Source organism: Arvicanthis niloticus, chromosome 4 (assembly GCF_011762505.2).
Source record: "Arvicanthis niloticus isolate mArvNil1 chromosome 4, mArvNil1.pat.X, whole genome shotgun sequence".
NCBI lineage: Eukaryota > Metazoa > Chordata > Mammalia > Rodentia > Muridae > Arvicanthis > Arvicanthis niloticus.
The window spans coordinates 103,687,467-104,253,768 of NC_047661.1; the positions used below are offsets into that span (position 1 = coordinate 103,687,467).

The 566,302-nt window shown below is 39.1% G+C and overlaps 2 protein-coding genes, 2 long non-coding RNA genes and 1 pseudogene across 15 annotated transcripts; 2 read left to right on the plus strand and 3 right to left on the minus strand.

Annotated features, from left to right (window-relative positions):
• The first annotated feature begins 7,623 nt into the window (after positions 1 to 7,623).
• On the plus strand, positions 7,624 to 86,563 carry Arsj (arylsulfatase family member J). The gene is made up of 2 exons (XM_034499465.2): positions 7,624 to 8,866; positions 84,756 to 86,563. The coding sequence occupies exons 1-2, from the start codon at positions 8,475 to 8,477 to the stop codon at positions 86,155 to 86,157; spliced, it is 1,794 nt and encodes a 597-aa protein (XP_034355356.1). The 5' UTR covers positions 7,624 to 8,474; the 3' UTR covers positions 86,158 to 86,563.
• An 86,092-nt stretch (positions 86,564 to 172,655) lies between these two features.
• Positions 172,656 to 181,273, minus strand: LOC143441913 (uncharacterized). Its single transcript, XR_013109665.1, has 2 exons — positions 181,005 to 181,273; positions 172,656 to 173,889 (listed from the first exon to the last, which is right to left on the minus strand). It is a non-coding gene; the product is annotated as an uncharacterized LOC143441913 (long non-coding RNA).
• A 57,485-nt stretch (positions 181,274 to 238,758) lies between these two features.
• Camk2d (calcium/calmodulin dependent protein kinase II delta) lies at positions 238,759 to 485,437 on the plus strand. 12 transcript variants are annotated; one of them, XM_034501223.2, is made up of 21 exons: positions 238,759 to 239,889; positions 241,438 to 241,532; positions 323,336 to 323,395; positions 366,075 to 366,129; positions 408,734 to 408,799; positions 412,186 to 412,258; positions 422,005 to 422,107; positions 425,356 to 425,439; positions 435,998 to 436,092; positions 437,501 to 437,623; positions 438,411 to 438,494; positions 439,005 to 439,047; positions 442,653 to 442,690; positions 446,559 to 446,618; positions 448,841 to 448,882; positions 451,261 to 451,309; positions 475,154 to 475,229; positions 478,733 to 478,827; positions 480,624 to 480,852; positions 481,975 to 482,063; positions 483,311 to 485,437. In XM_034501223.2, exons 1-20 carry the CDS (start codon positions 239,825 to 239,827, stop codon positions 482,039 to 482,041), a joined length of 1,602 nt encoding a protein of 533 aa, XP_034357114.1. In that variant the 5' UTR covers positions 238,759 to 239,824; the 3' UTR covers positions 482,042 to 482,063; positions 483,311 to 485,437. The 12 variants fall into 12 exon arrangements, with proteins under 12 accessions (XP_034357114.1, XP_034357115.1, XP_034357118.1 ...); XM_034501224.2 differs by lacking the exon at positions 412,186 to 412,258 and adding an exon at positions 413,173 to 413,245 and having other exon boundaries at positions 239,680 to 239,889; positions 483,311 to 483,455; XM_034501227.2 differs by lacking the exon at positions 481,975 to 482,063 and having other exon boundaries at positions 239,680 to 239,889.
• LOC143441914 (uncharacterized) lies at positions 325,130 to 334,287 on the minus strand. The gene is made up of 3 exons (XR_013109666.1): positions 333,925 to 334,287; positions 327,186 to 327,370; positions 325,130 to 325,729 (listed from the first exon to the last, which is right to left on the minus strand). It is a non-coding gene; the product is annotated as an uncharacterized LOC143441914 (long non-coding RNA).
• Positions 397,602 to 398,036, minus strand: LOC117707720 (large ribosomal subunit protein uL24 pseudogene; annotated as a pseudogene).
• Positions 485,438 to 566,302: the final 80,865 nt, after the last annotated feature.

Here is a 566,302-nt window from a genome sequence, read left to right on the forward strand (position 1 = left end):
TGTTTCATGATCAGCCATAAGTCACAGAAGATCCCGTATCATTGAAAAGCTGAAAATAATGCCTACACATGTCTAGCCTTTCAAACTTCTATCAGCATTTCTAAAGTACTCTTTTAAGAAGTGTTTTTCTTTCTAAATGAGATAGATTTTTTGGCATATGCTGTGGTATATGGGTTATTTTTAGCATAGTTACGTAACTGCATAAATATTATGCTCATCACTTGGAATATTTACCCTTTCATTTTGAAAAGTTTATTTTACATATTGTTTTTCTACAGAACCAGATCCATTTTTTGCCTTTCCTGTGTTTTATGAACACACATCATGATTATGTAATATTGTACACTATATAACAAGAATGAGAATTTGAAGTTGTTGGATACTGCATTCTGTATTGTCAGCATTAAAGTGATATGTTTTATTACAATAATGCTAACCTATAAATTGTTTTTTAAAAGGTTATAACTAGGATAAAAATTAAAATGAATATTTATAGTATTTGTCTTAGTTAAGGTTGCTATTGCTGTGAAGAGACACCATGACAATGGGAACTCTTATACAGGAAAACATTTAATTAGGGCTAGTTTTCAGAGGTTTATTCTATTTTGTCATGACAGGAAGCATGTCAGCAGGCAGACAGACATGATGCTGAGAGCTCTATAATCAGGATCAGTAGACATCAGGAAGAGAACTGGTTTGAGCTCTTGAGACCTCAATGCCCACCTCCTCTAATAAAGGCACACCTACTCCAACAAAACCACACCTCCTAACAGTGCCACTCCCCATGGTCCTATGGGATCCAATTTTATTCAAACCACCACAGTATTTAATATACATCCGGTAATTTCTGAAATACTTCTCAGATATTAAATCATATCATTCTCAAGTCAACCAAAGTAGATTTAATTATCAACCCCAATTCATCAACTCTGGTAGATCCACAGGTTTTATTTTTAAATAGATTCATCCTGGGAAGAATGTATTTCTTACTTCTTGACATTAACATTCATCTTGTAATTTTGTTATTGACCAATAAGATGTAAGGAGGTAGGCCAAGTGTATGCTTTCTTCCTTGGTCTTATGCTCCTCAGGTATTAATATGACAGGAGCATGTACCTATGTCACTGATCACAAAAGAGAGAAAATACTAGGAAGAAAGCTGGCCCACTGCTGAGTTTTGTAAAACTGAATTATTGTTGCTTGAAACTGTTGAATTTTGGGGAGATTTTCTAGCTCCCCCCATGGTTGTGGAATTTTGTTTGTTTGTTTGCCAATAGCTAACTAACATAGCATATTCTAGAGTAAATACTATCTTTGCTCCTACTTTACAGGTAAGAAAAACTGAGGCAAAGATGGGTCAAGTAACTCATAATTTAGCAAGTAGGCAGATTTTTTCATCTTTTATAATTAGTCTTGATGTTTTAACAAAAATATTTTTATTTATTTTATTGGTTATTTTAATTATTTACATTTCAAATGTTGTCCCCCTTTCCCAGTTTCCCCTCTGCAAGCTCCTATCCCATCCCCCTTTCTCTACCTCTATAAGGGTGCTCCCCCACCCACCCACCCACTCCTGTCTCACCGCCCTAGCATTTTCCTGTGCTGGGGCACTGAGCCTTCACAGGACCAAGGGACTCCCTCCCATTAATGACAGATAACACAATCCTCTGTTACATCTGTGGCTGGATCCATGGGTTTCTCCATGTGTACTCTATGGTTGGTGGTTTAGTCCCTGGGAGCTCTGGGTGGTCTGGTTAATTGATATTGTTGTTCTTCCTATGGGGTTGCAATCCCCTTCAGCGCTTCAGTCCTTCTCCTAACTCTTCCCTTCCCTTAGAGTCCCCATGTTTAGTCCAATGTTTGGTTGCCTGCATCTGCATCTGCATCTGCATCTGTATTGTTTAGGCTCTGCCAGAGCCTCTTTGGGTACAGCTATACCAAGATCCTGTCAGGAGAGACTTCTTGGCATCAGCAATAGTATCTGGATTTGATGTCTGCAGACAGGATAGATCCCTAGGTGGGGCAGTCTCTGGATGGCCTTTGAATACATTTGTTTTTTCAACTTCTTTTGCAACTGTCCTGTTTATTGTCAAGATTCCATATGTCTCATCTATCAGGCTATTAGTTGTATTATTTCACATTTGTCAATTCTTTTTTACTGATTGAGATGAAGCCTTTTTCCTCCTTAAGCCTATCTCTTGAATGTCAGTGTGTTCAGATGTTGAAATTCTTTCTTGTCAATGTTTGTGAGTGCATAGGGAAAAAAAAGCATTCATAAGCTGTTTGAGAGACAGTATCCTGAAAAATTGATACCTGACACCCAGGATATATATTCTCTGGTCCTCATTGTCATGCCTGACAGCTCTGTCAGCCTCTCCCTTTCCTGGTGCTGTGGTTTTGTTGGTTTGTTTGTTTTCTTGCCTTCTTGGTCTTTAGATATTTGATTTCCTGTTGTCTTAGTGTTCCTTTCTTTCCACCCACCCCTTTGTACAAACAGTGTTCGTTTCTCACATGGGCCTACCTGTATGGAGTGGTTCTGCCAACACTGCCATACTTCATGGGAAGATACTTAGCAGAGTGTTTTATTAGGTAACCTTTGATTAGTTTTATCATTGCAATTGTGTTTCTCTCATAACTTCTCATCTTCTCCACCCTTAATAATCTCTGAGACCCTTTTATCACACCCCTCTCTATTCCTGTTCTGGAACACACTACTCATTTTATCAAGATGTAGTGATATTTCCATTGTGACCTTCCTTTGATAAAGATTCTGCTAGGCTCTGGTCCCAGCCCACTCAGCAGGCAGAACGAACTGTAGGTTGAAGGTTTTGTGGTTTGACTGGTGTCTCATCCCTCAACTTAAGGCCTTCTGGTTACAAAAGATGGCCAGTTCAGGCCCCGTGTCCCCTTTTACTAGGAGTCTATGCTAGGGTTATTCTCATAGATTCTATGGAGTATCCATTGCACCTTTCCTTCTCACCCTTGAAATGTTCCCCAATTCCAGTCATTTCTTCCAGGATTTTCTCCCTCCCTCCCCCTCATTCTAATTCTGAAATCACCAACTTCTACTAATTTCATTACTGAGTAATTTTTCACTATTTCCTGAACATCACTGACTATTTTAGAGCCTGGATTCTACCTCTGTCAAAACCCATTCCTACACTACTTACTTTAACCTCGAGAAGTGACGGTCTCCTACCACTGGTCTCCTACCACTGGGATCCTGCTTGTAGACATCATCTAGAGAAGCTATATTTAAAGGTGATCTTTCCTCTCAATGCTTTCTCTGACTCCATCTGCATCCATCAGCCCCTGCACAAGCTGCTGCCCCTGGTATCTCCTACCTACACCTTCCTTCTTCTCTTACCACATTAACTGACCATTTTTAATAATCAGAAAGTAAGGAACTCAAGTGTGAATTTCCTTCTGAACCATGAGTTTATGGTGCTGTGTTGTGAGGGTTTGGATGAGTATCTCTTGAGGATTCGCGAGTTCAAGGATCACTCTACAACCAAACCCACTGTTAGGAAGGGGTAAAAACGTCAAGAGATGGTAGTTTATGGGAGGTTTAAGATCACTTGGGCCATGTGTTGATGGTGAATTGTGGAGTTCTAACATTTTTAACTCTCTCTTTGATGCCCCAGACATTCCCACCATGATAAGTTGTTCTGCCACTAGCACAAAACCAACAGGGCCATGGATCATTGACTCAGTGCCTCCAAACTGTGCCAAAGTAAGCTGCTTCCCTGAGGTATTTTGTAACAGTAACGCAAACCTGACTGACACAGAGAGAGACCCATGTCAACATGACCACATTAGGACAAACATCTGTTTTATATTATTTGTGCTTTAATTTAAAGTTTATGATATTTCTTCATTTTTTAAGTACTTAACTTACACATAAGCTCGGTGAGTTTCTTAAGGCATCTGTAAGTCATTAATGGACTCTTTTTCCAATTTCTAAACCTGCCTTTAAAATGTGTTACATCTTTTAAGCATCTGAGTACATGCTTACTTAAAAACAAACATCTATGGGTAAGAAGAAGAATAAAATGGTAGGAGTATTGTCTAATCGCCTTTTAAATACTAAGCATATGCAGTTTGCAAGCTAGAGCAATTCTATCCTTGCATTAACTGGATTTGAGCAATGTTATCCTATGGAGAGATTGAACATGTGTGCCCCAGAGTAATACTGGCCCAGTTACTGATTTTGCTGCTTGTTGATGGTGTTCTTCACTTTCCTATTTATTGATGGTCACAGATACTCACCGCTGTACTCTCTACTGTCAACTTCAGTGATCTTACACCCTAAGTCTGTCCCCCAGGGTAGAGCTGCTGCTACTATGTTTGTCTTATTGGGATTCCCATTCCAAGGAGCTACCATGCCCCTAATTTACCCTACCTTTTAGTTGATTTTTCTATTATCAAAGAAAATTCTACCTGGGGTCCCCAAACTTGTATCCATTTCCCTCCTAGTCAATTAATTACTTTTTGTTGTTGAGCTTTCAATGAACAGCAGTTCTCATAACCAAAGCCTAGTATTTTAACAAACGGATGCATTACCATGAAAATTTCAAACTTTCTGGCAAATGTGGAAGTCCACCCTGTACTCCTCCAAACATCCCCAGAAAAAAAGAAATTCCTAAACTTCCTTTCTATATTCTTCATCACTACTTGTTCCAATCAAAAGGCTTCACAAGTGTCAGACATCTTGAAAGGACATTACAATTAGTCGAACTCATGGGATGATGTGTTCTTTGTTGATTCCATTCCTATAAATTCAGCCCAGAAGAAACCATACTAGAGTGGCATGTCCTGTTCATAAAACTATCGACTTTTAATGTCCAAAAAGTCATGGGCCATCTCTTCAGATCCCCTTAGTATACAGCTCTGTCTTCATCTCTACCTCTGCCTACGTCTTATGGATCAGATGTTAGCTCTCAGCTACTCTCCAGTGCCATGACTGCCTGCCTGCTGCCATGATGACAATTGCCTAACACTCCGAAGCTGTAATCAAGCTTCTAATGAAATACTTTCTTCTTTTAGTTTCCTTACTCTTGCTGTCTCTTCACACCAATATAACAGTAACTAAGACATATGGCCATTCTGTCACTAAATGGGGTTTTATTTATAATTAAGTATGCCCAAACCAAAATAAACCTAAGACAAGATTCCATAGAAACAATGGATGGCTGAAATCGAGAATGATGGTTCTAAAATCAGGAGAAAACTGCTCAGCTGTACAGATACTTCAACTTGACGTTTCATGAGGGAGGTGAGACTATTGTCTAAAACAAGAGAGCATGAATTCCAACTCTGTGGTAGGAAATGTTGCCTGTGTGCTTATAATCCAAGTAGACAGACAATAGACGCTTGGCTGCCAATTGTGACCAGTCTGTGCTTGTTGGCTGAGAATGATTTTTAAACCTCATTTGTAAGCGAATCTTTTGAAGAGAAGGAGCTTTGAAGTCATATTTACACATCCAAAATTTCTGCAGAAAAAAGAAAGATAACAAATAAAATAATATCCTTTTCTATTTAAAGCTCACTCCTCTGAATTACCTCACCTCCTAACCACACACATCTTACAGGAGGTGTGTTTGTTTTATTTCTTTGCTTTTGTCTTCTCCAGAATGCCTTCTCACAGTAACACTTGGGGCCTGAAGGTTTTAGTTGAGCAGGACCTTTCTTCTCCACCATAGTATAGGATCTATCAGAGCCCAGACATTCTAATTTAGTTCACTCCTTGCTTCCCACTGCTATTACTGGCCCAACTGGTCCACTATTGTCAAGTGGAAGAATGTTCCCCAGGCCTAGTCTAGAATAACAGAGTATAAGAGGCTCTACATCAAGACTTAGAAGTATCAGTGTATCTGTGTCCAGAGTATTATGGTTAGCTCACAGGAGATATTGCATAAATGTTGGCTTAAAGAAAATTCTTGCCAGAAATCTAAATTGGAAATGCTTGTTATTGTCACACAGAAACACAGACAAGCCTCCTTCCATGTTACTCATTAACTCTCCAACTGTAGCTGGGTAGTGAACTTTTTCACTCCAGCCCCTGCCCCATTAGACCAGGGAAGCCTGGAGCCCTACTTGTAATCTCCCAGTCCTTTCAATCTCCCAGTAGGACTGAGTCTTATAAGTTCGGAAATTTAAACTTAAAGAGTTGCTACTCCCAATTCTAAGCATGTCTTCTAAATCTCCTGGAAGCAGCCAGGATAAGCAACTGCCTGTGCATGTTGGCAAAATTAGCTGCATAAAATAGCATTCTGTCTTCCAGTTTAAGTTTCCATCTCACCAAGTTTGCCTGCAAAGCTGACAGGAACTGTAGTAACAAGAGGGAATTAAAAATAACAGCTAAATGAAACTTGGAATTATGACTTAGCCATTAATTGACTCTTGCATGTTATATGCCAGTCTATACTAGGTGTTCAGTGAGAAAGTGTTGAAAAAAATGGGAATATATATATATATATATATATATATATATATATATATATATATGTAGTATATGATGCATATTTATATATAACTTTTGGCATTGATGCCTCTTCTATTGAGAGCCTGCCTCTGGGCAGTGTTTTAAAAGGTTATAACTGTAGTAAAAATAAAGTATGTTTTCTCAGTGAAAACAATCTTCTTTCATAGGGAGAGGCCAGAGACAAAAGAAAAAGGAGAGACAAGTGGAAAGAGAGAAAGGGAGAGGGAGGGGGAGAAGTGAGAGGGGAATACCCAGTGATACTAGACAGGAAGCAATGTTCACTGCAAAAAAATGCAAAGGCTGGAAACAGAGCTCAGCTGGCAGATGGCAGGGGGTTGACTCAACATTATATGACACTGTGCCGAGGGTGTGTGTGTGTGGAGGGGTGTTAATCCAACACTATATAAACCTGACTTGAAAAAAATCTTACAATCTGGGGAAGTGGAGGCAGGAGCATCAGAAGCTCAGAGTCACCTTCAGGTATATAGTAAGTTCCAGGTTAGCACATGAATCCCTGACTCAACACTATACACACAGATGAGCTTCCTCCTTCTGGGTATAACCCTCATCTCTCTCTAAAGTCTTGGCGGGGAAAACCCTGAAACTTTGGAGAGAGGCAAGAAGCCTGCATTCTTAACATCTTCACTAAGAAAAGAGTAGTGAATAAATCGGGCTGGGAAAGTCAACTCTTGATAGAAAAGGTACTTGTTAGTTTAAAAGTTGCACTTTGTGGCTGCTGTCAGTAAAACTAAGGAGAAAAGAAAAGGCAAAGCTAGGGAGGGACAGTAATGGGCGGTGGATGGATGGCGGCGTGGGGGGAGGGCGGGGGGGGGGTGGTGCAGTCAGTCCAGCAATGAAGGAAAACCATAGAGTGTTCTGTGCCATCTGTTGATTCTCCTGCTCTCTTCTCACTCGCTCCAGTAGCTTCCAAAGTTTCAGGATGAACAAGTGGGCCGTCCAAGGGCAGACCCACAGAATGATCGTCTTTCACCTGCACTGGGGAGTCTCACTGGGGACCCCAGGGAGCAGCCCTGCAGCGAAGCCGCCCTTCCCGGGTCCATCCTTTTCCTCGCAGAAAGGCGGGCGTAGAGCCAACGCCTCCCTGGGCTGGGCCCGCCCTCAACCAGCAAGCATGTATCTCCGGCTGCGACTGCCTGGCGAGTAGAGGAAGAAGGCACAGATGGCTAGAACTAAGTCAGCCACCCAAGGGCTCGCTGGAGCAGCTGGAGCACCCACAGAGGACACGTGCGATCTGCGATCGCCGGCCAGGACTCCGTGAAAGTCCCCAAGCGCTGCGGGGTGGAGAAGGAATTGCCGGGAGAGAAGGCCGGCTGGGTCAGGATCCTTTCTCACTTCGGGGCCCGGAAAGGGGTCAAGAGGATTGACAAACGCACAGCGGAAAATGAGGAACTATCCCTGAAAAGGTAGGGGAAGCGGCCAACACGAAGAAGGTCCCCTCGGCTCAGCCTGTCATTCATCCATAAGCAAGGAGTTGCTCGGGGCCACTTGGCAAGGCTTCCCGGGTGCCTGGAAGGCTGGACCGATGTCAGTCCCACCACCCTTGGTGCTTGCCTGTGGATGGGCGCAGTCCTGCTCCCCAAAGATGTGGAGGACGGTGTGACTACCAAAAGTCCCTCCCATTCTTGTCTTGTCTTGTCTTGAGAACTTTTGGGTGAAGATACTAACTTTTTATGTTTTTCTGTACGCTGCTGAGTGATGTTAGGAGGTAAAAAAAAAAATTTTTTTAAGTAAAAACATGCAAGCCGGTCGGGTCGAGAGGACCTCTGCTCCCTTCTAGTTTTTCCAGCGTTCAGAGGTTAAATCATCATCTCCAGAGGATTGAAGTTGTGAGAAGTGGTGGCATCGGGGACGGGAACAAGATTCCCTCACAGCCTTCTTTCGGCTGGATCTACCCCTTCGCATGTATGAGTGTGCCAGCAGCAAAGGGGGCAGGGTTCTGCTTGTGGAGTCTCTGCTGGGACCAAAGTGAATGGCCCCCAGGGACAGTGCGGAGCCTCTGCCTCCGCTATCTCTACAGGCCAGGATCTGGCCTGGAAAGATGGTAGCGATGGGTGCCCTGGCAGGCTTCTGGGTCCTCAGCCTGCTCACCTATGGCTACCTGTGCTGGGGCCAGGACTTAGAAGAGGAGGGATCCCTAAGCGCTCAAGTTGAAGAGAGACCTGAAGCAGGCGCAGCGGGCACCTCCCAGCCCCATCTCATTTTTATATTAGCTGATGATCAGGGATTTAGAGACGTAGGTTACCACGGATCTGAGATAAAGACGCCCACTCTTGACCAACTCGCTGCAGAAGGAGTTAAACTGGAGAACTACTATGTCCAACCTATTTGCACACCGTCCAGGAGCCAGTTTATTACCGGAAAGTAAGTGTTACTGCTTCTGTGTGTTACTTGGAAAAAATTGTAAGCCTTTATTTAAAACTGGTTTCTAATTTAAGAGAGGATCCAAAAGTAAGGGGAAACAACCCAATGAATGAACAAGTGAATGAATGAATGAATGAATGAATGAACAGCCCCTCATCATTAGTGTCAACACCCCGGCCCTAATCTCCTCCCTTTCCTCCCTGCTCCCCTGGCAGCCAGCTGTGAGCTTTTGAATGGTGTCAGTAGTTTTACACTCGTCCACCAACCAGAGAGCTCCATGGTTGCTGCTTCCCAATCTGTTTAGATTGTCAAGCGCATTCACATTTCATCTCAGGTATTAGAGCAGAATTCACAGAGGAAAATGTCATTTACAAGTCTTAGATTGTTACAAAATTTAGAATTGCATCTTTGAAACCCCAGATCATCACAGAGAGAACGGAGGCCACAGAAACAGTAAAGGTGACATGGAATATGACCGGTGTGGAATATGACTCTGCTTGCATCTTTGTTGGGTGCTTTGCTCTTGTGCTGTCATATCTGTCTGCCAAGGCAGTTCACAAAATGCAATGGGTTCAGTGGGATTCTCTGCTGTTCTTTCTCCTCCAGTGTGGGGAAGGGTTCTGAGTCACGAGCACAGCCCAGGGGACTAAGAAATGCTACCAACACTTTGCTAAATAGCTCATCTTAAGGTGTTCACACACTTTTCTATTTTTTACTTTGTCAGAAGATACGTGGTCATAACTTGTTTTCATGGTGCAGATTCGGTTTGGAAGATAAAGCAAATGGGTCAAGGGGTCAAGCTACTTCTGAACAGTTGATGGCTTTAATCTACGTGCCTTGTGATTTTGGCTTCAGGACAGAGAACCCTTGCTTCAAGTTCAGTTGTTCTTGGAATTGGCCCTTGTAAGAGTCGCCAGTAACCAGTCTGGAAAAATTATGACTCCAGTGTTTTGTAGAAGCTTCTGTCTTGCAAAGACTTTTGCTTACAGCATAATCTCCATTGCTTAGCAAACTGTCAAAATTTACCATCACTCCCAGAAAATAATTTCTTTCAGCATTAGAAAGAAGAGGTAGAGAACAGGGCATAGGGCACACACCTCTCATCCCAGCACTCAGGAAGCAGAGACAGGCAGGTCTCTGTGAGTTAGATGTCAGTCTAGTCTACATAGTGAGTTCCTGGTCAGCCAGAGCAAGCAAGTAAGGGCCTATCTCGAAAGTTCATAAAACAAACATTGAAAATGTAAAGAAGGAAAGGAGAAAAAGAAGAGGAGGAGAAAGAGGAGGCAAAGGAGGGACAGGTCTTAGTGTCCAGAGTCTTCTTCAAGGTTAGTCATTGCACCACAAAGTCAAGAGTGTTTGATGATCATACAGCAACGGTTAAATTGTCGGACAGTAAGCCCATCTTGTGGCCTAGGGTTAAGTTCTCCATCTCTGTCCAACCACCCTCATCCTTAACTCAGGAAATGAGCATGTCTTAAAGACACTTCAGTTGATTTAGAGAATTTAGGTTTTCACAGAGAGCCAACAGTAGTTGAAAAATGAATGAAACTGAGTTCCTGCACTTCCTTTCCATAATAAAGTATGTAAAATAGTTCCTTTACTGAAGAAGGACATTTGGAAACACCTTAAACAGAATATCTATTCTACCTTTATCTCTAAGTTTACTTAATTAGATGGGACAAAATGGGAGACAGAAGTAACTCCTATTTTGGGTGTGTGTGTGTGTGTGTTTACTTTTTTTTTTAACCAGACGCTGGGTCAGCCTTGTTCCTAAAATTTTGGTTCAGTGCAATAAGTCACATAATTGTTTCATAGACCAAAATAATCAAGTAGCTACTGTGATTTCTAACAGATTTCTACTCGAGTTAAGCAGTGGAAGATGTCTTACTTGACGTTTTCCCTGGGACTTTCCAGTAAATGAATACAGATGTAAGAATGAAAGTGGTCATGACTGCCTAGTTCTGGGCTTAATGTGAATACTTCAGACCCAGAGAATATGGTACTTATCCTGTCTGTGAGAACAATTCTGTGCCTACTGCATTGTCAAAAGGGGGTCGGAGAAAGGAAGCAATAAAAGTCCCAGTGAAATGGATTATTTTGTAAGGAAACAGGAGAGGAGTCAAATACCTGACTTGTGAAGTGTCTAATGGCTGGAGCTGAATTCACTTTTGATACCACTAACACAACAGCAACTCTTTTCATATTTTTCTGCAATCAAAACATGGAACTTTTTTGTATGCTGCGTAGATCTGTAACAAATTCCTTTTATAATTTGTAACATACCACTCTGGTAACACTGAATAGCAGTCATCCTGTCAGGAAGCATTCACTGCATGCTGACTGCTCCATGCAAACTTTGAAGAACAAATGAGAAAAGCTGGTCGGTAGGTGGTAGTCCTCAGACTTGAGTGTGCAGAATGAATCACTTCAAATGCCAGTCAAAATATAAAATTCCTGGCCTATCCACCACTCAGCTTCAACAGCTCTGGGTGGTGTGTCCTGAAATCAGTAGTAATTTTTATGAGCGTGTCAGGGTTTTCTGATGATAACCCTGTTTATGGTGAATTAAAAAACATCTGTATTAAACACAAGCACCTACAGAGCTATCACAGTCACACACATTATCTCGTTTAATTCTCACAACAGTTCTGTAATATAGCAGCTACTGTTGTTACTGTTTTGTATAGATTTGGTAAGAGTTCAAGAAAGGTAATGATGCAGTGTGGTCAATGGATCTTCATGGTTCGTCTGATGACATAAGCATTAATTCAGAAAGTAGCTGCCTGTGCTCAATCAATGTCAAGGTAACTTTACTGTTCTTAAGGAAGTGTTCCAAGTAGTGGCACGGAAAAATAACAGCACTCATTCTTTAAGAAGAACATATTCATGGCTTCTGAAAGAATTCGAGGCTTTGCAAGCATTAGGCATGCGGTTTTGAAGACTTAAGGAAAGATTGGCAATCTGAATTTCATTTATCTTACAATAAGTGTTGCTTTTATTATTATAGATTTTCCCCCATATTGTTGCCTATTGATGCAATTTGTTGAATCTCATTGTGGGATAGCCTTTCTTTGTGTTAAATATGCTGCAGTTTGTTTATCCATTCTACCGTCAAAGATATTGGTGGTTTCCAAGTTTGACACCATCCTGGAAATGTTGCCATAAACACACTTGATCATGTTTTGATGAGCGTCTCTTTGCATTCTCTTGTGTGTTCATGAAAGAGAGTCGCTGAGGTGTAGACGTGTTCAAGGTGTGATTAGCTCTTGTAGATATTGTCCAACAGTTCCCAAAGCAATTCTTCTGGGAATGAGCAACTGCAACTGTGTGGGAAAACGCCACCTATGCCAACATTTGCTATTGTTTCTTTTCATAGACATCAAAGTCCCTGTACACTGCTATGGCTGACCTGATTAAATTCTGCATTTTCCTAGTAACTGACAACATCAAATGCCTTTTACTTAGTGTTAATGTAAATCATCCTCCTACTCTCTGTTTAGGTGACTATTTGTTCCTTGACGGAGTGTGATAATTATGTATATAATCTCTTCCTTCATCAGCTATTTGTATTGCACAAATTTTTCACTTTGTAGCTTTCTTTTCCACTCTTGTGCTAATGTGGTTTTTTAATGACTGGGTTTTAACTTTATTGCAACTCAATTTATGTTCCTTCCCTCTCTGTGTTTATTTAAGATCATTTGACCTATAGCATATCATGGTAATGGGCTTTTCCTCATAAGTGTTTATTGCTGTTTTTATATTAGATCAACTAGAATTAATTTTTTGATGTAGCCGGGTGGTGGTGGCGCACGCCTTTAATCCCAGCACTTGGGAGGCAGAGGCAGGCGGATTTCTGAGTTCAAGGCCAGCCTGGTCTACAGAGTGAGTTCCAGGACAGCCAGGACTACACAGAGAAACCCTGTCTCGAAAAACCAAAAAAAAAAAAAAAAAAAAAAAAAAAAAAAAAAAAAAAAATTTTGATGTAACATTAAATCAGAGTTCCAAAGTATTCATTTTCCCGTACCTGTCCATTTGGCCTGACAATGTGAACTCAATCCCCAGAACCCACAAGGTGGCAGGAGAAAAGTGAGTCCCAAAGGACTCCCAAGAATGGTTCTCTTATCTCCACCAGCATTTCATGACATGGGCATGCATTCTGTGTCACACAAGTGCCTGAAGACACACACACACACACACACACACACACACACACATATGCAAAGAGAGAGAGAGAGAAAGAGAGAGAGAGAGAGAGAGAGAGAGAGAGAGAGAGAGTTCCTTAAGACCACACTTTCTCCATAGAGTCATCTTCATCAACGCTGTTCCATGTGGGCCATTTTTTAACTCTTCTCTTCTAATGACTCTCCTCTTTTCCAATGATGCCACCTCATAAATGTAGTTGATAAAAATGTCTAGAATGTAAAGCCTCCTCATTGTTTCTCAAAATCACCTTGGCTGTTCTTTACCACTTCATTCACTACAATAGTAATGAAGACAATTATGAAGCACAAATAGATTGGAAGATTTGATTTGGGGAATATGAAGTTCACTTTGGAATCTTTTTGCTTTCCAAATAACATAAAAAGTGAGGTCAACCACTGAGAATTAAGCTCTAGGTGTTTGAGAGAGTTGGATGTAAAATGCTTTCCAGGAGACTCGAGAAGTGATCTGAGCAGGGCAGTGCAGACAGGAAGCTGGCACTCCTGAAACCCACCTGAGCTTTGCAAGCTCAGAGATGACAGAATCAGCATGATAGTTTCTATCTGGCTATACTGCAGGGAGAAGCACCTCAGTGGCAGAGCTGGAGTTAAGCAGATTTGGGGATTTCTGAAATGAGCACAGTGAATGATCTTGGACTTGAATGTGGAAGGTAAAAGAGATGTAGTGAGTTTACGTTCAGACCAAGCATGGACTGAGTGTCCGGATGAGCACAGATGAGAAGACTAAGAGGAAGGGTGGGAATTAGTGGGAAACACCACCTACGCCAACAGTTGCGATTGTTTCTCATTTTAGACGGTATGGTCACTGAAAAGCTCATACTGGGACAAAGTTCCAAGTACTGCAGTGTTTACAGATGAGAGAGAAGTGAGGGTGGAGGTGAAACAGGGTGAGATCTTTGGAAGTGAAGCAGTTAAGACAGAATGCTGAACGCTTTGTTCCTGTGGACGCTTAAATCATTGAGAATTATGAGAGCGTGCATGGTGAAGAGGATGGTAATCTAGAGCAGGGAAAGGGAGTGTCTCTGTCCTAGGGATAAGGAGTGGGGCCTGGAATTAGCTAAAAGACTGTGAGTCTGCTCTGTCCTGCTGCTTTTTAAAGGGACTGAGGTCTGACGGTTGGTTGGAAGTGTAATGAGGAACTAAGAAGATGCTTACCTCTCCAGCCTCAGATTCTGAGGGAAGTGGAGGGAAGTAAAGGACCAGCCCAGAGTGGAGAATAAAGTAAGGACAGAAGATAATGAAGTAGAGTGAAAACTGGGAATGTCGAAGGGCTTTGCTAATGTCAAGAGGGATTTTTACAGAGCAAACTGTCCATTTTAAAAGGCCTTTTTGAAAGGACTGGAGAGTAAGAATAGAAGTTGAATAAAAATGGAAAACATAGAGAAACATGGAGGTTAGAATCAAAGCCAAAACAGATATGTTGGGAAGACTTGAATTATGATAAAGATTTACACAGAGCATGAAGAATATGATGAGGTTTTTTTTTTTTCCCCTCAGAAGCTTTCTTAGGAAACTCTAAAAGTTTGGCTTTAATGACAGTCTCCCTGTACAGATGGATAATGTTGAGCCTTCCAAGTGTCTGTCATGTATCACTGCAGTCACACTGCACAGCTATGTGCATAGCCAAGAGCTTTGGGGCTTTCAATTTGTCCCAGTGGATAAAGATCCAAAGAGCTTCTCTGTGGGTTTGCCAAGAACTCAAAAGCTAGGACATGTCTTCAGGAGATTCATCAACTGCACTAGCATTGGAAACCCTGAAATGGCAACTGAATTTTGTAGTCATTCTTGTCATAAAATGACAGGAGGAAGCTTAGGAAAACAGATTTAATTAGTTCATTGAATGGCCTCATGTACACACACACACACATACACTCACACTTACACAGAGTTATTGCCATCTGAAACCTTATGATTTTCCACCCATCCACTTTGTTCCCAGAAATAACAACCCTGAGACTTCTTGTATATAAATAACTGCTTAGGTCAATAGCTTTGGCTCTGCTCCTGACTATCAGATCTCAATAACCCAGCTTATTCTCTCCTAAGCATGCAACATGGCTGGTTACCTTCTTTTCAGTTTCATGTGTCTGTCTCTTCCTCAGAGTATGAGGTGAATCCCTGCCTGACCCTATCCCAGAAATCTCTCTCCCTGTTGGTTGTCCCACCTTCTAATCCTGCCTCAGCTCATTGGCCAGTCAGCATTTTATTGACAGGTTGAATGGTTTTTACACAATCATCACAAAAGTGCTCTCTCTCTTGCTCTCTTGCTCTCTCTCTCTCTCTCTCTCTCTCTCTCTCTCTCTCTCTCATACACACACACAAACACACACACATATAAACACACACACCACACACACATACAAACACACACACAAACACATACACACAAACACACACATTTTCTATCAACTTATATAGCCAACATCAAGGTCACGTTTGATTCCTACTCTTACTAAAATGCTTATTAATCCTACTTGATTAAAACCGTAAGTTGTAAGTAGTGTACTGCATGCAGAGAATGCTCTATGTATTCACTTGTCAGTTTCACAGATATTTTGCTAATGCTTAGGCACTTGTGAAAATATAAATGTGTATGATTATCTGTCCATAAGTAATAGTCTTTCTCAAGCCTTATTTCATCATTGGAAAGTGATTCTAACAAGTGGAGAGTGGCTTTTGAACCTCATAGACACTCCATAAAAGAAAACCCAAAGCCAAAACCATCCACCAGATAGCAGCCTATTCTTACTTGACTTTCGCATTATCTGATAGTAGAACTGCTGGCTAGTTAGGCTAGTGGCACACCTTGATGATCAAAGTGCCTGATTGTAAATGAATCTCAAAACACTCATTTAAAATTAGGTACATCCATAATTTAGATAAATATCTGTCCAGGTAATACTGTTGAGTTTCATAAAACGCTATTCCAGAAGGTCAAAAGGTATCTAGCTGGAGAGGGCTAACAACTAAATAAACTAGCAAAATTCTACAGATAATTCTGATTTCATCTCACCCTGTGGGTATTTTACTGTGATATAATTAGTTTGATGAAATGTTCTTTTAATAGTCTAGATATTAAGCATTCCCAGCAGTGGTGTTTCTTTGAGGCATCTAGTTCTTCATGTGCTCTATTGTAATTAAAAGAAGGAAACCTTCCTGCCTCTCATCTTCTAGCCTTTACCCTCTTTCTCTTCCAACTCACCCAATACATTTGCTTTACTAAAACATAAGATTCATTACAAGAGCCCCTTTGGCAAACCCTTGGCTCCGCAATGTACCAAAAATGAGAAAAGAAATTAATTTTCTCTGAGGGCTTTCATGTGCTTTTTGATTTTCAAGCATTCTGCCTTTTAATCTTCACACCCAATATTTGAAAATATTAATAAAATATTTAACACATGTTCTCATTTTATGGATAGACTATTAAAATTTTAGGGGAGTTATATAAACTGGCTATGATCATAGAGCTTCTAAAGTGGAGAGCATGTGTCTAAGCTTGAACTACAAGGCTCCCTCATAGCTCTCTTCAGTACAAGGCTCCCTCATAGCTCTCTTCAGTACTTTCTGCCTCCAGAATAAGCTACAAGGTCACTCCAGTCTCCAAGCCGCTTCTTCGGCCTCTGTACTTGCAAACCTGCCACACCAGAGGCAGGGATGGATGGCTCAGGGTTTCTAGGACCCTTCAGTCTAGGTTTCCATCTGCTTCACTTCTGGGGTTTACACCTTTTCACTGTTTGCCCAAATGCCAACCACTCGTTAAGATTCAGCAAAAACACCACAGTCCTCACACAGCTTCCCATGATTCCTTAGCCAGAAATAATTTATCTTAACAGTGACCTTTCACAACTTGTTCTATAACTGTCGTATTAGGCATGATTTTCCACTCCTTCACAGCTCTTAGAAAGCCTTTTACCTCTCTAGCTGGCCCCCTGAGAAACAAGGCTCTGATTTACAACTCCATAAATTTCACAGCATCCAGCCCAGAGCTCTGTACTCATAGGCGCTAGGAAAACATGTGACGAATAAAAGAAGGAATAATTGTATAAACAACTATTTATTTCCCTCTGGTAGGCAATGCGATCAGATAAAAATGACCCAGAGTGTTTTTTAATTAAAAACAGATTTTTAATAAAATATATTCGGATTACTGTTTCCCCTCCCCCAACTCCTCTCAGATCCTCAACTTCCTGCCCACCCAAATACATACCCTTCTTTTCATTTTGATACTAATGAGAAACAAATAATAATATACAAAATAAAAACAAACAGAAGAAGAGAGCCAAAGGAAAAGTTCATATAATACATATAGATGCAGAAGTACACACATTCACACATTCACAGAGACCCACAGAAATGCAAAACTGGAAACCATTTTATATACACATACACACAGACACACACACACACACACACACACACACACAAAGGACCTGAAGAAAAAAAAAAGAAAGAAAGAAAAATACCTGACAAATAAACTCCAAAAATGCTAGTGAGTTTGTGTTGGCCACATACAGCTAAGCATGGGGCCTGCCCTTAAGAGTGGTTGATGTATAGAGTAAAACTCCACTGGAGAAAACTACTTTTTTAGTTGAGAATGGTTATCAACTGAAGATAGCTTTTGTATTAGGAATGGGAGTTTGTGTCCACTTTTCCTCAGTGAATGGCACCCCCTCAGGCCCAGACCAGTGCAGGACCTGTTCATGCTGCCACACTCACTGGGAGTTCATATGTGTGCCAGTCCTGTGGTATTTAGAAGGCCTTGGTTGCTTGTGTCCTCCATTTTGAGGCTTAGAACCTTTTTACCTCCTCTATCCCAGGACTCCCTGAACCCTGAGGGAGGGAAGTGATGGAGACATGCCGTTCAGGACTGAGTGTTCCAAAGTCTCTCACTCTCTTTACATTGTCTAACTCTGGGTCTCCATATTAGTTGATATCTACTGCAAGAGGAAACTTCACAGACAATGGCTAAAAAGACACTGATATGTGGGTATAGAAGAATATTGTTAAGGGGTCATTTTATCACTATCTTTCTCTAGCAGAACAGTAGAATTTGGTTTTTCCTAGATCCCTGAGCTCTCTGTGCTTAGGTTCTTGCCACTTGTACAGCACAGGGGATGGGTTCCGCCTCATTCAGTAGGCCTCAAATCCAATCAGAAATTGGTTGGTTAGTTTCACAAGCTTTGTGCCACTGTCACACTAATGCGTATTGCAAGTGGTTCACTGTTGTAGACAGAAGGGTTTGTACCTGAGTTGGTGTTTATGTTTCTCCTTTGATAGCATGCAGATCACTTTACAGTATCATGAACACTAATCCACAGGTGTGAAGGCTCGAGGTAGGAACAACCTTGGCTTCTCTGTTTTCAGTGGACTGTATAGTTGTCATCTTTAGCAACAAGGCCTTACCGGCAGTTTGTGGAAAGAAAAGGAAGAAGAAGGAGAAGAAGAAGAGGAAGAAGAAGAAGAAGGGGAAGGGGAAGGGGAAGGGGAAGGGGAAGGGGAAGGGGAAGGGGAAGGGGAAGGGGAAGGGGAAGGGGAAGGGGAAGGGGAAGGGGAAGGGGAAGAAGAAGAAGAAGAAGAAGAAGAAGAAGAAGAAGAAGAAGAAGAAGAAGAAGAAGAAGAAGAAGAAGAAGAAGAAGAAGAAGAAGAAGAAGAAGAAAATATTAGTCTCAGCAATTACCTCAGTAATTTTAGTGTTCTCATGGGGCTCTTTTGGCCAGCAGCTCAATTAGATGTAACCCATTCCCAGAAGTGGAGGCTTCATTTGGCGATGAGAAAAGTCCAGAGTTCTGTCTCACTATTATTTAGTAATTCCATTTAGAACTCCTTCAAATGTGTATATATTTTGAGAGGCTGCTAGTCTTAGGTTGCCATAAGACACCTCAAACGGCCCTTAGTTTTAGCTGTTCCTCTCTGTATTCCTTCCTTTACCCCCCCTCTTACCCACTTCTCTTCACTTGGTCCTCCCATTCCACCCCTCACCCCCACCCATCCATGACTATTGTTCTGGTCTCCTTCCAATCCCTTACAACTCCTAACTTCTGTGATTATATGGATTGTGGCTTGCTTATCTTAGACTTAACAGCTAACATCCACATATAAGCAAATACATACCACATTTGTCTTTTTTGGACTTGAGCTAACTTACTTAGAATAGTTGTTTTTTTTTTTTTTCTTAATTCCATTCAATTTACCAGCAAATTTCAATTTGATGAGAGCTGAGTAAATTTAGCACATTTTCTTTGTCAATTCATCCATTGTATGTCATCTAGTCTGTTTCCAATTTCTGGCTGTTGTGAATAGAGCAACCATGAACACGGTTAAGCAAGTGTTTGTTGTAGGATATAGAGTCCTTTGGGTATATACCCAAGAATGATGTAGCTCAATCTTGAGGTAGATCTATTCCCCATTTCCTAAGGAACTGCTGCACTGATTTCCATAGTGGCTTACAAGTTTGCACTGTCACCAGCAATAGATTAATGGTCTCCTCACCCCATAACCTCTCCAGCATGAAGAGTCTTGTTTTCTTGACCTTGGCTATTCTAAATGATATAAGATGACATCTCAAAGTAGTTTGATTTGCATATCCCTGTTGACTAAGAACGTTGAACATTTCTTTAAGTGTTTCTCAACCATTTGTCTTTTCTCTTTTAAGAATGCTCTGTTTCAATCTGTACCCCCAATTTAATTGGGTTTTGTTTTCTTGGGTTTTGTTTTCTTTTTTAGCTTTTTATATAGTTTGGATATTCTCACTCTGTAGGATGTATATTTGATAAAAATCTTTTCCCATTCTGCAGCCTTACTGCATTTTTCTGAATGGCAGTGTTCTTTGCCCTACAGAAGCTTTTCATTTATCAACCATTGTTCTTAAGGCCTGTGTTAATGTTGTTCTGTCTAGAAAAACTTTGCCTGTGCCATTAAGTTCAAGACTATGTTCCACTTTCTCTTCTCCCATATTCAGTGTATCTGGCCCTATGCTGAGGTCTTTGATCCATTTACAGCTGAGTTTTATGAAGAGTGATAAGTATTGATCTATTTGGATTCTTCTATAGACAGCCATCTAGTTTGACCAGAACCATTTGTTGAAGATTTTGTCATTCTTTATTGCAATATGTATTTCTAGAATTTTCAGTGCGCATTTTTTTTTTACAAAAATCAGGAATTCATAAGTATGTGGATTTATGTCTGGGACATAAATCATTTCAATTCCATTGATCAATGTGCCTGTTTTGTGCCACTACAATCCTGGTTTTATTACTATAGCTTTGTAGTACAATTTGAGATCAGGGGTAGTACCATCAGCAGTTCTCTTATTGTTCAGGATTGGTTTAGCTATTCTGGCGCTCTCTCTCTTTCTCTCTCTCCCTCCTCCACTCCCTCCCTCTCCCATCTTCCTCCCTCCCCCTCTCCCTCTGTTCCCCCTTTCCCTCCCTCACCCCTCTTCCTCCCTCTCCCTCTCCCGTCCTCCCCCTCTCCCTCCTTCCCCTTTTCCCTCCCTCCCCTTCTTCCCCCTTTCTTCCCTCTCCCACTCCCTTTCTCCTCCCCCCTCTTTTTGTGTGTGTGTGTGTGTGTCCATATGAAACTGAAAATTGTTTCAAAATCTGTGAAGCATTGTGTTGAAATTTTATGGGAATGACATTGAATCTGTGGATTTCTTTTGCTAGTCATATGGCCCAGAATTTATAGTAACTGTCTGATTGTAGTCTAATTCAATGAAATGAAAATTGTAATTATAAATATGCCATTTAATCTTCCTGAAACACAGTTTCCTTTGTAGAATAGGAATTTGTTCATTACCTTTCCAGCCTTATCCAGTCTCAAAGGTAGTTCTACTGTTCAGCTGATCTAAGTTATGAAATACTTTGAGAACTTTGATATGACTAAGCGAAGTTTCTTTTACACTGAATTTCAATCACTTTAATCATGCACTAATTTTAGCTAGCTACTTTTACTTTTTAAAAGCTTTCCATGGTAACCTACCATACACATATAAACTACAAAAACAGGCTCAGCAGATAGTATTTACATAATGATGAATACATAGTCATACATGTATATGTATGTGTATAACAATAATAATCATAGAAAAGAGATGCTATTAATCTGAGAGTGAAGGCATGGAATGGGCTTAAGAGAAGGAATCTAGAAGCAGCTTGTGGGAAGAAGAGGAAGGGAGAAAGTGCTGTACTTCTATTTTAAGTAAAAATGTGTTTTGTAAAAGCTTTCCATTAATGTAATTATCTTGCTTTTCCAATTTCAGTCTCAATAAGCAATGTTAAAGTTAAATCCTATATGTTTTATTTTTGTGTATTTTATGTTCCCAGAGTTTCCATGTAAGATTGGGTCTGAGGTGTCCACAAAGGTGATAGGAGTAAGATTTTGAAGCTTCTGCATTTGAGGATTGTATCCATTGCTGGTTGTTAAGATGGACAGAGCCGGCCAGTAGCCTGCTAAGTCTGGGATAAGGGAAATGTTTGAACAATAATATTACAAATATGAAGCTAAGTGAGTAGTACTGAAAATGGGTAATACAAAAGACAATGATATCTTTAACTTTATTCAATCATTTATTTTAGAACACTTTCTTAATTAAATATATAAATATACATCCTATATCATATATAGATCTATAGAGAGACATTACCAGATATATGGATATATATATATATGTAGATATGTAGATGGTATACAGATATGTAGAAATACTATTCAGCTTTGAACAACATCTTGCTGCATGAGTTGACACATTCAAGAGGTGCACCAAAACCAGTTTTGAATTAACCCATAAATCTAGGATTCATAACCATCATTTCAGTAACTTCTAAAGGATTGTGCTTACAGCATCAAAATTTATCTCTTCAAAGTACCTGAGTGAATTCTTACGACATAGCCCAAGTCCTGCCAGCCAACACTTTCAGCCCCTGCTCTCTGAAGGCTAAAATCCAGTTCCTAACTCCAACTGAGAACCTACAAAATCTGACTTAGCACACACACCCATTTATCCCCTTGTGATCATCACTGCCAAGGTCTTAGCCGCTTCTCACAGGGCTATTTACCCTTCCCTGGTTTTCTTCCTTGTAGGACTATTCTACATTCTCCTCTGAGAAAACCTCGTCCAATGGCTGCAAATTTTCTACCACTTTCATCTCCTTTCCCATGGGTTTCTGACTACGTTTTAACCCTGCATTTAAGAATGGAGCTGAGTACACCATTTTTGTTCCTACAGTGACTACTGCATTTCACTTATTATAATATGTTACAAACACCTACTTCTTTCCTCATAATCCCCAAATATGCAAAAATTCACTAGATTATAACAGCTGTACAGCCTCACCTAGAAAGTTTATAGGATAGGGTGTGCATATAAACCCAGTTATCTAGTTACTGAGTCAGGAGAATCATGATTTCAAGGCTAGCCTGGCCTCTATGGTGAAACCCTATCTCCAAATAAACACAACATGTGCATATGGAGAGGAAATGTAAAGAGAGGAGAAAAAAGTTGGTAAGATGTAGGGTGTTGAGGGAAGTATTAAAAACTGATCAACAGTTCCTGCACTTCATGGCACCAGAGCTCCAAAATCTGTCCACGTAGCTTGCTAAGTTCCCACTGGCGGGTCACTACCACACCATCCACATGCTTGAAAACCCCCATGGCCTTTGTGGGGCACGTCAGGCAAACCCACGCTTAGCTGCGGTACCTTTCTCTCTTGAACTCAGTCGAGTCTCCGAGAGAAGAAAAATACCACACACAAACTTAGCTCAGAATCAATGGTAACTCAATCTCTGGGCACAACAACTAGAATGCTAATCTTGTAAGCCATATTAAATCTAAATCCTCCTGGGGAGAATCTGACAAGATTTGCATTATGCCAGGAAACAGAGGAGCTACATTTTGCCTTTAAGCTATCCCCTGACCCCATCCAAAAAGGTCCTAACTCTCTCCTGCTTAACTGACTTAACATCTCAGGAGCAAGCTGGAAAATTTGTATCTCTCCCTTCATACTCTGATTCGAAAGCTGTTTTCACATCTCATATATCCAGCTTTTAGGGAAGACACAGTCTCTGTCTCCCATAAAATAAATGAGAAAAAGAGCCCCTCTTTAGGCAAAGCAATTTGTTTAAAAGGAAAAGGCAATAGACTTTCTGAGAACTTAGTCATAAAACTAAAGGTATTTGGACTGGTAAAAAGTTGGAATATTGCCACTTTTTGAACTTTTATATCACAATGCCAATTCGAATAAAATGAATATTTATTTCTGAACTTGAATCCGTTACTTCATAACATTGAGCTGACTTTCAAGAGTTTCATGTTGTCTACACATGTCATCATTTCCTGAAGTATCACAACCACCCAAACTTGCTAGACAGTTCAGTGCCATCATTTATTGACTTTTCAAAGAAAACTGGGTCAGTTGGAGCAGTGGACTGTGGTTTGCTAAAGTAATTAAGGGAGTTGTTTTGAAGAAGAGAACTTTAAGTATCCTCACTCCCTCAGATGTGAATAAATACAAGTAATTAGAAATAAGATGGGATTTTTTTTTGAGACCAAAGTAGGATGACACTGTTTTTGACTTACCACAAGTCCAATAAACTGACAAGAGTTCTGATATCTCAGCTGCATAGAGGAAGCTTCTGAGGTTGGTGCACAGTCTTAATTTTTTAAAGGAGAAGATTGTATTAACTAAACTACAAGCCTTTCCAGAACTTTCTACTGCTAGTTAGTTCAAAACTTCCTGAACTGATGTTCGTTACTTTAATTGATCTTGTATTTACTTCCCTGATATTCATCTACCATTCATTTGCTCACTGATCATTCAATCATTCACTGTTGAGGACTAGTATAGACCAAACAGGTCCATAAAACCTGCAGATGCCCTGTTTTGATGATATTGCTATTCAGGTGCAAGGATAGTCAAGGAAGAGGACACAGTATGCCAGAGGTAACATCCTTCTTTACAAAAGATGAGAAGGCAAGAAGGAGGCTTGAAGGAAGAAAACTGGGACCAGACATATTACAGAGATCAGGCATTAAGGGGTGGCCTTGTGTTCAATTGTTCCAAAAAGGAAGGGCATAAAATCTATAGGCCTTGGGAGGGTAGCACCTCTGGTGTGCTCAGGTACCATCCAGAGGTGATTCCAGTGCAACTGGACCAGAGACAGGGGAACAGAAGAAAAGACATGGGATGGAAGCAGTAACAGAAGCCATCTTCTGAAGGCATGGGCTTTCCCCTGAGCAAGTAGAGCAGATGGAATGTTGGTGGTCTTATGGGTACCATGTTTTTAGGTATGTTTACAGGAGTCGTTCAGCAGCTGTGCCAACAATACATTGAGAGGTAAGGTTTACCTCGGAAGACCTGCCTAGGAACCCTTTACTCTGTTCTGTGGGAGAGATAAGTGGTGATAGACATGAGGAAATGGATGAGTTCTGATTGACTGTGGAGCAGATCCAGCGGGCATGGCCATCAAACCAGAAGTTAGGCAAAGGACAAAGATAGCTTCAAAGCCAGATGTTATGAGGAAAACAAAAAAGTGTTTTACTGAGTAGGTGTTGTTCAAGAAGCACTTAGAACTGGTGCTTGATTAGTCTTAAAAGTCCACCAATACTAACCTTTTTTTTTCCCTTGCCTTTTCCTGACTCCTTTAGGTTTTATAGTTGGAGTGGTAACAGACACACACACACACACACACACACACACACACACACACATTTTTATTTTTAATTAAGCATAAGTGGTTGGACAGAAAGTCTGCATCAAGTGCTGACATGTACTCTCAGTAATATTTTAAAAGAAGGCACAACCACACTAGTGGTCATCACCAAGAGGTGTAGCCAAGGTAAAGGTGTTTGTCCAGGGTAGCATTAACTGCATAAATTTGCCAGTCCCCATCTCTTTTCCAAATACTGCTCAGAGGCACAGATCCAACACATCAGTGTAACCAGTTACTCACGTGCTTGGTGAGGAAAGAGAATCAACAAGAAGAATCCATGTATGTTGGTTTGAATGTGAGATGTCCCTCTAGTTGGAGAGAATGCTCTCTGTCCAACTGGTAGGGCTGTATGGAAGATTGTGGGATTATATGGAATCCTGTGAGACTGTATGGAAGGCTATGGGACCATATGGGATGCTGTGGGGGTGGAGGAAATTGTGAGACTGTATAGGAGACTGTGAGACCATATGAGAGGCTGTGGAGCCATTTGGGAGGTTGTAGGGCCATATGGGAGACTGTGGAACTGTACAGAAAGCTGTAGGGATCTCTAGTGGAGGTGAGTTAACAACAGAGATCCATAATGAGGCACACTAGCTTCTCCCTGCTTTCTGGTCCACTAAGATGTGAAGATGCCACACTACTAAGCTGCCACAACCATGGACCAAGCTGCCTAACTGCCACCTTACCAAAAAGGCCAAAAGTAAACTTCCCTCAAGTTCTCCTGCCAGGCATTTGGTTACAGCACTGAGAAAAGCAAAATATCATGAAGAAGAAAGCACTAGGATTTTAGATTCTTAATTGCATTAATGTTAAATGACCCCCAACAACACAGACATACAGACATACACATGTGCACAGGCACACGTGTGTCTTTTCTCTTAGAATAGGAAGAGTGTGAGTCAGGCTGGGTCTATATATGAACTTTTAGAATTAATTTTTTTAGGGATTTATTTCTGAGAGCATAAGGGGATTTGTTTGCTTTCTGAAGAATTGAGGCACGCCCTTTGTTTCTTATTTTGAAATACCTAAAAATGTGCCATTTTGCTTTTATTTTTAGAAAATGGTCTTAACAAAAAAGAAAAATCTTTTCCACATGGTGATCTCTTCTTTGTTCTCCAGGACAGGGCACTTGCTGAACAGCCTATGAGCCATCCTGGGAGTAATACTGCTGTCTTCTGCAGTTGCTTTCTGGGCCAAAGAATAAACAGTTGTGCCAACAGTAAGACTATAGTAAGTCTTAGTAAGACTTAGTCAGACTTACGGTTGTAAATCTATAGAGATAAATGTTTTATACAATACATTCCTCTTAGTTACCACACCTACATTCCTCTTAGTTACCACACCCAATTTTGAAATTAAAATATACGGTCTATTTAATCTAACACGTAAGCCCAAATATCCATTTCCCTGGATCTTAAATCAATAGATATAAATAGTCTCTTTCTGATACAAAGTAAACTTCAGTCTCTTTCTTCAGAAGTGAAATATAAGGAATACTTTACAATTTCAAATCCTCTCTCTCTCTCTCTCTCTCTCTCTCTCTCTCTCTCTCTCTCTCTCTCTCAAACTTTTTATTAGTTCCAGAGCAATGCTCTCCCTGACATTTGTAAAAATCTGTCACATATACTTTGACTGTCTCCACTTTCTGTTCTCCTCACCCGCTATTTTAAATCATAACCTGAAGCTTAGGGTAAGCTGGGTTGCCTCATCTGTGTAATTTTTCTACTCAAGGTTTGAAAACCTTCTCAGACCCCTACCCCATCTTTGGCTTCTTCTGTTGGCCTCCGGCTGTCTACATGGGGCAACACAGTACATGTGGCACTCTTCTGCCATTACTTCCATTACAGGAGTCAGCAGATTTGCACATGTCTGCCATAGGTATATTGACCTATATTCTCTTGTCGGACTTGAGATGTGTTCTGTGATTTACAGATTCCTTCCCACTGAGGAACTTCTCACTCAAATGCTATCTTTGAAAGAAAAGCCCAGACATGAAAGTAGGGTGCCTGGCAGGTTCCCAGCCCCAAGCACTGCCTTCCAAGGCAGAGTCACAGACCTTCCACCCAGGCTTCAGGACTCCTGGATCATTGTTTGAAATGTTCTGCCTTGTTTAAAAAACATATTTAGGCAGAGAAGTTACCAAGTTAAGGCAATAGATGAATAAAACATTGAGCCTGTAATCATGCTCCAGATAATGCATCAGAGTTAGAAAATGTAAAAATGATAACCCATCAATGGCAGAAACAGAGAATACCATCTCTTAAACATGTATTTTATTAAGAAATGTCTTTGTTTTTTGTACAAAGTGTCATTTCCATTCTTACAGATATGCCAGAATTACATATAGCTATTAAAAATGAGGTAGTTCAATAACAATCTTTTTTCATATTTATACTATATATAGCATTATGTAATTAAACAATTTTGAATTTATTTCATTCGTGAAAAGATACACTTAGAAACAGTTTCAAATTTGTCACATCCACAAGCACATGAATCATTCACGTTGCTTCTGTAACAGCAACACAAAGCCTTTGCAACTACATGAACTCCTGGAGGGGAGCCTTGGAACCACAGGCTGGGAAAGGAGCTGGAGAAGGCTAAGAAAGGGCCAATTCTCCCTTCTAAGTAGAGGTGGCAAAAGCTTCCTTGGTGATTAACGGGTAAACTCTTCCAAGGGAAAATGCTTGTTGATTATCTGTGACTATCCAGTACTCATGCACACTCCTCACTCCTGTCTGGCAAGAATTAGGTGCCACGCACAGGTATGAAAATAGCCTTGTCTGCCATTTTTATTTCACCATTGCTTCCTCACGGTTTCTTAGTTTTTTATCAGTCCTGTAAATGCACTGCTGGCCAGAAAAAGGGAGCCATTGAATGAAAATTCAAATACTGGAAAAAAATAGCAGCAATGTTACAAACTGAGAGCAAATCAACAACCACTCTAATAGGATAGAAAAAAGGAATTCTCCTTAATGGCGGGTCAGCAGAACCTTGGAATACAAACAAGAGAAATTAAAACTTTCACAGAGTAAGTTCTGTTTGGGGGTTGGATGTCGTGACTTTAGCCCAATCCACATGAACCGTACAATGTGAGGTAGAGAACAGCTCTAAACTATGCCATTTAGCTTCATGTGTTTATCTCATCTTTCAGGGAAAAAAGAAAATTCCTGTGATAATACACTGCCAAATAAACACATTCTGATGGAATAGTTAATCCTGTGCTGGCTGTAGTTGCCAAATGGCCTAAAAATCCACAGGGAATTAGCATAAAGTAAGATACAGCAGCTGCTTGAAAACCTTTGTTTAAATGCCACACATGGCCACTGTGATCTTTTTAAGGGACGTAATAATGGGACTGAGATTGTCCTAATAGATGTTTAAGTTCAGAAAGGATGAAACAGGAAAACCACCTCATACTGGTTTTTTCTTGCTCTGGCATCTCATAACAACTAAAAATTCTGTCTGCTTTGAGACCAGGAAGTTATTCACAAGTTTGCACGCTCCCCTCAGTTCAGATAGCTGAACATCTGCGAGGGCGCCATTGCTCTGACTCGTATTTGGCTAAATGATTCAATCCTGAGGGTCTGAGTCACCACATCTGAGTCTGTGCACTTGAGACATTAAACAGAAGGTTTTTTGAAAATAAATGGCAAGCCTCTTTAAAGGCTGGACTGCTAATGAGTTAGAATGCTGAACTCACCGTGAACAGAAATTATTTCCCCAGTCTACAGTTGGATGATGTGGTTATGTTCCGTTGAGCCACTCGGCACAATCCCCATAGCAACCGGTGGCGTAACACTTAATTTGACAATGTTTGCCTGAAAAAGAAATGTTCTACTCAGAGTTCCAATCACAATTAAATTTTTATTATGTTTTAAATTGCCAAAACAGAAGATCATTTAACCATCCAGTCCCCCTCTTACCACCACCACCACACGTAGACTCCTTAAGCAAGTGCTTTGATTCTAGAAGGTTGTTAAAAATGCTAGTGGAGTAGAAAAGGAGAGAGCGTTGTAATCAAGTGAGGGTTTTAGCCTTAAGCAAAGAGAATACTAGGGAACTTAGAGATGTCAAGGGCTCAAAAGAAAGGTGTTTCAAGATGGACCCCCAAACTAGTGAAAGGTAAGCTGTTAAAAAGGAGAAATGAATTTGAACCACAGAAATGACACCTGTTTGAAATATTATTTAACTTTAAACTGTAAGCCATTGTCTGTCTTCTTTTCCAGTCCTCTGTATTAGTTTATATCCACAGAGAAAAGCAATCAATCTACTATGTAGGGACTAGTTTGCATTAAGGCACTTGGAGTCTGAAATATATATATATATATATATATATATATATATATATATATATATATATATATATATATATATACCTTCGTACATGTAGATAAACATGAAGTCATATAAGATTATTAGTCATAACACTGATGACACTTTGTATTGCTAGAATGCACGTAAGTTTTTGTCTTAGGGTTTCATTGCTGTGAAGAGACACCATGACCAAGACAACTCTTATAAAGGATGACGTTTAATTGGGCTGGCTTATAGTTTCAGAGGTTCAGTCCATTATCATCACAGGCAGGAAGCTTGGCAGCCTGCAGGCAGACATGGTGCAGGAGAAGGAGATGAGAGTTCCACATCTTGATCCAAAGGTATCCAGAAGAAGGCTGTCAGAACTTCAGAAGAACACTGGACAGAGCTTGAGCACTAGGAGACTTCAAAGCCTACACAATGAATGCTTCCTCCAACAAGGCCACGCCTATTCCAACAAGGCTACACTCCTAATAGTGCCACTTCCCATGGGCCAAGCATATTGAAGCTACCACAGTTCTTAAACACTGTTGCCTTTATATATCTCTTGCCCATTAGACTCTATTTTTTATGAAGTAATGTCTTACACATAGAAGCACCCTGATACAAAATGAGAGTGTAGTCGGAGTGGATCGAAGCCAGGAGAGTGCCTGAGAGGCTTCAATGATGGGTCCAGTGTGTATTCTCACTTTATATTCTAAAATTACAATGTGGGGAGCAAGCAAGCAAGATCTTACAGAAGCCTATCTGGAAGTCAGCAGGTTCTTAAGTGCAATGACCTATTGATTCAGCTATGTCTCTATATCATTTTTTTTTTTGAGGTAGAAAAGTAAAGTCGTGCTTGTTAAATAGGCAGCTTTAAGTAAATTCACTAAATGAATTAGTACATCAATATCTAATAATTGGTCGTTTCCAATTTATCCTACTTCAGTCTCTTTCTCTCACTCCTCCTCTCTCTCTGTCTCCCTCTGTCCTCTCCTCTTGCCCCTCCTCCCTACAGTATTTGAAGGAGGGAGTCTGATGAGGAGGCTCCAGGTAGTAGCAACAGCTGGAGTGTATCTCTAATTAGACCCCAGACAACCTCTGGCTGCTTTTATAATTTTTCATATGCTGGCTTAGAGTTTCTTTTTAAATGGTTTCCAAAACAGCAAGAAGGTTTACAAAGATTTGCTGCACTTGTATATGTTGTACAGGATGAAGTTGTTTTGCTTGGGTACCTAAGCATGGACTATAAAATGGTAATTGCTAAGTCTCAACATGGAAGATGTTATCCAGACAGGATGTCAGGTCTGTGTTGGGATTCTGTGTGCTACTTATTCATAAAAGTTTTAAATTGCCATTTCATCATAAAACTGATGGAGGTGCTTAACCCTTTCAGAGAAAAAAACAAAAAAAAAAAAAAAAAAAAAAAAAAAAACCCTCTAGCTTGCTTTTAAGGGTTTTTGTGTTTTTCTCAAGTTAGCAGTTTATAATCTTTTTCACAATTTAATGTTTCTTGTTTTAAAAGTCATAAAAAGTATTTTAAAAAACCCAAATTATTGTGTTCTGTGTGTAAAAGGGAATCAGTCCTGTAATATGAAAGCATGTCTATGCACTGGATTACATGTCTATGCTAAAAAGTAGGGAGGCTGTGGAGTCCTCTCTGGTCTCAGATGGTCCACCATGCAGAGAGTGACTTAAGAGGCATCAATGGAACAGAACAGTTGAATGAATAGTTTTTCTTCTCAAATATGTGTTCATGCTGGGTACTTTTTTCTATTTAAAATCTGCTAAACTTTACAGTGATTTTTTTTTTTGCATACATAAAGGACATTTCTGTTTATTTATGCATCTCAGAAAAAGTCTTTTCAACTTGATTTTAAAAAAAAAGAAGAAAAAAACCTAGTGTTTAAGAAGTCCAATCAAGATTTTAAAATTAAATTGTGCAATAGTTTTTCAAAAGCAAATTATAAAAGAACTGTTGCTGTCACAAGGCCACAGACACCATGTTGAAGACAGATGCTATTAACTTTTCATATAAGGAATTGTCCCAAGGACTCCCTACCCAACCCTAGAATTAACGCAAGAATTCCATGCTGTGAGTGCCCAAATCACTAAATATATATTTTAATTCATCAAAGTATGTTTCCTTTATCACTTCTTTTAAATTAACATGAAATGTAAAGTGTTTCAACATGGAATCTTCATACATATGTGTTAGGTAACATTTTTCTTATTCATTCCCCTTCAAAAACCCTTCTCACCTATTGCCTCTACCTTTTTTTGGGATTAGTCCTAACATCTGCTCTCATACAGCATTATATCCCTTAACTTCATGAATTTCCAACCTCCTTAAGATTGCTTACTTCTCTCTCATGATCTTTCTAGACTTATAGACTACATACACATAAAATAATTACACACACACACACACTTTTAAACTTGGGTTCATGTGAGAGAAAAACAAGCGAGATTTATGAGTCTTGTTTATTTTGCTTAACATGCTGATTTTTAGTTGCATTCATTTCTTTCCAGATGTCATCATTTTCCTTTTCTTTGTGGCTTCATAAAATCCTGTTGTGTATACCAATCACATTTGCTTAGCCACTGTTGAAGGACAACTAAGCCAGTTCCACAACTGGCAGTTGTGACTTGTGCTGGCATAGACACAGATGTGTAAGTACCTCTGTGGTGTCTTGACTTAGAGTCCTTCAGGTATACTCACAAAAGCAGTATGATGGATTGTATTTCAGGTTTTTGAGGGAACTCCACAGCGATTTCCATAGTGACTGTATGAGTTTATAGCTATATCCATAGTAAATATATGGCTCCCTTTCCCCCACATTTTTTCCAGCACTTGTATTGATGTGTTTCTCCATGACAATCATCAGAACTGAGTTAGATGAAATTTCAAAGTTTTCATTTGCGTTCACATGATTTATTAGTCAGGGTTCTCTAGAGTCACAAAACTTATGGAGTGTCTCTCTATATTGAGGGAATTTATTGTGATGACTTACAGTCTGTAGTCCAACTAACCCAACAATGGTCAGCCATAAATGGAAGTCCAAAAATCTAGTAGTTGCTCAGTCCCACAAGGCTAGTTGTTTCAGCTGGTCTTCTGAAAATAGAAATAGGTTCCAACAGATGTGTGGCTAGTAAGTGCAAGTAGGCAAAGAAGAGTGGATCTTTCTTCTCCCCATGTCATCCAGCAAAACATGTGGCCCAGATGAAAGGTGTGTACCAACATGCTTGGATCTGAAACTTGCTTTGTTCCAGGCTGTCCTTGAACTCAGAGATCTCCTTGCCCCAGTCTCCTGGAATTAAAGTGTGTACTACCTTCCTTGGACCTAAGGTTTTCTTGGCATCTATCCCTCATGATCTCCATGCCAAGATCCAAGTCAGAAACTTGTATCTTCCAGCCTCAAGATCTGGATTACAAGCGAGCCTTCCAATTCTGGATTGTAGTTCATTCCAGATATATTCACGTTGACAACCAGGAATAGCTGTTACACCTAATGATGTGGATATTGAATATTTTTCAACTTACTTGCCTTCGTATTTCTCATTTCAATCTCATCAGCCCATCTATTGATGGGATGACTGGGATTGCTAAGTATTTTGAGCTCTTTATATATCCTAGATACCAATCCCTCTGTGATACACAGTTGGAAGAGATCTCCTCCCATACTGCAGGCCACCTCTTCCCACTGGTGATGGTTCTCTTTGCTGTGTAGGTGTTCTTCAATTCCTTGTCACTCCAGAGGGCAATTCTTGAGATTCTTTCCTGTGCTACAACATAACTGTTCAGAAAATCCTTAACTATGTCTATATCCTGAAGAGTTTTCCCTATGGTTTCCTAAAGCAGTGTCTCACATTTCCTAAAGCAGTTCTCCCATTCAGGTCTTTGACAGACCAGTATTAACCACCTTAGTCCTCAAGCCCAGGGAATAGGGGCGCTGACTCTTCTTTAACTTCTTCAAGCTGATTAAGGGCATTGAGATATTAGAAGAGAGGTAGGGAGAAGAGTAAATTGGAGTTACTCCAGTTGTGGGGTGACAGCCACTAGGCAAGAATTGCCTCTTTCCATCTACAGACAAATTACTGTCCAGAAAAGGACACACTTGCAGAATAGTCGACTGATTATATCTGCCTAGACAGAGTAATCAGCCTTTAATAATTCTGCATCACTAAGGTCTGTCAGATGATTCTAGGCCAGAAGGCTGAAGATTTGATGCTCCAATGTTCAGTAGTATAGGGGCTTTCCAGGTGTTCAGCAGTCTCTATAAATTGGCTGAGTTTTAGAAGGTATGCTTAGTGCTTCCCATAATTACAGTTAACTCAGTCATTCTGGATTTCTGACGGGGTTGAAGACCTATAGTCTCATAGCCAATCCCTGGCTATTTACTTTGAGAGAAAAGATCCGAGTGGATGCTTTTCAGCTGACATTCATTCTAAAGCCAAGAGAAAAAGCCAGGTTCAAAACTAAGTGCTTTAGTTAGGACAGATGACAGAGGTTCTGGTTAGTCAACAAAATGATGGACTGGGTATTAGGACTATCTTGTACCTCACTGGCACAATTAGGAATAACTATGCTCTAATTGTATTTTGAGAGAAAAATTTTATTTTAACAGGAAGGGTGAAGCTAGGTGATGAGAGAGAGAAAGAGAAAGAGAGAGTGGGGCATGGAGTCAGATGTTCACGTGTCTCCACCAGTCAAAGATAGTTTATCTAGGTTGGGTATTGGGTTGCACTTCTGATTGAGCATTACCAAACTTATAAAGCCTTTGATTAACATTTTTTAAAAAATGTATAAAAGGAAAAAGGAAAAGGGGGCATGGGATAAGGGTTTTCTAGGGAGGGGAAATGGGGAAAGGGGATGGCATCTGAAATGTAAATAAAATATAAAAAATAAATAAAAATGGAAGAAAAAAGAAAGTAATTTATGTAATTTCTATGATGTTTATACAGATTGTTTTAAATAAAATTGCTTTGCCAATTTAACAATAAAGTGAAGTCAGAATAAGACTACATATATGGGAGAGGGAAACACAGACAAGCAAAATAAAAAGAATCTAAAGAAGAATAATATTGCCCCACAAAGGAGGAAAATGCATAAGCAAAAGTTAGATGAATACGTTAAAGGCAGTAAATAAAAACATTTAAAAATTTTTAAATATAACACCACCAAACGGTGTTGATTACAAGCATGCTTTCTATACAAGTACAGTATTGTCAAGTTGTCTTTTTTATTTAAAATAAAGTGAGAGTCTTGCTAATTGTGTAGCTTAAGAAACAAAACAAACCAGAACAAGAATCCGTGGATTTGGTGAAGCGTCCCAGCACCTTCTCTCTGATTTCTCAAGTTAGATGCTGCTACGTCTATACATGGGGTGGGATGTGGGGGACGAGCTGAACACTGAGCTCGTGTTTTTCCTATGGCTTGTACTGTTGTTGAGTCTGTGTTGAAAAGTTCCTGATGTCTGCCAGAGCTGTTTCCACAGTAACAGGTTTTTTTTTTTCTTTTTGTATGTGTGTGTGTGCCAGGGACTTTGTGTGCCACACTTAGTTCTCCCCTCCCTCCTGAAGAGTCCCTGAAGGGTACCCTATACCTGGTTGAAAAGTTCATTTAAAGGTAGTCTCCTGAATGCATTGAGAGTATGGGAGCAACCACTGGACAGACACAGTTAAAATCAAGGACATCCTACCTTCAAGATGTCATCAATCACACCTCTGGAGGGATGCCACTGTGAAGTCATATATAGTACTGGAACGTTAGCGTTCTTGGGTGTCTAGCAGTGAAGCACACCTAGGTAGCTCCAGAATGGAAATGGTCCATTGGCCTCAAGTTCAGAGCTGTTGAATTCAGTGAGTAAATTCTGCTGATAAGAGCTGGGTTTAGCTGCCAAAGACAAAACTCTCTCTGTTAAAGCACTTCCCAGCTTGAGCCCAGCTCCTGCCTTCTGCATCCTTTCATTTAGCAGTGTCTGACTCTCTTGTTCTCAACAATTGTGTCTCTGAGTCTTTCACCAGGAGACTGTGGCAGACCAAACTGATGCTCTTTGACCTGTGGGTGCTATCTGATGTCAGGCTTTTGGCTAGCTCAGGTATTAACAATGGTGGTTAGCTCAACAATAAAGATGGCACCTGGGCCATTGTCTTCCTGGGAAAAAAAATGAAAGAATTTTTTAAAAAAGAAAAAACAAAACAAAACAAAAAAAAAACAAATAACAACAAAAAAAATTTCTCTTGGCATCTGACTCACACTGGAGGAATCACTATTTCTTCAAAAGCAGTGACTGGATGTGAGGCCGCTGAGGCCTGAGGGTAGGCCTGCTACGGTTTTCTCCAGCATCTACTTCCTCCCTCTGAGTGAACTCTGTGGCTGAGGCTGTGTGCCTCTTCACTTTACCTTGTAAATGTGTGGTTTGTTCCTTATGTCCTGTACCCCTGATTTTTACGTTTTGAAGTTGTTTCATGAATTATAAGTGTTCAAAAGCTCAGTGTGAAAGGTGGTGAATCACTCACTACAGTTACACACAAAAAAACACGACAGCGTCTAATCTCTTGTAAGATGGATGTAATGGAGCAGAATCGACAAGAGTACAACAATCCAGGCCATGTCACCTTCGTAAGACATGTGGGTCTGAGATGGAATGCAGGTAAATCTTCAGTTATTATCGGTTAGATTCTGATATGTGAGCTTCTCTGTACTGTAAAATGTCATGTTTATATCACAGATGGCTATACTGATAAAATGAGACACAATGTTAATAGTGGTAAATAAAGCAACTTGAAGAAAAAGAGGAATTACTCTTCTTCCAAAGGGCACATATGAAGAGGGAACCTTTGAGATAAAGCAAAGCAAAGAAACTCAGCTGCAATTGGTTCTGGGTTCCAGGAACAGTGGGAAAATCTTAGAATTGCATCCTTTGTTTCTATGAAAACTTGACATTTTGTGGTGCTAAATAAAATACAGCACTTAATGTACTCGGAACATCTCAAACTATTTTCTATCTCAGCTAAACTTGGTCACGGTTTATCCTGATGAACACAGTGTTTTTAAACCTTGAAAGACGTGTGTTCGACATCTCTTGCTATTTCCATGACCAGAAGGCTTACCAGCAAGCCTTCAGAGCAGAGGGAGTTCAAGCATGCTTGGCGTAAAAACGTATCCCCTAACATGAGGAAAACACTGTCTAAAGGTGTGAAGATCTGAGTTCCCTTGACTCAGTGCATCTTTAGCCTAAATCCTTCCAGCACTGAAACATCCAGGCCAAGGTGCCTCGCCTATGGGGGGTGTGCTTTAAACATTGCTCCTCACAGAGCATTTCAGACTAGTGTTCTTCACTGCATTTCTCCATGGTTCATTTCAGCTCATTTGTGCTGAACAGGAGTTCATAACCATCAAGATCCCCATGTGTTTAAGAAAGGCGGGGGTCAGGGAGATGACATCTATGTTCGCTCTGTGGCTTTAGTCTCCCAAACGTCAAACCTCGGCACGTGGGGAGGGCATAATTTTTATACAACACAGGTATTTCCATAGGTCTTCATGGAAAACCTCAGTGTTCGCTAACATCAGTGTCTCTAAAGTACTATCTCCAGGAACTGTTAGGACTTAGCTCCCAATGATAGAAGAAGAAACTATACAGTAATGTTTCCTGGAAATGCGTTAAAATCTGAACCATGATGGGACTGTCCTGCAGTGTAGACTGTGGCTAAACATTTGTGGAGAGCCAGCATATTGTATGGCAAATAATAGCAAATTTAGAATTCAAAAATCTCATTGAGAGTTGACAAGTTCTGGGTTTTTTTTTTTTTTTTTTTTTTTTAATGAGATATAGGCCACTAAATTTCTGTATTATTTTAAGGCTTGGTTACCTCAGCTATAAATGGGGGTTGTAGTAGTTACAGAAGGTATGCAAAGCAACAGTAGACTGGAAAACACTGAACAGGTCAGCTGCTATAATTTGCATGGTATTTATTGAGCTCCACCCATGGGGAAGATGGAGCTTCTTTTATAAGAAGAGCTACAACCTCCTAGCTCTTGCAAGATCAACTGGACTTCTGAGTGTTTCCACTGGTTTTTTCCCAATCCTTTTTCTTATTTAATTACACAGTCACTGAGATACAGCTAGCTAAGACTGTATAGATGTTGATGCATTGTGTTAAGTGACTATCTCCATAACAACCTGGCCACTTGTTGATTTTGATAGAGTTTGCTTACAAAAATGGTGGCGGAATGGCAAGTAGAGTTTATCTCTTGCACTGCTAAAGACCAGTCTCATCCTGGGTTTATACAGTACCCCTCATCTGGTGGAACCCTAGGTGACTTTAGTATACTCCTGACCAGTGTCTACTTTTCCAGCCCCACCCTTTTTTGTCCCCTGCCTATGTAAAAAGAACCTTGATCTCCTCTTTTCCTCAGATTTTCCCAATAATGAATTGTATCCATCTGGCACGGGCTCGCAAACAGATGCTCACACATGCTAAAGAAAACAGGCAAGAAGTTGAGACAAGAGAGAAAAGAGCAGGGCTCCATTTATAGGAGGGAATGGGAGATGAAAATAACAGGAGACAAATAAGTACACAGAGAACAGCAAAAGGAAGAAGGTTGTCTCACTAGAACAAACCCCAGATGGTTTCTAAGACGCTCCATAGCTCCTAGAACATCGGTGTGGGATGTCTGTGGACATTTTAGAAACAGCCCACTTTTGAAAGTTGCACATTGCTTCATTGCAGCCAGCTATGAGTTGGGACCAGCTGTCCTGCTGCTGTGAGATAAACCTCCACCTATTGTGCTGGTATATAAAAACAAAATGCCCATCAGTACTGTAGGAATCTTTATCCTTGGGATAATGTGTATAGTGAAAAATAAGAGATGCTGTTGAAAGTTCCTAAAAAGGAGCCTTAAATAACATAAAGGGAAAAGCTTTTTGACAGCTTGAGGCCAACTTTGAAATACATCATATTGTTTATTTGCTTGGTATTTATGAAGAATCTTAAACAAAATTTTACATAATTGAAAATATAAGCAAGTAATGTGATTGTGGGCCCGTAGTCCACAAATCTGAAACATTTTCTACTTCATACTTCTTAAAAAATGAGGTGTTTTTTTTCTTTATGAGAAAATGCTATGATGGAATTTGTATCTATTAATTTTAAGGGGAACTTGAATTAGTTAAAAGGAATATTGTATTTATATGTGACAGAAATGGGGTAGCTAGAGCCATGGAAACTTGTTATTAATAGTTTTTATGTATCTAGATATGTAACAAATTCATTGAAATATTTAAAATGTTAGCCACTCTGGGAAACCAGAAGTCCCTTTAGAAAATTCCAAATAGTTAATTACTCCTTTGCTGAGAAAGATCCTAGAAGCCCAGAACAGTAAAACTATAGAAAACTATACTTTCAAAAAAGAATTGTGCTTATTACAATTACTTACAGCTCATTCTAGAGTATTCTAGAAATACATAGAATACTAGAAATACCTTCTGGAAATACTTCCTTTTGAGCTTCAGGCCTTCTCAAACAATTTTATTTAATCTCATACCATGTGTCTATGACACGAGTGACCTTATCATTTCATGAGTTAACCTTTGAAGTCACCTTTATTTTTCAGAGTACTTGGTCTTTGTCATTTTAGTCAGTTCTTTAAAGGTTTAGTTATTAAGCTTTTACCGATCATTTTAACTTAAACTGTATTCTACCTAGATTTACAGATGGACAAATTCAATGTGTTTCTAGCCCTCAAAGTGTACCCACCTGTTCCGCGCACCTCCCGTGTCCCCTTTCGCCCATGGAAGAGAGACACGAGAGGCAGAATTCGGGTGGTTACCACAGCAAGGCTTTAATCTTGTATCAGCAGAAGTGAAGACCGCGAAAGGGCCGAAACACAGGAAGAGGCACAGCTTAAATACACCCTAGAGTGACGTATTCACTTCTGATTGGCTGTTCACTCATTACCCATAATACGCCCCGGGATGGGCAGTGACTTTGCTGTGCTTTTGCCTCTTTGCACCTGCGCAGTTAGTTGTTTACTAGTGGGAGCACAGGATGCCCGCACCATCTTGTAATGGCGAATGTTGACACGCTCACTGCGGCTCCCAACACCCATCCTTAACTGCTTAATGTATTTTCACTAAGTTAGTCTAGAATGGCCCTTATCTGGTATACTACTTGGGGAAAATGGTGTGTATCTTACTTGATGTTAGAATCGCTACTGTACTTTGAATTGATTTTTTTAAAATGCATACAAGTAAACTAAGTTATCTATTATACTTATAGGGCATATGTTCTCTTTAAGACTTTAAAGAAAAAGAAATGTGTCAATAATTTTGTTTGCGCTGTTGACCACTACACAATGAACTTCACACAGTGAGGGAATAGTGAGAAGTCAGATCCCCTCTCTACAGAGACTAACAGGGAAGGTCAACTCTTTTGAAGCAGGTTGCCATCAGAGTCTCCCTCACAGGACCCCAGGCACGTTTCCTTCCAGGCATTCCCATGATTAGAGCAGCATGCCTGCAGTCTTTTAGCATAGCCTGTGAAATACAGTTCTGCTGTCTTGTGCTCATATCAAACATAGCTATGCTGTCTAAATTTTTAACACCATGTTCCCAGTTTTCTTCTAGTGAAATAGGCATAACACCCTATTATTATTTACAAAGTTGTTCCAGCCATGGGAGATATTTTTGTTTCTCTCATACACATGTGGTAGGTAGTCAATACATTGAGTCTATGAATGCTGACCCTACACCATTTTGATCTTAGTTTTGAATACAGACTTACACTTCAACCATCATGCCAAGGCTTTCATTGTCAAGGCTATTGTCTGACACCTGCCCTAGATTTGATAGAAATGTTTTGACATTGCTTTGTGAGTGGTAGAGTGCTTACTAGCTGACTTGGACAGGATAGTATCCATGTCCTCATGTAAGTCTCTTCTAAACTGGAATTTTGGGCTAAACCTGATGGTGATTAACTTCTCCTACAGTGAGCTGGGAACTGGTTTTCACTACCCATCCTAAAAGGTCCAGTTGGTCTGTTTGTCCTTTTGACCAGGCCGCAACTTGGTACCTATTTCTTAACCTTCTATTGCCCTCTAGTGACTGCTTTCAGTACTGCCTCACCCAGGGTTTATCCTCCCACTATTAGTTAAGGGACTATGAGAGCCGATAGCTGACTCATGACGCAGAGTAGATTCAATTACATGCTGCATTTTAAACATCGATCCATGTATGAAATGATTAGGAATAGATATTGAAGACTCATGACAGTGAAGGAAATCACAAAACTAAAGGTATAAAATGTGCCATGTCAAAAAGAGAAACAGTTTGAACATAGGAATGATATTGATTACTACAGGTGCCATGATTAAACATTCTTCTTTGTTAGCCAGTTGGTTGTCTGGTGGAAGTCACTAAAAGCATTAGCAATCACTGAAAGGAATCTTGTATTATTTACAAAGACTGCATGCAAAAAGAACATCTTTTAATTTGTTCTAGCATAATGATATCAGGAAAAGTTAAACATATGTTATGTCTTAGTTTCAATAAAGAAAGTTTATAGAAAAGGAAATTGATTTAAATTCTAAAAAAATGGAGTGAGTAATCGATAAAATGTTGATTTTGCCATCCAGAGTTATTTTAGTATTCATCATTAACCCAAGTACTGTTACCTCAAACTCAAACATAATTCACAGGAAGGCACACATGTACTAAAATTAACAGGAGGGTGAGGTAATACACTGCATGAGAAAGCAAGCGTTTTCAAGACTTATAAATAGCAGGAAGATTGAGAAAATGCCTCAAAAAATAGAAAATTCCTGATAAAGATCAACAAAATGAACCACTCTTCTACAGGATGTGGAGAACCTGGCTTAAGAACAACTAAAATAGAAAAAAAAAAAATCTCTTGGGGTTTTCTCTGCCTGGAAGTTCACAGTAGGATACACAGACAACAGACATTGAACTTCCCACTGAGGAAGGCAATAGTCCTGTGGAATGCTGCACCACTGAGAACACATCCAGAGTACTAAACTCAACTCAAAGTGCCAGATTTTTTTGTGCCAGATTTTTTTCATTTTTTATTAGATATTTTATTTATTTACATTTCAGATGTTATCTCCTTTTCCCATCCCCCCATTAACTCCCTATCTCATCCCTCCTCCTCCTCCTTTTTTGCCTTTATACTGTTTAAATTACATGCAAATATTAAGGTCAGTTCTAGGTTGAGAAACTAGCAATACTACAGATGCAAATAGTCAAAGAACAAGCAAGACAATAAACCCAGATAGTCAAAGAACACACAGGACAATAAACAGAGTCCAGTGATCACTCCTGTGATCACTATTTCTAAGGGCTTATCAAGATGACCAAAATATCTGAGCCTACTTCCCTGTCCTAGCCCAAAGTCATTTTCATGCCTGAAGCCTACTTTTTTGTTCTAACCAAGAGCAGACTGGCAAAAGGAAGCATGAGCTTAGGAGATCTAGCAAGCACAGACCATGATGCCTGGCAAAGTAATAGACAATTCAAGAGGATGGGATCAATCCTTACATGTGAGAAGAACTGTAATGGAAGGAGGTGTGGTTCTGTACTTATTGATCTAAGCAAGAAGAGCCTGGGTGAGCACAAAATTGAACCTGTTATTAGTAACTACCTCAGATAGCCTGGAGTGAGGGGCTAGTACTCAGTAGTTAGTGCCTGTTGTGCAACTTTGCATGCCTACTGGAGCCTGGTCTCCTGAAGTCACCTAAGAAGCCAGAGCAAGCCCATGCATGTCTGTAATCCCTGCCCTGGCAACAAAGGACACATGAGACTCTGTATGTAGCCAAGGATAGCTTTGAGTTTGTCATCCTCCTGCCTCAGCCTGTTGAGCTCTGGAGTTACAGGCTTGAAGCACCATGCCCAATTCTGAAATAATTGTTGTTGCAATATTGTTATGACTTGGCTCTTGTAATTTACAAAGTAAAGAGACAGAGGAAGTAAGAAGCTAGAAACTTCTGTACAGGGAAGACAAGAGGTACATCCATGTAACATCAACAACATAGTTACTGCTTCTTGATATGAAACCTACTGCTCAACTATAATGCTATGTATAGGGAGAAGTTATATAATTTAGGCAAATATACATTATTATAAATGTATTGTTATTGTTGAGGCAAACAGAAATGAACGTTATGTAAATTAGAATGAAACTTGGGAGAGTTTTACATATTAAAGACATAAATCATTTTTCCATATATGAAGTAGTATAAAAAGAACCTTCTATTTCATTATTACTTTTACTCTCTAATGTTCACTGTTGATCATGTGCAAAATTTGAGGTGTGTAACTGGGGTCTTTTCTAAACCATGTCTCAGTTCCCAAATAATTACTCAGAAGCTTATTATTTATTAAAAAGAACACCTAGCCCAAAGCTAAGCCTGATCTCTTTAGCTTATAACTTAAATTAACCTGTTTATACTATTCTGCCTGCCACATGGCTAATTACCTGTCTAATGTTTTATATGTCTGACTTTCTCCCAGTCTGACCAGAGAATCTTCCCACACCGGAGACTCTTTCCTACACTTCCTCTCTGCCAAATGTCTCACTTTTTTTACCCTGCTCCCCCCCATTTATATGCTCCGCCTTTTAATCCTGCCTCAATTTATTGACCATCAGATTTTTATTGACAGGTGATGCTTCCACAGAATACAAAAGAAATCTGATCACTACAGAAGTGATAATTCACTTCGGGAAACATGATATTTTAAAATCATCATCAGTATCTTTGTCTTTTGATGCATTTATTTTTTGGTGTTAAAATGTCATTTGGCATATAAGTCTTCTTGGTACAAAACCCTTTTTGTGTCTACATCATTGTGTTTATGCATGCTGATTATAGGTAAATCAAGGGTGGTAGCCACATTAGAAGAGCTGTTTGCTTTAATTAAGTAGAACAAGTACAGTCCCTGCTTTATGTAGTTCAAGGAAAACAAAGGAGACAGACAGATAACAGAATGGAAAACAAACCGTGGAAAGGGTGAGAGGGAAACTGGATTCCATCTCTCTGTCTTTCATCCAACCAGGGAATAGGGTTAAACGTGATTTACACTCTTTTATTTTAACTTAATCATTCCAATAACTACAAAGCAAATTACTTTTATGCCAAGAGGGAAAAGTGATTCTTGGGGGAAATTTTTTTAAAGAATAGAAAGAAACGTATTTTATGAGAAATTGCTTTCCTAAATCACTCTGCCAGCAACCCTGAACCAATTGAAATTTTTCAAGCCCCTAAGGGTCCCATCAACATCCAAAATGGTTGGTTAAAATTATAGAAAAAGCTGTGTGAAAATTACTTAAGAGAAGTGTTTCACCTTCCTTCAAAAAGAAGGAAGAAGACAAAAGACAAACCAAGTGAAAGTATCCAGGCCATTTCTAACTAATAATGATTATACCTGTTTATATAAACAGATCTATACAAGCTGAAAGTAGCCTATATTGAGCATGTTAATATTTCTAGGGTTTATGTGGGCAATTATGCCAGTTTTTCATGGTTTTTTTTTTATGATGTCTCTTTATCCCTCAAAAACCTTCTCCCTAAGTTACTTGCCTTGGAGTCAGTTTCATAGAATTCAGTGACAGGAACAGTATCATCAATCTCAATAGAAAAGGTCTTAGAACCTCTATCCTATCTGGTCTCATTGTCAGAAATAAATATTGAGGAGGGACTGAAAAAGAACTAATGACATTATTTGTCTATTTGAACCCAGAAATGTTTGTTAATTTTTCTGTGTACAACTGGTCTCCATGATAACACATAATTTCAAAAGCTAAAAATATTTATGCTCAAATACTTAATTAAAATATATCAAAGATCTTATTAAAGTCATAACTTTAGGAAGGAGTAATTAAAATGCCACTGATTCAAATGAGAATTTGGAAGGGTGTTATGTAAATACTTATAAATGTTAAAGTGAATTTGATGAACATAATATTGGTTAACATGCTTTAAAATATAACATTTGGGGTAATTTTTTTCTATAGGAAAAAATGTATCTTTTATGAACAAATTTAGTTACTTTGGTTTGGTTAAAATAATTTGTAGTGTTCTAAATTTGCTACCACTTACATTTATAAAATACCCTTAGCAGTCATAAGGCTTACAACCTTATAGAAATGATGCTCGCCAGAAGGTCCTCTACCCATGCACCCCAGCGTGCCCCTAAAAGGACAGCATGTAATTATTTTAGCCTGTTTCCAGGCCATAGACAACCTCAACCTCTTTAATACAGAACATAATTTTGCTGTATATGTTGATTTCAACTGTTTTTTTGTTTTTTTGTTTTTTTTTTTTTTAGTGAACAGATCTCTTCTGGTGACTAATTGATTCTAAAACAATGAAACCTTAGACACCTTGTTACTTGACAAGAAACTAAGAACTTAATACAGGAGTTTTTCTTTTTCTTGCCACACCAAATCAATTCAACACCAGTCTACCATAGATTTTTTTTAACTAACCAGATCTTATCTCTCTTCTGCTCAAAACTTCCCAGCATCCTTTACTGAATTTAGCATACAAGCGAACACCAGGAACAAACAGATGTGCAGAACATCTTTCTACTGTGGTCATAGACACTCACTCATGAGAGTAGCTCTTGAATATTTGGTGATTTCCAGTTGTTATATAAATATTTCCTCCTCTGAATGGAAATAGTCTATCCTGAAGGGAGGAGGGAGACTCAAAAGACTCAAGGATTCATGGAAACTCCCAAGGCTCAGAAAGCTCAGGAAGCCACAAGATTGTCAAGAATCTTTCCCAAGCTTTTAATAGCAGTAATAACTGCTAGGGCAGGAAGACCCTCCACAGTGTTCAAGCTGACTGCACATTGTGCAGAGGACTTCTGTCTTCGCATTTAAAAGTTGTCATCCACGTTGGTGTGTCTCCCACCCTCACCCCATAGTGGTGCAGATGTCATTGAGAATCCAATGCTTATGAGATTAGCTCCAATAAGTTCTCTGATTCACCAAGCTAGAGTTGGGTAAAATTGGTCCGTTGGTCTTTTGTTAGTGCCGTCTGGAGTTTGTTCACAGCTACCTAAAAATAGGCACACACACAAACATATCTTAGAACAAAACTCCACGAGGTTTATACTGGGGATCACTAAGTTCCTTGTAATTAAAGTCCATTACCTTGGGGCTCAAAGCTGCTCTGATGTCTTAAAAGCATTGACAGAGTCAGTATCTGTCACCTTCTCCTCTCTTAGTTGTGAGAGTATAATGAAAGTCTGGTGAGGGGACAGCTTCCCAGCCCACAGCTGAATGCTGAGATATAACAGCCTGAGTGCCACCAGAGGAGAAAAACATCCTGGCTGAGGCTACAGTGCATGCAAGGGTTCTGAAATCAGAATAAGTAATTTTATAAACTGTATTAAAGAGTTACAGTGTTAGGGCAGTTAAAAATCACTTAGAATCCAAGCTATGTAGGAACACACATGGATATTATTTAGTAATTTCAAAATAACTGTGCTGGTTTTATATGTTTTATGGCTTCCAATTTTAAGGAAAATCTCTGAAATACTATCAGTACTACTTGATGCTAAAATAAAATGAAAACTAAACAGATCCCTCGTTTTCTCTGTTTGATGTAATTGAAAAACATCCCCTAGTTTGCGATTGTACTCTATATTGAATTCAAGAGGTGGGGGAAGCCCATATACCAAGAAGTAATATTTGAAATGGGCCATTATATCTGGGCATGGCTCAAGAACAAATTCAGTTAAAGTCACAGGAATCATCTTGTTTTGAGTTTTCTTGAGCTAGTTGCCTGTTGGGACACTTAAGGCTTGGGTTTGTAAAAGGTTGAGGTCATAATTTCAAAGGTCTTGCATTCTGAAATGGTAATATTTTGTGTACAATGTAGGTAATTATGTTTTTAATAGCAAGATTATACAATTGGCTTCACTCAAAAGCTATTGTTCTGGGTAAGGGAAGAACAATGACATATAAAAACCTAAGATAGACAATGTTCAAAACCCAAGAGGATAAAACACATAAAATGGAACTTTGTCCAAAAAATGCTCAGAAATCAAGTGAGAAGAAAAACAAAATTGATGGACTGACTAACATGGAGGCCACTGATGGTTTGTAGAATTAGTGAGAACTACAGAAACTATTAGAAAAGCATGAATAATATGCTATAATAATATGGTGGTGGGGTTTCTCCCGGTCTGAGCCAGTGCCCTGAGCAAATGTTGAGCACTGTCTCAGACCCCAGTCCTACAACACCCAAAGGAAGCTCGACTCCCAGGTGCTGTAACATGCCCAGGATCACAGGATCTCAGAAGCTTGGTCACACCAGGATTTCAGAATCCCAAGGGCAGCTTGACTCCCAGGAGCTCTGACATACCCATGGTCTCAGGATTACAAGATCTTGTGATGGCTACTTACTCCAGCTTGTTTCTTGGGACCATTTGCTTGAAATTTTTTTTTCCAGAATCACAAGATCACAGAGACAGCTGGACTCTGAGGAGTTCTGACACAATCAGGATCACAGGAGAGACAGGCTCCAGTAAGAGACAGCAAGGGCAAGTCACTCGAAATTACCAGATGGTGAGAGACAAGAACAAGAACATAAGCAACAGAAACCAAAGTTACTTAACATCATCAGAACCCTGTTCTCCCACCACTAGAAAAGCAAGATTCTGATTTAAAATCACTTCTCGTGATAATGATACAGGACTTTAAGAAGGGCATAAATAACTCCCTCAAAGAAATACAGGAGAACACAGGTAAAAAGGTAGAAGCCCTTAAAGAGGAAACACAAAAATCCCTTAAAGAATTACAAAAAATACAACCAAACAGGTGAAGGAATTGAACAAAACCATCCAGGACATAAAAATGGAAGTAGAAACAATAAAGAAATCACAAAGGGAGACAACTCTAGAGATAGAAAACATAGGAAAGATATCAGGATTCATAGATGCAAGCATCACCAACAGAATACAAGATACAGAAATGAGAATCTCAGGTGCAGAAGATACGATGGAAAATATTGACACAACTGAAAAAGAAAATGCAAAATGCTAAAAGCTCCTAAGCCAAAACTTTCAGGAAATCCAGGACACAATGAGAAGACCAAACCTAAGAATAATAGGTATAGAAGAGAGTGAAGATTCCCAGCCTAAAGGGCCAGTAAATATTTTCAACAAAATTATAGAAGAAAACTTTCTTAACCTAAATAAAGAGATGCCCATGAACATACAAGAAGCCTACAGAGCTCCAAATAGACTGGACCAGAAAAGAAATTCCTTCTGTCACATAATTGTTAAAACATCAAATGCACAAAACAAAGAAAGAATATTAAAAGCAGTAAGGGGAAAATGTCAAGTAGCCTATGAAGCCAAAACTATCAAAACTACACCAGACTTCTCACCAGAGACTATAAAAGCCAGAATATTCTGGGCAAATGTCATACAGACCCTGAGAGAACACAAATGCCAGCCCAGCTACTGTACCCAGCAAAACTCTAGATAGATGGAGAAACCAAGATATTCCTTGACAAAACCAAGGTTACACAATATATTTTTAACAAATCCAGCCCTAAAAGAATAATAGATGGAAAATTCCAACACAAGGAGGGAAACTACACCCCAGAAAAAGTAAGAAAGTAATTTTCTTTCAACAACCCCCCCACAAAAAAATAGCCACACAAACATAATTCTACCTCTAACAATAAAAGTAACAGGAAGCAACAATCAATTTTTTTAATATCTCTTAACATCAATGGACTGAATTCCCCAATAAAAAGACATAGATTAATAGATTGGATACAGAAAACAGTCACTTTGCCGCATACAGGAAATGCACCTCAGTGACAAAGCAAGACACTCCCTCAGAGTAAAAGGCTGGAAAAAAAATTTCAAGCAAATGGTCCCAAGAAACAAGCTAGAGTAAGTAGCCATTTATCAAATAAAATTGATTTTCAACCAAAAGTTATCAAAAAAGATAAAGGACACGTCATATTCCTCAAAGGAAATATCAACCAAGATGAACTTTCAATTCTGAACAACTATGCTCCAAATGCCAGGGCACCCACATTCATAAAAGAAACTTTACTAAAGCTTAAAGCACACATTGCACCTCACACAATAATGGTGAGAGACTTCAACACACCACTCTCAGCAATGAACAGATCATGGAAACAGAAACTAAACAGAGACACAATGAAACTAACAGAAGTTATGAACCAAACCAAATGAATGTAACTAATATTTATAGAATATTTCATCCTAAAACAAAATAATATAACTTCTTCTCAGAACCTCATGGTACCTTCTCCAAAATTAATTATATAATTAGGCCTCAACAAATACAAGAACATTGAAATATCCTATACATCCTATCAGATCACCATGGACTAAGACTAGTCTTCAATAAATGACAAAAACAACAGAAAGCCCACATACACATGGAAGCTGAACAACAGTCTACTCAATGATAACTTGGTCAAGAAAAAAATAAAGAAAGAAATTGATGACTTTTTAGAATTTAATGACAATGAAGACACATCATACTAAAAGTTGTAGGATACAATGAGAGCAGAGCTAAGAGGAAAACTCATAGCTCTAAGTGCCTCAAAAAAAAAAAAAAAAAAAAAAAAAAAAAAAAAAAAAAAAAAAAAAAAAACCTGGAGAAAACATACACTAGCAGCTTGACAGCTCACCTGAAAGCTCTAGAACAGAAAGAAAATACACCCCAAAGAAGTAGACAGCAGGAAATAATCAAATTCAGGGCTGAAATCAACCAAGTAGAAACAGAAAGAACTATACAAAGAATCAACAAAACCAGGAGCTGGTTCTTTGAGAAAATTAACAAGATAGATAAACCCTTAGCCAGACTAAGCAGAGGACACAGAGACCATATCCAAATTAACAAAATCAGAAATGAAAGGGAAACATAACAAGGAAAGCCAAGGAAATTCAAAAAACATCATCAGATCCTACTACAAGAGCCTATACTCAACAAAAACTAGAAAATCTGGATGAAATGGACAATTTTCTAGACAGATATCAGATGCCAAAGTTAAATCAGGATCAGCTAAACCACCTAAATAATCCCATAACCCCTGAAGAAATAGCAGCAGTCATTAAAAGTCTTCTAACCAAAACCAGCCCAGGACCAAATGGTTTTAGTGCAGAATTCTATCAGACCTTAAAAGAAGACCTAATACTAACATACTCTTCAAACTATTCTAAAAAATAGAAACAGAAGAAATACTACCCAGTCTGCTCTAAGTAGTCATAATTATGCTTATACCTAACTGCACAAAGGCCCAACAAAGAAAGAGAACTTCAGACCAATTTCCCTTATGAATATCAATGCAAAAATACTCAATAAAATTCTCACTAACCAAAACCAAAAACTCGTCAAAACAATCATCCATCATGATCAAGTAGGCTTCATCCCAGGGATGCAGGGATGGTTCAATATTTGGAAATCCAACAATGTAATCCACTATATAAACAAACTCAAAGAAAAAAAAAACACATGACCATTTCGTTAGTTGTTGAGAAACCATTTGACAAAATTCAGTACCCCTTCATGGTAAAAGTCCTGGAAAGAACAGAATGCAAATCAATCCATCCTGATCTCTGTGTACAAAGCTCAAGTCCAAGTGGATCAAGGACCTCCACATAAACCAGATACACTGAAACTAATAGAAGAGAAGGTGGGGAAGAGTCTTAAACACATGGGCACAGGGGAAATTTTCCTGAGCAGAACACTAGTGGCTTATACTCTAAGATCAAAAATATACAAATGGGACCTCATGAAATTGCAAAGCTTCTGTAAAGCAAAGAACACTGTCAATAGGACAAAATGGCAACCAATAGATTAGGAAAAGATTTTACCAACCCTACATTCAATAGAGGGCTAATATCCAATATATACAAGCAATACAAGAAGTTAGACTCCAGAGGATCAAATAACCCTATTAAACATGGGGTACAGAGCTAAACAAAGAATTCTCAACTGAAGAATATCGAATGGCCAAGAAGCACCTAAAGATGTTCAACATCCTTAGTCATCAGGGAAATGCAAATCAAAACAACCCCGAGATTCCACCTCACACCAGTCAGAAATCGCTAAGATCAAAAACTCAGGTGACAGCAGATGCTGGTGAGGATGTGGAGAAAAAGGAACACTCCTCCATTGTTGGTGGGATTGCAAGATTGTGCAACCACTCTGAAAATCAGTCCTGCAGTTTCTCAGAAAATTGGACATAGTATTACCTGAGGACCCAGCTATACCACCTTTGGGCATATACCAAAAAGATATAACAAGGACACATGCTCCACTGTGTTCATAGCAGCCTTATTTATAATAGCCAGAAGCTGGAAAGAAGCCAGATGTCTTTCAAAAGAAGAATGGATAAAGAAAATGTGGTACATTTACACAATAGAGCACTACTCGGCTATTAAAAACAATGAATTCATGAGATTCTTAGGCAAATGGATGGAACCAGAAAATATCATCCTGAGTGAGGTAACCCAATCACAAAAGAACACACATAGTATGCAGTCACTGATAAATGGATATTAGCCCAAAATCTTGGAATACCCAAGATACAATTCACAGACCACTAGAAGCTCAAAAAGAAGGAAGACCAAAGTGTGGGTGCTTCAGTTCTTCTTAGAAGAGGGAACAAAATACTCATGGGAGTAAATATGGAGATAAAGTGTGGAGCGGAGACTGAATGAATCTAGAGACTCCGAGAGACTAATAAATAAATACAGAGAAGGATGCTCCCAGCCAACCATTGGACTGATCATGGAGTCCCCAATGAAAAAGTTAGAGAAAGAACTGAAGGATCTGAAGGGGTTTTCCACCCCACAGGAAGAAAAATAATATTAACCAACCAGACCCCCAGAGCTTTCAGATACTAAATCACCAACCAAGGAATACATATGGAGGGACCCATGGCTCTAGCCACATATGTAGCAGAGGATGGCCTGGTTAGGCATCAATGGGAGAAGAAGCCCTTGGTCCTGTTAAGGATCTATGCCCCAGTGTAGGGGAATGTGAGAGAGGGGAGGTGGCAGTGAGTGCATGAATGGGGGAGCACCCTCATGGAAGCAGGGGGGGAAAGAAATAGGGGTTTTCCAGTGGGGGATAACATTTGAAATGTAATAAAAGAAAATATCCAATAAAAACATTAAAAATAGTAATAACATGGTGGCAGGAGAGGATAGATGAGGAGAGTTAACACGTGTTTCAAAGGTTTGCTATAGATGGAGAGAGAATTGGAAGCACTGTATGAAAACATAAGTTGCAAAAAAAAAAAAAAAAAAAAAAAAAAAAAGAGGTGCTTTGCAAGATGGGATAACAGCAGAACATGGGTAAGACATTGATTGGGTCCAATGGAGAGGAAAGTTCTACTAATCCTGGAGAGTAGCAAAATTACTGGGAAGATGCTCGTTTTTAACTTTGGTACTTGTGTATGTGCGTGTAGTATATGTGAATACTCACAAGTCAGGGTTCTGTTTTGAAAGTGTGTGTGCGTGTGCGTGTGCGTGTGCGTGTGTGTGTGTGTGTGTGTGTGTTTTGCATGCATGTTCACATGGGTAGAGGGAGAATTAGAGGCTGTAGAGAATTGTTGGAGAAGATGGGAATTTGTGTGTGAAAGAGTAAGGTTGACCAGGTTGACCATGGCCATGAACATGGAAGGAAGAGAATTAATGGTCACAGAGCAATGAAGTATTAAATTGGGATAATGCAGAAGTCAGAACACAAGTTGAGCTGCTGTTTAATTTTCAAGATAGGAGACAAGTTAAGCAGTCTGGAGAGCATAAGAGGCAGGAGCTGAGGGGAATGTAATATGAAATATTTATCTAGGAAAGTACAACAGTGAAAAAGAGAATCCCAAGAGGCTAGCACTAAGGGGCTGCCAGGTGTGCGTGACCATAACTTGAAAGTGTGATCAGTCTATCAGTCTACTTAGACTGATATACAATGAATCTTTGATTTGTAAATCATAGAAATATGTTTCTTATAGTTCTGGAGACTGGTTATGCAAGATAAAGGCTCCATCAGAGCTAGGATCAGGTAAGCATCACTCTCTGCAGCAAAAAAAAAAAAAAAAAAAAAAACAAAAAAAAAAAACAAAAAAAAAAAAAAAAAAAAAAACTGCCTTTTCATTTGTCCTCTTATGGCAGAAAAGAAGAAAGGGTCTAGAAAGTTCTCTGCAACATCTTTTATTGGAGAATATTAATTCCATTCATGATAGTTCCTCTCTCATGAGTTAATCATTTCCTGAAGACCCTGCTACTTAATGCTATCATATTGGTAATTAAATTGCATGAAAATTTCCAGGCTACATTCAGACCAAAGCAATTTTAGATTTTCCTCTGGAAATGGCTTTGCCACTCCCTGGACAAAGACAGATTTGGAGTTTACTGAAAGAGTGTGAAATAGTGATAATGATTTAAAAAAAAAAATCCTGTTCATATGCTCATACATGGAGAGTCATCAAGGAGACAAACAGATAGGAACAGAAAATAGATAGGTTATAGACAGATTAGTGGTCTCAGTAGGTTTGGATTTTTGCAGGAAAAAAAAATGTACCAGTGATTAGAAATAAAATGTTATAAATTATAATTTATGCCTTTAAAAACTGGTGATTTTTAAGTTCTCCAGATCATGATCTTAGAAGACCATAGCTCAAAAGAAAAGACTCCCGGAAAAGGAGAAGTCAAGTAACCAGGGCATTGGAAGAATACTCATTGTGGATAAAGTAGTGGGCTGAGTAACATTTGACAGTAAGCCAAGAGCCAAGCAAAAGTGGTAGATTCTACAGTCTGATCACATGATGCTCAAAGTTATGTGTCATTATTTTCAAGCAGTAGTAAGATGCAGGGGTAGTAGCTAACTGTCGCGCCCGCCTCGACCAGCAAGGAAAGACACGAGCAACTGGATCCTTCCCAACACCTTTATTGAAGCGCTTCATTCATCATTTACCCGGGGACCTTGAACACCCGGAGCGAGCTGCTTATATGCTCAACCCCGGTGGGAGGGTGCACGTGGAGGAGCACAATTGGTCAGAATCGCAGTGTTTCATAAACATATCCCACTCGGGAGGGGTTGGTGCCAAACTGAGTTGGCCCAAGGGTGTTCAAATGCGCAGTGCACTTGTTTACCAGTAGATCATACCGGAAGCCAGCGCCATCTTGACCAGCTGAGTTGGGGCAGCGGACTACAGCTAACCTGTTTCCAGATGCAGTGCATGAAAAGTGTGGAACAGTACAATGGCTTATACTCCTCAGAATGGAGCAGCTTTCATCGCCCAGGCAAAACACAGGACTTTTAAATTACTATTATATTTTTAGTAATTCAAGACAAGACAAACTTTGCTCCTAGCTAAGTGAAAGCTCCAGAGAGTGCAATATACCAGCACAGTAGAGACGAAAACAGAAAGAGGAATGTCAGAAGCCATCAGGAACCATAGATTACACAGGAGCTCAGTTTATCTACTGTGTGTGATTTGTACATGCTAAAGTACAGGGTGGTTTTGGAGGTGAGCTGAGGAGAGATGCAGACATCAGGATGTTGGACCTTAGTGTACCAAGAACAGCATCTACAAAGAGGCTGGGTGGTAAACATGTTTTTAAGAGATGAGGTTTATTTGGAGGTTCCTGAGAGGATGGACAGAATAGGAACATGATGTATGGGCTAGAGGTATGCCTCAATGATTAAAAGAGCGTATACAAACATAGTGATATGACATGAGCATGTATTCCAGAACCTACATAAAAATCTACACTTCGCCAGGTGCACCTGTAACCCCAGCACTATGGGAGGCAAAGACAGAGGTTTGCAGAGGCTTAGCAGCTGCCATCTTAGCTTCAGGATCATCAAGAGACCCATTCTTGATGAAATGAGGTGGAGCATGGCAGATCAGGACACCCAGTATCCCTTCTAGCCTCCACAGCACTCATGGTCACTTGCATCAGCATATACATGAATGTGTACACGACATACACATAAACAAAATTTAGCAAGTAAAATTAGAATAAAAGCTTTAAAAAATAAGAAATACAAAAATAATACAAAATACAAAAAGAAAAAAGAAAGCTTCTTAATGTTCACCATTTCTGGCCCGAGTACAAGTACTGATTCATTAATTAGTTAAAAATAGGTCTATTGTCAAAATCTTCTTAGCAACCACATTGACAATGAAAATTAGGTAACCAACAGTAGTTTATATAATATCTTTTGATATTCTCTGGATAACTTTAAGCCACTTACCAATTAAGAGACTGGGAGTTCGGCCGAAGCTGACTCCCTTTCTGCTTAGGGCATGGTTTGTGTGAGTTGTATTCCATCTACGTTGTCATCATGGTTCCGTACATGTTGATATTGTGTTCTTGGGCAGATCCGTGGTTTCACACACTGTAACTTATATATAATTTTCTGCCTCCTATATTCCCCTTCAACTTCCTCCGAGTCTAAGCTTCACTGATAACATTTAACTTTAGTGTGGTTATGATAGATGTAGTCCTCTGGGTGAACCAATTTTCTGAACCAAGCATGAGTACTAATTAGTTAAAAATCTGCCTATTCTCAAATTCTGTGTAGCAACAACAATGAAAACAAAAAGTAGGTAGTTTCCAGTTATCCTAAGTAATATCATATTGTTCTCCTCTCTGAGCTTTTTCCCAGCTACTTTCCTGCCTCTTTTCTCTTCTGATGGATTCTGTTTGTGGTCATTGGTCCTGAACAACTCTGTCAAAAGGCAGAATGACTTGAGATTATTCACAACACAGTTTGTTGGAGATTTGCAATGGAAGCCTGGTCCTTGGTGACAGCAAGACCAGTTGTATCCTCAGAGTTTGGATCAAAGATGATTTCATTCAACCCATTATATCTTGGTTTTTAAATTATTGTAACATCAGGGTTCCACACATTCCTGACATCAGGGCCATTGTGAAGGTCCACAAACCGTGAATACAATTTCTCTGTTTTAAGCATGCTTGAGGGCTGGAGAGATGGCTCAGCAGTTAAGAGACTGACTGCTCTTCCAAAGGTCCTGAGTTCAATTCCCAGCAACCACATGGTGGCTCACAACCATCTGTAATAGGATCTGATGCCCTCTTCTGACATGTCTGAAACTTGTCATATATATAAAATAAATAAAATCTTTTTTAAAAAGCATGCTTGAAATATATGCAATAAAACCAGAATAGAATAGAATTATTCTAAAGCACTCAAGGGGCCACAATTCAGTATGGTTGCAACCATGCAAGCTGAAGGCACTGGCCACACTTTAGAAAGTTTATTAGCATATATTAATTTTAAGTGTAGCATATTTCGTTGTGGCATTTCTACATAAGCATATAACGTACCTGCTTGGCATTCACTCCTCTTACTGTACTTACCTTAACTCACCCTGTCCTGCCGTATCTCTAGCAGCCCCTGATTTCCTTTCCTATTTTGAAAAGTATTTTAAAAAGAAATGGACCAATAGGCTTCATGTGCTACTGTCGCCAGCTCTCTGCCCCTACATGGTCCCATCTGTTTCCACGCTATTGCCAGCACTGACGGGGTGTTCTCATCTCAGCAGACCCATTGGCCTGGGGTCCCTGAAACATTGTCATGGTCGCTGCCTCCACAGCTCTAGGCAATACCCAGTAACCCAGTAAAATCGAAACAAAGCTTAGAGTTAACCAGTCAGATTTATATATCAATAAATTCTCAATACAGAAGACAAGATGCTCACACAATTTAGACAAGTTATTTCAATTATTCTATCCTTTATGATATCATATTTACCTATGTGTCTATTTAAAGCCACACCGGTTCAGGATCTTCCCCCTGTCTGTCTTCCATCTTGATTCTCTCTTCTCTCTTCTCTCTTCTCTCTTCTCTCTTCACTCTCTCTCTCTCTCTCTCTCTCTCTCTCTCTCTCTCTCTCTCCCTCTCCATCTCTTAGCTCTGTCTTTCTTTTCCCTGTCCAATCACAGGCCTCCTGTGGCACTAATATTGAAATAGATTGGACAGGTTAATTCCTGCCACATATCACCCTTTCTGTTAAAAAAATACACACACACACACACACACACAAACGTGTGTGTGTGTGTGTGTGTGTTAAAATAAAAAATAAAGATAATTTTTAAAATAAATTGAGCACAACTATTACCATTTTGTAATTTATAAGGTATAAGATAGATCTAACACCCAGTCCAATATTTTTGTCACTAAAATAGAACACAGTCTTCTATCCTAACTTAAAAGACTATGTCCTGCCTTTAGATTATATGCCATCTGAAAATATCCTCTCAAATCTGTTCTCTCAAAGTAAATAGCCTGGGTCGACTATGAGGCAACAAGTAGTTTTTCAACCTCATCAGAAATCTGAAAATGACCAACATATCTGAAGATATAGGAAGCCTAATATAGCTTCTTGAATTGAGATAAATAGTAGAGACAGCTGCCTACATATACAACCCCAGTAAGTCAGGAAGTTGGAGCATCAGTCCTCTGCCTTCTGGCCCAGGATTACCTGACAGACCTCTGAAAAACAGGAGTTTTTAAGGACTAGCCTATTCTGTCTCCGCAGAACTAAGCTGTCCTAACCTGTAATGTGTGTCCTTTTTCTGGACAGTATTTTGTCTGTAGATGAAATGAAGCTATTCTTGCCTGGTGGCTGTCTCACCACAACTGGAACAACTCCACTGATGCTCAATTTCTTCTTTGAATCCAAGAAAGGGAATGCTATCAGGATCAGACTTGTCTTAGCAACAAGTGAATAAATAACATTAATTGTCACATTCTGTGGATTTCTGGCGTTTTTGAAAACCAACTATCTATGTAAAGTAATCTGGACTCTTCTCCGTTAACTAGTCTCAGCTATTTCCAATTAAAATACCTGAAAACACCCTAACAATAAACTCAGAGCCATAAATTTGCTATTTGGCCCTTAACTCACAGGCTTAGTTATCTCAGATCTGTTTATAATAACAGTCATAGAACAACTGGGTCTAAGCCCTGTACTTTTAAAATTTTTTTATCAATAGAAGAAATTTATACCAATGAAACCCTTAATTTGCTTTAAAATAAATTCTGCACCACTTAAGAAAATATGACCTCAACTTAGTAACAATTATAAAGATTTTTACCAATTGAGATTATGGCTATACCATCAATTCTAGCTATTTCCTCCCTGTTCCAATTATGACCATTTCTACATTTTTTAGAAAGACAACCTATAATAACCCCCTCCAGCCTCAAACCCCAGGGAACTGGAGCAGTGACTCTTCATAACATCTTCAAGCTGAATATGGGCATTGAGATATTTTGAAGAGGGTTGTGGGGGGGAGTAGGGAAGATAGGGGAGCTGGTTGGCCTTAAGAAGGCCACACCAACATTTGATTTAGTCTCTGATGTCTGTGTCTTGACTGGATCCGATGAAAGTTCAAGACATCAGGAGTTCAAGCAGGTCAGTCCCGCATGTCTGATGAGGAGATTCACCAAGGCTGTATATTCTGTAATATACAAATCTCAAAGCAAAATTTTAGAATTATCAAGATAACTTTTTGTTTATTTCTTTGTGTTTGTTTGTTTGTTTGTTTGATTCATTGGAATCTAGTTCTCTGGGGGTCTACCTCTATCAAATCTGATCCATATTATTCTGGAAGGTGTACAGTCACTAAACACCTTTTCTAAAAATGCAAAGACAAAACCTTTTCCCCAAATCAGTATATCCATAGCCAGTAATCAGAAAACCCTTTATTTAGATCTCTCTCCTAGAGGAATAATATAACCACAAAACTCAAAATCATACCTATTTTGAAAATTAAAACAATCTAAAACAAATGAAGTAAATTAAAATACTGTATGTGCTTATTAGTAGGCATTATCTAATTTGCCAAGCAGGAATATAACCCAAGATTCCCGTGAGCCCACGTCAGACAGTATTTGAGTATCCCGTGAGGTCTATAAAGCAATCTTCATACAACCTTACTGTTGTGCTCTCTGCCTAGAGCAGCCATCTTGTTATATCATATATCTGTTAGGCTCTCTGCCTGGAGCCACAGACATTTATTTTATAAATCCGTGTATAATATCTATCTGTTGATCTTTCTACCTGGAGCCACAGACATTAATAATTAATACCTGATCAAAACAGGCAATGATTATCATTGCACTCTCTACTCTGGAGTCAGTGACTAGTTTTCCCTATCCTAGTTCTGAACGGTGGGCAAAATTTCACAGAATTTTTTATTCGGACAGAATCTATATAAAAATCTGTCCTAAAAACAAATAATCCAAATTTTAATTTCACAGTTCAATCCTTCTGTCCAAAAAGTAGGCAACTTCATTCTTTTTCTCTCTCCTGGCTAGAGCAGCCTGCAACTCCCCACAGCAGTGGACCTCAGAGCAGCTTTCTTTGTTCCAACTCCTGCTACTCTCTCAGTGCTCACTTAACAAAATTAAAATAAAATAAAACTCTAACTCTCAGGCTAATAATCTTACATTTCTAGTGGATTCTTTCCCAACATGTTGGTTCACCACCTTTTGCAGGAAGTATTAAATAATGGATTGGCAGATTTCATATGTTACTGCCACCAGCTCTCTGCCCCCCCCCCCCATGGTCCTTTTTTTTCCTTTTTTTATAATTAACCAGAGCCTCTTGCTGCACTAATATTTAAATGGATAGGACAGGGAAATTCCTGCCACACATTCCTGCCCTTATTTCTCTTTCTTTTTTCCATAGGTTCTACATATCAGCAAAAATATGCAATACCTACCTTTCTGAGTCTGTGTTATTTCCCTTAACTCAATAACCTCTAATTCTACCCAGTTTCTTACAGATGACTTAACCTTATTCTTCTTAACGATCCAATGATGTGTTGTCCACATGAGCACATAGGCTACTACCATTAATTATTTAGCTATTTTTAACAATGTCATGATATACTTGAATATGCATCTGTCTCTAGTAAACTGACTGATTCTTTGAGGTATGTAGCCAGACATAAGATGAAGAAAAGAAAAAAAAAACACCTAGTTTTATTTTTTGTTGTTTTGTTTTTTAAAGAGCCTACATGCTAATGTCTCTATATGACAGATTAATTTACACCCTCGCACATAGTAAATGTGTCTCTTTTACACATAGGGAAAATGTCCCTTTTCCCTTCATCCTCAGAAGAATTTAATATTTGTTTTCTTGATGACAGCCTTTCTGACTAGAATGAATTAGAACGAGTAGCCTTTGACTGGCAACTCCTGGTGGATACCCAGCTCCATTCTCAGTTGTTGGTTTATTCCTGATTAAGACCAATTATTTTAATTCCCCTTCTTTTACATCTCAGTTTGTTTTGAATAAGAAAGTAAAATTGTATTTTAATATCTTTCAGGTGAAGATACTCCTCACATTTCAGCTCTATTTTAATTTGTATTTATTTGTCAGTTAATGCCTTTTCTTACAAGCATCCTCATCCTCGTGGCCTGCAGCTTTGCTTACATGGGGAAAGATTCCTCAGAGGAGAAATATTTTGCTTCTCATTTCAAAATAACTCCAAAAGTTGTTTTTAATTACAGTTAGGTAATAAATAGTTTCTCTGGGACATTTATTGAAAGAAACACTGGTAATATTGTATATGAAACTTGGCACATGAAGAACATTTCTGTCTTTCCTTGAGTGGCTTAACTGTCTTCTGGGCTGACTCTTAGCGCCCCTTTGTCAGTTGGCCTTGCTCTCCTCTGCTTTTCATTTCCCTTTTCTCATTATTAATTCCTCTTCACTTTTACTTGTTTTTTGGTCAAAACAGAGAGCAAACTTGTTTTAAAGCAGGAGGAAAAATCCAGTTCTATGACTGTTAATCTTGTTTAAAATTGTAAGCGCTGGACTGTCCACTTACATGTACTTACTTTACTGGCTTCTTTGCTAGCTATTTCCCCACAGTTGGTAGAATCAGAAACATATGTGAACTGTGCTAAAAATAATAATAATAAAAAGAAGTACTTCATTGCTGATACTATTATGTGACCTTTCACTTTTCAATGTCCATAGTTCGTGGGCTAGTATTTGGGTTTTAGGCACTGAAATGGAAGTGGAGATGTTTCACAGATGCCTTGGCAGCCAGTATTTGTAAGGCAAAGACATTCATATGTGATTAATTATTAATCCAATACACAAGTTTTTACATGGTGCAGAATGCTATTTTTAGTAAAACCGTTGCATTCCTTCCCTAAATTAATGGTAATAAGTTATATAGCAAAAAAAGTATTTAGGAAGTTTAGAATTAGTGAGGATGTTTGAGTCAAATGTTTTGCAGCTTCCAATGTTTCATAGAAACAAATAGCTCTGAATAAAAGAATTTCTAATATATATCTTGAATACACACGTAAATGCTTACATAAGCATACATTACTGATGAAAATACACTTAAATATGTAATATATAAAATAGTAATCTTAAAGGAGAAATTTTAAAAGAATAGTACATTGTTTTTAATCTTTATGTTTTCTGCTTTGTATCCACATTGATGTTAGTATATCCAGCTAGTTTACTAACTAAATACCTGTCACAGCGACTAGACAGAATGATGATCTCAAAGCCAACTGAACTACAGTGTTCTCTGGAGACACAAAATTTAACAGTGTCTCACAGGCTCCTTTCCTAGGTTAGTTGTAAGTTCCTTGCAATAGGTACTTACAATTTGCAGTAGGTACATTCTCCCGACATTGTCATTCGTTCAGATGCTTCCCTTACTTGATTGCTTTTTGAGGTTTAATTCCTGCAGGGAACAGCTTTTGCTTCTTCTGGAGTTTATGATGCTGCTATTCCCATACATCTCAGATATCAGCCCAGGCTGTTGTGCTGTCTATAGGGAAGCTGTCTTCATTTTATAAGTTCTTCTTAGTGACCAGACATTATCAAAAGGGAAGGATGGGAGTCTGGCTTCTGGAGTTCTGACTTTTGGCTTCAGCTTGTTTGTTCTTTATCACTGGGCCCTGCTGTGGCACTGAAAATTAGACTTAAATGTCTAATCACAAACATTTAAGAAACCTAAGGCTAAGGGCGCCATCTTACTCACATCCTGTCTTTTCATATATTTTGGTTCTTCAGTTTCTTAGTTCCTGTATACCCACCTTCCTATAAATTAAAATTCAAAATATTTTCATAGCTACAGAGTTCATTTGGCAAGACAATGTCAGCAAATATTCAATAGGCTAGTTTCACTCAGGCTTTGACATGACTTGTCTTCTGCCTGGAGCCAACCCCCTCGCCCCCCCCACCCTCCTCGCCCCCCCTCGCCTCCCCTCGCCCCCTCACCCCCCCTACCCCCCTTACCCCCCACACCCACACCCCCACACCACACACACACACACCCCACCACCACCACCACCCCCCCACCCCACCCCCACCCCCGCTTGGGGGTGAGAGAAGGGGAGAGAGAGATGTAGCTGCTTCTTCTTTCTTCTCCTCCTCCCACTATCCGGTTCTTCTGGAGGCAGCCCCTATGCTACTGTAGCTGACCTACAGTCAGCATCCTGGCCCTAAGACCAGCAAGGAGTTAAGTAAATAGCCTTGTACTATCTTAAAAACTTCTTCTGAGGGTAAGAGACTGCAGGCTAGGGTGATTAACACCTGTAGCCTAACAGCAGAGGATTAGGCAATGTGGCCTTTGTTCTATCTCAGCAGGAACTGCTGGGCTCTAACTTGCTGCTGGGTGGTAAGAAGAAAAGACACTTTAGAAAAGTTACTATAGAGTGTATTAAGTGTAAAAAGTATCCTATGAAAGCTATCTGAGGGGAAACATGGAAAGGTCCTGAGTGGGGAAGAAGAAAAGATTCTAACAAAGTAAAAAACCTAAGGGAGAAAAATTCTAGGCAGGGGGAAAGGAAAGGGCGATGGGGTCCTAACTAACTAACTGATTCCTAACTCGCTCCTCTCCAACTCTTTGTCTTCAGTATTTATATGCCATTCAGAGTACATGATCACATGTTACAAGATTCATCACAAGTTCACACCAAATTTCAAGTCATAAATTAAAATAGAAGTTTACAACACAGAATGTTTACATGAATATCCATTAGGAGTAATTATCTAGCTAGACATTCATCACCTGTCTAGCTCCACAGGTTCGCCGAAAGTTTGAAACTATAACTTAAGAAATCAGTGAAGTTTTGTATAGATAAACCCAGGCAATATTTTCTCTTCTGTCCTGGTACCTATAATAAATTGTGGATTCCCTCTAGTAACCTAGGCTAATTGTTTTATGACCTCTTGGAATGTGCTCTAAGCAGGAGAAGGTCCAGTTACAATCTCTCTCGGGGCAATTAACTGATAACACTCAGGAGACTGGCAGAGTTCTCTTTGCAGTTTCGAGTATGCCTGAGGGACTTAATAGCAGTCACGTTATAAAAGAGCTTAATAATCACTGATATAATTTTAGGAATTCTTATAGGATCATCATTAACACTTAAGAAGTCATCTATTTGTCTATATAGCATCACTACAAAACAGTACATCTTCGTGGATCTGCAGAGATCTGCTACAAAGGGGAGTGCTATTGCTTAGTGATAGTTGCATATGTTTAATAACAATAATAATGGGAAAAGCATATTAATAGCAGGAGTCTTTCCTAAAACCACAGCCTTGCTAATGGGGCACACTCGTCGCAGATTATATGATAATCCGAGGCAAGCATTTCAGGATGATCATCTGCTCATTATTAGCTTGTCCCATTATGGCTCCCGACAGTCTTCTATGTCTCCAATTCTGCCTTTATATTTTCTCTTCAGTGGCTGTCTGTGGCCCACAGCCTCCCCTACAAGGTTCTTACTAACCATTCTTCACTTCCTAGCTCACGTAGGTCTCTCAGCTTAAATATTTCCTCAGATAACATTATTTTGAACTTTATTGACCTACAAACATTTAAGTTCCCATACAACTCTGTCATCAACATTGTTTAAGTACCTAACACACTAAACTAACTCTATATTTATCTCATCCTTTATTGCTTGATTGTAGCTTCCTTGAGAGATAGAACTGTCTCTTGTTCATCTATGTTTTAGGGGCACTTTTTTGGGGAGAGAGAGAGAAAGAAGAGAGGGAGAGTTGGAGAGAGGAAGGTTGAAAGAAAAAATGCAGGGGTGGGAAGGGTTCATTATAAAACGAAAGGTGGCTGAAATATGATAAATTCTTGCTTCATCCTTTAAAGAGAAAAAATTATTATATGTTGTGATATGCCATCATAGTATAAAGGACATGGACATACATTTGAACTTTCATCCTTTTTAAATTTAATTTATTTTTTTTTTTACTTATTCATTTTACATCCCATTCACTGTCCCCTTCTGGATCACTGCTCTCACAGTCCTTCCCCCATACCCTTTTCTCTTCTTTTCTGAGCATTTGAGGGACCCCTTGGTATTTCCCTAAACCTGGCACTTCAAGTGCAAGCTTAGGCACTTCCTCATCCACTGAAGCCAGACAAGGCAGCCCAGCTAAAAGACCACATCCCATGGATAGGCAACAGCTTTTAGGATAGCCCCCAGTTCCAGTCGTTTGGGACCCAAGTGAAAACCAAACTACAGTCTGCTACATATGTGTAGGGAGGCCTAGGTCCATCCTGGGTATGTCCTTATGTTGGTTCAGGCTTTAAGAGCTCCAAGGCTCCAGGCTACTTGACTCTGTTGGTCTTCCTGTGGAGTTCCTATCCATTTCAGAGCACGAAATCTTTCCTCCTATTCTTCCGTAAGAGTCCCCAAGCTTCATCCACTATTTGGCTGTGGTTTCTGTATCTGTCTGATTCAGCTGCTGGGTAGAGCCTCTCAGAGGACATCTTGCTCCTGTCTGCAAGCATAACAGAGTATTATTAACAGTGTTAAGGATTGGTGCTTGCCCATAGTCTCAAGTTGGGCCAGTTATTGGTTGGTCATTCCCTCAGTCTCTGCTCCATCCCTTGTGCCTGCACTTCTTGTAGTCGGGATAAATTTTGGGTTGAACATTTCATGGATGAGTTGGTGTCCCTATTGCTCCACTGGGGTTCCTGTCTGGCTACATGAGGTGGACTCTTCAGGTTTCATATCTTCAATGTAGTGAGTCACAGCTAAGGTCACCTTTATTGATTCTTGGGTGCCTCTTTATCCAAGGTCAGAACTTTCATCTTAATGAAAGAAAATAAAAGCAAGTTTTCTTTGTTGCAAACTATTCCATGCTCATGTTCTGGACTGACTTCCTTGTTATAAAAATTGCATAGCACATTGCTATCTAAATTTGAGATTCATTCATTGCTCTGAGAATACGGTATTTCATAATTTACTGATTACAAATGCCATTAGTAGTACAGTAGCCAATATGTAGAATAAAATCACATTAAATACATAAAACAATTGTTTTACAACTTTAATGAACTTATCAAAAAATGCTTACAAAACATCAACTGTTTCATATTGGTTTTCACTATCTAAACAACCCAAGCTAATAAAATCCACAATTACAGCACTATATACAAAGAAACTAAAATACTCAACAGTCAAGTTGATGAACTCTGTTAATAAACACCAAAACTAAAATTCATAACTATACAATCTTGCAATAGAAAATATTCTATAGATTTTTACTTGGTGACCCAAGTGTTCTATAACTTATTCCATAGCCATTACCCACAGGCAGCAATGAACACAGAAAATGTAGTCAATATAACTATGAAAGTGGGTTTTAATTAACATTAGAATAAATGGCTGCTTGTAATTAGGGGCTATTTTGGCCTTTCAGCTCTGCTTGATTTAATAGCTCTGTATTCTACCACTCCCACTATTTACCAAATGAGATGTTGAAAAAGGTACCATCATGATTGATTGTCAACTTGTCAATCCAGAGTTACCTTAGAGACTGGGATATTGCCATTCTTGTGAGGAATTATCTTGATTGTGTTGAAATAGAAAGACTTATCTCTGTGGGTAGTTCCATTCTCTGGCTGAGATCCTGGGCTGTATAAGTGGAGGTAAGGAAGTTGAGCAGCATCCTGTGTTCATCACTCCCTGATCTCTAGCTGTGAATGCCTTTCGACCAGATGCTTCAAGTTCCTGATAACTTGCTCCTCCACCATGACGGTCAATACACCTGAACTGCAATACAGGATAAAAGCTCAGCCCATTAAATTAGTTTTGGTTTTTGGGGTTTTTTGTTGTTGTTGGTGGTGGTGGTGGTGGTTTTTTTTTTTTTTTTTTTTTTTTTTTTTTTTTTTGGTTTTTTTGGTTTTGTCATGGCAGCAAGAAATCTATACATACTCCTGTAGGCTCCTCAGCTAGCTAAATCTATATATCTCCCCCTTTTAAATTAAAAGTTTTAAGTAAAGCCACAGGAAAGAAGGGTTTATACGGCAGTATAAGTCAAATGATATTCTGCTAGCTAAACTCTATTTTCAAGAAAGATGTACTTTTTCTATCAAAAGTCTGGACTAATTCCATGAGACCAATCCACATTCTCATGGGTAATCTGATTGTCCATAATTAACTTAATTAAGTCTTAATCTCACCTGAAATTTCTCTCAGCAACTATATAGAATACTGTTGAATGAACTAGCTGGGTATCTTGCCTTAGCCAAGTCAACCAAGTTGATTTGGTTCATTTCACAGTTTTCTATGTAGAGCAAATTGCATTCTTCCATGGAGCACAATAATTATTATAATTTAATTTTATATTATAAAGTTTCATGCTATTCTAAAACTTTTTGATTCTATAATGTCTTGTTTTCTAAAAGGTATGAGCATACATCTAAAGATTATTAAGTTTGTCTTTAATCTAGTGAGACTATAACAGGGATTGATGAGAGCTAAATGTATATTACTTGCATCAAATACCTATAAAACATGACTAAATATTTGGTGAAGTGGGAGAGAAGAACAGGAACAGACTAAAGGGGACAATATTGCGCTATATAGGCCATAATTAAACCCAGAACAATAGCTAATCAACGAAAGAATACCTAAAATATTTGATAGTAACTTTCCTATTTACATTTTAAATATGAAAATTAAGTGTTAAATTACATTTCTTCCTTGATTACAAACTCACCAATTAACACTCTTTCAAGTTGATTTGGGCTAGTTTACAATTTCACACCCAGAACACGGCAACTTGATGCTTCTCCGATGTCTAAAGGGATGAGGTTTAATTAATCAGATTGTTGCTTTGGGAAAAGAGTTACAGGCAACTATTTCATGGGTTTCTTACATGGTCTCTAATGTCATCAATACAGTACTTTCTTCAGTGATGTTGACAGATTCAAAGAGGAGACTGCGGTGTGCTGTAGGTTGTGTGATGCCCAGGCATGCTGCCTGTTGTTTGAATTGGTTTTTTACCACGCATTACCACTGATATTCCTTGGTGTAGGCCCACTTGTGTAAACTAAGGCTCCACTCATTGCTTGTCACTCTCCAGGTTGTCTGCATGTGGATGCTCCGAAACAGAAAATGTTTCAGAGGAACATGCCGGCTGCAGCCTTTGCTCCAGTAATCTGTGAAAGAGAAAGCTAAACTCTAGTGCATCTAGTTTCTAAGAAGCAAAGCTACTACATGTTGGGAGATAGTTCATAGCTTCTCGCTTTTCCTTGAGCTATGGGAGCAAGGCTTCAGCTTGTGTAATTAGCTTGTTCATGTCTGGAGCTCTGAGCCTCTTGGTTAAAATTTATATCTCTGACCATTTAAACGGATTCTGTAGTTTCAGGTGAGTAAGTCTGAAGTCCCCTCATTCCTTCTTCATGGGCATTTAACTGAGATTTTTTTTTAAAAGAGAATGCGGATTAAAAGAATCTTAGCAGTATTCTCTGCCTGAAATGGCCTGCCGTCTTAAGCCCTCTTCTTTCCACTCCTCAAATAGTGCTGAAATGAGCCATGTTCAGCACAGTGGCTACAAAGCTCTGTGCCAACATTTTTCCCTTGTGGCTTCCTGCAAATATTGTTATGTTCTAAGATTACCCAAAGTTTGAAGTTTCTATTATTTTTCCTTTCGTTTTTTCCCCCCACTGGGAGAGTGCAAGTGGAGTCTTGTGTAGTCTAGGCTAGCCTTAAACTCATTATACAATAGAAGCTGATATTGAAGTCCTGACCTTCCTGACACCATCATCCAGGTGCTGAGACTACAGGTGTATGTCACCATGCCTGGCTGGGGTATCTCATTTTTATTTCTACATTTTGGTTACCTAATCATGAACACTGAAAATTCTCAAATCTGCCCCCATGTGAGAGAGAGAGAGAGAGAGAGAGAGAGAGAGAGAGAGAGAGAGAGAGAGAGTTTCAGAAAACTTTAAATAGTATCTCTTTTTGTTTGAACATAAATTAGCCCCACACAATACTGACATAGTCCAGGCCTCCCATATAGTTAACCAAGCCTTAGTGTCCCAGTGTATTGTTATTACTGGACATTTCCCCACTTGGTGCTTTCTAGAGCTTGGCCTTCTTTGACATCAAATATGAATGTGACATTTGATGATTCGCTGCATCGCTATTTAAAGTTTTAAAGATCTACTTCTACTAAACGATATGATAATATATGTAAAATTCTTGCCAGACTGACTTCCTCGTAATAGCCAATCACAGCAGACAGCACTCACCAGCCACATTCCATGGACTTTAACCCCTACTTTACTACTAAGTGTGTTTCACAATTTTCAGTCAACCTTTAGAGTGACACACAGGTTTCTGCATTCTTTATGACCATTCTTTTCTCTTTTTAATCTCATGATGGTGGGACACATGTGAAGGGAAGAAGACAGCCCTAGTCCTTGGCTTCCACCTTGCTTGAAACAAAGGTCTCTTTTTTCTTTGCCATTGTACACATCAAGATAGGAGGCCCATAACTCATGGGAAGTCTCCAGTTTCGGCCTCCTACATCACAGCTGCATGCCAGCACATCCAATGTTACATTGGTTCTGGAGATCCAAGCTCATGTCCTCACATATGACAGTAAGAAGTGGGTTCATTTATCCATTGAACCATTTCATCTCCCCAGCCCATGATTTCTCTTTGTATGAAAAGTTCTTATTTTAGAAAAATTCAGTTCGGCTTTCAGCTTTCAATTGCTGGTGAAAGCTTCTTATATTAGCACATTGGAACCAAAAGTCCCCCAGGACCCCCTTATCCCAGGCTCCTTACACATGTTAATTTTAATTTTTTTCTGATAGTGATAGTCCTTTAGCTTTTCAGCAATAGTCACTCAGATGTTTTTCTGCAAACGAGATATGGGTTGACACTATGTGGGATAAAACAAAGCAATTCTGGATGGTGTTTCACTTACTCAGTACGTTATATTGATTAAGCATTCTAATCTGTACCTAATAGCAACCAAATGTTTTCTAGAGAACATTTTGTGATATTTAAGACCATGCAAACATGACTTTTCTATGAAAAGCTTCATATTCATGAAAACTACTTTGTTATTAGACCCAGGTAATCACTGTGATCATTGAACAGTAGTTTTAATATTTCTATCTCTCTATAAAGGTTTATCCCAGGATGAGTAGTACCCATGAGGGGCTTCCCCTTCTCTGAGGAGAAGAGAAGGGAGTAATTGTAGGAGTGATTTGTAAGGGTGGGACTGAGAGGAAATGAGGGAGAGAGTTGTGATCAGGATGTTTATAAAGGGAAAGCCAAGGAGCTAGGTATTAAGGCCTAACCCACAGCAGTGTACTCTGCCTGCAAACCAGGACTCCTCTGTTTAATTGAACAGTGTGAATAATCATCACTGGATTAGTACATTACAGTTAACACAGACACTTCATTTAAATTAGGTCATGGAATGTCTAATTAATTGTTAGGGACTCATATTCTCCTTTATAAGCACTGAGAAGCTTACCCAAGGTTCTGCCTGAAACTTCATTCTGTTTGATCTATTTAAAGTTGGTTTCAACGCCTGTCAGTCCAGCAGTCTCAGGAGATTTCTGCTTATTGCTAAAGGCTCTCAGTCCCATCCACTCTGTTTGCAGTTGGGTCCTTGATCTCAGCTGAACCCCATGTTCTGCTCTAAAACTAGACATCTCTCAGCTTCAGTGCAGCTCATATAGGGAAAAAAAGGTTCTCCTCTTATTTATTTTTAAACTATTCAAAAAATAGGGCCAACTATTCAAGAATTTGAAGGGAGAAATATAGTTTTTTTTTCAATGTAGACAAGTCATGAAAAAAAGTCCACACACTGTTTTCACTTTTTGAAACATTTGTTTTCATCCTGCCACAGAGACCAGGATGGATTCTGTATTGGAATGGTCACTCCAAAGCCCATGTCCTAATGACTGAAAGAATTCTGTAGCCTAATATTATCATTTAGATTTTGGATGGAGATTTTTACAATTTAAGTAGAGAATTATGGCCCATTGTCATTGATTGACACATCTGTTTGAAATCACTTTTTCATCATAGAATAATTCAGAGATATTCAAGAACCAGTTCTAGACTAGGGACGCACATCACCACTGGTGATCCCAAATAGCATGTGTTTGCAGACTTCTACCTACTAACTTTCACCAGAATAGGAATGAAAATAGGAAATAAGACCTTTTATGGAATATAACCACAGTCTACAAAGTAAAGATTAGGAGTGAGAAGAGTGGTGTCATTTGTTGTATAGAAACTATTAATTGGCTACACATTGGCTGATAATAACTAGGTTTCTCTTTACTATCTATTGTTTCTGTTTAAACTTACGCAGAAAATTCAGCTTTATTGAGGTATGTAGTCAGAAAAGGAAGATGAATGTGTGTTGTGTTCACATGTCCAAAGTTGAGAAGACTACCAAAATTCTAATAGCCTTGCTAAATCTGTAATTGCCTGATATTGTATTTCCAATGTTCTTCTAATATATTAACTCTTTTAATACTCATTGTAACTCAGTGAGAAATATTAGTTATCCCGTTTCCTGAAAATAAAAAAAATAGAAAAAACAGAAACAAAATGTCCATTTGTACATAATTTTATAGGCTGATCATTTCAAAGTAAAATAAACCTACCCCTCACCCACCCCCAAAAGATGCTTACCAGAATTTTAGAATTACTGGTACACATACATTAGTCACATTGAATACTGCAATGATATATTGGCAAATAATAACAGGAAATGCATAATTTATGGTTAGTAGCTCAGATCATTTGACACCCTAGTAGCCTTCAGTGCCGCAAATAAAATATAAGAACTACATGAATGCAACGTTTGAAAACAATTTTAGTTCTCATTCTTTTGTGAACACTTTTAATTGTGTCACTATCAATTATAATTAAGCTACTCTTGGGAAATCTCTCTCTTTTAGAACCTAACTGCAAGACACGTCTGACAGGAATGGATTCTGTAGGATTGCCAAAGTTCGTGGGAATGGACATGGTTGGAATTATACCACAAATGTTAGAAGGAGGTGTGTGAATGAATGATTGCTTTCAGTGGTGCAGGAAAGGGACAGCAGGCAAGACAGCCAGACAAAAGGACATGCACTGCAGCGATGACCACAGGTGCCTCTCAGACTGACACCTCTGCCCAGTAATGGCTGGTTTCTTGGAACTATGCATGTTGCAGAATAGTTTGGGAACCTATTTATGGTGACTAAATAACAAAAACAGTGTCCCAGCAGAAATTATCTACCATTTTATTTTTGCCTCTGATACATACACTAAATATCATATTAAACATTCCAAAGAAAAATTTCAAGAACAAATCTACCTCAATTTGGGGATGTATCAAAATGTACATGTAAAATTGACACTAGAAAGTCTAACAACCGATAGGCTTCTGTTTATTAGTAACTATAATAACAGACCATAAATATTCCTATAGATTCAGCAACTTTCCTCTGTTTTTTTTTTTTTTTGTTTTTGTGTTTGTTTTTTTTTGTTTGTTTGTTTGTTTGCGTATTTGTTTGGTTGTTTTTTCAAACTGTCTCCTTTTGGAATGTTTATTGTTTGAGAAAATAAATCTGAGTCATTAGCAAGAAACGTGGATTTCCATATTCACAGTGGGTATTATCTCTTTGCATCTCTTCACAGACATCTAAAGGGACTACCATATTAGTCCAGTAAAAGGGAGGATAAGAGGCAACTGCATGGATGCTTGCACATTCCAAACCCTCAGGGAAAGGAAAGGCAATGGACCGCTTGCCATCCTACCAGCCTTAAAGCAGCCGTAGGCACCAGCTGCAGGCTTTGCTTCACTCCGGTTTGAGTTTCTGTATTTGCATTTGACAAATAGGGAAGAAAGGAGATCGAAGGGATGATGGATGGGGTAAGATGTAGGAACAGACAGTCTTTTATTAACTCCTATTGTCTAAATGTATACAATATACACTATACCTTCTATTTAATTTAAACTTATACCTCACTTAAAAAAAAGAGCAATAAAGCCTTGTGGAGTTTGGATGTTGCTTTTGTCTACTTTACAAAGAGGTTGCTGAGGTTCAGGGTAGCTTGATTAACTGAAGTTTCAGCTTACCTGAGAACCAGATTTGAGTGTGTATGTTTTGACTCTTCTGAACTATTTTTAGCTCCCTATCTCCTCCTCTCCCCCTCCATCTCCCTCTCCTTCCTTTTTTTTCCCCCAACATTTGAGGCTCACCCACACTGGCTTTACCTGCACCACCAACCTATCTCAGGCTTCTCATAATATCACCATGTTGGCTGATTGTTCCATAATGCCTGTTGGGATATGCCTATAATGCCAAGTCATTAGAATATTCAAAAGTGAAGCACAGTTTGGGTAGCTATCAATTGCCCTGAAATCCTGATTTCTAACAGATAGATACACTCACTTTCCCACACATCATCCATGAAATGGGTGGTTATCCTCTGAGATCCAGCTATGAATATGAGAGAGAGAGACATTTCCCAGAAACAAGTCTCTGGAGAGGGTGTGTGATAAAACGTGGAGCCCTCCACTTGGCATCCACTCTACTGCACAGGTGCTGGACTCTCACCTGACTGCAGTAGTTCCTCTGTGCAGTGATTCCTGATCACTCCACTAGGAACTGAGGATATATATCATTCCTGAGGAAAATATAGGATCTCTATAGGCTCACAGAGAAAATGTTTTTGTATTTTGTGATAAAGAAGAAGAAGAAGAAGAAGAAGAAGAAGAAGAAGAAGAAGAAGAAGAAGAAGAAGAAGAAGAAGAAGAAGAAGAAGAGGAGGAGGAGGAGGAGGAGGAGGAGGAGGAGGAGGAGGAGGAGGAGGAGGAGGAGGAGAGGAGGAGGAGGAAGAGGAGGAGGAGGAGGAGGACGAGGAGGAGGAGGAGGAGGAGGAGGAGGAGGAGGAGGAGGAGGAGGAGGAGGAGGAGGAGGAAGAAAGACTGTTTTCTCTGCTGCAAGAGGAATAAGTGGTGGTTGTTAGAATAAAAGCCAGGTGGGGAGTTTCTCAGTCCCAGGGTGCTTAACACAGTAGACTCATCTATCAGAGATCATCTGGATATATTCATTTTTCTTTTGGACTTTAAAAGTGGTTATCACCAGTAGAAAATATCTCATATACTGAAAACCTTAAGAATTGAATACAGCAAATATTTTGAGTAATTTTCTACATAAAGAATAAAGCTAAATGAAAAGAAAATCGCTATACAAAATTAAGGCAGTAACAGCTATGCTTTTGTAGTGGATAAGGTAGGGAAAATAACTGATGATAAATATTAGGGTAACTAATACATTTTACCATGCTAATTTCCTAGTGGCATTTAAAGCTACTTCTAAAAATACTTCATTATGTATTAATTTCATATTTTTATTTGTTTGTATGAATTGCTTCATAATATTGTCATGTTAATAACAAATCCCAAACTATAGAAAAATGATCCAGTGCTGGAGATACAGTTGTCCACAGGGCTGAAAGCCCTATTTGGTAATCCAATATCAGTTGATGAGCCCTGAAATTCTATACAAATAAGTAAGAGTAAACAGAGTGAGTAGTTGTGTGTGCGTGTGTTTGTGTGTGTGTAAAACAATAATGAATTTTTTAAAAGTTCCCATAATTTGACAGGAATCAAGTAGCATGTAGTGAGAAAGGTTTGAGGGAGGAAATGAAAGAGTGAAATGACCTAATTAGAATTTAATATAAAAATAAAAAACAAAAAATGGCTCAGTGTTTGCATCTAACAGAGTCAACTATTGTCATTGTTAGAATTTAGAAAACACACTAATAAAAGGGCAAAAATCACAGGTACATTGAAGCCTATAGCTTCAGATTTTAAAGAAACCTAATATTTGTTAATTAATGGACATATTTATTTTAGTATATCTATGCTAACCATCCCAGCCATAAGCTCTAGTTATAGCAATTAATGTGAATTTTACTCAATGATGCTTTTCATTATGAGCTGAAACTGCTTCATCGAAGAATCATAAACATCCTTTGAAAGTGATAAGCTGGAAGTAAAGAAAAGCAGCTGATACAGCCAATAAACAATTGTTTGCCCAGCTCTCTGTAAGTCACAAAAATGTCCCCTACTTTAGATACATAGTATATTACAATATTTCCTGTCTTCATGATGCATACCCAGAATGTTTAGGGTCTTGAGAAGTGCAGTTTCTATTAAATTAAATTTGTATTTTCTTTTCTTTTTTTTTTTTTTTTTCTGGAAACTGCCATCTTGAATTTCAATTTGCTTTATATGCCTTAGGGCTGAGACACAAATGTGTTCCATATGAGTTTGAAATGAGATACTTTCACATTGCCAGTCTAATCCAGAAGCAAAGACACTCCGTTGCTTGACAGGTACTTCCTAACCACAGCTGAAAGAAAATATTCTGTTCATGAATAGAACTTTTTGTTGGACTAATAGCTATAGAATCACTAAATAAACATAAATTTGAAACTGTTCATAACTTTAATTTTTTTTTTCAAAATTATATGACTTCTGGGTTCGGGGAGAAGGTTTATTTGGAAAAGTACTTGCTGCTCAACCAAGAAAACCTGAATTCGAATTGTCAGGACCCACATTAAACCCTTAATAGCCAGGCATGGTAGCTCATGTCTAACTAAACTATAGGGCGGGATCAGCTGGATTAGGCAAACAGAAGGATCTCTGAAGTCCATTGGACAACCAGTCTAAGGAAGGAATGAGCCCCACATTCAGTGACAGACTTGGTCTCAAAACGTAAGGTAGAGAGCAGTGGAGGAAGACACCCAGATTCAATCTCAGCCCCCCACATACACATGAACGCACATGTGTACACATAAACATATGTGAACAAGAACACACACTACGCAAAAAAAAAAAAAAAGGCATAACAACAAAGAAATGTTACATTTCTTAAATATGGCAATTGTATCTATAGAAGAAAAAAAAAACAATCTCTTTTAGATTGATTCGTATAAAAGAGAGAGGTAATCCTTTTGAATGAATTGAAAGTATTTTAAATTTTCCCAGGGACTATATTTTACTGTGATACCCTAATTATTGTTACAACAACACTTGTTAAGGATATTTTCTGTAACATAGCCTGTTTCTAGGGCATAGTTACTAATGTCATGCATGGTTTAACATTTAATATTAGGTATATTTTCTACTTGGAATCGAGAGACTGAACATGAAAAATTTTACACTGATTTAACAGTAATCTGTGCTCATATTGGGAACATAAGAAAACTATAAGTACTTTGAAGTACGGGCACAGTATCTCATGTGATATTTGTGTCTTTGAAACATGTCTGCAAATTAGAGAATATTAAATGTGCCCATAAAGCCGTATCTCAAAATTTCTCCTAAAAATAAGTTGTCAAACAAAGAATCCATTAATCACATGAAGGGGTATTCTTTTTGATTGGCATGTGGTAGTTTGTAAATTCCACATGAAACCTTATCATTACACAGTAGGTCTACAGAGCTTCATACTGTGAAACACCCTGTAATTCTAGCACTTGGGAGAAAGTACTGGAGGTCAGCCCAGGTTCCATGACTCTGAAAAGATAAAGTATCATATTAATTAATTATATAATTAATTTCCCCCAAAAGAATAAAAGAATGTGAGAAAGAAGTCTGTACTAGTGACAGATCTTCTGCTTGATGGAAACTATTTGCAAAGAGGAGAAACCTAATGTGTGATTAGTGGGCCTTTTCCACAAGGAAAACTGCATTTAGTTAAATAGAATAATAAATGTCATGTGTGTTAGTCAGTTAGGGATCAGCTGGGCAATCGCAAGGACAAAAAGGAGAATTTGATGAGCAAGAAAGATTAGACACACTCAGGAATTTGAACATTACTTGCCAGATTATCTGAATTCAGTTGTTTAGTGAAAGAACGATTTTTCTCTGAGTTTGAGAGAACATTTCAGTCTATTGAGCTCACTGTATCCTTCTTTGTTCTAAAGGTCTTCAGAGTCAATGCTCCTACTAGGAAAGACATCAATGATATGGATGAATTTTAATTCTTTTTACATATATACATATACACACATATATACATATATATGATGCATATATGTGATAAATAGATCACACAAACACAACATATATATTTATGTATAAATTACATATATAAATGTATATATGTATAATTTGTAGACTCAACAAGAGTTACTATGTTCTCTGAGTAGAAAAGACTAATTTTAATGCAATCATCTAAATTTCACTTATATATAATTATCAGTTTATAAAACACAAAATAAAAGTATCTGCTCCTGAAATTATTATCAGCAAAAAAAAATCATCTTTAATAGTTTCACATACAGTCTCACTTATTTTTCTCTCATTATGAATATGCTACATTATTCATTCATCTAACAATGTTCTAAAAATCATGTATTATGTATGGACCCCATACAGTTTTAGGTGATACAGATATAGTAGTGGACAAAGATCCTATCCTCATGGAACATAAACTTTTTTGTCATAAACATTTTATAATACAAGAGCCAGTCTGCTTCAACCACTGCTGTTTCACTTGGTGATATAGGTGATATATTGTCAATACTTTTTCCCATCATCACTTAGAGCCCCACCTCTGAAAATGGTGTCCATGTTCACAGTCTGCACATTTCCATTATTCCCCATATGTGTCTCTACTCACAAAACACTGTCTCTTCCCTCTTGTGTGTTTCTTCCGACTTCTGTTAAAATATATTTGTATTGTATCTTGTTGATGCTTTCCACGTCTCATCTTTCCTGCTTCTTTGTGGCAGGTGTTGCCTTCAACTCTTAAAAACTCTCCAGTGCTCTAGTTCTCAATGGCTGCTTCATCTCAGCCTTTTGCTAGTACTTCTTACTTTCCTCCCAAATAGGGTATTTTCTGGGCTTTCACTTCGGCTTCAGCTCTTAGCTCATATGTATGTATGTATGTATGTATGTGAACATATATGAATATATATATATGAATATATATATAAACATGTCTAATGAATTTGACTTCTGCCTGCAAGCTAATGAGTCTTGAATCTCTCCTACTTCATTGTACATTTTAGCAACATAAATCAGGACTCACCACCCTATCTTTCACTCCAATGTCTCTTCCTGGGATGCATAACTCAGTGCAAGAAACCTCTTCACACCCAGCCAAGGTGAGCCCACTTTGAACATTCTGTCTTCCTTGCTCCCCATCCACGGAGTGTAGCCCTATCAAGTGTCTATTATAAACACAAATGTTCCCGTAGCTCAACTTCACTGTGCTAATCTTAGTACTTGCTGACACCGTTTACCTCTTGGACTAGAGTAAATATCCACAAGTGTGTCTTGTTTCGCTAATCTGTCCTCACTGCTATCTGAATGAGTTTTCTAATGCAAGAGTTTTATTATGCATTATTTTGAACAGCACTCCTGTGATGACCTATGACCTTTATGAAATGCTTAGTTTGCTCGGTACTGTGACATAGCTTGTGTCATTTAGCAGCTTTCTGCCTCTATAAAGTTATGTTCCATAAAGACATGTATAGATCTTTCACATTTGTCTTAGTCAGAGTTTGTATTCCTGCACAAAACATTATGGCCAAGAAACAAGTTGGAGAGGAAAGGGTTTATTTCAGCTTACATTCCCACATTGCTTTTCATCGTCAAACGAAATCAGGACAGAAACTCACACAGGGCAGAAACTTGAAGGCAGGAGCTGATGCAGTGGTCATGGAGGGATGCTGCTTACTGGATTGCTTCCCCTGGCTTGCTCAGCTTGCCTTCTTATAGAACCCAGGCCTACCAGCCAGGGGATGACCACCCACAATGGGCTGGGCCCTCCCTCCTTGATCACTAATTGAGAAAATGCCTTACAGATGGATCTCACGGAGGCATTTTTTCAAAGGAGGCTCCTTTCTCTGTGATAACTTCAGCTTGTGTCAAGTTGACACACAAAACCAGCCAGTACAACATTCTAAGTTATTCATCAGTGAAGAGACACGCTTTCACAGTTTCAAGTTTGAACATTCTGCTCCAGTCCCAGGACCATTCTTCATCTCCCCTTCAGCCCCTACCTGGATGGTGCCTCCTCTTGAATGAACTCTCTTAGAGTTTGGCTCCCTTGACAATGTGCTTTATTCTTTGTTCTCTCAACTTCTGTGATCAGCATCTCCAAGACACTCCAATGAGTGTACTGAATTTCTAAATATGGCCCCAGATGAGCAGTCTTTTGATCCTGCCCATAGGCACTTAATAGATGTATGCTACAGTGCTTGCTGCTAATCAGAGAGTTCTCTAATTGTTTTTTGGCCTTATCCACTGGACTGAGTATTTTGAGAACAGAGACCATTTCAATTATTTTTATGGACCCCCCGCCCCCAAGTAAGCATTGTGTTTGGACGACAGTAAAAAAAAAAAAAAATGAGTGTTAAGTGAAAAATGAATCCTTCTCTTGTGACACCATACCCAGCTGCACCAATCTCCAGGGTATAATTAACTGAAAGATGAAATTAAGGCCTATAAATAGAATTATTCTGCAAGACAGCAGAGTCTTCTTAAAGCAAGTGATAAATATCTTTAGCAATTTGTAATATTATCTTTATGCATTACAAATATCTGTTATTTGGTTTATAAACTATAATCTCCTATGCCTGTTTCCTTCCTATTGAAGGCAATGTGCACTAAACTAGTGGCTTCTTTTATGCGTCTGGACTTTAGAATCTTTACAAAACTAAACTAGTGGCTTCTTTTATGCGTCTGGACTTTAGAATCTTTACAGAACTATTAGTATTCATTTTATATTCTATTTATAAAGGTTTAAACTAATTAAAGGTGTAATTAGTTTAAACCATAATTCAATCCCATATTCTTGGATAAATTTAATTATTTTTTGAATTATAATATCTAATACCTAGTGATACAAATTAATATCTTTTTTTAAAGATTATAAACATCCTCCTATGTTCTTCTGCCAAGCTTAAAGGGCCACTTAGCATGTTTTTTTTTTTCAATTGGCAGGAAAATGAGAATGATGGTTATTGCTGTTACCAGAGTTGGCATCAGTGCCAGGTTCATGCTTGTCTTATAAAATTTTCTTCACATAGTAGCCAGACCAAAATGTCAACTATATTTCAGGAGTATTACTTTACTTTTAATAAGGATAATGCAGTCTTTCAAAATATGCTCTATGAAGAAGACACATACATTAATCACAATTAAGTATGGGCCCCATGTCCAGCTGTAGATGACTAACACAAAGCCAATTTTTATTTACATCCTTCATATACAAACACCATCTACTGAACAAAGAAGCTTCCCTGATGAAGGCAGAACAAGGCACGGATTTATGGGTATAGCAATATCATTAGGAGTCATTTTTATTGCTATGCTTTTAGTTTCAGGTTCTGGACCACTTTAGCAGTCAGGCATGCATTCTATCGCACAGAATGGAACTTAAATACAGTCAAAAAGTGCTTGGCTACTCTCATGACATTCGTGGCACTATTGTACCAGTATATCTTTCAGGTAGGTCACTGTTGTAGGTCACGGGGCTTGTAGCTTAGTGACAGTGATGATTACCTCTCTCTTCCCATAGCATAAAATTCCTTCAGCACTATGAACACTTGCCAGTAGGGGTAAAGCTTCTATTAGTGACTTCTCTATGATTGAAAACATAAGCTGGGCGTGGTGGCGCACGCCTTTAATCCCAGCACTTGGGAGGCAGAGGCAGACGGATTTCTGAGTTCGAGGCCAGCCTGGTCTACAGAGTGAGCTCCAGGACAGCCAGGGCTACATAGAGAAACCCTGTCTTGAAAAACCAAAAAAAAAAAAAAAAAAAGAAAAAAAGAAAGAAAACATAAATAAGTGTCGTGTTCAACAACAGGGCCTTAGCATCAGGTTGTAGAGGGCAACCAATAGCCTTGACAGTAGCCTGTGATGTTTGGGCAGTCCACAGGACCCTTTGACCAGTGATTCAATAAGATGTAAAACCTAATGGAGCTTTTACTTGGTGTAATAAGATGTCTAATTGGGGCATCATCTTCCTCATTATTCAATAACTTCATTTGAATTGTTCTACTATATGTATATAAATTAGGAAGCTTTTACCATAGTAGGTTTCCATGTGGTTTTCCAAAAGCCTTTAGCATTATCTCTCCTCACCAGTATTTGCTCCGTTACAGTGTTCTCCCATCCTTTTCCTCTTCTCTGTAAAACTAAATTCTATTTCCTCTTCCTTGGGAGATCCTCCACTGCCCCATCCCGGTATCTAACCTTTGTGATTATTCGGATTGCAGCATCCTAGGTTGAAGAGCTAACATCCATATGTGAGAGTAAATATATAACATTATTTATTAATTCTTGCTCTTGGTGCCTAATGATAGTCTATACAGAAAGCCTTTTGCTGTTCCAATGAGCTCAAGACTATTCCCTACTGTCACTTCTATCAGATTTGGTGTATCTGGCCGTATGCTAAGGTCTTTGATCCATTTGGAGTTGAGTTTCGCACAGGGTGATAAGTATAGATCTACTTAGATTATTCCGCATGCATCCTCCAGTTTGCCAAGCACCATTTGTTAAAGATGCTTTCTGGCTTCTTTTTTAAAAAAAAAATCAGGTGTTTATTGGTGTGCATATTTATCTCTGGAACTCTAATTTGATTCTATCGGGTCAATATATATGTCAATACCATAATGATTTTATTATAACTCTGCAGTACAATGTGAAATCTAGGATGGTGATAACTCCAGCAGTTATTTTATTATTCAGGATGTTTTAACTAACCAGGGTTTTGTGTTTCATATGAACTTGAAATTGTTTCAATTTTTAACTTCAGTGAAGAAATGTGTTGAAATTTTGATGAAGACTGTTGCTTTTGGTGAGACTGTCATGTCACAGTATTAATCCTACTGATTCTTGAGCATAAGCATCAAGTGGCAGCCACTATTAGTGGTATCATGATTATGACTAGGAAATAATAAAGCATAAAATGGAGGTCTTTTCATCTTATTGTATCTTCTTTAATTTCTTAGTTTTATCTCATCTTAATTTTTTTACTTTTGTCTTATAATAGTACATAAATGTGCATTTATATGAACTGAGGCATATGCTTTAATAGTAAACAGTTTTCTCTTTATGTTCTGATTCACATAAAATGGAATTATTTCTCAGAATTTGCCTGCTGTCTTATATCTTCTTATTAGCACTTTAGTTCTTCTTTTTCATTATTATGTTTTCTCTTTTTGCTGAATTTACAGCCAACTGGATTTAATTCCTGAAATCCATTTATGGCCATTAAACTACTTGAAATATCAATGGAAATATTTTTCGCTTATGATTATTTTTTATGTATTTTTGCTAAACTTGAACCCATCTCATATTTATAGAAAAATTGCAGGGATGCCCAGAAACATTTTTCTTGAAGTATTTTAAGAGTTAATTTCTAGCTTGAGGATTCACCACCCCTCATACTGTTATCCTACAACCTACCATCCCCCTTATTGACTTTTTTCTTCTTTATTAGACTCAAGCATCCATCAAATTAGGAAATCAACACAGTTCTTCTCAATTGCTCTTGAGAGTTACTTTGGCTGTTCAGCTCTCTGGTTGTACTCACTGTAACTCAGGATCACACATTTGATCATCGTCTCCCCTTAACTCCTTTCAAACTGGAAATATCCTTCCTTTGAGACCCTTCTTTGCACAACAGGATCATCTATTAAATTCAGGCTCCATCTTTGGTTGGAATGCTGTAGAGATTGTTTTTCCCCTTCCTAGAGTTTCCTCTTTTGTTTAGTAGCATTCCACACAGTTACAGTTTGTCTCATTACTAACCACATTAACTTTGATCTCTTGATTAATAGGAGTCCTTTAGACGTCAATGAGTTAAGATCAAAGAAAAAAGAGGTGGTATATTTTAAAGTTCCCTGCCTTGTCTTCTGGACAGTTGCTGCTGTCAAGTGAAAGTCATGCTCACCCCAAATATTCAGGCAAACTCATCTCAGACTTCATCCTTCTCTTGCCTGAATTAAAACAATCTACCAACATTCTTGGTGGGAGAAGGAACAAAGAGAAGCAGCAGCTTGCTTTCCATATGATTGGCAGGCACTGCCTCCATCTCCACTTGATCTTAAGGCAAGAGAATCTGTACCTTTAAGTTGACTCGACTGTTAGTGGTATCATAATTATGACTAGGAAATAACAAAGCTTTAGAAAGGCAAGGAGTCATGTGCAAGGGTGAAGGTGGGGGTGTGGGGTGCTAACATGGGAAGACTTTCTTTTTGCCTTTGCCCAATGGGTTCTGTTCAAATGTCAGATATTTCTGTGATCAATATAAGCCATACTATCTGGTTTGCTAATCTTTCACTTTTGACTGACCCTGGATGTTGTCAGAAAGTAGTCATAGCAACTAATAGTATAAAAACTGAATGAGTAGCAGGCTTAGCCATGCTATTCCAAAGTCAGTGTCACAGCCTGCTAGGCAGTTGAGGCAGTTCATAAAAATACTACAACTCTCTGCCTTTCTGCCATGAAATGAAGACACGGAGTGTGACTTCTGTGTACAGTACTGAGGGTTAAGTGCAATTATACATATGAAAGAAAATCTACAAACTATAAAAATTTCTACAAATATGTCATTACATACCAGTCTACATTTTAGGTGGTCATAGTGACAGCTACCATTTTCTAACTCTTCTCCCCATCCTAGACTCTGTGCTCCTTTTTGGGGCCCACAACATCCCAACACTCTATCACCCTAATTTCTCTGATGAGGAAACTGAAGATCAGAGTTAAACAATGCCTACAATCTCAGAGGTAACTATGGAAATCCAAAATCGGGTATGTCAGATTCCAACACCTTCCTACTTCATTAAGAACCCGCACTCTGCTCCACACTCTTTGCTGCAGTCCGAGCCTCAGAACTACTAATGGAGAAAATGACCCCAAAACTTTCATTCCTTATGAGCTATTGGCAAGCCTTCCTGTTATTGGCTCGAAATTTCCCACTGTGGAAACCTTTCTATTTTCAGAGAAGCAGAAACCTCTTAATTCAGTAGTGACTCTGGACTCTGATTTATCTGCCAACTCATCCCCATCTTCTGAATGAAGCAGATATCTCTTAGTTCACTGCTGACTCTGGACTGTCATTTACCAACTAACATCCTCCTTATCTTCAGTTTTGTCTCTTCTCTCTTCTCTTCTCCTCTTCCGTCCTTTCTTTTTCCCTCTCTCCCCTCCACAAACATTTATTATATTTTCATAAGCATCATTTCTTTTGTCTCTACCACTAGGTGAGAAATAACCAATTTAATTACAAAGGCTTAAAATCTTTAGCCTTTTGAGAAGTTAAGTACACATTCAGGTAAATGTATGGTCTATGCATGATAATTATTTAAGTAATAACATAGACCTGTGAATTATTGATAAGATTTTACAAATACAGACTTTCCTCCCTTCAAGTCTTTCCAAGTTTACCTTGGTAGACCTTTCATAATTTTTCATGTTCAAAACTAGTGATCTGACAAGTGATTGCTGTGGATCCTCAGCTAGACCAAAATTATCAAGATCAGTGATGACACCCTCTGAGTTTGGTGCTTTTGAGGAATGTCTTTAGGAGTTTCTCTATGTTAAGTTCCCACAACTGTGATTGCTGTGAAATGCTAACTGCTAAAGATGAATGGAATGAAGGGCAGATGCAAATGGAGCTTGGCAGAGTGGGATGTGGTCAGCACAGGCCTTACTACCTCATCAGTCAGCAGGCATGCACAATTAACACTCAGGATCTCACACTTGCATCATACTGCCTGCTAAGCATTTAAACACAAATTGGACTATTCACCTAAAGTACATATGACATCACTGTGGACAAGTGTTGGTTTGGGGGGTGGGTGCATTCTGGTGTGTGTGTGTGTGTGTGTGTGTGTGTGTGTGTGTGTGTGTTCTGTGAGATCTATTTGTGTACATATTTGTGGAGCTCTGTGATTCAGCTAAACTTTTCACCAGCTAGCTCCAAGGATCTGCCTGTCCCCACCTAGGTTACATATATTATATAGGCCACCGTAATCAGCTTTCCTATGTGAGTACTGAGTCTCTAAACTCAAGTCTTCATTTTATTTACTGAGTTAGAAAATAAATCACTCTAAATATACATAAATAGTTTGTATTGAAAACAAATAAAGTCAATTCAACTCTGTATAACAACAAATTTATAAAAATTTAAAAATATAATCATTTTCTTACATTCAAATAATTGTAGAAAAATGATGGCCATAATTTTTCTGAATGAGTTTTCTACTATGTTTTATAAACAAACATGAAGTTACAGTAACTTATGATATTACACTGCTTAGTAACCTTAAAAACCTGAAATAAAATTCTTACAAAGAAACTAGCCCAAGTTTGGGTTTTCTCTCTTAATTTTCTTCTTTGCAATTTATTTGAGTCCAAGAATACCTTCATTTTTGACCTAAATTTTTTTTATAGCCTTTGTGTTTGTGTTCTATTTTAAGAGTTATTTTGGTTATACCCAATAACTGCAGTCAATTCTGTTTTCAAGTATCATGAATTAACAGGTGCAAGTAGACTCACAGTAACCTCATACGTTTAATGATAGTAACTGGTTCTGGGAGGTAATCCCTTGGGAAAGCTGGAAATTAGCTTCCTTGTCATTTTAATATAGTATAGAAAGGTCACTCTGCTTTCATAGACTTCATTCTAAGCAATTTACTGAAGGGTCTGGAATGGAGGAAGGGTATGGGGGGAGGGAGACACTGGCAAACATAAGTGCACTTGCTTTCTGTGGAACTGGAAGAACAATCTTCCCACTTTAGCTATAGACATTGAGTTTGGTTTCTGCAGCCAGAAGCCATTTCCTTTTTCAGAGATCAAATGGGTTGGGGATGAAGCATGAAATATTTTTTGACAAGCTACCAGGGGATTTTTGCATAATTCTGCCTATGTTCTAGAACACTAGTGTTCGTTTGAGAAATATGATCTCAGGCTATGATTCAGAAGCTAGTGTGAAATCCATAATGCTCTAATTCTGTGAGTTCTTCTCTACCTTACTAGCACTCTGTTGTGTAATTAAAACGCTATATTTTATTTTAATTAAGTTTTATAAGGATTTTAGTTTCCAGAGTACTGAAAATGCTTTTCAACTGTTAAATGTGAAGCCACTTAAAATGTGAAGTAGAATAGAGCTACTCAGTTGATCATATTTAATTTGGAGCTGAGTTGATATTGACAGAAAATTTATTTAACTTAAAAATCATCTGTATGAAGAATGTCCGTTTTATCCTGCCTTGACAAAATGTTTACTCTTTCCTCAAAGGTATCAGATACACACAGGACTTCAACATTCTATCATTAGACCTACCCAACCCAACTGTCTACCTCTGGACAATGCAACTCTACCTCAGAAGCTGAAGGAGGTCGGCTATTCAACACATATGGTCGGGAAGTGGCACTTGGGATTTTACAGAAAAGACTGCATGCCCACCAAGAGAGGATTTGATACGTTTTTTGGCTCCCTTTTGGGAAGTGGTGATTATTATACACACTACAAATGTGACAGTCCTGGGGTGTGTGGCTATGACTTGTATGAAAACGACAGTGCGGCTTGGGACTATGACAATGGCATCTATTCAACACAGATGTACACGCAGAGAGTGCAGCAAATCTTAGCCTCCCAGGACCCCACAAAACCTCTATTTTTATACGTTGCTTACCAAGCCGTCCACTCACCACTGCAAGCCCCTGGCAGGTACTTTGAACACTACCGATCCATTATCAATATAAACAGGAGGAGGTATGCAGCCATGCTCTCCTGCTTGGATGAAGCAATCCACAATGTGACCCTGGCTCTAAAGAGGTATGGTTTCTATAACAATAGCATTATCATTTACTCCTCCGATAATGGCGGGCAGCCCACAGCAGGAGGAAGTAACTGGCCTCTCAGAGGCAGCAAAGGAACATATTGGGAAGGAGGCATCCGGGCAGTTGGCTTTGTGCACAGCCCACTTCTAAAAAACAAGGGAACTGTGTGTAAGGAGCTTGTGCACATCACCGATTGGTACCCAACCTTGATTTCACTGGCTGAAGGACAGATTGATGAAGACATTCAGCTAGACGGATACGATATCTGGGAGACCATAAGCGAAGGTCTTCGTTCACCCCGAGTGGATATTTTGCACAACATTGACCCCATCTACACCAAGGCGAAAAATGGCTCCTGGGCAGCAGGCTATGGAATCTGGAACACGGCAATCCAGTCGGCCATCCGGGTGCAACACTGGAAACTGCTCACAGGAAATCCTGGCTACAGTGACTGGGTCCCCCCTCAGGCTTTCAGCAATCTGGGCCCCAACCGGTGGCACAATGAGAGGATTACCTTATCAACTGGCAAGAGTATCTGGCTTTTCAACATCACCGCTGATCCGTATGAGAGGGTGGACCTATCCAGCAGATATCCAGGCATCGTGAAGAAGCTGCTGCGGAGACTGTCACAGTTCAACAAGACTGCGGTGCCTGTCAGGTACCCCCCGAAGGATCCCAGAAGCAACCCTAGGCTTAATGGAGGAGTCTGGGGTCCGTGGTATAAAGAGGAAAACAAGAAAAAGAAGACAAACAAAACTAAGGCTAAGAAAATGCAAAAGAAAAGTAAGGCAAAGACGAGGAAGCAGCTGGCAGCTCTCTCCTCGACAAAATGCCACCCAAGTGTTACCAATGGCTAAACACAAAACTTTCTGCCTTGGTTAAACTTATATTGCCTGGTTTCTAGGTAATTCAGAGAATTTGGCTCAGAAATACCTCGGCCAAACGCCTCGGGCTTGTTTTCACATTGCTCTGTGCCAGAGACTTCTGGCACCTGGCTGCCACGTGGACAAAACTACCCTCCTGGGTGCCAGAGGCTATGCTTCTGCAGGCCACACAAGGAGGAGAATGCAGTTATTTATTTATCCCTGGTCTGTGTAAACCGTGATGAATCATGAGTCAGTTGACCAAACAGAATACTTTGAATCCCTTGAATCACAGAAGGAACTGTGACCCTCGGTGGACTTGAGTGCCGGGTAATTACAGGGTAACATGATTAAAAAATGACTTTTGGTGCCGTCAGAGGTTGTGTCCCCTCAAAGCTCTTCTAAATGAAAAAAAAAAATGTATGTATCACGTGAAACGTGGGCTTTTAAGCTAATTCTATTTCGTATTGCTATCGCCTGTTCTCTGAGAAAAACCTGCTTCTCTCCCGTGGTGGACAGCTTGCGTCTCATCTCATCCTGCTTAAAGGAATGGCAGATAATGTCTGAGCATTGCCGGAAATGAATGTAACTACGTCCCAAACACTTTGATAGAACAAGAATTTCAATATAAAGTGCCTAATTTATTTTTCCAAAAAGTTTCACAAGTGATTTTAATTATTTTATTTTTAGTTTCTACGTAAGAATTTTATTTCAATTCTCTAAGGTTACTAAACACTGTAATACCATAAGTTGCTGTAATTTTATGTTTGTTCATAAAATATAAGAGGAAACTCATCCAGAAAAATTACAGCTATCATATTTTACCGTTATTTGGATGCAAGAAGATGAATATATTTTAAAATTTTTACAAACTTGTTGCTATACAGAGTTGATTTGACTTTATTGTTTCCAATATAAACTATTTATGTATATTAATTATTAAAGTGATTTATTTTATGGCATTGGTGTGGCTTTCCTGATTTAATTTTTAGATTTCCAGAAACAATCGTATTACTTATTTTGACAAATAAAAATCTTTTTAGTTTTTTTTTATCTGCCCAGGCTGAACTTGAACTTGTGATTACAGATATATACCATCTTGCCTGACAACAGACAAAAAAATCTTTGCAAATAGGAATTAGAAGAGATAGTGTACTAACCCAGTAATAAATACAGATTTTGCAAATGAGGAGTTTCCCCTTCCCCAGATGTGGTCACTGCATTGAGAACAGTGTTCTGTTATTGATAAATAAATTTATAATGACCCTGCTCTAACATATAGTACAGAGTAAGGAAAAATAGAAATGGAAAATACAGATTATATGAGACCTTGTTTAAAATCTACTATGGAATATGAGAGGATAGAAGAACAATTATCGGCAATGGAGCTAATCACAGGGCACGGAGCAGCAGCTGTCCTGGCATGAAGCTTTCTTTGACATGCTCTCTCTTAATGCAGAAGGCATGAAGCCACACTTACAGAGCCACAGACAGCAGGAACCGTGGCTAAGAAACATGATCAGACAGGAAGTGACGGAGGAGTTGGGTGGGGCCTGCACCATTTACCCGCAAATAGGAGAAAACAGAGGCCGCCCTCCATGATTCGGAAAACCTGTAGAGGCATCTGCGAGCTAGCTCTGAAACCATACTGAGATGGGCAAAATGAGTAAAAAATGTTTATTTTTACTATTTTGTTTCTGAAGAGTAATGCTCCATTTTGCTATATAGCATTTCCTGAAGTTTTGTCTTATGGGAACATTGTTAATACAGGCTTTTCTTGGTAGAATGTAAAATGGTACTGTGACTTACATAATATAAGGTTTTGTTATATTACAGCTAAGGTAAGACAGAATTTAGAAGACAAATAGATTTTTAAAAGTCCTTGGTTGATCCAGGCATGTGGGTGCACACCTTTAATCCCAGAACTTGGGAAGCAGAGGCCGGTGGATCTCCCTGAGTTCAAAACCTGCCTAATCTGTATAGCAATTTTCAGGCCAGACAGGATTATATAGACCTTGGGGAAAAAAAACAAAAACATGGTATCATTTTAATGCATACTTTTGCAAAGCCTACTTGGCATTAAAATTACAAAAGACAAAAATTTCTACATAGCCTTTTGTCATTTATCATAAAAATTCTTCTTTATAATTCATCATATTGAACTAGGATTCTGGCAGACTGTAAAATTATTATTTATTATAAGCATAGACTCTTACCATGCAGTCTTCCATATGTTCCTAGTATGGCAGGGGGGCCAAAAAGGGATCAAATAAGTAAATTACGACTGTGAATTTTAACAGTAAGTGTTACTTACTGTTGTGGTGGGATTATTGAATCTCTATAAATAGCTGTAAATTCTTAATACTGAATACAAGCCAAAAGCTTCCTGATAGGAAATGGCTCTAGAATTATTGTCTGTTGCTATTTTGAAAATATATTTATGTATTATTTGTTTGTACATGTAGACAATGTATTCTAATCACCCTGCCCACTTCCACAGAATTTTTCTTTTTCCAATAAGTCTCCTGCCTGTCCTTTGCTCATGGTCCTGAGTGGGCTAATGAAGAAACATCTCAGTGTCTCACTCTTTGGAAACTAAAAAGAATGAACAAAATTGTTTCCCAAGTGCTCTCAACAAATCACTGTGCATCCCCAGATGGCTCAGAAGGGAAAAGCTGGGCAGAGCTCCTTCTAACTTACGCCAGTTCTGTGCCCCATTGGTGGTTCCCTTCTGGCTAAGGCAGGTCCTCGGGATGCATTTCTCTGCTGCCTGTGGCTTTCTCAAGTATAAACTGTGTCATTTAAGACTTCTGATCCTTTGCTGAGGATGACCAGAGAAATCCCCACTGGCTTTGCCAGGAAAGAATTTGTGGAGGTGGCTATTTGGACAGAATGGGAATGAAGATTAAGATTGCTTTCTTCAAACAAGCAAACGAACAACCAATAACAAAACAGCTTTGTACCTTACAGTCTGTGGAATCACAGAGAATTATGTGTCTACTTTACTGCAAAGACTCATTTCATCTGTATTTATATGCCCTTTCCTCACTTTTCTAAAAACTGATGAATATTATAATTTTCCTGATCGAGGTTCCATTAAAAATCTTAGCCAGGAAGCTGTGCCACCAGAAGCTGAATAATTATAGTTAATATATTTTACATTTTGATTCCCCAAGGAATTTGCCTTCAGGATTGGTTCAAATTCTTTGTAACACTCATAAACATGTAAATTGTGACTGTGCAGTAGTTGACAGAAAGAAATTGCCTAACCCAGCAAACAAATCCACATATGATAACCAGTAGCTATTTTGTTTCTTAAGGGGAAAACACACCACAATACCCATGTATTTAACAGCTCTTTACATTGGCTTACCCTACTGCAGGTTACTTTCTAGCCAAGAAATACCAGTGCTCAATAAAAAAAACAAAAGAACAAGTTAGTTAGGTGCTGAACAGAAAATTCATATAAAAGACATAAAGATTACAGAAAGAATACATTTAAAGCTTGTTTAACCACCTATGGGCTCAGCATCTGTTAAGTGCTATAGGAGTGGCATACACAAGGGTATGTTGACAACATCGGACAGGATCCAAGGTCCCTGCTGCATCCATCCTCCCACAAGACAAAAGCACAACAGCCATATAAGACTGCCATCCCCTCCCAGCCACATGACCCACATTTCCTCTTGATCTTTCTCAATGGCATTTCACACTATCTCACACATGCTGATGTGTTTGTTCATCTATGGCACTATTAGCCATGGAAAAAAAAAAAAAAAAAAAAAAAAAAAACCCACACCCCAAACATACTGCTTTCCATATAAATTTGAATGAATAAGTAAAATCGTATACTCTACTACCCAGCTACATTTGCTTATTTCTTTTTTCATTTCTTGTATGAGGGTTTCATAGTTTAAAAGCAGAACTAATCATCTTTTTTTTTTTTTTTCATGAGACAGTGTCTCTCTATGGAGTCCTGACTGTCACAGAACTTGGTTAGTAGACCAGGTTGTCCATGAACTCACTGTGATCTTCCTGCCTCTGCATCCTAGGTGTTGGATTACAAGAGTACACCAGCACCATGGCCAGGTTTCCTATTTAATGTTTAGCAAAGTCTCATGTAGCCCAGGATGGTTCCAAATGCACTTACCTAAACTAAATGAGGATGACTGCTGTGAAGAGATACCATGATGAAGGCAACTCATAAAAGAAAGGTTCAACTTATATTGTATCTACAAGTTGGAGGCAGAAAGAAACTGAACCAGGGTGAGCTTTTAAACCTCAAAGCCCCTCCCAGTGACATTCCTCTTCCAAAAGACCACACCTCCTAATTCTTCCTTAATAATTTATCACCTAGACACCAAGCATTCAAATGTATGAGTTTATAGGGGCCTTTCTTATCCATACCACCACAATAATCTTGAACATCTGATCATCCTACCTTGACTTCTAAAAGCTCTGGGATTGCAGATGTGTGCCACCATGTCTGGTTTAGAATTAATTATGTTCAATACCATTCTTCACAATAACGAAAGTGACATAAAGTGCAAAAGTCTCTAGCGCTGTAAAAACTTGTTACTGATACAGAGTGTCTCAGTCAAAAGCTCAGCAAAAATCAAATAAAATAGAGAGCAAATTTTATCTATATCATTTTTATTTCCTCATAACACAGAACATTGCCTTTCTAACACAGCTTTGAGTATTACAAGATTCACTAGCTTTAAGCAATCTCCAGGAAAGAAGCATAAGAGCTGAAATTGTGAATGATTTGTTTGTACCATTTTGGGAAAGGAAAAAAAAATGTAATTATCACATAAAGTCCCTTACTCAAGTCTTGGGATGTCATGGCCACCCAATAATTCACAAGACACCGATCTAGATGCAATCAGCAAGAGGTATATTTCGGGATCAGTCAACTGAGGCCAAGATTCTAAGGGGCAGAGGAGTGTCGACCCTGAGGCAGGGGAGTACAGGGTATATAAAGGAAAAAAGCACAAACCAGGGGGGCTGAGGGGAAAACCAAGGAAATATAACATAAAAACAGTGAAAAGTCCCCAAAAGTCCCAACCCATAATTTAGTCAGGGTCATGCGGAAACATCTTGTACACTCATCTTTCGAAAGAATGTAACTTTGCCCAACCATCCCTGTTTTGGGTCTTCCCCACCCGCAGGTGGGTTCTTTTCCCTGAGGTCTGAGGAATGTTAATCAGCCTCTCCCTTCCTCTCCTAAATGTTAATCTAGCAAGTGTCCTCTGACTCAAGAATAATGTGCTCCTCCCAGAATATAGAATGTATCGTGGGGCAGTGAAGACCTAAAATCTCACATTTAGTTCTGCTTTCTTGATGGAACTAGTAAACCAGTTAGCCTGCAATTTTTTTTTTTTTTTTTTTTTTGCTCAGGTCTAGGGGGTTATAAAAATTTTCTATACTTTTCATAAGTTTTCTCTTTTTTTCATTTTTTATTGGATATTTTATTTACACTTCAGATGCCATCCCTTTTCCCCATTCCTCCCCCTTAGAAAACTCCTATCCCATGCCCCCTTTTCATTTTTGCATTTATACACTTTTTTTAAAATGTTAATCAAAGACTTTTTAAGTTTGATAATCCTCAATCAGAGATGTAACCCACTACCCAACCTAGATATATCAACTATCTTTGACTGGTGTAAATACGTGAACATCTGCCTCCCTGTCTCCCCCTCTCCCCCTTTCTCTCTCTCATCACCTAGCTTCTCCTCTCCTTCTTCTCCTCCTCTCCTTATTCCTTCTCTTCCTCTCAGTACTCCTCCCACCTTAGCTCCTCCTACATATCACCCTTCCTGTTAGAATAAAACTTTTCTCTCAAAATACAATTAGAGCATAATTATGCCAATTTGTACCAGTGAGGTACAAAATAGTCCTAATACTCAGTCCATCATTTTGTTGACTAACCAGAACCTCTGTCATCTATCCTAATTAAAACACTTAGTTCTGAACCTGGCTTTTTCCTTGGCTTTAGAATGAATGTCAACTGAAAACCATCCACTCAAATCTTTTCTCTCAAGGTAAATAGCCAGGATTGACTTTTCATAAGTTTTCTATACCTTTCAGTGAATGATTAGTTTGTACCATTTTGGGAAAGGAAAAAAAATGTAATTATCAGATAAATTTTTGTGTCTCCATAGGGATATGGAAGCTAAATGATTTATGGTTCACATTTTGGTTTTTTTTGTTTGTTTGTTTGTTCGTTGTTTGTTTGTTTTCAAAAACTCTCCAGATTGACAGATTAAGAACTCTGTTTTTAGAAAAAATCTGCCTTTCTTATTCATCTTACTGGCTGGACATCTGAATGACATTGATTTATTTACTGGTATCAAGATGTTCTCTTAGGAAGTTAAGCAGTTTAAACTATACTTACCCAAGTATTAACTACACCTCTCTGATTTAAAATTTCCTTTCTCTCAAATTTGTCACAGTCCTGTCACAGTCTCTGTCAACTGGCAAATACAACTGCAGGGAACAATAAATCCACATGTTGAAATGTAATAACACAAAGACTTGTTAAAAATGTCCTGCCTATTCTCTGCATGCCAAGTTTTTTTGCTGATAATTAAGTGGGAAACATGCTATTTCATAAATCAAAAGTAAACTTTGTCTTCTAGATAAAAATCCAAACCCAGTCATCAATGTGATTATGTCATATGAATTCTCCCAGGATCAATGCCTTCAGAATTAATGTTCCTTCTGCCCTGAGAACTGACTGAAAAGTGGCATCAACTGACATTTAAATTCTAAACAACCATGAAATTCTAATAAACAAGCATGGGGGCAAAAGGAGAAGTTTGTGCCTTCTGAAGGTGTCTTGGAGTGAACTGCTGGCCCATTTAATAGGAGAAATACACAAATTACTTATGTATACGTAAGTATTCACAAAGTGGCAGTAGATGCACTAGGGCAATATGATGCAGATTCCCCTACACCTTACAGGGGAGGGAAAAGGTGAAATGCAGTTTGGAGAGAAAGGTAAATGATATATAGAAGAATCATTGGGCTTGGAGACACTTTAAAGGGCACAGTCTATTGTGCTCACAGAACAAAGGGTTGCAAACAATCCTTTGAAAGACCAGAATAAACAGGATCAAAATAGTAGAAGAAAGTATTGGGTGACAATGGTTTGTCAAGATGTGTATGCAAGATCTTATTCTAAGATTCAGCAAGTTGTATTTACATATTTATTCATATGTATATATAACTAAGAATGTGATATCTATCTATAGATAGATAGATAGATAGATAGATAGATAGATAGATAGATAGATGTAGGTATATGTATCTAGATAGATAGATAGATAGATAGATAGATAGATTTTTTTTTTAAAGAAAAAGAGATCATGACTTTGGGAGGGAATTTGGGAAGACAGATATTAGAGGAAAAAATGATAAATTTTGAAGAAACTTTTAAAGGATAGGAGGAGTTTAACTAATGAAAACACAGGATAGGGACCACAGATAAGTGTATTCCTCCTTGGCAGACCAATGCTTTAGCAAACAAGTAGTTATCTCAGTAAAGCTTCCAACAACTTCTGAGGTATTATGATAAACTTTCTTATATCCTCAGTTCTAAACTCCTTTCACCTAAAATTTTCACCTCGTGAGGTCACTGTATCTGAATGTGACAGCCAATGGAATTCTTTGCATGGTTAGGAAAAAACTCCTTTTTTACTTGAAACTACTTTTTTTTTTTTTCATTTCTCTGCTACCAAACATCCAGAGGATCCCTTTAAGGAGAAATAGGATAACATATCTGTCAAGAGGACTGACCATCTCTTATGCAGCAACCCATTCTCTATTTTCAGCACTTCCTGATAGGAACAACCCTGTCTCACATCCATACAGAGAGAAAGGTAAGCACGCTCCCTTATTTTTGCTAGGCATTTAGATTTAATATCAGCTGGATAATGCTATCAATTATTTTTCTTTCCTTCAAGCTTTACTGAAAGCTACAGTTGACACAGAATTCCAGACATGAAATTCCCAGCTGGTGGCAGGGGAGTGGAGTCTAAGCAATGTGTAGGATGAAGAAGATCCATTGTTGCCTGCACTTTGGCTCGTGCTGTGCAGTTCCTGGCATCCACACTGGCCTCAAGCTGCACCATTTTACATCTCCCAAGCAACTGTTATTCCAAACTCAACAGCTATGGTTGTCTACCCATCCCAGTACTCCTGTTAAGAAGATAGATAATGGGGGAAAGCAGAGAAAGGAGACTGAATGAGTGTGGCACATTGGAAAGAGGAGCAGAAACTGGGATGGAGTGACACCAAGTTCATCTTTGGGGTGCTGTCATAAACTTTATATTTAAGTCAAGGATGAACTGGAGCAGGATGCAAAAGATATTCATGATTAAGCTGATTAAAGGTCCTGTTTCTGAATAGAGTCTCCTTAGTGATTATCTCAATTATGATTCTACAAGATGGTTCAAAGTCTCTTGGCTTGAGGTAACAAGCCAGTTTGCATGAGATGATTACAACCACTTCAGGGTACAGCTTCACACTCGTTTATAACTGCATTGCACATTGATATTCTACTTGGCTAGGTCTCATTTTTCCTGTAATCCTAGGTGACTGTAGGTTTAGGACAAAGAATACAGGTCTTTAAATGTATTTTAGGGGTCTGGAATAGGATGCTGTAACACATTGCTGGTAAGACCACTCAGTTACTCTTATCATTATGCCTGCAGCTTTGAAAGAAAATAAGAAAGATTAGGTATTGTAATAAGTCTGCACACAGCTTAGGACTGACCACACCAGACCAAATGGTTCCAAGTTTATTCAGGAGATAGGGCAAAGATGGGGGGAGGAAGAGAAGTAGAGAAAGAAAATGGAAGAAGAGAAAGAAGAGAGCAAGGTCAGGAGGTTCTGCTTGTTTTATATGGATGGTGACATAGCCTCTCCCAGGTAAAGGTGAGGTAGCCAGGTGGATTCTGCGAATGTATGGCAGTTGCATTGGCAAGGATGTGGGGATATCCTAGATGTGATATCACTGGATTCAGAGCCTGATAACAATAGGTATTACTGACTTTTGGATAGATACTCTTTGAATGATTGTCATGGCTACTTGCAGATGAAGCACTGATACAAAAGCAGGTAGTGATGCTAAGACTGGTCCTTTTGGTTACCCTGTCAGCCATTACTTCTTAGCAAAATCAATTTCTAAGTACTTAGTGTATAAGTATGGTCCATGTTTGACTTTCATGGAACCTATATAACCTCTAGGTGCCACATCCTTTCCTCCCATAAAATTGGGTGCATGGAACCAGTGTGAACAGTTTATTAGTGATTGATTTCTCCTCCCTGAGGCTATGGAGCATAAAGAGTTGAATTCTAGTCTTAACAGAACACCCAGTAGCCAGACCTGTGTCTCATCTGTAAATCACAAAAGACAGGAATGAGGACAAAAGAGAGATGGGAGAACAAACTGTCTACTCAGAAGTAGGATCCAGCTCCCATTAGATGCAGAAATTGTAGCAGTTGGAACCATGAAAGTCTTTCTTAGCTTTGGGGACTAATTCATTTTCTCCTTCTCCCCCGAAAAGACAGCAGTGAATACAAAAATTTCTACTACTTGAGGCAAATATCACTTTTGGAAATCCTTACTCTTGTAAGATTATTTTTCTTTAGAAAGCTTGTGTTTGGAAATTCCCATATCATCTTTTCCTTTCCTGGAACTGAAGACAAAAGCAACGTTTGACCTGCCTGACCCACTGACCTACTGCCCTCAGCACAAGCCAGCACTTTCTCAACCCTCTTGAAAATGTCTGTTGCTGTTCTTGTTGGCTTCTGCCACATCCTGCCAATCAGAAGCGGCGCTCTCTCCTGTTTCTTCTACACAATCGTGTTTCAAAATCCAGTCCTTATAGCGCAGGCCTAGGCTCCTAGCACTCAGGAGGCTGAGGCAGGATGATTGCCAGGGGTTTAAGAACTATATATAGCAAGACTGTCTCAATTAAAAAAAAAAAAAAAAGAGGAAGAAGGAAGCGGGGAAGAAAGAAGAGGGAGAAAGAAGGAAGATGAGGAGAAGGAAGGGGGAGGAGGAAGAGGGGGAGGAGGAAGAAGGGGAAGAGGGGAAGAGGGGGAAAGAGCAGGAGGAGGCAGCAAGACAAGAATAAGGGGACAGAAAAAGAAACCATTTTAAACAAGGTACCATCATTGTCAGCAAAATAGATGAGGTTTTAATGTAGAAGGAACTGAAATAATACTGTTGATGTCATAAAAAAAACTTTACTAATAAACTTGCTTAGAAGACATTAGGTCACACAAAGTAGAGTTTAGCTAAGAAGTCTCTTCCTCTGAAATATCCAAAGGTAAGCAGTGCACTAACCAGGCTTGTTTGGAATAAGGCCAGGCTGCTGGCATGTAAAAGGTATCAGAATTGATCAGCTATTTGGCTTCATTCCCATAACAAAGGAGACATCTCTGACTTACAGGGTATCTTTAGGCTCTTTTGCCTATCAGAGACCTCTTTCAGGCATCTAGGGGACAGCACAGGGAGACAAACATCTTAAGCCCTGGCCTACCTTATAGCCTGTTTATTTTCTTAAGAAAAGCATAATTCAGCCATGTTTGGAAAGATTACCCTGGTTAACAGCTATTGGAAAACAATAGCGCCACAGGTTTATAATATAATCCTGGCAACATCTTTGCTGGGAGGTCTCCTATCTGCCTAAACTGCCAGATTAACAGTCTCCTGTCTCTGTTTAAATTGTTCTAAGTGTAACCTGTGGCCAGGACCTGGAAAAGGTTTAAGTATAACCACGTAGGTGGAATGTAGAAGCATACAGTCTAAATAGGTTAGCAGTTTTCTGTTTGAGGCTAGCTACTTTTGGGGCATTAGCTGGATGCATAGGACAACTAAAGAGCTTTCTGCTTATTTTTCCTGTGTGTGTGGAGTGAATTCTTGCTGGGAGCTAGGGTATATTTTTCTGCTTTTGTTTCACTTCTACCTGTTATCTCAAAGAAGGAAGTCTTCTGGAACACAAGTCAGAGTTCACACAGCACAGCAATGATGACAAAGCACATGTTCAAAGCTCATGCAAGGGTCAAATGTCAATATTGGATACGAACTCTGCCTTTGTGAACCATGAGTTTAATAAAAGAAAGCACAGCACATTTACTGTGTCCCTGCCTCTCCTTCCTGAGAAAAAGAAACCTCCTTCCCCTTCAACCTTTTAAATTTGAGTACTAATGATCTAAACTCTGGTCTTCAAGCATCTAAAGGCAGGAGATGTACTGACTGAATCACCTTGGGTTCTCATTTGCAAGCCTTTGAAATACAAATGAACTCTCTCAGAAAGGTAAGAGTTAGAAAAACAAACAAACAAACAAAAAAAAAAAACTAAGACTGACAAACACTTGGCTCTGAGGAAAGCACAAGGTTTAGAATCCTTTCCAAAACTTTTTTCTTTACCCAGATGATGGTAACATTTGCCCAGAAGGCTCTAACTATTCTGAAACATGAAAATATCTGCTTCCTAACATTGATCAGTGGCTGTCTGTGGGTGCAGGTTGGGGTAGGGATTAGCCACAAATAGGGGTGAGGTAAACTTTAGGGATAAAGTATTTTATAATTGAACCAAAAGGATGAATGTACAACTACATAAGTAATATCCTAAAAACTCCCAGCCTGTACACTTACAAAGAGCAAATTATTCAGTATAAGGGACCAAATAAAAGCTGCCACTCCAAGAATTGCCACTTTCCTTCTACAGACAAATTACTGTCCAGAAAAGGACACACTTGCAGAATAGTCGACTGATTATATCTGCCTAGACAGAGTAATCAGCCCTTAATAACTCTGCAGCACTAAGGTCTGTCAGAAGATCCTGGGCCAGAAGCCAGAAGAACAGATGCTCCAACGTTTTGAAGTAGAGCGAGTGTCCAGGTGGTCAGAGGTCTCTATAAATTGGCTAAGTTTTAGAAACTACGATTTGTGCTTCCCACAATTATAGTTAACTCAGTCATTCTGGATTTCTGATGGGGTTGAAAACATATAGCTATTGACCTTAAGAGAAAAGATTTGAGTGGATGGTCGTCAGCTGACATTCATCCTAAAGCCAGGTTCAGAACTAAATGTTCTAGTTAGAATAGATGACAGAGGAGCTGGTTAGTCAACAAAAGGACGGACTGGGTATTAGGACTATCCTGTACCTCACTGGTACAAATTGGCATAATTATGCTCTAATTGTATTTTGAGAGAAAAGTTTCATTTTAACAGGAAGGGTGATGTGTAGGAGGAGATAAGGTAGGAGGAGTACTGAGAGGAAGAAAAGGAGTAAGAAGAGGAGGAGAAGAAGGATAGGAGAAGCTAGGTGATGAAAGAGAGAAAGAGGGGGAAGACAGGGAGGCAGATATTCATGTATCTCCACCAGTCAAAGATAGTTGTTATATCTAAGTCGGTCAGTGGGTTACACCTCTGATTGAACAATTCCAAACTTATAAAGCCTATGATTAACATTCTTTAAAAAAAAAAATAATGTATAAATGCAAAAAGGAAAAGGGGGCATGGGATATGGGTTTCCTAAGGGGGTGGGGGGGAATGGGGATAAAGGATGCCATCTGAAGTGTAAATAAAATATCTAATAATAAAAAAAAAGAAATAGAATATACATTATTAAGCATATTTCCTTGGATAAAATATTAAAAATAATTTTAAATAAAAAAAAAAGTCCAAAGGAAAAAAAAAAGCTGCCACTCAAAAAAATTGTTTACAATGAAGACCCCCAAACTCAGGAGACCCTCACTCAAGTCTCGGGAAGTCACAGCCACCCAAAAACTTGCAAGACACTATACCTGGATGCAATCAGCAGAGGCTTTATTAGGGAGAGCTGGCCGGCCAACGGTCAATTCGTTTGCTCACACAGGAGCTGAATTGACAAAGACCTGAGGCTGAGGACCTTTTTAAAGGGGAAAACCACAAACCAGGGGAGTGAGGAGGGGGTGAGGGGTTGCTAAGGAAATATAACATAAAAATAGCAGAGAATTCCAGAGGAACCCAACCTAAGTGAGTCAGGGTCATGTGGAAAACACTCTGTATACTCATTCTTCTCAAAAATGTGGTTTTGCCATATCACTTGTTCAACTATTTCTCAGTTGCTGCCCTGTCACTTGCTCAACTATTTCTCAGTTGTTGCCCTGTCATCGTGGTTACTAGTTTCTCAGCCCCACCTAGATGACTTGCATTCCTCTCTTCCTGAAACTGGCCAGTCTACATTTTTAGCTTGCTTCAGAGAAAATTTTTTATGTCCTTTAAAGAAAAGCCTATATATATTTTATAAAATGATTTTTATAATTTTTCACTCTCCAACAGTTGATAAATTTCACAAAAGATTAGTTTCTGAAATACATAACAAATTCATATACATCAATAAGAGAAGAGGTACAAAATCCTTTATGAAAGATAATACAAATTCATGACAATGAGCTAAGAGTCATTAAGCAGTGAAAGAATGCACATGAAAGCCGCAGCACTCTAGCTATGTACTTCTATGGGAAGGCTACAGTGAAAAGACACTATAAAATATTAGTGATTATGTTAAACACTTGAAAGAACTGAAAAAAGTTTAATTCAGTTGTAAAAAGCAGGTCCCCTAACAGGACTGATTCCATATTGTAATAGGAAAGAAACCAAGTTTGGATAATTCCAGAAAACAAGTCTGGACAAGTCTTGAAGTTGTGATAACCAGATGTTACTTTGAAACCTTCTGAATCAAAATTTGAGCACACAGAAATAAGTTAAAATAATTAAGATTACCACCATCAATGAAGCCATAGCCCAAAGATAACCAGACACGACTGGTTATCTGCTATGCACGTCAGAAGTAACCCTAATTCAAACATAGAAGAAGAGCACTTCATCACACTGGTAGCCACGGACTGCCTCATGTGATTCTCTGCCTCCCCTGCTGCACCCTATCATCAAAGCAGCAGCCAAGAAACAGAGCACTCTCCTGCACCCGATCATCAAAACAACAGCTGAGAGACCAACGCCTCCAACTTCTTGGTCAAGCACTCTCTGGACCTGAGCTGCTGGAAACTGCAGTCATAAGGACTCAGGTTGTATAACTCATGAATAATGATGTACTTATTGCTATGCCTATTTCTTTGGTAATTAGCAATTTATTATTTGTGTTTATTGTACTGATATTGATAGAGGCAATGCATAGGGAATGTGGCAATTCCTCATTGTTACAATAGCTTTGGCGTTGGTGATAATATATTGTTTGCTATGCATTATTAAAGAGCAATTGAATGTCAAACCCTCTTTCTCTGGTATACTCTCTCCTCTGTCTTGTGGAGCTGGTAAATCTCACAGTCAATCCAGTATATGATTCCTGAGTGGAGAAGGACGTGTAGCTCCTCTCCTGGCAGGGATACTAAAGCCTTATCACAACCTGCTCACAACAGATAAGATACTGGGCTCTCGACATCAGTACAGCCATATCATCTGATATCTTTTGGCCATGCTAGTGAAGATGAGTACATATAGAATATTTTTTGGTTGCATCATTATTTTTTTTGTGCCATTATGACCAAGAACGGGTACTCTTAGGTATATACCATCAAAAATTAGTTTCATATATTCACTAAAATTTGTATAAAAGTGGAGAAATTCATAACAACAGTATCTTTAGTAGCTCAGTGCTGAAAAGTTCACCAAACACCCAGCAGTTGGAGAGCAAATGTGATATACTCATATACTGGAATGCTATTGTTGAGGAAAAAGTGTTAGCTGGTTATTAAAAGGGTACAGTTGGGATTTCAGGGGTAGAGTAGTTTGAATAGTAATGGTCTCCATAAGCTCACATATTTAAATGCTTGCGCTGATCCCCAGGGGATGGTACTATCTGGGAAGGGTTAGGTTGTGTGGCCTTGTTGGAGGAGGTGTGTCACTGGGGTAGGCTTTGATGGTTCAAAAGCCCATACCATTTTCAGTTCTCTCTCTCTCTCTCTCTCTCTCTCTCTCTCTCTCTCTCTCTCTCTCTCTCTTTCTCTCTCTCTCTCTCTCATCATTCTACTTGAATATAGAGTGTAAGCTCCCTGCCATTACTCAATTACCATGTCTGCATGCCTGCTGCCGTGCTTTCTGCTGTGATGGTTATGGACTCACTCTCTGAAATGTAACCCTCAATAAACTCTTTGCTATGTAAGTTGCCTGGGTCATGGTGTCACTTCAGAGCAATTAAAAAAGTAACTAAGACATGAAATTTTGTCAGTGTTTTCATCTGAGAGTCATTTATTGAAATACTGTCATGTTTTGAAGTTTTATTTATCCATATAACTATGATTATGTGACTTCCTGTACTTGTGTTACACTTCTCTCTCACCCCACCTCTATAGAGTGTGGAGAGCTTTTTGGGGCCACTTCTAGAAACTTGGTGGGAATTTGACATTGGGCCAGGACAAAAGAAATAACCTCAAGGCAGAATCTGATTTTGGGTCAGGACACAGGAAATAGGCTCAGATTAAGAACATTTACCTTTGAGTTAAGGCAAGGCTCAGAGCTTGCTCAGCTGAGGCATGTGTGACATTCCTTTGGTCTTGGGCATCCTGACTAGCCCCTAGAAAGGTGTTTACAGGATTTTGTTTATAGCCTTGTGTTGCGTGCACCTCTTTTGTGTCCCCTTCGCCCGCGAAAAAGGACACGGAGGCAGTAATCGGGTATCACTACAGACGAGGCTTTACTTCTTGTAACAGCAGAAGCGGAAAAGGCCCCAAGCCCGGGAAAGGCACTGCTATATATACCCTAAAGTGGCGTGTTCACTTCTGATTGGCTGTTCACTCATCACCCCATATTACGCCTCGGGATGGGCAGTGACTTTGGTGCGCTTTCTGCCTTTTGCAACTGCGCAGTCAATTGTTTACTAGTGGGAGGACAGGATGCCCGCGCCATCTTGAAATGGCGAATCACTGCGGCTCCCAACAGCCTTGCTTGTTCCTTAACTCAGAACTGATCTTACTATTTTGCATGTACTTAAAGTGGTATAAAAGCAGACTGGAAAAAAAAAATAAACCCACTTCAGCCTCAGAACTGGCTGGGGTCATGCTACAGTGTTGTCTAATTGTCATTGTTCTTTTTAATCTTTGTTCCTGCCCTGGAGAACCTGTGTCCTGACTGAGCTGGCTTGGTCAATACAACATATTAACTATTAACGTGGCTATTCTGCACTTATCTCATTAAATAGAATTTCCACTTCAATATATCTACATAATCCCAATAGGAAAAAACAAGATACAGCTAACAGAATTTTGAAAAGCTGGTTCTTCATTGAACCACCTCCCCTGTTCCTAATATTGTTTGAATAGTTCAAAAGAGTTCATTTCCAATTATATCACAAAAGCAAGGCAATATAATTCAGATCACATGGCTAATATGAATACAATTAATCATATCCATAAGTGTAATAAAATCTGCATGTGTACTTAATTCACTGTTGAGTCATGTCCAACAGTCACAGTCCAAACTCAATTCCCATAAAATTTTTAAATAAAAAATTATTTATGACTGTGCCTTACTCTGTCCCCCACCCGCTAATATTCAAATATTAGTATCTTTACCTTTAGCTAAAGATATTAAGGATTTCTAATAATAGCAAAAGGCTTAATTAACTACTACAGATTCATACTCATCTTTGCATGTTTAATTATGGTTATGCTTGTGTTGAAGAATGAAAAATTATAAAAATCATTTTTATAGAATATATACATATATAGATGCCTTTTAAGTTCTTTTAGGGACATGGAAAATTTTCTCTGAAGCAAGCCAGGCCAGTTTCAGGAACTGGCTGAAAGTCATTCAGGTGGCGAAACACGATGACAGGGCTGTGGCTCTATGGTTGAAACAAGTGAGAAATAGCCAATAAATAGTTGGTAAATGACAGGGTAGGGCAGTGACATGGTAAAACCACATTTTTTAGAAGAAAGAGTGTGCAGAGTGATTTTCACATGACTCTGGATCATTTGGGCTAGATTCCTCTGAAATGTTCCACTGTTCTTGGTTACCCCTCCTTCCCTTGGTCTTCCCAGTGCTATGTTCAAAATTTGTAAAACAACCAATCATGTGTAACCACGAGAAAATGCCTTCTTTCCCCACCCCATGCTATAAAAGACCCCTTAGCCCGCCACTCGAGGTCAAAACTCTGCTCTTGAGAGAGCTTGTGGCTTGACCTTGGCCAGCCAACTTCCCTAATAAAGCCTCTGCTGATTGCATCCAGGTATGGTTTCTTGTGATCTTTGGGTGGTCGTGATTTTCTGAGACTTGAGGAAGGGTCTCCTGAGTTTGGGGGTCTTCAGTGTGAGTTATGATATCCCAACCTCATGTCTTGCTGCATTTTCTACTGTAAAAGGACATACTGCTGAGCTATACATTTTTAAGTGAATGCATATTTACCCTGAAGTGAGACAAGACAACTAAAGCTATGCTTTTTGGATTCATATGTATGAATATTACTTTCTGTTTCCCTAAGCCATCCCTATTTTATCATTCATAACTTTTTTGTTTGCTTCTATTTATTTGTTTAATTTGGGTTATCAAGGCAAGGTTTCATTGTGTAGCCTTTGCTCTCCTAGAAATAGCTCTATAGACCAGGATGGCCTCATACTCACAGAGTTCCACTTGCCTCTAACTCCTGAGTGTTGGTATTAAAGGCATGTGCCACCACTATCTGGCCTATTTTTGTTCAATGATCTTAATTACAAAAAAAAAAAAAAAATTCTTGCAAAAAAAAATACAAATATCTCATGTCAAAATTAGGTAGACCCAAAGTCTACATAACTTAAGGAGTTTATATACATATAAAACTGGCATTCAAAACAGAAGCTATGAAGCCTCACATTAAATTTGTGCTTTCAGTATCAAATAAATTTAATGCACTTATCCACCATAACCACCCCCAAATTCATGACAGAAATGAGATTTGAATAAGAATTAGTTATCAATTGGTAATCATAATACTTTTTGTAAATAAAATTGACAAAAAATTTACTTTAAGGTGTGTTGAGTAAGAAAAGCAAGAGGGATCAGTTGGTAGCCCACTTGCTATGCAGCCTGATGGCCAAACCAGGTACCCAGATCCACATAAAGGTAGAAAGAGAGAACCCTACATAGAGGTGAAAGATGAACACTAGCTTCTCAATTATCCTCTGAACTCCAACCATGCATCATGGCACAAGACATACACTCTTGGCACACATACTTATACTCCTGACACATACACATATACTTCTGACACATACACATATACTCCTGACACATACACATATACTCTTGACACATACACTTATACTCCTGACACATATACTCCTGACACATACACTTATACTCCTGACACATACACATATACTCCTGACACATACATATATACTCCTGACACATACACATATACCTCCGGCAAATACACCTTAGGCATGCCCACAAACCCATAATACCAATTAACAAATTAATAATTTAAAGACTTCTGAACACAAAGATAGATGACTATCCCCAATATCACTGTATTAACCATTTAAAACAAGAAACATTTAAACTATAGTCTGTTCATTTTCAGGCATTGATGCATTTGCCTAATTTGCCTTATGTTATGAAAAACTTTTTGTACCATGTAGTTTGAATTATCTTTGACTTATGTAAATGAATTAATCTGAAGAAACAGTAGCTATTTTGTGAGCTAGCTCATTTCTTTTCCAAATTTAGTCTAAAAAGTAAACTTAATTAAAATATTATGAACCTCCTCTTCCCTCAAAGCACATTCTGACCACTTCTCCACCATAAGCTATTCTATTCACTTTACAATTCACAAGTAAATCTTGCTTTTTATTAATGTGAAAAAACTCTGAGTTCCTTGTAGCGTGTTATTAAATTAATCGGCTCCATAATTGATTTGCCCTTTCCAGCGCGCTTCTCTTTGACATTTATCTCACTGTGAGCAGTAGTTGCCAGTCTGTAGATCTCATTTGCTGGTTTGGACGTTGTACATATTCATTAAACACTGCCACATTCATACTGGAAAGTTTCCCTGTACTTTCTTATCTTTAATCTTACACTAAAACATGTGGAATACACTTGTCTGCTTGCAGATTTTAGATTTCTGAAACCTGAGTTTCACTATCTATATCTAAATAGAGTGAGACAATTCGGCATATGGAATTTTGACTATTGCTCAACATTCTTTAGTTTTGAATGTGCTCCGACAATTTGGCTGCTATTTTTCTTTAATGTTTCTTTGGAGAACCTTGATTCATCCTTCAAGATTTGAATCCTCTGAAGATTTTCTCAATGCATGCAACCCAATCAAATCGCCACGATATGACTACTCACCCAGCCTTCCCCTCATTTCAGAACAGATGTTGTCTATGAATTCCTAAAGTATGCAAAATTAAACCAGAATCTTTGGATGTTCTTTGTGACTGTGTAGAAATAATGAATGTCAGTGACAATTCATTAATTAATTGATCAATAAGAGATCAATAATTTCGTTTGATTTATTTTGTTCCTTTTGTCTAAGTCAAACATACATTATTGAAATTGAAAGGAAGAATGTACCTAAAGGCATTCTGTGCTCACATACGTCTTCTGTAGAGAACCCAAAAGCACAGGTATTTCATTGGTTAGGCCCAGTATTGTTGTGGTTTTTAATATGAGAAAAACAAATACTTTATGAGACAGTCATGTGCTTTTACATTAGACACAGGGCTTTTTCTGTGAGAAGGAAAAAGTTGGACTAAATTGAAGCAATTCAATAAAAGACAAAATTGATTCTTTGCAAGTCATGGTGTCTTAAAAATAGATGCCACCAACCTTTCATCCTGACAGAGCCTCTGTCTTACCTGGCTATTGCCTCATCCTTTGGCTATAACAGATTAACAGACCTTACCTCTCTCAACACCTCATACTTAGTCTGCAATGTGAAAAGAGTTACAGCCAAGGAATAGTTTTATGCCTACTTACTCGTAAAAAAATATATATAAAGTAATATGTGTTGGGTCTTGTAGCTGAAGGTCACAGTCCACCACATTCTCGACCTGCAGAACGCCACATGGCCTTGTGGAGATTACAGGTCCAGTTTCCTTTCCCCTATAAGAACTTGTCCAGCAAGCACCTGGAGGAATGCCTCTCCATGCAAATGAGACATTCCTTATATTCTAAACTCCAGGCAATGACACATACCCTCCCTGAAAATCCCTACCCCGTTTCCAAAAACTATATAACCCTTGAATAACCACAGATAAAATTGAGCTGCCTCTCTGAAACTGATCCTGGAAGTCTATCATTTCTGTTGTACTCAAAGGCCATCCTGTCCTTCAACTTTTCTCTCTTCATCCTCCTGGGCCAACAACTCCGATGGAGAAGGGATCACCACAGCCACCACCACCACCACGCATTTCCAAAATTAAAAAAATATATATTATTGTGAGTAGCATAAGTCCAATGATTTGTCACTTAATGACAGGAACTTTGTGTGGCTATGACTGAGATGCCTAACAAGCAGCAAGTTAAGGGAGGAAGGGCTCCTTTTGTCCTGTCTTTTGAGATGATACAGTCCACTAAGGAGGGTAAGGCCTGGTGGCAGGAGCAAGAGGCTGCATTGTGCTGATAGGAAACAGAGAGCCAATGTGAAGTAAAACTGAACAATCAAACAGACCCTAAAGTCTATTCCTGTGATTCTCTTCCTTCAGCAAGGCTTTCCGTCCTAAGAGTTCCAAGTCTGTTCTTCTACAACAGTGCCAGCAGCCAGGGATCATATAAACCTTTGGGAGACTGTTCACATTCAAACCACAGTGAATATATTCAGGGGAAAGTGAATCATGAAAACATCACAAACACAAGTGATTACATCACCAGGTATATGACTGGATGTAACTACCATCATATGTGAGATCTACTGTTAACCAACAAGGACTTCCTTACATGGAACATTATTGACATTGAGTAATGATTTAAAAATGCAACTAGTGAGAGGTATATTTGTATGTGTCATTATTAAACACGTTATATTACGCATTAGCTCAAAGCCATTAAAGCTCATGAATAGATTAAAATGTTTTTTAAAACTGCCGTGGGTGACTCACTAAAGTAAACTAATCAGGTGAGATTACTGGAAGATACATTTCAGCTCAGTATAAACAACATCTTCCCAGCACTTAGTGCTGCTTTCAGTGGAACGCGGCGGCAGCCTCTCAAGACATCACATTTCCTGTTGTTGAAAGGAAGCTGGTAGAAGTGAAATCTGAATGTGCAGAGTGCATTTGAGCTCCGTGTGTTAAGGAACATGGAGCCCACTTAGCATGGGCTGCTGTAGTAGTTTGCAATTGCAGTCAATACAGTCAATGAGCCAAGACCTCACTGCCCCTTGCCAAGCCTCCAGCTAGCAGTGATTCTAACAATACTACAATGGGAATCTACAGGTAACTCAGGAGCAGCTCCTTTCCCCCAAGTCACCTGACATGGGTAGGAAAACAAAACAAAGCAACACAAAACAAAACAGCAGAGCTCGGTTGCATCCTACTTAGGAGCTGGTGAGAATAAGGTCCCTAAAATTTTTCCCTCATTATTTCATTTTTGCGGACGTCATACACCTCTCCAAAACTCTTTTCCCACCTATCATCAAGATAGATAAGAGCGTGTCTAACCACTATTTATTTGATTCTGTCTCAGTTTTTAAAACTAATGATAACACAGTAGCATGAGAAGATATGCTGTTGCCAGGGAAACCTAAGTGCACAGTTCCTTCCCAGAAACTCTTGTTACACCTGGTTATATTCCCCCTCTATTCTCATCTGACCTCTCTTTTGTGTTACTAAAATGTGAATATACTGAACTTTTAAAATGAAATCTCATTAGATTACCTTTCTACTGTTAGACTGAATGATGGTTTATAACTCATTCAAATGCATATCTCTACCTTGAAAGCAAGTATCTTTTATTCTTTTTATACATGTCTACTTTAAATTTTTATTTACATATTAAAAATAAGAAACAAATCCCTCAATTAAAAAAATAACTATAATTGACTAAAACTTTTGTTTTGTGTTGTGTTGTTGAGATCATTTTAGGGATTTGATGCTGTAAATTTTGATTATTTTTATGTTTGTTTAGTTTTTTTTTAAATAAGAAAGCACAATGTGGATGGGTTGGGAGGTAGGGAAGATCTAGAAGGAATTAAAGGAAAAAATATGATAAAAATGTATTGCATGAAAAAATTTAAAAGCTCTTAAGTACAAAAATACCCTTTAGTGTACATCTAAAGTAAATTAGGTTGCTCAGTGCATTGCATTTTTATATCAATATCAAAAACCTACTTGGGCTTTCTGATCATTTTTTAACTTGAAAGGTTTCAAAATGGAATTATATTTGTTTCAGTATACTTCTTCAAAATGAATGTAATCGTCTGTATTTTTCTTTGTGGTGTTAAAAGTTCATGCACCAGACCTCTGCAAGCCTTTCACTACCTAGTGTTTTCCATTCATCTCAAGTAATTCTGAAATCATCTTTTGTTTTTGTTACTATGAAGATGTTTCAAATCCATTCTTATTTTTCTGATATTAGGACATGGAATCATCCAGGCTGGAAGGTTCATGTCTACAATCCCAACCCTTAGGAGGCTGAGGCAAGAGATTTAGAGTGAGTTTGCAGTGAATACCAGGCTAGCCTGAGTGAGACTTTGTTTCAATAAGAGAAGGACATGGCAACATGCATTCAGTATAATTCCCACATAAATTTGGAACTAAAGGTTATCAGAACCCATGGTGTTCATGTTCGATCTTATGTAAACTGTCCCCGTGTGTCATTGAAGTCAAAAGAGTGACAGCAGAGGACTTAAGTGTCCATTGGAGTTACTAAAGCATAAAATCATAAAGAAAATACAGCAATGTATAGCACCTTAGCTCTTCAAAATGGTGGACATGTTATAAGGGTAACAGTAACTCACATATTTTTCTTAAAATTCAGACTAAATATCAGTACCTATCAGAGTTTAGAGGAAGTAGAAAATTAGTTAATAACAGTGTTTGCCAGGAAAGAATTCTGTTTTCTATTTTTATATATTCACCAAAAAGAATGCAACATGAGATAAATAAATGAGCTTTTCTTTTCTAGAAATGATGGGATTTTTAAATGAGAGAGTGGATGAAAAGAACTTAGCAGTTCTGTCCTTTCTCCCTTGTGTATTTTAATCTTTTAATTAACTGAGAAACAAAAATAGAAAAATCAGACGGCCAAACTCACAGTTGACAATCTAACATTTCATAGCTATGTGTTACATCTCGCAACAAAGATCAAAGAGCTTTGTGGGGTTTTCTTTGGACTTTTAATCATTGTCTAGTAATTAAAAATCTAAGTATTACCACACCATCTCTGACATCAACAACAAAGATAGTAGAAAGAAACTTCAAAGAAATCTGAGAATATTTATACATATGTTTACTCTGGAATAAAACAAAAGGTAATAGTTATTTCAGAATGACATCCTTTAATGTATCTTGAACTTATATTTCTTTCACAAAATGGAATCACTTTCTCTTTCAGGATGTGACTTTGTGGGTTTATGAAAAAAAATGTTCCTTTTTAACTTCATGTGGAAACTTTAGAGACAGACGAATTCTCAACAGTGCAGCTCCCAGCCATTCATAGGATCCTGGTTTGTGACACTTCACCCTAGAGAGCTTATTAAACTGTTACATCAGCCTAAACTCATTCATAAACCTTAGTGTCTTCCAGAGCTCGAGCTGCCCCCAAGAGCATTATCTGCAAACTCCCTACATCCATCCACAGACACACCAAATGCCTAAATGTAACAAAATGAGTCTGTACTTTCCTTCAGCTACTTTTTATTTTTCTAATTATTGAGAAGTTTGCCAATGTAAAAGACTCCCTCTCATAATTTTAAGTTAGGACGACTGACAAATTTTGTTTTCTTGAAGAAATAGAGTGTTTCAAAGTATGCTGTACCTGGGTTGGGAACGTGATTTAGTTAATTAACTTCCTGTTGTACAACCATGAGGTGCTGAGATTGGAGGCTAACATCCACATAAAAGCATCAATCCGCTGAGATTGAGGTTTTATCCACATAAAAACCTGACATGGTGCTGTTACAAGGGTATAGCTGGGAAACAGGTGAGTCCTCATAGCTCACTGGGTAGCCAGGGTAGCCAACTAGTGAGCTCCAGATGTGATGAGAGACCTTGTCTCAAAAATTAAGGTAGGGAACAATCACAGAAATATCCTATGTTAACCTCAGAAAATATTCTATGTTGATCTCTGAACCTCACTGACACACACACATGTGTATACACATGCAAACATGCACACACATACACCACACTAAATCCAGTACACACACACACACACACACACACACACACACACACACACGCACGCACACAAAGTTAAAACAAAGATGCTGCATTAGGACTTACATTTTGGATGACAAAAGCTTCCTGGACACTGTCAATATGGAGTCCACAAGAACTTGTAAACAAGCTTACTGTTGGATGAGGAGGTACAAACACCAATCAAATGCTCACCTGTTTTTACTCTATTATCAATAGTATGTATGGGAAGGACCTACAGTTTCTTATACAGAGATGGAAAATAACAGTTTGTATAGTATCCAAAATGTTATTATTGCACAAATCCTTTTAAGGATAAAACAGAAATTAAAATAGAAAAAAAAAAAAAAACCAAACCGAAGTTTCCTTCAGAGTTCAGTACAGTTTGGGTAAGTCTCATAATCATAAAATTAAATTTATGAAAGAAATAAACACCCAGAAGTTCCCAGTCCCAGTGGCTCTGTTGGCTACTCATTCAGAATAGCTCTGCAAAACGGAATGCTCATTTATTTACGATGTGATGTCGGCTTGGTAAATCACTCCCTTGATTAGAATGAAGTGTTCCTCTTTATTTCTTTTGATTAGTTTTAGCATGAAATCATTTTTTCCCCAGACACAAGGGCAGTTCTGCCTGAATGCTTCCTGGTCCCATTTACTTGGAGTATCTTCTTTTCCATCCTTTCACTTCAAGCCAATCTTTAAAGCTAAGATGAGTTTCTTGTACTCAACCAAAAAAAAAAGAAAAGAAAAAGAAAAAGAAAAAAAAAAAAACAACTTTTGTTTCTCAATCCATTCAGCCATACTGTCTTTTAATCAGAGAGCTGGTACTGTTACTATTTAAAGTTATTATTGAGACGTGTGTGTTCATCGCAGCCACTTTATTATTTATCATTTGGGAATTTGTTGTTTGTTTGTTTTCTCACTTGTACTGGATATTTGAGTAACTACTGTTTCATTTGTTTTCTTTCTGGGGTCTCTCAGAGCGTCTTCCCTTCTACAGTCTGAAGAATTTCTTCCAGTGTTCTTTTTAAGATTGGCTTGGGGGATATGAATTCCTTACACTTGTTTGTAACACAGAGAGTTTCTTTCTCCTTCATTGGTAGATAGTTTTGCTGGGTTCAGTGATCTAGATGGGCAGACGGGGTTATTTAGAATTTAGAGTCCATTGCTCCAGGCTCTTCTGGCTTTCAAAGTTTCCATTAAGAAATCAATGTTATTCTCATGGGTTGTTCATTGCATGGGACTTGTGTTTTTTACTCTTGCCAGTTTCAAAACTCTTTCTTTGTTCTATATTTTCAGTTTTTAAACCATGACATGCTGTGGGAATTTTCTTTTCAGGTCCTGTCTTCTCTGTGCATCTTGTCTCTGTATGGGTCTTTTTTGTCTTAGTTTTTAAGGAACTTTTCTTTTTCAAAAGTCTGTTGAAGATCTGGTCTGTGTCCTCTATTCAGGATTCTTCTCCATTTATGCCCATAATTTGAATACATATTTGTTTTCATGGTGTCTCACATGTACTGTAAGTTTCTTCCCTCCTCTCTTTTTCTTTCTCTCTCCTCCCTCCTCTCTCTCTGTGTGTATTTAATCTTTCATATTCTTTGCTTGTGTGGTCTAATTCCTCTACTGTATCCATGAGTCATAATATTTGATCTTCTTCTTGATTCATTCTACTTTCAAGAATTTCCCCAGAGTTTCCCAGTTTTATTATTTAGTTCTTCAATTTCATCTTCATTTCAGCTTGAGTTTTCTTCAGTATTTTTACCTTTGTTACAACCTGGTTCCCAAATTCTGGATTATCTTTCTCATTTCCTTCAACCATGTTTGCATTTCCTTGGGCATCGCTCAGGCTTGTGCTCTTTTCGAATTCATTCTCTTTACATACATAGACCTGTGTCTTCTTTAAACTCTTCGGATTCTTGGAAAAAGTTTATAATTGTTCTTTTAAGTTCTCTATCCTAAATTTTACCTAGATGGTTCTCATTGGAGAACATTTATTGGACTGGTGGATTTGAAAGAGAAGGGACAGAGACGAGTGGGAAAGTGGGATGGTTTGACATGGACCAACAACAGACATACTGCCTTGACCTTTCAATTGTTTTTGCAATGAGATCTGGGCATGTGGATCTCTTGTGTTGATTGTGCATGTGGAGTGGATACAGTATACTATGCCGAAGAACAGAATATGTCATCCAGAACAAACCTGTGCTTAGTAGAGGCATTAGTAAGGCTTATCAGGTTGTGTCCAAAAGATGTGGGATGCAGGATAGGTAGGCCTGGGAATCTAGGAGGATATGGAAGGTGTAGGGTCAAGCAAATTCACAAAGATGGGACAAAGAACAGGATTTGGGGACTGTTTTGGCTTGAAGGATAGAGCTGGCCTAAGCAGGTACAGAGTGCTGGAGACTGGGGGAAGCGGTGTGCCAGGGAGTACAGGTTACCTGTACTTCCTCAGCATATGGCCAAGCTGAGGAGTTCCTAAAATTCAAGGCTCCACTGCTTAAGGGTCTGGCAAGTCCCCAAAGTAAGAAAAGGACCTGAGAGAAGCTCATGATTCTTAGCAAGGAGTCATAGGACAACTGGAGTTGAGCTCAATAAAGTCTTAGTTCCTTCTATACTGCAACATAAAGGATGCCAGAGCTGTATTCCATTGTGTTATAACTGATCTATACAATGCCCACTGTACAGGTGAGGCAATAAAACATTCCCCATAATCACTAAGGATGCTGACTAGATATGATCTTCCCAATATCTTTGATGAGGGCTTCTGAGACAGAAAATGTCCATTTCAATCACAATAAGGAATGAATCCATCTTCCATTGCAAAAATGAGGGATAGTGACTGGTTAAACCAAGCTACAGAACCATAAAGGAAAACAATCTCCCAAGACTCTTTCCAGAGCCAACAAGCATCTGACATTTAGAAAACAAGAAACTTCCAGTCACAGGAGGGAATAGTTTCCACCTCAGGGTTCATGTAAGCAATAAAGAGCCTTTCCTACTAACAACATGAACAATCACAAAAGAACTATGCCCAGCTTGCCTTATATGAAAATACAGTTTTAGATTTTCATCCTTTCTACCCCAAGTCCAAACTGAAATGCTTGTAAAGAAAAACAGGCTGTGAAAGAGTTTTCTGTCACCGTTAACTTAAATCCCAACCCACTGAACACTGAAGAAAAAGGTCTGAATGCAGCCCCAGGACTTAGGTACCAGAGGAGACTGGACTTTACTAGCAACCATAGCTTGTATTGTTAATCTTTGTGAAACGCTCCCTCACATCGTTTCTTAAAGCTCCTCCTTCCATGTATCTCCATGGTAACTGAGCTTCTCTCTCCAGTGTTGAAATATACTACGCTAGAGTTATCTGGCTTTCATGGCTGCTACTGAGAAATCAGCTGTTCTTTCTTTGTGATTGATCTGTTTTTATTCTGGGATGCTTGTCTAGCTCTTTCTTAATGTCGTAATTCTCCTATGTTCAGTTGCTTATTTGTTTTTATTTTCCTCCTTGGAACTTGCTGAATATCCTGAATTCTACGTTTCTGCCTTCACGGGCTCTGGAAGCACGACCAAGTGTTTCCTTTGCACAGTATCTTCTTGTTTCAAAGACATCATCACGGGTATCTGAAAACTTTTCCCTTTGTGCCCACTTGAATACTTTCATTTCCCTTGCTCTCTTTGCTTCCTCTTAGATCATTTCTTTAAATAGACCTCATAGCTAGAAACTCTGTCTTCATCCATTTAATATTATTTCATTAATCAGATTTTAGCTTACTTTTGTATTTTAAATTTAGAACTCCTATTTGTAGTTTTAATTATTAATACCACCTTAATCTTTGTATACATTTATGATTCTCTTTTCTTTCTTAGCTTTTAGAATTGTTACAAAATCGATAGTCTTTTGCAGGGAGGTTAGCTCACGTGTGTAGGAGGGCAGGGATCCTGTTGGGCTGTTGTGGTTTCGGTGGATCTGCCGCCCCAGTCGGCTAGAACTGGGGCTCTGGGCAGCAGAAGCCCAGGATTTTGACTGAATTCATTCCACGTGGCGCTGGGCTCTGCTGGGGTGCAGGGAGATCTCAGAAATCTCAGTTGGAAGTCCCGCGGAGGCAGGGCTTTTGAGTGGACCTGAAGGCCGGTGGTCTCTGTTCTTGGTCTCCCAGACACTGCTGGGGGATGCAGAAGAACAGAGACATGAGAGGAATGAGGGGAGAGAAAGAAGCCTCGACAGCACCTCGCAGGAAAGAGACTTTGTTATCGCACTCACTTGGCTGGTTTAAGGCTGGCTTGCTTGAGTTGGCAGGGCTCCGTGGCAGACCACAGAGAGGTCTTCTGGTGGGAGAAAGTCTATGATTTTAACGGGTTTATTGTCATGGCGGGAAGTAGATGAATCTGGCTATACCCCCACATTTGTCTGGGTGGGCCTGACTTAAACAGGGAGGGAGGATGGTGTGGGAAGGAATACTTAATTGTCTTCCTCTGACCTTCAGGTATCTCATTAATATGGAAATCTCTCTAGGGCCTGAGACCTGTAGTCATGCCCTCTACCTGTGGAGGAGCTGGTAGGGGCATTGCCCTATGTGACTGAAAGGCAATGATCAGTGGAGATCTTTGGCCGAGTGTCAGGAACCTGTGGTCTGGGGGCACGGCCAAACACCTACCGTCAGTCCCATTAGGGTCCAGGGTTTGAGGCCTGTGCTTGGCCAGGAACCAAGCTATTCTTTCATGGTCCCACAGTCTTTGCAGGTACAGGGCATGTTTTGTGTCTGCTAACCACATTGGTTGCCTACTTGTGTTTTTAATATTTTATTGTAAGATGATATTCATTGGAACTCAGAAAAATTGCAAGGAAATTGGTTTCTTAAGTTATTTCCTCCTCTAGAGACTTGAGCTTCATCCTTCTAGGTTCTTAGGGCCAATCCTAAGCCCTTTCAATTTGAGCATTTGACTTCATAATGCAAAATAATTCTTGCCTCTTCATAACCACGCATATAATATCCTATAACTAGAAACTCTTAAAGGATTTTTATTATTAATTGTAAATTCTACTCCACCCAGAGCCAACATATTTTAATATCTACCTAAGATTTGTTCTAATGTATGACAGGAAGAGAGAACTGATTTGAAGAATTGACTACTCACAGTCAGAAGAAGAGGTACATTCATTACATTTCTTGTTTCAGTATAAAATACCACTACAAAGGCAACTTAACAAACAAAGAACTTATTTGGCCAGCTTATGGTTGAGAGAACAGTCCATCAGTGAGGGGAAGGCATGATGCTATGAGTCACCTAAAATTCCAAAATTGCCCCTTTTCCCTTTATTTTTTTCTCTCCAATCTAGGTGTTGTAAGGATGTAAAACAAATTGAGAAGGCTGGAAGAAAGACAATCCCACAAAGTAGCTACAACAAAGGCTACAACACAGTCAACTGTTCCTACTTGTACAGTAGAGCAGACTGAGCTTTATTTCTTTCATTTTCATGTAATTAAACTAACGGTACATTAGGAAAATCATCTTAGCAAATTTTACATTTTCAAATAAAACAAATTTTGTCTCTAATTGATCATTATTCTTATTCTGCAAAAATGTTACATTTTTAATTATTGTTAATGTTAGTTAATAATGTTAATCTGTGTGGTTTGTGTTTATTAATGTATGTTAACTCTGGGAATCAGATCAGTCTTCAGAAGGCATTATCAAGCAGGGACCTTAGGCAGGGCATGCTGAGCCAAGAGAATCTGAAAACATATGTTTTGTAGGCAATGACTGTACCAAGGTCATTTGCCAGTTGACTTGTATAATTAGAAAAGTAAAACATTCAGGATTGGCCTATGTTAAAATTAGTAGAGAGAAAAAAGAGAAAAAGGAAGAGTTTTGAATAAATTTCCCTTGAATGAAAATTGGCTGAATAAAAATTTTTCTTCAAAAAACAATTTAATACAAGGTCTCTTTTGACTATCAGTGTCAAAGGATATATAGTATGCAGTCTCATTTGATAGATAGCCTTTGTTCATACCTATCTATATCTAGGTTAGACCAGATGGAAGAAAACTAGATGTTTTCATGGCTACCAGCCACAGGAAGCAAATTGGCATTACACATTATCAAATACCTGAAAATATTATATATGCTTTAGCCAACTTAATGTTCAGAATGTTTTTCTGAAGACTATGTGAAAAATATATAACTGCATAAATGTTTATCACACCTTGAAGCCACTTTTCTCCCAAGCCTTCCTTCAGAGTGATGCCTTCCTTCAGAGTGACTCCCTCTGCCTAAGTGACCAGAGTGAGACCAGGCTATCTTGCTTGCTCCCAAAGCTATTCCTATGATGGATCACTTCAACATGGACCTAAACTTATTACTAATTTATAGAATGCTTATTCTTAGTTATTACTCTCATTTCAATGTTTTATTTTTAAGGTTTTAAATAAATACCTGACATAGTTTTTCTTTTTCTTCTTTTTCTTCTTTTTCTTCTTTTTCTTCTTCTTCTTCTTCTTCTTCTTCTTCTTCTTCTTCTTCTTCTTCTTCTTCTTCTTCTTCTTTCTTCTTTCTTCTTTCTTCTTTCTTCTTTTTTTTTTTTTTTTTTGGTTTTTTGAGACAAGGTTTCTCTGTGTAGTCCTGGCTGTCCTGGAACTCACTCTGTAGACCAGGCTAGCCTCGAACTCAGAAATCCACCTGCCACTGCCTCTAAAGTGCTGGGACTAAAGGCGTGCACCACCACTGCCCAGCGACATAGTTATTCTTAACTCAAATACTATCCTTATATTTTAATAAAAATAATTTAACATTGTTTGAACATTTAAAAAATGCTGCAGGTGTTTATAATCTTATTTGTAACTTTTTTTTCCTTTCAACTATAGCTTCTTATCATGCACATGTTTATTTCTACTTTGTTGAATTTTCCACACTTTTAAATTAATACTTTCTCTTTAAAGTAAGTTTTACTTTATTAAAAAGATATTTCTGCTTATTTTTAGTGTTGTGTTCAGACTCACCTAAATTTCCCTTTCTGTGTATTATTTTGGTTTTCTAGGGAGAATTCTTGTCCTGTCCATAGCTGGGCTCTTGGTCTATCTAAATGAAGACACATGGTAGTTCCTGCTTCCCAGGATGATTCTGAAAGTCAGCTCCTACATAAGTATTCCAATCCTCCTTGGCAGCTCTGTTGACCCTGACTGAAAAGTGACTGGTAACATGTGATTGGGATACAATTCTCAAAACAATTTCACTGAACATTTTGTAATTGGGTGGAGATTCCCTGAGAGGATTACAGTCCTTCCAAGTCTCTCTAGGAACTTTAGAGTCCTTGGCTTCATCCAGAGCATCAGCAAACTCCTGCTTGAATGTACTGTGGGTCTGCTCATACACACAATGTCATTCAAGACTCTCCTTCATAATGATAAGAAAGTGCCTCTGTAAAGCATTAATGTATTTGCTATGGAGGAGATACTCGTGATGCAGCCCCTTTGAGTTAATACTTCATATTGGTTTTGTGCCTATTGATAAGGTCATGTTTAGGTTAGTGATCCCCTAATTGCATGATCTATTTTCTTTAACACTTGCTTGTTAATAGAGAACAGAGAATCAAAATTGTGACCCAATTCCAACAAGCACATAGAAGCTCTTGGCAAGCAAGCTATGGCTCTCGTGTTTATTTTATTTTCCTCATTTCAACAGATCAACTTTGCTTGATTTTCTTAGTTATATATGTTGTCTGGTCAAAACATCCACATTATGTACGATACTCCATCTGAATGATTTCTGAAAGAAGAACTATGCTGAAAGAAACACAACGAGTAGGTTAACAATAAAGGTAATTTTATATACAGGAAGAAGACTGGATCCTGATAGACAGCTAGTCAGTAACTGGACTGGACCTTAATTAACAGCCACCAGTGGTGAGTGAAAAGGCTTCACTTCTAGGATCCTGAAGCCATCAGTCTGTGTTGCTATGTTATCATTGCCAGATTTCCATCAACACCAGGATCAACTAGTAGTCAAAAATAGTCACATTCCCTGTGCTGTTTCTGCACTTTATTTTGAGTAATATTAAGGTTCCATGAATACATCAATCTGAGACCAGCGAGGATAAATGTCAGCTCCCACTTCTCTGCCATATGCTCAGTAGAATCCTCAAGTTCAACTGGATGTTTGCTCAATGGCCAGATGAAAAACACTGCTGCCCTCACAAGCAGGCATAGGACCAGCTTAAGATACCCAAGAATGACCAGTCAAGGGTATGTGGACAACCATGAAATAAGATCCATTTTATTATGAAAGTCCATTTTTTTGCTGAATATTTGCTAAGGTTTCACAAGATACTGATGGAATGTTTTAGAAAGTGGGCTGAATTATCCTGACAGACACCATTTCTAAGCCACAAAGTAGTTTAAAAATCAGACTGTTCTGTGGTATTTTAAACTTATTTTAGACTTCTGTTCTCTGTTTATGTTATCCAAGAGTTTTCTACAAAATTATTCTGCCGTGTTTTGTTTACTGGATATAAAAGTAACTTGGTGTTCTAAGAAATAGAAGGAATATAAAGTACAGAGAAGAAAAATGAGAATCAAAATTTAATATCCAGAGAAGTAATTATAGTTAACATTTATTAAGATCTTTCTTGGTGTGAACACTTGTGCCCTAGTGTCTATTCTATTGCTATGAGGAGACACCGTGACCAAGACAACTTATAAAATAAAGCATTGAATATGGGGCTTCTTTACAGTTTCAGAGGGTGAGTCCATGAACATCATGGTGCGGATTATGGTAGCAGGCATCCATAAATGGTGCTGGAGCAGTAGCAGAGAGCTCACATCTGATCCTTAAGTTGCAGAAAGAGTTGGAGGGAGAGAGGAAGGGAGGAAAGGATGGAAGGTGAGAAGGAGGAAGAGATAAGAAAAGAGGGAGGACGATGGGGTTTGGAGAGAAACTGTGTTTTTGAAACCTAAAAGCCCATCCCCATTGACACACTTCCTCCAATAAGACCTCATCTTCAAATCCTTCTGAAACAGTTCCAGTAACTAGTGACCAAGTATTCAAACATATGTGCCTAGAATGGCTATTCTCATTCAAACCACCATCACTTGCTTCATACTCCCAGCAAGAAGACAAGGCAGATTCACTGGTTAACCCTTTTTACAGCTGAAGAGAATGTGGCTCAGTGAGGCTCAGTAAATGACTCCCTAAATAGGACCAATAAAGACAAAATTAGGACACTTGATGTAGCATGTTAATTTTATTTATTTGTTCATTTGTGATATGTATAAAAGCATGGACTATCTATCAAAATAGGAATGGATGGTCTCTTCATTATTAGTAACCTTACAATTGAAACCTGATTCTGCTACATGCAATTATGTTTTTGGTTTTTTACCTCTTCTGAAAATTTGACAAGCATTTAAAATTCTGCTGCCTTGCCCTGAATTGTTTTTAGCTGGGAGATAAAACATCCTTCACAGGCAATTTTTTCATGGAAAACAAACAAAGAATAAGTTTCTTTAGAAGACCTGCAGGGGTAGGGAGAAGAAAGCATAGATTATTTTGTAAGATATGAACAGGGACCCAGTCATCATTCTTCTTTGTCATCCTTAACATTTAGGTCTTCCTCCTCTTGTTAAGTTCGTCCTCATTATATTTTAGAAATGAGTAAAAGAAGGGAAAATGATAAACATGTCTATAGCCTCTCACACTCAGAAGACCCTACCACACTATGAGCCACATGTGGTTCCCATGGTGTTTCTGCTGCCTGCTACTGCATGGTAAAGCACTCCAGTTCTCAACAAGAAAATGACACATGTCTGCCATCCAGATAGATGTCAACAGGGAAAGGCTAGTCTCTGGTCTGTCCAGGCAATATCATCTGAAACAGCAAATTGGGCACTGGAGGATGCAAACAGGGCTGCCCCCACAAATTCATCACCCACAAAAAAGTTTTGACTGGTCTTCTCTTGTTCTCCTTATAAACTCTCATTGTCTGAATTTTTTTCATGGACGTTATTTCTAGACAAGTGATTGACACTCTTCATATGATTAGAGGCTCTCTGAGAGATGATGGATAAAAACTACGAAGTATCTGAATATGTTTTCTCAATTAGTTTTTAAAAGTTAGCATGCAGAGTAGCAGGCATCATTACAGCATTTACATATCTTGAGATCATTAAACTTTGTTGTGGTTCATCTTCCCGACTTCAGTGCCTTCTCCTATGCCTCTGTTCCCTTCATCTGGCTGGGTCTTTTCTTCCCCACAGCCTTCCCCTCTGTTTTCATGACATAAGAATTCCACTGATCTCTCCATTCTTCTCTCTCTCTCTCTCTCTCTCTCTCTCTCTCTCTCTCTCTCTCTCTCTCTCTCTGATTCCTGTCTGTCTGGTTTCTACACATATGCACACATACACACACACACATACATACCCATAAACATTTGTGTTATTTTCCATATAGGATCAACATATAAGGGAAAGCACAGTGTTTATCTTTCTCAGACAGCCTTAGTTTGATTAGCAAAGATTTTCAACATCATCCATTTTCCTCTTCCATGTAATTTTTTAATAGTTAAATAAAATTCTAATGTATGTATTCCCTATCCATTTTTCTAGGCTATCTCCATTTCCTGGCAATTGTGAATACCGAAGCAATGAACATGATGTGCAATTATCTGTAAATGTTGACTTGAGTCTTGGTATGTAACTAGGTCACATGATGGTTCTATTTTCAGTTCTTTAAGGAACTTCCACCCTGAACTGTATACTGATAACAGAGAAATCTACTCTTTGCTTGAGAGACCTGGCAAACTGTGAAAGGCCAGCAGCAGTAACTACTATATATAGAATTGATGTCATAGTTTTCAGTTTCAGCCATAATTACTAAGAAAACTTCAATCTTAAAGATAAGGCAGCCTGTCTCACTACATTTCTGTAATGTGGCTGTTCCACATTTTAATAATTGTTTGTGACCTATGAAGCCCCACCCTGGCCCAGTTGTCTGTTTAGACAAGTGAAGCAAAAATGTTTCATTTACATACTTGAATTCCACAACTTCAACAGAGACTACTTTCCTGGAAAATCAAAGGATTTAAGGACAAAAGAAAGAGATTTTACCTTTAAATCAAGAAAAGACTTACATGTCCAGGGATGAAATCCCACAATGGCCATCTTTACTAAGATAAAATCAAGTAAAAAAAAATATATATAGAACAATTTGTTTTTAACTTTAAGAATAGAAGAGGAAATCACATGTTTAAAAAAGGTTTCTCTGTGTAGATGACTTATAATGATAACAGAAAATACATGAGAGTCTCCACTTCAGAGTCTTAGTCTCACTAATAAAGGAACTTAGGAGCAGAACAAAATGCATGCTCAAGGACAATTTTATTAGACTCTAAAACAAAACCCTGAGGCAGGCAAGCAGTAAACATCAGTAGCTGCCAAGAAGAGGAGAATGGAGAAGAGAAGGAATAACATCATTCTATTGAGTAAAGCAGGCAGATGAGGACCACTTGGCAGGGAGAAGAGCCTTGGGGATTCAGTAACTAGGCCCAGTGTGTTAAAGAAAGCATACTGAGACATTAGAGAGAAGAAATGGAAAGGTATGCTTGCTTACTCAGAAAAGTGGGCAACAATGCCTTATAATGACTTATAATGATAACAGAAAATACATGAGAGTCTCCACTTCAGAGTCCACTTCACAAAGACACAGCTTAAAAATAAAAAGCTCAATGCCAGGAGTGGGTTACCTCTCTTGGAGTTATTGGCTAGCTTCTACAGACCCCCAATTAATGCTATTGTTTTCCCTCCAGAACTTGACAGCAAAACTCTACTGCTGAAGATTTCATATGCTTGCATCGTAGAACACAGAGATATCAAGCTGGCACTAACCTCAACTCTTCATCTCCATTGGCTAGCTTTCATAGTGCTAAAAGGTGATATGCAGGATACCTGAGGAGAAAGTAATCAATATTCTTACCCCATTATGAACTCTGAAATTTATAATACATACTCCCTGGTGCTATTCTAGCTTGAATGCCATGAGTAACTAACCTCTATCTTGGGAACTCTTAATGTATATCATGTTGCTTAACAAATGAACATTTTTATCTAATTTGCTCCAAAAAAAAGTTATTATATTTTTAATTTAACATCTTATATGTTGACCTGAATCCCAGAATACTGTCCCATGATTTGGTTCATTCACACCGTGGCTCATTTTCATCTTCTAGTCAGTGTTAGGTCAGGTATTTTTCAATTTTAAAACTTTAAAATGAATTGACAAACTTATTCCATTTTTATAATGTTTCTCAGACTTTTTATATGTAGAAATTACTTCCTGTCTGCCCTTTGTCCCCCCCGCCCCCTTATCTGCTGTGTGTTGGTGGCACAATTTTTGTCTTCCTGATTCTAACAGCAACAGACTTCAAACCATGGCCACTCACTAGCTGTTTCAGGAGTGGCTGAATGACTAAACGTAGTTTTCAATCAGATAACTGTCTCCATAGAGTAAAGGGATGTCTTTGCTCAGTAAATGTGTCTAGCAGGTCTGTTGTCATATCTGTTTATTGCTCAAGGCCACATTTAAAGTTAAGGAGATTCATCTCCTCTGAGTGAGAACTCTTGACTTGCTTGTTACCACAACTTACTTGATTCAAACCATAACCTGGAGAGAGTTGGCCTCTTTACTCATGTAGACTTTATAAAGAAAGGTTGACAAGTCAGAGCAGGAAGAAAACATTCTTCTCTCAAATCAGTGGTGTTCCCTAAAAAATTGTAGGATCTAGCTACCTAAAGAGCATAGATCATATATTTTGGTTGTGAACCTAGCCTTTAAGGGCTGAGCCATCTCTCTAGCCCAAAGAATACATATCTAATAGAATCTTTGTTCTTTCTTTTTTTCCTAATCTGATCCATTTCAATTTTTAAAAACAAAAACATTAAGTAGAAAAGACCAGGTCATTCTTCCTTGGCAAGTACTAGGAGATAAATATTGCATGATTGCTAGAGTACTTCTGGGCATGCCCCCAAAGAATGAGTTGATAATGCCAAATTCTTTCGTTTTGTTGTTTAAAATAGAAGACAAATGTGCTAAGTATTTATAAAGAAAAGCAGATGGTTAATTCCCACTCTAAGCTTGTATGGAGAAATGGCAAAATACTAGAAAAAGTACCCAAGTGTGTGTCTGTGATGCCTTCCCTAGACACCTACATGAGGGCTCTAGCCCAAGCCCAATAGGCTCTAGTGATGAGTCAACATCTGAACCAGACAGGTCAAGGAGGAGTGAAATAGTAGATTCTGCACAGAGCCGTAACAACCTAAGACAGAAGTACATTGCTTTTGATAATGTATATTCCATGACAGGTAAGGAAGGCATTCTTGTCAGAATGATCTAAGACAGGTTCAGTCTTGTTTATGAAATCAAAAAGGAGAGGATGAGGGGAGCTTTGGGGGCTGCTTGGCAGGAATCTGACATTAGTCAAGGACAAGTGAAATGGGCTTCAGGCAGGAATTTGACATTAGGCTAGAACAAAGAAGTAATTTCTGGCAGGAATTTAAATCTTAGGCTAGAACAAAGAAGTAATTTCAGTAAGGAATAAAAATCTTAAACTAGAACAAGTAAGTAGGCTTCAGATATGAAAATGATTTTGGCCTAGGACAGGGAAGTAGGCTCAGATATTTTGGTCATCCTGTTAAGCCCTGATCATGGGAATGTTCACAGAACTTTGTTTATTTCCTTGCTTGTTCTTTAATTATTTGTGTTTATTGTCTTGCTTGTTCCTTGACTATTTGCATTTATTATCTTGCTAGTTCCTCAACCTAGAACTGACCTTAGTACTTGCATGTAATTAAAATGTTATAAAAGCAAAAAGGAGGAGGGGAATGGGATTGGGGATTTCTAGGGAGGGGAAAGGGGGAAAGGGGGAAAGGGGGAAAGGGGGAAAGGGGGAAAAAGGGGGAAAGGGGGAAAAAGGGGGAAAGGGGGAAAAAGGGGGAAAAGGGGGGAAAAGGGGGGAAAAGGGGGGAAAAGGGGGGAAAAGGGGGGAAAAAGGGGGAAAGGGGGAAAGGGGGAAAGGGGATGTCATGGGGGAAAGGGGGAAAGGGGGAAAGGGGGAAAGGGGGAAAGGGGGAAAGGGGGAAAAGGGGGGAAAGGGGGAAAAGGGGGAAAAGGGGGGAAAAAGGGGGAAAAGGGGGGAAAAAGGGGGAAAAGGGGGGAAAAAGGGGGAAAGGGGGAAAGGGGGAAGGGGATGTCATCTGAAATGTAAATAAATAAAATATCCAATAAAAAATGTTGTGCTGAGTGAAGGAAGTGGGTTACTGAAGGCTCATCCTTGGCCTTGGTTTACTAGGGCTAGCTTTTCCTACTGTGAAATCATAGCCACCATGTGAGCTTTTTCGCATGGCACAGCTTCTCAAAGGTGCTAAACTAAGACTTCCAAACCTCAACAAAAAAAAAAACAATACCTTCTTTCCTCCATTTGGCTGTATCAGCTGTTTTTTCCATAGCAATGGGAATAATTCAAGACTGTCTGTGACATGTGAATGGTTTCCGAGACAAAGGAGTCTCCTTGTTTTCATTGTATATAAATCATTAACATATAGATAGTGCTTTGTGTGGTTTCAAAAATTATGATAGGAGAAATTATAGACTAATACAGTGCTAGATAATAAACAGAAGATTAAAGAATAATTCGTTCAGATATGAGATTTTAAGTTAGTTAGACATGTGTATATAAGACTTAGGGAAGAAAAGAGTATGTAAATTGAGACCTTTTAAATTCCATATTACCTCTCAGAGGGAGCCTAGACAGTCAAGAATGATATAAATTATAACAAAAGTTGACCAGGAAATTAAAATTAAGTGGCTGAGTTTGCTTCTAAATATATATATATATATATATATATATATATATATATATATATATATATATAATTCTAAATGACACCAGTACTCTTTCATAGAAATAAAATGTCATAAGAAATCAGATATCATTTGTGAACAATGTTTCTGTAGCTATATTTATATTTTGAATCAGGCCTTTCATCATAACAAATTATAAATAAAATATGAAACTCTGCCTCACACATTCATAACAAATGCATGTACAGTGAATGCCTAAATTAGTTCTCACTCTGCACAATGATTCCAGCCCTAATGTGGAATAACTACTTGCTATTTTAAAAGTCTATAGCCTAGTTTAATTGAAACTAACACACACTGGAGAGAAATGATTGTTAAAAGACGGCAAGCTCACAGAGACCATTGAAATCTGAAGGATCTCCTGGAGAACTAAGCCTGGCATAGCATCAGCTGACACTGCCTCCCGAGGTTATCTGCAATTCAGTCTTTTCAGTGACCCTGGGACTGACTTTCAGAAACTCTAGAACTATGAGAAGAATGAGAAGAGATGAAAGCCATTGGATGCTTTTCAAGGCCCAAACTGAAAGTATTGCAGAACAATTTTAAGTATTAAGCTTTCTTTAATCAACGTTTGTGCATGTATGTGTATTTTATCTATATGTGTTTATATGGGTGTGTGACCACCTACACATGCATTCTTATTATCCCTGAATACATCATCAAGCTTTTCATTTAACTCCACTTCTTCGTGTCAAAGGAGATCATGTGAATTGTTGACGGCTATAGTAATGCTTTGAAACTTGACTGTGGGCTTTGGGACACTAAACCACGAAAACAATGGTTTCAATTATGTCGCAATAGCATGACTAAAACAGTATTAAATATGATTGTTAAAGAATTATGTTTATACAGAGTGAATATATGTATACATAGGGTATTAATTCCTATATGCATACTTGTTTACTTCATAGTTTTAAATATGTAAATTTATATATAATCATTTAAGTAGGTTACACATATAAAATATTGTATACTTACCCATTTCATGCCCTTTATACATGTTAGCTAATTCTGCTATAATACATGCAGCAATTGTATATAGTATTAATAAATATTATTGTTACTCCCACTTTTTTAATACATAAATTTGAAGGACAGAGAAGATCAATAACATGTCCGAAGTTGTACACATAGTGATGGACCAGACGGACTGAAACATAGGCAGTCCTGTATCAACATCCTTCCTCCTAACTACTTAAAAAGTGTGTTTCAGGGTATAATCTTTTCCTGGAAATATGTATGTTTCCTGAAATGTGTGTGTGTGTGTGTGTGTGTGTGTCTGTGTGTGTGTCTGTGTGTGTGCATGTGTGTATATGTATACATTATGTGTGTGTATACATGATACACATACATGCAGAGTTATTACTACCATTTTATAGTAGTTGGTTTGGGGGTTTTGTCTTAGTTTTCTTGTTGTTTTGTCTTTTTCTTTTTTGACACTGTCTTGCTATGTAAACATAGCTAGCCTGAAACTCACTATGTAGTATAGGTTGATCTCTAAATTAAGGCAATCCTCCTGCCTCATCCTTCCAGTTGCTGAGATTACAGGATTACAAGCATTCACCACTTCTCCTGGCTAGAAACAATTTTCAAAAAGAGGATAAAGTTATGTGACTAATTAACAATCTGTTTAAGCATTTATATACATACGTGTGTGTGTGTGTGTGTGTGTGTGTGTAGACCTATTGCATCATTAGCCCCTAAGAGTCTAAACAGATTACATGTGTCTGCATGTGTGCTTGCTTGTACCTTTTTGTTCGTTTCATGTGTGAAGTATTTAAAGGTAAGTTTAAAAGAGCATATGAGAGAGAAAGTTGCTGTTTAAGGAACATCCACTGTCTATCCACTAGACTACAAAGTTCATCGGGGTTTTTTATTCTACTTTTTAGCAGGAAAGTTGGACCCTAAAGTGGATTTGAGCATTCACTTGGACATTCTTCATCTATTCACAGGACCATCTTTCCAGATTCAGTCTCCATCCTTCTCTGTTCAATCTTTTTTCCTAAATCACTTCCTATGAAACATCAATGTGTAAAACTCATCAATAATTAAGATCTCTTGTCCTATGAAATCAACTTCTGCTTTGTTTCCAAATGCCAAATAATATTTTGAATTCTCACTTCTTTTCTTGGAATGTATACCCCTTGGAGGATTTTTACTTCTCTCTATAACCCACAGAATCAGCTAAAATGCTTTGCTTAAAACATAAATATTAATTAAAGTCATTAAGTCTTTTTCATTTGACCACATGTCTCCATGTCAAAGGAAGTCACTTGAGTTGTTGAGAGTTAGGGTAAAGCTTCAATGTGTGGGCTTCAGGGCATTTAAAACTTGAAAATGTTCTGAAACATTATATATATATATATATGTATATGTTATATATATGTATATGTATACATATATATATATATAAATACATAAAATAATGGTTTCATTTATGTCCCAAGAACATTTAAATATGAATATTTTATTTCACATTAAGTGATATTATTACTTCTCATTCTTATTTTATGCTTGAGTTTCAGCTCAACATAGCCCCTGGGCAAGAACACAGTATGGCAAAATAATTTGTAAAGTAAAACTAATTGTTCATTAATTCTCTAAGGAATTCAGTTTTTAATATTAACTTTTTCATTACCTAACCCCTTTCATAACCTAACATGTTATAAAAAATAAATCTAACTAAATTACATAGCTTCTATAAAGTAATTTCCCCTTAAACTTATAATATCATTTATCTCCAGAGAAAACTATATTTTTAAAAATTAATATTAGAGATATTATTATTTCAAACGTTATGCAATGCAAATATATAAGTTGCATTTAACACTGCTGCTTTTTCATTTATTCATAATATGCAGAGTTCCATTTAACCAAAACTGCCTAATAACATGCTCTGGTTCCAGTGCATAAACAGGATGTGAATAGTCTCAAGAAAGAAGTAGCATAAGAAATCTTAAAACTTATGCCCCCTCTCTCTCTCTTTTTAAAATTCATTTATCTTCCTTCTGGGGGCTAATATCTTTTGGTAAAAGAAATTAGATAAACAAGACAAGTCAAGAAAAGAAATAGCAGCAATAAAGCAAAAATGGTGAACAGAATAAATTCTATGTCAGTCATGGTAACAGCATGTTTATTTGTGTTACGCATTTAATGTGGAGATCATTATGGTCTGAATACCCAACAGGATAATATGTTGAATGTTTGGTCCTCATTAGTGGAAGGATTTGGGGAAGTGGTTGATGCTTCAGGAGTAAAGACTAGTTAGAGGAAGTAAGTTCCTGAGAGGTATACCTTTGAGCCTTTGAATAGGAATGACTCCCATAGCCTCAGAGATGCTTGGTCATCAGGAAATGGCACTACTAGTATGGTATGGCTTTGTTGGGGGAAAGTATTACTGGGGGTGGGATTTGAGGTTTCTAATGCTAAAGCCAGACCAGTCTCTCTCTCTCTCTCTCTCTCTCTCTCTCTCTCTCTCTCTCTCTCTCTCTCTCTCTCTCTCTCTCTCCTGCCTGCCAATAGACTCCTTGTCTAACACCATGTCTACTGCATTCCATCATGCTTTTTGCCCCATGGAAATAATGGACTAAACCTCTGAAACGTAAAACAATACCAATTAAATGCTAAATGCTTTTCTCTATAAGAGTTGCTCTGGTCATAGTGTCTCTTCACAGCAGTAGGATATTAGTTTAGACACATAATCCCTAGTTTTCTCTTCTCTTCTCTCCTCCTCCTCCTTTCTTCTCTCTCTTTCTTTCTCTCTCTCTCTTTCTGTTTCTAGCTGTCTCTCTGTCTCTTTCCATCCCTCTTTCCCTACCCCTCTCCCCCTCCTATATCTCTTGACTTTAAAAACCTCTTTGACCACACATTCCTATAACCATATAATGTTCTGCCCAAGGGCATAGGAACAAAAAACCATGCACTAAGCCTTCTGAAGTTATATTTCAAAATAAATCCCTTTTCCCTCAAGGGGTTTGTGTGTTCTATTTTCTAGCAGGAATGCAAAAGTGGGATAGAACAGAAATTGATACCAGAAAAATGTCATTGTTATGACTATCTGACCATTTGGTACAGAAGCCTCTGAAACAGCTTTGGAAATGTGAGTTATATAAGCTTTGGTTAGCTATAACACAGCATAATGGGTGATTCTGGTGAGAGCACAAAAGATCAGAATGTTCATAAAAATGCAAACAGTGAAGTCCATGAGATTTCAAATGGGAACAAAGACTCTATATGGACCTGGACTACAGGTTCTTTGTTTTATACTCTGGCAAAGAGCATTATGGCAAGGTAGATCCTGAGACACTGAGGAAGGCTGAATTTGAAGGTGGCTAATCAATTCAGCAGAAGAAAATTCAAAACTTTTAAGATATGGTAAGTTTGGCTAACTTATAATGAAAGTAGAAAGCTTTTTAAACAGAGGAATAAAACGTGTAGTTTGGTCAGAGAAGTCAGTGTAAGGTTGGAGTTGTGGAAGGCGTAGTTTCTGAAAAGATCTATACCAACACAAAGAATCCAAGTTCTTTGTATTACCGCAACAGGGGAGATGTTTTGAGGGCATCTCAGGAATTAGCTTGACCCTATCCAAACGACTACACCCATCCCGAATTTATTTCACCAATACAGCAATGGTCCAAAGTAGCAAAGTTCCCATGGGAGATATCCACAGAATGACATCTATCATTGATGTCAGCTTCGCAGCCATATGAAAATCAGTCATGAGGTCATGAAGACTTGCTCCCAAATTTACAGGAAAACATGAGATGTAGTATAATGTGTAGCAACTTAAGGCTCCTGCAGGAGATCCCTGAGAAGATAATGTACAAACCTCTGAGGGTTAACTCCTAGCCACAGTGGGGCATCTAAGAGATGGGAAGTGACAGAAAACTAGAACATACACTAGAAAGGCTGTAGACAATCATTAGACCCAAGCCAGTAGAGTACTATATGGGATTCAGCTGGCAAGGGTAGGAGACCAAGGCTCTAATCCTTGGGAACTCACATCATGTGTCGTGTGTCCCATGTGGACAGACGTGGAGCTATAGCACTTAGTATTTGTCCTTCTAGACCCAATTTATCTTCATTCCTTATTCTTATTATGTTATTCTTTCTTTGAATAGGAATACTTACTCAGTGTCATTGCATGGTAGAATTATGTAACTTATTTTTATGTTTAAAGGAGCTCACAATTAAGGGTTTGACTTGTTTTAGAGAAGTTTTTGAACTTACACTTCCAGGCAATGGTGGAATTTTTATGTTTTTGAATTCTTGGGAATGGACTAAATATATTTTTATTATAAGAGGAACATGAGCTTTTGCATAACATATTATAATTTAAATATAAAGTATTAGGTCCATGCAAAACACCTATGGAATGGAGGCTTGGTTCCCAGCCATAGGCATTATTTTAAAAATGTACTAAAAACCTCAGAAATGTGATTTAGCTGGAGGAAGTATGTCAACATGTGTTTCAGTGGTGTCTTTGTATCATGGAGCAAGTCCCTTTCTGTTTATCTTTTGGCTTCTAGTCTGTTGTGATTATAAATTATTGTGCTGCACCGTGTTATCATTGTCATGATGGATGTCATGAGCTAAAATTAATAATTCCTCACATTCTCTTGTTCTTTGTGTATTAAAAATCTATTTAATTCAGTAACCATGGAAAGATAAGTAGCTGCTAGGAACTAGAGCAAAAAGAGGAATGGTGGACACAGCACACCAAACTTCGAGGACAATAAAACTATAGTATTTGGTGCTGTAGTATTAAAACACGTCTCCTATATTTTTAAGCCTATACACCACTGGGAGCATAAGTAAACTCAAGTGTACAGTAGACTTTAGTTATGTCATCGATTGTAACAAACATACCACTCTGGTAGAGACATTAATGGTTGGACTATTATTTAAAGTTTAGCAGTGGGGCTGGCTGAGCAATGATGCCATATGCCTTTAGTCTCAGCACATTGGAAGCATAAGCAGGCAGATCTCTCAAGACCAGCCTGGTCTGCAGAGAGAGTTCTAGGACAGCTAGGGCTACACACACACACACACACACACACACACACACACACAAATCCCGTCTCAAACAAAACAAAACAGAAAAGAAAACAAAAAAAAAAAGATTGGCGGGGGGTATATGAGGAACTCAGTACTTCTACATTTTATTATAAATCCTTAAAACTACTCTTAAGCCATTTTTAAAATTAAAAATAAAGTGAAGACTCCTAAAAGCTGTTGTTAGCAATCACTTTTCCTATCCCTTTGCTAAAATGTAAAGACTACTTGAGAGGCGAAAATATCCAAATCCCATCTTCCAGTCTCATTCCCAGCTATGTAGCAGGAAACATGTCATGGTCTCACTTTCATTTCTTACCTTATTCCTGACGGATCACAAAGACCTGCTCTCCCAACCTTCCTTCTCCCAACTTATCCCAGCAAAGTAACCCAGCCTCCAACACCAGTAGGCATTCCCTGTGAACACACCAGCTGAGCAGGTCAAGAAAACAGGCAACACACAATTGTCACACTATCTGAAAATCCTGACAGGAAATAGAAACCAAGAAATAAAATACTCATCCAACAAAGATAAATCCAGAAATCAGAATCTAGGCTATAATCATCCCAAACCCAGATGCCTACATGCCAGGGTAATATGGCATCACTAGAGCCCAGCAATGCTACTTCATCAGGCTCTGTATATTCCAAATTAGCTGAAGCACAAGAAAAAAGGCTTAAAATAGCCTTTCTGAAGTAGATACAGGTCCTCAAAAAGGAAATTGATAAACCCCTTTAAAAATCCAGGAAAACATGAACAAGCAGTGGAAAAAGAGGAAAAAGAGTAAAACTATTTCAGACCTGAAATTAGAAATAGAATCAATAAAGAAAATACAAACTGACAAAATTCTGAAAATGGACTATTTGAGAATTCAGGTAGGAACTATAGAGGCAAGCTTTGCCGATAAAATACAAGAGATGGAAGAGAGACTCTTGGTCATTGAAAATACAATAAAATAAAAGAAAATAATACATCTTTTGAGAAAGATGTTATAAAATACTCCTGACCCAAACATCCAGAAAATCTGAGACATTATAAAAGAGATTATCCCTAAGAATAATAGAAATAGAATCCAGACAAGAATACAGCTCAAAGGCACAGAAAATAGTTTCAATAAAATCAAGGAAGAAAAATTTCCCAACCTAAAAGAAATGCCTATAAAGTTACAAGAAGCATACAGAGCACCAAATAGATTAGATCAGAAAAGAAAGTACCCTTGCCAAATAATCAAAACAATAAATATACATAACAAAGAAAAATATTAAAAATCTGCAAGGGAATAAAACCAAGTAACATATAAAGGCAGCTCTATTAAAAGTGCCTGTGACTTCTCAATGGAGACTCCAAAAGCCAGAAAGGCCTGGACAGTTGTGCTGCAGATTCTAAGAGACCACAGATGCCAGTCAGACTACTATACCTAGCAAAACTTGCATTCATTTTTGACAAAGAAAATAATATATTCTGTAACAAAGTCAAATTTAAGCAATTTCTAGCTACAAATTTAGGCCCACAAAAGGTGCTAGAAGAAAAGCTCCAACCTAAGGAGGTAAACTACATCCATGAAAACATAGGAAATAACTTATCTCACACCAGCAAAATTAAAAGAAAGGAAACATACACAAACAAACACGTACACACACACAAACACACTACCACCACTACCTCTGCCGAACAAAATGATAGGAATCAAAAATCATTGGTCCTTGATATCTCTCGATATCAAAGGTCTCAATTCACAGACTAACAGAATGGATTCAAAAACAGCATATATCCCTCTGCTGTATCCAAAAACATATACATCAAAGACAGGCCTCAGGGTAAAGGATTGGAAATAGATATTCCAAGAAAATAGACTTAAGAATACCAGTAGAACAGTCACTGAGATTGACAACTAATCAATGGTACCTCACAAAACTGAACAGCTTCCATATGCCAAAGGACACCATCAGTAAGACAAAGCAGCAGCCTACAGAATGGGAAAAGATTTTAACCAACTCTACATCCAATAGAGCATTAATATACAAAATATAAAAAGAACTCAAGAAACTAGATATCAAAACACCCAAACAATCTAATTTTAAAATGGAGTAGAAATCTAAACAGAATTCTCAGCAGAGGAGTCTCAAATGATTGAGAAACACTTAAAGAAATGTTCCCCTTTTTGCCAAGATGGCGCTGAAAGCGAAGAAAGAAGCTCCTGCCCCTCCCAAAGTCAAAGCCAAAGCAAAGGCCTTGAAAGCTAAGAAGGCAGTGCTGAGCCAGGCGGTGGTGGCACACGCCTTTAATCCCAGCACTTGGGAGGCAGAGGCAGGTGGATTTCTGAGTTCGAAGCCAGCCTGGTCTACAGGGTGAGTTCCAGGACACCCAGGGCTACACAGAGAAACCCTGTCTCGAAAAGCCAAAAAAAAAAAAAAAAAAAAAAAAAAAAAAAAAAAGGCAGTGCTAAAAGCCATCCACAGCCACAAAAAGAAGATCCGAACGTCACCTCCTTCCTGCAGCCCAAGACACTGCGGCTCCAGAGGCAGCCAAAATATCCTTGGAAAAGTGCACCCAGGAAAAACAAGCTTGACCACTATGCTATCATCAAATTTTCACTGTCCACTGAGTCAGCCATGAAACAAATAGAGGACAACAACATGCTTGTGTTCATTGCGGATGTCAAGGCCAACAAGCACCACATCAAACAGGTAGTGAAGAAACTCTATGACATTGATGTGGCCAAAGTCAATACCCTGATAAGGCCAGGAGGAGGAGGAGGAGGAGGAGGAGGAGGAGGAGGAGGAGGAGGAGGAGGAGAAGATGATGATGAAGAAGGCGTATGTTCGCTTGGGTCCTGATTATGATGCTCTGGATGATGCCAGCAAGATGATCATCTAAACTGAGTCCAGATGACTAATTCTAAATATACACTTTTTTTCACCATAAAAAAGAAATGTTCAACATTTATGTATATATATATATATATATCAGTATATATCAGCATATATATATATATATATATATATATATATATATATATATATATATCAGTACTAAGAGACAGCAGGAGGGCTAGTAGTTAACACTAGCTTGAGCTGCATAGCAAGTTCAAACCAGGCTTGAATACATGAAACCCTATCTCAAAAACTAAATGAACAAAGTGGTCCTGGAGAGGTGGTTCCATGGTTAAGAGGCCTTGCTCGTTTAGCAGATGACCCAGGTTCATTTTCAAGAACCCATATGGCAGTTCACAGTTGCCTGTAATTTTAATTCCTGGAGACCCAACACCTTAAGCTGGCCTCTTTCAGCTCCTATATATACGGTGGGCATGTGTTCTCACTACTCAAGCTTACATGCATGTGTATATGTAGTTAAAAACTAAGTAAGTCTTTTGAAAATTAAATAAATAAGCAAATAGCATAGATAAGTGGATATTAGTCTCATGCCAATAATGCCAGTGATTATATCTTGTTTGATATATTCTTAAATTTATTATTTTATTTTATGTGCATTGGTATTTTCCTTGCATACAAGTCTGTGCACCACATATGTCCTTGAGAATCAAAACTACATCTTCTGGGAATGCAGACAGTGTTTATAACCTTTGAGCTATGTCTCTGGCCCTTTGCTCAGTACTTGTAATCTCCTAAGCTCCTTAGGAAAATGTCTATCCTGTGGACAGTGCTTAAAATGATAATGGCTATAGAAAGATAGCTTGAGTTAAAAGATTGAAAAAAGTTATCATCTAAATGTTCATACTACCAAAAGTTAACTACAGCTCCTGCAGGTATCTAGTAATATTCCAATGGTATATTTTTTACTATTGGTTTTTGTGTGTATTGATCTTTTAGATGTATACCTCTGCACCATGTATATATGACATATTTGTGCACCATGAGTCTATAGTACCTTCAGTAGCCAGAAAAGGCTGTCAGACTCTTTGGGATTGAAGTGTACTCTTAACTACTGGAGCCATCCCTCCAAACTCTACAGTACCATTTCTCATAGAAATAGAAACACAAACCCTACAACTCATACGGAACTGAAAAGGATTTGAAATAGCCAAAGCAAACTCAAAGAAAAAGAAGAGAACCAAAGTGTCACACTAATTTCAAAATCTACACAAAGGTATCATAATCACATTACCAGGGTAAGGACATTAAATAAGACACATTGACCAAGGAAACAGAATAGTGATTCAGAAATAAATTCACCCAGTTAAAATTATCTGGTTTAAGACCAAGTTGTCAAGAGTATACAGTGGGAAAGGAAAAAAAAAATCTCTCTAATAAATATTATTTGGAAAACTATGCATAGAGGAGTGAAATTAGACTCCTCATTTTATAACATTTAAAACAAATAGCAACCACAACGGGTTAAAGACAAAAATGGAGGATCTAGAAATTTAATTCCATTAGAAGTTATAGGGACAAAGGACATTCTGGTGACATTGTCATAGATATAAACAAGAATCACAGGCTAAAATCCAAAAATAAGCAAACAGAATAATATTAAACCAAAGTGTTTCTACAAAACCAAGGCAGATTAAAGAAGCAACCTACAGAACAGAAGAGTACTTGAAAACATGTTGAGTATATAAAAACATGACACATCTGATAAGGAATCTAAGACAACAACCTCAACCTAATAGTTACAACAACAACAACAAAAAGACAAATTGCCTGATTTAAAAATGGGCCAAGGGCCTGCATGTTCACCACGACTAACTATCATTAAACACAAATTGAACCACAATGAGATCTCAACCCACATTTATAAAATAATTATTTTTGAAAGGACAAAATAAAAGTGTTGAAAGGGTAGGGAGAAAAGGTACCCTTGAACACTATTGGAAAGGGGTCTTTTTATTTGTATCCAAACTTCATGTACCAAAAGACTTGAGATAGTAAAACTTTTATTTTTTTTTTTATTTTTCAACAGTTTCATCTATATGTATATATGATATACATAATATATACACATGTATATGTGCTATATATGATATGTGTATATTATATATATGATATATATGTTTGTGTATATCCTATATAAGCATATACATCAGACATGTATCATATATATGTACATCTATCTGATATGTGTATATAATATATACATATATATCATATGTATATAATATATATCATGAATTTGAATCATTTTTCACTCATTACCATTTTAGCAGAGCATCATTAGGACACTTGCATATGTATGCGACTCTGATTATTTCTAATACTGACTCTTGCACATCCTTACTTACTTTTTGATTGTGTGTGGGAAGCCATGGCAAGGCCTTACTCTTGCCGAACACTCACCTTTGGCTTTCCTATCTACTATTCTTCTTTCTGCTTACCTTCCATGATTCACTTGTCAGTTCTCAGAACTTCAAACAAGGCCTCATAGCAACCCACCTTAGTAACCCTTCCTCCTGATCTCTAGATTTAGACAACATCCTGCTAGATACAAGTTTTTAGAACCCCTGGTAACTGAAAGGCTTTGTAAGAATAACTTAGTTAGACTCCACAAGCTGCCGCTAGCTTCCTCCACCTGCAAAGCCCTCTTTCCTTTCCTACCCCTCCCAATATCCTGTTTTTAGAGTATATAATCGGTGTGAACAATAAAAATTTTGCCAGCTTGATCAGATTTCTTGACATGCTGTGCCTTTTATTTTCTTATGCATCTCAGTCCTCTCCACAGGGTCTAGAGGTCCCACTTGATTATCTAGCTGGCCTGGACAATTGTGCTTTTTGCTTAAATGATAGTAGCAATTTTAAAATAAGTTTATGAATTAAGATACAACCAACACAAAAACAGCCACATGTCCAGCTTAATCATGCTCTGTGCCTGAGACTAACATGTTCCCATGTGTACCTGGGGCGTTGAGTACAGAATGGTCCCCAGACCCTCACTCTTCTCCTCTACTTTGGCTCCATTACTTTGCAGCCAGACATTATTTGGATGCCATCCCAGTTCAGGACTTTAGCCTTCCTTGCAGGACTTGGAACTCTAGCTCTTTTCCTAACGTCATCTGAAAGAACTGACAATGGATTCTTTTGTATAAAGGGCCCCAGTCCTTCATCAACATGTGTTATTTTCCTCGTGAGTGATATTTCATCAAGCTTGGTTCATGAGATACTGTTGATCTGGCATAGCTAGAGCTGGTTAAGCTTCTCCACCAGTGGTCTCCATATTGCAAAAACTGGCTGACCATCTCCACTTCCCAGGCACTACGCATTACAGAGATCCTGTTTCTAGAAATGCCCATATCAATCTGCTCTCAGATTCCAGGTTATTTATTCTCTATCCACTGACTGACCTGGAGAGAAAGAACAATCACACATTCAAACAGACACATACCTCTTTCAGGATTGTGAACTTGGTCACCCCAGAAAATACTTAAAGACAAAAGAACAGGATTTGGAAACTTGGCACTATCCAACTCTAAACATTTGCCAATCTTTGATATACTCAAATACACAAACAATCCAGAGCATTGACTCCAGCAGTAATTGATAGAGGCTCATAGCAAAATCCTTAGGCCTTCATTTTTCAATTTAAAAACCTGACAAGACCTACATGGAAGGAAAAATACAAGAAAAAAAAAAAAAGACTCTGAAATCAATACCTTTCATCTGCAGAAGACAGAGAGAGAATGAGGAACCTGGCCCTGGGCTGGGGTTAATCTCCCCATTCCCTAGGTTCGGGAGACCATGTGGAATAGCAGGGAACAAATAGAACCTGAAAGTATTGCACCACTTCTCTCAGTGTGTTCTGGGAACAGCAGGGTCTCTACCCTCCCACAGCTTATAACATCATGGAGAAGACAGACAAAAGTCGAATAACTAAGTTTAGAACACAGGACAAGTAGTGTAAAGTGGAGAGGAAAATAAATAAAGGAGATTACAATGGAATGTCACACACATGTGCTAGTGTGTTATATACATTGTATGTGGGGATTCTGTCATTCTTTCTTTTTACCTCTTTCTGGCTTTTGTTTGTTTGTTCCTTTTTTGAGACAGGGTCTTATGTATATCAGCTGACCTCAAACTCCCTAAGCCAAAGAAACCTTGAATTCCTGACCACCCTACCTCTATCTCATGGAGTTACAAGGACACAACACTTCATGTGGTGTAATGAGGTGTTAGAGATACAACCCAGGGCTCCGCATGACAGGCAAGCACTCCAACATCTGAGCTGCATCCACAGCCTGGGAGCATCTCTCTTAGAAGATAACATTGGGTGTGGCCAGAGTGAGACAATTCCCTACAGACACATGAGAAGATATTCAGACAGATGGGAGGAGAAACGCAAAACATTCACCAAGAATGTGTAACATACAAAGAGCAAGACTGAAAATTGAAAGCTGGTAGGAAATTACTTGAAAATTCTCTCTTTGTAAGTTGTGAGCTCATTTTCCCCTTCAGTGTCAGAGGAAGACATTTTATAGAGACTTAATAACAGGACAAAATATTTCACTTGCATGTAGTACAATTATACATTTAAACTCTTGGCTACATATTTTCTTTACAGTGTCCTTCCATAAGCTTACAATAAATGTCTTCCCATCTTCAGTAAATGTGATTTACTTTGGTGAACTGAATGTTAGCAAAGGTGACATACAGACCTTAAACATGCTTGCATTAGCTGTCTAGGCCTCTGGAGACATTAGTCTGATGACCACTCAAAATTAAACTTCAGATACTCACTGCTCCTTTGCCCAGGGCCCGGAGTCAGACCCATGGAGCACAGCAGATTCGTGGGAAAACCCAAAGGAGAACCTCCCCAGCTGTCAATTCTCCCTATGTACCAGAAGCCTCTGAAGGTAGTGATGATGTGTTAGGCAAGCAAAAGCTGACTGGTACACCACAGGGGAATTTCAATCAAAGGAATAAGGTAACCTGAGTTCTATCTTTCAATGACCACTATGAACAGATATTATAGAACTCTCTGTAACAGAAGAAAGACAAACGGTAGAGTAAATGGTGTGGAGGTTGCCAAAAGGTTAAAGTGAGACTTGGTAGTGGTATCAGCCATGAGGACAGTGATGGAGTTGATGGGCTTTGCTAATGATGGAGACAGGGAGGGGAGGAGTGAGTTAAAGCAGTGTCATAATGCTATATTCCAGTAATTTAATCATCCGGCTTGTTATTTCACCCATCCGATCAGCCCAGCCTCCGTTTTTAAACATAAAATTCAGCACATAAAGAGTGTTTTTGTCAACTACCATATATCCAGGGACACCGTTGCTATAGCAGCCAAGCAATTCTCTTTAGGCAGCCAGGTGGAAACCAAATAGCTCTGAAGAATCCTAAGCTGACTGAATAGGTTGTTTTTGTCAACATCACACAACAAACTTCATAGCTGCCTTTAGAAGCTAAGAATATCTAATTCAAACACTCTGGTTTGACATATAATTATCTTCTGGGTAAATCTGTTTTTTTTTTTTTTTCTTTTGCGTTTTGTACAGATGGTTTTATGCATTTGTTGGTCTACCCTCAGGCCCTCTAATAAGAGGACAGCATGTCTCTCTACTCAGCTGAGTGAGGTCCTGCAATCCCTCCCTCTTAGCCAAGGCTTTGCCTCAAACCTCCATCCTCTCTCTTAAGCCACGTGAGACAGTACTAGAGGCTCGAAGACCACCTGGCCTCTCTGCTACTCTTCCTCTGGCTCCCAGCCAAGGCAGTCTCTGGGGTCTCAAGCTCCTTTCTTTTCCAGAGAGCTTACTTCCACTCAGTTCTCCAGGACCACTGTCTTCCACCTGCATAACGTGCACCCAGCTCAAATCCTTCATGACGAGATGGCAAGTGAATAGAGATGGTCTATGACCCAGAATCCCTCATTCAGCCACTAACAACTCAGCTGCTCCTTCTATTATCTGGAGGATGCCTTACACTTACCATCTGCATATACATGTGACCCTTGAGGGTGCTCCCATGACTCTGATTCACAGTGGCCTTCATAGACATCTGTGGCCCACCTATTTTGAAGAGATCAGATTTTAAAAAAATGATAGGTTAAATTATTTCTCAAATCTGACAACAGGATTGCATCACAGTATGTGAAGCATTACTTTACTGCTTGTGGTGGTTTGAATGAAAATGGCCCCCATAGGCACATAGGTCATGGCCCTATTGGGAGTTGTGGACTTGGAATATGTGTGGGCTTTTTGGGTGGGCTTTCATTCAGGGTGGGCTTTGAGGTTTCAGAAGCCCAAGCTAAGCCCAATGTCTCTACCTTCAGGCTTCCAGCCAAGATATAGAACTCTAGGTTCCTTCACAGCATTATGTCTGCCTATGTGTCATCATGACTTCACCGGGATTACAATGGGCTAAATTGAAGTGTAAGCTAACAGTAATTAAATGCTTTCCTGTATAAGAGTTACCATGTTTGCGGTGGATCTTCTTAGCAATAGGACCCCTAACTAAGATGTTGCTGTACTTTATAACATTCAGAATAGAAGTTTTAAAATACATAATGTGCAACTTCTAGTCAGAGAAAGAGCTGCTCTACTAGACTGGAAAAAAGAACTAGCCCCCAGAGCTCACGGCTATTCAAAATAGACAGCACTGGTGTGGGAAAAGACAGCCAAACACTCCATTAAACTCATTAAAGTCCTGAGAAACTTGAGAGCACTCAAAATAAATTACATTCTGGCACAGAAATTAAGGAGAAATCTCCGAGGAAAGAGTTTAGAACTGTTTGTTATCTGTGGGGCCATGTTTCTTGTGTTTTAAGAAGCTTTGCAAATGTTCAAGAAAGATTTGTTGTCTAGTTTGTATGGAGCCAGCGAGCGTTAGGTAAATAAGATGCCTTACTGGTAAGAAAGACGCTGCTTGTTCTTGCATCCCTGGTAACTGTGAATGTGTTATCATACAACAGTTAAACGCATATTTGGAACACTAAGTAGGCATAGAACTTGCATGATGCAGTCATATTCTTCAAGGACATGAATTTCTCCTACCATATACCTCATAATCTTCTCCATGCCTGGGAAAACACACATTTTGCTCTTCTAATTCATTCAAATTTGCAAAAGACATGAGTCTAAAGATCTCAGCTAGAATCGTCAGCATCTGGTTAAACTAAAGAGTTGATGCCATAATATTCTCTGGAAACAAATCTTCTTACAGCTAGATGAGAGTACAGAGGTAGATTCTTCAACAACTTTGGAGAACCACCAACTATATATAGAAAATGTAAGAAATCAGAAAATATACTTCAGTCCTACTGTGAATTCCCATAGTACCTTGAACAGAATTCCATTCTTTGCTTCTATGTACCTATTGTTCCTGTCCTTGAGGGCAGTGAGTATTCTTCTTCAATGATGAGAGTTGAGCAAAAGAGGGACAAAATTGCATATTAACTTAAATTTCTCATTCCTAGTACTGACCACACGGCACTGACTACACTGTGGTTAAATAGTGGTGATAACTTTCAAGTCTTTTATTCCCCAAATGTTCACATATGTTGATATTGTCTTCAGTGAAATAATGAGAGATACTATGGAACTTTTGAAAATACGGCATCCCAGGGGTTTCCACATTAGGTCACTGAAGTGTGATTCCCTTAGAAGGTAGTAGAGTATTTTGGGGACCTTTCACTTTTTATAAAAATGTAAGCCTGACTCCTCCCCTCATTCAGTCTATTGTTTCCTGGTTGGTAACAGATCTTTTCAACACTACCACTCTTGGTGATATGACATGGCTGAGAAGGTTCTCACTAGAAGCCATCAAGCCAGAATCCTTGAACCTCCAAAAACTATGAGTTCAATCAATCACATGCCTTTATGAGATGTCTTCTTCATAAAGTTTACTATCAGACAAAAAGCTAGCTAATAAGAAATGTTTCATAAATGTAAGACTTCTTACAGTAATATAAATATTGATGCCTTAAAATGTATACATGATGTCTGTAGTCTTGTTAAACTTTTAACTTGTTTTTTAACTTGTTTTGATGTCTTTTAACTTGTTAAAAATCTCTAACATTATGTGTTACTGGTAATATTTAACACCAGTGGCACCTGATCTGGCTTTTAATTACAGAGCCTCCATGTTCCCAACTAGGCTAGGCCTGAGGCCACGAGCAGTGGCCTGATCTCACCACTGTTAGGCTCAGGCCAGCAGCTCAGGAGGCCAGAGACACCAGCCCTGCCACCAACCCACGAGATGCCAGCATGGGAGATGGCTCTGCCTATCTAGCACGCTGTCTCCACAAGGCTGGGCTGAGCCCAGACCATACCCCATCCACACGGCACCCAGTAGAAATTACTCTAATGCTTAAAGATTATCTAAGAACTTTATATGCTTGGTTGTGTTCAAATTAATAAGATGCCCACACAATTGGAAGTTAACCAATTAACTAACCTAGATATAAGTTGTTACCCAGGACTGCTCTCCATACATGCATGGTCATTCCAAGGCTTCTACATTTCTCCTTGCCTTTTCTAGCTCCTCCTCTTTCTTCTCCTCTTCCTCTCCTCATCCCTCTCATACAGCCCAATCACTGAGCTTTATACAAATGTAGTGGGATGGTATCCTGCTGCAATTATTTCCATCAGACCCTCCATCTCAACACATCCAAACCAAAGCTAGTATTTTCCCCCATGAACTCATTTCTAAGATTGCTATCCCAACCTTTATATCACCTTGTCAGGCAATCCAAAACTTGCTGCATTTTCTACTTTCCAATATCCATTATCCATTTGCTCAACAAATTCTGGAAATTCTGTCTCTAAGAACCTCTCAAGGAAGCAAAGATGTGCCTACTATGGTGATACTTGATGCACCAGGAGAGGGAGATCCCCTGGGTGGTCCCACCATTAAGGGAAGGGGACAGGAGGGAAGTCTCCCTTTGGGAGGGAACCAGGAGGGGGCAATGTTTTGAAATGTAAATAAATAAATTTAAATTTAAAAAGAGAACCTCTCAAATGTATTGTCTTCAAATCCCCATAGTCAGTCCTAGACTCTAGGCTGTTATTTAAATCCAGGCATGTATATACCATCCCCAAACACAGCCAAGTGTTTTCATGTCTTCCTGACTTTGTACTTGCCTAAAATAACCTTACTACACTCACCCAGTCTGGTGCAATCGCATTCTTCCTTAGAAACACAATTTGTGTTTAACAAGTTAAGTGATTTCTTTAATGAAGCCTCCTCTCTCAGCATTGTCTTTTTTCCAAATAACACCACTATCTCCTTCCTCCCGGTTCCCTTTAGCATTGTTCTCATCCTATAGTCACCTACGTGTTAAAAAGACACACAAAGAGATCCTTACTATAGCCTTGAATAGGAACACTACATTTCACAGAATAAGGGACATTTAAACACAAGAGTCACCATAAATTATACAAATTAATCCAATCTCCAATCTTCTGACACAAATTCCTGTCAGAGTTTCCTGTGGCTAGAATCAGGAATATTTTGGGAAAAACAAGTCATGGAGACTGTAAGTGTTAGAGCCAGCCTGACCTTACTGACTGAAAAGGGCTGCAAGGAAGTAACATGAAAGAAAAAAAAAGATGCATGCAGCTCAAGGAGGAAAAAACAGGTCCAAGAAGGAAAGATTGACAGCCAGCTCAAATAGAGATATTGGATCTGCAACCAGAAAAGAGAGAGCACAGCCAACAATGCAGGTGGTCTTGAAAGCTATCTTCCCAGGGTCTTCAAACAAGAAATTCAGTCCAGTCAAACCTGAGACTCCAAGCAAAGGACCCAACAATTTGGTTTATTTTATCAAAGATATCAGTTTTATGCTACCCATGAGACATTTATCCTTACCATTGTGAATAGCACAGAGAACAAGTGCAGTCTTGAGTAAACTGAGTGGATCAGACAATCTTTAGGTTGCTCACCTCTATCACACAAGGGACATCTATGTTGTAAATTTTTTTGTTGCTGTTGTTGTTCTGAGTTGCAAATGGCCTTTCCTCTACTTGAAGATCATCTTAGCACCAGGGTCAAAGAGAATATGGGCTTTCCTTACTTCAAGATTCCCAGAAAGCACCACTTAAATCCGTTCCACTGAATGAATTACATCGTTTACAGCGACTTCCCTAATCTTGACCCAAACACGTTTTCTACACATGCCCATTCTACTTCCTACCTAATAGTTGTCTGCCTTGCTGTCTCTAAAGCATTAGGTATGTTAGGAAACATGGGGTCTGTTACTTTGGTCAGGGCTTGGAAATATTCTTGTGCTCCTTGACCAAGTATTTGGGTTCTGTAGCTCAATCAATGTGACCTAAAATTAGTAGTCACTGTACTAAATAACTAAAGCCGTTGTAATATATATACACATATATATACATATGTGTATATATGTATATATGTGTATGTATGTATATGTGTGTGTGTATATATTACAACATTGATATATATGTATATATTATTTAATTAATTATATATAAATTATATATTATTTAATTAAATAATATAAATTATATATATTATTTAATTAAATATATAAATTAAAATTTATATATACATATATATATAAATTGTTTAAATGCATCATCCATTTCTTAACTGTGTATGCCTTTTAGAATGTTCCCTTTATTCTCTGTTTTTTGTTATTTTGAAAGTTTATTTTCCTCACTCCATGCATATTTAACTAGTCGTTGCTGAACTCAAAGTACAGCTTTCTGGAGAGAATTCAAAAGCATCTTCTTAAAACACATCAACATAGTCAATTTTCTTCCCCCTGGAAGTAATTCATAATGAACCCACAGGAGGATACAAACAAATGGAAATGCATTCAGATGAGATTTCAACACTTCACAAGTCTTGCATGGAATATTACTCTCTGCCTCTTAGTGCAGAGGCAGAGTGGTTCCTCATACAGATGATGGCATCTCCACTGTTCTTTGTTTTGAGTTCTCTTACTTTCTACAGGGGCTCTTAGGTGATAGCCACTGTTATTCATTAGAGGCAGCTACACTTCTGGAAATTCTGGAAAAAGGAAATTCCATTTTGTTCACTCTTCATATTGCAACATCATTGTTCTTGCTGGGATCTCTGGAGTGTCTCTCAGTCTAAGACGATATTCTAGTTTTTGAGAATAGCTTTGGGTATTTGTCCTGCAAAGGCAAATTATTTTCTTATCCAAGGTTAATGCTAAAGCATATGGTAATTTGTGCTTGAAGTTCAAAAGAATAGCTTTTTTTTTTTCTTGCTACCTGGGGGAAAGTTCTTTTTTCTGGGGTGTTGATGTTAAGTTAATTTTAAATATCATTTTTCTTTTCAAAATATTTTAAACCCTGAAATTTATGTGTTCACTGCTGCTAGTGACACAAAGGAAATTCATTAAGAGAAAGCTAATAATTTCTCATGCTGTCTTGAGGAGTCTAATATCAACAACTTGATGTACATTGTTTAACCTTTCCCTAAGGTAATAGCAATACCGAAGGTATTGTACAGCTGCTTAATTTTATGAATCATTTAACACAAACTAACCCAAACTTGGTTTTCCTCATTTAACAATTCCCCCCCATCTATCTATCTATCTATATATATATATATATATATATATATATGCCTTATAAAATCCTTATAGGTTAATACACAGAAACATGTGTGTGTGTTTCTATGTATTAATATAGATATAGACTAGATATAGATGTGGATATGGATATGGATATGGTTATAGATAGTGTTTATCCTGGATTCTTATGAAGATCCTGAGCCACAGGGCTTTTACAAGCAGTTTATTTTGGAAAGTAAACTCAAGGCCAAGAGGTAGAGGGTAGAGACAAGTGAGGCACAAGGGACAGAAAGTCACCTTGGCAGGTGATTGCCAAGATGATCATAACTCTAAGTAGTGGGAGTTTTGAGGAACAGACTAGAATACAATCCCAAATTGCTCACCCAAGAGACAAAGGACATCATTTTCTTATATTATCTATACTCCCTGGTGGTCAAGACTTTGTTGTGCCTTTTGCAATTTGAGGTTCCCATGTATATTGGAATAGCTGAAGTTCCTCCTACACATGTCTAAGTTGACTGAGTGGTTCTCTACACAACGAAGATATGATGCAGCTGAAGAAAAGTATTGTCAGTTATACCTATGTGCAGCTGGTTGCTAGAGCAATAGCTAGAGTACAATTTGGATGGAGAGGTTGTGAGATGATGCCCAAAAGATGTTTAAAACAATCATGTTCATAACATTCTGTTTCATGGCTGTCTAACCATACACAGTTGAGCAGCTGTTTATATTCCTAATTTTATATTTTCGCCATCACAATACTATACTGAATATCCTTAAATGCAGATTCTTATTTGCTAGTACATTTATACATATGTAATGTATTCCCCAGACTGAACTTGCTATTTCAAAGCATTCTTATGTATTAATACATACACACCTCCCATAGCAGTCATTATATTCCTGTCTACTATGTTCAGGTGAGGAACACTAGAGTCCAATGTGTAAAGACAGAGCTGTGCCATACTAACAATTACATCCCATATATAACTTGGGATTTTGAAAGATAAAATACTTGAATAGCATTCATTTTTAATCATTCACTCATTTTATGATATTGGAGAGCAAGCCCCAGGCATGGTAGATGCCAAACACTCTACTATTGAGCTACATCTTTAGCCCTATGTTCATCTTCTTAATCTTAGATCATGCTTCCTTTCAGCCACTTCACTATCATAATTCTGGAGATTATGGGAGATTATGGGAGGCTGGTTACCATTCCCAGAAGAGGCTATTGTGATCTAGCAGAACTTCATACAACAGGATGAAGAGAAAAACCAACCTCTGTAAGAATGTTTCCCTGGAAGCCCACCTTCAGGGCAGGGTGGGGTTAATAATCTTTAGCTGAGAACTACAAGGTCGATAGCTGAGCACAGCACCTCAGTGGATGTTGTATTACAATGTCTTCTCCATACCTCAACTACTGGTTTAAAAAGTTAATCAACAGGGTACATTTTGTGGTTAAAAACAAAAAAAAAAATCTCTAGCAAGTTCCTTCCTCTAATCTTCCACCATACACCAAAAGCAAGCATGTATTCTACCTATGAGAAGTAGCAATTTTTATCCTTATAAAAATTATCTTTAAAGAGATCAAAGATTTACACATGCAATAATAGCCCAGTTATACGAAATAGGAAATGCATCTTAATATTCTAGTTATGAGACTTTTAATAAACACTATCAATAAAAGCCTCTTAGGTCTTAGTCTACTTATCATGCTAAAGATTCAGTAATAACACTTTACAGACAAACAGAACTCAAGATAATTTATTTTTCAAGAGCATAAAAAATGTTATGCTCCAGGGAAATTTTTATCAGCCATTGCCAAAAGGAAATAATTTCCAGACTTTCTGAAAGCATGGATATTGTTAATCTGACTTAAAAGAATAAACAAAACAAAACAAAAAAACCCGATGGTAATATTTGTCTCTCTGAAAAAATACAGTGGATAAACTTCTAGAAAGTAAAATACTTTTCATAACAACAAAAAAATTTATAAGTTCTCGAAAACAGTTGCAATGGCCAGATAAAGGTGCACTTGAAAACCAGTTTTTTTTTTCCACAATATATTTTTTGTGTTCTTGTTTATGTGTTTGTGTCTGTGCTTGCACACATATATGTGTGTGCACTCACAGGGGACCAAAAGGAGATATCTGACCGACCTCTTAGAGCTGGAGATACAGACATTTGTGAGGAGGCTGGAGTCCGAACTGGGGTCCTCTCACAGAATAGTAAGTACTCTTAACTGTGGAAACAGCTTTCCTACCCCGAGGAGTTTTTCCATTAGTGAAGGTAATTTATTGAAACTCATAAAAGTTTTCCCATCTTCACTGTCACCTCTTCGCTCATGTTATCTAGAAAGTGAGCAATTAAAGTGCACCAACCAAGGGACGTACCTAAAGGGATCTTTGGTTCTACATACATATGTAGCAGAGAATGGCCTTGCCAGATTGCAGTCCTGGGGAGGTTTGATGCCCCAGAGTAGGGGAGATACTGGAGCGGTGGGGCAGAAGAGTATGGGTGGGTGGGGGAACACTATCATACAAGCAAAAACAAAGGGCAGATGTGGGATTGGAGGTTGGTGGAGGGATAACCAGGAAGTGGGATGTCATGGGTTGGGGGGGTTGGTGGAGGGGACAAGTGGGAAGTGGGATATCATTTGAGATGTAGACAAATGGAATGATTAATAAAAACTTTTTTTAAAAAACTGTGCAACTGGCATTCAAAGCCTGAATTCTGCTCCTTGTAAAGCTGTCAAAGTCTTGTCTTGCTCATTTGTGGTTGGAGGGATATGAGCACCTGCCTCTAAGGTTTCCTGTGGAGATGAAATGGGATAGTGCAGGACGGTACAACGGGAATAAGTTCCCACAGTTGACAAGCAGGACAAGTCGGCTGTTATTGTCACATCGTTCATCGCAAGAGAAAGAAGCAGAGTTCTCGCAAAGAAGCAATTATAATTATTGGGGAATATGATATTGCCAAGGCCAAGAGCACCGAGCATTCACCTGACACAAAACTCAGAACAACAGTAAGATTTAACTTCAGCATAGTGAGTGAGAGGCATCCTATATGAATCAAAGTGTAAGTTACCATACAACTTTCTTTATAGGTAATTCTAGCCCTACTAGAAAATGGTAAGAAAGAACACATTGAGAAATAGTGCTCTCTGGAGCTTTGCTTCATTATATGTTTCTGTATTTAATGCAATAGTGTTATAAACTAAAATCTCCACTGAATAGAAACATTATTCGCAATAGCCCACAATGTAGATTAGCACCATTGGAACCAACCCAAAGGTTTTAGTTACTTAAAGTTCCATAAGGTTTTATTTAAATGTGGCTATAACTGTCATAGTCTTTAGCTCTAAAGGTGTCGTTCTAGAGAAAGCCAAATTCATCACAGAATCATGTCATATATGAATTAAACATTACTATACAGCTAGTCATTCAATCCTTCTGTTATATACCTAAGAAAACAGAGACATCGAGAAGCCTACTGTCCAGTAATGTTCGTAATGTAAATACAAAACAATGAAATTATGGATATGGTCCCAGTGAGGAGTGATATTCTTTTATGAAATGTCATCAACCTTGTAGCAGAACAAAGCAAGGCAGGATAATGTGCTGACTGAGAAAGACATAACAAAATTCTTAGCAGACACATATCTGGTTTTTGTCTTTAATCATATTATGTTGATTGCATTGTATGCTTGTGTTTTCTCAGTTTCCTCAGTTTGCTCAGCCTTAGATCACAGGCCTCTCTCATTTGGCAATGGCTCTGACAGCTCAGTGCTGACTCATGCTTGGTAATGGCCTCATGTTACCATTCCAGACTCACCAACATATTAATGAAGCCTATACCAGCCTTGCTTCCTGAGCATCACAGCTCCTCATCATCATGTTTAGCCTGTCTAGGCAACTATGCTAATTAACAAAAATCATCACAGAAAAGAAAAGCAGTCTCCTAAGTGAGTGTGGGTTGCTGACATGGACAAACCCACATCAAGAACCCTAGTGACTCAGTTCCATGGAGTGGAGAGTCATCTTCCCTGGATGAGACTTAGAGGGATGCAAAACCTTCCTCAGGTCCAAGTGTGAATACTGGTAGTGTGCAGAGAATGTCTCCCATTGGTTTTTCCATCTAGATGTTTATGATCTGAAGACTTCTCTCCTCCAGAGATAGCTCCAACCAAAATTAATCAAACTTGTCTCATAGGTTCAACTGTCTATAACAACCCCCCTCTGTGTTCATTTGTATGCAACAAACCAACCTCTCTGTTCAACTGTACAAAATAAACAAGATGAATTTTTAAGTTGCTGCTGTTTTTCCACCCAAGAGCCCAGTCCATCCAACCCAGGCTTTTTTTCTGTACATGTATCTGTCTTTTCTTCATTCCCTCATAACCCCTGGTCAAAGGTTTGGGGACTCAAACAAGAATACAGCAAATAATAGCAAAATAAAAATCTCTCACATGTTTATATACTATTACAGATGATAATTGCATTTCTTGGCTTCTGTTACGTATGTTGCGTGCTTGCGGCAAAGAGTGAGTCAATGACATGATGCAAAGTGTCAGCATAAATGACATGCTGCCAAGAGTGAGCAAGGCTCCTGGCCTTGGGATGATTTGCTTGTTTGTTTGTTTGTTTTTAATGAACGTCAATATAGTCTATACATATCCATAATGTAAGACTTTAAGGAGAAAGAAATTGTGCCTAGGAGCTTCCAACGTATAAATAACTTTGATATGAACAGAATAATCACTTAGGCTGATGCCAGTTCTAAAAGAGCTAACTGTTGAAACTAGCTCTCTGACTAGACAGCATTAGAATCTACAGTTCTTGGGAACCTGAGGGAGCCTGAGTCATACATCTTTATGGTTATAACTATGAAGGGGGAGCAATAGTTACCTATCCCCCCCTTGCAGACACACTCTGGCATAGTTATGCAATCATTCACCAACACTGTCACCTCAGAACTAGAATGTCCTCTCAGAGATAGATTGTACCACCTAACATGCTTCACTGCCAGTAGTCAACCTGAGAATCATTTTCAGTCATACATTTAACGAAAGGCTTTTAATGTAATCAGACAGGAATACTCAAAGGATTCTGATATTTGATTAGAATACAGATACTAGTTACATACTTTTCACATTAAAACGAAAACAAAAAGATATTTTCTTTTGCAATGTCTTATCTAAATCTCACCATTTACGGTATAAATGAGGAAAAGTAACACCATGTGTTCTAGTTTACTTTCTGTTGCTATGGGAGAAAAAAACCAACTTAGAGGAGAAAAGGGTTTATTTAACTTACATTTCTAGGTCACAATGAGAGAAGTCAAGGCAGGAATTTGTAGCACAAAACATGGAGGAGCACTATTTTCTGGCCTTCTCACTGGCTTATGCTCAGCTAGCTTGTTTATCCACTTCAGGACCACCAGCTTAGAGATAATGTTGTCCACAGTGGTTTGGACACTCCCACATCGAGTAGCAATGGAGACAATATCCCACAACCGTGGCCAAAGGCCAGTCTAAGATGTTCTTCAATTGAGGTTCCCTCTCTGTGTCCACTTAACAATAGAAATCAACAAATACTTACATTAGAATTAAATATCACAGGGCTTCAATGTCCAGAGAGAAACAAATCATAATCACTGTCTGCCTTAGTAGCTATTGTGAGTGACTGTACTGTTTAACAGTTTCCTCTGTGGTTAAAACCTTCCATCTGAAGAGGAAGCTGATTAAAATATAGGATGTTTATGGGGAGATAAAACAAGGATGTCTTAAGAGAAAGTGAAGTATCATTCTCTCCTCCAGGCAAAAGTATTAAACTCTGAAGTAAACAACTCAAAACTATTTCAGGAAGTCCCTGAAACTGACCAGATTCACAAAAAGCCTCTCTTCTTAACATATATAAGCAGTGAGGACCTTCTGAGGGACACTTTCAGACAAACTGAACTGCCTGAAAAAGAGATCAGCTAAACTGCTGGAAAAACGCCCAGACCAACTGAGATGCCTTCAAAGGACATTCTCCAAACTTTCTAGCTTCCTAAAGGTTTTACATTATGCTTCAGGTTTCCAGTTTTTGTGAGCTGTCTTTGAGTCATTTCTGCTCCTCTAAGTAACTCTTCGTCCATATTCCTTTAAGTGATCCCAATAAAACACATTAATTCAACAAGTTTATACTTTGGTGGTATCTGTACTTCGGTTTGCTGTTGGTTCCTATCTGGAGTGAGTAGACATTTGCTCACATCTCTCCGGGAACAGTATCACACTGTTATGCTCAGATCTTCGGGATTCCCAGAAGAGCTCAAAGAATTGCCAATCTGACGTCGCGAGACAGAAGAGTCTTTTAATAATGTGAACCTGATTCAGATTGCAATCTGTTCCCCCTGCACAGGGCAGGATTGCGACCCCATGTCTAGGGGCCCGGGATATTTACACGCAGGCAGATTCTGGAGTTTCAGGGTTACATGACAAGGAAACTGATAAGGGAAGTCATCTTTCAAACACAATAATACCATTTGTTTCAGTGGTGGGCAGGATCGCACAACTGGGGAGGAAGCTCTTTCGGTCTTTATGGTGCTATCAGGGACTAGTATTTTCACAGACTGCCCCAGCTGTCTGGAAACACTTGATTACCCCAAAGTACTGTGCTTATATCCCCAAGGATGTTTGGTCTTGTGCTTTTCCTAAGTACAGGGGCCACCTGCACCGGGGAGGGCTTAGCCATCCATCAGAGAGGATGCCAGCCTCAGTGATATGGGGGCTGGGAGTTGGTGCTGTTTATCTGTTCTCAAGCCACCATTTGCCATTTGTACCGGGAGGGGGTTTTCATTAGGGAGTGTCATTATGGAACAGGGATTGCCTATTTTGGCCAGGCTGTGCCTCCTCTGAAAGGTCAGGAGGTGGGGTGCGGGGGTGGGGGGTGGGGGGTGTGAGGAGGGGGGAGCGCGGGGCGTGGGGAAGCAAAGGGGGTAAGGGAAGACTTTCGGAGAGGAAGTGCTGAGCTCTTCATCGCATATATCGATACCTTTTCAACTTGAACAAACTCAAGTATAAGGCATAAGGTATTTCAAAGCCTTCTGCAACAGTAAATCTGGGTCTTTATAGCCAGATAATCCTACACCTGAGTATTGGTTCTTCTTAGTTCCTCTATGGGTATCATTGGTCAAGTTTCTTGTGCCCTCTCAGTCTCTATCTTATCAAAAGTACACAGCAAACATGCCAACCATTTCATGAGACCTAATTCTTCTGTTACTTACTTCTCCCCTGGTTTTTGCCTGTGACAGTACCAAAATCTTAACTGTTAAATGTGTGTCATTTCATGTAAAAACTCTTTATCTAACTGGATCTCTGTATTAGTGTCTTATTGCTGTGAAGAAACACTGTTACCATGGCAAAATTATTTAGGAAAATGTAGTGGAGAATTTTGCTACGCTGCTTTGGCTCTCAGCAGATTGCATGTGTGCACCCGCCCAGGAGCTATCTTTGGATCTTCGAATGAAAGACAGAGAGAGAGAGAGAGAGAGAGAGAGAGAGAGAGAGAGAGAGAGAGAGAGAGACTCATTTTTAAAATGCCTTGGCTACTTCAAAGGCCAGACACTTCTAAATCTTTCCCTGTTACCCCAGGCCCCAATCAGGGAAGTAGCCAGTGGCCACCTACCCAAATTCTTGCAAGGCTTATTGGCTTTATCTCCTGCCTCTCCTCTGTCCCATCCTTCTTCCTCTAGTCATGGTGATTCTGCGTCTCTCTCTGCATACTACCCTGTCTCCCGTTGCCCAGTCATTGGCTGTTGGCATCTTTATTGATCTATCAAAAATCAATTGGGGACAAGGACCTTTAGCATTTGGATATGCATATTCCTGATTGAATTAAAGCATTAGCAGTCTCCAACAGGAAAACATTTAATTTGGGCTGACTTACAGTTTCAGAGGTTTAGTCCATTACCATCATGGCAAGAAGCATGGCAGCATCCAGGCAGGCATGGTGCTGGAGAAGGAGAGTTCTTCATCTTGATCTACAGGCATCAGGAGAGCAAGTGAGCCACTGGCCCTGGCATGAGTTTCTGAAACCTCAAAGCCCACCTGCACTGATGCTTTATCCAACAAGGCCACACCTCCTAATGGGACGACTCCTTATGAGACTATGGAGGCCATTTTCATTCAAACCTCCACAATCTCTAAGGGTCATCTCACTAGGACTTTTATGAAAATGTTTAAAAAGTTATTTAAATTAGCTGTGGCCACATACTGGAAACTACTCCAAGCTTTTTGTATAACCTTACATAAACTATACATAAAGGATATATAGTACATTCCCTGAGTTATTTGGTGATATTTTCTCTAAGAGCTTATATTTCTATACTTTCATTGTCATTCACTAACCAACTAGATTTAGACCTAGTGTATTGAGTTCTTTCTTCCAGTCTTCTAATAGAGTTGTTACACTTTTGGTCCTGAATGAATTATAATTTGGGGGGGGGAGGGCAAACTTAGGAAACAGTTGAGTCAGTCATGTGCTTGCCATGTAAGCATGAAGACTTGAATTTATATTCTTGTCACCATTATAAAAAAAAATTGTGCAGTGATCTGTGCATACCAGCACTGGGAGGCAGAGGCAGAAGGATCCCTGGGAACTGCTGGCCAGTTAGTCTAAGTGATCCTCAGTCTGTGAGAGTTCCATCTCAAAACTAAGGTGAAGAAGGATCAAGAAAGATATCTAATATTGATTCCTGGTTTATATGCATGTGCATATACACCTACACAGATATATATATAATTATATATATATATAATTATACAAATATATATATATATATATATAAACAGAGACACACACAAGTAATATTAGTCTTTCTTTAACAGATATTTTATATTGTTCTCCCATGTATCGAATATTATATGCACCGATTTCTTCAGAGTCAGCTGAGTTCAACAGGTTTATTGCTTTCTTTATAAGCTTTAACCTGCAAGCCATATGCTGTGAGGTCTTATTTGTACCTCTCTGCGGAGCCATTATTCTTTCCCATGCTGTGGAACTTCCCAAAATTTAAATGCCTCTAGGCAAGAAAGTGATTTCCTGTTCAGCGCATAAAATGAAATCAGATCCATATGCTGGATGCCATTAGACTTTTAATGTACTGTATTACACTACTGGCAACAATAGTTCAGAGACATTTCTGTTTAATCACTTCATGCTCACTCTCTCCTTGTGGTCAGGAAATGTTATACAGCATAATACTGGTGAGATAATATTTTAATGTCAAGTGCAAAGCTTTTAATCCCTGCTGCTGTAACCAGAGGGCATGGAATGATGAGTGGCAGGAAACAAATAAGTGACAAACTTTGAGAAATTTGAGGGACGAACAAATAGAAGCAGCAGAGTAAGAAGAATTACTTTAGAGGAAAGAATTAAAGTTGAACCAAAAAGAACCAGACTACAAGGGTTCTTTTTATTTTTTAAATTTATTTCAGAGTTACATTCTCAAAAGTGTCGTATAAAGTCAATTAGGAGTTCTATATTTATCCCTTTAATAATTCTTTCTTCCTTCAAAAAAGGTTTTGAAATGTCAAGATCTCCAATATTATTATTAATTTTAATACACTTACTTATCTTGTGGAAGTGTGTAACTAATGAAGACCCGACCAGAGCAAGAATTTGTGAGCAGCACTAAGAGTGAAGCCATTAACTGGGATGATTTTGATGAAATGGATAAGACTCTGGGAAGACTGGTAGAGATGGGTACATGACAAGGATGAAAAACAGGTTCTACGTGAAAAATTATTTTACATGTTCTGCTATAGAGCTTTCAAAATAACAACCTCATAGGTAGGCTTAGGATGAGTTGACTGAATGAAGGCACAGCATCATCTCTCTATTGTCCATCATCTGTGTATCTTTGTCCAGCATCCTTTATCATCCCAACCATTGTCTATTGCTATTGATCTTTCTCAATTTCTCTACCTTGCCCATTACCACTCTGCAGCCTCTACTAGTCTTATATATACCCACAGTTTTTTGTTTTTCCTACACAAAAGAGGTTTGGGTTTCTTATCCACCAAACTGAACATTTATTTCTTTAAAGTTGTTTAAATTCTGCTTGTTGCCCATCTGAACTAAGCATCCTTTGCTCCACACATCTTTGTCACTACGTTATGTTTGTCTGACTTTTTTCCTGCTTGTGTGTGTGCCTTTACCAATACATTAGAGAGATATTTAAGTTGACCTTGGTCTTGTATACCACTGGCATTTGGACATCTGGTATTATTTATTTAATCCGTAAAAACACATAGGTAGTAAACTGAAGTATTAAAAAATAAATCTAGGGCAGTCTGCTTTCCCCAGTGGATCTCCATGCCCCTGCCACCTCTCCACCTACCTTCATCAATCCTCTGGATCCCGAACCACATAGGTTAGATTTCCTGGCCCCATACACCTCCCTGCTTACTGTTCACATATGTATCTAGTGGTATAGTGTTCCACTAAATCAGCCTTCTCAGCATCTTTCTTCTTGCTTTAAATTCTTAGGATAGCACTGACTGTTTTGTGCTACATTCTGGAATTGTTAGGAGGAATCACATATGCATATGTGATATGCACTGCATCTGAATGCAATGCAGTATTCACTTGATGTCCCTGGAAGCCTGCTCTTTTCTACAGAAAAACTGGGTGGGAGGTAGACCAGGAGGAGGAAAGATCAGGGAGGAACTGGGAGGAATGGAGGGAAGGAAAGCTGTAGCCCAGATACATTGTATGAAAACAGAATAAATGATTAGATACATAGACAGACAGACAGACAGACAAGACAGATAAATAAAGGGATGTAAAGATAAATGATGAGAGTTCCAGAATACTCAACAAAAGTCTTGTTATAGAATAAATTGTATCTTGACCATAGCGCACCATAGTTTGTTTCACAAGCATGCAAAGTTTACCATACTTTAAGGATGATTTTGAATGAAATAGGTGCAAGATTTTGACATGGCTTAATTCAACTCATTCATGGACTTCATTTAAATCATCTTGTATAGAAATGAAGACAGATTCTGACCCTACCATCCTCTACCTGTCGCCAGCACCAGAATTGACCTCCTGACATTCCCACATCTTATACCATAGATAACCCATCTATGGAGTTTCTGGTGGATGTTTTAGAATAGTTTCTGCCAGGATGCTACCTCTGGAATTTTGGTTAACATGCTCTGAAAAGCCAAACCACAGAGAGAACATATGGAGCTCCTCAGGGGGACAGCTGTGACTGAGCCTGCTTTTCAGGTATTCTAGAACAAGAGTGAGGTGTGTCCCTTTGCAACTAAAATGGCTCTGACTGATACCAGTTGGGAGTTGCCTCCTCTGCGAAACAGAACAGCTACTTTCCATTTTGTACTTCAGAACTTCTGGCCCAAAGAAGACACAGGCACAATAAAAGTAATCATTTCTGCCACTAAGAATTCATTTTATAGGTAACTGGGAATGACTTTACAGGCATCATGACAGTTTTATCTTTATCATTTATTAGATGTGTTACTCAGAAAGGGGTGGGTAGCTGAGGAGAAACCAACAACCAGCAGTCTCAATGGTTTAATAAGACTACCTCATTTGTTTAAATAACAAAAGATTATATCTCAGTTTGCTTAAATATGACTTATACTGCATACACATGGCAGGTCAATGGGAAGGCTCACTTCAATTTGGTTGATTAGGGCCTCAGCTACTGAGTACTGCCATTGAGGTATCAGGTAACGGAATTCTATGGAAGTCTTACATCAGTAGTTACATGCTAGACTTGGAAATGATACACATCATTTCTGCTCACAATTCATCAATCAAAAACTAAGCACATAACTCTCCCCGCCCCCCCAATTGGGAAAATAAAGCATCAGAATCACTAGTCTTGTCATGTACTTAAAATGAAGGGACCCAGAAAGACTTGATGAGTTTCTCTTGGAGTTTGTGTTTTAATTTTTGCAGTTCTGAAGACCAAACCCAGGCCTTCATGTGTACTAGGCAAGCATTGTATTATAGTCCCTAGAAGTGATTGGCAAACAGAAGTAAGATTATCCCACAAAGATAATGCAAGACTAAACTTTTAAGCCTAAACCTTTGCCTTAACCTCTGGGTCCAAGGTATTTATTACACATTTCTCCTTTCCAAGACCAGTGGCTTTTTATTGCTACCATTTTGCCATACTGAACAACATCTGTGTCTAATCTTACCTATCCTGCTGCACATTATCTGCATGTAAAGCAGTAGTTTAATGGTCTCCATGGAAACCAAGACTATCTGGTGGCTCTGTTAAACCTCGAATCACAGTTTGAGATTCTCTCTCTCTCTCTCTCTCTCTCTCTCTCTCTCTCCTCTCCTCTCCTCCTACTCCTCCCTCTCTCCCCCTCCATCTTTCTCTCCCTCTCTTTCTTCCTCTCTCCCTCCCTCCTCTTCCCTCCCTCTCTCCCTCCCTCTTTCCTTTCCTCCTACCCTCTCTTTATGTCCCTCCTTCTGTCTTCTCTTTATCAGATTTACATAGAGTTGACTGTCCTTTTAACTGAAACTAAATAATAGAGCTTGGACTTACATCTCTGGGTTAAAATTAACGAAGAAGCACAAACAAAAAAAAAAAGATTTTCTGAAAATAAGATTTAAAAAATAGGAACGATGATGAGCAAGATTTGTATGACACAATGTGGGTCTGAATTGTAGCTGAAGTGCTCACTTATTCACACTTTAATATTGTAAAAGTTTTACTTTCTCCTATACCACTGAAAGTTACAACGCTTCTCACTAATAAGATAGTTATAAGGATAAAATAGATCATTTAAATAACTAAGCAAGATTGCATTAAAATAAAAAGTGCCATTCGATTTCAAAGCATCAGTATTACAACAGAATAATGGCTGCTGTAAAGGGGTCTTTGATAGAGCTTAAAGATTTGTAAAATGTCTTAGAAAATTCCAACCTCTAATATGTCTTATCTCAAAAAGTTAACATTTCTAGGTGTGAGGTGAGGGATGTGAAGCATAAGTGTTAGTGTGGGTTGTGATGTCTCCAATTAAGTACGTTCAGGAAAGTCTTGCCAAAGACTACATTCGAGGAAGGCTGCCCTGACAGAAATGCCTGCCAACACTATCAGTGACCTAAAAATCTTCTATTGCCATCTCTTCCTCCTGATTTTAGCAAACTGTGGCTGACCCTGTTTCCTCGTTCTTTTTGAAATGTTGTATGTAATGTTTCCCAATTTGATTTTTTTCTAAAAATTTTAGTAACAGATATAGAGTAAACATTACCAAGTTTGCAAGGTAATTTTTTTACCAAATAATCTAGTTGGCTAGATTAGCTGTAATTTGACAGGTATAGCCATCTAAGAGGAAGGAATCTTGACTGAGAAAATACCTCTGTATGATCTGGCTGTAGGCAAGGCCGTAGAACATTTTCTTAATTTGTGGTTGATGTTGGAGGGCCCAGCCCACTGTGGCTGATGCTACTCCTAGGCTGGTGGTCTTGGGTTCTGTAAGAAGGCACGAGGAGCAACCAATAAGAAGAAGCACTCTTCCATGGCCTCCGAATCAGCTGCTGCCTCCAAGTCCCTGAGCTGTTTGAGTTCCTGTCCTTACTTCCCTCAGTGATGAACTGTGGAAGCATGAGCCAGACAAATAACCTCTTTCCTCCTCCATTTGCTTTTAATCATGTATCATCACACTAATAATAGTCCTAATTAGGACAATTCCTATGACGTTACTTTGTTGTGTTACGAGAAACAACATGGTGCATTGTAGAATGCAATGGGCAGAGACTAGATCACGCTAAACACCTTCTCTCCGACTGTTTAGCATATTTCCAGCTGAGAACTTTATCAATTCACTCTGTTAGCAGCAATAAAATGCATGGTGTTAAGTCATTAGCCTTAACAGCTTTCTTTCCTTGGTTCTTGCTCCTCATTCTCCAACACCTTTAAAGAATCCTCTTTGTTCTAAATGGGAAAAGGTCCACAAGTTTCAACTCATGGAAATGACTTGAACCTGCCTTGTTTCAAGAACACTAGGCAAAAGCAGACTCGTACCTTTATTTGCAAGTTCTAAACTTAGATTTCTCTCTGCTCACTAGTGATACTATTACTAAAAACAAAAATAGCTACCTGCCAATGAGCCACAGCACAGCACTCTGAGGGACCTGATTTCATTTAATCCCCACACGTAATTATATTTAGACGCCATAGCTATCTCCATTCTACAGATAAGGGACGTAAGGAAATGTCCTCCAAACGTGTGGTAGCAAGCAGCCAAGCCTCCGTCTTCTTGTGCCTCTAGGTAACATTTCTTTTCATATTTATTTTTCCTGACTCACTGGAAGCTCCTCAGAATCAAGACATTCAAAACATCAAAACAAAAGTATGACTTATTTCTGTTAATCATTTTTATTAGTCACCTAAACTTTATTTATTTTTGTTACCATATATTCAGTGTACATAGGGATAAATTTCATAAAGATGTGTACACTGTCCTCTTAATTCACATAACTTGATCACCTTCAACACCCACCCACTTTCTTTTCTCCTCCTCTTGTTCATCTCTTCTCCTATATATTCCCTTCTCTCTTCTGCTTTCCTGTCCTAGAGAGAAAGAGAGAGAGAGAGAGATCCCAAATGTATAATTAATACATGACAGAAAAGGCTCATCCCATTTAATGTGTGTGGTTTCACATAAGCACTTTTATTGGCTACCAAGTTTTGCTTCCTCCTTCTGGGTGTTCAGGTGCCTCTGTTCACTGATTTGGAAGCATGAATCCAAGCCAGAAATGAGTGGGGTCTACAGCACCCTGGTTCAGATGGGAGTGGCAAGGATAGGGGTAAAATACCTTCTCTAATAATCTTCAGTGAGACAGCTTGTACATATATATTTTATTCAGGGTGAACAAAGGTTATATATGAACCTTGGAGAATGAGAAGGAGTTTTCAGGGTGAACTAAATCATTAGCTGGAGATTAAAATACTGAGAATGCCTCATTTACATGGAGAGGCATTCCTGGAATCCCAGGTACTTGATGGGCAGGTTCTTATCCAAGAAAGAGGAAGTTGAACTTGTAGGTTTCTCAAGGACTATGTGACATTCCTCAGGGGATCAGGCTCCCCAGATCAGGCAGAAAAGAGGAAACCCTGCTAAGAAATAGGAGTACTCTATTTTGCCTTGAGCTGTCCTGATATACGACCTTAGTTGTGAGGTCCAACAGTGGTGTTCACCAGTTGCATCCATTTTCATGGAAATTGCATAATTTCATTCTTCCTTATAGTTGACTAAACTACATGAATATATATATATATATATATATATATATATATATATATATATATATATATATATATCACATATATCACACTTTATCCACTACAGATGTCTAAGCTGGTTCTAAAACTTGCTGTTGTAAATATATTGTAATAAACATATTCTACTTGCCTTGGAGCCCTGAGGCTCTAATGTCTAGGATAATTATAGGGTCATTCCACAACACTGAGCCCCAAGCCAAAGGTTTGGAAAGACCCTGTTGGACCCAGGAGAAGAGGAAGACTCAAAGACACCAATCTCTGATGGGTTTCTAACATCTGGGTTGTACAAGAAAGATATAAATAAATTTTTCCTGGTTAGACTGGTAGACTTCTGAAGCAGAGGACTCAAATTGTTAACTATCGTTTTGTTTCTGTTTTCTGTTGTCATTTTGGCTCCATGTCTTGTCTTGTGTCTACACAACAAAGCTAACAGTAGCTATGCCAGCTTGGCAGAAGCGGGCAACCAACTCCTTCCCTCAAGGCTGTAGCCATCTTGTTAGTTCATTTAGAGCTACAATGTCTCTTATTTTAAAAAGGCAGACAGGTTTGTCTTGCTAACAGGCTTCATATTAAAGGATAAAGATTCACTAAAGGAACATGCCTCGTAATGACTGTTCTCAATAATAACTACTCATGTCTATGATTAAATGATTAAATGAAAAGAAAAAGGGTTAAAATCTATGAAAGTTATAAAGGTATAAAATAACCTAAGGGATATGAATAATGGGAAATATTTTATATCACCCACCATTTCTATTGTTATACTAAGATTTCAAAGGTTCAGCGTTTTAACATTAATGCACGGAATTCTGATAAGCTGGGAGAGCACTGACTGCTCACTCTTTGGTCACAAGCTCAAACTTTTAAATTTCCTTTGGTTGTCATCTAGATATAGACTTACAGATATGTCTCATTGGGCTAAAAACATATGTCCAGCTCTCTGGACAGGGAAAAATGTTCATGCTTTTTAACCAAAAGCTGTAGTTTTTGTTATGACTCAATGTCATAAATCTCCTCCGATTATGTTACAATGTGAATTTCAGTACAGATTGATACTAATATAGCTAGAAGTTTTTTATCCCTTTTTGTAAAAGGAAAAATTATGTAATCTTTAGGGAGTCAAAGAGAGCATATGACTTGACTTGGATACACCTGTCACAACAGGTCAAACAGATGCCAGATAACTATAGCCTAAATTTACCCTTCTGTCTATCCCTAGGATAGGATTTCTCCCCTACTCATGAGACTCCTCCCCTTTCCTCAATCACTAGGACTGTGGGTCTGAAAGTTCCAAATTTAAGATTTACCTTTACGTTCCTAAATTTCTGCCCCTAGTCTATATTTGTTTCAGCAGATTTACACTTGGCTGACAGACACCATTCAGGAATCACCCACAGCCTGCAAACTGCCAAGCTTTAGACTTTGCTAGAAGCTGAAGTAAACTAGTCGAGCCTATATGAGTGCTCCCTCTGTCTTCGTCTAGGTCAGCTAGCCAGATGTTACTGATGAATGCCCCATTGCTCAGCCTTTGACCAGCCTTTTGGCCTTCCTGGGACCTAACAACAATGCCTTAGTTTCAATTGTAAGTCGTTCCAGAAAAAAAAAACAACACCATTCCTTGTCTCCCAACAGGCTGAAATACTAAGTCAAAAGGAAACTCTTTAGCATAGGGGCAAAATGAATACCTGCAGTGACAAATGTCATACCAGAAAAATGGGTCCAGATTTATCAACTGGTAGATTTATTAACTGAAATAGTTCTATAATATGGAATATGGTAGAGTGCTTGTACTGCTTTATACAGAACAAAGAGATATTACGTGCTTTAAGAGAAAATTACTATTTTTGTGCAAAACATTCAGGATTATAATCTGGTTTTACTCAAAAAATTACAAAGAGGGGATCTGAGATGAAATGAATGATGGGTGCCCTATGTCCAGGCACCTCCTAGATAGTAACTCTAATATCTCTAATATCAGCCATTATGGGGTCTTTGGCCTTCCTGATCCTGTTAGTTACTGTTGGCTCTTGTGTCATTGATGCCTTAACTAAATGATTATTCCTATCTTGGTACCATAAAGCTGACGGGTATTAGATCCTATGATAGAGTCAAGAATTTGACCCAGGATACAACTCAAGCGGAGGGGAGGGGAGGTAAAAGCCAAAGTCAACCTGTAAACCCCACCTGCACAGGAACAAGGTAGCTTTCCAGAATGCTGGGAGTTGTAGTTCTTGGGGTTGGGGGGGAACATACCCTCATGGAAAATACAATGGTCATATGGTTTTGCCCTTAAAAAGCCTCTATAACATGTGATTCATCACCATCTCTGAAATTCCAGAGAGTAAACCTGACTAGAAACCATCCTGGTCAGTATTTAATTAAGGCTTGTTTGAAATTTGGCAAAAAAAACAACAACAAAACCTAGTTCAAAAGCCAATACAAACAACAACAGCCATTCTGACTGGGGTGTTATAGATCCCCAATGTCATCTTACCTTTATGACACATTTTATTGTCATTTGTACTTCATCCTTTAAAAACTGCTCAAGTTATTAATGCAGTTATTGATTGGACTAATCAGGAGTTTTGTACTGAGTTATTAAGGTTCTTTATGCATTCTAGTTATTAATTCTCTGTCAGGCAAACCAAAAAAAAATTCTTCATTTGCAAGGTCGCTTCTTCCTTGAAAGAATTGCTCCCTTTTCTCATCAGAGAAGTCTTTGTCATATATTATGCATTTGTCGATACTTAGCATTATTTTCTGAGCTTTTGGATCCCTTTTTAGAAAGTTTTGGCCTATGTCTTCATCTTGAAATAGTTTCTTTTTCTTTTCCTCTGAGGGTTTCAGCATTTGAGGTCTTACAGTAAGGCCTTTAATCCTCTTTGAATTGGCTTTTGTATAGGCTGAAAAATAAAGGTCTCATTTCATTTTTCTGTATGTAGATAACTCAGTTTCCCCAGCACTGTTTTTAAGAGAGGTTGCCTTTTCTCTAATGTCTGTTTTCAGCATCTTTGTCAAAGCTTAGGTGGCTGTGGCTCTATTCTATCTTGTTGACCCAGTGCCATGCTGTTTTTGTCATTGTGGTTCTATACTATAGTCCAAGATTAGATATTATGATAACTCAGCCATCGTTCTTTTTGCTTAAGAATGCTTTAGCTATTAGAGGTCTTTTTTTTTCTACTGTGTGAATTTTAGAATTTTTCTGTTTTTTAATAATGTTAGAATTTTAACGAAGATTGTATTGAATCTGTAGATCACCTTTAATTAATAACAGATCCATTTTCATATTAATTTGGCTAATGCAAAGCCTGGAAAGAATTTTCAACCTTTAATGTCAATCTTTAAGGCCTGGGGAGATGGCTCAGCAGGGAAACTGCCTGACAACTTGTATTTGGTCTCTAGAAGCCAGTAAAAAACTGTTTGTGGTATGAGGTTGTAGTCAGATATGGGTTCTTTTTGTACCACCCTTCTCTATCCCTATTTCACCCTTCCAACTTAGTACCAAGTAGGAGAGAATAATGGCTAGAGAGGTGGAGGGAAGCATGGTATCATTAGACAGCTTCCTGCTGTTTAGAGACATTGAGTTCCTTGGAGCAAGTTTGATCTTTACTAACAGGATATCTAATTTCTTCTGTTCTTTTTATACATGATCATTTGACAAAAACTATCTTCAGCTGGAAAAATTGCCCATACTAGAGCATGAGGCAAATCATAGTCAGGTGCTGTGGACAATCTAAAGCAGTCCCATGTTTTATACCTGGTATTAAAATAAAAACCTATTCCTAAATATTTTAGTGCTTTTTTTTAAAGAAACCAAAATACCCTCTACATGAGGAGTCCAGCATTACTACAGGAAGGTAGGTGGCAGAGACAAGAGACTTACTCAGAAGCTTGCTGTCCAGCTATCATGGAGTACAAAGTACAGTACCAGAAACAAGAGACCCTGCCTCAAAATCTGCCCTCTCTCTGTCTCTCGTGTCTGTTTCTCTCTGTTTCTGTCTCTCTGTGTTATCTTTCTCTGTATCTCTCCCTCATTCTCTAACTCTCTGCCTCACTTTTTATCTCATTGAATTCATGTGGACACAGATGCACACATACAGACAGAATAAAATAAACAAAAAAATTATACAAGTTCATTGATGTCCTTTACTTCCACAGTCAGCTTTATTCATCAGTGTTCATTTTGTTTTTCAAGTTATTGTGAGTGGAATTGTTTTCCAGTTTCTTCTTCAGCATGTTCACTATTAGCACATATGAAAGCTACTGACTTAATTTGTTAATGTTGTATCTTGGTGCTTTGTTAATATGGTCCTCATCTTCTCCCTGTTCACTCTACCCCCAATACTACATCCTATGATTAAATTTCTCTAATATCCTTCAAACCATTCTATGCTTGGGATGCTGATCCCCATTTTTCCAGCATCAGTATTCTCCTAATAGTTCCCCATGCGTTTTAGTTAGGGTTTCCATTGCTATGGAGAAACACCATGACCAAGGCAAGGACAACATTTAACTGGGGCTGGCTTATACTTTCAGAGTTTCAGTCCACTATCATCATGGAGGAAAGCAGGGCAGTCTGCAGACAGACATGGTGCCAGAGAAGGAGCTGTGAGGTTTATGTCTTGTTCTGAAGGCAAAAAGGAGAAAACTCTCTTCTGCACTGAGTGGAGTTTCAAAGCCCATCCCGATAGTGACACACTTCCTCCAACAAGGCCATACCTCCTAATGGTGCCACTCCCTGGGCCAAGCATATTCAAACCACCACACCATGCTTCTCACCTCTTCATCTGGACACAATTTTCAGACTGTTTCCATTGTCCTTTTCTATATGTTCAAGTCCAGGCCCCTGACATTACTGTCACTAGCATGTGCTTGACCTGCCACAGAGTTGATTCACATGATCCATGTGTAAAAAGCTCATCTGAACATAACCAATCAGAATGGAGTGTTCCCTACTTGCTTCTGCCTTTTTTCACTCCATAAAAATCTAACAACATACCATGTTGAGGAACTCAAACATGCAATTAAAAGGAAACTGCCACACCCCGCTCTATAGTGAGGTCCTTCCCATTAGCTACAACTCTAGTTAAATGCTATTTCCTCCAAGAAGCTCAGCATGCTCTTCTCAATAAAGTCCACCTCTCTGACTTCATGAATGTTTTATTTATTCTCCTGTTAATGTTCTTATCAGATATGCCTTTGAGTTCTGTCCTTGTCTGGTATCTCATTTGCTATTCTAGTACAGTCAGTATCTAGGAAAATGGCTAATTCTTGACACTGTTGCATTTTTCAGAGTCCCAGTGATGCTCTGCACACACACAGTGATATTTGAGCAAATAAAAAAAAAAAAAAAGGAACTCAGACCTGAAACACGTCTTCAGAAAGATGCCTAATAAAGCACACAAACAAGCAATTTATAAAAATGAAGTTGATGGTTCCATGAGCCTAGTGTGTTCTATGCTATGCATCACAGTACATATTAGTCATAGGTAGCTACATCCAACTATGTTCCTTTCAGAAGCTACATCTCAGGCAGAAAAGAACTTTGTTTCAGGGAGCTTGTCTTAATTAAAGGCTGACTCTCTCACAGTCAACATTGGAGACAAAGCAAAGTGACTATTTCCAAATTTTTCTGTCTCCTAATACAACTATGCTACATGCCAAAAGAAAAGAAAAAATTTCAAAAATTATGATGTCTATTTTATGCAAAATGACATACTGAATTATCTGGCTTATAATGCAGTTGAGAACTAAACTGCTGTGAATTCTATACACAAAAATAACATTTGGAAATGCTAAAATGGTAAAAATAAATGAGTGACTACTTTTTAAATTTGGTTTTCCAACACAGTTTCTGAGACATACCAACATATTTGATGTAATATTTTATTATATTTGTTTGTTCGTTTTTGTTTGTTTATGTGAGGGTCCATGTGTGCCACAGCACCCATGTGAAAGATAGAATAAAATTTGTGGAATCTAATTGTCTTCTTTCACCATATTGGTTCCAGAGCTGAAGCTGCAGGCTTGGAGGCAATCCCTTTCACCTGTTGAGCCATCTTGCTGGCCCCAAACATGTTCAACATAAAACCCAAGAAATCTTTCACAACTGAAACTTTGAATGAGTACTACTTTCTGTTATTTCTTTAATTTTTTGTTGTTGCATTTATTAGAACTGTTATCAGACATGAAAAATAGGCAGATATTTTCCTGAGATTTTGGTTGGTAGTGTTCAGGAATTATTTGAGTAATGAAGCAGGAGGCAAGTTAAGAGGCCATCTCAAGCTTGTAACTGATACTGTAGAGTGAGAAATTATAAGACTATTTTATGAAATATATGTAGACTTTTTCTTTGTCCTTAGACCTGAGCAGAAAAAGTGCAAGTTCCAGAACGCGGAACTGAAAATAAGATTTCAGGCCTTCACTGCCTCGGGACACATTCCAGGTAGAGGACATTATCCCTGAATCAGAGGACACTTGCTGGATTACATTCCTCGAGCCTCAGAGAGTAGACCCACCTGTGGGTGGGAAAAGCCCAAAAGCAGGAAGACACATTCCTGACCACAAAATGATACAAATCATCAAGGTGGGGCTGTGACTGGAGAAAGTAAGAAATATTTGACCTGAAATAGTTGGTAATGACAGGGTAGGGCACAGTGACATGGTAAAACTACATTTTTGAGAAGAATGAGTGTGCAGAGTGATTTTCACATGACTCTAAATCATTTAGGGTAAGTTCCTCTGAAATGTTCCACTATTTTTATGTTATGTATCTTTGACAACCCCTCACCCCCCTTCCCACTCCCCTGGTTTGTGGTTTACTCCTTTAAAAACCCTCCTCAGACTGGCTGGCTTGGTCAAACTCTACTCCTGCGTGAGTGTGAAGTTTGGCTGCTGGCTGTTAGCTTTCTTCCCTAATAAACCTCTGCTGATTGCATCCAGGTATGGTGTCTTGGAGTTTGTGGGTGGTCGCTTGAGTGAGGGTCTCCCAAATTTGGGGGTCTTCAATACATGAATTTCTATTCATGAATAACAGAAGGCCAAAAAGTCTCCAGGCCTTTCTTCAGAAGGTAATCATTTCTATTTTCAGACAGAAGCCACTGCCAGAAAATTATTTGACAAAATTCTATTTGGAGCTTTAAAGACTTAAGGCTGCTTAATAGAATGACCCTTTAATGACTTAAAGGCAACTATATCTACCCCCATCAGGCCAAAGTGTGTAAGAAGACATGTCTTACTTTCTGTACAAAGAATGTAATTATGTTCTGTACCTGTTGTTGTATGAGTGTGATATGTCTTCTTTAGAAGTTTGGCTTCTAGGTATGTAGGGAGATCTAGAGATATGTTCAGAGGACAATACTAACCCAGTGGATTAAACTACAGACAATTACAGTAGCTGATTGTGGTCTTCTAACATTGTCATGCACTCACCCTACCTCTTGTGAGATGAGATAGCACAGTGCTGCACCCCCACCTCCACAGGAATAGAAAAGGCTGGTGAGGGGAAGTTAATATGCTGTATTGTGGTTCTTGCACACAAAACCACTCACCAAGCTTGATTAATGTTGTAGTAGATCCCAGCTTGCTACTGCCATCATTTTTCATGCCTAAAACCTGAGTCATCTCAGATTGGCCACTTTAAATATCATGCTATTCATGAGCTAGCCAGTGAGCAACATTAGCCCATAGTTGTTTTTTGGTTCCTCCCTTGAGTTTATACCCCAGCTTTGCTGAACGATGGACTATTAAAGTATAAGATGACATAAACCCTTTTCTCCCCAAGTTTCATTTGTTCATGGTGTTTATCACAACAACAGAAACCAAACTAGAACAACAGACAACTCAGAGTAGGGAGAAAGAGGTGGAGAAATAACAAAGACTTTTGAATATAGATTTTAAAAAAAACAAAACAAAAACAATACTGTACTACCTGGAGGCTGTTTTGGATAGCACTGGGGTCACTTGTGTTTTGATGCTAATTCTGCTGTCCAGGAAGGGGATGAAAAGGTGGGATGAATCAGGTGACTTCTTATGAACCTGCTCCCTACCTTAATTTGTAAAATAAACAAACGCTAAAGCCCATAATTGGGCAGGAGAAGGGAAGGTGGAGCTGAAAAATTTGGGAGAGAAGGAGGAGAGGGGAAGAAGAGAGGATGGTGGAAGTCAAGGAGGTGAAAGGAAAGTGGAGCAGAAGCACGTGACCTGGAGAAACCTCAAGTTATAAGGGATCTTATAGATGGGGAAGAGGGCAGTGTAGTGGTAGATCTGTCCAAGCTAGGCATGCAGATTGTATTCATGTTAATTGAGTTGTGTTTTCTTTGCCTGGGGTTATTTGGGTTGGAGATTTACTGCAACAAGAGACCATCAACATAGGATTCAATAGACAAGCAGACCACTGGATCCTGGCAAGAATAACTGCACAAACATCTAAATGTGGACAATTCCAGCTTTGAACAAGACAAGTGTTGCATAATAAGAATAGTCACCCAATGTGGGTGCCCCAAAGCACCCCTAGGTTCTGCCCAAGGAGGGGGAAAATATCTCAATGATTTCTCTTTTCTCTTTTCTGTGGCAAATTTGAATATTCACAGGAAGAGAACACTCAAAATGTAAAAGTTGATTTCACTTGATTTTTTTTTAATCGAAGCTCTTAAGTAGCTGATTATATACAGTTTCTTAGAATGAGCTAATTTGAAAAGGATTGAGTACATGAGCTCAATGTGTGGCAGCTGAGGGTACACTTTTGGCCTTGAAGCCTCATGGAAAAGAGCACTGGATTGCTCTCCTTGACAAGGATTCGGGACTGGCATAGATCTCGTGGAATTTCAATGCAGGTAAATTGCTAGTGCTGATGTAAATATCCCCTAATCTGTGGTCCTGTAAACACCCCTAATTATGCCCATTTACAGACACACACACACACACACACACACACACACACACACAAATAGCTTTACTCATGAGCTTCAGAAGCAAGAAACCACTCACAGACCCTTCACTCTGTGAATAAGTCAACTATAGAAAATAGATCTTCTAAAATGGAATAAGTACCTTTAAGAACAAAATATTCATAAAGACACATTTAAAGAACCAGTGACTGGCTGTGTGTCCTTAGGAGGAGGCAGCTTCTGGGTGAAGACAGAGTTCTCAATCTGTCTTTAAGGTGTTCTTTGACACTGGCCTATCCTTTGTGAGCTATACTTTGTTCATCAGAACATTAATATCCCTCCATGATATTTTTCTCAGCAGTCAACTGAAATAGTCTGTCCAAAAGCTGCTGTGTTATAAATATGAACAGTGCTACAATTACCAGAGAGGATAGATAATGTTCTATATCCTTGAAAACAATTTTATTTAGAAATTCATCCTCAAAGTCTCACTAGAGCACACCTAACAATGGTAAACGTCACTTGTCCCCTGCACACAATTTACTGGCCCACGTCTCTGTCTCTGCATTTCCTGAGGCCTGCTGTCACCAGGGACAACCAAATAAGACCTTCCCCCAGTCCCTTGCCTGCTGGGTACTCCTGGGGCACACTCAACAGAAACGAGCTGTGCCCTATTCATTTTCCAGCCCGCGGTTATGACTACATTCTCCAAGGCCTGCTGGTACCAGCGACAAACATATAGCTAAAGGCCAGCTTAAGAACACAGGGGAGGTAGGGGGCACCTCCAGAAAGAAAAGGAGACCTGGGATAGGGGAGGCACCCAAGAATCAATGAGGATCTTCTTAGCTGTGACTCACTGCACTGGGGATATAGAGCCTGGGACAGCTGCTTCCTGTGGCCAGGCAGGAACCCCCATGGAGTTATAAGGACACCAACCCATCCACAAAACTTTTGAGCCAAAACTTATCCTGTCTACAAAAAAAAGCAGGGATTAGTGATGCAACAGAGACTGAGGGAACAGCCAACCAATAACTGGTCTAACTTGAGATCCATCCCATGGGCAAGCATCAATCCCTGACACTATTAATGATACTTTGTTGTGTATGCAGACAGAAGTTAGCATGGCTGTCCTCTGAGAAGCTCCACCTACTAGCTGACTCAGACATTTACAGACACTCACAACCAGTGGATGGAGCTTGGGGACTCCTATGGAAGAATAGGAGGAAGGATTGCAGTCCCTAAGGAGACAGGAACACTGCAGAAAGATCAGCAGAATCAACTAATCTAGACCTTTGGGGCCTCCAGAGACCAAAGTACCAACCAAAGAACATACATAGGCTAGACCTAGGCCTCCCAGCTTGTAGGTAGCAGTTGTGCAGCTTGGCTTTCATGTGGGTCCTGAACTAACAACTGGAATGGGGGCTATTTCAAAAGCTGTTGCCTGTTTGCGTGATATTCTTCTAGCTGGACTGCCTTGTCTGGCCTCAGTGGGAGAGGATGTGCCTAGTGTCACCAAGACTTGATGTGCTAGGGTGGGGGGATACGCAGGGTGGACCCCCACCTGCTCAGAGGAGAAGGGAAAGAGAGATGGGGGAGAGACTGTGGGAGGGAGTGACAGGGAGGGTGGCAGTGAACTGGATGTAAAGTGAATATGCAAAATAATAATAGCAATAATAATAATAATAATGACTTAAAAAACACAACCAACAAGAGCAATATGACACCACCAGAGCCCATCTATTCTGTTAGAACAAGGCCTGGATATGCTAATACAACTGAAGAAAAAAAAAAAAAACCTTAATTCCAACCTTATGAAGATAATAGAGGCCTTTAAAAGGAAATTAATACATTACTTAAAGTAATACAGAAAAATACAATCAAATATGTAAAGAAATTAATAATACTGTTCAAGACCTGAAGATAGAAACAGAAGCAATAAAGAAAACACAAACTGAGGGAACCCTGGAAACAGTAAACCTAGGTAAGAAAACAGGAACAATAGATGCAAGCATCTCCAACACAATACAAGAGATGAAAAAAAGAATCTCAGATGTAGGAAATACAATAGAAGAAATTGAAACATTTGTCAAAGAAATGTTAAATCTATAGAGTTTCTGACACTAACATCCAGGAAATTTGGGACACTATAAAAAGACCAAACTTAAGAATAGAGGAATAGAAGGAGAAGATTCTCACTTTAAAGTCCCAGAAAATATTTTCTACAAAATCATGACCCAAAGTATCATTACAAACATGCATTCCACAAAGTTGTAAAATCTAAATGAAATGGATGATTTTCTTGATAGATGCCACTTATCAAAGCTAAATCAAGATTATATAAATAGTCTAATAGACCTATAACCCCTAAGGAAATAAAAGCAGTTCTTAAAAGTCTCCCAACCAAAAAAGCCCAGGGCCAGATGGTTTTAGTGCAGAATTCTACCAGACTTTCAAAGAAAATATAATACCAACACTCCTCAAGTTATTGCACAAAATAGAAACAGAAGGAACACTGCCAAATTCATTTAATGAGCCCACAGTCACCCTGATACCTAAATCACACAAAGAGGAAGCCAAGAAAGAATTTTAAATCAATCTCCTCTATGAACATTGATGCAAAACTATTCAGCAAAATTCTTACAAGCTGAAGCAAAGAACACATCAAAAACATCATCCACTCTGATCAAGTAGATTTCATCCAGGGATGAAAGGTTGGTTCAACATATGAAAAATCCATAAATGCAATTCACCAGAAAAACAAACTGAATAAAACCACATGACTATCTCATTAGATGCTGAAAATGTCTTTGAGAAAATCTAATACCTCTTCATGATAAAAGTCTTGGAAAGACCAAGGATACAAGGCATACACTTAAGCACAATAAAGGCAGAATACAGCACACCTATAACCAATATCAAATTAAATAGAAAGAAAATTAAAGCAATTCCACTAAAATCGGGGACAAGATAAGGCTGTCCACTTTCTCCATATCTATTTATTCAATATAGTACTTTATGTTAGTTGTTTTAAGAAGTCTGACCACAGCTCAGAACAGACCACTCCAGACCACGCTGTTCCAAGGGGGAGGAGGTTTATTCAGGGGATAGGGCAAAGGTGGGGAGAGGAAGGTGGAAGAGATAAGAGAGAAGAGAAGTAGAGGCCGGCCATGACCACGTGGAGAGAGAGGAAGGTGGGGGAGGGGACAGAGAGGCAAGAGGGTAAGAGAAAGAGAGAGAGAGAGAGAGAGAGAGAGAGAGAGAGAGAGAGAGAGGAGAGAAAGGAAGAGAGGAAGAGAGAAAGAGGAGGGGGCAAGCAGCCCCTTTTATATTGGATCAGGTCTACCTGGCGGTTGCCAGGTAACTGCAGGGAGGAGCATACCTGGCTGTTGCCAGGTAACTGGGGAGGTGGAGTTCAGACAGAATACTAACATTCCTCCCTTTTTGGTTTAATTAAAAAAGAAAAATTAGAAAGAGGTGACGGTGAAGCAGGAATAGGGACGTTGTGATATCTGGCTACTTCCTGCTAGCATTGGGGGCGACGTGTTTCTAGAGGGAACATAGAAGAATGGGTATGGGGGTGTTTGTCCGGTCGTAGGAGAGTTGGCTGTTTCCTGCTGTCCAGGGTCTATGGGGCCATCTGAGGACAGGTCAGAAGGGGTAGGTCCAGTAGAAGCAGCTGTGTATGTGCCAGGAGATGGAGCATCTAGAGGTTGCTTCTCTGGAGTTGTTCTGGATGTGCCTGGACTTGACAAGATGTAGGGAATAAGATTAAGTACATTTGGGAGGAAAGAACATTTTTCTAAGATGTATATTTGAAACCCAGAGGGATCCCACCCTTTGGAATAGGTAAGTGGGAACTTTAGGCAGATATACTTATCCAGATGGCATCTGTAGATCTGAGTGGGTTTCCTGTAGCTTTTAAGTTTACAAAAGAGATAACAGCATGAGTTAATAACATAAGCAGTCTTTAAGATGAACCTTTGTTGGATCGTATAGTGGCATGTTTTATTAGAGGTAGGCGAGTTTATAGGAACTCAGATATTAGGACAGTGGCATAGCAAGAAGAGGAAATAAGAAGCATTTAATTGATGGCAACTGAGTTTAGTTAATGAGGTAACAGATAATATCTGTGAAAGCTTAGCTGTCAATGTAGTCAGAAGTCTGAAAGAGCAAACAATAATCTACCAGGTATATATTATTTTTAAAAATGACAGAGTCCACTAGCCAGCAGTTCCCATGATCTCCATAGTCTCTTGTGCGAAGTCAGTTTGACTTCCAAGCGCAGAAGACACAGGGCTTTTTCTCTGTGGAATGGATACGCGTGACATGAGAAATGACTTACCTTGGTTTAGCCAAGTCATTTGACTCACAGCATCCAGTTTAGCCCACTGCATTTGTTAGTGACCATATCATCGCATGCAATCCAGGTTGTATCTTCTAGGTGTCCAAGTCTTCTGAAACCATCTTGGGTCAACTGTGACAGGCTTTGGGAGTTCTGTCGGCCATAAACTTAAATATAGTATTAACAGACTTTTGACAAGATTGAGAGCCATAAGGTTTGGTTGTAACTGAATAGAATTTAATAGCAGTAGTAAAAATCTATTAAGACAGGATAGGAAAGAGTTTTAAGTAGCTTTGGCGGGTTCTGTAGGTAGAGAAAAGCACATTTTAGTATTAGCAGAAAACATTTGGCTAGGAACAGGATAAGAAAGCTGGCAATAGTGGCATACGATCAAATGGCTGGCAGGTTGGAGCTATGGGCCCGCATCTGAGGGCATAGTTGTTGCAGGTCGGGTCACTGTGGCAGTAGGGCGGGACTTCCTATTAGCAGCTGGAAGTCACTGCCCAGTGCCTTTGGCGGCTAGGGTCTGCACTCACTTTACAGGTCCTGGGCAGAGAGGGAGAGAGAGAGCCTCCCTCGAGTGTACAAGCAGCCAAGCCCTTTGCTCGGGTGGCTGTACACGGGGGAAACAAGTCCCAGAGAGGGTCCCTGGCAGAATGTAAGGAGTAGACCCAGAGCAGAGCTAAGGAACAGAGGGGAAGGGAGCAAGCAGGTCCCGGACCAGCTGCTTTTCAGGCAAACCGGCTGAGCCAAATGGTCACAGCCAGCAGCAAATGAAGAAGGCAAAATGGGGAAGAGGCCTGCATCAGCAGGTGGAGGACTGACCCTTGGGGGAGACACGCTAGGGACTAGAGCTTAGAGCCAGTGCTCCTGAGAGAGAGAACAGTCTGTCCAGGCCTGGCCTGGGGTACTCAGTTTCAAGAAAGAAACTATCTCAAGGGGAGAGGGGAAGTGTCCCATCCAAGAGTTCTAGAAGGAGGGTCAGGGGAAAAAAAGGGTTAGCTCTGAGCTCAAGAAATCTTTCCTGGGACCATGTGGATGGTTACTCTGATCAGTGGCAGATGGCTAAAAAAAAAAAACTGAGGTGGGGAACAGGCAGAACACATGGAGGGATTAGAGCGAAAGTAGATGAATGCTTGAATATAGGAAACCTCTTTCCATTTACCAGACTGCTGTATGTATGTATGAAGACCCTTTAAAATGACTGGGTCTAACGTGCCATTAGGTGGCCATTAGGTGGCCATTTTAAACCATTATCTAGAGGATACCAAATCCAAACCAATGTCCTAAGTAGTAGTTCAGCTAGGAGGCTAGTCATAGGACTGGGGCAGACAAATGCCAACACCTCTCAGCCCAGGGAAGGCTAGCCAGGCCTTATCTGGGCGTCTAGGGTCCCTCCCGCCAATTGGAATCTTCTTACCAATCAATATGCCGGTGTGTGTTTGCAGGCTTATATAGTCTGGTATCAGGAAAGTGGAACTGCAAAGTCTGTGTTGGCCTGTCTGGCTGCCTAACCCACGTGGCAGAGTACCACGTGGTGGGCCACAGGCGTAGTTAGTCCGCAGCAACGGTGAAAATTCACGCAGTTGGTGATGGCAGGTAGCAGCAATGGAGTCCATGTGGCGTAGAAGTGATGGTGGCGGTGGTAGAGGCAGGCCACGCGGCATCGGTCCCACCTGGCCACCGCATCTAGCGGCTGCGGTAGCCCGCAGCACAGCAATTCCCTAAGTTTTCGTATCCGAGTCACTGCACCAATATCTTAGTTGTTTTAAGAAGTCCAGCTCAGAACAGACCACTCCAGACCACGCTGTTCCAAGGGGGAGGAGGTTTATTCAGGGGATAGGGCAAAGATGGGGAGAGGAAGGTGGAAGAGATAAGAGAGAAGTAGAGACCGGCCATGACCACGTGGAGAGAGAGGAAGGTGGGGGAGGGGACAGAGAGGCAAGAGGGTAAGAGAAAGAGAGAGAGAGAGAGAGAGAGAGAGAGAGAGAGAGAGAGAGAGAGGAGAGAAAGGAAGAGAGGAAGAGAGAAAGAGGAGGGGGCAAGCAGCCCCTTTTATATTGGATCAGGCCTACCTGGCGGTTGCTAGGTAACTGTGGGGAGGAGCATACCTGGCTGTTGCCAGGTAACTGGGGAGGTGGAGTTCAGACAGAATACTAACACTTTAAGTTTTAGCTATATCAATTAGACAACTAAAGAATATAAAGGACATGCAAATTGGAAAAGAAGATGTCAAAGTATTGCTATTTGCAGATATAGTACACACAACTAACCCCAAATATTCTACCAGCAAACTACTACAACTGATAAACATCTTCAGCAAAGCGGCTGGATATAAAGTTAACTTTAAAGAAAGCAAAATCAGTAGCTCTCCTATACACAAATGGTTAATGGGTGAGAAAGAAATTAGGAAAACAATACCTGTCCAATAGCCACAAATATAATAATAATAATAATAATAATAATAATAATAATAATAATAATAATAATATAAAATATCTTGGTATAACTCTAACCAAACAAATGAAAGACTGTGGGCTTAGATTAAAACTACTTTATTTAAGGTTCTTAAATGCTTTAACCTCTCTTCTAACCCACTAACCAGAGATAGGGAAAAAAGATTAGTAGAAAAAGGGTATTGTGGACCTGTTTAGTAGTGGTCCCTTGGGGCAATTCTATTCTTCATTGTCAAGATAGCGGCAGTCCAGTAGAATAGCAAACATAAAACATGAATCAGTAGCAGTGTCAGAAACAGCAAGGCTGTTTCTAAGCAGCCAAAATCAGCTGCAATACCACAAGAAGTTCTTTGCCATGTTCCTCTCTACAAAGTGAAAACCAATGAAGACCAATGAGGACTAACAAAGTGTTGCATGGCATAGCAATGCAATAGTGTCTTCTCATTGTTTATTGGGTGTCGGGGAGCCAAACCCATGAAATTACCTGCTGTTGTGGAAAAACCTAGTCAGTTAAAGTACAAGGTTAAGAAAAGTCTCAGGCCCCAGGAACTTAAAAGAATGTCTGGTATTCCCTTGCCCGCCCTCCGCCCCCCAAACCCCCCCACCCCCCCCACCCCCGCTTACAATAGTGGGATGTTCTTAGGCATTGAGAATACAATAGTGGATAGCCTTAAGCAATGATCCTTGCCTAAACTTCCCATTTTGCTATGCCTTTATAACCTTCTGTCTGAAATTAAAATTTGAGAGCTTGATCAAAATCCTTGACTTGCTCTCCTTCTTCGTGTCTCTTGTCCACTCATTCATCTGCTCCTCCCCTCACCCCACCCCCAGGTCCTTGTTGAATTCCCCTTGGATTGGGGCAATGGGGTTCCATTTAAATTCTCTCCAAACATTGTGCACCCTCTCAAGTGTCTGTTTTCAGCAAAACATTACATGCCCTCTCACAAGTCAGCTTGCAGAAAAACATCATGTGATACAACTGAGTTGTTAAAGAAATCAGAAATGTCCAGTTCAAAAGACATGTATGATAAAGATTTCAAGTCTTTAAAAGAAATTGAAGAAGATATCAGAAGATGGGAAGTTCTCCTATACTCTTGGATTGGAAGAATTAACTTTCTAAAAATGACCTTCTTGCCAAAAGCAATCTACAGATTTAGGGCAATTCCCATCAAAATCCCAACACAATTCTTTAAAAACCTTGAAAAACCGATACTCAACTTAATATGGAAAAACAGAAAACCCAGGATAGCTAAAACAAATCTATACAATAGAAGAACTTCTGGAGGCATCACCATCCCTGATTTCAAGCTGTACTACAGATCAATAATAATAACAATCACTTGGTAGTAGCATAAAAACAGACAGATTGATCAATTGACTCAAATCAAAGAATCAGCATCAAATCAAATAATAAATTCACACACCTTTAGAGATTTGATTTTTGGCAAAGAAGTCTATACAGTCAACTATAAAATTGAAAAAAAAAAAAAAGAAAGCATCTCCAACAAACAGTGATGGCCTAACTGAATGTCTGCATGTAAAAAATGCAAATAGATCCAAATTTATTGCCCTGCACAAAACACAAGTCCATGTAAAATTATAGACCTTAATATAAAATGAATACACTAAATCTGATAGAAGAGGAAAGTGGGGAAAGGACTCTAATTCATTGACACAGGACACAACTTCCTAAACAGAACACTCAAAGCTCAAGTACTAAGATCATTAATTAGTAAATGGGACCTCATGGAAAATGAAAAGCTTCTGTAAGACAAAGAATACCATCAATAGGATAAAATGACAACCTATAGTATGGGAGAAGATTTTCACCAACTTTACATCCGACAGAAGGCTGATATCCAAAATATATAAATAATTGTTCAAATGTTCAGTGTCCTTAATCATCAGGGAAATGCAAATCAAAATAACCCTGAGATTTCATCTTATACCTATCAGAATGGCTGACATCAAAAACTCAAACAACAGCTCATGACGGTGAGGATGTGGAGCAAGGAGAACACTTATCTATTGCTGGTTAGAGTGCAAACTTGTACAGCCACTTTGTCAATAAATTTGCAAGTTTCTCAGAAAATTGAGAGTTGATCTATCTCAATACCTTAAGGAGCTATACCTCTCCTGGGCATATACCTAAAAGAAGTTCCACCATACCACAAGAACACATATTATGCATAACAGCTTTATTCATTGTAGCCAGAAACTAGAAAAAAACCATATATCTTTCAACTGAAGAATGGATTAAAAAAATGTGGTATGGGCCTAGAGAGATGGCTTAGCTGTTGAGATCACTGGGTGCACTTCCAGAGGTTCTGAGTTCAATTTATTGCAACTACAAGTTGGGACACAACCATCTGTAATGAGACCTGATGCCCTCTTCTGGCATGAAGGTGTGCATGCAGACAGGGCACTCACATACATAAAATAAATACACAAATCTTAAAAAGAAATAAAGAAAGAGAAGGGAGAGAGAGAGAGAGAGAGAGAGAGAGAGAGAGAGAGAGAGAGAGAGAAAGAAAGAAAATGCTATACATTTACACAATGGAGTATTATTCAACCATTAAAAAATCATGACATTATGGAACTTAAAGGCAAATAGCTAGAACTAAAAAAAAATCTTGAGTGAGGTAACCCATACCCAGAAAGACAAATATAGTATGTACTCACTTAAAGTGGATATTAGGCATAAAGTAAAAATAGCCATGCTACAATCTATAGACTCAAAGAAGCTAAGTAACAAGGAGGCCTCAAGGGGGTTGAGGGGGGAGAGACACTAAATTTCACTGAGAAAAGGAAATAGATTGGACATCAGAGATGGAGGGAGGGAGAAGACTAGCAGGGGGGAGGGGATAGGAACAGGAAGGATGAGATGCAGAGAAAACAGAGGGAGAGAGTACTGAGAGAGAGAACAGGGTTGGTCGGAGAAGCTCTAGGATGGGGTAGAAAGTTAGGACAATGGATCCTCCAAGAATCTCTGAGGGTGAACCAGCTAAGATTTGCAGCAATGGGGGATATGAAGCCTGAACTGGCTATCTCCTATAACCAGGCAAGAAGTACAATGTAGGTATTAGGACACCAACCCAGCCACATAACCTTAGAACCACAATTTGTCCTCCCTACATCATGTGCACTGGTAAAAGATGGAGCAGAATTTGAAGGAAGGGCCAACCAATGACTGGCTCAGCTTGAGACCCATGCCATGAAAGATAGCCTTCCTTTGACATTATTAATGATATTGTGCTATACTTTCAGACAGGAGCCTAGCATAACTGTCACCAGAGACACTTCACCCAGTAACTGATGGAAACTGATGCAGAGACACACAGCCAAACATTAAGTAAAGCCTGTGGAGTCCTGTGGAAGAGGTGCAGGAAGGATTGAAGGAGCCAGAGGGGCCATGGACACCACAAGAAAACCTACATAATCAATTAACCTGTCCTCACAGAAAGCAGACAACCGTAGAGCACACATGGAATAGACCCAGGCCCTGTGCACATACCTAACAGTTGTGTACCTGAATCTTCGTGTGGGACTCCTAACAACAGGAGCAGGGGTTGTCTGACTACATTGCCTGCATTGTATCCCTTTCCCTTAACTGGGCTGCCTAAATAGAAAAAGATGCACTTAGTCTTATTGCCACTTGATATGCCAAGGCTGGTTGGTATCCATGGAAGGCCTCTCCCTTTTCTGAGGAGAAGGGGAGGGGAGCAAGGGTAGATGGGGAGGGTGAGGTGAGAGGAAGGGTATGGGAGGAGAGGAGGGAGGAATGTAAAGTAAATAAATAACTTAATGGAAAAAAAGAAATTTGTGTTGTGCATGGTAGAAATGCATTCTAATGCCTTTCATCTCTCTTCCTACTTGGGCATTTTACAGTATTACCACCCATCAACACTGGGAGGATTGTTACCTTCCACGGAGATGACAGCACTAGAAAAAAAAAATACCTCCTGCCTAGATGAATAGACAATTCAGCAGTTAATTCAGGGAATTGTTGAGAACTTTTTTTTTTTAACCTATTACGGTTTAACTTCCGGCTGGTGCCTTACCATTCTAATTGCTTTGAGCAGTTCCCCTGTACAGACACAAACGCTTGACCTCCAACTTCTATCCTCTCTCTCCAGCGTGTGTCTAAGCACCTTTCAGCAATGTGTCAGCAGCCAGTGCCTCATTTCTCTCTCTTCCTTCGGGATGGCAACTTTAATTAGGTAGCTTCACCTCCCCACTTCCTCTACTCTGTGCTCAGTAATATTTTACTTGCAATTATCCCAAGCCACCTACTGATTGCCTCACAGAGTGAGCAGACCTTCTCTGACTGGAGTTTTTGGTTCCCCCCACCTTTGTTTTTCCTGGCAGATACAGTTTTGCCTTATAACACGTAACACCTACAGTAATTGCTGCTGCTTCAAAAACTCTGTGAGCTCTTCTCTGAGTGCTACTAAGCCATGCAAAAAGAGAGTTCGCAAAATAGAGATATTACTTTGTTTGTATCCCAGCATTCTCAGAGGGAGAAAAGTGCAAAGCCTTTCACCCTGGTGTCTCATTAATTCTGACAATACCCCCAGAGGCAGGGAAATGACGAGAACTATTATTCTTGTTACCGTGGAGAAAACACTGAAGAACCCAGAGAGGTTAGCTATCTTGTTGAAGGTGACACACAGTTATTTAGAGCCCAGAGGGGATTTTTTTTTTTTAATGCACACAAACTTCAGGTTTCTGACTCTTAAATAGTTCCTCCTTCTTCAGCTCTGCTTCTGTGTCTGTTTGCTAAGCCTGCTTCACGTTTACGTATTACATACACTTGACTCTGTCGTTTAACGTAGGGCAAACCCCAGAAAAAAAAAATCTCAGGTAGCTCTAAACAACATGTACATGTTCATATTCACCAGTAAGAAGAATCAAATGTCTAAGCAAGTATTCAGGCATCCAAATACAAAAGGCAAATGAAATTCCATGAGAGAAACAGCTTCATGTGTTTTGCAATTTATTGCACAGTGTACATAGCTGAGTTTCAGTACATTCTTGTTCCATGAAAACTGTGCAAGAAGGTTTATGTGCAAAGAGGGCTGTTGGGAGTACACCCTTGTGAGTTGAGTTTGGGATTCAGTTAAGAATGTCCTGGTGAGGTTGGCTGGATACATACTTCAAAACTGGTCTGCTGGATCCTTTCTAATTTCCAATCACGACATTACATCCTGTCCCCCAATAACAACAGCTTCTTTCACTACACAAGCCTTTCTAGTTTCATTCCTGTCCAGAATTCATAGTTGCCTTTCTCACAGCGACACTGTCTTATCTTAACTGTAAAGACAAATAACTACAGGAGGCTCATGGCCTTGCATCTTGTTATGTCCTTCAGAGATAATACTGTAATCTACAAACATCCTCTATTAATTTGCTTTTCCTTGTTATTGTCTCTCTTTCTGTCTTGGTTCCTGCCCCAGCCCTAGTAACTAGTATAGCATGTAAAAATTATAGGTTTCCATACACATTCAGTCAATGTGGCAAGATACCAGACTCCTCCCGTGACTGCTTTGCCTGGACTAAGTTCAGAACAAGGAGACTAAAGTCTGAATTCCTGAATTTACAACAGAAATCTTCTACTTATCTCAATCAGTTAAATCAATAGCTTTCTACTTCCTCATTATGAATGAAAAAAAATTAATAAAAACCCAGCCTTTGTGGTACCTTTTCCATAGGCTTATGTAAGTATGAAATGATATGCCACACAAGATCTTTAGCAGTTGGAAGGCAAAATGCTAACGTTATTTATAGCACAGCCCTTAATAGTAGAACTGACATTTATGGTAAAGACAGTGTCGTCTGTTTACCTGAAGTCAGTGCTGAAACTGTCCTGAGCTGACAGTACTGGAACTTGTGCAATTTCCATAGAAAAACATATCAGCTCTCCAGGTATTTTTGGAAGACACGTGGTCTATAAAAACCAAGGGATTTTCCTTACTTTCCTAGCAAAGCTTCTTTCCACAGGCTGTCACTGGTGCAGGGGACTGCGTGCACTTCCCATGGCTGTTACCATTTCCCACGGGGCTCTTCTTTTCACAATGTTCATTTCTACCTCCTTCAGATCACAGTTTCTTCCTGTAAACATTTTTCTTCCTTGGCACTTTACTGGTCTTCCCATGGGCCTTAGCAGGATGTATGTGGAGGGAGTCTGAGGGATGAGCAAGGGAAGGTGAGCAGGCTTGTGAATTGGGAGTTTGGGGGAAAAACAATGGGACAGCAGGAAAATATAGTTTTTTTTGTTGTTGTTGTTATTGCTGCTGAGTTGTTTTTCCCCAAGGAAGAAAGAGAGAGGATAGGTCAGTGGCAAACAGGAAGACAGGAAACTGATATCAATTAGAAAAATATATGAGCCACAGGAACTCCACTCCATTCCTTCTCATTTTTTTCTTAACAAACCTATGCTGACTCTTTTGTTTTGTTTTAATGGCATAACAATGAAGAGTAAAGTGAGCACTATTCATTCCAGAACTTTGAAAGAAGAGTATCTATTATGGTTTCTGACAAATAGTGAAGAAGCACTTAATTCCAAATAACAGAATGTTAATGATCCATCCAGCCGTATGCCAAGTGTTTTACAAATACCATGACCTCATTTAATTCTGTAACAACTCTATCCATATGGCTGTTGTGCCATTTTATAGATTAGAACACTGATGTCCAGAGATCCTAAGTAACTTGCATAAGCTATTCACAGCTAATATGTAAGAGGCTGACTTCTAACACCATGATCTTAATCACTATGCTTATTCCTCTGCTCACTGAGATGAGCATAAGAGGCATAATTTTTGCATATGATCCAAGAATTTACTAAATAAATAGTCCCTTTTTTAGCCATATTATGCACACACATAAAGAGAAAAGGGAGAGGCTGTAGAGATGATGGGATGGTTAAGAACACTTGCTGGTCTTGTAGAGGCCTTACCCTCAGTTCCTAACACTCACATGGCAGACTACAATTATCTGTAACTCCTATTCCAGGGCATCTGACAGCTTCTTCGGTTTTCTGCCTGTATAAGACATGCATGCAGTGCACACGTGCACACACACACACACACACACACAAAGCACCCACACACACACAAAGCACCTACCCACACACACACAAAGCACCCACACATACACACACACACAAAGCACCCACACACACAAAGCACCCCCCCACACACACAAAGCACCCATCCACACACACACACATATACACACACATACACACACACACACACACACACACACACACACACACACACACCCATAAATGCTGTTGTCTACTCTAGTGTTCCTAGTCCATCAGAACCGCCCAGCCGTTTAAAATCGTGATATGATGTCATTTTGTCTTTCTACAAAATCCTTGCTCTAGAACCATATGACAAGGAAAAGAATTCTTAGAATGCTTTACATAAGCTGCGTTAGCAGGTTCCCTGGGCTGGATGTAGCTCTGTCTGAGGGTTAGTCAAACCTGGTAGTGATTATTCTCAGCATCGGAGACACTAATGAATAAACCCCTCTGGCTGCATGTGCATACTTTCCCATCACCTCCCAGCCATCCCGCTCTTGTAGCTAGATTTACAAACACGGAGACTAATCTGAAGTGCATTTACAGTTAGAAGGATCTCAGCCAAGTGAGTAACCTAACTCCCTGTTCATTACTCTCCTTGTGTGTAACTAGAAATAATATCATTGAAATCCTATGGAAATTAAATTCCTGTTTCCTTAAACTTTTCTGTTTTGCTCACAGAAAACACCTAATAGAGAGCATCTTTGCAGTTATGATTTACTAGTGTTGTCAATAAAGTCTTAATACACAGATATCCATAACTGAGAATTAAGGCTAGGACCATTCTGGAATGTTCTTTCTGAGCTAACAAATTTTTTGGACTTAGGTTTTAGGAAACGAAAAACAGAAGAACATAAAAAAACCAGGCATTGACTTCAGTGATAATTAGGTTTGAAATAAAAAGAGTATTCTTTATGGTCCACTGTGAGAGTTACTAGTAGGCACATCAGCTCCAACATAAAATGACACTTTTTAAATCATTTATTTTTATTGCTACTGTAAGACCTACACTGTAGGTAGGTCAGACTTTTTACATTTCTGCACTTTGCATACCTAGAAGTTACTGAAATATTTAGAATATTGACTCTTGCATTATTTAAATTTAATCAGCTTTGTGGATAGATTGAAATCATGGAAATAATAAACACCTCCTGACCAGAGCTTGCATCTGACTGTGCACCAACTCTCAGCTAAACACCTGCAGCTTCTCGTCATGCTCCCTCACAAAGGAGCCATATCTGAGTTCTGGTTTGGGATTTTATTTTCAAACAAATAGGTTAAAAATTCTTTGCACATACTCACACATAGAAGGTATGGTACACAAGATGTTTCCAATAAAAGTTGATGTAAAATTCGTGCAAAATCTGTAAGGAAGTATGGCTGGGATAATAGCACAATAAAAATAGACAAGGCTGTGGGTGGGCGACAAAGGAAGCCCTCCAAGAAAGGTAGTCAGTTCACACAATCGCATATTCGAGTATAATTTTAGCATCCATTAAGACTGCATTTCCAGCAATTTTGAGCTTTATTGTTCATCCTCTTCTCTTGGTAAGTAGCGGCCATCTCTCTGTGAGCACGAAGGTGCAGAGAGGAAGACCAAGCTATCTGGTGTCTTTCTTTATAGAAGCACTGATCCCACCAGGAAGCTCCACCCTCAAGACATTATGTGTCAGTGATCATCCCAAAGCCATCAATCACTTTGGGATTAGGATCCTGACCTATGATTTCTAAGGAGTGCAAACTTTCAACCTCTAAAGCACATGATCTGCATAACTTTAGAAATGTATTATCTCATTTAACCCTTATGGTGACCCAATGAGCCAGAGTCAATTCAATTGTTTTTTGTTTTTCATAAATAAAGAATCTGTGGTCCTAGGGATGAAACTTATTATATAATATTCACACAGCTAATAAATAAGCATTTTAAAGCTCTTCACAAAGAGCCTTTCTTCCTGTGCTTTTGCCTATTCATCTAGTTCCTGTTGACTGATTGGTCCATTGGCTGGGTGAGTGGGTGAGTGAAGAGATGGGTTTTAGTACTTTTCTTTTCAGCAAGTGTTCTGAGTCTTAGGACATGGATATTCTGTAACTCCCCTTGACAAGAATGACTGTCTAGAGATAACTCTTTTTTTTCCATGGGTAAAATGAAAGAAGTGGTAGGTCATATTCAAGTTTTGCTTCGTTTTTCAAATACTTTTATTTTTACATGTAAATACTATTTACTAAATTACAGCAGCATACTTAACAACACCAAAAAACCCCACCAGCCCCCCTCCCCCCAATTAAAACCTATAGATCAAAACATTTATTTTTCTCTGAATTGTTTTTATATTCCCAAAGGCCATCAGAATCTTCTGTAACACGCCAATGATCCCAGTTAAGGCAATACTGCTGCCTTAGTCTCAACCTTTACTTAGAAATTTGCCGCACAAAGGAAACGTGTTTGATAGTACTCTCATGACCTAGAGTAAGTACTGAACTAAGAAACAGTGCAGGCTAAGCAGATTTTGGAGTTGTGTGCTTGTCCGGGGTAGTTCTTTGTGTTTATTCAAGTTTATTCTGGAGACAACAGAAAGAATGCAAGAGAGACCTAGGATAATGGAGAAAGACTAGATGCAGCATGTCTCCCTGACAACCACTCAACATGGAGCATTTCTCTGACTGTTCCTCAATCCTTCAGAACACTGACCTGCTGTGTTGACTTCACTGAATCCACCATGCCAGGTTGAATACTTGAGCACATGTTTATCCTTAATTGACAATAACTGCATAATGCAAATAAGACTTGGAGTGAAACCTGCTCGCCCCTTGCAGAAACTGAGTGGGGTTTGTGAGAACAGATGTTTTAATGCAGCACCCCAGGGTCTCAACGAGAGGCAGAAAATCAATGATCGAATGTCCAAACTTTCCACTTCAGAGGGTGAAACTTGTGTTTTTATTACTGATGGCTGAGATGTCTTAATGATTAAATGCTGACAAAACCTCCTTCTCATCAAAAGGACTGTGGTTCAACATGATTTAAAAGTGGGCCTAAGTGTTCTCCAGATGCTTTCCAAGCAGTTTGTGAAATATCAATGCAGAGAGGAACATTTGTCCTTACGGAGTCTTCTCTGCTTCAATCCCTCCCTTTCATTCCTATTCCTTTCTTGTCCAAACAAAACACGTAAACAGCTTGGCGTAGCACTCCTGAAATGCTACCAGAACGGGTTTGGGTTCGTATTTCCCTCACTTTTGGGATAAAGGAAAACAGCTCATGACATGCTGTTGACAAACAACAGGGAGGAGGTCTTCTTCCAGAAGGGAGTGTTGGTCCATTTCTAAAAAATCTAACACAGTCTTCATGTAGCTTTAGTATGTTGAACTTTATTCTTGCCAGATTTTCGCCTCAGAAATGTCACCAAAAGTGACAAGCAGAAAATGTGAGAGGGAAACTCAGAAAGAATTCTGCCGTCACACATAAAGACTACTGTGCCATAAGGTCATTGCCCAGCTGCTCTGACTTCTAGAACAAGCAAAACACTACCCTTATCTTCAGTGAAGTCATGTCAAAGGCTCATTCTGAGCCATTTGCTGCCAGGCATTTGGGAGAATTCTGATAGTCTTGTCATCTCAGATGCAAAGGAAGGACAAGGAGAAATATAATGAATTGTTTCTACAAAAAGGCAATTTTAGATCTTATAGGATATACTTGGTTGAATAAAAATACATTTAAGAAGACCTGATTATAATGCTAAATGCCTTGGCCGACTCTCAATCTCTCTCTCTCTCTCTCTCTCTCTCTCTCTCTCTCTCTCTCTCTCTCTCTTTCTCTCTCTCTCTCTCTCCTCTCTCTCCCTGAAGCATTTCCCTGACATTTTTTTGTTCCAAAAACACTTTCTACACAATAAGCACTCTTTTCGGCTAATGCTGGGACCGCTCTGTAGTATAGGTATGAAGTCATCATACCAGGCTTCCTTCCAAAGCATCAATTTGACTCACCCCTTATTCAAGCAGCTTTCAAAGAATAAGGATTTGATTCGTGACTTTTATTTCTAGCAAACAGCATGTTTAAAACGCATCAGAAAAGTGGCAATTCAAGACCTAAAGCTCCGGGGGTGCTTTCTTCTTGTAAATTGCTTGCTAAATTCTTTCTACAAATAATAGAATAATAAAGATGCTGGGCAAGGAAAGGGGGCCATGTTTTCTGAGCAGAAGGTAGAGAATCAAACAATACTTTGTTCCTAGTGCTACTTCACCTTCGCCTTTGCTTTTGGTTATTTGGGAATTGTACCTGGGACCTGTCACACACTGGCCCAGCACTCTACCGTGGAGCCTTATTCTACTGCAGTATCTTTAAATTCCTTTTTTTTTTTTAAAGTACTGAGTTAAATTGTATGTTATACTTCGGGGGGGGGAATGAATGTTTGACAAATGGGGAAATAAGTTTAGAACAGGAAATGTTGGTTCTTCTCCAACTTATTTTTAACAAGGCGATAATCAAAAGAAGTTTGGATTACTGAAGTGTGGATTCTTTTATTTCTTATATTTGTTGATATTATAATTGATATTTAGTTGATATATAATTGATATTTATATTTTATATTTATATATATTATATTTATGTATTTTATATTTATATATAATTGATATTTAGTTGATAGATAATTGATATTTATATTTTTATATTTTATATTTATATATATTATATTTATGTATTTTATATTTATATATAATTGATATTTAGTTGATATATAATTGATATTATAGTTGATATTTCCCTTTCTCTCTCCTTTTTTCAAACACCCCCATATACCTCTCCTTGCTCTCTCATATTTATGACCACCTTTTCCCCATTAATTATCATTACATGTATACCTGTATATACATGCATGTACATTCCTAAATATTCAGACACAGATTGCTCAGTCTGTATAATGTCACTTGTATGTATGTTTTCAGGGCTGGCCATTTGGCATTGAATAACAAATTGGTGAGGTCTCCCCTGGGAAAAACTGTTTCTCCTATTCTCCGAATTCCTCGGTTGCCTGTAGTTCTTTGTATAAGATGAAGAGCTCTGTTTGTCTTCCCACATGCATTGTTGTTGGCCTTGTTCAGCTCATGCTCACACAGTCGTGTTGATGAGACTTTGTGGCTATTGCTCCTAACAGTCCTACGAAACACATTCTCACAATAAACCCACAGCTCCTCTGGATCTTGCTCTTTTGCTCTGTCTTCTGCATCTCCTGGTCGACCCATAGATGTTGGAGTTGCATTGGAGATGTACCCATAGGGAGTAAACTCCACAACTCTGCATTTTGTTCGGTGCTGTTTTCTGTAATGATCTCTGTCTGCTGCAGAGAGAGGATTCCTTGATAAGAGGTGAGACTAAATAAAGGGACAGTTTTTTGAAAAACAAAACAGTTCTTACTTCCCAGCCTTTTAACTACAATAATGTTTAACAACAGTAAAAACTGAGAGGAAAAATATTGAAACTTTTAATATTTTATCAATTAAAAATTCAGATGTGAGAAGACTTTTTAAATTTTATTTTATGTTTTATTTATTTACTTTACATCCTACTCATTGCTCCTCCCAGTCAACCCTTCCTACAATCTTTCCCTTATTCTCCCATCCCTTCTCCTCTGAGTAGGTAGGGGACTCCCTGGGGATCCCTCCACCCTGGCACTCCAAGTCTCTGCAAGGTTAGGTGCTTCCTCTTCCACTGAGGCCAAACAAGGTAGCTGTCTTAGTCAGGGTTTCTATTCCTGCACAAACATCATGACTAAGAAGCAAGTTAGGGAGGAAAGGATTTTTTTCAGCTTACACTTCCACACTGCTGTTCATCACCAAGGGAAATCAGGACTGGAACTCAAGCAAGTCTGGAAGCAGGTGCTGATGTAGAGGCCATGAAGGGATGTTACTTACTGGCTTGCTTCCCCTGCCTTGCTCAGCTTACTTTCTTATAGACTAGAACCCAGGACCACCAGCCCAGGGATGGCACCACCTATAATGGGCCCTCCTATCCTTGATCACTAATTGAGAAACTGCCTTACAGCTGGATCTTATGAAAGAATTTCCTCAAGGGAGGCTCCTTTTTCTGTGATAACTTCAGCTTGTGTCAAGTTGACACACAAAACCAGCCAGTATGGTAGCCCAGTTAGGAGAACCTATCCCACATACAGGCAACAGCTTTTGGGATAGCCCCCATTCCTGCTATTCAGGCCCCACATGAAGATCAAGCTGCACATATGTGCTGGGAGGCCTAGCTCTAGCCCATGCATGTTCTTTGATTGGTGGTTCAGACTCTGAGAGCCCCAAGAGTCCAGGTTAGTTGACTCTGTTGGTCTTCCTGTGTTCCTATCCCTTTGGGGCCTGCAGCTGTTCCTCCTATTCTTCCATGAGAGTCTCCAAGCTCTATCACTGTTTGGCTGTGGGTGGCTGTATCTGTTTGAGTCAGCTGCTATGTGTAGCCTCTCAGAGGACAACATGCTCCCTTTTGCAAGCATAACAGAGTATAATTAATAGTGTCAGAGATCGATGCTTGCCCATGAAGTAGGTCTCAAGTTGAGCCTGTTATTAGTTGGCCATTCCCTCAGGCTCTGCTCCATCCTATGTGCCTGTATTTCTTATAGACAGGATATATTTTGGATTGGAAATTTTGTGGGTGAGCTGGTGTCTCTATTGCACCACTGGAGTTCCTTCCTGGCTACAGGAGGTGGCCTCTTCAGGTTCGATATCCCCAATGTTGTGAGTCGCAGATAAGGTTGCACCCACTGAGTCTCCCTTATCCCAGGTCTCCTCCTGGAGATGCCCACCGCACCTCCTCACTCCAGTCAGTTGTAGATTTCCATTCATCTTCATGGCCATCTAGTCATCTCTCCTGTTTTTCGTCACATCTAATCCTGATCCCCTAATTCCCCTTCCCATGCCCCCTGCCTCTCAGTTACTTCTTTATCTGCCTCTTATGACTATTTTATTCCCCCTCATAAGTGATATTCAAGCGTTCTCACTTGGATCTTCCTTCTTGTTTATCTTCTCAGGGTCTGTGGAGTGTAACATGGTACTTATATTTTATTGTTAATATCCACTTATAAGTGAGTACATATCATGCATGTCCTTTTGGGACTGGGTTACATCCCTCAGGATGATACTCTTAAGTTTCATCCATTTGCCTGCAAAATTCATGATGTCTTTGTTTTTAATAGCTGACTAGTATTCCATTGTGTAGATATAACACTATTTCTTTATTCATTCTTCAGTTGAGGGAGATCTAGGATGTCCAGTTTCTGGCTATCATGAATAAAGCTGCTATGAACATAGCTGAGCAAATATCTTTGTGGGATGTTGGAGCATCTCTTCGGTATATACCCAGGAATGATGTAGCTGGGTCTTGAGGTAGAACTATTCCCAGTTTTCTAGAAACTGCCAAATTGATTTCCAAAGTGGTTGTACAAGTTTGCTCTCCCACCAGCAATGAAGTGTTTCCCTTGCTCCACATCCAGCATGTACTATCTCTTGAGGTTTGTTGGTTTTGTTTAATCTTAGCCGTTCTGAAGGGTGCAAGATAGAACCTCAGAGCTGTTTTCATTTGAATTTCCTTGATGACTAAGGACTTTGGACATTTGCTTTAAGTGTTTCTTGGTCATTCAAGATTCCTTTGTTGATAATTCTTTGTTTAGCTCTGTACCTCACTTTTTAAATTGGGTTGTTTGAGTCGTTGGTGTCTAGCTTCCTGGTTTGTTTTTTTTTTTTTTTTTTTATAAATTTTGGATATTAGCCCTCTGTCAGATGTCAGGCTGGCGAAGATCCTTCCCCAATCTGTGGACTGCCAATTTGTTCTATTGACAGTATCCTTTGCTTTACACAAGCTTTGCAGTTTCATGAGGTCCCGTTTATAAACTGTTGCTCTTAGACCCTGAGCCATTGGTATTCTGTTAAGGAAATTGTCTTCTGTACCAATGTATTCAAAGGTATTTCCTACTTTTTCTTCTATGATACTTGGTGTATCCAGTTTTACGTTGATGTCCTTGATCCACTTGGACTAGAGTTTTGTGCAGGGTGATAAATATGGATCTATGTTCATTCTTCTATATGCAGACATCCAGTTAGAGCAGCAGCATTTGTTGAAGATGCTTTCTTTTTTTCCATTGTATGGTTTTTGCAGCTTTATCAAAACTCAAGTCTCCATGAGACTTGGGTTTATTTCTGGGTGAGAAGACTCTTTCTTAACATTATTACAGTTATCTTTGGCCATGCAGATTCTCTCAGCACCAAAACCAGGAATTTTTCTAAGGTTAGTATTCATCTCCAGGATGCAGTCAGCTTCACTGTACAATAACACAGCATAGAAAATAAATGAAAAACAGCATATATACATGCATACACAGGCACACAGACACACAGGCACATACAACACAACACACACACACAATTTGCAGAAGAAATGGCTGATTCTATAAAGAAAGGTGCAGTGAATCCTTATAAATAACAGTTTTGGCAATAAATAGATTACCTATTTTCATCACTCAGTATGTCATAAATCTCCTTCCTTCAACTTGCTCCTTCAACACTAAAATGAAGGTTTTTTTAATGTATTCTTCCCTGAGGCAGCATGATGCTACAAATCACCCTGAACACTTGCAAAAGGAACCCGTAGGTCAGGAACTTCTATTAATACCCAGATAATCACTACTAATGAGGTGATTCTTTAGTGCCATTATAATGAGACCTGCAGTAATTTGGATTTTATGCTTTCCACTATTCAAAATCATGAGGCTTTTTTGTTATACATCACTTTACCAAAAAGGTCCTTTTTTTTCTTTTTAAAAACACAATAAGACATAAAGACTATCAAAAATTAAAGCGAGATTAGAATTTATTTTAAATTCTGGTTTCTATAACAACAATATGCAATAGTACCTCAGACACTGTATTCAAGTTTGGATTACAAGTTATCCTAAAGAACTTCCGTACTCATCACCCACCTCAAGTATTTTTTTTTTCTGTTGAACAACAGCAGCATTTAATGATGGGAGGAACAGTGAGCCAGAGTCAATTCATCACAATCTTGTCTTTGCCCTTGAAAGATATCTTGAGAAAGTAACTTAGACTAAGAACCCTTCACTTTGGGTGACGGAGTTGGCTGGACAGTTGTCTTTGGTCTTTATGGATTTAAATTTCCATGATCCTATAATTATTGACACTGGCTCATTTGTGAGTAGTGAAGTGAAGTCTCTAGCAAGACAAACTTGGCAGCGGGGTTAAGGCTGAGGCTATACATACAACTCTGGTCAGTTCTTCCCCTCTCTGCCCTATGCCTAATCAATCCACAACAATCAAGTGTAAAAAAAAAAATATATTTCTTGACAAGTCTTGCTTGTTGGAGATTGCAGAACAACTTGCCCTCATAAAGGGCCACCCTGAGGATTGTGAGTGGCCAGAACTGCAACCCCACACTTAGGTTAGCAGATGAGATACACACCGTGAAATGTTCAGGGATATGTGGTTTGGGAACTGGGCATGTTTTGCAGTATGTGAGACTGGAAGAGAACTGTAAAGGGACAGGAACTCTGGCAAGAAGATGCACTATTGTAAGCATGCCATAAAGTACAATCTAGGATGGGATGAGTCAGGAATGACCAAGGTCACAGCCTATAGTGTGTTGGGGACCGCACTAGCCCCAAGTTGGGGCGGCCAAAATAAATGTTGCAGCCCAGGCAAAATGTTGAGGCCCAGGCCGACCCACGTTTGGGCGGCCACTGTATCCTGGCCCAAGCTGCTGCTCTGGTCTGCCGGTCCGGTTTCAGCAAGAGCGAGGGTGAGGGCAGATTCTACCTAATGTCTGATGTGTATGAATCTCTCTCTCTAGTCTGATGTCTGGTTCTGTCTTCTATAGTCTGATTCTAAGCCACGCCTCTAAGTTACACCTTTAATCATGCCCTTAGGTCTTGTCTCTAACTCTGATCTCTATACTTCTAAATCATACTCTTAAGTCACACACCTTTAATCTCATGCACCTTTAATCTCATGCACCTTTAATCTCATGCACCTTTAATCTCAAGGTATCTAAACCAAGATTATCGGAGTGTTCTCAGCTGTTGTAGGCTATTGTAATTCAAATCTCATGTCAGGGTATATGGCTCAAGATGGCTGCAAAGCTGATAGCCGCTTTCTGCTAAAAGTCGGCCCCCAACAATAGTGAGACCTTTTTTCTTTCTGCTAAGGCTTTTTAAAGGTTCCACTTTGAAAGAATCACACGAAGGGAGAAAAATGATGCCATAGTTAGAAGCTGGTAGCTTTGAAAAAAAGAGCTGTTTTTAGCTTCTTGGGTGAAGTTATTTAGGTTTCCTTTTGGTGTTCTCAGCCTTCCTACTGCTGTGAACTTTTAATATATGTTGTGGTAATCACAATGATAAAACCATTCGCTGCTACTTCATAACTGTAACTTTGCCACTGTTAAAAATTATAATATAAATATGTGATAAACAGGATATCTGATAGATAACTCCTAAAGGGGTTGTGACTCACAGGTTGAGAACCACTTCTCAAAATCACTGCCATCTTGGTGATACTATGAGTAGGTATTTATTTGTTTGCTTTTGGTTTGGGTTTCTGTTTGAAAATACAGCTATCCTATAATAGGTAAAGATGTAAGGAGACAAGCTTTATCTCTGCTTTCTTTGTGTTTTTGTCTGGGAATGATCATAAAAATGACATAAGACCTTGGAAAAGAACAAGACACAGAACTATGTTCAATAGATTTGGGGTGATGGAAGCCTTCATAAGGAAATAACAGAGCTGGAGAAATGGCTCAGATGTTAAGAGCACTGGATGCTCTTCCAGGGGATCCTGGTTTGATTCCCAGCATGCTCATTTATAGTAATTGGTAATTTCAGTCCTGGGGATCTGAAATACTCTTCTGCTCTCCACAGACACTGCATGCATGTGGTGCACAGATACATATAAGCACATAATACACATATACATAAATTTTTTAAAGATTAAGAAAGTAAAGAAGTCAATGACATGGAAATGGTAAAACTGGATGCTTACATACTCAGTTATACAGAGTAGCAAATTATGAAACTATGATAAGAGAAAGAGGCTCGAGCTAAGTGAGTTACTGGGATAAAAACAACTAGAAAGATTAAATTAAGATTTAAAAAAAAACATTTAATTTTTTGCATATGAGTGTTTTCCTGGAATATATAGATGTGCATTTTATGCAAGTCTAGTGTTGAAGCCAGAAGAAGGCATCTAATTACCAGGAGCAGAATTACAGATGATTTCCAGTTGCTGTGTGATGCTCGGAATTGAACCCAGGTTCTCTGGAAGAACAGCCTGTACTTTTATCCTCTGAGCCACTACTCCATCTACAGGTGTGTGCATGTGTGCATGTGCCCTGTCTGTGAACTTGTGTGCATGCCTGCGTTCATGTGTGTTTTTTCTCAGTCTTAGCTCCCATTCCCTGGTGATAATGATGCAACTTTCCTCCCAGTAAAGAAACAATATCTTCCATAAGGCATTTTACCTTCTGCTTTCAGAAAGCCCTGAGGGTCAGATGCCTTTGTCACACCCGCTGTTCTTTCCTGTGTGCTGTTAACTCAATGTTTTCTTCATGCCAAAGGGCCTTGTTCTGGGATGGCATTTTCTGTCACCTTTAAACATTGTTCTAGGCTTTATTTATCTAGATTTGAAAAGGAAATGAATGCCTGAAGCATATGTATTCATCATATCTGATAAGATTATGAAAAGAACTAATGTATTCCACTTAAGCCATCACTTCAAATTGCCCTTCAGTATAAGAAATCATTAAAATGCATCCAATTAAAAAATATGTCCTTTAAGTTCTAGTTATTTTATGTTTCTTCACCATTAACAAATTCCATTGAAAAAAGACTGGGCCTGTGAGATGGCTTACCACCAAAACCTGAATTCCATCCCTGGGATCCACATGGTAGCAAGAGAGAACCAACTCCTACAAGCTGTCCTCTGACCTCTGCATCCATACTCTGCCATGTACATTAACACACACACACACACATACAAACACACAAAAATCAGAACTTTTTTTTTTTAAAGAAGAACGTTGTTTTGAAGATAGAGTCTTAGAAATTGGTGCACATATTTTCCCTTTCTTAGACAATGAGCTGAATCGAATGTGGAAAATATGATCAAAATGGTACAATGGTGGAATAGCATAGAATGATTAGAATAAGAAAGAATTCCATCTAAGTCAGACTGTGCAGCCAGGCCATCACAACTGTTGTGCACTTTTGGAATCTTCCTTTTTAGGTTTTTAATAGATGATGAGCACTTTCTTCTTTAAGTCCCATTGCATGCTCGTAGACACATTCAGACATGCTGCTGTGCTGACCCCCCTTCCTCAGCAAATACAATTGCCATCCTCGTAGAGGGTACAACTCCATCCACTGTTCCTACACATCCCATATGACAATACATAGCCTTGCCCTTCATCTCTGCTCCCCAGAACACAGGTTAATTTTCTTGTTTTACCCTCAATGTGAATCCCAGTTGCTGGAGATGATTCAGTTTATTGGTTGGAGGACATCAGTGTGTGTGTGTGTGTGTGTGTGTGTGTGTGTGTGTGTGTGTGTGTGTGTATAATAATGAAAAAGGAGATTATAATTTGAGACAGCAAGGAGGCATATATATATTCTGCTCAGTCTATATAATATTATCTGTATATATGTTTTCAGGGCTGATAATTTACTATTGGTTAACCAACCTTTGTGCTCTTCCTTGGAGAAGACTATCTCTCCCACTGTTAGAATTCCTCAGTTGGCTATAGTTTCCCACATAGGGCCCATGGGTCCCTGACCACATCCCCAGTTCACTCCAGCAGAGCCACTGTTGTTCTAGTTCAGCTCATTTCTAGGCATTCATTCATGTTGGTGAGACTCCATGAGTGCAGCCCCCAACATTACTAGGAGACATAATCTCACAACAAACTCCCTGATTGTCTGGCTCTTAAAATTTTCTATTCCCTAGTATATTCTTTTTCTCATTGAAACATTATATGATTTGTCCATTCTGCTATTGGTAGGCATGGATTGTTTCTAGTTTCTGCTACTAAAATCATGCTATGAATAACTTTCAGTATTTCATGATGTGCCATGTAATAGAATTTCTGAATCACTAAAAAAATGTTCATGGTTAGTAAATAATGTCTAATCATTTAAAAAAGTAATTGCACTAAAGTATGATCTTACTAATTCATCCTTGCCAGTGCTTCAGATTACTAGTTTAACTTTGTTTAATTGTAAGTATTCTATCAGTGTGTGCATGTGTGATGTTGTAACTCTATTTTGCCTTTAAAAAAAAAAAACTACTAATACGGCTAATCTTTTTATCTCTATCCACTATGAAGGTATTAGCTTGTTTGGTTATGTCCAATTCTCCTGACTGGTTTTTTAACTGATAATTTTTGCTCCCATATTTGTTCTTAAGAAGTTCATTGTAAATTCTGTACACAAGGCTTCTGTCAGTTGCAAAAATAATAAATACCTTCTTCATTTCTCATTTCTTCATGGTGCCCTAGTCAAAAGATGTTTTTATTTTATCACTACCTAACATGGTAGTATTTTTTATGGTGCTTTTGGTGCCCCATTAACTAAGTTGTTGCCTCATGCAAATTCATAAACATGCTTACCTATGCTTTTCTCTACCTGCTTGTTGCTTTACTCATCATAGGTAGATACAAAAATTAATGTTTGTGTATGGTGTGATTTTGCTCTACACATGTACAAAATTAATCATTTCTGAAAGAAATTAATCATTTCTTAGCTAGCTTTGCTGTAAAGAGACACTATGACCACAGAAACTCTTATAAAGGGAAACATTTAATTGGGGCTGGCTTACAGTTTAAGAGGTTTAGTCCATTATCATCATGGTGGGAAGCATGGCAGCATCCAAGCAGACATAGTGCCAGAGAAGGAGCTCAGGGTTCTATATCTTGATCATTGGCAGCAGAAGACTGTCACTGGATGTAGCTTGAGCATAGGAAACCCCAAAGTCCACTCCCACAGTGACTTACATATCTACTCCAACAAGGCCACACCTCCTAATAGTGCCACTCCCTATGGACCAATCACTCAAACACCTGAGTCTATAGGGGCCATACTACTTCACACCACTATAATAATCCTTTACCTATTGCTCTGAAATGTTAACAATATTAAAAAAATCAGGTGACAATGTGCTGCTTTTTGGACTTACTCTTCTAATTTACTTAACTTTTCTCCAGTGCCCTCATCATAGCTTCAGAAGCTGATATTAGATATAATCCCCGCAACATTTCCTCCTTCTAGGTTATCTTAGACATTTTTAACTTTTTAAAGTTTTATTGCGGTTGATAAATTTGCATATGTACAAACTCGCAATTCATGATTTGGAAAACATGTAATCCTCAAAACAATTGGGAAATAATTAGCTTCTTTACAAGTTTTCCAATTCATCGGTCTAGTACATAGATAACAGATAACCAATGCAAACTATACCCATAACAGGAGATATTATCTTCCATTAGGAATCTATATTTCTAGATTTTAATCAAGAAACAATTCTTATTTATGTAGATCACATAACAAGTGCTCCACATACTTGAGTGGTACCTCAAACATGCAGGGATGTTGAGGTTCCTATGTCTACTATTCAAATAGTAGAAGAGACTGAAATAGTGAGTGCTCTTGATAATCTTTTGTCAGCTTGTCATAAGATAGAGTCTTCTGGAAATAGGGAAATTTGTGTGAGAAAATATCTCCATGAAATTGGCCTGTAAGTAAGCCTATGGGTTGTTTTCTTGCTTGATGAGTGATGTCGATGGGCCCCCTTCCTTGTGCATGATATCACTCTGGGAAGGTGGTCTTGGAGCATAAGAAAAAAAAACAGTGAGCTGAACAAGACATGGCAAGTAAGCAGCACTCTTCTATGGTCTCTGCTTCAGTTCCTGCCTGTTGGAGATTGGTGCTAATGCTTTGAATCTGCGTGTCCAGACACTGAAGGTTCTTGTCCTCAACTGGTTTTTGATTTATCAATAAACATACCAGCGGCCAATGGCTGGGCATGGGGCAGGACACTTAGATTTGAGAGGGTAGAACTCAGAGAGGACTGGGAGAATTGCCTGGACTGGGGGAAGAAGAATGTGACTCAGTATAGGCAGGAGATAAAGCCAACCAGCCACTTACTTCCCCTATTGGGCCTGTGGAAGCAGGGGAACGTTTAGGAATGCCCAGCCTTTGAGGTAGTCAAGGCACTTTAAAAATAAGCTAATGTCTGTGTGTGTGTTTCATCTGTGGATCCCTGCGTGGGTGGCTGGAATAGCATGACCGGCCCAGGAGCATAAGGCAGTGTAGCAAAAACTGCCCTCTACAGGTTTCTGTTTGTGTTCCTGCTCAGACTTCCCTAAATGATGGACTGTGATGTGAAAGTCTACAACAAAAGAAACCTTTCCCCATCAAATTGATTCTGTTCATGGTGTTTATCACAGCAATAGAAATTAAACCAGAAAACTAAGATAAAGAAAATTTTATTAATTGTAAGGTAGCAGGCTACTAGGTCAGCTTTAGATGACAGCCCTAATAATCTCAGATGAAATCCATTTGGTTATTGTATTTTAACAGAAGAATTCCCCCCTAGGCAAAGAATAACTCCTCTTAAGAGTAAGCTGCAAAGGTATTGATCTTTGAATTCCACTGTACAAGTCAATTGCAGAAACCAGATGCACCATGACTCCAATATAAAGCTTGATTGATAGTCATTATAAAAATAGAAACTCATTGATCCTTCAGGCTATACATCTAAATGCTATATTTATTTTTCCAACAAGCCATTGACTATCATAAGTTACATTTAACATCATGATTTAAATTTAACTTCATTTATTTCATGCAAATTGGAGTTTCTTTAGATTATGTCTTCCCCAAAGCATTTTGGTCTTTTAACATATATGTGCAATATTCCTTCCCTAAGCAATATTCTTAAGAGAACAGCATAAATTATTATTATGCATAAGTACACATTTTCTTGGATTATTGAATTATTTTTAATTACAATTCTAGAATAACACTGGTAAATGATAGTATTTAAGCTACATAGGATACATAAGATTCCTTTGAATATTAATAACTGCACATAATTCCTACTAATATCAGGGTGATGAATGAAATTGGGAATGAAAAATAAATTCAACTCAATGTTCTTACTAATATTTATCTTAATGGTTAAGATTCTTATCAGACCAGGAACTCAGTCTGCTCCCCCAACCCCCTGGTTCTCAGGCCCTTGTTCTCTGTCAAGTGAGTTTAGAACAGACTCAGAATGTAGTGCAGGAGACAGTGCTGTGCAAACTTTTTGTGAGGAAACAGTAGCAAACATCTCACCACAGACAGGTGGAATGAATGTTATATTGATAAATTGACTTATGCTGTTTGATCTCACAAAGAAACTATCTCTAGAAGGGGGGGTTGCCTCTCCCATTTCAGACCCAAGCATCATCTTGCTCTAAGTGTACTCTAGGCTCCTTATCTGTAGATGACCTAGCTTCACTGACCCTATGACCCAGAGGGAAAAAAAATGGTAAAACAACCCAAGAATAAAGTACCCCATCCTTGAGAATAGCTAGAAGGTGATCATTTCCAACAAAGGTTACAGTTGTTCGTTTTACAGTATAAAACTGCCTGTAGTTGAAAAAGAAGCCAAAATTTGAATCGTGGGACGCTCAGCCATTGATAGAAAGCTCAACCAGGAATTCTACCTGACTGCCTCAACTTCCCCAATTGGTTTCTGTTGAGCTGTGAGCACTCAATTTGAGGATGACATCTCTCTGTGTATTCTTTTACTTGGAAGCCTCACAAAACAGGATTTTCTGCTTTTCCTGGGACTCCAGCTGACTGCCTTAGACAGACTTCTCTAGTTGGTTTCTGCTGGATGCTTTGAGTGCCCAATTGATGACATTGATTGTCCGTCTATCTATTCATTCATCCATCCTTCTTTTCACTACTTGCTATTTATTATTTTTTGGCTTACTATATACTTAATAAACTATATACTTAATAAACTTATTCAAAGCTAAAAGAAAGTATAACCATCTAGACTGTCTAAAACAACAAGGTACCAGTGACAGAAACAAAGAAATCATTCCATCGAGTTGTAGCTCAGTGAGTCAGTGTTAATTGTGGTTATTTACAAGAGCACTGATAAGTTACTTAGAGGAGCATGAGAAACAAATGGGTAACTAAACTATAGAAGGAAAAAAAAAGCTCTTAGTGTGATGCCTGTTAGTATTGCCAATTTGACAGAATCTGGAACCACCTAGGACCCACATCTCCAGACACTCCAGTGCATTATTATTTAGCCTCTGGGCATGCTTTTGAGAAATTATGTTAATTGGGTTAATTGAAGTCAGAAGATTCATTGTAAGAATAAGTGGTACCATTTACTAGATTTGGGTTCTGGAGTGTGTAAAAAATGTGAAAGCTAGCTGAGCCCCAACACTCATTTTACATTTCTTCTTCCTGATTCCAAACCCAGTGACAAGCTGCTTCAAGCTCCTGCTGTCTTGTCAACAATACATGGTGAACTGTACCTCAAACTGCAAGCCTGTCCTCCTTAAGTTGTTTTGATCTGGTACTTCATTACAGCAATAGTAAGAGACGCTCATCAATTCTTTGCTGCCTGTCCAGCCTCAGGAGCCCCTCCCTTGTTCACCATGGATGGTAAATGGGCCCAGTCTTACGTGGGTCATCTGTGAGTTAGCACAGCTCCTGTGATTTCAAAAGGGCAACAGGCATATAAGCTAGAGGACAGTGTTCCACAGGAGACAGAAGTTATTACAGATAATGTAAACCACTCCCAATTGTGAGAATGGGAAAGGGTAAAAGGGCCCACTGCAGAGAAAACTTTCATGAGTGGACGGTAACAAGGGAACAGATATAAGAAACACTCTTCCAGAGGAAGAGTGAAAAGGGGAACATGGTGCCAGCCTACTTGATAATGGAGACTTTATAATATTCTTAAAGTTTCTCGGGGCAGATTGCTCTCTTAAAAGACAATTTTCTTATCTACACGATTGACAACTCAATTCAGGTTAACTCTTAAGCAAAGGGCAGTCTTGAGGTAAAGTATAAAATGGAAAACAGAGAAGATGTAAGAAGAGAAAGAAACTCTTCATACCAGCATCTGCCTGTAGACTCTCACCACCTGAGCATTAAGCTAGCATAGTTAACAAAATTCCAGTGGAAGTGGCCTTCATAGAGACAATATTCCCTTTGTATGAAGATGTTTTCAAATGAGAATATTGAAACAGCAAAGAGCCATTCTTAAGACCTAAGCAAACATGATCTTACTCTTTTCCCAGATACAAAACTTCAGTTTTCTGAGAATGTCACAAGACTATAAACTTTTGTCTTACCTCCTGCAAACTTCATATGACCCACGACTTAACCTAACCAACTCCACACAAGCTAAACTGGGACTCTTGGCTTTGTTCTGGCAGCTACTTTGAACAGTAGGGTAGAGCTGTATTTCTGCCATGTACCACGTAACTACTTATAATATGTCTTTAGTGTTGTTTGTTTGCTTGTTTGTCAGAAAGCCTCCACTAAATGAATGGCAATCCACAATCTTTTAGACAGTTAAAACTGTCATGTATTCTATCCATGGCCAGATGTATGACAGCTCTTGATCTTTTGACTGAAACTCATGTAAGAGAGTAGATTTAAAAGAATTTTAAAAACTGGGGTTAGTGATATACATCTTTAACTATAGTATTTGAGAGTAAGAGGCAGGCAGGGCTCTATGAGGTCAAGACCAGCCTGATCTACCTAGTGAGTTTCAAGCCAGTAAAGTCTACCCAGTGAGGCCCTATATCAAACAAACAAACAACAAAGAATTTTAGAAAAGGAAACACAATCTAAACTCTAAAAGACGGTCATGCAATGGGTCAAGGAGACAGCTCAGTTACAAAAATACTTACTGTGCAAGAACAAGATCCTGAATTCCATCCCTAGATCCCATGGTGGGGGTGCGGGAGGGGGAATAAAACTCAGCTGTGGTGCACGCTTTTAATCCTACTACCTACTGGGGATACAAAGACAGGTGCAACCCTGGGGCTCACTGGAAGTTCTGGTCAATGAGGGATCTTGTCTTAAAAATATGGTTGAAGGTTCCTGAGTAAAAGATACCTGACATTGTGCTCTAGCCAAGCCTGAACATACATAGTTACCCACATCTACACAAACATCCAAACACACACAAACAACAACAAAAAGATTGCTATGACAGGCATAGTGGTACATTACAATAATGGTAGCACTCAAGAGGCAGAGGCAGGAGAAATCATCACAGATTTGGAACCGTCTCAAACTGCATACCAAGTTTGAGGATACCACACCAAGTCAGGACTACCACAGGGCTACCACAGCCAGGCTCTGTCCACAAAATAAAATCAACCAGCCAAACAACAACAACCAAACAAAGCTATGATTTACCAGGAAGAGACAGCTTTCCTTTGGGTGCCAACAAAGCCCTGCTACAAATCTTAAGGACTGTAATGCTTCCTCTGCCTCACACTTAATGTTGACGTGTTACAAAAGATTTGGGAAGCAGTGTGCAAAGCTAATTATGAGTGAGGTGTCCAACCTTGACTTTATAGCTTGGTAGCTACCCAACACACATATTCCAAGTAATAACATTAGAAAAAAAATATTATGTGGAATGAAAATTACTCAAATGTTTATAAATTCTTATGAGGGTTTCTTTTCTTTGTCAGGATTTTAGCTAATGAGTTTTTGCTCTGAGCAAGAAAAGCACAGATATTCAACAAATGGTATGTCCATGGCAACAAATATAAAATACATATTTTATTTTGAAGCCTTCTCAAAAAAAAAAAAAAAAGAAAGAAAGAAAACATTCTTTAATTTGATGGCTCCAATGCTGGCGTAAATTTAAAAGTACATCCAATATGACTACCAAACTTTCTGAATCAAGACCCTTGAGCCAGTTATCAGTATTTTCCTTTCCTAGAACAAGAAGACTCCATGGAACCAGGGTGCCAGTCTGCTAGCCAGTCAATCTATCAGTGTGTGCCAAAAGCAGGCAGATTGTTGGGAAGTTTGGCTTGCCATTATGGTCACTATCAAATAGGAAGCATCATCAAAACAGTGAAAAACATGTGTTGGCTACTAGATTTATTACCCAGCTGCTCCAGAAATTGTCTGGATCCATCATGTTTGACTAGGCTAGCAATAGCCAGTTTTAAAGGCAAAGTAAAATATAACTTGCTATTTCTAGCAATGACTTCTAGCTATATGATGCTTTCCAAAAAAATTTAGTTACATAGGATCACTTAAGAAAATAACTGTCAATAATTAAATGAATCTTTCCATTGTCTATGAACCTTTATACCAGCAAGGGACTCCTTCAGTACCCTAAGTCAATGTTTGGCCTTTGAAAATCTCTAGATATGATTAATGCATTTCTAGCTACTGTTGTTGTATTTGTTTCTGGGGTCTAGATTGAGAGAGGCAGGAAGCACAGCTCTGCTCTGTCTCCTACAGCACCCTGAGGAGTTACCCTAATCTTTTAGAAAATGCTTCAATTCAGTACAAACTAGGACCCATGGTTTTGATACAGAATGAATTTGAGGGCATCCTAATATGAAAAAAAGAGTTGGGGCTTATTGAAATACATTTTTAATATAGATTTTAAGCATGAGAGCTAAATACAAGGGCTGAGGGTAAGTATGAGTATCTCCAAGAGTTCAACATTCCATTGTCTTTAGAGAAGTCATATATAAGATATTGATGGATTTGATGCCATTGTCTTTGAAGGGTTCTTTGCAAACTTGGATAAGATACAGGATCATTCTTGAGGGGCACCAGCCAGAACTATAATTTGTAAGGTCAAAGTCTGGATCACAGGGATGCTAGAAGGTAGGAGGCCTTACTGTAAAAGTTAACATTCTTGTTTCCCAGAGAGTCCCAGAGTTTGTCTGGGAAAAGAAGTGAGGTCATACTCAATGCCATTTATAGCCAAACCTGGGTCACTGCTATTAGAAATAGAATAACCGCCTAAGAAGAAATGGTGTCAGAAACCTTTATAGCAAATGTGAACTAAGTTACAATTCTGGCTTCTCAGATTGCTACCAAAAAGGGTTTCAGGGTGTTCCCTGATGAGATTCTTTGTGTCTTGAAGAACTAAGCAAGACCAATTACCCAGGAATTGGAGTTATCTTTCATGGGTTTTTGTTTTTTTAGTTTAGTTTTGTGTTTGTGTGTGTGTTTTGTTTGTTTCTTTCTTTGTTTTTGGTTTTTTCCTCCTTGATAGAGGAATTTGAAAACAAACTCAAAGCTTAATGGCCAATTTTTATTAAAGTTTTAGAGAAAAATCACAGAGCAAGCAAGAAATGAGGAATATGGATAGGAAGAGAGAAATTCATGCCTTTTGAGTTAGGGTCAGCAATAGAGGTCTGCAGGCAAGCAGATTCATAAGAAAAAGACTATAGTTTCAAGGCCAGTATGTTTAAGATTTGGGTTAGTATTCAAAGAAGAAATATAAATTGAAAAGATAAGTTTTCAAATTTGAATTCTGAAAAGTAGGCAGAATTAGCAGTGAAGATCTGCAAACAACTGCCTCTAGGGGGTTTCTGAGGTAAATATGCATATTATCTGTTTACAGACAATTATTCCTTCCATCTTCTTATTATATCTTCAGGAGAATTTTCTTTCCGGGGGAGTAGCCTCCTAGTCACATGATCATCCTGGCCTAGATGCATTAACTCTTAAGGGAGGAGACAATAGTATGCAATGTTCTAATCTTTGGGTCAGATCAGAATGTCATTTGGGGGGCTGGAGAGATGTCTCAGCAGTTATGAACACTGACAGGTTTTCCAGAGGTCCTGAGTTCAATTCCTAGCAACCACATGGTGGCTCACAACCATCTGTAATACAATCTGATGCCCTCTTCTGGTGTGTCTGAAGATAGCTACAGTGTACTCATATAAAATGAATAAATCTTTTTTTTTTTTTTAATGTCATTTTTCTACCTAAGTAGGGCCAGAGTAGAATTTATACTTTATTCTTTGAACAAAAAGGAAGCAGTTCCCCCAGGCTCAGTAAAGCCCTAAAACCTCCACCTTTTTATGGTGAGTGGAAGTTTGGTTCCGAAGCAGATCATGAAGGGACTTGTCCATCCCCAATGACCTCTTAACTTGCTAACACCCATCTTATTTACTAACACATGGTGAAAGGCTCTGGTCCTCCCACTCATAAGAAATGAATCTAAGATGTATTGTCTTTTCTAACAAAGAGTTGTATCAGCCAAGGGAATCTCCAGTGTTTTAAAAAGACACCATTTGGTCAAAGGTCCTCTCGAGTGAAGAGTTTCTGAATTCAAAATATGTGCTGAGGTTTTATCTCTTCATAGAAACTATACCATTCTATATTAATATTATTGGCTCATGGTGCAAAAACGTAAGTCTGAGCTCTGGCCCTTGCATTAGCTGTAAAATCCCAGCAGATTTCCTGTTAGGTCTGCTTGCTTGCCTGGATTTTCACAGCTTCACCTTTTCTACGCAAGTAAAACATATTGCCTTGAAAACATTACTTCTGAGTGTATGTATGATTATTTTCCTGAGACCTCAGACCCATTTCTCTCTGCCCCTCATTGTAAGTAAGGGCAAAGTGAAACCATTTAACTAGATTTGACTATTTAACATTTAACTATTCTGTGCCTAGAAAAACCAGCACATTTGGGAAACAAATTGCCTAGCTGTCACAGAGAGTAGAGAACTGCAGGCTTGCTGGTTTTATTGGAATGATAGTGGTAGCAGGAAGGGACACATAGACCAGGACAAGTGGTTAGAATGGAGATTTTCATCTGTTGTGGGCTATTTGGGTTATTCGGAAACTAGATGCTTTTGCCTGAGGTAGTTGACCATGTGTGAGTTCCTGGTAAACAGAAACCCATCTTACAAGATTCCTGAGAAATGCTGAGGTTAATTTCCTGTTTACCTATAACAATTTACCCAGTCAGAGTCTTGCCGGGGTTAGGCCCAGGCCATAATCTTAGGACATTGGTCAAAACACTGGAATTTGGGGGTCTGCTTTGGACCTAACACACATAATCTTCCCTGTCTTTCCATCCTACCTCAATATCACCATACTTAATTACATCTTATTTTCCTATTTCCTTAATCTATTTTGTGTTGATAAAACAATGCTTCAGACTGGGTAGTCCCAGTGGGGAGAAATTTCTTGAGTGGGTCATACTTTTTGAGTCTAGTGTCTAATGGGGACTTTCTGACTATTTGAGAGCTATGGAGCCTTTTGCTACTCTTGGTGAACTTAACTTGGAGAGTTAGAATGTTGATGGTCATGGTCACCAAAGGCACCCAGAGACAGTGATTTTTACTGATTGTCACAGACTCAACACGAATAAAGAACAAGAAGTTGTCAGAAGGATCATAGCTTTATCCAGGGAACATGCAGAAGAATCCTGCCCAGTGTTGTTCTTTGAGACTTACTGTGGGAACAAAACACAGACTGAGATCTGCTGTAAAATTGTCTGTTTGTTTTAGTAGTATTTGGTATTGAACCCAGGGCCTTGTGCAAGTTCATCAATGATTCTTCCACTGAGCTGTCTTTGAGTTGGGATTGGTTGTTTTTGAGTGCATCATGGCTGATGCAGTAAACAGTCCACAACACTGTATGCATGCTCCCTCAGTCTAACCTTTAACCAGAGTTATTCATCCATTTAGGAGAGTGGGCACATAAGCTATGTGACTAGCATATAATCCACTGTGGGCCCTGCCCTTGTCGCCAAACAAATGCTAACTAGTCTTCAGCACATAATGGAAGGTGAAAGGTGAAAGTCAAAACAGGTTACAAGAAAGGTCTGACTGGCCCTTTTATAATGCTGTTCATCTCCCCAGTGAGGCAGAATCCTTATAACAGGATAACTTCTTAAAGACCTCACTTCCTAATATGATTCCAATGGTAGAAAACATTTTAGAGAGTGGAAAAGAACAAACATTCAAACCTTAATGCTTAACAAGATAATTTATTTGTTACATTTACTACTTGATTTAAATGTTCAGGTTGAGAAATTCTAAGGAGACCAAGTTTCCATTTTCTTTTAAGCTGCAAAAACCCAGCCTGTATATATGGCCATCTTTACTCCCTGGACAGAGCTTTATAAGTCTTGCTTGAATGAAAATAAGTGCTTTCCAAAGGTGATGACTTTTTAGCAGACCTTAAAGAACATGTACCATCTGCCAAGAAAGGAATTGCTAGATAGAAAAATAACAAGAGTCAGAGGCCTGGAGGAGCAAAGGCTTGGTTGAGTGCTGAGCATCTATTTTATAGCTAAAGATATGTTGACTGGAACAAATCTTAAAAGGAATAGCTTCCATGCTGTTGGACTTGATTCTTTAGGGTCTGGAAAGCAGTAGATGTTTTTCAAGAAGTCAGTAGCATGTTTCAAAAAAAAAAAATTGCTACTTTTAAACAGGAAGAAAAGAGAAAAACAAAGACAACAGAAAATATCATTGTCCTGGTTTGAATGGCCCCCAGAGGCTCATCCATTTGAATATGTGATCACCAGGGAGTGGTACTATTTGAAAGGATTAGAAGGTGTGACATTTTTGAAGGAAATGTATCATTAGGAGTGGGCTTTGAGGTTTCAAAAAGCCTTTCCAAACCCAGAGTCTCTTTCTTTCTGTTGCTTGTGGATCCAGACATAGAACTCTCAGCTACTTCTTCAGCACCAGTATCTGCCTATATGCTACCATGCTCCCCGCCATCATGAGAATGGACTAAATCTCTGAAACTGTAAGCAAGCCCCAGTTAAATATTTTCCTTTATGACAGATGCCAATGTCATCATGTCTCTTCATAGCAATAAAACACTAAGATAGCCCATTAAGCAGATATTCAAATAACAACAGTAATAATTTTTTTTGATAAAAATACATCTGAATTTTTTTTCATGTTATTACTGAAAACCTCTCTTCCTAACCAGCAGCCTATACCTTTTCTTACACATGCATTATTTTGAGTTCCCATTGGCACCTTTGTTTAAACTTAAAGTAATTACAAACATCGATATATTCTCCTCTCCATCAACATTTTTATACATCTGTCTGTACTATGTGTAAATTTCTATTATCTGGGGATACCAGTAGACATCACCACGTGTTAACCTAGTGTCTATTGAAATTGAAATTGATATAATTCTCTTCTTGGCATCAGCCTTCTCTTTGCAAACTTCTGGCATAATAGACTCTCAATCACATTTACAAGAGATATAATTATATTATTTGAATTTTGCCAAAGTAAAAAATTTATTTACCGAGCACAGTATAATCCATTTGATTTGCCAAATAAATTCTAGGTGCATAGACTCTGTCCAGGGCCTGTTATGAAGTGAAACCTAGTCAGCCAGGACATCTGCTCCTGTCTGTCCTACAACTTTAGCAGACTTCTTGTTTCATCATCGGCATCAGACAGGACAGCAACAGCCAGAACAACCTGAGGAAAGAGGCCAGAGAACTGATCTGTGCATGTACGGGACAGTTCCAGACAGTTAATTGGGATATAAGTCAAGTTGGATCAAATCGATGGCTGGCAAATAGCCACAGATGTTGTCTGGAGTCAAGAAAGACACTGAAGGCCACATAGGCACTGAACCAGCTTCTGAGGCCTGGGAACTAAGCCAGAAGTCACCACAGTCCAGTACCTTAGAGAGTTTCTCAGATCTACAGATCTAGGAAGGACACAGATGCTTCTTAATAAAGTGACATTTAAATAGAAACAAGGAGGAAACGGAGATGGACATCATGGCCTGGCCATCTCTATTCTCAAGAGAGGAAATGATAGGTGTAATTAGGTAACCATTTGGTGAGAAGCAGATGGTAAAAGCCAGCAATATGGAAGTACACTGAGAGAAATGCAGAGTGGAGCTGGTGAGATCAGAGTTCCATAGCAGGGAAGACTTGCAGGATCAGAGGCCCAGCTTTTGACTTTGCGGGGCACAGAGAAGAAAAGTCATAATCTGAATGTTTTGAAAGAGACACGCTGATTGCCATAGCAAGTAGGGTCCATGAGTTTCAGATAGATGTAGGTAAACTGGGGAAAGCCTTATAGAAATCCAGGAGTTGGTGAGGTCTTAATGGGAACTGAAAGCAATGGAGGCTCCTAACATGAGACATGGTTGATAAAATTTGCTGAGAGAAATTGGGTATGAGGAAGAAAGGCAGAAAGAATGACTCTGGAATTTTGCTAAGAATGACTAATAAGTTGAGGCACTTTACTTAATGTAATGTGAAGAGGACTAGAAAGAGATCCGGGTGTAATGGTAAGGATGGGGAGTGGTGCTGTGGGAGTGTGGTGCTCTGAGAGGGGAGTGGAGCTGTGAGAGAGGCGTGGTGGTGTGGGTGGGCATGATGCCATGAGAACGGCAGTGGTGCTGTGAAATGGGCATGATGCTGTGAGAGGGGCGTGGAGCTGTGAGAGGGCTGTGATGCTGTAAGAGAGGCATAATGCTTTAGTAAGTGGAGGTGGGTATGTTCTGGAGTAGTCTACAACCTTGGTGTGGGCCAAGCCCTGTCAACATTACTAATTACTCTGGAATGCTTCCTCCTGAATCCTCCCTCATCTTTATCAGCAGTATGTAACTCCTAAGTATCAAACTCAAATTTCTAAGTACCCACTGCTTTCTCCTTTCTGTGGATAGTTGTTGTCTTTGTGACTGTTGTTAGAGGATTAGTAAATTTTAACTCGCACCGAGGATCATAAAGCCTTCCCTCCCCCTGCAAATATCACCACCACCACCATGGTAGAACATGAAGAAATGGGAGTATACATTCTGAGCACCTTGAGCAACAGGATATTTAAATTCAATTCTTTTGGTTTTATTGTCAGTTGGATTTGATCTTTTAAAGGTGATGATGGCTGACAGAATCTCTATAAAGGTGAATAAAAAACAAAAAGATGCCTGAAGAATGTCCAGAATTATGCTGCAAGCTGAGGACACTCTGCACCCTGCCCCTGATGTTAGGCCATACCTCAGGGCCACTGCCAATTGAAGCTATGTCACTTATTCATGTCCCTACTGTCCCAGAGGGATTTCTCAACTAGCCAGAAGCTGGGGTTATCATGTCTTTTTAGCAAAGCTGTGTCAGCAGTAAAGATCAGAAAAGCAAGTAGCTGATATTTCAACTGTCAGTTCTGGGTATTAGAGCTGGCCTAGTTTCTGATTCCTACCCTACAAAGTTCCATCAGTTTTTTTCTCAGTAACGTTGGCATTTACTCTAGGAAACAAAGCACACAGTAGATAGATAGATAGATAGATAGATAGATAGATAGATAGATAGATAGATAGATAGATAGATGATAGATAGATAGATGATAGATAGATAGAGATACATCTGTCTATCTGTTTGTGTGTGTGTGTGTGTGTGTGTGTGTGTTATTAGTGTTTACTTCTTGGTAAAATTTTGAATGTCTCAAGTTCTAAGTTTGCCCTGTATGTTCCCAGTATCCTTTAGGAGAATAAGTTCCACACATGCATGTTCATGGAACACCTACTGGCTGTGATACAAAGCCCACAGACTTTAAACAGTAAAGGAGCTTTGTGTCCTTTGAGAAATGTAAAAATGCATTTAAAATACTGCAAAGTGAGGTGTACGGAACCGGCTGCTGAAGAAGAACAGTGTTTAATTCTTCCAAGAGACTGCTGTGTATCTGAGATAGAGTACAACACATTTCATTTTTATCACAGAGACTCTATGTAATAAATACTATAAGGATGGCTAAATGAACTTAATTTAATCACTCCCATAGTATATGATGGAGATAAAATGAAAACCTTAGAAATCTATATTTTTTTCTTTTGGAACAGGGTCTCGTGTAACCTAGGCTCTTCTCCAATTCTCACTATGAAGCTGAAGAAGTTGATCTTGAACTCTATTTTCCTAATTCCACCTCTGAAGTTCTGGGACTATTGATATGTACCACAATACCTGGATCAAAAATTCCTTTAGGAATCCTATGGGTAGGACAACTGTTTGACCCTCTTTGGTGATTGAATGAGAATGTCCTGCATAGGCTCATATATTTGAATGTTTGTTTCTCAGTTGGTGGAACTTCTTAGGAAGGATTAGGAAGGTGTGGTCTTTTTGAAGGAAATATGTTTCTTGGGATGGATGTTGAAATATCAAAAGTCCATGCCAGGCCTTGTCTCCTCTCCTCTCCTCTCCTCTCCTCTCCTCTCCTCTCCTCTCCTCTCCTCTCCTCTCCTCTCCTCTCCTCTCCTCTTCTCTCCTCCTATCCCCTCCCTTCATCTCCTCTCTTCCCATTCCCTCCATTCCTCTCCTCTCCTCTCCTCTCCCCTCCACTCCCCTCTTTTCTCTTTCTGCCTGAAAATCAAGACATTATCTCTTATCTACTGCTCCAGTGCCATGTCTGCCTGCCTGCTGAAATGCTTCCCACCATGATGGTCATGAATTAACCCTCAGAAACTATAAGCAAGACCCTAATTAAATGTGTGTGTGTGTGTGTGTGTGTGTGTGTGTGTGTTCCCTTGGTCATGATGTCTCTTCATAGCAATAGAACAGTAACTTAGACACTCTCCACCCAACATCTTACTAGTCCAGACAAGTCCCACCTGCCTGTCACTGTGTATTTACTCAACCCCATGTTGATATTATCAGTGGCATGTGTAAGGTCTTTGGAGAAAACTCTAGTTTATAAACATTAATTAAAAAGTAATAAAACAGCCACAAATAACTACCACCAGTGATAATGACCTATAACTCTTTAGGCTACATTTTAGGCTCTGGCTCCTACTACATGTGAATCGAAGTACTTGACTCTTCTACAGTCCCATCCCTCCTAGACCTCACCATTTTGCCCTTAACACCTTAGCATGATGTGTTAGTCATACAGCCTGACAGTTCTAAACACTTAACATTTTGTACTGTCACTCTGATTCAAAGTTGATCTCATAAACACAACAGCTGCATTTCTGTTTATGTACTATCCAGTTTCATTCGTATCTAGTCAACCCAAATCCTGTTCTATTCTAACACCCTGTACATTCAGGAACCGTCTCAGTGGAATAGTTGGTTTTAGGAAGTGATTTCAAGCTCTCTTGAATAGATTCCACCACTAAAATTTAAGGTAGACAAAGAATTTGTGAGATTATTATTGATAGGCTTAATAATAACCCATGGATAGCCGGAAACTTCTTCCTGCTGTCTGTGAAAACTCAATGCTCAACAAAATGATTTCTACTGAGATGTGTCTAACTGTTCTGTTGCATGTTTGCCTCATCTGATTTCTCTACATTGCAATTATGGACTATTCAAACAGTTAAGCTAAGTACAGCTGAAGGCTAAGAGTCCAGCAGTTTGGGCAGATTAGGAAATGAGCAGTCAGTACAGTTCTTTCAGACATTCTTACCCACATAGTTAAGTACTAATTTGATCAGCCTGGCCTCTCTGAAAAACCACTTAATTTATAATCAACCTACAACTGCCCTGTTTTTTTTGCAAACCCCAAGATGCTTATGCAGCAGCAAATGGAGTGAAGATTTACCAGTTTTCTGACTATCCAAATGCCGACAATCAAACTAATTCAAGACATTGTATTTTATGGGCTGTAGTCATATCTGTGAATCATTTTGCTTGGCTGGATATCTCAATCAAGTTCATTAAATAAGACCATATATTTATTTATTCAATATAAAGCCTAAAAGCATTTTTAATTTCCCAACATGCTACTGCTGCTGTTATTTCTATCTGTAGCTCAGGGACAATCATCATACTGTCACACAACTGATACCAGTCACTGAGTATTTTCATCACTACTTAGGATGCCTTTCTTTATCAAGACTGAATATGATACTCCTGTCAATGTTTTGGGAGAGGAACAAGTATAATTCTTTGTTGTTTCTAAGATTTGAAGATTTGCACAATATTTTTCTTCCTCCAGAAGGCCGAAGAGCTCTCGACTCAGACCCTGTATAGGGAAAGAACTTGGTATGATTCCCTCTGCAAATGATAAAGGATGGGTGAGATCAGTGATCCTTCAGGCTTTTGCTTCAGGTGAATTCGGCATGGACCATGGCCATTTCACAGCATCTCTCTCTAGGTAAGGAGAGTGTTGCAAAGTTAAAAGCACAGGAAGTTAGTTTGCCTCATTGAAAAAAATGTGTTAAAAATTTAAGGACGTGTAAGTGTAGAGTAGAGCTTCCAACTTTACAGCTTATTTCAACTTTTCTGTAAACATCATGACACTTAAAGGCATTTACATATTTCTTTTTGATTGTGTAGAATTAGCATTTGATGGTCCTTTGTCTATTCACAAATAAGTTTATAATTAAACAGTATACTTTCTATATTTGGTCTATAAACTAAAATACAATTTGACCATGTCCAAGCCTCTTTTCTCTTTAATTAAGGAAACACATCTTTGTTTTAATAGTTACTTTAATAAATAAAATGGGGGAGATTGCTCAGTGGTTAAATTAATTTGTTGCTCTTCCTGAGGACCAGGGTTCAGTTCCTAGCACTGACATGATGATTCACAATCAACTATAACCCGAATTCCTGGGGATCTGATGTCCTGTTTTGCCCTCTGCAGGCACTGTGTGCACGTGCTACACAGAAATATAAGCAGCAAAAATACACATATACATAAAATAAAAACAAATAAATAAAATATCAGATAAATAATGAATACAATAGAATTAGTAGCTTACATTTTTTCTGTGTACGCTACAATTTCAATGACACTCGTGTCTTTTAGAGTGAAAACAGGAGCAGAATTTAACATAGCAACTATGCAGCCAGCTTTACATACATATCACAATGCTTACTCAACAGAAGTTCTCAAAAACTAGCAATAATGCTCCTACGGCAGATGAGGTCTTTGTTCAGTTACTCTTCAAAGATGAGTAACTGCCTGGCAGGTCCTGAGTTCATGGCGCAGTTCATAGACGCAATGCACTCTATGCCACAGATAAAGCTAAACCACATTCTTGGGTTGAATCGTAGTGGGATGGAAACATCAGATAAACGTAATTGCACATAAATGCCAAGCTGAGAGTTGTACAGAACTTCAAATTGTTGAGGTACTAATTATGGGAGTATACAGATTTGCAAAGGAGTCATAGAGCAAGGGACTTTGGGGTTTAGAGGTTCTGTGGGAGGTTTTCCAGTTACAAGAGACACTGAAAAGGCCCTTGATAGAAAGGAAAGGTCATGGGTAACAGTCATTCTCTACCATTAACACCAAGACTTAGATTCCACACATCCCTTCTACTGACATCTCAAGGTTGAGACCACCTCCTCCCCACTACTCTGGTTCCAGCAGTGGGAGAGATCAATGACACTACACCACTGCATGAGTGTTCCGTGAATTCCAAAGCAAAACCCATTGTGCTTCAATTCCAGCTCACTGGAACCCAGTTTCATGGACGTTTATCCCCGTCCTTCTCTCCACTTCTGTCTTCGTGCTGTGGAGAGACACCATACCCAGGGTAACTCTTATAAAGGAAAACATTTAATTGAGGCTGGCTTACAGTTTCAGAAGTTTAGTCCCTTATGGTCATGGTAGGGAGCATGAGAGCATGCAAGCAGACATGGTGCTGGAGAAGGAGCTGAGAGTTAGTCCGTTGTCATCCTGGTGGGAAGCATTACAGTGTCCAGGCAGACACAATGCTGGAGAAAGAGCTGAGAGATCTATATCCTCAGACAGCAAGGAGACTGTTCCACACTGGATAGAGCTTGAGCACAGGAGACCTCAAAGCCCACACCACAATGACACTTCTTCCAACAAAGCCACACCTACTCCAACAAGGCCACCCTCTTAATAATGCCACTCCCCATGGGCCACGTATTCAAATACAGGAGTCTATGGGAACCAGACCTGTTCCAACCACCACATCATATGACCTGACCTCTCACATCTGTGATCACCAGCACTGCTTTCTTGCTACTGGAAAATGCCTCTATTTCCTAACTTCTTCACTGAGATATTTGTTTTTAAAAGGTTCATAAAAGCATTTTCTTGCTCTAGGGTCATTCCAAAGGAAGATTAGAACATTTTTTTCCTCCTGTACTCTAAAGTTCATGAACGTGTAGAGATGAAGGCAAATCTGATTCTAGTTGCGATTTCCAAACTGTCAATACTCTTTCCTCTCAAAATGTCCACATCTTTTGAAACTCCTTATCACATTTTTCCATCTGTGTGCTTTGTTGGACCACATGCAGACCTTCAGACCAATGCCCCTTACTCTCTTGGATCACATGCAGACCTTATGGTCAATGTCCTTCACTCAATTGGACCACATGCAGGTCTTCAGGTCAGTGCCGCTCACTCTTGTGCCTTGTGTGTCATCAGTCTATCAACTTTCAGATATAACCATGTGACCTGAGATGCCTCTTTTCAAATCCCTTTGTCTCCACAGTATCTGTGGTTTTATGAACATTCCTCTCCATGATTCACTCATGTCACATGTCTTCATGTGTCACCTTACCCTGGTTATTCTATAATCCTACTATATGTCTGTTTTTAGTACTTTTGATTTCTTCTTTGAATATTCATACATATACAATGTATGTTTGAACATACCCACCCCAACTTTCCCCAGATGTTCTAATTCCCTTTCACCTTTCTCAATTATTATTCCATGACAAAAATGTAAGTTCTGGTAAAATCCAAACCACTTTAAACTGGTCCGAGCATTTGAATGGTTAAACACTGCCAGAGACTGTGGGGCGGTGGGCTGTGAGAAGCAGCTGGGTGCTTGGTCGAGCAAGAGCTTGGAACCCTGGAACCTTTATCAGAGGGCAGGAGTTCAGCTCTGCTCCCAGGTCCTGGTTCTTTTCATTTAGCTTCAGCCCTCCAACCCCTCCCACGGAGATGTTTATGAACATCAGTCACATCAATCACTAGGAACAGGCCTCAGGCCCTAGAGATATTTACATATTAATGAGGTACCTGAAGGCCAGAGGGCGGAGTCAATTAAGCGTTCTTCCCCAGCCCCTCCCCCCTCTCTCCTTCCCTATTTAACTCAGGTCTGTCCTGGGTTTTGGGGGTGGGGGTGGGGTGTATCCAGATCCATCCACCATCTGCCATGACATTAAAGCCAGTAAAAACCCATGGACTTTCTCATGTCATTGGGGTCATTCAGTGAGGAACTTTGGAGCCACAGCAGCCATGCCTAACTTCCAGCCTGGAGGAACCCAGAGTGTTCCCAGCCAGGGTATGAGGAACCCTGGTTCTCCAGCCATAATACCTACAAGAGACTATTTATACTTTGGGGATCATTTACATAATTATGCTTAATGGAGTTACCCATGAATAATATCTTGTCAAAAACAATGGTTAAGTTTATACTTTCATCCATCATTTCTTCCCTTTGGAATTTTTCCCTCTAAGTTTATTACCTCTAATTGCATGTTGTGGCTGTGAGTGTGTGCACAAGTACATGATGGGCATTTGTACAAACACACTTGTATTATGGTATGCATGTAAAGGTAAGAGTGTCGGTTCTCACCTATCACCATATTAGAATCAGGGACTCTTAGTTCTTTTTTGCTGCAAGTGCCAGATCCAGAGATTTTCCTGTCTCTGCCTCCCATCTCTCCATGAAAGCACCAGGAATAGGTATTCATACTCACCCACCTGGCTTATATACACAGGTTCTGAAAATTCAAAATCAGGTCCTTAAACTTACATGATGTGCTGAGTAGCCTTTATTGTCAACATGACACAACCTACAGTCTCCTGGGAAGAGTGAACCTCAACTGAGAAATTTTCTAGATCATGTTAGCCTGTTAGCATGTTTATGGGACATAATTGTCTTAATTGCTAATCAGTTTATGAGAGCCCAGCCCATCATAGGTGGCGCCATTCCTAGGTGGGTAGTCTTGGGCTCTGGGCTATATAAGAAAGCCAGATGAGCATCATCCAAATGAGTGAGGCAGCATGCAGAGTTCCTCTGTGGTTTCTTCTTCAGGTTCTTTTCTTGAGTGTCTGTCGTGACTTCCCTTAATAATGGATTATGAACTCAGAGTGTCAAATGAAATAAACCCTTTCCTCTCTAAGTTATTTTGGTTATGATATTTGCCATAGCAACAGAATAAAACCAGAACACATGGCAAGCACCTTTACCCACTGAGCCATCTCTCCATTCCTATGTATGCAGTGAATCACCGAAAGTATATGTTTTCATATAACTACCCCCATATAACATTCCACATGACAATTTGACTTTTTCACCTTTCCAGAGAATACTAAAAATATGCAAAATGTCCTCACTACTAACCAAAATTTAACCACCACAAATTGTTACAGAACATATATTTAATACATCATAGATCTTCCCTGTTGTGTTCTACCTATTGCTTCTTTACTACCTTTAACCTTTAATAACACATTGCCTGGGTCAGCCTTTAAATATTTGATCATCTAACATGGCAATCCACTAACTATTTTATCGTTCCCTGGCCCCCCATTCAAAATTCGAGACCTGACACTTCCTATTATTTTTATGGTTAGAATTAAACACTCTCTCAAGACTTTAGACCATGTACGAAGTTCTGATGACCAACAATTAGATGCTATCAAGTGACATATAATTCCCATCTTGGTAGTGCAACCTCTTCTGGGACTTTTACTGTTTCCAAATTTGTAATGCCAGTAGTTCCCAAATTTCGATTCTTTGAAGAATTTTCAAAAACTTTCTATTACATTACAAGTTGCATAGCTGTCCTGGTAAAGCCCCAGAATGTATTAAGCATCCTCCAAAGGTCACATCTGTAATAATTATTATTATTTAGCATACTCTCAGCTCCTGGCTTCACATTACCAAGTACTTGCCCATCCATCTAAGGTAAGGCTGCTGAGTGTGTTGTTACCAACTCCTTTTCTTTTGCCACAGTTTCTTTTCTGAACAAATGCTTCCAGTCTCCTACTGGCTTCTTGTATGCACAAGTACTCCAAAGTTCTCCATTTTTTATTCCCAAGTGTCACTTCAATTGCATTATCTTCCACTGTGACTGTCTGAGAAACTCATCAAATGGTAATTGGGACCGACCTACCCTGATCTCTCTTTTCAAAATTCACCAGAGGCTTTGCCATGAGTGCTGTGAGGACTCCAGGAATATTAAAAGGAATCAGACATTTCACCAAGCCTCCAGTGGTGCAGTCTGCTGAGCATTCTTCAAGGCTAAGTTCTCCTCAAAGACAGTGAAACATTCCTATTATTTACAAAACGTATTTCTACCCATAGGCAAGTGGATATTTTCCATACTCTTGTATACATTGTCTCACAGTTGATGAAGTCTTCATTGCATAAAATGCTGAGTAGCAATTTCAGCTAATTCTTAAAATTGATCATTTCTTTAATGAGGCAGAGAACCACAAACCCCAGATGAGTATTAGTCCTTCCTGTCTTGAAACTGTTTCAAAAAGTTTAGAAAAAGATACATTTATATTTTATTGTTGTGTATCATATAGGCATGAGAAACAGCTGTTAGCACCTTATGTATGTTATTCAAGGAAGTAAATAAAAACTCTCAAACTCCCATGCTTTTCTTATTAATTAATTTGCTTGTTTACTTTACATCGGTTTTGATTTAGATCACAGTGAAGTTAATCTTAGTTATCAGTTTGACTGGGTTTGGAATTTACCAAGAGTCTCTGGGCAGACTGGTACAGAACTTTCTGGATTAGGTTAATTGAAGTGGGAAAATCCACCCTTAATTTGGGCAGTACCATTCAGTGACATATATATTTTAAAAGTCCTAAGGAAAAACTTTTGCTCTTTTGCTCTTTGTTGCTTGCTGTCAGGTCTCACTGGTGAATATATCTGTTGTTGGTGCTGCCCCAGTTGCTGCCATTCTGCAATGATGTCAGGACTCACCTTCTTTAGCCTTGCAACATGGGCTGAGCCTCAATGGCTCTCTAGGTCCTCCAGGCCCTTGGGGAAATAGTGACTGCTGAGGCAATTATAGCTTGGCCCCTGCTGTGTAAAAACAGCCACTGTTTAGTTATCTAGTAAACTAAGCTAATAAATCTCCTTTTAATGCATCCTAATTCTATCTTCTCAGTTCTGTTTCTCTAGGGAACCCTGATTAACACAATCATAATATGACCTGCCAGGAGTTATAAAAACAACTAAATTTTGTTGTTGTTATTGCTGTTTTATTTTTTTTTCAAAACAGAGCTTCTCTGTGAAGCCTTCCTTATTCTGAAACTTGCTCTGCAGACCAGGCTGGCGTCAAAGTCTCACGGATCTGCCTGCCCCTGACTCCTGAGTTCTGAGATCAAAGGCATGTGACACCACTGCCCAGCTAAAAAGAATTAAATTTAAATTATACATTCTGCCTAATATACTCCATGAAACAATAAAGTATTTATATATTGTACAAAAATAATCGTGGTGGATTTGTTTTGAGTAATAAAGGAAAATAAGATTTATCTAATATATTACAAAGATTATACTCTTACTGGTAGTACATGATTAATTCCGAGTCCACACATTTTTTGTATTTTTAAATAACAATTTTTAAGTTGCACATCACTTTACAAGACATACATATCCTTCAGAAACACCACTAGCAATTTTTAAAAATAGAGGCCACTCTTCCTCTTTAGTTTTGATAACAGCAAAACCAGATTATTTTAAATGACTATATAAAAATAATTTACAATAATTCTATGTAATTGATTTAACAGCATTACAGTATTTGCAATAAAAGTAGTACTAAAATAATAATAATAATGAGTGGCTATATCCTGTGTCTTCTTTCCACTCTGAAAAGGAAGATAGCTTGTTTAAAAACAAGTTATGTTTAAAACAAAACACTTCCTTCACTGTTATTGAAAACACATATAGTACTATTGAAAGAAAAGTAACCTGTCATTAGCCATTCATGTTTTTTAAGGAAACCCCATAAACCATTTTTATTCATCTAGAATAACTCTATATCTTATTTTAAGGTAAATCATCAATTAATGACTTTTATGTGTCTGTTTTTATTTTCTTGACTAAAACTTCCAGGTTAAGTTGCATCTAGAAATGTGGGGAAGAGAGCTAGAGTGTTTTCTTTAATGGTACCCACAGACCCTTGTACCTAAGAACAGAGTAACAAGAGAAAAAAAATTAAAGAAAGACCTTAACATGTCTACTTCATATGTGCAGGGCAGACATCCAGAGAATGAGTATCTCAGAAACAGGGTTTTAGTTTCCAGTTTATATCTTAACAAAAGAACAATTATAGTGGTGTTCTTTAAACATTTTGTTTTTATTTTTATATTTCATGCATATATGTGTGCAACATACGTGGGTGCCCTCAGAGGCCAGTAGAGGGCACTAGGTACTCAGAACTGGACCTATAGGTGGTTGTAAACTGCCCAATATGGTGCTGGGAAGCCAGCTCCTGCCCTCTGACAGAGCATAAGTACTCTTAATCACTGATCCAGCCAACTTTTCAGCCCCCAGAACAGCACATTTTTACAGATATAAGAAGGCAGAGGAAAACAACTTAGAGACTATGGACAGCAACCTCGGTATAAGCCAGGGAATGACAGTGAAGTCACTTAGTGTAGGTCCCTTTGATACCATCTCCAGAATCCAACGCTTTTAGCTTTACAAATTAAGTCCTTTGGGGCAAATAAATGAAGAACAGAGAGCACCCCCACATCTATTCTTCTAAGCAAAATTCTTACTTTAGGGTTACATATTTTGCTCACCTACAGTAATAATATAGGGTTCAACTTGTAAAAAGGGGGGAGTTATCAGATAAAATACATGATCTCCAGTAAGATGCTAATTTCAGACAATGTGTGTGTGTGTACATATATGTATATATACGTATATGTATGTGAGTGTTATATATGTGTGCATATACATATACCTATGTGTATGTATATATGTGTGTGTGTTCCATGCGATGTATCACAGATACATTCTCACATTAAATAATATGTATTATTAATATGAAACTCTGAGGTAGAAGCTCTGAATATTTATTTGATTAATTTGAACTTTTTTCCCCAAACACACCACTATTAATTGAAAAAGAGATAGATCTCAAAGTCCCTTGAAAATGTTTGTCTCACCTATAAAGAATTTTCTACATGTAGAGAAAAAACAAACCTAGCACTTCCTCCGGAGCGAGATCAGTTCCACAGCATTTGGCATAGTTCCCATTCTGGTATAAACAGCACAAGCAATTTACTGTTAGAAATCTTTCATGTTTGAGAACAGTCTGAAATATAAAAATGACATAGAGCTATTCTGAATAATACCCCTTCCTTCAAAATCTATACAATTTGCAACAAAACCCAAACAAACTCATATACCCATACCTTCTGAACCAGAGCTAAGACAGGTGGAACAGCCCATCTAAGCAAACTTGAATTTGATAAAGTTTCAGCCTATTTCACTTAATCAAGGTGAGGGCATGATTTAGACTCAAAACATGTAAACCCACGACAAGTTTGATGGGGATTCTGTTTGGCCATCTGCTTTCTTTCAGAGACCTGGAGAGGTGTTCCTTCTAAGTCAGCTCAGCCTTGAGGGTTCAGAGCTCCAGTAGCAGAAGCGGTGTCCCTCGGCTGGACACCCTTGTGTAGTGACTAAGCCACCCATATAATCTTAAGGGGCAGCCTTACCATTTGATGCCATGCAAAATAGAAAGTCAAGCGTGGGAAGAAGTGCAAGTGTGAGACAAGCTGACAAATTCTTAGACCTTTGATGATCTAGTTCTAAATTACAAGCCTCTTTGGGACAAAAGTTATTACTTTTAATGTTTGCTTCTGTCAGGCAATCTTGAATCCTTACTGAGGATTCTTTGGTTTTGCTGAAGGTAGTTTCAGGACATTCCTGTCACTTGAAAGAAGAAAAAAAAGATCAGAATTATGTAAACACTAGCTTTAAAGTAATGTCTTAGGAATCACAGGCAAAGCCTGATAAGACTCCTGTTATGACATATATATTGAACTGACATTTGCATACACCAAAGTGCCTTTCTTCTGCCTCTCCATTACTCTCTTTGGAATTTGTTTCAGGTTCTAAGTCTCTTAAGGTTTCGGCGACTGACAAATCTTTCCTGAATCCACCGAACTGAACACAGGGGGTTACCTTCTACTGCATACAGAGTAAATCTAACTTTCATTCACTTCTTGTGTATAATGGCTTTCTCAAGATGGACAATAAGCCAAGTTGTTTAGTAGAAAATGTCCTCTCCTTTGGAACACATTACAAACATGGAATTGGAGAGGTGGTATAAAAAATGGATGATAAGCTTCCAAAACCACCCAGCCTAATTAAAAAAAAAAAAAAAGAAAAGAAAAGAAAAGAAAAGGCAAAGCTGCAGCCTGAGGGATAGATTGGCAGAGAAACAGACTGACTTAATGTTAAAAAGGCCCTGCATGGGCAATGGTGTGGGAGGCTATGTTTTTACATTCTTAAGTTTGTTTTATTTTAATTATTTTACTCCTATGATTGTGGGGAAAGCTGTAATTTTTGTTTTCTGTGGCATCTAGGGTATTTGAAGAGCCATCTTCGTGTCTATATTTTTCATGAGACAGACCGTGATTGGTCATTGGTCATTGGCATTCGACTGTGACTGCTTACGTGTGCATATCCCTTACCGTACATTTATGGTGACTGGAAGTGGGGATGGGTGTGGTGGGAGCAGCGGTGTGTGGAGATTGACTGGATCTCATCTCCCTTCTCAGTGTAGCCACAGTGTACAAATCTCCCTTTCCTGCCGGTCCTTATTAATTTGATTATTTTAATAGCTTCTTTAGAACAGGTGGTCTGACTAAAATTTGCTTCTTATAATATAGACTGGAGCTGCAAGGTCCTCGTGTGAATTCCATGAAAGAGTAAGTACCTTGGGACCCTTCTCAACCTCTCCATTTGTCTCTTCACTACTATGGTGAAGTGTTGCCCCAAGTCCTGGAAACCAGCTGAACAAAGTATCAAGCTGTAGAAGGAGTTTTGAGAAACCTTCTTGGCCATAAGGTGTCAGCTGAAGATTTGTGGCTGGTTTCTGAAAGGCTGGCGGTCATATGGGAATCATATGGAGATGACTCTTTATCTGGGGAGTCTGTGTTAACTCTGGCTAGTATCAAAACTGAACTGAGATGTATAGAGATAGTTTATCAGTGGTAACTAGTTATATAGACCTCCATAATGCAAAAGGATGAGGCTTATGTCAGTGGTCTGGATCTGGTTATTGGGCATGCCTGGTCATTAGAATGATCCTCACAGTGGTAGGAAACTGAAAGTTGAATTATTCAGACTTAAATAGAATAATAGTCAATACTGATGAAACCCACATAGATGTGAGTCTCTTTTTTCCCTTGACCAGAGGAGCACCTTGATTCTAGCTTTGCTAACTAAATAGAAGAACCTCCATTAAGCCTCAGGACAAGGGACCAAGGAATAAAGTGGGCAGAAAAGACAAAAATGGATTGGCCTATGTCACCGGAACATCTAGCCAAGGATTTAAGACTCTCTGACCTTTTTTCTTTTAGTACTTAATCTAAATTTGAAGACTCTAACCTAAATCAGCCTGAGATAAAACCAAAAATGAATCTGAGGAATGGAGATAGTAGAGCCATCTCCAAAGTAAAAAACAAAATATGAAGTCTGGACAGCAGAAAAGAAAGATACACTCTGCAGATCTACAGAGCAAGTGGTGATTGCTACCGATGTATTCTGTTCAGAAAATACATCACTAGTCTCTCTGGAAAAGCATTGTTGACTAGATATTGTTTGACACTGAGGGAGTAAGGTAGCTCATTAGTGAGGAAGGAAATGTAGTTGGATTTTCCCCTGGAGACAAATTATTCTACTTCAGGAGTATATGCGCTCACTTCAAATTATTCCCCCCTCAAAACACAGCTCACCCTTAATAACTAAGTATTGTCAGCATTACCCATATGAAAAGTGGAGTCTGCTTGTGAGTATCAAGCTTTGCCATGTGTTATGAGTTAGTTTTTGGCAACTTGAAGCAAGCTAGGTCATCTGGGAAGAGGGGACCTTATTTGAGAAAATGCTTCTATCAGATTGGCATGTCTTGTCTAAGATTGGCAGACTTGTCAAAATCTGCAGGACATTTCTATGATTAATGATAACGCCAGAGGAACCAGCCCTTTGTGGGTGGTGTCACCTCTGCAGACAGTCCTAGGCTGTATAAAACAGCATCTCGGTGAGAAAATACTGAGAACAAGCAGCGTTCTTCCATAATCTCTACTTCCACTCAGGCCTCCAAGTTCCTGCCCTGAATTCCTTATCTTCCCCCCTGTTTATGGACTATAATCTGCAAGCATATAAATCCTTTTTTCCTCAAGATGTGTTTGGCCATGGTCTTTTGTCACAGCAAGAGAAAGCAAACTACAACAGCAAAGATATATGAATGGACTATAGAAGATAGTTAAGTGATTGAATATATAGGATCTAGGAGCTGGAAAGATGCTTCAGTTTGTAATGTGTTTGTCCTACAAGTGGAAGGACCTGTATTCCATCTCCAGTTTCCTGTAGAAAAGCTAGGCATGGGGGCATGAACTTGTAACCCCACCACTGGGAAAGCAGAGGTAGATAGATCTCTAGTGCTTGTTCCAGCCAACCTGCCTCGTTAGCAAGTTCCAGGCCGATGAACACCATCTCAAAACCAAGGATGTGGTTCCTGAGAACATCAGAGGTTGTTCTCTGGTTTAAACACACACACCAATACATACACATACACACCAATACAAATATATATACACATACACACCAATACACACACTCTAATATATATATATATATATATATATATATATATACACAGAAATATACATACACATGAAAATGAACATATACAAACACACTAATATACATACACACAAAGACAAACACACAAATACACTAATACACACCAATATACATATACACATACCAATACTCATATTCAGACAAACATACATACACACATATATATTTATACACACACACACACACACACACACATACATATACACACACACACATGCTTTGGACTCAATATTCCAAAGTATGATCCTTTATGTCACTTACTTTTTTTGGGCATATGTGTCTTTTTGTTCCCCTATCTAGAAAATGAAGTATATCGAGAATGAACTCACCATATTGTAAGCCTACAGTGACCAGTTAAAGGTCATGTGGCATTAAGGATAAAAGAAGACCCTTCAGAGCTTACAAATGTTAAACTTCTGCTGGGATTCCTATACATTCAGAAGTTGGGCCCTCTTTACCTATTAATTGATTTTATTCTATAAGTAAAATGTATTTATTAAGTAGAGACCAGAAAATACTGGGGAAGCTTTATAATAATAATAATAAAAATTTAAAATCTTTACTTAGAATTTAATATCTCTGTATTTATACTTCCCTCCAACCAGCCAACTAGAAACAAAGGCATTAAAGCTATGTAAATCATTCAGTAATGTTAAGTTTTAGTGAATATATTGCACCATTTCTTTATGTGAATATTGTCATGCAGACTAATTAATATGAATATCTCATTTCAGTTGCTAAACATCTGAGAAAATCAACTTGAGGAAGGAAAGATTTATTTTGGCTCATGTTTTCGGAGAATTCAGTCCATCATGGTGAGCAGGGAGGGATAGGGAAGGGCGCTCATGCAGTAGGGGGCTTTCTTTTCATTCTTTTTTTTATTCCATCTGGGGTTTTAGCCAGCAGGTTGATTCCACCCACATTCAGGGAAGATCTGTCCCCTCAGCTATTCCTCACTGGAAGTGCCACCATAGACATCCCAATGGTGTGCTTTATTAGTGTCCTAGGCAGATCCCAATCAAGTTGAGAGCACAGATTAGTCATCACATAATTTAATGCAATAACACTCAAAGACTTCTATTACTTCATTGTATAGTTATGTCAGTGTTTGTGAAAATAGAACCAGGCATTTCCAGTACTGAACTATTCAGGATGTCTCTGGTTAACCTACTCATACTGCACAAAAAGTTTATCCCAACAGTGAAACCCTCATCTGGACAATCTTAGTGTTTCAGAAGGGGTTGAGGTTAGACTTGAGCTCTGGCCTCAACCAGCTTAACAAAGTCTTTCAAGCAATGGACTGAACAAAACTAAGAAAAAAATTATGATGTAATGGCTTAAAAGCAAGAGACACAGTGAAATAAATTGTGATAACTAAACTGATAAGCTATTTTTTCAGGTGGAAATTTTTTGAGCAAAATGATATTTATTGATTTATAGTCTTGTGTTTCCTAGAAAAATGTAGAAAACAAAAATCTGTAGGTTGTGCTTACGCATGTGGTCTATATAGTTTATCTAATCTCTCTTCATATAATCTCAATTGTCAAGTCATTTTAATTTGTTCCTTTCAATATATATATATATATATATATATATATATATATATATATATTGAAGGAAGTATGTTTATCTTTATTATTTTTTATATATTTAATCTTTGGTTTTGCCAGTATTACCTGAATTCAAGCTATAATTTTTTCTCCCTTATTTTCAAGGCAACCACCATAGAGTAGTAAAATTCACTTTTTTCAGAACAGCCAGAATGAATACAGTTCAGAGCCATCACATCCAGCCATTCTCAAAGTGTCTCACTGACTCATTCTGCTCTCTCTGTATGTTAGCCACTCCGGGCATCCTTCCATTCCTTGAATTTGTGAATTGACTTGTTGCATCTCCTAGAATGATATCTTTTACACCTCACCTAGTTAGTGCCTACTCACAGTCTAGATCTAATTTTGTCCATTCTTTCTCAGAGCAAGGTCCTGTGCCCATTTCACCAGAAAATTCTATGTAATCTTTAAAAATTATGTGTGGTTGTTACGTGTGTGAGTGTGCATGTGTGTGTGTATGTGCATGTGTGTGTATGTGTGTGTGTGCATATGACTGCGTGTACATGTGTGTCACATGAGTGCAGGTTGCCATACAGGTTAGAAGAGGAAGACACCAGAGCTCCCGGAGATAGAATTACAGGCAATGCTAAGCCACACAGCATGGGCACTGGGAACTGAATTCTTTGGAAAAGCTACTAGTGTCCTCTATATTGCATCATCTCCCCAGCTCATGTATTCTTATAGTTATTAGGTTCTTCCCTATATTACTTAAATTTATTATTTTTAAAATGCTTTAATGCCTCTTTGCCCAACTTGAAGATAAATCTTGTAAAATCAAGTTATCTACTTTTCTAGATATTATATTCCTAACAGCGCTCAGCCTAATAACCCATGTCCACACCCACGCACATTAGGAAACTATTGCAAAATTAATGACGCTCTTTTCACGTTTACACTTCAGGGTACTTTGATTGGTTTTCCACTGGTGTGTTCCTTAGCAACCCACCCACCTACCCAGATTATATGCATTCATATTCAAAAGCACGTTCTCACACTTAAGTTGAGAGCACACGTTTCTCGTTCAGTCAGACAGTTGTGAAAAGGTGTTATTAATTAATAGTTATTAATTGAGCACCCCCACTTTCTGGTAGATATAATGAAAGAAAGAGAAAAAAGAACGTGACAATTGAACCTGATTTGACGCTAACATACTTGGCTCCTTCCAGGGTTGTGGTCATCCTTCCTAACCCTGGAAGCACCGGTTACTGCTCCTGCATGAAAATCATTACATGGGCAGTGGGAGGGGGGCATGGGCACTGAGAAATGTAAGCTGATTCTTCCTTTAACTTGAGCTGCACTCAGGTTTGTTCTGACTGGAGTAACAGCTCTCAGGTAGCACGCCAAAGGAAAAAGGCACAGTATGAAGGAAATGTAACGTGGATGTTCTCCAAACACATATCCGTTCAGGCATTAGAAGTAATTTTATCTTTAATTTTTGAGTTAAGATGATAACACACTTGTCCAAACTTTGGACTATAAATCCTCCCTCCCTGCTATTTTAGATTTGGTAACCTCAAATCGCCTAGGGCGCTCAAGTTTCAATTCCTCCAAGAACAACTTTATGACTTTGGCACAGAACAGGCTTCTGCATTAGCTGCTATGCACTGTGAAGTCTTTGCCCAGACTGGCAGCCACTTTTCCATCCTCAATGGGCTTCTTATAAGACTATCCTTGGGTTTACCACCCCAGTGATTGAGAATCTGTTGGGAACAGCAAAACCATGAATGGGAATTTCCATGGGCCAGGTCTGAAAGTACAGGATTACTTCTGTTCTCACACCTTTGCCAAAAATACATCCTCAAGTCAGGGATGCCTGCTATAAATATTCAAGTTATGTATGAAACTCCATACCTATTTCTGTAGTGGGATGGAGCACATCTTGGTGAATAGGTTTAGCAACATGTGTTGTGTGATGAGGCAAACAGATTTTGAAATCTCGTTCTGGTTTTTTGAAAGAATAAAAGTGTTATTATATAACCAATGTTGGGAAACCCCCAAACCCAAGAATAAGAAACTTCAGTATCTTGATGATCTTGGAAAGTAATAAGTAGAGCCTGAACTATAATAAATCATTTGGACTTCTCAATATGCAAATAAGATAGACTTGCCATAATTATATAGGTTTGGTGAGAACAGATTAATAAATAGATCTTGTTTCAGTTTCATTATGTTGCTGTAACAAATTCCATGACCTAACCAGGTTAGAGGAGTGAAGATTTTATTCGACATACTTTTCTATGCATTAGTCCACCACTAGGTGTAGGGCAGAAACTCAAGCAGGAACTTGAAGGCGGGCCTGCCCTCTACTCCAGGCAAAATTGCTTCTGACCACATAATTCACAGCCAAGGAAGAACAGCAGAAACTATAGAAGGATGCCCCTAGATGAGTAGCCTCATAGCTAGTTCTAACAGCCCAGTACCACCTGCCCAGGTATGGAGCTGCCCATAATAAGATGGGCCCTTCTACATAAATTAACAATCAAGACAACCCCTCCCCAGTCATGCCCACAGGCCAATCTATTCCAAGCAACCCCTTGCTTGAGAGTTCCTTCTCAGATAGCTTGAGGTTGTTTCAAGTTAGTTAAAGCTAACTAGCCCAGAGGATCAGGCCCATTCTGCACCTTAGAATAACATGAAACCAATTCTCAACTTTTGATTATTTTTAAAAATTTACTTATTTTTATTTTATACATGTAAATGTTTTGTTTGCCCGTGTGTCTGTGTTCCCCGTGTGTGCCTGGTGTCCATGGTGACAAGAAGAAGGAGTTAGCTTCTCTGAAAATGGAGTTATAGTTGGTTGGGAGCCACCATGTGGGTAGAGAATCCTACCCTCTAGAAGAGCCACTTAACTTAATTGCTCTTAACCATTGAGCCATCTGTCCTGCTTCCAAATTTTCACCTTTTCATAAAAGTAAGCATTTTAAGTTATTTCAAAATTAATTTTTAAACATAAAGACGTTGTAAGAAACGGTCGCAGAACTGAACATAATTGAATGACGAAACAGTTTGGGGTATAAATGAATACATGATTTCTTGGAAGGGCTTTTCCGGTAAGTCATAGCGATGGTCTACTTACTGAACACATTGGCATATTGTGAAGCTGATTGCTGTAATTTGGAGGTAATGTGGATGACAACAAACCCCAAGTGTTAGGCTTGATTCCCTGGCCTGTGGTACTAGGAGAGGGTAAGACCTGAACTAGGCATGGTGTGATGCACCTGTAATCCTAACATTCACAAGCAGATCTCTGAGTCTGAAGCCAGCCTGGTCTTTGCAGCAAGGTCTAGCCCAACCTGGACTAACTGTATAGACAATGTGACCCTCCTCCCCCCCCCCCCCAAAAAAAAAACTACTTCTTTAGGTCTTAGCATAGGGTTGCTGTGCACAGACCCAAAGCTAGAAGGCAACCAAACCTGTGTACAGCCTTACTCATTATGAAAAAAGAAAGTAGTCCCTTACTTCACATCATGAACGCACAAAAAACTCAGTCAGGTTTAAATACTAACCACACTCAGTCCAATGTTAAAGGAAAACATTTTTATGGCTCCAGGGATTTAGAAGGACTTTTTAAACAGCATAAGATACAGATCTAGAACATGTAAGGCTTCCTGAAACATGAAAGGTTTTAGTTTCCATGTTAAGATCATCAAGGAAGTGAATAAAATACTTCAGTATTTCAAAAGATATAACTCTTAGCTGTGCACAGGAAATGGAAAAATGCACAAGTATGAATGCAACGCAGAGACTATTTCAACAAACTGGGTAGACAGAGACACGGAGAGGAGCAGTTACATAATCCAGAAGCCTTCAGGAATTGGGATGTGGTGGAAACACGAGACGAGTATAAAAGTGAGCAGGGCCCAGACCTCTCAATGCCTGGATGAATGTACTTAAAAAAAAAATAGATTATGTTCCTATAGGAACCAACAATGGTACCTACACTGAGATGGGGCACATCAGGTTTCCTTAGTGAAAATTCCTGGGAGAAGGTTGAATGCATGCCTGAATTTAAGTGAGAATGTGTGAAATACAAGACTTGTGATGAACTGTGGGGATGTAGGTATGACCCTCAAATTTCTCTGTAATCACTCCAGTGAGGGTGAAGTTCCAGAAAACAAATTTCAAGGAAAGCTTTGCATTTGCTCAAAGAAATCAAAATAAATAAATAAATAAATAAATAAATAAATAAATTCCTGAATGAATCCCAAGACAACTGAATGAAATAAAGGAGTTGGTACAAGGTAGGGAAGAAAAATTTAATAAAGACTAAAACTGGGAGTTGGAGGGACGGCTCAGCAGGAAAGGACACTGGCTGTTCTTCCAGAAGAGCCTTGTTTGGTTCCTGGCATCTCACAACCATCTATGACTCCAGTTCTAGGAGATATGACCTCTTCTGACCTTGATGGTGATACATAGATAGCACACATTCAGGGGAAACATACATGCACATTTCGGGGTGGCTTGAGGGAAGGGGAGGAATAATCAAACCAAAAGGCTAGAAATGAACATGTTAAGTCAAACAAACAAACAAACAAAACTCTGTGGAAGGACTCATCAGCAGAATGGGTCAGGGTGAGGACAGAGCATCCAAGCTTCAAGGCTGGGTGGAAGAGTTGGAACATTTTGACAAGGAACAGGTGAACAAGTGAGAAAGAAAGAACAGTATTTTCAAAGTGTTCTGGCTCTGTTAGAAGTATTGGGAGCCCAGCATCTAGCTCCCTGAGTCCACAGATCTCCAGAGAAACTAGGAATAGTAAGAATAATGGATTGTCTTTCCAATGAGTTGTTCCGCGCGCCTCCCGTGTCCCCTTTTCACCCGTGGAAGAGAAACACGAGAGGCAGAATTCGGGTATCACCACAGCGAGGCTTTAATCTGTACCAGCAGACGTGAAAGACCGCAGAAGGGCCAAAGACAGGAAGAGGCACAGATTAAATACACCCTAGAGTGACGTGTTCACTTCTGATTGGCTGTTCACTCATCACCCAATATTACGCCTCAGGATTGGCCAGTGACTTTGGCGGGCTTTCTGCCTTTGCACCTGTGCAGTTAATTGTTTACTAGTGGGAGGACACGATGTCCATGCCATCTTGGAATGGCGGATACTGACATGCTCACTGTGGCTCCCAACATCGAGTAATATGTAAAACAAACAAACAAACAAACAAACATAAAACAAACAAACTGTTCTTCCACCCAGTAATCTGGAAATTGAAAGTGAGTATAACCTGGTGACCTGGTTATCTATTGAGCCAGGCCACATTAAGCTCCTACAACTAAGACCAGAGGTGGCTGGTAATCTAAATGACCCTTACAGCCAGGGGTTCCCCACATTCCCACAACTAGTACCAGAGATAGCTAGTAGCCCAAATGACCTCTACACTATCCCTATGACCTAGACCAGGCCAGAGTGTTCCCTAGGCCTGTATGCTAGTATAGGTAGCCTATCTCATATTCTTAGAAGAAATGCCACGTATCCCTTGTTGAGTTTCAATATGACTACATTCCAATATGTACTGGGGATTGTATTATACCAGGAATTTTTTTTCTCCTGATTATATTGTGTTTAAACTGCCTGAGATCAGACTTTCCAAAGTCTTGAACCAGGCTGAGAAAGTCAATCTGAACAGAGTTTGCAATCTCACCTCTTTGAGGTTTGCTTCCCTGCTGTAACCACCTGCAGGGTCCCTCTCAAAAAAAAAAAAAAAAAAAAATCCAAATCTAAGCATAAAAATAAGGGAAAGAATTGTGTTCTAAAAGCATAGAGAAGATTTTCAGTGAAATTGTTGGACCTAAAGATCCAAAACCAGGGGACGCGCTCCCATAGAAACACCCACAGATGGGATTCGCTGCAATAACATGAGGTTTATTGATAATAATAATGATAACCAGTGCACTGACATTCTCTTGAATGTAGGCAAGAAGAACCCTGAACTAAGGCTAAGGGCAGCTTATATACCATTTTCACATAATTTATGAGGGCAGTTATACAATTACCTCTTAAACAATAACCACAAAGGCTAAACTCCAACAGCCGTTCCCAGGCCCTGTTTCCGCTCCCAGGCCTGGATTCTAAGTGACTCAAATTTGCACCTTAGTTTTTACAACAAAGAGGGTCAGCTTAAGTGGCTTCTGTTTACCCAGGTGTACTGTTAAGGGGCTCAGCTTTCTGATTACTTCTTGTCTTGGGCCCTCTCCTGGAATGTGTGTTTAAGTCTTTGGAATGTGCTCTTACCGGGATGTATCCCTGGGGGAAGTTAATGTTTGAGTTTAAAACTAAAATCGGAGCTTCTGTTAAATTTCTACAAAATTCTTAAATTTCTACAAAATCATAGTAGAAAATGTCTCTAAGTTACAGGAAGAAATATCCATCAAAATACACCAGGGGAAAGAAGGACTTCTCTCATATTATAATTAAACTGCTAAATGTACAGAATGAAGAAAGCAAAGAAAGGGGTAAGGCAGGGCACCATTATGTATAAAGGCAGGTCCATCAGAATAGAAGCAGATTTCTCAAAGGAAAGTAAAAGCCAAGAGATCTCGGGATGGTGATTTCCAAGTTTGCGAGATAACAAACTGCCAACAGAGACTTTTGTTTCCACTAAAGGTATCTGCCATAACTGAAGGAAAGAAGAAAGGCTTCCATGGTAATGATTGGATTACAGCATTCACGGCCACTCAGCCTGCTATACAGAGGATACCTGAGAGAACAGACTTATACATGCATATCACGGTCCATCACTGAAGGGAGTTCGGGCAGGAACTCAGACAGGAACCTGAAGGTAGGGACTGAAACAGAGACCATAGAAGAACACTGCTTACATGGATTACTCAGCTTGCGTTCTTATACAACCCAAGGACAGGTACCCAGGAGTGGTACCACCCACAGTATTCTTAGCATCAATCATTAATCATGAAGATGGTCCACAGAGATACCCATAAGCCAATCTGTTGGACTTAATTTCTCGCTTGAGGGTCCCACTTCCCAGATGATTCTATTTTGTGTCAAGTTGACAAAAACCAACCAGTAGAGCATTTAACCTCTGCTTGATTGGATTTGTAGCCCTCTTCACAGTATGGAACCCATACCTGGCACGATTATTGAGGCCAAGAACCTAAGACTAGACAGTCAGATGCCCTGGTGAAGAATCAACTGCTGTTTCCTCCGAAAAAGAGACACAGTATTACACTGAACCCTAATGACTTATTGTGATATAGTGTATCTCTCAAACCCCGTTAGACAAATTTCTTTTTTTTAGAGCAGATGTTGATTAACACTGAAACTCAAAACTGTTCAAGGTACAGAAAATAAGTGATCATGGAGTGCTCAGTCATAAATACGTGAGTCTATATCATCTATATCACCCCTGCCCCTCCCACGGGCCAAGTGTCATTGAAGGAGAGACGGCAGAAAGACTAAGAGTGAGACTCAGTGGATGACTTTAAGGATGGTGGGTTTTTTTTTTTTTTAATTTTTGGATACAACAGGACATTTGCACATATGAATTCACAGCAATTGTGACAGTCTGCAGTAGACCTGTACAAGCTTGAGCCACACAAAATCCTAGCACGGAGGGGAGAGGTGGTCATGAAGTCCCACCCTAACTGGGGAAATGTTGTTAGTTGATAGCATCTGTGTGTGTGTGAGAGAGAGTTTATTTTACATAAGGGTATGGTCCATGCCCCAGTGGATGGTGACAAACCCAAGAGTAAACAGGCAACACTAACTGAACTTGATAGGTCTTTTTTAAAAATTAAGGACACACAGTTACAGGGTATGGAATGGAAGCTGGGTCTGGGAGGAATTGGTAAGAGTCAATAGGATCAAAATACAATGTGGAAAATTCTTAAAGAATAAGAATATTTAAAAAGAAGAAAGTAAATAAAGAAAATACCCATTTAAAAAAAAAAAGAAGGAAAAAGGAAAATCTCAGGAAAATGGATGGAACTCTAAATTAGTACAATTTATTGAGGTGCCCCAGGCTCAGAAAGCGTGAGCATGTTGTCACACCCTTGCTTGCCTGGCAAGGATCTGATTAGAGCTCTAGTGATTGCAGAGACATTGGAATGGTGAAGATCAGGGACCTAATTACAAATTATCTGGCTCTATCTTGGCCCCTCCACAGCCACTTATTACCCTCCTCTGTATGTGACCTCATATCTTTGTGACGATTAGGTCACTCTTTGGGAGTGTGCAAGCAGACCCTTAGTTTCTGTCAATCAAAAGGCTAAGACTGATATTGGATCACATCTGAGGCCGAGAGTTGAGGTTCTCTGGCTCCTTTTTTTTTTTTTATCTTTCCACCTGATGTTCCCACCAAAGTTTTTGGAAAGCTCTTTGATTTATGATTTACTTTGTTCAGTTAACATACAATTTCACTAAACGGTTAGCTACAACTGTAACATGGGAATTAAGATAACCAGTGTTTCCTGGCAATGGTCACTCATATTTGGCTTCAGAATAAACTCTTTTACCCTTTAAGGGAAGTGCTGTGTTTCCTGGATGGTTTGTCTGAAGAAAAAAAAAATCAGTGAATGCTAAGTCTTAGTATATACTATGTACGTTAGACTCTTGTCCATTCTGAGTGAGAATACTAAAATTTTGAAACTTTAAATTCCATGTAACAAAATGAGGGAAGAGAAAGAAAAGGCTCAGTGCTTACACCCACTGGCCTCCCCTATGCTCGGTGGTTGTGAAGCTTTGCTTGTCCTCTTTTGAATCAGAGCTGAGAAGATTAAGTTACAACTGTCCTGTCACCACTGTCCAGTTTGAAGAGAATCTGTCACACTGTTTTAACCAAGTTTCATGAGTAATTCTTAAGAGCTTTCTTTATTACTCCTTCATTCCTCTTGGTTCACTGGAATATCTAGGTAAGGACACTTGCTTGACTCAAGATAAACACATTTGACACTAAATTCGAGTCACTCTGTTTATAAGTATGCCTTTTATTTTATGCATATGAGTACACTATTGCTGTCTTCAGACATACCAGAAGAGGGCACTGGATCCCATTACAGATGGTTGTGAGCCACCATGTGGGTGCTGAGAATTGAACCCAGGTTCTTTGGAAGAGCAGTCAGAATTCTTAACCACTGAGCCATCTCTTTAGCCCCAAGTACGAATTTTAAAATTTTAACTATTTTGCAGGTATTCCTAAAGTGATGAAACAGAATTAAAAGAAAATATAATCAGAGCTGGAGAGATGGCTCAGTTGTTAAAGGCTAGGCTTGCAACGGAAAACAAAACAAAACAAACAAACAAACAAACAAACACAATAAAAAAACTCAATCTATTATCTTAAGGAGGTCCTAACTTTAGAAATAATTGTAAATTTTTTTAAATAAAAGAAATAATTTTAATGAGAATACAAAACAGATCAAACAGAGCAGGTGTAGATTAAACACTATTTGTATAAAAGTATAAAAATATACAAGTTTCTTCTCTACAAATACTAACTTGATAATGATACATCAAATGCAGTTACTTTTTATTAGACTCAAAATTACTCTAGCCATTTACAATTACTGTTATTTTTAACAGCTGAGTTAAATACTGTAATTATGTAGACTTCACTGCATTGGTATTTAAGGAACAAATTTCTTCCTAGCTGTAAAAAATTTATTATGCTCATTTTTAAAATTTTATATTTGTTTTCACTTTTGGATTTAGGAAGAATTAAATTATTCCATTATAACCGAGAGTCATATATTTAAGCTATATAACAAAAAATGTTTAGTCAAGACCAAATTATCTTCCTTTCAATTTCTAGCTTGCTTATTAATACTTAAACACTACTTTTTCTCCTTTTAACTTTTTAGTATTATCTCTTTTTTTTCCTTTGTCACTACATTTATACCAGGTAAACCTTGTCTTTTATGGACAAGACTTAAGACCCGAATGCATTTCAATATTTTTATTAAAAATGTTAAAATTTAGCCAGGCATGGTGCTTTATGCCTTTAGTCAGAGTCTGGGGATGCAGAGGCAGGTAAATCTCTGAGTTGGAGGCCCAGCCTGGTTTACATAGTGAATTCCATGCCATTTAAGGAGACACACTGAGACCCTGTCCCAAACGAATAAAACTGTTTACATTTAAGGATATAAAAGACAAGATTTGCTTTAAAAACAAAAAGGAATCAAAGCTACATAAAAACCACAGAGGAGCTTCCAATAAGCTTCTAAGGATGCGTCCACAATGACAACAGAGCAGCAGAGGTCTAGAAAAAGTAGGGCACGTGCAGGTACCATGTGCTTGGCAACATCAAAAACCCGCACTAGGAAGCTAGTGCGTGGGAAGAACATCAAATGATGTAAGTAAAATTGAAGGGAAAATTATAGTAAACCAGGCCAGTAAATGACATTTTCATGGGCAAAACAATGCAGACATTGAATGATGACTAAATGCAAAAAGTATGTTCTTGTGTTGAGTGGGAGAGGGCTATTAGAAGTGTGAGCAATGTTTGCAAAATCTGTAACAAAAAAAGCATTTAACATTTTTATGACCATCTTGAGTACTTCAGTTCAAAGGCCACTCATAGCATTCTTTAGAACAGAAAATAAAAGAACCGGGAACACTCCTGACAGTGGGCAAGGTAATGAGTTAATAGCCTGTCCAGAAAAGGCAACAAAAAAAGCCTGTAAGGGCTTCCTAACTAAAAGTTAGCTATCATCTTCCCGCTGTGAAATTTTAAGTCCATGATGTGATTCTAAGCACGAGCAAATAACCAAAAGAAATGCAGGAATGATATGGTTTCCTGCTGTAGAACAAAAAGCAACAATCTAAAGAAAAATTTTTAAAAGATCATGATGTTTCTCTATTTTCCGTAGGCCTCTAAATTCGCAATTGCCGAGTTTGTTAAAGACTCAGAACTGGAAAGAAGGCTCAAAAAATATCTTAGCAACCAGTTACAACTTACCTATCTTACATGCTAATTTTTTTTCTCCAGGCTACTTTTTAAGCAACAGTGACAGATATGCTTAATTGTAGGCACGTTCTTGAACTCTTAAATGGCTTTCCAGATAGGGAACATTCCTGTGCCCCTACCTGGCCTGCTCTCTGAGAATGCAAGAACTTGCGACCTCCCTCTCCCTCTCCCTTCTCCCTCCGCAAAGCGAAACAGGCTCGACACGCTCACGTGATGACAATGACGTCAGCCCCCCTCTGGGTCGCGTGACCCACAGCCAACCTTCCTACCGCCCCACCCCCTCGCCACCAGCGTGGGACATCTCGCGAGAACCCTTCTTACTATCAGAACTTGCTGAGGTTACAGGGGAGTTACTCTGGAGAGGAAGGAAGGTGTGGCAGAGTGGTGCACTTTTGGCTTTCTTTATGTTAGGATTTATGGCCAAGCAAATGCTTATGGGGATCGCCCTAGTCGGGAAAACAACGGGAGAAGAGGTGACAGTAAAAACTGAAGCGAAATGTGGTCCCCTGACCATCCTTGCCCCTAGCTAAGGGACAGCCCCGGAGCAACAGAGGTGGCTGGGGCTGGCAGCCCCCAGCAGTCGCTGCGAGCCGGGAGGATGTAGGACCCGGGTCTGTGAGCAGTAAAAGCAAACCGCGCCCAGATTCAAGGGTTGCACCCTTCTCTCGGCTTCCCCGGCACCGCGGCCAACCCGCCGGGGTAGAGACATCCCGGGTGTGGGTGCTGCGAGTCGTCCCTCATCTTTCCGTCCCTTCGTGGGTCACTGCGACATCTCAGTCCCGTCCCCTTAAGCGTGCTCCCGGCTGCTCCGCACATCTCCCTCCGGTCTCCCTAGACGGCTGCGGGAGAGCAGCCCGGAGGGACGCGGCTGGAGTCGCTAGAGGGAGGTGTGGGGCGGGCGAGGAGGGGGCTTCGCTGGGCGGGGAGAGGCAGGAGGAGGCGCCGGGGAGGAGCCGCGGCTGTCAGCTTCGCCCGAGCCGAGCGAGCGCACTCGGTCGCCCCGCGGGTTTCCAGCTTAGCGGCCCCGTGGGAAGGGAGCGCGGGCCACCAGAGCCGCCTCTGCCCGCAGGAGCGACCGGCTGGGTGTTCACTCTCGGCCCTCACCCGCCACCCCGGGCGCTGAGCAGAGCTTTCCGCGCGGCCTCGGTGACCGCGGCAGCCCCTCCTGTCACCTCCCCCCTGCCCCTTCGGGAGCTCTCAGCCCGGCGGCCGTGGCCAAAGGAGGAGGAGGAGGGATCGCGGCGCGGGCTGGTCTGGCCACCTAGCCCCGCGCGCCCCGCCCCTGCGCGCACTCCCTCGCCGGCGAGCTACTTTCGGACAAGGAAAGTGAGGGCGGCCCCGGGTGACAGCGCGGCGGCGCCAGTCCCGGGAAGCCGCGTCTGTTCGCGTGTCGCCCGTCGCACGGTCCAGACCCCGCCATGGCTTCGACCACCACCTGCACCCGGTTCACCGACGAGTATCAGCTCTTCGAGGAGCTCGGAAAGTAAGCGTCCCTGCCTGGCATCTCCTCCCCGCGACCCTTCGTCTCCCTCGTGGGGACAGAGAGCCCGCGGGCCAAGGCGGGGTGACAGACCCAGGCTTGGTGCGGGTGGGGCACAGAGAGGAGGAAACCTTTGCCCTACTGTGGCGGGTGCCCCGAATCCCCAGCCCATCTCCTCGGGTCCTCCACCTCTCCACGGGAGACTTAGTGAATTTACGATCTCTGCAGTTGTAGCTGTCATCCTGAGAAGTGTGCGCGCACGCGAGGGTGAATGTGTGTGTGTGTGTTCAGAGAGGAAAGGAGATGCATGTAAAGTGCAACATTTATCACATTTTGGGTAAATAGATATCTCTTGCTCAGCCCGCGTTGTATCCGCGATCTGACCCAGGTTCGGATGAGCTAATGAGCACTCGCTCTAAGAGATGGTGCCATATTTAACGATGCCGAAAGTTCAACTTGGCTTGGTGGAGAGTCTGGTTCGGCATCCAAGTAGTTGTTCCGTTCAGGAAAAGGGCCACCCAACAGAACCCAACGTCCCTGCTCTGTATCCACTATCCTTCTTTGCACTAAGATGACTCGCTCACCATCATTCTAGGATTTACGTGTACATCGTTTCTAAGAGGATTTATTTATCCAGGCAGAGGAAAGCCCTGGAGCCCGTGAGAGCGCTTCCCCAGGGTAGCCTAGCTAGTGTAAAACGACCTCCTCCACTGAAGTGCCAGAACTTCCTTGAGATGTTAAGGAGGGAGAGGGTACCTACTGAAGATCTGCACAGGGGCAACCAGAGACCCAGCCCAGGAGTGTTGGTTTACCAAGCATCAAGCCCCAAACCTATCGCTAATTTCCACTGTCAGGGAAAGGATGCATTTGTGTGTGTGTGCTGTAGGTTTTTGTACAGTTGCATAAAAGGAAGTGTGAGCATTTTTAAATCAAATGAAAATGATATCTTTATAGATGATCTGCTGTTGAAACATGGAGACATGTCAGAAGAGCAGCTTAATTCAAATCTCTCCCCTCCCCCAGTCCAAACCAGGCAGAGAGAAATCACCTTACCCCAGGACCTGTTAAAGCACACCAGTGAGCTTGAGATTTGTGCTTTAATGAAAACAATTACCATATTTACTTACTTGGAACCATGTTAATTATCTTTCTTACCGAAATAAACATGCAGCAGTTTTTCTTCTTCTTCTTCTTCTGTTCCCCGGCTCTGCTCTTTGCAGGGTTTGCTGTGAGCATTTGGTGTTTTGTGAGTGTGAATTATAAATTGTTTTCAAATTTCATGTGCAAACAAGAGTGGTCGTAATTGGCATTTCCTTCTATTTTGTTGATTAATAATCTGTGTGTTTCTAGTCAATTAAAAATTACTTTTATTCCACAACCTTAAAAAGGATTTGGGTTGGCAGGAAAGACTTGCTCATTTTCTAGATGATGCTTTTATTATATTGATATGTGACAGACCATTAAAGACTTATAAAGCCGCTCAGATTTGTGAGTTTGTAAGTAGATACTAGATCTGATTATACTGATGACTTGCTAATTATTGGTTTCCAGGGGGGCATTCTCAGTGGTGAGAAGATGTATGAAAATCCCTACTGGACAAGAGTATGCTGCCAAAATTATCAACACCAAAAAGCTTTCTGCTAGGGGTGGGTATTTTTAAACCACATTTATTTATATATGTTAATTTTGTGTTTGTTGTGTGAATTGTTGGTGTCTTCTAAGTAATTATAGCATGTAGTTATAATTGAATTTTAGAGTTAGGTATCATATTACATACTCCTAATTTTCCTTGCCAAAGGCCTCTTGGTCTTAATTTGAAAGTAACTGAAAAATATAATTGTTATCAACGAGTTATTAAAATGCTGTCTTCTAAGTAGTAATATGAATACATATGTTGCAAAGCAAATAAATGTCATGAGGGGCCTTGCTGAAATCCTTTCAGAAGGACCTTAGAATGGAAAAAATGCAAGTCTCATAGCTGTCATAATTCCCTTTCACTTCTGAGACAAAAAAAAATGGGTCATGGTTCAGTTGAATGTATATTACAGTTGTAGTTACAGCTGAACTTAATACAGCGAGGTATATTTAACTTCAGTGGCTTTGGGAAGTAGGAAGAGATCGTTGCTGTAATCTAGGAAGTTAGCTTGGTTTTGATATGTGTAGGCTAGGCCTTTTCTTGGTCTTCTGAATTAAACTTTTCACCAGATCATTCAAAATATTTTACACCTTCAGCTTATAGCCACAGAGATACTTCATCCTGAAAGCTGTTGACATAAGTTTAAAAAAAAAAAAAAACTCGGAGCAGTATGCCCACATTATGATGGTTATGATTATGATTATTGTGTTTAAAATCAAACAAAAGTACATATACTGAAACACTGGAGTTATACTGACTACGATGCCTACGATACTTCTGAGGGAATTTATGGTTTGATGAAATTAAACTGAAATCAAAAGGAACAGAATACCATAATGCAGTCCCATCTCAGTGACCTGGTTTATTTTAAGTAATGAGAGGAAATTCCATTAGACTTAGTTTTCCTCGTTGAATATATCTTTTAAGACATGCCACTTAAAGATGCTGGGCATCATTCATTGCCTTTGTCCTCTGCTCTGGTAAATGGATTTTCAAATTCTACTTTGAAGTTGTACTCTAGGTTTCAGCTTATTTATTCACTTGGATAGAATTCCATTGTAATATTCTTCATCTGATTTGCTATCATTCTGAGAAAGAGGTATATGTAAGCTGACCGGGAGCACCGTGGTGTCCTAGCATGAAAGCTAATGAGAACGTGCTATGCTAATTACATCTCCCTTTCGAGCTGAGCCTCCACTCCAGCGGAAGTTGTTCTTTTTATTTATTTATTTATTTTTAAGAATCTCAAGGGGATGCAGAAGTAGAAATGCCAATTTAAGGGAACGAAGAAGAAGAAGACTGAAAACATTGAGTTGGGTTTTTATTCCCAATGATTATGTTATGTCTTCCAGTGTGATAGGTACTTTGGCCATGGTGGGCTATGAGTTGGGGGGATGGGTACTACCATGCGTCTTCCAAGTTCTTTAATGGCTTTAAGTTTCTTCTCAGAACAAATGAATTGGGTACTTCACTTTTCCTTAATGAGTCATCACTTTTTATCTATTTTGTCTCATACTCCCCACATCAGACTGGTGTAGCTGTCTGGGCTCTTTCTCCTCCATGGTAGATGAGTACCCAGCCTGACTGGCTTCCAGCACTTTCTCCGTATACCATAGACCTCGACTACTCATGCTGAGCCTCTGAAAATCACGTTCCTGTGTCAGAAGACACTCTTGTTACCTTCCTTTGCTATTTTTGGTTAATTATTTTTTAAAATTATTTTTAGTAGTAGTAGTAGTAGTGTGTGTGTGTGTGTGTGTGTGTGTGTGTGTGTGTGTGTGTGTGTGTACATGTAGGTTCAGGTGCTCTTGGAGGTCAGAGACATCTGATCCACATCGTGTGGGTGGTGTGAACTGAACTTCTCTAGCCTGCAAGAGCAAGGATCTCTCTGGCATTTGTTGAGCTATCTCTTCAGCTTTCTCTGCTCTATATTCCTCCCCCTCCCCTCAGCAACGTCATCTGTCCTGGAGTGATATGCTCTGGCTTTCAGTCTTGATTCCTGTACCTGCTAGCTAGGTAATCTTGAGCAATTTACTCATTTTAATCTGAGCCTCAGTCTTTTCATCTGTAAAATGGGGTGAGGTAGAATCCTTCCTTATAGGGTTTTGATGGATCTGTTTGGCTTAGTGTATAGTGTAGAGAACTGCCTACCACAAAGCGTGCTTGTGGTGAATATCAGCTTCCATATTATATGGTGGGAATGTGGTAATGATCAAATTCCATTACTTTATATCAAAGGTCTTACTTAACATAAGAGCATGTGCAAATTGTGGATCTAGTGATAGTTCTGATGTGGCCCGATTCAAATAGTGGTTCAGACACTAAATGAATACATTTGATCCAATCATGAACTTTTCTAAGATCTCAGATTCTTTATCAATAAAATGGTAAAGCTTATGCAATGAGTCTCACGGGATCTTACCAGTTTTCCTTATTACAAATTTACTTATTACAGTTGTATGTGAAGAATATAATAATTCCTCCAAAACGCTCAGCAGCGTTCTTTCGTATTGACACACAATTGGAGATGGTTATAGAATAGTTTTATTTTGTAGTGTATACATTTGATGCAGTTGTACCCATATTGAATTACAAATTATCTGAAGGAAGAATTTGTGCTTTCTTCTTTGACAGAACATTCAAGTAGACAGCACTGAGAACTCTGAAGGCCTTTGAGACAGAGTGACTAGGATGAAATGTGATTATTACAGCATTTGTTAAGTACTTATGTGCTTTGTTTCTTGCTGAGAACAAGTGCATACTGACATTTATGAAGTATATTTAGAGACTGTATTTTAAAATACAAGTTGTGGAAGCTGGAGAGATGGTGTGGCAGTTAGGCGCACCTGCTGCTCTTGCAGAGGACCCAGGGTTTGGTTTCCAGTGCCCACATGGCTAAGAACTGTCTGTAACTTCAGTTCCTGAAGATCTGAGTCCCTCTTCTGGCCTCCATGAGTACCGCATGCATGTGGTAAAATTTACACGAAGAAAAGTCATATACACACATGAAATAAAAATGAATACTAAAATATATATAATTTAAAATTTTTTTTTTTGGTTTTTTGAGACAGGGTTTCTCTGTGTAGCCCTGGCTGTCCTGGAACTGACTCTGTAGACCAGGCTGGCCTCGAACTCAGAAATCTGCCTGCCTCTGCCTCCCAAGTGCTGGGATTAAAGGCGTGCGCCACCACTGCCCGGCTAAATTTTCTTTTAATAACACTTCCTTTACAATAATCTAGTTTAAAGGTTTTTGCAAGAACATTTTATTTTTTGTAACTCTTACAAGTTTAATTTTTTTAACTATTCACTTTACATCCCACTCACTGACCCCCTCCCAGTCACCGCTCCCACAATCCTTCTCCCCTTCCCCTTCCCCTTCTCCTCTAATCAGATGGGGGAACCCTTGGGTATCCTTCTATCCTGGCACTTCAAGTCTCTGGGAGGGTAGGTGCTTCCTTTCTTACTGAGGCCAGACAGGGCAGCCCAGCTAGAAGAACATATCCTATGTACAGGCAACAGCTTGTGAGATAGCCTCATATAGGAATATTTTATAGTGAGAAACATTCAAAGACAAATATAGAGTTCAGTGCAATATACTGTGTTTAATTTTCCCCCAGCTCCCGCCAATAGTTTTTCGGAGCTCCAACAGACACTTTTGTGGAATGGACAATTTTTGTGCAATTTTTTGTTTATATTATTTGACATAACATGCCTTTGTAAATCTATTCATTAAGGCTATGCATTTTATTTCTTTTTTTTTCTTTTTTTGGTTTTTCAAGATAGGGTTTCTCTGTATAGCCTTGGCCGTCCTGGAACTCACTCTGTAGACCAGGCTGGCCTTGAACTCAGAAATCTGCCTGCTTCTGCCTCCCAAGTGCTGGGATTAAAGGCAAGGCTATGCATTTTAAAGACAAGGAAATTTTTACCGCTCATTTTTTTTTTAAATCCTCTTTGTGCTGGGAATTTAACCTAGGGCCTCACACATGCTAGGCAAACACACTACTATTCTACTATTTAACTGTCTTATTTGCCCTCAACTAACGTTTTCTAGCTGTAACAGACAAAAAAAAAAAAAAAAAAAGAACGTGCCATTTGTCAATAAATCATAGGCCATAATGGGAAGTGCCAAACATTTGGTCGGATTCCTGCACGGATCTGCGCATCCCTCTCTGCTGTCACTCAAGCTGTTGACTGTGCCTAGACTGTAATGGGCTCTCTGCAGACAGCGCTGGCTGCATTGGCTGTCACTGTTAGTCACACACATAACATTTGGGAGACTCAGAGTCTGTTGAAGAATTTCACTGCTGTGTCTTCCTCCGCATATGCACACAGAACATTCTGTATTAGTGTTGTTAAGCATATTCGTTAGTTTGTAGGCTCAGTATATATCATTTGGCCTCTTATTAATTTTTTTTTTGAAAACACCCTAAGGGTGGCCAACATTTGATATCATGTACGTAATTACGAGTACTGAGAAGCTGTTTTAATTAGGCGTGCTTAGTAAGGAGTGAGGAGGGCCGGTGGAACGAGTCTCGTATGTGCATCATAGTTATTAGATATTCTTTTGTTTTGATCCAAACAGTTAGGTTAGTTAGTACCTATCCAGTGCTCACTTGCTCCAGCGTGGGTCTATATTTTGTCTGTCCTCTAGGCCTGGTTAGAGCTGTTAGCTGTTACTAGGTGATGTGAAGACAGCAGTAAGCCGATGCCTTTAGAAACGGTTCATGTGGTAGATGGTGCATTTTAAAGCTTCTCAGTAGGAGTGATGACTTCTTGATACCCGTTTTATACTGTGTGTTTTCATTCTTAAAAAGCCTTTACTACTATACTACCAGGCACGCCATAGCCACTGTTTTCACAAAAGGAAAATTAATTATAAGCATGAAGTAAACATGCAACATGAATATTTTTTCTACATTTACTTCATTGCTAAATTTATCAAGTTATATTTCTGTAATGTGGTAAATCATATAAATTTTATTATGCTAATATCTTGTTTCTGTGTTCAGTCATACTTAATTTCCTCTTTTAAAAGTTTTTCTATATCCCCCCCCCGGGATAAAAAGTATCTGATAATTATCTGACGCAAGAGGCCCCCACATGTGCTTGGAGTTGGAGATGGTTGTGAGCCACCATGTAAGTGCTGGGGATGGAATCTGGTCCTCTGCTAGAGCAACCAGTGTTCTTCACAGCTGAGCTCTCTCCATCCCCATATTCTTTTCTTTTCTATTGAAAAAAATTTTCATATGGTATGTTCTGATCACACTTTTCATTCGTAACTCCTACCAGATCCTTCATATCTCCTCACTCACAAAATTCCCACCTTTCCCTTTCTTAAGAAAACAGTCAATCAAGAACCATAAACAAACCAGAATACAATAAAAAAGTTAAGAAACACACACACACATACACACACACAGCTCAAACAAAAACTTGTAAAAACAACGTATCAGAAGCAATAATAATACAAGCAAAAACTAGAAAGACCAAAAAAAAAAAAAAAATGCCTAAACAAAGTAATATGAGAAAAAAAAAAGTCTATACAAACGCCATTGGGTTTGCTCTGTGTTGGCCATTATCACTGGGCATGGGGCCTACGTTTAACAGTGGTTGATATACCCAGTGAAACTCTACTGGAGAAAACTAATCTTTTTTCTTTCAAGCAGATGTCAATTGCACATAGCTTCTTAGATAGCGGTTGGGAGCACATGTCCCCATTCCCTCTCTGTGCTGGGCCCCCATCTGGCTTGAACTAGTGCAGGCGCTATGCATGCTACCAGTCTCTGTGAGAGTTTACATGTGTGTTATTCCTGTCGTGTCTGGAGACCGCTTTCCTTACAGTCATCCATGTTTTCTTATGTAGGCCTTAACAGCGGACATTTATTTTCTTCAGCAAATGAATTAGATTATTGCTGATAGTCAAGCTACTTTAAGAGCTGAAAATATATTAATCGGCATCCAGGGGATAATCAGAATGTTTTCTGCTTTCCAACAATACGACAGACTTAAACAGTGTAATGTCAGGTATCCCTCTGTGATATTAAAAATACTCTCTGTCTCTGACTGTGAGAGACTGCCCATCCACAAAAAGATCTTTGTCTATACATTTAGGTGAACACTTTCATTTTCATTGATATTAAATGAAATAAATATGAAAATTCAATAATAAATCATTTTTAAAGTTATCTTTTTAAAATATATTTTATTTTTTGTGTGTATGTGTGTGTGTGAGAGAGAGAGAGAGAGAAAGAAAAAGAGAGAGAGAGTATGTGTGAGTGTGTGTCCATCCGGGAACAGGCAGGTGCATGTGTAGATCAGAAGAAAACATTCAAGAATAGCTTCTCTCTTTGCAATCTGTGGTTCCTGAGTGTTGAACTCAGGTCATCAGGAAGCTTGGTGGCATGCACCTTTACCTGCCAAATCATTTATTCATCTTGTAAATAATCTTTTATGAATCCTTTTTATGTTGGTTATGATGTATTAGTAACCATATACTGGGGTTTTCTTGACATCTTATCTTTAAAATATTTTTGTCTGGAGCCATTTCAGATGGCCATTGATGCTGGGATACATTTTTTCCAGCAGTTTCCTTCCCTCCATTTTATTAGGGAATAGTGTATTTTACAACGTTTTTATACATCACTGACAACTAGTTCATGGTTGTTTACATAGGGATCTGTGTCAACAGCACAGCTAGTGAAATGCCCAGAGACACACTAAGTGGAGTATTAGCAGGCTTTTAATTCTTTCCACCTATCTATCTATTGACAACTTATAGTTCACTTCCTTTCATAGGTTATTAAACATGTGCACATATGGTTTAAGTCAAGTCAGAATTCAATGAGTTTTGAATGTGATTACAGCCGTCAGAGTACAAGGAAACTAAAGATGACACAAATGGACATCATCAACAATACAGTGTGCCCCAGTCCAACATGAATGACATAATACAGTGTTTAAAAGACAAAAAGATGACTTCCGCCTGGGGAGGCCAAGGAAAGTTGTTTCTCTTAGTGTAGGTTTGAAGAGGTTTAAAGTCACAAGTCTCCACCCCTAAACCCGACTCTGCAATTTGAGGAACTGGATGAAGTATCTGATTGGAAAGAAAATGACATTGTATCACTGCAGTAGAGTTATTGCAATTATCTGTACATATGCACTGTTTTTTTTTTGTTTTGTTTTGTTTTTTAGTAGAGTCTGTTTAATACAAAAGTTTTACTTTTTATTATTTATTATTTTATTTGTTACATTTTAGGGGATTTTGAGGCAGGATTTCACTCTATAGCCCTGCTGACTTGGAAGCTCAGTGCAACTTCAGGCTTTGGGCTGTGCTTTTAATCTCCTCAGTGGGTGGAAGATACATATGGGCTGCCACACCCATGTATTTTATTTTATTATGTTTCTGGGCATTGAACCAGGGCCCTGAACACACTAGCCTAGAAGAACTCTACCCCAGAACTCTATGCGGTTCAGCCCTTTGGGATGAAATTATTTTGAGTAAAGCAGGGCTGTTTTTAGCTGACAGACATGCTCAGATTCCAGTTAGGATGTATTCTGTGATGGTACACAAATGCAGGGAACCTACCTCATCAGTGGTTGCATTCAGTTGCAGACCTCACTTTTCCGATACTTTGTTACTCTCCCAATAAAGAATGCCATCTTCAATAATCATTTAGAAACATGAAATGCTCTTAGCATTATTTAAATACAAGGCCTTGTAGGTGAGACCGGTGCAAGTCCATCCCCTGCTAGGTTTTATTTATGACATACTGCGGCTTCCTCATAAATTGCAGAAGGTCTAGTCTAGTAAGGTGGGGATGGGGTGGGGTGGGGGACTGTAGTTCATGCAGAAAGCCCTAGGATAAGATAGACATGATAGAACAAGCCTGTAATCCCAGAATTTGAGGGGTGGGGCAGAAGAACCTGAAGTTCAAGGCCATCCTTGTCTGTAAGAGTTAAGAGGCCAACTTGAATGAGACCTTGAATGAGACCTTGTCCAAAGGAAAAGAAAAGAAGAGAAAAGAAAAGCAAGTGGTAGAGCAAGTATTTTAAGCCAGTTTCTCTTACTCTGAAGGTTAACTCTCATTTTTCTACCCCTCGGGCCGCTGGTGCCCAGAATGGAACTCTTCTGTATTTGCTTGTATGTATGTGGCTCCATACAGAGGCCAGTGTCTTACAGTTTTTTTTTTTTTTACATTTCTACGGGTGTGAGGGCCTTGAGCGGTACATTTCGGAAAATACATTTAGAATTCCAACTTGTGAGAAAAGAGAGCATTTTAATCGCCATGGTAACGTAAGATCAAGTCGAAGTTTCAGACGACTCTGTTACTTTCTAGAAGGAAAAATAATACAGTGGGAAATGTTATCCAAGTGCTAGGAAAGTGACCGTGGAAGAGTTGGTGTGAGACTCGGCGGTGAGTTCTTAGGATTCCTGCACGATGCACTTCTTACTGCAGAGAGAAACAGCCATTGAAACAAAAAGAAGAGTGAGAGACTCGTATGCAGGAGGCCGGTCTAGTTTTCTGGTTCATTCAGTTTGACCAGTGAGGAAAGGAAGATGTTTTGTTCGTAGTTTCTTCTTAAACATTAGTATTGAGTGTGTCAGACTCATCCAAAAGAATGGAGCAATTAAAAGGAAATAAAAAGTTTCATTCAATGTACGTTGTAAAAATAGGTGTAGCAAGAACTGGACAGGTATCCAGATGACACATGATGATAATATTGGTTAATAGTTAATCCTTCTACGGAGGCCTCTTAACTGTTTTTAGAGATTACTTAGGGATTTGTAATTTTTATTTTGTGAGTTTTGGTATACACAGTTATGTATATTTATTTTTGAAACAGTAATCAAGGGCTCAGAAACCTCTGTGGAACTGAGCTGTTTCTCGTACTTTTGAAGCTGTCTGTCTATGGATCAAGTTTATCCTTTCTCAGGGCAAGAGTCAGTTACTGTCACTGAGGATTTTCTGAGTGAAACCCCTTACCAGCCTTCCAGCTTATTTCTAATTTAACTGGAAGATCTTCAGCTATGGAAAAACATACACATTCATTATATAGGTTAATTGCAATTTGTTTTGTGTTGTACAATAGAGATTCATGGACTAAACGGCATTATGTTTTATGTATTAATGTATTATTTTGGCCTGGCAAGATGTCTGGGTAGGAAAGGCTGCTCATCCCACAAACATGGTAAATTAAATTTGATTTGACCCCTAGACTCCATATAAAGGTGAATGAAGAGAAACAACTGCATGAAGTTGTCTTCTGACATTCTCACACACTTTCATAACATATAATAATAATAATAATAATAATAATAATAATAATAACAAAAATATCAACGACAACCATAAAAATACAATTTTTACTTTTTCTATAAAGGCCTTCAAAAGAGACAGAGTATTTGGAATTTTTATAGTAATGTGGTTTTTTTCCTTTAGTTTTGAAGAAATTTTATAAATATGATGTATACACACTTAAAAATTAAGAGAAATTTCGATGAAACGGGCCTGTTAAAAACTAGGACTGGAGGGATGTCTCAGCAGGTAAGAGCACTTGCTGCCCTTGCAGAGGACTGCGGTTCAGGGTCCAGTGCTCACCCTGGGTGGCTTACCTACCTGTTTCAGTTTGTAACAATTCATTCCAATTGGAGTTCAGTTTCCGTCTTGCTACAGCCCTTTTCAATAACTTCCCAAGCAGGCTTTCTGGCTGACAGTTGTTACATTGTTAACACATACACACTTATTCAATCGCTCCTTAGGACCTTTCAGCAGTGACTTTGTTCTGAGCAACTTGATAACTTCTTGCCTACAGAGTAGAGTTTCTATCCAGTGGTCCTCAACCTTCCTAAGGCTAGGACCCTCTAATCCAGTTCCTCAAGTTGTGGTGACCCTCCCCAACCATAAAGCTATTTTCATTGCTACTTCTTAATTGCCATTTTGCCAATATTATGAAGCGCAATGTTGATATCTGTCTTTTCCAATGGTCTTGGGTGACCTTGTGAAAAGGGGCAGGACCCACAGGTTAACAAACTCTGATCTAGTATTTCCAGCTCTACTGGGGTGGAAGCCAACCTAGAGAATGCAGAATTGTGAGAGAGGGCTGTTAGGAGATAAGACCACTGAGGAAGTGCTTTAAGACCAGGATGAGATAGAGCCTACAGTGCAGAGAGGAAGGAGAGAGGCTGGTACCACCCTAAGGATGGAATGTGAAGTGTGAGCTTTCCAAATAGTGTTGAAATCTTTCTCCTTTAAGGCCCAGCTCAGGTGCTACCTCCCCTATGACATCACCTCTCTCTACCCAGGAGGGCCTTCCGCCCTTCAGTCCAGTCTTTTGTCATTTGAATTGCTTAGGGCACATTTACCATATAGGTTGCAGTTTTGAGGTTCCCTGTGGAGATTCTTAATTTATCTTAAAATCTGCCAACTGCGGGTGAGTATAATATAATGTCACAAGTACTTGTCACTCTTGGATGAGTGGAGAAATGAGTGAGGGACTGAATGGATGATAGGCTGCCCCTTAGAGAGGCCACCAGGCAAGTGACAGTGGGGCTGGTGCTTTATGCCAGACTGCCCACAGTCACTTTACAAATTAACTGCGATTCACGCACTATTTCTTCAGTTCTCACAGTACACATCCCGCCTTGTTAGACAGAGATTTTTCTAATCCTGTACTTTTTCTGAGCAAACTCATTGAAATTTCTTATTGGTATTTCGCTCTTGTTCTATTATACAATGGCTGTTAATCGGGGTGTGGTAGCATTTTCATGCCTATTAACCCCGGTTCAATATCGCCAAACTGACATCATCATTACGCTTACTTTAAAGTGTATCTATAAACTTTAAATTTATGAACTATAAATTATAACATGTAATTATCAACTTTGGCCATACTCCTGGAAGAGATTATTATTAATTTTTATAAATACATGTAAAATGAATTACAACATAAAATACTTATACTAATGTAGAATTTAGAAAAGTATAGAAAAATATAAAAGGGGACATATTTATGTCTTTCAAAACAAACACTGATGACATTTTTATTATTTCTTTATTTCTTTTCAAAGTTTATAATTTTTTTATTATAAAATTTTATTTACATTTGTTTATTTTGTGTTACTCGTGGGCGAATGACTTTGCCAGGAGGTGAGAGGATAGCTTGCAGCAGTTCTGGATAAGGGTCAGGTCATCAGAATTGTGTGAAAGTTCATTAATCTGCTGAACCATCTCAGCTGGCCACTACTTTCCCCTAACCTACCTACTTCCTTCCCTGCCCCCTCCTCCATTCTCTCTTTCAAACTCAACATTTTGGCCTGCATTTTAACTTAAAGTTACAACATGTCCCTGTGTTGTGGCAATTCCTTTGAATTCTGACTAACTGCACCCAGCTTCACTGAGGAAGTGAACGCCAGCTGATTATTGTATAGCCTTACATTCTTCTTTCCGTTAACTTGTGTCCTTGATTGTGGTACATTATAGATACAACTGAAAGCACACCTTTGTAAAATGTTTCAAACTTCTTCTTAGGTAGGATGCGCTGAGGGGGAGCAGTCCTGAGACGCAGAGTTAAGTGTTTTCAGAATTGTCACATTGCTTCCTGGAGGCTTTGTCCATTCCCACTGAGGACATTTAATTACAGTGGGATATGTAAATTGAATTTTGAAGAACTACCAATTTCACCTTAATGAAAAAATAGTTCTTGCCAAGTCCCACTCCCTCTGACAGATAACTAAAGCAGGAAAGAGAGTCTTTCCTCTCAAGGTGAACGGTCCCAGAGTAAGCTGAATTACCCCTGGGGCTGGTACAGTGTTTTTTGGGGTTCTGAGCTCTATGGAGAGGTCAGGGAGACTTCTTTGAGGAACTGATATCTGCACTTGGTTTTGAAAATCATCAATTTTTAGTAGACAGGAACACAAACAGATAGGACATCATGAGGAGATATTCATGAGGAACAGTCAAATCAGGAAGTCCCAGTGAAGGGTTTATTGTTCTTGAGAGCATGCAGAAACCAGTGCAGGAAGGCAGAATTCTTTTCACCCTCAGAGGGTGAATCACGAAGTGGCAGGCTCCGTGGGAAGGAAGGAAGGTGGATGGGGAGATTTTATAGCCCTGAGTCATTAGGGATAAACAGCTGATAAGAGAGCCACAAGCAACTGCTTATCAACCCCTCATTCTGTTTTATTTAGCCTTGGGGCAAAATACAAAAACCGTAAGAGCCACTAAGTAGAGAACAGAGGACTTGAAAATAATTAGTGTAGTTTTTTTTTTTTTTTAAATCATGTGTTATAATGTTACCCTAGAGATTGCAAGTGTATTCTGTGACTGTTGTGAAAATTATTGGAGGAGTCTACTTAATGCCAAAGGCAGCTAAGACATCTAACCTATGGATGCTATTCAACATCAAAATCCTTGTGTCTAGAAGACTAGCGCTGGTCTGTGCAATCTCACAGAGGAGGAAATGCCTCCCCAAGTCTGTTCCGTTGTGGTCTTGCTAATCCATGTTTAGGGACCCAGAGCCTTGAACCTCACATCTGTATACACTATACCCAACTGCTGTCTTCTCTCTCTCGTTTTAAGAAACTAGGGTTCCACAGTGAGAACAGTTTATTCCACAATCTATCGAACTGGTTGGAAAACAGGAACTTCTTTATTTCCAACACTTAAATAATGAAAAAAAAATCATTCATTCCTTTAGGTGACTTTAGTTTAAAATTTTATCTCCCTAAGTTGGCTTAGCCATGTAAATTTTCCTCTGTTTTTAAAAATCATAGAAAATTTTAATATGTAAGACTCTGACTTTTATTCATATTAAGGTTTTTATGGTTGTTCTTAAAGGAGAAAGATCACTGTTTCATTCAATGCAAATAAGTAATTCATAATCAACTTTTTTTCTTACTTTTTTTTTTTTTTGGTTTTTAATACGCTGTCCTAAATTTTTCTCCCCCCACCCCCGCTTCTTCCAGCTTCCTCCTCTTTCTCTTCCTTTTCTTCCTCCTTTTCTCTCCCAGATCCACTTCTCCTCTCTTTCCCTTCAAAAAATAGCAGGCCTCCCTTGTTAGCCAAACAAGGTGTAACAAGATACAGTCAGAGTAGGCATAAACTCTTAGTATGGAGTCAGGGTGAGGTAATCCAGTAGGAGGAGACAGCTTTGGCTATAGAGCAGAAGGCCATCTGTCAACTTAAAGGACGGTGACTCAAAATTGACACAGTCACTGGAAAGATTAGAGCAATTCTATTTCCACAAGTAGCATTTGACTGTCAATGCCCAACCCTGTCCTCCGAACTTAAGCAGGATCAAGGCCCACTTGTGTCTAATTTTGGAAACAAGTTTTGAAAATACTTTTTTTCTTAGCATTAACTTTGCCCATTGCTCTCTATGGATATCTTATGTGGTCAGGGAAAAGCAGAGGGAAATTTAACTTAACCTTACTTAATTCTGTTTGAAAGAAAAACATTTGTAATGCTTTACACTGGCAGACAACTCCTGTATGTGTAGTCATCCCTCCTCCACCCCCACTATGATAATCCTAAATGCCTGTAATTTTTCAATGGCAAATAAAGATGACATCATAGCAGGAGCAAGCAAGGGTGACTATGGGGATGCTGAGACCATTGTGTTTTAAATGATAATGACTTTAAAAAATGGAAACTAACATTTGTTGACTTTTGTAATCTTTAAAAACTGTATTATACACAGAATGATTTAAAGTATGTTTTGAAATAACTGAAATCAAATTGAAATTTAGAAACAGTGGTATTAGACATTCACAGTGACCACAGTGACATGGGGTCAGCTTTAAAAATAACACATAGCTTTGAAAGTACAATTTCTTTTCTCCCAGCATGTAAATGATTTATTCACACTGCCTATAATAAGCTTAGTGGGGAAGGAAAGAGGAAGTGAGGAAGGAGTCTTTGAGAAATCCTTAAAGCTCATACTAATGTTTATGTAGCGTCTTCCATTCAAGGACCTGAAGATCCGCAGAGCTTCTGGAACAGAGGCAAGGGACACTTACAGGACCCCTGTGTCCAGTGCTGTTTCCCTGCCTCCCTTCAGTGGCTCGTCATAGCCATATCCTCACATGCTTCACATTCCTTCCAGAGTCTAAGGACAGATGGCACAATTACCTGCTGCAACAGCAGAGATTATGGGAGCAAAAGTGATTACCTGGATTAAAATCTCTGTGGTTCTTCCGATCAGTAACCCTGCCAAAATGTTCTGTCCTGGAGATATTTGATATCCTACCTGATCCTGTCCACCTCAACTGTTTTCACTGTTTGGATGGCACTCGAAAGGCTAAATCTAAGACATTGCTTAGCAGGAGTCAGGCAGTAGGGTCGAATGACACAGAGAATAAGGGACTCCAAGATTCAGGATACTAAGCTGATCGAGGAGAGACAGTGAGCCCAGAATGTTGAGGGAGATTTCAAGGCTAAGACTTCTGGGGAGGGTGACTTTTTCATACAACACTCTGAGAGGTGCCAGTTGATCTTGGTGAGGGAAGATGAATTGTGTTGGAGATATAAAAGCTAGATTCCGGAGGAAATACCTACAAGAGCATTGGACACTGGGTGTGGTCCTTCAGAAAAGACCTTTGGAGGCAGTGCAGTGTGCTGCATAGGTTAACACTGCTTCATCCTCCTTGTGGGTCTGGGAAAATTTTATAACCTCCCCAAACCTTGGTCTTCTACTTTGTGGAACTTGAGCCACTGTCGTTTATGATCTGTGCATGCCTGGATGCTGCAATGCTGTGTTTAGTGGATGAAATGAAGACGCCAGCCTGGTTTAGAGGAGAGAAAATGATGTATCAGGGAGGTAGAAAAAAATGGGAAGGATGCATTTCAAATTCTGAAAGAGGAAGTTTTTGTAAAGGTTAGTTAAGTGTGCTGGTTAGGTTCTGCCAACTCTATACAAACTAGAGACATCTTGGAAGAGGAAGTCTCAATCAAAGACTTGCCTCCATTAAATTGGTAAGTCTGTAAGGTGTTTTCTTGACCACTAACTGGTAGAAAAGGGGCTAGCCCACACAGAACAAAGACTACAAAAAGGCTTTGCATTCCCATGTAGCAGAATCAAAAGTAGTTCTTAGGACAATTTTATGTCATTAGCTTAATGCCATTTTTTGCATCCTCAGAACCTAGTATGTTGCATGAAAAATAATAAACCCTTGCCAGTTAGATAAGGAAATACATATTTTTCTGAGATTAAGGAACGAAGTGATTAACATGAAGAAAAGCTTACATATTAAAGAAAATGGTGGCCAAGGGTGGGAAGCACGAAGAGCAGTGATTGCCCAAGCCGATGGAAGTAACTTCAGGGATGAATAAAGGTAAAGCTTGTTTGTAGGAAAGGGAAAAAGAACGAGAATGAGAACCGTTATACAAGGAAGAGGAGAAAATTGATGGTGCAGAGCCCCCGGGAGGCCGTGGTAAGAATTTGAAATTAGCCAAAATGAGAATTTGAGGAAGGGGGTTTGTCTTGGGTTGGCTTCCTGGGACTGTAGAAAGAAGTCCATCAAAAAGGTGCAGTAGTGACAGCAGCCTGAAGGGTAGCAGTGACACTAGGAGGATGGCATTTACATCACTTTTCCAAGAGACTCTTGATACTTAGGACTTGGCAAGGCAGCCACAGTTTTTTTTTTTTTCTTTTTACTTTGAAAAAAGAACCTTTTTTTTTTCAGTCTTAAATTACTTTCCTTAATTTGGGAGAGCTAGTGAGAATAAAACAGCTGGAAATTAAATGAAAGCCGATAATAGAAAAGCCCTGCCACCCACATACAGGTTCTTTTTTTATGTTATTTCCAGGAAGGAGGTGATCAAAAGCAGAACACTGGCTAAAAAATAAATAAATAAGTAAATAAATAAAATTTATTTACTTATTTATTTATCCAGGAGTAACTGGTAGAATGGTTCCATTTGGACTCAAAACTGGAACAGGAACAAACACAGTAGTTGCTTCAACCTGAAAATGAAGCCTGGGGAATCAGGGATTCAAGATCTAAGTTAGCTAGTCTCCGTGGTACACTCAGTTTCCTCTCCATAAGCAAAGACCCGCAGGCAGCTTCTGATAGGTCAGGATTATGCACAGTTTTATAAGTAGGAAAGCACTGTTTATGGAGGAAAATTACTATATATCAGGAATAATATTTAACTGCTGGAAAGACAAAAGCTGGTTCGTCCTGGTTCTGTTACTGTAGTTACATAAGGCTTATTACTCATACGTGGTGTTCATTCACATTGGTTGTTTTCTGGACATCCCCCTCCCTTCTTCCTAAATTAACTCCCTGGTTTCATAGTTATGATGATACCAGCTTTTGATCCAGACAGTCTCACCAACCATCTAGTACCTTCAGTGACTTCTTAAAGACTATTCATTTTCACTTTGCTTTTCCAAGTTCACTTTTACCAAAGGCCTATGTTATACTGCACAGATAAAAGAGTCTTATTGACATAGGTATGATTGGAATATGTTTGTTTTTTTCCTTCTTACATAAAATCTTTTAAAATATTTTTGTTCTAACCCCCATTCTTTACCCATCACTGTTTATTCTGATGGTTAACATCTAATCATGCCTATATTCATTCTATGTAACAATTCATTTCTCATTCACCAAACAGTGTCATGACGTTAGAAAGTTAGAAATGAGGACTTCATCTTTATCCTTTCTCCTCAGCTCATCTACCTAGAATTTGATTATTTCTTATGGTGGAACTTTTGAGGACCTGGATTTGTTTTCTCATCTTCCAAGGGATATTGAGCTTTATCTTAGTGTCACTCATTATAATTTAGTAGCTTTCGATTGAGCACATACCAGATGCCGGTCTGGATTATAGGCACACAGTCATGAAGAACTTGTGTGGGAGATGTCCAATGAGTCGTGCGGGCAGACATGTGCTATTGGATGCTATCAAGAAAAGAAAATCAGGTATATTAAGTTACACAGTAACTCATATGAAGATAATTTAGGTTGGTCTCTCAGAGGACGTAGCCTTTAAGCTGAAGTATTAACAATGAGAGGAAATAAACTGTCTTAGTGTTTTTTTTACTGTGAAGGGACAGTATGACCAAGACAACTTTTATAAACAACAACATTTAATTAGGGCTGGTTTATAGTTTCAGAGGTTCAGTCCATTATCATCATGCAGGGAAACATGGCAGCATCCAGGCATGTATGGTGCTGGAGAAGGAACAGAGAGTCCTAAATCTGGATCTGAAGGCAGCAGAAGGATACTCTTTTCTGCAAGTACCCAGGAGGAGGCTCTCTTTTGCACTGGGAAGATCTTGAGCACTAGAGACCTTCAAAGCCTACCTACACAGTGACATACTTTCTCCAACAAGGCCACACCTCCTAATAGTGCCACTTCTCATGGGCCAAGTATATTCAAACTACCACATAAACTGTAGGAAAATAGGAGGAAATATCATTCTGGGACAAAGGATGAAGGTGACACAAACCTTATGTAGGTTTAGAAAGAAAGTTGAACATATCTGGAGTGTAATGAGCAAATAGGAAAAACATGATTATGTTGGGTAGTAGGAAGAGGACAGACTGGACAGAGCCTTTATTCTATGGTCTATGAGAGATGTGAGCATACAAGTGGAAACAAAGAGTGAGTTTTGGAGGAAAAAAGTAGAACCTGCTGATAGAAAGGAAACACGAGGCTTAATTAGGAGGCTGAGGAATCCTGGCTGAAATAACCATCACAATCTGTAACTGACATGGAGAGAATAGAACTGGGTTGAGATGGACCACAGGGAGTTTAGGTTTTCGCATGTTAAATGGGAACTTCATCATTCTCTAAGGCTGTTTCACATTCCTACCTCTCCACTCTCAAATCTGGAAACCGCTCATCTGCCTTCTGACTTCATAGAGTAGAATTAGGCATCGCTTAGTGTTTTCTGGTTGGCTTTCTTTTTTCCCTTAGCATAATTTCTTCAAGGCTCACCAGGGTAGCATGCTTTGTTGTTAAACCATGTTTTAATCTTTGCCATGTGTTTATTCAAACATATATTTATCCATTAGTTTATTAGTAGTCAAATTGATCCCCCACCCCATTTGTATAATGCCGACATGAGCATTTTGTGTGTACATGTAGACATAGGTTTTTATTTTTCTTGTATATACAACTAAATGGGGGTGGGGAGACATACTTTATATACTCATGTTCAAAGCCAGGCTTGATGACACACTCCTGTAATCCCAGTTTTTAGGAGTCAGCACCAGGAGGGTCTCTGCAAATTAGAGGCCAGTCTAATCAATATAGTGAGTTTCAGGCCACCTAGGGCTATGCTCTTAACTCAGCTATCCAAGAAGCAACACAAATCAGTCAAGTTTATCCCTTACATACCTTCTAACCAGACACTGTAGGAATTAGTGACCACACCTCTGAGTCAGTATGCACATTCAGTTAAAGTCTTGCAGTTTAGATTTGCTGCCAAATGGGTTTCCAAGTAAGAAGATGACCTGTGGTTATGTCCCTGTGAGGAGGAGGGAGCACAACCTTTAGGGATGGCTTTATTTAACCATTATTTTAAATTAACTCTGCCCAGTGGTGAAAGAACAACCATTCCATGTCAAGGATGTACCAATCTAAACTGTCAATATAGCAACTTTTCTTTTCCTGACAGCTCTCATTAGAAAGAATTTGGCACAGCACCTCTGTGCCCTGGATTTTTGTTGTACTGTTGATACTGGATGCCTAGTTGTCTTTAAACACAATGGGAAGTTTCATAGAGTCTCATTCCAGATTCAGTCTGCTCCTTTTCCTATTGAGTTGTGCCTGCTGGCTGTAACAAGAGGCTCACACTATGTTGACAGTGGCATAAAATTTGCTAGGCTTTTGCCTTTGCCTCAAGAAGCTGTTTGGGGGGTGTGATGTGACAGCAACTGACAAATCTGTTGAAGTTTCATTTTCTAAAACATTGGGTTTGTGTGAAAATTGGCTGTAAAAAGTTTCCATTTTAATCTTTTAAATTGAGGGGTGAATCTGGGGTTTCTTGAAGACCTAATCACGCAGCTTGCTGCTCTTTTATTGTTGATGAATTTCTGCTACTTTCCAGCATTGATTTTTCATAGCCAGCCTGACAGAGTGAGATTAATGCATCTGAAAAACATTTCTCTGTAATGTGGTTATGATGGCCGCCAGCAGTTTAAAGACAGAAAAGCACAAAGTTTGTTAGGAAGAGATATTTTAATTCACAGTTAATGTTTGTTACAAGATTAAAAACTTGGTACTATTGGCAGGATATTTTTGTAATGGATTGTATACATTTACAATTATATGCATGCTTCCAAAGAAAATAAGTATCATTCCCCTCATTATATTTTTCAGGAGATCTTAGCGAGTAGAAAGGCTTACTAGACCTTTCAGAGTTGATTCTTTTCAATAATGTATTAGTGACATGGAGACAGTCACATGGAAAAGTTTACCGTTATGAAATAGTCAGGACTCTGGCACAGCATTTGCCTAGCATGTGTGAGGAGCCCTGTCAGAAAACACACACACACACACACACAGACACACACACACATTTTTGTGTGTATGTGTTGTCCAAGTTCTTTTCTATTGTTGTGATAAAACACAATGACCAAGACAATTTGCAGAACAAAGAGTTTATTTGGGCTTATGGTTCCAGAGGGATAAGAGTCCATCATGGCAGAGACTCATGGAAGTAGGCTATAGACATGCTGTCAGCAACAACTAAAAGGCCAACTGAAATCAACAGCAGGAAGCAGAGACAATAAACAGGGAATGGCCTGAGTCTCTGAAACTGTAAAGCCTGAACCAGTGACATAGTTTCTCCAGGAAGGGCACACCTCCTGGACCTTCCCAAATACCACCATCAACCGGTGAACAAGCATTTAAACATCTGAACCTATGGGAGACATTCTCATTCACAATGCCACATTATACGTGCGTATTAAAAAATGAAATAAGAGATTTTCTTTACATTTTTGCTACTTTGTGTGTCTGTTTTCACTCACGTGCATGCGTGCACACATATGCAATGTTTAGTATAATGAGAAACATACTCATTTTCTTGGTCAGGGTTCCTGTAACTTTGACAAAATACCTTGACCAAAAGTGACTTGGAGAGAAAAGGGTTTATTTCAACTTAAGGCTTGTCCATTATTCATGGAGGTCACAGGAGGAACCCTGGGATCAGGAACTAATACAGAGGCCATGGAGGAGTGTTGTTTACTGGCTTGTTCTCCACAGCTTGCTCAACCTGCTTTCTTATACCACTCAAGACCACCAGCCCAAGGGTGGTAGCACTCAAAATAGGCTAGGCCACCTTACCTCAATCACTTAACAAGAAATTGTACCACAGGCCAATCTGGTGTGCTCATTTTTCCAATTGAGGATCTTTCTTCTAAAATGATTTGTTTATGACATAAAACTAGCCAGCACAATTGACCCTCAGTGAACTTAACACACAAATACATTATTCCTCAACTGTAACCTTTCCTTTCCTATTCATCCTCAAGATCTCATATTAATATAAGAGAATAAAACTTTAAAAGCCCTATGCTTCTTAAAAATTCAAACATTCAAAAAGTTCATTCTCTTTTAAAATATCTAAAAGGCTCTCCAAATTGCAATGTTTCTCTAAAACCCAAAAGTATCTTTAAAAAGGTCTCATAACTCTAGCACCTGTTTAAAAAAAAAAAAAAAAGTTGAAAAAATGTTCTTACCCCAAAATGGGAAAAAAAAAAAAACAAAACAAAACAAAACCAAACAAACGAAAAACAAAAGCACAGGTACAATCAAATCAAAGCAAAACCAAGTTTAAGTGTGTAAAATTCAGGGTCAGACTCCTGGAACTCAACATCTTCTTAGCTACAAAGCGCTTGCCCTGGCGCACACAGCCTGGCTGGACACAGTTGACTCCTCTCCACAGCAGCAGTTGTCTTTGTTTGTAATCCAGTGTCCAGTGGTACCGACATCTCCAAAATGTTGAGGTCTCACCTTCATCGGTCGTCTTTCCTGACCACTCTTAAAGGCTCTGACCCTGCCACAAGGCACCATGCCTCAACTTCTCTCCATGACCCTGTAGTTCTGAAATGTCTACTGCAATTTGAGGTTGCACATTTACCAATGATCTTTTCCAGCCCCTCACAGTGCCAAGTCTTAGGTGTTCTCTATGATACCTTAATGTCTTAACAACCAATACCAACTGTGAAGTGATTACTCGTTACCAAGGTTGGCCGCCAGTGTACGGTAAAGCCTTGGAGCCCCCTGGGCCACAGTTTCTGTGTGCTGACCCATAGGAAACACTTAGCAGAAAATTTCACCTCAGTGATGCTAGTCTCCTTTTAATCACAGCTGATTCTTTAGCCCCCAAGGACCAATATTAATTGTCCGAGCAAAGCAAACACTTTTTAGTGTTCTTCATTAAAATATCACATAAATAGCCATGATAGATCTTTGAGAGATTTTCCAAACTTCCCTCGGAAACTTTACAAGCAAGGTCTTCATTGTCTGCATTGCTTCCAGCATTATCTTCTAAGTTCCTCAGAACAGGCCCATAAGCTCTGAGCTCTCAATAGCTTTACCAGCCAAAATTTCAAATGCTTCCACAGTCCTCCCCAAAGCATACTATTAGCTCTGTCACAGCAGTATCTCACGGCCCGGAACCAACTTCTGTCTAAGAGTTTCTATTGTGATAAAACACTATGACCAAAAGTTACTTGGAGAAGAAAGAATGTATTTCATCTTACATCCTGTAGTCCATCATGAAGGGAAATTTGGCACAAACTGGAAACAAACTGATTAAGAGGCCATGTCTGCTTACTGGCTTGCTCTCCATGGCTTGCTCAGTTTGCTTTTTTTATACCACCAGGACCACTAGCCCAGGGCTGGCACTGCCCATCGTGAGCTGGGATATCCCCCATCAATCATCAGTTACCACAGCTTGCCTACAGTCCTATGAGGACACTTTTAAAATTGAGGTTCCTTTTTCCATAGTGACCTTAGCATTTGTCAGATTGACGTAAAGCTAGTCATCCATCTGCACACTTCCAAGACTCCTAAGAAGGGAACAGTTCATAACTTGAACCAACTACTTTTTTGCCAGAATCGACTAAAAAACATGACAATAGTTAAAAATATTTTGTGTGTGCTCGCTCATTGTGTGATGCCCCACTTTCGTTTTTAAAAAAATCAAGTTGTTGGATCAACTAGAAATCTGAGGCTGACTTACTTCTGTGGGTTTTTCTGTGGATATCTTTAGAGAGCCACACAAAACTATCATTTGCAGAGATGGACTGGAAGGGAACATTCCTAGGACATCTTGAATAATTGTCTGGTCTTCTTTAGGGAAAACAATAGACAACGAGCTAAAGTGATTTTATGAATAGTCCCTCAACTTACTGCTTTATGTAGCTGGATTTTCCTCCTCACAGGAGTGATTTTCAGAGGAAATGCTTTGATACCTCGCTCATTCTTGTGATGTATTAAATGCTGGGATTTGTTATTTCTTTCCTAGAAAATGAGAAACTTTGATTTCTAACATCAGCAAAATTATCTTAGGTAATATGCTTAATTTACTGCAACTTGAAGGAGGGTAGTTTAATGGCATACACTTGAGATGAAAACAGAAATTAGTACTACCTGGGAAGAAGGAAAGCAACCAGTTGGAGCTGGAGAATGTCATAGAGGAGGGCAGTGTGTGTGTGTGTGTGTGTGTGTGTGTGTGTGTGTGTGTTGGGGGCATCACTGCATAATGGGGTAGGGTGTGTGTGAACACAGAATAGCACACGTGTGTGGAAGTTTTGTAATGAGATCTGTTGCTTTGTATGGTATGCTAATGTAAAAAATAATAAAAGGACCTAATATAGTTGTGAAAATAATTTGTAGACTGGAACGCATATTGTCTTCAGCGTATATACTTTGTGACTGGATTCCCAGATGGAGAGTGTTTACTGGAAATGCATTGTTAGGGTCCATGGATGGCTGAAGAATGATACCCCAGACTTAAATAGTATGCAAAAGCAAAGAGTGCTTATTGAACATATTCCTGCATGCAGGGACCCAATTCCTTCAAGATGGAAGGGCCCTAACGAAATTCACAGATTCAGTTTTAAAGCCAAAAAGAGCAACATTAGGGAGGGTAGGTAATCTATATCTTGATTGGTGGGTTCTATCTCTGGGAGTTTGGGTGATGTTATAATTCCAACTAACTATTCTTGCTTCATGCCAAGGAGGGGTAGCTCTTGACCTCTTGGCCATAGCTTGGCTAACTGTCCTTTGACAAGCTGGGGAGAGGTACCTCTTGACTCCTTAGCTACAAGTTTGATGAACTGTCCTTTTACAAGCTGGGGAAGTGTTCCTTTTACATAAGCCTGCAGTTGTTCCATTAACAGACTTGCCCAGTTATGGGAAGTAGAAACTCAGGCCTTAGTCTCCTGAACTGCTAGTTTGTAGCCTGTCATGGAGTCAGCCTGTCTCAAGCCAGTACACTCATTTCAGTATATTAGACTTTACCCAGATTCACAGTCCTGTATGGAACTGTCCCTCTAATATTTCTTGATGCATATTCTTATTTATTAGAGGGCTTGGTGTTTTTATTTTCCATTTCTTTCCAAGTTTGTTATAATAAATATTACCCTTTAAAAACACAATTCTGTGTTGTGAAATATTTACTAATACATGGGGAAAGTGGCCGTATGCTGTAAGGAAAATGTAAAGGAGAATGAAGGATAGATATTATTGATAAAGTTGTGTGCGTGCATGCATGCGTGATTGAGTGTGTGTTTGTGTGTGTGTGTGTGTGTGTGTGTGTGTGTGTGTGTGTACACATAAATACCTTATTATAAAACCTACCACTTGGCCATTTGTAAATGTGAGGTTCAGTTGAATTAAGTACACTCACCTTCTCGGACAATCGTCATTACTGTCCATGTATAGAGGGCATTCATTTTCTCCCCTATGATTCCCCCCGTAACACCCCATGGTTAAATTCTCTTCTTTCATTCAGTCCTTAGTAGCCATTGTTTTATTTTTTTTATGTCTCTATTAAATTGAAAAATCTTGATACCTTGTCTAGCTGGACCATCCATCATTTTCCTGTTGGTGACTAGTTAGTAAAATGTTATCAAGATTCCTCCATGTGGTATCGCTTGTCCAGGCTTTTTTAACCTTCCAGGACTGAACAGTGGTATACCTGTCTCTGTAACAACACTGTTTATCTACTAATGTTTTGCTAGTGATTATTAGTGGCAGGGGTTGGTTCCTTCCATAATTATTAAACTTTAATGGAATGAAATCAGAGGGGAAACAGAAGGGGCATAAATTATATGTGGTATATATGGATTCCTTGTACACAGGAAAGTATTAGGTCACTTTACCTGCAGATTCTCATTATATACTGCTTACCTCAAGTATTCCATCCCATAGAAGGAGGGATAGAGTTGTCAGCATGATGTGTCCTCGGTTCTCTACCAGGGAGGATGGGATTGTCCCTAATCTGCATATTTGATGATCTGATGATCTGATGGGGTTTGCCAGCTCTAAAATCTCATTTTCATTTTGACTTTTTAGTATGTGGTGATGTGGTTTAGTCTGGAGGAGCTGGAGGGATCCTTTGCATTTTTATTTTTTTTTAAATAAAACCCTTTGCTGTACTTTACTATTCTTATTTTTTCTTCCGCCTTTATGGTTTTCATAATTGCCTTTTACTTTACCTGATTTTATACTTTCTGTTTTATGATGCATGAGAAACAGTGGTGTTTGGTATGTTTTCAAATCTAAAATGAGTTTGTACTGCTGTGGAAGTAGTGTCAGCCTATGGTAGGAAATGCAATCAGCACTCAGTCTGTTAGAAGCAAAACTGGGGAAAGCCATTCTTTAGAGACATTGGGAGATATTAGCTGCACTGGTTCTATTAGCTCTTCCCCTTTCCTGACCTCTTTCTTTTCCTTTTTACTAAATGAACCCATATATTTAAAGAAATGTTACCCTAGTAGAGTGTGTTCTCTTACGGCTTTCTGGGTTTGTTTTCTGGTGTTGTTCATGAAGGTGTTGGTTTTAATGTCCAACCTTCTGAGCTGCAAATGGTTCTGCACAGGAAGCTGCTTTGGGGTTATTTGGGGTTCTCACTCTCCTGCCATCAACACAAAATCCTGAACAATTGTCATGCTCATGAACTGTCTGTGTATGCTGTGTATTTGGAAAAGTTCCTGGGGAATGATACAAATCTGTGAAATTTCTGCTCCCAAGTAGAAAGGCAGCCTAGCATATTCTGCTCCGTTAGAGAATAATGCAGTGTTCTATAAATTTTAAAGACATTCTGTGCAAAACACTTCTGTAACTTTTCCCCTAGGATGCACTCTGAAGTAAGAATCAGCAGAGGGTTTTCCATGCCCATTTAAAGTTTTACTTACAAAAAGCTAAGAGAAAAACAGTTAGAAACAAGTGAATTAAATTAATAATCACTTGTCATCAATATCCAAGTAAGATGTTTAAGTTATATTTAGTTGTGTGTGTGTATGTATATATGTATATGTGTATGTATGTATGTATATATGTATGTATGTATATGTGTGTGTATGTATGTATGTATATGTGTGTATGTATGTATGTATATGTGTGTGTATGTATGTATGTATATGTGTGTATGTATGTATGTATATGTGTGTGTATGTATGTATATGTGTGTGTATGTATGTATATGTGTGTGTGTATGTATGTATATGTGTGTGTATGTATGTGTGTGTATGTATGTATATGTGTGTGCATGTATGTATGTATATGTGTGTGTATGTATGTATATATATGTGTGTATGTATGTATGAATATGTGTGTGTATGTATGTATATATGTGTATATGTATGTATATGTGTGTGTGTATGTGTGTATATATGTGTGTGTATGTATGTATGTGTGTGTGTATGTATGTATATGTGTGTGCATGTATGTATGTATATGTGTGTGCATGTATGTATGTATATGTGTGTGTATGTATGTATGTATATGTGTGTGTGTATATATGTATATGTGTGTATGTATGTATATGTGTGTATGTATGTATGTATATGTGTGTGTATGTATGTATATGTGTGTGTATATGTATGTATGTATGAGTTTGTGCATACAGACTTTATTTTATATCCTAGCCTAAAGATGAAATAAATATTTAATGTCTATTTAAAAAGTAAACAGAAAGTTTTAAGAAATCTTATGCTTTCTGTGTATTGCAGAACTTAGGTGAGATTCCTTATATTTAAAACTGTAGGTTATTGTTTCCTTAAAAATAACATCCTTTCATGTAAAGGCAGGATGAACACGTGCTCTCCTTTGCACGTGTTTGGCCTGGCCCTTGGCTTCCCAGTGTTGAGTCATGAACAAAGTGAGTCAGTCTGTCAAATAATCACTTTACGAAGAGGCCCGTTTTAATCAGAGCATGCATTGCCGTTCTCTCCTGGAAGAAATGCCACTGACAGAATCCCATACTAGAGAAGCCACGGGTTTGAGCAGGGTTTTTATAGTTCTATGTTCAGAAAGAGATGACTTGGCCTTTTCTGTTCCTGTGAGAACATACCAAGCAGTATTTCCCATCCCCATAGTTCTGCTTTTAGACTTGTATCTAAGCTTTCAATAGGAGAAGTAGCAATTTCCAATAGTGTAAGCATTGGTGTTTTTTTATTTCATGCATGTGTCTAGCATGTTGACTTTTATTTTCATTTGAAAAATTTTAGTATATAGAAAACAAACTCAGCTGAAGAAGGCAGGAAAGGGGCTCAGTTTAGCCATTGAAAGGGATTTGTATGGCCTTTAGGTTGAACCAGCGACTAGTTCCTCTTTGATGCTTCCTTTGCGGTATGTGTGACCAGACATTTAATGTGTAAAAGGCATCAGGGGCTCAGAATTCCTTCCCTAAACACCACGCGGCTGCCACAGGTCAGGGAGAACTGCTGAGACTCATTTGAAATCACTCAGAAGCCCTGCTCAATGGCACTGGTCCTGGCTGTGGGATGCCCAGCCACACCATCTGCCATTAGGGCCCAGCTTCGTGATTTCTTTCTGCCCATGCTGGGTTCCCCCTCTGCCTTCAGAACTTCTCATGGTGACTTGTCACTACCTACATGGCCTCTTTTGCTTTGTTTATGCTGTGTGTTTGTGTTAATGTTTACGATTGACTTGAACTCACTTGTAAACTGTAACCAATCCTGTCTTTTATTAATATCCATATATGTATATTATGTAGATGTGAATATTTTACATGATGCATGACAAAGAAGAGGTACTGATAGTTCCAAATACATGACATGGACTTCTTAAAGAAGCACCAAGAGCAGAAAAAATTCAAATTCAGCTTAGTGTGTTTGAATGTGTGATTAAGTTACACTTCAAATGATTTAAGAAAGAGTAGAGGATGCAAAAAATTTAAATTCCTAAAATGACTTCATTCAATGGAAAGTCTAATGGAACAAGCATTAGACTTGAACTGTTAACCTACTCGCTGGACGGTACCGAAATCTCTGCTGTGAGGACGGCTATCATATCTCTTACCTGATTCCCATTCTGTGAGTTCACATCATGTGATAGCTAAGCAGGGACAGTCTAGGAGCATCAAAAGCTACTCAGATCAGCAAGCTCTCAAATTGTGCAAGGCCTTTGCAATTTAATTACTCCTGGCAGCCCCAGTTCATACTAATAAACCCTGTGAACTCCTCTGTAACAGACACCGCTGTGAATTAATACACTTGCGATTTAAGGCAGATTCATTAAAAAGTTTTATTGAATCCAAAATAATTTAACTTGTAACACTGGAAACACCAATGTAATCCCCTGGCAATGGAGTATTTTGACAGGAAGGAGGAAGATGCTGTTATCCCTAGGTGCCTAGACTCCAGACCAGAGAGCAGAATGACCCACCTCTTGTCTCTCAGAGGGATCAGAGGGAAGGAGTGGGACACAATCTCATGTCAGGCATTTCATCATTTCCCCAGGAATCTATGAGGTTAAAACAAGGGGTAGAATTTGTATGATGAAGCAGAAATCGGATTACTTTCATGATTGAAAGCACTATTTTTAAAAAAATCTTTCAGAAATAGCAAACTAGGGATAAATTGATTAATGAGCATAATATTACATAGCACTTATGAAAATAACGTTATATATTAGTGTTATTTTTTTACTCTCCACAAACATTAATAATAGCAGCAGCAATGACATTTAGATTACACTCCAAAGCCTTTTGCAACTAGAAACAATTTTAATTTTATATCTTATGATGACTGATAAATAATTAGAGAAGATTTATTGAATCCCCATTTAGACCCAGGAATGCTGACACACAGAGAAATTTAACAAGTAGCCTGTGGTCCCAGACCTTCCTAAGGCTCTGTTGCCCCTCAGGTCTACCTTATGTCACATTTTCATGTTCTAGCTCTGTGACATGTCTGTGTTCTTTTAGTGAGAGAGCAGATTCAAAGACATGGGGCCTGCTGGTCATTTATTTGGCTTTCTGACTGTACCTCTTGAAAAGAATCAAGTCAGTTGGTAAAAGTTTTAAAATTGATGACCTAAAAAAATTCTGAGGGACATAAGTATATGGTACCACGGTGATTGTTAATAAATGATTTTCTATTGTGGTTATAAGTCTTTATCAATCAAGTGTTAACAAGAATCATGAAAAATAGAGAAAGGAAGTATAAATACGGTAAGGTAGACAGGGCTGAAGCAGTTATGCAAAAATCAAGAAGCTGAAAATTTAAGTCATGTGTTCTCTGTGTAGAGAAGTAGGTAAGTTGGACCAAGGAGAGAGATTTACTGTGTGGAACATGATTTAAGTGATATCAACTCTCACTGTGTCTCAGTGATGATATCATAATAAAGCCTCCAAATTTTGTGACTATTAGAAAGTATTGGGAAGGTCCTGACTCACAAATCTATGAATAATACAGTAAGGGGGTATTGATGAGCCTATGGAAGGTACATTTTTCCCTTGGATTCTTGGTTTCATCTACAGCATCCAACATTCCTTGGATGTTGGATCCAACATCCATATAGATGAGTAAGAGATGTGATCCATGAAGCCATAATTTACTGGTGAAAGAAAGCAAACATATATTATGTATGTAGAGACATTAAACACACGTACCTTTGTGATTGGTGTTTGTATTTTGGTAGAAGAAGTTATTTTCCCTAGAAAAGTTGACATATGCGATAGATAGCTAATACTACTTGTGAGTTTCTTAGCAAAATGTCTTCAAAATGTAGAAAAGACTTGCTGCTATTTATGTGAGATCATTTCATCTTAGAAGACTACTTACAGTTTTTAGAAGCAGCCCCTCCATACCAACTCAAATAGTCAGGAGCAGAAGTAAACAGAGCAGTTATGCAAGTATTCTAGGGAAAGAGTTGACAAATCACATTTTAAAAACTTAAGAGTTTCTTCCTTCCTTCCTTTCTTTTACAGTATATGTATTTATTACACAACATTTATATGAATGTTTCCTGTCCTCAAGGAATGTTGGATGCTGTAGATGAGTAAGAGATGTGATCCATGAAACCATAATTTACCAGTGAAAGAAAGCAAACATATATTATGTATGTAGAGACATTAAACACACGTACCTTTGGGCCACCATAACAGAATACCGCACACGAGATGTCTAATAAACAATACACTCTCTCTCATAGCCTTGAAGATTAGGAAATTCATGGTCAAGATGTCAATAGATTTGGTGTTTGATAATCGGAGTCAACTTAGATAGCTTTGTGTTCTTAATTGGTAGTAAGTGCATGGGAGCTTGCTGTGGTTCCTTTTCTAAAAGCAATGATCTCATTCTTGAAGGCCACATGCTTATGATGTAATCAACCGTCAAATGCTCTCTCCAAACATCATCTCTCTGGGCACTAGGATCTAAACTTTGAACTTTGAGGAAATGTAAACATTCAGTCTAGAAAAATCACCAAAACCATTCATTATCAGGTAATGTCAAAGGAAGGTTACTGTTAGATAGCATGGTCAGGAAAGATCCTCTGAGGATGACATTTGAGTTTTTTTTGTGAGAAAGAGGAGGAAGAAGCAAAATCACATGAAACATGCGAAGTGTGTAGTTCAAGGAAAACAGGACAGAATTTTCAGTGTGAAACAGAAAACAGGGCCAGTGTAGCTCAGGCATGACCATTCTGGTTGGACTTAGCTGAGAGTTTGGCTTTTTAAAAATAATCTAAAGTTATTGTGTCTTCAAAATTAAATGCTTTATTGTTCCATTGTCCATTGAAAAGCAATTTTACAATAATTACTGTTTTAACGATCACAACTATGGTGTCATAAAAGAGGCTTTTTGTTGTAACTTACTGTGGCAGGAAATTAGTTTTAGATGAAGAATCCTATGTGTTCTTAGCTATGATTGTCCTAGGCAAGTTATTTGGAAAGCTTTGATTAGTAACGAATTAATAATAATAGTGAAAATATCTTAGCAGACTATTCAGCGCACAGCAGAGTTTTCTGTCCTTTGTCACCACAATGCTGTCGCTTAAGTACTGTAGCAGAGAAGTTGAGGAACTTTCCAAGGTCACAAAAAGAAATTATGTAATCAGAAGTTGTACTTAGTTCTTTCTGCTATCACAGAATGCTAAAAAAGAACCCCAGAGCATATCTTTATTGAGAGATAATTTAAATATAAAAATGCACAGATGTTAAATCTATAATCTGATGAATTCTGGCATTTGTATATCCTTGTTAGCTACCTCCCCAAACTAAATATAGACTGTCTCTGCCATAAGAGACTGTTCCTGGGAGTCATTTCCTATGATTTCTCCCCCAAATCCTTCTACTCCATAGACAACAGCTTGTAATTTTTTATCTTCATTTGCTGGTTTGTCTCTCATGGATTTCATGTGATTGAGATAAAAACAAAAGAACATTGGAAACTAGTGTGTTATTTTATTTTATTTTATTTTTTTGTTGCTCACACATAGTATTCTATTTTGTTAGTAATGATCAGTTCATATGGTGGGACCTTTAGCTGTGTTCCAACCCTAGATATTTTATGGAGTTGTTAGCATTTCAGTTCAAGGATATGCTCCACTTCTATTCGGGTAATACTTGGGAGCAGAATTGCCAGGGCACGTGGCCAGCTGTGTGTTTTCCCTTTTCTGGAAGCTGTCCAGCAACGTTCTGGAGCGCTGCACCATCTAACTTTCCTATCAGCAGCGTGTGTGTTCCACAGCTGCTCACACCTACACCCACACTGGGTATTGACACTTTATATTTGCCTTTCTTGTTGATGGTTTTAATACTGCTTTCCCATAAGGCAGATGATGTTGGATACCCTTTGATGGTGTTTATTGGTCATGAGTGTATGTGTGTGTGTGTGTGTGTGTGTGTGTGTGTGTGTGTGTGTGTGTGTGTGTGAAGTGTTTAAAATTGCCTATGGAGTTTACAGGCTTTTCCCTTTGATTTTTGTTAGCTATTTCCAAGACTTCCCCATGCGACATCAGTGCTGTTTTCTGTTAGATGCACTGTGTCCTCATCCTGCTTTGCCTTTTCTTTGCCCTAGCCATGTGGCTTTGATGAACAGAAGTGTTTCAGATGAATATAAGTCTAGCTTGTCAGCTCTGCCTTCACAGCTACGACTGGGAGAGGTTTCAGGGGCCCTGGGTCTGCCTCAGAGTCACAGAGATTTTCATTTGGGTTTTCCTTGAAGACTCGCGTGAGCTCTGTATCTCCACCTTTGATTCATTTAGAATTCACTTCTGCCTGTGAGTGGAGGTAAAGGGCAAGGCTCGTCTTCTTCCGTCTTTGTCCAGTTGTTCTGTCGTCTGTGCCGAATGCTTTCTTTGCACTTGTTCATGCATATGTCACCCCCTCCCTGTCCTGTCTACTATGCCTTAATCAATCAGGCAATGATCTGTCTAATTTTACATTTCCACATCCTTTCCTAGAGCTACTATAATCTGTCCTGGATTCTTTCATTTTCATTGAAATTTCAACAACAGTTTATACATTTCTTTAGAATGCAACCTGTTATTATTTTTTTGTTGTTGTTGTTACAATAAGAAAGTTTAGTTTTTTGAGGTCTTTGCTGAGCCTTCCTATCTATAGATGTAGTTTTATCTGCACTGTCCAGTAGCCTGGATTGTATTATCAGTTACCTCCCTCAGATGTGGGAATTGGTCTCTTTTCAAATCTGTCTATCGAAACAGTGATTCTCAGCAAACATAACTTGAAGCTGGAGAGGATGTAGCCAGTGAGAAGTGGATGAGCTCTGCCTCCAGACATCAGTAGGACCAGTTAGATCTTCAACATTGCCTTTGGGTCTAAGGAAATACTGTTTTCAAAAAATTTACAGTTCTTTCATATATATATATATATATATATATATATATATATATATATATATATATTAGTACGTGACTTCTCATAGTATAATTTTGCTACCTGGTAAATCATGCTGTGATGATTCCTATTATAAATCATCACCTATACCATGAACTGACGTCGGTGAAAGCACTCAGAGAGGCTCTGGGCTTAAACAGTGAGCAAGGCTGCATTCTTTGAATATAGGAGAAGTGCCCAGCAGAGCTAATGAAAATGACAGCTTTCAGGGGGTGAGCTTTTCAGTGGTGATAATGATCCAGAACACTTGTCTTTGAATAGTGTGACACTTGTCTTTTTGGAGGTGTGACAGGTGTGCCTTGCAGGATGCCATCAGGAGCTGTGTCAGGTGATGAGCACTGGGTTTGGCATGAGGTGCATGCTCAGTAAGCCGTCTCTGTCTGTCCAGAGCCAGGGTGAGTTCGGCTGCAGCCGCTCCTCCCAGGCCATCTGTGCTCTCCCTTCCACTGCCCATCGCTGTGTTCAGTGACTCTCCAAAGGTGCCCCGTTTCTCAAATACTAGTCTCACTTTGATTACTACTTTCTTCCCAAGTAAAAAGCACTCTATACGTGTGTGTGGACTCCTCTGCATGTCTCATGGAATCAATGTCCGTATCACATAAATCGTTCACTTTTCCTTTTGCTAGAATTGAAACTACCTTTAACGTAGCAGAATGGAGTGCCACAATTCTTTAAAAAATAACAATCTGTAGTAGAAATGAATGTTTTTGGACCTGTGGCATTTGATATTACTTTAATATTAAAGTATGTATTGTTTTGATTTCTAATTCCTACACGAGAGCTAGCATCTCCACCCTATGAAAAGTAATTTGTCACGTCAGTTCTGTGCATTGTTTGCAACGTGTGGCTAATTGATAAGAATTATTCCTCATGTGTAATGTAAGTGACTTTCAATCCAGGTATCATGTATTGGTGTAAGTCAGAAATGAGAATAGAACTGTAGCAAAGAAGGGAGGAATGTCTGGGCTTCGGGGCTTTTGTTTAAGCAATAAGTGCTTGCTGGAGTGACAGGTTTCTTGAAATATTAATTTCAAATGCTTTGATGAAATTATGCATTATTAATGGAATTAAACTTTTTCCCTATGCCTAGCATATGAATGTATGTGAATTTAGCTATATGTTTTAAAAATGTTTGTGCAAATTTTGATAATATTGAGATTAAGCTTAGATTTTTTTTTTAAAAATAAATATGCCACAGGACACAGAAAATACATGTTTATCTAAAAATTCTGATGATATTCATGCCACAAGTTCTAAATTGAACCTGTTTGGTTCAGAATTTTATTTTCATGATTAGAGAGTCTCTAGCCAGCATTGCAGAGTCAGAGACCACACCGTCCTTTCCAAGGAGCTTTCGGTGTGCCAGATGGCATGGTGTATCCAATCTAGGTCAGGGAGCCAGTAACAGAGGAAGTGTTGATCATTTCCAAAGCTTTCCTAGGTAAGGGGTGGGGAATGGAAGACAGAATTCCAGAAGCTAGACTCGCCTTTTAAACAAAGATTTTCCTCAGATCTCCATAATGGCACATTGAGGTATTCGAGACATCGCTCCAGCCTTAAGGAGCTCAATCTTAGCCTGTTTAGTTTAGCCACTTAGTTGTGTCTTTGTCTCTGATTCTATTTATAGTTTAGTTAAACTTTTTATATTATTTTAAGTATAAAGAGTTTTTAGGAAAAAATCAGTCTAAGCATATTGATCACACCATCCGAAATGAGACTCATGGGGAAGTGGGGGTTGCACATGAAGGGCAGGCGTATCTGTTACAGGTATTCAAAAGGACCGGCTGCTCATGGCCCTCTGTGAAAAGCCAGCCTCAGACGTGCTCCCTTGCAACAATGAGTGGTGATAACTTTTCATTTTACCACACTTACATTATAAAGTAAAGAGTCCTTGTGAGACTGGTGGTTCTTAGCTCACCTAATGCTGTGACCCTTTAACACAGTTCCTCATGTTGTGCTGGCCGCAACCATAAAATTATTTCATTGCTACTTCAAAACTGTGATTTTTGTTACAGTTATAAAGAGTAATGGAAATATCAGATATGCAAGATATCTGATATGTGACTCCACGAATCGGTTTTCAACCCTCAAGGGGGTCGCTACTCAGAAGTTGATTATCAATATTTTATCAAATAAAATTGAGTGTTAAGGTTACTGGTCAACTAAAATTATATTGGGAAGTAAAGAGAAAAAAGGATGCTTCATTTGCACGAGGGGGAGGAGCAGCATGCCTGTATATATATACATTGTGTACACACTGTATACCTGTGAATTCTCTGTTAACACTCCTTTGGAAAGAAGTAAGTTTTATGAGTTTCTTTGTTTCTTTAGTGCTTAAGGAACATTGAGTTTTTACTGTTCTGTCCATTTCTTATTTGACTTTTATTTGGTAAATGTAATAGCAGACAGCAGAGAGATCTAAGGGTGTGCTGTTCCTATCAACAGTGTCCATGCAAACAGCTCAGAGTACTGAATTTTTCACTTTAATATTTTTTTTCAGAGTGATAGATTCACTCTGTTTATATAAACAAGAAAATTCAGTGACTCCTGAGAGCACATTAATACTGTGATAAGGGTGGACTAAGGGAGGGACTAAAATAATCCAGACAAGAGACAATAATGATGTGTTATGAGGTAGGAGAGAGAAATGTTAGATTCTGATAGATTTTGAAAACAGAGCCCATGAGATTCTTTCCTGAAGAAAGGCAAGAATTGATGTTAGAACAATTCAAACTCTTATTTTATTAAAACATTATTTTTAAAGTTTCTTCTCTAATAGAAGACATTGATATCTATAAATGCCTTATACAAATTAAATTATCAGCAATGCAAGTACCAAAAGGTGTACCCAGCACTCCATAGGCGTTCTAGAAGCCTGTGGTTATGCTACATTTAACAGTGATTTGTCCTAAGCAGATTAACACCATTAATCGCTATTAGAAGCTACTTGTGAACTATTTAAGGAAGATCTTTGTTTCATCTTGTTGATTTACAGAGGAGAGAGAGAGAGAGAGAGAGAGAGAGAGAGAGAGAGAGAGAGAGAGAGAGAGAACATTGTTCTTTTTAAACAAAATAAATTAGATCTAGAGGAGAACTCTTATCCACATTTTAAAATTACATTTTTATTGTCATGACTGATTTACCTTCGATGAATAAAACTCCACAGTGTTAAAGTTATTTGTTTTTAGACCTTGGCTTTATTAAAACCTACATGACACATAATAGGTGCACATATCTGATGTATGTATTCAATGCTCACGCACTCATGTGAAGACCTACAGTTTAAAGTACTCTTTGGCAAACTGCTTCACTCTGTAAAGACAGCCACCGTTTATGTTAACTTTGACTTGCATATCCTTCCAGAATTGAGGTGGGTGTTTATTTCTTCGCTATTAATTTTTAAGATTTATATATATAGTTCGATGCCTGTGAGGTTTTGCTTTTCAGTCTGAAACCTTTCTAGCTTCAGAATCCTTGCACTGTTCTTTCTTGTGTGGCGTAGTTTATTCCTGTATCTGCTTAGTTTGTTGAGCCAGGGTTTCATCTCACGCAGGCTGACTGTGACCACAGCCCTATAGCAGAGTATGGCTCCGCAGCCCTGAGCCTCGCGCTTCCACCTCCAAGGGCTGCTTTTGCTGCACCCAGCCCCAACCAGAATCCTAAACTTAAGGAATTAAGAGTGTTTCAAATGCATCTCTTTTTCAGTTATGTCAGAAAGGAATCATGAATGGCAAGTATAAACTAGGCAGAGAAAGCATCTCTCTTGTCATAAGTGCAAAAAAGAATAAAACAAATAATAGAAAGTGGATTTAGCGTGTCAGAAAAGAAGACGACATGTTAGGCAGTGTAATGGTTACATAAAAATAAATTCAAGACAAAAAAAAATCAATTACCAAAAAAGAACAATTGCCTGTTGTACATTCAGGTCACAAACACAAAAAGATGTCGTAAAAAGAAAAGCTCTCATAATGTTGAAAATGTCTGTGCTGAATAACTTGAAAGGACACTGTGGTGCTGCCCAACTGTACAGAAAGGCTCTAGAGCAACAGAAAACAAGCCAGGAGAGCTAGAGGAAAAACTTGCACAAAGGCAGGTCAGAGAAGAAATTCCAGGGTAGTCACAGAGCCACAGGGCGGCCCCAAAGCCGGTTAATTTAGAGGGAGTTAGGAAGAGCAGAGACATCAGCGAACTGGGATATTCATTTCTACTTTATTTGTGCTTTATGCACTGAGCCAGACAGTGCCTAGAGATTAATAAGTGCCTTTAACTCTTTGTTGATGTGTGGTTATTTCTTCTGTTACTGTTTGGTTACATTTTGCTTTATTCTAATTTTTTTTTTTTTTTTTTTTTTTTTTTTTTTTTTTTTTTTTTTTTGGAGACAGAGGCTCATGTCCAGCTTGGTTTAGAACTTTGCCTCTACCACTCAAGCAGTAGAATTTTGGGTGTGCACCACCATGCCTGGCTAATTATTTCTCATATCCTCATCACTAATAAAATGCCGGATTTAGAAATGAAACTGAAACGAGAATATGAGAGAAGTGGCAGAAAATAAATATTATATAATTATATGTAAATATCTTAATTACGCAGATAATTTCCAGGATAAGAACGACGCAATAGCTAGTGGAGCTGAATATACTAGTAGTCCATGAAATAAAGTCATAGTTGGAAGATTTAATAATAAACTAGTGTGTTTGAATTTTAGAGTTCAAGTCCACAGATCTTTATATGTAATTTGATGCTTGAAAATGAAAGAAGTTTTAAATTTCATTTTACAAAAGAAGTCTCCTGAAATATGAATTCTTCGCATGAAAAATATACACCACTGTAAATAAATGGGCACTTGAATCGGGTTAATTGAAGGCCTGCAAACCTGACTCAATAGTGGGAATGTAATACAGATCCCCTTCATTCTGCTAAAGACAACTGTAGAAAAGACAATTTAGTTCCCTGCTCATAAAGAAAAAGCCACCAGACAGAAGTAGGACTTTTCGAGTGCTTTAACCTTGTTCCTCGTGGTATTTTTACAAGAAAAGTTAGAACCCTAAACCTGATGTTCTTATGAGCAGTGCCATTTTCTGGTCTTTGAACATTGGGGTTTGTGGACATCTTGGCTTGGTAGGTAGGATTTTTATTAGTAAGTCCCATTGCTAGTGTCCAATTAGTACTTAAATTTAAAAGCTACCGAAATTACTATTAGAACACGCACTAGATAATTATCTCCAATAAGCTTCTTAGTTGCATAGCTTAGATTTATTCTTTCTTGCTTGCTCAGTAATGATATTTATAGAAGACTCACTTTTCTTTCTTTCTTTCTTTCTTTCTTTCTTTCTTTCTTTCTTTTCTTTTTTTTTTTTTTTAATACAGGGTTTTATGTAGCCTGAGCTGGACTAGAAGTTATGTAGCCAAGGATAGCTTTGAATTTCTGATCCTCTTGCTTCTGATTGCTAGGATTATAAACCTGTCACAGCATAGCAGGTTCTAGGCTTCATGAGGATCTGATGACTGAACACATGGCCTTGTGGGTGCTAGACAAGGTCTCTACCAGCTGAGTTACTTCTGCAGCTCCTTAAGTGTGTCTTTGTCAGTGGGTATTTGTCTTCATCCAAATAGCCCACATACATCTTAAACGTTTGCTTTGTACCAGCTTGCCAGAGACTGAAAATATTCATTCATATTTAATATGCTGCAATAAATTTTATTCAGTAGGATAGAGACCTGTAATAAAATCAGGCACTATATCTCATTGGAAGAAATAGAGCCAGGTAAATATGATCATTTCTCTCTTATGGAATTATATATTGAAAATATGACTCATTTTGAGGTCAGCATAATTGATGAAATTACTTGTATGTGCTTGAAAAGAGAGTGGAATGTTGATGATGAAATTATAATTTTTTTTATTGCCAAGTTGTTATTCTTTGCTTTTATATGCAACTGTTATTCCATGGGAAGCTAAATGAATCTTTTCAGACAATGCTTAAACTGATAGTATTATCTATTACCTGATGTCTAGAATTCTTTCTCCCATATTACCCCAAGGGGCTCTTAAATGTTCAATTAGTGTGTTAAACTCTGTGAGCCATGAATTTAACTAGTCAGGCAACAGTTAAGTTGCCTCCTGTCTTACTTCAAAGCACTGCCTTAAGGAATGTCAAAAGACAGTACTTAAAGATCTAAACTTTTATTAGCCATCAGTACAACTGTTCAACTCGCATGTAAAAATATAACTATTCTGAAGTTAGTGGGATAACTGTCCTTTTCATTTTTGTTTGTTGGTATATATTAGGTATATAAAGTAACAAGTTTCATTTTAGGAGTTCTATACGTGCATATAATATGCTTTGATGATATTCACTTTTCTATTTCCTTTTCATATACCTTACTCTTTTCCCCTTCCATACCCACCTTCTACTTGTTTAGTTCAAGTGAGAGAAAACACACAAAACACACCTTTGAGACTCGCTTACTGTCCTTAGCATGATGCTCTTCAATTCTGTTTTCCTATAGACAACATAATTTAGTCTTTATAACTGAATACAACTCCACTGTGTGCTTGCCCCTTCTTCTCCTCCCCCTTTTGCCGTTTCCTTCTCTCTCCATTCCTCTCCCCCTCTTCAAAACACACACACACACACACACACATACACGCACACATGCATACACACGCCTACCTTATTTCTTTTATTCATTGAGCCAACTAAAATCAATTTTTAGAGGCTAGACTGAACAGGACAAAGGAAGCAGCTTAATACAAAAAGTAGATTGATTGACACCAGGTGGCTTTCCCGTGAAGGGGAAACACAGAGTTGTCTTCCTTCTTGTGCTGGGGACATGGACTTGTTGGAAAGTTTGGTTGTTGTTCATCTCCTGAATCTTGGAAGCTCGGATAGTTTTGGCTCCATGGCATAGAGTTTTAGCATAAAGATTCCATTTTGATGCTTTTGGTTCTGTTGAGAGATAGTGTACAGACCCCAGTCCAAAGTAATGGCCTCCCACAAATGTCACTTTATAAGATTAATAGGCATAATTTGCAATAAAATTTCAAGATGACAGATGTGTAAGTCTGTGTAATAATTTTAATTGTTCAGAAGCAGTTTGAGTTTGAATACTCTGTATTTTTCTGTCAGTCCATTTCTTGTTTCAGGATAAATGTCAACATATCATTTTCTCAAATTGATACCTGTTCCTTTTATATTTTGAATCTAGACGTCCTTGGGCTTTTCTTAATATTTGTTGCCACTGTTAACTCTCTACAAAAAAAGTAATTTTATTTTACCCTACACTTTTGTTTAACATTGTATTTTTATTCAACTTTTGATTCTATTTTGCTTAAAAAGTAATTCTGCTAGATTTGCTTTAATATGCAAATCATCTCCTTATTAAATCTCTTGAACTTCATTTTGAGATGCTAGTGTGCTTTTGGGAGCTTGCTGTAATATGGCAGATGTAGGTAAGAATGATGCAGCTCACTGTACTCCTGCCTGATCATCCAGTACCACTTCCACTTAGCTGTATAATATAGTTACACACAAAGTGAAGGTTCAATTAAACAGGGCCATTTGCTTAAGAAGGAAATCCAACATAGTTAAGCATATGAGCAGTTTTTTAGCCAGTAATAAAAGTTTGGTAAAGACAGGATCCATCCATCCTCCTTCCCTTCTAACTGATTTAAAACTAGAAAGAAGAGAGTGAGCTCAGTCATTTAAAGTGTTAATGAAAAGGCTGTGACTTTACCTCTGTGCTTGCTTAGAAGATGATCTATTTTTTGTTTGCGTGTCACAAGACACAGGGTCAGTTGAATTATAGTTTGTAGCTCCAGTATCAGGCAGTATCAGATCTTTTTTTTTTTTTTTTTTTTTTTTTTTTTTTTTTTTTTTTTTTTTTTTTTTTTTGAGAATTTAATCAGAACCATGCTATAAAAATTTATAAACAAGGTTCCCCAAAGTTGTCTATAAATTTTGTGTATGTGGTAAAGGACTGAAAAGATGGCTCAAAGAACATGCACTGCTCTTACAGAGGAGCTGAGTTCAGTTCCTAGCACCCATACCAGGTTGCATACCACCTTTTCTAATCCCAGTTCCAAGGGATCTGATGCCCTCTTCTGGTTCTATGGGTAACTGCGCTCACAGGTTCACATGCTCACACACAGATGACACATAATTAAATAAATTTTATGTGTGGGTACGCACATGAATGCACATGTGTGGGTGGGTGGTGAGTGGGTGTACCTGTATGTATTCATGCCTCCTAGGCTTTGGAAATGACCTACATATACTATAAAATGTTAGACAGTAGCATGTAAATGTCTGAGGATCTGTGGTTCACTTCCTCTCCAAATGAGGAGGCTTAGAACTTAAAGATTTTCAAGAGCTTGAGCTAAATAACAAACTAATTACTAAACTAAAACAACAAGCTTCTGAAATCAAAAGTTAAGGCTTCCTCTAGTTATGACAAGAACCTTATGACCTTGCTAATCTGATACCTCAAGTCAAATGAACACTACTTACCTCAGAGAGTAAGTGAGGAAGAAAGTTAACTTGGTGCAAATGATAGTTACTTTTTAAAAATATAAATTGGAGATGAAATAGAAATCACAAGTTTCCATCACGTTGAAAATGTTTAGTGTTAGTACCTTGTGCCCAGGATGAACCATTGCAAGAGGTAAGGGTACTATGATCATTTACTGGGGACCCTGTGATAAACTCTGCTTTGGTGCAATGATCTGATCATTGTAAGAAAGTTCCTAGAGCAATTATTCTCATGGGAAAACATGAAGGCTCTTATATGCTACTTTGCATCTCTGGTGAATGACCGTTTCATTATAAGTCAATACTTTCATATATTTCAGTTTCCTTTTGTTTTTGCTTTGAGGTTAGAATTTCATCTACATTTTTCTTTTAGATCAGACAGGTACAAACTCTTTGGTAAACATTTGCTCATACTTATGTAAAGCAGATAAATTTTGAATTTATTTTTGTGTTAAATACTTTTTCTACCAAGCTTACTCTAGTTCCCTTTGGGACAGTTTGTGTAAAAATCAAAATAGTTTCCACAGCTTTAAGGTCTTTTAAAAGAGTTCTGATAAGGACATATTGAGGTGTTCTAAAGTTTGTTCTCATCATACATCTAAATACAGATAGGTACTTAACTTCAAATATCTGTGCTAAAATGGTAGTCATTGAACCTTTATAGATTATAAATGTGATTTCTATACTTAAAGCCTTTTCTGTAAATCTATTGACATGTAAAATTTCAAGGAGGTTCTAGACCTTTAAACTACTATAACAAACCTATATAATTCCGTAGGATTGGAATTTTAAAGGGTAAGCTACAAGCACTTATTATATACCACACATTCTAGAATCTGTACAAAAATGGTGTGTTCTAGACAGATGATCTGTCTCTTACTGCAGGAGTGGAGCACTTGATCAGTTGGGGCATTTTACAGTTTTTCAGTATCAGCCTGGTATTGTCTGAAGTTAGCAGCCTGATGTAATATTTTCTCCGAACATTCCACCCTCTTACCTTCTTCTTCTGATTGCTTTTGCTTCACTGCTGAAATTGTAGTGGCCCTAACACCGAGACAGCAGCAGCCTGTCAGTAGACACAGTTCCAAGAATGGAACTGTTCAAGGTTTAATATAGACAAGCGGCTGAGTCCCCTGGGCTGTGCTGATGTGCTTCCTTATTGCTTAGTCCTTTACCCTTTCATGAAGAAGTGTGGGTAAGGAATAATTCTCACTGCCACTGACTCACTCTCTCTCTCTCTCTCTCTCTCTCTCTCTCTCTCTCTCTCTCTCTCTCTCTGTCTCTCTCTCTCTCTCTCTCTCTCTCTCTCTGTGTGTGTGTGTGTGTGTGTGTGTGTGTGTGTGTGTGTGTGTGTGTGTGTAACTTCATTTGAGTGGCTAAAAGGCAAAGCTTGTTGTCTGCAAGGGACACTAATACAGGGCATTAAGTAATCTGAAGATCATAGAATGCCTTTGCATTTATAACTTCAGTTCCCTGCTTTTTGTTCCTTTAGCCTTAAAGAACACTTCCATTCCTCAGCTTCTGCCAGATGTGACGTGTGTGGCTTCACCTGCACACCTGTCCTAGTCAATGAAGACTTAGTAGCTTTCGTGTTGCTTTCCAGTAAATAAATGTAACCTACTTTAGTCATTCCATGGCCATCTTTTTTGCTTGTTTTTAATGACAGAAATTTAATAAAGAAATATATGAATAAGTCTTTCCAAAGAATTCTAATTTATAAATACATTGAAATACAGGTGTCATAAACCCTTCAATCTAAGACTTCATGGGTTACAAAGAAACCCTTGAAATAGTTTCCTCCCAGATATGCCAATTCCTTCCCAAAGCTTAGTTCTCCATTAGAATCAATCCATAGAAAAGGATAAATTAAGAATAAACATTCGTCTTACCCCTTCCCCATGTGCTAGAATAGTAGCTCTCTGATATGCTTAGGGGGCAGAGGAAAGCTCAGTAACTAGGCAACACATAGACTAAAAGTCTGGAACTGTACCAAAGGTTACCAGCTCTTTCATCTTTCCTTTGAGTAGAGATATTCCAGAAATGCAGTCCATGGCTGGGGAGCTATTTATAATATTAGATGAATCTGGAGGAATCTATTCCCAAAGTTTGCTTGCTGACTGCTAGCGTACTTTGGAAGCCTTCAGATTATTCTAGCATTATGTGGACCACCTAAAATGTGAACTATGATCCCCAGGAAAGGAAAATGAAGAGGCCCCTGGCCTCTACCTACACTGTAGTACACTCTGCCTAGTTCAGTAACCTGTGATAATCAAAGTGAGGCTGTTGTCTGTGAGAACCAGGCAAGGAACTAGGAGAGGAAAGGAGAGAGGGATCGAATGGATGTGAAATCAAATTGGTACACGTTGGTATTTTTCAGTTGTGTGAATATGGTTAGCAAAGACACAGAGAAGGTGTTTGGTGCAAACCTATTGCTTAGGGAACATTCCAGTCCTTCTGCATTAGATCCATCAAGAAGGGAATGCAAGAGAACTTTTGTTCTGTTTTGTTTTAAAGAGAGCTCTGATGTTGAAGCACTCTCACAGTGTGAGCGTCTCACACGTTTTCTCTAAAGCATGTTTCTTCTCAATTCTGTTAAGTAATCTAATGCCTCTTGGTGCATTTCAGTGCTCATCTTGATGAAGAATATCCAGATATCAGAATTTATAAGAACCCTGTAATTGTTGTCACTCTTATACCTTAACCAATATGGGTGTATTAAATGTCTCCCCAATTTTAAATGATTTTTTAAATAGATTCTCCCATTTTCCCTTAAGACCTAAATTTGACATTACTTTGACTGGAACCATTTCCTTCTGTTTTGTACTCAGTAGGCATGAGGATAGCTGTTAGCATTCCCAGTACAATACTGCATAGAATTCTGGAACATGAAAGGCTTCTTCTCAGCTCTCCTCTCATAGCACAAATTCACCTAGCCCTTTGACCTATCTTTTCTTTTCCAACCCTGCCATCCTCTGTGTGTGTGCTTCTTCCATTTCCAGTTCTCTGCAGTCCCCTTAGATGTCAAGATTATAACCAGGCCTGGCTATCTAGCCCACGTCAAACACATCAAGGAGTGAAGAGTAACGCAGGCAGCTTAGTTCAGAGTTGCTAAGTGAATTTTCTATTTGTGATCCCAGTAATGCGCCCTCCTCTGCCTCCCCTGCCCATCCCCTGCTTCCCTGCTGGTGCTCACAAGCAACATCCTTATTTTGACTACCACAAGCCCACTGTATTACAAGCTGAGTGTGTTAGCACAGGAGACTGCACTTTCTATTCCAAGAACAGTGGCCTGCTATCATATTTCACCCAAATGTGTTTTGGTTCAAGATAGTTTTCCTACTGTGTTACATTCATTGGCCATAGCCAGCTCTTACCTGTGCTTGCTCTGTTAGATTGTAAAAACAATTGTGAGTGAACACCAAACACCCGAATAAGTATGGTGAACATTTTGATGAATAAAAACCATTGTAATATTTTAATCCGCTAAAGTAGTCATGTTACAAATGCTTTATTGCCTGAATACACTGGGACTTCAAAGACTTTCATTTATGTCTAAACGCTTGGGTAGTACAGCGGTCTGGTCTTCCATTGTATTGTTAATTATACATAGACTTACTAATAGGCTAACCTCAGGTTGGAAATTATTGTAATCCAGAAAGTCGTCTCTTTCATTTCTCTTATATGCTAATGAGAACGCCAGCAGCTTTGCATGTATTGCATCATGTATCTTCCTGAGGAAATGTCAAACAGTACTATGCATGAGGACAAGGTTCAACCACACACCCACACGCTAAAATTCACATCTTCCTGGGGTGGCCTCCTCTTCCCACTTCAAAACCTTTGTAGTTTGAAAATCATATTGAGACTTTGGGCCTTCTTCCATTTTGCTTTCTCTGTTTCTTGCCAACAGTTTACCTTTTTGGATATTCAGTCATAGTTGGCTAGTATTACTTAAATCTTTTAAATGTTTTTTAAAAATAAATTAACTAGCTTATTCGCTCTCTGTCTCTCTCTCTCTCTCTCTCTCTCTCTCTCTCTCTCTCTGTGTGTGTGTGTGTGTGTGTGCGTGTGTGTGTGTGGTGTGTGTATGTGTGTGTGTGTGTGTGTCTATGTGTCTGTGTGTCTGTGTACATGTGGAAGTCAGAGGACAGAGAACAACTTATAGGAGCTGATTCTCTCCTTCTACCATGATGGTTCTGGAAATTGAACTCCTGTTCTAAGACTTGGCAGCAAGTACCCTTAGCCATGGAGCGATTCCATTGGCTCCTACCTCAGTCTTTATGACAAGTAAATTGTTTACTGGGTATGTCACTGAAGTCAGTCATTTGTATAAAAAACTGGAAACTCAGCACCTTTAGAAAAGAACTCCAAAACACTCTTAATCAGCCCTTACCTGCACTGAAGTTTCAGCAGGCTTGGTGACTGTATTGCTTACTTTTTCCTTCAGTGTGGTAAAGTGCCTGATAAGACACCTCTTGAGGGAGGAGATGTTTATTTTGGCTATGGGTTTGAGGAAATACAGTCCACTGTGGCAGGAAAGACTTGGTGGAGGTAAGAGCAGAAGGCAGTTGCATGATCACATCTGGGTGGATCAGGAAGCAGAATGTGGGCAATGCTGGGATATCTAGTTCTCCTTCCTCTTTCATTTAGTCTCTACTCCAGCTAATGGTGCGGCCCCACCCACACAGGCACACTCACAAGACTGATTAAACTGGCCCTGTCGATGAGCAATCCCAGTGGCCCATTAAGACCTCTTACCCCTTTAAGATTGTGTAACCCTTTCTCTGAGTCACTAATAACTCGTGTTATTGCATACCTACCTGTACCCACTACTAAAAATGGTTGGCTACAGAAAGAAGATTGGATCCTATGAATCTATCTATACACTCTTATTTGGCTTAGATCAGTTTGATTCCTTGGAAGCTAGTATAGGTGGAAAATACCATCCCTGTATTATTCTTGTCCAGTGTGGATACCACTGGCCATGTAGCCAAGTATCCTTTAAAAATGTATCTATTGTGAACTGAGATTTGATCTAAATATAAAATACATGCACCGATTTTGAAGATTGAGGATATAATATAGTGCATTTATATTTTTATATGGAGTGCATGTTGAAATGAGAGTTTAAAATATATTTATTAAATATATCATTCAATTGATTTCCTATATTTCTTCTTGTTTTTTTTTTTTTTTAACATATGGCCGGCAAACAATTTAAAATTTAATCTGTGGTTTGCATCTGTGGTTTGTACTAAATTTCCTTTGGGCAGTGCTGTCCTTAACAAAAATTGACAAATGATGAAGTATAGGTTGTATCTGGCCAGTTTCTAAAGGTTATTTTTTAAAAGTATGAGTAACAGTGACCTCATGAACCATGCAGGGTTTCCATGGTTACTATCTGGTCCTTAGTATGTGACCATTGCTTTCTCAGGTTCTGACGAAGTTCTGAGGGTAGAGCTCATGGTTCTTCCCTTCCAGTGGCATGTAACATCTTCGAGTAATGTAACTAAGCGATCTATCTTTTGAGTCTGTTCAGACATGGTATCAGTAGAAGCTGGCTACATGGGGAAGAGACATGTCCGGTTTACGCAAGAAAATGATCCCTTTCTGATACTTGCTGTTGCATTTGCTTTGTCAAGAGTGGCTTTTCACATCCAGTCTGCTGCCTGGGGACTGCAACCTGCAGTTAGTGAATAGTATCTCACTCCTTGAGAGTTAAGCAAAAAAAGGGACAGGCAGGCAGGAATAAATAACAGCTCTGTTGGGGATTAGTGAGATTAATTACCTGGACAGGACACAGTGTTTTCATTTGAACCCATAGGTGATAAGACTGCCAAAAAGCTCTCTCCTGGGAAGAGAGGAGAGGCTCTTGGACAGAACACTGTAGTATGGGTTTAGAAAACAAGTTGTTAAGGAATGTGCCTGTTTCTCTGCCATTTTCTTAAACCTGTATCATCATTAAATCTGCACCATCACCTGGCAATGGTTGACTACAGTGCTTAGCTAGAAGCTATGAGCTGGGATTTAAGAGTTTGGGAGTATTCTGAGAATCTGAGAATGGAGTTGGGAATCTTCCCTCAAGGCTGGCTTAGAGGGGACATGATTATATTTTGGAACATAGTCTCTGCCTCTGTCTGCCTCTGAGCTACTGGTACCTTTTTCAGCTACTTGCTGAAACATACCTGTACCTGGGAGCTGTAAGCCTTCCTCCTTAATGAATTCTCTGAAGGTATTTCTGCTAGTAGATAAATCCAAAGTTCATAACATATGTATCTTTAATTAGTGAAATTCGTACATCTGTGTGTTTTTTTTAATTTTCTGATTTAGAAAAACATTTTTAAGACTTTAAAAATATACCATCAAGGTGTGTCACTTCTTGTAGGAAATTCCACAGTGTTGTTCTAACTTAAATATAAATGTAGCCGTGGATCAAGTAGGTATATCTGTAGACTTTATTATCAAGATGCAATTCAAAAGTATGTGTGTTAATATAATAGTTGTTTCATTGTTAGTTAGTAGTAGTAATCACTGATGGCTATCAAAGACTACACCTGCAAAGGAAAGTATTTATTCAAAGCATGTTAGACGGGAAAAGGACAGTAGAGCTAGTTTATATAGCATGACTCAATGTACATAGAAACCATTTGGATATGGAACTATATTTCATGACACAAAAAATATACCTGAATATGCATGGGAATGCCTTTGGAGATCAAGATTTGGGATGAAATGAGCTTGTTTATTTAACTTTTATCTTATGCATGGTTTGAATTCTTTCAACATAAATGTGTTTGTAAAACATTTTAAGTTAATGCAAACCGCTCTGAAAAATATGAAAGCAAACGATAATGTCCAGTTTTCATTCAGTGCTTGTAGTTATAGTGGACAGGGCATTATCCATGTGTCATGTGCTCACTGAATTACTATAGGAACACTATAAGCTGTATGTATCTACTGAGAACTCTTCGTGCATGACAAGCCTGAAGCATAAGGGGATTTTTGGTTATATGTGTATGCCAATGTTTCAGAAAAGAATTCAAATAAAAATGCTGACTCTAGGCATTATTAGGGAAGATTTGTAATTACAGATGATATCTTTGGCATGGCCAGGAAGACTACAGAGATTGTGGCTGGCTAGTTGTATAAACCAGGGGGAAAGTGAAGATGTGTCCTTTATCATCTGGTGTCTCCAGTGGTTCTTTAGATTTTAATCCAAAGAAAATATGGATATTTTATGTGCTTCAAGAACTGTTTAATAAATGAAATTTTAGATGATAAAGTATCTTCACTTTGAGGGTTTTTGTGTTTGCTTGTTTTGTTTTTGTTTTATTGTATTTGTCTCCAAACAAAAATGTCTGAGCAATTTCTCATAAGAACTGGCTTAGGATAGCAAGAAAGAATTTTCATATTTTCCAGGATTATCGTTTAATTGCAAGAAGATAACAAATGGTTTTGTCTGTTGAAATGGTTACCTAACTGTAGAAAAAAGAATAGATTCTATGCCAGGACTTTGAATGCATTTTAGATTATTTTTCATTCTGACAATACGTGTCATATGTACCTTAGTTAATATGTCCTTTTAAATCTCTAGCACTTAAAGTCCTGCATACTCTCTTCCCTTTTATGTGCTGACCTCTTTGCATGCTGTTTCTCAACAAACTCGCTGTGTATTTGGTGATCTACATGCTCTGAAATCTTAATCTTTGCCATGCACTGACCGGTGTCAGCACAACTCCTTAACTCCAGGGCAGTTTCTTATGTTAGTCCACAGTACTTACAGTTGTATCAGTGGATTATCCCTAGATGGATTGCTGAGGAGTTGTGTGAATGAACACATTTCCAGATGTAGATTTCACCCTCCAATTCCTTATCTTTTTCAACATTTAAAGAGAAATCGCCAGTCAGGATCACCAGCCTCCTATATATTGAGACATTGCTGCTTCCTGTACCTGATCCACCCTGCTTTGACATCAAAGGGACATTATGACTATAATATCTAAGTGTTTTTTTTAAGTGTGGTATTGCTTCCGATATTCCTCCAAACACAAACACATCATCTTCAAATTGCAATTTGTGAACCCTTCTTAAAGTCCGTGCCTCCATGTTCTCTTCACAAGAATGAATTAGGAACTCATGTTGCAGAATTATGGTGAGGACTGAATAGTCAGTTATAGCACTTAGAACAGTTTCTGGTATTTTGTAAGCATGCCATGTACTAGGTTGCTCTTGCATGTGTTGTGTCTCCTTTGGGGAAGAGTAAGGGTGCTTTCTACCTCCACAACTGCAGTCACTTAATAGCTATTTTAAACAGACTGTAAAGTGAATCCTAGCTTCCACAAAGATGGGGGGAGACTGAAGACTCATCATGAGTGCTTATGAAGGCTTTATTTTTTATTTATGAATAATATGAGTGGTGTGTTTTATTTATGAATTCACTTATTTGGCCCTGGGCCTCAAGCTCTTGGACCTTGCACATCCATTTAAGCCCTCTATCAGTGAGTAATACAACCTGTACACTTCAAATCCCTCCTGCTTCTTAGTGGGTCCACCAATTGATTAAATTGATAATTATTGTTTGATATGTGTTACATGCCATTTCTAGGACATAATGATAGTTCAGAGGTTGAAAAGGATGATAGCTTTCTTCATTGTGTTTAGATTTGTCATAGGAAACTGTAGTGGTGAGTTTGTGTAGCGGTTAAGTTTAGTTACACTGCTTTGTTGCACACTTGCACTCACCCAGGAGCTATCTGGATTTGCCAATGGAAGACAGACAGACAGACAGACAGACAGACACACACACACACACACACACACACACACACACCAGTTAACTTTAAAATGCCGTGGCTACCTCAAAGGCCTGGTACTCCTAAACCTTCCCCTACTATCCCAGGCCCAATCAGGAAAGTGGCTGGTGGCCACACACCCCCCCCCCCCCCCAATTCTCACATAGCTGGATGACTTTCCCTCTTGCAGCTTCTACATCCCATCCTTCTTGCCTGAGTCATGATGATTCTCTGTCTTTTTCCCAGTTCCTAGCCCGCACAAATCTAAAGGTCCTGCCTCATCTCCCTTTGCCCAGCCATTGACTGCTGGCATCTTTATTGATCAATCAAAAACCAATTGGGGACAAGGACCTTCAGTACTTGGACATGCAGATTTCTGAATTAAATCAAACCATTAGAACCAATTTCCAACAGGAAACATGTTATCATGTGAGATAGTTATCTAAAGAATGAAGCAAGGAAATGGGACTCTCTCTCTCTCTCTCTCTCTCTCTCTCTCTCTCTCTCTCTCTTTCTCTCTCTCTGTGTGTGTGTGTGTGTGTGTGTGTGTGTGTGTCTAATGGATTGTTGATTGCAGTCAGTCTTAAACACAGAGCTGGCTAGGAAGCACCTCATTTAATGTGGTTTACCTGAAAAGTTCTGCAAGAGGTAAAGGAGAAGCCCCAGGTTTGTCAGGATGAAGAGCTTCCAATACCAGAGCTCAGAAAGTGCAAGGATCTCAAGTTGAGAGCATCCTGGAATGCAGGAGTTAGTGAAGGCTGGAGGTAAAATTTATGTTTGCAAACTTTTTATATATAGCACCCCAAATTCCAAGATTAGAAAGAGTGGTTTGGAAGCTCTCAGCTTTCTGACAATAGTCCCCTCTTGGTTCCTGTATTTTCTCTTTTTATTTCTTATCCACCCTCACATTCCCATGGTTCCTAACGTCAAGTTGCAGTGCCATTATTCTCTAGCTTGAGGATGTAGAAGAACATTCCACATTCCTCACCTTGAGATGGAATTAGTTGTTTTCTTACTTTAAGATGCTTCTTTTAATGAAGAATCTTCTTAATTGGTGGAGGGTTGTGATCAGATCAGATCACATGTTCTGAATTGGAAGTTACAAACTTACTTCTCCGTTCCTGCTGTGGGCATTGTTTCCTTTTTGCATTAGTTACACTATTGCATCAATTTGTCTATAAACCTGTACAGAAAGAACAGTGCTGTACAGCCCTGGATTAATTCAGAACCTTGCCATGTACATCTAAACCAACCAGAGCACGATGTTAGATGCTGCAGAAGTGTACATTGGGTCTCCTAATATGTAGGGAAAACCTTATGGTGTTCTTGAGAAGATTGTGATGAATTTTCAGTGTATCCAAAAGAGGTAGAGCACATATCGGAGGAGACCTGCCCTTCCTGTTTGTCCCTACCCACAGGTCTGTGTGACACCACAGGGAAGCATTGAAGTCAAACTTGCTTCCTCTATCTCTCTAAAGTTAATGAACTAGTGACCCACATTCTTGGAGTTCAAGCTTCTGGGAACCTTGATGATGATGGCTGTTTCATTCATAAAAATGTCCAGCTTTTCTTGAAGTGAAGTAGATTTGAGTGATCTGAGGCACTCTTTTCTTAACTATTGACTGACAAAATAATCATGCCAGTGGCACTTGGAGGACACTGTCATTGTGAGGGCTGAAGGCATTAATGGAACTCAGTATTAATGCTTCATGAATAACTCAACGTGGGCTAGAAATTAGATCTTCCTTTGTGAAGCCGTTTACTGCGTCTCCACTCTCATTGGTCGAGAAGTCAGGAAACTCCCAGTTTGAGGTCAGATGGAATCACATAGCACTTTCATTCTCTGGATGCTGGGCTGGGGCTGATTTTTGTACTCTTGATGTATCCACTGGCTCCCACAGACACTAGTCAGCAGTTATGGATCAGGAATGTCCATTTTATTTTCATACAAGGTGTTTAAAGGCCAACAAATAGGAGAGATGAACCCATAGAAGAGAAATTTTTGGCTCTTACTTGATAATGCTCCTCCAGCACCAGTAAGTGAGGGACCAAGGAAAGCAAGGGAGAGTACTCTCAAACTCATTTGTGTGTGTGTGTGTGTGTGTGTGTGTTGCACTTTTGCTGTGTCATAGTATAGACCTCAAAGGATAGCCTTAGGGTCTGTCCTCACAGGGCTTCTTAGTAGTTCAAAGCTGCATGAGCCAGGCTCAGTAGACCTGAGAGCTTCGAGCATTTGTGCTGTCCCCTGTCACTCGTGGGAGCACTGGGATTATGGACACATGCTACTGCTTCGGATTTGAACTCAGGTCACCGTGGTTGCACAACAAGCACATAGGCCCACGTAGTCATCTCCTCAGGCTCCTCATTTGTTTGTACAAAGGTCCTGCAACTATTCTAGGCAGCAATACTGCTCCTGATGCTTGGTTTTGTATGACTGGTTTATTTAGCCCAAGCCCTCAGAACTTTCTCCCCATGGTTCTGTTTCATGGATGCTGCCCCTCTGCAATGTTAGCATAGTGCCAATGTCTAGAGAGATGCTGCAGCAGGCTTTAGCAAGTGCAAGAATCCAGCTTAAGGAAGGAAGTAAAGCTGCTGAGAACCATGCAGCTCTATGAAAACCCTTGCAAGAAGTTCTGCAAATGATAGGAAAGGAACTTGAAAAGATTCAATTTTGACGTTTGGAAAAAAAAAATCAAATACTAACATTCACTGCTGAGGCAGGAAGAGCCCAAGTTCAAAAGAAACCTGAACATAAGATCCTATTTCATAAAGTAGAAAATATTAAAATATCAATGTAAACCTCATATATTTGTATTCAGTATGTTTATATACAGTTCTGAATTTGTGTGTCTATGTTTCTTATGAATATCTAGTATTCATAATATTCTTATGAATAACAGAAATCAATGCTTGTAAATGTAAGTCATTAGAATGCGGTATTTTTCAAATGTTCACAAACATTGAAGTTCATAGACATTGTGTACTATGTTGTGATGTAATCACATTGATGTTACATATTAGATGTGCGTTTTTAAAGATATTTGTTTTCCTCCCTCGTGGATAAGGTTGAATTGGCATTTTAATGTCTGAATAGAATAAGTATAATCACCAGAAGATGCTAAACTGAGACATGAGGATGAAAGGCTCCCAAGTGTTAGACAATCATCTCTTAGAGAACAAGAGACTGAAGATTGAAACCGTGTGAAATAAACCTTTACTCAGGGTCTCCTTAGGGACCTTTTAATTCTTGCCTATGAGGGTGTTTCACGGTTGATTTTATTTGTCTCATTCACTGCTGCTTTTCTTTGTCTTTCCTCAAGAATATGAAGAAAATTTTATTAAGACAAAGCACAGAGCTATATTATTGGCCACACATCATGGAAGATGGATCGCATAATTTGGCATCTGCCTTGTCACCCATTTAAACAGTGTGACAAATATAACTGGGAATTCCCCAGCCACTCTGGAACATTTATTCCACATTTGCAGTTTAGACACAGCTTGTGAATCTCTGCTTAGTCTGAAGGCATTGTCTACCTCTTTCATTATGCTGTGCATGGCTTTCTACAGTTTTCCAGTTTTAACTTCTTGTGTTGTTTTTTTTTTTTATTTTTGTATTTATTTATTTATTTATTTATTTATTTATTTATTTATTTATTTTGAGACAAGATTTCTCTGCATAGCCTTGGTTATCTTGGAATTTGTTCTGTAGAACAGACTGGCCTGGAACTCAGAGATACCTTTGCCTCCCAAGTACTGGGATTAAAGGCATAGGCTACCACTGCAACTGCATGACCTACCCCCTCCCTCCCTCTTCTTTTTTAACACCTCTCTCTCTCTCTCTCTCTCTCTCTCTCTCTCTCTCTCTGTGTGTGTGTGTGTGTGTGTGTGTGTCTGTGTGTGTGTGTGTGTGTTCTCTGAATGGAGGTCAGAAGACAATGTTCAGAACCGAGTTCTCATTTTCCATCATGTTGATTCTAGGAACTGAATACAGGTCTTCAGTCTTAAAGACAAGTGTCCATATCCACTAAGCCATCATGCTAGCCCTAAAAGTATTGTATTTTTTTAAGTGTATTTATGTGTGTGTGTGTGTGTGTGTGTGTGTGTGTGTGTGTGTGTGTGTGTAAATTAGATGCAGGCATGAAGATAATAGTATAACTTTAGAATCAGTTCTTTCCTTCCACCATGGGGTTTTGATATTGAATTTAAGTTGTAGTGCTTGCTGGGCATTTTTTTCCCAGTGAGCAATCTCACTAGCAGTTTTAATATTAGATATAGTTAAGTGTGTCCCTTTACTTCTAACTATTGGTAGAACATGTGTAACACTTAAATTTAAGAATCTAAAATTGCTGAATATTGGATTGCTGAAATTCAATCCCAGTGTTCGGGGAGAGTGCTGCATTTTTAAGTATTATATGTGTGAAAGTGTGGTGCGGGATGTATGTGTGTGAGTGATGGTGAATTTCCTTAAAACATCAGGGTTATTATGAATATAGACTACTCTGGCTGGTAATCTTTCTGATTGAAAATATCAAGCTGTTGCTATTCTTACTGTGATATAATGATTTCTTTGGTGCACTAAATTAATCTAATCTTGGATTTGGGTCTCTTGGCATTTGCAAACATTCCTTTCATATTTCCTGTGCTACCTATTACTATTACCTGTAGAGAGGTGTTCAGAAAATGGAGACAACCACTCTAAGACTATGAGGGAATTAATATCCATTATATAGAATGGCAATACTTAAATTTTAGTTTCCAAGCAACTTGTATGTCACTGTGGAATAAGTGAAGTCACACTGGGTAAATCATGTAAATCAAAGGCTGTCTAGGACTGGATAGCAATTCTTCATTGTTAGTAAGGAAATATTTACTATTTTAAATTGAGGGAGAAATTACATGATCATACATGGAAAAATAAGTTGTCTGATGGGAAATCCCTAAAAATATAAAGGTGATGGGATGGATACCTGGAGCAATACAACTTTGGTTAAAAAATAATAGCATTTTCAGTTCAATGCAGTGTCTCTGAGGTGACAGTTAGTCAGGATGACAATGCAGCAGAGCTGTCCAGGAGGTCCTCTGCTGCTATAGTCAAGGACACCTTTTCTTTACTTCACAGGTTGTTCACAGGTTGCATTCAGTACATTTCTCCCACAGACTCCTTACCATGAGCCGCAGTACAACAAGTGAGATGCATCACTGGCCAGATAGCAGAGTTATAGACCTTCAATCTTTGTTCTCCTGCCATAGTTGTCTTAACACTGTCACCAGTGTGAACTCAGGAGTTGGGAGAAGGCTGCATAGGAGATGTGTCACACATCATTCGAGTTGCACAATAATCTGGTGCTTCCTTGGTCATCATAATTTGAAGCTTGCAAAGTCCAGCTTTTCGCTTGTTTTTAAAGTCCCTCTGCTTCAGGTTGTTATTCTTGGTTTGACCTCACTTTGTCATATGTCAGTGTTTCTCCATGTGACCTCTTCCTCCAGTGTGATATCGATGTCAGTTAGATTTAAAGTTAATGCCTATGTAATGTTTTTCATTCTCAGTTTTTACTGGGCACCCATTATGTGCCTGGCACTGTTTTAGCCTGGAAGAAAGACCGGCAAACACGATACCACATTCCCTGCCACAGAGTAGTTGATACTCTAGTGGGAGGGTAAAAATTCTGGAAGTGGCAGCAGGTTCCCTTTATCCAGCTAGCCAAATTAGGGTGACGGTTTCAGACCATGAGATGTGTTCTGAAGGAGATCTCTGAGTTGATGCCATCCGGATGAAGAGGATGAGAGAGGGACTGCTTGAGAAGAAGCAGTGATGGACAGTTGCTAGCACTTCAGTCCCTCATGCTTAGCCGGCATTCGAGAAAAGCCAAGGAGACACATGTAAGACAGAGAGAAAGAAAGATATGTGGGGACCAGAGATGAGAATAAGGAGGGTAGGATGGGGTGAAAGAAACAGTATTGCCCCATCTAGCTGAAATGGTCATGAAAGAAAGAGAAGACTATGACTGTAGTGAGGTCACAGAGATTCAAAAGGGCCCACCTATGTAGGAATCCATCTTAGGTAGGGTTCCCCATGCAACAGGGCCAGACTAGAAATGTAAGAAGAAATGTTACTGGGGGGATTTTCTCTAGATTGACATCAGCTGAGGCAGATCTTTCTGGCCCAGAGCCTTCCCAGGGAAAGGCTCAGCTGAGTGTCAGCTGCTCCTATACCTGCAGCAGCTGGGGGTTGAGTTCCGTGGCCCTGAAGGTGGATGCAGTCAGTTTCCATCAGACCATGGGAAGGAAGTCAACAATGAATGTTATCTTTAAATACTTGGTAAATAATTGAAATGACAATACATCATATTATATACAAACACAATATTACATGTGTGTATAAAGTTTCCACATGTTATACTTGTGTGTTTTTAAAGGAAGAATGTTGGACTTGCAGTGTTAACCGTCGATAGGACAGTTGCTTCACTTCATTGGGAAAGACTGAAGGCTTAGGACAGAAGTTGGAATGTGAAGAGTCAGGAGGATGGTAATTCAGTGATGTGAATGAAGGAAACAGAGGGTTAAAGGGGGTGGGGTGGGGGCTTACTGTTCTCACAAACCAGAAGAGGATGAATCTTGTCCATTGAAGAATATTCCTGAGGCCTGCTGTGCAAAGCAAAGGTGGGGCCATGGGAAGTGGAGTTTACTCAAATTATAGCAGAAGTCGGGGTATAGACAGAATTTAGAGATATGTAACAATAATTGTGTAAATACTTGAAATCTACTCTGTTGCATATGATGTGAAGTTCATACAACAGAAGTCAGTTTAATTGGAAAGCAGTAAAGAGCTCGGCTACTCAGGCATGAGCACAGTTAGAAGGAAGAAGGCTTCCTCCTAACCCCATAGCCCTAACTTTTTAAAAGAGCTTGTTTCCCAGTTGGAATTCTGCAAACTTTCAGGCCTGCTGGTGAGGGACCGACAGATTGTCATGGGGAGAGTCATTCATTTTCCCTCATACTACTTTCCCGACACAAGACTTTTTTTGAGAGCTTTGTAACATGAGCAGTTTTGGTCACCTTAAAATGTAAAATCTTGACTGAGTGAGGGGACCCCAATGGAGAAGTTAGGGAAAGGCTCGAAGTAGTTGAAGGGATTTGCAACCCTATAGGAAGAACAACCAACCAGATCCCCCAGAGCTCCCAGGGACTAAACCACCAACCAAAGAGTACACATGTGGGGACCCATGAATCCAGCTGCCTATGTAGAAGAGGATGGCCTTTCTGGCATCACTGGGAGGGGAGCCCCTTGGTCCTGTGGAGGCTCGATGACCCAGGGTAGGGGAATGCTAGGGCGCTGAGGCAAAAGTGGGTGGGCAGGTGGGGGAGCACCCTCATAGAGGTAGGGGGAAGGGGGAAGGGGATAGGGTGTTTGTGGAGAGGAAGCTGGGAAGGGGAATAAAGTTTAAAATTTAAATAAATAAAATAACCAACAGTAATGAAAAAAATCTAGAAGACTTTTGAGATTAAACAGTTAAGTCATTATTTCATCATTAAAAGATACATTTTTGTTTCTTTCTTTAATCTGATGCACTCTGTGGTTGTTTTATTCGATTAGATGTGCATGTCTTATTTTGTTGCAAGAAACCTCTCCTCCCACCAGTATGGGTTTTCATTTTATAAAGGTCAGCATTATTTGGTCATATCTGTCAGACATTATCCTGTAACAGAAGCCTCTGATAATGGCTTGTCAGTCTCCATGATGAGTGACACAAGAACAGATAAAGGAAACGGAGCCTGGTGATCTACCATTCCATCTTGGGGTGGAGAAGGGTTGGATGCTTCCTGTTTGCTTTTGGCTATTCTGATGGGAGCAGGCAGAGGCTTCCGTGCTCTCTGCCAGCAGGGCAGCCAAAGAATTCTTGAGCTTTCGATTCTCACAAAGCAGATGCCAGTTAAGAGGTTTCTGAGGCTGAAAGGTTTCCTTGTTCAGCTAGAATAGAAACTCAGCACTTACAGAAGCCTGCTGTTCGTCACTGCCTCCATTTGGACTTTGTGTTAATTTCAAATGTGTGGACACACCCCTTCGGCCCACTCCAGTCATTATTGCTCTATAAAGGGGGTCTTGAGCTACTTCTCTTTTCATCCCAGTAGGTTAGACCTTGAATTAGATTTGATTGATGATGACCTGACTTGCTTCTAAGATGTTTTGTGACTATAGGACACACACAATACTGTGTCCAGCTAGTCAGTATTTGTCAGGTAGAAAACTTCCAGCCAACCATGCTATACAGACATTGTACTACTTAGATAACTGCTACTGATTGTAATTTAGGAGTGATTTGTAACAGAATACCATGGAGCCTAAAACATGGTGATCAAATGTTCCTAAGTACATCTTCTTCCACTTCAGTGATACCCGGCTGAAAAACCCAACATGAGGGCTGGTGAAATGATTTCCCTGGCATTGGGTCAGGGGGGAAGAGAAGCATCTTTAATAGTTCCATGAGCTTGAATTTGGAAAGAACAAAACTGGCACAAATGAAGAAAATGTGTGTGCTCTTAGCTAACTTTCTGATGAACATTTTTTGTGTGTACACACACACACACACACACACACACACACACACATAGTATTTTGTTTCTGGGAAATTTATATTCATTCTTGAAGTTATGTATTTTGAGACTATTCTGTTTTTCTGTTTTGCAACATCCTCAAAATCTCGAAAAACCAAAAAAAAAAAAAAAAAAAAGAGAAGAAAAAAGAAAACCAACCAACCAAGCAAACAAACAAACAAACAACTCCGAAATCCTTTCTAAGTAAGAAAAGACATCATTATTTGAGCAATTTGGTGTATTTCGTTATCTATATTGAAAACAAGAAAAGATCTTACGAGTTCACAATACATGCGGGAGCTTGACCACTATCTTAGTGACAACAAATTAAGACCATCTCTTCTTAAGAATGTAGTGATTTATGTTGCAGCCCGTACTGCCCGTTCCGGTCCGAGGGTCAGGGTCTAGCGAGAGAGAGAGTGGGGATAAAGGGGAAGAGACGCGAAGAATGGAGACAAGACAGAGATTCTGATCAAGTCTCTCTCAAGTCTCTCTTATGAAGGGAATTCTGAGGTATTTATACACACAAGCAGGAGAACACAGGTGAAAACACTTTACCACGTGCACCATACAGCTGAGGTCACTAAACAGCAAAACAAGCTATGTGGGATAAACAATATATTTATCAGAGTGTGCTTCAGCTGTTATAGGCTTTTGACAACCAAGTCTTTCATCAGGGTATATGGTTCCAGATGGCTGCAAAGTTGATCTAGCCGCTTTCTACTAAAGTTGGCTCCCAACAGATTTATGCCTCTAGGTCCAGATACTTGGGAAGCTTGAGGTACAAGTGTTAGTTAAACTTAGGGTTTCTGGGTAAGCTTGGGCCATAAAACAAGGTCCCATCTCAAAAAAAAAAAAAAAAAAAAAAAAAAAAAAAAAAAAAAAAAAAAAAAAAAAAAAGAAAAGAAAAAGAAAGAAAGAAAAGAGAAGAAAAAGAGTAGCTGTCTCCATAGCCATTGCTGAGAAATAATGGCTGAAAGTTTTTGTTCTTTTTTCCTCCCCAATGGAAAAAATATATATTTAAAATATATCCAGGACATAACATGACTTTAGATACACAGTGTATGGCTCAAAAATCTTTCTCTTTTTTGTTTGATTTAATTTCAAGTATTCGTAATTACTCAGAGATTAGAGTAAACTCTGTGTTTCTGTCTTAAAGGAAATCATGAATAGGTTGTAGTTAAAATAAGGACGGCTGCTTGTTTTAAGGTAGCGCCATGCTGTGTAGCCCAAGCTGGCCTTGAACTTGGAGTCCTCCTCTCTCAGTCTCCACAGCGCTGTGACGGCATCTGCAGCCCCCATTCCTGGTTGCCAAGTGACCTCCTAAGAAGATTAGCTTTCAGTGACCTCTGCACACGTGAGAAAGAGGGCTGAGTTAGAATTTTGGAATTCTTTACTGCTTGCAACAGACAGTTAAAAAGTTCTGTTTCATGAAATTGATTATATATTTGTACAAGAATTTCCAAGCGACACCTTTCTGTTATATTGATTGTCATCAATTGAGCTTTATTATTTGATTTGGGAATATTTTAATAGCAAAACTGTTGCTTAAAATTAAGCACATTTTAGTGACTCGCTGTTTACTGTCTTCATTAGATTTATTAGAAAATAAACTGTCAATTCCCATGGAAAGGACAGTCATTTTCAAAGCTATCCATTACATAGTCTGGTACATAGACAATTTTTATGACTATTTGCACAGAAAGTTAAAAACATCTGTTTTTGTCCCCTGCAGTATCTTGATTTTGATTGCTTTGTCTGAGTTTTTGTAGCTCTAGAAATTAATTTATTAGCCTTCATTGACTTTCGATTTTCTGACTTAAAAATCTGGGTGGATCTTTCCAGTGTTACTATAAGGTGGAATTCTTGCATGTGGTGGTGCTTTCAGATTTATGCAGATGGTAGGTATTAGGAGAGAAGTTGAGCTGATTAAAAACAAAACAAAACAAACAAACAAACAAACTACTGGGTTTGGGAGAGTGCTCTCCCTGAAGACACCCTGGCAGAGTACTGGAGAATTTTAGTCTCTATCCAGAGGCCTGTGTGGAGAACAACAGCTGGCCCTTGGCAGATGGTGTCTGAGGTGAGGGAGAGCAGATTTGTCCTAGGGAGTCCTCTGCCCACTGTGGGACAGAGTGGGGCCACCGCTCCTGTGGCTGCCATGGCACGTTACTCAAAACTGACCTCAAGAATGACTTGTTCAGGTTATTTTTAGACTTAATGACCGTGTAGCACTTTGGGCCTTGGGTGTTATTTCTAGACTGGAGACTAATGTTATTTTATTTTTTGAGAAGTAGAATTTCAGGATTTTAAATGGGCTTTTTGGTAAAGATTTCTGAAGTGTTTCCAGTAATTGAGACTTTCTGAGCAGAAAGGAGAGCTAGGAAAAGAGAAGCTTCGCCTGTTTCTGCTGGCCACTGCTTCAGGCACTGTGACTCACAGTGTCCCTTCGTGGGCTCGTTGTCATCATCCTGTCACTTATTCTGAGAGTTTCCTGATAGGCAAAGAAGAAAAAAAGATCATTATTTTGAGCCATTTCCATATAACTTATTACATTTCGAATTTTACACACACATGTGACACTTCCTAGGTTACGTCTAGGAAATACCTTTCGTTTGATTTGTAAGCTGACCTGTCAGCTCGCACATTGGACTTCACAAATGCTCAAAGCTGGAATGCAACAGTCGTAACATATATGCGTCTTTTAGATTCTGTGTTACTTGTGTGACACACACTATGATGTGTGCTCATTGTATGATATGGATATCTATACAGAGAAGTGTCCTCAAAGCCACTTAATTTTCTCATGTATAATTTTCAGTAGCATCCTAATCGGAGTCTTTCCTTGGAGTCTTTTTTTCTCCACTGGTACCCCACAGTCAACTCCTTTACTAAAATAAAATAAGAGCAGGACTTTTCCTTTAATTTTTTTTACCCATCTCTTTAAGTACTAGTGCGTGCATACGTGTGTGTATGTGTGTGTGTGTTAGGGTGTATGTGCAGACACAATGGCTCAGTCCAACCTCAGTTAGGTTCTCTCCACCTGCGTGGGTTCAGCTCGAGTCTGTGGGCTTGTGTGGCAGGCCTCTAATGCAGACCTTTGCTGCCTTGGATCTTCCAGGCTTTTAATATGGAAATCTTTTGCCAATCCTGTAAATAGATGCTGTTTATACTCTCACCAAGCCCAGTGAAGTTGGAGCCTTCTCCTAGCCACCTATCTCCTAAGTGCTAGAGATGACCCGAGCACAGACAGCTCACTGCTGCCGTCAGAGCATTGAGCTACTGAGTTAGTTCCACTGTTTTGTATGTATGCCTCACCCCTCCAGTTCCATGTGTCCCTTTCTGCAATAGAATGTCCTGGCTGTTTATCACCTCAACTCTTTTTGGCTCACATTTGAGGTTGTGGTCCACAGACAAACGTTTCATACACCTTGCTGTTCTTCAAGCCCTCTGAGTCGGTTTCTTTATGTGATTATGTGTCATGCTGTGGTGCTCTTAGTCAGAATTTCACTTTGTCACTTTCAAAGTGGAAAACCTCTACACACAAGGCCATGTCTTCCCTCATCTATTCCTTGCTTTTATTTTTTTTCTCTCTTGTCCCCACAGTGGTAAATGTGTCCCCGTGTCCGGTGTTCCTTACGTCATGTCCTGTTGCTCACTCTGGGTGACTTGCACTTTTTGCCTACTGGGCTTTTATGGGATGGGAGTCTACTTGGTATCATGGTAGCCTAAGCATGGCCCATCTAGTGCATCCAACACAGTCAGAAGTGAATTAGGCTGGGTCTCAGATGGCAAGGGTCCTGCCAACAATGTCCTGTGCCCTCCAGGACAAGCCTGTCCCACTTGTTGATTTCATTCTGCTGTCTGATAACTAGATATGACCCTGGCCTCACCCTCCACATCCTTGCTGCTCCACTGGAACCTGTCTGGTTTTCAGTCAGAGTTTCCTGTGCAGGTGGCGGAGGATTTTGAAATGCTTGAAATGAAGCCATTACACCCACTTGAAATAGTTTCTCTCATCTGTGTGATAAGAGGTAGGTGGGAAAAATAACTTCACAGAGCGTTCTTACTTGGAGCTGAGATCACCAATTAAATGTCATGAATGAGGCAAAAAGAAAAAAAAATACGTACTGGTTGCACTTAGAGTATTTTCTTTGACTTCTGTTGCCTTGAATTCAGAAAGGTCGTTCTCAGATGTTGGAGGAACGCTGACTAATTCTTGTGTATCTTCCTTCACTGTCTTTGGATTTGTCCATTATCTGACTCATGTGCATTTAGGGGAACTAGCTGATGACTGGACTCATGCAGCTAAGAGGAAAACCGGGAATCCAGGCCTGTCTGTTACCCTGTGCTCTTAGTACCTCTTTGATCTGGCAGTTCTGGTGACTCACTTGAGCGTGGTTTGCAGACACTTGGATGAAAACTTCATTCATGGTGATAGTTTAAGAACACTGTGTGGATGGAACCAGTGCACGATCGTCGAATTCCGAATTTCAAGTGAAATAAAGAAGGCCAAAGTAAAAGTCTCTGCATGGTTTCTGCAAATCAGAGCCTGAGATAAAGAGGCTGTCTGAGAAAGCTGGACACTGGGTTGGAGTAGAGAAACAGGAAGGTGGACGGACTAGCTCGGCCTGTTCTTCACAGCACTGACGTTTTCCTGACTAGCAGGGTATGTCTTCAGGGCACTGAAAGACAGCAGGGAACCGAACTGAGAGACTGACAGATTGGGAATATATGCAGGAATGGTAAATGTTAACATTTGGCAGGTTAGAAAAAACAGTCAATGTAACTTTTTACATCAATTCAGAAAGTTTTGAATACCTGTTTTGCTTGTATACCTTTGCTCGTATTTCATATTTGAAAATTCTTTTAAAAAGTCAATACACTGAAATAAAATATTGTTTATCCTTATAACCCCAAACAGCTGAAACTTTTGGCTTGTTTCCATGTGGTACAAAGCTCTCTCTCTCTCTCTCTCTCTCTCTCTCTCTCTCTCTCTCTCTCTTTCTCTCTCCCTCTCTCTTTTTTTCTCTCCCTCCCCCTCCCCTTCTGTCCCTCCCCTCTTTGTGTTTGTCTGTGCAAAATATATAACTTAATTCTTGTTCCTACCCCGTGTATTCTGTTTTCTGTTGTCAATTTTTCATTAGTGAAACTCCAGAGCCTTGTACCCTGTAAAGACAAGAGGTCTACTTAGCTCCTGTTCCTTATCTGCTTAGCATCAATGGATAGAGTCGTTTACACAGGAGAAAGCAAAAAGGCCAATAGAGATAGTCCAACATGCTTTTGGTCTTGTAACCCGTTTATCCCTTTGAGGTTTCACTCACTCTCATGAGAGAGGTGGTGTCTCCGGTGAATGAACACCTCCTGCTGGGCCTCATCTCTTAAGAGGTTCTACTACCGCTCAGTGTTGCTGCTGTAGTCCAGGCATAGGAACCTTTGGAATATATGAACTATGTTCAAACCATAGGATCCAGTAAAGCATTTTCTTTGGTCATGTAAACAAGGAGAAAAAAGGGGCTGACCTAATTCATGTGATTCTGTACCCCATGCTTTGTCTTGCTTTGCTTTATCTTTTGAGAGACAGGGCCTGAGATTCACTACATAAATATATAGGTCAGGCTCATCTTAACCTCACAAAGATCCTCCTGCCTCTGCCTCAGAGTGCTGGGGTTAAATGTGTGTGTCACAATACTCAGAGCTGAAGTTTTATGTGCAGCTATTTCTTAAATAAAGGAAACATATATACTGAAATTATAAAACCAACCAACTATGAAGTGGAACTCAAGAAGGCTGTTTTTTTTTTTAATTTTTAAAATAAAGTAAAATATTAATTCACGTGTCAGTTATTTAAATTTCAACAGACCACTTAATTAAATAGTACTTTCACCAAGATTTTAGCCATGGTATGTGTGATTTTTTTTCTTTTTTCTTTTTGCCACTCAATTTATTATCATTTAGTAAATGGAATGAACTTTAGATACAATTTGAGATGAGATGCATACCTTCTTATGATCTTGAATTTTCCTATGGTTACTGGGCTTGTGGATGACCACGCCATTTATTGCCTTTGGACTGAAAATGAAGAATGTACAGGTTTTCAGTTTTTTGTCTTGTATACTGCAGTATCATATATGTTAGGAAAAAGGTGAGAGGAAGAGAAATAACTTAAGCTCATGTGTCACTATCAGTAAAATGAGCATTTACTACAGTTGTCAACAGGGACCTGAAATGTCCTGAGTTTTTCAGTATTGTTTAATCGATGAATGGCTATGGTAGGGTAATATTCTTTGGTGACTTACCTCTCTCATGAAGAAAAAAATGAAGATTAATTAGCTGGTTTCAGCCCAGTGCTCAGCCCTGAGAAAGGTGTTCTGCCGGTCAGACCACTCATTAAGACGGGGGGGGGGGGGTGTCTTCAGCTCAGTGTTCTAAAGGGAGACACCCACATTCAGGCTAAAGGAAGAATTTCCTGGGACACCAGGGACATTTGTTCTAGTTCCATTCGACAAGGCTCATTTCCCCACTCTGTTCCTTAGTGTCCTCATCTGTCAAATCAACATTCCATGACTAGGTAGTCACTTAGAGGAACTTACTCCAGATGTGCCATAATCAACGTTCTTCTGATTCTCCTTTCCTATCCATTAAACTCCTGCTGAGATATTCTTCACATGCCCCATTAAACTGCTGTGGCTGATCTTAGGATCCCTTTCTGATGAAGAACCCATCATAGCCAGTACAGACTCTAGATCAGGGTCAGGTTCAGGTACAGACAGCTTGTCCTCAAGCGATCATATCCCTCCTGTGGCATCTCACATCTCATGACTGTAATGGAAACCGAGGTCCCAACTGTGGACCTCACTGATGGAACAGATTTACTCTGAAGCTCTGGCCCGACAGAAACCTTGACCGGTTTGCTTTCAGTTTGCTTCCTATACAGCTTGTCTTATACTCTCTCTTTCTAGAGGTCTAGAGGTGTAATCTTAGAGGTTATCCCCTGAAAATAACTTGCACCATACATGGCATTTCAGTGTCTGTTTCTGAAGAATCTGACCTGGTGAAAAGATCTCAAGCAGAATGTAAAAAAGAAGGAGCTGAAGGGAGATCTGAAGTATCAAGGATTGTTTCTTAGTCTATGCCTTATTCATTTAAAAACTGAATTTTGAACCGAAAGCAAGAGAGGCTTAACCAGGAAGAGTTTGGTTACCTTGGGGTGTGTGATAGGCAGGACTGGGCACCTCTGGCAGTCCAGGTTGTTAGTCCTGTTAGTGTTGGTTATAACTAAGCCTTTACTCACCGGCTTAATATCTAAATCCATCTTTAACCCTTTTGTTTCAGAGAATCTTGAGGAGAAACATCATACTGTCGCCAGCTATCTTTGGTTTAATTAGAGATGCAGTGTCTTTTTTGGATCAACAGTATAGACAATGCTTTCTGTCTCCTTCTCCTCTGTCTATTTTTTTTTATTTAAATGACTTGGACTTGCTTTTCCTCTAAAAGGAAGTTGCTGTTTGACAGACACTGTAAAGTCGAACTTATAATGAAAATTGTACGAGTGTAAGGCATTCAGTTTTATATTGGAATGGAAGGTTGGTGTTTTCTTACTGGTATGTCTTCCCATTTTAATGATTTTGCATTTTTTTTGTTTTGAAATGAGATTTTCTGCACTTTATTGCATAAAGTTATGTAACTTGAAGATGTTTGATTTCCCCCGTTCATTGATTCAGTGATATGACTTAACTGTTTTTCTGTTTCCTTTTACGTGATTTGATTTGTTCATTTATTTATTCTTGATGAGCCCTATTAGAAGAGACTAAATTCTGACTGATGTGTGTAGTAAACTCAAGCTTCTTTTGACCTCACCCTCCATTCACCTACTCTGTGATCAGAGAGTAAATCATGTTTCTGATACCATGTTTTGGAAAGTTTAATCATCTCTTTGGCATTAGTGTCCACTCATTCTGTGTCCATCCATCAGTGGAGTCTGTAGGTCTTTCTGCTAGTGCTATGACAGACCTCCAAAGGAGTGTGTCATGTCGAATGTATTCTGGATATAAAGAGAAAATGCACATTTCTAAGGCTCAATGCGGAGTGTCTTGGTATTTTTGCATCAAGTCTAACAAAAAGCTGAATCCCTGATATTAGTAGTCAAAATACTAGGCACTGTGGGGTAGAAGACAGGGCTGGGAGCTTGGGGGCTCATAGTGTTTCTTGATCTAGGTACTGGTTAAATGAATGTATGTTTGTTTTATAAAAGATCATTGTGCACTACACTTAGGGCGCATTTTCTATTTCTTCTCTCCTCCGCACCCCTACACACACACACACACACACACACACACACACACACACACACATACACACACACACACACCACACAACTTTTCTCTCTCATGGGATAACATGATTTTCAGTTGACCAGAGCTAGGAAACTGTGAAATGGTCATTCTTCAGGTTATGACTATAGTCTTTAAAACCATTCCTGTCATGACAGTTATTCTTGAGAGTAGCTATTATGGTGGAGCTAAAATTAAAAGAAAAAAAATGGCTTTTGCTGGTGTTTGAGATAAGGTCTTACTATGTAACTCAGGCTGGCCTCAAACTCACTGTCTACCTGCCTCCACCACCCAAGTGCCAGGTGACACTGCTGTGATGTGCCCCTGGGTCACATGTGCTCTGCTGCTATAGAAAGCTATTTTTTCATGTATATGGGGCTATTTTTATCTTCACTGATTTATCTTTTTAATTTAAGGGATATAATTGAGATTTTTGTATTTTTAAATTGTTTTTTTTTTGAGAATTTCATATTAGTACTCTGCAACAAATAAAGCATATGTACATAATTATGTTTATTAGATATTTAAACTTGAAATTAAGCATGGAGAAGGATTTAGGGAAGGGGACAGTGGAGGAGTAGACTTCTTAAGGAAGCCATTTTATCAGGGTGTCCAACCTTTTACTTTGCAACCCATTGTTGCCATCTACAAAGCTCATACTCCAGGACCCTGAGATTGCACATGCACACTCTCGAGTACACGTGCACACACACACACACACACACACACACACACACACAAACAAAAAACAACCACAATGTTCTGAGTAACTGGTTTAGTGGTTTATGGTTTAATGTTGAGCTGAATTTACAAATTTGCACCTACCCCTGGGGCAGATGGGGTCTGCCAGCAAGTCAGAAAGTGAGCAGTTGGTGGTCAGATCCTGGGGATTTTAACTTCCTGGTTCTGCAGGGGGAGCACAAGTGATGACTGAGATACAGCAGGAGTGCAGATCACTGGAGACAGGGAGGTCAGGGAACTGAGAGGTTGAGTGAGCATTGGGCCAGTTCTGTGTGTTTGTGGAAGTAGCACAGGGTATTGGAAGGCTCTTGGGGAAGTGCAGTGCTGGTAGCATGCCAGGCCTGTAACAAATAAAGTAGACTGCGTGGTGAGCAGTGGGGGATGGAGAACCACTCAGAGTGCCACTCAGTGTGCCAAATAAGCTGCCCACAAGCCTCAGATGGCCCATGCAGCACAACCCCTGGATTCTCGGTGGCATTGTTCCTCCACTTCTCAGCATCCTTCGGCTATTATCTTGATCGATCAAATTCTGAAAGGCAGATACTCCAAGACGACAAGAATTGTATCTTCTTCACTAGAATATGTTTTGCTGCCTACCCAAGAAGTAGACACTGATGGCTACAGTGAAATGATAAATTATGAAGGAACTAGGTAGTGTGGTTATTTTTAAGAGAATATGACGCTGCTTTTATTTTTGCTCTCGTCAACAAAATTTTGTAAGCTTTACTGGAATTTTATTTCTGCCACTACAGGACTGTGCTTTATTAACAGGGATTTCTTGGGATTTCTTTCTAAAACCACCCCTTCAGTCAGAATAATTAATTCTGATTCCTCTCCATTTTCTCCCTAGTTTTGTAGATAGACATTTCACAGAGCCAGTTAGGTTCTATAGATGGAGTTGCCCTGGGGAAGCAGTGATTTGGTATGTTATGTTGTGTCTGGAAAGGCTCTCTCTTGCCTCCTCCAACCCCAATTTAGGTTCACCTGCCTTTTAATTGCTCACTGCCAGCCTGCAGTCTCTCAGTACCAAGAAACTGTCAAGAGGGATTGAGACAGTTTATAAACACTGAATGCTCATGCAGTGTGCCACGTGTGTGCATAGAAAAACTCTGGCAAGGCCTGCATTGAAGCAGTCTGCGGTGGTCTATTTAGATAGTAAAGTTTTAGGACAATTTTTTTTTATTTAGTTGAAAAACAGTGATATTTTCTATGAAAATGTATCATGTAGGAGGAAACATCTCAAAGTAATCACAGGGGAAGCTTAAACCAGGATGGGGACAAAAGTCAGAAGTTGAGCTTTGAAGAGAGGAAAAAGGGCTTGCCTTCTGGGAGGCCGGGAGGCTGCAGGACATGGGATGTCCAGGTTAGGGCTGTTCCTCAGGAGGCTTATGCAGGATGTACCACAGGCCCCACCTAAGAAACATGCCGTTTGTTCTTGCAATTGCTGGAAGCATAGTTTCATCATAACAGAGGCTCCTGGCCTGAAAGTCTGAAGACAGAAAGCCTACCTTAGTTCCATGCCTGTAAATCGGGTAAAGAGTCACCCAGGTTTTCTCAAATATCAGGAATTACACTGATGCATCTTTTCAGCTTCTCTTTTTTTAGTACCTGCCCTCCAGTCTTGTACTTTAAATATACCCCTGCCCTGCCAGGAGAAGGGGAGGGGTTCTAGGACCCTTCTGTCTGAGTGGTGCCTTCTGATGAGTTCATTCCTCGTGCTTATATAACTGGAAGTGAGCAGTGGGTTCTTGATTGCAAAATGATGCGAAAACCCGTTGGATGGTTCCGAATGCATGATTTTGGTGCCCTGTACCAGATAAGCACTTAATTTTTACCCGCCAGGGTTTCCGCTAAAACGGAGGTGGCTGCACTTTAATATCTTGTCTCAGTAGGAATTTTTTCGTTTAAGTGGCTGCATTAGCCTTCCTTTTTTTCTGCAAGTAGGAAATAAAAGCACTCATAGAGTGCGGCAGACTAAGAATATATCATAAAAATAGACACAGTTTTTGGAAGTATGGTCTTAGGTAGGCATAGGAAGTAATGGGTTACTACGCCATTTTCATAAGAGTCTGTCATTCTACTCTGATTTATTCCCGTTCCTCATCTCCTTCCCCGTTCTCTGTTCCTCTCCATCTATTACTTAAGCCTGTATCTTTCCTTAAAATTTGTTTTTTTTTCCTGCATGAAAACAGATTTTACTTTACAATTTTCAAGCAACTCATAGGGAGTGATCTAGAGAATGCCAAACATGTTCTGCTGTGGTTTTCTTTTATTTTCTGAGATTCTAACCAAGCCGGGACCTTACAGTGTTTCGCCCAGGTTTTCTTCTATCAGCATCACAGTTTCAGGGATTTATTCACAACTTTGATCCATTTATGAGTTCATTAGATATGTATCTAATGAAATAGTTGAGACTTCAATTTCCTTGCACTAACATGGGAAATACGTGCAGTCTGAGAAAATGGTGATTTCACTTTCCTTTGAAGGACGTTCTGTCTCTCTCTCCGTGTGTGTGTGTGTGTGTGTGTGTGTGTGTGTGTGAGAGAGAGAGAGAGAGAGAGACAGAGAGAGAGAGACAGACAGACAGAGAGAGAGAGAGAGAGAGAGACAGACAGACAGACAGACAGAGACAGGGAGACAGGGAGACAGAGAGACAGAGACAGAGACAGAGACAGAGACAGAGACAGAGACAGAGACAGGGGACGGGAGGGGGTCGATGGGGTGGCAAAGACAAGCATAGCCTAAGCCATCATACCACTTGGCAATCTTCCTCGTTCAGTTCAGCTTCCCTGTTGTGATTACACGATTTATAAGTCCTCCTTATTTAAACCATTAGTTTCTGGTTTTATTACTGAGTGGTAAGTATGCAGACTCTTCCCAAAACAACTATCAGACTCAGTTACTTGTCTCATTGTTGTGACAAAATACTCACATTTGGGGACCATGTCTTTCTGCCCTGATCATCCTAATCTAAATAGTCACTCATAAACAGGTCCAAATCTTTGTGTCCATGGCGATTTCAAATTCATTATGTTGTCAATCAAGATTAACCACTGAAGTATCCTTGGTCTGTTTGGCAGTTGGTTACTAAAAATGCCACTTGTGAACATCTTTAAGTGCCATGTATGACATAGGAATTATTTTCTCAGTGCTGATGCAGTTATGCTTCCTCAAATTTCTAGTGCCTTAATGACATGGAGAGGAATAAAAAGAAGGTTTTTGTCTCATAAACTTTTTTGGTTTTTGCCATCATTGCTGTGAGAGCCTTGTGAAGATTAATTTTTACTTTAAGTTTTCAGTTGACATCTTTTCTGTGTGGTTCACTCGTGGCTGCTTTACTGTAGGAATGGGCTTTGGGTGAGTTGTTGAAGCAATATAAATAACTATTCACTTAAAATGAAACGAAAGCATGTGTTATAATTCTTGAGCACTCTCTTACTATGCAAATATCATTTTTTTACATTTAGTATTTGAACAATAAGTCATTTCTACTTTCCTTCAGAAACATAGCAAATCCTGGTCACACAGGTTTGGGTGGACCTGAAGCCAGGGTGATTTCTGAAATTTTTAAAAATGTAGACACACTTTAGCTTTTATAAGTAAATTCAAAATATATATATATATTATACTGAAAAAGGCAATGCTATTTTATTATTTTATTTTGTTATTTTTTACATCTTTGTTGTTTGAGACAAGGCCTCTGTAGCCTAAGCAGGCTTCACACTCACTATGTATCCAAGGATGACCTGGAACTCCCAATCCTTCTGCACCACTGTGCCTCCAAATGAGTTTTTAATGAGGCAAAAAATATTAAGGAATATATAAAATATAGAGAAATAGTGAAATCAAGTGTCTCTAGCTCTCTCTCTCCATACATGTGTGGAACAACCTCTAATGCGGGTCCAACCATGATCATGGTGCCACTGATGGGCATCGCACCCTCCTGCTGAAATCTAGGTGCTGGATGTTGCTGGAAACATTTCTACACTGGGATGACTAGTAATAGCACAGCTCTGCACAGACATTACTGCGAGGCAGGCACATTTATTTTGAAATTTACCTACGACATAGATCTTCAGCTCAGGTTTTCCTTCACTGGCTCTCAGAGACCTTTATAGCCACCCCAGTGCCACGAGACACAAATGTGTTGGGAACGGAAGAGGAGTAAGGGGAAAGATTGATTGCTCTTAGAATAGCTTGTGCTGACGCTTTTATGAAAACATTCCAGTCTACGAACTCAGTGCACAGGCTTGTAGGGAGCCCCTGCACAGGAGAGACCCTGAAACTGCAGCCGCCTCCACTCCTGTTTGTTCTGAGAGAAATTGGCTGCTGGAATGATTAATTCCAGGCACTTCAAGCATCATAAAAATTCACATTACTTGTAGTTTTTTTTCCTTTATTCTTCTTTACTGTTATTCAGAGTCGTTCTCTCCTCTCTATTCTAAGGTGTTAATAGTAAACTGCATTAAAATTGCCCCTCAGAAAGCTGTAAAAGACTTTCACCTTTTGAATGGGTTGTATTATTTAATTGTTAATAAAAGCAAGATACCTTTATTTTAAAACAATAAAAGTCCCAGAAGCAAATACACTCTTGTGTTATTTGTCGGCTGCTTATAAAAATTGCCAGGGCTGCTGTAAGGAATGGAAAGATGTGGATTATGTCTATATTTAGTAGGCATTGTGTCCATTCTGGGCCTCTTTAATCTCTAGGCAGCCAAAGTTTAAAGGATTTTCAGGCAAAGTGTGGCAAATGACTCAGCTCCATTGTTCCTAACGTGGAAATGGAATTGGATCTTCAAATCCCTCCAGCCTTCCCAGTAACACTACACTGGGGGAATCTGGGAAATGTGGCAACAAGGTAGAATATTACACAGAATTTATCTCCTGACTATGTACAGAATTACATTGTTGAGATAGTTAAAATACATGCACAAATATAAACCACTTTTAACTTAATATGCATCCCACTCATTTGTTCCTGTCCTTGTTCACACTTGCTTGTTTTTAAATGATATTGACAATCACTTGACATGATAGTTTATTCTATATCCAGGCTTTGGGGTAAATGCTCTGAGAAACACCTTGTCCTATGAATGCAGTCCTTGATTTGTCCTTCCTCCACTGTTTTCTTTACCCTGTAGTGCCATGCTCTGTTCTGGGTCTGTCTAGGACACTTTGCTCTTCCTGTGGGAATCTGTGGCAACCCACATATGTCAAGTGCCCTGTGGTGGAGCTGCCAGAGGTTCAGCCATGTTAGCAGAGGGCAGAGATCACTGAAGGATAGTAGCAAAACTGTTCAAGGGACCAGGATAAGAGCAGGCTAACCTCAGGCAGGACTGACCACCCATACACTCTTTTGATTTTATAGAGTAATACAGTCCAGTACCAGTGTCCTTTGGATCCATGTATTTGCATTTAACTGTTGATCAGTGTTTCCCCTTTGCTCCTAGTGGCTCAAAGCTCCTTTAGACCCAGAGGTCATTACTTAGAAGTAGTGACAGGCTTCCTTGGATGTGCTCCTGGATCTTATTAGGTCCTGGCAGGAATTTCCATCTTCATATACAAATATGTTATCTTCTGTATAGTCAGACATTAAATAAATGGTCATAGAAAAAATGTTATATAAATTGATGTATACTGTATTTAGAGCATTCAAAGGCCTAAGATATACTGTATCACTTGGGTTTCAATAAATAAGACCATTACAAGATACTGATTTTGTTTTCTATTTGTATAATTTTGTGTAGAGCGTTATTTCCAGAACAGTGTTCAATTGGATTCTGTGAAGTAGATGACCAGAATAATACCGAGCCAGGCACAGTGGCATGCATACTGAGGAGGCTGAGGCGGGGTGATTATGATGAGTTCAAAGCCAGCCTAGGCTACATAGTAAGATTCTGTGTACCTCCTGTCCTCCCAGCTAAGTAAAACTACAAAAAAAATTACATAAAGGGCTCATATATAGTATTGGTCAATTTAATTTGTTTAAAAACCATTACATGTAAACTAAATATTCCCTGGTTTTAGGTTTGTTTAGGAGGCAAAATATATTGTAAACATGAATACTTTTTTTTAAAATGTTTTGATTTTTCTCTCTCATGTTTTAATAGTGAAAATGGGAAAATTTAGTGTAACCACATTGGAAAGAGGGACAAAGAAATCCAAGAGTACCCAAGTCTATCCTCCTGGCCATGACATGAGGTTGTATGTATCTAAGCTGCCAAAGCCGAGGTGGTTGTCCTGCCCAGCACTGACCCAGCATTGCTTTGCCTCCACTCTACTAAACAATGGTCTGAGATTTGTTCTTTGACGGATAACAGTAGTCCTCCCACTATCTCCAGAAGCTGTGCTCTAGGTAGCGTATTCATTAGGTAGCATGAGCTAGCTAGCATAAATTATAAATTATTTCTAACTTATGTGAAATTTTGGTTTCATAATGTTAGGATTATCTGTAAAATGAATGATCTTCCTTATCTCTGGTGGAATGAATATAATTTTAGTGCAAGTTTTAATAGTCTATCTTAAGATCAATCATACCCATTTTTACTCATGTTGACGGTGACTCTGTGGTTCATAGAGAACCTACTTCAACCTGTGTGCAGTACCTGGCATTCCATATGTCATGTAGGTTTTATAGATGACTAGTTTTTAAATATACTTTTATTCTTATTTAATATATATTTCTATGTTTCAGTGTGGCAGTTTGATAATATATTCAATGTATAATCATCAGATCAAATTTGTGTGTCACCTCAGAGATTTCTAATTTCTCTTTATTGAAAACATTAAAAGCTTGCTTTACTCAAGATATTGAATATTCTCTAAACTGTAGTCCACTACAGTTGTGCTGTAGGATATCTCATTTACATAGGAGGATTAACTTTCAATGCTCTATGGTACAGCATAAGTCACACTGTGCGTCAGGTGACTGAGGCCTATGGTACCTGGTACAAAAGTGGAATTATCTGCGGACCCTTCCAATCTCATAAGTAAAGCTGCACATAGAAGAAAGTATAATATAAGTCAAGTTCTGGACACTTAGGGCAAGTAATTTGGATATCCAGTTGTCACTCAGTGCTAGAACCCGGGCAGCAACACTTGTCTACCCTGCCAGGGATCTTCCCATTTCTCTGGGTTGCTTTTCACAACATATTCAAGGTTCTTCTACAACATCAGGGACTTTATAGGCCTTCATTTATTTAGAGTTAGGCCACTTTCCTTCAGAGGTGAACATGCAGAAGTAAGGTAAAATCAAGCAGAACGCCAGTTTGTTACACTGCCCTCCTTTAAAAAAAAAAAAAAATGAGCTGGGTGGTGGTGGCGCATGCCTTTAATCCCAGCACTTGGGAGGCAGAGGCAGGCAGATTTCTGAGTTCGAGGCCAGCCTGGTCTACCGAGTGTGTTTCAGGACAGCCAAGGCTATACAGAGAAACCCTGTCTCAAAAAAAAAAAAAAAAAAAAAAAAAAAAAAAAAGTAAGTAAATAAATAAATAATGAAAGTAATCTTATGAAGCAATTATGGGGGAGGGGAGACATCTCTACAAGGGATCTGTGGCTTCTATTTAGTCTATATGGAATTGACATTGGATAGACCTCTATTTAACTTTAGTATGGCCTTCCTGCACAGAGAAAACATTAAGATTTCACTTCTAAATCGTGAGAAATGAATGTTCAGTACAAGAAGAATACCATTTGTATCCACTGTAAGGTGTAACTGACATGGTCAGTGGTTAGTACCTAATAGCAGAAAGAATCTAGATCAGGTGGTTAAAAGTTCAAATTTGTGTAGTAACACACTCACAATAGAAGGATAAAATGAAAAACATTAATGGATTTTTAAGACCTTCACTTGAGTGAATATAATGACTTTAAATCCATATTCAATGATGTGTTTTTTTTTTAATGTGACCTATTTAAACTGACAAAATTTATATTCTTTCCAGAGGACTGCCTTAATTACTGACATATATTTTTTCATAAGGAAATTATGTTCAGAATGTAATTCTGGAACTTCCAGGAGTAAGGCCATGTACAATGATACTGTTTCTAAGATAGCATCTCTCCAGATTTTCCTACTAACAGGTTCATATTTTTATAACTGGGTTGCCTTGGATTTCAGTAAAACATCCGTCTTTTTTTCTTTTTATTTGAAATTCACCAAATATTTAATGTCTAGTTTGTATATCTGAAACTACTGTATGTGCTTAAGACAGTTGCAGCAATTCAAGTGGACAACAAAACCTTTAATTTTTTTTGAGATTATAATTATATCATTTCTCCTCTTTTCTTTCCTCTCTCTAAACTGTCTAATATATCCTACCTTTCTCTTTTTCAATTTATGCTCTTTTCTTAAATTAATTGTACTTTCACATCTATGCATACACATATACATGCATATAGCCATATATCCCCAAATGCAACCTGATAAGTCTCTATAGTGTTACTTGTGTGTATGTTTTCAGAGATGACCATTTGTTGAGGTCTCATGGGCTCTCCCTTTCCATGTTAGCATGTCTGCTACTGTCCTTGCTCACTCACAGTGTTATGTTGGTGAGACTTACGGTGCAGCTTTTGACAGTATTAGGAGACAGTTTCTTAGCAAACTTCTTGATCCTCTAGTTCTTACTTTCTTTCTGACTTCTCTTCCCAAATGGTCTTCCAGCCTTAAGTACAGGAGTGTATAGTAGATGTATCTATTGAGAGTGGACTGTATGACTCTATTTTTGATTCTTTCTGGTTGTCTGTGATGGTCAGCAAAACTTTAAAAGTAGGAAGACGTGCAGTGATCACTGGCAACAGTACAGCATTTAAAGTAGTTTAAGGCCTCTTTCTCTTCTGGGAATGGCTCACTTGCCACATTTAGTTCCTAGGAGTCAGGGGTGTCTTCTCCCACCCTTGTGATTGCTTTGCAACTGAACAAATGTGGCAGAACTGGAATTGGAGTTGGGCTAATTGAAATATAGAAGCCAGAGGAGCAGTGATAACTTGATCTCAAACAGACCAAGAGATGGATTCCGGTCTAGAGTATAGGATCTCAGAAGGTGAGGACCTGGTCAGCAAGCGAAAGGAATGCAGGTGCTAATGCTACCCAGTCTAAAGCTGGTGGACAGAAAGCAGTGATGAAGGTAGATATTCAGACCCTTGTTTTCATAAACTGGTTGGGTGAGACATCCAGTTTTATTGATTTGGCATAAAATTATTTAAGAGTGAGCTTCTCTTTGTGTGGAGGCAAAGCTGGGACAATGAAACCCTTCTGGCAGTAGCAAACTCTCGCCTTTTTCAGGCTGTACATTCACTTAAGAATATAGTCTATGTTGTGTATGTAAGTGTGTGCATGTGTTGGTAAGACAGACAGTAACTGATCGTGACAGAAGGCCAAGCTCTTCCTCTTCCCAGTTGTCCCGCAACACTATGCTAAGATGTTCTGTTTCACGGGCTGTGGATCGTCCTACCCAAGACTCTCAGGGGCTGCACTGGATGATAACCAATTGTTAGTGTTAGTAGCAATGACATCACAAAGCAAAGTAAAGAATCAATAACAACTCCTTTTCATAAAATTCAATACTTTGGTACTTGTTCAAAGGGAATGAAATACTTATGCTCAAAATCCTGCTATTAGTGAAAGTTAAGTTCCTGACAGAGCCAGATTGTCAAGCTGTTGCATTGTATAGTTTTCGTGGTGGTGCCCTTGTTGTGGTGGGAAAGTGGTTGAGGGCTAGCACTCAACATGTGTGGTCAGATATTTTGCATAATGTTGAAATTTTATTCTTGAGCATGTGAAGGAGCCACTTCTTCAATGGCTCTGAATGTCAAGTTTTCATTTTTGTTTATAGTATTTTACAGTTGAAAAGGGTGAATATATTTTATATATTCAGATTCTCAGGAGTTGTTTTACAATTTAGAGGCTCATGTTCTCCCCATCCCAACCCCCAAGACAAGGTTTCTCTGTGTAGCCTTTGCTGTCTTGTAACGCATTCTGTAGATCAGGTTGTCCTTGAACTCACAAAGATCTTTCTGCCCCTGCCTTTCAAGTGCTAGGATTAAAGTGTGTGCCACCATCCAGCCCAGGCCTGTGTTCTTAGTGACACTTATGTCACAATTGGATGAAAATAGGGTTTTGTTTTTTAAAGCACCGTTCATGACAGTTCTTCAACCATGCATTGCTAATACCCTGCATTTCATCAAATCTGAAAATATTATAGCCTGAAATCCTGCATTTTTATTCATAAAAACATGAGTTTTAACTTCACAGGAAGAATGAAGCTCACATATTGTAGCTAGAATGTTTTAATAAATATTAAATTACAAGAAAGGATACTTTTATGTTAATTTCAAGGCTTGTGACTAACAACATCTTCAGGTCAGGGCATATAGTTCAGTTGATACAGTACTTGCCTGTTAATTGCACAACCTTGAGTTCCATCTCTACAGCTACATGAACTGTATACAGTGATACATGCTTGAAATTCCAGCAATTGGGAAATGGTATGAAGATCAGAAGTTCAAGATCAACTTCAGCTCAATAGTGAATTTAAGGTCAGCGTGGCTACATGGGACAGCGTCTCAATAAACAAAACTCTTCAAAGAGTATCATGAGTCTCTTCCCTTTTTAAAGCACCCTTGTCTTTTGTTGCAATTGTGAGTGCTGGGAATAGTGAGGCAGAACGTAGGAGTTTTGTTGCTGACCACGTAAAAAGTAAAGGAAACCAAATGGATAATGAATTTATCTCTCCAGCAGGATAAATACAGACATGTGCTTCTGAAAGAATCCCTCCTCCTCATTTACCTACTCTGTCTAAAAGTAAAATTATGAACTTGATGCTGAACTTGAATCACACCAGGAAGTGTGCATATCTATTATAAAATTCTCATTTTAGTGAAAGCTAGAATTTAGTTATATCATCATTTTTTTTTTTTGAAATGTCAAAACATGCACCCGGGAGAGTTCAGAATGCCTGATGATTCACGGGAGATACAGAGCTTAATGACTGGGTGTGAGCAAACATGTCAGCGAAGGTGCAAAACTGCACTGCTGGAAAGTGAGCTATGGTGGACAGACCACGGGAGACTCTACACTTGCCTCTTGCTTTCTCTGACCTTCTGTACCAGAATAGAGCCAGTCCCGTTTCTTACTTCTCTCCAATAGAAGTGACAGACATCAACCTTATCTTCCGTGTGTAGGCTAAATAAGAGAGAATGGCTTTCACCTTTACTTTCCTGACTCTCTCCTGTGGTGCCTTTATGCTAATGTTACATGACGGGAATGAGGGTTGGCACCAGCCAAGCTAAGATCTGAGACCCACAGCTTAGCCTTTTGAACAACTGAATGGTGCCAATCAATATGGAAACTTGGAAGAATATGAGTTCCTAGCCATGACTGATACCTTGATCACAAGGTGTTATTAATTCCAGGGTCAAAAACAAGTGTATATGGTGTTCTGCTTCTACTCTTGTGATGGTTGACACATAGCAGTAGAATGCTAGTACATGAGTATAGTATTTTGCTTAAGCCACTAATAACAAAATACACAGACTAAATTTACTGCTTCATTCAGTTCTGTAAGTTTGATGTCTACAACCACTGTATCAGAGGCATGTTGCGTGTAATAACAAACAAACAAACTATGCTTCCACCTTTCCCAGGACTGTAGCCCCGAGCTCCTGGCTTAGCTCCAAGCTGCCTGCTGGCTCCCTCTGTCAACTTGCTTGGTCCTCCCACTTAGCTCAGGATTGATCAGAACCAACATCCAATCTGGGAGATCTAAGAGTTGCTGTCCATACTCCACCAGACCCTCCTGGCTTCTCTCTTTCTCTGCCCACTTCAGCTCTGAGGAAGAAACACACTAGGCAACTTTATTAATTTAGAACTTGTCAGGTAGCACAGTTGCTGCGTGCAGAATCTCCTGCCCTAACCTTATCAGCTGACCTATATCAGCTAGTCTATATCAGCCAGCCTCTGCAGACCTCTTTGGTTAATCACCAGTGGTGGAGGCTGCAGGTTCTAATTTCCCCAAGATCTTACATGACTGCTACTTTCTCCTTGTTCCAAAGCCTGGCTGGAAAAACAAACAAACAAGCAAACAAACTAACAAAAAACCAATAATAATAATAAAAAAAACCTTTCTACTTCCTCACATCTCTCCTTTGTCCTGGGACCTGGAAGTACCACCTTTACCCTTCGCCCAACAATTGGCTTCCGCCTTCTTTATTGACTAAATCCAGAACCAATTAGGGAAACAGCACCTTTCCCTACAGAGGCATGTTTATCCTGTGACTTCTTTCCTTGGCATGTAGATATCAAACGTGTCTTTCTCTCTCCACACTTTTTCTTGCATGTGTGTCAATGACTTGATTTTTTTCTTTTTGCATAGACACAAGCCATATTGGATTAGAGCACCCTGCTGACCTTGTTTTAATTACCTTTAAATAAAATTCTGTCTACAACTATAGTCACTTCTGAAGGTCTGGGAATGAGGACTTCAGGATATAACATTTGAAAGGCAAATTTCATTTACAAGCTCTGTCAATAATCGTTGGCATTACAAAAATTAGCAAGATAAGTGTAGTGGCACTTGCCTCTCATCCTAGTGTTGAAGAGGCCAGGGCAGAAGGATTGCTGGAAGTTCATGATCAGCCAGAAATTCATGGTCATCCTGTTCTACGTAGCAACTTCAGTCTAGCCATAGAAACAAAAATTAAAAAATAAGTAAAGGTAAATCTGTAATTATTTTTATCTCTATGGCTAAAACCATATAAAAGTTATTGTCTGTAAACATCTTGTCCTTACTCATTTTCCTTCCTTTATAAGCATATAATTACACATATTTTATATTTCTGGATGTCACGTGGTTAGCACCTATTTGCATATCCTTACCTCGACAATGAAATTATAAACCTTGTAAGCCTATGTCTTCCATATGCTTCACATGAAACACTTTTCTTGTTTAAGATAATGGTAATAAGTGCATTGCCAAAATTTGGCATAATCTTTTGTATTTACTTGTATGTTGTTAAATAGCTAAGAATCAGGACTTGCTCAAGGCTTGAAGAATTTCTAGATATACTGTTTTAGACTGTGTAGACTGCTATTTGGCAATCCAAAGGGACTGATGGCCTCTCCGTGCAATGCATCCACTTCGTGAACACACTTCTTTTCTCCCAATGTGCATGTGCATGCACACACAAAGACACACACATGTGTGCACACATTGTTTTTTCAATTACTCCAGGAGAGTGCAACAGAGCTTGACAGTTATGAGCTCACAGTTCTCAAAACATGGATCTGGGGATGTCCTAGACTTCTCTCAGCAGACGTGTAAGGTCAAATGTATTTTTCAACAAAACTAAGACTATTTGCCTTTGGGAAACCAGCTGGTAAAAGTTGTGTGTATGTGTTGACATGTGTTGTGTCATGAATGCAAAAGAAATAGTCCAGCAGCGTGACTGAAGTTTGAATATCTCAAGGCAGTGGTGCTCAACCGTAGAACCTGTTTTTGTATTTTTATTCCTCATTTGATAGGGGTCATAAATTTGATGTGTAAGGTTTCAAATTTCCTGTTGCACCTAAGCTTAAAACAATAACAACAAAACACTGCCATATGTGAAATTTGGGTGTGATATTAAAGCCCGTATTAATAGTTATTTGAAGAGATAATCAAGTTATGTCCTTTATATACTTGTAAGGTCAGATGTAAAATGGATTCCTAGTTTCATCATAATTTTATTTTCCTGAGAAAATGTAGCATATTTACATATTTTATTTGAAAAATATGGTAAGCAGGCAGAGGAAGGCAGAGCTGAGCAGGAGATGAAGATTTCTGTAAGTTCCTACTGTTGGAGGAACAACAGTCACGTAGGAATATGGAGAAGAGTTGACCACATAGGAATCACTTTGTCCCTAGGGGTAAACTATAGTGACCTCATGAGCACTGGTAACATTTGGATTCCTGTCTCCAGATGTTCATCCTGTACAGATTTACTCATATTGAGTGAGTCCAGGTGTAATGAATATTCCAAATCCCAGCACGACAGAGGCTGAGTGAGGCAGAAGGATCATGAGCTTTAAGTCAGCCTGGAGTACAGAGTGAGAATCTGCCTCACAAAATCAACCGACTCAAAACCCCCAAATAAAATCAAATACTAAATGAAATGCAATGCTTTTTACTTGAGGTTGAGACATGGAGTTTTGCTGTTCTGTGCCAACCCTACCATGCTCAACATGCCACTTGTGAATTCTGCTACTCTCTGTAGCTCAGTCAAACACCAAGCCCATGCAAACTACAGAAGGCACTTGAGGTGGTTTTCCCCTAAATGCAACTTCATATGATCACGGTTTTTAAAAGGAATCAACACATAAGTAAAAACAAAAGCTTGATGTCATATTATGCTGCCAAATACGACTTACTGATTACTTTACTTTTGGCTTTCTTGTAATTTATTTTTATTATTATTATTTTTCAACAGATCACCAGAAACTGGAAAGGGAAGCTAGAATCTGCCGTCTCTTGAAGCACCCCAATATTGGTGAGGAAATGTTTTCAGATATCTTAATATGGTATATGTGATATGAAATATGATATATATTATGTGTTCTGTATGGAACTACAGTAAAACAGCTCATTTCAGTAACTAGTATATTTACAACTGGTAACAAATGGATTCTAGTCTCTTGATCATGGTTACATTTTATCTAGAAGTTTTCATATACATATACTTATTAAGTCATCCTTTTTTGATACAATTTGTGAAGCAAGAGTGAAAATTTTTTAAAATTTCAATTAATTAGCTTAATCTTTTCTGTGTGTGTGGAAAGGAGTATAGTAATAAAATAAATGTTGCACGTTTTCTGTGGTGTTAAAGATGGACTGCACGTGAGACAATGAGCTTGCTGCGTGTAATTTAGAAATTAAAATTAGGTAATTTCTGATTATCTGTTATTCACTTTATTGTAACTACATGATTTGGAGTCTGATATATTAGCTATCAGTTTTCCTCTGGAGGCCTCTGAAATAAAAAGGACAATCTTTTGCCTAGTTAGAAAAGGAGTTGGAAAAGTTAAAAAACAAACAAACAAAACAAGCACATGGTTTTAAAATTTGTACCAATAGTTTTTCAAGGAGTAGCATTTCTGTATAGACAGTATAAAAATATATTTAAAGTCATGTGAAACGTGATTGAAATCTGGAAAAGAAAAAGAAAAAAAAAGCTCAATGTTTGGTAATGTTGGGAACCACAGTCTGTATGTGCATATGTAATTCGAGTTGTCAGCTGCTGCTGGCCCAGGATGGAGAAAAGAACTATGCTTGTGCAAACTCAGTTGCTCTCACTTCTTACCCTGTCCCTTTGAGGAACTGCAATGCGCACAGATGGGCAGGACCACATCCTTCTGAATGGAAATGAGAAGAAGCTGGTCATGTGGCTTGCTGGAGCTAGCAGTTATAATAAACGGGGTGGGGTGGGGAGGAGGGATGAGGGAGGGGAGACAGACAGGGGGACAGGGAGACACAGGGAGAGAACAGCTAAGGGGAGGACTCCAAGGCTGAACCTTGTCCACTAAATTCCAAGAAACTCGTTTTCTAAGTGGAAGAAATCAGAGTGATTGAGTTTTTGCTTTGCTCAGTTTAAGGTCCCTAAATTACCTTACCTGACTCTATTGTATTTACCTCCATGAGGATCAGTGATTTACAGAGGGCACTGGCAGCTAGCACAGGCTGCCTCAAAGAAGAAAGGGGCATCATGGCGACAGAGGCCTTTAATCCCAGCACTCTGGAGTCAGAGGCAAATTTCTCTGCATTCCAGGCCAGCAAGGCTACATAGTAGGACCTTGTCTCAAAACAACAGCAAATGAATGAGTGAATGAATGATTGATATGAAGGAACTACCTGGAGAGAGTAGCCAGGCAGCGGTGTGCTGGTGGGAGCAAAGCTTCCTGCTGCTAAATTCCCTGTGCCCTAGATGGCACGGGAAGTCTAGAAGACCCTGGAGTGCCCTGCAGCTCCTAATGTCTTACAGATTCTTAACCTTATTTTACAACTTGCTCTTCATTCCTGCCTTATTTATTTTATCATTTAAAACCTGTTATATTTTAGAACTTAAAGAACACAGACACTGTTTTTAACAGTTGTTCCCCTTGTGAAGATTTTTCTTTTTTCGTATCCTTTTCACATTTTTGTTTTTTTTTTTTGTTTGTTTGTTTGGTTGGTTGGTTGGTTGGTTTTTGTTTGTTTTTCTTTTAGACAAGATACCAGTATGTAGGCAGACTGGCCTGGAACTCATCTCCCATTGCTTCTCAGTTTTGGGATTAAAGACACTACCATCAAAGAGTCAAGTCTTGAGAAGTTACACCAATTAAAAGTGTCTTGTTTTAATTTTTTCCCTATAGAGAAACATTTTAAATGGATCCACACTGATACTTTATGAAACAACATATTTTCAGTGTTTTTTTTAAAACTTTTTTAATTGTAAAAATAATATGTATACTTGAGAATGATTTTGGAAAAAAATTACGGTTAATTAGGCAACCAGAGGAAGCAGTCTGTAATTTTTGTTTTATACATTTCAGACTTTTCATAATGAATCTTATGCATGGCTACCTTTGACCATTCTCCTGTGTGCATTTTTTTTATTACTTTGCCCATTTTGTGAGAATTGTCCCACTTAACATAGTGACTGGAGACTAGTAAGCTCTGGGCTAGCAGTGACCTAGGCTGTCACAAAGGTGAAAAAGCAGTAGTCAGGATAGTTGATGTCTTTGCTTATTAACTTTGCGTTTGACTGTGTAAACAATAATGTCGTAATGATTCCTTCTCTGCTTGTAATTGATGTAGGGTAGTTGGGTATGTGGTGATCGATCAAGTCCTGTTAAAACAAACAAAACAAAAGAGGAGTTAGATGCTAGCTAGAGAGGAAGACAGATTTTACTCAGAACTATTGCATTTTGGGAAAGTGAGCTGCCTTGCCAATCACATTCTACCACGTAGCATGACTGACAGGATTCTGTAGCCACAGACTGTCCTAGGAAGGTCATGAGCAGGGTCCAAGGCAGGGCCTTTTATAAAAGAAGTTTCTAAGGTTGGATCAAGGGAGTGTGTTTGTCACTGTGTTAAAATGGCCTGACTTGTAAAATATGACCGTGGAGGTCATGTTTAAATTATCATGAAAACAAATGTGAATGTCCCATGAGCATGCCCAGGAAGAGAGCAGCTCAGGCTGAAGGGAACGTCCCTTTTCAGGAAGGGAAAGGGAGCTTCCAGAGAGGAAAGGAAAGAAAGACTGAGCAGGCCAGGTAGGAGGGTCTGTGGTCCCATAGAGCTGCATACACTGGGTTAAGAAGCTTGGCTGTCCTGAGTGCAATGAGAGGCCGGGGGAAGATTTTAGTCTGACTGTCTCCGCCCTCTGTGTGCAAAGCCGATTATAGCCTAGTGCAGTGCACAGAGTCAGAGATAATAGTTTTCAGGGTGGCACAATTCTTGCACTAGAACAACAGGTCGTTTGGATTATGTAGTAGAAACTCATTTTTTTTTTAAATTTTAATAATTGAAGAAGTATTGTTTGAATCGCTGACATGTCCAGGGTCATAATTCTTTAACAACTCTGCATTCTTAATGGTCTTAAATTTCTAATTGCCTTTAAAAAGAGGCATTAATGTTTAGAGCTGCTAATTTGGTGATTAGAAAGAGGTAGATGGCTTTGTTCTTTTCTGAAGCTACAACAAAATCAATGTTCTCTGGTTCATAGCAGTTCCTTTGATCATATAGACTAGGCATTGAATGGTAAAGCTGGACAGGCTTAGCAAAGCACACCTGTAGCCCCCCCCCCCCCCCCGGGCTTGGGAGACTAAGGCGGGAGGGTCAGGAGTTCAAGTTCATCTTTAGCTACATAGTGAGATAGTGAGTTTGGCGCCCTCATGACACACTGTCTCAATATAATAAAGTAAAATAGGTAAAGTACTGAAAAAATTAATATAGAGCTGTTTTGGAAGGATATTATGCCTGCGCCAGTTTGACGTTTGTAACAACAGTACATGAATTTCTACCTGCTGACAAGTATTGACTTCATATGGAGACATTCTATGTTCTACAAAGAGGTTTTCCCAGGGCTATGCTAAATGCATTTAGGATCTACCTAATTTTATTTTGTTGAACTATATAAGCCTTGATGTGTCTTTAAGAATCAGCTAAGTCCAACTTAGATCCTGCCAGTAGAAACCAAAGGTTTCAGTAGTGAAGCAGTGATGGAAGGGCACACAGATCAATCTTCCAAGCAATGCCGCTGTCTCCTCTCTCCCCTGCCTCTGCGGGTGTGAGGGTCTTACAGCAAACTGATCCTGTGTCCTCCATCTTCCCGGTCTTTGCAGCATACAGCTCCTCAAATTTCCACAAGACAATTTACCATTTTTTTCTTCATCTTTTTCCTGTTGGAGCAGATTGCTTCGTCCTACTTGTAAATTCCATTTTCCATTTTTCTCTGCTGGCACTTGTCTTACAGCACCCTCAGATCCTGCAGGAGAGCAGTGCATTGAGACACTGTGACTGTCACACCAAAAACGCTACTGTCATAGCTCAACAAATGAGTAACTAACCGTCACTGTGGCATTTCTAGCCTTGAACTCTGACTGAAAGTGACACAGAGAAGGCAAGCAGAGTTGAGTAAATCCTGACTTACTCATGCTACAAGAAAACAAATGAAAATGATAAAACCCCAGGAGTCTTTTTTTTGGGGGGGGATGATGATGAATATTTAACATCCTAAAATGTAGTACTTCACAGTTTATGACTTCTTCCTTTATCTAATTATCCTAGTAGTCACAACTTTATTTACACAGAGGGAATAATTGTTACTATCTAGTTACTTTCTCTAGCACCTTCAGACAGGGAGAACGGTCCCATATTATTTAGTATAAAAAGCAAAGTGTTCTTGTTTTATGCTTAACTTTGATTAAATCTCACAGTTTCATCTTGATTATTTGGTGTGAAGGCTAAATGGTTTCCTATATTATTCTCTGAATAATTATCTTTTTCCAACAAATATGAAAAACAGATTTTCTCCTCTTCACAGAGAAATGTTTTCCAAGCTTCTTATCTGCTCACTTGCTCTGCCAGCCTTCCCATCTCCTTTCCTCTCTCCTTCTCCTCCTCCTCTCTTCTTGCTCCTCCCTTCATTCCTCCCTCTGTTAGTGTCTTCCATCCTCCCTTCTTCTCTGTTCCTTCCCTACCTTCCTCCCTTTCTCTCTTCCTCCTTCCCTCCCTTCCTCCCTCCCTCCAGACCTGCCTTCTTCCAGACCTCTCTTCCTCTCTTCCTTGTCTACACAACGTTACACCAGCATAACATAAGTAAGGATGGAGTTGCTGTGGGTTGTTGAATAGTAAGTCACAACTATTGGCACAGTGTATCATGCAAGCACATAAGCGTCTTTAAACTATCCAAAGCACTCAGAAGAATATTGATTTATTAATTTAAAGATATTTTTTAATTTTAAAATAGTTTTTACGAAGTCCTACTGTGTGCCCAGGCTGCCTAGAACTCTTTGCAAAGCTCATATTGACTTGGACCATCCATCTTCTGCGTGCTAGGATTACAGATGTGTGTCACCGTGGCCAGCCGATCTTACAAGTGTTGAGTTAATTTCTGAAAATGTACTTTAGCATATGACTGTAGCATTTGTTTTTGGATATTTTGCTAGTTGTCACTTATTATGGTAGACAAGTTGCTGTATTGGGAAAAGTAGCTTTGTATATTTATTATTAATAAGTTTAAGTATGTGGTTGTATTTTCTTAGAAATGCTCTAGAGGTAGATGTTTTTGCCTTTGAATTTGGGTCATAGTGCATTTGTAACAATATCAGATGCAGGTTGAGTTAACTTACCATGAACTTATGAGTCTCAATATTTTATATACAGTTACATTTAGTGCTTAGCTTAAAGACCAAAGGCCTGCACGAAAGGAAATAGAACTATTCAGAGGAATGACTTCAGTTTCTCTCTTAAAGTATTCTTTCATGTGTTTCACTTAAGTGGTAATTTAAATTTGTCTCCCATGAGTACACAAAAATTATTTGGTCTCATACTAATGACATATAAGAGCTCTTATAATTCATTTTCAAACTTTAAATTTTTAGTAATGTATTTATCCACTAAATGATTTAAAAATAATGAGAAATATATATAGCTGGAAGATGGAAGGTTTGTGAACATGTTATTTTGAAGTGTTTGTTTTTTCAGCTATGATTCTGAGACAATCAATGGGCCTTGTTTTTTTCAAAGATATCTAAGAAGAATCTTGAATTCTATAAATATTGCTCTGTAAGCACATCCATATTAATTATCTTTGCAGCACCAGTGTTTTGCTTATTTACATTTATTTGTGTTGAATATTTATATAGAAAAACAACAGCACAACTTTTATCTTATCTATTTTTATATGCCTTGAACTTTGTAAAACAACATTGTATTTTGATTAGGTCTGAACATGTTTTTTAAATGCTCCTAAAAAAATACAATTTACCCCACTCATTATTTTGTTTGTAATTTATTAGATACCATTAGATGTGTTTTATATAAACATTTGATTTTGGAATCTGAGAAAATGATGTTTGTGTGAGTAATGGTACAAATGCAGCAAAAGGTGAATGAATGAAACTGTATAAACAGTTTTAGAGGTTGTTAACTGTTTCATAGTGCATTTGTAACAACATCAGATTCAGGTTGAGTTAACTTACCTTGAATAGGGTAGGTTTGGCTGAGTCCAGTAGTTAGCCAAACCACTAACTTACAGCTAAAGTACTGAAAGACCATGGAAATGACCAAGGCATGTTCCTTAATCCCAAGCAGAGAGCCAATAGTTACTTATGCAACCACAAAGTAGTATAATTATGTTGTATAATGAAGCTGTTAACTAGGTGCCACTGAAGCACAAAATACAAGCTAAGAGTATTAAAGTTAGGAGTTGTGAAAGTCTTTATCCTTCCCAAAGACAGACAACTGGAATGATTGTTTTCTAGGCCATGAAAATTGACTGGAAGTAATAGTGAAGAATTTCAACCTCCTAAGGGAAGGGATTTGATCTTTAATCTGTAGAAACTAGGGGATTTACTAAAGATTTAGAAAATATCAATTTCTCAGACAAATTCATTGGTAGTAAAAGACAAAGGTGTTCGGTATTCTAGGCAACTGGTGTAGAGAGAGCATTTGAAAACTCTTTGGAGTTTATTCTAGATGCGGAGGCATGTAGGGTCCTGAATCACAGCTTGGCAGTTAAGATGATATTGGTAAAAGTACCAGAGATGTTGCTGCATCTTTACAGGGGTAACTTCAGGAGGGCCTGGGTAATGGTTACTCTGTGACAAATGGGAGGGGAGATTTCTCTGTGGTTTTTAATTGGGGAAGTTTAGTTCATCTCTCTAATAGAGAACAAAGGAGAGAAGTAAAGTTGTGAGACAGTAAAAATTTAGATGAGTGAAGAATATGATTGGATTTTTATTACTACGGACTAGAAAAATACCCTTCTTAGTGGACCATAGAAACACACACACACACACACACTTGTTCAAACTTCTGATCTGTGACCTCTTGGCAGAATCTGAGCTTTCACCTTTTGTACTTTCCTCTTCAGAATGGAAGTAGGTGGAGACAGGTATGATTGTCCCTCTTGGGCCAAGACTGAAAGCTAGATTCTCAGTGGAGATAATAAGTGCAGAAACAGAACCTTCCAGTTGTGGCTTAGTATAGTCTTTCTCTATTCCATGCCTTTGCTAATTGTCCATCTCAAATCTGCTCAGTTGTTTAAATTTGTGTGCGTATTTGTGTTTTACTTCTATAATGCAAAAGTGCATGGAAATATAGAGTATGAATCTGTATGTTCTGAGCCCATTACATAGAGCAGATAATGAATGTGGGTGAGCCCACCACTATTATAGTATAATTAGGTTATGGTAAGGACTATAGACAGATGGGAGAACTAATTAACAAAAAGTTTCATAAAGATCAGTAACCATACGTTTCTTAGATTATTTTCATTCTGGATAGACTTAAAGTAAACTTTATATATAAAACAGCTAGTTTAATTTTTTAGATAAATATATTAGTTTGTCAGCCTTCCGGGACTTTGGCCCCTTCGTTTTCTCCCTTTTCTGGAACATTTGACAAATCGTGGAAGTAATTTTTTAGTAACAACTGGGAATACCCTGCTGGCATCTTTGAAGCATGCTGTGGGGCATCATTCACTGCACAGGGCAGCGTATCACGATCATTAATTACTAGGTTCAAGGCTGTGAAACCTGGACTTCAAAAGGCCTGCCACCATAAGAGCAGAGCAACACATAGCCAGTCTTATTCACCCAGACTCATGCATCTGAATTAGTGGCATGTTACTGTGATATAGGCAAGCCCTTTCTCCTTGTCATTCAGGTTCTCCCATCTTCTGGTTTTCCTCTGGAGTTCATCTCCAGTTACTCTGGAGAAGTTGTGTTTCTCTAGCTATAACTGAGTACCACAGCAAGGCTGTGCCCACTACTCTTCCTGAGCGTGATGCTCTCTGCCCACCCCTCATATCACTTCCTTGCCCTGAAGGCCTGTGCTTAAACCCATCCTGATGGGGAAGAATGAAGGCTGTACCTACTAGCTCAACATGAAGTGGCAGCTTGCCTCATAGCCTAGCCGAGCATCCCTAACTAAATTACTTGCTTCCTTTCTTTTTCTGTGTTATACGCACCATGATATTATATAGTTATTTCTTGATTGTTTTCCTCCCGGTAGCATATAAACCCCAGGAGGAAAGAATTTGCCTTTGCCCTGACATCAGAAACAGCCCCTGGTGTAGAGTCACTGCACAGGCCTGTTTATTTTTATTAAGCTCAAACATAGATACTCAGAAAGGTAACAAAAAGTCCTATTAATACAAATTAGAAAGCCACATAAACTTTGATTTATGACATGCCTCTTTTATGCAATCACAAGAAAGCCTTCTGCTTCTCTTCTGGCTAAACTGAATGCCAGGGAGGGGCATAAAGCGGAGCCACACCTAATGGAAGATTGAAGCCTGTGAGCAAAGGTTTGGACTCTAACTGATTTGGCCCCTGAAGAGGAGTGGGGGGGGGGGCGGGGTCAACATACTTCCTTATATCCATCCTTCATAAGCAGCCCCTCAACATTTACTCGTATATTCCCAGGTGCTAGCTTTCTAGGCTAGGTCCATTTTGTATTTCTTGCTGTTTCCCACACTCTATAGAGGGCTTGAATTCTCTTGTCAGGAGAGTGAAAGGTCTCTTTTATCTGATGAACAGCTAAAGCTGCTAGCTGCTTCCTCATCCTCCAGGGGAGTGATTAAATGATATCTCAGAAAGAATAACCATAAATTAGAGTTATGGTTTGTTTTTCTTTCTCTCCCCAGCCTGCCCTTGAACTTAGGCCTCCAGATCGCTAGGATTAGAGACCATGCCACCATGCTTGGTTGAACACTTAGCGCTTAATAAACTTTCATGCTTTTTAAAGCAAAAACCTGCTCTCCAGATGAAATCACAAAACCAGTCGCTAATGAAAAAGAGCTGGCTGCCCCTCCCACTGCTGTTTTCACTGGCTCGCCCTGCTTCGTGTGATTCCTTTAAAGGACTTTGGGAGTCTGCTGGGAAGTGAGGATCGTCCAGTTTTCCCAGGAAGCACACTTATAATTAACAGTTAAAGCTTTGGTGGCTGGGCTTTCTTTCCAGTTTCACTTTGTTGATGGTCATTGCTCAAAAGCAGTCATGCCATTTCCTGGAGGAAGGCGAGAGTGGTGGCCATCTAGCAGGATTATTGATAGACACTAAAAGCCGAATTTAATTTTTTTATGCCATAAAACATTATTCTTTAGAAAATGAAGAGATGGCTCCTCAGTGAAGAACCGTTAATGTTCTTGCAGAGAACCAGAGAACTGGAGTTGAGTTCACAAGAAGCAGGGGACACAGAACGACCTGTAAATCCAGTTCCAGGAGATCTAATACCCTCTTCTGACTCCTTGGACACGTACATGCATTTGGAACATACTTTTGAAGCCGTATACATGTATTTATAAAAAGAAGTACATCTTTAGAAATATTATTTTTTGATTAATTTCATGCAATTAAAAAAATGTGAGACTATTGCCAGGCTGTGGGTTCTACAAACAGAGATGGTGGAGTGAGTTTGGAGAATCTTCTAGACTTGAAAGACTTTCAAGTAATGTGGGTTATTGGGATCTGGACTATGAATTGAATTCTTGAGTCTCTCTTGACTTGGGCAAACAGCTTTGTATCTCCTGGCCACCTCACATACTCTGGGAGGCTAAACTGATGACTCCCTGGATAACCTGTCTGGCTTTATAATTTGAAGTTCTTTCTATTCTCAAAGACAGGTCCAGTCTGTACATTAGTTCTGATCCAGACTCTAGGTGTATTGTGGTCTGAAAGGCTTTTTTTTCCCCAAAATTGCTCAGTTTTGTCTAATGGAACTGATTTCGAATGGCCATCATTGAGAGATTGCCTTTTTATATAACAGCAGTTATTCTAACAGCAGTGGATATGAACCAGAAATACCCTGGCATAAAAAAAGCTTTTTCTAGTAGAGAAGAAAATATACCTATCTTCATTTGCAAATTTCTTGTGAGGCAATTCTATTACCCTTTGAACCTTTTTTTAAAAATGTATTTATGTAACTGGCTTTAATCAGTTTAAAAACTCATTGCAGTTTAACCAGGATGTGTGGTAGTATAGTTGCAGAGAGAGGGAGTGGGAAGAAAGAGGGGGGAGGCACAGAGAGGCAGACAGCTTTGAACATGTCCACCTTTACCAGGTATACAAATTACCCTAATAAAAAAAGTAAGCAAATCATATCAAGGCCCAGATCCAGACCTACCAGGCTATCAAGGTCAGTGGAAGGAAAGGCTGCTGGGGTCACTGCAAAGCATGAGAGTCTCTGCCTCACATGCCTTCTCTGGCAGGCCTTATCTGACAGATAGGAACAGAAAAGGAACAGTTCTTGCTCTGTGCTGCATAGTTCGTTCCCTGGCTTCATATGCTGTCACAGCTCCAGTCCCCTTCTTACCGCTAGTGATTGATACTGCTGTCTCAGCTCAGGCTGGAAGTGGACTTCTGGGGCTCTGGGCAATTTATTCTATGCTGGCAGGCTGGGCTCCTGGGCATCCATGCACGACTTCACAAACAGCTCTGTGGATGACCTGGATCCGTGACAGCTCCTCTGACCCTGTTCTTTTGTTCTCTGCCCTTATTGGACTTTTCTGCCTTGTTTGTCTCGTATCCTCCAGGACAGATTCATCCTTTCCTGTTGAAATGTCACATATTTTGCTACTAATTGGGATGGATGTTAACTGAAGAAACACAGTATAACTAATCTTCCAGTCATGTTGTCTATTTTTTGTAATAAGTGGCAACAACTTTATAGATTTTATTTTACAGCACTGTTTTAATTATTAGATATTTTGATAGTATTTTATTTTTATAGATAACCTTTTCATCATTACACAGAATACCAAATTTCTAGTTCTTTATTCTGTTTGGAAGAAGAAAGCTTTAAGAAAGATAGGTAGATTTTTTAGATAGTAATAACCTGAAACTTACTGATTCTGAACATTTGATATAATTATCTTACTAATTTCCAGACTACTCTTTATGTCTCAGGAGACCGAATCTCAATCTCTCTCTCTCTCTCTCTCTCTCTCTCTCTCTCTCTCTCTCTCTCTCTCTCTCTCTCTCAACTCAATTCACTATTGGTAATTGATTGTGTGCCTATATAAATCGGGATTCCGTGAGTCTCAGAGATGTTAATTAAATTTGCTTGAGCTTGCTTAGTTTACAGAGGGTGGAACCAAGATTCAAATACATTTGTTTGATTCCGAAGTTCACATTTTGACCTGACACAGCTTCCATGGTTTACTTCCTCATCTGCACAAAGAGCCCACAGCTCTGTGTAATAGCATTACTTTTCATTTGCATAAAATACTAAAATATGGTGCCAGCCGTATCAGGAACTTCAGTCCTGTGAGGGAAGCGAGGACTGTTCACAAGAGCCTGTGAAAGGAAGCGCCCACACTAGGTATATGGAGAAGAGAGGGTTGTGTCAGCTGTGAAATATTTTCTGGAGACTTGACTGTCTCTAAGGACAAGAAGAAGCAACAGTATTGCCCCTAAATCAAAATGATGTCTGCGGCCACTACCAGCTGATGACCATGTCTACATTAGACAGATTACTGACTAGTTTTTAGACAAAACTTTCAGGTTCCACACTGTATCAAGGCCTTCCTGTCTAGAATGTCTGTTTTCAGCTCAGGCCCCCACTCTTGTTGAGTGAAAGGGCTCTGGGTGACTCCATCCCCTCCTGGGTACCAAGTCCACTGGGGCCTTCTTGGTTCTAGTCTTTCAAATCTCAGTTTCCCTAGATTTGAAAAGTGAGTTCCCTCCTCGGGCTTTGGTACAATACTTGGGTTTGCAAGCTTGCACCTTTGTCTCTAGCTTCTTGTTCCTTCATGAATTCTCCTTCCTCAGTGACTGAGGGCATCTCATGAATATCCTGGTTTTCCTTACACCACTCTTCATTTTGACATTTTCCTCTAGACATGTTTCTTGTTTCATACTAGAATATTCATATGGAATTGTATCAATACCTTTTTAATTATACTATACTGAAAATGGTAGGGGTTTGCACCTACCTGCACTTACCCAAACTTGCTCCTTAGCTTGTGTTAGCCTGTGAAGCTCCTGCCTCTCCTTAGAGATGTGCCTAGACTGCAGACTCCTCAGTGTCCTGTTCACCTCTTTTTCCTTGAGGATTTAGGTAACCAAATTCTTCTCCCTCTAACTTCTTCAATGGCTTATAAATGGTCTCTTTTCCTTGGTGCACACTCCATAGTGTCCTGGTCTGCTAAGCCTGTTTTAGAACTTCCCTTAGCTACTGAGGAATCTTCTACTGCAAACTCAGCATCTTCATAATACCTTTTTTTAGAGAGGACCTTAGCTCCTCAAGCTAAATTCTAAAATCCCAACACTGGAAATTCTAACATTCTGAGTTTCTAAAGATGTTCTCTGTATGTTCTCAAAACACATACACTCATCTTCAGACCATAAAATTTCATATTTCTCAGAGTCTTTCCCACTTGTACTTTTAGGGTAGTTAATACCCTTTTTTCCCCTCCTTCTGTCTAATTGGCTATATTCATTCATTCTTTCGCCTTTCCTCTCTCAAGCTAAGTATTTGACACAGGTTTTAGAGCCTTTGAACCACTTTATAGCCCTGGGATACACCACATTCCACAGCCTTTGGCCTCCTTTCTCTTTCAGCCTCTGGATGTCATCCGGAGCCTTTCTTTGCATTCCTAATTTGGTGAATGGTTCACAGCTTTGAGGGAGCTTCCTTTTTCTTTTTTGTCCAGAGGTCTTTTGTAGGTGGGGGATGGCTTAGGTACCATATTATCTTCTGTTCACATGTGGGGTTGCCCTAGAATTTATCTCCTTGATCTGAGGGACTTTATTCAAACTTCATTTTTAGAAATAGCCTATCACACAAGTTGTTCTTAACACTATGGTACAAGCTATGTTATACCAATCATTTGAATCCCTATGTATAGCGTCAACATTTACTAAGCATTTTATGTTTGCTTTTTCTTTTTTCTCATCATCATTAGAAAGTTTGGGGACAGGGAAGAGAGTAAAGTGTTTCCTTTTAAGTCACTCCGGAAGCTCTGCCCTCCCTGCCATTTCGCCTATAACACAACTTTGCATCCTTGGAATGACTCTGCATTTATCTAAGGTTTTTGTTTGTTTGTTTGTTTTTCTTTTTCTTTTTTCCCTAGTGAATGAAGTTAATAAGAGATGAATTTGGAAAATATCTGGGTAGTACTTTCTTTAGAGTTTCTGGTACAAATCAGAGTCGGGACAAAGCCTTACGGGGTGCTTAGCAATCACCGCGGCTTCTTGCCATGCTGGAAGAATTTTCCTTTCTCCTAAAGCTCACTTTGCAAATCTTCACTTTGTCATAAACTAGCCATTGCCTCTTACCTCTAATTCAAAGCTGTTTTCTTTTTAAAGTTCAGCTGGCAGAAAGAAGAGCACATTCTGTATCTTATAAGTACCCAGCCTTCTTTCCTCTTGGACATTACCCTCTGTGGGAGTCACACCTCAGAAAAGACAACACAGAGCCTCCTGCCAGGTTTTCATTATTCACTTGTTCCCATTGTCTGAACACCTAACTCACCCCCCACCCCCCCCACACACACACTGTGATTCTCTCATGACCTCCCTACCCCTACACCCACTTCCCACCCTTCCACCCCTGGCCACATGTGACTTTTGTTGCTCAAGGCAGAACTTTTTCTGTTTTCCTTCAAGATCCATCGTTTTCAACAGGGCATGCTAAGCAGGCATCCCTTTTTCTCATCTGAACTTGTTTTTGTCATATTGGGCTTAGATAAATGTACATAATCACTGCACATAGATTATGATCCGAGGACTGGGAACGTTGGCGTTATCTAGCAAGGCAGACACTGGAGATTCACATTAGAGGTTTGGCAGAAGTGAATGCACAGAACAGTTCTTTTTCTGCTGACTTAAACAGAGAAGAGAGGGGAGGGGACAAGAGGAGAGGGGAGGCAAGGATCAGTGATAGATAGGGGTAGCAGGGAAGGGAGAGCAGAAAGCACTCTGTTGGAGATAGAGTGGACTAGGACGGGCTATTAATCTTTTTGTTTCTGTTACATTAACCAGTGGAGACCTAGGAAACCAGTTCTGAGGGCTTGAGTCCTTGTGTCAAGATTTGCATATTTATTACTGCTTCAAAATCATCTGATTCTGGTTTGCCTAGGCAGCCTGTCACAGCCAATTCAGTAAAGGCCTAGGAACCAACCAAGAGACTAGAACCCAGCTCTCCTTTTTATGATTTTATAATTTTTTTGTGAGGAGAGATTCAGATGGTTTCTTCCTTGGTGAATATTTTGCTGGCATCCCAGTTCATGCCACAGTAAATCTCCAGATGATGGATTTCAGTCTCCTGAAGAGTTGGATTGCTGTGTGCTGCCTGCTGAAGTTCTTGATCCTGTGCCCAAATTGAAACAAAAGAATGCATTTAGCTTCTCTCAGTGAGGACTTGTGGAACCAAACACAAATGAAACCAAGGGAAGAGAGATAAGGGCCTGCAAGTTTATCAAACTAGCTAATGGTACTTTAAATAACTCCCCTGTGCTCAGTCCTCTCCTCTCCTCTCCTCTCCTCTCCTCTCCTCTCCTCTCCTCTCCTCTCCTCTCCTCTCCTCTCCTCTCCTCTCCTCTCCTCTCCTCTCCTCCCCTCCCCTCCCCTCCCCTCCCCTCCCCTCTCCCCTCCCCTCCCCTCCCCCCCTCCTCCCCTCCCTTCCCCCTCCTCCTCCTCCTCCTCCTCCTCCTCCTCCTCCTTTCTCTCTCTCTCTCTCTCTCTCTCTCTCTCTCTCTCTCTCTCTCTCTCTCTCTCTCTCAGCTGGCCTTGATATCATATCTTATTTTTTTTAAAGACATGGTCTCTCTATGTAGACCAGGCCAACTTCTTAATCACAGAGATTCATCTGCCTCTGCCTCCCAAGTGCTGAGATTAAAGGTGCACAACCTGTCACTTGATATATTATCTTCTTGATTTTGGTACTTTGTAAAAGAAAATATTGGGGCATGCTCTATTTTGGATATAGCGCTATTTGCAGAAATGTAGACAAGGCATTGTGGATTTAAAGCTATAGTCCAAAGTAACCTGATTCTTTAATTCACTTATCGATCAGTTTTTAAGTCTCTGTTTTCCAGACACCTTCCCTACAATAGTGAACACACTGACAAATTAACACATGACAAAGCCAGTCCTTGATTCCATTGCTATAATGAGCCATACTCTGAAGGGGTGGGAGAGGCTTTGCAGGCACTGAAAGACAAGTGACACAGAGCCTGATGGAGCTGGATGAGGGTAGACTCACCCTGGCCAGACACCACTGTGTGGAGTAAGACCATCAGAAGTCTTAGGAATGTTACCCGAAAGAGGGCAGGAGCTCTGAACTGTGTGAGTGGATCTTACTTTTTTTAGGAGATAGTATACAGAGGAAATATTTGTTTGACCCTGCTCATATGTTGAAGCCCTGTCTCCTGATATGAAACTATTCAGAGCTGAGACCTATGGGTCTTTGGAAGGTGATTGTTGGCAGGGCGGGCTATTCTGATTAAAGAACTTAGTAAGAAGAGACCAGGGTGCCTTTTCTTTCATCCTAGGATACAAGAACCACCAGCAGCCTTCTAGGAAGGATGCCTTTCCTTTGAGACTTGGACTTCCGAGCTTCAGGCACTGTGAGGACTAATGTGTGCTGTTTAAGCCGCCCAGGCTCTTCTCCAGCAGCCCCAAACGGATTTGTACAGCTGGGAAGGCTTTGGATAGAGTGAGGAGAGAAGGGAGCTGCTCTGGTTTCTTGGTTGAGCTTCCTCTAACTGAGAAGGGCCAAAGCAGAGGCTGGAAAACTCCTGGCAAGGCAGCTGCTGTAATTAGTGACTCGGACTGAAGTGGCCGCAGTGGAGATGGCTCTGTCCTCAGATGCAGGGTGTGCTTTGAAGGTAAAGCTGAATAAACAGGTATATTTAGTGAACAGGACGTGTCACAGGGATGTCATACTGGATAGTACATGTGAACTGAACAGGACGCGTCACAGGGGTGTCAGGGAGAAGGTCTGGGAAACTAGAAGAATGGACTTTCCCCAGAGTCGGTTGTGAAGGGCAGAGTTGAGGATTAGTTACTTGTCCATTAATCTCTAAACATTGTCAGATCTCCAGGTTGAGATGCCAATGATACTGGATATGCAGCTGAGATTCAGTGGAGGGCAGAGCTGGAAATGTGAAAGCAGAAGTTGACAATGTGCAAATAGAAATGTTATTTAAAATACTGAACAAACGGTGTGCTCTGTGTGTGAATCAATCAGGGCAAATGCCAGAGTTAGGCAGGCCGGCTCTCTGTAGGCACATGGACGGCTCTCTGTAGGCATGTGCTGGCCCAGCAGGCATTGGTGTTGGCTGAGGATTCTCTTCTTACCTTGGTTGCTCTCAGTGCTACAGACAGAACACAGACTTAGAGTCTAAACCAAAATTTCAAGTTCCTCACTAAATCCAAAGGCACCGACGTTTCTGCACTTTCTGATTATACACGTTCCGTCTTTAGGAAAAGCTCAAATGTAGATGTATTATCATAACTTTGAAGCCAAACCCTGTTTTGAAATTGTTGGCTTTCATGTACATTGTAACTTTGAGTTCAGGATCTTCCATTTTCTACTTGGTTTTATGGAAGTGAGGTTTTTGGTTTTTTTTTTTTTTCCTTCCCTACCTCTGGGAAAAAAAAAAAAAAAAAAAAAAAAAAAAAAAAAAAAAAAAAAAAAAAAAAAAAAAACCACATCTGTGCAGACAGTAGCAACTCTCCCTCACTTTATGAGGAGGATTCTAAGTTCCATATTAAGAGGATTTACCAAGGCACTTACTAACTGTGCATAACATCCTACCTAAAGAACCATGTGCTTTAAGAGTCTCAATTGTTATTCAACTTGCATTTTAATACTAACTATTTGGGTTATCCTAACAGTGCCCATGCTTGATGCCAGCGCTGAGCGTATGTTTTAGTGGCTCTGTGGTAAAGCACTTGCCTAGTGTACATGAGGACCTGGGTTCATCCTAGCAGTACAGATACTAAAACAACGACAAAACCAAACAAAAAAGCAAAGTTTGTCTTGCACCAACCAACATCATCTATGTAGGATTCATATTCCAGTCAATGTGTGTTCAGACAGAAATGCATAAGCTTAAACTTACATACATGGTGGACACTTTAATTGCTGAGAGGAAGTCATTATAAAGGAAAAGAATGATTTTGGTTACTCTTTCTTAAAAGTCATATTGAAAAATCCAGCACTTGTACTATGTGACATATTGGTTATATGTTTTTATCATTTGTTCATAACACTTTCTCCAAGTGACTCCCACCACTCCCTTCTTTTCACATGCTTCTACAAAACAGAGATTCCATCTCTTCCTTCTGATTTTCTAGAACACATCCTATGTGCTATTATGTGAGGATCATTACATGCAAAGAGTGTAAGTAATTACTAAGTAAAACTTATAAGCCAGTGTGTATACTGGGGCAAGGAGAGCCTTGGCCTCCCAGGCTTCCGAAGATCTGAGTAATTGATGCTTCTTGTTCTGGATAGGGTGGCCTCAGGTGCTTGCTTCTTAGAGAAGTGCGACTATAAATTCTAGGAGGTTTTATTCGAGGCTGTTCTTTTTCCTATTTATTTTCCTCGTAACTAGAAAGTTTCCCAGCCCACAATAAATAGTCAGGACATTCATTGAACTGATACATGGAAACAAAGCACTGTGGTTCTAATAATACAACAGTGCCTATAGATTTTTTACAGGAAACAGATACCACAGGAGCATCTTATTTCTCGTGAATGCACTCTTAATTGATTTACAAATGACATCCCTTGAAGCTGTGACAGACACTATTGGGTTTGGGGTCCTGTTACATCCAACATAACTCTTCTTGTTTTCCCCTTGTTAAAATTATAGATTTTACTTACTAACCTTGCACCATCTCAAAGGGATATGGAAGAAACTGTGCTCTCCAGTGTTCAGTGAGTCAATACTAATTGTCCGTCTCTCACATTTCTTTGAAAGAGTTCTTCCCTAGGAGACGTCCCCTCCAGTTTTTATGAACACTAACCTTAATCTGCCAGACAAGCTTGAATGAAATTGTCAGGAGGGAGAAGGGAGTGGAGTCCTGAGTCAAATGTTGTTCTGAAAGGCATACAATAAAATGCGGGCAACCACAAGGATCAGAGACAGGAAGAAAATTCTGAAAATCAAAACCTTTTCTCTCTCTCTCTCTCTTTCTCTCTCTCTCTCTCTCTTAATGAAACCATAGAGAGCTAAAGAATGGCTGTCAATGTTCTTTCAAACTTTATTAATAGCGTTGGGACTATTCCTTCCATTGTGCGTTCCTCTTATTTTAAAAATGAATGAAAGGGGGCTGGCGAGATGGCTCTTCCAGAAGAGATGGGTTCCATTCACTGCACCCCTATGATGGTTCACGACCTTTTGTAACTCTAGGTCCAAGAGATCCGATGCCCTCTTGCTTCTGAGGGAACTAGATAAGCTTGCTGTACACAGACATACATGCAGGCAAAACACCCATACACATATAATAAAAATTTTTAAAGTGAATAAAGATTTTTTCTTCTTAAATATGTAATTTTTTTTAATTCTAAAAATTACATTTGTATCTGTGTGCATGTGTCCACACACATGTGCATGCACACATGCATGCATGCACTATGTATGCATGTATCTGAGCATAAGGGTCAGAAAACAGGTTAAGGAATTCCTTCTCTCCTATCATTTGGGTCATGGAATCAAGTTCAGGTGGTCAGGCTTAGAGATAAGCACCTTTACACACTGTCCTGGCTAGGTATTTGTTTGTTTGTTTGTTTGTTTGTTTGTTTTAGCTTGACAGAAGCTAGAGCCATTTGGGAAAAAAGATCCCCATTTGACAAAAATGTTTCCTTCAAATGTCCTATAGGTGAGTCTGTAGGACAATTTCTTGGTTAATGACTGAGGTGGGTGGGCTAAACCTACTGTGAGTGGTGCCACCACCTCCTCCAGGCAGGTGGCCCTGGGCTATATACAAGGTAGGTGAGCAAGCCATTGGGGCTGTCAGCAAGCAGTGTCCAGCTGTGGTTCCTGCCTTAGTGCCTACCTTTAGTTTCTTCTGTGACCTCCTGCATGGAAAGCGTAATCTGAAATCATTTTCCTCCCAAGTTTGTTTTAGCTAATGTTTTGCTACAGTGATAGAAAACAAACTAAAATACTCCCTGAGTCAGTCATCTCCCCAGCCCCTCAAATATTCTTAATGTAATAGTCCCAGTCATTCTTTCAAACTTTTGTTATATTAAATTTTGAACCTAATAACAAGAGATATCTACACACACACACACACACACACAGACACACACCATGGCCAATGTTGAGTGTTTTAGTGTATTCATGGGTTTTTTTTCCCCTCAAAAACTGCCTAAGCAGGGACTTTCTATTAAGGCCAGGCATTCTGCTGTCAGAGCCACACCCACTTCTGCATTCTAGCTTTCAGTGACTGGGATTGTTTTGTTTGTCTTATTAGAATGACAATTACTGTAATGGCCAAATACACTGTGACATTAATTCTCCTTGGAAGTGTAATTAGGTTATGTCTGGCTAACTAAATGAATGTGTGGTATCTCTGGATGCTGATTTACACATGACATCTCTTGGAGCCATGACTGCTTTATTGGACTTGGTGCTCAGTGCTGTACTCTGTGTGGCTGATTTTGTCCTCTGAACATCAGCAATTTTTTTCTTTCTTTGTTTGCTTGTTTGTTTTTTGCTTTTTCTATTACACTGTTTGGATCATATGCTTTTAAAAGTGGCCCTCTGAAGAGAGCCAAGTAATTGAAGTATCCATGCTGAAGATGCCTTTGAGTGTAACTAGCCAAAAACATTATCTAAACTCCGATTGGAGGGGGAAAAAAAGATGATCACTATTATTCTGTAAATGTACTTCTTCTGTGACACAAAGCTCTAGACCAGAAATAGTGCTGATTATACTCTTACCTCTAAATAATACTGTCTCAGTTATCTAAGCAGACATGTATTTGCAAGCCCATCATGGAAGTCCATTTCTTTTATATTTTTCTTTAAAATACCCCGATAAAATTGAACTCTAAAGAACCTTTGTTGTCAGCACTGTTGTAGAGAAGCTGCTGTCATCCAGGATGCATGTTTCCTCACTCAGTGTTGACTAAGCTGCCTTGCCATTTACTTTTAGGATTCCCTTGATAACTGCCAACAAGTCCATGGTCCACACTTTCACACAACCCTTTTGCTCATCTCGTCTCTAGGATGCTGTAGCTCCAAGGAAAAGCAAAGCAGCATGTACTCAGCAGATTTTTAATTTTAGTCTGGGCATACTTCTAGGACATTAAGCTTATGCGTGTGTATTTGGGTTGATAGAGATGAGTAGACATATTCCAGAAGGTTGTTATGTTATAGACGGTCTACCAAATGGGTTGAAGTCCTGTCTAATCTGACTTACAGTTGCCTTACAGAGTCTGAGGCTTAGTTCCAGCTGGAAAAAGGTTTTACATAGATTGTCTTTCCAGTCTCTGAGTGTGATGGTGCAGAGCTGGTATAAAACATCAGAGTTCTAAGCTCTCCCTCTAGATTTACTGATGGCTTTTGTTCTGGTGAAGCTGATAGTGAGGTCAGCACTAATGTTAATGATGGTTACCCTTTGATAGCTCTCCTCTCATAGGTTTTCCTGGACCTGTACTGCTGAGCTGCTCCTATGATGCAGAAAGATATTTTATATTAATTTAGGAAATGTATTAGACTAGTTAGCGTTGTATCCAAAATTTACCTTCAATGTAGTCACATGGAGACCCAGTTAAACTAATGTCTAAGTTATTTTCTCTAAAACTATATATTGTTAATTCTAAATAGAATGAATTAATGACAAATTAGAAATTCAGAATGAATAATGAATATGTGGAGCTTCTTATTGATAGAATTGTAAAATGTTTGTTTCTCAATACTGTTTAAAAAACTTCTATTTACACTCTGTCTTCAGTCCTCTCTCAGACAAAGAATAGGTAGAACTTTCCTTGGAAAATAACTAAGCAGTCATCTATTGCTGACTACAAAATGAGTACTTCGTGCAGAGATTAAATTATGTGATAAGGAAAGAAGATGATGAACCTAGGTAGTGTTGATGATATATCTTCATTGCCTGGCTTTCAGATAATTTAGAATTGATTCATCATTGTGATACTAAATTAAGTCTCCCTCATTCGTCAACATTGTAATGTTCACTGAGGCGCTTTGGGGGTGTTGTGAGGTATTCATCATCTCCTGCACGAAGCTCTTCCAGAGCAAAGTTGAAATTGAGCGCTAGCAAAATAAAACATCAGCATAGAAAATTTGTTTTTTTTCTGTGTCTTGAATCTGTTTTGTTTTTCCTAAGTTCATAACCCATTGGCCAACAGAGAATATGTTTGACGTGATTATCATCTAATGAACTTAAGAGATGTCATAATTTTTTCATATTGAGTCAGTTCAATAATTCTAGTACTGAAGCCTGTAACTTTGAGTGATTATGTGTAGTACAGGCTGTGATGAAGTAATTTTTTAAGTGTGTGTGTGTGTGTGTGTGTGTGTGTGTGTGTGTGTGTGTATTTAATGAATGATACCACTAGGAAATAATATACTCCAAATTTAAAAAACCTTAGTCTCTTACTGTTATAAATATTCTTCCATTGTTTATATGTTTTATCCAGTTGTAGAAATTAAGACATTTAGGCTAATGGAAAGCCATTTCAACTGGTTATGCTGTCACCAAGGGTAACTGAGACTCAGTCTGCCACATATTAGTTCAGAAGTTTTGCTACTTAGGAGACATTTTTAATGGAATATTTTTTCAAAATGACGCTGGACTAACATTTCATTTTCTAAGATTGTATTATGCTTTAAAAAGAAAAAGAAAAGAGAAAAAGAGAGATTCACCTTTGCCAGAAAGAGCATGGCCTTCATTCTTGTTCTGTGATTTATCTTTTTTTTTCCAGCCCAGTCTACATGCATCTTCTTTGGAGAGGTGCTTTTTCCAGGGAGCCCCAAATCTGTCACAACTTGATGAATGATTCAAACATGTAGAGTCTTTGTAGCAGGGAAGATAAGTCCTCTGAGAGGATCAGAGCAGGTGATAGGTACCAAACTCATGTCGGACCCCACTGACGTGAGGCAGCGATGCAAAAGGAAGGTCGTCTGGACCTTAGATCTTTTTCTGCTCATTTTAAATCATAATTTTCATATTAATGTTAAAGTTAGTTCAAATTTATATTCCATATGACCTTCTAATAGCATCAAGGATATATCTTATTCTATTTTTATATGCCCTTCCCTGAGTAAAAACTAATCTTACAGTAGGTTTTAACCTGTAGCTTAATTTGCTAATAAATTAGAATCTTTTCATAGTGTTTATAATTAAGCATGAAATATTAACTATTTAGAAATGAAAATGAAAGTTTACAAAGCACATAGGTTATGCAGTAATTGGTTTATAAAAAATTTAAATTATGAGTAGTTAATCAGCCTTGTTTAATTTCCTCATTCACAACTAAGTGTGTTTCTTAAATAATAGTATGTTGATGATTGTGCTCAAAAGCAGATAAATATAAGGAGTTAAAAACAATGATTTTTTTTTGGTTGAACAGAAAATATAGTTACTCCTTGATATTAGTGGATTCACCATCCGCAGGTTCTCCTGCCTTGGCGGTACTGACAGCTATTGTAGTACATGAGAGGATTTTGTAGGCTCTCATGGACAGTGACAGGCAGGAGCCATGAAGTGCTTAAGTTTCCATGTTTGTGTTAACTTTTAAACACATATTCTCTTCACGAGCTGTGGGATGCAATGTTTTTATTGATATCTTTCTGTTTGAAGGGGTCTCCATGCATGATGTTTCAAAGATCAAGAAGGCATATGCCTTATGGAGAATATAGATATGCCAGCTAATCTTCATTCATGGATGATTTATGGTGCTCTTGGCTCATGGCTCAATGTCCGTATGTCAATAATTTGTATTAAATGAGCTGTCTTTATACAGAAACACAAATAAAGCAAGTCTATATATTGATTAGTTTAAAAACTATGATTCTAGGCATGTAGGATATGTTTTTATTTTAAAGGAAACAGCAGTTTAGCAATGCTAATTCACTGTCCACACTGTGTTGTTGAAGTTAGATACTAGGGGATTATTTCTGCTTAGAGCTGAGCCCAGTCTGACTTTGACCTTCTAATTCTTATGTGAAGAATGGAGAGATCCATCTATATTGTCTCGAGGTTAGAGACCAAGTCAAAACCTAAATGAATGCTTTCTGACTCTGTGTCTACGGCTTCACCTCTTTCCATGTAACACAGGTAAAACTCCTGAAGCCCTGCTACTTCATACCCTACCTCTAGTCTGTCAGAAAGTCCCATCAGCTAAGCAACCCTGCACCCTTAGTTGTAGGAAGAGGACTTCTGCTTCTACAAAGTGTAGCTAAAACTGCCTTCCTGAGCCAGCTCTGTGCCCCAAGACATGCTTCCTTATTTATCTGCCGCCTGTCTAGCTGTGTATAATAACTCATCTGTCTGTTCAACTCTATATAGTAAATATACTAAGCTGCAGGGGTGCTGGGTTTTCTCCAGCTGCGAGCCCAGACTACCTGATCCCAGCAGTTTCTGTCTCTGGTTGTCTTTCTTCATTCCCTCACCTGACACTCTTTGTCAGGTCCAAGGTGCATGAACACCACACTTAGTGTTTCTACCCTTCTTGAAACTTACTGTCATCCAAAATTTACAGGTATCTCTGCTTCTTCACAGTGTATCTTAATATCATGTTTGTGTTTTTTAAAGAAGTAAAATACATCACCTTCTCTCCATAACCCTATAGTGAATTCCCATTTACTCCAGGAAAAAGCCAAAGCCCCTAACAGTGGCCCTCACAAAAGCCCCTGAACATCATTTCACAAAAGCATGCCTCTGAGCTCCTCTGCGGTGGCCTCTGCTACGGTGCTTGCTTTCGCCTTAGGCTGGTTGGTCACACATAGTTTTGGCTTGCACCTTAATGTGTATCTTCCATCTAATTCATGTCTTATCTTCTCAGAGACACCCCAAAGCTTCTTCTCTACATTTCCTCCTTGTCTCCCTCTTTTAATTCACCTTATCAATGAGTGTTTTCTAAATACTCCTCTCTGCCTCCTCCCAATAATTTCTTTTCTGTTTTTATATTGATGACCAGAGCAATTACCACTCTTATCTCTAAATTTACTTTCATTAGTCTTCCCCCGTTTGAACATCAACTTGAATCATTACTTTGCTTCCCACAATGTATAGTATTTTGCAAGATGTGTGGACTCAGCCAATATTTTTGCAAGAATTAATGAGTTCATCGCTGTTGGGAACATGAGAAAGAAACTTGTTCTAAGTACTACCATTTCATTTTCAAACTCCATTTAATCACAAGGAGAAACTAAATTCAAGGTCCCAGGCCCTAGTGGAGCTGGAAACTTCCCCATAGCTGAACAGCTTCTATTGTAACAAAACAGTTTTTTGAGTCCAGACACATAAGAGACAACTTATATTGGAACAGTTGTGTGAGTCCAGACATCTCAAGGACACCTGCTCCATCTTGCTCGCAAGGTCAAACTAAGTAAGTTCATGTTCCCAGGCACAAGAACCTACTCCTAAACTTCTTGGTGAAAACTCCCTTGCTCAACCCCTTATGTCAAAAGATGATTGGAAATTGCTATACCTCGCTCCCCATCGCTTTGTGGTTTCATCCTTTAAATAGGCTCTCCAGCATTTTTTCAGGGTTGTAGTTCAGCTCCCAAGTCTGTTCTGCAGCCCTGACTGAGCAAGTAGAGGCTTGATTGCAATGATCGTTTGCCATCTGCGTTGACCTGTTATGTTAGGTTTATGATGAATTTAAGCAGACCCCAAAACAATCGCCAACAGCTTTTTACTAAGTTTCTGCCCATTCTCTTCATTATTCTAGTCTACTTATTTCATATTAAAGAAGATATGTTCAAAAGAATTGGAAGATAAGGCTGACTTTGCTGCAGTCTCCTGTGTCTGCTCCACTGATCACCAGACATCTGGCAGTCCAGGCAGCTGGCTCCTTTCTTGTTATTCCACCTGCTTGGCCAGCAGAGAGGACTTTGCTTCTGTCAAGGACACACATAGAATTCCTAGATAGGGCAAGGTTTAGTGCAGTGTTTTTGTAGCTAGTAGGATGCTAATAATGCTTATAAGAACTTAGAAATTTTCTTGAGGATTCTTAGTTTGCCAATGTGATAATTTTAGATCAGCCCAGGGTTGAATTTTTATTTATTTTTAATTTGTTTTACAGCTATAGAAGTTTGAACTTATTGCATACCAATTAAAAATTTGGAAATGGATACTAAGAGCAAACCCACCAATGGGCCAATAACAGTATCTATATCTTCTTTTATAGTACATTTACCTAAAAGGTTATATATACCAAAATATGCTCATCACAAAGAATATTGACACCAGAAGTACAGTACCAGGTTTTAGGGGCTTGACGACTTTGAGTGCCATCTTAACCGTTGAGTAAGTTCTCCTGTGTGTACCAGGCCAAAGAAATAGAAAGATGCTTAATATGTATATTAATATGTAAACACAAAACAGTAAAGAAAGGTGTTCAGTGTTTCTACCAAGTGAACATAAATGTTTATTTTAGTTGATTAAGACGCCATAAGAATAAGAATAAAATCCTTATTTTCTTTTCTCTCTCATTTTGGAGTTTTGGTAATTTACAAAAAATATTTTCTTATTAACTCTATTGTAAAATTTAGGTTTATATTTGTATATGTTTTATATTTAACTCATTGTTTAATGACACTTTTAAACTGGGATTTGATGTAATTTCTAATTTTCTTTCTTCTTTCCTTCCCACTGTCTTTCTTTCTAAGATAGGCTTTCTAAGATAGGCTTTCATTATACAGCCTTGACTGACCTAGAACTCTCTGTAAACCAGGCTGTTCTCAAACTCACAGAGATTTACCAGCTTCTGCCTCCTGAGTTCTGGGATTAGAGGCTTGTACTACCACAAGTAACTATATTCCGAGTTTAAAAACCTGGTTATGTATTAGACCAGCAGGATTTGTTCCCTACAAAATAGTTTACTTGCTCAGGATAAATGATTTTTACTTCATTTAATGTTTGTCTATACTCCTTCCTTCATTTTGTCTGAATTGAGGCCAAATGGGCAGTAGGCCGAGGAACAAGGGAATAAGACTTCCTCCCTGTGGATTTTTGAATGGCTAGCTATTGAGTTTAAAGAAGGTAGCTGACTGGTTTGTTTTGTCAGTATGTGCAGTTAACATGTGCCATTTATATGAGCAAGGTCCTATGTTCAATCCTTAGCACTAAACAATTCTGATCTCCTTCCATGAGTGACTGGCTAAATGGACCATAGTACATCCCCATAATGTAATACAGTTCCCCAATTAGAGCAATTGAACCTGTATGTATGCAGGTCTAGTTAGAGATATCTGAGAGGTACAGTTATACTACTTATATATAACATACGACTCACTTAACTAGTATTTTAGGAAAGCAGCAGGATTTAAGGATATATTTTAAAATGTATTGTAGTATCAGAAATCTTTGTAGTCTCTACCAGAAAGGTAGAGCAAGATTGCTAAAATTACACTGATCATAGCCTGTGCACAACAGAGCTATAATCCTGAGGAGTTATTTGCTTTATCATTGATTTTTTTTTTTTTTTTACTGCGAAATACCGTAATACAGACTTGTTTAAATGGTAGGTACTTTAGGCTTTTAGGCCATAGAATATCTTGTACATCTTTTACATTTTACTTTTTTTCCTGATTTTTACAATTCCCCAAATATGAAAAAAATATATATCATCCTCATGGGTTGTACAAAAGAGGGCTGCTAAGGATATAGGTCTTAGTTATAGACTCTTGATTAAAGCTTAATTAATGATAAATTATGAAGCTACAGCTAAAACCAGATTTTTGTTCTAGGGCATAATTTACAGAGGTCTCATATCAGATATCCTGTATATCATAAATTAATATTATGGTCTATAACAGTAAAAATATTACAGTTATGAATATAATTTGAATATAACTATGAATAATGAAAAGTAATTTTATGGATGGGGATAACCTCAACATAAAGAATGGTATTAAAGGGTCACAGCGTTAGGAAGGTTGAGAGCCACTCTTCTAGAGAATTAAATAATCCTTAGATGAGCTAGTCAGTCAGCATTCTTCTAAAATGACATTCTAAAAACATATGTTTCTTCTGCTGCAGATTTTTGAAACTATATTATTGAATATATTTTATTTTATTTTATTTTATTTTATTTACTAACAGAAGTGTTTGACAATATTTACTGGGGTTGCATGAGTCTTGTCAAGGCATTCGGTTAAGTAAGAAAGACAGTATTAGTTAAACAGCAACAGAATCAAAAGTATTTCAAGGTATCCAGTAGTTCTATAAAAGAAGATGTCAGGGCAATGGAGTTGGATTGGAGAACAAGGAGACTTCCTGAAGCCACAGTTTGTGGAAAGTAAGTTCCAAAGGACAGATAGGTTAGCCTAAGGTAGAAGACAGAAGGCCAAGCCAGAGAACTAAGTAAGCGTGGCTTCAGGCCAAAAGGATGGAGAGAACCTGTCTGGAGAGGGCTCCTGATATTGGAGGGAACTTGAATGGATGAGTTAACACAGAAGGAAAAAAGGCAAGGCTGGGTGACACTTTAGCCACTCTCCTAGGGACCGGCCTGCTTTACTGATGTAAAATTAGTCATTTTCTTTCCCTCTCACACTGTCCCAGTTTGGGTGATAAATTGTAGCATAATTGGGCCATGTTAAGGAGTTCATTCCCTGCCTTAAGTCAATAGGAAACAAAGAAGAACTGTGAGACCTGCAAGTGAAGAATCCAGTTTATACTTCGAGAGAATGACAGTTACTTTACATACAGTGAATTTGAGGCAGGTTACTGGGGACACTAAGCGGCTGCTTTCTGTTGTCATTCAGATTAAACTATTTATTAACTTTTCTAAATGGCAGGTCAATTTGGGAGCAACTAAAACAACACTGAAAAGCTACGAAATCATTTGGCTAAAAAATCTTTGGGTAAAGGCTTTTGATTGAGTTACTACAGGTAAAGAGACATTTCTAGTTCATTTAGTTGTAGCCTGCAACATTTTTAGACCATTTGCTAGGCAATGTTGGTGCTCTAGGAAGACAAAAACAGCAGCAGCAACAACAAAAGAAAACCTCTCAAAATTAGCTGCAAATGTAATAATCTAGAACACAGAATCAAAATTATCAAGAGTTTTGTTCTAGGGACTGTGGGGTTTGAGATCCCCATACAAACCACAACATAATTCTCATGTAAATTTTCTGAATGACTGAAAGAATGTGTCACTCAAGAATTTTATTTCTAATAGATGCTGTACTGTCTTCTCTTTAAAAATCTAAGCAACATGTTTTAGAAGCTATGCTTTGTGCTTCCCATAATTTCAGTTAACTCAGTCATTCTGGATTTCTGATGGGGTTGAAAACTTATAGTCTCATAGCCAATCCTTGCTATTTACTTTGAGAGAAAAGATTTGAGAGGATGGTTTTCAGCTGACATTCATTCTAAAGCTAAGAAAAAAAAAGCCAGGTTCAGAACTAAGTCTTTTATTTAGGAAAGATGACAGAGGTTCTACTTAGTCAACAAAATGATGGACTGGGTATTAGGTCTATCTTGCACCTTACTGACATAAATTGGTATAGTTATGCTCTAACTGTATTTTGAGAGAAAAGTTTTATTTTAACAGGAAGGGTGATATGTAGGAGGAGCTAAGGTAGGAGGAGTAAGGAGAGGAAGAGGAGAAGGAGAGGAGGAGCTAGGTGATGAGAGAGAAAGAGAGAGGGGGGCCAGACATGGAGGCAGATGTTCACATGTCTCCGCCAGTCAAAGATAGTTGATATATCTAGGTTGGGTATTAGGTTACACTTCTGATTGATATTGAGCATTACCAAATTTATAAAGCCATTGGTTAACATTTAAAAAATTGTATAAAAGCAAAAAGGAGAAGGGGGTATGGGATAGGGGTTTTCTAGGGAGGGGAAATGGGGAAATGGGATGGCATCTGAAATGTAAATAAAATATCCAATAAAAAAATCTTCAGGTAAAAAAAAAAATCTAAGCAATATCCATTTGTCCAGGTTCTTAAACAATTGATCTCCCTGCCCTACAGTTGCTGAGTGAAGCGTCTTCTCAAGATTACAGAGCTAAAGTAATGACCTACACTATTTAATATTTTTTACTAATGTTGTTTCTTTAGAATCATTGACAAAGTCTTTTGTTAAGAGTAAAAATGTAAATTTCCCTTTTGTTGCTATTGTCTTGGGACAGAGTTTCTCTATTAAGCTCAGGTACCCCTGTCCTTTTGAGTGCTGGTAGTATAGGCATGTGCCACCATGCCCAGAAGCAAAACAAATCTCCATTAAAACAAAACAAATAAAGGTCATATGAGTGTTCTATTGAGAACAAATGAAGAGGCATTCCTTTCTGGCAAATAAGAACCAAAAAGAAGAACAGCTAATTAGAAGGAGCATGTAGAAAGTAATGTGACAAGAGCATCTTTATAACATGAATGAAAGAGCAGAGAGGACATGAATGAGTAGTTTGAAACTATGAATACTAGACATGGGTTTAAAACTCATATTACATTAGTGAGACTTAGGATTCCCCCAAGGGCGTTACAGTAATCAAGTAACAGAAAATCATAGTCCTCCGATTTGATGTTTAAAAGCGAATATACTTATTTAAAATGTGTTTCTTCTACAAAGAGAAAATAATTTTTGAAAATTCACTAGCTATGAAGGAATCTTTAGCTACTTTTTTTAGCCTCTGAGAAATTTGCCAAGTTTTAGTGACTCACCTTTCTTTAATTTTCAAATGCTAAGCCTGGCTTTATAATCATAGCAGTTATTTTTCTTATGGCTGTGGCGGAAAGCTTAACAAAAGCACCTTCAGGGGGAGGCTTATTTTGGCCCACAGTTTAGGGCACAGGTTCTCAACCTGTGGGTTGTGACCCCTTAGGAGGTCACCTTAGACCATTGGAAAACACACATTTATACATTTTTATTCACAAACGTAGCAAAATTATAGTTATAAAGTGGCAACAAAAATGATTTTATGGTAGGGGTCACCACAATGTGAGGAACTGTATTAAAGGGCCACAGCATTAGCGAGGTTGAAAACCACTGGGTTAGGGAATAGTTGTCTTCATGGAGGAAGTCACAGTTTGGGGCAGACTTGTTTTATTCTGTGACACGTGTCACACCCCAGTGGCGAAGGTGAAGCAGAATGCCTGGATCCAGTAGAGGCCAGTTATAACCTTCAAGGCCAGCCTGTCTTGAACTGCATCAGGCAGTCTCCTACCTGAGAGTTCCATGGACTCCCCAAACAGTATCTCCAGCTATGAACCAAGTGTTCAGACACATCAGCCTTTGGGATGTGCTACCCATTCAAAATACACTAATAGTCTTAGACTTAGTCTATTCTGTGTTGCTATGATAAAATATAGGAGTCTGGGAGATTTCTACTGATCAGAAAGTTCATAAAGATAAAGATGGCTGTTGGGTTGTCCACATATCACATCACAGAAAAACAAAGGGACAGTGTAGGAGAACAGGGACATTTAACTACGTTTCTAAAAGGATGATTATTATCCTGTAGTAATGGCATGAATCCATTCTCTCCACCCCTTTGGCCTTCTCATCTCTCATTAGGCCCCATTCCCAGTACTGTTGTATTGAAGCTGTTTCAATTCATTGAGAGGGCACAGTTATAGAGTTCTCAGTGCTCATGTCTTCTGATTGTGGTGACTGGGTCTGCCTTTGCCTTAACTGGGCTGCTGTATCTGAGCTGCTTAAGCAATAGACACTGTCTTGTCTGTCCTCTCCATTCTGCTGTCCAGGGCTGAGTGGCTGTTACATTGTGCTTCACTGATTTTGTCAAATAACTGTTAGCATCACCTCCTTCACTCCTTCATGGCCATTCTTGCAGTTGAGCTTTGAGGCACATTGGCTCCTTTATCACACTGTACGTTTCTCACTGTGACAGTTTCCCACCATTCTCCTGGAAGTCCCCTTCTTCGTTTCATTGCATAGGAGCTGTCTTACCTTCTTCTCCTGTCTCTCGCTCAGTGTGCTAACCATTGCTGGATGAAATGTCACTCCTTTCTGTCTCTCCATCCTCATTAGCAATACCGATAAGCATGTCTTATTGTGGCCTCTCATAAGCTTCCTCTCTCTTTCAATCACTCTTGTTATCTCTTCAGGGACCAACACACTTATATAAGCAAGCAAACAATCAGAAGATTGTTTTCTGGCCATAAGTCCCTGTTGCATATACTAAATATTTGAAATCCTAACTTGAAAGAAGTCATGTATAAAATGCATATGAAAAAAAAACACAACAGGGTTCCATCAACGTTTTACCAGAGCAGGTTTTCTAAAAAGCAGAGTGGGGGCTGGAAGGACATGAGACAGTAAGTCCTGGGAATATATCAGGAAGAAGGATTTTACAGAAGAAGGAAGCAGGTAACTTAAAGATGAAACAAACACTTGTCTGGAGTTCTCCAGAGATACCCAGGAGACAATGAGCATAGTAGTGTAAGGAGAACCAGTAGGAGGGGTAGGGACAGTAATAAAGAGACATTTTAGTCCATGACCATAGATTTGAGCTCTTCTGCAGAGGCAGAGCAGAATCATTAGAGGGTTCTGAGCTGCCAGAAAATAACCAGACTTATGGGTTGTCAGGATTCTGATAAAGAAAGAGAGAGGACAGGATAGAAAAACAGGAATGATGTCAGATGCTCCTGAAATGCGACAAAGAGCAGGCTGCTAACAGCATTGAATGTGAAGAGTGTTTGGGCTACTAACAGTGGAGGGTGGGAAAATGATGGTGTTTGTGTTACACATATGTATATCCTTTGAATATTATTATCTCTGTTATGAAGGATTGTCTTTGATATTGAATATTGCTTCATAAAGAGGAGGCAAAAATTATACAGGACTCACTTTTTTTTTGATACAATGAAAAAAGAATTACCATTGGTAGAACAGATTTTAGTAGAAAGGTCACAAATTTTTGTATATTGTATAGTTCAAGGTGTCCATGAGGTAGGCCAACTTGGAAATGTTTGGAATGCCAGACATTGATTATAGTTTAATTTCTTGGTAAATGTATGTATGTTTGTTTGTGTCACCTTGATATAAGCTACAACTGTTGAAGAGGAAGGAGCCTCAGTTGACAAAATGCCTCCAAGAGATTCTGCTGTAAGACATTTTCTCAATTAGTAATCGATGGGGAAGAATCAGTCCGTGGAGGGTGGTGTCATTCCTGGGCTGGTGGTCCTGGGTTCTGTAAGAAAGCAGGCTGAGCAAGCCACTAGGAGCAAGCCAGTAAGCAGCACTCCTCCATGGCCTCTGCATCAGCTCCTGCTTCTAGGATCCTGCCTGTTTGACTTCCTGTCCTGACTTCAGTAATGAACAAGCAATATGGAAGTGTAAGTCACATAAACCCCTTTCTCCCCAGTTTAGTTGTTGCCCATGATATTTTGTTGCAGCAATAGATATACTAACTAAGACAATGTACAATGTATTATTTTTACCTAAAAAAAAAAATCATGGACTAGACAAGACTACCCACCATATACCTGATAGATACCAACTGGTAAACAGCATGCACAGGTACATTTATCAGTAGAGTTTAATATTCCATTGGCGTCACATTTATGAATAAATATATAAATAACATTGATGTTTTTCCTCAATTATAGAATTATTTAGTATGTCTCCTTCTTATATATTATTCAGAAGAATAATGTGTTCAATTTTTAATGTATGTGCGTATACATTTGTATGAGTCTATGTTTATATGCGTGTGCATGTACGTGTGTGGTTTTGCACCCATGAGGTGACTAGAGGCCAACCTTGGGTGTCATCTTTAGAAAGGCCACTCATCTCCTTTAGGACAGGGTCTGTGGTTGACCTGTTACTCACCAGGCGGACCTGTCAGGTAACACTAACCTCACTTTCTATGACCACTCAACATTGGGGTTACCACCATAGGCCACTGCTTCAGACATTTCTTTTTGTCGTTTCTAGGGATCAAGCTCCTGCTTACAGGACAAGCACAGACCCACAAATCCTACAAGTATTGCTGCTGTAAAATATATTTATAGAGAAAAATGTTAGCATAGTAAAAATGTATTATAATTTCGTATAGCATGGTTTGTTGCTACAGATTTACTTTGCACCTACTATTTTAGAAGATTTTTGAATTCACATATTTACAGTTCATAGAGAAAACTAAGTTGTAACACTATATGAAGAGTGAATCTCATAAAAGAATATTTGACAGATGAGATGATTTGACTTGGTGAACTGCCAAGAAATTTTAGTTGCGAGTGTCAGTTGCAGACAAAGGCTGAGCTAATGAGTTCTCCATTCTCTGCTCACTGGGATGGTTGTCAGAAATGAAACTCGTCTACTCAGTGTGGTGAAGGTTCAGGCAGGATACATGCTATACGACTTATCTCTAGTTATTCACTAAAAACAATTCCCAAATGAAGTGAGGTATGTTTTTAAATTGTTGGAATGTCCAGAAGAGAAAGGCCTCACTCTTAAAGGGTTATGTTCTGGTATTTACTGATAGTAACTGTGTTTCTGGCTATGTTGCTGGGGGAGATACCCAAAGCCTTATACATGCAAGGCAAGTGTTTCACAGCTGAGATGTCTCTAGAGCACAGCTAGCTGCCTGTTGTTCTTTGTGAATATTCTTTATTGAGGCTATCTTTTATGGCTATTTTAATGCAAGTTTTGCCATACACACACACACACACACACACAAATGCACATGCACAAATTTCTCCCTTCTTGTCTTTTGGATATGTGTATGTGTGTGTGTATATATATGTATATATATATGTATATATGTGTGTGTGTATGTGTATATGTGTGTATGTATTCACACATACATACATACAATATATGTGCCATATATTTGGTATATATGACATATATACATATATATGATATATACATATATGTGACATATATGTGTGTGTGTGTGTATTTGATAATCATGTAGTAGAAAGCCACTCATAACCTCTCTTTATTCTCTCTATTTCCTACCCCTTTCTGGAGTTGAAAGTCTCCCCAGTGACATACCTTTTGACCACCTAGAAGTCCTAGGAATTAAATTGGTTTGTGTCTAAGCTATGGGAAGACACCACTGTTTCTCCTACTTGGCCCTGAAGGATATTAACGTATGCTTGCAATTGCTAGTCCAACTTGACTGTTGAGTTTGAATCAAGAATGGGGTGGGAAATTGGAAATGAAGAAGGCTATATTCAGTAAAGTTGATTGTTAGACACTGGGAGGCACCATGCAGTTGTCACAGCAGGGAATCCAGCCATGCAAAGAGATGAAAATCCAGCGTAGGTCCACCTGGATCAGACATCAGGAGCATAATGCCAGGCAGTTCATTGTCTACATATTTAAAACAGACTACAATTTTGGGCAAGGTTTCCAGGCAACAATCAGTCCAGTTCCAGATGCACAATAAAGCTTAAGGTGTGACTACATAGAAACTCTTTTACAAAGTCCACGTGACCACCAGGGTGGGATTTATAGCCAAATCTTAGAATCTCGTGTGGTCACTGACCGATAGCGTAGAGGTCAGCAGGCCATAAAGTACATGTGACATTCCCACCAAGGGTGGATGATGGTCTAGGGAGGGAAGACTCTGGGATAATTATTCTGGGAATTTTGGGTGAGGTCTGCCTCTATAGCAAAAAGTGGGTGAGGCTTGCCTCCACAGATCACAAAGAGGTAACTAGGTCCTTAAAACCTCCTCTCAGCTTTCTAGATGGAATGCAGGTATTTGATTTTATCTCCTCCATGGAGGAGACACCCCTGTGTGGTTAACATTCCTGCTTCTCTTAGTGCTTCTCTCTGAGTACAAGGCTCTCTGTGTCCCCAACAAGGCACCTCCAGGACTCATTTTAAGCTCCATAAGTTTCATTCTTTCTGTATAGTTCTAGAAAAGTTTGTAAACTAATGTGAACTGAATTTCTATGGAATAATTGAATTGACTACATCAAAATCATTGCAGTTAATGTGTGCAATTAATTTTTAGTCTTTGTTCTAAAGATACTGATTTGCTTTTAAATATAATTAAATATTAGTTAACATTAAGTTGGAAGTATAGATTTTTCCTGTGACTACAAGAAAAATATTTGAAATTTTACTAAATAATTTTTGGATGTAGAAATAATTTTAATTCTTGAGTAATATTTATTGGCATTTAAATAACATATGATAGATATTTTACCAACATATAGATACCTTTTGTCACTTTAGAAGCATGGATATTCTCCCTCTGTAAGGGTACATATCCATAATTTTAGGCTTTTGGACAATGAGACAGAAAGAACCTCATAGTGAGTTTTAGGCTAGCCTGAGGTATATAATTAGAGTCTTAAATATCAATAAAAGAATGAATAAACAAAAAAAATTTAGGCTGAAGAAAAAAATTAATTCGCATGTTCAGATATCTAAATTTAGCATAGACAATGGATTTTATACATAACCTTAACTATGGCAGCCGGACTCCCAAATTATAAATGTGATGTTAAGAGAAGTAAAAAAAGTTAACATACAGATGCCCATGCCTTAAACTACAGTACAAGGAAATAGTAACCGTGTGTGTGTGTGTGTGTGTGTGTGTGTGTGTGTGTGTGTGTATGTGTGTGTGCGCACGCGCATCTGTGTGTGTCTGTGTGTTTGTGTATGTATAACTACATCTAGCCATATTTTACTAATTGAAAATAAGATAAGCCATGACCTTGGACCCATATGTCAAAGAAACAGATCATGTATATTTTTCAACTGTATTTTAATTAAAATATTTTAATTAAAAAGATTTTAAAAAGTGATCCCAGTTTGTATTGTCTTGTATTATAGAAAGATTAAGAGATTAAGTAAAACAAGATATATTTGCAGATATACCTTCAGTTTTTTGGACAAATGTTAGACTTTGAATTTATTGCTCAGCGTTCCTGTTTTCTGTCTGAAAATCTCTCTAAAATGAACAGCTTTGTTAGAAGACCTGGTAGGAATGACTGAGCTGCCGTTTTCCCAGAGTGCTGCCATTTGACTGTTAAAAATGTTTCTCCTACTAGCACAATTTTAAAAATTCACAAATGAAGCCAGTGTTGGCATCGGTCTTGTGGGGAGGCTTGGCGTGTTGCATGGCCTGACTTGGCTGGGGCTCGTTCTAGCTGTGAATTACAATTAACCGCTGAGGAGAAGATAAGGAACCTCTGACTTACAAGCTGCCATTTTTACATCCCAGGATGTGAACTGAATCCAACTACCTCCATCCTCGCACCACAACAAAAACTGAAAACGTAAAATCTTCCTCATTTATAATCAGAACTGTGACTCAGAGCTGACAAACATTGCTTATGAGAATGCAATACAATCTGTTCGCTGTGCAATACTTTATTAGGATTGTGATAACATTGGCAGCATGTCCCCCTACCATGCATAACTCCCAAGAGTCGTACCAATTCATGCCAGTTCTCTAGGCCAAGCTTATTATTTTTTTACTAGAAATTGCTTGTGTCGTGGAAAAAAAAATCATTTGAGGACAGTTTCACCATTCAGATTAACCCTTTCTTACACATTTGTCTGTTGTTAACCGGCCATCTGCATCCCAGACTCAGTGGTATGAAATCATATCCGCTGGTTATTTGCCATGGTTCTGTGAGCTGACTGCTCCATCAGATGGCTTTTCTGCTCAGTTGGAGGTGAGATCACTCAAGCGGTTACATTTAGCTCTGAGCTCTGCTAGGGATGGAATGTCAGGGTGACCTCTCTTCCTCCAGGATATCTCTCCACGTGGCCTCTTGTCTTTCTGTAGTCTCACCACACCTTTCTTTTAGCACAGCAGGTGGGTTCCCAGAGGTCAGCTGTCATATATAGCGCCCGCTTCATGCATGCCAATCATTCAGAGCTAACTACAAGCTCGGAGGGCTCTGGGATGCTACTCCAAAGGACATGAATACTGACTGAGGAATTCAATGCAGTCCACTAGTATGATTGACTGCTCATCTCCATAATGAAATATCGTGGTGGGAAAAATAGGTCCTGACTTTGAGTTGTGTGGAAGAATTATAATAATAATATCGTTATAACTATTATAAATTGCACGGGAGTTGCATAAGTAATTTCACAAAATCATCATAATTAATGACCTTGATTTCATCTGACAGAGGGTTTGAAATGAAGGCATAAGGAAGTAGGACTTAAGTGGGGACGGGGACTTCATAGTCTGTCCAGGGTTTACTAAGAAGAATATGTTTCCATAAGTAATGCTGCAACTTATTTCTGTGGGTTTGGTGGAGCTTTAAACCAATGTTTCACATGTGCGGTGTGCTTTATGCCATGGAGCTAGCTATGTGCCATGGTACTGTTCACTTCTGTTGACAAAACTACCAAACATGGGTTCTTAGTATGATGAGTCTAACAGGTAACCATGGCGCACCTTAGAACTAGAGTTTAATTCTCCCCCTTTCCACGTTCTTCCTATCAGAAAACATAGCTGAGTCACTGAACGTTATTAAGTTCCTGTTCTGAAGTATAAAAGTAACACCCTTTAAAAAATTATCAAATGATACACAAAAGGCAAATATGGTTTCTCTGTCCCTGTGTCTCACGTGCTTTCTCTAAGTCTTCAAACATCCTGTAAGTATATTTTTAACTGAAGCGCACAGTGCCTGTCTCCTTTAGTGGAAATTGTTCTTCACTGAGAACTGCTTTTCTGTTCGTAGTCATTGTACTGTTTCTCTCTTTTTTTTTTCTGTACCTTTCAAGTGTGTCTCACACTGACCTATTAATATGCTGCTAGATAGTGAGGAATTTGCTGATACACCCAAAAACATGCATATCTGCACAAACACAAACTATACACAAGCACAAACACACACATACACACATATACATGTATATAGGAATGCATACATATACTCCACATATATACAAATACAAGCATACACACTAACACATACAAACATATATGAAAGCAATATGCATACAGACAGACAGACAGACAGACAGACAGACAAACAGACACACAGGCCCAGTCCTCCCTCTATACACGTCATTTCTCATTCTGTTATAGTATCTGTGTGTATTTGAGGGAGTCCGCATAGTATGCTTTTCGGCCGTGTGCTAACCGTCACTGGATAGTTCCTTAAGGTCTCTAATACTGTGCACATTCACTATAAAAATCCATCACATTTATAATCATGATTCTTGTATATAGTAAACAAAACAACCCTACAACAATCTTTTGAATTGTGCCTGGTGTAAGAATTAAAATTGTATATCATCTTTTATTCCTTACGTAAAACTAAATGTTAAAAAAAACAGTAGAAAATATCAATCTAATTAAAATTTCCTTTTTTTTCTCACATCATATAAGGCCATGGTTTGATGAAGCACCTTCTGTTAATCAGCTGGAATTGTATTGAAATTATACAATAACATGGGGCAGGAAAAGGAAATAGTAACTCTGCTCTGAATATAAATCATCAAATTTATGCAGAAGAGAAAGGAAGAAAATTAAGTCATGAAAAGTATTTTAGCATCAGTAGCATTTTCTTCAAGTTTCATACTTAAAGTTACAGAACTTAAAAATTTATTCCCACTAATTGTAACATTGTTCTGATTTATGAAAATACATCTATTTATTCTTACACTTGTTACTTTTGAGTAAGGTCAAGTTATATTAAACTGTCAAAAGGCGGTAACTACCAAGATGTATTTTAACCTGTTTTCTCACATGCTTTTCTCATTATCTTTAAAAATCCCCTCTTAAAAACATGCAATTATCGTAATTGCATGCACCCATATGTGCAGCGTATGGCAGTTGCAAAGCAGCTGAGTTAAGAATGTGGCACAATCTGGTTCAGCACACAGCAGCCATCCTGCCTTGTGAGCCTGCCTTGCAGTCAGGCTCGGGCTAACAGCTGTGTGAACAGAATGTCATGTCGTTCCTTCAGTCTGAAAAGGAATTAACTGTTATTTATAGGGAATAATTAATGTAACATTTTATAAGGCTAAACACATTTTTCAGTCCTCAAGAATCTGTTATGGAAGATGAGGAATAATCTCAACTGCCATCAAAAGCTTGAGAACCAGTTTATTTCTGACTATAAAACCATCCTGCCAATTGTGGAGGCAGATCAATTCTAACAGGAAGCCTAAGAGTTAAAAACCAGAGAAGAAAGCTAATCCGTTCTCATGACGCTGCACATGTGCACATGAGAACCATCGTATAGTTCTGTTTAGAAGAAAAAATTGCAGTGAATCCATGTAATTCTCTCTTTCTAGTTTCCTAGTTTTAAAACACAATGGGTTGCCTTGTCTGTAGGAGAGGATGTGCCTAGTCCTGCAGTGACATGAGATGCCAAGGTAGTTGGGACCCAGTGGTGGGGAGCCTCCCCCATCTCATAGGTAAAGGAGAGGGGTAATGGGGGAGGGGCTGCGTGAGAGGAGTTCTGGTAGAGGTCCTGCAATCGGGGTATAAAGTGCATGAATAAATAATTAATGGAAAAAAGAGAAACAGAATAGGAGATTAGGCAGGGCATAAAAGGGGGGAGGGCTCTATACACAAGTTAATCCCAGAAAAAGACAAGGATAAGTTGTCTGCCATATAAGTAAGGTCATTTATCAGCATTAAGCGCCAAACATCAAATGGGTGGGTACTCTGGACACGTGTGATGATAAACACTGAATTTGGACAAATGGTTTGTCTTCGCCCACCATCACATGTTTTTGGCTAAATGCATTGTTATCATAGATTTCATAATAAGGCTTTGAGCTACTCATGTGACCCAATCACTTTTGAGTAATGGTTATTTACAATAATTAAATCACCATTAAGATAGTAGTGAATTGTACTAGAAAAGTACTTTTCCTGATGTGATCAGAAACTAGTACTGTTTCTTGAATTGCACCTGAAATAATATTCTCTGATTAGTTTTTCAACTCTGTCATCCAAACATCAAAGATCTCATTTCCATTTGAAGCTTTTTCCCAAAACAGTAAGAGAAAGTAGTGGTGGTCTACTTATGTACAAGCTGTGAATCTTGGAAATGCATTTGAATTTTCCAAATTAATAAAGGTTTGTTTAAGTACCTATATATTAAGTTAATTCATTTAAACACCAACTATATAGGTATCTCTGGTACTTGGTCATTTAAGAAAACATAATTAGCAGCCATGTTCTGTCTTCTTCCATTGTGCTAAATAGTCATGAGAAGAGAATGCAATTTCAAGTTGGCCTATTCATTTTCTTCTGCAGGGGACATTTAAGCAACAGAGCCAACCATCCTTGATACTGGCAAATCGAGTAATAATCCACACAATTAAAATTGTAGGATGATCACTTTCATATCTAGTATTTTATTTTTGACATATAAGTAAACTGAGATTCGCTGACAGTTTTTCTCCCAAATCTTGACGTGACTTTGTGAAAGACCAGGAACTGTGTGCTGGGTTTCTGAGTAAGAGGCGGGGATTGAAGAAATATGCTTTCTTCTTCAGAATATTGGTGAGAAGGGGGTTCTATAGTCTGAAGGATGGGAAAGGGGATTGATTTAGCTACATCTCAGAATTCAAGCCTGATGGCAAACTGCAGAGATGGTGAGACCCCACAGAGTCTATTTCCTTTTCATGACTAAGGAGTGAGTCTACTGAGGTCTGAGACTGAATTCCTGGACCAAGTCCTGTTGCCTCCTATTTAGGCATCACATTAATGACTCAGGAAACCCACATTTTTATAAATAAACATCTTTAATTTAAGGGTGATCAAAAGTTTCTCTTTCTTGACCTCCAGGGGATTTCTAGAGAGCGACTTAGAAAGCTGCAGTGGTGGGTGGACCACCGTTGTGAAGAGTGGCCATTGTAGAACATGTGTTCGGAGTTACATCTGTAGTATAGACCGTCTCTCTAGATGGTTGTAGTTCGAGCCCACTTAAATATTCTTCTGGGCATACCTTTTCCATGTGGTGACCATTGTCAAAGAGGCCTGTGCTACATGTCTTAGTTAGGGTTTCTAAGCAACCTGGAGAGAAAAGGACTTATTACAACTTTTACTCTCAAGTTGCACTCCATCACCAAGGAAAGTAAGGAGAGAAACTCGGTACAGGATCCTGGAGACAGGCACTGCAGCAGGAGTCGAGGAGGAGTGCTGCCTACTGGTTTGTTCCTCATGGCTTCCTCAGTGTGCTTCTTAGAGCATCCAGGACCACCTGCCTGGGGGGTGCCACCACCCAGAGTGAGCTGAGATCTCTTATACCAAACATTAGTCAAGTCATACCCTACAGACTTGCCTACAGGTTAGTCTTATGGAGACCTTTTCTCAATTAAGATTTCCTCTCTCCAGATATGTTTAGGATTGTGTCTCAAGTTGACAAAAGTCAACCAGCATGCTACAGCAGAACTTTATCTTCTCTCATGACTTTTGTAAAAGCAGGGTATCTTTCAAGTTTGTTTTGTTCTGTCACCTCTTGCCCTTGATAAAAGTTAAACAGGGATTATCACCAGCAAGAGAGTGGCTGAAAGAGAGACAACCTTGAAAAACTAAACAGTAGATAGGTAAAACAGTAAGTTTCCATGTGTGGCTTGGTGTATATAGTGTTTTAAATTCATAGGATTCATATGTGAGTTTCTGTTAGTGTCACAAGCCTATTCCATTGGGATATTGGCATATGTTGAAGGAACTGGTTTATTATTTTACCAGAAAATTCTAGAAGACACTTTTGGCTACTTTTGGTGACCTAAGTAAAGAAGGCAGGCTGGCTAGACAGGGCCATGCTGGGACTCAAGGACAAATGGAAGATCAGGGGCAGGGAGGCCTTTTTCAAGACTCATGTTTAGCTTGCTGTCCCTGCTGTGATGATCAGAACACAGGCTGATGAAAATGAGGATTAGGGCAACATCAGGGGCATCAGTTCTCAACCTGTGGGTTGTGACCTCTTTGGGGGGTAACACAACTCTTTCACAGGAGTTACCTAAGACCACTGGAAAACACAGGTATTTACATTAGGATTCATAAGAGTAGCAAGATTACAGTTATGAATTAGTAACAAAAAATAATGTAGTAACCATAACGTGGGGAGCTGTATTAAAGTGTCACAGCACTAGGAAGGTTGTGAGCCACTGGTCAACAGGTAATATGTGAAAATGTTTTCTTCTGTTTTCCAGCATTGCAATACATACACTAATGTCATTACAACTTAAATATTTTTTAAGTTCGAATAGTTAATAATTATAAGCACCAGAGCCCAGATCTTGGGTTGGTTCCTCCACCCAAGCCTTTCTGTAACTGACACTGATACATTACAAGTTTGACATAAGAAGCAGTGTCCATCCTAGAACTGATTTTCTATGGGTGATTTAATAAAACAATGCAAACTTTCTTCTCTTTTCTTTCCTTCAGTGAGACTTCATGACAGTATATCAGAAGAGGGCTTCCATTACTTGGTGTTTGACTTGTAAGTACATGCGTTATGTTCATTTATTTTTGCCGTATAATTGAAAACTATTTTGATTTAAACATAATTTTACTCATTTCCTAGTCCCAATTAAGGACTGCTATAATATTGTAAAATGATTTTCAAGTGACTTTTCATTCCAATTCTTTTAAAGAGAGACAGCTTCAGAGCAGTGTGTTGTCCACATTTAGAATTGGTTTGAGCGTGCTCCTCCTTGCACTGTTCCTGGGAATGCTTTCCAACAATGGCTGACATGAGCGAAGTTTTCTATTGAATTTTCTAGGCACTTCTAAAGTTTATCTTCTATAAAGAGGAGAATCAAGGGAAATAATCCTGGCATTCTCAGTTCATTTAAGCTAATCAGAACTTAAATTAAGGTTCTGCCAACAAGATTTCAAGGGAAATATTCTGTCCTAGAAGGCATAGCAAAAGAGTCCACAGGCATGGCTGCCTAGAGAGCTTACTTAATAAAGACACACGTAGTTGAAATCAACTTGATACTACTTATTTAACAGATTAACAAGGACTGTATCATTTGACAATAATTTTACTACTAGGAACAAGTCCACAGAAACTTTATCCTAAATCCAGGTAAAGTTTTATGCCCAGAGATATTCAGTGTATTGTATCATGCTTGTATGTGTATGTTGGGGGGGGGGGGGGGGCAACTTAAAGAGCCAGCAATAAGAAAGAATTTTATAATTATAGTATACACATTTAATCAATGTATTGGTGACAATGCATTTGAAAGTACACATCAAAAAAATTCACATGAATCTAAAAGTGGTTAGTAACAGGTTTAATTAAGTTGGATTTTAGCAATGTTATGAAACCATCCTTCTGTCTGGTTTCTGTAACATGTGGGTTTGTCCTAATCTCTTGTCTTCTAAAATTGATTGCTTTATTTTCAGTTATCAGACTGACTTCCAACGGAAGAGAAAGGGAACAATGACACTGTTGAAAGTACTTTATCCATTGAGTAAAGTTTTCCCAGGAAGAGACCTGACTCTCCGAGTCTTATGATACAGGCTAGCACAAAAGCCCGATTTATTAGTGTTTTATTATTATCACGATAAAACAAAAAGCTTGACCATGGCTAAGCAGTCATGCATGGCCATCTGTCATCCTGTGGCCCACGAGTATGCTGGAAAACAATAGCCTAAGCCCTGTTTGAGCACAGCCCTGGAGCACAGGCTTGCCCTCACAGGGGCAGCCTTTCCCTGTGTCATCGTGCTGCCCGGGTTATATTTTATCATCTGTGAATTCTCTGAGCGCCTGTTCTTACCTGTGCAGTTCTTCATTCCAGGTTCCAGCTTCCTCGTGGTCCTGAAGCCCTTCTTGTATTGTTTTCTTTCCTGAACTTTCTTAAGTCATTCAGTTGTTTGATTTTTGAGAGATGTAAATACGTGGATTTTGCTGTCTGTGCCTTCTAGGTATTGGATGACATGTCATCCCCTCACTCATATCTATATATCTTATAGGCTTTCAAGTTCCCTATTAAATTACAGAGATGATGCGACTCAATCATTTTCTCATAATTCACTTTCATAATTCAGAAAAATAACTGATGAAGAACATATACAAACAGTTCACATTAAAACAAAATAGGGTTTTCAGCTAAATGCTGTCATAGATAATCTTTTTCCCCTTCTCCTAAGTTAGTTCAGTGGCTGGGACCTATTAGATGCATAGCAGTGATGTTTGCCTGGGTTGTTTCTGCTGCAAATCAGAGTGAAGAGACCTGAAGATGAACATTGATGTATGGAGCATAAGAGCTTAAAATATGTGTAATCAGGCAACTCAGCCTCTGAGCTCAGGTGCTTTGAAATCACTCCTTAGTATTTAAAGTATGTGACTTGAATTATCACTAGTTCCAATCAAAATGTTTTGTCACTTAGTGAGATTTATAAGGCAGTCTAAATACAGTTCAATCAAATACCCAGTTTTAGAAATTTGAAAAGGAATAGCTAAAATGTACGGATTTTTCTCAACTGGCTGGAAAGAAATATAAATATAAAATATAAATATGAAATTATGTAATTACTATTGAAATCAACAAAGAAGAAAAGAGGAATAACTTTAGAAAAGTATGCAATTTCAATATAATTGAAAAGTATGGTCTGAAAGCCATCAGTGCAATACTCATGTTGGGAAGATTTAAGGTCACACAGTCATTTGCAGGATAAAATTAATTCTTAATTTCCCATCAAAGGAATACGTCATGTGTTCCTTTCCACTTTTGATGCCTCTTTTGACAGTGTGGTTCTTCTGCATGCTTTTTGTGGATTGACAGGCACCAGACTCGAACAGGGAGTTGTGAGTTTGTAGGTGTATTTTTTTTAGATTTCACATTATAAAAAGCAAAGCCTGGGAGGAGTTCTGGGGGGTGGAAAAGAGTTTCTTCCAGCTATTTTTTTTATTGACTCTTTGTCAATTTCATATCATGGACCCCAATCCCACTCATCTCCCCCTCCCCTTGTACTCACCCTCTACCCTTGCAACATCCTCCACAACAAAGAACAAAAATCTTGTTGTGGAGGCTGGAGTGTGTCACAGTGTGTCCCATAGTATGTACACTTTTGTTTACACTTCTTTGATTGCAAATATTTGTTGCAGTGACTCGTTGGTTTGGTACGAGACCTCTGGTTTCTGCTACTCTATCAGCTCACTGGGACTCCCTTTGGATATCCTGGTGTTGCCCTGTGTCACGGAAACCCTGTAGTTTTGGATCTGTAGGAACAACCCCATCATGCACTCCAGCAGTTCATCCATAGGGTAGATGTTGGGGTGGGTCCATTCAAAGCCCTGGATCTGGGTCTGTGAGTTATCTGAGCTGGTCAGCCTGCCAGCTCTTATACCCCACTGGACCAGCTCACTAACAACAGCTTCAGCCAGGTCCAGTTCTATCTTACTGCCCACAGCGCTACCTTACTGCCATAGGAGGTGCAGAGCCTATTCTCCCAAGTGCTGCTGCAGGTGAGGGACAGAGCCAGCTTTCCCTCCTGCCATAGTCAGCAAGGGTTGAGGGTGGGGCAGGGGTACCCCACCCCTTGCCCACACTGATGCATGGCAGGCAAGTTGTAGGACCAGCTCTCTCATGTTCACACCCTCAGGGCCAGCTCACCCCTACCCCTAACATCAGGGTCAGCTCTACTGTGCTGCACAGGTGAGGTGCAGGGCCAGCTCTCCTGCTCTCATGACCCCAGTGCCAGGTGTCCTGCCTGTCACAGGTGATGAGACAGGAGGGAAAAGGAGACTTACTGCTTCCTCATCTACGCTACTGCATGAGAGATGAGCAGTAGGACCAGCTCTCCCAGGTTCATATTCTCTGGTGGACTCACTCACATCTCCTGCAATGGGCAGGTCCTGCTCTCCCAAATACTGCAGCTGGCTAGGAGTGGGCTCAGCTCTCTTACGTTCATGTCTCCGGGGTCAGCTCTCCCATGATGCCCACGTGAGGAGTGGGGCTGCTTCTGCACAGCCCTCAGACATGAAAATATTTCAGGGATATCTGACTGATCCTTGGTGATAGCAGACCTCTGCTGCTGCAGGGCCATGAACCCAGGCATGGTTACCTGTCGCAGCACAGGTCAGAGCCCTACCATGGTCCCAAGTGGCATCACTGGCTATTCAAATCAGGCTGTTCCTCACTACCGTCAAGACTCCAGTTCTGCCTCTCTTCATTGCACACACATCCATTTCTCCACTACCTACTTGCTCCTCTTTGTGGCACCCCGGAGTCTTTGAATGTCTGGGTTCATCTCAGGAGTGGTCTCAGGAATGTTATGCCTTGTTAGTGTAGTGTGGCACCAGGCAGAGTCATCTTCTTCATGGTTTGCCACTCTCTGCCCCCCAGGCTTCCACAGTCAACTCAACCTCACTCCCTGTCCCAGCCATGGTGCCAGTCTGATTGTCATCTTGAGCTCACTCCTCATCTCACTCACCCTAGTGGACTCTTTTGCGGGTTTTCTGTCTCAGGCTCACTCCGTCTTGAGGCTCGAAGTTCTGGGTGGGGTTCTTCTAATCTCTAGCTTGCTCCCAATCCTGGGAGCCTGTCCCCACCTGCCTGATGCCTGATAGGTGATCATCTCAGGCTGGCTCTCTATCCAGGCCCCCTGGCACCAGACTTGAGGCAACAACCCTACATTGAGATTTCATGGGTGCAGCTTCCCTGTCATGTCTAGACGACACTATCTAGAAGCTGGTCCTTTGGTTCCTACAATATTTTTACCCTCTCTTCCACAATTACAACTAAGACTCAGAGAAAACTGACATGTTGAAGAGACAAGGGATGTTTCACCAGGTCATACCCCTCAATGAAGAGCTATAAGCAATAAGGTTGCTGGGAGAAGGAGAAGCAGTTTTCTTCAGGGACAAGATTGCTGATAGGTTTTCTGGTTCTAAATGATCACCCTAAAAACATCCACATATGATCAATATTAAATGGACTTAGTATGTTGTATGCATATATATATGTATGTATGTGTATATGTATATCATACATACATACATATATGTGTGTGCATATAATAACCAAAGAAGAGGTCAAGAATATGAGATGGAGTATGGGGATACAGAAGAAATAGGAAAGGGAAAAGGAGGGATAGAAATAATATAAATATAATGCCCATGTATGAAATTCTCAAAAAAAATTAAAAAAATTATGACAGAGTGGCAGGTATTGGGTGTTATAGTTTGCTTTTCTTCATTTGTGTCATATGTATAGCAGGAACTGCCAGGAGACACATACGTTGCATGTACACAGATGCACTGTGTATGTATATGCTGGAATACACATCTGTCACAGCACTGGAAGCCATATAAGTACACAGAGAGGAGAACAACACTTAAATTATTTGTGCTTTTCTTATGAAACTAAAGAGAATTGAATGGATTTGTGAGAAAGAGTCGATAATGAAAACTTTAGTTTTCGTTCTCAGAGATACCCACAGCTAACAATTCTGCATCCTCATCTCTCTGAGCCCCTTCTCTTTTATATAACATGTGCCAGTGGAACTCAGTAAGAAATGTGAGACATTTATTTATTGGTGATACCAGAAATAAAGACCTGTTAATATCATGGTTTTCAGACGGCATATATGGAGTTCTGAAAGCAATTAGATGAGTTTTAACAGCACATGACACAGGCTTCATGTAGTAAAAGAGTGTCTGGAAATGAGAGCCACCATTCATCCCGTCAGAGCTGATAGGACACAACAGAAGGGGCTGGCGCTGAGGTGAATACATTCATGGCCTTGGGAATATTTCTTCATCCAACAGTCATGCACGTTCTAAGCATCCCTACACACAGCCTTGCACATAAGTGGCTGAAGGGAAGGTGAGTGTGATGTTTCTTAAAGGTATTTTTACCTTTTACCTGCAAGATCACCCTCCTTACATACTCCCTTATTTCTGGAGCTACTTTGTCACATGACTGCCATGCTGACCAAATTTACAGAACACACAGAAACATTGGGCAAGCAGTATCCTACCTTCTTGTTAGATATTCAGAGTGAGGATGGGAGGATCCTGTTAACATTTTACTGAATGTGACCACATAGACTTTTTTTTATCTACTCTGATAATTTTTCCTTTGATAAAATGCTCATTGGTGTTAATGTGTCTATTAATTCAGATAGGCCAATAGCTGCTTTTTGTTTCCTCTATTCTTTGTCCCTGTTATGTTTTGTTGGGTTTTTCTTTTCTTATTTTGTTATTGTTCTTTTTGTTCTTAATTTATATAATTTTATTTTTCCTCTCTTCTCAGCATACAGTTGTACTTCCAGAAAAGTTGGTTTTCAATGGTTCCATACAGTGTCTAATATACATTGACATTTAATTCATGGTCCCTTTCAAATAAAATGATGCTACTTATACACTATACTTAGTATACTTTCTATGCTATGGATTGTTTAAAGCAGTGGTCCTCAGCCTTCCTAATGCTGTGGCCCTTTAATATAGTCCCTCATGTTGTGGTTACTGACAACCATACACTTATTTTCACCACTACTTCGTAACTGTAATTTTACTACTGTTTTGAATCGTAATATAAATATATGTGTCTTCCAGTGGTCTTTTGGGGATCATGACACAAGGATTGAGAACCACTGGCTTTTAAAGTCTGATCACTTTCGCTCTTTTATATAGTCTGAAAAGCAGAAGCTGTTTAGCTAATCTTTACAGCGATATAGTCCTGCCTCCTCTTCTTGCTTTTTGTGTATTGCAGTTCCTTGTCCATATATATGTACATGTGTGTATGTGCACACTTACACACACGTCCATATATATGTACATGTGTGTATGCGCACACTTACACACACGTCCATATATATGTACATGTGTGTACGCGCACACTTACACACACATACACAATTTAATTTCTACTTCACTTTGAAGGCTAACCTGGCAGGGTATGGAAATCTCGTTTTGTTTATTGATACTTCAGTTTCTTCATTACATTCTCTGCTCACTGGCCCTGCTTAGAAGTTAGAGTAATTCTTAATCTTTGTGCCTCTCAGCCAAGGTGCCCACCGGGGCTGAGGTGGGGTAAGGCATCCTTTAGGCATTTGTCTTTATTTTTGTGAGCCTCCACATTTAACAGATTGTTCTGGGACCTCCTCAGTCCTGGCTGCTTTAAAGATGGCCTTGTTCTTATCTCCCATCCTACGCAGCTGCCTGCCACCTCCAATCTGGACATTATGCATTTTATAGCTAATGGCAACTTTGCTGGATATTGTGTTCTGACTTTCTTTGTCATTTTTCTCTCTCCAGTCTTTGCGCACTGCAGTTGTCATATCCACAAATTCCATGATTCTCAGCTGTGCCCAGTCTCCCAAGGTGCTAACATAGGGCTCTCTTCATGGGGAGTTCTTAAGGCCTGTAGTCACTGGCATTCCCTTTCGGCCTTCTTGGAATTTCCAGCTCTCTGTTTATAACACTCATTTTTCTCTCATGGTGTCAGTTTTTCCACTACAGTTCTTTTCTTTCTGTCTGTCTTTCTTCCCTCCTTCCTTTCTTCTTTCTTTCTTTTTTTAATTTCTGGCATGACAATTCCAACATTCCCAACATGCCTGTGGTTGCTGAGAATGGAGCAGTGTACTTTGGAATCTTCACCCCTCCCAGCTATTTAAGCTTTGGGGAAACCTCAGTAATTTAGGTTCTTCTGAAGTAGTGCCTTCAGTGGGTAGAACTTTCTATGTTCAATAGAGTGCTTTGCCATGTTTCAGCATGCTCTTTCCTCTCCCGCTCAGAGAGGCAGGATGGGATTTCTCTTCCAGAGTCCCCTGTTATGACCTGACAGAACTTTTGGCCCTTTCTATGGCCTGTGTGTCCCCAGTGGGTTCATGTGTTGAAATTTCATCGACATTCTGAAGTGTGAAGAAAACAGAAACTTAATCCAGGCACAGAGTTGAGGGCTTTGGGTGTCACTTTGCAATAGATGGGTTTGTCAGGGTGGAGCCTATGATTGAAAGAGAGGAGGTTTATAAGAGCAAAGGCTATCCAAAAGAATCTCATCATGAGATACTTCGTGTCATGTCTGTGCTTTGTGAGCCAGAGGACCATCAGCCTTTGAGCCTACAGAATTGTGAGCTAAATAAGCATCTTTCTAAAGTTACTCAGATTCTATTATTTTGTTTATAATAATAAAAAACAGACTAGGGGAAAAGTTAAACTCATCAAGGTATGAGAAACTGTAAGGATTATGTTCATATGGAGATTTTAATCTAGTAAGATTGTCTACCATGATCTTTACTAATTCATTTCACTTTATAATTTCCTAACACACACTGGAACTGAGGAGGTATCTACCATCAACCTCTGTTCTGGAAACTATGATGTGCTATAGCCATGTGCCCTACTTTCTACACAGAGGACATGGGTTTGCATTGTAATCTCACCTTCATGGCATGAATCTGAAGAGTCATTCGTTTCTCAGTCTGTCCAGCTCTTGGCCCATTATTGCAAAGCATTGGTCTTTAAAATCTAGACCAAACAGTAGATTTTACTTAGCTAATCTATTTTATAATTTCTTCAAAATTTATAAAATTGTTTTGATTCAAAAATCAAAGTGAGACATAGTTGCTTGTTAGCCAGAGATAAAACAATCAAGACCAGGAGTTTGAATTTTTACAGCATATCTTAGGATACAGAAACCTGGCCTACGTATTTCTCATATTCTAAAAGTAGCCAACACTGATAAAATAGGTCCCTTTGATTTCTAGGCAAATTACTGAAACTACTCATATTTTAAAACACACCCACTCTAGAATTTGATGTCCTGATTCATTAAAGAAGTTTACTCATTTTGTTCAGATTTTGATAGCACATGCTTCTCAAAAACTTAATTAAATATGAAATCATGACTGGCTATTAAGTCTCTAGGATTAAATACTTTCCCAGCAGCTCCTCGACCTGAAGTTCTGCCTTGAAAACAGGCTGGAATTGCTATCATGGGTGTGATTGTCATTTCGGGGGACAGTGCCCGAGGTCTGTCAGTGATAGGCTGCTATGTAGAGAATTTGGAAAAGTTACAATTTCAAAGATGTTGGACTATGTTTAGCAGACAGCTTCTTCAGCGTGGGATATTTTCTGCTATGTGCTCATCCATTTTGTCTTCCAGCCTGGACTCTGTGGCAGGAAGCCCAGCTCCCACCTGATTCCTGCCTACTTCTCACTTCTTGAGCCACTCAAGCTTGTCGGTTCTGCTCCTGGCTCTTGGTCAGACTCTCCTCCCCTCTCCTCACCCCTGCCTGCTGCTTTAGACATTCTCCACAAATAGATTTGCTATTATAATACAGTCCTTCAGTGGATACTGACTGAGTGCTAATTGCATGGGAAGCACTTTGCTAAATACTAGAGATAAAACAGGTGAATAAGACACAGCTCCTGCCTAAGAGGAGTTTGCAGCTAACCAGGAAAGACGAGAGGCTGTTGTGAGCTTCAGGAAAGGTGAAGGCATGAGCAGTGCCTGGTGGCACGGGTGCTAACATAAGCAGCATGTGGACAGTGCTTCTTGCACTCCTGACCAAAATAAATAAATAAATAAATAAATAAATAAATAAATAAAGGCAATTCAGGGTATGCAGTATATGTTGAGGAGAAAATTCTACCTTCCAGGGGCGGTAGCCTGATGCAAGTTTCTAGGTTATAAGGTCACAATATGAAAGGAGAATGAAGGCATGCAGGAGAGTTTCCAGTACAGTGGTAGAAAAGAGATTCAATGATTAATTAGAGCTAAAATTTTTTTGTTTCTTTTATTGAAAATATATTTTAATACAATATAGTCTAATCATGCCCTCCACACAGGACTTTACCCCCATCTGGATTTACCCCCATTCTGTCTCTCATTAGAAAACAAACAGACTTTAAGGAATAATCATAAAATAAAATATAATAAGCTTAAACAACAAATAAATCAGAATCGAACAAAACAGACAGAAGGGAAAGAGCCCAAGAAAAGGCAAAAGAAATCAAGAGACATGCAGGGACAATAATTCTTTTGTTGAAAACTCTTGAAAATATTCTGTTCTTAAAGTAGTTACAGAACTCTGATTAGAGAAAAGAACATTTTGGGGTTTTGGGGTTTTTTGGTCTTTGGTTTTTGGTTTTTTGGTTTTTCAACACAGGGTTTCTCTGTGTAGCCCTGGCTGTCCGGGAACTCACTCTGTAGGCCAGGATAACCTCACACTCAGAAATTCGCCTGCCATCTGTCTCCCAGGTGCTGGGACTAAAGACTTGTGCCACCACTGCCTGGCAAGAAAAGAACATTTTTTTTCTCACATAGCTTTGACCAACTCCTTAATGACTTTGTGACTGAGAAGAGTAGCACTTTATTTGTACATATTCAGTGATTTTTTTTTTTTTTTGGAATTATGTGCATGCAAAAAAAAAAACAAAAAAACAAAAAAAAACCCAAAAAAACCAAAAAAACCCGCTTCCCATTTAAGGACAAAGATGACAATACATCCAGGGGAAATACATGCCTTCTAACAGTCAGACCTCAGGAAAGGATCTAGAGAGAGCACCAAGCACAGGAAGCATTCCGTAGGGCTCTTCTGGATGAATGACTTGGTGTTTCAAATAAGTCAGAAGAAATGAGAAAAAGTTACAAAGAATGCTTCGTGTGAAGCCGTATGTGTTAGCTGATGATTGGCACATGTCCTGACATCACATGCATCCTTGTGGTACAACACGTGACAGTTCTGTGAGGTGCTGATATGCTCAGCTTCTAATTTACAGAATTCTTTTTTTCTGAGCCCTCCAGCCAAACTCTAGACAAATAATACCCTTCTTAGTTTATTTCATTCCAAAGATAGTACCAAAATATGTAAAAGAAGAAAAGTGGTTTCTGTTGGTTTATAAATATCTGGGTGGTAAGTGCTTGACAAATAATACAATTTTAGCATAAATGGTATTCATGTCTTCAGGTCCTTTTCATGTGTGTGTGTGTGTTGGTCTTTTTGTCCACTTGCTAAATTAATCCCAGTCTCTTTAAACATACAGCAACCGTGAGTGTGTGTGTGTGTGTGTGTGTGTGTGTATGTGTGTGTGAGAGAGGGGGTGTCTATTCCTGGTCTGTGCAGTATGTGTTTGTGTTTTTAAAGTTTAGTGTGTCAGTTGGTAAGCTCATTTCAGTTGTTTTAAGATATTTCATTTCTTTCAAAGGATACTTGAAAAATAAATGCTAATTTGATATTTTATACATGTTTTTGAATTTTATAAGTTTTGAATTCTAAATCAACAGGGTAGCATTATTTAGGACTTTCATTGAGTCTTGAAAAATAAAGCTTTCAGAAAGTGAGGAGTGGAACCATACCAGGAAATGACAGGTGAATGTGTTCAAATTGTGTTTTCGAAGTAAAGTACATGCATAAAGATGTCACAATGAAATCTATTATTTTATAAGTTAATAAATGCTAATGATATAGTGCTCTCAGAAATAGAATTTTAATGGAAAATCATAATTCTTCTTCTGTTCTATTACTGTATAATAATGTGGTCATGTAAAGTTTTATGTGGCGTAGATTTAGTGTGCTGGGTTGCATGTTGCAGTAGTAGATCACTTACTTAATCTGCACAATGTCCTGAATTCTATCCCCAGTACACACCCAAGTGTGTGAACACACACACACACACACACACACACACACACACATACACACTCCACTGTATCATGATCCTCCACTGATGTTCACAATTTTTATGTTGTGAAAAATGAAGTTTATTTTATGTTGTTAAATGAGAAGCTGGACAATCAGACCTTAACAAGTGATATTTAAGAAGAAAGCAGTTTTTCCCTAAAGAACATCTTATTACCATCTATGCTCAGCCTTTTATATTAATTAGCCGGGTAATTCCGTCATGACAAATTAAACCACATATTTAAATTCAAGTACTGATTTTTTTTTATTGTTAAGATGCTTAAGCATCTTGTCTGTTCTTTGTATATCTTGATTATGTGTGTTTAGTGAGCAAGCTAAATAAGATATTTAATTCCCCTGGGGGCCTGATATTAGTGACTATAATTATTTAAGCAACACAAGTTGCCACTCTGGTTGTCAGACCCACCAACTACCAGGATATTTGAAACACACGTGTTAAGACCTGAGATGTTTTCCTCTTGTTTCATTTGTGATTGAAAATCATGGAAAGAAGGGCATTTGGGGGTTGGTTGGTTTGTTTGTTCGCCTGTCTATTTTTGGCAGCCGTTTATTTTAGAATTTGGAACCTATTCAAATATTTTCAGAAATGTTGACCCAAATGAGTCATTTTCATTTCATGGTCAGTAGGATGTATTTTGCCTGCTCTTGCTTGAACGTAAAAGCCATGACTGTACCATCAGGCTTTGGTTCCTGCCCTAGCATTGGATACTTCAAGGCTTGTGATAGAGTCTTCTGCTGAGACTCATTGTTAAACACGAAACCCATGGGAACTATAACCTGGAGTATCGTGCTGAGTTGAAAATAGAGTACCATAGCCGCTAAACATTCAGACCCTTAAAATCATGCTCTGTGTTATCCTCTGAGAGGCTCTACCCAGCAGCCAACTCAGACAGATGCAGACACCCACAGCCAAACAGTGGCTGGAGCTTGGGGACTCTTATGGAAATTGAATTGAATTTCCTATTTATGGAAAAATAGGAAGAAGGATTGCAGACCCTGAAGGGGAAAAGTCCACAAGAAGATCAACAAAGTCAACTAATGTGGGCCCTTGGGGCTCTCAGAGGCTGAACCACCAACTAAAGAATATACAATGGCTGGATCTAGGCTTCCCCACACATGCACATATGCAGCAGGTGTGCAGCTTGGTCTTCATGTGGCTTGAGTCCCAAAGGAACAACTGGAGCAGGGGCTACCCCAAAAGCTGTTGCCTGGATGTGGGATATATTCTTCTGGTTAGGCTGCCTTGTTTGGCCTCAATGGGAGAGGAAGTGCCTATCTCTTCAGTGACTTGATGGGCCAGGGTGGGGAGATAACCAGGGGCCCCCACTCTTTCAGAGTAGAAGGGTAGGGAGTAACTAGGGGAGTGACTGGGGGGCAGTAAGCAGGTTGTAAAGTGAATACATTTAAAAAGAAAAGAAAAAGAAGAGAAGAAAAGAAAGTAAAAGAGAAGAAAGGAAAAATCATGCCCTGTGTATCAGCTAGCCAATTTCTGTGACAAGATGCCAATTGAGATAACCAACTTTTAAGAGGAAAGGGGATTTTGACTCCAAGTTTCATAGGTTTCAAATCCTTGGACAGCTGACTCTACTGTTGTACTTCACACAGTTCATTTATATAGCAGATGGGTAGTAATGTGGTGCCACAATTTACTAGGGGACCAGTTGACCTCAAGATCATCAGGAAACACAAAACAAGATAGGGAGAGGCCAGGCCAGTGACCCTCTAAAGGCTCATGCCAGTGACCCAGCATCCTTCACTAACCCTCCCCTCTTATAACGGTTCCCTCCTTTTCTTTTTTCTTTTCTCTTTTTTTTCTTTTATTAAAGTTTATTTATTTACTATGTATAGTGTTTTGCCTACAAGTATTCCTGCACACCAGAAGAAGGCATCAGGTCCCATTACAGATGGTTGCGAGCCACCCTGTGGTTTCTGGGAATTGAACTCAGGACATCTGGAAGAGCAGCTAGTGTTCTTAACCTCTGAACCATCTCTCCAGCCCAGCCCCTTTCTTTTTAATATTATATTGCAAAAGAGAATTTTAAAGACTGTAATATATAGTTGGCCTCTGATAAAGGCCCAAACTATGTAAATGATACCTAAGAGTTCAATGTTTGCTCACATGAAAGTGTGTTATTGAGCAGCCCCTGTCAAGATGCCATATTGTGGGGAATTTATTTAGTTTTTGTAACAGAATTCCTGGCCTTAATAAAAGCTAACATTTATCGCATAGTTACCCATAACTACCCTTTCCCAAACTGTTATAATTGCCAATTTTGTTATTTATAGTAACTCTATAATATAATATCGGTGTACTTCTGATCTATGGTGGAGAGCTTGAGAAAGAAGAAGTGGTCTATATGCCATAAGTCACTGTGGAAGTAGTTAGACTTACTTGGGTTTGCCTGACATGTGCTGTGGACCAGTGATGATTTTTGTTTTCTGTTTGTTTGTTTACCAACATTTAGATGGGCAGCATTATATATGCGCATTTAGGTTTTGTGTGACTTTTGTCATCTTTTTTTTTTCTGAAACCCATTATTTTTAAATTCCTTCCACCTTTCATGTCCCTCTCTCTCCCCCTGTGTTTGAAATGGAGCCAATGGTCTTTCCACTTCAAATTCATCCTTTTGTTTCAGTCACAAGCAAATGTACAAGGAAGCTTTTTGTAACCTCTCGTTGTTACAGACCTTCAGTTATTAGTATTGGTGGAAGCTTATTTACTGAAGGGGGGTCTAGGTTATTTAAACAAAATCCAAATGCCTCTCCATAATCTTGGGTAGAGGAACTGTTAAACTGAGCCTCACTTTCTAGGCTGCTGTGTTAAGATGTAAAAAAGAAAGAAAAAGACAAGACAATATGGGACACAGAACTTTGGGGAGTTGGAGTCACATGGTGGACAGACTTTGGGTACATTTTGATGGAAAATGATCAACAATGTCAAGTTAATATTGGTGACTTTTCCAGGAGTATTTATAGAACACGAAAAGTCATCTAAAATTGCTGCAAACAAAAGTTAACTTTTTCTCTTAAATAATTGAAGTACTCATAAATATATTTGATCTCAACAGTCAGTTATACACTACTGAAGTTTAGCTGGATCCATATGCTTTCTCTGTTTATCAACACAGCTGTTCAGCACATAAGCCCTTCAGTTTTTTGAAAACGTATTTTTATACAATATATTCTGGTCATGGTTTCCCCTTCCCCAGCTCTTCAAAGTTCCTTACCATATAGGAGTAAGTCTCACTCCAAACAGAATCTATGTGCAGTGACTACCAACAGTCATATTAAATCTGACTTGCATTTTTCCCTCTTTGAATCAGTTAATGTGGCCAAAGGAATTAAGTGTCAGCCCACTGGGCTAGAAGTGTGCTATTTAAGCAGGGTAGGCCACACAGGACAATAGTGGAGGGAAATGGCTCACCATGGAGAAATGGAGAGCAGGTAACTCAGGAGAAGTGATTCAAACAGGCAAAACACCCAAGTCTAGTACAGAAGATGAGAGGCTGCCAGAAAGCAAGACAAGAGCAAAAGTACCTTTGAAGGGAGGAAAATGGAATTGCCAAAATGGAGAATCAAAGCAGGGAATGGTGCCTGTAGGTTAGCAGACAGAATTGATTGAAACAGAATTTACCTTCAGTTCTAATATTAGAAACAGTATTTAAAATTTATATTTATGAATCAAAATTTGTAATTGTTTCTATTTTCATGGGTGAAGGTCTTTGTGCTGCAGTGTATTATAAAGTCAAAGCTTAGCATTTTTAGTTCAGTCATTATCATAGGAACTCAAATAATTTTATGGTCTTCTGCTGGATAGATTTTCTTCTCTTTATTGCCTTTAAAAAATTACATTTATTTATTCATTCATTTATTTCTGTGTGGAGGAGTAGTTGGGAGCTCATGTGTTCTTGGAACTGATTCTCTCCTTCTATCCTGTGGGTCCCAAGAGCCAAACATAGCTCATGAGGCTTGGACACTACTGCCTTTACCCACTGAACTGTCTTGCAGGACATTCATGGCTTCTGATGCTGAAGTTTGAAAAAACTAAAGTTGTCTTAGTGACTGTTCTATCACTGTGAAGAGATGCCATGACCATAGCAACTCTTGTAAAGGAAAACATTTAATTAGAGTTGGCTGATAGTTTTAATGGTTTTCTTCACTACAATCATGGCAAGGAGCATGGCATCATGTAAACAGGCATAATTCTGGAGACATCTGACCTGTAGGCAGTAGACCTAGCTTGAGCTTTGCAAACCCCAAAGCCCACCCTCCAGTGACACACTTCCTCCAACAAGGCCACACCTCCTAATTCCTCTTAGGTAGGATCACCCCATAATGACCAAATATTCAAATATATGGGCCTATTGGGAGGGAACATTCTTATTCAAACCACCATAGATGCATACAGTAATATAAAAATTTATGAAATTAGATAACATCTATGAATTCTCCTATTAATAACAGGGTATGTTTTCTCATATGCAAAGTCTATGTATGATTTATATATATGCATCCCATAATATGTATATGTTTGTAAATACAAGTTTGTGTGTGTATACAAATGAATAAGCAATAAGGCTAGAGTGGAACAAAGAGTGATGTTTATGGGGAAAATCACTTTAGAGGTCCATCTTCAAGCCTTAAGTCACATTTTTAATTATAACAAAATATAATTTTTATTATTCCCTGTATTATTCAATTTTTGAATTTTTAAATTTAATCCATGATAAAAAAGAAGAAAACTATTTAATTTGCTTTATTTTGCCTTGGAATGGAAAACTGTCAGGGTGATTAGTAAATGAACACCAGATTTAACTGGGAGTTAGTTGCTCAAATTAGTGGTACAGTCTGGAGCTATACCATTGGCCAAAGTGAGAAGATGAGAAGGGACAGCAATCTGCTGAGTCCTGGATTAACCAGGAGAGGGAGAGTGACTCACCTATGAGTCCAGCCTCATCAGGCTCTGGAAATAGTAATTGAGCCCATCACTGCTTTTAGGGGACTACTAGACAAAAGTAATAAGAAACTAGAGGACTTTCTTTCCAGAAATAGAAGCAGAAGATAGGCATTGAGGATAATTTCTGTTCTTGCTAACCCTCTTTCGTTTGGAAAACAACTGTGTGATTTAACTGGGAGTAGCCATTTTCCAGTGTATATAGCTTGGGACTCTACCCAGGTGGGTCTTGTTCTCCCTGATTGCAAGACTTGATTTAGGTGCTCCTCTATTCTGTATGTTGGTCCCTGAGCCAAGTAACTCAGAGACTGGAAATTGTGCAATCTACTGAGAGAGTCCTCAAAACCTTACCTGAAAGAGACATTTATGTTGCCCCTAGGACAGAAAGCCCCCTGTGCTGTGTGTTTCTCTGAGATGACCAGTATCTTGTCAAGGATCCCCTTGCTTTCTTCCATAAGCTGCACACGGTCCCTTTGTCTACAAATCCTTCATTACACCAGAAGCAAAAGCAAGAAAAAGAAGATAAGAGAATAGAAAGGAAACATTAGGAGGAGAAATCAGCCCAGCATAGATAGAAAGGATCTGAGGAGGCCTCGGCTGGAGTGCTCTGGGTAACTGTCAGCTTTTGTTTTACTCTGTTTGTGTATGTCACAGCTGGAGTGCTCTGGGTAACTGTCAGCTTTTGTTTTACTCTGTTTGTGTATGTCAACGTGGCTTTTACCTCTACAGGTGATAGTCATATCGAACCAGTGCTGTGGGAGTTAAACAGGAGTCACAGCCCTGAAGACACTTGTGTAGATGTGACCTGCACTTCTGCCAATTACTTCTACTCCAATTTTGAGCAGTCTGCTTTGCTTCTTGGAACCTCAATTTTGTTGATTGTTTTGATCAAAATAACAATATCACATATTGTCCAGAAGAACAAAATAACTCTGTTGAGGTAAATTTTGCCAAAGAAGTGTTTGAGGGAGAATAAGCACTTAGTAGGTGTTACTGTAGTTTAAAAAGTCTGAGTTCTATGGAAACAAACAAACAAACAAACATTGTATCCACTTCCTTCCTATTATACTGTTTCAGAGAAGGGGTAGGAGCTGATGCAGCTGCCTGTGATGAAGCAACTGGGGGTAAGCGGAAAGAGACCTGGGAGTCTAGAGGAGGAAAACACCTCCCCGACTAGGACCTAATAAGCTACAGTCTCATGGCTGGTCTTGAAGTATGCATGCATTTTTATGAGCAGTGCCGCAGTGACAGTCACGATCTGTTTTCATCAGATGATAATAACTAGGCTCTTTGGTTATACACTCTATCACGGCTTCATCAGAATTAAGAGGCTTGATAAAGAAGCACATGCCTGTGCAGAATTTTCTGTCCTGATCATCAGGACTCGGGAAGAAACCCAGGAACAACTTCTGTCCTCTCCAGACCTCCAACTTACACAGTCGCCATGCGTGAGTCCCCTAACTCAGTTTGTGATGTTCATCTTTAGTCCACCTGTGTTAACATGTGGTAGGAATAAAGGACGTGTCCAGATGACGTAAATAGTAAGAAGCAAGTTAGATAACTGCTTTTGTCAGTACCTTTTGTCTGTACTCTTGTTTTATATGCACTTAACGGTAGTAATAAAAATGAAAATTGTATTCTCTATCCCCAAGTGTCCCCATTTCAAACCACGAGTGCTTTAAGCAACAATTAATAGGTTGGCTTTTCCCGCTAGCAGTGTTCCTAGAGAAGGTTGAATCTGGGAAAAGTTATCTGGAAGAATCCTACTGCCTCACTCTGTAAAGGATTTAAGTTCCCTTTACAGGTGTAAATGGATGTGATGTCACCTGTCTTTGTGGGTCCTATCTCATCATAATACCTCTACAGAGTATTTCTCAGTGGCTTTTAAAGAAAAATTCTAGCTTGTTATTACAGGAAATTATTTGTTCTGATTGGAATTTTTCTAAGTGAATTCTTTTTATCACTGAGAGCAGTATCAATTATATTAGAATATGTTAGACTAGTTTCCTACATGAAACATACCAGAACTTGATAGTGGAAGCTTTTATTCAGATGACGAATCAGTTCTCATTGCTTTGCATCCCATGTGGGCTGCATATCACAGAGTGTACTCGGGAAGTCACAGCCCTGGGAAATTCTTATTTAAAACTAGTGGTTCATCTGAACGAAGTGGGTGGAGCTTCAGGGTGACACTTCTGAGAAAATTTAGCATGCAGCAATTTAAAATTAGAAGCCCTCGATGAAAGATGAGACCTGTTTTAAGCCACTTGGTGAGCCCCACCTTTTAAAGGCAAGATTGGACTCCAGAGGACTGCTGATCAGTCTGTCTTCTCCCATTCGGTGTGTGATGGTGTTAAATAAAGCTGTGACCTCTGATTATCACCACAGCAGAGTGCCATATTTGTCAAGCAGTTGGGTCTAGATTCAGAGACTGTCTGAGCTTCTAACACTGCCTACTGTGGATACTGTACATACAGTAAGAGGCATTTTACCTGTGTAACAGGTAAGAGAAATCCCTGTGATTCCTGTGCACCACTGCTCTCTCACACATTACCTGTTTCATGAAGTCCGCGCCTAAGTTAGTCCCTTCTGTGTTTACTTAAATGAGAATGTGAACGGGCAATGAGAAGAAACATCATCTCGTTTCTTATAAGCACCCATGTATATAAGATTCATGCCGCCTCTTAAAGGAAGGTTTTTATTTTTAACAATTTTACTTATTTATCTAGGTGCTTATGTGTGACTGAATGTGGACTAGTACGTATATGTGGAGGGCAAAGGGCATGTATATGTGGGAACAATTCTTTCCTTCTACCATGTTGCCAGGGTTGGAGATATGGAACTCAGTTTGGCATGCTTAGTGGCAAGCTCCTTTCCTGGCTGAGCCATCTTGCCAGCCCAAATTTTTTTGTTGTTGTTCTTTGCTTAAGGTAATATGCTAAAGACATTGTATTAAAGTATTGGCTTCTGTCTTAAAAGTGCAAGGAGGGATATATAAAATATGTGACTTGAAAAATATTTAGTTATGAATTTTCTGTCTTGATCACCTGTAATAATGTCACAACAATATATAATTTAAAATCCACAGGAATCATGACTAAACTATGCAAATTGTCCCTCAATAAATGAAGGTGGAAAGATAACTGTGTTAAAAAAAAAAAACATCAGTAGGAGACAGAAACATGTGCTTGGATTTAAATGCTTTTACTTACTTAATGATTCATAAGCAAATGTCCTTCTTGTGTCATGCTAACTCACAGAGAATAAATCTCATTCATACCCCAGAATGGGCCACTCTGAACATCGTGTGACTCCAAATGCTAGACACATCGTATTGGATCAAATGGGGACCTGGCTAACCTGAATTAGAACCAGGACAAGGACTAGCATTTTAAGAGCTTACTGACTTAAGAACAGAAAAAAAAAACTACATATCCATGTTATAATGCTACAGAAAATAGAAGCTACAGAAAATCATTACGCAAAAGAGGCAAATCATAAGTAAGGGAGGACAGGGCAGGCCTTCAGGACAGCCCAGCAAGTCTGGCGTTTTCATGAAAAAGAAGGGAGACCTGTACTCTGGTCACCTCCAGAGTTCTCAGAACCTGAGCTAAACTTGGATCTGAATTCTCTGACTTGTCCTTAAGAATCCACTTTTGCTAGTTTAGTATCTGGTGAGAGTTCTAGTTTTCATGAAAAGAACAGAAAAAAAAATGTTGACAGTTTTACTAAAAGTTAATTTCTAAAAGAGAGAATTAACATTTGATATCTTTCTTCAAACTTTATAGGCTCTATTTGTTACTGTCCTATTGCCCTGCTAGCTTAGTCTACTTACAGAGGAAGCTATGACTTGGGCTTCCCGCTCCAGAAGAACAGGAGTCCATCATCATCAAGGCAGGGAAGCTTGGCCACAGAAAGCATTGGCTACTAGAGAAACAAGCTAAGAGCTCACTTCTTAAACCAAAAGCACAAGCAGAGAGCTATCTCGAAACATCAGCAGTCTTTAAACTCTCGGTGCCTACCTCCAGTGATGTACTTCCTCCAGTAGGGCTACACAGTAGGGCTACACCTCTTAAATCTCCCAAACAGCACCATCAACCAAGGACCAAGTATTCAAATGCCCAGGACTTTAGGGGACATCTCATTCAGACTACCACACAGGCCAATGTTTTTGTTGTTAACATCAGCCCCTTTATTCCTAAATTACAAGGCTCTAGCAATGGAAAGAATAAACATGCACGGAAGTCTAAGCTAGTTTTTCCAGCTGTTTACACATGGAATGGACTCTACTTGTAATCATATATTAAGTAAACAGTTTGCTATTGGTCCCTTGTATTTCTGAAATACATGAGCCTGATAGCCAATATAAGGATGTCAGGTCATATGGTTGGAATCTATCAATCAGAATTAAATCAAAAAATTAAAAACATTAGAGTATGTGTAAAAGGGGGAGGAGAAGACAGGTGGGACATCATAAGTGTGTCAGTCACAGGACACCTTATTGGAATCAGTTCTCACTCATTTTACCATGAGAGTCCCAGGGTTCGAACTCAGTTCCCGAGGCTTGACAACAAGCACCTTTACCCACTGAACTGTCTCATTGGTCCGATTTTCACCAGTTCCAAATTGTACTCAGAATTTGTTTTGAGACCTACAAAAAAACCACTGACTTTTTTTTTTTTTAAGTGTTATGAGAATGGTAAAGTTAACAGATGGGACCCTCTCATGGGCCTCTGAGACATTTCCATTTGAAACAAGAAAGTCAACATGAGAGTTAGATATCTATGAATGTGTCTTACTTTTGGTCTGCTTTCTTCGTAGTTATGCATTATGAGCTAAGGCACACAGAGAGATGCTGCTAATGTTTATACTCTGCCAGTCCTGGTGACTCACTGTTGGTGGACAGAACTCTGTCTGAGCCCAGGGAGAAGCAGATAAGTAATTAGTAAATAACCAAGCAAATCCACAGAAATAATTTTGGTTATGTTATTATGAAGAGACCTGTGAGCTTCAGGAAGTGACAAGATGCGGATGGATGGATGACTTACATGGATGAGCTCCATGGGACATCAGGAGCAGAGGCGAGCTACAAGTGCAGGCCTAAGAGTAGCCTCAGTAAGAGGCAACTGGAAAGTGACAGAAGGGGACCAAGATATAAAACTGTGAAATAGGCATGGATCAGAGAACAAAAACCCTCAAAGGTCAGGAAAGTCAATTTAAGGTTATTCGATGTGCTGCGGGAAGCCATGATAGGCTTTAAAAAATGGGAAAGGAAATAATCCGATTTCATTTTGCAAAGCTCTTTCTTGTGGCGGTGTGGCAAAGGGATTACAGGAACCCAGAATAGAATGAGGAGAAGAATCACAAAAGTCAAAACAAACAAAAATGTAAAAGGATGGCAATTTAGACATGAAAAGCAGAGCTAGAAAGACCAAAACTAAAGTTTTTAATCCTTAAGAATGTAAACTGGACTTTTAAAAATGCCGATTTTTTATGTATAACATACTACAGATGCAGTACACTGAGAACTTTGGAACAATATAAGGACTTGAAGGCTTTCCCACTCCTGGAGCAGAATTACCAGAGCTGAAACCAGAGATGGCAGCCATCAGCTACTTTTTCCTGGGGAAAAATGGCTGAATCTTTTCTGTACCATATCAGCCATCCCTCTTCAGCCTGGATTTGTTCTCTTCTGAGTAGGAGCTAAGGTTAATATGGGAAGGGAAAAAAACTCACACATTCTCTGAATAACAAAGAGAAATTACTACATATTTATAATGAGGTTGAATTTCTGATGGGTATTTCAGGGTGTTAAATAGCACACATGTCTTCTAAAGACCTCTCAAACTCAATGGAGCCTCTGATGAACTGGTCACTATTCTGCAGGAAACCACTCAGAAATCACATTTTTAAAAGAATCTTTTAAAAGTTTTGAGTTGCCAGGCAGTGGTGGTGGATGCCTTTGATCCAACACTTGGGAGGCAGAGGCAGGCAGATTTCTGAGTTCGAGGCCAGCCTGGTCTATGAGTTCCAGGACAGCCAGGGATACACAGAGAAACCCTGTCTCAAAAAACCAAAAACCAAAACCAAAAAAAAAAAAAAATGTTTTGAGTTTAGGGCAGCTATTGTGTCTCTTTTCTGCCTTCCCTTTTCTCAAGGAAGTAACACAGACCTCAAATTAAAGTGACTCTCTCATCTGATAACATTTTTGTCTTGCTTACCTTCATTCTGTAACTTCTGGATGAAAAGCATTTCTGATTTTGAGAACCTAAGAAGTACTAAGAAGTAAATCCTGAATAAGCCTTTAGAAATCTGTGATACGTTTATAGAATGGCTGTGGTTCAAGTCCAGTCTCCAATCCCATAATCAGTATGTGTGCACTTGCAAACCTGTACACTCTCGCATGGGCAAAACCCATTTCCGTCAGAGAGCTCATATGATGTACATGCTGTCTGAGTAAGGACTTATCACATTCTGTAGGTTAAAGTAAGACTTTTGCAGACTCTTGTTTTATAATTTTGATTTTATTGTATGTGCATGAAGTGTGTCTGTGCACCCTGTGCATGTTGGGTTCCCGTGGAGGCCAGAAGAGGGCATCAGATCCCCTGGAGTTTTGCAAGATTGTGAGTGGCCCTGTGGGTACTGGGAATCCAGCTCAAGACCTACGGAAGAGCAGCCAGTGCTCTTCTCCCACGAGTCAGCCCCAGCCCTGCCTTAGAAGACTCTGTTTTAGTCGCTTCTGTAGATGTCTCCACTGACTTTTGTTCTAATAGCCAAATCTTTATCTTTTGAAATATGAGAGACCCTTTTTATAATATTCTATTACACCATGTATTTTCTAGTCATTTTTTAAAGTTAGAAACTGTCACATTCCTTATGTAACAGAGGGGTATGTAACACACAGTCATGTTATATGTGTTGAAAGAATAAAGTTGTGAATATTTACAAAGGTTAAAAAATCCCCTCGTAAAGGAAAATATTAAAACTAAAAAATCCCCCGTAGTCTCACTTCCCATTTTACGTAATTTTATATTCAGATCTCACCTCCACACACTATTTAACTCAACCACTGCTTCCTGAACAGCTCCTACATCTCAGGCAGTTTGTTAGCCTTGGAGAAGAGAAATGATGGGCAAGGCTGTTCTGGTCTACAAGCTGAGTTGTGGTAAGAGGTATATAAATTCATGGTCTCAGTGTCCCATCAAACGTAAATCAAGGAAGCACAAAAGGCTGGGAGCACCTGAGAAGGGAAGTTCCTGAGCCTTTCTGGACAAACCCCAGGCTCTTCCTTAAAGGATGTGCAATGAGGTCAAGATTGCTTCAGCATCGCTGCAGGGGATTGCATTGCAAAGAAATACACGAAGCTGGACGTGGTGGCAGGTGGCTGACACATTCTGCTGCAATTCTAAGGCAGCTTGGACTACAGAACCAGTCCCTGTCCAAAAGACAAAGCAAATGAACCAGGTTATGAAGATGTAGTATGCTGCAGTAACAACATAAAATGATATACTATTGGCATGTCTTACCTTTGAGAGTGGAGGCAATGATGCCTCGAAATTGCACTTGAAGTTCATACATGCAAATGCACCTTGTACTATCACTGATATAGGAATGGGTATTTATGTAAACCTTTTGGCAATCTGAATTCTTGCTTAGGCTGGGAGGCTAAGCACTGCAAGGGAATATAAAGAAAAGTTCAAAATATGTTTCTGGGTTCCCTGAGGGACAAGGCTGACTGCATAGGGGTTGATGTCAAAAGTATCCCTTCTCGAGGAAAAAGATATCAGGATGGGTATGGCCCTCAAGCCTCACTGGATAATGACAGGAAGACCAGAGCCATTACAAGGTCCCTCTTAATTACTGGAGGTCAGGCCTCTATCCCTGCCTTGGCAAGATTAAAATCACTATGGCCCTTCTATACTTGGAGAAGGGAGAAGATGTCAGGGGCAGCCCTGCTTATACACTGAAGGCCTAAAATCAGCCATAAGCCTAAAATCAGGAATAGGCCTGACATACATGCCTGCTAACACAAAGTCTTGGGTCTCTGTGGAACACTGAAACAGATGGCTATAAGTTATTGTAAACAGGCAGCTTTTGTGGAAATTTACCAGCCTGAGTAGTCATAGACCTTGTAAATAGGCAGCCTTGGCAGATAGTACCAACTTAGATAAGGACAAGTGAATCATAGGCAGAGTCATAGTGAACCCCTGAACCTTTACCCAGCTAATACCCTGTTCTGAAAGATATCTGTACTCCCCTTGAACACCTATGCTCCTGTATCATCCCCTTCCCCACATCCTGCATTTTTCTGTTTATAACCCTTGTGTTAAAAAGTAAAAATTATGATTTGATAATAAAAAAAAAGAAAGAAAGAAAAACCTTTTAAGTATGGCCATGACATAGTAAGTTTGCTTTTTAACAATGATAACATGGCAAATGGCATGGAGGAGAAAGGTGTTTTTTAAATTATAGAAAGTTCATATTTATTTACATTGCAGCCACATACATGTACTAGCTAGTATTTGAGGACATGCACTTCTATTGTAAACATATCTTTCATGGCTCAAAATGATGCTCATAATCCTGTTAGTGTTAGGATAATGTCCCATCGTGCTGTATCATAATTACCAAATCAGTTTGTAATGGTGATTGTTTGGCTTAGTTCTGTTCTTTTTCTCATAAAGATGATGGTTTTTTTTTTTTTTTTCTATTCTGTAGGATGCCACATTGCTCCAATAGTGATGTCCTTTACAGAAGCATTTTATCTTTGTGAGGTCCTATTTATTAATCCTGTTTCAGAGATTCTTGAGAGAATTATCAAATAGTAGTTTAGGTCCTTCATCCTAGTGCCAGAATCTGGAGTATTTCTTACTAACCCTCTTTTTTCTCAAGAGTTACTAATGTTAAAATTTCCTTATGCAAAGCATGAATCTTGATACTGGGCACATGGTACTGTGTGAATAAACTTTGTTTGTTCTCACTGTGCATCAAAGCACAATAGATCAGTACATACACATTCCAGATTCAAACAACATAGCTGCACACACAGCATAGGCTGTCAAGTGGAGGAAAAATCTGCTACCTTTTCTCCCTTTGAGGACTTACCTTCCCAGGTCTGATACTAAAGGTCTGTAGGATGTCATTGTCATCCTTGTATCTGTCAGCTCCCCATCTTAGATTCAGAAGGTGACGAAAACCTGAACCATCCCAAGTTCTGGTTTGTAGAGCCCAGTAGATCTGCTACATCCTTTTCATACAGTGCTGGAGATGGGGCGAGTCTGGACTGAAGCCCACACAGGAACCCTCCAACATGCATATGCCAATGGCATACTTACACTGCCATTTGTCATGAAGCAGTCTGATTTGAACTGTAGTAACTTAACATCCACCCTCCAGGGATTAGCTGCTGTCAGTAATGATGCCTAAAATACTGCAGTCACTATGTAAGTGTGAATGCATCTCATCTTAAAACTCATCACTGAAGGTTATATTTTCTTACAGTTGAATAGTGTTAAAACCACCAATTCTGTGATTAGTGGTTTAAGAATTTATAGTAATAAGTTAAGAACACAGTCTGGATTGGAAAAAAAAGTTTATTTTCTAACAGAGAGTCTTGTGCATAACTGGCAAGCATTTTCACACACAAAAATAAAACATATAGGCAAATTTATTATTAAAATCAGGGACATTTACAGTTACTGGTCTATTATTATAAAAACCGAGAGCAATGTACAGTCATGTAGCTCTTTGTAAGCAGCAGTTAAGTATGAAATCAATTAACTCTTTTATTGGTGTCTAAGAACATATGCTTGGGGGCCCTGGGAAGATAGTTCCATTAGTTCAGTGAGTGTGGAAAGCTGGTTACAGTAGGTGATGAAAATGAACCAGCACGGGCAGGCAGAGAGAGGAGATCGCCATGCTCTGTGTCCAGCTACTCTAGTGGAAGAGGTGAACTCTGGCTTCAACAACAGACCTACCTGTCTCTGAAAGCAGTGAGAGTGGTTGAGGAAGACACTGTGTGCCAGCCTCTGGCCTCCACAGGCATATACAAATGTATGGCAGATTCAGGTGAGAAAATTTTTTAATTTGAAGAGAATAAACTGTTTCTGATCCCTTATAGGGAACATAAAATTTTTAATTGAAAAATATTGTATACAATATATTTTGGTCAAGTGCTTCTCACCTCTCTGCCTGTCCAGCTTAATAAATTCTCCCCTTCCCTTCCTCCCATCACACAAACAAACAAAACTACAAATTTTTAAAGTGATAATAATCAGAATGATTTAGGATTAGGTAAGTCTTTCCATTATAGAAGGGAGAGATAGTAACTACTCATGTGCATGTAAGATTTGAAGTAAACTCTTAACAGTAATTGGCATGTGACTTGCTGATACTCAGCTGTCTCTTGATATATCACTGGTAGACGTTTTAATTTCTGAAGGAGACAATCTTCTCTATCACCTTTAACTTGAAAGAAGTCATGCTTTATTTTCTTAGAAGGAAATCCAGAATTCAGAAATGTAGACATTCAGACCACCTGTCTCTTTCCCAATGAACCTTGAACTGCTGTAGCATTATTGTGATGCTTATTTTTTAGTTTGAAATTCATTGAAACTTTCATAACCAGTAAAAGTCATAGAATGACAGAGAAAATATGACTTTTTACCCTTACTGAAAAGGTGTGTGTGGTGTGCCTGCACATGCATGCATGTGCAAACACCCATACAATTTAGTAGTATTCCAGAGAGACAATGAACATGTCACTGAAAACAACAAATACATTTTCTGATCATGTGCCCTTTAAACGGACAGCAGCAGACTCAGGCTGCAGCAGGGAAAACTTGGGGGTGTTTAAATGTCAATTCTAGAAACAGTTACTAAATCACTAATTTGTTGTTGACTGAATTAAAAACTTTGGGAATAAAACAAGTGCTCCTCTTGACTGTTATTGAAAAATGAAATTGCCCCACAGGCATCTCTTCAGAAAGCAGTGTCTCTGGACTGCTACATGAGAAATAATCTGTCAATGTCTTGATCGACTTAAGTCTTTATTCACATAAATGAGGAATCATGATACTGAAAATGAGCTTTCTACAGAAGCTCAGTTACTTGCACTCACCAGAAAGATTGTTGGTAGAAAGTAGGAAGCTGAAAGTGTTTGGGAGAAAGTAGGTTCTAGAATGCTCTTTAGTAATAAGACCTTGGAGACTCCAGTTCTAATTCTTTCGTTCCCTTCTGCCCTGTTCCCCCAGCTATTTCTGCACAGCCAGCTGTTCTGTCTGTGGGCCCTGGAACAGCACCTTCTCCTTGAAGGAGACTGTGACCCTCTGAGGAGTAATTTCTTGTTTCTCCTGCCTTCTCTTAGTCTTTGTGAATTTATCAACATACCCCCAGGTTTTTTGTTTTGTTTTCGTTGTTTGTTTCAAGTTATTCCTTGTACAGTATAACTTTGGCAGTGCAATGTACTAGGACTATTTGTGAGATGTTCAGAATGGTGGGAGTAACAAGGATTCTTCCTAACCTGTAGTAAGTGACCAAACAGAACAAAAGTTGGGGGCCTTGCTGGCTAGGTGACAGTTTTGCAGGACAGTGTATCAGTTGTTCATCAGGTTTTCCAGGCAGGGGGAGAACCAAGAGGCTCACTGGTGCTCAGTCTCCTTATCCATCATGTCAAAAGGATGAGTGTTCGTTGAGACACATATGCTTACACTTATGTGCACTTCCTCATAAACAGGATGAATGTCTAATCTTGGATTTGCTAGGCCCTTAAGGATTCTGTTATCCAAAAGAAACCTATGCTTTAAATTATGTTACTCAAAAACATTTGCATTTGTTACTTTTCTCAGCCACCCTGTGTATCATACAGAATTTATAATTCAATTCTCTAAGCCCATGTATTAGCATGGCCTAACTCATATACAGATACCATCTAGGAGCTTTGACCATAATAGGATTAGAATTACTTTACAAGTAAGATTTAGAGGGGTGTGTGTGTGTGTGTGTGTGTGTGTGTGTGTGTGTGTGATAGTTACCAAAATGCTTAGTAAAGAATATGTTAGTGACTCTAACATATAAGAATGTATTATGAAAATATTAAGATTAGCAAACTTTAATGATATGGGTGGTCAACTTGGGTAGATGAAGAACAAAGTTGTTACTATAAACACGACATTTGTCCTATGAATTATCTACTTTACAAAGTAGTGAAGTTATTTCATTCTTCTACTCTTCCTCTTCCTTCTTATTTTGTGATGTTTGGTGTGTACATATGTATTTGTGTGTGTGTGTGTGTGTGTGTGTGTGTGTGTTCACCCATGCTGGTATTTGAAGAACAAAGGTTGATGTTGGGATTTTTCTTCAATATCTCCATCTTATTTCTTGAGGCAAGCATTCTTCATGGACCTAGAGCTAGGAGTTCACTATTTTGTCTCTACTGCTATATTGTGTAGTGGGAGGTATTAGAAAAGAAGCGTCCATCTGACTCCAGGCTTAGCCACCATGTTTCCACACTTAGGCCGACTACCAAAGGGCTGCCTGGCTGGGCGTTCTCATCTCAGCATGCTCTCCAGTGAGGCCAGAGCTCTAGAGCTCCCCTCACGGCCATGCTAGCCCCACACCATGGTTGTCTACCCTGCAATCAACTGCCATACCCATCACCTGGTAAATCAAAACTCTTAAAGCTTATAATTAACCAAACAGATTTCTATATCAGCAAATACTCAAATCCCAAGATGCCCACTCAATTTAGACAAGTTATCCCAATTATACTAACCTTTAGATTTCATATCTACCTATGCTACTTAAAGCCACGCAGGTCTGCATCCACTACCATTTTCCACCACCTTTCTCTCCCATGTCTCTCTGCCTCTCCCTCTCTGTCATCCTTAGCTCTGCTTCCCCTTTCCCTGTCCAATCACAGAGCTCTCGCTGCAAATAGATTGAACTGGGAAATTTCTGCCACAATACTAACCAGCCTAAAAGTCCTAGAGATCCCCCTGCCTCCATCCCTCAGTTCTGGGGTTATACATGCATACTTCCAGTCTTACTTTTTTTCTGCGGGTGCTGAGGATGCAGACTACTGTCCACATGCTTGTTCAGCAACTCCCCAGCTCCATTCTCCTTCTGTTGTCTCACCTTAGTAATGGAAGATTATTGTTGTCCAATGCATAGTTGAGACTGTACCAGAATCCTCAGCCAGATCATTTAGCTGGACAGGAGTGCCGCCCTCCTTTGAGTGTGGGAACAGTTTCCATTTCAGGGGCTAGATATCTAAGAGATCAAAGGGGTCTTGTTGCCTTGGATGGATTGTCAGTGTTTATTGATGTGGTTTTTAAATTTTATTTCATAACAAACGTGTTTTTATATTAGCTGCTGGGTCTTTTTTCAAAATGCTGTGCATTTTGTACCACTTCATCCCTATTCATGTGCCCAGCAGGATTTGTGTAAGTTGATCTAAGAAGAGGAAATATAGCTGTAAGTCACAAGGACCCTAGGAGATTGTCAAAAATGGTTGACAGAAAGATTTTCCAAAAGGGATACACGTTGAGGAGAGATGGGCTACCTGATTTTCAATGCATAACGGCCCTAAGTTCAATTCTTAAGGTCTCTGTGAAAGAGTCTATGAGTGGCTCACAGCCCACAGATGCATCACAAGCATCACAAGCATCACCAGAGAGCCTCTCCCGCTCTTCGTTTTTGTTGTGTTTTCACGTGAAGAGTTGGAGATTAATTTCTTGTCTTCACATGTGTATACCATGCATATTATTGACTGACCCAACTCCCCTGAACTAACACCATGGATTTTCAAATTCAGTGTTTCCAGAGAATGAACGTTTTGGATGCTTTAGTGAGCATCCTTGGGGACATTAAAAAATTCTGGTGTCAGGTTAGTAATATTTTCGTGAGTTGGGAACACTGAGAACTAAATTATTTGTGGAACTCTACTTTTCTTAATTTATGTGTATGGTGCATGTTATGACACATACATGTAAGTCAGAGGACAGCTTGTGAAAGCTGGTCCTCTCCTAGTGTATGGGTTCCAGTGACTGAACTCAGACCATCAGGTTTGACAGCAAATGCCTTTATCAACTGTGCCATCTCACTGACCTATTAGTGAAACTCTATTTAAAATGGATGGAGTTGTGTGTTAGCCCGTTGGTGTTTCCATACCTTAAGAAACGGGTTTTAGTACAGCCTGGTTTAAAGGATATAATCAGTTGAGTTATAGCCCTCCATTTTAGAACACAAGTTGACAACCATTGCCCAGTGGCTGTGAATGAGTAGAATTGGTGTCTATTCTCTTTTTATTTAGGAGCAAATCAAACATAGCATAGTAAAATTATAACCTCACATGACGCCACAGAGTAAGCCAGGATGTTCATTCCATTTCATTTTCTTTCTTTTATTCCCCCTTAATTATTTATTTTACATTCTGATTGCAGCCTGTTCCTTCCTCTTCTCCCAGTTCCACCCTCATATACCCCTCCCTCATGCCTCCTTTTGCTATTACTATGAGAAGAGAAGCCCCCTCCATGGGTACCAACCTGCCCTGGAATATCAAGTCAAAGCAGGACTAGGTGCATCTCCTCCAACTAAGGACAGATACTGGAGCCTGGCTAGGGAAAAGGGAGACAATAGAGTGAGAGTCAGCCCCTGCTCCAATTCTTAGGGGATCCACATTTCATTTCATTTTCTACTGGGCCATAATGCCTAAGAGTAAAAAAAAAAGATAAAATGAAAATAAAATCTACTGTAACAATGGGTTGATGTTATCCTTCAGTATTATTGTACAGATAGCTTTCTAGAGACCTATGGAACCCACACAGAGAAATGGGAATGATAGGTGCTATTTCCTGTCAGTTGCATTGTGTGCTGTAGTTTTCCACTCCAATGTCCATCATCCATGCTGTCCTCAAACACTGCTTATGTCTTTGCTCAATTTTGTTTTCTTGGAGTAAGATAAATGTGACATAACATTTATCATTGTAATCATTCAAGTCTACGGTTCACCTGGCATTCAGGTTTCATGACTATCATCATGGCGCGTCTCCAGAACTCTTCATCTTAACAACTGAAACTGCATTAGTTCATGACGTGTCTTACCTTCTACTCCAACCAACAAATGACTATTATTCCATTTGTCTTTATGATTTTATTATTATGGATACTTCATGTAAGTACCTTGTAGAGTATTTTTTTTTCCTTACAGAGTTGTTTCACTTATCAAGGTCTCTGGGGGTTCATATGTGTTGAGGTAATATTTTAAACGGTGGCACTCGATCTTGCTTGTTCTTCTTTTCCTTTTTTTTTTTTTTTAACTTAAGCAGTCTTTAATGAAAGCTGCGCATGAGATGTCTCTACTGCATCTTCTCAATCGTTTCTTCCTTGTATTTACCCTTCTCCTTTCCTATGTGTCGGGACTTGGCTTTCCTCTCCAGGATCTTCTCACGGTCCTTGTCCAGCTTTAGCCTGGTAATACCCACCTTGCTGGGGTGGATGCCCACATGGACAGTTGTGCCCTTAGACTTCTCTCACTGGACTCGCTCAGTGTAGATGACATATTTCTTTCTGTACACTTGGACCATGTTGCCAATCTGCTGGCCTTTGTAGTATTCTCAAACAACCTGAACCTTATCATCCTTTCACATGGGCATAGACAGAACATTATACTTCTGTCTCAGTTCTTTGGAGAGAGGGGAAGACATGATCTCCCTCTGAATGTAAGAAGGTGCATTGAAATGCCATTTGCGGTTCTTGCTTCTGTCAGAAGTCATGAAGGGATTGAATTTCATTTTGGCGTCTGCGATCCACTGATGGCTGCAAAAGAAAAGGAAAGAACTTCCGGTTCTGTCGATCTTGCTTGTTCTTAATCAGCTGCCATCTTCCTGACTAGACAAGGTCTGTGGCCATGAGTGGTGGTAGCAAATTATCACCTGCTCTCAGGCCACCAGCTCAGATCTCCAGCTCAGGTGGCTAAAGACACTGACCCTGAAAGATGCTAGCTTGGTAGATGGCTCTGCTGTAGAGTGAAAAATTATAAAGACCATTTTGTGAAATATATGCAGGCTTTTTCTTTGCCCTTAGACATGAGCAGAAAGTGTGCAGGTTCCAGAATTTGGAACTGGATGTAAGATTTCAGGTCTTTACTGCAACATTCGTCAAGCCTCAGGGTGGGGAAGTCCCAAAGCAAGAAGACACATTCCTGACCACAGAGAAAGATGCAAGTCATCTGGGTGGTTCCAAGAACTGTTCTTGGTTACCCCACCCCCCTTGAGGTTTTCCCAGTGTTACAGCCTGCTGATGTTCAAAATTTGTAAAACAACCAATCATGTGTAACCACACGAAAATTCCTTCCTTTCCCCACCCCATGCAAAAAAAAAAAAAAAAAAAAAAAATAAAGAAAAAAAAAAGAAAAAAAAAAAAAAAAAAAAAACCCAAAGCTTGCTGGCCTTTTTGTCAAAATTCTGTTCCTGCATGGACGAGCAGTTTTGACCTTGTCTAGCCATCTCTCCCCAATAAACCTCTGCTTACATCCAGGTATGGTTTCTTGTGATTTTTGGGTGGTTGTGATTTCCTGAGACTTGAGGAAGGGTCTCCCGAGTTTGGAGGTCTTCACTGCCAATCATCCATGCTGTCTCCACAAGGCTGGGCTGAGCCATCCACACTGCCTGGTAGAAATGAGACTCTAATGCTTAGATTATCCAAAGTCTTTATATGTTTCGTAATGCTCAATAACAAGATGCCCACACAATAAGAGGTGTAATCCAATACCCAACTTAGTTATTTCAACTACCTTAGACTGCTAGAGATGTGTGCATATCCGCTTCCAAATTCCTCTCTCTCTCTCTCTCTCCCTCCCTCTCTCTCTCTCTCTTTTCTCTCTCTCTTCTCTCTCTCTCGTCCTCTCTCCCCTCCTCTATGTCTTCCTCTCCTTACATCTCCCACCTTAGCTCCTCCCAACTTGTGGGGAAAATATGCTGCTACATATATGTGTTGTAGCATATGTCAGAATTTCTTTTTAAGGTTAAATAGTATTCCTTTGTATGTATTTAACACACTTTGCTTGCCTCATCATTTGCTAATGGGCACTTATGTTATTCTACTATTAGTAGTATTGCTGCTATGGAATTAGGTTTATATATGTTTCCTTGAGATCCTACTACCAATCCTTTGAGTGTCTATACCTAGACGTGTATTTGCTAGGTCATGTGGTAAATTTACTTTTAATGCTTTAATCACTACCACTACTGCTTTCTAGATTGGTTGTATGATCTTTCATTCTCACTAACAATGTACAAGAATGTTGATTTCTTCACATCTTCAGTAGCCTTGTAACTAGTTTAATTAATGATAGTCACCCTAACTATTGTCTGGTGGTATCTCACTGTGCTTTTGATCTGTATCACATTTGTTTTAAATGCCCTAACTATAGCCTATCAATTGCCTTCAGGAAACATTTCTTTTTTGTTTGTTTGATTTTGATTTTTACAATGCTGCAGATGGAATCCAGGACCTCAGGCACACAGGCCAGTGCTCTACAGTGAGGTATACCCCATCCATAGAAGCAAGCATTGATATATATCTTTGGAAAACATTGCCTGAGCACTTAATCAGACATTCAGTCATTACGTCAAGTATCTTATTAAACCTCTCTTATGTAGATGATAGATAGAAAGACAGACAGACAGAATGAATGGATGGATGAATGAAGTGGTAAATGTGATCATTTAAGAAACTCAGTCATGGGAGTGTAAAAATGGCTCAACAGTTATGAGCACTTGCTACTGCAGATGACTGCTGTTCAAATCCCAATATCCACATTATATGGCTCACAATTGCATGCAACTCCAGTTCTAGGGAATCTGACTCCTTCTTCTGGGCTCCTCAGGTACCTTCATGCACATGTACACACACACACACACACACACACACACACACTAAATAGTAAATAAGGTAAAAAGATCAGTATTTTTAATAGAAAAAAATAACACATTTCTCTTTTCTTTTGCTTTACTCCATACATGCTTAATTGTGACCAGTCACAGTTTTTATCTGTTCATTCTGCAGAGTCTGAAAAACAACTTTAAGAAAGTGAACTCTTGATAGTAATTTCACATGTTTATGAAAGAACTGAAATAAAAAAGGGGTTGGTACAGGTTTTAGAACTGAAGAAGGATGCAAAAGTAATCAGAAATAAATCAGAATGAAATAAAAGAGGGTGGATTGGGCATGGCTTTGGGCATGCCTGTGTGCACACACCTGTGTGCATGCCTGTGTGCTCTCCACGGCTATGTACATGCCTGTGGGCATGGCTCTGTGCATGCCTGTGTGCACACCTGTGTGTATGCCTGTAATCAGAGCACTTGGGAACCAGTGAGAGAGTCCTTGAGTAGCATCAAGGAGGAAAGCAGTATAAGTATCCTTTCCATTTCACATCCCTTGTCTTCTCAAGGACCTCAAGAGGAACGATGCCCATGAGAATAATTTCATTCTAATTTCCCATCGTCTAGCCCCTTGTAGCCTCTATCCTGTACTAAGTTGGATGTTTGAATAGAACTCCAATAGCCTGTCTCTTAGTTAGATCATGTCCACTGTAATTCTTAATGTGACGCCCCCATACAAAGATCAGTAAAAAGCCCTTGGACCATCAATTAAAGAAAGCCAGGGGCCTTCTGTCTGTGGCCATATACTAGAATGCAAGTGCCCTCAATGGCTGGAGACATCGATTCCTCTGGCCATGAGTTCACTGATGTAGGCTCTGGAAACTGAACTCAGATCCTCTGCTACAGTGGCATGTGCTCTTAGCCCTGTCTCCAGCCCTGTCTCTGTGGCCTTTTTTTATTTTCATCACTCTACATGACATCCATGACAAGCAGCTTATCTGGACAACCTCAGGTTATCTGCTATTCTGAGGTATCACAGAATACTAGGTATTGAGTTACTAAATAGCTTATGTACACAGATGACCTTAGTTAGAGAAAGTATTGGCAGAGAAGCTAGACCTATATGTTCAATTCCTTTCCTCTTAGCTTGTGTGGGACTCCTACTCCTGCCACTGCAGCTGGTACAGTGCAGACTGTTACACCTGATTCTGCCTCTGGCCAGAGACATTACATGATACATGACATGATACATTCAGAAATTCTGAATGCTGACTGAAAACTTTGAGACTTTGTAAACACATAAATAGGCCATGTTTCAAAGAGTCACTGAACGTAAAAATATCCTTACTATCTGTGTTTGGTTACATTAAATGAGGCATGTGTTCCATTCATTAAGAAATGAAATATAAGCAACTGATTTTCATCATAAATTATGTTTTTCTTATTTCAATCTCTAAACTGAAAATGTATCCTATATTGAATAGAATGAGTACATTTTGCATTTATAGTCAGACATGACTTATTCATAGATGAGCTTTGAAAGAAAACATGAAATACTTGTCTGATTCTTGCCTCTTTTTTTGAGATGATCTCTGTAGGGCAGTGGGCTGTGAGAAGCAGCTGGGTGTTTGGTTGAGCATGAGTTTCAAACCCAAGAACCTTTCTAGAATGGCAGGAGTTCAGCTCTGCTCCCAGGCCCTGGTTCTTTTCACTTAGCTTCAGTCCTCCAACAACCCCTCCCACAGAGAGGTTTATGACCATCAGTCACAAGAAAAGGTCCCTCAGGCTCTCCCACATGCAGATGAGGTATCTCCAAGCTCTCAGGTCAAGCCAATAGACATTATCTGCTGTCAGACCCTAACCCACCCCAAAACTGTATATAAGGGCTCTATTTACGGGAAGTAAGGCGTGCGCTCAAGAATCATCCTAGTGTCCGAGAGTTTTTGTCACAAGAGCTGTAACACTTGGGGAGAGCTCTGCTCTCCCGGAACCTGCCTGGGACACCAACCTGCCTCCTTGCCAGCTAGCCGGCTCCTTATAGGCCTAGCCCAGGCCTGGACCGGCTCAGCTCGGAGAGACAAGTACAACACCTGGGAGAGACTGGTCAGCTACAGCAGCGATTGGGATTGGGCAGATGCAGCAGCGGGGGCAGGCAATCTCCCCTCCTGCTCGCACTCTGTGTTCTTTGGCCTCCACCTCCCGCATCAGGCTGGGCCAGAGACTTACAGACAGTGGAGACCCAGGCTGGAGGCAGCGAGGAGACAGTAGCGAGCCCTCAATGCTCTCACCCTGTCCCCAGTCAGGAGATTGTCGTGGGATACCCTCCAGAACAAGGGACCCCAAAAAACAGCTGGGGAACCCAGGGTTCCTCACGCTGCACTGTGTGTAGTCGGCTGGGAACGCCCTGGGTTCCTCCAGCTGGAAGTTAGGCCTGGCTGCTCACTAAAGGCCTCTCCACGGTTCCTCACAGTGAGGAAGTCCTTGGGTTTCCAAAACCAGTTTATTGGCATGACGGATGGTGGATGGATCTGGATGCACACCCCATAAAAACTAGGGCAGACCTGAGTCAAATAGGGAGGGGAAGATCGGGCAGGGGCTGGAGAGGAACACTTAATTGACTCCACCCTCTGGCCTTCAGGTACCTCATTAGTATGTAAATCTCTCTAGGGCCTGGGGCCTGTTTATCACGCCTACCTGTGTATGTGACTGAAGGGTGAAGGTGGAATGGAGATTAGACCTCATGACAGGAGCCTGGGTTCTGGGGGCTTGGCCGAACCCACAACCCAAGAACCAAGATACCCTTCCAATGGCCTGACAGATCTCCAATTCTATCCATTTTCCTTCAAATCATATAATTCTGTTTTCTTTATGGCCAAATAATACTTGATCATGTGTGTATGCATTTACATGTGTGTATGCCTCGTGTGTATGTGTGTGTGTGTACATGCATGTTTGTATTTGTTATTCATCTCTTGATGGACACATAGGCTGATTCCTTATCTTGTCTAATGTGAGCATAGTAGCATTAAATGCAGATGTGTCTTGGTGATTTTTGTTCCTTTGTGTATATACCCAAGAGTGATCTAGCTAGATTATTTGATAGTTAAGTATTTCACATCCTAAAGAACTTCTGTGTTGATTTCCATAGTAGCTGGATTGATTTTTTTTTTTTTTAATGATAACCATTCGGACCAGAATGAGTAGGAATTTTAATGTAGGTGTGTATGTGTATGTGCACACATGTGCAAGTGCAGGCCTGTATGCTTGTGGAAGATAAACACAAGTGGCTTAGAGCTCAGCAAATAGGCCAGTGTTGGGATTGGTTCTAATCCTTTTTCTTATTTTGACTCTCAAAAGCCATGTTTCCAGACCTGCGGGTCCATGCTCTCTGCTGCCTTCAATTGATAATAAAGAATTGCCATACAACCAATGGCTGGGCAAGAAGATGGGGCAGGACTTTTAGATTCTGTGGGCAAGGGACCAAGAAAAAAGAAAGGAAAGGGTGAATCCTGCCAGGACTCAGAGGGAGAAGGATCAGACTTAAGAGCTGCAGGGGAGAAAGCATCCAACAAAGTAGGTGGAAAGAGAATGCAGACCTATGGGGGAGCTGCCCAGAAGGTAAAAGGGCAGCAAAGATAGAATAGAGATTTAGAAGGTGTTAAGCCAGGAATATATGAGGGAAGTATGTGCTAGCCACAGGGAGGTTTAGAAGTGCCCTATCATTAGCTAGTCAAGGCCTATCAGAATTAGTTTTTCAGTAGCAAATCTAGAGAACTCTTGATCGGGTTCAGTGCACATGTAACCCACCAGGAGCCAAAACAGTTTAATTAATTTGCCTGTCCTTCATTTGCCTGACTGTATCTCCCAAGTTCTGACAATTCTTGGGATGGAAATCTTTTCCACATGCTTGCAAGGGAAACACTGTATCAACTGAAACAGTTCCCCAGTCCTCAGTATAACTTTATGTACATTTCCTCCATGCCTAAAGTTATTTAAATGTATAAATATATATAAAGTACTTAAATGTATAAAGGTATATAAAATGTATTTATTGGTCATTCCTCTTCTTTGGAGATGTCCTTGTTCAATTTATTTGTTCATTTAGTGATTGAATTACTTGTGCTTTGGTTGTTTAATTTTTGTATATTCTGAATATTGATCTCTGATCAGATGAATAGTTTTCTCCCATGTGGTAGGCTAATGATATTTGTTACCTTTGCTGTGTGGAAGCTTTTTAATTTGATAACAATCTCAATTGTCAATCCCTGCTATTATCTTTTAGCCTCTTACTCTGAAAGTTGAAAGTGCTTCTCCTACTAGATTCAAAGTTTCGGGTCTAACATCAGGTCTTTTTTTCCATTTTGTTTGAGTTGATTTTTACTCTGGTTAAGAGATAGAGGTCTCAACTTTCCAATCTACTGAAGGGCTCTCTCTGCTCTAATGTATGATTTTGGTCCTTTCACCAATAGTTAGAGGACTGCAGTTATGTGGGCTTATATTCAAGCATTCTATTTCACTCCTTCTATCTACATGTTTTTATTTGTGCGATATCCTGATATTTTTGTTACTATGGTTTTGTAGTATAATTTGAAGTTGGGTATATACATCCTACATTGCTTTGTCGCTCAGATTCATTGTCTTGTATTTGAGGTATTTTGAGTTTCCTCGTGAGTGGTAGGATTATTTTATCTCTTGCTATGAAGAGTTTTATTACAATTCTGATGGGGATTTGACTGAATCTGTAGGTGACTTTGGATATCATAACTGTCTTCACAATGCTAACTCCTCCAACCCACAAGCATGCGATGTCTTTCCATCTTCTAGTGTCCTCTTCATGCTTTTTTAAGTGCTTTGTGGTTTTCAATATAGAAACCTTTCATCTCTCTGGTTAGGAAGTTTGAAATGGCTGTTTGTAGTTTTTGTTCTTTGCTGATTGAATTGTCTTTTCAGTGAGTAAGGCTCCTATGACTGGGTTTGTTTTCCTGATTTCATTCTTGCCAATGTTCTTTGTTGGTACATGGAAAAGATACTTATTTCTGTCATTCTGTAACTTTCAGTAAATGTTTATTAAGCTCCCTTTGAGGGCTAGCCAGGCGTTATGTACAGTGCTGAATATACAGTCTCCCTCCTTTCCACACTCTGTCTAAATGATTCTTAGGCCAGTGTAGTCAATATCTTATATCTTACCTTTGCGATGGAGCCCCTTCACATTTTGCGTCCTTTGCTCAGTGGTTCTTCAGAGGTCTCTGGGAGACTGTTGAGGTAACTGGGATTAGGTGGGATTAACACTTCTGTTACCATACCAACATAGTAGGTACTCTGGCACTCAGTGTGGAGACTAGGCTGGCAGTCTTGCCATGTTGGGAACAGACCCGTGAAATAAGCTCTCATTGTCTTTCGTCTGACCAGTGACTATTCTCCATTCCTTACTCACAGTGCAATGGTCAGACCTTAATCAGAAAACTGAAGAACATTGAGTGGGCTCCTCAACCATAGGTATGCTGCCCAGTTTCCCAGAGGACCCTGTGCACTTCCAGAGACACATTCTTTTCAAGGTCTACACAAAATAAAGAAAACAAGTGTCATTTTCTTTAACAGTTTCTTTAGAATAAGCCTTAATCTTCATTACTTGGGGTTTTTTCCCCTTCATATCACACAGTTGTCACTTTAACATTTGTAGAGATGGAGTCAGCACTCTGTCCAGGTAGGTGAGTGTTTTGAACAGCAAGCATTTACCTCAGATGTTTCTGCAGATAGGGAGTCTGAGATCAGGGGCTACCCTGGACTGGCTCCGACCCTGGCTCCCTTTCAGCTTGCACTGGGTTGATCTTTTTATTACAACTTCATAGGCAGAGAAAGTAAGAGAGAGAAAACTCTGGGACTTCATTTAAAGGGCCCTGCCCTTCCACAGCTCCCCGCCTCTAAATGTGATCCCATTGGATTTCTCTGGATGAAAGGGAAAAGCTATTTTAATCCGGTGCACACATGGACGTAGCAGTGAATGTCTGCTCTCACCGCTCAACAGTGTGGAAAGCAGTATGCTGAGTGCCATGTGGACAGATGAATGTGTCACATTCATATTTACTACCACAAACTTCTGCTGTAGTCACTAGATAAAAGAACACCAAACACACGGGGACAAAACAAACCCAGTGAACAGAAGCTTGACTTGTGGTAATATTTGTCTATGTGTTTCAAGTGCTCCCATCTGTAGCTTTGAATTTCAGGTTTGTTGGGCTGAGACCATGGGATGCACCTTTCAACTTTGTGCTTGACACGTGAAGGGGACTGAACTTCTTACTAGTGGGGAGGATTCTGGTCCTGCTTTAACAAGATTGCCTCTTCCCTGTGTATAGCTGGGCCCTGATATTGCTTTCTGTTTTCCAACATCAGCCCAAGACTCCTGGCTTTTCCCTCTAACACATGGGGAAACAATTCTGATCTCCAAGTCTGCTCTTTGGATCACTGTGGCTGTACTTTACCTTCTGGAACACCATCTTGTACTGTACCAGATGCCTACCCTTGCAGTTAGGGCCTATGATTCATGAAAGTTTACAAATATTTTACTCAAGATGAAATTACTTGTGATCATTTCTAGGTAAACTCATATAAATAGAAACAAAAGGATAATTAATTCTGAGGAGGAATATAGCATGAATCAAAATTGTCTTAAATAATACAAGCAGCAAATATCTGTCATTTTTATGCACAGAGCATCCTATTTTGAGTAGTAAATTATTCTTTTCCCTGTAAGTCCTAATATTTCTGAGACTATAAACAGTAATTAATGATGCAAATCTATAATTGATATGCTTCAGATCATAACAGAATGCTGGAACTATTTTATTCACAAATCTCTAATTGTTTAATTAATCTAACAATTTATTCATGGAACTGATTTAATTTGTGGCATTATGAAACTTCACGTAGCTCACTAAAAATTTTCAAAATTGCAATAGCTTAATTTTGTGCTCTATTAACACAATAATGTGAGTATGAAAACAGATTCCCTTTTAGACAGCAAATTTTACTGTAGCTTCCAGTTTTTCTTTTTTTAGACATTTGTCATGTATGGTACTAAAAGGATAATATGTTTTATTTAGAGAAAAATATTTTTAAGTAGAAAAAGAAATGAGTGTACAAAGATTAATTTATTTAGGGTACATTGTAATTTCATTATTACAGGATCTGAAAGAAAAATAGGTATACTAGTGAATTAAATTACGTGTACTATGATTTTTAGTGGGGAAAAAAACAGAAATTCAGATGATCATTGTCGGTATCATTTTATGTGAAACTAGTGATAGGACATAATGGCACTCACATTGTAGGACCTTGAGGAATTCACAGCTCAGTGAAGCAGAGAGAGAGTTATTTATGCAAGTGTTTCAATAAGCATACAGATTTCACTCTCCAGTCTTATGGAGTGAGTGCTGCTGTCTGAGGGAATGCAGTCCTTCCGTGGTGTTCCAGAACATGAGAAGCCAAGCAAGCAACGGAGAGAACAAAAAGAAGTGTGTAGTCATGGTCTAAGATCACAAACAAGACTCTATGCCACCAGTTGATACCTTTTCTAAAAGTTGAAAGTCTGTGATTGGCACATCTTTAAAGGCTGTGCTGGGTAGTGGCTGCTAGCTGGCCTGGGCAGAGTGTCATCCATTCTCCGCTAGATGCTCTGAAACTATTGGGCTCCACTTTGTCAAGAATAAACCTATCTACCTCAATTGTGAAGCTTTGTAAGCTAGATTTCTTCACTGTGTGATACTGTGGAAAGATACTAGTTACAACAAGGCACCTCAAAATTGAAACTTTCTCTTAAAACCCAAACACAGTGTAATGGAGGAAGGAGTCACACATAAATACTGATAGAAGACCCATCTCACCAAGAGTGAAAGCATTCATACTCATATGAGATACCATTTTTCTTCACTAGATAGATATTTTCACTTATTGATAACAAATAATAGGTATGATGTAGCCTGTGGGTACCTTCCCAATTTTGGGGTAAACCACTTTGGAAGAAAGCTTGCCTTCACTTCCCCCCCATAATTTTAATGGGTGCTCTTTAACCTGTCAATTTTACTAGTAAGAATTTTTTTTCTAGAATTAACCTACAACATACAAATGCATGTGTGCACACATACAAAAATATAATAACTTTAGTTGTACTAAACAGGGAGAAATATTTCCAATAATAAAAAATTACCTTGTTTTAACATAATATGAAAAAAGTATGGTTTATTTATCAATGTTATATGATCCCACACAGAAGAGACACACAGAGACATGACAGACTTCAGAGTTACTTTTAACCAACTTAGCATCTATGTGCATATCTCTTTGTTTATAAAATGTTGCTAATCAATGCCATATATCTTGTCAGACCTTAATGCATATATATTATATGGAAAATTTGTGACCTCTGGATCTATTGATAAAATAAATCTGAGTGCTAAGAAACTAAATGTCATAATTTTTCAAAGTAGTTGTATTTAATTTATTACTGAAAAATAGTATGAGGAAGAGAAGTCTGTGTAAACACTGCAAACTTACTGATGCCTAATTCATTTCTCTCATTTTTAAATGTGTTCCTCTTGTATTCACAGAGTTACTGGTGGTGAACTGTTTGAAGACATAGTGGCAAGAGAATATTATAGTGAAGCTGATGCCAGGTAAGTGGCTTGCCCGGAGCAAGAGGAAGATGCATCCTTCTCATCGGTGACTCTTATTCTACAGACATATGTATCAGTTTAACTATATCATGACCCAGGCTTTGAGAGTCTCACAGTACCACCTTGGACTTCTCTTTATGATAAGTCATCAGGGAAGTTTTTCTCTTTCAAAGATCTGCAGGATGACTTTTAGAAAAAAGAAAAACTATACATTTGTTTGAAGTCTTACTTTCAATAGCTTTCCACTTGGGGTAGCCATGTTGTGAAGACTTAGTAGTCACCATGGCTTTTGTACCAGTGGGGCAGAGCACTGCTCTCATGATAGGAATTTCCACTGCAGTACCACATGTGTCTAGTCAGCAGGCAGGACCAGACCTCAGAAGGCCTCGGTGTCCCCGTTACAGTGTTACTTTTAGCAGGTGACACTTTGTACATATCATCATAACCAATGGGCAGCAGATGTGAAAAGCATTTACTTTGCTAGATCTGAGGGTTCATAAGTAACTTCCCAATTTTGTTAGTTACCAAGAGGCTCCTGGAACTTTTACAGAGGGCTAGCATTTTATCGAATTTTACATTTCCTGGGCTACTCAAAGATCTTCTGGAGTAAAATGGCATTAATCTACTTACCTTGACCTACTTAGACCTGATGGCGTTAATTCTGCTTCTATGTTCTATAATTTTCATTTATGGTGAAAAATCTGATGAGGATCAATGAACTCAATGTAACATGATTGATGTTGTTTGAAAGTTAAATCATTGGCCGTCTGCCCAATCTCTACTGCTCGCCAAGCTGCTCAAAGCTGTAGCAGTATAGGGGCCTCGGGAACACTCGGCTGATGTTGAAGTTCCTCCAGAGTAACACATGATACGTAAAGCTCAGTTTTCACCTGCCTCTATATCCAGCCCGTTAGAGGTGGAGGCCAGAAGGTCAAGCATTCCAGGCTCTACTAGAGAGTTGAAACACTGCCTTAAATTAAAAATAGGAACAAAGAAATTATTTTTCCAAAAACTCAGCTTTCAGTTTCTACTCTTTTTTTTGTTGTTATTTTTTGTTTTTATGCTACTACGTTTTCTTGGCTTACTAGTAGTGTTTATGGTATTCTGTGTATTTGACTGTACCTGACTATACTGTAATCTGTAATGGACATTGTGTTGTTACAGGCAAATTCTATTTGGCCTGTGCTAGCAATGAGTACATCCATAGTTTTAAAATCCTCACTTTTGTTCCCAGGAAAGGGACCTAAAGGAGTTTTAAAACAACTAATTGACCATTTTTTATGGGTGGGCAATAATTTTAATCACAATATTAATGAACACGGTAAGTTTGGGGCTGGAGACAGTTGAACAGTTAACAGCACTTGTTGCTCCTGTATAAGACCCAGGTTTATTTCCCACTTAGTGCCTCATAGCAACTCCAGTTGCAGGTGATCAGATGCCTTCTTCTGACTTCTGTGAGCACCAAGAACTCATGTGCACGTACCTACATGCAGACAAGCACTCACCCACATAAAATTAAGTAAATAAATATAAAAAATAAAAAGAAATGTAGAGGAAATTTAATCTATTTTACCTTTTTATGTTATGAGAAACATTGTTTGATAATTTGTGGTTGAAATGAATCCGAGACTATTTTAAATGCTGGCAAGCAGTGTAGATAACAGGACAAAGCCCACAGACGGGGCCACTTCATATGTATGCCTGTATTAGATGGGAAACTACTTCTTGAAAATTTTTTAGGATAACATCCCACATGAAATCAAGAATAATTCTATTGCCAGATGTGACCATGAAGAGGCTGTCTCCTCACAACCTTTTAAAACTTTGTTTGCTTTAACCCTCAAGAACTTAGGCATGAAATCCATCCTTGCTAATAAAGACCAGTATAGTTAATTTGATATTAATTATTTTTTTAAAATTTTTGTCATAGACCAACTATGTTATTTTTAGTATTAGATAAAACAGAAATATTCTAAAAACAGCGTATGTTTACACTGAGATAAAAGAACCATACAGTTTAAAAAACAATGAGTAAATAAACTACCTAAATAAACTACACAGTCAACACACTCCAGTGAGGCTGCATTAGTGGCTGAATCAACCGATTTGGAGCCAAAGAATCACAATCATCATGGGTATTTTTGATATTTGTATTGTTAAAAATGAGACAGTGATTGCTTTTATCCACTTCAGTAATTTCCTATAGAATGTCATCATGTTACACACCAAGTGGCTGAAATGTTATCAGCTTGTGCACGTTTCCTTGGAGAACACCCTTTTGTTTGAACTCAGGTTTGAGCGCACAGTGTATACAAAAACTTGTCCCTGCCTGTAGTGTGTTCTGCATTATTGGGTGTCAGGTGGCAGCTTATTGGGGACTTGTGACTGCCAGGCAAAAGTTTTTTTCAGTTTAATTAGCAGTTGATTTAGTATCAGTAAGTTTCTAATAAGAATATCTAGCCAGGCAGTGGTGTACATGCCTTTAATCCCAGCACTTGGGAGGCAGAGGCAGGCAGATTTCTGAGTTCAAGGCCAGCCTGGTCTACAGAGTGAGTTCCAGAACAGCCAGGGCTACACAAAGAAACCCTGTCTTGAAAAACAAAAACAAACAAGCAAACAAACAAACAAACAAGAAGAATAGTATCAGTGGTCAGTGGTGCCTTTTAACATGGTAATAAGTAAACCAAACTGTCCTTCAGCAAAGTGTATGGAAATAGATTTAACAATTAGCAGTCCCCAGAGGATCTTAAACCTTTTGCAAGCTCTTTGCAAGTGAGAGGGGTTTATTTTATGTCACGGGTCAACTTTCGATCCCCGACCTCCTCTTGGAACCTGCATTTATTTTCTTACCCCTGAGTTGTACAGGAGGCACCCCTTTTAAATCACTGGTACGTGTGTCCTTCCTCTTTTTTTGAAATCCCTGTTTCACCTACCACTTCATCTGTGTCTGCCCTCTCGTCTCAACCTGTTTACTTGTGACCTCAGATCTTAAACAGTTTAGATTGTGTATGACAAACACATGGCAATTGGACATCTTTAGATAATCTTCCCAGACCATTTTGGGAACTAAACCAACAAATTTTCTGAATATGAACCTCAACTGCTCTCATGTATGATTTAATCCATAGACCAACAAGAGGAAGCACAGCTTAAATTGTTTTGTCTGACTATGTCACAAATTCTGTGTTGGATGTCATTTTAGTAAAAATCAGAATTAGCTTTATTCAACGTTATTTAATGCTGGTGTAAAGCTAAGAAAAGTGTGAATGAATATAATTTTGTTCGTTTGTTTTGTTTTGTTTGAACCTTCGTTTTATTTTTTTATCCAATGTGATTATGTGCCTTTAAAATGTTCTCCCTTCCATTCTGCCCTTGTATCTTTGCAGTCATTGTATACAACAGATTCTAGAGAGTGTAAATCATTGTCACCTAAATGGCATAGTTCACAGGGACCTGAAGGTCAGTATATGGAGTCCATAAATCTGAATCAAAGAAGTTTCTTTGGTTTTATTCTTCTGGGGAAAGGGCAGAGGTCGGGGGGGTATTTCAAATGATGTTTAAAATGTCTTTCCCAACTCTATCTTGAAATGAATAATGAATGACAATGCATGATGCCTCTTCAGTTTGCTCATCTACAGGCTACATATACATCATAGCAGGAAGGGGAGAACAACATCAATCCAACACCCTACGTTTCCAAGCAATAAATTACCAGAGTCAGTTTGAGGGCAGGCTTTCCTGAGTTGTCCAGCATTGGCCTGGAATGAACTTGGTCTGTGATGTATGTCCGCCTGTAGATTTAAACACCACTTCTGTTCTGAGACCGTGGGTTGCTGAAGCAGGACGCTGACTACACATTGCTCACCTGAGCCTGACGAACCCTAGGCAAAGGGTAAAGATTGCCAGCTAGACTACATACAGCACAAGAAGTCCATGATTGTCAAAATGTCATTGTGTGTCCTCATTCAAACCTAATGGCACCTCGAGTGCTAACGGGTCTTGTAGAACCATACTGGAAAAATGGGAAAGACTTGACAAAGAGTTTATGTGTATGGAGTGGTAGCAGACCACAACTACAGAGATAACGTTTGTGTTCCTGTTCAATTCTGGAAGAATTTATAGCCAGGAAATGAGCCCCAGAACAAAATGATATTGTCCACATAGATTGACATCATGACTCACAGCTGGTAATATTCTCATTGTTCTGAGGTAGTAGTCACGCTCCCGGAGCAATGTGTTTCTCTAACTGAAGGAGTTAAAATACAACACTAGTTGTCCACTAGCTTTGCTCTTTAACCCGGTCTCTCTGCGGGTATACAGACAGTGAGTGTAAGCTTGGGAACTAACACACGCCCCCTGGTGTTTGCATGCAGTCATTGCATTCAGCAGATCCTGGAGGCTGTGCTACACTGCCATCAGATGGGCGTAGTCCATCGGGACCTGAAGGTGAGTAAAGCTGTTGGAGAAGATGAAGAAAGAGCCACACAGTTTCTAATGACTGTTCAGCTGCAGTTATGCCCAGAAAGGCAATCATCCAAGCAATACAGTTCTGTGGACTCGTTCCACACATGAATCCAGTGCTTCCCCTTCCACAACCGTAGTTCATCTTCTAACATATCCTCAAGACTGATAAATCCTTATCTTTTGGAAAGAATTTCCTAACATTAACAATAAATAATTTATTTCCATGCCCCAGGGAATGGGCATAGAATTTAAGATGACTTTAAGATTTATGATTTTTGTACACATGGATCAAACATGATGTTTTACATTTATACTATACATCTACATTATATAAATAGTTTTTAAAAGTATTAACATGGGCTTAGGTTCAGTGATTAGGTGCCATTTTGAACTCTAAACTCTTTCCCCTGCCATTGATTCTTGGAATTCTAGGACTGTAGGCGTTTTGATTCTTTTATTTGTATTTCTAAGGGCTAAGATACTAAGGTCTCCTAAAAATAAAGAAGGAAAAAGATTGTAACCAAGTATATAAAATGCAGGTTTAGATCTTTTCAATGGGAGCCCACTAACTTGTAAGACTTTACTGTTCCTGTTACCACTGAGAACAAGAAGACTTTGGGTCATTTGGACTGAGACAGGCTAGGGGAATCTTCCAGTAATTTTCTGTCCCAATCTGCTAACTTTAGGTTTACTTTTGATATTTTTGAGAAACAGTGAAACCTATGATAGTAAATGAAATAAAGCCAGAGGGTGCAGGGAGGGCAGCAGATTACTACACAGAGTACTGTAGTTTCAGTTCTTTGTTTGCAACCCCAACATGTCCAGGCATCAGTACAGAAACAGTGTAGTGTTCAGTGGAAGGACCTGAAATCCTTGCTCCACCCCCACTCTCTCTCTCTCTCTTACACACACACACACACACACACACACACACACACACACACTTTCTTCTGGGACTGTAATAAGTGGCAAATCTGTAGTCTTACTTAATATTCAATGAGAATATGTATCAAAATACCCTGCATTGCTATGTGAAAGTATGATTTTTGCCAGAACATTGACTTTGTTTTCCAGAATTTTTTTTTTTTTAGATTTCAGTTGATTCTGTGAATTTGAGCTGTAACAAGCAAAGCTGTGGTTTACAATGTTTTCTTTGGGTGAGTCAGGATAGGATATCACACACTTTCTAACACTTAACCACATATACCTATTAGGATAAAGAAAAACCATGTGTGCCTTTGAAAAGTCCTATCCTGGCCAACAGGGTCAAAAATTTATTAGTAGACATGAGAGTGAACAGTCAGAAGCCATTTGTGTTACCTGTCAGCACCCATTGGACTTCTTATCCATCCAGTGGGCATGAGTGGGTATGCATACTATTCGTGCTGTTTTATGATACTCTAACACTCACATGAAACATTTTACTGCATTGATGTGACCTTATGTGTATTCTGAAGACAAATATAAAAAGTGGGAAATTCTCTTCCCTTAATTTTATGTCTTATGTTATGGGATCAGGACATGGATATGCTGTTATATGTACAAACTTAGTTAAGCCCTTCAAAAACTGAAACTCGAAAATCAAAAATGATAGAGGCCTGGGACAGTGACTGTGAAGGAAATAGTCTTCTGGCATAAGATCTAAACCCAGTAATAAAAAATCCAGGCAAGGTTCACTACCAAAAGAGATGGTGTGAACCCTGGTTTCTCCATCCTATCTCTCTGATTTTCAGAAAGTATGGAGATGGACTTTTGAGAGCACTTACTGCAATCTCTGTAACTGCTGACCTAGTTCTATCAAACTGATGACTTGAACAGACTCCTACAGAGTCTGCTTCTCAGAGCTTGTCAGTAGACCACTTCCTACTTGTACTAATAGACTTTACAATAGAGTTTACAACTTGTACAATAAAGGCACTGTATGCATGTGTACGTGTGTTAAACCCCTGAGTTCACTGTGTGCCTTTTTTACCAAATGAATATATTTATATAGGATAATGAACTGCTGGAAGTTACACATTCACCAATGTACTAAAATATAAAGACCTTCATGACCAGGCTTCAAAGCAAGCTTCCCCCACAGTTCCTACACCGTCTGTTTGTATCTCTTTATCCTGACTCATATGTTAGTTTACATAGAATTTGATACTGAATGCATGTAGTTTAGTTCATTTAAATCACTTGGGCAAAAGCATAGGCAGGGGTATGTTTATTATCACTATCAAAGTTACTTATGGCTGCTGAACATTTTAAGGTACTCCTGTACCAAGAGCCATGTGACTGACTCCACAGTGCCTAGCAGAGGATCTTAACATAACCAAGGCTTGCAACATATTTCTTCAACTTAGAAACAGTTAAGTTCAAACAAAAGTATAATGTGTATAAAGCACATTTGTAATGGAAGATCAATCTTAATAGATTATCCACAAAAAAGGATAAGTGTATCTTAAAAGAACAATAACATCATTTCAAATACTTGATTAACTGCCAACCTCAGGAATCTATAAGATACAAAAGTATAATAAGCATGCAGAACCAAAACTAAGGCATAGCGGGCAAACTGGGAAAAAGAAACAGAGGATGGCTCCAGATTGAGGGAGGAGATAGTCACCACCTGGTTGTTCTCAGTGGACATGTGTTTTATGTCCAGCAGTATTTTATATATCCAGTAGTGGGGCCATTGATTGATATCTAGATATGATGAGAGCTTCTAACAGTAATGATTAGATTATAGTGTAGTTGGGTATGTAGGAAGTGTCATGATACAACTGAAGCTATTAGCTAAAAAGTAAAGCCCTGTGTATCCCTCAGCATAGCTATTTTTGTAATGGCCTCTTTTCTGAGTAGCAAGTAATGTAAGAGTCATCATGTAGATATGTAAATAGATGCTTGAAAGCTAAATGGGTGAATAGATAGAAGGGTATTAGATAGGTTGAATTGATGGATTGATGGATACATGGATAGTAGATAGGTAGATGGAGAGATAGATAGATAGATAGATAGATAGATAGATAGATAGATAATAGACAGACAGGAATATTTTAATTTTGGAGATGTTTATGACTACGTCATAGAAATTTTTTATTGGAGTAGAGAGAAATTAGTTTTCAGAGCAGGAGTAATGCAAAGCATCCAGTAAGCTTTCTGTTAGCCATGTGTAGTAGACACATTACATTGTGAATTGTAAATTTTGAATAGTTATGAAACTTCTTGTCCTGTTTTCCTCGGAACCATCTTTGGATAAGAGCTTAAAAGACAATCATTTCTGCATAGCATTTGTCTAGCTAGCTTAAAAGGACTGTATGTGAAAACCCAACACATTAGGGAACATTCTGTCATTTATTGGGTATCCAGGGTGTGTGAGGCTATTGAGAAGCAGTGGCTGTGGGCACAGTTACACCAGTTACAGTCTGTGTCTTTCATTCAGCTCAGCAAGGTGTGTTCACCGTAGATATTAAGAGACAGGAATGGGATGTGGAGTTCTAGTGGATCTGCCTGCCTGTGCATGATACCAGAAGTAGGGTTCTCGGAGTGAAAACTCAAGAGTTGGCTTCACTCAGAAGTTCCCTGATCTCAGTACATGAAATCAGGAATTCACTCATATAAAACAAAGAATGAATGGATGGTAAATAAATGAATGCTAAACCTGCCTGTACCCGTGCACTGATGGAACAAGAGAAGATGGCATTCAAGCTTTTCAGTTTGTGCAAAATTCCATTTAATTCATTCCTGGGACCTTAGCTCACACCTTCTCTGTTAAAAGAAAAGGTGACCAAAAACATCCCAAAACAGAATAGCTACCTTCAGGATGGATTACAGAGATTTTAAAATAAAGAAAAAGAATTTTGAAAGGCTTTTCAAATTTATTATAAATAGTATGTAGGAGAATTTAACCATCATATAATCTGTCACGATAAAATCATTTGATATGGTTATAATAAAAATGTTAACATTAAATCACTCATTTTACACATATGTTACTACTTATTGAGTCTTAGAATATAGACAGTGGTTTCATTTGTACCAGACAGTCCCTGTGACTTGTGCCCATGTGATCATTGCATTCCTGATTAGCTCCTGATCAGTTTGATTGTCTTTATTAAGACAATGCTCATTAAAGACTGGAGATTAGGATTATGTCCTATGGTTCCTAAAGTCTACCTTATTTTATTTAGATGTAGTCAGCAATTATTTTTGATTACATCAAGAGTTGCTTAAAGTACCTTCCAAATAGACTACCTTATGAAAATGAACCACATTATACCATCAGAACGGAATGCGAGTACTGTCTTATTCAGTGACCTATTGTTGTAGACAGATAACATGACTACAGCAATTCTTATAAAGGAAAGCATTTACTGAGGCTGGCTTACAGTTCAGAGGTGTAGCCCATTGTCATCATGGTGGGGAGCATTGTAGCATTCGGGCAGACATGGGGCTACACAGAGAGCTGAGAGTTCTACAACCAGATCTGTAGGCAGCAGGAGAAAGACTCTGGTCTTGCAAAGGGCTTTTTGAAACCTGAAAGCCCAATCCCAGAGACACACTTTCTCCAATGATGCCACACCTCCTAATCCTTTCAAGTGGTGCCACTCCCTGGTGACCAGGTATTTAAATCTAGGAGTTTATGGGTGGGGAGGGGGACTACTCTCATTCAAACAACCACAGGAACCAATCGATTAAAAAAGAACCAGGGGCTGAGGAGAGGTCTCAGTGGGTAAAATGCTTACTATCTAAGCATGAGGAACTGATTTTGGATCTGTAAAGCCCAGATAAAAGCCTGGTACAGCATTCCTGTGATCCAGACACAGGAAGGCATAAACGGGAGGATCTCAGAGACTCACTGCCTCGCCAACATGGCAAGTGACTAAGCTCCATGTTCAGTGATGGACGCCATCACAAAAAGGAGAGAGTACTAGAACAAAACACTCCATATTGGCCTCTGTGTATACAGGTGCATACACACACATCTCAGACACACACACACACACACACACACAAACCTATGTGCTCCAAAAGATGGAGAAATTAAGAAACTAAGCAAGAAGTGCTGGGCTCTTCTGGGACGTGTCCTACCTTTATGAACTGAGGCTTGAGATTTTTTTTTTTTTTTCTATTCCAAGTTTCCACCAGGTCTAAAGGTGGTTCCATAACTTGCTGAAGTCCTTTATGTTAATAATCTCAAAGTCTTTACAACATCTTGAAAGCTATTGCTTTTATATCCATATGAAATACAGAACCAACCTTGTACACAGTTGCTGCTCATTGCAGCTGATATGCTATAAATGGTTGTTGACTCCGAGACCAGATGTCATGGAAAATCTTGCACCATTAAGAAGCAATGGGGTGGGGAAGGAACCTGTGTATGAGAATATCAGGAGAATCTATTTAAAAACCAACCTAAACTGTGGTTTCATTGTTAGAGGATAGAGATCACTGCATAGTCTGTAGGCTAACATCAGAATTAATCTGAACATTTCTTCAGTTTTTAACATGCATTCTGCACATTGAAATGACAGGGGAATGTAATACCCAATCACCATGTACATATCTTCCCTACAAAGTGTGGTGTTTGTATGATACAAATCCACTACACATTGTCATGAGATGTAATCCGTAGCCTCATAAGAGTATTGCAAAGAGGAAGGAAGTGAGCAGGAAATGACAGTGTCCAATCAGAATGAGAGTCAGGACAGGAAGCTTGAGTTCACATTTTTTTCTGATTCTTCACTCTGCCCAATTCCTTCATGTTGCTGAGCCTGTGTTCCTGCACAGGTGGGTTGGAAGGTCTATGCTTCTGATCCTGCCTGTCACATTCATCCTAGAAGGTCAAAACAATGGGATAGTATCAAAGTCACATGGCGGAGATTCTTCCCAAGGAGGCAGCCATGCAGTCACCAATATTTGATTTGTTCTGCCTTGCTGTAACCTGGTCACAAATCCATTCTCTTCTTAGGCATTCAGAGTTTGAGCTACTCAGCAACAGACCTGTATAGTACAACATAGTTTCATGTTGAAAGTTAGGAGTGGTAGATAACCCAAAACACATGTGCCAGTCCCCACTAAATGTTTCTTTAGAAATTATTATTTAGTCAGCCTTCTGCACCCTAATGGACCATGATAGAACACTTAGTCTAACTGGCTCCCCCTCTTTTTTTAGAGTAAAAAAGAAACTCTACAGAAGTAAAATTTATGATATATATATATTTACAGTTTTATTAAAGCTCACCACTTAAAGCAATCTTACAATGAAACACTAAGAAACAGATTCCTTTGATAAAAATTAATAGCTGCTCTAACTTTTCAGCTTCCATTCCATATTCTTTCTGTTAGGTTTGCCTACATAATAGTCCCAGATGCAATGACATCTCAGTGCTTTTAATGTTAAAATGGATCCCATCCCTTGTGGGGTAGGCCTGCCTTCTCCTGTGCATAGCTGCTGCTGAACAGTCTACATGGGTGTCAGGTGAAACTCACATCTCAATGGATTCTCTCCCCCCACCCCCTTTGGATGACTCACAGGTCCTAGAGTAAGGCCTTCTAGGTTATCTCTAGCTATGAATACTGCCCCAATCATTCAGAGATCATGCATGATTAAACTCTAAGGCATCCTTTTATTCTGAATACCTAAGACTTGGTTTTCATGGGTCTTGTGCATAGACCCTTGCCCAGAAGCTTTTCAGTGTAGTGGTAAGAGTAAAAGCACATTAAATGACAAAAGAGCTTACTCACTAATGACAGTGGCATTTGTTCAAGTAACTTCTATTCCATTAGACTTTAAGGTCCTAGAAATGACCATGATGTCTTAAGTGACTGGAACTTGTTTTGTGAATGAGTCTATGGTTGGCAAATTTGATTAGATGCATCATAGCAGATGTTTCTGATATCTCCGTTCTGTGGAATGTGAAAGTTCCAAAGGAGGAGAATCAACTCTTGCCTACAGTTCAATGTACTTGGTCCAAGTTACTTATTTATGGAATTATAGGAAATTGGGTCCATTAAATTAGAAAATAGAAAGCGAGTTGATCACACATATTAGTTGTACAATTAACATTTCAGAAGTGAACAAATTTAACCTGATTCAAGACATTAGCACACTAATAAATATCCAGGGTTCCAATTTTAAACATTAAGTCATAATAAAAGTTACCTCAGCATAGAGCACTTTTGCATTCTTGAAACATATTCCTCTCAAACTCCAAATTAAAGATGTGTTTGATGTTGAGGTAGTTCAAAACCATACTTCAGTCTTGAAAAGCTACGAAGGTCCTTTTACATTTTCAGTGGTCATAACAGTAGTGAATCTGATGGCAGTGAGCGTCAATGGCCTGAAGAACTCTGGTATTTAATTAAAACTTGCTTGCTCACACTCTAATTTCTTATAGATTTAACCTAATTTCTTCTAAGTGCTGCTTATGGGTTTTGCTGTTTTGCATGGCTGGCTTAATTAATAAATACTGGTTTAGGCTGTGTTTACTCAAGTCCAAAACAACCCCACAAAATTGACAAATCTACCGAGTAGTCAACTTGATGAAAACTATGAACTTTCTTGTTTGTCAACATATAAACAAAATCATTTGGCTGATAAAGTTTTCATATTTTCAGAGAACAGTTTTGGCACTTGAAAGGGCCATTGTTTCCCAACTGTTTGGATGGAGACATAGGCTCCAAATTCACTTTTTTCCCCCAAAGCAGGGAGACTTTGAGCCAGTCTTCCATGTGCATGCCAGTCCAGTCCTATTCTTCCGGATGTCTGGGTGGGCTAGGCTTCACTGTACATAATACTCAATACTCTTTCCCTGAGCATCTCCTCACTCTGTTTCTTAAAATCCATGAGCAAATCCAGGGAAATTGAAGGCTCTGTTTCAGTGCTTATTTTCAAAATTCTAGTGTTGGTTGGGAAGCAATGGTGTAGACACAGCCTCATTCCAAGACTGATTTATCAGTCCTTGTGGAATGATCGATACCAAAGAAAAACGTGTCTAACTCACAGTATTTTAGGTGGGAGAATAAACATCTGTGTGATGTTTCAGTCACACTTTAAAAGAATGTAAATTACATAGTAAAAAAGTGGCATATAAATTTTTGTTTAAAGTTAGCTATAACATTTGGCAAACAATATACTCTTTTCGCCTTTAAGAACAAACAGATTCTTAAAGACAGCCATCTTGATACACAGTTCAGAATCAGTCTCCAAAATTTGTGCAGAAATTGTTTGGAAACATTGAGGAATCAAAATCCTTACATTTGAATCCAAACTCTTTAAAACCAAGTGGGATTTAATTTGCAGTTTCTTTTGCCAAATGTCTGTAGGTTGGTCCAACTTTAGGTATCATTTTGCCAGGTTTTCTCCTGCTGAAAATGCCTGTGCTCTGTTTAGCTTTTAAGTCCTTGTCATTGGCCAAGTGTGCACCTTGAGTGGTCCTTGAAGGCATGTGAGCAGGTGAACACAGCAGCCCTACTAACTGCATCCTTCCCTGTTGCCTTTGCAGTGCCCAATGAGTCTGTCTGAAGCCTGCAGACATGATTGCTCTCTACTGTTTTTTAACCATCCTTTTCCTGGGATTTAGGAATGGAAATGTCCAGGAGAGACAACCGTGCATGGGTTTTGCTTCCCAACCCCCTCCCCTGCCCCGCCCTGTTTAATCTTGTACAAATGTTGACAATTTTAAGTAGTCACTTAAAATAGTCTCTCTCTCTCTCTCTCTCTCTCTCTCTCTCTTTCTCCTTTCTAAATAAAGCCTGAGAATTTGCTTTTAGCTAGCAAATCCAAAGGAGCAGCTGTGAAACTGGCAGACTTCGGCTTAGCCATAGAAGTTCAAGGCGACCAGCAGGCGTGGTTTGGTAAGTAGGGCTACTCTCCTTCCTGCTATTGTGCCCTCCCAGCCTGGAACTCCTGGTTCCTTACAGTCAGTCTCTAGCCACACAGGAAGGGTCCTCTAGCAGTGTCTTCACTAATTTTAACACATTGGACCTGATGTTAAATTGATGTTAAATTGTCTATAATGAGAAAATAGCGTAAGAAAAAAAAAATTGAGAAAACAAGATCTTTCAGACTTTGAAAAATAGTTTGTGGTAACATGGATTTCGTTCTAAGAATTAACAGCAGGGCTCAAGTGTGCAATATGACCTCCATATGTGTGTGGTGGATGCATGTACTCTCCTTATAGTAATAATAAATAATATTTTAAAGTTTGATCCAGAGATGACAGCACATGTTTATAACCCCCACAACTAGGGAGAAAGAGACAGTCAGCAGTATCATGGGGCTCGCTGACTGGTCAGCCTTGCCTCCTGAGTGAGCTCCAGACCACTGAGAGACCCTGTCTCAGAGATAAAATGGATAGTACCTGGGAACCTGCACCAGAAGTTGTCCTCTGGAATACACATACTCGTGCATTTCACTCTCATTTTTAGTCCCATGTACTTGGATCCTTCTATCTATTTTTCACTCTCTAACCCTGATGTCTTTGAATACTGGGTACAACTGTGAGAACTGACATTCTATGGAGCCCATTTGATAAAATTATAAAAATTAAAATGAGACAAAGGAGCACAAAGGTATACACATATATCCCATTTCTCCTAAGGAACTGGATGGAAAAGGTATCTTCAGTAGGTTTTTAACATTTTGTTGCTTCTGGGGCAGCAGAGGCTCACTACCCTGATCTTACCTCATGGAAGAATTACTTTACTTAGTGACCATTATGGGTCTCACTTTAAATATTAAATGGGGAAGAAAATCTATTAGATATATTTCCAACAGTTGTCTTTGTTTCTGTTTTAATATTCCTGTTTGTTCTTTGGAGTAAAAGCCATCTTATCCCGGGAGACAGAGCGTTCTTATTGACATCGATAGTATATATATATATATATATATATATATATATATATATATATATATCAGTCCTACATTCCTAGGAGCTAAATCTCCTGATGAAGAAGACCTTGCCTACTGTGCCTCCAGCAAGCTATACTCACAATGTATGGTTTTCTGAAATCTATACACTTGGATGTATGATTCAGACTAGAGTCAACTGACAGTTTAAGTAATAGGGTTCTAAGTAAGAATAAGAATGATAGATAGCATTTTTTTGACATTTTAGCCTCAGGGTAAGGGTTCATATATTTTATATTTGTCTTTATTTGTTTATTCGGGCTCTCACTGTGTAGACCAGGCTGGTCTTGAAATCACAATCCTATGATCTCTGTTCCCCAAATGCTTGCATTTTATACATGTGTGCTACCATCCTTAGCCTGATCTTTCCATTTCTTATTGTTATGGAATAATTTTTTCTATGTCTTTTCCAAAGAGAAAGTCATTAACTCTCCTGTTTTTGGCCATCTACTATGACTAGGTTACTTAAGACAAATGGAAGTTTACTAGTTTTTAATCATGGTCTACATGGATTGCATATGAAAGGCTGAAACTGAGTGAGACAAATATAGACATCTAATGAGAATGATGATGGAGCAAAGCCAAGACTCAAATATTAGCATCATTACAAGAACGAGAGGATTACTTCCAAGAGACCTTAAAGGGGCTTGTCGGCCAAGTGCTCAGAACAAAAGCACATTGGATGAGAAGGATCTGGATCTGAAAGCACACTGGTCTTCCTTGGAACTGTACATGAGTTTTCGTTAGATTCTCTGTGTGTCATTCATGAAGCCTTGGGAGAAGGGTGGTGAGAGTAGAGAGGGTGTACATGGTATACAGTATTCCAGGGAAAAGGAAAGCCTCTTGCAGCAATTGTACCTGCCCCTACGTTTCAGTGACACCACATTATGCCCTCAGGTAATCCTTGACCTTCAGGTGGTGGAACCTCAATGGATTAATGATAAGCCTTGTAAAACTTAAGCTGTCCAGAGAGACCCTGCCTTGGAGTCCTTTCTCGTGGTTGACCACATCCTTTCAAACAGAGGAGGAGAAGAGTAACAAAATGAATGAGGATTAGACAAAAATAAAATAAAATCATTGGCTTGTGTTTAATCTAATTTTGCTAGAGAAGTAGCTCCGTCACACACCTTCTTTCTTGTATGTCTGTTTTGTGGTGTTTTTTTTTTTTCCCTGTAGTAAGTATAAGTTCATTGTAGCTATGAGGAATGATTCGTTTGTTGGATGCTTAGCTTCCCAGTAAGTAAACATGGTAACTCATCATTAGTTATTAGTTTATGGTTGGAGGAACCTCCGCTTGAATGTTCTTTTAAAGAGACTTTCCATTTTTGCCTTTTAAAGGAACATTTTCAAATGAAAATGACTACCTTTGTTATTTTTAAATATTCTTCATTTGAAAACTCATTTTCAGAAGTAGAAATATTTTCTACTGGGGTCTAGTTACAGATTGTGTTGTTGCTTAAGCATTCCTTATTGGATTCTAAACTGTTTTGTACAATAACAAGGTTTTCTTTGCCATCCACCCCCTCACTCTGGCTTCTGGAGTTGGAGGTTTTGTTGGTCAATATTCAGTGGTGATTCATCTGAATGTCCCTGGGTCTCCACTTAGTTGCCAGCTATGAATACACCCTGGTTATTTATTAGTACACATTGAACTGATATTTTTCTGGGCTTATTTCTTCTCAGAATGAGTTCTTCAGTTACTGGTAGTCCAATCCCTACCCTCATGACCCTATACTCAAATGATACTTCTTTTAAAATATATTTTCTGAATTTTTTCTTTTGATTTGTCTTAGTATGTACTTGGTCAGTCCACCTCTTTTATAGGTGACTTTCATAAGCATTTCGGTGTCACCTTTTGCAAAGAACTAAACTACCCTCTATTTTCTCATATTTTTTTACAGATTTAGTTTGAACTATCATATAAGTGATGTTAAAAACATGTAAAATAATCTACCCCTGTATCACAAAGACTAGATATCATAGTAGATCCAATATGTGTGTGTGTGTGTGTGTGTGTGTGTGTGTGTGTGTGTGTGTGTGTGTGCGTGTGCATACACTCTTTCAAATAAGCTACATGGTAGGACAAACAGAGCTTATCATCAGTTAAGGCCCCTAAAGCATCCTTTCTTAGTTGATCATTTTTTACTAATGCTGTCATTGCCAACCCTGACTTATGAACATCTGTTTCCCCTAGGTTTTGCTGGCACACCTGGCTATCTTTCTCCAGAAGTTCTGCGTAAAGATCCTTATGGAAAACCAGTGGATATGTGGGCATGTGGTAAGAAATCATATTTTAAAGCAAATTTTGTAATAGCCCAGTGGCTTCATCACTTTGGGCTGCAATAACAAAACACCAGGGACTGACTGGCTTAAATAACTAAAAAGTATTTGTAATGATCCTAAAAGCTGCAAAGCCTAAAGTCATGGTGCCTATAGATTTACTGTCCAGACAGAGTATACCTCTGGATTCATAGATGCCCATCTTCTGGTTTTGAGTTCATGCATGGTAAAGATTCTTCATCATAAGGACATCATAATCTGCATCATGAAAACTTTTTCCTACTAAAGACTTCATTTCTAATTTCATCACAGCAAGGTTAATGATTTCACTATGTCAAGCTGGGGAAAGACACAAATATTCTGTAGCAAGCAGTTTTGTTAGACTTGAACTCAGAGCCTTTCAAACTTTAGTCTCCTAAAAGATTCATGGAGAGGTAGGTAAAGTATATCTCATGGTTTTGATTAGGGCTGGGGTGGGCAAGTTGACATATCTAGAAGTGTTCTGGTGACACCAGTGCTTTATTTTAGAACACTGAGAACATAGATATGGAGAGCCTTATCCTGGTTATTTGCTCACACTACTGAGCCAACCAGTTTTTCTAATGAAAACTGTTTGCTTAGGACACTTGGCAAGAATTCCAAGAATGAGAGTAAATCTTGAAACTAATGAGTGAGTGAAGTCTGATTCCAGCCTTAATCTGCCAACCCTAATAAAAAAAATATCCATACAAGGAGGAGAATTGCAACATCATTTTTCATAATAACATTTTTACTTGTTGACAAATTCTTCAAATAGATGGAAGACTGAAATAAGAGGAATCCTACAGACTGCTCTCAATATTTTTTTTACTAAGGTTCTCAGCACAGCCTAGTGTTCTCAGCCTTACCCAGCCCCCTTACTACTGTCTAAAACTAAGTGTGGCCTACCGAAGTCTGGCTATGGTGTCCTGTAGGCATGTTCCAGTGCTGCGTTGGTCGGCATACCTAGAAGATGATTTTTAAATTGATTCATAGGTTCCAGAAATAACTTCTTAGATTCAGTTTTACTTTAAAAGAAATTTCTCTGTCAGAATGATATGCTATCCCATACTTCCTTCCTTGTCAGCTTTATGTCGTTAGCAACAACCTGATATTTAATGACAAACTGGGAGATTCCAGTGTGTTCTGAGTTCCCTCCATATCTAAAAAGATGGTTATAAAAATGGGCTGTATTTATAATCATGTCTGACTGCCAGCCTTTGGTTTTCACTGACTCTTAGTGTCAATGATTTTTTTTTTCCTTTTAACTGTAAAATAAAAATATTCAACCCTCACAGAATTGTGGGAGGGTCAGACAAGTCACATATTTAGAGAAAACATTTTATAGTGTGTAAAGCAGTATAAAATGTAAAGTCATCATTGTTCTGAAGGTTTTGAAATAACACTTAAAATCAAAGGCTGAGTGAGGTCTTAGATGTATCTCAAGCTCTTCCCTCTGCCTTCCTGAAGCTGTTTTGTAAAGATGAACTCCAAGGTACTTGTGAGCGAGAGCTGGTGCCAACTGCTCTTTTCTAAGTCTTAATACTAATGACATAGGTAGCTCAAACATTTCTCTTACACTAGCTCCCCACCCAGATTTGTTTCTACTGATGAACTTACAAGAAGCAGATTGGATCATGACTCAGGCTGACTGACAGTAGCAGGTCTTATGGAATATAGTCATGTTCTTGAAAACATTTTGAAATATAGTAGAGCCATGTTTTGTGAAGTATGATGACGTGTAGATAGAATGCTATGTTTAGATATTAAACTCTATAGGGACCATGTGGAAAGTTACTGGTCTGGAACAAGAGGAGAGTTAGTGAAGTATTGAGGCCAGTGTCCCAGCTCCTAAAAAGCTAGACTTGGTCACTCACTTTAAATGCTAAAGAGACTACTAAATAGAAAAGCAGAGACAGAAGATTTAATCAATGTGACCACATTGACCAGTATGAATAAAGAGGGTCCATGACCCCAAATCTGTTTTGGGGGGTGTTGTTGGTGGGATAAGTGTAGCCGGGAGCAAGCTGTAGACATGATTAAGAAGCCTCTGTCAAAGTGTGGCTTGCTTACTGTCTCAGTTCCCAGTTCAGCGATGATTGAAGAACTCTTATTTTTAGGGGACAAGTTGGTTTTCATGTACTGCTCCAGGATGCAGTCTGGCCATCAGAGATAATTGCCTCCCTTTATGGGTGGGCTGTCCTACCAGACTTTGTCGTTACTGGAATCCAAGGTATCTGAAGATTGAGGACAGTGGCTTGTATTTGTATGTCTTCAACCTTGAGGAGTCAAGTGTTACAGGTTTTTACATAGATACTCCTTGAATGATCAGCATTCCTATGAGGAATTAAACCATAGTCAGACCCAAAACAAATAACGTAGAGAAAATAAAAGGGGAGACTATGGGCATCTTTTAGTCATGTGTCTAGAAATTCACCAGAGGCCACGTGATCCATTGCTATATTCAACTAAATACTCTCATAGCACATGTTTAGGGAAATGACCACCACTGGGCACAGTTTTTTTTGTTTGTTTGTTTTGTTTTTTTTTAATTTCCTGATCGTTGTTATTTGTCTCAACTCACTGTTTGACATTTTTTGTTATGTCCTCTCAGGTGAAATGAAGGAATATTAAATTTAGTTGTAAAATGCCATCTTCTTGCTTATTATTTTTTTATTTTAGCTTATGGCTTGCTTTGAGGGTAAACTTTTCATTCATCAGCTCTTCTATCTATAGCCAATTAATTAGGTTTTATTTTTTTCCAGAAATAGATATTGGATTCTGTGGTAAGAAATGATGTTAGCTAAGTTTCTTTTTATTAAAAGAAAAAAGCAATTCCAGAGAAAGAGCTATGATTTAATGTGGTTTAGGCTGTAAACAGTCACCATAACAAGGTCTTTGTCATATAGTGGTTGACACAGAACAGTGAAGCAAACATGGATACAGAGACTAAAGGAAGACTGTACTGTAGAAGTTAGGTCTGGCTTCTTCTCCCAGTCCCATGCTCCCAGAAGTATGACTTAGACTCAAAATACATTTACCAATACCTTAGCCATATAGCTAGGCTTTTCTATTATTAGATCATAACAAATTAGCCCATTTATTCTAATCTATGCTCTGCCATGTGGCTGATTACCTGAGCTCTGGTTCCATGCATCTATTGTACCACATTTCCCCGGGGAAATCTCCCATGCCTGGCTTTATCCCCAAATCCTTTCTGCCTCCCGGATGCCCCACCTCCTATTTCCTGCCTAGAGAGGTGCCATTTCCATACAGATGTAAAGACATTCCTTCTACACTGTACACTATTAGAAACATGCACTTATCTGCACTTAGGAAATCTCAGCACCACCATTACCTTGCTTTTATGATCTCAGAGTATGGTCTGACTGCTACCTTCTCTTTAAAAGCAACCAGTCCATTAGTGAAATGTAAATATTAGACACAGAGGAAGCCAGAACATAACCCTGTGTTCTGCCATTACCAGTAGTAAATTGGTTTTAATGGTTTTCCTATATATAAAGCAGCTTCCATAAGTCCCTACTGGGATAAGCAAATGTTTATAGATGTCACTGGATGGATGGCTTCTAATAGAGTTCCTCCCATAAAAAATTTCTTAAACATAAAAGCTAGAAGGAGGGGGAGGGATCCAGTAAACATAGGCTTGCCTCTTAGAATATAATCATGCTTCTTAGGACTTTATTTGTCTTATTAAATGTCACTCTGAATGATCATGAATAACAGCATATCACTAATGGTCACAGAATGTACCATAACTTTGGCCAAACCTTTGGACTATTATGGGGCATGTTTCTTCATTTCTTGCATAGTGAACTGTGTGTATAGCCACATAACTCCAGGGAAATAGCCTTTTCATACTTCAGCTGCAATAAGTCAACATTGGGTGTTTTGTTACTCTGAAATCCCAGCCCAGTTGACAGTAAGCTGCTACTGTCAGTGCTATAGCTGCCTGACACTGGGCCACCAGTTTATCACCATCTTCAACAGTCGCCACCCAGAGGGCCTTGTGCTCAAAAATAGTCTTTAGCAAGCCCTCCTCCTTAGGATGAATGACATTTTCTTAAATGTGTGTGTGTAATTTCTTATATGTGTGTGTGTGTAATTTCCTAATTTGGTGCTTTTCAGACTGTGAACTACGCATTATACTTCAGTATGTTCTGACGTTATATCAAAACTTCAGCTTTCTGGGACATGCCCCAGAAGTATTGGATAAAACTCTGTGAGGTCATATGATCCAGCAACCCCACTACTGGGTGCATATTTAAAAGACTTGGAAGCAGAGTCTTGAAGAAATTCTGTCTACCTGTGTTCATAACAGCATTATTCACAAGAGGGTAAACGTACTTATTGACAAGTTTATCAATTAAGCACTATGACATATATACTAGTATATTATATTGTTTTAAAAAGACAGGAAACGTTCTCACATGCGCTACCAGATGGATGAATATCAAAGGAATTATATTAGTGAAATAGAAGGACAGCATAAAAACACAAACCCTGCGTGAATGTGTTCAGGTATCTGAAGTAGTTTAATTCACAAAGCCAGAAAGAGGAACGGTTTCAGTGTTAAGAGACACAAGCCTTTGGGAGAGCTGCTCTTAGCACTGTGAATCTACTTGACACCACTGAACTGCACCCTTGAAAAACCATGCATCTATTCCATGTACTACATAATGTTCTATGTTAAATGTGCTTTCCTATAAAGGACAACTGCAATAGAAAACGCCTGTCAGATAAGGCTCACAATCTTGCTTTTTTTTCCCCCAAGCTTGCCGTGTGAGTCTGATGATCTGATCGTCACACTGGGCGTAAATCCCCAAGCCAGCCAGAGGCTCCTTTAAGGCAGCAGATTTTAGGATTCATAAACAATACAGTAAAGGCTGCAGACAGTTGTCATCCACAAAGCAGCACAGAGCAGCATATGAACTGCACAGGTGGATGGATGGCTCATCTTGGAGGATGGGAGACTAAGACAGCAAAGCCAGTAGTGCTTCTAGTGAGGATGCTTTTCAGTTGCATATTGACAACATCTTACTCTTACTCTACATCTAGTGCTTTGATCTCTAAAGGAAACCAGTACTTTTCCTGAGGGCTCCACCCTTGTGAACTAGCTACCTTCTATGCCCACAAATCATCACAAAGGGTTTAGGGTTTCAACATACAAATCCTCTAAGACAACTCAGACACTCAGTTCACAATGGGCTTAGTCATCTTGGCCAGATACCCAGACCTTCTATTTGGGGCAATATTAACATTTATTATTTATCTTTGCCAATGCTATTCCTATTCCATGTCATAGACAGTTTTACCCTCTGAGAAATAACCTTTATCCTGCTAGCTTTGGGTTTTCTAGTTCCTGCCTAACCCATGATTGCTGTTTATCACTTTCATCCTAAAACCTTTAGAAGATATGGGTGAGTCGTGCGTATCCCTCTGGTTAACGGTGCATTTCCAGATCCTCCTGTAGGCGCACAGTATAGTGTGCTCTACTTAGCAAGGTGAACTAAATGTCTTGTATGGTTTCTCCTTTAACTTTACCACAGTTTCTCAGATTTCCATCATTTCTTCTTCCATGAGAGCAGGCTGTTTGATCATTCGTGTGATTATAGGCTTAATCATTGTTTCTAATATTAGCTTTCATTAAAATAAGTTTGAAATGTTCTTGATAAGGTAGGCTTTCTTCCTAATCAGTCATCAGTGCTTCTCAAAACTGATTAATCAAACATCCTCATATCTTCCAAGCACAAATTAATACATTAAACCAAAGAAAACAGAACGGCATCATTTAACAATGTTACATTAACCAATTGTGTCAAATTGCGTCACTTTTTATGCTGTTGATTTTAGGAATGTTGAAATATACCATAATGAATAAATAGCTAAGGTTACGTCATCTTACCTCCAGGTGTTCCCCTGTCCTGTGACTGTTTTATTCAAAATCTAAATATCATGTCAATATATCTGTACAGAAAAAGGACTTTATTTGTAAGTAGGGCAATAATACAACTTCCTAACAGGGCATAGCAATGGCTAGTATAACGAGTTGTCTTCACTTTTCCCCTGGCTGCTTTCTTCTTTCACAAGTTTGTTATTAGTTACCTTTAGTCTCTTAAATCTGTTTTGATATATAGGTTTCATCACGTTGTCTCTCCCTATTCATTTTCAATGTATGCGTCTCCACAGAACATGCACATCAGGTCACCCTTGGTCTTGCTATACTGTGTGTCCCTCCTATCATTTGTAGTACTAGCTGATTCACTACTCTCACTGATATCTCCATCATGGAGAGTATAGGAGCATCTTGTCATTCTAGAAGGAAAAAAAAAGTGAAAGAACACTGGGGTTTTGTCCATAAGAGCCAACATGAAGCTCATTTCCACATACCAGAGATGGAACTGTTACAAGGTTACTAAGAAAAATAGCACATTAGATTGAAATACACACATACACACACACACACAATCCTTTCTTATGATGGCAAAATCTAAGAGGCATTCTGAAATTTGGGAGACTCATAAGAGTAAAAGTGATTTCAAAAACAGGTTAATAAATGTCAAAACAAATGAGCCATTACTTGGTCTTTCCTACGTGGGCTATTCCTTAAAGTAATTAGGTAATGGAAAAAGGGGTTTTCTATTTTTAAAAGGTGAGATAGGATTAGAATACCAATTTGTAAAACATTCAGGCAATGATTAACAAAGGTCAGTTAGGTCATAAGAGACCAGTATGGGGAGGTCACATCAACACCCCTAAAATGCTCATTGTGGTGGTTAATGCTAATTGTCAACTTGACAAGATATAGAATCACTGAGGACAAACCTCCAGCTGTGCCTGTGATATCCCCATGAGTGATCATTTAAGGTAGGGTAACCCTTGGACACCCCTGTGAGAGTTCATCTAGGTTTGGTTGACTGTTGGATCCCTATGAGGAATCATCTACATCAGGCTAACCCCAAACACCCCTGGGAGGGATGATCTAGGTAAGGTTAGCCCTCAGACATCCCTATGGAGGATTATCTTGATTAGGTAATTCAGGTGAGAAGACCTACCATGGAAGAAAAGTAGCTGCAGAATACTTTGAAAGTGGTACCATCAACAAGCCCGGTAGTAACTTAACCACATAGTCTCCTTGTTTATAATCTATAAAATGCTATTAATAGCATATCTACCACGTATAGGATTAAATGAAGTAATGGCTTAAAACACATGTAAAGAACATTACTTATGAAGAAGCTTTGATGCAACATTATCGTTATGCTACAAATCCGATCGTCATTCTTTATTTTCAGAGAGCGTAAGGAGGCATAATTCAGAAGCCCGTGAACTCTAGTGAGAAAATCCAAAGAAGCTTACAGAATACTTCAATGATGCATTGACAACTCTACCTCAGTTACCTGAGAGTACTTTCTTTTGTCTTCTAAGTCTTCGAGACTGAAGCATTTTTTTATTTCTAGTATTTATGCTACAAAAAGTACATTTTCTCTAGAAGCCACTTTATCATTTATCAACATGAGATGGTGTGTGACTTTTCCTGGGGAGGTCTCTGAACAAATTTCTGCTCACCCCAAATTTTGCACCAGTGACAGATCAAGGAAGATTGCACTGTAGTCCAAATTGATGAGCCAGTTAGTTTATTGGTGTTACTTATATGAACATGGACAATTCTAAAGCATCTAAATGATGAAAGTACCACCGCACTGTGGGTGGCAACTCACATAAGCTGCAATCCTGGAACTCTCAGCTGTGAAGGCAGTTTGGCTAGTGGGACAGTCTCTTCTCCACACCAGTGCTTACTGTGTATATAACCTTGGTCAAAAAAGGACCTTGTGGATCTGTTAAGTTTTAGGAACTTCCTCAGATAAGATTTGTGAGTTGTTTTCCTCTATCTTAGAAAGCCTCCTTTCAAGATGAAAAGTTTTCATATAGAACTTCCTGGGCCTTACCAAGTCTCCCTGCAGTGTGAAGTGTTCTAGTCTTGAGGAAATTGCTGTGCAGTATATATGTAGTGTGCATTGTTAGCTCTCCCTTGGACAAAAGGCCTCCATGAGCTTCCACTTCCCAGAGAAGTAATATTAGATGTCAACTGTTTACAAAAGCCTCAGGAAAGCAAAACCTGAGTCAAAGTGGGAAATGCCTCAACTGCAAGGCTGTTCAATCATTTTGTAACAACCTAATTCCATGTTTATTGAGAAAATGTCTAAATTCACCAGACAATGTTGGGATTACAAAACAAATGTCTTTTTTTTTTCACTCCTTGCACCATAGGTGAGAACTAAAAGTATTTAAAATGAGTTTCTTTTCAACTCATCCTGGAAAAAGTAAATTTTTGTTATTGGTCATCACCATGGCCATCATGGCTATTGAATCATCTGTCCCATTAGATAATAAAAATAATATGAAAATTAAATTAATGAGCTTCAAGTCTACAACAGTACAATTTGTAAAATATATTTTCAGCCTTGGTATATAAGCCATGACGTTTTTTTTTCTTAAGATGACTATTATTTTAATTATTTTATTCCATGTTAATCACCTTCCCATCACTATGAAAAATTGCTGCAGATAATGATGGATTGACTGTGGCTTGAAGTTGTACAATTTGCAGTCCATGATATATTGGCCTCTGAAGCAGGCCTGTGGTGACCATATGGAGAACTTATGGCTAAAGCACATGGCAGAACAAAACCACTTTCCTATTGACCAGGGAGGAGGAAGAAGAGGAAGAGGAGGAGAAGGAGGAGAGGGAGGAGGAGGAGAAGAAGCAAAAAAAGTAGCAGCAGCAGCAGCAGCAACCAGAGTCCAACATATCACAGTCACTTGGAAATAGCTGTAGGCCTTACCTCTTAATAACAGCTCCCCTGGGTACCAAAACACTAATGTGTGGGCACATGGGAACATTTAAGATAAAAGTTATTATCCCACCACATGACATTATAGGTCGTTGCTGGGTTAGTATTGCCTGGGTGGTTTTGTCTGCTTGCTTGTCAGTTATAATAATCAGACCCAGCCAGGGATTCAGGCATGCTAGGCAAGCACTCGGCTGCAGATTCTCTAGCTACAGGCTAAGTCCTAAAATTCTATTTCAAACTGTATTCCAGAAGTAGGTAATAAAAGATGGGGGAGATTAGACTATTTTCATCAAAGCCATTTTATTTCAATGGTGACTTTTGTATAAATAATCTCAGACTAATAGACTGCATTAGATATCCCCCCACCAGGAGCTTCAGGAGCCAAGGAACCCTCACTCTCAGAGGGGAAACAGTCCCAAGGCATCTGCACAGAGCTTCACCTGTCTTACTCTTCTTCCTTGGCCTTTCCAGGCTTAGGGAAGCAACAAGGGTGAGGCTTACAGGTGAGGCCACAGGAACCTCAGACCTTCCTCTAGGAAAATTTGCTACAAAAGAAACAAAGACCTTGGCAGGTTAGTAGTGTGTGAAAAGTAACTAGAGGATATTTGAAGGCAAATGAGATCATAATTTTATTTTTAGAGTATATACCTATAAGGCAATATCAGGTAAAATTCACAGTCTATGAGTATAGTTTTCATTAAATATTAAATTGAATGTTGACTAACTCATAAGTGCAATTACCCTTGGGTGGGCAGGTTCTACATCTATAGACTCAACCATCATAGATCAGATATTTGGGGGGGGGGGAATCACAATTGCATCACTGAATGTACACAGACTTTTTCCTTGTCTCTAAACAATATGGCACAGCAACTCCTTTACAGCATTGTATGGCTTTTTTAGGTTAAGCAATCTGTACATTATTTCAAATACAGAGAATTGCATTGCTTAATGACTTCCACAATTCTATCAATGGGACCTGAGCATGCACATGTTGATATCTGTGAAGTGATGCTGGAGAAAGTCCCGTCTGTATACCAACCATGCTTTTAGTTACATATTTTTGCAATAAATCCTAAGTTGCATTACAACTGTTTGCTTATGACTTTGGATGTTGCATTCAGTTTCTCCCTCCTCTTTCCTCTTATTTTCCTATAATGTATGGCTCTTTGGTGATGTCTATTTGATAGAAAAGCTTTTAGTTTTAAAAATGCATTATGGAAGAGAAAATGGTTATGTCCTTTCATATGTTATCAGCATCCCAAGAGACACTGGTTTATTTAGAACATAAATTTGTAACCAGGACACTACAGTCAGCAAAGGTCCTCATTGGCAGTAGATAAGGAAGTAGATAACAAAAAGTTAAGCATCAGCCCATGTAGAATCTTATATAGAAAAATGGGAGACAAAAATGACCTTCAAAATAAAGGAGCTTTCATCTTTAGGTGTTGCCCTGCCTGCGTCTTTACAATACTTTGTTCCACAGGATAGACTGACAAGGTGTCACTGTGGAGCACATGGGAGAAAGGATGAGCTGTCATCTTCTAGAGAGGGAGGCTTTAGAACAGGACACAGTGTGTCTCTCTGAAGTCATCCCCCATGCTTCCCTCTGTCTTCATACTGTATTGGTCGGGCACATTTGACTCGTTGTTATGATCTCCTCAGGCGTCATCCTCTACATCTTGCTGGTGGGATACCCACCCTTCTGGGATGAAGATCAGCACAGACTGTATCAGCAGATCAAGGCTGGAGCTTATGATGTATGTAATAAGTACCCATGGGCTTTGGGTGACCGTTGGTTGATTTACTGCCAAGAGCAAGGATTGTTGTTGCTATTTGTTTAATAATTTGATAATCTTTCATTTATCAACTAGGGTGAGGTAAATTTGTCTTAGCATGTGAATAAAACTATATCTAGTACAAAATATACTTATATGAAAAGAAGGTTAATTATCAAAAGTAGTTAGGATAAGCATTAAGTTTAGGGAAAAGGTTTACAGTGTCAGACCACAAATTTCAAGTCATTATAGCTAGACTCAAACACATCTTTATTAATCAAAATAGGAACCATCAGAATTGTATTTTTGGCTGTGAGAAATATGTTTATATCTGTTGCATAAAAATTCATGAATTTTTAGAAAGCATTTTCGGCATCCTGTTAGATATAGAAGTGTTATCTAGATGCTTGAAGATGTTGGCCATGTGGGGAGAGGCCAGGTGGCTGTAACAGATGAATTAACACTTCATTGCCCAATTCATTCAAAGTTTGAAGTATTGTGCTATATGCAGGGGTGTTGTCATAAAGAACCAGGCAGCAGCTGTAGGGACTGCAGTTGTTGTTATACCAGGTCAATTTTCTGAGCACACTTCTCAAATGTAATGGTTTCCTGGGATTCAGGAAGCTGTGGTGGATCTGATTAGCAACAGACCAGCAAACACTGACCAGGGTCTTTTTTTGAGTGCAAATTTGGCTTTGGGAAGTGCTTTGAATCTGCTTCTTGGTCCAGCCACTGTCCAGCCAGTTGCCGTGTACTATCTACCCATCTTCAAGTCACAATATGATGGGGAAATGGTTTCTTGTTGGGTAGAATGAGACATGATGGCAATTCAAGATGATTTCTTTCTCAGGTCATCTCCTGGGACACCCACTTGCAAAATCATGGCTATCTTGCAAGCATTACTTCTAGTTAAGTGTTTTAGAAATTCACACATTAATATCTCAGACATGTTCACATCAAAGCCAGTGGATCAAATGGAAAATAAACGTGACCAACTTTATCTTGTTAGTTATTTCTTTGTTGCAGTAGACAGTGGTATGAATTAACCTAATTTTTATATAATTCAACTATAATTGAACTTATATAATGGGAAATTTTATGAAGCAATGCACTGCTTATAGAAATGAGGAATATATTTGCCTTTTCTCTGTTTGACTCTCTTTGTGTGAGTGTGTGTGTGCGTGTGTGTGTGTGTGTATGTGTGTATATTTGAAGACAGGATCTCATGTATACCAGGTTACGCTTTATCTTGCTATATATCTGAGGGTTGCCTAAAAGTCCTGATCTTTCTGCCTCTGTCTCCCTAGTGTTGAGATTAGAGGCATGTATGAACACGTCTGGCTTAGTGTCTCTATTTTTAAAAGCTCTTTACTAATTTCTATCTTTGAAGTTTCCATCACCAGAATGGGATACAGTGACACCTGAAGCCAAAGACCTCATCAACAAAATGCTGACCATCAACCCTGCCAAACGCATCACAGCCGCTGAGGCCCTGAAACACCCATGGATCTGTGTAAGTCATTTTCCCAAACACCCTGGGAGCCAAAGTGAAGAATAAACTCCTACTCATTTTTCATAGGCTTAAAATAATCTTACAGAAGAAGATAAACCCTAATGCATTTGTTGACTCGAGGTATTTAAGAAATGAATTTATAATAGTGAAAACCACCGTTGCGAGTAGCAAACACTAAACTGCACAAACTGCTAGATAAGTATTGTCTGCAGTAAGAGTTATGAGTAGTTCCCATGCCAATTATTGATAAGACTCATGAGCAGGGACTAAGAAAATGACATGAATACTTACTACATCCCAGAAGGGAAAGTTTTACAATTCTAATTCATTATCCTTAAGCAGCCTTAGAAACATATGAGGATTAGAAGCTAGAGACAGTTTTAGGGGGCAGAGGATGTCTGCAACAGTTTGACTGTCTTGTAGAAGCTCCAAGGAAAACCAGCAAAATTGTAAGGGAATCTGAAAACTTCTGTAAATTTCTAGGCTGAGGATATACTGCTAAGTAAGGGGGAAATATTCCAATAGAATGTAATGAAATGTTTATTAAAGTGATGATCTGAGAAGTTAATGATCTTCAGTCCTGTGCCTTCTATCCATCAGTGTTTGAGGTCAGTCACTAGTCGTCTTTATAAAACCATGCTTTTTTCGTAGGAGACTTTGGCAATTGAGTGCTTGCAAAGTGACTATACACATGCAGGTGCCATTAGTAAAGACTGGATGAGACTGAGACTCTTTTTTTGTCCTTTGTGTTTTAAATATCAAGTCACTCTTTCTCCTTTTCCTTTAGCAACGCTCTACTGTTGCTTCCATGATGCACAGGCAGGAGACTGTAGACTGCTTGAAGAAATTTAATGCTAGGCGGAAATTGAAGGTAAGAAATTTGACATTGCTGTGGCAGGGGTGGCAGGGGTGGCAGGGGTCGGAGGGTTAATCTGGTGAAGTGAAAACTACTGAAAGCAGAAGTCTTAGCAAAGCTTTTAACACTAAAGATCTCAATAGTTAGTCCTCCTGGATCGGAGGGAAATGGAGCATGCTCTGTAATCAAGGCCAGGATGCAAGTAGGCTGGATAGGGCAATGTGTGCTGTGGTTTCTCTCCTTAGAGGAAGCAGCTGTTCAATTTGATGATCTAAACATGGCTTAGAAAGTTAGAGTTGTCCAAACATCCTGAGAGCCACAGGGTAGGGCTTTCAGGAAACAAATAAACAAAACAAAACAAAAAAGGAGACAAATTGAACTCCCTATCAAAAATAAATAAATAAATAAATAAATAAATAAATAAATAAAACCACCAGAGATTTGTGAGCCCTACCTTGCTACATGTTTTTAGGTCAGAGCTTTGTTAGGGCCAACCTTAATCAACGTCTCTTATTTCTTTGATAGGGCGCCATCTTGACAACTATGCTGGCTACGAGAAATTTTTCAGGTATACATGTTTGAACTCTGCTCCTTGTCCACTGACCATCTCTAATCTGTGTGTGTGTGTGTGTGTGTGTGTGTGTGTGTGTGTCCTTAAAAGAATTGAGAAAGTCTAATAACTACACACACACACACACACACACACACACACAAAATGGGGAAAGAGAGATTTCTTATACTCCTGTAGCTGTCTATAGGACTCCACTCACACTGGACATCTAAGTCTCAAATGCTATGGTCACACAAGTATGATACATAAGTCTCATTTTTATTGATATTTCATAAATAACTGCGGCAGGACCTTCCCTGCCCATTGTATTCGCAGTGGAGCCCTGTCATTGGATTGAGAACAGGTAGGTGGAGCTGAGAGTTGGGAGGAAGAAGGAATGAAAGAGAGTGAGAAAGAGGAGAGAGGAGATGTTCACGTCTCTAGCAGTCTCGGGTAGTTATTCCTATCAAGGTTAGGTAATTGGGTTAACAATTCTAGTTGTGTGGGCATCTTGTGTATTGAGTGTTTGCTAATATATAAATCCATTGGATAATCTTGGAGCATTAAGAGTCTTATTTCTAATGGGTACTGGTATATCTACTGCATGGAGGTGGCAGAGTTGGCCCAGAGGCTATACTTAGAGCCATGGACTCCACAGAGCTGACCAGCAGGGGCAGCAGCCACACCAACGTTTTGCCAGCCCGTGCCACCATTAGTGCAGGAACTTAGAGTGGGAACATGGCGGACAGGCCAGGAGCTAGCTGGGAGCACTGCTTTTTTCTAATGCTGTGCTCACACAAGCATGACACATATGTCTCATTTTTATTGATATTTCTTAAATAACCATGAGGATGCTCTTTTTGTCTGGTTACTATAGGGAACTGCTATAAGAAAGAGTTTAAAATGAGTCATTTTGTAGAACCCTATTCTTACAGGCCTAATGTTTTTTCAACTAAGGTAGTGTCTTCACATTTGTTTAGACTAATTACAAGGACTAAAGCTGTCTAATGAGAAATTACAGAGAACCAGCCAAAGGGTACATGGGGATATCATCCAATAATAGTATTCCTCGAAATGATTGCATGTCGGGGTAGGGGAAAGAGAAGAAAAATGAAAAAACTTACATATGAGCTAAATTCAGCCAAGAAGTTTCTTTTCTAATAGATTATGTAAAAAGCACTAGGCATTCAAAAGTCAAATGTTGGCAAGTGCTAACCAGACATACCTGGAGTGGACTGAGGCAGCAACTAAATTACTGCCTTATTTGACAAATGTATACCCCAGGGGAAAGTCTTCAGGTGATGCATGTCTTTAATTCTAACATTCAGGAAGCAGAGGAAGTTTGAACTCTGTGAGTTCAAGGCCAGCCTGCTCTACATAGAGAGTTTTAGGCCATTCAAGGTACATAGTGAGACTCTGTTTTAACAAGAAAGAGAGAAAAAGTTGGGGGGGAGGGGGAGAAGGAAGGATGTTCTTAGAACACTTGTCAAAAATGGCATTACTTTTGTTTTGGGGTGGGGGTGTGTAGCATTCACTGACTTGCTCTGACTTTGTTTTGCTCAGTCAGGATATTAAAGTGATAATCGGGTGGCCACCATTATTCATTCTTCATTAGACATTCTTCAGTCAGTTTCTAGTTACTGTTAGACCAGTGTTCCAGAACCGTCCTTTTCCCCACTTAGTTAATAAACTGTTAGTCAAGCTATTTTGTAAAGACCTAGTAAATGTGATTGATGTTTATGTGGGTGAGCTCAATGCCAGGTCACTAAGCATTAACCAATATATATGACCTTAAACTAAACAGATATTTCATCCTGGCCCAGGATTCAGTGATTCACTAGAAATAAGAATGATTTATATAGTATATGTTGTTAACGAAGAACTTACTTTTTAAATATTTTCCAGAATTAAAATCATATATTTTGTCAAAATTTTAAATGTAACCCTTAAGTGTAAAAAAGGTCTTCATTTATAATGTTTATATCCATTTATAGATGCTTTAATTTATCTCGTGTTCCTTTTCGCCATTTTGTAAGCTAAAACCCATGACCACTATGTGGATTTTGTATTGCTTCTGAATGTTTTTGACCCATCACTTCTATGTCAACTGAATACCATGCGACACAGTTATGTCTTGTACTTCCATCATTTTGAGTAGTTCATTCATTCTATTCATTGCCAGATAGACTCTTTAAAGTAAATGTCCATAAGTATGTGGTTATAAAGTTGTTTTTATTTCTTCTTTTCTCCCTGAATGTGGAATGTATTTCTTGTGAGGTAAGGTGGTATCATACAAGGATGGCTCTGCATCTCTCAGGCCAGATTGCTGCTTTCCCTCAAACCATTGTCTTCTCTTTGCTTGCTATTGCAATCCAAATTATCCTGTTTGCTCTCTTACCTGTTAACTGCCACAAGAGTTCCCAAGAGTACTTTTTAGCTACAGGCAGACAGTACCATCACCAAGGCAACTACTGAATAACAGTCTCCGTTGATATTCTTTAATAGCTTTGTTGCTAAAGTCAGGTAAAATGAATATTTATGTCTTTTAGGTAAACTTAAAATGTTGCCAAATTGAAAACCAAAATAACACCCCAGACCAAAGAAATATCAATAAATGAAATGTTCATGTGGTTTTGTTACAGCTAGGTGTTTCATTTCAAATGTCATGCTCCGTGTGCTTAAATGACTGTATATGAACATTCAGTGGAAGTATATACTGTGAGTGTTCTACACCAGTGTACTAGTTATTATAGTTATGCTGGCTGTTCACTGTATGCGCACTCATATTTAAAAGGATGCTTTCTAGTTTTAATAGACTGAAGAAATTTGGGGATAATACAAGCAATTGCTTAAACACTCTACAAAAAGGACATTTTCTATGAGAACGAATGCCTTTAAGATTTCATTTCATTTTAGATCTGGTTCCAGATAATATGGTTTTTAACTTTTTAATTCAACAATCTTTGTTTAGGAAGCCTTTGTATTCTGATTTTGAAGTCTAAAAGAACACGGAATGCATTTTTTTTTATTACCATGTGCTAAACATTTAAAAAATTTGCTCCTGGTCAATAAGGTCCCCTCTGATTTTCTGTAGACATTTGTGTCTTCAGTCCAACTGATGTTATCTGATTTTTAAAAATACAGAGAAGACACTGGTAGCCAGAGCAAATTTTTGCGAATGAAATTTCAACCTCTGGAAAGAGGAGCTTCAATGGCAGAACTGACATGGTCACGAGACGTGATGTGGATGAACATGTAGTCGGTCTGTCAGCTGGTGTCTCGAGACTGAAATCAACTTTCTGGATTATGAAGGATAGTCCAGCGAAAGTTCCAGTATCCTTTTCGGAACCAACAGTGACATAAAGTCCAGTGTACATCTGGCAAAGTGTTCAACTTCATGCCATGAACTCTGGAAGAATTTAGTTCTAAATTTGCTGTGGCAAAACCAGAAAAGTGATACTGTATTTCAGTGTCCCGAAAGCTCTCACTCATCAGTGTGACCCTGACAATTTGGTGTGTATTGCCCGTAACTCGGCAAGAGTCCAGGAGACGATTTCTTGATTTGTCATCTCACTGTGGGTTTGTGGATAACTCTCTAAAGTGATTTTACTCTCATTTTGCAGCAGCCAAGAGTTTGTTGAAGAAACCGGATGGGGTTAAGGTAAGTTAAACAGCTCTCTTAAACTCTCTCTGACTTTCATATACTGTATCGTTTAAACATTACCTGCAAATCCCAAATCTGCATAGTTTATGTCCTTGAAAGAGGGTGCAGGCTGAAGCACGAGATAGTTTAATACACAAACATGATTATCATGTATGCTAACCAACATTTGATCTTTTTCACTTGATTATGTATTAAGCATGAAAACCAATATTTTAGATATAGTTATTATATAAAGTGAATATCCCAGTCAGCTCTGCTTCTCCACATTCACAAACCACTCTGCTGACCTAAGAACCTGCAAAACCCAAATGCTTTTCCAAGTGATTATGATGTGTACTTGAAGCCCACAAAAATGTGGGAAAAGTTTATCTGAAAAAATCAAGGCTTCAGTGACTAAGTGTTTGTGCTTAGGCAGTTTCTTTAAAACCCATGAGTTCCTCAAGTTTCAATACTAAGGATTAAAGATGTGCTTGTGGTGCTACCCTGAACAGACACTAGGAAAATCTTCCAAGGAAGACAACGACAAAAATATTTTTACTTTCTTGGATAGCGAACTAATATAATACAACTTATTCCTATCGATAATATCTTGTTTACAGTGAGCTTATTTTTAATACTGTAACTTCATATTTGCATAATAACATTTGTTATCTTCTATAAATCACCTATATGTCTTGTTAATCATTTTCTTTCTCTTCCAATGGCAGATGTGTACATTCCTCAGCAGGTCAACACTCTTGGGAATTAATCAATATTCTAAACTTTGAACTTGACCCATTCAGGTGGTCAGTTCTTACTGAGAAATGTAACATTAAAAAAAATCATTTGTTGGGTCCTAAATTCCTATGGATTCAATCCTTACCTCACCACCTGTATGGGTATGACTTGGGAATTTCCACCTATGGGGTCACTGAGCTCGCTAGATTGCCACTTCCTGTTCCTCAAGCTAAATGTATCTTCCTTCTGCTGATTTCCCTCATCAGATTTCAATAATGACAGTAGATGTCTGCCTTTTCCCTGGTATAACATTAATGAAAATATGAGGAGTTTTACATTTCTAAATGTTTCCTTCTGGATTTTTTGTACTGCTCAGTGCTGGAGAGCTCACAGGTCCAGTGGACAGTTATTTTCACTGGAAATCTGATACAAAAGCACCGTTTCTCTCCAGTCAGCCTATAAACACCTCTTCAAGAACGAAATGATTATGTATTCAATGCTTTGATGCTTTAAAATTCAACAGGTCATGTTTTTTTTGTTTTTGTTTTTTGTTTTATTTTGTTTTGTTTTTTTCCTCTTCCTTTCTCTTTGACTGGTCAATTCAGAAAAGGAAGTCCAGTTCGAGTGTTCAGATGATGGTGAGAACCTGTGTCTGCCAGATTTCTCCTACCGGGAAAATGCACACTTAGAAGTGAAACAGTCTCATTTACCCGAGTTAGTGGAAGTAGAAAAAGAGCATCATAGGTCAGCGCTAATCTGCACTCATAACACGCTACTCCACTTTCACATTACTTGGTTTTTCTTTGATAGACTTTTTCAAGTAAATAAGAACGTGAACCCTTACCCATCTGTGAGAGCAAAGCCCGGTTTTCTCTTTGAAAATAAACAAACCAGGACATAATGAATGCTTGCTCATACAGGAAAAAAAATGCTATAGGGTTGTTGTTGTTGTTGTTTTAATCAATTATCATAATTGTTAAATTAATTCAGACACAATACAGTTGCCTTGGGTTTACAAATAATGTGAAAGTGATTTCAGCTATGCCCATTCTAGCTAAGCTTCTTTAAGAGAAGTATGTATTAACCTTAACTGAATAAATACAATTCCTTATTCATGCCTTCTGAGAGTAATACTGCACTGTTGATTGCATTCAGGTTTCAAGCAAGAAAAATACATGGCTTCCATAATATAAAGTACATAAATTCACATGTATATTTTAAAAGACAACTATGGTTGAACATGGTACTTGATAACTGACTCTTTAAAAGTTAGTTCTTCTGGCTTTTCGTTTTTTTAGACGTTTCCGTATTGTTTGGGAATAATGTCATAAATACCACCAAAACATGATGATGTGTGTCGTTCATGTATGAATGTGGATAAAAGTTTGGGTAGTTGTGCACTCTGGCTGATAAGTTTGTGTGCATTTAGATACAAATGAGTCATATTTTGACTAAAATAAGACAGTTCTTAGCAACTACATTCTCCAGGGAAAGCCTTTCTCCTCCCAAAACAGGAAGAATATTCCAGAGTATTTCCCTTTCATTTGATGAACACTAAATGCATTTAATCACAAGGTCCTGATGACGGGACAGGAAGTTGCTCTGCTTCGTCAAGCACTCTTTCCCAATAGAACATTACATTTGGGCATCCCTCTCCTTGTCTAATGTAGCTTGTAATAGCATAGGCACATTCTGATCCCTCTTTAACAGACACCCTTAAACCTTTACCTCTGTCCATTTTTGGCTATAGCAAATATTCTGTGTTCAATTGACTTAAAGCAAAAATTCCAAACCTATTTTCAAAATGCAGGTTAGTGGTTTAATCTTCATTAAGTCATTTAGGTAAAGGAAATGTTCAACATTTTCTCTTTCTGGGTGTCACAGAGCATTGTATAACAATGCTATAAGCTGTTTAACAGCTGTAAACTAATTAAATAATGGTCATACCAACATCACACAAATGAGAATGAAAAGAACAGAAAAATACTACATACATCAGTTAATTCTGTTCCCTTTTGCCTTCTTCTCCTCAGTGATAGCCCCCAAACAGCCTGAAGGTGTAAGGTTAAATGACCCAGATAATAATAATGACTTGTATAATCACTTGTAAATAATCATTTGGTATGCAGTCCCTGTTCCTCTTTAAATCCACAGGTATATTTACATACATATTAAAACAATGGTGTGTCTCCCTCTAGAAAATAACATACAAATGACTACATAATTTGATATGCAAAAATGAATATGAATTTGAGCTTCTGTTTAATAGCCATAATGTAACATATTATGCATGGGTTTTCAGTATTTTATTCTGTAGTCCCAAACTCAGTAAATTTTCCAAGCTCTCTCGTATGTCCACATAGACATTCTTCTGTGGGCCATTGCCATATTTATTGGCCCTATGTATGTCTTTGAAAATATGGCTCCCATGGTAGTAATTACATCCCCTATTAAGGATAAACTCACTTGTGTTAATGTGAGGCCTTGGTCTCACCAGATGTACTCAGCAAGAAATACCGAACAATCACAAACTACTGAGCTGTCTCCCAAGCAACTGTGAACAAGAAAGTCCTTTCACATGGAGGCTACACAGCAGAGTCTGATTTCTTCTACTTATCACCGAAGACAGATGCCAAACTTATCATTTTCAGTAAAACACTTTAATGTTTGCATTTTGTCAGAAGAGGCAGGATTTTAATTGGATGTGTAGTAAACAAAGTAATGATATCTCCCCAGGGAAAAATGATCTATGTGTGGTTTCAGGTTCAAGAGTAAAATGAAAAGAAAAAAATAATAAAGCTATATTCTCATAGCAGTGAATAATTGGAAACAGAATCTGCATTGAAGAGTATGAAACTGGCTACAGCCTCATCATACTCCGCAGCCTGGTTTGAGCTCAATGAAGCCGCTCAGGGAAGCCAGAACACCCAAAGCAACCACAGACGGTCTTGTTCTTCCATCACAGACGGGGTCCCAGTCTGCGTGTGACCTTCAGGAACTAGACATGCTCTTCATTTGTGTCTTTCTCATCCATCCCCCAGGGACTTTTTATTCTCATATCTGTGTTTCTGTGTAAACACACTACTTGTAGACATTCACTACCAAGAAGACTAAGGCATCTCTGTTTCTATTTTCTGCATATCCACAGATAAACAACAAAGCCAACGTGGTAACCAGCCCCAAAGAAAATATTCCTACCCCGGCGCTGGTATACCTGGACTCTTGTACCCTTCTTACGTTCTGCACTGTTTGCTGTTGTTTCTCTCTTTCACTAAATCAATATCTATGTATCAATACTTCATTTGTTGTTGGTTTTGTTTGTTTGTTTTGCTTTCGAAGATAGAAGAACAACTTTATATTGTTTTGTTGTTGTTCTTTTCTTTTCTTGAGATAGTTGTCAAACAGTGTGTTTCTAACATGAGATTTCTCATTTCATTGTGGAACATCATGCTTTTCTCCGCAGTTGGAATTCTTGCATGTTGGCTTGGAAACGCAGTAGAATGCGCTTCGGTTACCCTTAGCTCTTTCTGGTGTTGATTGCTACTGATCATGCAAACAATGGTTTTTCTTTCTGCAAAGTACGTGTTGACATCAAGGAGAGCTAACGGGATTCTTGCAAGATGACATGAAAAGTAGACCTTATTCCGAGTTCCTTCTTCTCTCTCATTGAAAGACAACATGGCTTTGCAAGACTTCACTTTCTGAGATAAAGAGGCACTGCCTAAAGCTTTTTGTCTGTTGTGTTTCAAATTAAGTTGTCACTGTTTCACTTTCTTCCTCAGAATGAGTGTATACTACAGAAGGTTCAGCTCTCAGAAACAGACAGTTTCGATCATTTCAATTAAACGTACAGAAGTAACAACTTAGTTCCCTCCATACATTGGAGTAGTGTTGAGTTAAAATTCAAAATCTGAATACTGGCATTTAGTATATGAGTTTTATAATTTGACTTATGATTCCCAGAAATTACTTTTATTCATTACTGTCCCCAGACTGTTATTGCCGTTAACTTAAAAATGTTAGGTGTTACTTTAATTGCGTTGACCAGTAGGCTCAATTCAAGAATGTTTAAAGGAAAAGACATATAGAGATAGAGGGTTATCAGGACTAAGAGCAAAACTCAATAGGAGAACAGTTTTATAACCTAGAAGAGACCTTGGTGTTCAATCCCTGGGGGGGTAGGGGGGAACATGTTTTCTTTGAAAAAGGGTAAGAAAAAAAGAGGCCAAAAAGATAACAGGTTATAAATAGTAAAGTCAGTGTCACAGCTGAAGCTACAGGAGGAAAGAAAAGAAGTAACAGTTGTATTTTTCTAAGCATGCAGTGCAGGCTTTCCCTTGAGGAAATGCCCGTGGTGAAGAAGACTGATTGGTTGTGGTTACAGCAACTTACAGGTGCCAGGGTAGCCGTTAGTGGATGCAGCAAGTATACTATCACTGTGTCAACAGTAGGTCATTTTTTAAATGTATACTTGAATATTATTTTCTGCTTAAGAATTTTCTCCTAAAAAGTATGTGAAAATAAGAGTTTCTTCATGGAAAAACATTACTATGAATAATATATAATAAATTTTACATAAAATGAATCCACAAAGAATTTGATGTCCTCTCAGATATTTCAATCTATGGTGTTTTTGGCCAGTTTTTGTGATAAAGACAGAAATAGAGTATCCAGTAGAGAAAAAAGGAAAGCTTAGTATTCTAGACATGAAGTTTATAAAGCAGAAATTTTATTCTCGGAGTAATTAGTATAGGCTGTGTCAACGGTGTTTCCAATTATTGTGTTTTATTATTAGTTCTAAAAAACAAACATTTTAAAAGTATTTTTTAGAAATTTTTATACGCTTTTATGTGTGTTCTTTTGGACAGTTTTGTGGGGTTTTTTTTGTTGTTGTTGTTACTGTTTTTTTTTTTTTTAAGTGTGGTCCAGTGTTTCAAGAGTCTCCAAGGGTATTCAGCTATGTGTTGATTATAATAACATCAGAGTTGAGTCCCAAGGCAATACAGCTGGGAAAAAAATATCTTCACAAAGAATTTGATATTTTCTCAGATATTTCTATCTATGGTGCTCTTGGCCAGTTCCTGTGGACAGACAGAAATAGAGTATTCGGAGGAGAAGACAGAAAGTTCTCCCTGGGATAGGGCCGGGTGAAACAGTGACTGCCTCTTTAGGTCTCCAAACTGCAAAGCCTGCTCATTCACCTATCAAGAATAAGGTCTTTTGCATGCTGCTTCTGAGTAGAGAAGTGTGTGATCTCATGGGCTCAACAGAGAGACCTCTACAGAGATCCTGTCAGCTGTCGACAGCCCCTTACCTGGCTTTAGCTCTTGTCACTAGTCCTGTCTGTTAGCCCTCTATGCTCTGTCCCACAGACTAGTAAGAATGTACTCACCAAAACAAACTTTCTTTCTCTATTTTGTTCTCACTCAGGAGCCCCAAACTACTGTAATCCACAATCCTGACGGAAACAAGGTATTCAGAGAGCATCAACCCCATTTGCTCTGATAAGATTACACATCTCATCAAATGCCCTGTGCAAAACCCAGTTATTATCTCAAGTGGGAAAGAAAAACAAATTGGCCATCTTTTCCACCACATGCTCTTTCAGGTCTAATTCTTCTAGAATTATCCATAGACTTCCTTCAAATCAAAATGAAAGACAGCCTGAGAAAGAGAGATCAGTGATCCCTTAGTCAATTAAAAGAAAAAAGAGTAAGAGTCAGGTTAAACACTTGCAAAGTCTTTGTGTTGAGATGATTGTGTATCTTAAGCTATTCCGTGTGGTCCTTTTATTTCTCCATGTCTGTTTATGCATTGTACAATAAACACATACAGCATGAAATTTCAGAATTTCTTGCTCTCATTTCCTTGTCTTCAAACATAATGAGTTTGTAGGTATTTTTTTTTTCCTAAAACACGGTGTTGCTTTTGAGCTTTTCCATTGTCTTCTGTTGTCGCAGTGGTTTTGTTGATGTTTCTGGTTGCTTGTTTTTCAATCCCTGTTATTGATGATAGTGCTGGTGGTGTTACTGTTTGCAGTGAATTTGAAGAGAATCAGAGAATTCCACTTTTTGTCAAATATGTTTGCTGTTGATCTATATGAATTATAATAACATAAATTTAAGTATTATGTTGAATGAAGACTAATGTGTTCCACCTGTTGTAAGTTATCTGTACACTGTGTTCATATCAACACTTGCATACATGTCTGAGAGATAAAAGAAGATATGTTCTAAATATTTTCAATGTACAGCTTATAACTTGTTATACATTATCATATCTAAGGGAGGAAAATGCATCAGACTTTTCTAAGAGATGGAATAAATAAGTCATGAGTCTTTTCCTTACCCGAATCATTAATTGGGAAATATATTTCATCTCTGGATCAATGTTTAGTTGACCCATGTTGAAAACATGAAGTGTTTTGTGTCTTCATCTGATGTGTACATTAGTGTCATGACACTGGAGATGTTCTAAGTCCCAAAAAGATTTGAGGTAGTCAGGACCAGCACATATGTGAATAATCCCATTAATGGCACTATCAAATGAGACCAGGCATAGCAGCTGGAGCGAACACTGCCATAAATCTAGCTCTGTCATTTGTAAGGGTTGCTGCATGCTATTTATTGCTTACATGAATTCATTTTCTTTAAGTGCATGGGATTAACCTTCATTTTGAGATTAAGTCTGAATGCTACATCACATTAAAGAAATGCATGGGTGTTTTTTTTTCCTTTGGTTTTGTATGTGTGGAGACTCTGGACATTAGCTAGTTTATTTATTTGGTTTAAACATTATATGTGATATATATATATATATATATATATATATATATATATATATATATATCGATCGAATCTATAAATGAACACTGACTGGGATTTTTTTTACTACCCTTCAAACCCTGTTTTCCATTCACTGAACATACAGCTATTAACTAGAAGTTTAGTCCCAGTTATTTTCAGTTCTGGCCTTTAATCATTCCAAGTGGAAAATGAGTACTTACAACATATCTTTACTAGAAAACATTTCATTGCTAAAGTGTAATAAAAACATTTATGAGGTTCCTTTAAGAAGCATCTCCCCCTTTCAGCAGTTACAGTGCACTTGTGAGTGTGTCTGCTACTCTCCATCTTCATTTGCAGTTTTACAAAGACCTTTGTCTTTTATTGTGGAAAGATTTTTTTTTTCAACAACCAACACATTTTGAGTTAGAAAAGAATGAAAATAAGTTGAACTGACCTTGAAAATAAATTATTCCTTATGATTTCAGTGCCCTAAAGATAAACTTGAAACTTCCTGACAGCATTCAGCCTGGCTTAGCTTGACAGCCCCAGCTTCTGAATCAGATGAAGGAGTAAATGCCTTTTCTCCATAAAGATGGAGGATAGACAAATAGCAAATTCTGTACTCAACACAGTGTCCAATGCAAAAACTTGCTACTTACTGAGGTTTATTAGGAATAAAATCTATGTATTTTAAATTTCAAATTTATTCTGCTGAAATATTTCATTTCTCCATATAAAAACATACTGTATGAGTCACTGTAATATGAACACATCTTATGCAATTCATCTTAAAATAAACTACATACTTCTGCTTCTACAAATCACCTGGATATATCTTGCATCTGTGACTAGGCAACCAGAGTACTCCCTTTGAAATGTTTGCAGCATATGACATCTTGTTTCTGTTGAAAATCACTAGATGTATGTGTCCATTTGCATGTCGGCATATGCACACAGCCTGCTGAAGAAATTTGCATGATATGTATGTATCACCAGCCAACTTTGTCAGAAGAGCTAGCTCTCTGTTGTATGAAGCTTAAAACTGTGTTTTCCTTTGCACAGGAGTCAACTGAGAGCTCAAACACCACCATTGAGGATGAAGATGTGAAAGGTAGGCTTGAGGCAAAAAGCGGGAAAGTCCTAATTCAGAGGGCCACGTCTGTCATAGCAAAGCTTGTTCTAAGTACCTAGTCACTGTAGATTAGGAAGAAGGCTTATACCAAAAGAAATTCATTTTTGTTTTATGAATATATTATTCTGGATAATGAATCACTCTATGACTATGCCAGCTTTTGCACATTTTATGTGTTTTAAATTTAAACATGTGGTCTGTGCAAGCATACTGTTGACATCACAGCTAACGACTGATTTTAAACACATCAGTCAAACGTAGCATAAAATACATATGCACTTTATGTATATCATTAAAACTTGTATAGAAATCTGTATTCTATTCTGAAGAGGTGGTATGAAAATATTCTAATAAGTTTTTAATGGTCTCCATTGAATGCCAATGGAACTTGGTGATTTTGGAAGCTTTTTGGCTTAGGTTTCATATATTTTCTTAATATAGTCTTGACATTCATTGCATTTTGCCTGCCTAAGCTATCCAGCTATTGAAATCTCAGAACTACCGCACAAACATACTCAATATGTGTTGTAGTAATTAGTTAAAATGGCCTCTGGTCATGCCGACTATCTAAGCTGCTGCAGCTCTGCCTAGCTTAACCACATGGCCAGAGGCCAAGTGTGCACCACAGCTAGAAATGGCCAGCCAGGGACACCAGCCCTGCCACCCACGAGACACCAGTATAGGAGATGGCTCTGCCAGTCTTCCATACTGTCTCTGCAAGGCTGGGCATTGCCCAGATTATCTCTGCCAACCACACAGGCTCAGTACAGATGAGACTCTAATGCTTAAATTATCCAAAGGCTTATATATTTAGTAATGATCAATAACAAGATGTCCTTACAATCAGAGGTGTAACCCAATATCCAACCTAGATATACCAACTACCTTTGACTGCTACAGACAAGCGAACATCAGCCTCCATGGCTCTCTTATTCTCTCTCTTAGCTCCTCCTCTTCCTTTTTCTCCTCCTCCCCTTACTCCTACTCTTCCTCTCCTTACTCCTCCCACCTTAGCTCCTCCTACAAATATGTACTTCTAGTTTACATCCTTTGACCACATCACTGGTTAATTTTGCTTCATTTTCTTGTACACTTTTGTGTTCTTGTTGTAGCTCAGTATGTGTAGCTTCATCTTCAGTAGTCTGATTGGCTAGAAAGTATTCTGGAAAGAAATTCTAATAATAAAGTCCTTTAAAATAAAAATTTAAAAAGGATAAAAATATTTTTGAAGACTTGAAAGATGTGATTCATCAATTAGCTAAATCTCTGGGAAATACCTTTCATAAAAATGTCACTAAATGCTGTAATTTTTTAGATGGCACTAACAAAATAGTCTTGAAGAAAAATGTAGGTGCTTATGTTATAAAATAAATAACCAGGAGCTCTCAAGTCAAGAAGAAGGATGGACAATTTAGGAAATGAAAATGGTGGCAGACCACAATTGGCAGTCACCTCTATTGCTGTTCTTCTTCGTGGTTTAATGGAACACTGACACTACTCACATGTTATGTACTCTTTATATTACTAGGGCACTACCCTACCTCTTTTAAAGGAAGGCACTCATTGTTTCTTAGAGAGCAAAAGTAGATAGCAGTGTCAGGAATATGATTAAGTCTACTCCTACCACTTTTGCCACCGAGCTGACATAATGTTATGAGCCACTGATATTACATAAAAACATAATGTTTTAACCAACAAACATATGCACCATTGAGCTTTGCCAGTGATTCAGGAAGGATCATCTTGGGAGTGTTTTAGCATTAGCTGTTCAGCTAAATAAAATGTTGCGTGTGATTTTGATGCCAGCTTATGTAAGTGTTTGGTGGTTACTGTGCACCAGAACAAAGAACTGAGCAAAGGCTGATGCAGCTGAAGTGAAGACCATTTAAAAAAAAAAAAAAAAGATAGATTTCCAGCAGAGGAAGTAGGCTGGGGTGGGATGGGAGTCGGGGAGAGGAGAGCTGAGAGCCAGGATAGCCCTGCTTCATGGAGGATGGGAATTTATGTCATGTAATGTGAGCTTTCTGGCCCTATTGCATAGCCTGATTTTTTTTCACACATGCTCTGTTGCATATAGTTTTACATACAGCTTCATGCATTCCATATTATAATGAACCATGGGCCACTTTAAACACTGTCAGGGTTCTGTTGGCCTCAGCTAAGGGTTTCCTGCCTTCCTCTTTGCCAGCTACTGTTTTTCTCATGTGTTCATTTTTTTTTTCAGTCTTTGCTAAGGCCTACAGGTCTTAGTCTCCACCCTGATCCCTGGTCTCAGTTTTTAATTGAGTGTCTGAAAACCTATCTGTTATCCACCAGAGGAACTGAATTCTTAAATAACTGAGTATAGCTAGGGGAATCCCAACACCTCAGTATATGTAGTTCATCCACCTAGGACATTTTCATACCTTGGTAATTATAAGAATGGCTTTAATTTGTAATGTTTCACATTTGAATTTAACTTGAGCTATTAAGTACTTGCTCAGGATAACTTTCTTTAATTTATCTGAAGATCAGTGTCTGTTATGAGTCTCTCAGTTGAGCATGGAGGCATACCCCTGTAATCCCAACACTCAAGATGCTGGGGCAAAAGGATACAGAGTTTTAGATTAAGAATGGATATAAAATGAGGCCTAGACCTGCCCATTGGACATCATGAGACCTGTCTCAAAGAAACAAGTCAAAATAAAATGAATCAAAGTTTCCCTCAGGGATTTGAAAAATGGAGGCACTATTTGTTTTTTAGGGTTATACTGAATCCATACACACAAAAATTAGATAAATTAAGTATAACATTAAGAGTAAAAAGTGTTATATAAGAATAAAGGAAATATCTAGTTAATAATTGAACACAGGGTGCTTTCATTTATTTTCCGGGATCTAATGAATAAAGTACATTTCTGCTTGATCACACTAGTATAAACACCATATAGACCTCAGCTGTCTTCTCTCTAAAACTTAAGCAGCCTTTTGATAGCTGATTCTTTTAATGTTGATAGATTCTAGAAAGCTTTAAGACTAGACGGTGCTTCAGAAGATCACCTAGGCACCATTGTAGATATAAGGAGGTAGAAGGTGAACAACTGGAAATGATTTTAATGTCTTTATTTTGTTGGTGATCGCTTTCTGCAGAAATCTCTCCCTCTGTCAAGTCAATGAATAATTCCCCAAGGAAGGCCTGATATACTTAATTCATATGAATATTTTTTTGCCATACTCTGTGTAGTTTAGTGGAAAGTTATGTTATTGTCTTACTCTATGAGAAGGGAAAGACCAATTTTCTGTGTAGGAACTGATAAAGACAATTATATGATTTGACCCAAAGTATGTCCTCTATGCATGATTATATCACATCAGGAAAATCCCTTTACTTTCTTTTACTGCCCATGCTATCTGAGCAAGGTTGTATACGACGTTGTTGATCAGGTAAAACCCCACCCATGGCAGCAGACTCATCTAGACAAGTTTCTCTAACACCGTCCTATGTGGCTAGAACTTATTCTCCCATGAAACACGTCTGGCAACAGCACCTATGCTTCCACTGCTTTATGAAGGCACATGGCCCTTGATAGACTATCACAAACTTTCTATACCAATGCCCAGTTCTCATCAGCTACCCAGGAAATGAATGTTTCTATCTTCTCTCTACTGCAGAGAACATGGGTGGCTCCCACATAAGGTGATCTAATCAAAGATACATCAACTTCTTGGTGGTAGCAGACGAATGGGGCTTTCTAGGCAGGGAATATGGGTCACTCTGGATGCCAGGATGGAAAAAGGCCCGTTTTCATTTAGTTCTGCTTGTTAAGCTTCCCTTTACAGTAGCTTGGGTTCCCTGAGGATCCAGTCAACATGTTACTTTTAAACTACCTACGTTTATCTCAGTTTCTTCATTCATTCAGCAAATACTCACTGAGTGCTTACTGATTATGTACTTTTCAGCTGAGTGCTGAGTGGGTCAGAAGATTTCAAAGCTGTCAAGCAGGAACATTCTTGTGTATGTTGTGCGTGAAGCTCCTTTCCTAGCAGATAGGTCCATTTCTCCTAACTCAATCAATAGCAAAGAAACATGGAGGAAGTGAGACTCTTTGTGATTTACCCAAGAATGCTTTGGTTTGGTTTTTGTGGAGTTTTTTGTTTGTTTGTTTGTTTTGTTTTGTTCCATTTTGTTTAAATATACTTAAGAATCTGAGTATGGTAGTGCCTTCCTATAATCCCAGTCCCAGGGGGGCTAAAGCTGTAGAATTATTAGTTGAGGACCAACCTCAGCTATGTAGAAAGAGCCTGTCACAAAGCAGAGCAAATATAAATACAAGAACAAAACTAAGTCTTTACATCAGAGCCAGCTGTTTATTCCCCATCATGAAGTCATCCGGAGGACCTGCCGGGTCTAACATGTCTAATGATCTTTAAAATCTCCTATAGTTCTTGTTCTCCTTATTCAAAGGCAGAGTGGTCACATCCTCACAACTTGCTGCCAACATTTTACCAACTTCCCAATATTGTCTTGTATTTAGAAGCAGGATACTGTTTCTGATACTATGGCAGGAAGCTCAGCAGCTCTTCAATGTCATGGAGAGTTAGTAATAGTTTGAAAGTTAATGGTGTCTTAACAAAGGACAGTTATGGCCATAGATGCAAAATGGTCATCACCATGGTCCAAAATAAAAGTTCTCCTGCTAAAACTAAATAATAAGCCAAAGCTGTTGTTTTGCATTTTGGATGCATTTCTAACTTTACATTCACTTCTAGTTTTATTAACTAGTGTCCCCATCAGCCTTTCACTAGTGGCTGTCACATCTAACAATGCTCCTTTCTGTAGGTATGGGGGTACATTTTCACACTGTCTGCATTTGAAGACTGTCCTTTGGTTTGTGGCTGTAGCCACGGTTTGCAGGGCCTGTCGCTGTATGCCACAATGCCTCTCCACCTCCTAACACACCCAGCACCATTGCTCAACGTCAGCTCCTTCCTGATGAGCACACGTCTGTTTGCTCCACCTGATGTTCTTTCCCAGCATGCCAGAGTGTATGTCACCTGCGGAAGTTGCACTTCTGTATGTCCTTCTCATCTGTCTCTCATCCTGCTTCCAGCATGTCACCTCAGCTCACCACTCAGCAGCCACTCACTCGGATCTCTTGCTGCATGCCATCCACCTTGCAGGTCTAGCCCAGTACAGCTCAGCGTAACAAGCTGAAATTGGTACCTCTGCGGTTAACTGGCAGGGGCTGCATCTTTGCTCAACGCTTTTTCTATTGAAGCTGTATAGGATGCTTCCAGAAGGCCCTGTTACAGACAAAGATGCTGAAGCCTTACCACCTGCATGGGATCTGCTATCTGGTAACACCCACTGTCAGTTCCTGAGCTAATCTGTTGATCTCTTGGTGAATGAGCTTTGTGCATGTGTCCTGTGAATCTGTGAGTTAGTATACAGTGTGATCGCCATCGTCTTAGACTCAGTGACCCTTATGGACTGTTGCCTTGAGGAATACCTTCTTTTCTGTGTGAGGTTTCCTGGGATCAAATAGTGCTGCTCTTCTTCAGACCTGCATGCTACTTGTGGCTCAGGACATTGCTTGCTTGCACTTCCCACTTGCAGAAGACATAGGAATCAAGAAACCCCTTTGTTTAAGGATGGAGGATCAACCAAGAGTGTCTTAGACAGCCTGTAGCATATACAATAATTGATTTTAGATTTCTAATCCATAATTTAGCTCTTGATGTTTTTAAAGAAAATAATTCATCCACATGCATGTACTTACCTGTAAATCTTTAGGTTCTTAAAGAATCAGAAATAGAGAAGTCATGCAAAATTTACTCCGCTCTAACCTTCAGTGCATAAACATTTTCCTTTTCTTTAGATATTTTCTTCTTTCTAGCCATTCCTCTAGTTTACCTAAAACAATATAAACTTGCTGTTTTTCTCAGTACCAGCTGCCTCCTGTCAAGCTTGAATCTTGAGGCTATCAGTGCTCCTATACCTCATGCTTGCGTTAGTAGCCCTTCTGACAAAACACAGGGTCACACTCTTGCTAGCCCAGTTAAGACAAAGAGAGCCTGGGAGAACTACATTTCAATAATAGAAAAACAAACTCACTCTGTATTTTTAGCAAACTATGGGCTTAGAGGTTCTATAAATAGCATATTTTGCAATTTTATAAAAGCTAATTGTTTTACAAACCTTTATGAAACCCCGCTTCAACCTCCAGTACTGAAAAAATAGATATAGACATATGTAAAACATATCACTATTTTATAAAATATTCCATGAATACTAAACACATATACAGCCAGGTACCACACCTACATGTTTCTCATGTGATAAGTCATCCAAGGATCCAAAATTTTGAGGTGGGAGGGGTCTGTCCCAAAATAAAAGATGTCAAGACAAGTCAAGCAAAACAATGCTGAGTGTGCATGACATCATCATCCTCCAACCCAAGCAGGACAAGTGTTTGGGCAGAATTTGCCTTTTCACTCTGTCAGGTATTATAAGATTCTAGTGGTGACTTAAGTACAGAGGGGGTGTAGACAGGTTACACTCAAAGCTATCCCATTATATACAAAGGACTTGAGCCTCCTTAGATCTTCTTGTCTGCAAGCATCTGGGAATTCTCTGTGGGTATATTTTAAGATCCCATCTGTCAGATTCTAAACCTTGATTAGATGACTTCTCTCTGCTTACAGTTGACTTCTAATAGCTCAATTCAAATCCTGAAGTCACTACTGTAGCCTGTTAAGCTTTTTTCTATACTACAGAGATGTAACACTATTAACAGATTGTTACAAGATCTAATTTTTGAAGCATACACAAGTATGCATTTTGAAATAGTATATTATTCTTATCTATGTTAGCTATGTAAGCTACCCAAAATGATCAAAAAATAGATTTAATTCTAAGCTGAAAAACACAAAACAGTTCAATAAATTGATGCACCATAGAGAATATGTTTATATTCGGAAGAACCTACTAACATAAGTATGTATGTTGTCAGTTGCACTATAAGGTGAGGAGTTTAAACACATTCTAGTACAAACTCTTATGGGGGCACATTTCATTTTCTAAAATTATCATCCATGCAAAATTATGATAAAATCTAGGGGTTAGAGATTTGGATTCATGGGTAAAACTGCATAAGTGTGTGGATCTAAGTTTGAATCCCCAGAACCCACATAAAAGCAGATTACATGTATCTGTCATACTAATGGTGAGTGAGAATTGGAGGCAGGAGAACCTTTAGAAGCTCTCAGGTCTACTAGCCTGGTGTATAGAGCTGAAGAATAATAAATAAAATCTGTCTCAACCCAGGTAGGAGTGAGGAACAAAGCCTGAGGTTATCCATTGACCTCACATGAACCCAACATATAAATAAAACAACTTTTTAAACTGGATTTCTCAAGCCAATAGTTGAACTCATTATTTCTGTATAGAAGTTAAATCTCAGCTATTTACTGGTTTTCTTACTATGGATTTTGTATAATTCTTTAGTTACTTAAAAATCTATCTCCTGAGTATGTACTGTTTCCTGCTAATAAATATATCTGAAAATTCTGTAAAACTATATGATTATATTGTGATTCTTCCTATAAGTAAAATAACCCAATATATCTTCTGTTATCGATTTTTAGAATATTTTTTTCAATTTATTAAAAAATAATTACATAGATTTCCCTCTGCTACTCATCCTTCCTGCCTCTTCCATGTCCACTCTCCCATATTCCCCTTCCAAATTCAGTCTTCTCTTCATAAACCATTGTTATTGCATATACTTATAAATGAATAGAAATATAAATACAATCTGCCAAGTTTGTTCAGTATTGCCTGCATGTATACATTTCTAGGGCCAACCACTCTGTATTAGCTAACTAATCAGGAAACTCATTCCTGGGGAAGACTAATTCTCCCACTCTAGGAAGTTGTTAGTTGCTTGTATCTCTTCAATCAGGAGTGGAGTTCTATAAGACTTCCCCTGTCTATGTTGGGATGTCAACTATTGTTGGAATTATTTGGGTCTGGTTTAGACAACCATCTTGCTAAGATTTCATGGGCACAGCTTCCCTGTCATAGCTAGAAGACAAACAGTCTTACAGCATATTTCACACTCAGATCCCATGGAGTATACAGCCTTTCGGCTCCTCTTCTAGGATGTTCCCTGGGTGCCAGAGTGGTGGTATTGTTGTTTCAATTTGTCCTGGTCACCTCCACTTTCAGTTAGATGGTCTCTACATTTTGACTAGTCGCAGTTTTCAGTAATGACCTCCTCTTCCACCTGCTGCTGCTGCTACTGTTGCTGCTGCTGCTGGTGGTGGTGCTGCAAAAAGGAGCTGCTTTCGTGAATGCTGGGAGCTGCACTCATGTCCTGAGCAAGGTCTTAGAAAATCTGACTGCCGAACAGTATAAAGATAAGTAATTAGAATGCAGTTAGGAGGTAAACATCCTTAGGAAAGTGGTAGTAGTAGTTTCTCCACTCAGATCCATGTGTGGTTGGCTAGGTTTATACATAGATTGGCTAACTTGGAATGCGTTCTGGAGACCGTAATCTAGAGTCAGTCACCAGAGAGTGAAGTGTGATCAGAGCACTTAACTAAGCTACGGGAGTTGTATACAGTTACAGGAGAAGATGACTTCCATACACATCTTCATGCTTTAGAACATCCACTGGCAATGAGTTAAGCATTTGGAAGCACATATTATGCATAAGGAAGAGTAAAAGGTGTTGTAAATTCAGTCCCGGGATTCCTGCACATGGATGCAGTGGTTAACATGACTGTGTAAAGCGTGGGTTGCATGGCTTTAGAAGCACAGAGTTTGTGTTTATTGGGCTTTGAGTATTCCTTCATGTAATTGTCTAGTCTATTGCTGAAATATAGATTTTTATAAGAGAGAATTACTGACGTAAGAATCAGTTTAAGAATCTGTTTCAAAGAAACTTTAGTTTCTTTTTAGTGATTTTCTTCTGAAAATTGGGTCTGTAGAAAACTACCGTCCATGAAGGGCATTCATAATCTCTCACTCCTCATTTTTTTTTTTATAGTAAGGGAGCCAAGGTTAAGTTTTTACAGTTTTAATCTTGGTTCTACTACCGACTGATAACAAGAGCCTAGCTAGAACTAAACTCACCAAAGCTCGATTTTCATGTCAAAAAGAGACAGTGGTGTCATTTTCAGATGCTCAGAATTAGATTAAAAGCAATTGCTGCTCTTGCAGAGGACCCAGGTTTGGTTCTCAGTACCCAAGTGGTCACTTAGAACTATCTCTACCTCCAGTCTCAGGGCATCTGATACACTTGTCTCTCTTTAATTCGGCACCAGGCACAGATGTGCTGCACATCCATGGCTACAGGCAAAAATGTTCTTACACATAAATTACAAATGAACATCTCAAAAGAAATTTTTGAAAATCAAATCTTCTGCACCTAAAGGGTTCTCACAGTGCTGAGCACATGGCAGCATTATTAAAGAGTTCACATTAATTCTGAGCATGAGACTCGTGAGTTTCCAAGTGTACAGAGAGGGATGCAGCTGTGCCACTATGTCCAAGGTCTTCACAAGGTGCCGATGGCATGATCTTACAGTCAGTATTGCTTTTTTACACAAAACCCAAAATTCTGGCTCAGACTGCGGTCATCATAAGCAAGCTCCTTGAAGATCTGACTCTTGGACATAGTTTTAAAAGGTAAAGAATTGTATTAAACAGTAGAAGAGGTGAGAGAGGAAAAATACAGTCCATGCAGAAGGCAAAGAAAGAGAGCACTATATGTCCAGACTACGACAAGCTGCTTAGGCTATGACTGGGCAGTGAAATTCAAACCCACACTATAGTAGATGAAGCTTGAAATGACAGAAACTGTAGTCACAGGAACACTGGGACATGCTAGGGAATAACAGTAACACCCCTTGAAAATGCACCAAGCACCCAAGATGTATCAGAAGGCTCCCTCAGGTGAGTATTGTTGTCTCATGTCCAGTGGTGTCCATTATGTAACTATATGGTGTGCACGTGAGGGGTAGGAGACAGCGGGGGAGGGAGGAGAGGCGGTCAAAATGGTCAAGGCAGACTTGGTTTGTTTTTGTTAAAGGATGCAGGAGGCTGGATCAAATTTAAGCTGGTGAGAGCAGACAGACAGAATGAAAGCACTTCCTGGTGTTTCTTAAATTATTCGTTGAGCTCATCTTTCAGCAAGTGTGCACTGAAGGGTTCTGGGGGGTGTCAAGCCCTATTAAAAGAAGTGGGTACTGTGTTTCAAAGTGAGTAGGAGTAGGAGCTAGCTGCATTTGTATGAAAATGACACTTTACTAGGGAGAAATGAATAAAATAAAGATGGGGGCACGTTGGGGTTTTTTGTTGGTGGTGGTGGTAGGTTATTTGAATTTTTTGTTGTTGTTGTTTTGTTTTTTTCAGGATAGGGTTTCTCTGTGTAGCCCTGGCTATCCTGGAACTAGCTCTGTAGACCAGGCTAGCCTCAAGATCAGAGAGATCTGCCTGCCTCTACCTCCCAACTGCTGGGATTAAAGGTGTCTGTCAACACTATACAGCTGGTTCAGTTTTTATCAGACACACACTTGTCATAAAAATGACCTTAGAGTGTCTGGTGACTTTATCTGATATTATCTTGGTGAAAAATGCCAAGTAAATAAATGTTATTACTGCAATCTTTCAGAATACCTGAGAGCTTAGAGAACTTAGTCACTGAGCTGTGGAGCTCCTGTCTCAGTGTCAGCCACTGTCCTTAACCTCATTGGGACTTAGATTTTGTGAGCCTAATCCAATACTATTTATTTATTATAATGGATGAAACTCTTCCATTAAACTGGTGACAAAAATATGTGCCTGGCAGGTTTTCTAGCACGCATGATGATTTGTGAGAGCAAGCACTGAGCCAGGCTTTAGGAAAAGGTAAAAGGAGAAACATTAAAATGTTTAAACTATTTGTGGCCCAGTAGTTTATTACAGACATTGGGATATAGATAAGAAAGCTATCTATTAGAAATCTGACAAGTTTAGTACCATATGGCTGGGGAAGGAAGTGACATTTGAATGTCACCTTAGAACCGTGACTCTTGGTTGGAATGGGAGAAGAGGGAAACTTGAGCAGAACAGACACACCACAGAACTCACTCACCTGCTTTAGTAAGAAGGCCATGATAGACAAACCCAACGCAGACTTTTTTTATGCCTAAGGGCCCGAGCTTCTCCGTAACTTTCCTGCCTAACATGGTTCATATCCAGCGGGGTTGCTTCTGTTGGTTCCCTAGTGTATGTCTGCCTTACTTTCTGACATTTTGCTGTTCGCCTTTTAAGGCTTATTTCTGGCATGCAGCTTGGTCTGGAAGGACCAACCTAATATTAGACCTTGGAGTCATGGAAGATATGACTGCCCTTAACCAATTTTGGTCTTCTTGCTTTTCTGAAAGTGATGCATCTTGGGATAGCGCAATGAGATCTCCCTGTAGATAGCTACAGCCTGTCTTTTGTTTTCTGGTTCTCGATATTTGGGTGATACTGAGATAGTTCTAAAACAAGGAATAATATAGGCGTTAGAAGTTTAACCTAAAAAGTCAGATGTAGTGGTGATCCCTAAAAACCACAGGACTGTAGAGACCAAAGCAAGGAGATTGGGAGTTTGAAGCTAATCTTAAAGATACAGAGAAACTGTATCATATCAAACAGAAAAAAAAAAAGTTCACATAAGTACATAACTGCGATCACATGTGAAAATTTTAGATGCTTGTAACATGTCATCCCCCACAGAGGGCCCTATATTTAAACTATTTGAATTTATTTATTTTAAAAAGTAAATGGCTGAAAACCCTGTGAGCATAGGAGACAGAGAGGCAGGCAGAAGCATCAGAGACAGGATGCCGAGCCGTTCTGGTTAGACCAGGCTTCTGATGAAACCCAATTCTGCACTAATATTTTAGTCAGTGTTAAAGATTAACTGCTCACCCTGGGGCACAAATAAATCTTTTTTTTCCCCTAAGTGAGTTATGCAGTGCATCTTTATTTCTGTGGAAATGTTCCAGAAATATTTTTTGAAATATTTGATATATTTTATTAACAAAGCTTTGTGGAGCAAAGACACACTTCCTCCAACAAAGCCACACCTCCTAACAGTGCCACGACCTGAGCCAGGCATATTCAACCCACCACAGTAGGTTAACAGTGTAATGGTTAAGAGGGAAAATGTTGCAAGGAGTCTCAAGAAGCCTGGGAAACAAAAACTGGAAACCAAATAGAGATACTAGATCATATGGATGATATACAATGACAAACCAAGCCAAGCTGATGGGATATCCTGCTGCAGCTGTGGGATATCCTGCTGCAGCTGTTGGCTGTAGAGTCCCACAGGGTAAAAGGGATCTGCAGAGTCAAGTTCAACTGAAGAGGAGAAACAGAAGGACGATCCAGAGAGACAAACAGGTAGACGAATGGTACATCCCGATGAACGAACAGGACAGCAGACAGAATGGAGTCACTAATAGTGGGGAGTGAGTAGAGATGAAGCCCCTAGGAGAGGCAGGATCTAAACTAGATTCCTGACATGTCCTAGACTTCAGGCCTCACTTTTCATTGGCATACATGCTGGTATGTACTCAGCCTGGCTCCTCTGAGAGACAACCATAGTGGGTGTTACCATAGGTCCTCATCTGAAATTCCAACGCAGTATCAGCATGTTTTCCCGAAGTTCTTTACTGTGGCTTAGTCTCTGAAATACATAATTACCTTACTCTTTGTTAATATCAGGTGGACATGAATTTCCTGTGTGAGGTATTAATTATTTTACTCAAGCAACTTCAGTGATATCTGATGAATACTTATCCCTTTAAAGTTTATCTAATTTTATTTTAAATTTTAATTGTATTTATTTACTTATTCATTCTTTCATTCTCTCTCTCTCTCTCTCTCTCTCTCTCTCTCTCTCTCTGTGTGTGTGTGTGTGTGTGTGTGTGTGTGTGTGTGTGTGTGTGTGTGTACCAGTGCCATTGCAGAGGTTTGCCCTATATGTAGATGTCAGAGGACAACTTCAAGAGTCCTCTCTCCCCTTTTATGACACAGGTTCCACATATCCAAGACATGTCACCCACCATGTCAGCAAGGTGGGTGACAAAGAATTTTACAAGCTGAGCCTTCTTCCCAGCCCTTATGCTTGTCTTTTAAATTCAAGAAATGTTACATTTCCTTGAAATTTGTCAGATCATGGAAATGTGCATAATACACAGAGTGTGTGGGAATAAGCATACTGCTGTTGACTCTGAAATACATAATTAACGAATTTAATTTTGACTGTACTCACATTAGTTAAGCCAATAATGCTTAGGTTTCCTAGGCTTCATATTAAGCCTATGAAATTTGGCTAAGGTATTCCAATAAGCACTTTGCTGAATATGTGTGTTACTAAGGGTTGAATATAAGCATCACACACAAGCTTGGTAAATGCTCTACTACTGAGATACATTCCTAGCCTTCTTTATATGGTGGTGGTGATAGGGTGGTATTGTTGGTGGTGGTGGTGGTGGTGGTGGTGGTGGTGGTGGTGATTGTGTGGTGGTGGTGGTGGTGGTAGTTGCTTAGACTAGAGTCCCACTAAGTTTCCTAAGCTAGCATTGAACTTTGTAACCCAGCCTGGACAGTCTCCTTGCCACAGTCTCCCAAGTAGCTAAGACTATATGCCTGCAAAACCAGCCCCACTTCCAAAAAGCATTTATAAATTAATTTTCTAAGATGAATTTAGAGCAGAATATCCCACAGCTAAATTGGTAAAGCTATACCACCGTGGAGTATCACGTTAATAAGACATTTGAGTCTGTTAGGGCATTTTCATCTTTCCAAATTAAGCTTTGAAAAATGTAGTAGCTAATCAAAGACAGTGCTCTTGTCTGAAGGAGTCTTATTGCTGCAGTTTCTCACATACATAGAAGCATAGAACGAATGGTAGAAGTCCACATGCCTGTGTGAGTGTATGTCTATAGTGAACATGAAAAAAAAAAAGTAATTACCCTCTAAACCTAAGGAACTCTTAGAAGCTGTGACAGATCACTCTAAGTGTATTTAGGCTGATTGCTGCTTTATCTGCTTAACCCAGTTAATCCAATAATATCAGTATTGGTGAATAAACACATCGACTAACTACACTGAGGTTTGTCCATTGATCACAGCGCCATAGACAGACATACTATGCTATTGTCTTCTCAAGAAGGTCCATGATATCTTCATAGTATTACTGCTTGAAAATATATTCCTTAATCATCTCTTTTGTCTTATAATCCTTTCCACTGGCTCCCAACTAATTGTTGAGAACAGATGCTCCAATACTTCCCACAGTGTGGGGTAGGAGATAGGATGCCTTCTACCCCTGTTCTGTGAATTGGCCTTACTGCTTCCTCTTGCCTTGGCATGATTTGCCCTCACAGATTCTCCTTTGTAGACTCTGGAAGTTATGCACTGGATAATGATGAACATATTCTTTCCTCCTCTTCCTCCTCCCCTCTTCATTCTCTTCTTCTTCCTCCTTGTCCTCCTCATCCTCCTTCTTCTATGTCCTCAACTCTTAACTGAATGTGGTATCTCATCTAACTGAGTCATAGCTCATACAAGTAGTCTACACACTTGATGGGACATACAATGTTAAGCTATTTCCAGGATACTGGAGCCAGCTTAGTGTAGCAGAGCACTTACCCAGTTGCTTTTCAGTGGCTCATCTTAATTCTTTTATATAAGTGAATGTTCTGAGTAACCATGGTTTCTTTATACCAGTTTTTATTTGTCTTTTTTTTTCTATGAAAATCTCTATCAATACTTTCTACGTCCCTTTCCGAATACCTCCCTGGCCCCAAGATAGTCTCACCATGTAGCCTTTGCTGTCCTGAAATTTGCTACGCAGGCTGGCCTTGAACTCACAGAAATCCACCTGCCCCTTTCTCCCAAGTGCTGGGATTAAAGGCATGCACCTCCAGACCTAGCTACACATGCTTACGTTTTAAAAATAGTATATATTTTATGTCATTTTCAGCTCAAAGATAACTTTAGGAATTTTAAAAATCTAGGTCTGTGAACATGTGCAGAAAGCAATCCCAATTTTGGGTCTTTCTGCTCCTGTGTGTGTAATGTTAATTGTTAGACTATCAAAAGCTGACAGGGATACGGCTGCTGGTAATTTGTTCCTCAGTTAACTAAGATGAAAACTCTGAAGCTATTGTATATTCTAGAGAAAATACAAAGATAGTTTGAGTGATTTTTTTTTAATTTTGGGAAGCTAAAGCACTTAGAAATTTTAAAATTTATCCTCCTCATCATTAATGTGTGTGGGTATTTTGCTTACATATATGACTGTGCCATGTACATGTCTGGTACATTCAGAAGCCAGAAGAGGCAGTTAAATGCCCTGGAACTGGAGTTATAGAAGATTATGAACTGGAGTTATAGAAGATTATGAGCCGGCTTATGGGTGCTGGAAATTAAACCTGTGTCCCCTGGAAGAGTAGTCGATGTTCTTAACAATGAGCTGTCTTCCAGGCCCAAGAACTGGGTATTTTAGAACAAATGCCTTCTACATTAGAAACAGTATAGTAACTTTTGGAAACATTCCTATATATAAATTTAGTGATGGATTTCAAGTCTTATATTTGAATAAAATCTTATAGCTTGCTAAACCGGCAACCCCTACTCTTTGATGGGTGTTATTTTAAACCACAAAATAATAGACATTATTCTCTCCAGTGTTAACTAACACAAAATTGCTGAAGTAAAAACAAAGTCACTAAGAAACAAGCTTTTAATTGCACAGAGAGGGCTAAGCATGGCTGGGCAGATAGGCACATTTCTATAAAACTACCAGCAGTGTGAAAATGATCCTAAGTTGTATACTTGCCTAATGTAAGTGTTCCCAAGGGTTATTTTTGTTAATGGCAGAATGGAAAAAGACAATAAAGCCATGGGGCTACCAGATGTGTGAAACTGGTGCAGTAATTAATTGCAGACCTGGCCCAGTCACCTTGCCAGAGTAAGTTCAAAGGCATTTAGGTGGCTCATTTAGGTTTATGATTTCAAAATATTGAATTAATCACTGTGGGCTATAAAGGAACAGAGGTTAGTAATTTGAATAGCAAGTGGGAGCCTGAGCCCCATGAAGCTCAAGTTCCAGCCTAGTTCAAATTCACCAGGTGGCTTAGCAAGCCATTCCATCTCCCTGTCCTGTCTTCAAGTGTCAGGGAGCCGAGTGAATTCCCTGTGAGAAACATAGCCAGGAGTTAAACTAAGCTGCAGTATGCATATGGAAAAAGACTGAGTAGACTTACATAGTGTCATCAAAGAGCAAGACCCAGTAGACAACTCTGAACAAAGCAGATCATGGTTTCTAATGTGCAGCTTTTAATTACCGAATAAGTAATCTTTAGACACAGTCCAACAAAACCCTTCAACATGTAACATTCTGCAAACATCCTGGTGAAACGCCACATTTCAGGCAGATGCCTGGGTCAGTTACCTCAATAAGCTCATTAATCACAAGTGTAAGCAAATTAAAATCTCAAACTCATCTAGTTGGTATGTTTCCCTTACACCCTTTCTTTTCTTGAAATGAAACACCATCTTTCAACATTGCCTGAAAACCTCTAGATTTTCCTGCTATACCCAAGTATTTGCCCTGACTCTCTTGTGTAACATCTGCTGCGTGATCTCTGTGGTCTTTCAGCAGACTTCCACATTCAGATTTCTATCAGAGCAGCAGCTGGGTGGCATCTTTCAGGTAGCCGGCATGTATTTTAGAAATGCTATGTTTTATGTAGAGTGTCTAGGTATTGTTCATATACATGTGTAGTAAGAAACATTTGGCTTACTTCCAAGTGTTCAGAGTACAAAGTGGTCACACACTCATTGGGCAATGATGTACTATCACAATGAGGTAAACATAACTGGGTGTGGAGCCCTCAAGAACAGCAGCAATGCCAAGGAGATAACCTATGAACAGGGTTTGGTGGAGGAAATATCCAGGCAGAACTATGAGATATCAGAAGAAGGGGGTATAAAAGGAAGACACAATGTCATCCAAGGGTAAGAACCAGGCATAGAACACTGTCTTAGAGGTGGCTGAAGACCAGGTGCTAAGTAGGACAGAAAGTTGAAGGCAAAGTTGGAAAACGACTAAAGTGCACAGGGAAGGATGATCTTTGACTTCTGAGAAGTAGAGTCCCCCAAAACCTAAAAGGCAGGCGTGGATGATTCCACTGAAATGAGGGCAGATGGGTGAGTGGGGGAGACGGTCCTGGAGACAGGAACTTGTGAGAGTCTAGATCAGATCAAGAGCAGTAGGCCCTGAGAGAAAGGACTGTCAGAAGAATTCAGTGGAGAGAAGACCTTCTTGACCCATTTTAAAAGGGACTGAATCTAATGGAAGCACCAAGGCTTCTGGCCAGAGCAGTTCAGTAGACTGTGCTCACTGGTCCAGGTAAAAAGTACAGACACAGCAGGTTGAGCCAGAAACGGAACTGAGTCTGAGATGCCCTATGCCTAGTGATGTTTAGGATATAGTGAGCTGAAGGAAACAGGAATATAGAGATGGAAAGATGGGAGGACTCGGTTGCAGAGATTGGGAAATGCTCAACATGTGGTTAAAACCAGAGTGAATGAGCTTGCCATGAAATATGAAGGCTGAGAATGTGCCCTGGGAAACATCACAAGTACCAAAAGAAAGGAATGACTCATGGATGATTGTATGTGGGGACAAGGGAGCAATGGAGTCCTAGTGGGAGCCGTGGTAAACTGTGGTCCCATTAGTGAGAAGGAGAAAATATGGGAAAGGAGTTTGATGGTTAGTTCCAGATGAGTCAGATGGGAAAGATGCTTCTTTCATTAAACAAAGCAGGTTACTTCCACCTAAATGCACTTTTACTAGGTTCTTATATGACAGATTTATTTAGGTGCTGAGGACTGAACCTACAGCCTCTTGCATGCTAAGCACATGCTTTGTTATTGAGCTACGTCCTCAGTTCCGTTTCATATTGCTTATAGCCTCCCATCTGACACCAAATAAAGCAGTGTTGTGCACTGAAAAGACCACTGGACTGGGAACTATAAACATGGTTGGTTCATTCAACCACTCATTGAACATTTCCTCTAAGCCTGGAGCTATGCTAGATGCTAGAATGGCAATGGTGCATTGCCTGCCACTTACAAGGAAATAGAGGAAACTGAAAATTGAATGTGCATGCGAAGACAAGGGCACCAATTAATTTTTAAAATCAAGTATAAAACATGTGTAGATTTATAATATCCTTTGAACCTGACCTAACATGAAAACCAAGGAAGATTTTTTTAATTAAAATATAATTATATCATTTCCTCTTTTCATTTCCTCCTTCCAATCCTTCCTATCTGCACCTTGCTTTCCTTCAAATTCATAGTTTTTTTCTTTTCATTACTGTTTGTACATACCAACACACACACATGTATGTTTATGTATATATAAACACACACACACACACACACAACCTGTTCAGTCCATTTAGTATTACTTTTCTGTACATGATTTCAGGATTGACCATTTGTTATAAGATGACCAATTGGGGAACTTCCCCCTGGGGATGGAGATGACTGTTCACCCATTCTGGTCCTTCCTTAGTTATTTGTGATTCTTTGTTTAAAGTTAAGGCCCAATGAGGTTTTCCCCTTCCCTTCCCTATTCAGGTCTTTTTAAAGGAAAATTAGTTGAGATCTGTTTTTGGTTTCTTGTTTTGAACACATGTAGAAACACAGATGTGGGAAGTTTATTCAGACAGGAAAGCACATATCCAGGGCTCAGAATAGAAGGAGGCAGGGACATCTTAACTTGCTGGGAGAATCATGAAACTAAAACAGCCTTTGTCTAGGTCTGGTCAGACCTGAGCAGGATCTAGACTGTGAAATGTTTTGTAATCTCTTTTTGGATGTTAACACCAATGAAAACCTCATAGAAGCCTTCAAAGGGAATGTAATCAGAAGAGAGATGCAGGCGTAAGCATCTGCATGTTTTATAAGGAGGAAGGGGAAGATCTGAGCTATTTACAGAAACTCAGGTAGGAAGCTTGCTAGGAAGCCTGGACAGGAGAGAGTACTGGACTCAAAATGATGAAGGAGAAGTGGACCAGTGTGGAAGACATCCAGATGAAAGCAACAGAATTTGATGGACTAGATAGGATAGGATATTCTCTCTGGTTCTCGGGCTCATTCTTGTTTGTACATGGAAAAACAATTATGTTTATGTAACAGGGATATGGTGGCCCCATATGACAAACTAATGAACAGCAAGAATTGAATCTGTAAGTTCTACTTTCTTCAGTGTCAGTGACCCTAAGAGGCAGCAGATCAATATTGCAATGACAAATGGCCCTGCCACTCTCTCCAACCCACAGATTATGTAGGGAAAGAAGAGCTGATACACAAAAAAGTAAGTCACTGCAGATTTGTTCCTCTGGCCACATGACCAGCTTTGTCTCTGAGATTCACAGCGTTGGTTGGAGTTTCTCTTCTCTGTCTCCTGCATGGTTCCTCTTGGGCTTTCCCTCCCCAAGCAGCTCTGAGCATTTGGGTTTGTATTCTCTTTTGAGACCTTGCATTCTGTGCAGGGCCTGGTTAGAGGGTAACTTACACTAAAACAATACATTGGTAGTGTGTAGGTGCTGAGATATCTACAATGTTCACATATGACTTTCTGTCCACAGTATGAAGTACAGATGTGAATCTCATAAAACAAAACACTCTGCCCACTATCCATCCTGCCTGTCTCTTCTCATCAGCAGTCATGGAACTTGACAAGCTTAACTCAGATAGTTGGATTTGACGTGAATGAAATACTCAAGTGAAGCTTGGAAATGGGCTTTAAGGTAGAGATCTGAAGGAGAGAGCTTCAGATCCCTGAGTACCTGTGATGATGACTGTGTTCCTAGACTAGACCCTAACAGACAGCGCTCAAAAGAAGAATGGAGTCTTTCACACAGGACGGCCTTTCAACCGCTGGGGTTGGGTGCAGGATCATTAGAGGAGCATTTGGAGACATATTGCATCATACAAGAGCAGCATTGCAGAAGAAAGGGCTTTCCTTTCAAAACCCTGGTTAGAAGCTTAAAGTGGAAGAGTGGGGGAGACAGCCTCCAGGTCCTGCACAGCTGAGGTGTGCAGAGACCTGGTACAGGTACTTCAGCTGCCCTAAGAAAAATGGGAAAACAGGAGAGCTTTTTACTTTTATAAGCTTTCCTGGGGTCAAGTGGGAGGTAATTCCACCCCACCTAATTTAGTCTGGCCTAGTTTGAGTGCTAAGGGGCACAGAGAAGGTGGGTACTGGTAGGACTACAGACTTACCCTGTAGTTATAATGGGGAAGGAGAGCTGGCTTGTAGGCCTCTGTTGGATTTGTATGCTCTAACCCTCAGGCAGGGCTATGTGTGTGTGTGTGTGTGTGTGTGTGTGTGTGTGTGTGTGTGTGTGTGTGTATGTGTGTCTTGGTTTGGTGTTTTTAGGGGCCAGACCAAGGGCCTCGCCTGATTTCTCACAGACCTCTGCATCTGGTGTCTTAGGATATCTTCAAGCTATAGGTTCTTTATCAGACAATAGTGAAATTTCCTCTGCTGTACTTCTTGCACAGAGGAAGGTACCCTAAAGTTACTTGCCAAGCAATTGTTTTTCCAGTATTCACTTTGTCCTCACCAGAAAAGAAAGAAACTTTGAGATGGCCAGTCTACTCCTTGTATCAACTGCCTTTGGCCTAGGAGCCAAAGAATGTTTGATCTTTCGATCTACAAAAAGAAAGTCAAAGGAACTGTGAATTTGGGTAGAGGAAACACAACCAATGTGTTTGCATGCCTGCGTGGAAACTGCACTATGGATGTGGGCCATCTTTTCCACGTGCCTTCCTCCCATCTCTTTTCCCAAGCTGGAAATCCTCAAAAACTACCATCACTATCTTAAAGAAGAAAGAAAAAAAGCAGACCCCCTTCTTAGAGAACAAGTAGCCAGGGCTGTGACACAGTGACTGTCTCCAAGGCTCGCTGCTGCTGAGAGAGAGCTAAACACTCATCCCACTCTCACATCCTAGGTCGGTCAGATGTTGAGCTTGTGGTAACAGCTCCGATTCCTAACCTCAGAGCACTGTACACAAGTGATTCATTTTCAACTTCTGCTTTCCTTCCAAGTGTCAGCTGTCATGTGCCAGGCCCAACTGTGACTCACTCACACGCCTTTGCCTGGGGGAAATGAACACTTCAGAAATTCCTGAGTTCCAGGCCCCTCCTAAGCCAAGACTCACACTGCCTCCAGGGTGATACAGCACAGAAGCATCCTGCTTGAGCCCTCTCCGTATGTTGCTAAGCTAGGCCAGCTCAAACAGCACAAGAACTAAAATAGATGGTCTGTGTGGTTCTGAACACGTATAAGCAAACTTTAAAAGCCACTGTAACAAAACATCAGAAAGCTAGGGGGTGTTTGGGCAATAATGGTTTTGAGTGACTCTCTACTGCTGCTCCTAACTCCATCATATGGGTAGAACAGGATGTGGGTTTTCTGGACCTCGGGAAATGTTTAAAAAATGTCTACACTATGAACTGCCTACTGTAGTCACAAAACCAACACTTGGCATTCATCTTTTCTTGTTGTTGTTGTTGTTGTTGTTGTTGTTGTTGTTGTTGTTGTTCTTCTTCTTCTTCTTCTTCTTCTTCTTCTTCTTCTTCTTCTTCTTCTTCTTCTTCTTCTTCTTATTCTCCTTCTTCTTCTACTACTACTACTTCTCCTCCTCCTCTTTCTCCTTTTCCTTCTTCTTTTTCTCCTCCTCCTCCTCCCTCTCCTCTTCCTCCTTCTCCTCCTCCTCCTCCTCCTTCTCCTCCCCCCCTCCCCCCTTCTCTTTCTTTTCCTCCTCCTTTTTCTTTATTAGTTTTTAAAAATTGGTTTTGTTTTCAAATTATAATTTTCCAGCCAGCCTATTAACTTACTGAAAGCATTGTTAGTTTTAAATGAGGGTCTCTTGTGAAGACGAAGACTTGGAACCCACATTGCTTACACTCTCACTTCTGAGCAGCTTCTTATAGTTGTCCTTCATAATCCAGAATCAGGTTAGCTATCATGGGCCTTTGCCAAAGCCTCACGCTGCCAAGAACAGACGGATGAATCACCTGTTGCCTAACTAAATTGAATGTGGCATTGGCGGCATTCAACAGAATTAGCAGCTGCTACCACTTCATCAGTATGTCCCAAGGACAGCTATATTATTCATATGGGTCAATCAAATGAAAAGAAAACCCAGATATTATAAGTGTGTAGAGGAGCTAGGAAAGCCCATGATCTACACTTTCATACAAATGAGAACATGAGAACGTATGCAACTACTGGGAACTATAACCGTGATCCTTTTACATTCTAAACATTTACATAGTTAGTAACCATTATATAGACAGATCTTACTATCATTTTATGAGGTCACTTACTATTATATTTGTTATTAGAAAGTGTCATACAGTCTTAATGGAGTCAAATTAATTTACAGATTAATTTTTTAATAAGAAATGACTTCATTTAGGTAAACGGAACCTGGAAAGTAAATGCAAACTTTAAATTTCTGTTAAAATCTGAAGATCATTTTTTAAAAATTCAAATTGGTTCCTGCAATCAATAAAGAGTTAAAAGCAAAGGTTAGCATCTTCATGAGCAACATAATGTCAGAACGCCTTGTAAAGAATAATTACAAGTAGCTTTGTGACCCCAGTCTGAAAGCTTAGTCAACTGAATGTTTAAACATAATTTATATTTAAACATAATAAATATTAGTTAAGACATAATTTCATGACTAAAACAACCAACATTCTGAAATTAAGAAACTGTTATCCATAGTCTCAATGGATCAAATTCAAAATTGTATTTAACATCTATTTTATTGAACAAAGTTTTCTTAGGCAACACAAAGAAATAACATATTTTTTGCTCACAAAAAAAACTTGCTATTTAAATAGGAAGGCACAGTTGTCACAGTGTACAAAGCTTAAGAGCAGTCAAACAAGCCATGTGCAAACTGCAGGTATTTGAGAAGAGGGAAGAAAACTTGAAGCAGGTGCAATTGGAAAGAAATTTAATGAACGGTTGATATCTGAACCAGACCAGTCACTAATAATTTTACCAACTGTTAGGAAAAGACACTAATTATGTTTGATGTTTGCTGGGTTTCATAGTTTTGCAGGGGGTTGCCATCTGCTTACTGTCCACATTTGTAGCACCAGTTGATATCAATTTAAAGAGTTTACTAAAGGCCATTTATCTAAGTAACATGGCCTAACCTCATGTTGATGTCCTCTTTTGGAAGGGCCAGGCAGACTCAAAGAATAAGAAGCCAGTAATCACCTGATATTGAATATCTTTACTCTGAAGCTAGGTGTTTGTTCGCTGTTACTTTCTAGAACCTAAATTTTTCAGTAACATATTTGTTCATAGAGAACAGAGAAATGTTAGCAAAGCCAAGGGGATGAGGGTAGCAAGGGTGAATTCAAACTTCCAGGTGCCTGCTGTGTGTGAACAAAGCCAATGGAGGGGAGGGGTGCCTCCTGGAGGAACCTGGGAGCTCTGTTGAAATTCAGATTCTGAATCTCCTGGTCTGGTATGGGACCTGAATATCTGTGCTTCTAAATACTCTTAGGAGAGGTAGGTTTTGTTGGTCTCCCATTTTGAGCAATAAAATTATGTGAAAAGGATCAATCATTTTCCTCTAGGAGAGATGGGCCCTATGATACCTGCATTAGGCAAAGCAGCTGTATTACTGACTAGCATCTTATGTGGCCTTTGGCCTTTGTTCTCACCTGACTCAATTTTTACTTTTAGCGCGAAAGCAGGAGATCATCAAAGTCACTGAGCAACTGATTGAAGCAATCAACAATGGGGACTTCGAGGCTTACACGTGAGTAATGACAGACAGGTTTGTGTAGCTTCCACACACTGGACAACTATATTTCCTATGCCATTGTATTTCTCAGCATGACTGAAGTCCTGCATATGAAACCCCTGCTACACCATATTGACAACAGTGTTGTGTTATATAAATGGCAAGGGGCTCTCAAGAGAAATAATACATTTATGGTTTCAGAGAGATGATTCAACTTCTGTTCTAAGGACTGGCTTTTGTGAATGATATCTTTTTCGTAATCACTCATGGTTCTGAGCAGAAGTAAGACATCAGAGAAATTCATGCAGGCAAAGATTTAAAAAGAAAGCAGAGAAGTTGGTTTGGAACAGAGAAAGACCAGAGATGGTGATGCCAAGCGTCGCTCCTCTCAACCAATGACTCTCAACTTAACCTGGTCTGTTGGGTGTGGTTTTGTATTATGAGAAGTTTTGACTGGAGAAGAGGATTTTAAATAATTAATGTAAATAGTTATAGATTTCTGAATTGCGTTTTGTGTAAATAAATCACTTTACTTGAGGAAAAATAAAGCATTTTATTTAAATAGTGCATGAAGGGTCATTTCAAAGCTATTTGGGGATCTAAATCCTGTGTGTGTGTGTGTGTGTGTGTGTGTGTGTGTGTGTGTGTGTGTGTGTGTCTGTGTGTCTGTGTGTGTCTGTGTGTTTCCTTACTACATGATTTCACTGTGTAAAAATGTTAAATGTGGGAAAAAAAGAAAAAGGAATTGATTTAATCCCCAATTAGAAAAATACTTCTAAGTTTAAAAGCAGGACAAGTGGTCATAAATGAGAGATAGATTAATTTCCTGACTGATAAAATTGATATACACTGGTATACACCACTAATTTTCAAAGCCCACAACAGAACTAACAGAGAATCAACTTAGAAAAGTGTTTGCAAAATGTGTCAATGGTTACCTTTTATGCTGAGTAGATAAGATTGGAAAGACAGAAAATGGGCAAAGGTTATGAACTGACCATTAGCAGAAAAAAAAAAAAACACTTAGTAAAGTGAATAAAGCACAGTCATGCCCTCTGTTGTGCATAAGCAAAGCCTGTGATATAGACTGAAGCCCTCTGAAACCAAGCACTCAAATAAATCCAATCCCCCACCAAAAAAAAAAATTATGGCAAAATCACTATTAGACGGAGGTTTACTACCCAAACAGACAATGGGCAATGTAAAATGGAGAAGAGAGTCACTAAATGTGGAGACTGAATCTGGAAGCTAATCCTTATAGATTAAGTATACGTATGTACAACCACATGCATGCACCTGAACACGTGTGGGCATCAGCTCTTCACTATCACCTAATAAAGTATACTTGATAAAGGAGACAGCAAAGGTCTTTGTTTAGATCCCTATTGTCACAGACAACAGCTGTCTTAAATTGTGGCTGATAATGACTCTGTGCCATAGAGATTGTTCTTTGTATTTGTTTGTCCATTATAACCTTGTTCGTCCTCTGTGAGTCTCCAAAGAATAAGAAAACTCTTACAAAGCCCCTTTGGTGATATCTGTCTCTAATGGAAGACAAAAGTTGTGTTTTGGTTTTCTTTCATGTACAGAGTGTAATTGTGACCAGATGAGAGGTATTTCCTGCTCTCACACAGTTTAAAGTGGACTATTTAAATAACTCAGGGTGTTGAGAGCACATCACCTGACCTTTGCCTAGAGGAGCCTGCCGTTTGGCTTAGAATTTTACTTCCAGACCTGGAAATGATCCAATATGACTTCCATTCTAAAGCTTTTTAGGTTGAAGAGTGTATTGGTGAGGTTCTGTCAGCTGGTCCCTAAGCTTTGCTCATAGCTCCACCCCCGACCAGTATGTCCAGTATACTGCCAGTCTTTATCCACACAAAGCCTGTGCAGCGAAAGGATGATAGATATATGGGTAGATAAATGATAGCTATAGATATTAGACAGATAGATAGAAGACAGAACATAGATGATAGATGGATAGATAGATAGATAGATAGATAGATAGATAGATAGATAGATAGATAGATAGGAGAAAGAAAATGAGAAGAATACTTTCCAATACATTGTAAATTTGCAAGGTAAGTTAAAAAGCTTCATTGCTATATATTATAAAACCTCTGAACCAATGTGAGGGTAGTATAAAATTTGGATTCACAAACTGACGACTAAATCATATTTATAGAGGAAATAATAACACCTGGCAGAATAAATTTCTGTTGCCATAGGAACATTATTCTTCCTACTTCACTCCTTAGGAAGAAATTATATATATATTTGACTTCAGCTTTAAAATACCTGCCCAGCAGGCAGCCAGAGACAAAGTTCATTATTTCCCCTCTAACACCTCCTTCACCACAAAGGATAATTGCTTTGATTTGCAACCTTAAAGTGTTCTTCCCAGGCTTCCAGCTCTGCAGGGACCTAGGTTTCCAGGCTGGCCTGAAACCCCTGCTATGTATGTATCACTATTTCTGGTTTACCAGGACCATGTTCCGCGAACTAATGTGGTACACTTTGAAGAACCATAGGAAGATAGGCTTGCATAATTGTTTTCCTGATGGACAGTTAAGAAAGTCTCTCTCCTATATTGAAAATGTTCACTCATTGTATTTCTCCTTTGAGAAAAATCAATAAATAGACCAAAATCCTTTGCTTTAGACTCAAGCTCCTTGCTGTCCTGCCTCCTACTCAGTACAGTACACATGAGCAAAGTTCTTGCTCATTCTTAAAAGCCCAACCCCAATTTTCTTCCCCTCCTTTCTATATCATTCCTGTCTGCTATTACCTACCCTGAAGCACTTTACATTAGCGTCTATTTTAGTATCAATGAGTTATGGTTGCTTGCTTATCTAGTTTATGTTTAATGGTTCTCTATTGAATAAGTAAATTTCTCCAAATAAAGCCCACTGGTTTCTTAGGAACAGCTTAGTGTTGTATACTCCTTTGTTAAATTCTGCTTCTAGGATTAAAAAGAGAGCTATTGTGTCCATTTGAATCACCTATTAATTTTCTTTTGAACATAAAATTATTTCTAAGTATATACTCAATGTAATCATATGAACATTCCCAGGAAATTCAGACAAACATCCTATCCTTCATGTCAGCTACAATATGGGTATTTGAGGAGGGTGGAGAAAGTGGGTCTCTCAAAGATTGCCCCCCAAATTTCTTCAAAATGCCTCCCAAATGTCTTCAACTATGAGAAGATTTGAAACATAGGGAACTTAAGTCCAAAGTTAGAAAACTGAAGAATTGACTCTGGAGGCTAAAAAGCAAGCATCGCACAGAGGAGCCAGTTGTGCTTGCACCTGTTCATTTAGTTGTGTATCTCTGTGAGTTTTCTACAAAATGACATTTTTGACTCCGGTCTTTGACCTACCTCGTCAAGGTCCATGGTAGAAATTTCCTATTTGGGGTACTTGTTAGAGTCTCTTTCCTTCACTGACTGTAACCAAGAATGCTTAGCGCTTTTGCCAGGAGTACATTTCCTCATGACTTTTTTTTTCTTACTGCAGAAAAATCTGTGATCCAGGCCTCACTGCCTTTGAACCTGAAGCACTGGGCAACTTAGTGGAAGGGATGGACTTTCACAGATTCTACTTTGAAAATGGTATCCATTCCAAGCTCCTTACCAACTTTTCCTTGAATATCTCCCACTTTTGCAGACTCTTTGGCTCTTTCCTTTAATGGATGTTTCTAATGACAGTATGTCCACTGTGGAAACTGTTCCTGTTTGGAACTGAAATATATGTCCATCAGACCTAAGAGTTCACTGTGTTTTGAAAAATATGAAAACAGCCATTAAGACCCAGTAAAGGAACAATATATGCTGTATAATGTTATGAGCATGTATTACTTGGAATTTTTGTACAATTGTTGATATGGGAAGAAGAGAAACCACTGCCTTGACATTCACAGTGGATGAGCTCTGATGAAGGTCTAGTAGTCAGTCTCAGAATATGATAGGAAGGGAGAAGAACAATCAATGAGTGTTTCCACTCAGACTGCAAAGGTCTTAATGCTTTAGTAGCTCAAAGGAAACCTATATGCTTGAGGAAGCATACATATTTCCAAAGCAGTTTCTGCAAGTTAGAAAAAGAAGTTAATAAATAAAAGTAAAGCCAAGCCAAAGGAATCCGCATTAACCAGAAATTCCTTCTAGCCTGAAACTTTCCATTATCTTATCATGGGCTGTGATGGGAATTTTGTCTTTTTGCCATTAGATCCTGTTGAATTAGGAAGAATTGTAATGATAGCTAGGGTAATTAGGATTATTTGTAGTAATTAACAGCATTGTCAAGTCTGCCTTCCATGTGTTTTTAGTGCCTGAGTTTCTCTTTCTTGTACATGTTAGCTGTTTGCAAACAAACAAGCAACAATAGTTAATGGTAAGTTTGTGTTAACCAAGCTGGGTGAAATATTCTCATATTCTGTATATTCCAGCATTGTGATGGAGGCACCTCATACTATCTCCACCACCTGTCAGTCAATTCAGTTTTACCTCTAGTAAAATAGTTTATTAATCCATTAATATTTCTCCCATTTCAATATTACAAACACTATGCACTGTTATTTTCCATAAATGCATTCTCCATAATGAGATTTTTTTATGTAAATAACATTTCAAAAAATTTAAGTAAGTGTCTTGAGAATAAGACTCATGTTTGGGTAATAGCTGAAGTAACTCAGCTTATTCTAATCTACAAAATGCCATCAATAGGAATTGTGTCAAAATCCCTAAACCTCTTCATCAAGTTATTAGAATGGAAATGACTATTATCCAAACACCAAAGGTTGGAGTCTAGTAAGGAACGGCTGGTGAGAGCCAGCTGCTGTGTGATCAAACAATGGATTGTGAATTTTGACTAGCTGATCACATAGATTACGACCAAATTGAAGAATCACAGGATGTAATGCAGAAACAATAAATGCAGGGAAAAAGTGATTTCTAAACTTGATACTTGAGATATTTCCCTCAACCTACATCCTAACTACAAAAGTACCACCTCAAGTCATCCTGTCGAGTGTCCCAGTAGACCCTTCATACAAAGATAAGAGCTGCTCAGTGGCCTTGGCCAGGGCTTCTCTAGCTCTCTTCATAGCATGGCTTCTGTTTCTAGCTTTTTCCCATTATAAGTAAATGTAATGCATCTCTGTAGCTCCAACCGAATCATTCTAGAGTAGCACAAATTGCCTCTAAAGGACCTCAAAGGAAATAAAGATTATCTACATTTGTTTCATTGGTTATACTTTATACAATACCCAGCACTCAATTAGTGCAAATAGATTAATGCATTAAGGCATGAATGAATACCATTCCTCATTAACCCCCAACTGATGTTAATCTTGATTCTAGTTTACTTTATATAAGACCTTAATTTATGTTCTTACGTTGTTCTCTTTCAGCTTTGTCCAAAAGCAACAAACCAATCCACACTATCATCTTGAACCCACATGTACATCTGGTAGGGGATGATGCAGCCTGCATAGCGTACATTCGGCTCACACAGTACATGGATGGAAGTGGAATGCCAAAGACTATGCAGTCAGAAGAGACTCGAGTGTGGCACCGCCGTGATGGGAAGTGGCAGAATGTTCACTTTCATCGTTCGGGGTCCCCAACAGTACCCATCAAGTAAATATTTCTAGGCTGCCATCCTTTTTGAATATGCCCTTGATGGTAGGCACATTTAGAAGCAGCATTGTCAACGCAAATATCAGGTGTTGTAGCATGTTCTCATCTCAGTATCCTTCCTCAGATGTCATGTTTAATTTCCAGTCAGTAATCAAACAGATACTCTCAACACACCTCCTAGGTGCCATTCCTGTGCTAGATGCAGACAGAGACAAAAAGGAATCTTCCACAGGAAATACATATTCTGATTTAGAGACCAATTAATCACTAACACCATGGAGAAGCTAAGCTCTATCCTTAACTTTAGTGTTGGGTGCATTCAACAACCAGTATACCAAAGCATCCATACTTTATATGGCAGACTGAATGCTGAACAAAATGTATTTGGAGATACAGAAATGGAAAGAGAATGAGGGGGGGAAGAGTCCAAGCCCAGGGAACACCAAGGAGTTACAATGCTGGAACGTTAGAAACATTAGAAAAGAAGGCAGAACACTATAAGCAGGCTCACTGGAGGACAGGGGCCTGATGGGAAATCATTTGTATCAGTAAAAGGGATGAGCTGAGAACAAGGAGGAAGAATGAATTTGGGTGAAGCCTGGCCCTCTGTTCATCTCTTTCCAAGATCCCCTGTTAATATTGGAAGATGTTGGGCAAGGAGCCTTAGTTCTTACAGCCATTCCGTGGGCTCCAGCAAAGCAATTGCGATTTCTCAGTTTGATGGTAGTTTGCCAGCCACAATGATCTTCACAGGTCTTCTTGGTCATTTCAGTCACCACATAGCACTGTTGGATATGCAAAAGGAGATAAAAAGGATCAATGCAGTCAAAAAATAAGTTCCATTAACAAGAGCAAAAGGTTAAAACATATTCCCAATAGCTATGTAATCAAGAGGAAGACACAAAAGGAGTGAAGGGGAAAAAAAAGTTTGTCAGTGCTTCTGTGGTTTTTACCCCAAAGAGGTACACCACAAATTCCCAGCTAATTTAGAAGTGATGGGTGCAAATGTATTGGGCCAGGAGCTAGCTTTTTTCTACATTTCTCTTAAGTGTTAAGGGATAAAGCCTATTTAAGAAAACTTCCTTTTATGCCAGGTGGCTTAAATGGGGCTTCTCTTAATAGGCCACCCTGTATTCCAAATGGGAAAGAAAACTTCTCAGGAGGCACCTCTTTGTGGCAAAACATCTGAAAACCATTCACATTTGGGTCTTGTAAGTAGCATCCTGCCCCACAGTTCTGTGCGATGGGGGCTAGTGCTGAAAAAGCTGCATGGCTGGTGTTCTTCCCCTTGTGGACATTCTCTCAACAGTCTACCCAGGGAAACACTCGAGGTCTTTGGAAATCCATTTTGGCTTTGCATGAGGCCTCAATTCTAGTGTTCACTTTACAGCATCACCACCGCTGGAGAGCTACCAAACACCAAGTGGAACTTTTTTTTTTTTTTTTTCTCAGAAGCTGGATTGCATCACTTTAGTTAGCATCCTGGAGTTCTCACATCAAAAGCCACTTATATCTGGGTTCATGAGGACACTCGCAATTATCCAGAGCAGTTTCTACTAAGCTTTGAAATCCTTTGGTTACTTTGGTATCTCCCTGTCTTTTGGAAATTGCAATCTCTGTCAGCCATCGGCTGGGGTTAATATGTACATAAGCTCACGTGGTCTGGCTGAGTGTAATGGTGCTGGCCCAAGAGGGTGGACCACAACAGCGAGTCCAGCTGAACCTGAGACATCACAAATGCCATTGATGATCATTGACAGTTGACTGCAGTGAAATTCATCCCTGAATCGTTGTTCCTAAAGATTTGTTTCTTAAATTGGGATTAAGGTACAGGCATGACTAGGTGCCACTGTTTATATTTTCCCCATGCCAAGATGGAACAGAGATTTCAAGAAATGGTGCTTTTAGCTATTGCTTTAAAGAACTGAGTAAGAATAATCCTGGTCTCTGTATTTATGAGACTATATTCCTTATTGAACTGACTTTTGATTTTGATTTCCCTAGGAATTTAAGCGTAATGAACAAAAGCATAGGGTGAACTTGAACTTTAATTCTGTTTCAACCAAATATTGATATGAATTCATTAAATTTGTCTAGTAAATATGGAAGCTTAAAACATATATTTAGATTTAATAATGCCATTGTAGCCTGCAACCCCTTCTTTTGTTTTATTTTTTTTCAGCTTTGCTTTGTTTGAACAAATGGATACTATTGATTGCCCTAGTTTAGTCTTTGTTAAACATGTTTATTTTATCTTGGAAAGATCACAGGTAAAGGTCTCATACGAAGTATTTCCAATCTGAACTTCAGCTAAGTTATCAAATCGTACCCTAGTAACATTTGTGGCAAAAAAAAAAAAAAAAAAAAAAAAAAAAAAAAAAAAAAAAAAAAAGTTGGTATTTTATATTTAAAAAAAAAGATGGTGTCATTTATCTCTTCCTCCCATTCTCCCTTTCAGCTAATTATCAACAGTGCCACTTCTTCATTCTGTCCTCAAGGCACCAGGCGGGTGATCCTGGGACGTCCTCTCCTCTTCATGCATGTTTCTGAGTGCATGAAGTTGTGAAGGTTCTACGTGTAATGCATATGTGACACGTCATCTTATCATGTGACACGTCATCTTATCATGTATTCCCTCCTGTACATTGTTTACACTCCAGCTACCGGATGGGATGTTCCATGCAAACTTTGATTACTGCTGGCAAACGATAGCGGGACAAGACAATTCCACAATACTCCAAGTTCAGCTGATCCATCAGGTTTCCCCGTGTATGCCAAGATAAAAAAGACTTAACTAAAATTACTGTTCTATGACTGACAGTATGTATGAGGAAAGGAAATCTTTCAAGAATGCTGCCGTTAATCTGTTTGGGCTTTTCATTGGGATTTTGGGTTTGGTTTTTTTTTTTTTTTTTTTTTTTTTTTTTCACTTCTAAGGCAAATATATGCCTTCAGTTCCTGGTGTGATGCTGGTAGAAATGAATGGATGGCCTTTCTCTGAAAGTGTTGGTGTTGGATAAATGGATGGTTATGTGAGCAAACTCCTGTGTGATTGTAGGAGCAAGAAACATTTGGTGTTCTACCATCAAAGCCACGTTGATTTGGGTCAAACTATGTATACTGGAAAATTTCACATCATTTACTAGTTTGATTGCTTTCAGATCGGCACAGTGCTGGTGAAGGCCTGGCACTGATTTTGGTTTTTCTTTCTTAAATCTGTGTTCTGTTTTCACTGTATACTATTTGCTCCTTTTCTTTGTATTTGTTTTATTTTTCCATTATTTTCTTTATCTCTCTCTCTCTCACTTTCTCTCTTTCTTTCATGTGTTTATCTTTCATTCTATAGCTGGTAGTGTGTAAAAACAGTAACATTTGCATATGAAGTTAAAATAAAAATCAAGGTCTTTTAGAGGAAGCTAAAACTAGCACTTCCAGTCTCTCCAGGGCTGTGGAGTTGTGAGAAGATTAAATCAATATTTAAAGAAACGAAGAATAAATTCAGCTTAGGCTCCCACTTGTGTGTAGGAATCCTTGCTATGTTGAAAATGTTGGGATTGTTGAGACTGATGCTAACAGCAATAAGAGCCTTCTACACGGTCCTGATTCTTCCCAACTAGAGAAACTGAAGACCAAATGGAGGAGGATCATGGTTATGTACGAAGCACTTGTTTTGAACCTTCCTGAAGCAGAGGGCATTTACTGCCTCACTTTCACTAGCTAGCCACATGAGGAGTGTTCTCCTTCCTCCTAGAGGTTGAACTTGATCTTTGTGACTCGTGCAGTTCCTGCTTCTCTCTTGAGTCACAGTAGCATCCTCCTGCCAGGAGTTAGGATTTGTCCAGCTTAAAACAAAGAGGAAAAGGAAATACCCCAGTTTTCTTTTCATTTCCCGTTGGTCTCACGGAGGCTGTTTCTCTGTGCTGAACTGCTTTATGGTGCATGGAATCTCCATCAGCTTTACCTCCAGCGTAGCTGCTCACACTCCTTAGAAGCCGATTTTTAAAGCAGAAGCAAAAAAGCAAAAATAAAACACCCCCTTCCCCTCTTCTTCCTCATTTCACCTTTTGGTGTTGACTGCTCATCACTTTAGATATATTGTTGCTAGTGAATGTATGATAGATGGGTTGAAGCTTTTCTCATAATTATCACATGATTTAAAAAATATATATTTAAAGCAAATATATACAGTAAATGTATTGAGCCGTGTTAACCTGCCAATGAGATCTGTGAAAAACGTAATGGCCTCACTTTTCCCTTTTGAATTTCTTTTACCTTTCTGTGAAGCAGCTCTGTGTGGCATACATGTATTTAAAAACACAAATAGTGGTAGAACATTTTTTTTTCTTTTTTACACTTTTAACTTAGCATGTGGTGTTGAAGTATTATCATAGATCCAGTTTGTCTTCTGCACTAAGATGTGAGGAAATCGTGATTTGTTCTCTCCAGCACAGTGGAATTACACCTTCATCATCTATTATTTGGAAAACACTGCAGTTTACCATGGGACACTGTATATATTTCTTGCCGTAATGGTAAATGACTGATTGATATATTTAAGAGTTAATAAATTTGTGATTTCTGCTGACATTGTATCCATCTTTATTTCTTAAGAAATACTCTATGCATGTGTGATGCTGGCCACTGCCAAGGACATTATGTCCTGCCCTGGTCTCCTTCAATAAACCATGGCAAGCTGTTTGTTCTCTCTTCACACAACCATGCTGTCTTTCCACAGAAAACTTAACTGAAAGGAAAGTGGTGGCTGAATATCCTAAAAGCTTCTAGATGTACACTCTTCTATCCATCTCCTACAGGACATGGACATGCTAAAATGTCCCTCCCCTAACACAAATCTGCCAGTCATCTCCAATACATAGCAGTTACCCTATTGTAGGAGGAGCTAAGGTGGGAGGAGTAAGGAGAAGAAGAGGAGTAAGGAGAGGAGGAGGAAAAGGAAGAGGAGGAGCTAGGAGAGGGAGATGAGGGAGAGAGGGAGAGGGGAACATGGAGGTGGATGTGCACATGTCTCTGCCAGTCAAAGGTAGTTGGTATATCTAGGTTGGGTATTGGGTTACACTTCTGATTGTATGGGCATCTTGTTACTGATTATTACCAAATATATAAAGCCTTTGGAAAATCTAAGCATTAGAGTCTCATTTTCCTACTGGGCCCGTGTGGATGGCGGGATGGTCTGGGCAATGCCCAGCCTTGCTGAGACAGCATGAAAGATTGGCAGAGCCATCTCCCATGCTGATGTCTCATGGATGGCAGAGCCGGTATTTCTGGCTGGCCATTTCTAGCTGTGATACTCACGTGGCCTCTGGCCATGGAACATGGCGGCTGAGCTAGGCAGAGCCGCTGCATCTAGATAGTTGTCTTTACCAGCAGCTATATTTAAAATATCTCCCACAATACCCTATGACCCCACAACTACAGGTTGCTAAGGCGCCATTAGTTAAAGTACCGCCTACTATTTCTTGTGTCCATTCATGTGACTTACTTTTTTACCTAGAATGGTCTTCCTTTGTTGGATTAACCCAATCTTTAACTCATTCACTGAGGTCCAGAGTAGTGTTGCACCTCCTCCAGTGAATTTCGGTGGCAGCTTCTAGGCTTGTTTGCTCTGTCATGGCTTGCATGATAGTCTGCATTCACTATTCCTGCATAATTTTGACTATATATTTTTTACATTATCTTTACTGTAGTGGGAAAGTCTTTAGAGATGAGAACTTTGCATTTATGATTGTACTCCTCCAACTAAACCAGAGCAACAAAAGGACATGTTGTTAAGTAGCCACTGTTGAACTGAGACCATACTGTACAAGTAACCTCTAGGTGAGATTAGACAGTCCTGGGTTGAATGTTGGGCTCTGTCATCATTATCTTGATGTTCAAGACAAGTCACTTCTTCCATTTGAACTTCAGTTTCCATGATTATAAAATGAGTATAAATATATAAATTAAATTATAACATCCTAAGGATTAGAAACAATAGGCACAAAATCCCCAGAATACCATATTTTTGTATATTAAATGGTTATCATTGGGCATGTTGGTGTATGGCTATGATCTCAGCAGGCTAGTGTGGGCTACATAGAAGACCCCATTTTAAGAAAATGTATATATAAACTCATGCTACTCACAGAACACTCCTATTCTTGTTATCATTCCCTGTTTAAGATCAGGAGGGAGTGCTACCCTTGCTTTACCATGGGTTGCTCTCTTAGGTTTACTGTTATTGCAAAGGATGTGCTTGCATTCCAATGTCTCAGCAAGAAGGTGAGAGCCACAGAGGGAATTAGCCATGTTCCTGGAAATACTAAAAGAGATGGAGTTAACTGATACATTCTAGGGAAATTTTCAAAAGTGTCAATTTTGAGTAGCTAACAATTTGAATTTCTATGTAAATAAAAGAATTCTATATAATGTGAGGATAAATATAGAAAACACAACTTTCATTAAATATTTGTCTTAGTCATTTCATTAAATAAATTCTTGCTGACTTTGAGACTATCATATCTTTTGTGGTCTCCTTTGTAAGATTTTTTTATTCAGTAAGAATTTTATTTTAATTTTTAATGTGTGTGTGTGTGTGTGTGTGTGTATTCATTGCTTTTTCTCCTCCCTCCCCACCACCCTGCTCTGAGATAGGATCTCTCAATGAATATAGAGCTCACTGTTTTAGCTAGACTGACTGGCCATCAGGCCCACAAGACCCTCCTGGCTCATCCCTGTTAGTTCTGGGGTTACATGCTGTCATGGCTTTTGCAGGAGTGCTAGGAATCCAAACTCAGGTCCTCATTACTGTCCACCTAGCACTTTTCCCACTGAGCTGTCTCCCCAGCCTGGTTTTACCTTTGTCAATGAGTTGCCAACATTTTCAAGTTAGACATTTCCTACAAAAGTCATTATTATTTTCAAAAGTTATAAAGTTCTGGCTCATTGATCCAGTGCTCAGTCTAGCTTCCTCACAAAAGCTGTGTGAAAGGTAGCAGGTTGGCGCCCCACACACTCATATAAATGTTGCACCTCTTGGACTTTCCTGCCAGCTCCATGAGCACTAGAAGGTTCAACCCTTTTCTAGAAATCAAGGAGCATTCCTGCTGGAACCTAAAGCTCCAGCAACAGGCATGAGGATGTTGGTTTTGGGAGGGATTGCTCAGTATCCTTAAACCATGGAGTTTGTACAGTTTATTCCTGTTAGAACTCTGACGTTAAGTGTTCAGAAGCATTTGCTTTGTTTTGTAGTGGAGAATGTGTGTGGGTTGGGGAATGTTCTCCTCACACCAGCCCCTGAATACCTGTGTAAATGGAGTCCACAGAACAGTCTTGGGTATTGTTCCTTAGACACCGACCACTTGTGTGTGCATGTTCACAAGGAGGGGTGCAATTACTCATGTGATACTCATGTGTACCAGGAGGCTAGTGGTAAGTCTCTGGTGTAGTTTGTCAAGAGCTGTTCCTCTTATTTCTCAAGGGAGAGGATGTCATTGAGAATTGAGTCTTGCTGCTTCAGCTGGACCCTCTGGCCAGTGAACCCCAAGGATCTGCCTCTCTCCCCCACCTCAGCCTTAATGTCAAAAGCCTGTGCCACCACAACAGGAATTTTGTAGTGCTATGGACCCAAACTCAGGTTTGCATGTTTCACAGCAAGTGCCTTACTGACATCTGTGTCTTCAGGCTAACCTTTAATCTTTTTGCTTGGATTACAGGCTTTACCCACCTTTTTTTTTTTTTTTTTTTTTTTTTTTGTTTTTGTTTTTTTTGTTTTTTTTTTTTTGTTTTTTTTCAATGACCATTATGTTGTTAAAGCAAGAAAACAATTTTGGTCCTTGTTTTACTTACTGTCTCAGAAGCATCTCACCCAGTTGTTTGCAGGTTCCATGTAGACCACATGTTACTTTATACTTACCTGGTGCTCTGCCAACCTCTCTAAATAATGCTTGCATGATGCTCAGCCAGCTTGTCTAGATGTTGCTTCTCAGCCTTTGGTTAGTCCCATTAAAAAAAGTTCTTCCTCTTCTTCCTCCTCCTTTTCCTCTTCCTCCTCCTCCTTTCCCTCCTCCTTCTCCTCATTCTCCTCTCCCTCCTCCTTCTCCTTCTCCTTCTCCTCCTTTCCCTCCTCCTCCTCATCCTCCTCATTCTTTTCCTCCCATCCTCCTCTTCTTCCTCCTCCTTTCCCTCCTCCTCTTCTTTCTCCTTCACCTCCTCCTCCTTTTCCTCCTCCTCCTCCTTTTCCTCTTCTTCTTCATTTATTCCCAAAATAGCTGGATCTAATCTTCACCATTGTAAATTACTTTAATGATCCTCAAACATATCCTCCTCCCCTAAATCACATTTCCTAACTCCAAACATATGCACCTACCTGGCTTCCTATATGAAATCAACAGTATAAATCCAGTAGACATCTCAAGTCAACAGGCCCACTATTTAGCCCCTTAGCCCCTTTAGTCTGTGCCCAAATCTTCTCTTGTTGCTTATTCTACATCTCAAGATATGACAACTTAGTTCTTATTGATCAGGACAGAAACCTTGCTCTCATTTTTATTTTTTTTTTAATTTAAAAACTATCACTTTTCAAATAAAGCCATTTTGTGAGCACTTCCATCTGCTCTCTGCTACCCTTTACTCAAATCACCCTCATCTTGTTTATATTCCTGGAATATTATCCTCACAATTCTCTCAGCTTCCTACACCTATAAGCTGTGCTTATAGCTTCTCTATTCCCAATGCAGCATGCAGAGTCACCTTGTGAAAATAGAAGTCAAGATGTGTTACTGCTCCATACAAACATATGATGGTTTACACTCTCACTCAAAAGTAATCTATTAGAGTAGCCTCTACCTGGCATGAACCACCCTTGCCTGCTCCACCTCACATTTTTTTTATCAACATTCCAGAAGGGTCCTGCTGAGACAGGACCCACCTATAGAGTGTGAACTATATCCCTCAGACAAAGGGTCCTCATGGGTCTAGAATGGATTGCTTGGTTCCTAGTGTGACATTCAGATAGGACTCAGCTATAAAAGATAGGCCTTCTTGGTCATCCTTCCACATACTTCTCCTTTAGTGAGGAAATATTTCTTACAGTCCAGTGGCCCAGAGCTGGGTTGATGCTTGTGTTTTGTTTATCTTTAGATTGATAAAGACCTACTATGAGCTAGCTAGAATACTCCTCTGAGCTAAATGTGTTCATAGAATAAGGGGAGGGGGTCATTTAGTTAGAGTATAGGTGCATTTTTCTCTATTAATAAGTACTTAGGAAAAGTCCAGTATAATATGTGTTGACTCAGTTTTGATTCCTGACTCTTGGGCCCCATGTGCTGACCAGTGCTGGGAAATGCACTCATCCCACAAGCTCAGGTCTAGGAACCTGAGACATTTTGCTCAGTTTGAAGTTATTCTCAGAACCCATCTCAAGCAGGTGCAAAAGGAATCACAGTGTCTCTTGGTTGCCTCTGTGTTCTGCAGTCACTTCAAAGGAAGGTATTTAACAAAGACTGGAAAATACACTCTTTGTGGTTCTTTGAGTCTGCTTTTCTTTCTTCCTTTATTTCTTTCCCTCTTCTTTCTTTCTTTTTCATTTTAATCAAATAAATTTTTGTGTCTTCCCTCCCCTGTGGGAGGTAAGGGATTAGCCATCCATAAATACCAAGGATCTCATTCACTTCCCACCTACTGATTCCACAGGCACAAAGCAAAGAATTGACAGTTGCTTCATCTGCAGGGCTGTCCCGCCCATCCCCACCCCTGAAGAAGCTTGCTGTGGTGAGGGAGTGGTGTTTGGAGATGTGTATGAGTTCTATGCAGTGCTTTCTGTCTGCTCTCCCACTCTTCATCATGGGTGACTCAGAGGCTTCCACCCGAGTTGCTTAGTCATCACAGTCTGGGAAAAGCAACAGTCTTTCTCATGATTTATTTTCCACTCATCTGTGTTCCTTCTCTTAGCAGCCTTTTCCACACCCACCCCTCCCCCACAAAAGATCAGGCACTCTACTGTGTATACTGGTGAGAAAACTCCCTGTGGGCTACAGGCTTAGAGGACTGATCTTCAAAACTGACACTAAGTTTACTCTCCTACATTCCCTCTCTGCAAATCAATCCATGCTATGAAAGCATGACTTAATATAGAGCCATACATGATCTGAAAAGCTGCAGGAAACTGGGTGCTTTGGGGTGCAGCATAGGCACCTGGCTGACAATTGGAGATGAGGAGTGGGGAAGATAGCATAAAACAGAGTCCTTAAAGTAGAGATGAAAAACAGGAGAAACTGACCAAGCACCAGGGTAAAAATGTATTATTTGGGCTCCTGTCCTGTCCAAGAGTCATTTTTCAGTCAAGAATTCATTAAGAGCTAAACAGGTAAATAAGTTCTGCTTAAGGATAAATCAAACTCAGCCAAGAGAAGAAATCAAATCTTAAGAAATCTGCTTAAGAAGAAATCAAAGTCTAGCATACAACCACCCATTTACTCATTCCCTAAGAGATACCCTAGGGTATCTCTTATTTGAAGGAGAGGCCAAAGCCTTGCTCAGAATGATGATGTCATGATTCTCTTGGGAATGAGCAAAGGGAATGAGAAGAGGGACCAAAGAGTGAGTTCTGAAACACCAGGTTCACAGGAAAAAAAAAAAAATTGCACTGTGTGTCTCCATCAGATTAATCTTATCACTGAGGATCTTAACAAAATATCATTTTCTGTTGTAAGGGAGGATATCTGCATAATCCCAAAAGCAAATTTGAACACTTTCAGCTCACAGAAAACAAACAAGCAAACAAAAAACTTTGTTTTGGCTTGTCATGTTGCTGACCTCTCTCCTTTCTGTGTATCTGACTTCTTTCCTAGTTAACTCTAAGTTTGCTAGAAAAAAAAAAAGAAGAGAAAGAAAAGAAAGAAAGAAAAGAAAGAGTGAACATTTGAAGTCTTAATTTTATTATTTATTTCTCAGGAGAGATTTTGTAATTAGGATGTAATTTAGGATGTGATTTCTCATCCAAAGACCAAAAGAGACAGAAGACTCTTCTACCCCTCAAGTCATAAAAACAGGTCCCCTCTGTGCATTCCCTCACAAGGTCATATTATGTGCATTCTCTTTTATATTTTGTGGGTTTCTTTCTTTCTTTCTTTCTTTCTTTCTTTCCTTCTTTCTTTTCTAACTATATAATAAAATTCAGTTCAGAGAAAATTTATTTCTATGAGGTCAGTGGCTCCACACTAACCTATATTCTCATTTGCTCAGTCAATTTTTGTTTGTATTTTTTGGTCTTTGGCATTCTTGTGTTTGGTTTGGAGGCTTGGAATTTTGATTTTGGGAGTATGTTGACAATGGACTTGCAATTTGAAACCCTAAGCATGGTTGGCAAGTACTCAAACTCTGAGGTACATCCCCAGCCTACATTTCACTTTTCATTTGAAGACATACTCTTGTTGAACCCTATAGGCTAAATTTGAACTCACATATATAGTCTATACAGTCTAAACAGGGCCCACATTTGAGTTCCTCCTGAATATCTGGCATTAAGGTATGCACCACAGTGTCTAGGTCTCAACTACTTGTTGCAGATCATGTATATTTTCTTCTTTTCTTCAGATGGTGAACATTCTATCTGACTTTTGGTTTGGGTTTTCTTTTGGATTTTGTTTTGTTTTGTTGGGAGGGGAATGATTTTTTTCTCTGTTTGTTTGTTTGCATAGGCCCATGATTAGTTCCTTGGGGGAAACTGCCAGAGGAAAAAGCAATGAGGGATCCATGCAGGTTTAACCTCCCTAAAGAGTGGTTATCAGGCAGAAATGTTCAAAGATTAGATTAGATTAGATTAGATTAGCTTCCCTAGCTCCCTCAGTTGTAAGTCTCTATCTCAAAATTTAGTTTCTAAAGTTGTCTCAAACCCATGTCCAGTAATTTTTTTTCCCACAGTTGTGTCATTTATAGCCACTTTAAGCCACATGCTTGACATGGTCACAGGCACAAGGACCACACTGAGGGGATTCAATTCTGAGATGGTTAATCTTCATTGCCAAGGGGGTTAAGAATCAGCCAGGAGGGCAGGAAGTGGTAGCTCACACCTTCAAGTCACTCAGGATATAGAGGCAGGTAGATCTCTATGATACTTGCCTGGTCTATATAGCAAGTTGCAGAGCAGCCATGACTATATAATAAGACCCTGTCTCATAAAACAAAACAAACAAAGAACCAACCAGGAAATTTGAAGCTTATCACTGAGTATGTCAGTGAGTTTGTATTCAGAGAGGGATAACTGAGACAGAATACTCCCCATGGATCCAGACAAAATAAAGGAGAAATGAACAGGAGAATACCTTCTTCCTTGTTTCTTCCTAACTGAAGGGTTTTGTGTTAGTATACACTTCCTCCATGTCACAGACACAAAACTGAGGACTTGAACCTGAAAACTCTGAGCTAAATAAAAGCATTTCTCTATATAATTCTCTCAGATTTTTAATAGTAATGATGAAACTCTGACTGATAGAAGTATTATGAAAGTGGATTTTGTTTTATGCAGTCCTTGATTACATTTCAGGGCCCCTTGGGATCTTCATAGGTCACATTTTGAGAACTTCTTATAGAGGTCTTATAAGAAGTGTGGTGCACATAAGCAAAAATTTTGCTGAAAGCTTATGTTGTACACATAACCAAAAGGGCAATAGTGTTGTTGAAGAAATAATAACCAAAAGTCTACAAGGTATCCACCTACTTTCCCCACATTTGGAATGAGAGACTATAAATAGTGATTTGATATTAAATATATAATTAAATGTAAGAGGAGAACAAAGTACAGGCCACCAATGGCAAGTGGGATTAAACTAGATCTGGAAAGAAATGGGGAGGAAAACACAATAATTGACTGTATAAACTTGATGTTCAGAAGATGGGGAAAAGGAGACAAAGAAACCAAGCATCCAAAGTTAACTTGAAGTTTCCCAAGGTGAATACACAGAGGCTGAGCTGAACTTCTAGCCAAAAAGAACTTAAAAACCAGAGATAGTATTTGAAGTTGTGGGTGTCAGAAATTGTATATCAAGCACATTTGTAGTGTGCTCAACAAAAGGAGAAGCAGAGCCTAGATAGACTGGAAAACTGCCAGAAGCGAGCCTCCAGTCTTTCCCATAAAGAGAAGAGTAAACGCCAGGCATTGCTTTAAAGAATGGAGCAGTTAGAGGGGGAGGACAATACAATATGTATTGTATGTTCTCAACACCTTCATGGAGTGACATATATATCCTGCATATTACATTACGATTCATAACAGTAGAAAAATTATAGATATGAAGTAGCAATGAAGTGATTTTATGGTTGGGGGCCACTTCAATATGGGAAACTATATTTAAGAGTTGCAACATTAGGAAGGTTGAGAACCGCTGTGCTAGAGAGAAAATGTTCACTCAAGAGTGATGGGGAGCTTAAAGAGGACACAATCTCACGTCACACTTATTGGTCTTCTGGCTCTTTAAGTCTGTGGTGATTGGAATAATAATGTCTCCCATAGGTTTATATATTTGAATGCTTGGTTCCAAATAGGTGGAACTGTTTGGGAAGGATTAGGAGATATGGCCCTTTTAGAGGAGCTATGTCAATGGAAGTTGTTTTTGAGGTTTCAAATGTCCATGAGATTCAAAAATTAGCTCTCTCTCTGCCTTCTGCTTGTGAATCAGATGTAAGCTCTCAGTTAATGCTCTATTGCCATGCCTGCTTGTATACTGCCATGGTTCCTGGCATGATAGTTATAAACTCACCTTCTGAAACTAATTCAAAAATAAACTCTTTCTTCTGAATTGTCTTGCTCATGATGTCTCTTAACAGTAATAGAATACTAGCTAAATATAATGATTTTTAAGGTTGAATAATATTCCTTTATCTAATTATGCCACACTTTTCATAATTTTGATTCTATACCTTTTCTGTTAAGAATATAATTTGTGAAGAGTTGTGTAAGATATACATATATTTTTCAGCACTTGGAGGTAAGTATCTGGGTATGAGATGGTTGGATACTATAGTCATAAAACCTCTTCTTAAAAATTTTGATGTCATGTATTACTATTGTCTTTCTCAGTGGTGAATATCATTAAATATATATATATATGTATATATATTCATATGGGCTGACAGTTGATGTATTAATTGAAAATGCAATATAAAGGTATTACAGAGTCATATTATTTTGATAAGAAAAAGATAAAAATGAGACTAATAAAGAATGTGTAGTCCAGCTCACTTGCATTCACTAGAGATTCAGCTTCTTGGTATAGATACAGAGTACACATAGTTCTTCCTGGAGGCTCTGTACAGCCTTTCCTTCTAAGCCCATCCCAATTCCTTTGTGACTCCCAGATTAACTGCAGATCAATTCTCTACCAGGAATCCTGGAGCCACCACAGTTGGTTGGAGTGCAGAACCAGTTTCTACCAGGGACACCATAGTCACCACAATTGGCTGGGACTCAGGGGCCCCATAGCCAAAATACTTGGTTAAGACTCAGAGTGGGCAACAGCAACCAAAGAATTTAACGTCCACTGAGCTAATATGAGACAAGAGATCTATAACAAGGAATACTTCTGATATACTCCAAGTGCCCAGATTCCAGTGTAAAAACACATACATGAACAACAAGCCACCTTGAGTCAGATTATTAAAACAATTCAGCTGAAACACAAGACAAATATTTCTTTTTTTCCCATTCCTTTAATTTTTTAAGGTTTATTTATTTATTGTATCTATATGAGTATACCATTGCTCTCAGACACACACCAGAAGAGGGCATCAGACACCATTGCAGATGGCTGTGAGCCACCATGTGGTTGCTGGGAATTGAACTCAGGACCTCTGGAAGAGCAGTCAGTGCTCTTAACCACTGAGCCATCTCTCCAGCCCAAGACAAATATTTCAAAAGAGCAATTTGGAAGATGTCCAAAGACATTGAAGAGGCTATGAATAAATGTCTTAATGAAAACTGTAAAAACACAAAAGCTTGAATGAATGATAAAAACAATTCAACACATTAAAGTAGAATTTACCAAAGAAATAGAATCACTAAAGAAAATATAAACTGAAATGAAATTGGAAATGGAAAACTAAGTATGTCAAAGTAAGTCTCACAGATTAGAAGAATGATACAGAGAATCTTGAGCAAACAGTGGGAGAAATGGATACCTCAGCCAAAGAAATTATTAAATCTAAAAAAATTCAGGTACAAAACATTTAGGAAATCTGGGACATTATGAAAAGATGCAACCTATGAAAAGTAGGCTTAGAGAAAGTAGGTCAAAGGCACAGAAAATATTTTTAACAAAATCATACAAAATTTTTTCACTCTAAAGAAAGAGTATCAAGTAACATACAAAACACCAAATAGACAGGGCCAGAAAAGAAATTGCATGACACATAATAACCAAAACACTAAACCTACAGAACAAAGAAAAGACATTAAAAGCTGCAAGGGAAAAGATCAAGTTACGTATCAAGGCAGAATAATTAGAATAACACCTCATTTAATGAGGTCTTGAAGGCCAGAATGGCCTGGAGTAATGTTATGCAAACTATGAAAATCTACAGATGCCAGTCCAGATTACTATACCCAGCAAAACTATCAAAGAGAAAGAAAAACATTCTGTAATAAAACCAAATTTAAGCAGTTTCTATACACAAATCTAGTTCTGCAGAAGGTACTAGAAGGAAAACATCAGTCTGAAGAGAAGAATAACTATACTCAAGGGGACATATGGGATAAATAATCCCAAAATGGTTCATTAAAAGAGAGGAGAAAAGCATATAACAACAATAAAATAATATAAATTAATAAATACTACTCATTAATAACTTTCAGTATTAATGGTCTCAATTCCCAAATAAAAAGGCATAGGTTAATGGATTGGATTGGAAAACAGGATCTATAAATCTGCCTCATCTAAGAAATACACCCCAAAGATAAATATCACATTGGGGTGAAAGGAAGACAAAAGATATTTCAAGAAAATAGATTTTTAATATCTAAGTAAATAAATTTCAAAAATAAACTAATCAGAAGAGATATGGAAGGATGATATAAACTCATTAAATTAAAAGAAAATTCAGAAAAGGATATTATAATCCTAAAAATTTGTTTACCAAATATAAGGGTGCTCAAGTTAAAAGAAACACTACTACAGTAAAAATCAGACATTGACCCTCACACGGTGATGGTGTGTGACTTCAACATTCCACCCTCAGCAAAAGACAAGATATCCAGACAAAAACTAAACCGAAATGCTAGAGTTAAATAACACGTAAATCAAATGAACCAATGGATGTCTAAAGAAGGTTCCACTCAAACACTAAAGAATATTCTCTCTTCTCAGCAGGTCATGAAAATTTCTCCAAAATTAATCACACAAAGTGTGATGGTTTGAATAGAAATGGGCCTATAGACTCATGTGTTTTAATCCTGCTCATAAGAAGTGACTCTATTAAGAGGTGTGGCCTTGTTGAAGAGGTGTGGCTTTGTTGTAAAAAGTCAGCACTGGAAAGTAGGCTTGGAGGGCTCAGGAGATTAAAACCAGTCCTAGTGGCTCACTGTCTTTCTTCCTATTTACCTGCCTGCATGCATGCCACCATGCTTCCTACCATAATGATAATGAACTGAACCTCTGAAATGTAAGCCAGCCCTAATTAAATGCTTTCCTTTTTAAGAGTGGCCATAGTCATGGTGTCTATTCACAGCAATAAAACCCTAGCTAAGACACAAATCAAGTCTCAATTGATACAATGTAATTTAATCAATACCCTGCATCCTACCTGATAACATGGATTAATGCTGCATACAAACAATAATAGAAATTGCAGCAATAAAACCAATTTATGGAAGCTAAACACCTCACTACTGAATTAAAATTGGGTCAAGAGAGAAATCAAGAAAGAAATCTGAAAAAAAAATGAACTGAATGAAAATAAAAACACAAACAAGTGGGATATAATGAACGCTGTTCTGAGTTATAATGAATCAAGTTCATAACACGAAATGCCTACATCAAAAAAGCTAGAAAGACTTCATATTGATAACAACACACTTGAAGGTTCTAGAAGAGCAAAGCCAATATTACACAAAAAGAATTGATAGGAAAAGCAAACTCAGCTGAAATTATTGAAATAGAAAGAAACAAAAAATTACAAAGAATCAACAAAACAAAGAGTTCTTTGAGAAAACAAGATTGGCAAACTTGTAAACAAATAAATAAAAAGATGTAGAAAGAAAGTCAAAATTGATAAAATTAGGAATGAAAACAGCAACACTGCAACAGACACTGAAGAAATCCAGAAAATTGTCAGGAGCCATCATAGGACAAGCTAATAACTAGCAAGTGATCCTCCTAAAATGATGTGCCTCAGATTTAAATAATCCATGAGAGATTTGCTCCTGTAGGAAAGGCCCATGAGAAAATCATTTCAGGAAAGATTTCTGCTATTAATATGCTTTTCTTGTTATTATTAAACATACATAATCATCACTAGGTATTAGCCCACCCTTTTGAGCAGATTTCTACAGATCTATGAGGATATACTGTCTTATTGTGGTACTATATAGACAAAGAGATGACTTCTTAACTCTTAAAGATGATCTTACAAGATCATATCAGTATTAGGTTAAGATTATATCAGTATTAGGTTCTTTCTGATAGTCAAAACTTCAATGAGAACTCTGTCAGTCTTTGTCACCAGTTAATTATTTCTGCTACTCGGTGCACATTACATAAGTTTGTAAAGCCATTAACCAAAAGTCATACAAAGGGAACTATGAGTTATTATAGGTACAAGGACAAAAGATAAAATATTTACTGTGTTTATCTAGGCAAAACTTCACTAATAACGTACTAATGATTTTTAACTCTCCATGAACCTGTGTAGCTGTAACAGGTGGTGAATGCTTAGCCAGATAATTACTCCTAATGGATATGCATGTAAACATTCACTGTTGTAAATTTCTTATTCGATTTATGATTTAAATTTATGTGTAAACTTGTGATGAACTTTTTATCATGTGATTGTGTATTCTGAAAGATGTATAACTGCTGAGGACAAAAAAAAAAAAAGTGTGAATTTCTCTTGTCCCATGTAGGATCTTTCTGTTTTTCCCTTTTTTCTTAGAAAGCTTTCATAAGAAACTTTTTACAACTTAAAAATGAATGCTAACCTCATCTTTCAAAGTGTTACCCTTTCTTTCTACAATTCAACTAGCAGGCTGAAAGTTAGATATGCACAATTACTGTGGAAATAGAACAGAGGCTACACTACTTAATCCCCCTCCCCCCCATCCCCTCCTCTCCTGTCCAGCCTTGAGCTGTTAGGCTATAGGTGTTAATCACCTAAGCCAGTGGCATTTACTCTTCCAAATGAGCAAGAATGGTTTTAGGACTTTTTAGAAGTTAACATCACCATGCAGTATAGTTACAAAGCTAGAACGTCCAGAGACCATCAGTTTTTAAAGCCACACCAGAGTCACTCTGTGTCTCAGTTCAACCCACTCCAGGCCAGGAAGCTCCCTGCAGAAAATTGTTAAGAATGTGCCCTAAAAATCAGTGTTCCACCAAACTGGAAAATCTAAAACTGGCTGATAAATTTCTTGATATATATGATCTACCAAAGTTAAATCAGAGAAAAATAACCAATTTAAACATAGCTCTAACCACTGATGAAATACAAGCAGTCATAAAAACCACCCCACCAAAAAGCCCAGTGCCAGGTGGATTCAGGGCAGAATTCTACCACACCTTCAAAGAACTAAGGCAAACACTCCTCAAATTATGACTTGTGTTCATAACATGATGTTCTCATGGTGAAAGAACTGACTCCCAAATTTTCCTTTTACCTCTGCAGGAACACTGTAGCATTTGTGTCCAGTTGTGGTTGGAATGAGAATGTCCCCCACAGGCTCATATATTTGAATGCCAGCTAGTGGAACTAGGAAGTGTTCAGGAAGGATTCAGAGATTTGGCCTTTGGAGGAACTGTGTCACTGAATGTGGGCTTTGAGATTTCAAAAGTTCATACTATGTCATATCCCCGACTCCCCACGCCTGCCTACAACTTGTGAGTCCGATATGAGCTCTCAGCTACTGCTTTAACACCATGCCTGTCTGCCTGCCATTATCCTTCCTGGCACAATGATTATGAACTTACCCTCTGAAACTGTAAGCAAGCCCCAGTTAAATGATTTCTTATATAAGTTGCCTTGGTCATGGTGTTTCCTGACAGTAGAACAGTTACTGAGAGGTGTGCTCCCTCCGCACCAATGAATAAATGGAAGAAAAATTACTAATTCATTTAAAATAGCAATAATATAACTCTAATATACTGTATTTGCCTTTAGTTTTCCTAGTCATGGAAGTAGAAGGTTTTATTAATGTCAATTTTAATAAATGATAATGTCTCATCATTACAAAGTTTCTAAAGCAAGTTAAGTGTGTGGGCTATAACAGCAGCCTCATAGACATGACTGACCTAATGCTATGATTCATAATTAAGAACTGTCTAATTAAGGTAAAAATTGGTCCTGAAACCACTTGGGATCAGCATGGCATTGCAGGCAGTAGTGTCTCTTCCCCAGAGGAAAACTGAAGTGCTACTTAGCTCTGACTACCTGTGCAAAAATGCTTTTAATAACCATGGCAACAAGACTGATGTCATTATTAAACAGGTTTCTGCTTCCAGTCCCATAAGAGTAAAAGCAGCTCTTCCAGATACCAAATGAGTCATTGCTTTGGCCTCGTTAACATTCTATAGCCCTTCTGTCTGCTAACAAAAGCCATTTAAACTGATGATTAAAATGATGCAGTCAAGCAGCAAAGATCCCAGTAAGCAATGTCACATCCAAACTTAGCTTTAGAAATGGGGGCAATAAAGTAAAGAGCAAAGCAGAGCAAACAAAAAGCTAGTGAAAGTAACAGTAACCCTTCAAATATGCGTGCCATTTTCCAAAAGCCAGAACAATCTAGATGTGGGAAGATAACATCAGTTAACATGTTATGTGCAGTGTTCATAAACACAGAGTTTCATTTAATCATGAAGAACAGACAAGGTTTCTGAAACAAAGAACTCCTAACGATTGCTTGTGGCCACTAGTGAAGGACCTTGGAGCCAGAGGAGAGGATGTATCCTCTTACTGCTGAGACAGAGAGCTGAGTGGACAGAAGGAAGAAAGCCCAGTGCCAAAGGAGCAAAGTCAACATTTGGGGACTTTCTGCAGCAACCCTGTGGCTTTTGAAACTGTAGCCGTGTTTTACTAGAAGGCTAAAGAAATTAAGTGGGGCAGTAAGACTAACATTTGACTGTCAAGAATTTAGGGTCAGACTTTCCTATAGTTACACACACACACACACACACACACAGAGAGAGAGAGAGAGAGAGAGAGAGAGAGAGAGAGAGAGAGAGAGAGAGAGAGATCCTCCAAACTAGAATACTTTCCTCTCTTCCCACTGCATACAAGCAACCTCCAGTACAAACACTTGAAGCAGCATTTTTTTTAAAGTCACTCTCCTCAATTTCACAATCTTTAACATAGCAAGTCTGCTGATAGTCTTATGTGAAGATTCTTGATGAAAATCCCCATTCCAAAGAGTCTATTTGGAATATGGTGCAGCAATAGCACTATGTTGTGGAATGGAAGGCAAGGTATTGCTTTATCAGGAGACATTCGGAAGAGCTGTGGCAGTGGAGATGGCTCTGGTAGTAACGTGCTTGCTGTTTACACATGAAGACCTATGTTTGGACTCCCAGCACATATGTAAAATCTGGGCACAGTGAGCACATCTCTACCTGCAGCTCCTGAAGAGGGAGACAGAGACAGGCTGCTCCTGGGGGATCTCTGAAAGCTCCAGGTACTGTCTTTTAAAAATTAAGGCTGAAGAGCAACAGAAGAGAACGCACAGGCAAGTCCTTGTACACACCCATGACTGTGCACACATATAGCACTGAGAATCAAGAATACATACCTTCTATGAATATGATTGCTTCGTTTAAAACAAATTATGACATATAGCGATTTTGTTACTGAAACAGCAATTCTGAAGGAAAGAGATTCATATAGGACAGAACCAAAAGCTGAAAGGCATAATTCCAATTGCAATTTCAGGCCAATTGAGGATGAATACGTGCCCACAGGTGAATGACAGCGAGTGAGTCCTGGCTTTCTCTGAGCAATAGCTATCTTAGCTTCCCGGAACAAAGCATTTGAAGCACTCCAATAGAGTAAGCAAAATAGACTTAGACTCCAGAGAATTAACCCAACCACGTTGCTAAGTAGGAGACACTGAATGATGAATTGTGTACTAAACAAGCATGGGAAATAAAGAGCACATTTGGTCTGAAATGTACTAGTCAATTGATTCCACACACTTCCTCCAACAGGCTCCTGACCTTGGCTTAAATGGGTGCATGATGTTTCACCTAAAGGAGCATGCCCATTGTTAACAGAGCCCATAGAAACAAAGTGAGACTCTTGTCTAAACCTCTAGAGCCTATAAAAGTGTCTCTAAAATTGTGTGATTCTTAAGATCTACTAACAACCTCTTTTGTTGTGTGTGATAAAGGCTGCTGGCTAATCTTTCTCTGACTTCTTTGGGAGCTATGCTTTACCTAGGAAATGAATATAAAAAAATTGGTTAGGATATTTGTCTCTCCTAATTCTTCTCTTTGTCTTAAATATGATTCCTTCTCATGTGTTCACAGAAAAAAAATGTGTATATAAATATTTAAAGCAGTGTTTATTGCAATCCCTATTTGAGACCAACTCAAATGCCCATTATCTGATGGATAGATGAATAAAATATCGTGTGTACACACCCTGAAAGAACATTTGAAGATAAAATGAAATCCTGATAAAGAATCATGGGTGACTCTGAAGGGATGATGTGAAAGATCACAGGCTCTAAGCTTCCATTAATCCAAAATCAAAACTAGAGAGACAAAGAACAGACTGGTGGTTTCTTGGGAAGGTTGGAGTAGCAATGTGTGTGACCTCTAGTGGATATGATGTTACTTTGAGGGATGAGTCATGCTGACACATAACTCCAGACATAATAAAATTATTGAACAAAGTGGGTGAAGTTTCTGGTATGTAAAACAATTCCCAAGAAAAATACTCTTTTTAAAGGTAGGTGGGAAAAGGCACTTGTTACTGTCCCCTGAATATGCTTAGCCAATTACCAACCACTGTCAAGTCTAATATTCACTAGACACTTGTACAGGGCACTTATTTAAATGCTTTGCATCCACCATCTCATCCTACAGCCCACTATTGTTATTCCCATTCTGTATATGACAGACTTTCTGATCGTTTCAGAAAGAACTTAATAATTCACCTAAGACTACAGAATTAATGATATCATAGCTATGATAAGATTTCTCTTTCTAATTACAAACTTGCTTAATAATGTAATTATCTAAATTCTACTTTTATTTACTTTTTGTAAATGAGGTCTTGCTATGTTGCTCAGGATGTCCTGGAACTTGCTGTTTAGGCCAGGCTGGCTTCAAACTCATAATGCTCCTGCCTCAGCATTCAGAGTACTGGGATTATAGACCTGTACTCCTATACACTGCTTATAAAAAATTATGTTGGTTTAGAGATCCTGTCTTATATTAACCACATGAAGTGATGTGATGATTATACATTTACATGCCCTGTGCTCTATGAATCTTAAAAGAGTTTAAACCACATTTAATTAGTCATTTGACTTTAATTTGGACTATTAAGCTTTAATATATTGCTCTATTTATGGGATCCAGTTAACAACCCTGTCCTTACAAGATGACTTCTTACAGAGCAGTCTGAGGATTGTCAGACAGCATCATAGGGTGCTTTCTGCTGAAAGATGCTAAATTTTCTCAGTATTCTGACATGGAAGACTGTAGCAGGGATACAGACAATAAACATGGAGAGACAGCAAAGAATGTATTGGATTTTGTAAAACCTATAGATCAGTAATTGGGGAGAGGGTGTTATTTTAAAAGACAGTTACAAAATGCAAATGTTTTAACCTGTGGATGGATGCTGAGGGAAAGATAAGTTCAGAATCTGTGCCTGCTTTTTACCCTGGGGCAAAATTTGGTCTAATAAGAATCTGAATAAAAATCATATCCATTGAGCAGCATTCTAATTCTTACTCCAAACAGATTTATTTTTAAAAACACAAGAATTTTGAACAGTAAAGGGAAATATTCTTTTTGGATAAAAAAAAAGTGTTTTGAACTCTCAGAGTTAACACTATTGCTTCCCAGAAGAAAGAAAAGAAAACACTATCAATGCTACAGCAACGGTCACCATCACAGATGTCCTGAATATCAATAGCCCAATAAAAGAAAACTACAAGAAACTCTGCCTGCAAGATTGATAGCTTGGATAGAATAGACCAACCAAGTTAAGAGAGAAAGAGAAAGAGAGAGAGAGAGAGAGAGAGAGAGAGAGAGAGAGAGAGAATAGATTATCAAAACTTAAATAATGAGACTCAGATAGTATGAATAATTTTAAATATATTAAGAAATTGTGGGCTAGAGAGATGGCTCAGTGGTTAAGAGCACCGACTATTCTTCTAGAGGTCCTGAGTTCAATTCCCAGCAACCACATGGTGGCTCACAAGCATCTATAATGGTATCCAATGCCCTCTTCTAGTGTGTCTGAAGACAGCAACAGTATACTATATACATAAAATAAATGAATCCCTCCTGCAGTCTGAGGCCTGCGAGTGAGTGCACCTAGGAGCCCCCCAGACACATTCTGGGGGATCCATAGAACCCATAGCCAGCGCTAGCACGCCCCTTCCGCCGCTCGCCCCTCCTGCAGTCTGAGGCCTGCGGGTAAGTGCACCCAGGAGCCCCCAGACACATTCTGGGGGATCCATAGAACCCATAGCCAGCGCTAGCACGCCCCTTCCGCCGCTCGCCCCTCCTGCAGTCTGAGGCCTGCGGGTAAGTGCACCCAGGAGCCCCCAGACACATTCTGGGGGATCCATAGAACCCATAGCCAGCGCTAGCACGCCCCTTCCGCCGCTCGCCCCTCCTGCAGTCTGAGGCCTGCGGGTAAGTGCACCCAGGAGCCCCCCAGACACATTCTGGGGGATCCATAGAACCCATAGCCAGCGCTAGCACGCTCCTTCTGCTGCTCGCCCCCCCTCCGGTCTGAGGCCTGCAGGGTCTGAGTCCCAGACCAGACCTCTACCAGGTCTGCAGTTGTGTGGACCCCGGATTCCACCTGAGACATACTGGAAGGTCCGCTCAACCCAGAGCCACAGAGGAACAACTGAACTCAGAGTGTCAGACAACATACCCTGAGATATCCAAGAGGAGACACTGCACCCAGAACAGCAGACATCTAGCTGGACTGCTACCTTGGAGGCACCATATCCTGAGGCATCCTAGAGATACCACTGTAATCAGGGCAGCTGGAAAAAAATCACAAAGACATCTGGACTCCTAGAAGACCAAACAAAAGCGAGACAACTGGAAAGACAGGCTTCAATCAGAGACAGAAGTACAGGTAGCACTAGAATTAACCAGATGGCAAAAGGCAGGCGCAAGAACGTAAGCAACAGAAACCAAAGTTACATGGCATCATCAGAACACAGTTCCCCCATCATAGCAAGCCCTGAACACCCCATCACACCAGAAAAGCAGGATTCAGAATTAAAATCACTTCTCATGATGATGATAGAGGACTTTAAGAAAGACATAAATAACACTCTCAAAGAACAGATAGAAACCCTTAGAGAGGAAACACAAAAATCCCTTAAGGAATTACAAGAAAATGCAACCAAACGAGAGAAGGAATTAAACAAAACCATGCAGGATCTAAAAACGGAAGTAGAAACAATAAAGAAATCACAAAGGGAGAACACCCTGGAGATAGAAAACTTAAAAAAACGATCAGGAGTCATAGATACAAGTATTACCAACAGAATACAAGAGATGGAAGAGAGAATCTCATGTGCAGAAGATACCATGGAAAACATTGACACAACTGTCAAAGAAAATGCAAAATACAAAAAGCTACTAACCCAAAATATACAAGAAATCCAAGACACAATGAGAAGGCCAAACCTAAGGATAATAGGAATAGATGAGGGGGAAGACTCCCAACTTAAAGGACCAGTAAATATTCTCAACAAAATTATAGAGGAAAACTTCCCTCACCTAAAGAAAGAGATGTCCATAAATATACAAGAAGCCTACAGAACTCCAAATAGTTTAGACCAGAAAAGAAATACTTCCCGCCACATAATAGTCAAAACATCAAATGTACAAAACAAAGAAAAAATACTAAAAGCAGTAAGGGAAAAAGGCAAAGTAACATATAAAGGCAGACCTATAAGAATTACACCAGACTTCTCACCAGAGACCATAAAAGCCAGAAGATCCTGGACTGATATCATACAGACCCTAAAAGAACATAAATGTCAGCCCAGACTACTATACCCAGCAAAACTGTCAATCATTATTGATGGAGAAACCAAAATATTCCATGACAAATCCAAATTTACACAGTATCTCAACACAAACCCAGCACTTCAAAGGATAATTGGTGGAAAACTCCATCACAAGGAGGGAAACTACAACCTGGAAAAAGCAGGAAAGTAATCTTCCAAAAACCGTAAAAGAAGGTAGCTACACAAACATATCTCCACTGCCAAAAACAAAAATAACAGGAAACAACACTCATTTTTCCTTAATATCTCTTAATATCAATGGACTCAATTCTCCAGTAAAAAGACATAGACTATCAGACTGGATATGTAAACAGGACCCAACATTTTTCTGCATTCAGGAAACGTACCTCTGTGGAAAGGACAGACACTACCTCAGAGTAAAAGGTTGGAAAACAATCTACCAAGCAAATGGTCCCAAGAAACAAGCTGGAGTAGCGATTCTAATATCAAATAAAATCAGTTTTCAACCAGAAGTAATCAAAAAAGATAAAGAAGGACACTTCATATTCATGAAAGGAAAAATGTACCAAGAGGAACTTGCAATTCTCAACATCTATGCCCCAAATGTAAGGGCACCCACATACATAAAAGACACTTTACTAAAACTTAAAGCATACATTGCACCCTACACAATAATAGTGGGAGATTTCAACACCCCACTCTCAGCTATGGACAGATCATGGAAACAGAAACTAAATCGAGACACAATGAAACTAACAGAAGTTACGAACCAATTGGACTTAACTGACATCTATAGAACATTTCATCCTAAAACAAAAGAATACACCTTCTTCTCAGCACCTCATGGTACCTTCTCGAAAATAGACCATATAATTGGTCACAAAACAGGCCTCAACAGATACAAAAAGATTGAAATAATCCCCAGCACCTTATCAGACCACCATGGATTAAGACTTGTCTTTGACATGGACAAAAACATCAGAAAACCGACATACACTTGGCAACTGAACAATGCTCTACTCAATGATAACTTGGTCAAGGAAGAAATTAAGAAAGAAATTAAAGACTTTTTAGATTTAAATGAAAATGAGGACACATCATATCAAAACATGTAGGACTCATTGAAAGCAGTACTAAGAGGAAAAATCATAGCTCTAAGTGCTCACAAAAAGAAAGTGGAAAGAGCATACATCAACAACTTGACAGCAAACCTGAAAGCATTAGAACAAAAAGAAGCTAGTATACCAAGAGGAGTAGACGGCAGGAAATAGTCAAACTCAGGGCTGAAATCAACCAAGTCGAAACAAAAAGAACTATACAAAATATCAACAAAACCAGGAGCTGGTTCTTTGAGAAAATCAACAAGATAGACAAGCCCTTAGCCAGACTAACCAAAGGGCACAGAGACAGCATTCAAATTAATAAAATCAGAACTGAAAAGGGAGACATAACAACAGAAACAGAGGAAATGAAAAAAATTATCAGATCCTACTACAAAGGCCTATACTCAACAAAATTGGAAAATCTGGAGGAAATGGACAATTTTCTAGATAGATACCAGGTACCAAAGTTAAACGAGGAGCAGATAAACCACCTAAACAGTCCCATAACGCCTAAAGAAATAGACACAGTCATTAAAAATCTTCCCACCAAAAAATGTCCGGGGCCAGATGGTTTCAGTGCAGAATTCTTTCAGACCTTCAAGGAAGACCTAATACCAATCCTCTTCAAGTTATTCCATCAAATAGAAACAGAAGGAACACTACCCAATTCATTCTATGAAGCTACCATTACACTCATACCTAAACCACAGAAAGACCCAACAAAGAAAGAGAACTACAGACCAATCTCTCTTATGAATATTGATGCAAAAATACTCAATAAAATTCTCACAAACCGAATCCAACAACACATCAAAACAATTATCCATCAAGATCAAGTAGGCTTTATCCCAGGAATGCAGGGATGGTTCAATATTCGGAAATCCATCAATGTAATCCACTACATAAATAAACTAAAAGAGAAAAACCACATGGTCATATCACTAGATGCTGAGAAAGCATTTGAAAAAATTCAACATCCCTTCATGTTAAAAGTCTTGGAAAGATCAGGAATACAAGGCCCATATCTAAACATAGTAAAAGCAATATACAGCAAGCCAGTAGCCAACATCAAACTAAATGGAGAGAAACTTGAACCAATCCCACTAAGATCAGGGACTAGGCAAGGCTGCCCACTCTCACCTTACCTATTCAATATAGTACTGGAAGTCTTAGCTAGAGCAATTAGACAACAAAAGGAAGTCAAAGGGATACAGATAGGAGAGGAAGAAGTCAAAATTTCACTATTTGCAGATGATATGATAGTATACTTAAGTGAACCTAAAACTTTCACCAGAGAACTCCTAAACCTGATAAACAACTTTAGCAATGTGGCTGGATATAAAATCAACTCAAACAAATCAGTAGCCTTCCTCTACTCAAAGGATAAACAGGCAGAGAAAGAAATCAGGGAAATGACACCCTTCACAATAGCCACGAATAAAATAAATTATCTTGGAGTGAATCTAACAAAGCAAGTGAAAGATCTGTATGACAAGAACTTCAAGTCTCTCAAGAAAGAAATTGAAGAACATCTCAGAAGATGGAAAGATCTCCCATGCTCCTGGATTGGCAGGATTAATTTAGTAAAAATGGCTATCCTGCCAAAAGCAATCTACAGATTCAATGCAATACCCATCAAAATTCCAAATCAATTCTTCATAGAGATAGAAAGAGCAATTTACAAATTCATTTGGAATAACAAAAAACCTAGGATACCTAGAACTATTCTCAACAATAAAAGAACCTCTGGGGGAATCACCATTCCGGACCGCAAACTGTACTACAGAGCAGTAGTGATAAAAACTGCTTGGTATTGGTACAGAGACAGAAAGGACGATCAATGGAACAGAATTGAAGACCCAGAAATGAACCCGCATACCTATGGTCACTTGATATTTGACAAGGGAGCTAAATTCATCCAGTGGAAAAAGGACAGCATTTTCAACAAGTGGTGCTGGCTCAACTGGAGGTCAACATGTAGAAGAATGCAAATTAATCCATTCTTATCTCCTTGCACAAAGCTCAACTCCAAGTGGATAAAGGACCTTCACATAAAGCCAGGTACACTGAAAATATTAGAAGAGAAGTTGGGGAAGACCCTCGAATACCTAGGCACAGGGGAAAAGTTCCTGAACAGAACACCAATGGCTTATGCTCTAAGATCAAGAATCAACAAATGGGACCTCATCAAATTGCAAAGCTTCTGTAAGGCAAAGGACACTGTCAACAAGACAAAACGGCAACCAACAGATTGGGAAAAGATCATTACCAATCCTACATTTGATAGGGGGCTAATATCTAATATTTACAAAGAACTCAAGAAATTAGACTCCAAACAACAAAATAACCCCATTAAAAAATGGGGTACAGAGCTAAACAAAGAATTCTCAACTGAGGAAACTCGAATGGCCGAGAAGCACCTTGAGAAATGCTCAACATCCTTAGTCATCAGGGAAATGCAAATCAAAACAACACTGAGATACCACCTCACACCAGTCAGAATGGCTAAGATCAAAAACTCAGGTGATAGTAGATGCTGGCGAGGATGTGAAGAAAGAGGAACACTCCTGCATTGTTGGTGGGGTTGCAAGCTGGTACAACCACTTTGGAAGTCAGTCTGGCGGTTCCTCAGAAAATTGGACATAGCACTACCTGAGGACCCAGCTATACCACTTCTGGGTATATACCCAGAAAATGCCTCAACAAATAACAAAGACATATGCTCCACTATGTTCATAGCAGCCCTATTTATAATAGCCAGAAGCTGGAAAGAACCCAGATGCCCTTCAACAGAGGAATGGATACAAAAAATGTGGTACATTTACACAATGGAATATTACTCAGCTATTAAAAATAATGAATTCGAGAAATTCTTAGGTAAATGGATGGATCTAGAAAATATCATCCTGAGTGAGGTAACCCAATCACAAAAGAACACACATGGTATTTATTCACTGATAAGCGGAGATTAGCCCAAAAGTTTGAAACAACAAAGATTCAACTACCAGACGACAGGAAGCTCATGAAGAAGAAAGAACAAGTGAGGATGCCTAGGTCTTTCTTAGAAGGAGTAACTAAATAACCAAGGGAGCAAATATGGAGACAAAGTGTGGGTCAGAATCTGAAGGGGGGGTTGTAGGGAGACCATTGTGTCTGGGTATTCATTCCATAGGCAGTCACCAAAAATAGACGCTGATAGGGATGTCAGGATGGGAAAGCTGACAGCAGCCTGATAAGGCTGTCTCCTTAGAGGTCTCTCAGAGTCGGACATACCCAGAGACAGATACCCACAGCTATCCATTAATCTGATCAAAGTTCCCAATGGAGGAGTTAGAGAGTAAATTGAAGGAACCGTGAACCATACGGGCTGGTGGCCCTGTGAGGAGAGCAAGAATACCAACCAGCCAGAGCTCCCCAGGGTCTAAACCACCAGCCCAGGTGCACATAGCGAGAGACACATGACTCCAGCTGTATATGTAGGGGATGATGGCCCTGTTGGGCATAGGTGGGAGACAAGATCATTGGTACCCTGAAGGCTGAGCACTGAGGGGGGTGGAATCTGAGGGTGGGGAGGGAGGCTGGGGGTAGGTGGGTAAACACCTTCATAGAGGCAGGAGGAGGGGAGATGGGATAAGGGGTTCCTGGGTGGTGGGGGAAATATGGTAAGGGGATAAAATTTGAAATGTAAATATTATATCCAATAAAAGAGGGGAAAAATAGAAAAGCGGTTAGAACCAACATTCTTAATAAAATGTCTGCCCTCTTAAAAAAAAAAAACTATCTTGATACTAAAATTTGTTTTGAGAATTGTATATTGCAGAATGATCAGCCTTGGTGTATCTACTCAACAAGCAAGCTGGGCAGACCTGCTCAAACCTCTGAGGTCTGTGAATTCCATCTGGAGGCAGCGAAGACACAGCATCAGAGGATTGTCAACTTGCTCTCCCCCCCCCACTCCTCTTCTAATATCTCAATGCCCATAATCAGCTTGAAGAAGCTAATGATGAGTCAGCGCCCCTATTCCCTGGGCATGGGGACTAAGGTGGTAAATGTTGGGCTGTCTCCCTAGGGAAAATTAGTGGTTTTGTCGGAATAGAGAGGATTAGCTAGGGTTTATTGCATAGCCATAACCTATTAGTAGAAATCTGTATAATTAATATCAAGATGAAGATATAAATTCTTAAATGGCACCAATTTACTTTGTTTACAAATTTTAAGGTTTTCATTGGCATGAGCTTCTTAGTGATATAAGAGTGAGATGAATATTGTTACTCTCATAGGCATTGCACCAGTATAACACACTTAGGAATACAAAGCTTAGACCCAGTCCTTCTTTAACTTTTTTAACTGATTTGAGATGGTCAGCCTGTGAGTTAAGGGACTATAGCAAATTCATGACTTGGAGTTTATTATAAGGGTGTTTTCTATGTTTTATTTAGAAATAGCTGAGTGGAGTTAACAGGCAACAGTCCAGATTACCTTACATGGATAGCTGGTTTTCAAAACATCAGAAATCCTTAGAATTGACATGACAAACATTTCAGTATTAATGTTCATTTTCATTAGAGACCTGTCTGCTCCGGACAGCTTCCTATGTTAAATTCTAAGAAGAAATTGAGCATCCTTGGAGTTACTCCAGTTGTGGTGAGACAGCCACTAGGCAAGAATTGCCACTTTCCTTCTACAGACAAATTACTGTCCAGAAAAGGACACACTTGCAGAATAGTCGACTGATTATATCTGCCTAGACAGAGTAATCAGCCCTTAATAATTCTGCAGCACTAAGGTCTGTCAGATGATCCTGGGCCAGAAGGCAGAAGAACAGATGCTCCAACGTTTTGAAGTAGAGCGAGTGTCCAGGTGTTCAGAGGTCTCTATAAATTGGCTAAGTTTTAGAAGCTATGCTTTGTGCTTCCCACAATTATAGTCAACTCAGTCATTCTGGATTTCTGATGGGGTTGAAAACTTATAGCTATTTACTTTGAGAGAAAAGATCTGAGTGTATGGTCATCAGCTGACATTCATCCTAAAGCCAAGGAAAAAGCCAGGTTCAGAACTATGTGTTTTAGTTAGGATAGATGACAGAGGTGCTGGTTAGTCAACAAAAGGATGGACTGGGTATTAGGACTATCTTGTACCTCACTGGTACAAATTGGCATAATTATGCTCTAATTGTATTTTGAGAGAAAAGTTTCCTTTTAACAGGAAGGTTGATGTGTAGGAGGAGCTAAGGTGGGAGGAGTACTGCGAGGAAGAAAAGGAGTAAGAAGAGGAGAAGAAGAAGGAGAGGAGAAGCTAGGTGATGAAAGAGAGATAGAGGGGGGAGACAGGGAAGCAGATGTTCATGTATCTCCACCAGTCAAAGATAGTTGATATATCTAGGTTGGGTAGTGGGTTACACCTCTGATTGAACAATACCAAACTTATAAAGCCTATGATTAACATTTCTTTAAAAAATGTATAAATGCAAAAAGGAAAAGGGGGCATGGGATAGGGGTTTTCTAAGGGGGGGTGGGAATGGGGAAACGGGATGGTATCTGAAGTGTAAATGAAAGATCTAATAAAAAAAATAAAAAAATAAAATAAATGAATAAATCTTTTTAATGTGTTAGTAATAAATAACTTTTGGATTTTTAAATGTCACTGGAGCTGGAGAAATGGCTCAAAAGTTCAAAGGGCAAACTGATCATGCAGGTACCCAAGTTTGTCTGCTAGAACCTATGTGTGACCACTCACAACTATCCATAACTCCAACTTCAGAGGAATCTAACACCTCTAGTCTTTACAGGAACCTGCATGAACAAACACACACACACACACACACACACACACACACACACACACACCACACCACACAAACATACTCAAATAAGCCTTTTTATAATAAAATACTTGGCTCAGACTATTTCTCTGCTGAATTGTGTTAGACAGTGTCTTGGGGTTCCTGCTGCTGGAATAAAACACTATGATCAAAGCAACCTGGGGAGGAAAGGGTTTATTTCAAGTATAGCTTGTAATCCATCATCCATAAAAGTGAGGGCAGAAACTCAAGGTAGGAGCCTAGACCCAGAAACTGATCCAGAGGCCAGAGAGGAATGCTTCTTGCTTGATTGCTTGCTAATGACTTGCTTAACCTGCTTTTTTATACCATCCAGGACCCCTTACCCAGGGGTGGCATCATTCCCTGTGAGATGGGCTCTCTCACATCATGAAAATGTCCTACAGATTTGCCTGTGAGCCAATCCTATGGAAACATTTCCTCTATTAAGATTCCTTCTTCTTATAACCTTAGCTTATGTCAAGTTGACATAAAAATTAGCCAGCACAAGGAGTTACAAAATAACATACTTCTTCGCAATTTACTTTAGAAATAAAGAAGTTGACTTTACATATTACAGAGTACTCTGTCTGAGGCCTGCTCAGCGGTTCTGGTTGAGGGGGAACAGGGTCGGCAGGGACAAGACTTGGGCTTCTGAGAAACTTAGGGTTGCTTTTATTATAATAATAATAATGTTTACCTATCTTAAGTATAAGTTACCATGCAGCAATAGCTGGCCTGCTTGTCTGAATTCCTCTGAGGCCAGAAATTTCAGTATCTGGCATTTACAAAAAGAAAGGGGGACACTTCGAAAAGTGATTTTACTCTTTATTTCTAAGTTCTTCTCCAAAAATTCCCTCTAAAGTTCTTAATTGTTAAGTTCCTTTTTAATTTCTAAGTTGTTCTGCTCTGCTGTCCTTCTCCTTTCTATCTTGCTCTCTCCTGCTCTGCGGTAATAATGGCATTGCAATGTGATTGTTTCTAATTTTTTTGTATTGTTTCTAGGGGAATAAATCATGGTTTTTACATGTATCCTTGTGTGTGTGTGTGTGTGTGTGTGTGTGTGTGTGTGTGTATTCACTAAATGTTCAAACATAATTCAAATCATAAATTGAATAAGAAGGTTACAGCATAGATGCTTATATATGTATCCATTAAGACTAGACATTCATTATCTGTCAGCTCTACAGGTTCATAGAGTTAAAGTTCATAACTGAGTTATCATTGAAGTTTTGTACAGATAAACTCAATCAATATTTTATCTTCTGTCCTTGAACCTACAATAAACAGTTAGTTCCCATTTTATGACCTTTGGTTAATTGTTTTACAACCTCTTGGAATGTGCTCTAAGTGGTATATACCTTCTTTCAATCTTAGAAGCAATTAACTCCTGACACCTGAAGATTAGCAGAGTTCTCATTGCAGTTTTAATATCAGAGAGGGCTTAATAGTTCTATTATAAAATGATTAATAATTACTAGTATAATTTTCAGAATTCTTGTAGAATCCTAATTGAGAATTAAGAAATCATCCATTTATATAGCATCACTACAAGATAGTACATCTTCATTGTTCTGCAAAAACCTGCTCAAAAGGGTAAGCTAATACCTAGTGATTGTTATATGTATTTAATAATAACAGAAAAGCATACTAATAGAAGGAATCTTTTCTCAAATACAGTTTTTTCAGCGTTGCCTACAAGGGCAAATCCACCATGATTTTACAGTCCACAGTGAAACCATCTCAGGAAGATCACCTGCTAGTTTTTAGCTTCTCCTAGATGGCTCCTGAAAGTGCTCTGTGAGTTTGGTTCTATTCTAACACCAGAACCAAATAAAGGTACTTGAAGAGATAAAGTATACACCAATACCACTCATATAGGAGTATAGGTGCAGAATTCTCCAAAAGTTAGAGAAAAAAAAGAACTATATGCCATGACAAATATTTGAGATATGAAAGGCTGGTTGGTTCAGCATTTAAAAATCAACTGATGTAAGTGAGCACTCCAGTATGCATATTTTCTAAAATTATTTAACCTACTATTCAGAAAAATCTTATAATGACAAAATTTAACACACAAATTTAATATTAACTTCAAGAAAACTAAGAGGACAGTGGCCTTTCTCAAATTAATAAAAACCATCTGCCAAACACTAGCTCCTGACATCATACTTAACAACGAGAAACTGGGGTAAGTCCGTGAGATAAGAATGAGCCACAGTGTCCTCTCAGAGCCAGTTTTCAACCTAATCTAAGAAGTATACCAGTACAGGAACATAAGGAAGGAAAGATGTTTACAGATTGGACAGGAGAGCTGCCTTTTCACAGATGACAAGGTTGCCTGTGTCCCAAGCTCCAAACAATCAACAAACAAAAAGATTTTCGTGAGTCGGCAGAGCACAAGATTAATACAAATAGTTTAATGTCCTGTCTATACACCAGCTGTGAACAATTGGAATTTTAAATTAAATGTATCCTAATAATATTAACAAAATGAATTATATAGTCATAAATCTGACAAAATATATGTAGAACCTGTTTGCAAAAAAAAAAAAAAAAATCTGTAAACTCTAGGAAGAACTACTCAAGGAAGAAATCATAAATCCATACTTCTTGTCCACAGATTTGAAGTACTAACTGTGCTAAAATGTCATTGATATCCAATTTGTTCAAAATCATTGATGGCAATCCAGTCAAAACTCCAGGAGGCTGCTTTGTTGACATCAAGAAAATCATTACTCAGCTTCTGTGGCAAACCAAGATGCCTAAAGTAGTCAATTCAATAATGCTGAAATGACATCACTGGAGGATTCCATCCCCCAATTTTAACATTACTTATGAAGTCTTCAATCAAATAACCAATATTAGCAACATATTGGTGAATGAGTAAATGTTTACAAACAGAGCAGATTAGAGCACCAATAAATGTACCCAAACCAATATAAGCCACTGACATTTGATCAAAGGGCAAGGCAAACAAGTTGGCGTGGAAAGTCTTTCCAATAAATAATGGTGACACAACTGGTTTCCTTGAACCAAAAGAATGAACTTGGACAGAGAACACATACAGAAACTTGTGAAACTGGGCTATAAATGTAAATATAAAATGGAGAGCAATAATGCTTTTTAAGAAACAAGTAAGATTTGTAAAAGAGTAAAATCCATATGACCTTGGGCTCAGGAGTGATTACATTTTTTTTTTTTATTTATTTTGATTGTCATGCTTGTAAACACTCTGCCACTAAACTACACCCCAACTCAGGAAAGAACGTCTGGTGTTTCCTGGAAGGTGGTTACGACAGTGGGATGGTCTTAGACAATAAAGGTTCAATAGTGGGATAGCCCTAAGCAATGACCCTTGCCTAAACTTCCCATTTTGCTGTGTCTTTATAATCTGCCCCTGAAATTAAAGCACAAAGCTTGATCAGAACCTCAGACTTGTTCTCATTCTTTGTGTCTCTTGTCCCTTCATTCTTTCGCCCCTTCCCTAGGGTCTCATCGAGTCCCCGTGGGCCGGGGCAGTTAGGGAGTTTGTCCTCACAACGCAAAACACAGCATAAAATCATGGTAGGAGGTTAATAAAAGTAAGATGAAATGCACATTCACATAAAAATATGTATGAAAATACTTATCTTTGTTCACAATTTTGTACAGTTGAATGCAACCTAAGAAGATCAAGGTGAATGGGAGAGGTAAACTGTAGTATACACATAGAGTGATTTGAAGAAAAAAAATCCAATCATAGGCGGTATATATTTTGCATGACAACTTTTTATTATATAATATAAAATTCTAGTTATGGTAATAAAAATAATTTCCAGGTAAAGAACATTATTTTTATAGGTTTTATTGGTTATTTTATTTATTTACATTTCAAATGCTGTCCCCCTTCCCAGTATCCCCTCTGCAAATCCCCTATCCCATTTTTCTCATTTGCCTCTATGCTTCTACAAAAAGCAATCAGTATAATGCTATAATGGTAGATGCACAGCAGTGAGAATGTGCCCAAATCAGTATTTCACATGACAAAGAATGAATCTTGATGTAATCTTTAAAAAGATCCAGAAATAGAGTTAAAAATGTAATGCTCTAATCGACTTACATTACAAGAACATAATATGACTTCAGTAAAGAGAGTGAGAAGGAAAACTGGTGATGACTTAGAAAATTTTATAAATCAACATCTCAGAAGACAGATGCAGTCAGTCATCATCACCGGACAGTGGGCAGTTGAAAGGACAGTTGCACTATGGATTATATTTATCCTAATATAGACATAGATGATGCCATGCAACACTGTTATGACTATTGGGTGTATATGTATATAAATGCATGTATGGATTATGATACATATATATAGTTTGCTTCTCTGTCAGCTAATATAGCCACTGAGAATCTATGCCCCAGAACATCACCATATATGGTACTCTGATCATTTGTATTATCATCTAATAAAAGTAATTAGGGGTCCTCAGATCATTAGTTTATTTCAGGATTGGGGCAGGCAATAATTAAAATGCAAAATCAAGAAAGCATTTAAACAACACAAAACAAAAAAGGTGCATGCACAGTCATAGGAATACATCAAAGGTTTAACGGAACCAAATGGAAAAATGCCCAGGGAACAAAGCTAAAAGATTTTAGCCACCAAATCAATAGTCATGTTGGATAACAACCCAGGGTATAAAATAAGAAGCACTGATTCTATACTGATAGGAATAACTGAGAGGAAATACACAAGAATTCCAAACAATATGAGCAGCTCTCTCAGTCAAAGTAGTAGAACATTGCTCTCAACTCCTTATGTGTGCAGTTGCCTCTCTTCCAAAATCTACATGAAATATAGAGAAAGTCACTTAATGAAGAAGCTTGACACTCACCTCCTCAACCTGAGGCTAGAGACTTAATCTCTATAATAATGCCATCATGACACAAATCACCTTAAACACAATGTTGCTTAAATTATATAGCACATTCCCTATGGAGTCTCTCTCAAGCAAATATCATTGTAGAATTAGGAAAAAAATATGAGACAAATCCTAATTTCAGGCAATTGGTGCTTCTCAACACTGCCAGGGTCATCAAAGCATGAAAGTTTGAGAAATTGCCAAGATAAGCAACTAAATTTAACAGGATATCCTAGAACAGTGTGGATCATTAGGTAGTTACAAAATTCTTAATAATGTCCAAATTTTAGCTAACAGCATGTCAGTGACATTGAGGTACTAACTGTACCAAATACAATGTTCTAATGTAATATAAAAATAAGCGATGTTGCATGTAGGATCTTGATATGCACTCTGTAATGCTTCTCTAAATCTAAAATTGTTTCTAAATTAAAATCAGTTTCAAGTTATTGTTAGAGATGATAAAATTTACTAATTGATACAGATGTAGAGCCCTGACCCATCTGCATGGGATTATATGTGCAGTTACAAGAGAATGTTATAACTTAAACCAACTGTTCTCCAAGAGGAAATGTGCATTCCCCTTTACTACCCATGTTTATTGCCCAGAATTAAATAAACTTCCCTCTCTCATCTCATCTTTTATCTCATTAACAGAAAGGCCAAGCCCAAGTCTTATATTTTACATCTTAGCTCCTAGAAATTAAGTCAAGTCAAGGTGACATTTGGCAATTTTCTCTTTCTAGGTTAAAGAATAAAAAATAAAACATTCCATTTGTGTAGTAGCATAATTCATGAGTAACCAATCTTCAGTTCTGATATGAAACTACTATCCATATTAAGAAATTATTATACACTGGACTCATATCCAACAAAATTTTCCAAACACGAAAACCTCACTAAATGAGGCACACTTCCTATGAAGGCATGAAAAACTTTCTGTTTTACATTGGTATATAAAACAGCAATCTAGTCCAAGATTTTGAAATACTCTTTTACATTTTTTCTTAATTTTTGAGAAATACATGCATGCATATAATGAAATATCCTATCACTTTTACTATATTACTCTATCATAACAGAGTTTAATGTTGTCTATATGATCTTATGTTCCGTGCCCCCCCTGGTGTCCCCTTTGCCCGTGGAAGAGAGACACGAGAGGCAGTGTTCGGGTGGTTACCACAGCGAGGCTTTATTCTTGTATAAGCAGAAGCAGAAAGACAAAGACTGGAAGAGGCACTGCTTATATACACCCTAGAGTGACGTGTTCACTTCTGATTGGCTGTTCACTCATTACCCATAATACGCCCCGGGATGGGCAGTTATTTGGCGCGCTTTTTGCCTTTTGCACCTGCGCAGTCAGTTGTTTACTAGTGGGAGGACAGGATGCCCGCGCCATCTTGGAATGGCGGAATGTATCACCGCTAACTGTGGCTTCCTACACTCTTAAGTCTCATCCCCTTTACACTTGTATTATTGAACTGTTTGTCACTGTGACAGAAAAAACATGGGAAGAAAGTTCTATTTTGACTTTCATTTTAGAGTATGTGGCCCAAGATGAGCAAGTTCCATTACTTCCAGGCCTGAAGAGAAGCAGAATAGAGTAATGGTGGCAATGTAGCAGCCAGTACGCAGGGATAGTGGCAGTGAAGGTCAAGAAAAAGATAAACTCTTTATTTTTATGTAAATTTGCTTTATTTGTATTTTTTATTGGATATGTTATTTATCTACATTTTAGATGTTATCCCCTTTCCCAGTTCCTGCCCCCAGAAACCCTTATCTCATCCCCCCCCTTCCTGCTTCTATGAAGCTGTGTCACCACCCACTCTCACCTCCTCACCTTCAAATTCCAACACTGGGTCATTCAGCCTTCACAGGATCAAGGACCTCCTCTCCCACTGATGCCCAAGAAGGCCATCCTCCACTTCATATACAGCTGGAGCCATGGGTCCCTCCATGTGTGTTCCCAGGCTGGCTGTTTAGACCCTGGAAGCTCTGGTTGGTTGGTATTGTTGCTCTCCCCATGGGTCTTCAAACCCCTTCAGTTCCTTCAGTCTTCTTTCTAACTCCTCCATTGACAACCCTGTGATCAGTTCAAGGTTAGCTGTGAGGATCCACCTCTGTATATGCCAGACTCTGGCAGAGCCTCTCAGGATACAGCTATATCAGACTCCTGTCAGCATGCACTTCCTGGTGTCTACATCAGTATCTACATTTGGTGACTGCACATGGGATGAATCCCCAGGTGGGACAGTCTCTGGAAGGCCCCTCCTTCACTCTCTACTCCACAATTTGTCTTCATATTTGCTCCCATGAGTATTTTGTTACTCCTTCTAAGAAGGGCCGAAGCACCCACATTTTGGCCTTCCTTCTTCATGAGCTTCATGTGGTCTGTGAGTTGTATCTTGGGTATTGCAAGTTTTGGGGTTAATATCCACTTATCCCATACCATGTGTGTTCTTTTGTGATTGGGTTACCTCATTCAGGATGATATTTTCTAGTTCCATCTATTTACCTAAGAAATGACTTAATAAAATGATTGTTTTTAATAGCTGAGTAGTACATTGTATCCATTCCTTTGTTGAGGGACATCTGGATTATTTCCAGGTTCTGGCTATTATAAATAAGGCTGCTATGAACATAGTGGAGCATGTGTCCTTGTTATATGTTGGAGCATCTTCTAGGTATATGCCCAGGAGTGGCATAACTGGGTCCTCAGGTAATTCTATGTCCAATTTTCTGAGGAAGTTCCAGACTGATTCCCAGTGTTTGTACCAGATTGCAATCCCACCAGCAATGGAGGAATGTTCCTCTTTCTCTACACCTTCACCAGCATCTGCTATCACCTGATTTTTTTTATCTTAGCCATTCTGACTGGTGTGAAATGGACCAACACATGAAAAACATCAAGGCCTTTATCCCTTCCCAAAAAGCCCTATCAGCTGGTAAGCAAACTTTAACATAAGGGCCAGTGGAGGGCATTTCACATTCGAATCATACCCTGACTTAATAAAGCAGAGGAAAAAAGAAAGGAGACAAGAGGGAGAGGATAATCTACCTAAAATTTTTGAACACCAGGTTAGCTTCTCTGCAGTTGGCGATTTTCAGCAAAGAATAGAATAGCTGAATTTCAGTGATTTACAAGGTTGTCATTCACATTCTGAACATGGATTTAATTCTTGCTTCCCTTATATTCTGCCTATTTCAACTCTCTCTCTCTCTCTCTCTCTCTCTCTCCTCCTCCTCCTCCTCCTCCTCCTCCTCCTCCTCCTCCTCCTCCTCCTCCTCCTCCTCCTCCTCCTTCTTCTTCTTCTTCTTCTTCTTCTTCTTCTTCTTCTTCTTCTTCTTCTTCTTCTAGGTAGTCCAGGCTGTTCTGGAACTCACCATATAGTTCAGACAGTCTTTGAACCCATGGCAATCCTCCTCCCTCAACCTCCTGAGTTACAAGATTATGGTATGCCCAATTCACACTGCCTTCCAACACTGAATTTCTCTAATCAATACTTCCCAAAAATGGTAGATGTGAAAATCACTGAGAAATTTATTTTTTCTTGTTACAAAAAAAAAAAAAAGTTAAGAGTTCTTTCCACAGACATTCTAAATCAGTAGATCTGGAAGAGTTCCATGTAGAGGAATTTCAATCCATCAACATGGCTGCTCTGGAAAGGGATCATATCCAAAGACTTTCTAGTTCTGGGTGATTTGGTTAGAATGGAACACTTGGAGTATAGACATGTCCTTGGTATACAATTTAAGGTAAAATTAGTTTATAGAAGAAAGCAGCTATGTTAGAAAGTGACATCTAATTGAAGGGCAGACAAAATGATGAATCAGAGAAAGATTTGACAGAATGAGTCAGAGACAAGATACTCCCAACTTTCAGCAGAATAGCTCAGAAAAGAGAAGTTGGTTATGTTTTTAATTTTTTATTGGATATTTTATTTACATTTCAGATGTTATCCCCTTACTCCATCCCCCACCCCCCCACCCAGGAACCCCCTATCCCATCCACTTCCCCTCCTGCTGAAGTTGTTTAAGAGCAGTCCTTCTCTCCAAGCTTCTGGGAAAACTTCTAGCACATGTGACAACATTAGATTACATCCTGAAGCCCAGTGGCCTTAGAAGCTCAGCCTGTGTTGTGTCTGCCTCACCAGATTTGAAATGAGTTGCAAGAGATATATTCTTTAATTTAGTCTTTGAGAATTTCGTACATGAGTCCCTTATTTATACATCACCCTTTTGTATCTGATTTCTTCTGTACCCCTTCCACTCCTTAAGATTTTGACTTATTATTTAGTTACTATTGGTATACACACACACACATATGCTTACATACATATATATGCTTATTTACATATAAATTTAAAACACACCCTAATGTTACTCGTATGTATATGTGATTAGGAATGGCTAGTTGGAAAGGGATTGAAGAGGAACTTTGGAACACTTATCCTCTCCACCCCCAAGGGAGAGGCTAATTAATATTCCTTGATCAAAGGACACTTGCTGGATTAACATTGAGGAGGAAGGGAGAGGCTGATTAACATTCCTCAGTCAGGGGAGGGAACCCACCTATGGGTGGAGAAGGCCCAGAGCACACATTCCAAAGGAAGGACCAACCCTTGCCACCCATAGACAAGGGAGGTCCTTGCTACCTCATTCCCCAAAGACCAATCAGTTTAAAAGTCACACTGTTCTGCCAATCATATTGTACCTAGTCACTGTTTCTCTAGTCTACCCCTTAAATGTTTAAAAACTGACCAAATGGGCTGCCCAGGGTCACTGCCTCTCCTTTGGGTACAGGATGACCCCAATGCATTGGATCATTAAAATTCTTGCTTTTTGTATTGATTCACGTCTCTGCTTGGTTCATTCATGGGGTCTCCAGTAAGCTAAGGCTCACAAGAGTCTTACAGGATCATCTATGCTCAGGTCTTAAAGTTGCTTAAAGTACCTTCACAGTGGAAGGACACATTCACAGTCCCCATCCCTACCAGCAAAGGGGACAAGGACCCATCACCACCACCACAGAATCTTCATTCCTCTCCACCATGACTCTGGCTCCATTTTCTACCTTTGATACATACTTGGTAGTCAAAAAGAAAAAGATGAAACTTCTACCCAAGATTCTAGGTATAAATATAAATAGCATGGATACGGCAGGAAAAAAAAATGATTGCTCTGAAAAATCTGACACTGACACCTGGTGGTTTAAAGCTCTGGTACACAAAGGGGAAAGAACAGGCAAAACCTTGGAAAATTTAAAAAAAAAAATTAAATTGTGTTCTTTGTCATGGATTCTCTTTTGATATTAGCACAGACCAGAGTATTTATGTATTCCCAGAGGCTAGGTTTTCTCAAAAGGAAACATCCTGGTGATTCTGAGGAGAGTCTCTAAAGGGTCATGGAAATCTAATCAACTCTTAGAACTTCAATTTTTTTTACTCCGGAAAATATAGATGAAAATGTCTCACAGAGGAAAATACCTCTCAGATTTTGACAGGAAGAACCATATATCTCAACATGACAAACATAGGCCAAGAGGCTGCTTAAATAGATCAACTGTACAGTGTTCATAGGAATCATTCCTCAGATGTCATTATATTTTGAACAGACCCAGAATACATGTCTTCTGGATGCCCACTTGCCGTGTGTGTGTGTGTGTGTGTGTGTGTGTGTGTGTGTGTGTATTTGTATACACATGCATGTCACTTTTTGGAGTCAGTGTGAAAGGACTGAGACAAGCTGACTCCATGACAGACTTGAAATTGGCAGTTCAGGAGATTAGGCCTAGATCTCTGTTTCTAAGAACTGGGCAAGTTCAGGCAAGTCAGTTACTAGAAAAACCCCAGGCCTCAGGCAGCCAGTCAGAAACTGCCCCACCACTTGGCCTAAGGCAAGGGCAATGGATCAGCAATAGTTTCCAGACTTTCCCAGCAACAGTTTCCAGCCCCACCCGACTCCTAACAATGGCTCTGAAATGACCCTAATATACAGCCAATCAATTAAGATAAGTCACTTACCCCTCCGAGAAATTCCCTTAAAATGTGCTTTAAATTGGGCCTGTGAGCTCACTTAGGAGTCTTCATCCTGGCATGAAGACTCACCTCAACATGCTAGACTTCTACAGAATAAAGCACTCTTTGTTTTTACATACAGAGAGTGAGTCCAGGAATGATGGACAAGTGCTCACTCTTCAGCTGGAGGCTGAGTCTCTCCTGTTGTTTCTACTGTTGTGATGTATACTTTTGGCTAGCTGGCTATGAGCTTCATGGTGATTCTCCTGTCTCTGCCTCCCATCTTGCTACAAGAGTGTGGGGGTTACAAATATGTACCAACACATCCAACTTTTTCTATAGGTTTTAGAGATTGAACTTGGGTCGTCAGGCTTGTGTGGCAGAACTTAACCTGCTGAGCCACCTTCCAGAATCCAGCCTTATTTTATTTTTACAGATCCCCCCCACCCCCCTTCTGCTTCCCCAGGTCTTTGTAGGAATTCAGGCCATTGCATTACTGTTCCTTTTGATCTCCTCTACTATTTTCAGTCTTCCATTATGAGTCAAACTTTATAAAATTGCTGATATTCCTTCATTTTTGACAAGCAAATATACTTTATGGAGTCTAACCAAATATCTCTATGTTGGCTAAAATTCATTGTCCATTTTTCAGATGTTTTTATTCAAGTGAACAAACTGGCTTGGGAAATTGTTTTCAGCAAAATGAAATCATATCTTTATGGTTATCTCACCTACTAAGTGTAAATGGTCTCTGGGATATGGCATTTCACTCATTTATAGAAAACAAAAACAAATATAAAAAGCCCTCTTTAGTATAATTTTCATGTTAAAGCTCCCATGATTAATCTCATCAAAAGACTCTTTTGTGTTTCACAATAAAAGTGTTATTGGAAATTATGTACTAGGTAACTAGGGATTGTAACAACACTTTTCTTTTTCTGTATAGAATCCCAAATGACTTATTTTGTTTTATCATCTATGAAATCAAAGAACTGCAGAGATGGTTGCAGAAAGTAAAACCCTCCCAGGCAGCAATCACATACAATATGGGCTTAATCTAATGGCATCAGGAATGGCCCCTTGGAAACAGCAGCTCATTTGTTTAGTCTTCTCCTGTTATAGCTTCTGGTGATGGGGAAGTGAGAAATGGAAAGGAAGCTGTTGAGAATTCTTAAGGACACACTAGATAGAGATCACCTGGTTAGTGACAAGTTTAAATTAAAAGTGAACAAACACAGAAACAGCCAATTCTTTTTTAAATTTTTTTGTCTTTTTTTAATATTTTATTTACATTTTAGATGCCATCCCCTTTCCCCATTTCCCCTCCCTAGAAAAACCCTATCCCATGCCCCCTTTTCCTTTTTGCTTTTATACATTTTTTAAAAATGTTAATCAAAGGCTTTATAAGTTTGGTAATACTCAATCAGAAGTGTAACCCAATACCCAACCTAGATTGCCCTGGCCCTCGGGGATTTGACAAGACCTTAGGGAATGGGGTGAAAGAATGAAAGGACAAGAGACACAAAGAATGAGAGCAAGTCTGGGTTCTGATCAAGCTCTGAAACTTTAATTTTGGGGACAGGTTATAAAGACACAGCAAACTGGGACGTTTGGGCGAGGGTCATTGTTTAGGGCTAACCTACTATGGAATCCTTATCGCCCTAGACCTTCCCACTGTCATAATCACCCTAGACTATCCCACTGTCATAATCAGCTCCAAGGAAATGCCAGACGTTCTTTAAGTTCCTGGGACCTGAGACCTGTGAACGTCCTTTCTTAACCTTGTACTGACTAGACTTTCTAAAACAGCAGGTAATTTCCTTGGTTTGGCTCCCGGCACTAGATATATAAACTATCTTTGACTGGTGGAGATACGTGAACATCTGCCTCCATGCCCCCCCCTTCTCTCTCTTTTTCTCTTTCATCACCTAGCTTCTCCTCTCCTTCATCTTTTCCTCTCCTTACTCCATCTCTTCATCTCAGTACTCCTTCCCACTTAGCTCCTCCTACATATCACCCTTCCTGTTAAAATAAAACTTTTTTCTCACAATACAATTAGAGCATACTTATCCTAATTGTACCAGTGAGGTACAAGATAGTCCTAATACCCAGTCCATCATTTTGTTGACTAACCAGAACCTCTGTCATCTCTCCTAACTAAAACACTTTCTTTTGAACCTGGCTTTTTTCTTGGCTTTAGAATGAATGTCAGCTGAAAATCAACCACTCAGATCTTTTCTCTCAAAGTAAATAGCCAGGATTAGCTATGAGACTATAGGTCTTCAACCCCGTCAGAAATCCAGAATGACTGAGTTAACTGAAATTATGGGAAGCACTAAACATAGCTTCTAAGACTTAGCCAATTTATAGAGACCGCTGAACACCTGGAAAGCCCCTATACTACCAAATGATGGAGCATCAAATCTTCAGCCTTCTGGCCCAGAATCATCTGACAGACCTTAGTGATGCAGAATTATTAAGGGCTGATTACTCTGTCTAGGCAGATATAATCTGTTGACTATTCTTCAGGTGTGTCCTTTTCTGGACAGTAATTTGTCTGTAAATGGAAAGAGGCTATTCTTGCCTAGTGGCTATCTCTGCACAACTGGAGTATCTCCAAGGATGCTCAATTTCTTCTTAGAATCCATGACAGGAAGCTGTCAGGAGCAGACAGGTCTCTAATCAAAATGAACATTAATATATGAATATTTGTAACGTCAATTCTATGGACTTCTGACGTTTTGAAAACCAACTATCCATGTAAGGCAATCTGGAATGTTGTCTGTTAACTCCTCTAAGCTATTTCTAAATAAAATATGGAAAACACCTTAACAGTAAACTCAAACCCATTATTTTTAATATCTGAGTAATACTCCATTGTGTAAATGTACCACATTTTTTGTATCCATTCCTCTGTTGAGGGACATCTTGGTTCTTTCCATCTTCTGGTTATTATAAATAAGGCTGCTATGAACGTAGTGGAGCATAGGTCCTTATTATATGTTGGAGCATCTTCTGGGTATATGCCCAGGAGTGGTATAGCTGGATCCTCAGGTAATGCTATGTCCAGTTTTCTGAGGAACCGCCAGACTGATTTCCAGAGTGGTTGTACCAGCTTGCAATCCCACCAACAATGGAGGAGTGTTCCTCTTTCTCCACATCCTCACCAGCATCTACTATCACCTGAGTTTTTTTATCTTGGCCATTCTGATTGGTGTGAGGTGGTATCTCAGGGTTGTTTTGATTTGCATTTCCCTGTTGACTAAGGATGTTGAGCATTTCTTAAGGTGCTTCTCAGCCATTCGAGTTTCCTCTGTTGAGAATTCTTAGTTTAGCTCTGTACCCCAATTTTAATAGGGTTATTTGGTTGTCTGGAGTTATAATTTCTTGAGTTCTTTGTATATCTTGGATATTAGCCCTCTAATGTAGGATTGGTTAAGATCTTTTCCCAATCTGTTGGTTGCCGTTTTGTCTTATTGACAATGTCCTTTGCCTTACAGAAGCTTTGCAATTTTATGAGGTCCCATTTGTCAATTCTTGATCTTAGAGCATAAGCCATTGGTGTTCTGTTCAGGAACTTTTCCCCCTTGCCTAGGTATTCGAGGGTCTTTCCCACCTTCTCTTCTATTAGTTTCAGTGTATCTGCTTTTAAGTGAAGATCTTTTATCTACTTTGATTTGAGCTTTGTACAAGGAGATATGAATGGATTGATTTTCATCCTTCTACATGTTGACCTCCAGTTGATCCAGCACCATTTGCTGAAAATGCTGTCTTTTTTCCACTGGATGGTTTTAGCTCCTTTGTCAAAGATCAAGTGACCATAGGTATGTGGGTTCATTTCTGGGTCTTCAATTCGATTCCATTGATCTTCCTGCCTGTCTCTGTACCAATACCATGCAGTTTTTATTACTATTGCCCTGTAGTATAGTTTGAGGTCAGGGATGGTGATTCCCCCAGAAGTTCTTTTGTTGTTGAGAATAGTTCTTGCTATCCTGGGTTTTTTGTTGTTCCAAATAAATTTGCAAATTGCTCTTTCTATCTCTATGAAGAATTGATTTGGAATTTTGATGGGGATTGCATTGAATCTATAGATTGCTTTTGGCAAGATGGCCATTTTTACTAAATTAATCCTGCCAATCCAGGAGCATCGGAGATCTTTCCAACTTCTGAGATATTTTTCTATTTCTTTCTTCAGAGACTTGAAGTTCTTGTCATACAGATCTTTCACTTGCTTGGTTAGATTCACTCCAAGATATTTCATATTATTTGTAGCTATTGTGAAGGGTGTCATTTCCCTAATTTCTTTCTCAGCCTGTTTATCTTTTGAGTATAGGAAGGCTACTGATTTGTTTGAGTTGATTTTATATCCAGCCACCTTACTGAAGTTGTTTATCAGATTTAGGAGTTCTCTGATCGAGGTTTTAGGGTCACTTAAGTATACTATCATATCATCTGCAAAAAGTGAAATTTTGACTTCTTCCTTTCTTATTTGTATCCCTTTGACTTCCTTTTGTTGTCTAATTGCTCTAGCTAGGACTTCCAGTACTATATTGAATAGGTAGGGTGAGAGCAGGTAGCCTTGTCTAGTCCCTGATCTTAGCGGGAGTGCTTCAAGTTTCTCTCTATTTAGTTTGATGTTGGCTACTGGCTTGCTGTATATCGCTTTTACTATGTTTAGGTATGGACCTTGAATTCATAATCTTTCCAAGACTTTTAACATGAAGGGATGTTGAATTTTGTCAAATGCTTTCTCAGCATCTAGTGAGATGATCATGTGGTTTTTTTTCTTTGAGTTTATTTATGTAGTAGGTTACATTGATGGATTTCCGAATATTGAACCATCCCTGCATTCCTGGGATAAAGCCTACTTGATCATGATGGATAATTGCTTTGATGTGTTCTTGGATTCGGTTTGCGAGAATTTTATTTAGTATTTTTGCATCAATATTCATAAGAGAGATTGGTCTGTAGTTCTCTTTCTTTGTTGGGTCTTTCTGTGGTTTAGGTATGAGCATAATTGTAGCTTCATAGAATGAATTGGGTATTGTTCCTTCTGTTTCTATTCTGGGGAATAGTTTGAAGAGAATTGGTATTAGGTCTTCCTGGAAGGTCTGATAGAATTCTGCACTAAAACCATCTGCCCCAGACTTTTTTTGGTCTGAGATTTTTAATGAGTGCTTCTATTTCTTTAGGGGTTATGTGACTGTTTAGATGGTTTATCTGCTCCTTGTTTAACTTTGGTACCTGGTATCTATGTAGAAAATTGTCCATTTTATCCTGATTTTCCAATTTTGTAGAGTATAGGCCTTTGTAGTAGGATCTGACGATTTTTTTAATTTCCTCTGTTTCTGTTGTTATGTCTCCCTTTTCAGTTCTGATTTTCTTAATTTGAGTACTGTCTCTGTGCCCTTTGGTTAGTCTGGCTAATGGTTTATCTATCTTGTTGATTTTCTCAAAGAACCAGCTGTATAGTTCTTTCTGTTTCAACTTGGTTGATTTCAGCCCTGAGTTTGATTATTTCCTGCTGTCTACTCCTCTTGGGTATATTAGCTTCTTTTTTTTTTTTCTAACGCTTTCAGGTGTGCTGTCAAGTTATTAATGTACATTCTTTCCATTTTCTTTTTGTGGGCACTTAGAGCTATGATTTTTCCTCTTAGTACTGCTTTCATGGAGTCCCACAAATTTTGATATGATGTGTCCTCATTTTCATTTAACTCTAAAAAGTCTTTAATTTCTTTCTTTATTTCTTCCTTGACCAAGTTATCATTGAGTAGAGCATTGTTTAGTTTCCACGTATATGTGGGCTTTCTGTTGTTTTTGTCCAAGTCAAATACGAGTCTTATTCCATGGTGGTCTGATAAGGTACAAGGGATCATTTCAATCTTTTTGTATCTGTTGAGGCCTGTTTTGTGACCAATTATATGGTCTATTTTGGAGAAGGTACCATGAGGTGCTGAGAAAAAGGTATATTCTTTTGTTTTAGGATGAAATGTTCTATAGATGTCAGTTAAGTCTAATTGGTTCATAACTTCTGTTAGTTTCATTGTGTCTCGGTTTAGTTTCTGTTTCCATGATCTGTCCATAGCTGAGAGTGGGGTATTGAAATCTCCCACTATTATTCTGTGAAGTACAATGTATGCTTTAAGCTTTAGTAAAGTTTCTTTTATGTATGTGGGTGCCCTTGCATTTGGAGCATAGATGTTCAGAATTGCAAGTTCCTCTTGGTACATTCTTCCTTTGATGAATATAAAGTGTCCTTCTTTATCTTTTTTGATTACTTTTGGTTGAAAACCGATTTTTTTTATATTAGAATCGCTACTCCAGCTTGTTTCTTGGGGCCATTTGCTTGGAAGATTGTTTTCCCAACTTTTACTCTGAGGTAGTGTCTGTCTTTTTCACAAAGGTGATTTCCTGTATGCAGCAAAATGTTGGGTCCTGTTTATGTATCCAATCTGATAGTCTATGTCTTTTTATTGGAGAATTGAGTCCATTGATATTAAGAGTTATTAAGGAAAAATGAATGTTGTTTCCTGTTATTTTTGTTATTGGCAGTGGAGTTATGTTTGTATAGCTACCTTCTTTTAGGGTTATTGGAAGATTACTGTTTTGCTTTTTCTAGGTTGTAGTTTCCCTTCTTGTGTTGGAGTTTTCCACCAATTATCCTTTGAAGTGCTGGATTTGTGGCAAGATATTGTGTAAATTTGGATTTGTCATGGAATATTTTGGTTTCTCCATCAATATTGATTGAGAGTTTTCCTGGGTATAGTAGTCTGGGCTGGCAATTGTGTTCCCTTAGGGCCTGTATGATATCAGTCCAGGATCTTCTGGTTTTTATAGTCTCTGGTGAGAAATCTGGTGTAATTCTTATAGGTCTGCCTTTATATGTTACTTTGCCTTTTTCCCTTACTGCTTTTAGTATCTTCTCTTTGTTTTGTATATTTGATGTTTTGATTATTATGTGACAGTGGGTATTTCTTTTTTGGTCTAGTCTATTTGGGGTTCTGTAGGCTTCTTGTATATTTATGGACATCTCTTTCTTTAGGTTAGGGAAGTTTTCCTCTATAATTTTGTTGAAGATATTTACTGGCCCTTTAAGTTGGGAATCTTCACCTTCATGTATACCTATTATCCTTAGGTTTGGTCTTCTCATTGTGTCCTGGATTTCCTGGATGTTTCGTGTTAGGAGCTTTTTACATTTCACATTTATTTGACCGTTGTGTCTATGTTTTCCATGGTATCTTCTGCGCATAAGATTCTCTCTTCTATCTCTTATATTCTGTTGGTGATGCATGCGTCTATGATTCCTGATCTTTTTCCTAGGTTTTCTATCTCCAGGGTAGTCTCCCTTTGTGATTTCTTTATTGTTTCTACTTCAGTTTTTAGATCCTGAATGGTTTTGTGTAATTCCTTCACCTGTTTGGTTGTGTTTTCTTGCATTTCTTTAAGGGCTTCTACCTGTTTACCTGCGTTCGCCTCAAATTCTTTGAGAGTGTTGTTTATGTCCTTTTTAAAGTCCTCCATCATCATCATGAGAAGTGATTTTAATTCTGAGTCCTGCTTTTTTGGTGTGATATGGTGTTCAGGACTTGCTATGGTGGGGGAACTGGGTTCTGGTGATGCCAAGTAACTTTAGTTTCTGTTGTTTACATTCCTGCGCTTGCCTTTTGCCATTTGGTTAGCTCTAGTGCTACCCTCTCTCACTGGTTCTGACTGGGGACTGTCTTTCCAGTTATCTTGCTTATGTCAGAACTCCTCAGGGTCCAGATGTCTCTGTGATCCTGTGATCCTGTGATCCTGTGATCCTGTGATCCTGAGCTCCAGCAGCTTTGAGTGCAGTGTCTCCTCTAGGATGTCTCAGGGTAAGGTGTCTTCTTGAGAGCAGACCAACTAGATGTTCGCTGCTCTGAGTGCAGTGGTTCCTTTAGAATGTCTCAGGATAAGGTGACTGCTGCTCTGGGTTCCATGGCTCCTCTAGGATGACTCTGGGTATGGTGTCCTCTGCTCTGAGGTCGGTGGTCTCTCTAGGATGTTTCAGGATATGGTTTCCACCAGGGTGCAAACCCACTGGGTGTCTGCCTCTCTGAGGACACTGACCTCTCTGGACTGACTCAGGATGCAGTTTCCACAAGGGTACAGACCCACTGGATGCCTGCTACTGCCACTGGGATCCAAAGAGGGGCGGAAGGGAAGTGGAATTCCACAAGGGCAGGGTTTCAGTACCTGGGGGTGGGGGTGGGGGTTTTCTGAGAGCTTCCTACTCCCAGCTATGGCTCTGGTGCATAGGGCGATGCACAGCTGGCCCTACCTGCCTCCCTGAGGACACTGGCCTCCCAGGGATGTCTCAGGATACAATTTCTACAAGGGTGTAGGCCCTCTGGTTGTCTGCCTCCCTGAGGACACTGGCCTCCCAGGGATGTCTCAGGATAAAGTCTCCCCAAGGGTGCAGACCCTGCTGGGTGTCTGCTCCTGCTACCGGGATGGATCCGGAGAGGGGCAGAAGGGGAGTGGAGTTCCACAGGGGCAGGGTTGGACACCTGTGAGGGGGTCCTGTGAGCTTCCTACTCCAAGCTGTGGGTCTGGTGCGTATGGCGGTGTGCCATTGGCCTTACCTGCCTCTCTGAGGACACTGGCCTCCCAGGGATGGCTCAGGATACAGTCTCCCCAAGGGTGCAGACCCTGCTGGGTGTCTGCTCCCGCTACTGGGATGGATCCGGAGAAGGGAGGAAGGGGAAACAGCCAATTATTGAAGTCACTGCTGAAGTACATGAACACTATCTTAATCCTGTCAGGTTCCTGAAGTCGCTACAAAGAGAGGCTGTTCCTATGCTCTGGCTCAGTGACATGTGCTCAGTGTGTCAAAGGGGGACATGGAGAGAACAGGAGCTCTCAGCTAAAACTTGGCATTGTCTAAAGTAGAGTTTGAACATGTTTGGTAGGGGCTGGAGAGATGGCTCAGTGGGTAAGAGCATTGACTGCTCTTCTAGAGGTCCTGAGTTCAATTCCCAGCAACCACATGGTGGCTCATAACCATCTGTAGTGGGATCTGATGCTCTCTTCTGGTGTATCTGAAAACAGTGATAGTGGATTCAAGTACATAAATTAAATAAATATATCTTTAAAAAAAAAGAATGTCTGGTAACTCTCCACATCTCATGGCTTACACTGGATGGTGCTTCTTCCAGCAGGAGCAGAGCCTCATTGATGGATACAGAACTGAATGCTTTCCATCTGGGATTTCTGTGCATTGTCAAAGTTTCCTTTGAGTTGTCCACTTAATATCACTGGACGAAGTCTTGAACTCCAAATAATTATTGAGTGTGACCACATGGAAGATTTCTGAACTCTTGCGGAACATAGAACATGAACTGAATTTCAAGAAGCTTGTGGGTGAGGTATATCCAGGACAAACCCAGAAAGAGTCAGGGCACTTCCTGGAAGACCTCTGATAAAGCCAAGGGACACCCCTCTCTTTCTGGGCTATGGAGAGAATAAAAACACCACCACATTACAGATCACTTCTTTCCTGCCTTTCACCTCATCTGAGGACAGGATAATGATTGCCTGGTGGTAAAGAACTTCCCAAGGGATTTTTCAAATTATGAAAGAATTCACTAGTTTTTCTTATTTACATTAAAACTCATTCAGAGCATTTTCTTATTAATAGAGGAATGAAAATGTTGGATCATTTCAGACTTGCAAACTGAAATTCTCTTAACTTGTTAGGCTTAATTACCTTAATAAACTAAAGCAAGGTAAGCAAAGGCTGTATGAATTTGCCATTGACAAAAGATTTCTGTCTTAATACATGGTTGACAGAAAGATTCATATCTTCTTGACATTTTCTCTGCTCACAGAATCTTTCCTCTTACAACAAAAACAAATTAAATCAGGTATTAGTTAAAATGTATTCTTTTTTTTTCCTGTTTTGATTTGATCTCAATGCAATAACACTTTGCAGTAAAACTGATCTGTTTATACAAAGCCATTTAGACAAAAGTTCTCGAGAGGTCTTTACATGTATAATTATTTTGTATAAATATATTGTACTCTGCAAATATATTTGTAGAAAAAAATAAATAAAAAAACATATTTTATTCTGCAAAAATATATACCATAGCTAGGTATGGTATTAGGTTTTAGGTATTAGGTTTTAGGTATGGTATCTAGGTTTTAGTCATAAATATGGGTAGTCACTACACAACTACGGTCTGTACAACACAAGGATGAACCCGAATCAGCTGGCTGTATATCATCACCACACTAGCATTTAATCTGCTCAGATTGGCTCCCAAGACATCACTGTGTTCCCCATATTCCCAACCCCACAAGCTGTATGTAAAAAAACTTAACCTATGAGCTCAGGGTCTTACTGGGCTTCCTGGGTCTACCCATCCCAATAGGACCCTTATTACATTCAGTTATTTCATTCATTGTATTTATGAATGTTTCTCCATAAGGAAGAGACCATTGTCTCTTTGTTGCTGTATCTATATAAATTAAACCTGTCAGGCAGATGGTAAGTGATAAATAGTGTCTTGCTGAACAAAATAGGAAGAATCATGCCCCAAAGTTTGCTTTTCAGGCATCTCTGAAAACACATTATTTGAATGCAATTAATTTATCTCTGGGAAAATACATCATTACCCTTCAGGAGGAATCAAAGGTACTAAAATGAATAGTGATAGTTAGTGGGATCTGTTGGTTTGGGGCATTAGCCCACAAAACAGAAAAATGCATTCCCTAGCAGACATTCTCTGGAGGGACACACTGACCAAAGTGCCCTGCAGTGCTCAGACAGTATGCACATACAGTGCGTGAGGCTTGAACTGTTCTGCATGAGTACTGACTGTGCCTGGCAAGGGTTTTCCGTTCGTTCACTGGTAAGGACAGAGATTGCAAAGCCCTGTGAACTGAAAACACAGTAAAGGTTCCCTTGATGGGCTATGGGGCACTATTGCCAAAAGCATCTGATTCCTTAACGGGTAATGGGTAATGTGGCATCAACCATGTAAAGTACTTCCTTTCCATAGGCAAGCAAAGCTTGCTCAGGGAAACATTCTGGAGCCTAAGGGGGCTTTCTAACACTGTCCTTAGGCACAGTGGCTGTGATCCTGGGTAAAGTGACAGCCTGGTAATGCTCCTTCATCAACTGAGCATATGATTTAGTGCCAGCCAAAAGGAATTAGTTCAGAATGTGATGCCAGTTGCTGTATAACGTTCCAGGACATTTTCTTCACACACTAAGTCACAAGGTGAACATACAGGTTGAAGGGGAGGCAAACAATATGGCTCCCTCACCCTGCCTTCCTTTTCCGTTGTTCTTAGCTTTCTCCCCTTTCTATAGTAGGCCAGGCCTTATGGCTATCTAAATGCTATAACATTTTATTGTCTAGGTATTGATGATGGTGTGCAGGGTGTGTTGCTTCAACAGCTGAGTGATTCACATAGAATGGGAAGAGGCTCTCCCTCCAGTTAGTAATTTTACTCCATTCCAATCTTACGGAAGAAGAATGTCATAGACAACATCACATTTTCAAATGAAACTGCTTGCTCTACTTTCTTGAGTATATCAGGCAGGTGTAGAGAGACATGCCTGTAATCCTGTCCCTGGGAAGATAGAGGTTCAAGAACTGCTAAAAAAAAATAAAATAAAATAAAAAGAATATGGCATTGAGGTGGGATCAGGTACATTCAGGATAGTATGACCATCCACTTGACATGCTTTTCTTTCTCTCTCTCTTTCTTTCTTTCTTTCTTTCTTTCTTTCTTTCTTTCTTTCTATATATATATATATATATATATATATATATATATATATATATTTTACAGTCCAGTCATTAACCCCCTCCCAGTCTGCCCTCCCACAATTCCTCATCCTATTCCTCCTCCCCCATCTGTCTCCAAGAGAGTCACCCCCCCTGCACACACTAGGCCTTCCCAATCCCTGGGGCCTCAAGTCTATCAAGGGTTAGCGATGTCTTTTACAGGCAGTCCTCTGCTATATATGTGTCAGGGGCCTTGGACCAGCTAGTGTATGATGTCTGGTTGGTGTCTGAGAGATCTTCAAGGTCCAGGTTAGTTGAGACTGCTGGTCTTCCTATGGGGTCACCCTCCTCCTCAACTTCTTTCAGCCTTTCCCTAATTCAACTACAGGGGCTCCTGACTTCAGTCCATTGGTTGGGTGTAAGAATCTGCTTCTGTCTCAGTCACCTGCTTGTTCAGCCTTTTAGAGGGCAGCTATGCTAGGCTCCTGTCTGTAAGCACACTATGGCATCAGTAATAGTGTCAGGCCTTGGAGTGTCTCCTTAAGATGGATCCCAAGTTGAGGTGGTCACTAGATTGCCTTTTCCTCAGTCTCTTCTACATTTTGTCCCTGCAGGATTTTTTTTTTTTTTTTTTTTTGACAGGAACAATTCTGGGTCAGGGTTTTTGACTGTAGGATGACAACCCCATCCCTCCACTTGATGCCCTGTCTTTCATACTTTTCTTAATGGAAGAAGGCTTTTGAAAACAGAGTACCACCTAACGGGCTCAATCAGCTCTTCTTTGAACATTGCCTTAGTCACACATATGGCATTTGTGTGGGAATGAGTCAGTAAACCCCAAGGCCAGATTTCGGGGTGATAAAGCATTTACAACCAAGGGTTGCAGTGAGAATTAAATTGAATTAAATCAAGCATATAAAGAATTAAAAACTGAATGTTGCATAAAATCAACAAGCATTTGTGGTCTTCAACAAAATCTCAACAGTTCAATTTTATCAATAAAGACTTGGGAGCCAGATGCTGAGGTGAAAGCCCGCTAGCTCGAGGAGGCAGAGAAAGCACCCAGCTCGCCTTTCTCCTCAGCTATGTCCCTAAAGGAAGTTCTTCTCCACCCATCTCAAAAACCCTCCAAGCTGAGTGTCTTTCTCTTCTACTTCCTGTGTGACTCTATTCATCCTTCTGACTCCCTCTTACTTTCTGTTTTTTTTTTTTTTCCTATGTGCATTCCCTGTCTACTGGTTGCTTTCTTTCCCTCTTGACCTATGGTTGATTTTATTTAATCCTGTTTACAGTAAGCATAAAGCTTTTGGATGAAAGGTGTGTGCTAGGGCTGAGCAAGACCACAGCTGGAAACATGTGTTTCCAGTAAACAATACAGTCTCGGGTTTCACAGTGTAGTCAAGTATCCTGCAACAAGCATTTACAGTTACAATTACTGCTTCTATAAAAATGATTTTGAGATCGTAACATAATTACATCATTTGCCTTTTTTTTCTTCCCAATAGACCTTTCATTGATACCCCCTAGTGTGTGTATGTGTGTGTATAATTGATATGTTTTATATACAATAATATAATTATATATATATATATATATATATATATATACACACACACACACACACATACACACACACACACACACACACACACATATATTGCAATCTTCCTAACCTCTCTTCTGCAATGATCTGTAACCCTTTAGGCACAGGAGTCATATTGTATATGTGGAAGTTGGGACTTGACAACTCTGCATTTTGATTGTGGTTTTCTTTAAACTTGTAAAGAAAAAATTCAGTTGATGTGAGAACTACAATTATCTTTAGGTATAAGGATAAATATTTAGAAGGTAGTTATAGTCTATGGTAGCTAGATAAAGTGGTAATTGCAAGTTCTCTTCCAAGGTCATGATTTCAGTAGCCCTTGACAGTTGGCTAGGTTGTCAATATCAAACATGATTGATTTCTCTATTGTGGAGCAGATCTGAAGTCTAATTGTAGAGCTGTTGGTAACCACCAAGACATGTGTGTCACTATTGCATCCTTTGGGTTATCATGCCATTTTGGTCATTGTGGCTCACAGCCATTATAGTTGGTTACTTGCCTTCTTTGGAAGCTGGCATTCTGCCTTCTGGTACCATGAAAGCTAGTCCTCAGGGAGAGGGCATTCAGGTCAAATCTAGCTCCAGGCTTGTGGGCCCTGTGTCTGTAATGCATGGTATCTTCAGCAATAAGGTCTTATTTTTTACCTATGAGCGTCAACCAAGGGCAATAGTAATAGCCCACAATGGTTTTAGAGTCTCTTGGACAATTCTGACTCATGCTTGGTTGTGGGGTTTTAATGGAGAACATTGTCAGCCAAGACGGAAAGTTTTCATTTAAAATATATATTACTTCTTAATATACACTATACTGACAAAAAAATGCCTTAAGGTTTTTTTCTAAATGTGAGCAAAACCAGTCTCCCCAACATTTACCAGTTACCAGAGTCCATAAGACCAGCAAGGGATAGAGGGATTATACATAGTTCAACTCTCCTTCAGTGAAACTGGTCAACTCTTTCCTCACCATTCTACAGAAGCAGAAACAAGCTTGTTCCTTTCTTGCATCTCTCTCTTGCTCTCTTTCTGTTTGAGATGCTAGTCAGCATGGCACTTGTTAGGAGAAAAGAAAAACCTGGAAAAGAGACGCTGGGAGCCCAGCTGATCTCAGCCAAAGCAGGAGCTCGGGATCAGTGTCTGATGGTCAGCACTGCACCACATTCCAGCCTAGCAGGTTTTAAGTTTGCTTTGTGTTCACTGTATGTCACTGTTCAGCACCTGTGATAGTCCCAACACACACCTTATCATGAAGTTGTTTTTTTTTTTTTTTTTTTTTTTTTTTTTCAGAAATAAATTTTTGGCCAGGATATAGAGAAATGGGTTGCACTGGGACATTCTGAGTATGAGTACGTTTTGTTCTCATTAAACCCCCTTATTGCTCACTCTACCTTGCTGAATCTCTTCCTTTAAAAAGCCTCTGCATTCCATTGTCCCCTCTCCCCACCCTTTTAAACTTCTCCCTCCCATATCCTCCATATTTTCACTTTCTACACACACTTAAATCTAAATCCCACTGAAGACAAATATGATTTTGTCTTTCTGAATCTAGCTAATTTTGACTAACATAAAATTTCTCTCAATTCCTTTTATTTTTCTGTAAAAGTCCTAATTAAAAAAAATTTAATGGATATATATATATACATATATATGTTTTAATATATATACATATATATGTATATACATATATAAAATGTGTGTGTTTCATATGATTTAACCTATACCAAATAGTGATATAAATTATGAATGCGAAACCTGAGAAATTCAGATAAAATTAATAGATTATCAGTCTGCACCACCCTTTATAAATCTGCTTATCAGTGTGGCAGTTAGCTGCTTCTGTGTAACGAACTAAAATTAGTGACTTGAAATGACAGTCTGATGGCAAGCAGGCAGCTCTGCTGATTCAATGTAGGTACAGTTCATTTTACCTGGTATTAGAGTAGGGTGAGTTAACTAGGATGCCTATGCTTTTCTTAGCGTAGCTCTTATCCCTCATGAGCTCTTATCCCTCATGAGGCTAGCCTGGGTAGATTTTTCAAGAGAAGAAAGAACAAACCTAACAAGTGCTTGTATGCACACTATTTATAACTGCTTTTCTACTACCCCATTGGCCCAAGGAAGTCACACGATCAAGGGCAGCCTCCTCCCTAGGATAGAAAGGAGGAATTGAAGTGGAACACATGCAAAGGAACATGAAAAATTAGGTCAGTATGTATACATATCAGACAACCATGTGCATCTTTATGAACCAAAGATTCCATTCTTAAATATCTGACAGAAAGGTACACATGTGCATGTTTTCACCAAGAGATATATTCAAGATTATTCATGGCAGCACCAACCATAATAGTCACATGCTGAAAACAACCCAAACATCCAGGTACAGTAGGATGGATAAGTGAGTGTACAGAATAGAACACAAGGAAGTGCTATGGAGATGGAGGAATAAGAAGACAGACAGATCTAACAGGCAGCATAACAAATCCATGGTGGTAGGAATCAAGGGGCTGGCTCTCTTATAGGAGAGTAGACAAGGTGAGGGCGTGTGTGGCTCTGTTTCTTGGCTATATACTGGTTACAGATTCATTCACTTTTTGAAAAGTTCATTAAGAGCTGCACTTACATTCTGCAGTGTTCTTTATTCATGCTCCTTGGTGACATTTGTATCAAAACCATTGGCTGGAGTGCACATTTCCCATGTGGTTTTGGTTTTGTTTTGCTTGGCTTGGCTCTCAGTTGGTGTTCTGTTTAATGGCCTCTGTTCTGTCCTCTGTGAAGGTGGCTGTGTTTCAGAATTAACCAGCCAGTTAGCTCTGCATCATTGTTGGTCATTGGTTAGTACAATTCCATTTGGCCTAGTAAATGTTTGTGGAGCATGTCAGGCACAATAAGAGATCAGCCTGCTTGGTTGCTTTTCAGACCTCGGTCTTCCCGGTCTTCCTGGTCTTCCCGGTCTTCCCGGTCTTCCCGGTGTGTTCTTAATTCATTTATCTGTTGATGGAGCTCTAGGCTAGTTCCTTTTCTTGGTTATTGTGAAGAGTGCATCAGTAAACAGAGATGTGACCCTAGATGGTATAGTGAAATCTTCTAGTTCAATTTTAGAACTTAATATACTATTTCTAGAGTAGCTGCATGTCTTACACTCCTGCCTGCAGTACAAAGGGTTTTTCCTCCCCCACATCTCTGCCAGTATTTGTTACCATTGCCTCCTCATGGGGTTCAAATACAATCTCAAAGCTCATTGTGATGTTCTATTGCTTGTTTCTCCAGACTCAAGCAGCTAGTCTTAAGATGCATAGTTTGGTGGAGCAATATGTGTTAATTGTCTTCTGTAAAATAGGCACTAGATATTCCCAGTGATTATTTTCAGCTCTTTTTTCCTCCTTTGAGATGAATAACTGTCTCCACGTAATTCTCCAAAGTGGATCACACTCACAGATTTAAGTTCAGAAGGACAGGAAATACCTCAATTGCTGCAAGAGCTGAAGCTGAGTGAGACTTTGAACACGTTGGAGACCAAGAATGGGGAAGATGTTCCCCTTCCATCTTTTATTTATCTATCAATGACAAGCTATCAGTCTCACTAAAGTTCTTTGGCCTTGATTCAAATCGTCTTCTCAGAGAAAACACTTGGTAAACACTAAATTGAAGCTTGGACAACAATTACCAAGAATTCCAGTCTAGAAATACACAAGGTCACTGGACATCCCTTCTCTGTGCTGCAGGACTAACATTTGTTTCACTCAAGGATAACTCAGTGATCAAATCTTCCTTCAATAAGGAAGCAGATGACATCATAGGGTCTGTTTAACCCATCAATTCCTCAGGCAAAAAGGAAGAACAGTACACACATTTGTACAGTCTATTTGAAGCTGAGTCTTTATTTTTAAAATTCTCACAATCTCCTCTTTTCATGTTGATTCTTATTAATGGTGCTCTTCTAATTCAAAACAAGAAAACATTAATTCTTTAGTGAAGTATTATTAAAAGAACTACTATCAAACAGACGTGGTGGTGACTATGGCACTTGGGAGGCTGGGGAAAAGGAACATGTGTAAGATTGTACTACATAGTGAAACTAGGTCTCTAAAAACTAAACAAGTGAACCACTGGGAGAAATAATCCACAGACCATCTCATTTTATCTATAGAGTAGGTAAGGGATGCTTAGCAGTAAGCATGACATGTATTACTGTGGTTGTTTGAATGAAAATGGCCCCCATAGGTTCACATATTCGAACGCTTAGTCATCATGGAGTATAAGTGTTTGAGAAGGATTAGAAGGTTTAGGAGTTATGACCTTGTTGAAGGAAGTATGTCACTTGGGGTACCTTTGAGGTTTCAAAAGCCGACACTGTGTCCAGTGTCACTTTGTGCCTGCTTTTTGCAGATCAGGATAAAAAGATGTCAGCTCCTTCTTTCGCACCATGCCTACTACCTGCCTATCTACCGGCCTAATGCTATGTTCCCTACAATGATGATAAACTAACTCTCTGAAACTAAAAGCATGGTGTCCTAGTTAGGGTTTTATTGCTATGAAGAGACACCACGACCAAGGTAACGTTTATAAAAGAAAACATTGATTTAAGGCTGGCTTACAGTTTTAGGGGTTCATTACATTATCATCATGATGGGAAGCATGGCAGTCTGCAGACAGACATGGTGCTGGAGGAGCTGAGAATTCTACATCTTGATCCAAAGATAGACAGGAGGAGGTCTCTTCCTCACTGGGTGAAGCTTGAGTATAGGAAGAGACCTCAAAACCCACCCCTTGGTAGAGAAATGACAAACTTTCTCTACCAAGGCTACATCTCCTCAAATAAGGCCACTCCTCCCAATAGTGTCACTTCCTACAGGCCAAGCATATTCAAACCACCACACATGCCTTCAATGAAATGCTCTCTTTTTATAAGAGTTGCGTTGGTCGTGGTGTCTCTTTCTAGCAATAAAACAATAACTAAAATAATTACCCTCAGGCTGTTGGTATAATTACAATACCATAATGGAAGAGGATTCAACTTCATCTTCTAACTCCTGTGTAAGTCAGCTCTTTTATTTGTTTGCCACAATGAATCTGATATTCACTCTAAAGTTTTTCTCTATTTGGCTCAAAATTTTTTCTTTGAAACCTTCCCCTGAGTTTCTCACATAATCAGAACTTACAGGGAGGATGCATTTATGATCATCTTCAGGCCACATGATATTTTGAGAGACAAAGATAACAACTGAGGAATTGCAACATCCTTGTGCGTACATTCAGGTTTAGATTTAGTTTATAAAATTTATTTTGAGCTGGGCATGTTGGCACTTGACTGTAATTCAGGGAGCTCAGGCAAGAGGCATGAGAACTAGAGACTAGGGTACAAAGGGACACCCTGTCACAAGGTCTCGCCACTAAAACTTAATTTTCAGTGTAGAAACTCCAGCACTCCTTTAGAATGACTTATTACATTTAATATTGTTATTCAAATTTAGGTTTGCACACAGTGACAGAGTGGATACCTAACATCTCAGGCCCAAATTAAGATTGAATGCAGAGTCCTAGTCTTGTGATTGGGAGATTTTATTGATGTGTGATTTGTATACTTTGTTGACATATGTGTGAATTAAAGCATATTTTGCGATTATTCAGAGAGAAAAGAAAAGCAGTATTAATCAGATTCCTAAATAAATATTTATGAACCCAAACCACCTCTAATGTGAGATAATGCTCCAACCTGAACTTCAAGCCAAGGTAAATTGCATCCTTCCATGGCATCATTTTGAAGATACACTGACTTTAATATAGAAACAGTACTTATGCAAGGTAAGGAATAAAACTATAAATCATCATGACTAGGAGAGAATCTAATGGGACATTTAAAGAGGAAACACGCTTTCTCTGAGAAGTTTTATTAGATTGCAGCATAAGGATTATACAGTTTACTTTGCTTACAGCTTAGTCTATAATATTTATTATTGTGTTCTCTATAAAAGCAACTTGTTTAAAGCAACAAAATTTGGAAGGCACATAAAGACACATACAAAAAAGATGAAGAATTAATTCTTGTATTCAAGGGATAGAATCGCATCTATTTATTTCTTCTTCCATGTGTGCATCTACATTATGTACAATGCTCAATGACACTTTTCCTACTGCCTTCTTAGACTATACAGTGTTTATTTCACATACTAGGAATATTTGTTTAAAATTAAGCATCTGATATCCAACCTGGTTACTCAAATTCCAAAATTTTTCTCCAAGGTCTACCTGGGTGAATCCTTCTGATCTTTGTTACACACGAACTCACCAGACCTAGCCAGGATTCCACATCCAGTGTTCTGGACTCATTTGACTGTACTGGCTGCTTGTGTGTGTCAATTGACACAAACTAGAGTCATCAGAGAAGAAGGAGCCTCGGTTAAAAAAATGCCACCATGAAGTGACCCATGGTTCCAGCCACATATGTAGCACAGGATGGCCTTGTCAGACATCAATGGGAGGAGAGGCCCTTGGTCCTGGGAAGGCTCAATGCCCCAGTGTAGGGGAATGCCAGGACAGGGAAGTGGGAGTGGGTGGATGGGTGGGGGAAGACCCTCATAGAAGCAGGGGGATGGGATAGGGGGTTTTCCTAGAGGAAACCAGGAAAGGGGATAACATTTGAAATGTAAACAAAAAATATCTAATAAGAAAAAAAAAGAAAGAAAATGACTCCATGAAATCCAGCTCTAAGGCCTTTTCTCAATTAGTAATTAATGGCAAAAAGCCCAGTACATGGTAGGTGGTGCCATCCCTAAGATTGTGCTCCTAGACTCTATAAGAAAGCAAGCTGAGCAAGCCATGTGAAGCAAGCCAATAAGCAGCACCCCTCCATGGTCTCTTTATCAGCTCTTGCCTCCAGGATTCTGCCCTGTTTGTGTTCCTGTTCTGACTTCCTTCAGTGATGAACAGAAATGTGGAAGTATAAGCCAATAAACCCTTCCCTTCCCAACTTGCTTTTTGCTCATGGTGTTTTGTCACAGCAGTAGAAACCCTAACTAAGACTATGATCATCCTTGTATGGTTCATATTAAACCTCTAGGCTTTTACCCTGATCTTCCATGCCTGTTACTGACACACAGGCCCTACCCATATCATATTCAATCTCTCCAGAAAGCAAGATGCTGAACATCTTTTTCTAGGATCTGCCTCCATGAGTCTACCTGTTCCTACCCTCCATGTACCCATCATATGCCCCACAAATATCCCCAAACTCCAGATTTTGACCAAGATGCACATTGTTCACATTACCCTAGTCCCCTATGTCTACCTGACTTTGTCCAATGTAAGCCATATCCAGGCCATAGGCCCAACTTGACCCACAATCCTCTATTCTGGCTCAACCTGTTCTGTTCGTATCAGATACAAAACTAAGAAAAGAAGTCCACATGTTAAGATTTTATCATAAAAGTCAAACAATATGAAGGATAAGTGAGTATCCAAGTCCTAGAAGTCTTGTACAAATATTTACCAATGAGAGTTATCTGGATGAAGCCCAGACATAAAATTTAAAATAATAATTTGTAATAAACATCATGAAAGAATTAATGAAATTTTAAAAAATACAAAGGAACAGCTCAATAAACTTAGAAAGAACTTTGAGAGAATAAATGCCCAAGTGATGCCCAAGAAACCACAAACATAAGACTGATAGCAATAAAACAATCCAGGATAGAAAATTTGATTAAGTTGAAAGAAAGATGGAACTAAAAAACCCAGTAACCCAACCTGAAAACTCAGGTACACTGAATCAAGTAAAAGATAAAATATCAAAAGGATTTGAAGATAAAGTAGAGGATCCAAATGAAATAAGCCAAGAATATGGAAACATTAAAAAATGTAGAAAAGTAATTAATATACAGAAAATACTGGACACTGTTAAAAGATCAAATGTTCAAATCACAGACATAAATGGAGGAGAAAAATTTCAGGTCAATGGCCATAGTTTCAACAAGATCATAGGAGAAAACTCATCCAAACTAAGAATGCAGATGTATACATGAAACACAAACACCACATAGACAAGACTAGAGAAGAAAATCCACATAGCATATTATATCCATTTTATTAAATACACAGAACAAAGAGAGCGTATTGAAAGCTTGAAGAGAAAACACACAAGTTACATAAAGAAAACCCCATCAGAATAACAGCTGATTTTTCAATGGAAACCTTGAAAAATAGAGGCCCCTGAGAAGCAAAAGGGCCTTGGGCAATGCATGCCAAGTCCAACTGGAGGAGAAAGGAAAGCTTCTCAAGATCTGAACAAATTATACCCAACAAACCAAACTTAAAGAAAATACAAAAAAAAAAAAATACCTCAGGATAAAGAGAGGAATGATCATGGCCAAGAGATCGTAGAACACAAATACCACCACGAAAATTCAATAACACAACGAACATAGCATAAATGCAATATGAATGCTAAATACCAAGTGACCACAATTCTCCAATCAATAGACACAGGCTAGCTGAATGGACCAAGAAATAAAGCCTGTCTATCTTCTGTGCAAAGAAACACAGCTTTAAAGATAAGCACCACATCAGAGTAAAGAGATGGACAGAAATGTTCCAATGCAACTGGACTAAGGAAGCAGGCAGGAGTCACTATCCTAATGTCTGACAAAATAGGGTTCAAAGTAAAACTATGCCAGAAGGATAAAAGGGGAACTCCATTCTAATCCATGGAATTATTAACAAAGAAGACATTAAAACATTAATAATATAAAATATTAACAAAGAAGACATTTCATTCAAAAAAGGTACTACTGGATTTAAAGACACAGATCAACATCAACACATTAATAATAGGTGGTTTCAATACCCCAACTTTCTCTATTATACAAGTCATATGGACAAAAAATAAAAAAACAGCAGAATCAAATTATATCATATATCAAATGACCTAACAGAGATCTATAGAATATTTCACTGAAACATCAAAGAATATACATTCTATTCAACAGCACATTTTAGAAAGTGTTCACTCTCTAAAGCATATTATATCTTGGGACACAAGAAAATCCTTACAAATTCAGAAAGACTGAAATAACTCCATGTATCCTACCTGACAGAAATGCAGTAAAACTTAAAATAGACAGCAAACAAATTTCTAGTAAATACTTAAATTCATAGAGATTAAACAATTCATTACTGAGTGATGAAATGGGTCAAAGAGGAAATTAAGAAAAATTTTAAAATTTCATCAATTATATGAAAATAAAAACACATGACAACAGAACCAGGCTAGACTTTCTTTTTAAATTTTTTTTTTTTGGGGGGGGGGGTTTCGAGACAGGGTTTCTCTGTGTAGTCCTGGCTGTCCTGAAACTCACTCTGTAGACCAGGCTGGCCTCGAACTCAGAAATCCACCTGCCTCTGCCTCCCAAGTGCTGGGATTAAAGGCGTGTGCCACCACCACCCGGCTCAGGCTAGGCTTTAACTCACAATCTTCTTGTCTCAGTTGTCAAGTAGCTGAAACTACAGGCTTATGCCACCAGGCCTGGCTCATCCTAGAGGAGCAACTGCTAGCTTGTAGTGCAGCTTCCTATCACTGTCTGGTCCCCACCCCCCAGTTTCTCTGCACATTGCTGAGCAAGTTTCTGCACACACATGGACAATCATATAACATACAAACTGGGTAGCTTGTCATTCAAGAATTCACTGATGCAGGATATTTGATCACACTGTAAAACCCTGAAATTGTGTTATTTACAAAAACCCCCAAATAACCTGTTTCTATTTGTGGTGTGGCCCTTATCACACATTTAATCCCTCTGGCTGGAATATAGATATAGACACATCCTCGGTATATACCTTTAATCCCAAACAATGAAGTTAAGTTAGTTTGTAGAAGGATGCAGCCATGTTAGAAAGTGCTGTGTCTAATTGAATGGCAGACAAAGTGACAAATCAGAGAAAGAATTGATAGAATAGGATGTGCCCAACTCTCATGAGAAAAGAGAGGGAAAAAAGGTTACTTAAAAGAGGAAGATGGAGGAGGAGACAGTTTTACTGGGAAAGTTTAATAGAGACAGGTTAAAGGGCAAGAAAGCTAGATACAGGTAAAGACAGAACAAACCAGAGAATAAGTCAGAAGATTAGAATAGATTGCTAGAGTTAGTTTGAGGCCAAGAAGAGCACTTCAGGAGAGAGAAAGAGAGATGGGGTAGGAGGATTGAATCAGTCAGCTTGAAGAGGAGTTTGACACAGAATAGTTGAGCAGGTCACACCCAGCTCTGGTGTTAGTGAGAGACTCTGAAGCAAAGGAATAAAGTGGGAACTAATTGAACAAAACACTGGCTATATTCTTCTGCCCTTTTCTCATGTGCACACAGTCATACACACAGACACACACAGACACAGACACACACACACACACACACTGAGAGGCCAAGAATGTAAATAATTCTCATTATTTAATTTAAAAATATTTCCATCTTTATGTGGGCTATCATACTGGGAAACTAACCTTCCCCACCAGAGAAAATGATCACCCCTTCAGGTGTTCTCCTCCAGGATTTTATTCCTATGATTTCTCACTGTTCCAGGCTCTTCCTGATTATGTATGAATGTTAGTTGAAAAATCTGGCATGAATGTAGAGAAAGAGAAAAGATATTGTGTGGAACTAGGGGGTTCTTCTAAAGATTGTGTTCATTTAGGGTAGGAAAATTCATAATTCATCAGTCAATGCAAAAACACAAATGGATAAAATGCTAGGTGAAGATTTTAAAAGCTTATTAGTAAAAAAAGAGCAACAATCTCAAAGAAACCATAAGCAAATGCTTACTTTCAACATACAACCCAAGAGGGAAGCTAAGAACATAAAGAAAAAGGTTTCCAAGTGAATGACAAATAAGCAACTTAGAAAGAAATTTTAGAAAAAAAAAAAAATGAGATTCAAGGGAAAAAAAAAAAACATTAGAAGGAAAAAACTTCAATGAATCAAAGCAAAACAAAAGAAAACAACAATTACAAAAGAAATCCAGAAAAACAAAACCACAGTAGTAAGTATCACCAAGAGACTCAACTCACAAGATGAGAGAATATGTAGACTGAAGGTTGGCACTCAGCAAGTACTGGTGGAAACATTGATAAAAATGAACAAGGAAGCAGGCCCACTGCATCCAAGACCTCTTAAATGCAAGCAAGCCACCAAAGTCAATAGGGTGGAAGAAAGAGCCAAGATAAAAGTGAAAGGCAAGGAAAGGCTATCCATTTGAAGACCCCCTCTCTAGGGAGACCCTGACTCTAGTCTCCGGAAGTCACGGCCACCCAAAAACTCGCAAGACACCAAATCTGGATGCAAACAGCAGAGGCTTTATTAGGGAGAGTTAGCCAGCTAATGGTCAATTTGTTTGTCCACGCAGGAGCTGAATTGACAAAGACCGGCTGGCTGAGGGGCTTTTTAAAAGGGGGAAACCACAAGCCAGGGGAGTGAGGAGGGGGTGAGGGGTTGCTAAGGAAACATAACATAAAAATAGCGGAAATTCCAGATGAACCCAACCCAAGTGACTCAGGGTCATGTGGGAAACACTCTGTATACTCATTCTTCTCAAAAATGTGGTCTTGTCATGTCACTGTGGCCTTGCCCTGTCATTGTGGCCCTGCCCAGTCACTTGCTCAACTATTTCTCAGTTGCTCGGACATGGCCCTGCCCTGTCATTGTGGTTATTAGTTTCTCAGCACCACCTAGATGACTTACATTCCTCTCTTCTGGTTCCTGAAACCGGCCAGTCTACATTTTTAGCTTGCTTCAGAGAAAATTTTCCATGCCCTTTAAAGTGAGGCTTAGAGAAAAGCCTGTGTACATTTTATAAAATGATTTTTATAATTTTTCACTCTACACATTGAGCTTATAGCAGATTTCCCAAAGCTAGAGGATATGGTGCACAGCAAATACATGGTTACTTGCCAGAAAAATTTCTCAATGATACTATAGTCAAGAGGACAAAAATCACAAATCTAGAGAAGCAGGAGCATAAGTTGTGAGGGAAGAGGCCCACTCATCTACAAAGGCAAATACTCCAGGCTGATATCAAACCTCACTCAGCAATACTAAAACCCAGGAAAGCATGTAACGATATACTTCAAGCTCCGAAAAGAAATAACTGCCAGTTGCTATGGCTGCACCCATCCCAACTATCTGAAAACGGATGGAGAGATACGTGTGTTTTGAGACAAGCACAAAATAAGGCAGTTCATGGTCATGAAGACAGCACTCAGAAGAAACGTAAGGAAGTGCTATAAGCTGAGAAGGAAAAAGAGGCTCAATACATGGCCACAGGAAGAATATGTAAAGAATAAACAGCTTGAGAAAAAATACACAAATAAAAGAAAGCTAGAAACCCATCAAATCCAACTCAGGAGGTAGTACACTAAGCTAACTGAGGAGAAAGCAAATGTGGTCTCAAATAGCAAAGGCCCAAAGCTAGCCTTAAGTAACACAAAGAAATTGAAAGAATAATCAGTATCTTATCTGAGCATAGAAAGCTAAAACGAAAAACTCAACCATCTATGCAAACAATCAACAGAATTAGAGGAACCAGCAATTTTTCAGTAATAGTTTAAGAATAAAGGGCCTCTGTTTGGTCCACCAATAGAGAGATACAGACCGGCTTAAAAACAAAAAACGTTAACCCAGAATTGCTCCTGCCTAGAGGAAATGCAGAGACAAAGACAGAGTGAAGAAGAGACTGAAGGAAAGGCCATTCAGAAACTGCCCCACCTAAGGATCCATCCCATCTGTAGACACCAAACCATGACACACTTGCTGAAGTCAAGAAGCCCTTGCTGACAGGAGCTTGGTATAGCCTTCTCCTGAGAGACTCTACCAGAATCTGACCAATAAAGATGCAGATGCTCACAGCCAACCATCAGACTGAGCACAGGGACCCCAATGGAGGAGTTAGGGGAGGACTGAAGGAGCTAAAAGAGTTTGCAACCCCATAGGAAAAACAACAATATCAACTAACCAGGCTCCCCAGAAACTCCCAGGGACTAAACCACCAACCAAAGAGTACACATGGAGGAACCCATGGTTCCAGCTGCATATGTAGCAGAGGATGGCCTTATCTGGCATCAGTGGGAGGGGAGACCCTTTATCCCGTGAAGACTTGATGCCTCAGCAGAGGGGAATGCTAGACAGTAAGGCAGGAGTGAGTGGGTGGGAGAGTACCTTCATAGAAGCAGGGGAGAGAGGATAGGGGGTTTGTGGAGGGGAAACCAGGAAGGGGAATAATATTTGAAATGTAAATAAATAAAATAACCAATAACAAACAAACAATAAATCCTATTAGAATAGATGTAAAAAAAAAAAAAAAAACTAGATTCATTTATCTGTTGCCTCCAAGAAACTCACATATTGGCAAACACACCCACAGACTGAGAGTCAAAGGAAGAAAAAAATGTCTATGAAGTGAATTGAAGTTGTTAAAAAAAAAAAAAAACTGGTGTAACTATTCTGAAAGATGGCAAAACAGATGTCAAATTGAAAGTTGTTGAAGAAAGAAGGACACTATATATTAATCAAAGGAACAATTCATCACATAGAATATGTGTGTGTGCGCTAACTTCTGGGGCACCCAATCTCATAAAATAAAGATTAATAAATGGACACACACACACACACAAGTCAGATACATCCTGTTAACAATAAAAGTGTATAGCCATGAATAGTTAATCCCTGCAGGTCTGGAGTGCTTCTAGGCACTTGCCAGAGCTCTCTGGATTTGTGAATGAAAGACACTAGCACAATGACTGGGCACTTCTTGAACCTCTCTGAGGGTAGCACATACTCCCCTCCACTAATCTATATTTAACATTTGCTAAACCTATAATTTATCTTTGTTGCCCCAGACCCAGTCAGGGGAATAGCCCCTGTGGCCATTTATCCTGATTCTTACATGTGGGCGGGACCTTAAGTTTGATCTCTCCACTCTCCCATCAGTCATGTCATGGTGATTATCTCTGTTCTTCTTCCCCCTAGGTACCTTGTCAGTGCAATCTAACAATCCCACCTCCATCTCCCTGCCCAGCTCTAAGACAATTCTTTATTACTAATCAAAGCCAGCTGGGGGCAGGGGCCCTTAGAACCTGGAGGTGCAGGTTTGGGGAGCCAAATTAAGGCAAAGCATTAGAACCAATCCCCAACAAAAGTGTGTGACTTTAGGATCTACTCCTCCTTAAACTCATCCTGTAAATGAAAAGTTAATAGAGGAATTCCGGAGTTAAACTGTAGGTCAAGTGGATTTAATAAGCCTATACAAAATATTCCATTCAGGGGCTGGAGAGATAGCTCAGCGGTTAAGAGCACCGACTATTCTTCCAGAGGTCCTGAGTTCAATTCCCAGCAACCACATGGTGGCTCACAACTATCTGTAATGGGATCTGATGCCTTCTTCTGGTGTGTCTGAAGAGAGCAATAGTGTACTCATACATAAAATAAATAAATAAATCTTAAAAAAATATTCCATTCAGCCAACTGATATGGAATACATGGTCTTTTTAGCAGTCCCTCTAACCTTTTCAAATACAGCCCACATTCTAGGCCCAAAGCTAGCCTTAAGGAACACAAAGAAATTGAAAAAATTATTGGTATCTTATTTGATTATAATAGTAATAGTAAGCTAAAACTAAAAATCCAAAACTATGGGAACTACACAAATAATTGAGATTAAGCAAAAAGCATTCTTGGATAACTAGCGGGTCATTAAAAAAATACATTTCTAGAATCAAATGAAAATTAAAATACAATTTATCATAACCATGGGGGCACAAGTAAATCATCCCCAAGAAGAAAGTTTACAACTCTGATCTTAGAAACTAAACAAAGATCTCCAGTAGGCAATCTAGTCGTACAACTTGAATTCTTAGAAAAACAAGAACAACCCAAACCCATAGCAAACAATAAAGATCGGGGCAGAAATTAATGAAATGATGATTATAAAAAATGTGATGAATCAGTGAATGAGCCGACATACCAACATCATATGATATAAATAACCACAGGTCTGTAGTTACATTGTTGCTTCTTAATCAGTATGGAGAAGAGGTATGCCCCAGTGCAACCTGCCTGTGAACTGCAATGAGATATGAGGAAGCAAAACTGGGGGAAATGGGGAGATACTATGGGGATACCCCAGGCTGCCTCTGTGTGTGTGTGTGTGTATGCGTGTGTATGTGTGAGTGTGTGTGAGTGAGAGGGGTACAACGTCCATATGTGTGTGAAGAGGAGGAAGTCAATTAGTAGTGATCAATAGCTCTCTCTGATGGCTGCACATCGGTGTTCATATATCAAGAACATATTGCATATGTAACAAGGTATGCTACATATGTAGCATACTCAAATCTGTTGAGATGAGCTATTTTCTCTTTTTAATAAAAAAAAATCCACTCAAGATCCAATAAGTAGAGTTGCTTCCTTTAAACACACCCAAAAAATAATTTTCCACAAAAGCAAAAGTAGGGAATCAACAGACAGAAATAATTATAGCCATTTGTTAGACACTTGTGCTGGCTTTTTATCATTGGAGAGATAGTTTCTAGGAGATTAGAGTCATGGCAATGTGGGCACTGCTATTCAGACCCTCCCCCCTCTTAACTCTGTGAGATACTGCCTGCTTTCTGCATAAATAACACATAAGCAAAGTGCTTGAACACTGGCTGGCTGAAGGAAGGTCTCAATAACTCTCTCTCTCTCTCTCTCTCTCTCTCTCTCTCTCTCTCTCATGTGAGTGTGTGTGGTGTGTGCATCTGACTGTCTGAGTCTGTGTGTGTGTAAGTGTATGTCTATATGTGTGTTTATGTGTCTGTATATCTCTCTGTATGTGTGTGTGACTGTGTGTACATATATGTGTGTTTGTATGTGTGTCTATGCATCTCTCTCTGTGTGTGTGTGTGTGTGTGTGTGTGTGTGTGTGTTATGTGGAGGGCAGAGGACATACTTGAGGAGCTGGTTCCTTTCTTCTATCATGTGGGGTCTGGGAATGGGATCTGGTTGTCAGACTTGGCAGCAAGTGGTCTTATTTACTCAGCCTTTCTTCATTCCTAGAGATTCACTTTTTATTAAAAAGGGAGAGTAGCTCATCTCGGCAGATTTGAGTTAAAATAGCTTTTGTTGGTTTACTGATTAAACTTTAATAGTCAGTATGTGAGCGCATTGTGTGTTTAAAATATAGCCTGTAGACAAAGATATTAGAGCTACTAAGTCAACAATTCACTCCACATTTTACAGAGAGAACTGTGAACCAGGAAGGTTCAGCCACATTTCACTGGCCTGTGTGGAGGGCGATTTGGTCACACCAGCAGTCATTTATGGACCTTCTGCAGATGTCTGATCGCCTTCTGTCCTCTAGTGGCAGAGGCCGGGAAGAGCTCATCTGTACAGTAAAACGCGATTTTCAGAGGCAGAGCTCACTCGTGTCAATCTTCCTGGTCTCTATAGATTTTACTCTGAAGTTAAAACTCCTCCAAATGCTTGTTGTCTATGTTCCTTTTAGCTTAAGTTCTTTTCATAGAACTCATGTAACGCATGTTCCTCTTTGGGGAGAAAATGTATCTACAAAGTTTTTCTGTTTTTAATTAATCTCTATGTTGATCTAAAACTAAGATATTAGTTATGGGTTTATAATACCTTATCAACTGTGCTTATCTACTTAGGCTTTCTTCTCTATATAGTAAATGAAGCATATTCCTTCATTATACAGCATGTGATAGGAATGATCAGAAGGAAGGAGAAAGAGGGAAGGAAGGGAATGAGAGAGGGAGGGACAGAGGCAGGGAGGGAGGGAGGAGAGGAAGGAAAGAAGGAAGGAAGGAAGGAAGGAAGGAAGGAAGGAAGGAAGGAAGGAAGGAAGGAAGGAAGGAAGGCAGGCAGGCAGGCAGGCAAGCAGACAGGCAAGAAAAAAGGAATTAAATCTAACCAGAGGTTACATAGGACCTGGAGTGTCTCTCTTTCCACAGAGCTATGGGGTACGAATGACAATATATTTACCAGTCAATCACAGTGACAAATGTAAGTTACATTTTAAAATATGCAAACACCATCTATCTTTCCCCCTAGCTCTTACTAATACACATTTTCTAGTTAAAGCTACATGCTACTCCACATCTTATTAAGGATATAAACTATCACAAGGGCTTTTACACTATTTCAAAGATATTATAGTATATTTCACAGAGATATCAATAAATTTTTTAGGGTGGAGCTGTTAAATTAAAGGGCTCTATATGTATAAAGAGCACTGTTTTTGTACTCTGTCCCCACAGGAACACCCCACTCTCCCATAGTAAGACTTATAAAATTTGTAATTGTTTCCAAATTAACAGGTTGAAGATCACCTTACAGTTTTAATGTTGGTTTTCTTTAGTTACAGATGGAATGTGTCTGCTTTCCCAAGGAAAACTGGTGTCTTCATCAGTTTTCATTTTTAGTTGTTATTGTTTAAGGTGTTTTCATACATCCAGTGAATTTTTACTTATAGAATTATCACATAGAAATAACAGAATGAAAGTGTAGATTATTGAATCTACTTTTTAACTTAGAGCTATTGCTGTTCTCAAACAAGCTTATTTTTAGGTACATTGATACAGATTATTGTGTATTGATACAGGCCTAAGGCTTTTGTTGGTATAAATGTTTGTATATTGATACAAAATTCAAGGTTAATTTTGTTATAATGTGTGTGTGTGTTTCAACACTTATGTAGAAATTATGCTTATGCAACTTATTTAAAAATACAAGATTTAATCCCAGTATTTTGATAGCTGCTATTAAAAACTATTAGGGATTGTTAAGAAATACCGGTTAATAGTCAGACAGTCAAACTTATGATCAAGTCAAATACTGTAGGAGGAATGGCAGGCGTTACTAATGAAGGAGTGGCCACCTCCACAGAAACTTTGAGGCCCACACAGCCTCGGAGGCAACTTCTGCATGAGGACCAAATTGAAGACTTCCTGAGATCCTAAAGAGTAGTGACACAGACAATGATAGCCAATCAGGAACTGTCACTTGGAAGATATGCTTGTTTGGGACCAATGGGACCCAGGTGGAGGGTATAAAGGGCTCTCCCTGAGAATTAATAAATGAGTTTACTGCAGCATTCTCAGCTGTTCCTGGAGCCTGAGCCTTTGATTCCACACCACTTCATTCCCAACCTGCAAGGGCAAATAAAATCAGGCTTCTATGTCCAGGGTGTAAAACAAGATACTGGTCTACATCATCACAGAAATATGCATCCTGGGTTAAACAGATAACAGGTAGCTGGAGGCAGGCAATGTTTGCAGGTTGAGATATGCTATGAATAGAAAGATGGTCTTCAAAAACCTCAGAGACTTACAGAATATGAAAATTAAATTTTTAAAATTAATTTAAGGCCTTTTTGACATTAAGACACATCACTTCCTGGCAGCACCCCATTCAATTTGGAAGATGATGAACATCAAAAGACCTTCAATTGGAGATGGCTTCATTTGTAGAAAGCTATACTCCAGGCAAAGAAAATGCCTTAACTTCATCTGCACTCAGAATGCTATTCAGAAAAGACAAACAGACACAGGGATATTGACTGCCAAGCTCTGCGAAGACAGAATAAGCAAGTCCTTCATAATTCCTACTTCATAAAATGTTTATCAGCTATTCTGGGCCAGAAGGCTAAAGATAAATGTTCCAGTATTATATCGAATACTAGATAGTTGTCCAGGCAGCCAACTTCCTGTCATTTCTATAATTTTGGAAGTGTTTTCCTGCATTTCCTGCATGCTCAGATAATATTTGTTTCCTTCTCAAGTTTCTTTTCTTAATAATACATACAGATTTTATTAAGCTATAAAATTTGTTGTTATATAGAATTTTTTAATTTATTTTTTATTGGATATTTTATTTACATTTCAGATGCTATCCTTTTTCCCTGTTTTCCCTCCCTAGAAAACCCCTATTGCATCCCCTCTTCTCCTTTTTGCTTCTATACATTTTTTAATGTTAATCCAAGGCTTTATAAGTTTGGTAATGCTCAATAACAAGATGTTCATACAATCAGAAGTGTAACCCAATACCCAACCTAGATATATCAACTATCTTTGACTGGCAGAGACACTCGAACATCTGCCTCCATGTTTCTCCCCTTTCTCTCTCATCACCTAGCTCCTCTTCTCCTTCTCCTCCTCCTCTCCTTACTCCTCCTCTCCCTGTCCGTAATCTTCCCACCTTAGCTCCTCCTATATATCACCCTTACTGTTAAAAATAAAACTTTCCTCTCAAAATACAATTAGAGCATAACTATACCAATTTGTGTCAGTAAGGTACAAGATAGACCCAATACCCAGTCCATCATTGTGTGCACTAAACAGAACCTCTGTCACCTCTCCTAACTAAAAGACTTAGTTCTGAACCTGGCTTTTTTCTTGGCTTTAGAATGAATGTCAGCTGAAAAACATCCTCTCATACCTTTTCTCTCAAAGTAAATAGCCAAGGTTGGCTATGAGACTATAAGTCTTCAATCCCATCAGAAATCCAGAATGACTGAGTTAACTGAAATTATGGGAAGCACAAAGCATAACTTCTAAAACTTAGCCAATTTATAGAGATAGCTGAACACCTGGACAGTCCCTATACTACAAAATGCTGGAGCATCTGATCTTCAACCTTCTGGCCCAGGATCATCTGATAGACCTAGTGATGAAGAATTATTAAGGGCTGATTACTCTGTCTAGGCAGATATAATCAGTCGACTATTCTGCAAGTGTGTCCTTTTCAGGACAGTGATTTGTCTGTAGATGAAGAGGCAATTTTTGCCTAGTGGCTGTCTCACCACAACTGGAGTAACTCCAAAGATGCTCAATTTCTTCTTAGAATCCAAGACAGAAAGCTATCAGGAGCAGACAGATCTCTAATCAAAATGAACATTAACACAGAAATGTTTGTAACATCAAGTCTGTGGCCTTCTGATGTTTTGAAAACCAACTATCCATGTAAGGCAATCTGGACTGTTGTCTGTTAACTCCTCTCAGCTATTTCTAAATAAAATATAGAACACACCCTAACAATAAACTCAGAGCCATGAATTTGCTATACGCCCTTAACTCACAGGCTAACCGTCTCAAATCAGTTAGAAAAGTTAAAGAAAGACTGGGTTTAAGCCCTATATTCCTAAATGTGCTATATAAGCACAATGTGATGAGAGTAACAATATTAATCTCACTTTTATATCAATAAGAAGCTTTTACCAATGAAAACCTTAAATTTGTAACCAAAGTAAATTTTGTACCATTTAAGAAATTATAACTTCATCTTAATAACAATTATACAAATTTCTACCAATAGGTTATGGCTATGCAATAAATCCTAGCTAATCCTTTCTGTTCCAACAAAACCACTACTTTTCCCTAGAAAGACAGCCCAATATTAACCACCTCAGTCCCCAAGCCCAGGGAATAGGAGCACCGACTCTTCATTAACTTCTTCAAGCTGATTATGGGTGTTGAGATATTAGAAGAGGGGCAGGGGAAAGAGTAAATTGATAAGCCTCTGACGTCTGTGTCTTCACTGCATCCAGCTGCAATTCCAGGACATCAGAGGTTCAAGCCAGTCTGCTCAGCTTGCTTGATGAGTAGGTACACCAAGGCTGTGTATTCTGCAATATACAATTCTCAAAACAAATTTTTGTGTCAAGATAATTTTTTGTTTGAATTCTGGAATCTAGTCTTATGGCGGCCTGCCTCTGTCATGTCTAATCTATATAATTCTGAAAGTTTCTATGAGGGTGTGCTTCCACCATCCTCTCATTCCCACCTCCCTGCTCTGGAAATTCCCCAACACTAGAGAATCCAAACTTTCAAGCACCAAGGCCCCTCCACTTCCACTGATGCCTGGCAAGGCCACTCTCAACTACCTATACAGGTGGAGCCATGAGTCCCTCCGTTTGTGTTCTTGGGCTGGATATTTTAGAATGGCTACTCCCACTTGTTTCTTAGGAAAGAATTGTTTTCCAGCTAGCTGGAATGTTTAATTTTTGTTATATATACTTTTCTGTGTGTCTTGTACTTGTTTTTCTGCATGGGAATTTGAATATTTGCATGATCAAACATAAGATTTTATTTCTACCCAATTTTCTAGGTTTCTTTCCTTATCTACAAGATATCTTTCATGTGAGAGATTATAATGGTCTGTATATTATTGGTTTCTTTCTTTAGTATATTAGTGGTTTCAAGAATTCAGTTACCTAGAATTTGCTTTGGTGTGGGGAAACAAATGAAAATTTACCTTTATTTCCTGTGCAAATGATGTGCCATTTTACCCAATGCTGGAGTTGCAGCTGCTGTACCCAACTGTACCCAGAACTGTAGGTTCTGGGGATCTGAACTCAAGGTCCACATACTTGTGCATCAAGCATTTCACCAACTAAGACTTCTTCCCACTTACCCCTTTTTTTAGTTTTAAAAATATTTTAAAATTAACTTTATAGTAAAACCCACAAAGTAATGGGCTTTATCAGCATTTCAAACATGTTTGCACTCATACTGCTTTTAGGTTTCTTTATATTTGTTATTCTTTAATGAACACATTCTTATTCAGAAATATAAACACAACTAATACCTCATTAATCTAGGGAGTTTGGCATTGTATTCAAAATAGTAAATCAATACAAATTTCTTCCAACATAATGCTTTTTTATGTTTTTTTAATTTTCGAGATTATAACATAATTACATAAGTTCCCCCTTTACTTTCCTCCCTCCAAGCCCTTCCACATTTACTCCTCCTTCTTCTGTTTCAAATTCACAGCCTCTTTTTTCCTTTATGGCTATATGCATACCTGCATGTGTGCTGGGCAAGACTATTTCTTCTGCTCTCATCACTGAATGGCTCTAAGGAGAAAGGCAAATTGCTGCCTCTTGTGGGATTCATTCTCATACAATCAGCAGGGCCCAAGACACTGGACAGAGACTGGGGAAGACTCTACCTGCCTCTGAGCCTTTGAGCGGGGACTTCAGCTTTCCTCTTGGACTCGGCAACACATCTTGAGGATGGACAAGGTCCTCAGCGCTCCTAGATCTCTGGTTTGCTGACTATGGAGTTACTCTTTCTCAGCCTCCATAATTATGTGAGCCAATTATTTACCCAAACCAAAGCAAACGAAACCAAAACCTAAAAATCTTCTTGATATCTATGTCTATACATGCTGACTGGTTCTGTTTCTTTGAAGCAATTGATGACTACTGACATTTACTTTCTTATAAAAACAAAGTCAAGGGCTTCTGGGAATATAAATCTGCTACTTAGCTTTTTGGGTGTTTGTTTGTTTTTAATGGTTAGTTTGACATGATCTAGAGCAATGGTTCTCAAACTTCCAAACACTGTGACTCTTTAATACAGTTCTTCATGCTGTGATGAGCCCCAACCATAAAATTATTTTTGTTCCTACTTCATAACTGTAATTTTGCTGCTGTTTTGAAACATAAGGTGAATATCTGATGTGCAGGATATATAATATGCAATCCCTAGGTAAGGGTTATTCAACCCCAAGAGTGGTTGAGAACAGCTAATGTAGAGTCAGCTAGAGAAAGGGAACCTTAACTGAGAAAGTGCCAGTTTGAGAAAGTTTGCTTTGTTGTTTTGGTTTGGTTTTTGTTTTGTTTTGGTTTTGGGGTTTTTTGGTTTTTTTGTTTGTTTGGTTTGTTTTGTTTTTTGGTGTTTGTTTTGTTGTTTCAGAAGAAAACTTAGAGCTACTGAACTGGGTCTGTTTTCTTATACAAAAGGTATGTCTTCTGAAGCTAAGTTACTTTTCATTATTTGTGAAATGATTGGGTTTCTATGTTCTTTGGCAGTATTACAAAAGGAAGGGACAGGACTGTGTCTTTCAGGGAGAGAGGGTGCCACTGGAAAAAATTAGCTAGGGTTCTTAGACCAGCTATATGATCTTCTGCAAATTAAATTACCCAATTTCTTTGCAGGTGCTTCTCATCTGTAGCTGCCTGATAAGATTATGGAGAACTTGATAGAAGTTTCCAGGGCACTTGGCAGTCGTAAGCCTGCAGTGATTGTGACTCACCAAGGGGATCCTGACTTTGCTTACCTGAGCATTCAGAGCAATGGGTGGGGCCGTGATAATCCATGAATCACCAAACAGAGGAACACAGCTGTTCCCACTCAGTTCCTGTTTAATTGTTGCTGTCCCAGCCAGGCATTTCCAGCCAAGTCTCACTCCTTTGCATGCTATGGGAAAATCCTCAGTGTTGAACTCCTCTCCAGTTGTGGTGTGAATTCAATTCTTCTGATGGAAGGTATTTGCCAAAGAGTCCAAAGGGAAGAGGTGGAAAAGAATCATTCAGGGGCAGCTGGACAGGGGATACGCACAACACGTGTCCTTGGCAAAAGACTCGGAAGTGCTTCAGCTGGGCATTGCCTGAAGATGTACGTGATTTTGCTACTCCTCAAAGCTGGGCACATCCTAGCAGCCTGGACTTCTGTCTGTAGCTTGGGTAGACTTTCCTAAAGCAGCTTCACTGACTTTATTCTTTGGAATTTTCTAATATTTTGTGCAAATTTATAATTCCACGATTACATCCTGCCTGTGTAAAATGGCTACAGACCTCTGCATTTAGGGCAAATTCTAATAGCTATAGGCTGAATTGGTCCCTCTCATTCATTTATTGAAGGCCTAATCACCACTGCCCCAGAATGTGAGTGCATTTAAAGAGGCAGTCTTCTTCTTTCATCTGGAATCTCCATATGGTCATTTCTATGTATGCACACTTCCTAGGACCATGGTACCACTTCTTTTCCTTATACAGTACCTAGTCTTATGAATCAGTACCTCCACTGTGGTTTATTTAACTTTAATTGAACATCAGATACCAGAACTCTAAGTGCTATCACTTTGGGGACACTCAATTTTGTTCACAATAGTATTTAAACATTTTTGATGAAGTAATGCAAATCATTGCTAGAGCATAGTCCACTTAATTATTGTTATTAATTGTATTACATGCATGAAAATTTTCCATCATATGCAATTTTATTTTGATGATTAGTGATTCCATTCTTACTCTTGACTCTTATGGGTCTTGGCTGTAAAATATTACTGCAATCATGAAAAAAATAAGATCATCGCCAACTCATAAAAATATTATTTGCAGTTATTAAAATGTATACATTAAAAATATACATTAACTTTTAAAATGTGTTCAAATTATAATTTCTGCAGAAATATAGATGATTAAATAATAATTACTTCAAGATATGTTTTATTTATTTTCACTGATTCACTTTACATCCTGCCCCCTCACAGTCACCTGTTGCCATAATCCTTCTCCCATTCCCCCTCCCCTTCTCCTCTGGGTGGAGATATGTTTTTACAATATGTGGAAGTATGTGGAGATATGTTTTTACAATGTGTAATCTAACAATTCACTTTGAAATAAATTTAATTCTGTGAAACAATTTAATTAGAAATGACTTATAGTCAATTTGAGTATCTGCTAAAGTGACAAAGAATATATAAAATGTCATTATCCATAGAGAATTTGTATGGAAACTTACTTTATTTTATGCCCAGAAAGTACGTGCTTATGGGTATGGTTCCTGTGAGAAATAAAACATTAAAATGGACCTTTTATCTTAGCAAAAAAATATATAAGAACATAAGGCAGGCCCTAACTCAGTTTGACTGGTCTCACAGCAAGAGGCAATCTGGATACCCAGAGTCCCTGGGATTCACACACAAAGAAGAAAGAGCATGAGGAGACACATGGAAGCAGTTAGCTGCATGGCAAAGGCAGGCTGTAGAAGAATCCATCCATGCCAATCAATACCTTGACCTTATAGTTTTCACCTTCAGATGTATAAGAAAATTGCAGGCCTGGTGATGGTGGGTGGTGCATGCCTCTAATCTCAGCAAAGAGGCAGAGGCAGAGGCAGAGGCAGAGGCAGAGGCAGAGGCAGAGGCAGAGGCAGAGGCAGAGGCAGAGGCAGAGGCAGAGGCAGAGGCAGAGGCAGAGGCAGAGGCAGAGGCAGAGGCAGAGGCAGAGGCAGAGGCAGAGGCAGAGGCAGAGGCAGAGGCAGAGGCAGAGGCAGAGGCAGAGGCAGAGGCAGAGGCAGAGGCAGAGGCAGAGGCAGAGGCAGAGGCAGAGGCAGAGGCAGAGGCAGAGGCAGAGGCAGAGGCAGAGGCAGAGGCAGAGGCAGAGGCAGAGGCAGAGGCAGAGGCAGAGGCAGAGGCAGAATCTTTCAGTTTGAGGCCAGCCTGTATATGGAATGAGTTCCAGGAGAGCCAGGGCTACACAGAGAAACCCTGTCTCAAAAAAAGGGGAGGAAGGAAGCAAGAAAGAAATAAAGGAAGGAAGAGAGAGAAAGAGAGAAAGGAAGGAAGGAAGGAAGGAAGGAAGGAAGGAAGGAAGGAAGGAAGGAAGGAAGGAAGGAAGTTGAAGTGTCAATTTAAACACTCATTCACATCCTGTAATGGTCCTCCGACTCAGGCCATGAGGAGGCAGTTCTTGAAGGTTCCACCTATTTTCAAGTCACTTGGAAAGGTCACATAAAACCCTTATCCAGGAGTTGTAGGAGATTCACTGTATGAATCTCCATCCTCAAAGGTGTGGGAGGGGGCATTGTGAATGAAGCACATGTTGTACAATTGTGAGGACCAGATATGGGAATCCCAGGGCCCATGTAAAAAGCTGCTTGGATGTGGTGGCCTACCTGCAATCCCCACCTTCAGGGGTAGAGATGGGATCCCTGGGGTAAGTTTTAAAAAAGATTACCTGAGTAAGCTTCAGCGCCAGCTTCAGCAAGAAAGCCTAAGCAAATAAGATAGAGGCCAATCAAAGACGATACGTGAGGTCAACCTCTGGCCTCCACACAGAAGTGAACACACATGTATATGTACCCACACATGTGTATCAGCATACATGCAAGTACATATGCACAACATGCACACATACATGCACACACACTCACGTGCACTCGAGCACCCATGTGGGTACACACACATACATACATGCAAAATCTCCATTATGGCCTCGATGAGGCTGGACTCGTATAATACACCCCAAGGAAAGGGGGGCGCTGGGCATACTTTGTTCTGATAACTATAAGAACTGTTGTGTGAATACCCACTCCCTGCTAGTCTTGCCAGCAGTTCTTCCCTGGGGCTCCCTCTGCCAAGCATGTTGCTTACAGAGTGCAGCCACTCAGGCAGGGACTTGGCAACTCTATCCAATTCTGTAATCAAGTTTCAGAGAGACATAACATTAAAAAAAATAAATTGTATGTGGTTACAGCTTGAAAAAGGAATCGAGACAAGAGCTATTGTGCAGACTGATTGAGAGATAGCTCTTGGAGTCCCTTCCTGAATAGCAGGATAGGCATGACAGTGGACCAGTGATTCTGTCACTGGAAGTGGTTTGGCATTCTAACCTAGAACAATTATGTGAAGGTCTTTCAACATTGGCTCTGAGTTTGCTCAATCCCAAGTGTGGACTGATAACACTTGTGGGTATGTATTAAACAGATTCTGTGGTACACCAGCTTCTGTGGCATCTGGTCATAGCTTGTAGCTCTTGCCTGCATCTGCAAGATGATGCCTATGCGACAAGAATTGTCCTATTTTCCTGGTTGAGGAAACTGTCTTCTATAAGCTAGCTTTCATAAAGGACAGTTACTACTAACGTTGCTGAGTGGATTTCATCCCAGGTCTTACTCTAAACCACACATTTAACCATAAAACACCACATTTAATTATTTTGTCATGTTGCCTCTAGAACTTTCAAGCACTCACTGAATTCAATATTCCACAGTGGCTGAATCTATCAACACTATTGAATTAGTAGAAATATCACTGGTGTGTGTGTGTTTGTGTGTGCGCGCGCGCACATGTGTGCCTGCCATACAGAACCACTGTATCCCAAAAGCACCTTTAGAGCCTAAGTACATCTTAATATACTATTTGCTCTATCATGTGGCACTAACAAAAAGTGACAAGGACCTTTTAATATCCAAGAAAGTTGGAATATAAACAGGAATTTAATTTATGTGAAAAAAAAAAAAAAACCAGGAAATGGGTTTGCTTTTTTTTTTTTTTCTTAGCTATTTAAAAGATTTTCTTAAGTGTTGTTTTTACCCTGAGACGAAGTTGTGTTATATTGCAAGACTGTCGTTGCATTCTGGTGTGATAAGGCACAGAAATGGCAGCTCAACCAAGGGAAAGAAAGTATTGTTTTTAAGTAGAAATGACCAATTTGTGTTACACAAAGTTGTAATATGCTTTTATACTAATGAAAGTAGGCAGATTATCTTTATTCCGCCACTAAAATCAAAAACAAAAACGAAAAACAAAAAACAAACCCACCTGGTATTGATTTAGGTTTTTATTAAAAATTTATTTTGTTTCTTTCCATATGACCTATTCTCATGCCTGGCATTTACCCACATCCAGACTCTCCATGCTGACATCAACTGAATGCCTCCCAGGAGCAGTCTCATTTCAAATTGATGCCTAGCGTCTAAGTATGTGTGTGAGTTCACACCTCTGTGTGACTAATGCAGGCCATTTACAAGCTATCTATCATCTTCCCTTAGATTACAGACTCCCTCCACCCCACTTCTAAATATATTTTTTGTAAAAGGGCATATGAGTCACAGAAGCTCACTTTCAGAACTGGGGTTTGCACAGAAGTTAAGTATGAGAAGATACCATATTTTCTTTTGCTATTTAATGTTCTACATCCATGCCAGGCAAACCCAGAGTTGCAAAAGTTTGAGTAGAAAGCACATAGTGGAAGAGGAGATCCTTGGTCCCATGAAGGCTGGACAGGGAGTGTGGGGGAATTTGAGGGTGGGGAGGTGGGAGTGAGTGGGTAGGTGGGGGCACATCCTCATAGAAGCAGGAGGAGGGGGGATGGGATAGGGGGTTCCTGGGCAGGGGAGGGCAGAGAAATAGGGTAAAGGAATAACATCTGAAATGTAAATAAAATATCCAATAAAAAATTTTTTTAAAAGATAAAAAATAAATAAATTAAAAATAAATAATAAATAATGCTGCATATAGGCATCTGGACTGTGGTTGTAGCCAAAGGTAAACAAAGGGTGAGGCAGCATCTGAAAAAAAGAAAAAGAAAAAGAAAGCACAGCACAGTAAGTGAATGACAGGGACACATTTACTGCTACTTGGAGTGGGAGGGAACCAACTTTAATACTCCGTTTTCTTCAGGTATAGTATGGTGATCCCAGAAGATCTTGTCAATGAATCAGAGACAACACAGATCTAGTCGGCCTGTCAATGTTGTAGTAAAATTTAAACAAACTCACTCAGTTTTAAACATTTCTTTGCTTTCACCCTAGACATACAGACATATAAGACAGACAGGACAGACAGACAGACAGACAGACACAGAGAGAGAGAGAGAGAGAGAGAGAGAGAGAGAGAGAGAGAGAGAGAGAGAGAATGATTGATGAAGCAATTTTGTTGTTTTGCTTTTTAAAACACAAACACTCCAAAGGATTACAGTTTGACATACTGTAGGGTGGCTGTGGAAGGGTATCCTGGTTCTTGGGTTGTGAGTGTTCAGCCATGCCCCTAGAACCCAGGCTCCTGACACGAGGAGGTCTGATCTCAATTCAACCTGCACCCTTCAGTCATGTAGGGCACAGGTAGAGGGTGTGATTAACAGGCCTCAAACCCTTGAGAGATTTACATACTAATGAGGTACCTGAATGCCAGAGGGTGGAGCCAATTAAGCATTCCTCCCCAGCCCCTCCCCCCTTTTTCCCTCCCTATTTAACTCAGGTCTACCCTGGGT

Bases quoted from the DNA above. Each gene is read 5' to 3' on its own strand.
- Arsj (XM_034499465.2), top strand. From the start codon at position 8,475: ATGGCCCCCAGGGACAGTGCGGAGCCTCTGCCTCCGCTATCTCTACAG. The intron at 8,867-84,755 runs GTAAGTGTTACT...CTTTCCTCAAAG, and splicing joins AGCCAGTTTATTACCGGAAA to GTATCAGATACACACAGGAC.
- Camk2d (XM_034501223.2), top strand. From the start codon at position 239,825: ATGGCTTCGACCACCACCTGCACCCGGTTCACCGACGAGTATCAGCTC. The intron at 425,440-435,997 runs GTAAGAAATCAT...TGATCTCCTCAG, and splicing joins AGTGGATATGTGGGCATGTG to GCGTCATCCTCTACATCTTG. The intron at 439,048-442,652 runs GTATACATGTTT...CTCATTTTGCAG, and splicing joins GGCTACGAGAAATTTTTCAG to CAGCCAAGAGTTTGTTGAAG.